We start from the raw sequence: 570,035 nt of genomic DNA on the forward strand, positions 1-570,035 counted from the left end.
CCTTTCTGTAGTCTCCTGGGTCTGCTCAAATACTAAGCCCTGTCTGTTTCTCCCATCATGTGCTGGCCCCATACCGTTGGGTCAGAGTGATGGTTTCCACATTACCTGGTTCCCACTGCTCGCGGTATCCCCTGCAGCTGTGCAAGCCAATCACAGTCTTTACCCTCCTACTTCCAAACCATGTAACATCCATCAGACCCTGACATGATTTAATTTTCAATGCTAGAACTAATCCATCACCCCTGTCTCCTATGTTAGCGTTGCCTTTTATTTCAAGGACATGCCCCTATAGAGCCACTCACCTGAAAAACTGACTTGCTGAACTGCAAGTAGTTTCCTCGCAGTTGGATTAGTCTGTTGAATTTACACAGAAATCTACAGAGAATCTTTTGGAAATTGCACAGATATCTATGTAACTTGCTGTATGAAAAAAAAAAATATTCTAAATACATGGTAGTTGATTTATGGCAGTAGGAATCTACAGACAATGAGAAATGACATTTTGAAAATGTAGGCGTTGAATAAAATATGGTAAAATGCAAAAGCTTTTTTGAGACTATGTTTAGTTGGAGCAAATAAAAATGTTTTGATGTCTAATTTGATTTACAAGAATATTTAGAGGAGTTGCCATTCAATAAGAATACTAATTATACTGAATCATGATATTCATCACAGTGTACTTTAAGTTATCCTCTATGCGTCATTGAGCTGAATGCGCAACAGATGGACTTTTATTATTATTATTTGTTTATTTAGCAGACACCTTTATCCAAAGCGACTTACAGAGACTAGGGTGTGTGAACTATGCATCAGCTGCAGAGTCACTTACAACTACGTCTCACCCGAAAGACGGAGCACAAGGAGGTTAAGTGACTTGCTCAGGGTCACACAATGAGTCAGTGGCTGAGGTGGGATTTGAACCAGGGACCTCCTGGTTACAAGCCTTTTTCTTTAACCACTGGACCACACAGACTTACTTGTATCTGTCCATGCATTTATACAGTATATTCAAGGTCTCTTTTGCCTCTGTTGAATGACATCAAATACACCTGACAGTGACTCTCAATAAAACACATCACCAGGATCAATCAGTTAAGAAAGAGGTCTACAGAAGATAGTGTATGTATACAGTTGGGTCCCTCATGTTGCACTATGATGGTAATGAAAGCTTGCATAGAAGACACATATTGGCTGACCATGCAATCGAAACGCTTTTAATGCCAAAGCTGTTGTAAGCTGTCAGAATGTCAGTGTGTGACATGCAGGCAGTATCTTGGAATGTTTCACCATGCAAGCCTCCCAAGATGCAGTATCAAAGAGCAGCTCTGACAATACCACCAAGCCAAAATCCAGAGCTTCGTTTCAGCATTGCCAAACATTAAGGCATTCCCCCACTGGACAATGTCCTGAACATTTAATCTCGCAAAAATCATGGGAAATTAAATGTAGCCAAAAGTACCAGCATGTGTAAACCATTTGAAATGCAAGTGATTCACTGAGACATTTTCAGTAGAAAAATAAAACATATCCTAGTCATTCACAGACCAAAAGGACTACAGTACTCAGGCAGGATTAGTGAGGAAGGCCACGCTGTTATCTTTATAATGCAAAAAAAATATATATATATAAAAGATCTGGGAAGGAACTAAAGTTCCTTCCCAGCTAGAATAAGGGACATCGATCTTCAAAATCAGCTGCAATGTTATTTTAAAAGTATTAATGCAATTATATATTTTTAATTATTATTTTTGTGTACTGTTATATCATCAATAACAGGGGCAGAGGCTGGGTGACTCCGCATTTGTGGTTATAGCATTTTTAACCTCATTTAATCTCATCGACAGGGAAAAGAATCCATAACAGCAGTGTGTCACACAACACTGCCTATTAAACAGTCATGCATATATATATATATATATACAATATACAATATTACATGAACAATAAATGCTTTTCACTGCAGTTCTTGGGCAAGTAGACACATTGATTTAATCTACTGGGATGTTACAAACTCTTAAGATTGTGCCGCTGAAGATCTCATTGTTAGAAAGAAAACACACCGATGGGAACATAGTAAAGGTTTTGAAAAAGAAAAATCTTTATCTGAGGGAGCAGCTCGCCACGTCTTACATCGAGGTTGCTTGTCAGTTTATAAGCAAAACACTGGTTGAAAGGAACAGCAACCAGCATTTCTTCAAAGAAGGAAAAAAAAGTGTTTCATGTGTGAAATAGTGAAAAGGTCAAAAAATAGATTTTCATATCAACCGGGAAAGTGTCACCATGTCATAGACGTGGCAAGGAGAATTGTTTTGTGGTCAACTGATGAAGAGGCTGTTTGACCTCGTCTTAGTCTTTCCTCTATCTCAATTATAGTGCTAGATGGATATTTCAATAAGTCGCCTTCAACAGGTTTTTACCTCAACAATAGATCAATGAATATCATTCACAGTATTGCCTGTTAGGTATTCAAAGCAGGAATATGGGAACAAAGAACTACAGTACTGTATTTCCATGTTTTAAAACTGACAAAAACCAACCCCAAATGTACCTGATGTACAATGGATAATGGTAAATTAAGTGTCTTTCTTTAGCTTTATTTTTTCAAAGCATGTGCTTGCAGGTTCTGCTTTGTGTGTACTTCATTGGGTATCATAGTTTTACTTTCTTTAAATTGTAGTGCCTCAATGCCATCCTGCCACCTTCCATTTGTGTCATCCATGATCCCTTGCATGCTGGTCTTCCTGATGTCATCTTACAGTGACTTCCTTTTCAGACTTACAATTTCTTAAATTGTATTACATTCTAAATCAAACTATTCTCTTCAAGGAGTTTTTCACAACACTGTGGATGTGGATGGGAAAACATCAGGTAATTTATTGTTTTTTCCTTGAGAGTTTCTAGTCCTGGGATCCTAAACAGTGCACTGTGGGACCGCCTTCTGCCTGTTGGAATAGTAATAAAAACAACTGAGACCAGGAAGAGATGGTTCACTGAGGAGATGATTTCATGGGTAGGTTGGGGTAAGCAAACTGCACGGCCTGTGCAATCCTTGCAATGAATCACAATAAACTTACAAAGTGTGCTATGAGCAGACACTTGCAAATTATTTATTTTGGAAATGCAAGAATCATCTGGATAAACGCGTTGGAGTATGTCAAGGTTCATATCAATCTATAATAACTCAACCAGATAGATTATCCCATTTGTATTGTATATCTTTAGTTTAAAGTTTAGAAAGCGAATTAATGTGGAAAAGTATGTGGCCATATTTTCAGTGCAATTTAAAAAACAAAAACCTCACTGTATAAAGCTGTTTTACCATGATTGAGTGAGGCTTTCGTATTATATTTTAGTAAGGAACCAGCTCAACATTTTTTAAATAATCTTTCAGTAAAAGCTGACCGCAGGTAAGTCGATCTCTTACAAATCCACTCTCTTTGGTTTGAGGTTGGGAGGAAGGAGACATTTCTTCACACAGAGAGGGTATGGAATGGGCTTCCTAGTCCTGTTGTTGAGGCCCATATCCTTTGGCTCCTTTGAGACCCAACTTTACAAAGTTCTGCGATAAATCAGTTACTAGGAACTAGAGGAACTTTGATGGGTCAAATGGCCTACTCTCGTTCCAAAATGTTCTTATGTATAATCATTCTGGTTTTACAACATGCAAAAGTCCATATGTAAAATGTTAAATACAACAAGATGGGTCCCTGAGTGGCTCACCTGGTAGAAGCGCAGCCACGTGGTGCGCAGGGTGAGTCGTACAGCGCAGGTTCACGTCCTGGCTGTGCGACGTAGGCCAGTCTTCACTGGGGACTCCGAAGGGAGCATTACATTGGCCCCAGGCGCTCCCGTGGGTTAGGGAGGTAAAACCAGCTGGGACTGTTTCTCCTCATCGCTCTGCAGTGAACCCTGCTGGCCAACCACCCAGTGAGCTCAGAGCAGACACCTGCAGGACTGGCCTTTGTCCTCCAGAGGTCGGTAGCTCACTGACATCCACTCTTGAGTTTCTGGGTGAAAAAGGTTGGAAGCTGGCTTGATCGTGGGATCGGAGGTACGGCCACTGAATCACTGGTCTCCTGAGCCATGTGGGAAATTGCTGCGGTGAGAAGAAAAGCGATTGGGCATTCCAAATTGGGAGAAAATTGGAGAAAAAATTATAACTGGACACACTAAATTAAAAAAATAATATTAAAAAAAAAACATAAGATGAAAATAATGCAGTTCCATTAAAACATTAATGGTTCTCATACAGCATCTTTCTAACTTCTGTGTTAAAACCATTCAATCAGTATGGGGCCCACTGTCTGATTAATCCAGTTTTACTTTAATAAAGTGATAATTTAATGTCTTTCCAGCAGAGTAATAACCTTGACTGATGGACTTTTAAATTACAAAATGAAATGGTGCACTGCTTTTCTTAATGCTTAACACAGTGTTCAATTATTTTATCTGCGGAAACAAGGAGTTGAAAATCTATTCCAAGATGATAGCAGCCTGCATGGGTAAGACTGGAAATAGGCTGGGTGAGTTGTGCAATGTGATGTGAAATAGGCTGGGTGAGTTGTGCAATGTGATGTGATGTGATGGTTATCATGTGCTAGTTTACTGACACTGTCCCTTTGAAAAAGTGTGATCTACAGTGTGTAGCATTTAATAATGTTTAACTCATGAAAACACAATTGAAGCCATCTCAAATGAAAGTAAGGGACACAAGGTATCAAACTCCTCAACAATATTCAGAGAATTCATCTATTTGCTTTTTTTACACCACATACCATCAAAAGCATATTTTTTCTTATATTCTGTATAGGTGGTGGTTTCTAATTTTTGCACTGATGGCCTCAGTTATTATAAAATTACAGCTGTTTCTCTGTAATTACATGGTAATTCATGGAGAATAAAGCATTACAACACCACGTAAATACTTGTAATAAAGAAGTTCTAGAAATACTTTTAATTGAATGTTTGTTTGTCAGCATAAGTGTCTTTACGTATACTCTGAATAGTACACTGAACATATGGTACTGATGAGGATGAGAACACTGACACAGATCACTTATCTAAATGGGGTCCAGTCCTAACATTTTGTAATCAATAAAAAGGAACAGTTAAGGGAGCTGGTGAGAGGCAAAAAAAAGCAACACATTTAATCTGTTTATGAATACTTCCATCGCCATACATGCAACTGTAATGTAGATAATGGATGTAAATGGATCCGATCTTAGAGTCAAAGACCAAATGATGTCATAAATGATTGATTTAAAGTAATGAAATTAGCTGGATGTAAAATGGTAATTTTAGACCACGCATGTGCTTGTGTGGCCTGCCACCAGACTATATAACAAAACTAGCATTTGTCTGGAAGAATATTCTTGAAAATATTTTATTTAGTTAAAATATGGTTAATTTATGGTTATTGTTGCTTTTTTAATATATACTTTTTAATAATGTATGGTACAGTATTTATCAGTAATTTCTATCAGTGTTTTACAGTAATATTATGTTGTACATGCCTCTCAAGAAAAGGAATTACATTCCTTGCCCTTTTCATAGACATTTGGGGAGGGGAGGGAGAGGGGGATGGGAGGGAAAGCAGATGGTTGGAGAGAAACAATGTTTTATTGTCAGTTTGAGTGTTGTTTTGTTTTATTGTTATTAAGGGACTTCTTTCATGCTCACCTTTGTGCAAAAGATGAAGCAGTGGGACTAGTTCCCACAAAAACCATTATAAAGCCTGTTGTTAGTGCAGAACTCAGCTTCTGCTGGTTCCAATCTCTCACAGATGGGTATGGTGCAGAGTCATGCTATGATAACTCATCTTCAACACTCCTGCAGATACAGTTGAACCTCAGCAGGAAAACAAAAAAACAAAAAACAACTGCAGCACAGAAAACATGATCATTCTGTGCACTTGCTGCTCAGGAGGTCGTGTCCTTTTGAAGTGTTCCTGGTTTATATTCATTTAAACATCAGCTGAATAGAAACCTATTGTCCAATACACATTGAATTCAATGTGAGCCCCTGTATCCCGCTGCACTGCACCATCCACAGTCCTGTCAAAAGAAATGTCATTGCATCTCTTCATCGCCCTTCAAGAAGATTGCAGATTGCCTCAAGGACAAAATAAAAGCAGTATTTTTGTAAAAAAAATAAACATGAAATCAAGTTATAATAATAGCTACATTATTTAAAAAACAACACAAAAATATTATGAAAATACGTATGAAATACATCTCAATGACAGAGCCTTATTGAGCTATGGTGTCAAGAAATTGGTGGACAAAATGCACAATGCACTGAAAAGGTTAAATAACATAAGATTTAGGATGCTGCAACTCAAAAATTCCTCTGTCTAACAGCCTAAAACTTGAAGGAATTACAATTAAATTCAGAATGTGGAAGTACGGTGAGGTGGTCAAGTGGGAGTGGTCAGTCTTGCAGCTTTAATGATATCCCCTATGCACTGTTTAAAACAAATGAGTTACCACCATTTGTCTCTACAGCACAATAGCTGCATTAATACACTGTTTGCATGACATTATTATTCTAAGGATTGGGAAAAGTACTGTAGAGCTGCATGGACGACAGTACTGTTGGTGTTCCCAAGTGACTGAATCGTATTTACCTCTGGATGTGTATACTGGAGCCATGAGGAAATTGCTGCTTCTCTTCAAGCCGAGGTGGTAGTAGGTGGCACTCATGATCTTTTCATACCTGACATGGCCCCAGGTCCTCCAGCCACCACTAATGCCAGTCAGCCAGGCGAAGCAGCGAGGAGATCTCAGCAGATTGCTTTCGTTGCCCATAGCGAAAAAACTCATAATGGAAGGAGCCAAGTTGTCAGTGCGCTGGTTGATATTTCCCTGATGGAGTCGACAGGAAACTAAGAGAGTGCGGGCCAGAGTGTGCCAGATATTATAGTGTGTTTCAGCTTCAACTGCAGCGCTAATTAACTGTCAGACATCGGAAAACAGAATGCTATCAGCTCTTCATGATGTGATTTATTTATTTTTGTTAGACACATAAAAGAAAATACAAGTGTATGTTTGTTCAGAATGTTACTAAAAATAGAACAAATTGATGGACAGTATCCATTAGATGGAAGGTATTTCAGATAACAGGCATTTGGCTACAAATAGTGTGTACTACCATTATTACTACACTACTACTACTACTACTACTACTACTACTACTACTACAAATGTAATATACTTGGTCTAGTTTACAAAAAAATGCTCTAATCAAAATATGTACAGCATAATAAACTTGGACACAAACTTGCTTGAGAGGCACCAGCCAATTGCTGTAAAAGGACCTCAGGTATCAGTTCTGGTCACTCAGAACATGCAGTTTGTAGCATTCCTAATCCTCTATGCTGTGAGTACCACCCAGTCCCTTAACCATTTCAAAGCCAATAGCATCAACTCTCCTCTGCATTCTCCTGTGCCAGTGACCACATGTTTTGTCAAATTCTTGGTGGCACCTCAGAAAAACAAATGTGGACAAGACCAAAGTGAGCAATAAAACAGGAGGAGTGTACTTGTCATGCTGTCAGACAGACTATAGACTACATTTGTGTGAACAATTTGTGCCGTTGGTATTATGTGTCAAATACGCAAGTTTATGTTGACTCATTCAAATCCAAAACTCAGTAGAGATAATCTGCAAACAAAAGTGAAATGTGGAATGATGAAATTACATGTCTTTTTTATTATGGTATCGAAAGAAAAAAAACCTTATGAAGAGTGTTAAATCTTTGGAGCTTAACAATAAAAAGAGTGAACACTTTAGTGCAGACTGCATGAGTTTTTCTTGAAGAAGCTTAACCAGCAGTAAAATAAAAACAGCATGAGGCACCAGTAAGGACGGCTGGAAGAAACTAATGACATTATATTTCAAACGGCCTCTTCAAAAAGCCTGGTTTAGAATGCATCACACATACAGATAAAACGAATACAAGAGCTATCCTGCAAGGATTGCCGAATTTAAATAATAGTAACAACTGTACAAAAGAAATAAGAAGGAGTGGGACAGCGTTACCTAGGATAACAACTTGAGAAAAGGCAAAAACTGCAACATGAATATCCAGTATGTAGGAAGCTTGGCACTGACATCCATTGCCAGATGCATATCTACAGTTTATCTATGAAAACTCACATTCCCTTATTAATAAGCAGCAGTGTGGAGTAGTGGTTAGAGCTCTGGACTCTTGACCAGAGCGTTGTGGGTTCAATCCCCAGTGGTGGACACTGCTGTTGTACCCTTGAGCAAGGTACTTTACCTAGATTGCTCCAGTAAAGACCCAGCTGTATAAATGGGTAATTGTATGTAAAAATAATGTGATATCTGTATAATGTGAAATAATGTATAATGTGATATCTTGTAACAATTGTAAGTCGCCCTGGATAAGGGCGTCTGCTAAGAAATAAATAATAATAATAAACTACAAGACTTACCACATTGTTTATGTCACAGAGAGAACAAACAGCAGTAGTTTGGATGTGCAAGACTTATAACTTCCGGTACAATGGCTTGCTGTTTGATGTGGTTTAGAACTCAGGAAGAGGTTCATGAAAAAACTTCCCTTTATACTCCTTAATCAGCATTAGAAGGACAACCAATACTAAAACCATTACAGCTGCCAACAAATACGTGCTTCTAAACTGGGAAACCATGTTTTTGGATTGTATGTACTAATTTGAAAGGGATGTTGTTTTAATTTCTTTCATAGATGTATTCAATTATTAAAAATAATAATAATAATAATAATAATAATAATAATAATAATAATAATAATAATAATAATGATGATGATGATTAAAACGTTTCCGATCATTTTCATTCTTCAGCTTCTTTCCGAGCTTCCCCAGCACCTCTTATTTGTCATGGATATGCTGTTACTAGAGGTGTATTGGTAAGCCATGATAAAATACTACACAATACAAATTGTAATGCAATCTGTCACAATACATAGCAATACAGCTGCTAGTTAACCCAGTGGCTCTTGAATGAATACATGTGATTTATCATTGATAGGAAAGCATGTCAATAACTTAATGATCTTTTAATCTTAATATAAATCACACAGGTATTTCATCGCATGTGCGTGTACTGTATTGTGATATACATTGTGTCGGGATTTTAGTGTTACACCAGTAGATGTTGCTGCATATTGGTCAACCATGCAGAAAAAAGGGGTGCATACTTTTAAAATACAGAACACCACACATATGTCATTATTAAATATGTAGGTAACAATCCAGACCCCTTGGGAGTGCTGCCTTCACACATTTGCTCAGTGCATACATAGAGATGTTTGGTTCGTTTGTACCTTAGCCAAGCTTGTTCAGCTAGATGTATCTAGATCCAGCTAAACACAGGCACAGTAATCAATTGTGTGCTTCAATAGCAACAGAGATATAGTCCTACAACGCATACCTGTACTCGCAGTAACCAACAAATGATGTGACACAGCTGAGCTTTTTGTGTATAAAAGATTTTCAAATAGCACATACAGACGTGCTCAAATTTGTTGGTACCCCTCCACAAAAAATGAAGAATGCACAATTTTCTCTGAAATAACTTGAAACTGACAAAAGTAATTGGCATCCACCATTGTTTATTCCATATTTAATAGAAATCAGACTTTGCTTTTGATTTTTTATTCAACATAATATTGTAAATAATAAAACAAATGAAAATGGCATGGACAAAAATGATGGGACCGCTAACCTAATATTTTGTTGCACCACCTTTAGAGGCGATCACTGCAATCAAACGTTTTCGTAGCTCTCAATGGGACTTCTGCACCTGTTAACAGGTAGTTTGGCCCACTCTTCCTGAGCAAACTGCTCCAGCTGTCTCAGGTTTGATGGGTGCCTTCTCCAGACTGCAAGTTTCAGCTCTTTCCATAGATGTTCGATAGGATTCAGATCAGGACTCATAGAAGGCCACTTCAGAATAGTCCAATGTTTTGTTCTTATCCATTCTTGGGTGCTTTTAGCTGTGTGTTTTGGGTCATTATCCTGTTGGAGGACCCATGACCTGCGACTGACACTGGGCAGTACATTTTGCTCCAGAATGCCTTGATAGTCTTGAGATTTCATTGTGCCCTGCACAGATTCAGGGCACCCTGTGCCAGGCGCAGCAAAGCAGCCCCAAAACATAACCGAGCCTCCTTCATGTTTCACTGTAGGTATGGTGTTCTTTTCTTTGAAAGCTTCATTTTTTCGTTTGTGAACAAAAAGCTCCAGTTTTGACTCATCTGTCCAAAGGACATTCTCCCAGAAGGATTGTGGCTTGTCAATATGCATTTTAGCAAATTCCAGTCTGGCTTTTTTATGTTTTTCTGTCAAAAGTGGAGTCCTCCTGGGTCTTCTTCCATGGAGCCCACTTTCGCTCAAAAAGCGACGGATGGTGCGATCAGAAACGGACGTACCTTCACCTTGGAGTTCAGCTTGTATCTCTTTGGCAGTTATCCTTGGTTCTTTTTCTACCATTCGCACTATCCTTCTGTTCACTCTGGGGTCGATTTTCCTCTTGCGGCCGCGCCCAGGGAGGTTGGCTACAGTTCCATGGACCTTAAACTTCTTAATAATATTTGCAACTGTTGTCACAGGATCATCAAGCTGCTTGGAGATGGTCTTGTAGCCTTTACCTTTACCATGCTTGTCTATTATTTTCTTTCTGATCTCCTCAGACAACTCTCTCCTTTGCTTTCTCTGGTCCATGTTCAGTGTGGTGTACACAATGATACCAAAACAGCACAGTGACTACTTTTTTCTATTTAAATAGGCTGAATGACTGATTACAAGATTGGAGACATGTGTGATACTAATTAAAGAAACTAATTAGTTTGAAATATCACTATAATCCAATTATTTATTATCTTTTCTAAGGGGTACCAACAAATGTGTCCAGGCCATTTTAGAATATCTTTGTAGAATAAGCAATAATTCACCTCTTTTCACAGCTTCTTTGCTTTATTCTATGACATACCAAAGGCATGCAAGTATACATGATAAAATAGATTTTAATTTCATCACTTTTCAGGAGGAATGAAGCATTATTTCATTGAGCTGTAAGGGTACCAACAAATTTGAGCACATCTGTATTAAACTGTTACGTTCTTCTATAGAATGCTTGGTCTGATTCAATGCCAGCTTTAAATGGATCAGTAGTGGCTGCAGATTGCATTACAATGTTATTATTTTGGCCTCCTGCTATGTCCCATTCAGTTGCAGCGACAGACAGTCTTGACAAGTGGTCATTTAGCAGCGTCGTTCACAGTCCATTCTCTTCGCCATTCACATGCGAGCCTGCAGAGCACCATCATTTCTAATTGGAGCTGACGCTACAATCCTGAAAACAAGAAGAGCTGGTGAAAATGGAAAACTGAGCTTTCACTCCTACAGCACATCACGCAAAGATTCTAAAATGTTCTGGTGGGCCTAGTGAACCAGCACATAGCAGCGTCTGTAGAACCTGTTAGTGCTTTTCTTTATGATTACAACCCAAACCAATTCTATATCAAAATCACAGACATTAAACCCTAACCCTAATCCAGGGGTTTCCTGTCCTCATCACTGTCCTGGAGGGTCATTCCACTCCAGGTGTAACAGGTACAATTGTATAATTAACTAACTGGATGGAGGTTTAATTGGGTCAATTAAGCAATTTAGAATAGGGTTGGAAGAAAGACAGCCCCTACACTAATCCCTAATCCTAAACATTACCACTTGCCATCCATAAACTGCCCACAATCACTGGCAACCAATTCCTAAATACGGAACTGGATTCTGCCATGTAAGATCGTAGCTCAGTTGCTGACATGAACATTTAAAAACCTGTGTTTCATATAGTAGATGCAGCATAAAGGAGTCTATATTAGACCTGGATGGTGCTGCCAAAACTAAGTCTCTATTTCATTTTCCATGAAAAAGCAATCTCACCAGCACTTTCATTGATGTTAATTCCCCCCATGCCATTTTATTCTGTTGTGAATCGATCAAAATGCATAGCATTAACTATCTGCTCTGGTCTACACTCATCTAAATGGTAATAATGACAATAAGGGGCACTATCACAGACAATTACAGCAATTTGACAAACCCCCAGCAGAAAATGCCACAGATTCCACTGATGTTCATTTGTGCTCTTCATTTATTTTAAGGTATAAATTGGTGTGTGCGACACCTTACTATCACTGACTAAGAACAACAACAACAAAAGGCTTGTGTAAAAGGAGGAGTTGCTGTATGTTTTTTTCAGCATTATAACTGCAAGCATACAGCCTCTCGTACTCTTTTATTGGGTTTTAATGAACCAACCACCAGTTTGCAGTGCTGTGTGATGGGCACAGGCATTGATACACCTTTAGAAAAGCTTGCAGACAGGACCAGCTACAGTCACTGTCACATCTGGTACCCAGTGTTTATCCTCGACGGTCACTCTCAATTACAGAGCACCAAGTTCACTGAGGGATGACACAAAAATATGTGTATCTCACATCTTGGTGACAATTTCATTATAACAGCAAAGGAACAAACAATAGCTGCCAAAAGTTGGAAAACAATTCTGGCCTACAGGTTTTATTTTGCACCCTGATCTGGCAGCTATAAACTGTCTCATACAGCCACCAACAACAGGAGTATGAAATGCTCAAACAGTGCTGAAGTTAGTTTCTTTTCAATAGATATTTTTTCTAGCTTTAGGTCTATTTTTGTCAGTTTGCCACCTATTTTAAGGAGTGAGTAGCTGGTTTTGAAAAATATTGTGTTATACATCCCCATGTGTTGCTACAAATGTTTAAATAACATACCGGTAATTTTTCTTTTCATTGTTAACATCCTGACAACTTTTTACACTTATAACCTTAAAGTCTGTTTCAAAGCTCTTTTCAAAATGTCCGCTCTAGTGCACTGGGGTTTGAGATCTGTCCTCTAAATCAACGGTGTGCAAACTTTTTATATGCCACCCCCCCTTACTTAGCATACATTGTGTTGCGTGAATCAGTGAATTTAAATATATATATTTTTTTCACACTTGGCGAGTCAACATAAATCTGAAGCTAAATGAGTCCATTGAAGTGTTTGATTTGGCATTGTGTGCTGCAGAGCTGCCCCTGCACTCTGAGAGTCAATGTCTCTGCTTCCCCGTCTCTGCATACTACAATGCTAAAAAAATGTACACATTTAAAAACTTTTAAGAATGTGTTTGTTAACATTTATGTATTAAGCTAAATCAGAACTTTTTTTGGTTAAATCTAGGAAAAAATACACGATTTACATTAAATCCTGGAAACGCACTGTTAAAATATTAGTGGAAGCCGCCATTTCGGCTCTGTTCACTGCAAAATGTTCTATCCTAAAAAAATAATAATAATTTGCCCAGCATCGGTGTTGAAGCGTTGGACGAAACTAGACTCGCCCAAATTAATGGCATGGGCGAACCAGATTCGGCCAGCATCAATTTTGAAGCATTGGATGCAACTAGACTCGCCCGGGCTAGCCCAAAAATTCAATGAAAAAAACATGTTGAAAAAACGTGTTTCGCCCAGTCGTCTTTTTCAAGTTCTGGGCCAATCTAGATTCGCCCAATTGGACGCGAGCGAGTGACGAAAAAAAGTGGTAACTTCGGGATTTGCCGAGAAGCCGTTGGCGAAACTAGATTGGCCCGGGCAAAACTAGGCTAGGGATGGATGATTGACTTATTATACTGCAGCCTTGTTTATAAGGATTTATAGTCTAAAATGATTACAGACTCCACATTATTAGAGTTAACACCAGTCCAGCTGGTGTTATATAGCGCTGTTTTATGAAGGCAATTTTAAGTGCAGTGTTAAGGTTAACACCATTGACAGCTCCTCAACGTCTGGTTCCACTGTAAGCCAGGTGCTTCATCCTGTAAAATAAGCTTGTGGAGGAAATGACAGTGATGTTAACCTCAATAAAACTGGGCTAATCGCACTGCAGTGGTGATTTCTTCAGTCAACAGTCTGGTTTAGTGTAAATGGGGATCAATGGCTGGATACGATTACAACATATTACACTGTGTAACAGGAGGGGGGTGGGGCATGCTAGTCTTGCTAAAGAAATCGCCACTGATCAGTACTTGACTGGAGAATAAAATGGATAAAATAAATAGAAGGATAGAATACTTGACATTATACTCAAGTCTGTTATTACCACACCGCCTTATGTCTGACCGTAAAAAGACTGCATAATCAGCTCTCTCTTACTATAGCGTCTCTATAGATCTCACTGTAGTATTAGTTGTGCTGGTGTTTATCTGCTCACTGATGCCTACTGCTGTTCTGCGGTTCTAGTCACTCTATCATCTGGTCTGCTGTTGCCACCTGCTCACTGTCTGCACGGGAGCTGCCTCTAAAGCTGTTCTGAATTCTGTAGTTATCATGTCCATTCTTAAAGACCGCAAGCAGTGTTTAGAGAATACACGTTTTATACAGTAATGTGCTTTGATCTGGGCTCGAAATGAGTTCAAAGAAGGGTTTTGCTTCTACAGACATCATATTCAATTTAGGACCCACATTGCTTAGACTGCAATCGGGAGTGTTCTCTCAGAAGCACTCCGGAAATAATTTTTTAATAAAAGTAATATTTTCTTTTTGCGCCGGAGTTTAAATCAAAACTAAATTAGCTTCTCAAAAGGTCGCTGCGGTTCCTCAGGGTAAAGAGCTGTGTAGGGATGCTGCATGTGCTTTCCAAGCTAAGCTCTGTTCAGCCCTAAACTGGAATTCAGCCAAGGTTTTGAGTGTCTACTTGCTGCTAGGCTCAGCTAAGAACAATTGCTATATATATATATATATATATATATATATATATATATATATATATATATATTGTAAATGTTATAGAAAACACACACACCCATTTCTACTGCTGATGCTGACTGTAAATAATAAAGTAGGCTGTTTTCAAGATGAAGTAGACTGCTGCTAGGCTAAAAAAACACAAGATAACAAGTGTAAATATGTGTATTTTGTGGCAGTGACAGGGTTAAAAGCCTCCCTGCCAGCCTAAAATTGTTTAATTTGTGTTCATTGTTTAATTATTAATTGTTAATTGTTTTATTGTTTTGGCAGTTGGCCTCATTATTGTAAATTAGAGCCAGTGGCCTATACCTGTTTCTCTGGGGCATATAAACCCCAGAGTTAGTTCATTCAGGGTGGCCTCTGTGTGAAGATACTGTGTGTCGTACACTGTGTAAAAAGGTACTGTGTGAACCTTTTTCTTTGTAAAAATACACATGGATGAAGGCTATATAATTGCATCCTGAGCCATTTGAAAAAAAAGTAAAATAAAGTAAAAGTAAATGAATGGTCTGACACAATTCACATATAACATTAAAAAAGCAGATTGGAAAAAAACAGATTATTGTATTTTCTACTAGCTTATTGTTTATTTTTCATGAGATTTGCTGCTCAAAGATCTAAAAAAAAAAAAGTGTGACCTGCACAATTCATATGATGACGATAACAAAATAATTGTTGATCACATAAATATAGCATATACATTTTTACACGTCAAAATAATTTATACATTTAGACTTTAAATTCAAGATAGACGGGCTTAGTGGTGTTTAAATACTGTACCTTGTATAATTACAAGACAATCAACAATACATTTACAAAGAAAGTACCTTTAGCAGGAAACTGTCAGTTCTGCAGGTGCTTTTAAGCACCATAAGATATAAAGATCAAAGCACAGCAGGTTATCTGAGGACTATAAAAGGCAGATTGGGAGACTGTCCTAGTTTCAGTTAAAAATAGGTCAGAACAAACAGCTATAATCCATGTATCGCTCTGAATACTAATTACTGACAGAATTACTCTAATTTACACTTAAAAGGAGATATAGAAAATAATTATTGTAGGATGTGATCTGAAAGCCTAATTTAAAAACACCATCCCTTAAATGATGTGCAAAGCCTTTTACACAAGAGCACTATTACTTAATGCAAGGAAAGTGCAGGCTTTTAACATTCAAGTATTGAGCAGAGTGGGGGAATATATATATATATATATATATATATATATATTTCCCAGGCTTGCGCAAAAGGCTTGAGCATTCTACAAAGGCCATGTAATATAAGAGCATTCATAAAGGATAAGCGTCTCTACTTATGATAAAAAAAAACTATTGTCTTCACAATTTTGGTAATGATTCCTGTCTATAATTAACTAGTAACACATTCACCCAGTCTAATCTTTGATTATCACTCCAACAAGATGTCAACCCCAATATGTATATGTATGGATGAGGTATGGAAGAGGTCGCATGGGTATAAATGCAACATGGATTGGACTGCTGGTTACTTTTCATAATACTCTGACCAGACACATGTGGGCATATCTATGACACCATCCATGTCAAAAATGTCTTGTGGCAAAACCCTGATTACCTTTAAAACCACAGACTTTACAGGTAAGTCTAGTTTATTGAAATGGAGTCTGTAGAATTTGCACAGAGTATTACTGTTGCTTTGACTCCATTCATTTTGGCTACTTTAGCTTCTAGCATTCTAGTTGAAATATATAATCAGCATTAATCCATATGATTAAAGTCTCTACAAATTACACTTAAGAAACTAAGCCCTTTTCAAATATGCTTTCTAGAACATTGTGATTGAATAGACCAGTGTGTGCACGTGTCTGGAAAAAGTGAGAAACACCACCTCTCAAATCCGCCAAGCACATGCTGTCTTTTAGTCGAGTGACACTGTGATGAGTGAAAACAAAAGTGCTCACTTGAGAGGAAAGGTTGTTAAATAATCTTCTGTAAATGGTCTTTAAGTAACGTCTTTACACAATGGCAATCGTATCTAAAGCACAAATCAAAATGACTAGTAATAAAAATAATGATATATGAAATAGACAGAGATGCTTCACCCACATGTTCTGATTATGTCCATCTGTTTCACAAATCTGCATGTTTTTTTATCAGAGCCTCCTAGCCTACTCTAGACCTTTCAAATTGCAATGGGGTGTAATGCATTCATTTTATACACATTTTTGACTACGATAATGTAGTCCTGGATTACTGACATTCCTGAATTGGGGATGTTGTCAAAAACACTACCTCGAAAACCCCATGCTGGCTGCAGGAATGAAAGAGCAAGAGTAAGAAGCAGTATGATTAACAGTGTTCCAGACCCTGGAACGAGCAATGCTGGTTAGGTGTCCTTAGGCCTCATGTGCTTCTGTTGGCGTGCTGATAGCGTGTGTTTAAGAAATCTCTGACTGGCAATTATCTCTGAAATGCATTCATAGGTGCCAGGAAGACTTGAACTGTCAGGAATTGTACTGCATCACAGATATGAGCTGGCATGTTTACAATGCAGCATGCATGCAAGCATTTCCAGGGCGTGGAGTAGTTCTGATTGGATTGTTTTAGTTAATCCCCAAAGCAGAAACAGTACCCATCGGATGAAGACAGTTAGCCATTTACAGTGAATAAAGGTTGATGCTACACATATCATAACAGGTCTTGTTCATTCAAACAAATAAAAAAAAAAATCATGTTTCAGGTATTACTACCTTTTTGAAATTGTGTTTTTAAATAAATGTAAAAGATACAGCAATACAACTAAGTAATTAGAACATTATTCAGAACAATAACAAGATACATACATAAATACTGCAGATAAAGTATTCTTCGGTTTTATTGGTAACCTGTAATAACCCACATTATAGGGACAGTAGTTGTAACTAGCAAGTCCTTTCTGCGGATTCCACAAATTATACTTTTAAAACAGGTTAGTTTAAAGATCACATTCGCAAACTTCATAATTTTTTTCCTTCATGAGAAAATTACATATTATCGTCACAGAATGGCAGATAAAATTGCCAAATATACCTGCATTTTCAACACCCACGGGATCTGTAGTATACAAGATATACCCACTTACTGTGTAGTACACATGCAAGCTGAAGTAATCAAGACCCGTTACTTCATAATGAACTCGCCGATAGAGGTGCAGAATGTGTGAAAGCAGTCAGAGTGCTTGGTCCCCAGCCTCTTCTCTCGGCTCAGATTGGCTGCTGTAAATAGCTGACTTCAGCTCATGTAAATTACAGCTGTACTGAAGGGGTCAATATCGCATGCAAATCAGCAGGTGTTTATTAGTTCAAGCAACCTAGGGGTGAACACATTTTCTAACAAGAAAAATGAGAGCGCCACTAATTAGATTCCAGCTGATAACTATATTGGCTGTCACAAGATCAGTGTGTAAAATTTGCACCAAAAAATGATATACAGATCAGACGGTTTTTAGCATTTCAAAATGGTTTTCCCACTTGATGCATGTATGATGCATTTTTGTATTTTATGTTTTAATTTCAGTGCGCAATATACGTTGTCTGATATAATCTTTGCTTAATCTTTAGAAAGGGATATCAATAAATAACGTACTCACTGGGGCAATTAAATGTTTTTATAGGTGCTTAAGGCAACTAGGAATACTACCATTGTTTTATTTGTTATAGTAAAAAGAAGTACTTTGGGTAACGGTTTGTGATTTGTTTAAATTAAAATCTTAAATTAACAGTCAAGGAATAGTTTAAAACAGCCTTGATTTAAAAAGTCCTAAATAAAATAAATACATAAATAACTCACCTTCTACATAGAATAATGGGTTTGATTGAGTATGCTTCCCAAAAGCAGGGTTTAAAAATAGGTACATTTGCTGGTATGTCACCTGACCAGAACACCTGATGTATTGCAGTTTTATAGAAAGCGCCTGCAGTTGATTAATTAGAGCTGGTTGGGGGGGGGGGGGGGGGGGAACAAATGAAAAACCCATGCTGCTGTCTTCACTGACAGCAGCATGGGTTTGTGTTTCGAAGACTTACACTAGCATCTGAGCATTCCTGCAGATCAGATCAAAGATGGAGAATTTAGGATCCACAGCAGAGCTACTGTATTTTAAATGCGACAGTCCTACATTTAGTTGACAGTATTCTTCATTTCGCTGATGTTTCGTATGGCACTTGTTATAGAAGATGTCACTTTGTTCTCCGGACTGCTAACTAAAGCAGTGAACCAGATGAAACTGGTTTTCACTGCCTGTGACAGGATATTAGCTTCTCCCATACTGCATATATTAAGTGCAGGAGCAGACGAGTGCTGTAACACACGAGTGTTACACATTTTAAAATAAAGGTAACAGTCTTAAAGCGGGTCCTGCACAGTAATACTTTAAAAAAACAAAATACTAGACATTAATAGAATATAAGTAGAACACAGACATACATTGTGTGCTTACATTAATGCGTTGGAGCATTTCATTGTTTGTATCCAAAGAAACTGTCGGTATCCAATGCAAACTTTGTTTATATACAGTATATAAATGTATATATATATATATATATATATATATATATATATATATATATATATATATATATATATATTGGCAGATCTTCTATTTCTCTCAGACATGTTCAGAATATGAACTATGCTGGTTGAATCAGAACATTAACATACAGTAGATAATGGCAGTTTGCTGCTCTGGTACAAATTATAATATAAGGTCTAAGGCCCTGCATTTTTTTTTATCAAGTGGCACTAAGCAAAGGCAAAATTGGTAGATTAATGACCTGCTCTATCCTCTTTTAAATGTAACTTTGTAATGGCCCAATGATTGGCTGGTATATGTAAAATACTGAAGTTGCCACTACGAACTTTCATATATATTTATATAAATACTGTCCTTTCAATTCCTATGGATCTGGAAGCCTCTGAATGCTGCAGATGTGGGTTTTACTGTCATGTGAAAGTGATATGAAACTGGACCAAATTTTATAGAAATTACTTTGATGGTTTGCTGAGTTCATATCTTCAAATAGCGGGTCTCAGACCTGACATCCCCCCCCAAAAAATCCCACATCTAAGACAGCCTCCCCCCATGTCTCGTGTGCTGTATGTCTGTAATTAAAAACTAAAGCCAGAACTCGAAAGCAATCGCATTTTGCATCTTGCATCTTTATCAGCTTAGTGAAGTGTCTGTACATTGAGTATAATTGACATTGACTGATGATACACTTAACATTGTAGGAGAACGGATGAAATCACTTACCAAGAAAATCTATTTCCTTTTCTAACAATATTAAAGCTAGCTGATCAAATGTACAGTACAAGCACAGCCTAATTTCATTTTATATTAGAATATTTTTTTTATGAGGAAACAGACAAAACCACATGAGCACAGACTGTGTATACAGAGAGACTTTTTCCCATGTGGAACCTCCTGGGTATAAAGAGCCACCTGCCAAGGAAGAATGCTTTTAGATAGTTACCAAGAGAGCTGGCTGCATCGTGCCTTTTATATTCAGTACAGACATTCCATGAATGTCTGGTAGAGTTTACTCATTATTACTAGAGTTTATTACATGAAGTGTTTGACTCACCACATTTCCAAATAACATCAGAATAATATCATAGAGACTTGCCTTCAGCATGGACTCCTCTCCTTCACCATTAACCAAGCAGGGGGGCAGACTGAGTGTGATGCAGGGTTTGGTGTGAAGCAGATACTGTACAGAAGAACCTCAAAGTTTACAAACACAAGGGGAATAGAGGATGCTCGTAAGACTGAAATGTCTGTAGCTCTGAAACTGATTATTTTCAATGGTTTAATGTATATGTACTGTATAAATATAAGGTCTAAATCAGTGCTGCCCAAACACGGTCCTGGAGAGCCCCTATCCAGTAAGTTTTGTAGGTCACCCTAAATCACTAATTTCTAAAGGCTGGGAACACATGGAAGTTATTGATCAATTAAGCAAATAACTTGTTCAACTAAGGGAACTCTGGGCATTGGGCCAGTTTACACGCTGGGAAAATGTCATGACTTGTTTACTGTCATGACTTATTTAAGGTGGTACGGTCTGGATTACAATTTTAGTTAGTTTTGGTTTATGTTTAGTTGATGTTTGAATACAAAAATCAAATACATTATACAAAAATCAAATACAACATGACGTTTCAAAGCAGGAATTGTTAAACAAAATTTATAATTCAGCTGTACCACCTTAAATAAGTCATGACAGTAGACAGATAAGTCATAACATTTACCCAGCATGTAATCCAGGCCATTGAGGGCTGAAAAGGGTAGTTCATTTTTTGTACCAAATGATCTCTAAATGACTTCATTTAATAAATCACCTGCTTAATTGATCACAATGAAATTGTTCCAGGTGTTATGAAATTGATGATTAAAGGTTACCTATAAAACCTGCTGGATAGGGGCTCTCCAGGACCGGGTTTGGGCAGCACTGGTCTAAATCTATAAAATGGGGAACAAAAATGAAATAGTTTTAACTGGTAAAATCCCCAGAGTCAGAACGCACACCACGTCTTTTCTAAAGTAGTGGTGTGCGTTCGGTTTGTAACCGCGCTGTTCCTTACTGATGTTCTGCTGTACTGTAGAAGGGTATTTTCATGCGTGCAACTCTGCTATGCTTTTGTGTTATAACTTACGTGCATGTTCTGTTTTCCTTGGTGGAGTAGATATGCACAAAATAAGACAAGCTTTTGTTCTAGTTCGAGAGCTTAATTCATAAAGATATAATCAACATTAATTACCAATTGGAAGAAAAGCCTCCATACTGTAGACACGATTGCAGTGTACAGATAGAGGCTGAAAGAAATAGTATATGCAACTAGTGTCAGAAACAGTACTGTGCATTACAATGGTTGGACTAATTGAAAAAGTTGTGGTGCCATCACTGTTTTCATAAACTTGTGATGGAGTTTGCCTGCTTTGATTCATACATACCCTCAGTTTACTAATGTAATGACTCTAGATCATTGCTATGCAAGCACAGCAGGGATCTAATATCCACAGTGCTGTAAATAGGTGCTTTATTGAACTGATTGGTTTTGTTTAGTCTGCGCTGTCATCACTGCAGACAGCCTCTGGACGTGCATCAATCCCCTCCCAGCTCTATATGCCTATAGTGAAAGGATCAAAGAGAATTCTGGAGATAACACAACGATCCATTATTCCTAAAAGCATGATGAGTTGCACTGTCCAGTCTCTTGAATTGCAATGCTAAATTGATTATTATTCCTCACACATCACACTCTTTTAGACAGTTTTCTAAAATGTAAGGAATTATAATTACCAGCAATTACTCATAAAGTAGAGCCTATTATCGACACCAGCTGCAATCACAAGCAATTTGTCCATTTATGCACGCTACAATACAAAAAAAATCTTAAATGCTAGTAATTAACTCCATGTTTTTAATACAATCCTGTTTTAGCAACTAGCATTTTTACTGGTATCCATGTGTCTGTGTCAATGTGTTGTTGCTGAGTGGATGTTATACAGCATTTAAGCTAGTTTAAACTAACAGTGCTGAAAGCTGCTGTTCTACTGTGTGTCTGTTAAAATACAAGGGCAATCAGATGCCTTGTGCAAAACTGCTCCTAAAATCACAAATACAGATTTATTGTAGCAGCAGGTTGATAGTGATTTAGGTCTCTTGTCATCTTCCAGTTGCTAAATAAAAAATAGATAAAGAAATCTTTGTGCTTTGAAGCCCTCCACCACCACACAGCAATCCTCCCCTATGGGGTACATACTGGTCAAGTCTGTCCATTAATTGGCTACAACAACCCACATAATTTGCTTGTGAATCAACTGACTTAATCTGTTCCAATTGGCTATTGCTTATCTTACTGTGGGAGGATTGGTTTTCTTCTGCCTTCTACAATTTGTCTTAATTAAGTTTAATTGGCTGTGATTATTTATTTGTCTAATAAAACCTCTTAACTTGCCTAATTGTCTTGATGTCTTTATACTTGCAATAGAGAATTCTACGCTCAAATGAGCCAAACTGTCTTCCTCTAGCAGTACATTGATCCTCAATAATTGTGAACATGCAATGCTGGATTGATAAAATGCACATTTTGCTAAACAAGTATCAATTGCCATTGTTATCGATATAACACAACACAAGAACAAAATTAATGGAAATATTCTTTCAAATGATGCTTTATTCTGGTAGGAAAATCACATTCTTTTAGAAAATAAAAAATCTTAAATGCTTAAAAAGAAGCTGCCTACTCTACATCCAACATCCTTCACAGGATCTAACAGCAGACCTTTGTGTAAGTGGTGAAAGTACAAGAATAGCCATTTTAGCATTTCGCTTCAAAAGCTGTTTGATGTCCTCAAAAGACACCCAGCAGTTACGACCTCTGCCATCCACAGATGTTTTGCAATGGCTGGCCCACTGCCCTCTTAGGATTTCAGACACTGTCTCTCTGCATAACATTCACCCATTACTGGTTTACAATAATCCCTCTTCTTACTGACGGCTGACATAATACATTGAATATGACACATAAATCAACAAAAATGCAGATTCTGTCCAGTGCTCACATAACAACACTATAGAAATTGACTGACCCCAAAAAATGTGATATACTGTAAACATCCTATTAATAGTGATCTGGTAGTCCTAATGTACTGTATTCACAAAGGTAAAGGATATTGACATGGTATGCGATGGTATTTACACAAGACAAAGATTCATCTCCTTCTACAGTATCTCAAAGTCATTTTTGACTAGCAGCTGAGATATAGTGAACAAAGTGCATTGTTACTGCAGTATCCCTTTTACAGATGTGAGGTTGTACAATACTGTTCTGATTCCACACTCGCCATTTTTCTTTTTAATAACAGAAGTGATAATTGTGTGATTACAGTATGTGGTCGTTTTGCGCTCAGGGCCAAGGCTACCAAACTATTTTTTACTTGTGATCAAATTATGCATTTCAACTTGTGTCTTTGCTAATTATTTTTCCAGAAGGTCTGAACAAATAAGTCAGACTAAGGTGTAGATGTACTAAAGCGTTGTGCCTGTCTCAACAATCGCAAACCAGTTTCATCCCAGTACTAAACAAGCGCAATGCTATTTGCGGCTTTTTAGGGAATGCTTTGCAGCAGCAGTTTTTGTTTGCAGTTCAAACTTAGAAGAGTATGTAATTATGGGCGTTCCTGCATAAATTTGCAAAAAGGGGGTGGGGACAGTGTAAATGAGGGTTCACAAATATTATAATTATAATTAGGTAATTGCAACACTTACAATTTCATCAATTTGTTAAGAACTTTTGAAAGCATGTTTTAAACAGTTGCAATTGTTGCTGGCATTTCCCAGTCCGCTTTTTCTCATGCGTTTCCAGTTGTGCTCAATGCATTTTTGAGGCGCACCCAAGTACCTAATTTTCACTAAAGGCAGGGTGTACTTACATGCCTTGTTGAAAACAAATTTCTATGACAGTTCTGGTTTCCCCAGCGTGTTGGGAGCAATAGACGGCACACATGTGCCACTAACCCCTTCAGCTCATTGTGAGCATATGTATAGAACCATGGTCTATTTTGTGTCAATTGTCTGTATACTGTATAGGCCTACTGTACAGATTTAGATTTTTACATAATGTAATGTGTAGCCTACCAAAACAGACATTAGTGTTATTTCAGCGCAATGATTTACATTTAAAATGCATTGAGCACTATAAATGTGTGTGTGTGCGATTTTATTGTATTGTTTTTAAACCAAACACCTCCTTATGTCGGACAAACATGTTCAGTTTAGCGAGAGGCTACTCTATGATTATGAAAAGCTTTTTGAGGGTGAAGGTGGGGGCCACACTATAGAATCTGATGAGATTAACAGTATTAAAATAGGTAAAATGAAGACAGAACAGGATGCATTGCACAGATGATGGTTACATTTAACAAAAACAATGTCTTTTTGATTCTTGCACCCTTGCACGTCTAGAAGTTATCCTTCGGGCACCCTCTGCTGCAGTAAACTCAACTATCGCTATTTCTTTGAACAATGTCGCACGACTCTCGCAATGTACAATGCTAGAGATGTCGCTAAAAAGACGCAACAAATATTTAAATTAGTATATTGCGGCTGACTTCATTAACATATTTTCTCTTAGTACATACAACAACATTTTTACTTTGCTAAGTGTCGCAACAAAAAAATGAAAATTGCGGTATGTGCTTTATTTCTATTACATCCCAGTTTATGGCATTTACTGTTTCATAAAGTCCTTTCATGTCAGTTCATGTGTTTCATATGCCAAGAAGGTTGTGTTTGGACAGAGTAGAATCCTGAAAGCAAATACAAAGGTATGACATCTTTAAAATCCTAAATTACATTCCTGCCATAAGAAACAAATATCGCCATGTGTACTTAGATCATAATACCACTAATCAAGAAAAGACAGTTGGCAAGTAGGTCATTTTGTAATCAGAACATGCAGAGCAAAACACTTTATTATTGAAAACCTACATCTGAGTAGCACAGCCATGCCTATAAATATTTTATTGGGACTCTCTTTTACAGTGAATAACGTATGGCTATTAAAAGTAAGTAAAGCATGCCTTGTTGATAAAATCACCCAACAAGTTAATATATGTCTAAAGAGAGCCGATATCCTCTACCAGAGCCATTTCTTCTAAGGAAACATGGTTTACTAATGTCTCTTTACACCCAGTGATCATCACTTGAAATATGTTTTGCCCGGTTTAAACAGAAAATGGCAATTTAATAATGTCTAGAGCTTTCATTTTACGATTATCGCATCTGACTGCTGTCACCATTATTCTTTCTCAGATCTCATTCAATCTTAGTCACTTGCATTGCTCTCTGTATATCTATACTAATCATAACCCTGCTGTCCCCAAAGTGCCCCAAACCCCTGCCAGCTCTTTCAATCACATTATACAATCAATTAAAACTCCCCAGCCTGGACAGTCTCTAGAAGGAATTCAGACTTTGACACTTTAGGAAGCAAATCATGCATGTAAAATTGGTCCTAATGACAGCAATGGGTTCGGAGTCCTATGCAAATGGAGCGTTATCAGACATTAAAATGTCCAGGAGCAGCGACTTGATGGGATCAGCCAGTGAAAAATGATCTAGAAAATGCACAAAGCTCATTGCGAATGCAGAACACGCTCCAAACAGGCGGTGAACCCAATAAAAGGGAACAAGAAATCTAGCACCATGAGCACTGAGAATGTCCTTGCTGTTTATATTTCCAATGATGCCTTTCTATTTCAAAACCATAGGCTCTTTGTTGTCTTTGCATGGCCCCTTCCCCTCTCACGACCTCCCTGGGCAGGCTGGCTTTCAAACTGAAGCCTCAGCTGCCCCCTGACCCTGAAACTTTCAATGCATACGAGACTGGCCAGTGGGAAAGTTCAGATTGCTTGATAGACAGAGCACACTGAGGGCAGGTTATGCATGAAAGCACATCTAACACCAGGGGCTGGACGCTTAAGATTATTGATATTCTTACTTAATGAACACGCCATTCATTTTTGAACTTGTGCTTTTGTCTGGCCCTGGATAAAGGGCCAAACTATTACGAATGCCAAAAACAATCAGAGAAAGGATTAAAGAAGTAAAGATAAGTGGGGTTTGTTACAATATATATATATTTAAGTTTAAGAGGTATGGGCTCTATTGGAGGGGAACATGTTTTAGTTTATTTACTCCAAAATTCAAATGCATACCTGGTAAAAGAACAAAATAGATTTGTTTTAATGTTTATTCAGCTGTTTGCCAGGGCCTAAACATAGAACAGTGGCTCAAAATACATATATCTCCATAATTCAAACAATGCATTACTGTGGCAATGTGCCCCACCCCTGTGTGCATGTGTGTGTTATATGTTGTATGTTGCGTGTGGTGTGTTAAATGTTGGTGTATTGTAGTTGGTACACGGGATATAAATGGGTGTGTGCAGCACGAGGATTTAAATTGTATAATTATATTTAGGCACGGGATTGCACTATCACTTCACGTGCATTTAAAGTATGTAATAATATGTGAGCACGGGGTTGCACGTAATGAATTCACGTGCTGGGATTCAAGTGAATAATTAATTAGTAATTGAATCCCAGCACAACAGTATATATAGAGACACGTAGCACTCACACGGGGTTGGGTGTTCGGTGAGTGGAGAACGGGAGAGAGAGAAGGAGAAAGTGAAATAAAATAAATTAAATTGATAGTTGTTTTCATTCACCGTGTTTGTTCGTTTGTCTGTTTACTGTTTAGTACGTTTTTGTTCGTCTATTTATTTTGGCCTCAAGTGCCGTGTCCTGTGTTTTTGTGTTCTCTTATTTTGTTTATTAAATGCTGAGCACAACCAAGTGCTCAGCTTCACCAACCTCACTGTCTCTGTCTGTTGTGTGTTACTTCCTGTTTCTGGTCTGTCGCCACCCACTCCGGCCGTCTTTGTGACAATTACACAACAGGTGTACAAATACAGAGTATAATTATGCGTCTCTTTATGCCAGGCATGTCCAACTCTGATCTTGAAGGGCCATTCTACACCAGGCGTAATGAAGTAGGACCTAGATGGATTTAGATAGAGGTTTAATGGTTCAGTTAAACAATTAAGAACATGGTTAAAACAAAGACCTTGTCAGGATGTTTTAAAAGTTGTCCACCCCTGCTATATGCAGTGGTTGGCTGTGTGAAGAAGATAAACAGGGAGAAAGAGGCATGCCATTCTGTTTCTTGGGAAAAGCTGGTCAAGTGTCTACCTGTTGTGTTTGTGTATGTGTGAAATTACATGTGCACCAGCCAGCCTTACACACACACACAGACACACACACCCCTCTTGCACTATGAGTCCATGTGCACTTTACAATTCTGACCTTTAAATGTGATACACACTGTCATTTAGATACACTGCTAACAACACAACATAGTATAAAATCCTATTTGTAACAAGCATATTTTTGGCCATTTCTATATATTTTTCCGTATGAGGTGGGTACTGCATACTGCCCTGTTTGTTTTACATTATCAGCGAGGGAAGATTTTTCAGAACTAGCAAGACCCCATATGTTGTGCTCCTAAAATATATTGTAATTCTGGTTTGGCGTTTGCGTACCCCTCGTTAATAGTGGAGCATTTTGAGGTGTGAATCTATAGAGCTGTGGGAATTAACCAAAACCTCTTCTGCCTTCAAGAAAAACAGTTCATGGTTGACCTTTTATACACCAGACACAATCACTGCCTGGCTTTTTATTTATGTTGCTTAAATTCTATGAAGAATTTCATAGTTTGCAAGGTACCAAAACTGTTCTACCTCAGGCTCCTTCTGGGAAATGGATCTCTCACAAGACCAACAAAATCCTGTTCTGTCCGTGGCTGACTGCCAGCTCCTTCTATTTGATAGAAAACTTGAATCTCTGATGACAACTGGTCTCTTACTGAGCCAAGCCTTCCTAAACTTCATGCTGAATGAATATGCATCTGATACATTCGTTAACTCAGAGAATAGAACATTGTGATGCCTACTCAGGAATTGAAAAAAAACAAAACTTCCTCCTACAGTCAAAAGGCAAAACGTACACGTGTCAGTGTCTTTGTAGAGCTCCGTAGTTATTTATCCACCACTTCAAATGAAAGCTCAAATGAAGCACAGCTGAAGCTGGAAATGTTTGACTGGAAATGCCAAGTTCATTAACAAAAGCTTGGCTATTTAATGAACGTATTATAAGGGCAATTGACGGATGATGATTGGAACACCCACAGTCCAAATGTTGGCAGAGGTGGTGTGTGGGAAGGGGGGGTACTTTTTCCATTTTAAGGATTCCGTTATCCTCTTGACTGTGAAAGCTCTAAATCATAGATGATACAAGTGCTCCAATTCGGGTGGCATCTTTTAATTGAGACAAGTTTATATGCATTAAGTGTGTGTAGGGGGGGAAGACTTACCGCCAGTCCTGTCCTCAGAAGTATTTTGTGCACTGTCAGTTCCTGTGCCCTTGGTGACCATATTAAATGGATCTGCTCGATTTAACATACTGAGTTGCTATATGTTAACACTCTTGGCAGGAGCTGGCAACATCTACTGGTCTGGGAATCAAGACTGCTTGCTGAATTTCTGTGGGCTATACCAACGACAGTAACAGTCATCTTTCTGACTGGGTTCATTGGGCAGAACTGCAAGCCATGCTCCACATTTTTACAACAAATAGGTTATCAATCCTAGTATGGTACACCAACCTGTTGATCAAAACGAAGTTAACAGGGCAGCAGTGTGGAGTAGTGGTTAGGGCTCTGGACTCTTGACCGGAGGGTTGTGGGTTCAATCCCCAGTGGGAGACACTGCTGTTGTACCCTTGAGCAAGGTACTTTACCTAGATTGCTCCAGTAAAAACCCAACTGTAAAAATGGGTAATTGTATGTAAAATAATGTGATATCTGTATAATGTGAAATAATGTATAATGTGATATCTTGTAACAATTGTAAGTCGCCCTGGATAAGGGCGTCTGCTAAGAAATAAATAATAATAATAATAATTAACAAAAGCTATGGATTTCACCCACCATGACATACAAAAGTCTTGCAACAGCTGGCTACAATATATCAATGACACAAAACCCCTTGCTAGTAATGCTGTGCTTATACATAGCTGCAATATGTACTGTGTACAAAAAACAAAAACTGTCCTTGAATTCTCAGGTAACAAGAAAAAAAGGTCAAAGAAAGGGTCTAAACAGAGGGTGTTTCTCGATGGCCATGGATGACTGCAGCAGATTATTTCAACTGACAGGCTCACTTAAAAATCTGCAGTTTTAATTAGAGTGGTTTCCATGGAGATACTCCCAGTCCTGTAGTTAAGCCATGAGGAATATATTTTGTCAGTTCTCACAAAGGACGAACACTGAGTTGTGTTAAACCATGTAACAGTACTGTGTTGCACAACACAGGTTATAAACACTGTGATGTAAACATATGGAGATATCCCTTTTATTCAAATCTAAACCCTTTGTAAAAAATAGCACTGCAGTTTATTACAGTACAACAGTACACTATATGCAGTGATTTCCAATTCCTCTTCAGAAGTCCCTCTCAAAGATGAGGTTGGCGTTCTAACAGAGCTGTATTAAATATTTTAATTTAGTTATAACATTAGGGGTATCCACTGTTTGTCCTCTGCAGTAAAATTGATGAAGGCGCAATTTCTCCAAAGCAGAAAAGCCCAGATAAATACATACCGTTAAACAAAGATCTCACACAAGGGTCATTCTGAACAACCAATTGAAGCAGATCCTCTGCTCCCAGAATGTGCTTCAGGAGAAGCTTTGTAATATTTCCATGTTATCACTGCTATTTTTTCTTGTTCCTGGGAAGGCAAAGTGCAGGTAAATGTCAGGCCACTCTCATTAAATCATAAACTCGACTCCCTCTAATATCCCCGAGGAGCTCAATTTCACTTTCATGTCTGCAGCTACGCAACGCAGCCTACAGTGCCATCGTTCTCCACTAACCCAAATAAGTCACAGAAACCGTTTTTATTGTTGGTCATTAGACATTAAAATCCCCATTACAGCAATCCCATATTCACATGGGACAGGAAGTGTCTACATTAAATCTGCTACCACAAACTTTTACCTTGAGGACTGTACTAGGGAAGCTGAATGCATTTCTTTGAAACAAAAGCCTTTTGCATTTTACAGTACAGATGATTGGTTTGTAGGTTGAATTATAATTTTTGTTTAAAAGAGAAATGTGTTGATAATCATACCGTTACCACACTATAAGGAGATGTGTAAGGAGACTGTAAGCAACTTAAATTGTTGGCTTAGTGTTTTTTGTTACTAGTTCTAATGTAAAATTGTGATAAACTAAACAAGTAAATGTTCTCAGGCAAGAATCGTGTCGCTAAATGTTATTTTCCTTTCACAAAAAAGAGAAAAGTAATTCAAGATGCATCCTTATTTATATGTATTTGGACAGATTTTCTAAATGATATTTAAAAGAGATTAATGGATTTCCTTTAGTTTTTCTACTTCTATGCCGTAACATTCTGAACTAAAATGAATGACCTGCAAAATGTTTTTATAGGTTCCTGTTTACAATTATTTTTCTACAGTTTATAGCCTTGTACGTCCATCGCTGTCAATTTACATGCACCAGATCTTTATTACAAAACCAAGGAATTTGCGGTCGGTCATTGAAAAGGAATTTCCATGAGGAAGAAATTGAAGATTGTGTTGTTTGGTTGGAGGCAATTCAAATTAAATTCTACTGGAAACATTGAATATATATAAACATCTACTTATATTTTACTAAAAATGATTAACTGGACATTAATAGAAATCTATTCCAGTACACAGTTCTCAGTATTCAAATTTAATGTATTTATTGACAGATTTATAATGACATAATACAAATGAAAAATGAACATGCCCAGGTAAACGAGTAAATGGCAAGCAATCATAGTTACACTCTTTGGCCCTGATAGATGCTTTGTTCATCTGAATGCAGCAATTAGTGGATGCAACTTCACATTTTGAAATGTATTTTACTAATCCTTCAAAGCTACATGCACAAATCACTGCACCCAAACAAATACTCCTGGCAACTTGTTTCACATGCTTTAAACTCTGAACGAGGAATTACATCTCTTTCAGAGTGCAACAATCGAATGTCTGTGTATTATCCTAAGGTTATGGAAAACATAATGAGTTTCGAACAATAGATATTACTTTCTTAATATGCTCTGTGATATATTGCTGTGGGAATTGGCCAGACTAGTGGAAGATGATCAGACTATCATTGCTGCAGGAAACACTTCTTGCAGAAAGTGTAATCAGGTCATCTGCTAGACAGCGAAAAAAATAGTTATTACAGTGAAACTGCTGCAAGAGCTTAGCTGTCACAGGGATAGAACAATTAATCAAGGATCTCGACATGGCCTATTGAAAACTAAACATCTTACTTCCCCCCAAAAATAGAACTATTTACACTAGACATGGATAGAAATCTACACCAGTGCTGTATATAGCTTAATATTGAAATTATAATGGTTATAAAGAACATAATAAAAATGCCACCTGAAATACGCCACTTATTTAATTTGGCACGGAAGCCGATGAAGTCAGTCTGGAAAAATAGCTACGTGGGCTATTAAACTAAATCTACTGTATGTTTTGCTCCAAGAACAAACATGCGAAAACATATACAGCAATTAATGTAACTCATTATTATACCACTCCTTGTATTATTATTATTATTATTATAATTATTATTATTATTATTATAATTAGCTTACTCTTTATAAAATACCAGCATTATACGATGTCTGAAATACAGATACTTAAGACTAGTTCATACTAGCCGTAGCCAGTGACTAATAATGTTATGCAGCACAGAAAAGTACATTTAAAACCATTATTCATTTGAGTTTAAATGAGATTAAATTATAAATAGGGTTTTAATTGATCCATTAAGAGGCATTATGTGATGAGTATAGTTCAATTAACGCAGAATAGTTTTTTTTACACTGAAACCAGCGTGTTTAAAATTGATGGAGAGAAAAGAAAAAAAAAGTTAAATACATGTAATAATAAATAAAACACATATGACAAATAGCTAAACAGTAAATTGTCCCTTCCTATCCATTCATTATTGCATATGCACCATTATACAAGAAATGTATGGCTGTGGATTAAAGGGTCATTTACAAGTCTAAGCATGTAAACGAGCATGTATTAAAAATGTATCTGTAGTTTAATTAAGTGTCATCACTTTTCTAGAGGTTATTATTATTGTCCAATAGGCAAATGAAAGCTGAAATGATTTTCATTGTACTTGCTTATAATAACTTATGATCTCACTCCCTGTAATTCACAATACAGTGTTTCACTTCCCAATATAAGTGTCTGATTTAACAACGCATTCATTCACAGTACCCAATTCATCCTACAAGCCACTGAACGCATATGCTAGCTGTAACATTACTTCTCGGAATCGCCTTGACTTGCAGTACAGAAGAACCCTGTTTCAGCCTTTAAAGCAAGACTGCTTCATAAGTGCTGTGTTATTTTAGTCTGCGTTGCACTTGTATAACTGTGAATGAACTACAGCAATACCACCTTGAATTGTGGTATCATCAGATCTCAGAAGCTTAGCACTAGGTGCAAGCTTCCCAAGCGACTGCTTAAACCATTGTACAACAGAATCACACTTTGTTTTTGGGTGGTACTGTTTCCCAAAGCTCAAACTCACCTGCATGGGCCGTTCTTATCAGCAGTGCGTCACACAACACTCTGGCCTTGGACCTGACCAGTTGCTAAAATGTCAACCAAAAACAAGCATATCTTTCAGCTCACTTCCCTCTGGATCAAATACGAACCAGTGCCCCGGCATGATATTAGGACTGTGTCACCCTACGGATGAATGCTTGTGTGTACTTTGTGGACATTATAGATAGTGGATGAGAGTACAGTCATTAACCCCGGTCTGTCCTGGATAAATTCCCCCTGCATTTAACAATCTTCATTTTCCTAACCCCTATTGACAGGGACAAGAAACTCCAGAGGCTGTGTAGATCTATTCTGTGTTTCTGTTCAAACATTGTACCACAGGCTGGTAAAATGAATGCCAGCATTAAGAGCACTTAACAGGTTAAGGGGTCAATACATATTGTCCTGATTTCAGTACTATGACTGAATGATGCAATTCTTTTCGGCATGTAATCTCCTTAAACTGGAAAGCAAGACACTTTGGACTGCCACAAGTAATCTCTAAGTTAGTTGATGAATAAAAAATCCCTGAACTATGTAACAAGAGAGGAAATCAATCATAATGTAGTTGTGCTTCACAAACAAAGCTACTGGTATTGAATATTCTTTGCTTTCAGCTAGGCCCAAATGTGGTCTGATATTTAATTAGGCAGCAACAAGTTAGAGTCGAATTCAATTCAAATAGACTAAGACGATGCTGTAGATATTAAATTGAATATCATCACTTCGCCAATACCATTTATGGCTTCTAGCTATAAAAAGGACAGTGAGGTAATAACCTGCTTGTTATCCCATGAAGGCAGTGGTTTTTGAGTGTTTTTTTTATTATATGAATTACACTGTAATAGCACAGTGATTATGATTACACATATTGGTATGTAGTTACAATGCAACAAGATGTTCATTTACAAAATGAAAACTGTTTTGAGTTGTTAGGATCTTTTTTATTTACACTGTATGTAATCATGAGGCTCTGTATTTACAGTGTAATTACAGTACTAAGTTGAAACACATGGAATTACACTTCAATTGCAGTGTAGTTCGAGACACTAAATGTAAAGTGTTACCGTCTGTTTTTATGAGTAAAGTTTGATATTCCAGAAACTTTCTTAGACTGTCGTTGAATAGTTTCATGAATACAAAACTGCCTAAAAAATTAATCTGGTGAAGCTTTGTGAAAAAATACTTTATATGTTATATCTAACATGGTATTTGTAAATTTAGTTTGATAATTTAACTAAAGGACAAATACATGTTCCAACATGTATTATTGCCTACAATGAATTAGTTTATTTATACAAAACTGTGAGTTCATCATCCTTGTATTTCAAGTTAGTTTTGTTCCAAATTCCAAAAAGAGTTGAACAAAGTTTACTTGGGGCAAGGAAAGCATAACAGGAAATTGCCTCAGATTCAGTCATCACAGCCATTTTACTTTCTGCTTTTCTGCATAAGGAGACTGCATTTAAAGACTTCAGCATACATCCCGTGGTTTGAGATAGGGGTGTAACTGCCAGCACTCCAGATTCTCACAGCCTGCACAGTTTGGGACTGAAGTAAAGGGCCTCTATGAGGTAGTGGCATTAAGCAAAGCAGTTTTAGGCATTTATTTTTTATATTTATTGTTATAGCAATTACACTATCTTGAAAGAAACAATTTTTTTTGACAAATGTTTTAACGAGAAGTCTTTATCAGTCTCTTCATAATTTGCCAAATTATTATTATTATTATTTTTTTTTTTACTTTATATCCAGTATATTTGCTGCAAGCAAACCATTTTATCAAAACTTATGCAGATTAAGTTATGCATTTTGTAGCTTTTTACCCAGGAGTAATGTTACAAAAATACCAGACTTTGCAGTTACAGTCTGTTGGAGGTAATTTTATAGATCATTAATAAACCCCCCTATCCAATTCCACTTCTCACACCATTTGCAATAACGATAACTTTGCAATGCCCCTTGGTACCAACGTGCTGTGCAATTAGGATTGTATGTGGCATCTACTGACTGCAGCTTGGGGACTCTTTGACTGGGTACGATATCTGTTCATGCAGCAGAAAACTGAAAATATATATTTTTAATGAAAACATCTCAGGGAAATTGCCTTCTTGTGTCAGTTTTTCAAGCCTACAAAATAACAATGTCTTTTTACCATGATAAATAAAGTGTCAGGGTAATGCATGTATATGAGCTCATGATTTCAGATAACAAAGCTTCTTTTAAATAATCAAATGATTATTAATGCAGATTAGCACTAATTCACTTTTAATAACGTACCAACTGGAGCAAAATGTAACCAGAGCTGTCTAGTGATGATCAACCAACTGTCTGTGTCAGTGTTTGATATCAGTGGGCTTGCACAAAATATTTAATTAGACATTCAAATCAAATCTTCCTGTTTTCATTTATTTTTTGTTTGCTAGAATGAGAAATCATTTGCAGTTCCTTTTTTGAATTGCACTGAATTACATACCATATGCTGGTACACGGCACTTAGTTCCACACACATTAAACTTTTATAGCGTAGCTGTCTTCTGCTCCTTCACTAACAACTCATCTGGAGAGTGTGTGTCAAAGTGTAACAGACGTCTTCACACAGCATGAACTATCACCATATCATTAAACTGAAACAAAATGAAACCTGGCAAATAAATCGTTTCTTTTTAAGCACTCTTTTTTTAAGCAGTATTTTGCCCTTCACTAGGACATACAGGGCTTTTATATTCCATTTAGATGTTTTAATTAAATCTTATTCGTACAGTGCTGGTTACAGATTTAGTTAAATGGATTCACGCATCTCCTTGACTTCACCTCTTAAACCTACACATTTTCCTATTGAAAATGTACAAATATGTGGTTCATATAGTGTTTTTATAGACCAAAACCCTAGTGGATGCCATGCGTATATTCAAAAACTGCACCAGTAACCAAAACCATGGCATTGCAAAAAACAGGGTTGAATGGCGGTCCACCGAGGGTCACAAACACATAGCCGTCTTCTTATGTCATGTTGATCTGGAATATCCGAACACATGTTGTATGCAAACCATAGTATACCCATTTACAACAATTAATTTAGTATGAAAACAAAACCTTCTACCCCTATTAAGATATCGAACACATCCCCATGTTAATAACATAGACAGGCAAATTACCATCACTGCTCTATACCCTTGTAATCTAGTAACTCCTGGTTAGCAAATCATAAATAATTTTAGTGTTGTTAATGGAACCCTGAAAACCTCCTGGATTGTACTTTTTTGTTGTTTGACAATTCTTACTGCTTTGGTATCATCAGAACATTCTGTGTAGAATGTAGAAATTAGCTTTGGGGCAGACTTTAAAGTAAACCTGTTATTTTTGCCATATGAAAAGGGGGATTAAAAAAAAAAAAAAAAAAAACCTTACTCCAGGGTTATGTAAACAGTTTTACAGCAGAATCTAATTTAAAATGCTAGAATGACACACACAAAACATTTCCTGCAGGGGGTATATGGTTCCATGCTGAATCAATTAATAATTCCATTTCATTTTCTCTTTTTTCTATTTTTCTATCAGCAGCAGTAGAGAGTGCTGCAGGAGGATGATAACTCCCTCCCACAAGCCCAGCATCAGGTGACACAGCTTGACAAGACTACAGCAACAGAAGCCACTGCATTTTAATTGCAGGCTTAATAAGCATTGTTTACATCATAGCCATTGTAAATGGGATTTGGTTTTAACTGGGCTATCTACAGAAATGAGGGCAAGAAGAATTACATTAAGATCTCTACTGTTTTTTTTTTTTTTTGTACTGTACACATGTTTACATAATCTTGTGTTGTAACCGCATTATGAAGGCATAAGAACATGTCACTAGAGAAATGTTGGAATGTCTGAAGTAGAAACAAAATCTGAAAATTAGAAAATGAATGAAAATGATTAGGCATTATAGGAATTGCACCTTTCCAGAAGTCTATAGTTTAGAATGTATTTATTTTACAATAGTGGTACTGTATATTGGTGTTGAGCAGCACTATTGCAATTTTACTGCTTCCAGTCAAATGCAGTACTTGTTAGGGAATATGGATTTTAGATCAGAACACAGATAATACCGTATCATTCCAGTGTATAATTCAGGACCAGTAGGCTGGTACTAGAATGAGCAGCAGCAGTGGATCAGTGGGGTAGAGGCAGATAAACTGCAGCTCTGCCAGGAGAGTGGGACTGTGAAAGTGTTAGTGCCCAGGGATATATAAACTAGTCTAGTGTAGACCAGATTGTAAACTGAATAACACCTATTACTCCCAGCCTTGGAATGTTTTATCTTTTTTTTTTTTGGTCGTATAAACACATTCTTCAGTATGAATATATCCAGTAACATTAACACTTTTCATCAGTGTTGATTTAAACAGCAGAGGTCTCAACATATCCCACATTATTTATTATTTTTTATTTTTTAAAGAAAGTATGAGCACAATTTAGTTTAGGGATCCATTTATACAACACCTATAAATGTGTTATTAAAGGGTCTGACAATTATTAAAAAGGATTACATGTTTATTACCATGCCATTTTAATGACACATTAACACTTAGTAGTTGTAAAACTACACTGCAATTAAAGTGCTATAAATTGCTATATATTTTAAAAATATATATCATCATTCAGGGTATTTTTTCTAATCAAACTACAACTTAATAACATAATTAATAACATGATTATGTGTATACAACCACTTATAGCAAATCTATAAACTATAGTGTGACAACATTACTAGTTTTCGAAAGCTTAATGTCAAGTTGTAAAATAGTGATTAGGTCTGAAATGTTCTCAGTAAACTGTATTGCTACAGCCTGCTATTTTGAACAACTGTCTAAAATAGTTTTTACTATTGCCAACCAAACTATGTTTTCTAACAAGTTCCCTGGCTGTATAGTAACATGCTGTCCATCAGTTTGGCTGTGAATCCTCTCTGCCCCCTTTCATGTTGCCCAGGTATTTCTGTGTGCTTGGTGCTAGCTGCAGGTTATTCAGCTAAAGGAAAGGTGAGGTTTTCTGCTGCATTTGGAGTAGTTTATTTTGTGGAGTGTATGAATACCAAAAGAAATGTGACAGTAAGATTGTGTGGGTTGAGGATGTGTTTGTTTACAATGTGGAGCTATGGGCATGTGGCACAGCAGCTGCTACGCAATGACAGATAATGTTCTCAAGGCAATCTGGGCAACTGCCAGCGTTTTTTTTTATCATCTTTGTCAGCAAGACTGTCAATTACTAGGCAGATGGCACCTGATGTGCTGGTAAAGGAATCAAGTTAATGACCAAATGTGCTAGAGGATTAGAAATGCATTATATACCAGCCACTATATTCTGTATTATATTAATGAAAACGCTCTCCACAGAAAACCAGTATTACTGCACACACAGATTCAGTCATGTAGATTTCTATTTAGAAAGACATGTTCAATTTTAACAATTGACTGACCAAAGCATGCACGTACCATGTAAGTTAACCCTGTTAGTGTATGTGTATAAGTTGACTTTATTTTTAACTGCACATGCTTGTCTATGCTTCATAGTCTTGTATGCTTTTCTAAATGTTGCTATTTTTTATCACAGTGTACTGCAGTAAAGTTGTATATAGTACAGAAACACCACTTTTTTTAGTGGCTAGCATCTGTGTATTTACAATGTATTTGTTAGAGGAGGAGTGGCAAACACTGTTGAAGCAGCAAAGGTCATTCAAAATGATCTAGACAGCATTCAGAATTGGGCAGACACATGGCAAATGACATTTAATAGAGAAAAGTGTAAAGTATTGCATGCGGGCAATAAAAATATGCATTATAAATATAATATGGGAGATAGTGAAATTTAAGAAGGGAACTATGAAAAAGACCTAGGAGTTTATGTTGACTCAGAAATGTCTTCATCTAGACAATGTGGGGAAGCTATAAAAAAGGCTAACAAGATGCTCGGATATATTGTGAGAAGTGTTGAATTTAAATCAAGGGAAGTAATGTTAAAACTCTACAATGCATTAGTAAGACCTCACCTAGAATATTGTGGTCAGTTCTGGTCACCCCGTTAGAAAAAGGATATTGCTGCTCTAGAAAGAGTGCAAAGAAGAGCAACCAGAAGTATCCCAGGTTTAAAAGGCATGTCGTATGCAGACAGGCTAAAAGAATTGAATCTATTCAGTCTTGAACAAAGAAGACTACGCGGCGATCTGATTCAAACATTCAAAATCCTAAAAGATATAGACAATGTCAACCCAGGGGACTTTTATGACCTGAAAAAAGAAACAAGGACCAGGGGTCACAAATGGAGATTAGATAAAGGGGCATTCAGAACAGAAAATAGGAGGCACTTTTTTACACAGAGAATTGTGACGGTCTGGAACCAACTCCCCAGTAATGTTGTTGAAGCTGACACCCTGGGATCCTTCAAGAAGCTGCTTGATGAGATTCTGGGATCAATAAGCTACTAACAACCAAACGAGCAAGATGGGCTGAATGGCCTCCTCTCATTTGTAAACTTTCTTATGTTCTTATGTTCTTATGTAATCACACATGCAACTACAGCGTACAGACCCATGTAAACTGTTACTGAGGATTAATGAGCTACTTCACCAATAATTATTAACACAGTGCAGTCAGTTATCTTTACAAATATACCCAAGTTGCCATTACTATTCTAAGCACAAAATAACAAGTCTGGCCTTCTCCAAATGAGTCTGCAGATAATATATCAGCTCAATCCAAATCAAAGAAATGAATTGATCATTCAGGTCCCCAGCATCTGGGGACTTTCCTGTGTTTTATCTGTTTAAATGTAAAAAGCAGTAGCATGAACATCACTTACAGAACACATGAAATATCTGGATTATCCTGCAGATAATAACACTATCTACTGATAAACACAAAAGATGAGGTCATTTTTTTATTTAATGGGCTGAAATACATTTAATTTGCTACTATTTGCTTCCAGGAAATATCAGTAAATCAACCACACGGTTGAAATCCGGAAATATACAGAAGAATATACACTTATATACAGAAGAATATACACTAATAACCTACCTTCTGTTTTTTCAGCATTCGGATGCATTTTTGCTGCATCAGCAGTGTCCTTTTTATCTACAGCCCCCTCATACATTTAAACATGTCCAGTGACTGCTTCTAGCAAGGATTACCATTAATGTCAATGTGTTTCCCCCAAAGGGAACTGTACTGATTCTGCTTAAGTGGTGTGCACTTGCTCCTCTCTGTTTCATGTGTGTTTAATCTCCAGTAAACAAACTCTCAGTAACCTGCTCTATTTATCAGTCCCTTTTTTAAGACAGCTTGAGGAGATTTGCTCTGTAAATTCCATGCCACACATTATGTCAGTTCCAAGCTGAATCAGTTCTGCAATACTGAAACTGTAAACTCTGATTCCGGATTTAGGACTAGAATCAGAAAGAGGTCTAAAGATTCCATCCTTTCATCTTTAATTTAATACTAAACTGCTATTAAAAGTTTTACACAAAGAATTTAGACTACACACTAACCCTTTTCCCATTCTCCCATTATTTTTCCAGTACTGTTTAAAATTCCCCAACCCCTATAGATCTGCCTGTGGTAAACTTGCCCAGTAATTGTGCAGTCTCTCATGCTTTACCATGGTATACCACTTTAAACATGTATAATATATTGTGATAGATCAAAGATACTTACGGAATTTAATTGTAATAGACGCAATATAAGTCTTCATATTTCATTAGTATTCACATAATTAATTAAACTTCTTTCAAGTTGAAGCAAATTATTTCAGCTAATTACAGTCCATCTTATAATTGTTCTCTAGCTGTTACTGACTTTGTGTTCGGTTTAGTGCTCAACGGTGCACTATTAAACTGATTTGCTTCCATTGCCAATGAGCCATTAAAGACAATTAGACATGGTTTTTAAACTAATACCAGAAAAAAAAATCTAAACTTGGAACCAGTTAAAAAATGAGAATTTACACCAGAAATAATTCTGAGGCTATATAGCTGTGCACCTTTTTGATTGACCAATTCCCACTCGGGTGTCTTGTTTAAGGGGCACAAAATTATTAGCTTCTGATCTTTTGTAACTTTAAAAAATAAAAACCATTCAGGTTTGCAGACACAGTGTTTCCAGGTTAAGGTTCATATCAGTGCACCCAACTGTCCCCCTTTCTCACTGTGAACCCCTTCATTGTCCTGTGCTTTCATCGGTGACACTGGGCTTATACAGCAGTGCACTGTAAAAGGGCTCCAATGAAACACTTATATTACATTAGAGTTGATTATTTCTGTTTCCTCTTTAGTATAAGCCAACGTGCATTATTCACTCTGCTAGTTTAATTAAGCCTTAGGCAAGGATTGCTCATATGAGTTTCTAAATCTACTGCCAGCAACACTTCTTCAAGAATGCAATATCACATATTTTAGTGATATAAATAGGGTCTTTATACCTGGTACATGTATTCTCAGGATCACAAATGTGGCAGCACCCCCTTTTTCAGAAAGTTTTAACAATACTGAATTCTTCCACTGCTACTCTATTTACTGGATATTGTGCCCAGTCTCGACTGTCTGATCGTATTCATATTAGCGCACAGTTTTACTGGCCAAAGGTTAATAAGCGCCCAGGTGCAATATCAAGCATATACACGACTACTCATGTTTCCAGTGTCCCTTTGCTTCGTGTTTGCACACCATGCTCTCGGAAGTGCCATTTTCTTATAGTATGCCCCCAGGGATTCTTTGTTTTTGTTCACAAAAGCACCCGTGTCTAGTAAATTGAGTCAATTAGAAGAGCACTCACACACAATATATTTTTTAATGACAGTTTCTGTCTTTTTTTATTTGTACATTCGTTCAAAATATGTAATAATCTATTATAGCCGGTCCATTACACAAATGATGTAAATTGAATGCAATGTACAATTTCTGGTTTTACAAAAAGAAGATTGTTTTTTGTTTTTCCCTGCTTACTTAACTTCACTTTGTCATTTAATAACCCTCCTACCCCACTAACACTCTTCAGATTCTCTAATAACACTTTAATTCTAAGTATTACAGCTGTCGGATCATAATGGAAGACACTTTAACAATTTCTCGTGCCTTTGCTTGACATAGCAGTTTTCATTGGCTTGCATAAGCTCCGCTCAAGAGGAGGGATGAAAAAAAAAACTCCTACAAAGCTGGATAACAATGATCTGTGCCTCACAATGCAGTTAAAGCATCTCAAACTCTGTTTAACTCAGTTGGATGTAAAGTTTGGGATTTTTTTTTTTGTTTTGTTTCATTTTTGTGAGCATTTTAATGCATAGGCCCACTCAATAATAGAATTTTAAAAGAAAGAACCCCCGTGGAGAGAATCTACATTGACATCTGACTGGTTGCCTGAAAACCTGCTGAGTGATTCTATAGCAATCCATTCCAGCTTCCCAGCAGGCCATTAAGCCCTCGGCCAATCAGAATGCTGGAAGAGTGACATTGTTCACAGCAGAGCAAGCACAATTGATTTTTTTTTTTTTATTCCAGCTGAGTAGAGAAACCTCCTCCCGAAGAGCTTTAGCATAATTTCTTATTTAAAAGGGGTTTAAACAGATTTGTTTTTGGAGTATTTAATTTCAAACACTGGGACAGTCTGTCAGTGTATATGCATTACGGGACAGTTGACTTCACACATTGATATTCAAACTAGAGACTTGCTGTTCTTCCCAAGCTGACTGAAGGCTACTGATTGACAGGTTCCAGCCCTTGTCCTGCTGGCGCACAGCACCTTGCACTCTGAAGCCCTTGGAATGTGTCTCCTGGGCCATTAGCAGGAGTGGATTCACAATGGAAGAATAACCAGATATTCTGTCCCCTTGTATGGAAAATGACCCCTTTGTATTGCCTGCAGCAATATATTTTACATGTTAATATGTATCTTAAACAGCAGGGTCAGTTCTGTAATAGCTTTTTATTCACAAGTAATGACCAACAAACTAAAACAAGGAATAAATACAAAAAAAGATATATATATATATATATATATATATATATATATATATATATATATATATATATATATATATATATAAAGATATATAAAGATATATATATGCTCTAAAGCATAAGCTAATGGTATAAGATTGCTTGAGCATGGCTGGGTGGTTTTAAGGCGTAACTTGAGTGAAGGTTGGTTTCTAGTGTTTTTCAGTGTATTGGAATCTACAGTATTCCACACTGGAATCCTTTCGTATTTGTTATTATGGAGGCTGTGTGGTCCAGTGGTTACCGAAAAGGGCTTGTAACCAGGAGGTTCCCGGTTCAAATCCCGGCTCAGCCACTGGCTCATTGTGTGACCCTGAGCAAGTCATTTAACCTCCTTGTGCTCCGTCTTTCGGGTGAGATGTAATTGTAAGTGACTCTGCAGCTGATGCATAGTTCACACACCCTAGTCTCTGTAAGTCGCCTTGGATAAAGGCGTCTGCTAAATAAACAAATAATAATATAAAATTAGCCCATTATTAATGGATTGAAAATATAAAGAGAAGGTCAGATTTGTTATAAATTATTATATATCTTTTTAGAAAGGTCAAGGTTTGTCTGATCTGACAATTAATGTATTGTAGTTTAGACCTGCAATGGTAAAGGCAGGCATCAGGAATAATGCACAGTATGATGTATTTGATCTCTGTGCTAATGGGAATGCTGTCAGTAATGAGGAAAGAAGTTGACCCCAAGGGAATTAAGCCTCATTGTTGGACTAAAAACATGTTTTCACATTAACAACATCAGAAGCCTGTTTATAGCAGTAGGGGCTCACTGTAGATCCTGGTCTTTGTTCTAATTAAACCTCCATCCAAACCCTAAAGTAGTTCATGATCTCATTTTACCTGTTAAACCTGGAGTGGAATGACCCTCCAGGACCGGGATTGGACACCCCTGCTGTAGAACAAAATAAATCAAGAAAGAAAACAACAAAAAAAAAACATATTACTACTTTTGAAGGAGGTGATATGGACCATTTCTGTGGATCACTTTCTAATGCTCATAAAGGGTACTAGATTGAAAGCATTGGACCCTGAAGCTCTCTCTTCTCCAGATAATACATGGGCATCCAAAACAAGTTTACAGTATAACACCCCACTTGTTCTTTCAAAGATGCACTCATGTATGGTATTTTTGAGTCACTGGATACTACAGAACAATATGAGATTGGGTTTTACAATTGTTCCGATAAAAACCTAGCTGACCCTGACCGTGCCTCTTTGTTTAATCCTTGCCATCAATCAAGGTGTAGACTGGGATTTTAGAACTCATTTTTTGCGTGCTGTTAAAAACAAAAAGACAAGGTTATGTTTGAGGTACACTGCATAATTGTTAGAGATTTGTAGTGCCATTGACAGCCACACATCTGTATCTAATATCCAAACAGCCATAGGCTATTTTGAAAGCCCTTGCAACTTCTTTTTTAGATAGTAATCATAAATATCACTCTAATGTCTTCAAAAGATCCACACTGCACTTGTCTTTGCAAGCTTCCCAGGTTATAGTAAGCAGATTAATTTGTAGGCTGCCTGCCTTGAAACATCTTCTTTCCCTTTTTAAAACATGAAGGGAAGCTGAGAGATGCCTTCAGATGCTGGTGTTGCCAAAAAAAGAAAACCTTAGCCAAGCATTCTTACTTATGACAACCTATTTGAATGCATTCTCTTTGCTCACTAATTAGGCTTTAAACAACAATAGAGTATTTCACTTAAAAGCAACTATTTGGATAGTTCTTATTTATCTTTTAAAAAACATTTGCATTATAGATGAACATATGGTTCTACTATCTGATACCAATACAGTCAATACATTAACTGACTGAAGGCTCAAGCAGGTCTTCTGACATTATAGAGCGCTGTGCAACTAAGCTTTAATACTTTAATGGCGTAGTAAACAATAAAAGCAACTGTGCTTTAGGGTTTATGGAATTTCACAAGTCCAAACAAAAGTCCTATAGATTTTCTTTCGTGTGGACCATTTTCAAGGGCTTGTTATTTAGGTGATGAATAGAATGGAAGAAAAAAACTGGACTTATCCCTCAGGCTAGCTGCTCTCGAGCAAGGTCAGGAAGAGCCACGGTTTGGAGCAGAATTGGCAAATTTCTTCCCCAGTCAGCCTGGTAATGTAGCTCTTTATACTCTGCAATGCAGTCAACTGAGGTTTTGCAGCTGTAACAGTTTGAATAATTTGGGGAAATAACAAATAACATATCTGTGACCTGAAGGTTCCCTAATTCTCTTGATTTAATTGATTAAGTGTTATTATTTTGTGAGACTGGGTGAAGGTCAGCTAAGGACTAAACCCAACCTTCTGAGTCTTAAAAAAGACCTAGCAAGCTCGAAATGGTTGCGAAACCATAAAAAAAAGCTTCCTATTTCTCAGCCAACTGATGTTCATATGAAAAATATTCAACCCAGTATATTTTATCCTATTATATTCTATCCATTCCACCACTGAAATATGTTTCCCCTTAAAAATACATTTATTTGGTTATTACTTGAAGCCACATGTGGAAGCAATGCTGCTCTGATGTAAACCATATTGGCATATGTATTTTTAACAGGTACATGTGAAGACACTACTTAAAATGGGAAAAGAGCACAATAAATCTACAAGGCTGGAAAGGCTAACAGATTCCAGGTGTGGACGAACAGGAACTGCTGAACTGACTACTGACGATCTCTGTATGTAGCTTTACGCCTTAGCGCCTTTGTTGCTCTTCAAAGTGTAGCATTTCATTTACTCCCTGTTAGTTTTATGACCCTGGTCTCTGTGTCACATAACGAGACCAGGAGGCTTCAATTTATTGTTTCTTTCCTTTTAGTAACTCTTTGGTTTTTATTTAGCTAATGTTTGTTGAAGGGGGTTTGGGGGCAGGGGGGTGCTGTTAAACTGAACAGTAAGGCAGCTGCCACACTGGGTTGCAGGTACCCAACAGCTACATGTAAGCCAGTTCTTTGCAGTCACCTGTAATTTGCGCGTTTAACTGCTGGTAACTAAATAAACAATGTATAGAAAATGTCCAGGGATAAGTATCCTGTTTTTGTTTAGTTTTTTGTTTTATGTAATAAATGTTGTATTGCTCGCCTTACTCATATTGACTTACTCTTATGAGTGTGAAGCTTCAACAATAAATCGAATTTTAGTTACCCTGTCACCCTGACAAAGATTGGATGACTGTTGTTTTTTTTTTGGTGTATATTAAATTCTGAACTGAAGTAATTTAAGGTATCTTAGAACCGGCATGGCTCAGCCATTTCATATCACCCTAATATTAAATGTGATACTTACCTCTGCGGGTCCCAGTCGACATTTATATATTAAAGTGACTTTTACTCTAGACAATGTGGAGTTTAAACCAATTATTAAGCTATTGCCTGGAACAAACAGCAATGCATAACTGCAAATCACAGCAAAATGGCAAAAACAGGCTGCTTTGTTCGGTATGGTACATTAACGTTCTCAAAGTCATGTGCTGCTTTTTATATCACTTACCAGGATGTGTTCTTGTGTTTGGACAGACTACAGCTGATTCCCTGTGAGCCAACACAGAAGGCAAGTCATTTAACCTCACGTGTACCTAGTGTGCTAAAATATACTCTTGTTAGCCTGGCCTCTGATACTCCCAGCTAGCATGTTTTTGAATGAGTGTGAATAAAGTGACTAACTGCTGAGGTTCCGGCCCTGCACTATTATTACAGGTTTTTTATCTTTGCTTCAACAGTCTGGGGGAAAAGCAAAGACCTTGCTGTACCCCTGCTTTATTTCAAAAGACAATGTATGATCCTAGAGCACCCCCTAAGTGTTCTCTTCACTTTTTGCTTCTAGTCTGCCTAGCTAGTTTAACTTTTTTATCTACAGTATAGTCATTTATATTTCTGGTAACCCTTTAAAATAATGGTTGCAAATTCATAATGAATTCCAACTGAATACCACAGGAAAAACAGCTGAATATCTTCTGCACTTCCTCTGAGTTCTTAATTCATTTTGAATTCAGCCCTAGTTCAGATTAACAGGGCTGAACTCCAAATGATTACTTCAGAATTCAGAGGAAGTGCCTAAAATATTCAGGTTTTTTTCCTGTGGGATTCAGTCGGAATTCATTATGAATGTGCTGCCATTATGTTAGTGTTACCATATATTCTAGTGAAGCACAATTGACCGTAATATTATGTTAAGAAACAACAGGTATATTTTTGTTTGTTCTTCATGGAAAATGCACCACTAAGCTCAACCCAGGTTGGTGGTGTTTAACTTTAGCTTTAGGATATCCGTGAAGTTCAACCCAATTCTGTTGCACTGCATTTTTGACAAAAGTACAGAAAGTGATTACAGTAACACCAAAATAATAATTTCATGAACATAAACGCTAATTGTGATAAATAATAATTATCCTAAAATGTATTTAATGAATAGTCTAATTTATTAGTTTATTAAAATGTTGGAATAGAGCCAGTGCTCACTTATTTGTGCGAAAGAAAAGAAAACCTGTATATGCTGAGCCTTCTTTAAAATATATTGTAACCAGATATGTTAATTGCCATGCAGCACAAATGAACACAGTTGCCATTAAAAAGAGACTGACAGAAACAGGAGATGGCATGGTAGGACATCCCTTTTTAAAGTAGTTTTCAACATGCTGACTTAGTCACAGACTGGCTTTTTACATGGTGTTGAAAGTGTGCTCAATTACCATACTCTGTGAACGTCATCGGTGTGGTGTATCTGGAGCGGAATGCAATATCAGATGCTCAGTGTTACTTTAAGTACATGGATTAACATTATTTTAATGGTCTTTATGTAAAGCCTTTGCAAATGTTCACCAATAGTTTTTTTTTTTTTTTTACCATGCTTCACCATACATATCTGTTCTTTATTATGATGTTACTATTTGTTCACTATGCTATGTTTTTACGTTGTTATGCTGCAGTATATTATTATCCAAACACTACAGTGGTAAACAGAGACATGTTCAAGGTCAGTCTTCATGAATACAATATTGTTATATATGCACTGAACGGTTCATGTCCACTTTAATAACAGTTTTGTGAATATCAGACTTGTATTCATAACCAGAGTACACACATGCAGAGTCCTCCTAAGCTCAGACTACAGTATTCTTTATATCTGGATTTTGTTATATAGAAAATCAACAGTTTACCAGACCATAAACAAATACAATTGAAAATGTCCACATGAGGCGATGGGAACCAGACTGACTCTTGGTGTAAATCATCGTCAGTTAGTTTTGATCCCCTACTGTTTTTTATGGGTGAAAATCTGCTACTTCAAAATGAAGGTGTTACTGTAGCAGCGGTTTTACCAGGAGATTATACAATCCATATGTGGATCCTGCAGAGAGGGAGGGATTCTCTATATTATAATATAACAAGTTAGACTAATCTAGTCCCATGATGTGTGATTATATATATATATATATATATATATATATATATATATATATATATATATATACACATACATATAATAATACAATAGTATCAAACTATTGTGTTATTGACTTAAATCAAACCAAACAAATTGCTAAACCAAAAAACAAAGTCAATACTCAATACAAGAAGTAAAACCAATTACAAGCAAGACAAACGTTGCCTTTGTCAGTATTCTAACAACCTTGTTCTTGTCTTTCAAGAACACTTTCTTAAATAAAGTCTGTGAGTGTGTCCTTTATCGCATTAGTAAGATACATATTTCTTTTAATATTAAATGACCAAACACTTGCAGAGGGTCATTGAATGTGTAATTCCACAGCTCTGATACTGATGATCAAAGTGAAATGAGGTCTTACCCTTTCACTTTGACTTAACACGTGTCTCCAGTAATGTGCATTACCATACATTGTATTATTACCCTATTAAAAGTACGCATGCAGCTAATACTCAGGAGGAGGGCAGTTAAACAGGGTCATGGGGGTTGTATGATCTGGTTTTCTTAGGAAGACAGGTCGCTGTGACCTTGTTAATATTTCAGGTGGGATTAATTCTCCCACAACCACAGGATATATTCTTGGCAGAAAGGTAAACGAGGTCAGTAGAGCCTTCATCGTTACTCATATATTCAAATCAAAAGAGAAACAGCTTGTGTCTGCATAAACATGTGGTGGCAAAGCTCAGGCAAAAGATGTTTATTTCTATAAATAAGATCCCTCAGACAGGGTCTGATGCATTCCACTCTGAATGGCCTTATCCTTCAAGGGCAGTAGAATAGTGTCACTCCACATCTGTTGTGCCCCAGAAACATTTTTGTGACCTCTGCACAGGGCATCTGTATAGAATAGCCTGACAGAGGTATCTACATGTTCCGGGTTATCAAGAACAGCTGACACTGGTACCCACTGCATGAATTAACCAATTGCACTGAACAATTTGTCAAACTGGTCCATGCGCCACCTGCATACTTCTCCCAGTCTTTCAAAGAGCAACCTACTATAATACGCACAAAACCAGCACCAGCACATGAAAAAGGCTGAACTGCTACATCTTCCACAGAGCACATCAGAGGCACTGCAGCAAATGCTGATCTTTATTTCCAAAAGACATTGCATGCTCCACTGCCCAGATAGATATTTGTGAACTCCCGTACATAAACTGACTTTGTTACTGCAGGGGGAGTTTGCTTTTCATTTGACTACTCAGGCAGGCCAGATATCAGTGGAGATCAAAGCTGTCCAGCACAGTTGCCATGTGGCTATTTTAATGATATCTGTGGTTCAAGTAATCTTAATGGGGGTCATTGGACAGGCACTGGCTTTTTACAGCTATTCTTCTGCTGCAGATGTCACAGTGTTCGCTAGCATGCTAAGGTACACTAATGCACACTTCAGTTAAATAGCAGTGGGCTTTAAAAGAAAAGGACTGAGGAAGAAGTCTATCACAACAGTTACTATTTATGTGTTTGTTTTTAACAACTAAATTACATAGTGACAACGTACACATATTTTCTGCAACCTTATCATTTTACAAAGACAGAGGACAATTCGATTTTAAGAATCCAAATCTACGTAAGGCATTTCTTTTAGTTGGTTCCAATTTAATTGCATAATTTGGAGGCGTGTGATATTGTAATTCTGTCGTGGTCTCTTATCTGCTTCCATGTACCTGCAAGCAAATTGAGATTAAAGCTGTTTTTGAAAACTATACAGAATAATATGATATACAGTAGTCTGCAAATTTATTAGCACACCTCCAGATTTGGCTTTTATATGAATAGCTTGTTTTCTTTTTAATGCTCATTACCACAGCTCATGCTGTGGGCTTGCAATGAAGGCTAGCCCATTATTTCAGCTCTCATGGTGCACAAGGAAAGGGTCCTGGTGACCACAGTCCATAAATAACACCATTCAGTCTATTGGTGCCCTGTAATTGAGTCTCAGACAAGAAAATGCACATTTCACCGCATCTTCAATGAGAAAAGGGGTTCTGGAAAGGAGAAAAAAATGGGTAGACATTTCTAATTATTAGTTCATGAGTAAAAAGAGAACAAAGCGAGAAAAACAGCAAATACCCTCCTGCATTATAGAAAAATATACAGCTAAAAACAAATAACAAATAACAATAAATATACTGACATCATCTTCAGTGCATGTCTGATGAGTTTTTATTAGCTATGACAACATTAATTAATTACTGGTTCTACCCTTCAGGTAACAAACAGAAGCAAATGATAGTTCTCATCACAGCTAAGAAAAAGTAATACTCTGCTGGTTGGCAAATTATCAAATAGATACAGCTTTGTGGCTTATTCTCTTAACTGGTCAGGTTCAAAACATATTAAGTCATTTCAGTATATTCTGCACATCCGTTTCTCTGTGTGTTATATACAAGGATCATAGTATACTTGGTAAATAGTATTCTATAGATATACTATGGTTCTTTTAATAGGACAGTATAGGGGTGAGTGGTATGCAAGGGCTGCACATTATATAAGTGATGTAACCCAAGGCAGCCCAGTCATGTTTGTTTTTCGTGGCACATTACAGAATACACAAAGTGTGCTGTACATTCCATAGAGCCTGCAATCAGAAATATAAATTCACTTCTTACTGTATGAATTGTATATTGTTTGTATGTATTTGATTGGATAATATATAATTTATACATATTTCAAATATAGGGGCTGCTCCCCTAACCAAAGAAACAGGAGATATCTCTGTTTTCATTTACTTTGCTTTGAAGGCAGGTCTAAACTTCCTGCCAAGGCTGTTATGGATAAATAAAAATAATTATGAATGAATTACCATCTTCCAGGTTCTTGATAGCACAAAGCGCCAAGTGTATTACACAGACCTGGTTTATCAAGGCTTGCATTGTTCATTACGGGTGAAAAAATATTTGTAAGATATTAATCTGTTGAAGGAAATGTTTTTTTTTAGGAGTGAGAGTGTCAGGTCTGGTTTTAGATCTGCCTCACCACCATCACCACCACCACTGTTGCATGTAGGTTCGTGTGCCTCTGCTCTGACCCCTGCTCTGACCCCTGCCCTGTCAACTCTTCTCTTGTAATTTCAGCCACGTGGGTTAACAGCAAGAAACTGCCACGTCCAAGACTGCAAAATAATGAGCGTTATCCACAAAGGCCATCTATCCCAGCATTAGCAAGTGACTACCAATATTGACCCGGCATCTACCACACATTTCAACAAACACTATCTACAGCGTCTCAAACAGGTGGTGTATCAGCAGCGAGTATTACCCTTGGATTACATTTGAATTATTTATGATGCTTTTAAAATCCTACAACAAAACTAATAGTTTTTGGCATTGCACTCAGTGCTAGCAGTGCGATTATGTTCTGCTCTCCCAGGAGTACCCCTTGAGAATGAGGGAGGTTTTTAAAGGAAAGTAGGAGTAATAAAATACAATATATACTTTTGTTGATTTCTCAGTTGCAAAACGGTGCTCATGGAATGAGAGACTGGTATCAGGTAAACAGTTCAAAATGAATTGATTATGCAGAACAGATGTGGTTATGGATATTTCAAATGTAAACACTGACTATATTGGTCAGGATCATGCTGTTACTTGAGATAAGTGGATATGACTTAATTTCAAAGAATGCTATGCTTTAAATGCAATGATGCATTTGTAATGTTGGAATTCAAGAACTACAAGCTTCTACATTTTCAAAGCAATGAAAAATTATCTTTTGTATATGCACCACATATTTTGCCATACTACAAATGTGTATATATTCCAATGCTGTACTAATGTTATTATAGCAGTACAAGCATAGTAAGTGCACAGGTCAGGACAGGAAAAAGGCCACATGGTGAATCTGAGCAGACACAGCTGTCGTACAAATGTTTGCATTCCTACTGGGTAAAGCTGTCTGAAGAAGTAACACCACACTCTTGGATTATCCCTGATACACTGCCACCTGTCCACCATTTCTGAGGTTGAACTTGTTAATCACACACCAGCCCCGTAATCCACCAGTACCAGCTGCCATGTATTTATATTTAGTCAGGAAACTCATGCGACAGATTATTCATTAAAACAGACTCGACAACACTACTACATTATACATATTTTACACTTCATTCTTTCGCCTTTGACCTTGCCTTTTAAGAACATAAGAACATAAGAAAGTTTACAAATGAGAGGAGGCCATTCAGCCCATCTTGCTTGTTTGGTTGTTAGTAGCTTATTGATCCCAGAATCTCATCAAGCAGCTTCTTGAAGGATCCCAGGGTGTCAGCTTCAACAACATTACTGGGGAGTTTTTTCCAGACCCTCACAATTCTCTGTGTAAAAAAGTGCCTCCTATTTTCTGTTCTGAATGCCCCTTTATCTAATCTCCATTTGTGACCCCTGGTCCTTGTTTCTTTTTTCAGGTCAAAAAAGTCCCCTGGGTCGACACTGTCTATACCTTTTAGGATTTTGAATGTTTGAATCAGATCGCTGCGTAGTCTTCTTTGTTCAAGACTGAATAGATTCAATTCTTTTAGCCTGTCTGCATATGACATGCCTTTTAAACCCAGGATAATTCTGGTTGCTCTTCTTTGCACTCTTTCTAGAGCAGCAATATCCTTTTTGTAACGAGGTGACCAGAACTGAACACAATATTCTAGGTGAGGTCTGACTAATGCATTGTAAAGTTTTAACATTACTTCCCTTGATTTAAATTCAACACTTCTTACAATATATCCGAGCATCTTGTTGGCCTTTTTTATAGCTTCTCCACATTGTCTAGATGAAGACATTTCTGAGTCAACATAAACTCCTAGGTTTTTTTTCATAGTTCCCTTCTTCAATTTCAGTATCTCCCATATGATATTTATAATGCACATTTTTATTACCTGCATGCAATACTTTACACTTTTCTCTATTAAATGTCATTTGCCATGTGTCTGCCCAGTTCTGAATGCTGTCTAGATCATTTTGAATGACCTTTGCTGCTGCAACAGTGTTTGCCACTCCTCCTATTTTTGTGTCGTCTGCAAATTTAACAAGTTTGCTTACTATACCAGAATCTAAATCATTAATGTAGATTAGGAATAGCAGAGGACCTAATACTGATCCCTGTGGTACACTACTGGTTACCTCGCTCCATTTTGAGGTTTCTTCTCTAATCAGTACTTTCTGTTTTCTACATGTTAACCACTCCCTAATCCATGTGCATGCATTTCCTTGAATCCCTACTGCGTTCAGTTTGAGAATTAATCTTTTATGCGGGACTTTGTCAAAAGCTTTCTGGAAATCTAAATAAACCATGTCGTATGCTTTGCAATTATCCATTGTCAATGTTGCATCCTCAAAAAAGTCAAGCAGGTTAGTTAGACACAATCTCCCTTTCAAAAAACCATGCTGACTGTCTCCCAGGATATTGTTACCATATAGGTCATTTTCCATTTTAGATCTTATTAGTACCCCTGCCCATCAATTAGTAGGGAAGACATGGGCAGGGGGGCAGGATACATACATCACAACAGTCACCTACATCTTGACTACTACTACTGTACTGAGACTCTATATTGTATTAAGAATCCCAAGTACCCCTACTCCACTCCTGTCCTACTTAATGGATATAAATGACATGGCTTTCACTATGTTGGAGGTACATAATGGATACATTCCTGAAGAAACAGTTTTCCAGCCTCTTAGTAAAAAAAAAAAAATTGTAATTACTCTCCGTCAATACATCATTTTATGTGGGTGGATTCTAAAAATAAACCTAAGCAGAAAAAACACCACTGAAAAACATGTTTTTCTTGATGCCCCCCCCCCCCAGCCAGTCTGCTGAAATGATCAGTTTTGTTCCAGAAGCTTTTAATGTTTCCTGCAATGACAGCAGGTATTCCAACCAAGATTTCCCTTCTTATTGAATCTGGTTTCTATTTTGCATCCTCTGTGAGGAGGAATAGCATAGTCTTTTGGTCTGTTATCATCTGCAAATCCTCTGAATCAGCCTCCATAGACACGCTATACAGTAACACCTACAAAGTCTCCTGCCGAGAACACAGAGCTCTGGTGGAGCTGTGAGCTCAGCCACAGACCGAAGCTGTCAAAGCTGGCTCTACTATCAGCTCTGGCTGCTTAGTTCACTGATGAGAAATCAGCTGGTTCCAGGATACGGAATTCACACCTCATAGGAAGCTGGTCAATAAACGGAACAGGAAAAGGTCATAAAAATTTGATTTTTTTCTCTGCAGTCTTTAAAGATACTAGATGTAGTGCTTTCAACACTGCAGACCTTTAAAAATATCTAAAAAAATAACCTCACTTTAAAGGGCAGACCGCTATCTCTGTCTAGCAAAGACATCTCCTCTCCACATGGCAGATGGTAAATCAATCTGGGTTCAGAAAAGCTCTTCTTGTTTCACAGTGGCTGTGTGTAAGGTATATATCCATTATATAAAGACATCTAGTCAAAACACTTGTCATTTGAATTTATTAGTTTTCTTTTAGCATTTCAAAATTCTTGAGATCTTACTTCCCAAGCTGCTGGATGCAAAATTCTAAGTCTCTTAATTTCCTCCACCAGCATGACTCTCGCATGTGTAGAACACGACAAAAACGAAAAGAGGAAATGCTTTGAGTATGATATCATACCCAAAACAAAACAAATAAGTATTTCAATTACATATTCAGAACCAAAACAGGATTCATTGTATACTTTAAATAGGTCTACAAATAAAAAGGAAAATATGACTTATCTTTCAGATAAGAATATTCTGTACATTTCCCAATACATGGCGCTCAGTCTAAAAATACAGCAGTGTTATAAAGTGGAAGGATTATGATTGGGAGGAGGCCCATACATTCATGGTCTCATTTGGTTTCTTATGTTCAAAAAAACACATGTCTCTTTTGATAGGTCTGCCATAGGTTGCTCTGAAACATGTTCAAGTGATCTGTAACATAATAATTATCCTGCGAAGAAATTCCATTTATATTCAGTGCCAACTTAGTGGAAACAAAGGGTGGTGTCAATCACAAAAGGAAAAAAAGGATGAAATGCAAATTAGGTAGATTTAGTAGAGGCAAATACCATATTGCCAGAAAAGGTGTGATACTGTGATTTTTTTTTTTTTTTCCAGAATGTAACTTATTGTGGTTGGTTTTACAGACCATGATTAGCACTAATCTTGGACTAGCTAATGTTATTTTAGGTAAGGTAATCCAAGATTAGTGCTAATTAGAGTCTGTGAAACCAGCCCTTAGTTATAGTGTAATTTAAAAATAAATAAATACCAAAGGAGAAACCGCCTACAGAGATATTTAATGGAAAGCTAAAATAAAAATGAATTATGTTAAATACACCTGTAGCAAAATGCTACTACCTATAATGTGGTGTTAACACACAGGGGTTGAATTAAAAAAAACATCTGTCGCAACACTGGATGGCATTGCGATGTCAAAGTCTGTCAGGTGTTTGAATTGTGCCTCGAATTCCTTCAGGAGTGCTGGGGGTGGAAATCTGCAGTAAAGCAGTTTCTGTTCTCAGAATGGCCTCTAGCATTTAGACTTTAGAGGCTTGTGAAACAAGTGGTAATTTATGCAGTGCTCTATGAATGTCTGTCTAACTTCAAAGAGGAAGATGCTGCTTTTCTATATTACAGAATACATGTCAGTGATTCTATTAAAAAATGTATACAATACAGAGAGAGAGAGAGAGAGAGAGAGAGAGAGAGAGAGAGAGAGAGAGAGAGAGAGAGAGATTTGAAAGTTATGGAAATTAGAAATCTGCCAATACAGTAATTTGAAAACACCTGGAAAAACAAGCCTGCAAAAGAAAAGCTAATTTCTAATTCCTAATTTTTTTTTCTTACTGTGGCCTTCAAAATGTCTTGAGGTATTTCAACAGGAATCAGTTTTCCTTCCAAATGATTTAAAACAGAACTTCAAACAACATGCAAAGCTAATAAAATAAAAATGGGACTTACATGCACACACAAGTAAGCTTTAGCATGTAGACAACCACAAACTTTGATGAAAAACAATGCACAATATGTTTATGTATGAAATTTGTTTGAAATGTCAACTATTACGTCATGTGTTTTTAGGACGCTTCATCTTTAAGGTTAGGATTTGTGTCTCTGTGCTTAACAATTCTGTTTTGTAATAAATGTGTGACTGTGTGAGCCTGGGGCACACAGGACAAAACATGTCTTTGATGTTGCAAAATGTTGTAGGACACCTCATAAGGTGTGGATGATTGAAAGTTAAACAAACTGCCTGCTGTGTTTCTGGAAAGACTCCAAAGACTGAAATGCTCTTCATTTTAACTCCATCAGTCTCCTGCGTCATTGATAAACCTGCCTTAGTGGCAGCATTTGCATTGCTGTGCATATTCAGGAACAGCTCATGAATGTCAACCAAGGCTTCTGCATGTCGTCTTCTGAGGTCTGAATGGGGCAGTCCACAGTGAAAAGGGGATTCATGCAGAACTATTTCACACAAAGGTTAATAAACATATGAAGGAAGTTGCCAAGGGAGGGCAATGTGATGCAACTAGTGTTAATGGGTCAAGAGAGAAACAAATTGTGTTCCTTGAAAAAGATGGAAAAGGGAGACAGGAAGAAAAAAATAAGAATGCCTTTCCATAAAAACAAAAGCAAAAGAATTAGCTCCTAAAATGTCTTCTGTTCTTACGCCTGTATAAATGCCCATTTCGGTGATTTTAAACAGCTCTACGGTATAGCCAAGGAGAATCGGGATCAAACTGGATACTCATCAATCACCAGAAACAATGAGTAAAGAGAATGCTTAAGAACTTTACCCTGTATTGATTTTCCATAATATTAGTAAAAGCATTTACTAATATAGTGAAAACAAAGCATGTTTTTTTCAGACATAAAAGTGATCAGCAGTAATGCAGTTTCCAACAATTCCTAGAAAATAAAAGGTCTGTTCTCAGCTTTTCTCTTGAATTTTACGATGTGTGTGACTATCTTCACAACTGTCTGCTCAGTGGTTCTCATCTTCATGTTACTTACCTGGAGTGGATTTCAGACACTGGATTGTAGGGTCCCTATTGTGTGTGTGTGTGTGCGTGTGTGTGTGTGTGTGTGTGTGTGCGTGTGTGTGTGTGTGTGTGTGTGTGTGTGTGTGTGTGTGTGTGTGTGGGTGGGGTGGCACATTTAGGGAAGTCTCTCTGCATTTTTAAAAGGTTTCAGCTACACCCTTTTATATGACCCAATACCTTGGCCACGTCTCTGAAACGTTACACTCCACCACTTTGAGAAGCATTGCCCATTCAGTAGCAGTGTGTAGTGAAGCATAGAAGTAAAGCAGAGAGGGTTGATATAATAAATACATGGCAAACTATGGTTAATTCCTGGCATAGTAGAAATGTGCAAGAAGACTTGTTTATAACGAGCCATATGAACAACCTGTTTTAAGCTCCCATTTGAGTCCCAATGTCAGTGTCCTAATGGGTAAGATGAGATGTCCAATACAAAGCCTAAACTACAGTATAGTGTTAGAATGAGTTAAAAACTCATAGCAATTCACTGCAGTATACACGTAAAAGCTACTGTGAATCCAATAATATTCTAAAGGTCAAATATAAAAGGCAATGTGAACTCTCCCAGGTACATACAATATAGATAGATTCAAAACCAAACTCTTATTACAGCAGACATTAACACACACACACACGCACACACACACACACACACACACACACACACACACACACACACACACACACACACACACACCTATTCTTTGTTTACCTACAGTATATTAAAAAAATGTCACCTCACCTCTCATATTCACTAGAATATCATCTATTCATAAATTTTATTGAGCTTGAAACTTGTTCTTTAGAATCACAAACTTCAACACCTTCATTTAGATCTACCAACTCAAGACAGAGTTAACTATTGAAAAGCCAAATGTTATCTTAAGTAATGTTGTGGGTTAGAAAGTGCTGGGTGCTCCTATCCCTTAAAAAGGTCCTATGCTGAGGCTTGTCTTATTTTGAATAGAAAACATATTCACTCGTGGTGAGGAAATGATCATTGATCTGAGCAGCTCCTTTTATTATTCTTTTGTTCTCACAAATGCTTTTTTACAATCATACATTCCAGTACACCCCCCCCCAACCCTAAGCCTGTACAAGCCTTCAGTCTAATGATGCTGTAGTTGAGCGCTATGCAAGATTTCAGAGTAATACAATAGCAGTCTTTGACACCAATCTATCCATGCTTTCTTTGATCCTTGGCTGCTCTCTGAGCTGTTGACAGCCCGAGGGTTAAAAGCATTGTCAGTGGCAAGCGATTAGCAGCTTCATTGTCTATTTCAGCGGCTTGATCGGTTCAGCTCTGCATTGTAGCTGCTCCAGCGAGTGCTTACTGGACATACGTCATCCTAATCTCATCACAACACCCTGGGAAAGTCAGATGTGACAAAGCTGAACGGTCCACATGCGCGTTATTATTTGTAAATATACTCTTTTTTTTTTAAGAGATTAATGATGTGTTCAAGTTGAATTAAAATGAAGATAGCAGTATATTGTTACTGCCCAGGTCAAGAGGATTTAAACAGTTACAGATCATAATCTCACAGCTCTCTACAGTTTGCTTGCTGGTTTAGCACTGACCATGCTTTTGATTTTCCAATGTGTTTTAATAAATCTCTCCTGGGAGAAATCACCAGCAGGAGTAATGCACAGTTAAAAAGGTGCCTGTATTGAAATAATCCACAATGAATGCATTGTGAAGCAGGAAAAAAGATATATTTCTGTACTTTGCATTGATTCAATCTTTCAAAGCCTTGCTCAGACTGTTAGTCAAGTAAACAGGATACAAGTGTCACACATCCCGCAACGATAGGGACTGGATAAAAGTGTGTGATACTTTTGCAGGAAATCCCCTACAGAAAAACCATACAGCAATACTTGTAGTCAAAGATACCAGCTGCTTATACTGTAGTAAAACATGACTACTTTGTGTATCATACTTTACTGTTTAAAAGAGCAACTATGAGGTGCCAAGTCTTCAACACTGTTTAGTATAATGTATCTTGGTACTGCATACAGTTTTAAAACTTGTATTTTTAAAGGGCCCAGTAGATTTAATTTGATTCAGGTAACCCCCAAGTGACTCAATCGCCATTCCCAACTAAGTAGCAGAAATTCAGTTTTCTGGTATAACCCCGTAGTGTGTGAAGGTGGTGGTTTATAGTGGTGGTGGTTTATTAATAATGTGATATCTTGTAACAATTGTAAGTTGCCCTGGATAAGGGCGTCTGCTAAGAAATAAATAATAATAATAATAATAATAATAATAATAATAATAATAATAATAATAATAATAATAATAATAATAGGGGTGTCTCATTAAGGGAGTCAGGTATTACAGTACATTTTGTATATATTTTAAATGATTAGTTTTGTATATTACAAATCCATATACTGTATTGCTATAGCATTTTACTTCTTTCATTCGTCACAACCTTGAACCCATGAAAGTACATTCATAATTACAGGACAATGTGTCTAGTGTGTCAAGAAGGCCCTACCAGAAGCTGACCATCTCAATGAATACTCCGCTGTTAATCAGCTGCTGTGTTTTGTTCTCAACGTGGATTATTAATCACTGACAAGAAGAAGAATGAAGCTATGCATGACTGTCAAAGTATCTGTTAATGCAGTTCCTAATCTCGTCTGATGTGGTTTAGCTGAAAGGACTGGTTAAGAACTGGAAAATGAATTGTCAACATGGGGATTCAAAGAGGGACGTTGTTCTGTGAAGGCACTCGGCGAATCATTAAAAGGAATTGTCTCTAGAGACTGCATTAAAGTGACGCTTTCTTTAGAATACAAGGAAATACACTTTAGAGCTGTTTTCAGTTGTAGTCACAAAGGGATGTTTATTTATGTTCTCATTTTCACAACCAATTTCAAATATTTCTTTTTCAATATTGCGATAAGTCACACACAGAGATGTTGTGAATCGGTGTTCATGTACAGTACAATGTCTTCAGGATTCTAAATCAATATTAAGGTTTTATGTAAAACACTCCATCGTTGATGTAGAGAAGGCTGCAGTAGGCTTGAGGCGGGAGGTTGAGCAGTGCAGAGGTTGAAAAAGTATTTTCTTTATGACAGGGATGTCCAATCACAGCCTTGGAGGGCCATTCCACTCCAGGTTTAACAGGTAAAATAACTACTTCATTAGGTCAGTTGAGCAATTAAAAACAGGGTTGTAACAAAGACCAGGAGGAAAACCCAACTTTGGCCACCCTTGCTTTGTAACGTTGGGTTTATCACAGGAGTGTAATGTTTCTGTATTCAGTTGGAATCCCAAAATAGTAAGTGGGACAGTCAATTCCACTGTTGTATAAAAACATGAAATTATTTATTTTATATAATTTAACTTAGCTGTGGTTCTCAGATACACAAGAAACGCCCAATAAACTTGAATCCTTGCCTAGTTGAACTTTTCACCCTCATTTCCTGTTTATATACTGGCACTTGCTATAAGCTTTCCTTAGAACAAGCTTCTCAGCTGCTTAACATCAATTTAGAACAGCTAAAAAGTTATTCCGTGCTAGACCTCTCAACACTTATTGTAAAACTAAAAATACTTTAAAGAGTAAAAAATAAATGCATTTGCCACAGCATCATTTCTGTACACCACTATTCACTCTCACAAAGCCTGACTCATTTCCTCAAGTTGTTCTTCACCTGAAGACATCATAATAGTACAGTGATACCCTACATGAAGACTTCCTTTCGGTGGGCATTAATCATCAAAATAAAATGTGTTAGTGAGTTCTTTTGAAAGACTTATAAATGCCTTGCAAATGTGGAACAATGGCCTCTTTCTGATTAATGCAGTCTCTTGATTGTATAATGAAACTACTGTATGCAGTTAAACCTGACCCTCAGGGTAAGACTACACACAGGCGGATGTCTATTAAAAAGTGTTTAACTTTAGACAAGAGAGGAAATAGACGAAAACCACTTTTTTTTTGGGGGGGGGGGGGGGGGGGGTGTGCACGTTGCTTGGCTTCTTGATCAAAAACAGAGTAATTTATGTCAATATATTTATAAAGCATTTAAACAGATTGTATGAGCATGATGGAAGCTAACAAGATATAATTCTACCTGTTCTGCACGTCCATTAGCTACTTGGGTCTCAAATGTGCAGTTTTGAAAGAAACACATGTTTCAGCAAACATATATTTTTATTTTAAAACATGATATCTGGTACTACTTTAGGTTAAAGAAAGTTCCCATTTTCTATGTCTTGATCTCAGGGTGCACTTGCACTTCCTGGGTCATTTCCCCTCAGCAGTGTCTTCTGGGTCAAAGCATGTTACTGGCTGAAAGCATGTCAGTCAGCTGCTTGACAATGACAGGATTGAAGCCATGGAAGGGGTGGGGTCAATCTCACCCTCCAGGTGAAATGACAGAGAAAGTGCAACATTAACTGAAAGCATGGCTTGCAAAGAGAGGTTTCTTTAACCAAGTGTAGAACCAGATATCCTGTTATAAAAAAATAAAAAAATTAAAATACTGGAACATTTGACATTTGAGAGCTATATAACGAATGAAAGTGCACAAAAGGTAAGATTTTTGGAATAATAACTACAGCCTCTTCAAACAATGGGGTGGGGTGTTATACTTATTCAACCAGAGGTCACTTAACTTAATATTATTGAGCATTCTAGTCAACCAGGGTGAAATGCAGTACGCTCACTCTCTGAGGAGTCTTGGGTCATTAAACAATCCAGTCTTAGTAAAGAACTACATGCTTAAACAGTTCCTCAAAGCTTAAAAGCATAGTCAAAGGCAGTTATAAATCCAATAAGCTGACCCTTTAATTCATTAAGATTAGGGTTTTACAACGAGTTAAAGATAATGGACTTTACAACCACTGTTTAGATCCTGGTGGCAAAGTGTAGCCTTGATGGACAGTGAAAACAGAAAGATTAACACACGATAATAGTGCCTCATTAGACGCTGTGGTTTGTTCCACGTATCTCCTTGCGGATGATTATAAATGAAAGAACTGAAAGATAAACACCAAAATTAAAAAATGTAATAATGTAGTGTAGTAAAGGTCAATGTTGTATTCCACAGTACTCCTTTGAAGCAATACTTTGTTTGCTCTAAAGCATAAGCTAATGGTATAAGATTGCTTGAGCATGGCTGGGTGGTTTTAAGGCGTAACATTTGACCTCAGTGAAGGTTGATTTCTAGTGTTTTTCAGTGTATTGGAATCTACAGTATTCCACACTGGAATCCTTTCATGTTTGTTATTATGGAGGCTGTGTGGTCCAGTGGTTAAAGAAAGGGACTTGTAACCAGGAGGTCCCCAGTTCAAATCCCACCTCAACCATTGACTCATGGTGTGACCCTGAGCAAGTCACTTAACCTCCTTGTGCTCCGTCTTTCGGGTGAGACGTAATTGTAAGTGACTCTGCAGCTGATGCATAGTTCACACACCCTACTCTCTGTAAGTTGCCTTGGATAAAAGCGTCTGCTCAATAAACAAATAATATTACAGAAAAAGAAACCCTGAACGAGCTGTTGTATTTGGTATGTTTCTGATCTTTGGTACTTATCATGTCAAGCAGGTATATTACTAGACTCTTAATCTAAATTAATGTTCACTTGTATTTTGCTGTCATTTAACAGCCAATCATATTTCTCAAAAGTACTAAAACATTCTTTACAAGTACATGCATTCATTGTTCTATTGTTTTCATTATGGATACTACATGCTTCAAAGATTGATGTTTGCAATACTCTAACCCAAACTGTTTGTCTTCTGATTTGAGAAGGAATATTTGTTTGAATATAGGGGGTTTTGAAACCGTACATATATATTTTGCTCCAATGCAGCATTAGTGGGCAGAGTAAATCGTGCTCCCTGTTGTCTGTCACGGCCATGTGGTTTACAAATAGAATTATGTTAAAGTAATTAGAAATGATGAAGGCTCTTGATTCCAGGACCTGCTGTATGCTACTGTGTTGCACAGCTTTCGTTTGGATTATTTTCAGTGACAGACTCTTATTTGTGCTGTACCAGCGAGTCTGTTAATTAATGGTTGTCTGATAATACATTTTTACCATCCTTCTGCCGCCTACTCTTCTTGTTGCAATCTTTTATATATGCAGAATCATTCTGGATGCTGTGTTCCTCTACACTAGTATGCAGTGGCATAACATTACAAATACAATTCAAATACAGCAGGTTACATAACACCTTTATTACAGCCTTCTTTGAGGTCCAGTAACACTTTAGTTTAAGGATGTTATAAACACACAATAATGTATCTATAAATGTGTTATAAAGGGTGTCATAAACCAATATTATTTATATATTAGATATAATAACAGTGTTAAAAGAACACAAGTAAAGTGGCATGAAGCTTTTTACTTGTAGTTGTTACAAATCCTTGTTAATTATTGTCAAGCTCAAAAACCTTTCTGACTGAATCAAGTATAGAGCATTTCCAAAACTACTTCAGCTGTTCGAGTGTGAATTACAAGGTCATGACTGAATCTAGATTTCCATTGTTCTTGTAGGAAAAACACAAAGCACTAACATGTAAAGGTAGTAATAATAAAGTTATTGAAATAATAGAATACAAACAGAGCAGCGAGCTCTGGTCTCAGTAGGATGTAAACCTGAGCCCTGTACATTGGGTTGCATCATCTTTTATACATAAAAGTTTTTCATCCCTCAAGGACAAGACATGTGCAGCATTTGAAATACAAACAATTTCCATACTGTCAAAACTACACTAACTTTTGACACACAAGAATAATAAAAGACAGAAATAGATGCAAAAATCCTCCCGTCTTATGGGTTGCTATATAAACCCTTTATTGCAGTATAAAATAAAGCTTACATTATGTAATATAGACATCTGTAAAATAAGTATAAAAATACTTTATTTCAATCTGTACAAAAAAATGACAGATTGCTTAGAAACGCTGTAGCTTGAGCCTCATTCAGCTGTTGCAGCTCTTTGAAAGTCGTAACAAACCACGCAACTTTCTTGCCCTGAGAAGGTCAAGTTCAATTATTGCCAAAGCTACAACACAATACATAAACATACTTTTATAACAGATACAATATGGTTATATTGAGTACATATTGTATATTGAGGTCAGTATATTGATTTTTAATAACATTGCATTTTAAATAAATTTTGCGGTAGAAATTTTGTTTTTTTCCCTCCGAGATAATGGTGTCTTGCATCAGATGCAATATCAAAACATAAAATTCTATATTGCCTTGAGCTGTTCAAGAACCCAGACCATTATTGCAAATTCTGTAATTAGTTTACAAGATTTATGACAGCGATTCTTCATGAGAAAAGCAGTTTCCTTCTAGGGTTTTCAACTCAGGAAACTGTGGCAGACAAAGACTGCCATAAGGTTACCAGCACTCTGTGCATGGGGTGGCCATACAAATCAACATGCCACACATATACAGTGTATGTCTTTGATGTGTCTCAGATTTAAAAGAACAAAAAAAGCCGCAACTTAAGTTTATATACATAAAACAAGGCATACAGTTAGGCATGTTTTGAAACAGACACAGTGCCTTATAAGTGTAGTTAAGAAAAAGAATGGTCTTTTATTTTAATGTAATACTCTTGTTAGCTGTCGGTTCTTGGGAATGTTTTCATGGTGTATGTATGTATTCCATCTTTTCTCCAAATAAAATTAAATCTATATGATTTTCACTGCCGTGTAAAAGACTAGAAGAAAAGGTTTTATTTTGCTGGTTTTATTTTTCATTTTACTTTGCAGTTTTCAGACTAAAGCTATTTATGTAACTGATGTATTACCACCATATTCCTTTATTTAAAAACATGTGTATTTTAGTTATATTATTAGATCAGGTTTTTTTTTTTTCACAGATTCTTTAAGAAGCCATACAACTAATTCCACAAAACTATAAATGAACTTAAAACTTTATTTTGTACTATTTACAGAATACAGATACTATGAAACAGAAAATAAGACCCATTCTAGGCACAGAACAAGCTGTAGGCTTATAAATGTCATGCTATAAAATACTAGCATGCTGGGTGACAGAATACTGTATTAAAAATAATGTAATAAAACTAGAAGGCAAAAAAAACACATGTTTGGAATACAGCAATTACAGAATTACATTATTTGTATCTACATAATAATTATATGTCAGAGACAGGGATATGTTGGGGTCACAATTTGGGACAGTCCTGGCTTAAAAGATTAATAACGAAACAGACCTAAAAATGAAATTAGTTTCCCATGTAGTAAATATACGGTATATTTAAGAAGGTTGTTACCTTTTAACTTCCTGTGCCCAGTAAAAAGTTACCAGTAAAACAAAAACACAGTTTTTCGAGTCATTCGAGCCACCTGTACATCTAAATAAAATCAAACACATTTGCAACTTATTTCAGATTACGTTTCCGTATGTGTGAGTTCAACCAGATTAGGCTAGAGGCACAATAAAAATGCTTGTATCCGTATTTTATCAAGATCTAAGAATAATGATTTATAGAGCAATGTTTCTTGCCTTTTGCGTTTTCACCATAGTGATGTTTAGATGGCTTAGCGCCGATAGGAAAAGCATGAAAAGCCTAATTAACATAACTTAAAAATCCAATTTCATCAAATACAGTTCATTTATTCCAGAAGAGGTGTAAAAGCTGATTCAGGAGCGAACTGAAACCATTTCTCTTCATGGCTCATGATTGTGCTAGCTTCAGATTATTTCTCACTCATATAGCACTAACAATGTATAACAAGATAAGATGACTCTATTATTAAATAATGGCAAATTCTGGTCATGCTAGATATATTTTGAAAATATAAACGTTCAAATTTAGTAAAGCCTAAAATATACACTTAACTTGCTGCGGTTATAAAGGACAAATATGAGAGAACGGCATATAAAAACAAGTTTGTCATAAAACTCTAAATTAATTGTATCCGTTTTTAAAACATTGAATAACTAATTTCCACCAACAGTCGAGTTTGATAATGTATTGTTAAAGAAACATTTAATAAACATTTAACTTTAAAATGATCTGTAGCTTTCTGCGTGTAATATGTTGTAATAAACCTTTAATAACTTGTTCAAACAGCATACGAGACACAACAGTAGTAAAGATGTATTTATTAAAAAAGAAGGGAGTAAGCTAAATACAAAGACCATTAGATTCAAAAGCCAACCTGACAGATTAAACCAAATACAGTAGGGAAACTAAAGGGCAGAGTGGTAAATGTGATCTATGAAATACTACAGAGAAAGTCTTTGGCCTCATTCCTAATTCCCGGGTGTAATTAAATTGCAATCAGCCCTGAGCCCCAGACTGCCTTGAGCATTGTTCGAAGGGGGAAAGGGGATGGGGGAAGGAAACTGGCTGGGCTGTCACCTCCCATCAACCCCAGCAAGCCCTGGCCCTATAATGTGGAATTAGTGCAAGGTGGTGGTGGGGAGGAGGAGGTGCTATTAAGAAACCAACACACTGCAGGTGAGCCTGACATCTAAAGCACGGTATAGGCTATACTCATCCTTACCTCTGCTTGCTGATGGGTTGCTTTCAATCAGGGAAAAAGACAGGTATTCTAAAAGAGACGTGAACAATGTACAAGTGTGCTGTACTGTAAATACAGTACACAGGTAATGTAGGAATAATACATTGCAACTATGAATATTTCGATTATGTTTACGCCTCTTCATCTGTGTAAAAATAAGCTTTTGCCATATTGGTTATTTTAAAGCTTCAAGTGCTTTTTTTAAATAATAAGACACAATATTGTTTGAGCAGCACTGTTTAGTACAATTCAGCTCTATATAGTACACTCTCGACAAAGGAAATAACATACCATTTTCCTTTATTAACGTGTATGTATTATTATTATTTTTTTATTTTCATCATTTGTAACCAATGTCTGTGTTCACTTATTGTTCTTATAATTTGTATAGTTCTCTAACAATAATGTTTGTAGCTGTAATCTTAACAATATAAGTGGATCTGTGTTTTTCAGCTAGTTTCACAGACCCCGGCTAACACCAGTCTTGGACTGTCTTAACTGAGGTAACATTAGGCAGTCCAGGATTAGTGCTAATCAGAGTCTGTGAAACCAGCCATATATATATATATATATATATATATATATATATATATATATATATATAGTCCTTCAGAATGCGATGAACATGTTTGATTTTAAGACCTGTTGGCGTTGCCTGCTGTCTTTTGTAATGACTTGCTGCTGGTTTGGCAACACCTCATCACACCCCTAATAATACTTCCACTTAGGTGTGGTGTAATATAGTATATCTTACAGGAAACGTCTCACAGGTTTCATCAAGATAAGAATCAGCAGTCATGTGATGAGCTTGGTTTCTGTACAACACCCTAACCTTCCCATAAAACACATCTTATAATAATGAAAATCTTGCAAGCCATGTTTAATCCAATATTATGCACAACATTATAACAAGGACAGGAGATTGGTACGTGTATACCTTTATCAAATCACTCTAGATGCAGATGAAGGAGCATAAACCCAGTTTTCAGGGCAGGGTGTGGGGACTGCAAAGATCCAAATCAGAAACATGCTCTCAGAACTGGATATATAAACATGCAACAAACCGTTAAGAATGTAAATGGACAATTACGGGAACATCATGCATTCTGTAATAGAAAACTACATATTTTCAGGATATATTAGTTTTGGCACATCATGTTTAATTGTGTTTTCCATAGTTACTGAAGCCTTTGTTTCAAGCCAACATTGGCTTTATGCCATCATCACAGATTCTCTCAAAGCTTCAGTGAGATACGTTGCAGTAAGACATTAACAGCACTTTAAGGCAATAACATGGGAAATATAGGGACAACTGCAGCTCGTGGTTTTTAAAACTTAATAGATTGCAGCTTGATTGTTGGGAAATGCTGTTTTATTCAATCATTTTAAACTACTGGTACAGTACAGAAACAAAAACAGTGCACATTTTGAGCAAATGCTTAATAAATTGTCTAGTTTATTTGAATATTTCTCCAGTTATTATATGACTACTCATACTGAGTCAAACTGATCCATGTTACCAAACAGTTCTCATGTAAACAATAACTTTCTTGTCTTTAGTTTAGTCCTTGATTTAAACAATTGCTGACTGCGCTTCTCCTACGCACTATGCATAAAGAATTCCTGGGTATCCATTGTATAGCAAATTGATTAACCAAATCAAATGAGGAGGAGCTATTTATAAAAACAGATGACAAAACCATGACTCATTCTGTTAGTAAGTGGAGCCGCCCCTGTTCATCTGTTGAGAGGAATGCAATGCAGCTGAGAATGTTCAACAAGGGGTTAATATTAAGTGCACTGGCAGGAAAATAAAGGCGATATGCTGCATTGACACTGTCAACACAGCGCCTTACCTTGGGAGTCCACTATTCTATTCTTAGCTCTCTAGTGCTGTTTTCCAGAGCTCAATAAACACTGTATGCAGTCCTTACTTCGATAAAGCTGCACAAATCAAAACAGTGTACAGTGTTTTATTGTGCAGAATCCTCTCATCACAGTGTTGTGCTTATCCACTGCCTGCTCCAGTAAATACAAGTTTATGCATACACTGATCTGCACAATGGCTTCATGATATTACATGCTGTTGTGTGTAGGAGTATCTAAACTTTATAATTTCCACTCTTGAAGTGGTGTGCTGCATTACAAGAAAATATGTAGATGTTAAAAAATGATTGATCCACTTCATAAAGTAAGATAATAGTAAACCCATAAACAGATACAAATTTAAAAAGCCCTATTTTGTGATCTTTTTGTGGTTTCCAAGCTTGGTGATCTAGCTTAAGATGTACTGTATTTCTATAACTGACCAGATGCAGCCTGCCTGGAATTGTTTCCCTGTGTTTCTATTTGTACCGCTCAAATAATTGGCTACGCATGACAAGTGGAGACGCAACAAATCAATAATCAATTATTGATTGTCATTCATTAAATCAATCAATTCATTAATCGCCCTTGTGTTGAGAAATGTCAGAATCTAATGAAACAAATCAGATGTCATCTTGCGTTAACAGAATGTGTAAGACAGTATAAGCAAACATGTTTGCCATTGTATTTGAAGGTTCTTGTGAAGAGGCTGTACTTTTTGAATGATGAAGTGTCCTCAATGCATTGATTACTGTTTGTCCGATATTCCATAAGGACATTGGTTGTTATATTGGTACAAATATAGGTCAAATACACCAACTTGTGATGAATTATACCTTGACTAACATGTAGTTAATTCATATGCCACGCCTACATGACTTTCTAAATACTGCATTACCTATGAGTAACTAGACACAGAGTGATGATACATTTCATACTGATGATGATCCATTTTGCTTTCATTTTGAGGTTTGTCTCTCAATGCATTATGTGCTTTCTCAGAGACAATTATTTCCTGGCAGAGTCCCATGTGTGAAATAAAGTGTGCGGTGCATTGAAATGTATGCAGCAGGTTATCATCGTGAGAAGTTATTAAAGATGTAGCGAGTTGTCAAGGTGACTATAGATCTGCTAGTATTCTGATGCGTTCACTAGACTTGATGGTTAAGCAGGAGAAATGGTGATTTTCTGTCAGCTACAAAGAAAATAAGGCAGATAAAAAGAATGCAATCCAGCAACATTCAGCATGACTTTATTTGTGTTAAGATTGTAAGCTGATATAAACGAGACGGCTGAAAGAAAATGTAATTCATTATGGTTTTAAATTAGTCTACAGAAATCAAGTGTATTTTTCTTTAAGTCAAAGTGATATCTTTATCTTTGAAAGTATTCCAATAAAAATGTTTGTCTTCATGCATGAAAAACAAAAAGAATCTTGGTGTTTCTGTCCGGTAATGTCTGACAATGGGATATTGTGTTTCTTGTTTTGAAAGGATTAAGGGGGTCATAGTTTTGCAGTGTTTTAAGCAAAATGTAAATATATCATTTTAAAACATTATATAATTTACTACAATGTGCATAATTTACTACTTACTCATCCACTATGCATCCTATAACGCTCCTCATTTTTGACGGCCCAGTCTATTGTGTTTTTTCAAAGGTTATAAAAATAAAATATTTATGTTGGGTGCAGTATGGTAGCACTGACACAATTATGATTCAGAATAAGTGAACTGTGGTATAATCTCAATGAAGTTTAAATAACACTCAATCACAGGCCTAAAAATAGCACAGTTTTCAATTAATTTGATGCTGAATTCTAAACTGAAAATATATTATGTTGCTAAGCTCAGATGTCTACATCTGAAATGATAGAAATGTTGTTATTAAATCAGAATCAGTGAATCAATCGAAGGTAAGGCTAGATGAAAACAAAGGAGTGGGTGTAGTAAAAATGGACCCCACGATATGACAATTTGTTTATTTATAAACCACTATTAAATATCAGTCCTGTTTTACCATTTGTAAATCCTTACAAATAAAGCGTGGGTGCCTGCATTGCTTAATAATCAGAGCATTGTTGAGACACAGACTGTAAATTCTGTCCTTTCGTTTGGTCAATTGCATGTACACTCCTGTGTCAACCCAGGTCTTCAGCTCAGGCTATCAGATGCCAAGCATAACACAGTACATGTGCTCTGTTATTACAGTCTGGGATACAGACATGGTTTTAGCCAAGTGGTTTAAGCTGGGTTTTAAAAATAGAAATTACAATTGACCTTCTTATTCTAGTATGACATTTAAACCAGAAGACAGCGAACATAACCTATTTCAGGAGGGGTTTGCTTTTTTATATGCAGACTATATCAATAAGAGACATCGCAGCTGGGTTTGATGAAGAGTAATCTTTAGGTAAAGGAAGGCATGTAACTATGTGGATTCTCTAAATCATCTGCAGATTTTGGCTAAAAAGGAGCACCAATACTTCTTTCCATATAAAAATAGTATCTGCTTAAGGAATATAGAGAGAGAGAGAGAGAGAGAGAGAGAGAGAGAGAGAGAGAGAGAGAGAGAGAGAGAGAGAGAGAGAGAGAGAGAGAGAGAGAGAGAGAGAGAGAGAGAGAGAGAGAGAGAGAGAGAGATGTTAATAACAGCTGATATCTATTTTATGTTAAAGAAGAAAAATATAGTTCATTCTGTACCAATCTGTTGTGCCAGTATCAATGTAGTTTAGATGATAAAATCAGTAGACAGAGAGGAAAGCAATGGCAGGAATTCAGAATGCAGGAAGGTGGTGGTATGAATTAATTCATCCACCTTAACACAGTTAAGCCTTACATTGTAATACCAGGAAGTGCCTCTGTATTTGTTGGCATCAGGGTACAGTGGCAAACTGTACAGGTTCACACCTAACAATGAAAGTGTACATCTACTGTAAAACAGTGAGGTCACCTCAGGCAAAACCTAGTTTAAAATGAACTTGCTTCATTTACTGCCACTTAATTGTTTATTTAGAAAAGTTTTCCTTTATAAAAAGACATTCTTTGCAATTATTGTAACAAAGAAGAAACATGTGTTTTCCATTATACTAATTCTCGTCAGCGGTTTTGTTTTCTCAGTATTTATTTTTATTTTCCTGAAAGCATGCTTTATGAGGCCAATATTTGAACTCTGCTTTTGAACAACATTACCATTTTAAACTTTTCTGAACTTTTCAGTACTAATGTTTGTTTTTCTACAATGATTCTCAATGCGTGCAACCTATATTTAATTGCCACATACTATCCCAGAAACCCACATTATGTTAGTCTCATCTCATGTCTTCAAAAAAAAATGTCACTTCTGGTTTAACTCATGTTAGTCTGAATAGTGTTTTTTGTGTTTCCAAGCTGACTACCTTGTAATGTGTCAGTACAAATTAAAAGCAACACAAATGAAATGAAAGACACTTTATGGGGCTCTAATAGGTTTAAAGAAAAACAGAATATATTTGCTTGTTCATCACGAATCTTTTCACTGGCCTGGGTCACACAGCTGTGAACTGCAGTGTCTTTAATAATCTCTGCTTCACATATAATTTCTACTTGATAGTTTGATTGCCTTTCCTACCGTTTAGAATGCAAAATATTTAAACAAACCACTGACCCCATCTGGGGTTGAGAAGGAACACCTTGTGTTATATATCAACAGACCTTTCTAAAGCAAAGAAAACGAATAATGTTGCATATTTCAAAACATAACCTGCTTTTAATAAAGGATGGTTTGAAAACAATAGTTTTTACAGGACAGAACAACATTTGAGGGGATGCTGTTGGATCTTCACGAACCCTGGATTGGCTCCAAGAACAAAACTCATTGTGACAGGAGGGAAGGTCGTGTGAGGTAAGATAGGAAAAAGGAAAATGTTTCCTTCTCATTATGTCATTGCTATAATAAGCTCAAGTCTCCGCTGTGCCACTGCAGCAGCTGTAGAGAAGGAAAAAAACATTTGAATACCAATTAGAAACCGTGCCAGCTATGTAAGGCAGGATTTACACCATTACAAAAAACTTCAAGGCTCATCACATGTATTAATGATTTTAAAGGTTATTTCAGCCCATCACTAGGCCTAATTATTGCAGGTTACCTTCCCCCAGATTTTGAAAACACTACACTTCACGCTATGCTAAACTTGAAACAGTGCAAGGCTCCCTAAATATCATGTGTGTCAACTTGTAGATATTTAACAAAGCAGAATGCTTCTGTGCTGCTATTTTATGTAAAAGATGATTTTTAGTTGTAAAAGCCTACATATAATGCATGACCCATGTGTTTAATTATACCTGGTGCCCTGGCCTGGAACTAAAATGTCAGTAGGTTTATTTTATTTTTATTTTTTTAAGTTGTACACAAGGGGCAGGTATTGAATTTGTGGGGGCAGATGTGTAACTAACTTGTGAGCAAACCCTAGCCATTTTTGGTGGGGATAAATAACTTAAAATGCTGGGAAACTGTAAACAATGTTACATATTGGGGATTTTTAAACAATGAGATGTCAAAGTCTGGCTAGAATACCTTTTAAAAAGTTAGTCAATAAAAAATAAATCAACATTTGACAGTCTGAAACTGGGTTATGTATTGCAGAGCATTCCATAATATATGATTTCTATACAGCTTAAGAATGCGACACACACGTTCATTTTATGTACCATTTTTATTAGATTTATATAGAAATACTTAAAAAAACATGAAGTAGCACCATTACTTAAGTTTTACCTTTATTATGTAGAACTTTAAAATGCCAGAAAAATAAAACTCTTGATACAATTTCAAATCTTGTTTCAGCAAATATAATATTAGTATTTGACCATGAGGTTAAAGGCCCTTTATCATAAAATAAAATATACTTTGTTTTTAAACTTTGCTCAATAAAGTACAATTACGCTCAAGTAACTTCACCTACATATACATAAACAAGTGGTAAACAAATGTATTAAAATAGAAAACTAGAGTGGTGCAAAGGAATTCTGTAATTTCCACTGAAATCTAATTTGTACAAATGTTAGAAAGCATAAACGGTTCCGTTTGTTTGACTTACTAAGTTTTATACATTTTCATAATAATATAGAATAAAATATGCTTTATATCACTGAATAGAAAATATGCTGGGTGAAGCAGATTTAAAAGACTTTCTTTTTTTTTTTTTTGCTAAACCTATAAAAACCTCCATCCCAACAGAATACTGTTTAATGCAATACACATTTTGTGGTTTGTATTTCCATCCACAGTTGTGTGATATTAAAATAATACAGTGTTCTTTGCCCTAAGGCCATACTAAAAAATAAAAAAAGATTATTTTTTTTTAACCCAGCTACAAAAAGTTCACTGAACTTAAATTAAAATACCTGTAAACATCTTTGCAATACGAAATATAATCTTTCAAGTCAAAAAAGAATAAAATACTTCAATCTGTATTAATGCAATTTATCGTTAAAACGTTAAACTTGTGGATTTTTTTTTTTATATATATAAGATATGTTGTTTTATTCTTTTTGCTAAAGCTGCAGTATCTCTTTTTTCCCCCCCATTTACATTTTCCACAGGAACGGCTTGACTTTCTACAAAGCACCCAACAATTTGCTCTGCAATTAGCATGTTTCCAATATCAGAAGGCCCATTCACTAACAGTCTGTACATTACAGGACTTAAGTACCTCAATCATGAGTTCACTTTTTGGAACTTTATAAATATATTGTAAAATTCACTATTACTATAATTTACTAATCTTTATTATTTGTAACATGCACTAGATGTTAGAGATTTCCCCCCCCCCCCCCCCCCCCCAAGTCCTGAAAAGTTGTGTCCCTTTTTGGATACTGCAGCTTTATATATTTATATATACTGGTTATTATATCTTTATAATGCAGTACAACAACATTTTTTTGTTCTCTTTTTATATTTTATGAAAATATACGTATAGCCTGAGAAACTGCAGCGTGGCAGACGGGGCATTTGGGCTCGTTTTTCTCACAGATGCGGTTCGCACATTCCATGCAGAACAAGTTGTGGCCACATGGGACCAGGGCTGCGATCACTTCGCTCTCAAAGCAAACCGAGCAATCCCGGCTGCCCTTCCTCCCTGTACCAGACGAGGTAGAGGAGGAGCTGGACGAAGAGCTCGAGGAAGAGGAATCAGAGGGGACCCCAGACAGGGGGGACCCCGAGAGAGAGCCAATGCCACTGGAAAGCCCGTTGCTGGTATAACCAGGGAAGCCGAGGCCTCCACCTCCAGGATCACTGCGCACTCTGCGTGCCAGAGGATGCTCTGCAACCCCGGTGACGTGGTGCAAGGGAGGGGAGAGCCGAGGCTTGGCGGTGCACCCCACGCCGTTCACCCGTCTCTGGTTCGCAATGATCCCGTTGGCGTTAGTGGAAGCACTGGTTGGATAGATGGCAGTGGTGGTGGCGGTGGTGGTAGAAATGGCCACGTTGCGTTCGTACTGGGACCAGATCAGGGTTGACCCGGGTGGGGCAGGTGCGGGGTCAAACCCTGACGGAGAGTCGAAGGTCAAGTCAGTGCAATCTGGGGAAATGACATCACTCCCATAGATAAATCCATTCCCATTGCCATGGACGTTAACGTTGTTGTTGTTGTTGTTTTTGTTGTTGTTGTTGTTGCCATTGTTTGAAGCGGTGTAGCTCAAGGCAGGGCTTGGCGGGCTGTAATCTGCCGGCCTGGAACTGCTGTTGTTCCCAAAGTAGGAGTCTGTGGAGGCACTCCCCAGAGAGCTGGAGCTGTCATTGCGGTAGTTGGAGAAAGGCTTGCGGCCGGCATGGGGGGCCATGCTGGGCGTGGGCTTGCTCCACAGGCTCCCTGGGCCATGAAGCTCAAATCCCACATCGGTGCCATTGGCGTGGAAGTCGTTCTCGTCTGTCAGCTCGATCAGACCCCCAGTGCGCACGGCGATGTGCGCTTCGATCTCCTCCCGGGCTCGGTCCACGTTCTCAGGCATGCCCGTGACCTCAAAGACTGGCTCTTTATCCCTGCTCGGAGTGACAATGTAGGTGTGTGTCTGCTGCTGGATGCGTTTGATGGTCGCCCCCTTGGGTCCCACCACCAGCCCCACCACTCTGTAGGGAACCCGCACCTGGATGGTGGTCTGCCCGGGCAGGTTGGGTGGCCCCGGGACTGTGGCAGCCCCGTTCAAGCTGCTGTTTTTATTCCTGGAGGCTCGGATCATGGAGAAATGCTCTGCGGCTGAGATGATTTCCCTCCTGGCCATTGCTACATCTTCCCTTCTGCCGGTCACAACAAAGACTGGCTCATCCCCACGCACTGGGGTCTTGATATAGGTGTTGGTCTTAGCTCTGAGAGCTTTGATTTTACATCCTAGGAATGGAAAGAAAAGGAGGGGACAAAAGCTAAATGTTAATAATAATAATAATAATAATAATAATAATAAATATATACAAAATAATGAATACCAGCATGATGATATATCTTGACATAGTTACTTATTCAAGGCAACTGCTGCTGTTATTCCAAAAATAGAGGAGTGCAGATTGCTTGCAGCAGACTGCTGTATGTTAACGGCTACAGTATGTCGTAGGAGAAAGAAAACCGCTAAACTATCCTAGTACTGCAGTAGAAAGTGTTTTATACACAACTATTATCGTTGTGGTTTTTTGTTTGTTTGTTTCAAGACTTTTTTTGCAAGTTAAGGAATTCCGGAAAAACTTTCAGGCAATGAACCTTAAAATTCGGTTCTGTTATGCAATATCTCAGTGTTGGCAGGTTTCAGACTTTATCTAACACTGTGATTATTTATTTATTATATATATATATATATATATATATATATATATATATATATATATATATATATATATATCACACACAAACCACAACAAATAAAAATAATAACACAAAAAGCTAACAGCGCATTTTATTAGTTAGTGAGGCAGTGTTCCGTCAGTGTCCTGCAAGCATGCCTCCACTTCTTTGTCTTCCTAGACAGCAGGTAGCAGCCGTGACCGTGCAGTATAAAAAATAGCACCGGGTTTACAAGTTATTCACCCTTACTGCATTAACAAGTCTGCACACAGTGCAGAGCCGCGCAGCCCGTGATTATTCAGACGAGAGATTACATGTCAGTTGTGTTAAAATGACAGAAGCATTATAATATTGAAAACCCTGACATATTTTTACGCACCTTGCCTTCCGACAATTTCGGCTACATGCTCTGAGCTTGGAACTGGGACGCACTCGGTCATGTTGACGCTCTTTCTTCTCGGTTCGTTATCGTAGACGGAATTGTCATCGTTGTCCAAACCGAGCAAAGAAAGCTCCAGTGCTATCTGCAGGGCTCTTTGGTCATCGTGGGTCTCCCCGCTGCTTCCGTTCCTGTCCATGTCGGCAAAAAGTGAGCTTGGCATCTTTGAAATTTCGCAGTCTGATTGTAACCAGGGATCAGGAAGATCAGACAAAGGGGAAAAAACACTAAGGAAGGAGGGTAGGACTCGTAAGGAACAGGGGGTCCGGTGCCAAATCAGTGCTTCTCTTTTTCTTTGCAGTCAGTATTCAGTGCAATCCGGTTAAACTGGACGTACTGATAAACCGGATCCCCAAATTCTACGGGACGGATAGAACGCGGACACCAGAATGCTAGATTGTTGGAATGCCGGCAATGGCAATATCCCTTAAAAGAGCCCCTCCCCGGCTCACTCAGCGCTTTCTGTTTTCTGTCTGAGCAGCAGCCGCCAGACAGCACTACTGGGGAATATGTGAACATGACGTCAGCGACTGGGAAGGGACGGTGCAGTGGTGCTTGTATTTGCATATCTCAGCTGATTGGCTAGCCATCGTGCAAAGGGGTTGAAACCAAATGTCTGACCCCTCAGGCAAACTCCTTTCTTTGTTATCTAACGAAACAATAAAAAAAAGAACAGCACTGCTTGTGTCTTGTACCTGGCATACTTCCTTAGTATAAATCAACGTATCTAGTTTAATTTGCATTTTTAAGTAAACTTAGAAAGGTTGCTAATAGATCATGGATTTTCAAACAAGTGCGGTCATCCACATAAAAAAATGACTTTAGGAAATGATATGATAGCCTTCTTGCTTGTTATAGCACACTTAAAAATGTCGTGCCACGGGCAAATCGGTTACAACCATGATTTTGTATTATAAGGTAGCCCGTAGCACTGCATTTAGCAGTTTAAGACATCACATCGGAATATTAAAATAAAAAAAACACTGTCTGTAATATAAACAAAGACAGCAGTTTGTAACTATTATAAACTGTAGACAACGAGGCGGGTTAAGGTGAGTCTAGCGTGTGTGCAAGAGCTCAGTGAATATAGCGAGTGATAAAAACGGACACAGACAACAATTTTTTATTCATACTGTAATAAAATATAACTACGTCTCCAGCAAACAGACTCGGATGTCCAGAAACAATATCTTAAAAATGCATTTTTAAGAAAACGATTATTATTATTATTATTATTATTATTATTATTATTATTATTATTATTATTATTATTATTATTATTATTATCAGAATGCATACACGATGCCATAAACCAAAGATAGCGTGTATTGCATACGTCTAGTGCAGAGTAGCGAACGGCTGTCTTGCACAAATGAGGCCACTGTAATTAAAAACAGCGTGTTGGCTTGTGCTAAACCGTGCACGAGCATGTCCAAACATGTATTCTAACAAGCAGGCTCTGCTGCTGCTGCATTTCTGTGCACGTTACCAGCTTATCAGAAAACAGCTAAACGTTTAACAGCACGGCACGAGGAGGGAATTAACGCGAAATAGATATCTGCGTCTTCTCGAGTATAATAAATAAACGAATACATGATTTGTGTTCGAGAGATAACCCTTGTGTGATAACGTGGCTTCCCAATTGACAGCTTTTTTTTGTAGTTGTCCAGCGTGGAACACTTTACAGGTAATTGCTGATCACAAATGGTCGTCATTTCCTCGGGATGTTTACACGTGGATGGTTATAAAGTTTGTGATTCAATTGATCTTTGAGAAACATAATTTCGTTCATTGTGGTATACAGTAAATACTTTGTGTGTTGTTTTTCCCCCACCAATATTACGCACTGAATGTTTACAAGCACTGTAGTCTGCAGAGTAACCTATTTCTGAACTGTCCTCCGCTGTGCACAAATGACACCATGCAGTGCAGTAGGTATTTAAACTAATGTTACACATGGTCGTATTTTATTCCATCTGTTGCAGGCACAGTTTCTGTTGTTATACCCGTGTTTTCATTTTATAATTGTATTGTATAGGTACACTAGAATAGGTTTTGCCACGTAAAAGGCGATTCTTTTATTTTGGTCAATAAACTCGCAACATCAGAATAGAATAAATATAAATAAATCACATTGAAATGATGTGTGCAGTGTGGATGTGCTGATTCAAAAGGATGCTGCATCTTCAAGACAAGTCTGTCTTTGTGGACGTGCTGGAGCTGGGGGGGTGATCGAGTGGGGGATGGGAATTCGCTTCTCTAACACAAAAGACATCTCAACTCCGTTCAGAACAATTCAAACGGAAGAGGACTTGCTTTGTCACCTCGCTCCTACTCCCGCACCACAATAGGTATGCTAATAGAAACTGCTTTCAACCTGCAAATGTGGGCTGGAATTTCTTTTGTTAACATCCCCTCTCCCCGCAACATAATCGCATTCAAGCTTGAACACAAAGTGCATTTAAAACATCTGGACGTGCGTTCTCTAACGTTTACCCATACAGTCAATATCAGGACATTTCATTTCAGTACTAGAGTTTGGTTTATATGGGGGAAATGGCATCGTCATATGAGGTTATCATGCATTTGCATCTTCCATATGTCCCCATATAAATGTCCCCATTTATTTTATCCATCACCATATCAGGCTACCATGCATGAAAAGCCTAAATGTTATTTAATGGTACATACCAGTCTCACATAACACGTGTATTATTCCCACCATACAGCAATGTTGAAGTAATTCAGTGTCCTTCATATGTTTCTTAAAAAACTTGCTGAAATTGACAGCATGTTTAATTTGTGATAATCGCTCAGAATACTGTATTAAGGTTTGACTTCCTGTTGGTCCAGCAAATTTCCTTCCATATTTGTGCTCTGTGGCTCACCAGATTAATATCATGTACGATAATAGATTTTCAGTTTTTTTTTTTAAATGCATCATTAAAACTGCAAAGACACACTTCAATTACACAGTTCCTCCTTTCATGTTCAGGATTGTGGTTTCTTGGTGTGGTTTGTGCGAGCATACGCAAACTTTAATGCAAGAATTAACTTTTGATATTCCTTTTTTTTTCTGGCGATACCAGATGTATATCCTTCGTCCAATGGTTAAATCTTTAATGACATTTTATGTAATTATATAATCTTCTATGGTGCAGTTCTATGCCAGTATATCATTTTTTTTTATACAAGTCAGCCCTTTTAAGCAAAACATGATTGATCACTTGGACACAGACTTCTAACATGATGACCTTGTCTGTACTAGAAATCCATCACACAATATAGAAAGAAGTGTGAAATATAAGTGTTACAAAGAAAGATTTATTTGAATTGGATTTTAACTTAGCAGTGTTACCTGATTGCCAAATGATGTAATTTGCAGCATGGTGCTTAAAGTACCTATAACTAACATTGCATCTTAAAATATTCACTGAAGTTACCAGTAGTTTTATTTGCTAAATAAATATGGAATTCTTTAAAACTAGGCTAATTAGCTATTCTTGATGCCGTAGGCTGAAGGCACCTTGTGATTACATACTTCATTTTACAATACATTTACCACAACATACTAAACCCTCTATAATCCCAGTAGTTTAATTGTCTCAGTGTAGTGTTTAGGATGAAGCCTCCTCTGCTCATTACAGTGAATGAGGAGATGCAGGTCACAGCATGTTCTCAAAGGTATAATGTGTTTCCAAATAATTATCTTATTGATCAATCTCTTTACATCTTAATGCATCTCATTAACACATGTGCAACACATGTTTCTCCAAACACCATTGAACTATACACAAGCAATACATTCATTATTAAATCTGATGATGGTAGCAAACAGCCCTAACTTTACACATCACAACATTTTACAGAAGATAACAGTTAAAATCTGCAAGGCACCTTACAACAAGACTCAGATTAGTTTCAAATCTCGAGATGAAACTGTGCAGCTAATACACCTGATCACACTTGCATACACAATGCCTGCACCAAAGCTTAGGCCAGGAACCCAACTTCAAGAAAAGAGAGTGATAATGTGTACATATAGCACATCTGCAGATTAAACCATATACAAATGGATCCTATTAAGAGCAACATCAAATATACACTAAAGCAACATTATGAGAGCAAAGCAAGCCTAAGTAGTTTTGAAGAGATTAAAGTGACAAGTGTTAAAGCCTTCTGCATGCCGGGTGCTAATCAGCAGGATTGCATTCATATCGGAAACAAAGCTTCTGAATCTCGCTATGTAATTCTAGACCGTGTTCTGGGTTTGATTTAACTTTCTTTTGCCCATACTGAAGTTATATTGTCCATATTGACAGTTATGGAAATATTGATGACGCAATTGTTTTCTTTTTAAATAATAATAATAATAATAACATTTTTCTTGTTAATCCTTTTATGGCCTTGAACGTGTTATAGTTATTCTAATAAAACATTTTCAAAAACTATCTGAAAGCTCTCTAGTTGGACTAAGATCACAACTGGACTGCGTATGTCAGAATTTTTTCACTCAAACCAATTTCTTTCACAAGCATTATATGAGCAGTTGAGGAAGTTAAATGTACTGTATTAATTCAACACGCCATACTTTTTAAAGTGATAAAGATATTTTAATAATGTAACATGTATAGAGACAGTATACCGTTCTGCATTACACATCTGGAACAGGCTAGGGTTACCTGAAACTGGTTTCTTATGAGTTGTTGAAAGGAGATGTAAGTTAATTGCAATGTCTGTTTGGGGCTGGGTGTATATTGTTTTCTGTTGAATATGGCATAAAAATACAGAAAGCAGTGTTTTGTTTACATCGGTACAATCCAGCAGTGCCACTTGTTTTAATGCTGTTGAAGTTCTGTTTGTTTATTCTACCTGCACCATACACTTGTCAATCCTGTGACAAGTATCTCTGTGCACTATATTTCCCCAAGGCTTGTTTCATCTAGACTTTACAGAGTGCCTACTATACTGTATAAAGTCACTTGGCCACTGTGCCCTGATGCTACACTGAGACTATTACCTTCACACCTCCGTGTGCTGTTGCATAAGCCTGCACCTCCCTAGTTTTATTGCACTGCAGTGAATAGTCTCTCCACAGCAGCAGTGGGAGTTGCCAGTCTTGCTCTTGTGTAGATGGTCTGCTTTGACGTAAGTGCAATTTTAATTCTGGTTTGAGTTCGATGCACGCAAACACTATCTGCTTGTTGAATCTTGCAATGATTTGGCTGTTTAGTATTTCTGTTTTCTCGTATTACCTGAATCTTTGCTGAAGCTGGATCGTGAAGAGTTTGCATCACAAAGTTCATGCTTTAGATTTCATATTAGCTCACACCTAAGAGGATTTGCAACAACAGCATCTTCCCACTGGTGTATTGTTATAAATTGCATTGAAGCTGTAGAACACCATAGGCTGGTACAGATGCTGTCAGTTTAAATGATAGGAGTTGTGTAACTCAAATAATAATGTAGCTTCTGAAAGCCAATAAGATGTGGTACCCGATTATGTGCCTGCTTGGCATTATATAACAGGAACATAACATATTCAGACAAGATATATTGCAACAGTATTGTTTAATGAATCACATCTGTTTGCCATCCACAGATGCCTTCAGTACAGGCTTTAGGCATTCCTGAGACACTAAATTGTTGAATGGAGTAGTAAAGCATATTACTGACTTTTTTCTCTCTCTGTTTCGATGGCTTCAGTCTCCCTTTTTTTTAAATGTTGCCGGTATTTCATTTTTATTACGAACAGGAGATTTAGCATAACATTCAGTTTGAATTTAATATACAATTTAATTTACATTTATAAAAAGGCTATTAAAGAGTAAGTAGCGGGGTTCAACTGTAATTTTTATTTTCATTGTTAACATCCTGACAACTTTTTACACTTATAACTTGAAACTCTGTTTCAAAGCTCTTTTCAAAATGGCTGCGCTAATGCACTGGAGTTTGTCCTCTAAATCACTGCAGAAAGAGCAATAAGAAAAAAAAAAGTGCTCTGGCTTTTCTGTTCCGTACCACATCATGAATCATTATTGCTGTGTTACTTGTTTGACAATGTGGGCAATAATCCTTACACTATCAGTGCACTAGAGCGGCCGTTTTGAAAGGAGCTTTGAAACAGAATTTTAAGTGTAAAAGGTTGTCAGGATGTTAACAATGAAAAGAAAAATTACAGGCATGTTATTTAAACAGTTGTAGCAACACGTGGGGATGTATAACGCTATATTTTTCGGAACCTCACTACTTACTCTTTAAGGCATTTTAGCTTAAATGGGTGTTACTTTCTATGAAGTTACCTGTGGTTTGGCTTCTTTTTACTTCCAGCTAATACTCAAGCAAATTGAGTATTCAGAACATCCGGCTCTTAATTTCTGAATTTATTAGGTGACAGCTCCAATACAGTCAATATATATATATAGGTAAGCAAGACAGAATTAAAGGCCAAACGTGGTTACTGTGTCTGTGCTGACACATTGAACTGAGCATGGCACTGATTTCACAGCCTCTCATTGGCTGCCTGCCAGACGCCTAAAGAACAGCCTTGCAGTGGAAGAACAGCTGCAGCAGCTGCCTCACAATGCACAAGATTTTTTTTTTTCTGTACTGTAGCTGAACTGGCTGTTCTGTGTACAGAAGAAAATTGTCATGCAACTCAGTGCTCATTATGAAATGTGCAGTGCTTCGTACAGATAGAAAGATTTAAATTACGTAGAGTATTTAGAGAGGGTTACAAAAAAATTAAAATAAATCTGTACCATTTGTACAGAACACAATTTGAAAAAGCTTTGCTGCTTGAGCTGTAGTGGAGCTTTTAATTGCAAATTGAACGTATGGATGAAATTACCTATTTAAGTCACAGAATGGCAGGTCTGCAAGGGCTTTGACTCTCTGAATGACAGCCAAGGGTTTGTGTTGGAACGTTAGCTATGTGCATTCTGATCAAGTGCACAGGATGATTAAAGTAATGAATACAAAGTGTTATTCAGACACCAGTGAACATGACTGCAGAGCACTGCAGCTTTAAATTCATATTTTGAATCATCTTTAGGGAACCCAGCCCAGGCGTGCAAACCATGGCTCAGTGGCAGGGCCTGTTTAATACCTTTCCCCTGGCACTGATTCAACAGGCCTATCACACAACATAAACACAAGCTCATCAGCTGGTAAAAGACTGGGTGGGACTGGCCTCAATGGACAATTAACCGCTCAGAAATGAATGGCATACAAAAGAGTTGTTTCAGAAATGCACTGTAGCTCTCACAGTATGCATGGTTGTAGCCGTTTATATTTAACACATCGTATATATAAAAAGATACAAAGGTATTAACATGGGTCAGTTAATTATGCATCCCTGTATGGCACATACTTTTAATAAGATTGCCAGCTGCTTTTTGTTCCTTTCTTTAGTAGCATAGTCATTTGTTTTAACGAAGAAACTGCTTTATTATTAGAATCCAATTTGAATGCTCTGTGACAAATGGTGTCACTTTTTAACACTTCCTCATCCAATTTACAGCCTGTCAGAACTATACAACGGCAGGCCAGATTTCAAAGGTATAGAAGGCGTTTTGCTCAAATGACCTCATCCCAAGTTGCATTTATTAAGGCCTGGCTCTACTACAATGCTGTTTTATAGCCATCTGAAATCTGTTTATGGCATCAAGAGCACCAATAAAAGTGCTGAGCCTTACTGAAAGGGAAAGCTACTGATAGTGTGACAGATGGCACAAAAAGGAACACATTCATGTGTTATGCATTTCGATTGCTGAGAAAAAAAAAAGTTTTAAAAAATCCACACAAAAAAATGTATTATTTATGGTACAGTGTTCTATAAAAGTGATTCATCAAAGAAGGCAATGTTTACGAATCTGCAGTAGCCAACTGTTCCTTTTTCTAACTGAAAGTAAATTAAATTGTTAATAATAATATGGTTTAATTGCTAAGAAGTGGTTGACAATCTCTTCAAGATTACAGTTATATGATTTACCATTAAAGCTGTCTTATGTTACAGGCTGATATGATTGTTTTAACTGCACAAGAACGTGTGACTGAATTAAGAGTTACAGCACCATACACACAAGCAACCTTACACACGGCTTAAGCTTATCTTAGAATCAGCCAAAAAAATAAGAGCAATTTGATCAGTAAGGTGTTAATGTTTCTAGGTTTGTAACCATTCCTTTTAAGATACAAAAAGGGCATAGAGGATTAACATGAATCACCTGACTTTCCAACTATGGCCTTTTGTTTTGTAACATACTGCCCTGAATGTGCACTTGACAAGAGTCATGAAGTGAACTGAATAACTGTTTAAAAACCACCTTGTGTGACCAGTACAGCATTCTCAGACAACTTGTAAAGTAAAAATACACCCATTAAACAGTTACAATTGGGTAATTTATTACTTTTAATCTAGGTAATTGTTACAAGCCAGAACTCTAGCATTTGTTTTAAAGAAGTCATCCCTGCAGCCTAACTGTGATTCATAACAAGACACCAAGAATATGATCTTCTGGAAGCAGGACTGCCACGAATAACCTGTTTTCATGAAAACTCAGATTATAGATTCAAGCAATAGGCTTGTCACCCACAAACTACTACTATGCATTTCCATCAAAGCTATCTGTAATACTAATAATAACTTTTTGGAACAACTGTAGGTCAGGTCAAGGACTAACGAGTAGCAGGGCCCTGCAGTTAATGTGTCATCATTTTAGATAGTGTATTGTTATAATTTGTAACATTATTGTGCATTGGCCAGTTAGTCACTTATTGTACTGTCTGTGAACGGTATTTGTCTATTAAGGAATGTGGTGTTGCCTTGCAGTCCCTAGTCTTTATATAACACCTTTTAATAGGGGCATGTTAAACACTTTCGAATGAGCAACAGGCTCTCCCTACTGCAGCTAACTTCAAGAATTCCAATCAAGAAGAACGGTTTCCATCTTCCTAAGCCACTGTGTAATTATTGATGCACTTTGATATTCTGGTCCTTCCTACACTGCTGCTGATTGGCCCTAAGGGCTTTTGGTGTGTGTGTGTCTATATATATATATATATATATATATATATATATATATATATATATATATATATATATTCAGCATGGAATTGGGTCAACTGCTAAAATTAACCACCCACGACTTTTCTCAGATTTGCTTCGATTGAGCCGCTGCAGCTTGCGTTAACCGTTTCAGCTGCTAATTTCAGGAGAGCCGAAGAGGAATCATCCTTGTACAGGAAAAGGCAGCAGGAAAAAAATGGAATTATTGAACTTGCAGAGCTGCTGAAACGGTGGCATTTCAATGGAGTGTCTATCATCCTCCATGCTGCAGGAACCACTGACAGGGATCAGAGTTGAAATTCCTCTGACTCCAGGTTGCATTGATTGGCTGATTGGACGGCTGCCAAAAAGCACACACTGACTCCCACCTCTCCAGCTAATAAGCTGTCTCAGCAGGGCCTGCAATCCCTGAATAAAGGACTTGTTCTCTCCATTTGTTCTCTCCATTCGCTCTTCTTGAGCATTAATATCTGATACCATGTGCCTCATCATCTTCCTACAACGATTCCTGTCTCCCCTTCCTCTCCTCTAAAAACAGAATTGACAGGAAAATGATTTATAATCCCTTCAGCATGCATTCCTCGTCTCTGCATGATGCCTGTTGGTATTACCAGTGTTAATGAATTGTTAATGGATGAATGTATATTGTATGTATGCATGTGTGCGTGTGTGCTTCTTGAAAATAATTGCAGTATTAGTTGGCATCTGGAACAAATTGTGTTTTTACAGGCATACAATATTAATAGAGGCTAAAACAACATTTTTATTAATAGACTCAAACTGGTTTCCAGGACTAAAAGTATGATACCCTGACTCTCCCACCTCTCCTAAACTGGAGAGTGGTGGTGGAAATGTCATTAAGGCTGTATTCTGGTGCTGCATCATAATAATACAAGGTCAAATGTATATTAGGATCATATTCTTGTTCAAAAGCATATATTAAAACAAAATAGGTCCTGGTATTATGTTTTAAACGCGTTATCATAAACATTGAAAAGAGGAATTGATAAATAATCATGCTGTTATTCTATATAAATGTTATTTTCTTTTGATCATAGTATATATACATTCATATGCCTGCAATATCTTGCAGTGTATTGTTTAAGATTAAAAAAAAAGAATAAAATAATAAATAGAAAAAAAAAAACATTAAGTAGTCTTTTAATTTGGATGTGCCTAGCTCTTGCTGCAGTTGCTTCTTCCACTATTCTACAGACACTACTCTCAAGCTAATTGTGTGTTCAGTGGGTGTGCAGAGGTTGGGGGAGTGGAGAGTCAGGGATTCTGAGGCTAATGCACCAGGGGGAGCCCTTTGGATACTGAGGTATATTTCAAAGCAGGACAAGCAGGAATCCAGCCTTGTTCATGCCATGCACTGTATGCATCATGCTTTTCTATAATTGCTATCTGTACAAACTCCAGTATTTCCCCGACAAACACACAGCCCCTTTGTTCTGCACTTCATCTTTTCTTTCCTGCAGTCCGAGATTTCAAACCTTTGCCTGAGACGCTCGATCGGTAACATCCACCGTCAGTGCGAGTCCTAGCAGCCTGCAAACCCAACAGGGGCTGACAGAGTCTATCAATCCTGGCTGAACCACTGCTCTTAGACCACTACTGAGAAGCCACTTGGGCCGAATTACATGGTGGTTTTGCAACAAAACGCACTCCACTGGTGACCTAAGCTAGAGTGGAACCCAGGTCTCAAGAGATGGAAGCCAAATGCATTAATCTACTATTCATGTCTGTTATTGCTACTGAGAGTACTGCTTTCTGACTAAGATTGATGTGTACAGATTGTAGCCAAGCAGTTTCCCTTAACAATGAAAAGTACAGGGGATGCACAGCATCAGACAGAGTTCTAGGCAATTATGTTTTTCTCAGTAAAAAAAAACAAAAGTGAACTGTGGCTTAAAACATCCGATGCCAGCGAACATTCAAAGCAGTTAACTGGAAACAAGATTGTGTGTAAACGTGCAATTTGCCAAGTAAACCACAATAAGTGCTGAACTCAGTGAAATCATAATGCACTCCATTCCTTAAGAAAAGTAAAAGTTGTACATGAAACCTATTTCAGTTGCACTTCAACAGCATACATACATTGAGTGCTTATTTTCCACCAGTAATTAACAAACTCCAAACTCAGTAGCCAGAAGCCAAGGTATAATAACTAGATAACAATTACTTAATACCAGTATATTATTTTATACTAGAACAGTACTGACACGGACATAGAAAAAATCATTCTCTTACAGCTCATACCAACCATTCTGGACATCCAGCATATATTCAGTGTTGTTTTATGAAGTGTTATCTGATGTAGTTCTACACGGCTTTAACGTGACACAGGTATTACTATTATTAATAAAATAATGAACATATTGAAAAGGATATTTCATGTAATGGGTTAGTAGAAACAAACATCCCCTATAGATTCTACCTGTTGTATAATGTGATTAATATTCATATCAATCATCAATATCAGTACTACCCCTATTTTCAAAGTACAACGTTTCAATTGGAACTTTCCATTTAAGTATTCCGGGACTGTTGAAAGATTTTGCAGCAATTACAAGACAAATACTGGCAATTCATACAGGCACTGACCCATATATCTGACAGAGGAAATAGTATCCTTCTGCAAATCCATCTTCAGAAAAAAAAAAAAAAAAAAACACATTTTGGACCCCAAGCATTATTTTATTGAAGAACAATAAAACATATCCTTCGATTTCGCTCACAGGAAAAAAAAAAGCATAATGTTCACTTTGTGAGGCAATAATCTTTGGGAAGAGCTGAAGAAAATCTATAGCATTATTTGGATTGTATGTAGATATAGTACATGGAGTCCTGTTTCCTGTTACATAGCCTGTGGTGATTTGTGGGCTAAGAATAGAGATGTTTTTTTTTGTTTGTTTCTCCCCACCTACACTTCAGATGTCTGGATTAGATTGCACAGCATTTAAAACTAGCACACAGCAGCAACTACAGTCACACAAGCAGAAAACTCAAATAAAGAAAGCCAGGGTTCTAAAGTCACTATTAGTTTGCAGATGCGGCTGTGGATTGATTTTAAGGATGCTAATCAGGCGTTGTGTGTCCCTGTGAGAAGCAGCTGTCTGCTGTTTTGTTCTTGACAGTAGAACCATTTCTGTGCCCACATTAAAAAGACTGGCATACTCTTTTAATAAGCACCCTTGCAGTGAGGGTTTTGTAGTTGTCTAGTTGAACAGAATTTATTTTTTTGGTTAACTAAAAAGTGGCAATTCAGAGAGATTTAAATAGGGCTAAAAAGAGTAATCTGCTGTCAGTCTAGTCATCTTTAACAAAAAATAAATAAATAAAGAACTACAATAGCTTTATCACTTTATCCTTGTTACCTGTCAGTTCAATTACTTACACCTTATGGAACCCATTAAGGGCAAACATATATAATAACTAACTGAATGTATTAATGTGTATACAAATAAATGCATAAATAAATAAACACACAAAATATATAAATAAATAAATAAATAAAGCTGTGTGCAAGTAAAAAAAAAAAACTGCAGACAAACCCCTGTTATCCAGGCTCTCAGTCCAAGCCACTTCTGCACAAGACTGTTTCTATGCTGAATGAATGCTCGCCTCTGCAAACCAAAGGTTTACCCAGGTGAAGTGTGGTGTTGTAACATCCCAAGAATAGAGTGTGCGACGGGCCTTAGAGAGAAGCAGCTGCAGGATTGCTCAGCTGTCACATTACATACCGCGAGACAAGCCACCTCTGCCAGTCTAACAGGTGTCTCTTTTATTGGATGGCCCCGCTCACCACCTCTACACATCATTTCTTTCTGTTCTTTCCTACAGTACTCCAATCCACTTTTCACACTCAAGTGTGGTTTCCAGTGTAAACCCGGTGGGAGGGGGGGGGGGGGGGGGGTGATAAACAGTGGTAAAATTCCACACCCTTCCTTGTTCATACTTTAGTTCCGTCTTGCAGATATAATTTATTTTTATCTTCTGAAACCCAAGAATCATAGGTGGTCTTTTATCTCCACGATCATGATTCAATTTGTTCTGCATAGTAGTTTATGATGAACATATTTAGCGGTAACTACTGCATTATACTGTTATCCTTGACACTTGATAATTATCACACACATGCAACATGGACTGTAGTTAATGAGTTTTATGTAAGGTGGCAGAAACACCTAATAAATTTGCAACCTTTCATTTCCTTTGCGGGATCGGAAAATAAAACCCTCTTTTTAGCCCATCGGTAAAATAGTAATAATAAGGTGTTTCTTTTGGACTACAATACGAGAGCGAGGTAGCAAGGCTAAGGTTATAGTTTTTTGTTTTTGTTTTAGGTCAGCAATAGGAGCATGTGCCGCCTTTCAGAGGATGAATGCCAGTTTCTCTGTGCAGGTGCACTTGTGGTGTAGCCCCAGGAGGTAGGCAATCGCTGACATGCACGCCCATTCAATTCACTGTCAAATGGGTGTTTGTAATTTAGTAGCTGACTGGCTGAAGCTCAGCCCATATGGTAGCTGTTCTGACAAAGAGAAGGGAACAGAGCTTAGAGCAGCTAGAGAGGGAAATGCATCGTGATTATTAACTCTTCGCAGTTACCCTGAGCCTAACCCTTCTAGGATAATCATCATCTGATTTAACCGAACAAAAGCATGTTGTGGTTTATATCCTGAGTGGATCAAAGCACTGAATAAAAGTACATCTGTGTATACGCTCACACATAGGTGCAGTAAATAGTTATTTTCCCTGTTCTTTCTTTTAAACATGTAAGTACGTCTTGCAAATGGGTATCATTGAGATATAGGCTACTTCATTAAGGTAAATACATTACACCTTTTGGAATACTGTGATGCTAATGGCTTGCTGCATTTGAAAGGTAATTTTGATCGACTGAAAACATTTGGTCATGATTTACTGAGCCCTTGTTAAGCCGAGAGAGCTTGTAATATGAGGAAAATGTGGATCAATAAATCAGTAACATTGTTCTGTATTTTCTTTTTTTTTTGGAGTCAAACTGGGAATTCATAATTTTTAGCTACGAGAAAAAGACCTTAGAGGGGAAAAAAACAGCAGACAGGCAAATTCTAAATGCATGGCAGATGCTAATAAGCCAAGGTCACAGTCCATTTCCATTCACCTCCAGACACCTTGATTCAAGTTCAGCCTGAGGGAAAGGGAAGGGGAAACGGCTTACTCCACAGAGATCCCTTCAACAGCTTTGTCATTTATTTACGACGGACCGAAGAAAATTCAAATATGTTCTCATTAAGAAGAGGGCAAGAGAACAGTGCCATTTATCGCTTGTGTTTAAATGGTAACAACAGTCATCATTCTCATCATGATATCACGCCCCCCGGAGCCAGACAGCAGCTCCGCAGAAAGATGTACAGTATACATTGAAATGAGGAAATCTGGATGCAAAGCTCCACAATTCAGTGCATTCTGTAGTACGGCAAAGAGCTTTCAACAAATATATAACAGCAATATCTAATAGCAGGGCCCCTCTTCTACAACGGGGTACAAAACAGCTCACATTTACTTCAGAAAATTCAGACACAGTCATCGTATATGTGTGTTTTAAATGTCTCAGATTTTAAGAAGTACCAACATGTCGGAAATGTGGGTTGCACTAGTGTTGCATGGAATTCTTATGAACAGAGTAATACATACCAGCCTGCTAAATACAAGCAAGCGTTACACTGAGGGTGTTTTAATAATGTGAAAAAAACAAGCATATCAGGGGTCTTTTTGTGTTGGGTAGCCTTGTTTACACAGCCTGTTTAATGGTTGGTGTTGGTCATGTTGACAGTTTTTGGAGGGAGTTTGGACAGGTCAAGTATTTCAGTTACTGGTTTTGTGACAGTGGGAGAGTGCTAGTTGAAAGTCCTGTTACTTACAGCTGTTCAGAGCATGTGTGCAAGTGATTAAAACAAAAGGGATTTAATTACACCATTGCAGCAGCTAAACAAAAGGACACAATCTGAAAGTCTTAACAATAACCCTAACAAAGTAGAGGATTCTTGAGCTACCAAGATTGCATGTTGTTTATTAGCCTCATTAAGCTACAGAACATTAGCCAGTAGCTCTTTTATTTTATTTTGTTTAAAAGAAAGGGCCATCAGCACCCAAACAGTTTACAATTTGAACTTGAATTCCAATTTTATGAAACATTAATCAGAAACACAAAATATATATTTTTTGGAAGGGAAAAATAACTTTAATGCCAAACCAAGGCGATTTTTTTTTTTATTTTCTCTTCCCACACACGCTAACTTAAATATTTTATAACATGAAGAATACAAATAAGAAAGAACATTCAGAAATAAACACAAATAAGTCCTCCTTCTGTAAATAAAACACACTGTACAGATAAGTCTTGTGATCTTACAGCTGTGTAGGCCCCTACTTTTAACCACTCTGACACTGTTCCCTTGCAGGCAATGGGTCACACCTCTATAAATCACAACTTGGAAGACACATTTGCCACTCTGCCAAAAAAAGAACCTGTAAAAAAAATAGTTCTTCTTAATGATTGGACTACGTCTCAGTGCCAGTTATCCATTATTGACTGCCAGCCAGACTTTTAATACATGCAATGCAAAGTGGAAAAATAATAAAAACCATCTCGTTAACCACACTGGTACAAATCTTTATTTTAAAATAAGACACAGACAAGTTCTCTAGTTTCCAACAGAATTCACTGAACACCACAAAAATAAGGGAATAAAGAGACCCCCCCCCCCCCCCCCAGAAATGTCATCATATTTAAAGTGTAAAAGGTTAGCCCTAGTGTAGACAGAAACACACTCGAGAGACAAACAGCGTGTGAGTAAAGTGGGAAATATTTTCATTTTCTGACTGAGTAGTTGGCTGTGGTCAGAAGGAATTATTTATTGAACTCTAGAAGATTTGAAGCCAGGCTGCGCAATTACTATCCAGAGAGCTGCCTGCTACAAACCAATTGATTGCAGATTAGGAGAAAGTATGTGGTGATCAAAACAGCGCAACGAAGGGAATGAGCACACAGAGGGTTAAGATATTGAATCAAATCTTATTTGTATTGTAAATCTAATTTGGAGAAGGCGGAAGAAAACCAAGGCCACGGGCAAAGCACACAAGGCACTAATCCAGGTGAGTATTTACACTGGCTATAGATCAGTGTTTTGCAGTGGTAAACTTCTACAGCAATTAGGCAGTCGTCTTGTTTCTCCTCAGTAAAAAGCAGTTGTTATATGAGTGGGTTAAGGTTTTACAAAGATTTTTATTATACTTTGGGCAACTAATGATTTCGTTAACAAACATAATGTAACAGAATAAGCATTTGAGTTAATAAAAGCTTATGTGTTAGAGATGCCGTGAGGCGCTTCTTTAACCTAAATGGAAAAAGAAAAACCCTTCAAATGCCTTTCAGATGTGACTAAGAAGTTATACATGTATCTCTTGGCTACAGTGAAATATTTGATAGCATGATTCTCATTTTAAGTGTGATGTTATCTTTACTGTTTTCTTGCATAAGGGTCAGGTTGGACTTACAATGTGTTAAACAGATGATGTCATTGTAAATAGAGCAAGGTCAGAGTCCCTAAAGACATACTTCACTGACAATTGGATGAGATCATTGCATATATGTGTATGCTCTGAGGTGAATCACTTAAGCTGAGAAAATAACAAGACAGTTTACAATGTACTAATGCCAATATACCGTATCCTTTAAATGGAGAATCTTCCTTCTGCAGAAACAGAAACAGTTTTGAGGGTTGGTGGTTTTCAAAAAAATGGCCAGTTCTTGTTTTTAAGTGCTCGTACAACATCAGAAGATGAGAGATGGTTAAGAGTTTAGGCGGACTGTAAAGAGCCTTGTAAAAAAAAGGTTGTAAACCTAGAGTTTCTTGTACCATTTAGAAATACCGTTCAGTTAAAAGAGAGTTGTGTCATAGCAGATATACTATTGAAGCATTCAATCCAGTTGATTTGAAGAACCATGACCACCAACCAATTTGTCGGTACTTGCAAACATCAAAGGGGGAGGGCTGATACGTTTTCTCATTATATAGGTTTATATTTCATGTAAGTTTTGATTTTAATTACATATACAAGTAGGCTTTGAAACTATAGTTTCCTTGTTCTATGATAGTTACAAAGTGTTTTTTTAATTTTTTTTTTAATGAAAGACAGACTAATGCCGTGAGCTTGAATAGCATGATTTATCACCTGTCATCTGTGAGCACAGGAACAAAGGTAAGTGTCACACATGTAACCCGGATAGCTGTAATGTCACAGTCATTAACTAAACCTTTGTAATTCGTTTCAGAATTGCATGGGCTACATAAGCGCTGCGGGGCTATTAGACAGAAAGTAGCTGCAAATGAGGCAGGGGCGAAGATCAACAAAATGAGTAGAATTGCCAGAGAAAATATACAACAATTATAGGCAACAATTTCCTTTCTGTGACAAATTAGGTCTAGCGGTATTTGCAATTCCGCTTTTTTGGGGCTGGGATCTCGTGAAAATTTGATCGAAACACAAAGGAGCAGCATGATGTCATTATACTTGCTCGGCACTGCACCACACAGTTCAGATCACTGTTATCCCATTCAACCTTTCAGATGTGAACATTTTTGACAATGCATATGTTTCTATTCAGTATAGAAGAAAAATCTTATGATAGGATTGAGTTGATCGAGTGCTTAAAGTTAAGGATGTTGAACAATAATGCAGTGTCTCTGGTTTTAAATGTATGCATTTTCCACAGAAGTTAACACTCCCTGTCAAACATATCATACAATCAAATGGTATCATACTAAGGCTGTGACCTAATGCAGAAACCAGCAGGCCATAGCAAAGAATTGTGGGTCCTGCGAGATCTCCATGTTTTTTATATAACAGACATTTGTTTTATATCACACTGAAAACAGCTAGTGGGTAAACCTGTTTTTTTTTTTTTTTTTCTTCCTAACGCCCACCTATGACACACAATTCATTTTGAAATATTTAAATCTCTGGATCCTCCAACCATGAAATACTGCTTGTAAGTTGTTTTTTTTTTGGTCATGCAATAGTGATGATATCATTCTGTTGACAACTGTCACTACTTGATGAGACTCATTTCTTTTCGTTACTTGCACTTGCTCACTGTAATTGCTCTGCTCAGCTGTCAGTAAATAGACTTTCAGCAGTCAACTGACATGACAGTTGCTGAGAAGCAGCTGCTAATATATAAAAACAGATTCATATTTTGTACATTTCTACTGAAACATCAACCCGTCCTTAACTTTATTTTTTTTAAATCCATTTTTAAACGAGAAAGCTTTGTTGCAAACCAAACAGGGTGGCAGGAGAAGGTGTAACTAAGATAGCAGCAGATGTTTGAGGTGTACAGGGATTTAAAAGGCCAAAGGTCCCGAATGTTTGGAGTAAGAATTTAAATATCAAGATATAGAGGATATCTTCTTGTTCAATATAGCTAGAGAATATAAAAACTGTAATTTTTTGACAACTTGAAAATTGAATTCTGGTTAAACCCTATTTTAAGAATTCCATTCGTACAGTTGAAACCACGGTCAATCAGGTCGGGTACCCATAAAATTTGATCATTACGGCCCACACTATTTCTCAGACAGACACATTCTGTGAGATTGAGATGTCAGCTTCTTAATACAGTCTTAGTCTTGCTTTAAAATGTACTTTGGTGAAGAAATGACACCAAAGCCCTGTGAAACACATTAGCTGCCAATTGTCTCAGCATGTTCTCAGTGATTTTTAATTAATCACCGGAAGACGACAAGCGAATCAGGAGTCCAAGAATAATCCCCTTGTAAAATAACGGAAACAAGAGCCTGTGGAGTTGAGGTAAAGGTCAGGGGGCAGTTCCCCGGGGGAATGAAAGTAACAGACAAAAAAGCTTTTGTGAAAACAAAAAAAAAAAAAAAAAAACAGCATCTGATGTTACAATGATCTTCCTGCCAAATAGCTCTGACCACAGCAGTTTCATGGTTTCTATTTTTTCACTCTTGCTAGTCAAGGCTGTTGTGATTTTAGTAATAGGAGAACAGACCCTTATGAGGTAATGTCATAGATAATAATATATGGATAAACCCCCTCCGGTCTAATCTTTCATCTACTTGAATCACAGTTTTCCAGTCTCTTCAAGCGGCACTCTCTTTTGAGATCAGTTTATTTTTGTAATTGCATTTTAGTATGCTGTATTTGTATTTGATTACACAACTGAAGTTCATATTTTAGAAGATTTTGAAGAAATAAACCATGACTTAAGGACTACATTATTAATTTCCTTTAGAAAGCACACTATATATTATTATTTTTTAATATATTTTATAGTTGTTTTTTTTTTTTGTCGTTTTCTGTCGTTTTACAAGAACATGAAAATCTAAAACAGAACCCTAAAAGAAATATATTTGTCATGTTCAGATTTATGTGAGAGAATGTGTGCTAAATGATTTAAAAGTAACTTCAATGGTAGGTTGTATTATCCACCTGAAAGGGTGAACCACTCTCGTGTCGTGCCGGCCTAACAGCCTGTAAAGAAACTGCCCAATCACGAAGTATCAGATAGCAATCTGGGCTGGGAGGGGTGTGTATCTTCATCTCTCATTTTAAACTTGAACACAGGCTGCTTCCTTTCATCAAGAGTCCTCTGCCTGAGCACCATTAGGCTATTAGACGCTGAACACCTGCTATGACAACGTGAACATTACTAATAGTCAAGCAGCCCTTCTTTATAACTATGTGCTTAACCTCTTCAAACCATGTGTCAGGTTACACATCCAGCATTCTGAGTGGGGTTTTCTTTTGTCTCTCTAACACACTCTTTTTCTTATTTGTTTTCCTAAACGAGATAATTATCTCCATTCTCCTTAATATCCTTCCTCTGGCTAGGAGTGCCGATGTATGAGTCACAGAGTTTGTCTTCTCATCAAAACCTCTCCGGGGTTAATAGACAGAAGGTACCTGTGTGCTTGTAAAATGAGGTTAAAGTTTTTTTAAAACAGGATACTTTGTTTTACCCTGAAGCTCATTCTACTGTGCAATCACTGTCTGGAAAGTACATTAAAAAAAAGAAGTGTGTTATCTTTTGACATTGTCATGCATTTAATTGTCACATTAAAACAACACACTCCCATTAACATTTATTAACACCTTATCTTTTCTATCAGAATGTCTTATCAGTGGATTCTGTCTACAGTGATACAGTCACACTGGTCCTGCAAAATTAAACTCATCATTAAACATAGCGGTCACGACGAAAACACTGGTCTGTTTGTAGCATTCCCAGCAACTGGAAAAAAAACTACTGATAACCAGATAGAATTAATCTGCTATGTTTATTTTAATCTACCACTTTACATTGCAATGGATAGATCTGTATCTGTAAATGGCATTGTAACCTCTCACAATAAGCTACTTAATGCCACATAGTTCTTATTACACAAAGCTTTCTGTGGGCACACATTATGTCACTAAGCAACTACTATGAATATATCACTTCACTGAGATAAGTTACTTTTATTTATTTGTCAGGCTAGTAATGTCTCTGTTATGTATCACTGCTTCGTATGATTCAGTAAAGAAGAAATCAGCAAAAATAGGTTGCGTAGAATATTTTAATTTGATATATATTTTCAATACAGCTTTTCAAGATTTCAATGACATTTATAGAACACATTTTAACAGTGTACGTTTTAGTTATTCTGCTCAATACAGATACACAACATGGTCAAAAATACCATTAATTAAATATTTCTCATGAAGGTTTCAGTTCTTTGTCTTAAATCCGTACACCTCAAAATACCCTAAAACATTATGTTGCTTGCAGTTTCAGAAGGCATGAATTTTTGAACAGCTTCTTTATGGTTACCTTATTAAATTATATCTGAAAACCTGATTCAAAGTCTTGTGGTTGTAACTTTTTAGATCTCAAAATCCCTCCCGTCTCCCCTCCCAAAAAATGAAAATTGCAATTGAATACATGGGGGCCTCTAAAAAACGTTTACCTCTAAAAGATAAGTGCCAGTTAACTATCGGTACAGGTCTTGGATTATTTTCCTGTACCACAAGCCTATGTCCTATACTCAACAAGAGCCAATGTTAATGAGTTACTTGTTTTTGCCTAGTGTTCTTTGCTTCTCTGCGTGCTCCACGATTTTTTCTTCCACATACAGCCCTTTGCGCTTGCGTACTGCGTTCATGTACTTGCGTGTCTGGTTTTCAGAGTCTGCTTTTTCACCAAAGTGTAAGTACTCCTCCTCTGTGGTGGGCACCCAGAACGGGTCACTGGAGATCACCTGACAAAAAAAAAAAAATAGTTTCAGGATATCCACAAAAGGAAATACAGGTAATGTGAAATTATATATGGTACAAATTAATAACAATGTAAGCTTAGACAGTGCATACAAATACACTGGGATCATTTTATTCACAGAACGTTGTATATATTTGTACTTATTTAGTTTGTTTTGATTTTAACCACTGTCAAACGTCTGGCTCAGTCACTTATGCACTGGCATAACAGAAAGCCCTTTATGTAAAACACACTGTGCAATGATGTTCCTGTGGAAACGATTGGAAAGGAAACATACACTGCCTGCCTGGGATGAGGCAAAGCCTGCAAGGACTTATGGGCTGTTAATAGAATGACCTAACAATTACACAGCAGTCAGAGAGCACAATTACTGTACCAGTACAGGCAAGCCCGGGCACCTGGTCAGAGATCTAAGCAAGCAGGCTGACTCATTTAGACAGAACAGATGGTGGGGATACTCATGGTGAGATTCAGGGCTATACAAAAGCTTTATCTGCACAAACAGAGAGCTGGAGGCACTGCTGCGGGGGCATATATCACAATACATCTGCAGCTCCTTAGAGATACACAATATCCAAACCTCATTGGGGATGAAGAAACAAGTTTTTATCCCGAGCGTGTCACATGCCTGCCTTTGAGAAAATCTCTTCTCCTGGAAGCTTAGGCTACTTTGTTTTGTTCAACGTTTTCCTGTATCAGCTGTCTACCTCCTTTTTTTCTGTTCGGTGTGGCTCCGTGGTCGGGTTAATGAACACACAAGACTGCAGCAAGGATTGAATTAAACAGCAGCATGCCAGAGATAATGCAAAAGTTCATACATGAGTTATATATTTACAAGCTCCTTTTAGTACAAATTGATATAGCACTGTATAAAACAAGTGCATTGCGACTTTCAGTACTTCCTCGGAAGAAGAATGTTTTGCTACAACTTTACTTGCACAAAGATACTTTTAAAACTATTAAAGGCGTTATGATTGTGTATTTAAAGTTACAGATGTTATAATTACTTCTTTCTTGGATGTGTCAATGTTGTTAATGTTGACTTTCCATAGAGATCACTAAGGGTGCGTGCGCAATAATCTGGTTTGTTTACTTTTTGCTGTCTAAAACTTTGAAATAGAGGCTAAAAGAGCTGCTGTGTTGATTCTGTGTTTTTGATTTGCATATATAAAATCTCACATATCACACTTTTTCATTTGCCATTTTTTGAAACTGTCACGCAAATTCTGGTGAGATGGTAAGTAAGTGCAAGGTATTTTTGTCATTTGTAGCGAATACAAACATCTCATTTTTGTCCCAGCACTAATATAATATATATATATATATATATATATATATATATATCAAAGTGGCTTTTCTTATGATATCTGACAGGCCTATAATGTCTGCAATGTTCCACAATGTGAATAGTTCATGTAGTTTCAGGGTACAGGGTAGCTCCTAAACCACATAAAGCAGACTGCTAGCTTTACTGTGGACAGAAGTGCTGGGCGCTACATTCCTGCAGCACAGCAGGCAGCACTCACCTCAATGCTGGTCCCCCCATGCAGCTCAGACAATTATATTTACAATGACCTGGAATGCCAGCTACTTGAGCAGCTTCCAGGCCTTCCCACTGAGTATACTTGTCTTGTCTGTAACTTGTGCATCACATGGAAAATCACAGCTCAACAGCTTCCCAGGATCAGTTCACAGACAATGCAAGAGATTATCAATTGCTCTTGTCTATTACCACATCCATGGCTGTGAACAGGATTTTGGTAAAAATTGAGGAATGGGCTATAACAGGAAAAAGTCAGTCAAATAGATTAATCAACACTCTTTCATTCATACGCCTAAATGACTTATGAGTGAAAACAGGGGCTTTCTAGAGCTTATGTCATATGTCTCTTGTAAAACATACATTAATGAACCTTTGAAAGTGTGTGCTTTTAAACAAAATAACTATTTTTTGGACCACAATGCCTACAGGTCAGGGTTGAGTGGGGCAGCTGCACATGTAATGCCTGTTCTTTTATTTGTAGAACAGCAGCTTATTTTTAACAATCAGACTATCAAATGAAGAGAGTACATTGCAGAACTGGCAGTAGTTTTTTTGTATTCATGCTGGTGTGGGAGTGAGGTATTAAACATTTTCTCAGATAGGGTAGTGAGTTTTATCATCCAGGTTTCAGGGTCATAAGTCAACGGAATTTAAAATAAGACCTCTTTGCTTTGGAATACAAAGGATTCATTTAAAGGATTCCAAAAAACTCCAAGCTAGAACATATCCTGTGTAAGTTTTGAATTAAATATTCAATTTCATTACTTTTTTGGCAAGTGCCAATTTGAACAATTAAAGTCATGTGTGGCAATGGATACTGGGTGACCCTGTGTACTGTATAACTGAAAAGAAGTGCTGGGAAATATGACACAGGCTCAAACACAACCAAAGGGTGAACAAATCCATAAGCACATACTTAAGACAATTATTATTATGCAAAAGAGAAATACAAAACTGCCACTTGTTAGCAAATGCTGTGATGCTGCTAACACTGCAATGCATGTATGCTTAAATATAGTACAATCCCTGTAATAAATACTGCACATATAATATAATTTCCTGTACATTGGACAGCAATGCTGCCCTACAGTATCTGTCCTACCTAGCCAACAGTCAACATACTACTCCTCTGTCTGGTTCTGATATCACTAATGAATATACGCATCGTCAAAGCATTGACATAAGTCTAAATTCTGGACATTTTAATTCAACTAAAAGGCATCTAACAAAAGAGGAGTCAGCAATGTTAAAACTTTCTCCTCTTTTCTTGGATTAAATTAATGAAATGTTCTTGAAAGATGAGGAAACGGCAGATCCCTGACTGAACCCTTTGTCTGTTCAAAAGCCAGGTGCAGCCATAGCCCTCGACTCTGACTGGAGCCCGGGGGGAGGGGGGGGGGGCAGCTCTCTGTCTCCACGGAGCCTGCCAAAGAAATCCCACTTAATCCATGTTTGTATACAGTGTGTATACCTGTCACATTATTGAACTTCTCTTATTCCAAAAGCAAATAACCCACTGTTAAGAGGGGTCTGACAGGGCTGGTTAACACCACTTCTTTGGCATAGGTATAAACATTCAACTTGTTTAAAATCGCTTCTGCTATGGGTAAGTGTTTTTGTGGTTAGAAAGAAACGATGTTACTTTTGCCTAAAAGATAAAGGATTATCAGAAGCAGTCGTTAAGTGCTGTACACCACAATTCACAAGTTGTCAGATGGTTGCACTCTCTGTGAGCCAGAACACTTTTTTTTTTTTTTTCACTCAAAGGGCTGCGCCACTCCTGAGCAATCCAAAACAGGATGACACAATGAACAAAGGCTTGGGCCATTTGCAAAAAAGGGGCACGTTTGATTTGCCGTCACGGAACTTCATTTATTTTTAAACAAATAAATAAAACAGAAAACACTCAAGATGTCAATTTCCTTCATATGTAAACATTAACAAGATACATTTCAGTGTTTGACATTTATTTGTTAAAGCGTCCAAACACAAACATTACCCACAATGCCAATAACATTCTACAAACTGGCACATTTTCTGTAGTATGCACAATTGGCTACTTAAAAATGACCTTGAGAGTCTATTAAATGTCAATAATGGCCCATTAGCCCATTCTGCCGCAATAATCCTTCTGCAATCTAACAGCAGTTCTGGGCAGTTCTGATCTTTCACAGCTTTCAGTTGAAGAGTTTTTAATCATTCTACCTGTGGCTGGACAGATGTCCAGAGGTCAAGTGACTGCTGTCTGCTTTTACCCTTACGCAAATAATTTGAAATCGTAAATGTCCTCTTGAAATAATAATAATAATAATAATAATAATAATAATAATAATAATAATAATAATAATATTCACCGAAGCACTGGTTTGGAAAAATACAGCATTCTTTTGTTTTTCACACAGCAGTCTTTTTAGAAGCTCCTGCTATTGCTATGCCATTGCTTAGCCTCAGCAGTGCCTTCTGGGCTGATTCAGCCTGCCAAGCTCTGAAACATACTGAACCAACAACTGGGACCAAACCAAGAGAGTCTTAGAAGTGCAAGAGCTGAGGCATGTGGTCCGTTATTCAAGCCAAAAAACAAACTGTATCCATACTTTAGACCACCAGTGTGTCCCCACTGAATCAGGAATCCTCCATTTCTGATTCTGTACTGTTATTGGTAAGGTAAATACAGACCGCTTTGCAGACTGATGATATTTTACAGCTGCTGTTTAGTTCTCAGGTATGTCAAGAAAGAATGAAAGGTTCAGGCTGGTGTCACAGGAAATTAGTCGACCGGGAAATAAGTTGACATTATCTATACATCTGTGATACTTAATTGCTGAACAGCGTATATATCTGTATGTGGCTGACCACCGTCTTTGTTTTAAATTTGTAACAGTACACACCAGTTTCTTTCAACAAACGAATGTCTACAATGACCTATGGTTTGCAGACAGCATTAAAGATTCCCGAAGCTCACGTCAGACAAAAAAAAATAAAACATTTAAGATGCAAATCAAACAGAAGAATGCCACAAGCTTGTACAAGTAGAGTTATGTACATTGATATACTTCTGCCAAAAATAGTAAACAAATAAATATATACCAAAACACTATAATGACTGCTCCATTGCAAAATGAAATTTCAGATCACAAGCCAAATTAATATGATCAAATGTTTATTTCTGTAGCTAGAACAGACAGGCTGGCATGCTACCCTAAGTGACTCTGGGAACATATGGCAGTAACTGTGTCCAGCCTAGATGAGGAAGACAGAAGCAGGTATAATGCCTCTGAACATGTGGCGTCTCACAGCTCTGATCCTCTCTAACCCCTGGAAGCTATCTAATTACAAGCCTGAGTCCCCCGCACTGACCTTGACTCATGTATAATTCAAACTTCACAGCTTGGGGGTAAAAGCCTTTGGTCAATGTGGGCCTGTGCGGTACCCCGCTGCTTGCAGTATAAGCGCACCATGGGTTCAGCTAATTAGAGGCTGTAGGCACAGAAAACTGAATTTCTGCACCACAATACTGCTTGTAACATGCTTTATAAAAAAAAAAAATAGATGTACATAAACTTGAAGGGTAATTATGAAGAATTAAGGCGAAACAGCCTCTTTCTCGTGCAACTCTAGTATAAACATGTAGCAGCTCTGTCATAAACAACCACTAAAAATAGCCGTTTCCCTAACAATTACAAACTAAAATTGGATTGTGACATTCCCCTCAAAACAACACTATTCAGTTTGCATTTTGTACTCTTATAACAAAACATAATATTGCAACTTGCACCTAAAATATTACCAGTGAATGCTAAGTGGTAGGAAATAACTCCCAATATGAAATGCTCTTTTGCTGTTAATCACCGGATTGTGACATTCCCCTCAAAACAACACTATTCAGTTTGCATTTTGTACTCTTATAACAAAACATAATATTGCAACTTGCACCTAAAATATTACCAGTGAATGCTAAGTGGTAGGAAATAACTCCCAATATGAAATGCTCTTTTGCTGTTAATCACTGGGACAGTTTTCTCTCTGCATATTTCCTCCGAATCCAATACAGCCCTTCTAGTTTTTAATGTCCTTTAGTGCAAATGAAATACATATTACTGAAACTCTATACAGTTCCAACCATTCACAGGGGAAAATGTCAGCATTAAGTTTACTTTTCCAATCATTATGTTTCCTGCAAGACTAGCACTGGGAGTCTTTCTTTTGTTTGTGCTGTACAGGTTCCCACTTCAGGAAAGCCACGGCCAGCTGTTTGACTTGGCCCATTCATTTTTATATGTTTCACGTTATCTTTCAGTTCTGCAACATATTATATAGTTAAAAATCAGGCAGATTTAAAATATTTACTATAGATTAGTGACAGCATACCTGTGTGCGTGTCTGTACTCTGTACAGTGAATTACACGCATAGACATACACAAGCAATTTTTACATACACAAGAAACTGGTATTCCTTTCTGGCACAGCTACAGGAAATGCTTATCAAAGATGAGCTGCCGTTTTTAAATCTGTTTTTTTTCATTACCTCCCAGTGGCTGAAGACCAGCTGTGGACTGGCAAGGCCACTCGTCCGCTTCCTGATCTCATCCGCAAAGCCAAAGCTTTCCGCTACGGGCAGGACTGCCTTAATAATGAACATGCCTGTGCCTTCTTTCATCTCCTCCTGCAGCACTCGCCCCTCTCTCCTGGACAGGACGCCATACACCCGACCTGGAAAAGGGATGCAAACAGGTCACACGAATCTATCAGACATGCGTCCAATTCCTGCTTTTAAAAATAACGAGTATGCAGCACTGAGATCTTTTTTTTATGCTTAACGAAACTCTTTCGCCAATGCCATGTTACATCTACAGTAACTTGAAAAAAACAAATGATCTTTGCAGCATTAAAAACAACCTGTTAGTTTTAAGTTGGAGTCAAACTGTTGTAGCACTTTATAAAGGACAATCCTACTTACTCGTTTCTCTCTTTATTACTGTTTATTTACACATCAGCTACTTAGGATACTGCTGTGTGGTATGCAATATTATCTAACGCTTGGTGAACATAAAAGGGACACACATGAAAACACTGCGATCCCAGGAAAACAAATTTGAATCTCCATTACATAATCAATACTGGATGGCCTCTTGGGTCCCAAATATTTCAGTAATTATTGGGCATCCCAAAATCAGATAGAACTGGTCAAATACAATGATCAGAATTGCGTTCATGGACTTTGGCATGAACTTTGGCAAATGGAATCACTGTGAGTTAATCAAATGAGTTTGTGTCCAGTTCATACGGTTTTAACATCAATGATAGTTTGACACTATTTTGGCATGCTTGTCTGCAACTAAACCCCTATATATTTTACTTTTTTTGGATTTTTTTTTTTTCTGTAAGGAGGAACACATTCTATAACTATTACTTAATCTGGGTTCAATTGTAAACAGACCTGCCCTATCAACAAGGAAGGAAACAGGACCCTCATTCCATAGCAGTTTGAGCCACTTCATGTTTATTATGCACTTAACTGGCACACCTGAGCTTGCTACTGTACTTATACACTGGGACTTATTAGGCTCCTAGTAAAATCTGGAATGGCTCAAACAGCTATGAAATGGGAGTCTTTTTCCCCACCCGCTGCTTTACTGAAGTGGTATAAGTAGTACTCAAAGAGTCAGTGATGGGTTCTGGCTTTGATTCAATAAACTCTTGTCTTGCCTCAATGGGGGGTCCAGTTACTGCTGAAAATGAATTAATATAAGTCATTGTAACTATATTTAGCTGACAATTGCCCTTTGTTTCAGAGCTCTAAAAGATGACATCACCGCATCTGAACACTGATGTGCCACGCAGCTTCCCATCGGGGAACAGTGAAAACTATTTCCGTTATATACAGTAAATCATTTTAAACCTGGGACAAAAAAAAAAAAAAAACTTGTACTGGTAAATAGATTAAAAAGTATGAATTTACAGTTGGCTTGGGGAATACAGTATCTGGACCTTTATGTCTTACCTAGTACCTCTGCAGTGGCCATGATTTCACAGGTGTACATCGCAGCCAGGAGGCGCTGGGGTTGAGCCTGGAATGCATGTCGACAGGCATCCTTCATGGCTGCTATGAGCTGTCCCGAGAAGGGCCCGTAACAGTCAGCAATGGCCATGTCATTTTTACGTTTATAATGAGCAGCAGTGCTATTAGAGTGCGAACTAACTTGAGCATGTGCACCCTGAGGTGGTCTTTCATAGTTATTGCTGGCTTCTGCCTCCGCTTGCTCCTGCAGATCCCCAGTGGTCTCCTCTTCCACGGAGTCTTGATGATGTGTCTGTGCAAGGTGCTGGGGTGTCTTCATGTCCCATTTCTCCACAATGAAGCAGACCCCCATTAGAGGTTCCTCACACACAGGTCCGGAAAGCGTGGCCAGCTGAAACCCGCTAACTATGCTGTTGTCAAAATCCCGGTATACTCCAACTTCAGCTGTGTGTTTATCTAAACACTGCCAGACTGATGGTCTCTGATAACCTTCTACCCTGTTAAGTAAAATGTTTGGCCCATATCGGCGTGGACCGAACGTCCAAATGTGGTTCACAGCGCCCCTCCATTTCCGCCCTTGTAGGTGGGTCTCCAGCTTCTGTTTCAAGTCCTGAATGGCCTCTAGGGTTTTTTGATTGATCTCCAGAGCCTCCCTGCCTTCCTTCACGTTTAAGTTGAACTGCTCCATTGTTCGTATGAGGTCACTGCTGTCCTCCAAGAGCCAGGTCACTTCTTCAGGAAGCGGCATTGCTCTAATGCCAAGGGTGGCCAATTTGTTTGAGGTAGTCAGTGTGACCAGTCCATCAGAATCAACCTGGAATCCTTCACAGTACTTGGACTGTTCTTCCTTCACTTGATGTATCACAGCAACCTTGTGCTGTTTCCCCATGTCTTCATTCACCATGTCCATCTTCGGCGGTCGAATGATAGTCTCTCTGAATGGAATAATGGGCTCTGAAGCACTGATCTCTATCTTGGCAAATCTGCAAATGACAAAAACAAAAATCCAAGCGTCAGGAGAAAAATGAAATTACCCTTTCTCCTGAAAACTGTTTTTTTTCGTACGGCATGCAAGTGTATCTGAACTTTTCAGAGCCAAAATTCATGGCAAATGCATTTTGCATGCCAAAAAACATTATTTTACCATTAAATTATTATTCACACAAATGGTAGAAAAATCACAAAAGCTAATGCTTTAAATTAACAGGCGCAGTAATGCAGATATCAAAAGTTGCTACTGAGCATTACTATATTAGCCTATAGTTTCTTTCAAAAGAGAAGGAAATGCAATTTGCAAACCACCACAGCAGACAGAATATTAACTAAACCACAAATGTATTCATTTTCTAATGTTTATTGTATGAATCACGTTTTTTTCAAAATCATACAAACTCCTACGTTTATTATCAGAATTACAGCTTGTAGTTTTCTTGATCGGTTTAAATTCCTAATTTGTTAGACAGTATATCATATTGTGCGTGCAGATATAGCGCATTCATTCATAAAAATACTTCTCGCTGTTTATCCCTTACTTAAAAACCAAAATAAATTAGCGTAATTTAAGAAGTGTAGCTACAGAACAGATAACAGCAGTAGTTTGTTTGACACCAGTTATAAGAAGGCTTTCTGTAATCCTTTTAGTCCCAGACAGTCAGAAACATGCTGAAAAAGGGCTAATCCTTCATCTAATGTTTATATGTCACCTCCCAGTATCTCGTAGGAACGGCAATTCAGTATCACAGCTACTGCTGCATAGGAAGGTCGCTTTCTAATGACTGGTAAGGTAATGAAAGCACACAGTACATTTAGTTATGTCAAACACTTCTGAACCAACTACAGTATATAACACACAGACAGCACTAACCAAATGATACAATTAGAAAATGTTTTACATTTTATCAATGATTTGTTAAAACAGAATTCTAAAAGATCAATTTACCCTCTAACTAGGAACTGAATATATATATATATATATATATATATATATATATATATATATATATATATATATATTATATATCTCATTTTCCACTGCAGATTAATATCAAATAAATCCTCTTCGACGGCTATTTCTGTATATCACCTTTTCTGTTTTTCTTTTTAACCAAACACCCACTTTGTTGTTTAATGTGGTACTGGGGAGGCTGTGTGGTCCAGCGGTTAAAGAAACGGGCTTGTAACCAGGAGGTCCCCGGTTCAAATCCCACCTCAGCCACTGACTCATTGTGTGACCCTGAGCAAGTCACTTAACCTCCTTGTGCTCCATCTTTCGGGTGAGATGTAGCTGTAAGTGACTCTGCAGCTGATGCATAGTTCACACACCCCTAGTCTGTGTAAGTCGCCTTGGATAAAGGCGTCTGCTAAATAAACAAATAATACTGGCAAGTCACACGAGCTACTAAAAAGCTGCCCTCCTTTATTGAAAATGGTTTTAAGGCACTCTTGAATGCTGGATCTTTAAGTGTATCATTGTACTCAGCTCAGCAGCTCCTGGGCTATCAAGGATGTGATATTTTTAACTCCTCATCCTGAAAGGGAGTGCATTTATCCAGCCAGTTAGCACCAGTAATACGATGAGACCTCTGCATCTTCGGTTTACCCCTTGCTCTTGCTTGTCAGTTCTGGGTCAAATCTTAGCCCAGTCTCATTTAACCTCAGGGCGTAACACAAGTTTTACACTGCATGCCACAGATCGTAAACAAAGGGGATTCCAAATAAACTAAAACTATCAGCGATTCACAGATACAGAAGGCTGTAAGACATTATATAGATGACAACCAACAGATTGCTTTTTTAACCTTGATAATTCTTCACCATGTTAACTGTTATATAAATGCAATTTCTCAACCCAACACCAACATCTTTCCAGATTTATTCCAGAACTTAGTTGCCTGCCCAACTCAGTGAAGCAAATCCATGGTTGAAAAATGATTATTTTTTCTGCCCCATTAGGAGAATCAACATGACCAACAGGATGCTCCTCTCTCTAGGACTAATTTAAGTCCATACATTAGTGAGTGCACCATGAACGTAGCAATTCCTGTTAAAACACCACCACAAAGCCCTGGGAAAACCCAAACACCGAACACACAAAATACCAAATTCAGTACTAACCTCACATCCTTTTTCTGTTTTATTTGACCTTGAATATTTGTATGAAGCATACTTCATTAACATATACAGTCTTCCAGAAGCACATTTTTCTTTTTTTAATAGTATTTGATTCAACGCAATGGGGTTTAATAAGTTCATTGAAATATTTTGCATGCAATGTATTTTTGTGTTGGTATACAGTTGTAACTTCATTTAAATCTTTCTTTTTGTTTACTAAAGTACCTTACCACTAAAGTATTAACGCACCTGGTATTCAAATGTAATCTCATCTCCTGAGTTTAATTATTGGCTTCATGTTTTTGCTTTGCAACAGACCCCAAATGAGAGCAGTACTTAAGAAATTAAAGCCAGCGATATCTGACATGGAACTGCTTTAACTTAGCCTAACATTCAGACAAGCCCTGCAGAATCAGGGACATTTCAGAAACAATCTAGAATTCTCAGTACGGCTTTTAATCTTTGCCATATTAAAAAGTGTATTTACGCTTCTGGGCTCTCTTTGTTTCTGATGAGGATGGATTTGTTTAAAGCAGCATTATTTTAATGCTGCAACGATATATCCTGTCACAGAGACTAATGGTAGGGCTCTGAATTCTTTATTAAAAAATACTTAATTGCTGAAGCAGTTTTTCAAGTCTGCTTGGGAATCTATTTTTTCTGTGTTCTCAGTGTATTTATTGTAGGGCATATTACAAACCACCGTACTCATGCATACAGTCATCCATCTTTCAAAATACAGAAAATGCAGTGGGGGAATTACATACTGATGTCGACACACTCCCAAAAAAGAGAAGTCAACTTAAAAAAGTAATACAAGCCAGCAGGATTCAGTTACTTGACATTTCTTTTTGATCATGTGTTCAAAGATTATGAGACACACCTGTGCTTAAATATCTGATAGACAAGCAAGCCTTTGTTTTAAGCAGATACATGAAAGACTGTTTACCTAATCAACACAACTCCGCTCACCCTGAAAATAATTTAATGCTCCGCCTTTTGCGGAAACTGCAATAAAGAAGGGGCCTTGGGGCTAACTTGGCAGTGTTAGTGAGTTTTTAACAAGCTCTGTGTGAGGGCAATCTCTTATGTTTATTGTATGAATCGAAAATGCTGTGTATGCGAGATTTCAGAACACTCAAACTGCTTCTGCTAGAAGTGCTACATGCACCTGAACTGTCAAGTACTGTTTAATAATAATAACAGAGTCTCTGTGATAGACAGCTTGACTTTCTTATGACAAATCAAATGCCACCTGTCAGAAAGTCTTTGTTCCGGACAAATTATTTATTTTACTCGTAGACCAATTACAACCCGAGAGGAGACAGGATACATGGCCCTGGACAAAATATTCATCTTACATGACTGTTTATTTTATTTCTCCTCCAGTGACCTTATCAGAGGGAACACATAAAGGAAGGCGCACAAGTCAATGTATATTGATACATACATTTATCTAATAGGATATTGTCAAGAGAAATTCTTTCTGTTTACCAATGCTGACTGGCTGTCAAATGTTTTGAAAGCCTAAAGAAATGCATGCATATCCCTTGCTGTTGTTCTTACAAAGCAATTTTTTTTATTTATTTCTCTGGTTTTATCTCATTGCATTTCAATAACTTTATATGAACAAAAATGATATCCCCTAGACAGGTCTCACACCGGAGCTTCTAGATTGTATATAACCCTTAAATATATTATCAGATTCCAAGCATGTGACATTTGCGCGCTGTAGTTGGCTTCACAGCTGGTAAAATATATATTTATGGTCTGACAGTAGTGTAAAGGTTGTGTCTAAGAAGCTGCCGACCTTACTAAAAGATATATCACAGTTCTATGTGTGTGTGTGTGTGTGTGTGTGCGTGTGTAGCCAAGTGAAAAATGTGTGTTGAATCGGACACTGCACCACATTCTGAGCACTAACCTTTCTCTCAGGTCGTCCAGGCATCGCTGGAGGTGCACCTCTCCCGCTGTGACCAGCACATGCTCCCCTGTTTCCTGTATGAGTACCTCAGCGCAGGGGTCAGCCTGGTTCAGCAGCTTCATCCCTCGAACCAACTTGGGCATATCACCTAGGGGGGACAATTTGTTGATTCGTGTTTCACAAAAACAGAAGACATCAAACAGCACACGTGTAACAGAACACATTACAGGTTTTCAAACTTACTGGGATGTTTGGGTTCGATAGCCACTCGCACAATAGGAGTAGCTTCGAAATTCAGTGGTGTAAATGGAGGACAAGCAGGCGAGGTTGATAACGTGGCCGATTTCAATACGAACTCCTCCAGCCCACCAATACCTTGAGAAATAAATCACAAGACACATTGAAGTTTAACAAATATCCTAGAAATGTGTAACTAGGTGCACTAGAAGACTCCATTAGAAAAACGTTTTTTTTTAATGTTTTAATGGCTTGCTCATTATATTAATGGACACTGGAAGTGAACTGTGTGGTTTTCCTGTAGTGAAAACACTGGGCTAATAAGAAGGCCTAAAAGAGGTACTAGACAAAAGTGTTATTTTAAAACGAGGATGTCAAAAACACAAACGTGTGTAAATAAAAATAAGTATTTCAAGGTAACACCAATCGTGATAATATGCATGTTTTTTTTTTGTTTGTTTTTTTTTTTAAATATATTACATCTCAAGGTTTAATGAGGCTGTGAAAATCCTTAAATTAGCAACATCATATACTGTCGGTTAGCACAGTTTTGCTTTTGTGCAATTTCATTTTTTATGTTAATATAGTGGATTTAAAAAAATAAATTAAACAATGTTGTCAACAGGAGCATGGGAGCGGGAAGTTCAGATGTAACATCAGTAGTTTGATAGTTTGACACTCATTGCATACATTCAAGCTGCAAGACCCCCCCCCCTCAGAATGCAAGAACTAACAGGGCCAAAATCATAATCTGAATGCTGAGGATCAATTTCAGACCTGATGTCCTCATGGTCCCAAAATGAGTTTCAGTATATGATTGATGTATATATACCGCGGGATTCCAACGTTGATCTTGAGTTATGTGGAACGCTCTACAGTGTACACATCTCTTATGTTATACTAAAAGCTGTACAGCTCTGATTCACGCTATACCAACACTAACTTTTTGGTGGTATGGGAAAGCGTGTGAGTGAGTGTAAACATAAAACAAAATATTACAATTTATAATTTTATAAAATCAAAGTTGAAGAATTGTCCTTTTAAAATTACATGACTTTCACATTTTACCTCCCATGATGCATTGTGTCTCCTTTGTAAAGAAATTAATGTATTTGTGTTGGGTGGACATTTGGCTTATAACACTGATGGTTTCTAAAGACCAATTTAATACTTTATATAATACATTATTATAAATTATTAAAGAACCCTTAATGCATTCTGATACAGGGCCCATCATTCGCAATTGCCAAACGGAACTGAACGCCAATCAATGCCATCCTATTCCAAACTATGAAGAGCTTTACAACATTAAAGCAGTTTGCAAAAAGTTTGATGCTTAAAAAACGTAATGTCTTTTATTACCCTGAGCACGGCCAGGAAATCCAGTTTTTCAATGGGGCCATTAGGATTGAGCTGATGAAGCATTTATGTTATCCCAGGGAGAGAGGATGGATCAGGTTCCTACTCTCGCTGCATTTGGGTAGTAGAGCTCTTTATGTAGATTAAGATAACAGGCACCGCTTTTATGCAATGATAATGTCTATTTTAAATTCATAGCTATTAGCAAGTAGAAAACTGTAGTTCGTGAAAGAATGTTTTATATACATGGTGTTGTTAAACAATAATGCAGCTGCACACATTTCATTGCTGACACACAAGCTGTTGAAATTCCAGACATTTATTTGCAAAGTGCTTTTGTTGAATTGTCTGTTTTAGCTCCATATGCATATATGATGGTAATATGCAGGAATTACTTTTTTTCCCCCCAAATAAAATGCATTGCTAGCCCAAAAGAGCAAAGCAATAACACTTCCAATTTCTCTGAAGCCATTAGCAGTGCTCCCCGGGAGTCTCTGCACTGACCCTTCTGTATTGGATTTACAAGACTGCAGCATGTAGGGAAAACGGTTTAGTTTAAACCCAGATGCTCCATGACACACTCCTTGTTATCTATGTTAAGCAAACACCTTGGAATGTAACATAAGATAAAGAAACAGATAGCAAAAGATAAAATATACTCGATACACAATAAAATAAAACAGGGACAACAGACTATTGACAAAAATGATCCAAAAGAATGTAAATGTGAGTGGGTAGCATTTTTTTCCTTATTATCAATTCTTTTATTTCCACTTATGGTTCATGTGGTTCTGATACTGTTATTACAAACAGAAATCTTCCAGTGAAATCTTCCAGTCGCCCTGGATAAGGGCGTCTGCTAAGAAATAAATAATAATGCGTTCTTCACTTTGCCTCCACATGGATGCTGTAGAACAAGTGGCAGCAGTGTGGAGTAGTGGTTAGGGCTCTGGACTCTTGAGCAGAGAGTCATGGGTTCAATCCCCGGTGGGGACACTGCTGCTGTACCCTTGAGCAAGGTACTTTACCTAGATTGCTCCAGTAAAAAAATAAACCAACTGTATAAATGGGTAATTGTATGTAAAATAATGTGATATCTTGTAAGTCGCCCTGGATAAGGGCGTCTGCTAAGAAATAAATTAAAATTAAAAAAGTGCTTCTTAAGAGTTAGTAACTTATTAAGTTGCATATATTACTGCTACACAGCTGCAGTACTTCACCATTTTGCAGTTATCTTCTGTCTTGTGAGTCAGAGACTCATGATAAAACTATGCTGGGAATCCCCCCTCTTCAACAATGCAGGAGTCTTCTAGAGACTAAAATATACACAACCTTTCCTTTATGTTAAGATATTGGCAGAAACATGGTAATGTTGTACTGACTTGTTAAACATGTCAAAACCCTTTATATTTGCAATAAAATAAAACCAACAGAAAATAACAATGCTGTAGCTTCCTTGATGCTGTAATGTAGCTTCCAATCAAGGAAGCAATATAAGACAACTTACTTAAGGGACCCACACATTCTACAAGCAACCTGATGACAAGAGTTACTGTAAATCAATTGGTCAGTACCCACAGTTTGGGCCTGTAAGGGTAATACAATTGGCTACATTTAGATCCTGGGGAAACTATTTCACAGACTTCTATTTTCAAAATATTTACCAACAGCACAAGGTCTGAGGCATCTGAACACGTTTCAGTGGCCTGTACTTATCCTTGTTTTGATCCCACTGGATTCTTGGAAAAATCAAGATGGCAGTCAGATCGTTCTCCTAGTGGCACAGTTCGCATAATAGAAAATCAGGTGCTTGGCATAGTGTAACATTACAGTTTACAGGAATCACAAATGCAGAGGCAAAAAAGAATTGAACTTTCCAGTTGGCCGATTCCATTTCTCTCAGATATATATATATATATATATTTCATTGTATGCTTTTGGATTCAATAAAGCATGTTCCGTAGACTTGCACCTAGCAGGCCTAATCAATTACACTGGCAGAAAAGCAATCTATACTTTGTAAATAATGTAGAAGTCAGGCGGACGATTCACTAGCAGCAGATACAATAACTCCTTTCATTGCGGTATCTGATTTTCAGCTAGTAATTCTTTGTGTAATGTATATTTTCATATGATCTAGCAATAAGATAAATACTGGTACAGTGCTTCCTTGCCAAGCCACTTAAAGGGGGATGCTGCAGTTAATAAGCAAACATGGGGTTCATAAAGCGTCTGAAAACAAAGAATTATTATCTTCCAAAAATAACACGGTTTTGCAAATCCCAGTTTAAAAAGTGGACACTTTTTTGCACCTGTGACATTATCTAAAGCTCTCTGCTAAAGTTTGCTTTCCCTCGTTATGTTTTCCATTGCCTCCGAGTTAGAAATTACTGGCATTTTGTTGAGCTACGAATGCAGCAGAAATGTAACAGTCTAATAGTGTCAGCAGATAAGAAACTGATTAGAACTACAATGTGAAGGTAGCGTGAACTAAATGAACCCTGTTTAAGCTCTAACCATCGCCTTATTATTGAAAGACTCACTTCTCATCAATCCCAGGCATCATTACCTTCCAACTTACTGATGACATCATCTCTTATGGATCTTTAAGTGGGCAGGAGTGGAGAGCTGTCATGCTCCTGACTGATACCACAATGAAGTGGTCAAAGCTCATGACCTTAATAAAAAAGGGTCTTCTACTGAAGTGGAGTCAGCAATTACTGTGCCTCCAGCAGCTCTTACCATGGTTATGATGTGCGTACTGCAGCGGAAGGCTTACTGCACTTATCTTTTAAATGTCTTCTTGTTTGGATATTTGTTTCTATGAAAGCTTGTAACTTGTATCTTGCTGTTAGTTTTCCCTAAAATACCACCCGTACCTGTTACTAATAAATCCATATACTGTATCTAGTCTTAATATTTCTGAACGTGTGTGTATTTCTCAGAAACGTAATCAATATGAAACTTGTAGCTAACCGAAATAGGATATCATGCTTCGTTTTTCATAGAAAGCTGCATAAATGCCATATTTAAAAAAAAAAAAAGATAAAACACATATCATAAGATGTCGAAATAAATGCTGGACATTGTAAACCTGTCAAGATTATAATGACATAAAAAAAAAAAAAAAAACGTTTCATGAATTATTTGTGAATAGGGCAAAAAAGTCTATTGATTTAAATATCTATTACTTTTTTATGTATTCAGATAATCCTGAACACCTACTGTGGAGAGTACATTAGCAACATATCGACTAGTGAACAACCTGGTAACTTCAGCGTCTAATAGAGGGGAAAACCTCACCCAGAAAGAACACAGAGCAGATCCGATCACCTAATAAAGCCAAATACTGCATCTCCTTGTTGGAAGATTTACTCAAGTCTGTCAAGGTGGAATTGATCATTATTTACTTTTCACCCCCTATGATGGGGACAGCGTGTGCTCAGTAACTCAGACGAGGTCTTATCTTCAGCATGATAAATGGATCCCAGGTAAGTTATTTTTTTTTTTTTTAGCTGTGACCTTATCAACAACAGTGCCAGCCCAATTTAAAAATGGTTCTGTTGGCCCCACAGTAACAAAGAGTTCAAGTGTAAAAGAATCACTCATTTGCACTACATGGCACAAACGAAATTACGTTAATAACCCCATACAAGCTCACTCAGTCTATAACATTGTTTCTTTAACTTTCTTACTTTTGTTCACAGACCCTCGTGTAAAATTAAGTAAATAAAATCTCTGGCAGCAACAACATTGCATAAACAAACACATACTTCTATTTCTTTTTTTCTACTGTACATTACGGCACACGTGTATCATATGCCTATTTCAATTATTGTTTTTTCCTATTTTGCCTATGAACAATATATTAAGGTTTTGAAGGAAGCACTCTGTGTTAAGTTCTGTTCAGTACTAAAGTGGTGTAAATAAGCCCCAAGAAATTTGCTGTGCTTTCGGTTTATTTTTTACCAGTAATCCTGAAAGAAAAGTTCTGCGTTTTTTTAAAATTTTCTTTATAAAGAAATTATCTACTCACGAAGGTCCCAATGTCTTTCTTTTGTTTTCAAATGGTCTTGAGCATTTTACAGCAGTGCAGTTTAAAAGGCAGGCTGTGACTGTCACTCATGTCTAACAGTGAGACAGTAGAAAAGCTGGGAATTAAAAAGTATTTCTCAGTGTCAACCACTGGGCTGTGGTTCCCCAAACAAACATAGGGAGCAGACAGCCTCGCAGCAGTTTTTCATTCTTCAATGAAATGTTAACAACAACGAACACTGTCTTAATTATCTGAATGAAAAAGGCAATTAAGCTTGAGTTAAACAGCCACTGCAAGGCCAACAGTGGGAAATGACCGATAGAGGCGCTAAGATCCTTATCGGGTTTATTGAGCTGAGCACTTCCAAAAGCAAACATCTCCCTCTCTGAGCAGGGGCTTCTGTCAGCAGGGTCTCGCAAGATTAGTAACATGAAATATACTTCTATAAACACGCTTCACTTTTATCTCTGAGAAGCCATCAGTAAACAGCTTTTTATAGCAGGCTCATTACTGTGACAACACTACTGCCAGGTTTCTGTGATAATTTTTGTTGCCAACTTCTTTCCCAATGCTTCCTTCCAGCTATAATGCACCTTATGCGCAGTACAGAAACCACTGAACTGTTCAAGCTTTATGAAATGCCAGGCATCTTATTCAGAACTGAAAATCTGCCATCCTGCCCTCTGCTGCTGGTATTCACTTTCAAAACACCCACTTACTGATGAAAGCAAAGCAATTCCGACAAATAACAATTTAATTAACTGACTCGTACAGCCAACATAGAGCAATTCAAGTGCAATTACGTATTCCGGTTTGGGTAGACAATGAGTTTTGTTAATGCTCTTACCAACTTTATTTGTGCTTTGATGTTTACAGTCAGAGCAAATATGCACTATGCTAAGATTACTTAGGATTTACAGTATGACAAGGTCCAGTATGACCTATAAACTGTTCCAGGAGTGATTTTAAAACACATTCCCTTACTAGGGACATTAATGTTGAATGGCTGATGTGGTTTTGCCTTGTATGCAAAAAAAAAAAAAAACCCAAAAACCCACACTAGGATGACTGCTTGTGCACCTTAAAAAAAAGTATTTGCACAAAGGTTGCTAACAAATAAATAGGGCTTCTGTTTTTCTTAATTTGTGCTTATTTTTAGCAATTTTATGTAAATCTTTTTTTATTTTGGGGCTTTCGCTTTTTATATCCCGTATGAAATTATTGTTTTCGCTTACTTTACAAAATTGTTGAGCGTTTTTTTCTGTCACCATATGTATAGTAACTAGACAGTACTTGCACACTTCAATTGTACCTTCTTTCCTTTGCTGTCTTCCACAGCTTCATTATAGTCACAGGCATATTCTTCTGGGGTTTTGTATGTTTAAGCATTTTTTTACATTTCACCACAATTTGCCATTCTGTTTTAAATTCCACGAGTGTGTAAAAATACTCCCTATCGAACTGTAACATCGCTTTAAATCTTGCGAGCAACAACAATGCTCCGTTTCTAATTGTAATCTTGTTTTAAATCTCACAAGCGTGGTACAATCCCAATCCTCCAATAGAAATGTAGGAATTTGCTGCCACTCAGTATCTGGGGTGGGTTTAAGGTATTCAGAACAAATCAATGCGAGATACAAGTGAGGAAGGAAGGACACTGCCCAACTGCACTGAAAATTATAACTTTGTTCTTTTTTTCACAGGGAAAGGGGTCATGTCAGCGTGAATTGAGTAACCATTTCCGGTGTTTTTCCTGTGTTTATTGGATATACACCGATTTCATTTCATTTTTTTTGTAACCGGGGTGGGGGTGGGGCGGTGTGTTTTATAATTTTTTATCGGTTAAAACCGAACATTAGAAGCCCTACAAATAAACAAACACTTGTTGCTGATGCACCATTTATTTAACCAGTGTGAGGGAACTGCACTTGAACTTGCTGAGGCCTAAGAGACTGACCACCAATTACATGTCTCTGGAGTCAACTGAGGACGTCTGGAAGGCAGAAACAAAAGCCATCTTGTCTGACAGGACGTTTCCTCTGTGTTGTGGTCCCAAAGGCATGATATTGAAATCACAGCTTAAGGCCACAACTTTACTGGGTTTTACCATGCCGGTAATTGTGAGAAATCCAATTTGTATGACCCTGCAAAGCAAAGCATGTGCATAATCCCCTTTTAGTTTCTTGCAGCAGAAAGCTGATGCTAACCACAAAAAGAGCTAACGGTGATTTAAGCCCAGAGAAATGTCCTCCTAACCACAAATACAGTTGGCCAGCGCAGAAGTTATATAAAGAAAATGTTTTCCTCCTTGTGTATTCAACAGCTGCAGTTCTGGGTAATTTCTCTAAAGCTGGCGCTGAGTCCTGCCTCTGTAGCCTGGAAGTCGAATAATAAAGTGTTTTATCTGGCTTTTTGCTTTCTTGTTCTATCACATGCAGTAGCTAATGTGCTACCAAAAGCTTCCACTCACAGGCTTATAAACTATTTATAAACGGGTTTATAAACTATTTCTAGGTACACTTGAAATGTATTTGCTACACTTGAAATGTATTTGCTTACGATTGTAAGTCGCCCTGGATAAGGGCGTCTGCTAAGAAATAAATAATAATAATAATAATATTTAGATATAGAGCAAACACACATTCCTTTTGGTTTCATAACAACATCCTAATAAGCAAGGTTAAAATGTATAAGCTTCATACTATTTAAACCTTATGTTGGACAAAAGGTGTCTTGCGATTCAGATTTTGTAATTTTATGAACATAAATGCACCCTCTTTGACAAATTTTGATATACAAGATGCACAGTATACTTGGGATAAAAGTAATTTAATATGGTATTGTGGCAATGTGCCCTGCGCCTGTGTGGATTTATGTGTTTTATGTTGCATGTAGTGTGTTAATGTTGGTGTACTGTAGTTGGTACACGGGATATAATGTGGGTAATGAGCACGAGTGTTTAAAATGTATAATTGTATTTAGGCACGGGGATTGCACTTCGCTTCATGTGCATTTAAAGTATGTAATAATATGTGAGCACGGGGTTGCACAGAATTAGTTCACGTGCTTTGATTCAAGTGAATAATTAATTAGTAATTGAATCCTGGGACAACAGTATATATAGATGCACGTTTTACTCACTCGGGGTTGGGTGCTCGGTGAGTAGAGAACAGGAGAGAGAAGGAGAGTAAAGGAAACTAAAATAAACGAAAATAAACAAAAATATTAATTGTTATTTGTTTTGACTCACCGTGTTTGTTTGTCTGTAGTCCACTGTTCGTTTAAGTGTTAGTCTGTTTTGTTTGTCTATTTATTTTGGCCGCAAGTGCCGTGTGCTGTTTTTGTTTAAAACCTTTTTATTTTGTTCATTATTAGACGCGCAACAGCGTAATTCACATTCCACTTCGCAGTACTGTGTGTTTCTTCCGGGTCTGACATCACCACTACAGCCTGCTTGTCACAGGTATATTACAAGTTGTGTGAGTTACACAAGAGATGCAACTCAAAGCAGCTCAAACATGCGTGTTATACTCAAGGTGCAGATTATATTAGTAAAAAATGTGTTAATCATTCACCAAGAACACTATCTGCTACTGCAGTGAAAGCACGCTGCACAGATTTCCATTTGAAGAGGATACAGGCATCACAGAATACCGTCACCTGGAGATATTATTTATTTTACTTTTCAACGGATTCCTTAATAAATGTACGCCAATCACTAAATCCTAGGAGATACCTGCAGAGTACAAGTGTAGGCCTGGATGAGATTACATTTTATACATCCAAATAGTTTTTTCAATTTGTGTTGATCTGTTGGAATTTATGTAAATACTTGAGATATCAAACAAAAAAACAGTATGTTGAATATTTTTCTGTTGCACGCTATAGAAAGTATATTTATTTAATGCATGATTTTTATTGAGAGACTCTAACGGTGTTATATAAGGCCAAAAATGTAATTCTCTTTCATAAGCTAGGAGCCCCCCAATGTTCAAATTTAAGTCCCAAACTCTTTTGCAGGATGGAAAAAACCAAAAGCATATGGCAGTTGACAGCTGTCAAAGTTAAGTGCTGTTGAATTACAATAAGGCCTTTAAGTGGTGAATTTGCCAGGAATCAATTATTTCTGTGGGAGTCTGAACATGTTGAGCTTGACTGTATGGAAGGGGCAGAAGGACACATTGGCACAGCATCTGTTGCCAGAAAGGTACATAAAAGGGATCAGATATGCTGGAAAATACGCTTTTAACCATTTGTATAAAATATCTATATTTTTCTTTGTCAGCATATCAAGGAATATCTCATTTTTGTAATTAAAGCAGTGGCAAAAAGTAAGGAATTATCTTTTAACAGGGAAATTGTGACACAAACACAAAGCGCTCTGGTTTTTTAGAAATGTGTAACTTCTCTTTTTTTTTTTAAACTCTTATTTCTGGAAAAATATAAGACACATTTCAAAGGGACTTTGCCGCGACACAGAATCTCCCTTTAATTTAAAGTTATTTTTCAGTTAAACGTCTGTTATTTTTCTTATCACAAGACAAAGCACTAATGGTTCAGAGTACAACTGGGCTCCATTGAGTGCACTTTATATATTTATATAACATTGTTTGTAGCACATTCATTTTAATTAGGATTGTCTATGAATTTTACGGAAAATGTATTGCAGTCACCATCCTTTTCCTTTTAGAGACACTACTGATCCACTTTCAACATATCAACATATGAAACTAGAAAACGGTATAGTAATAACCATAAAACACAAATGATTTTTTAATTTAGTATTTTAAAATATATTTGCAGACAATGTCCTATAACATTCAATGACATCTTGGCTCCTAAGAACAAAACCAAGGATCGTTATGGGTGGCACCACCCTTATCATAAAAAGAATACTTCAAGGAACAATACATTACAGAGGTAACTATGTCTTGTAACAACTAACAAGCTAGTCAAAGTAAGTATTTAATTCAAGTCGCATTCAAAAATGGCACTCCCCTGTGTCTACATAGAAAAAGCAGTATGCAAAGTCCTGGTTCCTACAATATCATTTCCAGTGAAACAGAATGAAGGGATAGATGGACAGTCCTGAAAGTGATGAAGACTTTACAACAAAAGGAATCCTGTGAAGTTTGAATAAAATAGAAGTGATACAATGGTTAGATTCGGAAAGGGTCAATGTGCCGGCCACTGCATTTTCAATTAATTGCACTTTAGAAGGAAGGAAACCAGTAATTATAGTGGACAATTAGTAAAGAGACAGGGGTATAAACCACTATATTAGCACCATATGAACCCAGGACAAGTTCTGACATTTTCAGGGGTTATAGAATGAAACTTTGTACTGGGTATAATCCCTGGCTGTTTTTGATTTATAATGCCTGAAATGGAATAATTTGTGGCAGCAAATCCTATCTTGATGTTTGAAACTAATTGCTGCGGGGACCAGACTTACAGCTGCACAGTCCCTTAACTATGGCTGGAGATCACAGAGGTGGGGCCTGTAGCATTAGCCAACAGAATAACAACAAAAAAACAAAATAAAAAAAACAAAACAAAACAAACAGTGTCATGCTGATGACAAAACCCTCGGCCACACAGGCAGCAGCACAGGAACTTGTTAATAGGTCAGAGTTCACAAGAGATTACAGCCTGGGTATTGTAGGTCAGAATTCACACTTATTGAACAAAACATTTCTGTGGTTCTGCTGCATGTGTGAGTAGGCCAACGGCTGAAGGAAACTCATAGGAAGAGGCTGCTGTAGCCAGCTCTGATGGAGATGCTGCAGACAATATAAATCCATTGAGAGACTAAATACAGGTGCCTTTTTTCCATCACTGCATGTGGTGCTGCCTCCTTACTGAAGAGATATGAACTCATTTACCTCTATTCCAAAGGCCCCCTCGATACCGCCCTGGGCCTGGCTAACATTCTGCTGACTAAACAAAGCGCTTTGCAAGTGCAGTATCAAGTATCGCCCGCCAGCAACAGTGCCTGGATGCCCCTTCTTTAAAACAGACACAAAACGTGACAGCTTGGGATAGTCAGCTGCTTGTTTTACACTCAAGTAATCTGACCACTTTTTGCTACCCCCCCACAGATGTAAGCCCTAAATACTAGAAAGTACATAGCAGGCGCCTTTCACTCCCACAAAACAGAGTAATATAATATAAAGTTACTCAGCCTAATGCCTTTATCATATGTGAAGTAATGGATGTGATCTCTACCAGTAATGCACTTTTTTTTCTCCCAGTTAAAAGGAGAATAAATAAAACAAAGATAAAAGGGTTCACTTCTAAGTTAAATTATACAGATAACCCAAAATAGGATTTAGTAAGGCATTCTTTATATAATTACTAATAAATTAGATTTGACCAAAGATGCTTCAAACAGGTTACAGTTTAAATATCTGTTTTTTTATTCTTTTTTTATTGTATTACTGTAGGGAAGAACATAACCGTTTCCATTTATACGTACAGTATATGGGGCAATTCTACGTATTTTGATTTAACTCATCTTTTTTTAAACAATCCCATATGTTTAAGTTGTGCAATGTGTCCTTCAAAAACACATGGAATTCTAGTGTAGGAGAAACTGACTAATGCTATTCTTTTAAACATAATACAAAGACTAAAACAAAAACATACAATCCAGAAAGCTATAGGCAGATGAAAGGGACTTATGTTAATAGATCTGGGTTCAATACAGTCTTTTTTCAACATACTTATCAGTGAATGACATTATTTTTATGTTTAGAAAAATGGAAAAGGACAAATGTTCAGCTACTGCCTTGCGTTAATAAAATTTTCATTCTGTGCAGTAATATCCTCTATACAGTGGGCACCCCAGCTTGAAAAATATTGTCTTTAATTAGGTTTCCGAATGATAGAACACACTTCAGGGCATGTGCTGTTCAGGGATAGCATCAGTTTTAAGCTGGTTATGAAACATGTTGCATAACCATATCATGAAAACAAAAATGATTACGCTCACAATACCCCTCTTATACGGAATGCTGTGCTTTCAATGCCAACTCATAAAATGTTAAATAACTCTTTGAAACTGCAAGGAAAGAGTATTTGTGAGGATTAAAACCATCCTGCTAAAAAAAATTAAAAAAATAAATCTTGCCTGTGTTTTGTTTAACAAAAAAAAAGAAGAAAAAAAAGGAAACAGATGCCTGGCAGCAAAAGGTATTTGGGTAATACAAGGTCTGCTCCGTTTCAGCCTCCACTTGGCATCAAGCAGGCAGCAGGTGGCTGACGAGGCCCTTAAAAAACTATAGCAGTTGTCGTTGTTTAGAAAAGAACATATTTTAAACTGCTATTTTTGTCAAAAGGAAAGTTGGCCTTTATTTAAAAAATCTTAAAAAAAAAAAAACATTCAGCTGCTTTTTTTTTTTTTTTGTCGAACATACATGAATCCAGCACAGAATATGGGCATGCTGTGCACCTCTGTATGCTCCCCCAGGTAAAGAGTTATTCACAGGCAAAGGTTTGTCACTGATGAGCAGAATGAATAAAGAGTGCTCAAAGCTTCAGGAAAAGCTGCAGTCTGTGCATGCAAATGTGATAATTACTGACCTGGCCTTTTGTACTGGAAGTGGAAAAGATTCTTTCGGGCACATGGTTAATAAAATAAATTGTATACACCACTACAAGGGGAGCCTTAATTAGCTACAACATATCGCAGACTGTTGTAGTGGCTGGTAATACACCCACCACCACAAAGTGCTGTTTCTGCTCATTGTATTAAGTGTGATTTGCATTGATTCTGTGAAGGTACAGGCACTGGCAAATGCAATTTTCACATCAGCATTAACCAGCTATTATCTCTTGTCTGTTTACTAGTCCCATTAAATGTACATCTTCCACACTTTAAAACCTAGACTTTACCAAGACCATTGGCTTTCACCAGTATGATATATTAAACATGTAATAACAATATATACCCAAAGTGCTAAGCTAATTCTGTTTTTTGTGGTCGTGTTTGTTGCATTTTCTTGGTGGCTCAGCAGCTTTTTGAACAATTTGACATTTGTCTGACCAAATGTATGGCAGTGAACAACAAACTGGTTCTGTGATGTAAATCTCCACTTAAACTAAAAAGATTGAGGACTGATGCCTGAAAAGTCATAACATGCACAGCTTTTCAATCATCTTCTCCACGTCTCTTCCAGAATAAGAACAATGTTCTTGAATGTGCAAACTGTTTTGACTTGGCAGATTATCTGACCATACAAGACTTACAAGATCTGGCTACTAGGCTTAGTCAATGGACTTCTACTAGGGATGAGACCCACGAAGTCTATAGGTGTCCATAGCACATCTAGTGAGACACATAACAGTTATTTTTTATTTTATTTTAGTATTCATTTTCCAATTTTCTCCCAATTTGGAATGTCTACTTATTATTCAACCTGGCTCACCGCTGCAACCCCCGAACTGACTCGGGAGAGACGAAGACGAGCACTCGCGTCCTCTGAAACGAGTGTCGTCAGCCGTCTGCTTTTTTTTCACTCTGCAAGCCCGGCGTGCAGCCATATCCAGAACTTACAGCGTCGGAGGACCACACAGTTCTGAAATGCACACAGGCTGACCTGCAGGCGCCCGGCCAGCCACAGGGGTCGCTGGTGTGCGGTGAGCCAAGGACTCCCCAGCCGACCTAACCCCTCCCCTGCCCAGGCAGCGCTTGGCCAACTGTGCGCGGCCCCCTGGGAACTCCCGTCCACGGTCGGCAGTGGCATAACTTGGATTTGAACTGGCGATCTCCAAGCTAATCGGGCGCATCCTGCACTCCGAGCGGAGTGCCTTTACCGGATGCGACCTCGGGAGCCCCACATAATAGTTATTTTAATCAATTACAACTTTCAAATGAAAGACAAAGCCATCATCCAGTCATATGATCCAATATCTCTCACACCAGCAGAAATGCTTTCTGTATTGTTCTAATTTTAGGTGCATCTCAATAATTAAGCAATTTCCATGAGACCCAAGATCAGAGCTAGGATTCTAGAACATACTGCTTATTCAATAATTACATTACATTTTTTAAGTAGTTCTAGTTGAAAACATTAAAATAAACCAAGATTAACTTCTAACTATCAGTCTCTCTTTATAATGTCTTTCATCCGACATAAAAAGGTTTATATGATGGGAAGGTTAATGTTCGGTAGAGATTTACAATTCTAGACTTCATCAACTGTACCAATGTCTTAAAAGATATATAAATCAGTGCAGTATCTGGAGAGCAAACAGAGGCGCTCATCCTTTTCATTTACAAGCTTTTCTGTTTCCAGAATGCTCACTACTAAAGAGAATCTTAAAGCCTTAAACCCTTGATAGTTTTCAAACTAATTAGTGTGTACTAATTTAAACTGGGCTCCCTGCAGGGCTCATGTATTACTGTGCTGCCATTGAAGATCCTTTATGAAAGATATACCTTGACTGAGAGAATCATAGAGTACAGCTGTGTACCAAATATGAAGCCAACACGGCTTATGAGTTATGATCAGGTGAAGAATCAACGTCTGCAGATTGACAATTATAAGTTCCCCTTATGATAAACTGGATATGCATAATTAAGTGCACCTTATAGATGCAGAACAATTGTGAAATTAATGTTATGTAAAGGAGGAAGCTTTATTGAGCTCAGAAGTGCCGAATGGTTTTGGAGCTGATGTACAGCAGTGTGGAGTAGTGGTTAGGGCTCATGACTCTTTACTGGAGGGTTGTGGGTTCAATCCCAGGTGGGGGACACTGCTGCTGTATCCTTGAGCAAGGTACTTTACCTAGATTGCTCCAGTAAGAACCCAACTGTATAAATGGGTAATTGTATGTAAAAATAATGTGATATCTTGTAACAATTGTAAGTCGCCCTGGATAAGGGTGTCTGCTAAGAAATAAATAATAATAATAATTATTAGAAATATGTACGGAAAGACACTTTTAAAGATTACCAAGCTGTAAACACAATAATGGACATGCATATAGCTGGCAATGTGCATCAAAGGTTTCATAGAGGTCAAGTCTCTGAGGGGAAAAGCAAACACTGAACAGTTTCTGCTGGATCAGGAGCTGACAGTAGCTGTAGTGCAGCCTGCTGGCACTCCAGCCCCCGTCTCTCAAAGCAACAGCCGCTACGCCCCTAGGCAAGCATGGCCCTGATACAGGCGGGGGCCATAGGGGAGTTAAAATGCATAGCATTTAAAAAAAGGATCAAAAGGTTCAGGAAGACATCTTTATGTAAGAGGAGATAAAAAAAAAAAAAAAAACCACTGTGCCCATCACCCTAGGCAGGGCTAAAAGAAGCCAAGAAAATAAAATGAATTAAATAAATAAATAAAATAAGACAATGATGATGAAGAAGCCGTCTGTCTCTCCATCAAGACAAGATGTGATGGCAGAATTAGCCCACCAAGTGTTTGAGAGAATTGTAAAGCTGGTGCAGGAGGTGGTTGCGCTTGCAAGTTGGCATCGATCCTGGAAAGCCATTCTGGCCCTTTTAAATGGCACCACCACCTGCAGCTGCTCTCTGCTCTGCACACCGGCTGCTTATGAAAACCGCCGAACCATTAAAAGCAATCCCAAAGGACAGAGCGCTTGTTAGACACCCTACCATGTTTTGTAGCCGGGTTGCAGCTCCTTTCTTGAATGACCAAACAAAGGTCTAATTTAAGAGGGATTAAGAGAGCAAAGGGAGAGTGGGTAGGGAGGGTGCGGACAGGCGCAGCGCTTATGCCATTATAAATTATAGACTGCATTAAATGAAGCTGTAACTAAAGTTTGTCTAACAAGTACTAGTATAAAAAATATATATATTTTCCAATTTAATTTCCAAGGTAAACTAGACTAGTTTTAACAAAAGGTAAACTAGACTAGTTTTAACAAAAGGTAAACTAGACTAGTTTTTTTTTTGTCACTCAGCAGTGTGTAAAACTGATTCTGAATCTGTATTTTTTGTCTCAATATACTCTGAAATCCTCTGCTCTTAAAAAGCGCACTTCCAAACTGCAATACAAGTAACTCTTAACACTTCTACCACCTGAAGCGGACAGCAGTCTCATTAGGTGGGAAACAGTTTCATGTCTAAGTTTGATACCAAGACAAATCATTCTCATAAATGATCATATCAAAGTAGTTCAGAGAAAGTTAACAGCTGCAGCAGGTATTAGAGAACACTTCAAGTACATCATTACAATTTAATTATTTATTTCTTAGTACATCAATGAACCTGTTCCCTGCAATACTCTTCCCCTAGGGGATGCAAAAAACATTTGCACTATGGTCTGATACTGTAGATCCTCTCTATTCCAAGTTGCTATTAAAAGTCATTACAGACAGTCTCATTCAAGAGACCTAATAATACCAACACAGACTCATTATGTATGTTACTAGGATAATAATAACCATTTGTGCTGAATTTCCTATTCTTTATGACTATTGATGACTCTACTTGCGATTCGCAAATGAAGCACCTGATAAAGACTCTTACTTACTGTTCAATGGAGCAAATAAGGTAACATGCTTTATTTAATCTGCCAATAAACCCACACTATTCTTGCAAATAAAACACACTGTTGTGAAATGGATTCTCTGTTTCACTTTGCTTCCTGTCACATGGAGATATCATTGATAAGATTTTTGGTTTGGCCAGGGTTCTAAAACATTGTTAGTTATTACAGGAACTCCAACACATTGCAAAGTAACTAAGGCTCGTTTTATCACAATAACATCAGGGCCTCAGTCGATAGTTATGAAGTACCCGAAATTAGTAATATAAAACACACATTATACTAGATGTCATTTCAGTATTAGACATACAATGTAGATACTAAAAGATTGATATATCTAATAATAATCATTAAACAACAAACAAGCAAAAAAAAAACGATTAATCCAAAGTTGTTGCTGAGAAACTATTTCATATATTCTTGACCCAAAGCATTTCTAAGTGTAGAAGGGCAGACAGTTTTCCTGTTTTTCTCTGTGAGGCTTACCTTGAACAACATCTAATGGCTACTGAGCACAGGGTATTTTCCACTCTAAGAGAAACATCAGAACCTCATTTATTTCCTCCACCTAGGGAATAACCGTCTAGGTTATTTTAAGATACCTAAACATGAAAACCATCAAACAAATGTTACATAAGGACAGCTGCCTGCATTTCTAAACGCTTGCATATCTTTCTCTCCTTGGCAACTTGAGGATACAGCTTAATAAATATATTTTTTTAAAACATTCAATAGCTATTAGTTATGTGGAATACTGTACGTGTTGGTTCTTGGCCATGCCAATTTGTTTTTAGTTAAATACAGTGCTGTAAGACATTGCATGTGCTATAGATTGGAATCACCTCAGTCAGCAGTAATTTATGCTTAATGGCATTTGCATCTGTGCTGCATCTGCTCTTGAGGAAAGCTAGATGTGTTACCACATGCTTTGCTTAATGTGACTTAAGCCTGATATACTTTTGTTAGCAATCCTCGATTTATTTTTAAATAACACAACATTTTTATGAAGCAATGTGAACAATAGTGATAATAAACAGAGAACACCGCACATAGCCCAACAATGAGAATAAGCAGGCAGCTCTATACCAGACAGTACTGATGTATTGCCACTGTTCTCTCACTCCTGATCTCATTTGTAGCTCACTTACTGGCACACCCTTCTTTGTTAAACTCCTCAGGGGCTGGTAAACAAGCCTGTTTTCCGTGACCTATTAGCTTGCAAGGTCAAATCTGCAATGCAGCCAAGGTGCCCAAACAAGCAGTTGATTAGCTCTTCTGTAACTCTCTTTTGATAACCAGCCATAATGACTTTGCACACCCTGCAAATCAACCCGCCATTACAAATTCCAGCAGCTCAACAATGCGGGGTGCAAAGACGTTTTTTTTCAGAAGGTTTCAGTATTTTTGATATATAAAGTGAAGGACCTTGTTTTATCTAAATACAGCAGCCCTTTAATACAGTGTTAGTCCTGCTAGTGTTCGATGCTGCTGGAGGTGGTGTATGGGTTAAAAACACAAAAACTTCACCATGATACAAAACAAAAAAAAACTCAGCATATCAGATCCCTGACCTTCAACATCACAAAGTCATGATACAAACAAGGAATGCTGCAAATTCCAGATTATAAACGAATTACGTGTGTGGGTGTTTTCAGTAGAAATTAGAATTTCCCACAAAGAAGTTACTGCTAGTTGATTTGGAAAACAGCCTTGTAATTTCATGTGAAAAAAGAAAAAAGTGTAATCACACAATTCTTTATTCAAGTGCAGAAAAATATTTAGACTTCATGTATTATTTAAGGTGGCAAATTATTTGACAAATCCACAAGGGAGAAAGAAGAAGGGAGGTTTTAAGTCTAACAGTAAACAGACTTAGCGAAATATTTCGATTTATGGTTATTGGAATTAGTCAGAGTATTTGATTTTTATTCTATGAAAAATCATTCGAGCCAAGATAAAGAGAATCCCAAAAAACTGTCAGTGCTGGATGCTCACCTCTTAGTTCTATCATGCCGACCAAATTACAAGTCAACAGTAGACCCAAACTAGCTGCTTTTCTTTCCATATTAGCAATGGCTTGTCTAAGCTGGATAACTCAATATGACCCAGGCATTCATTTAGAAACAAGACAACCTGGAATCTTTGAAAACCCCTGGCATCTGCCTGCTCTGGCTTAGCCCCCTGCCTTCTCTTTGTCTTGAAAAAGAGTGGCAGGCAGGTTTTCCTTGGACAGCTGGTTCTTATTTCATTGTTGCCACCTAGTGGGTGAGTTCACATTTATCTGCCCCAGCTAGAGTGTGTCTGGCAGAAAACCAGAGATCAGCTATTGCATCTGCAATAAAGGTGGCCACCTGCCAGTGCTGTAAATGCTCCTGTTGTGAATTGTGCTACTACTTAACAAACCACCGGCCCTGCCTGTTTGGAGACAGTGGTAATAAAACCTGCTGAATGTTAAGGTTGCCAGACGGAAGCGTCCTGGAGAAGATTTCTTGAAGACTACACCACCCTCCTCCTCCCCCTGCAGGATTCCACACAGAATCCTTGATGTGAACAGCCTGTCCTCGAAGAATGCCTTCCGACAAGAAAGCAGAGGTTCTAATCTAGGTCACAGGAATGAAATAAGACAAGACAGCACATTTCAATAAATTACAGCCACTGGGAAGCTGTTCACAACAGTTTATCACGGTCTAATTCCAAAACCCCTGTTTTATGATGGTATAATAAGTGTGCCAAGGATGAGTGAGTCACTGTCAAACAGTCAGTTACTACAAGTACTGGCAAATTTCTCTTTACAGATAACATAGAATAACATGAAATGCTAGAATAAAATTGCCTTATTACACAATTATATAAAGCACACCATCCAGCTAGTAAAAAGGTGCTCACAAGTATATTGTTAAGCAGTAAGGCTGAGTTCTGCAACAACCTAAACTAAAGGGTAATCTACATTCAACAGAACGTTTTCACAGTATACATGTGTGCCTTATATATCTGGGAGAGCGATATTTGTGTTAAATTACAGTACAGCAAAAAAAAACTTCTTCCAAATTTCAAACCTTAACCAACTAATTACGAGATCTGTTTAAAAAAGCAACAGACTTGGTGCTAAACAGGCAGCAAAGCACCGTTCACAGAAATGAGAACAACATTTAAAATGTGTATTTTAATTTATAGGAAAACACTTAACTTTAATCTCTTGTGTTGTTGAACGCAAAGTCTTAACAGAAAGCAAATGTTTTCATAAAACTCTGTGTTGAATCAGCATTATACAGTGCACTGTTTACAGAACAGCTCGAATGCTTTCAAAACATTACTTCCCTGCAACTGGATTGAATTGTGAAAAGTTGGATGCAGCCCATATATTTAACCCAAGCAACAAGCTCTTGGCATTACAACACACACATCAAAAACTGAAATGGTTTACATGGTCTCTCAATAATTCTTGAATGATCATAATTGCCACCAAAAAGCACGATATGGGCTGTTGACACCCAACATTATCATTATTTTTACTCAAAATGATTGTAAACTCGCTAGTGAACGTGCTTTTAAAAGCACTTGGTGCTTTCAATTTAATAACAAACGTTAAAGAAATGAACAGCAACAGTTTGCACTACAGTTTTAATAATACATTACAGCAAGGCAATTAACATTTGCAAAAACTCGTTCCCAAAACGGCTCTGGCTACATGGGTGCATTCCAGACCAAACATGTTACTGTTTAACAACCCCAACATTACTGTTAGACTGCCATTAAAGTTTGGGCATATGTCTGCTTTAAACGGTGTCTGAAGTCATGAGCATTTTTGTGCCTTTTAAAAACGATAATGATTTTCTGCTCTAGACCAAGGAAAAACAATCCAATAAGCCAGATAAGAAAAAATAAATAATAATTTAGGTTAGGTTATTTATATATAAATAAAATAACCTAAACTTCCTATTTTACAAAATCTGATGTAGACCCAAGACGCTAAAAATAAAGTAACTAATATAGGGGTCAGCTTATGCCACAGCCAATTGTGCAATTCGAGGGCAAAAAGGGAGTTTATTCAAAGGCTTTGTTCAACTGGCAGACATGACTGTAATAGCTATCTTAAGGCCATTATCTTTCTACTAGACCAGTTTCTTTAAGCAATTATTTACCCAAGACAGCACAGATGAGATGCCAAACAGTGGGGTCCTTCCCAGTTATTACAGCTGGCTAGATTAAGACAAAAGGATGAGAAGTGACTTGCCCAAGGTCATGCAGTAAATGGTAGCGGACCTAGGATTTGAAAATTAGATCCCTCCTGTTTACAATGTCTCAACAGCAACCACTTGATCCAACAAATGAAGTTTCAAGTTGAGCAGATACACTAATTAGGCTATTTTTTTTGTTAAATGTGCACCTATGCATACATTAAATAGAACAAAAGGAACACTGCACATTTACCACAGTTGTTTTTCGATCCAGACTAAAAATAATTAAAAAGGGCTGTTGTCTTTGTTTCAAATTACAAATCATTCCCATTGGGAAGGAAGATCGACACATTTCATTAATGCATATAAAATTGCTTAGGTTTAAGAACAGTTTCCTTAATTTTATGGTCGGGAACAAAGCACTCCTGCAGCCTTTGAAGCTGCAAGATAAATTGCTTCGGAAACGGAAATCATTGCTTCTGAATGAAGTCATAAAAAAAAAAAAAACTCTGCAATAGGAATTAATAATGAAAGCCTCTTTTATATACATGGAGCTCAGCACTTTGGTGGTATACCACAATACCGTCAGTAGAAGGCTTAGCTGGATTTCATATTGGCCAGCATTATCATGAACACAAATACAAAAAATGGACCACTGAAGACTGATATGACTTTCTGCTGCTGGTGTATATTTTAAATGGCAGGGGCAATTAATGAGTATGCTGCCTGTAAGCTCTAAAAGCCTTGTTACAATACATTACGACATTACTGTGGTATGCTGACATACAGGAATATTTCAAGATGTTAATGTTCATCCTAATAAACAAATGCAAAACTGTTTCCAAAGGGATCACAAAATACCAGTATATATGAACATATGTGCATTGCCTTTGTTATCATAGTATGCATATGTAAGATAGACGACTTTGTTCAGCCATCTTAAAAACTATAACTACATTAAATGATGGAGATGCTGCAGCCTTAAACACTGATTTCTAAATGTGTTTTAATAAATGTGTTGGTACCCAGCCTCTAGAGGGCTGAATGATGAAAACTGCAGTGAGGCTTGCTAGATGCAGTAGGAAACTGTAACCCCACCTCCAAGGCGAGTGCCCACATGTTTGCACTTGTGCTTTTTATGAACGTATGTTTGCATTGTTATGTTATGTATCTGGATGTGTGGGTGTTGGTCTGTTATTCCACATAACAATGTCTCAAGGGCTGGAATCCAGCATTTCCCTGGGTTTGAATTACATTATAGAAGTTACTCGGTATACTATTCACATAAATGCCCAAACTACATCGTACAGAAAAAAAAAAGTTTAGGGTTTAGCAATTACCCTGCCAGGTGTACGAACAAAAACAAGTCAGACACTGTATAATATAGTATCTATATACAATACAGCTTCACATACAATACCGAGTTGTACACAAAAGCCTTTCAAAAGTGGACATATCTGACAAAGAAAAAGTGTGAGAATCTACAGAAAGCTGTTATCTGGAACACATTTAATCATTTTTAAAACCAAATGGAATAAGTCAATTTCAATGCCATGTTTCTGTCTTTTTTATTAACTGGTTAGTGTAATGAAAGTCTGGATATACTGTACACAGTTTAGCACAGGGGTCTCCAACCCCCGGTCCTGGAGAGCTACAGGGTCTTCTGGTTTTCATTTCAACTGAGCTCTCAGTTACTTAATTGAACCAATCATTGGCTTAATTAGTCCAGATTAACAGGTTTTCCAGATCTTTAGCCATTGATGATGTACAGACACCTATAAAACCTGCAGGATTGGGGCTCGCCAGGACCAGGGGTGGAGACGCCTGGTTCAGCATATGCGGCTGTTCACTTTTTTGGATTCTCACTAAAGGCCATGTGACCAGTGAAGGTCTAATGAAAGGCACTGCCTTTACTTAACGTATGAACAGGCCACTCTTGTGACATTCAGGAAACTGTTAAAAGGGTTTCACCTTTGTGTACTTTCAAGCTTAACTCTTTGTCACATTCGTTAAACAGTTTCGGCTCAGCAGTTTAAAAGCATATACATGTACGAGCAGCAGGAGGTAAAAAGGAGACTTTCAAGATTTACAGTGGGGATGTTTCAGAACTAGGATAGTTTTTCTTCTGGGGCTTACAGGCCCATCTGTCCTTATTTCCCTGATGTTTCACTCAATGAAATATGAACTCCCACAATTTTCACTGCAAAAAAAACTGGCATGAAAGAAATGCACTCTGAAAAACATGAATCAGGTTTGTTGATGAGGCTGAATCACCAGCAAATGGAAAATAAATCATTAAGTAAAATCCAGTGGAAGACCTATTTTTAGTAGAACGAAGACCTATTTTATTTTTCCACAGTCCAATGCAGCTATCGGTATTTTCAATAGACAGAAAAAGATTCAGGGATATTCTTCTGTTAATACACAGTATACAGACAGTTTGCAGAAAGCAGAAGCCAGATTTACAGTACATGACACACATGTGTTGCCTTTGTTTCGGTGATGTGGTGACTGCTACATTGGCGGAGGCATAAGTCTGCTTTTAATTTCTCTTCCAGTTCAGGGGAGGATCCCATAATTCTTTGGCATGCACACACTTTTGTTCATCATGTGGTCTGTTTAATCTCTGGACCTCATCACACAGGCATTAAAGACTTTTTAATGGCTAACCATTCTATACAGGTAATGGCTCTTGATCTAATCAAATCATGGCTGGACTATATGCTAATTGCCATCCTAGGTTTCACAATTCCCCACAATGCCTTGGGAGCTAAGAGCACATGACATCACTAAGTGCCAGTATTGTAACCACACCACCAGTTTGTAACCCTGACTAAACCTTATATACTGTTTCCCATTATAACACAATTTAACTTCTTTTTGACCTAACCATCTGCACTAAATGCTGATGCAAATCTTTCAAAAGCTTCAATAAAGGTTTATTGATATGATATCACAGAGGGTGTGCTTGCTTCCTTCATATAAGCAATAGCACATTAATAGATAAATACATGTTGAATAGCACTAAACAACTCAAGAATGATGTACTAGTTTCACTTTAGTAAACCATGCTGTCCATAAATTAAGGTCAGCAGTAATTCACTGAAATGCACAAACAACCACCAAAGAATTGGAATTCCAATAGAATTTAAACATTTTATCAGTTGTATCTTTGACATTTAATAATGACCGAACAGTGTTGTTATACTAGGCACCAATGAGAAATGTGTGTGGACTATGAATCCATCAGCTGTTTGTGTAAAAAAACAGGAAGTATTGCCATACTGTTTATATGTTTAATTACCAGCACTGAATAAATACATTAAATATATACTGCATAAATACATACAGTTAACAGTCTGGGGCCTTCCAAAACCCTTCACCCACTATCAGGGTCTGAGCGGTTGTTTTTGTTTCCCCCCCCATTTACCAAATTATTCTGATCTGCATGGAAACATGTTTTTTTTTTTCTGGTGATATCTAAAGAATACTGTATATAACATCTGCAATCCGTTTTAAAAAAGGGCACGGAAAAAAACCATTGCTACATCGTTCATGTTGATTTTATGGTACTGTTCGCATGGATTGTGTGCATTTGAGCAGATCTGTGTGCCTCTGACAGCAGTGGGTAGGTAGGTGAGATGCTAGATCAACAGCGACTCTTGCTGTTGTTTATTACAAGAGTTGGGTTTTAAGTCATGATCAAAAGTAAACTGTTCAAGAAGTAAACTTTAAACAGTACCTACTGTCTGGTCTTGCAATGGTCTCTTCCTGTCTACGCTCAGGCTGAACCAATAGCTATGCACGCAACGTTAGTCGATGTGAAATCAGTTACAGACGCAGATACAGTAGCTGGTCCCCAGTGTAATTGTGTATCCTAGTGCCAATAAACTAACTGTGACACACAGCCTTCTGTTCATCAACTGTAATAATGTCTTCTACAATTTGTATTGGTAGTCTGTTTCTTCTGAATATTAAATAAACGATGGCATTTCTTTTTGTTTCTATAAATAACATGAAGTTAAACAGGCGGACGACCCAAGTGCAAACCAGCAGTGAAATAGATCATAGACTTAATTTACTGTACATGATCTGGATTATGATGTAGGATGTAGAATATATTTGATTAAATGTTTCATTAATAATCCCCTACTAAAGCATGTTGTCCTGTACCTTCAGCAAGGCAAAATATAAGAATTTCTCAAAAAAACAGCACTGTTGTAATCTAAAGCAAGATCACATGTACACATTTTGCAGAGACAGCACATAAAGTCAATGAGTGACTCCTGAACATATTTCTAGGGCTATGACATTTTTACCAGTGCAGTGCACTTTACCAGAACTTCCATCAATTTTAAGAAATATAATCTGCAGTGGTGCTGAATAAGCATCCTATTAATCTTCATTTAGCTTTATCCAGTTGGTGCACAAAATGAATATCATATTGCCAATAAAGATTTTCCTAAGCAGTTCTGCAAATCTCCCTATATTTAAACATCTGGAAAGCATTTGACATTTTTGTGATAGTACCAAATATCTGGAAACCCAATTAAAAACCCACAGGGTGAGGGGGAACACAGCTATTTAAAGATGACACAGATTTTTTACAGCTTGTGTTAGTGTTGTGTATTCCATGTTGTGTTAATCATGTGAGAATCAAGTGCACATGTGCATGTTTTAACTGACACTAGTTTTGTATGATTATACTGTATAAATTCATTTTCTGCATGCTTGTTTTTGCATACTATAGTCAAGTCTTACACTGACAGCTAGTTTACCCCTCCCACCCTTTACAGAAAGAGGGGTCTGTTTTGTAATGCCACTAGTGTTTATTGGAAATACAAAGTGTTTACTTTGGCAAATACACCCATGTGGGTTCAAAAACCATTGTCATCACCATATACCTGCAAAGCTGCCAGGAGAAGAGAGCCTAAAATCTATGTTGACAGATAAGCCTCTTGACAGTTAAATGTGTGAAACTTCAAGATGTTTACCCCCAGCATACAAAGCATGTTCAACTAAGAAGATTTGCTAGTACAAATAAAAACATACCCAGATAACATAGAGCTGTCCAAACAGAGCAGGCTATCCAAAACAAAAAACAATTTGCACTATATCATACCAATATAAAATGTGCTGTTGAAAAGCTGAAATTCATAAAACAGACCAGAACAAGTTTTAAAACGCCATGTGCACGTGAGTATTGACTACCAGCATCTGTCAGTTTCTTGGATATTGTCACGAAGCAGCCTGCAATGGAAGCTTTTGACAGCTTGCAAACCAGCATTCAAAAGACAACTAAAAACAACTTCACTTCCATTTCTAGGGGAGGATATACCGAGAATATTATTTTATAGTGGGGTGGGGGAGTGCCTTTTTGTGCTTTAGGACACATTTTAAAAAGCCTTTGGCACAGATTTATCAAAGTAGAAAGTTGTTCAGAAGGACGTACCGAGCACATTGCCTGAGGGCACCTCTTGCAGCTGCTCCAGCTCTCTACCCATGAGCAGGTACAGATCCTCCAGTGTACAGCAAGCCATGTGGGGTATTGATGGAAGATCATCTGCAGCAGAACAGCCCACAGGCAACTGAGAGCGGGAGACAAACACAAAAATATTAGTGAAGACAATTACCAACAACACACTGGAGTCTCCCTCTGGATTTTTTTTAAGACAGAAAATATCTTAAACATTTGTTTCAGAGTTAGCAATATTGATTTGTAGGTCCAGCATTTTTTATTTCACTTTTGATATTTTATCTAAGCATTGCTGTTAATCTTAGATCTCTTAGGGGTGTACTGTTCTCCATCAGTCAGAGAAGATAGAAATCCATTCAGTGGCATTACAAGTATGCAAGAGGCCCCTGTATAAGGATTTATATCTTTGGTTTAGGATTTACAGGAAACTCAAAATCTTCATTATAAGAAGATCACTGCTCACATTTTATAACATTATTTCTTCAAACCACCACCTCGTCAACTAAATGAAAACAGACATATGTGGCTAGATATAGTAAAGCCTAAATATGACACACAGCAATGAGCTGGTTAAAAAATATATAAAATAATCTGCACACAAACTTTAAACAAAAAATGACTACAGGTTATGTCTGAGCACTCAGTAGTTGCTGTGTGCTGGGACTTGATGCTAGACCTCATCCCTTGCTATATCTGCCAGAAATACTCCCCAAACCAGATGGAGACAGTTTTGGGGGAAATAAAACCAAGCCCACTGTAACTGCCTTGTGTTCTGCTATCAGCAATTCCCTGCAGACAAAAGAAGCAGACCTTTCAAAGTACCTTTTTTTTTTGTATCCCAAAAGCATTAAAGCTGATGGTTGCAGAATAGTTGATAGCCCTACAGTGCTATTAAGATGTATGGCTCAATGTCTGTATGACACAATAACACACATTTAATATGCCTCTAAACTCGAAATAACATCATTTCATAACACTAACATTTGGAGTTCGCCCGCAGTAATTTTGCTGTTTTAGCATTGCAAAAATTGCTTGTGGACACATGGGTCTCTTTGATATTCCTGTCTCAATGGCACAGGCAGACAGGGAGTGTGTGTATGCTTTCTGATTGTCTTCGGGAAGAAATAATGTAGAGGAAACAGGTATGCAAACTAAACAATATGGGGAAAAAAATACTGATGCCTTTTCTGCGTTTAAATCATTTCAGTATCACTTGCTGATTAAAGTCCTTCTTTAAAAATGTCATGAATTCTGAGGTAAAACATACAACAAATAGGCAAAGTTAAGTGTTCTGAGTGTTTTTCTTTACTGTTATTGGTAACACAAAAATGTAGAAGGGGTTAAAATGGTCATATATATATATATATATATATATATATATAACAATGACATATAAACCATGTATACCCTGCTTGATGACGCCTGACAAAGGTGGTTGCACACTTAATCTCTTTTTCTTTTAAACCTGGTCGCTAATAATTATGTGCATCAGACACTAGCTGCATAAAAACCATGTTTTGTACATCCTTGAAAATCACTTAGGTCTGTGGATTTACTTGCTATCTGTGAGATCTTTAGACACTGTGTGCTTTTACCTGAGTGGAGACAATGTAATCCTCTCCAGCTGTGAAGACTGCTGGTATATACAAACACACATACTGATAGCATCTTCAGGACTTACTTAAGCTATATTCTATCCTTCATCTGAACAGTATAAACAGGGCAAATGTCACCTAAAGGCATTTGTTTGTTAAACAAAGCAGGTAAATGGATAGGATCCCATTGGGCTTTGGTAATTGAGTGCTTAGCAGTCGTTATGTGGTTTATCTGTGAAAGAATCTAGAACTTATTACTAAGCTGACTAAACTTTACTTGACATGGGGGTTGTATTGGCTCCCAACACTCCATCAAATAGATCATTTGTGCTGAGGGTAGTAATGTGGTACAGATGGTTTTTTCAGCAGTTTAATTTGATTATATCCGACTGCTCAAATGATAAGCAAATCAATCCTTTTTGTTTCTGATCTAAAATCACGATCCACTTCTATATTTTATTTTCCCTACTGTATGATTAAGTTGTTTTTTTTTTTCAGGTTAAAAACATTTTTATTTTGCTTGCCTTATTTAAGACCACAGCTGGGTCATACTTGGGGCCCAAAACAAACATCCTTTGCCCTCTCCGCACTACTCCACTGTAAACTCTGGCAAAAGCAACAAAATGCTCCTTGTCTTCTTTCTCTGGTGTGCTGGCTTTCAGAGTCATGGTCTCCATCTGCTTACTGAGTGGATCTGCACCTACAGTACAAGGGAAGAGAGTAAATCAACCCAAAATGGCCACAGACGCCAGTATTTTACTAGGAAGCCTGCTTGGTTACATACATCGATGATGCTTATAAAACAAGCTGTTTATTCAATTTCAGAATTTCTACTTTCTGTTTTGTTGCAGACATGCCCCACAATCCTTACAGATGCATTCACAAACCATTAGCATGTCGGTAAAAGTAGACAATGCAGTCCTTTGCATTTATCGTCACTCTAATGCTTTATAAATACAGCTCCTTGTGTCTCTGCACATTTCCCTTGTCCAGCTGACTGAAGTTGTTTCTTACCAAAAGGACGCCTCTTCCTGATGTAGTCGTTTCTGAGGGTCCGGTGGGGTTAATTTCTGTTTTTAAGAATCATCAATCTGTCATGACATTTAGAAACCCATTGTGGCCAAAGACATACCAAACAGATCCTTTTTTTTGTTTCCTAATGTCACCCGTAAGGGTCTCCGTAGCTGAACCTCAGCTTTATGTGACTCTAATTTTGTCCTCTCCAACTACTTCACATTCAACAGAACCTTCATTAACAACATATGGATAACCAAATCTTGTATTTCTATGTGATAGAAAAATATAATTTGTTTAGCTTTTAAAAAGATCATAATCTGTATTTCAGTTTCACTATAAAAGGTCCTATATCCTTGCATGAGTTACTGCTTTTTGTCTGTTCTGGCTTTTTGTCTGTTCTGTTGGGCGAGTGTAATAACAATGCAAGTAAGTAGTAAAGCAAAGCAAAAAAAATATATTTTTTAATTCATACCATAAAGCATGTACTCCACTTCTTAAAAATAATCTACTGCAGCATAACAATATTTTGTACAACATAAGAGGTTGCAGGTAAAAAATAAAATAAAAAACAGACAGCAAAGTGTATTTCTGTTTGATGTGAAGATTGCAGGCTTGCCTTTTCTGTTCTCCCCAGTGGATGCTGCAGCCTCAGATGTATTGCCAGTAACAGCTTGTTCAGGGTTATCTGGCCCTTGACTAGCTACAAGCTTCTCTGCATGCCTCTGCCTGGCCAGTTCCCTTCGCTGTGCAATTTCTTCTTGAGTTAAAGGCCTGCAAATGTCCAAATCAAATGGAAATACAGCATGAATAGGGGTATACTGTACAGAGACGTCTTCCACATAACCCAGGGAAAGATAATAACTAATGAATTGTTATTGCTAATAACTAGATACGCCTTCACTTTTTTTTTTACCTTCTGGGAAAAAGGGACAAAGATCTATAGATGCAGCATCATACTGCCTGACAATCTACTTCCATTAAGAATGATCCTCATGTTGTGTACTTAATGGAAACGGCTGCTTTATGTATTTTTAAATGCAATGTTTTTCGATTTGAAATGCATTTAAATAACCCTCACTCAGGAAATCAGAGAACAATAAAGAGTTACTACCTGACATTATAAACCTGGCAAATCACCATGATTCATGAAGCAAAACATGTTAATGGACACATTTATTTGTTAGTATTACAGTGTTACAAACGAAACCACCATTATAGTGACACCAACAACAAAACAAAAAAATCACTGATGCAAGAATCCAGTGAATTGCAGCAGCTAATACTAGCTTGAACTGGAAACCCCCTGGTTCTCACCTAACCTTAACAATAACATGTGCACATATATACAGAGATGCCTATCGGAGCCCAATTTCATACTGTGTCAACAACAAAGACAACAGATATCCTTTCACAAAATGGACCGTTTTTTTTCTGCACTAACAGACAAGTGTGGCGACCCTCTGCACCAAAATGTCACAGGCTTAAATCCCAGCTTTGTACAGGGGTCACTGGGGTTAGTGGCTGTCTTCCAGGGAAACAACTCCAGAAGTTAACCCAGAGCCTTCTCTTCAAACTCAGCAGCTTGTGTATGAGCAGGACTGGCCTAACACTGAAGACAGGGAAGCTTTTAGCTATACAAATCCTTCTTCTTTCATCAGGCCTCAGACACCTGAATATACATTTTATATAGGGAAATTACATTACAGGTAGTTTAGTATACTTTATGAGTTCATCAACCTTCTATCAGACCATTTGAACAATGAATGTGTTACAAACGTAATATGGCACATCACACAATGGCATGTTAAGTAAAATGGGAAAACACAAAAGTTCAATATTCCAGCATGGAATTCCAGGGCTTAGATGGCACAACAAGCTCACAAGTTCTAAGCCAAAACTGTCTTGGTTTTTCATGTACGAAGGTAAAACACTTTGCTTTTGTAACTTTTTAAATTCATTTTTAATGCCATTACACTTTTGTTAATGAAACCGTTAACGTCTGCTACGAGAACTGCGCAATTCGTATTGAATGAATTTCCACCTGGATTCCAAGACAGCTTCTGTCAACGTCAGCTCATCACGCTCAGTCAGCCAGCTTACTGCCATTAGCAACTATGAAAGGGCCAGCTAACTCTGCCCAATACATGTTTGCACATGCCATAGAATTGTGCAGGCAGTGAATGAGGCAAGTTTTTGATTTTGCATTTAAATTCAACAGAAATTAACCCTCAACATAATTTAAAAATCTAAGGAACACGTTGACTTACATAGCTCAATAGATTTACATTTATCTGCCAGGGTTATACTGATATCGTTGGTATGTAGGATACATCTTGATGGAGACATGAATGAGTAGGCCATTACCATAGAGATAGCTTGGAACACAGCATTCCAAACTGGGTGTTTTGCAGAGGTTACTTGCATCATGTGGTGTTTAAGACAGCTTTACACGGTGTCTAGTGGAAGTCATGTGTATAATGTAGTGAAAACAACAACAATAAATAAACATGATAAAACGTTATTTCAAATAAAGTATTTGTTAAAATAGTGATTGGGACACAGAATACCTAATAGCATTCAAGTGAAGCTGCTGCCGTCTTTCCATTTCCTGTTGGGTGATTCGAGCATCAATGAAATGTCAATGTTGTTACTGTTGTTAATAACAGTGGCGGCCGGTGGGCAAAAAATAAATAAAAAAAATCAGGAGACAGAAAAAAGGTAGGGGGCTGCAGCAGTAGAATCTTATTACTGTATTCTGACTGAGAAACACTTTTCATAGCTTAATATTTTACCCTAATTTTGCTGTTAAACACAATTTTCTCCACTAGCTAGCAGAGAAAAAAAAACAGTAGCCCATCATAGTTTATTCCAGTAAACTTAACTATTACACACTGCCAGCGTATGTTTAAAAATGCACTGTATACAACATCAATATAGCATTTAGATTTCAAGACCACGTCACTGGGTGTGATTTGTCAAATCTCCAGTGGGGGGTGAGGGGGAATAAGATACACAAACTACAAAACAGTAGGAAAGCCTCCAGTAAAGATACATCACGTTGATACACCACTAATATGCTAGCATCTGGCACCATGCAAATGCTATTGTCATTTAACACGTTTACTATTATTATTGATAATTAAAAGGCAATAAAACGTGCACTTATAATGCTACAAACAATATTTGCCAAACTAAAAATGGAGTGATAGTGTACTGTACTGTACATAAACAGAATTGCCATACTATATGCAAAATGACATTTTCCAGCAGTAAGACATTGTCAGTACAAAATCTATTTTCTCTGCCGTGGATGAAAATTGAAAGAGCAGACAGAGCCGGTTATACAAAAAGCAGAGCCAGGGACACGACCCGGTCAAATAGCACCTGTAACACACTTTCCAAAAAATACTTTCAAAATAAATGTTCTTAAGGCAGGTACTGAGGCTGGTGACTGTTCATTCACAAGAGACACAATTACAAACCTATTGTTGTGTGGTTAAAGTAGATAGGAGTTTGTAATGGAGGCTTGTCCCCTCTGATGAAACAAACTCTCTGGGCTCCTTCAATTAAAACCTGTGCTCACATCACATGATCTGCTACTGCTAGTACCGTGGTTAATAGCAGATAGGAGTTTATAACGGAGAGTTGCCTAGGGTTCTAGGGTTTTGGTTAAAATGTAATGTAATTTCAGTCAATATATTTGTTTTTGTTTTATTGAACATTATTATATTATAATGTTACACAACAATATATATATACTGTATATATTTGTTTTCACTTTGAAATTTTGAGGCACTGCTTCCCTTGCCTCCTCTGAGGAGCCTCCACTGGTTGATAAGGCCTTAAAGTTATACAACACTGGTATAGAATACAAAGTTATGAGTTCTGAACTGTTGTAAAAGTTCTGAAAGTTGCCAGGAGAGAAGGGATGTGTTAAACTAGGCAGCCTGATGTTTGGTAGATTAGTGAAATGAAAGACTGGAAAACTGAGCACCATTTGAATATAAAGTATGATAATATAAATCATTTGTTTATGTACAAAAACTAGTGTAAAAAAGAAACAAATGCTCAAAAGTCAGAGCATCGACTTTGCTGTGATGCTAGACCCACTGCCTAGCAGGGGGAAAACTGTATCCTCCCTTGGAAAAGAGTGCAGAACTAGTTTCTGGAAAACAAAACTAAGGATTAAAGATCTCTGACTGAGCCAGTTGTGTAAAACATGGTTGGCAGCATGTGCCCATATAAACATGCCCAACATTACCATTTCATTCTCATCAAGAAGCCAATAATAATGTCATATAAATGTCCTTCTAATTCTTTTGAAACCCATTTTTACACCCCTTAATTATAAAAACAAATTCTGTAATTACAACAGAACAGCAACACGATCCCCTGATGGGGTCCTGTCTTCAAAACAGTTAGAGCCTGTAAGCCGAAACTAGTCTTTAACTCCAGTGAGTAACTAAAGTCCGTTCATTTGTTTTGCTTTTTTTTTTTATTTGCCTCCACGATTCTCACAGTAAATGCAGTTAAAATTAGAAATCTACTTCACCGGAAGTTCCCGAGTTAAAAAAAGACTACATTGCTTCATGACCAAAGAGAGCTCAACATCATTACTAGTATGTCAGTTCCACAGCAGAGACCATCTATTTTCATCTGCAGTATCAATGGAAAAGAGTTCCAAACTAGCAAATTAAATGCAGATTTTAATAAACCAATATAACCAAAGCAGAGCGGATTTAATATCTGAACACTAAATGAAAGAGCTGCTTGGATGACAGAAGATTGTAGTAGGAATATACAAACATGTTCATTTTGCCTATCACCAACTTACAGAAAAAACTGTTTTTACAGTTTATAATAATATATCATATGTCTGTTAATACATTTACTATAACAGAGCTCTTCTACACTGCAAATCTTAAAGGAAAACTGTTACAGGAACTGATATTTGTATTTCTACTTTTTAATGAAACCATACAAGTACAAACTCCCAGGGAGTTGAAAATGCACACATGTCGGAGGCCGATGTTGTAAATGTATCCATATGTCAAGTTTGCACCCACTCAGTGCAATGCTTCCGTGACAAATGAAGTGTGAACTTCAAAGTTGCCGCAGAAAAGAAGAGCTTCTTTTAAGGACTGAAATAATAATGTGTTAATTATGAACGTGGTGGCACATATGCACCCATGCAACCGGAAGTGAAACCACAATCGGGGAGACCACTGAGATGACTGACAGCGACCCCCAGCCATTCAGAGCAGAACGGAGACGGGACAGACAGCAAGTGTTAAAAACTACACAAACTAGAGATGAGTTCTAAATCATTATTTTTGGTAAGAACATAAAAAATAGCGAGTGTTTTTACCAACGTTTATCCTATATAAATTTATTTCACGAGAATTTATTTTTTTAACAAGCTTTACCGATTAAAATCGAAACGCAGCAAGCCTATGTATAGCCCCCAAACCCCTAAAAAGGCAATCGCTTATCTTATATTTTCAGAATGTCAGCCTTTCTAGGAAACCAGATTTTCTAAGAAAACTGGAACATTCACAGTTGAGTTTTATACTGGCTGTGAGCTGAGAGAAACTGCAGTACACCCCTCAAACAGCTCCATATATTACAGAGGGAATCAGAAATAGAAATATGCCACACTGGTCCCATGATTCCAGGTCTCTGGTTGACTGTTGGCTCGAGGACAAAGATATCTCACAGCCAGGCTAGAACATTTACAACTGTAAAATATATAGGCTATATCCATATAAAACACGACTGTGTGTACCGCGGCATTTCAAATTTACAGCTTGTTATTAATAAATCAGTAATCAGAAATACAATTGCTTCTTTCAGGAGTCCAAAGTTTCATTTTTATTTACTTTTTGTTTGATTAGCTACTCAGGCACCCATACTCTCATTCACCACTCTAGAAATGTATATATGTATTATTTTATAACACCCACTGCTGCAAGTATGAGGTAATGGTTTCCAAGTCTTAAAGAATTTTAAAAACCACAAAGTAGATCACGAAATCTGTGAGGGAAAAAATGATACTAAAACTGTCTGCAAAAGACTTACACACTTCGTCTGACTCTACAGTGAAAAAGCACAAACTTGCACATGTTTACCATTTAACTTTTGAATGTGGTCTCCGGATTTCAAGAATCAAATAGGGATTCTCACTTTGATCACATTCTGAACAGACGTGATAGGCTGCTGGTAGTGTCTAATTGTTGATGGGCTGCCCAGCTAAGTGCATATTTTGACTCAGTATGCTTTGCTGCTAATCCCAGGGGGTCAAGGTCCCCATTTCCATGTTTGTTTTTTTATACAGTAGAACTTGGAATTCACACTAGCCCTGCACACAGCCCTGGATTTCTGAACTTCCCTTGTTTATGTATATTATTGAAATGACCAGGTGCCGGTTCCTGATAAGTCTGCTCTGAACTGATTGCACCTTTCACAGCATGAACACACAAGTCACATCTGAGTCTGCAGGGTTACAAACAGGAGTGGATCGTGTAACTAGTGAGGAATATGTTTAACATCAAACTCGGCTCCTGATCATTTCAATAATATACTGTACTTAATTGAAAGTATTTCTAAAACCCAGGACTGGGTACAGGGATAAAGTTAAAGAAACCCAATCCAACCAAAGAATATTGATAATATCCACAATAAATAACTAATTACAAAAAAACAACCCATTTCAAGGTGCTAGAAGACCAATCTATATCACTGTGTTTAAACTTTTTTTTTTTTTTTTCTCGTTGTATTTGCTAAATGTTGTTACTGTTCCTAGTGGCACAGCTTGGAGAGGTAACTAAATATAAACAGCTTGATGGTTCTGTTTTGTGCATAAGGCAGTTTCTGGTAAAATCAATCTTAATGCCAGCAGAAGCCAGAAGGATACAAAGGAATTGCAATGGAGTTACTAGAAAACACAGCTTGTTGATTTAGAAGCTTCTGCTCATTTTTTGTCTCCAACTTTTAATTGGGGGTGCATTGCTCAGGACAAATTGCAGCAATAAGAAAGAAGACACTATCAATCACCAGTCCAAGGAAATCAACATCCTTAATCACATTATCAAACTAGAACGGTCTCATTTTCTACAGATACAATCTACTTTTGTGAAGAAAGTCGTATTAGTGGAGCTTGCTTTTTAAATTGCCAGCTGCAGTATTTTAAAGTTCACCTAGTGAATAGCACTAGTGCATTACAGTGTACACCCAAACCGTCCCTGCTAAATGACATCATCTGCCAATCAGACTTAAAGACATTTCAATGCAGAGCCTTGCTTAATTTTAGAACTCAGAAGCACCTAGAGAGTAAGATTATTCACTCTCTCGAAGTATCCACACAACAATGATGACCTACATTAATCATTGCTATGGCAACAGCACATAATCATAACATTCTTGTACAGTAGAGACATCACCAAGTGACTTGTAACACCTTCGGATCTGAAGCCGCATCATTCACAAGGCAGAACACTTTCATATAATGACTTAAAACAGAAGCAGAGAAGCGCTATGAAATACCACAGCGCAACTGAGATTGTACGGGTAATCGGCAGGGTTTACATCAAGGAACATATGAGGTTATTATTATTCAAATGAGAAGAAACAAATTGTTTTCTAGAGACCAGGTTATGAGCCTTGGTTATTATTACTATTGTAAACATCAATCACTAGTTTCTGGCATATTTTAAAAATGGACGCATATTCAATCGTAAACCTATTAAGGCAAATCTGACAAGTATTTCCAAGTTCCTCGTTAACTAAAACACAAAAGCAATCAAAGGTACGACAAGTTGATAGAAGGTGAAGCCGCAACATTTCATATAAAAATGAAGCACACCCGTCGTTGACATAGGTTTTCTTGACTGATATTCAGTGACTTGTAACTCTATACTAAAAGCAGAGATAAATGCTACTTGTAACCTGCTCAACATAGTAGTTTTTTTTTATTTTATTTAGTAAATCGCCAATTATTTTCTCCCAATTTGGTATATCCAATTATTTTTAGACTCGGGAGCTGCGAAGACGAACACATGCTGTCCTCCGAAGCGTGTGCCGTCAGCTCCAGCACATATGTGTGTACTCTGGAATTCAATCCACACAATGTATGTCAAACAAAAGAATGTGGGCGATTCGGCAGTACAGCTAATGAAACGCATCACTGCATTGTACATGACTGAACAGTCATCAGTCATAAACAATGCTGCTTTTTTTTTTTTTTAAGACTTTAATAAATCTAGCATTTGCCTAGGATTCACAATAGGGAGAATACTCTTTTCAAAAGCACCAGTTAATTACAAAATATTCAGCATAAAAAAAAGCTAACAGAACAGGACTCCAGTGTTGTAATATATGATGCCAAACTGAGTTTTCATACTAACAGTAATAAAATGAAGTCTAGATTGATTCCCTTGTGATCTATAAAGTGCCCAAAGACAGAAGTCCCAGCAAGGCCTACCGCTGTGAAACAGCATCTTGCAATCTTCAGTTCTTCAGCAGGTGGAATACGTCATGGACACACAGTTAAATATCTGTTTGATCATTAGAATGGAAAGCTTCATTGTTTCTCATTAACCAAGATGATGTCATCTTCTTGCCGATATATCTTTCTAAAACTATGACACTCTCTCCCTCTACTTCATCATATGCTATGATTAAGGCTTAGTTGCATGAGAAGGGTTTGTCTTCTAAATCCTAAGGAAGAATAATGACAGCTCACCCAAGGATGTACTTCTGTTTTATTTAAGGCTGCCAGCCAAATGTAAAAGAATGGGAGAGGAGATGCCAACTGCAGAGTACTGAACCATGCAATTATCAAACACTGGAGCAGAACACTTACACTTGAGTTATTTGATATGTTGTCTTGATTAACTAATATCTTTGCTGAGTGGATCCATGTGTCTAGCAGATATAATGTGGAAAAATTCCAAACTATGGTACATTTAGTCATGCTTAACCTATAGGCAAGCCTGTAATCTATAACAGAAGCTGCACTCTGAATGGGTAAAATCTCTGAATCACTGACTTAATTTGTTTTCAGTAGTAACAGAATTACAAACTCTGACTTTGATCAGTCTTAAAGCAGACTTTTGTCTAATAGATTATTTCTCCCCACTGGTAAATGACTACAGCCAAAAAGTTGATTTAAATTGTTCAAAAACAGTGAAGAGCCAACATGGCGAGCTTATATAGTTTCTGAGTTTGTAGTTTACAAAATCAATGTTACAAGTATCTGCCTGTCAATTTCTCAGTGTTACCACGATTTTTCTACCCTACTGGGATGAAGCATCACAGCTGCAAGCGCTTGCCGATCATGAGGACTGCAGAGCAGCAAGTGACCACCGTTCCTGCTGTCAAGTCAGTCTCCACTGTTCACCCCCTGAACCTAAGCAACAGATGCTACCAAGATACTGAGCTGGAAAGTTTCCATGTTGACTCATCGGGTGCCCAGACAAACTAGCCCAGTGGGATTTCATCAGAACAAACATTTTTGAACATGTGAATAACTTTTCTTTATTTCAAATTCTTCAGTGTATCTTTCCAACAACTATCTTACCACGTACCCAGGTCAAACCCTTCCCCAAAAATGGATCCTCAATCCTAATCAGTTCATGCATGTTCAGTGAGATTTCCTGTTATGTTTGTGGTAGAAATAAACTCTTTAAATCCGGTTCCAAATAATAATAAAAAAGCGCCCTACATCATCAGAAACACTGGGCTCTTTGTTATCTGCATATGTAGCACAGACATAAGGATTACAGCAATGCACATAACAAACAGAAAAAAAGAAATCTGCAAAGCTTTTCTGCTATCATATGCTTTCAATAATAAAAGCACTGTAACACAACTCTTTCAAGTCACAACGCAGCTTTCATTTGATAATCATATTAGCATGTTTCAGCACAAGCCACACAACATTAAGAGCTAGCAACAAAGAAGTCGATATGTTGAGAGGTTTATTTGGAAAATAGCTGTGAATAGCATTTTTAATTATGTTATTTTGTTAATTATATATATATATATATATATATATATATATATATATATATATATATATATATATATATATATATATATATATTGTGAAAGAATGGTACCTCTCACGTTCGTTGCCCCTTTAAAAGCACTGACCCAACACACGCAAATGGATTTTTGAAAGCGCGGTTGCGCAATTTCTAATAAACTCAAAACAAAAATAAACAAACAAACAAACACACACCTAGCTCTCTTTGAGCACTAACTAAAACAAAACAGGAACCTAAACTAAACAGGACAGCTAAGCTGTTTACCTGCATCAAAAACACACAGAACAGCACACACACAAAAAGAACTCACTCTGCCGTTTTCTTTTAAATTACGGCTGTACCCACACACCAGCAGTCGGGCTTCTGCCCTCTTCAGCAGCCGCCCAGAGCAGACTGACTGCTCTCCTTTTAAACCCTGCACCTGGCTCTAATTTTCAATAATAGCCAGGTGCAGGTAATGATTAAACAATAAAACAATTAAACAATTAAACAAAACAAAACCATAATGTGCCTTCCGCACATGTTTTCCTATAGGGAGGAATTAACCCCCTCCCTGCTGTCTCACAATATATAGTGCTCAGTTTAGAAGGCAATTCTTCAATGCCCTACTATCCTTTCAGAGAGGATAATCTGTTCTTTGAGTTTTATGGTTTTCTTAGATTAGTGTAAGAAACAAATACAGCTTTGCTTGGGCATGAGTCCATGAAGCCCACAGGAAAGGGTGACTGCAGACTGGTATTCCATATATTGTACCTGAGGGACATGTTGTAAAACATTATGGTTACATTCATCTTTTTAAATTTACTCCATAATGTCTAATGCTAAAAACATCCACTCGGCAATGCATTATCAGTGCAAGAAAGCACTCAAAGTGAAGGAAAGAATCTGGCTGTACCACTGAGATCTCTACTGGTAAGTTTCACTGTTTTCTCCAGCAATAACTAATAATAATTAAAAAAAAAAAAAAAAGATGCCATCACACTTCATATACCCTCACGGAACACAAGCCTAATCACTGATTAATGAGTCAACACTCCAGAGGCCACTGATAATCAAAGAGAAAGCATTTCACATGAAAGTCTCCAGACTGAAGCTCAAACACATCTGTAACTGTCTTCAGTATCAGTCTCTTTCTTGATTAAGGCTTTTCAAGAAGACAAAAAGTCCTGCTCGTTTACATAACATAAGCACTGTTCTCATGCCGATACCTCCATCTAGTGTTCATTTAGTGCATATCCAGGACAAACTCATGACCTGTTGGGGTGGAACCATGCATGCCTTACTGATAAGGGCGGCCAGGGTATGCACTCAGGATTGGCCTGTAATTAAATAAAGGAGATGTGGTGGTCTCAGATCATATATTAAAACAACATGTATTTATGTATTGCTCAAAAAAACTCACTTAGCTCAGAGGCCAAGGGAGAGTAGCGACTATGCAAGGTAAAGGTGTTTTAAAGAAGTTGACAGTTCTTCACAGCACTGTGGTTCCTGTCACTCAAAATGGGAATACAAAATGGTAACGTTATTGGTATGTTCCCAGCCAGTCATTTGTGACAATGCTATCGTTTAGAGCTGTTTTTGTTGTTGTTGTTGGGGTATGAGAGAATATGCTTTATTTTACACAAATTAGGGGAATGATGAATCGGATGTTCTTTGTGTGTCTCATTCAGTATTACAAGGACACGTGCTTGTAAGGCTACAGGTGAAACAAATGTTTGACTGTATACTCAATCTAACCAGAATCATTGCATCGGCAAAGCACCTTGAGTGAAATTCCTAGCTGTCAGACCTGTCTCCTTTCAGATCCGTCTTGAATTTCAGTTTCAGCCAACACAACCAATCTAAAGTAAATTGGCTGAGTTTACACAAACATGTTGAGCAGCGAGTCTACTGAATTGTATAAAACATGCCTACATTTCACTGCCAAGTGTGAATGGAGCATTGCTGCCTGAACTAAGTCTGCCAGGACGGCATTCTATTCTGTGGTGCACTTTTCTTAATCCGAGTACAAATTGTCTGAAGAAAAGCATATTAGCTCCAATCCCGAGTTTACCAACCAATCAGGATCCATATTGAAATGGGAACCTTGTGGCAATCAATATTTTTGCAGGGCAAATGTATACTTTCAAAGGAGCTAGTGAACTAATTGAAAATGAAGTAACACAGCAGAAAAATGCAACTGAGAATAACGCAGAACAAAAGAAAGGGTCTAGAGTAATCATCAAAAAGTGGCACATCGAATGAAACTTCGAGCATATCAGGTGGCCTGTTATACATGGTGGATTTAAAAACATGCGGCTTGAATCTCCTGGCTTACCTCTGTTTGTTTTGTGGCAGTGTCTTGGAATCAACAGCGAACATCTTGGAGACAAACACAATCACTGGAGCGGAATCATCACTCTTACATTCCATAAAAGCTGATACAAAATAAATAAAGAGAATTGAAAGTGTTAAATTAATAGATAGATTACATTTCAGAGTTTTATATTGAAACTGTGTAACCAGAGACACACCACAAATTATAAAGCAGCTAGCAGGTATGAACACCAAGATGATAACAGGAAAGAAAAGCAATCTGGTACACAAATATATCATAACTCTGAAATACTTTAGTGAATGTCACACCTTTCAGTTCAATCTCAAATACTTAGATCAATATGGGACTATGAGTGCACAATCTCATATGGGCTGCTGTTACAAACTTCAGAATTGGAATGGTTTTATTACCAATGAGCTGCATGCTATAAAAACACTTTCATGTTTAGGCCAAGTCTTTTGAAATTTCCAGGATAAAACACAAGATGCCCTGACATGAACAAAAAATGTTATGTGATTGAAATATTACCAACATGACTTTTTTTAATAGCAAGAGAATGAGACAAACCTGTTGCACTATTTTGGCTGCATTATCTAAAACTCCTTATTATTCAAAGCTGGGACTGCTCAGCCAATTTGGCAGTAGTCTGGGTCTTAATCTCAAAACTTTCACAGAATACATTGAAAGCGGGCTACAATGAAAAGGCAATTGAATCTGTGTGCCAAAAATGTTCTGCAATCTGAAAAAAAAGGACTTGCAAGTAAAACTCCATATCTGTAGGAAAAATCTACCAGCAGCCAAATTCTCTTTCTTCTAATTGTAATGTGGAATAGCAGTATTTTCCATCTGACAATCATCTTACGTACAGCTTTAGCAGGTACCATAATACAGTGTGTAATGCATATAAAAAGAATAGCAGGACAGCAAAAACAATTCTAAAAATGCTCTCTTATCCGTTGTGTAGTTTATAGCCAATTTAACAGGTAAGCTTTATTTAGTTCAGAATTACTGTCCGATTTCACATGTGTACAACAATGATCTCCAGCCTCTACAGGAATACAGACTCAAAATACAAATGGTAAAAAAAAAATTCTGAACTAGTTTTCTGCTTGTGTGATAAACAGTCTGGATGAAAATTGTGATTTTCTCTCTCTCTATAGCTTACTTTATAGCCCCAGTAAAAAGTAATGTAACTAACTTACCTCTCTTGAGATCCTGTGTTTGGTCTGGTAGGGAATCAAACCGCCTAGCCCCGACACACATTAGCTTCTCTACCCTCTCGGCTGATATATCTAAAGGACTAGGTAGCTTAGTACACACCATAGCTGTATCAAGTGTTAAGAAGTTTAAAACCCAGTAATCATCATCCATAAATACAGTACTACTGTTAGCATGGCATTATTCAATCTAAAGTAATATACAGTACTTCTGCGTTTACAGTACTAATTGGTGAGATTCCTGGGAAAGCAAAGGATACTGAGCACAGCATGTGACACTGGAAGCCACTGACTACAGATAGCACTGAGGAGAACTTTAGGATCTGTATGCCGGAAGTCTCTTGCAGCAATTGTGAGTCCTAAGGAATGTACCATCTTTTCCACTTTATCCTTGTCCCTAGTTACAACAGAAATCACATATTAGAAACATACAGCTGTGAGCCTTACCTTATACTTACAAAACATCTTTTTGTACTGCAATACATAGCTGTTCACTAGAACACGTTTCTTTCACACAAAACTCAATGGAGCAAACAACATATTGGTAGAATTTGACTGAACTGCTATTCCTGCAGAAATGCTTAACTCACAATGCAGATAGATCTCCAGTGCACCAGAGAATAGATTTGGGATGCAGGAAGATGGACACAAAATCTGGCAGCAGCTTTTACTTTTTTACCTCATTAAAACAGAAAATTGAATGAAGGGTTTTTAACTTGCACTGAATAATGCACCTCACAATAACCAAGCATCTCCTATAAAAAGCATTATTCTTTGAATAAGTAATACATTACCTTTTGATGACCACTGCTTCGTATAAACTCCAAATATTCTCCAATACTAACTGAACAAAGAGAGGCTTTTTCCCTTTCGACTAAAACATAAATAAAAATACGGTCATACAAAATGACACAGCAGCAACCATTACACATATAACAAAAAACAAAGATGCTTTTCAGGGGTTGGTATTGTTTCAGTGTGAGACTCAAGGGCTTCTACGAAAAAGCTTCTTATGGTGCACATGCTGTTGTGTTTAAATGAGTTTTTCCTCACTATTTCGATGCGCATAAATTGAAAGACTGAGGGTTGGAACACATTATTTTTGGGTCCTTTTGATAAACTGAAGTAGACCTTGCCTGTTGCAAAACAGAATTTGTATTTGTGGACAAGTTACAACTACCCTTTATGCTTTTGCTCCCACTGTAACAGAACAACATTCCAGCCCCCAACCCTGTTACTAATTTCTGCACATAAATGAGTGACTTAATGGTGCGGCACCTACACCACAAAGCATAAAACATCACTGGAGAGACTGTCAGGCACCAATCTCCTATAATAGATAACAGACAGTGATAACAGTCACTTGGACAGATGCAGTACATCATTACCTGAGCTCCCTTCATTATCTTCTTTGCCTTGGCGTTGAGATAAAAATCTCCCCACAGTGTCTTGAGCAGCACTTCAGCCTTAATACCCATTTTTTTACTATAAAGCTGGGCAAATTGTTGTACGCTGGAAAAAAAAAAAAAGAAGTCACTGGAAATATAGTTTTGTGGCATTCTGCATATGGTTAACCCAAGTAACAATATCTTAATTAAGATACTGCAGCCATTGTTTTTCCAGTGCAGATGCAACAGCCCTGCCAAACATGCTTTGTAAAAACTTTAGCTGGCACATCATCAGAGCCCCTGTTTAAACAAGGGCTGACCTGCTCTCTTTTCAGGCGAACAGGCAGCTTTAATCACACAAATCTAAGTGGTCTAGCCTTTTTAATGAGGTCATTATGTAATTGTGCTACAAACACACAAGTGCTATTTAGGCCATTTCTGCACATTCTGTACTGCCCTCGTTTGAAGTATCTGGTGTAAACATTGAACATGACTTCTAGACAGACAGCAGCAAAGTGTAATCTGCATATCTGATAAATGATAATCCAGATGCAAATTACCTGTGAATCCCCACTTGAGATGCATTAACACATCCTATTGTATTGTCAGATAAAAGAGCAAACTGAAATCATTATTTTTCAAAGTTTTTGTCCAAATAACATCCACATTTAAAAAAATGCATACGTATTACTAAAAGCACTGAAGCCTTATTAAACTAAATGAAAGCTATTACAGTGCCTCACTTGCCCTTGTAACTAATTGAACTTTTCACTGTACTATATTTGCAGTAGTACAATGCTGCATTACATCTGTGCATCCCCTATAATCATTAAAATCATAACGACTTCCTGACAGAAGTCTCATAAAGTCAATAATCCCATTCATATTCATCCTGCTAGGTTCACTTTCTGCTAGGCTTTTGTAACAGCAAGGTGCAATATTGGGAAACTTGCAGGTTTTTAGAGTTACAAAAAAACACTACATTTTAAATTAAGGCCCAATTCAGAAAAAAATATAGACCTTCATTTTATTTGATTTTGAGTATTTTATATTTACACTATTTTCAAAAAGGTGTAAGGTTTCATTTAACTGCCTAGAACAGAGACACGGCTCCACCTAGTGGACAGTATACATACTGCATGTTCAGCTATATTTTAAAGTGATTAAACCTGTTCACCTCAACTATAGACATCTCAAAGAATACAAGTCACTAACAAACAGCATGATCTCCTAAACAAACCAAACCTAATCCTCCACCTCATGAGCAGTAAATATAGAAGACTCAAAAGAAGTTTCACTGAGATTCTTTGCAACCTATTTTAAAAAAGTTCTTTCAGGAATTAGATGAAGATCTTTACCTAAAGCCCCACCCATCTATTGCACTGGCAAAAACCACGTTCCCTTGGTCAGGTGAAAAGTACAGGTGTGAATCATCTGTCTCCTCCAGCCCTGCACTCCAGTCATAGACCTGCTCTCCACTGGTGCTGTCAGAACTCGCCTGGGAATCTGTATCCTTCTCGGCTCTCTCTTCTAAAACTTTGGAAGTAAAAAGAGACCCAGTGACTGCATTTACCTAAAAATAAAGCAACACGTTCATTATTAATTAAACCTCATCAGTCCACTTTCATTGTACTACCCTTTTGCCTTCCATGAACAACTCAACTTTAAATATTTGGCTTTGGCTCAGGCAATATTTTATTGTAACAGGGCCATAAACTTTTGTAACCATTACAAAACAGAAGAAATACCTTATTTTTGTCACTCAAGGCTGAAATACAATTGTAATTTTAAATGTTACAAACACATTTTTCAGCCTGCTGTTTTCTCAAAACTTAACCGTGAATCTGCAGTTTGTGACTCCAAAGTTTAAAATATTGTCTGTTATGTTGGAATATAGTCCCAGTCTTGCCAGTAGGCCTGTCTTCTCAACTAAGGGTGTCTCTCAAGCCTGTACTGCCCAAATATGATTTAGTCTAATTTGCTAGCTTTGGAAGAGTATGCATTGTTGCATAAGCAAAAGCAATAGGGGTGTTTTCACAAATGACCTTTCCCGATAATTGTCAATCAGTTATAAATGTACATCATAGGTTTTAATGATCAGAACTTTCCATTTGAGATTCTGTGTTGTGAAAAAAATAATCATACCTGTTCCAAGATTTTTTGAAGGTGAGTGTAGATCTCTTGTGGAGTGAGTTTGAGTTCTACTATCAGTCTGTCTATTTTATTTATAATCAAGACTGGATGGATGTTTTCCAGCCAAGCTTGTCTTAAAACGGCTTGTGTCTGAAAAGAAAAAGAAAGACAGAGATCTAGTTCTGTAGGTGGACAGACCCACTGCATAACCAGCATTATTACATGAACACTGAGCACGTCTGAGGGAAAAATATTTAGCATTTATGCTACACACACATCCAAAATATTTCTGTTTTATGACTTATCAATTCAACAATTTCTTGACAGCTGGTGTACAACTGGGACTAACTAGATTAACCTTTTACATAAAGAGATGTCTGTAATGTTGAAAGAATACAGGTTTGTGGCAAGCTGGCCTGAGCAGTGACGTCAGACCCACAAGAGAAACACACAGAGTGGTGAGTGAAATGGTGAATGCACTTGCTTGCACGTTCTAATAACAATAAACAACTGGTGAACAAAATGAAAGGTTTGAACAAATGAAAAACACTGTAGGCAAAACAAACGGCACGTTGGCCAAAACAGACATACACTAACGAACAGGGGATGAACACTAAACACACAACAAGTATCGTGCTGGCCCTTCAGCATGAAAGCAATTGTTATTTTACTTTTTAAATTCTCTCCTCTCTCTCTCTCTCTCTCTCCCGTTCTTTCTCCCTGAACACCCAACCCCGAGTGAGTGAAACGTGCCTCTTATGCAGCTGTACCGAGACTCGATTGCTAATCAATCATTCAACTGGAATCTCAGTACATCTGCATGGTAACTAATTGTGCTCCCCGTGCTTCCATATTAATACCCACTTTAATCTGCACGTGGAGTGATTGTGCAATCCCTGTGCCTAAATACAAATATACATTTTAAAACACTTGTGCTACACAGACCCATTTATATCCCGTGCACCATTATATCCACATGTAACAGACAACATGAAACACAAAGATATGCACAGGGGCGGGGCACACTGTCACAAGGTTGCATAATATTGCCTCAAATACTTTATAGATCATTAAAATGGACTAAAAGAGTTCATTGCAATGATTCTGTGTTGCAGAATGAAGAAAGCTACTGTGCTATGAAATGATTCAACACAGGGTTCCAAGCAGGGATATTGCAGCAAGCCTCAAGCTGCTTTACAGTACAGAACTTTCAAAAGCAGAAAGGGGCATTATTTAAAACAACTTCTGGATGACTGGTTGGCAGGGCAGGGATAATACAATTGCGCACACCTGCCACGGTCTGATATCCCTTAGAAATGATTTGCTATCCCATGCGTGACAGAAAAGAACTAACTGTACAGGAGTAAGCATGCGCTTAATTTCCATTTCAAAACCTTTGACATAACAATTCTAGTTCTTTTAGAAAACTATTTCAACACTTAGATTATTGACACGGAAAACCCTACCTTCCTACCCACTGGCGCCTATATTTATGCTTGTATTATGCTCTTATTCTATGTAATTAATCTAAAAAATGAAAGAAAAAACAAAATAAAAAACAGAAAATTGCAATTTTACATTCCAACGCAATTAGAGTTAATTAGTCAATAGAAAATAACATCAAACTTCTCTGCACCCAGCACAGGGAAGACAACAGCATATAATTCATGGTACTGCTAATTCACTACAAAAAGACTTACCTTTACACACCTAATGTAACCTGTTGTCTTTACCGCAGTATAGTAACACAGCAAAACAATAAACTAAACATTCCGCACGTTACCAGGATCTGGCATGATTAACAAAAGCAATCTTAGGAACTATTTCAATGTCACTGCATTTTCAGTAGGTCATGACCATTAGTGTCTTACGGTTTGCCCGAGGATACTAAAGCACCCCGTGCAGTGATCTAGCGAGAACAGACACACCTCAGAAAGTCACTGCTGATAATATACACACAAGCTCCCCTACCTGAGGACAGACTCCTTCCACTGCATCCACAACCACGACGGCCCCGTCGCACAGCCGCACCGCCGTCGACACCTCCGAAGAGAAGTCTACATGGCCCGGAGAGTCTATGAGGTTGATGAGGTAGTCACTGCCGTCTGTAAGCAAACCATCAATCGCAAGTCAATAACGACCTTCGGATTTGATTCTGTGTCTACCGTACCTCTGAGAGTTCATGAGAAACTTAATGAAACATGAATACGCTTAGTCTAAAGTAGTGCCGTCGATTGCCGCCTGGTAATTGTTAACCTAACAGGTGACATTTCAATACATTAATATACTGTAGCAATCGTTTCCAATCTGTAAATAAATCTTCTAGCTTATTTTGAAACAAGAAGGCTTTTTGGATGAATCCCATACCACACCGTCAATATACCTGCCCTTCATCATCACAAGTTTTTACTAGTACTTTTCTGCTTCATCAAGACTATCAAAAATGAACTTTTGCTCAGACTTACCACTTGTAAAATGCAGCGATATGGCACTGGACTTCATTGTAATTCCTCGTATCTGCTCATCTTCTCTGCTGTCCATATATCTCAACTGCAATAACCAAAAACATACAACATACTTCATGCAGCTTTAAAAGTGAAATAGTTGTTTTTGTGGCACACAGTAATAGCTGTCTTTACTGGCTGTATTGCAAGCACAATGATATTCCATTATCATGAAGGAAATGGCATCTTTTGTACAGATGAAGAACATTATCTTTAACATCTGAAAACATACAGTATGTTTGAAAAAGTGTATGATATGTGAGCTGTTAAAAAGTGGTGCTAGCTTAATAATACATTAATATACAGTATGTGCAAGACACTTGCTTGCTTCAGTGAATGAATTCTAAGTAGGTCTGTCTTTATGTAGAATATGAAATTCTCCTGCATGTAAACAGATAATTCTGATATTTATTTCCGGTATACAAATAATCATAGCCACTTAAATTCGTACTGATTGTATTATTAATGCAGATTATATGTTACTAGGTGATTGAAGGTAGAGAAACACTTTTGGCTAGCTGTCGTGAGATACTGCATGTGAAACAGGGTGTCCTGCAGGGTTTTCCATAATTTACTATTGATGTTCCTTCTCTTTTAAATAAGCCATGCTACCTTGCTTGGTATTTGCCAGCAATCTTTTGTTAAGAGAATTTTGTATTGAAGTTTGTATATTGTTACATCATGTGGCATGAAAGAAATAGACTAGAGATAGAAACTTTATTTGATTCAATAATATTGTGGGTATATCTTTCATGAGATCACAAGAAATGTGAGCGCTTAGGCAAATTACAATCATTTACACAATATTTAATAATATAATGACTTTCAGTACACTACTTTGATTACAAAATTGACTAGACTATAAGACTTATCAGGTTAAGTTTACCTACAACAATATGCATGAAAGAACTGTACGTTGCTGTACGTTTCTCTTACACGTCTTCATTGGATCTGGCCTGCTGAAATGTTCCCTGTATTTGAACTCCATGCATTCATATAACGTTATCATATTAAATGCATCACCCACCTTTCCTGCCAACCGACTGGAAAAAATGCCACTGCTGGCAATAAGGCAATCTGCCAAAGTTGTTTTTCCTACAAAAGTAAAACAGAGGTTTATTTGGTGTGTGTGGTGTGAGGGAGTTTAATGGTGTATCTAGCTAAGCAAGACACACGATTAAACTCTACGCTCTCAAATTATTACATGTGTTGTTTTTCAAAGACTGGTGAGTATCATAGATGAGTATCACTGTTTGTGTTGCAGAATAACTGGGTATATTTTATTCCTGTCTATTCTGAACTACCACCATTGGCTTATAATATTCTGACTTAAGTCATCCCACTCACTAGTAAGACTCAGCCCCCAAGGTACACAGCAGTTGTTCAGTTGTCACTGGTGCAGTGATCTTACCATGGTCCACGTGAGCTAAAATGCATATATTCCTGATGTTTGATGTATTTTTCTGTAGTGCAACGATTTTTTCCAAACTTGTGAGCCCCATATTTGGTTGTCTGCAAAACATACATAAGAGCAGTACAAGATGAAACATTAACCACAAATGCAAAATGCTGCATAAGATGTTAACTATTTTAATAATTATGAGTTCTGCGGCTCCACTACTGAGATGTAATCATTGGTCTATGCATGGCTTTAGCTTTCTGGTAGAATCCTAGTTGCTTCAGGCCACAGTTTGTGTTTCATGATTCCAGATCAATGATGTGACATAATGGCCTATATTTTACACTGTGGGCAAAAAGCAGACAACCCCATAGTAAATGCCTGACGCAGGCCAGTGGAAAACCGTGCCCTGGATATGACTTACGGAAAAATAAATACATTTACACACATTGAGAAATATAATGTAATATACTGATTAATGTATTTCAACATATTGAAGGTTACAAAATGTATTCTGCAATATATACCAATATATTACTCATTATATTGCACAATATATAAAACATTATGCTATATTACTTGTTTTTTATTTGAATATGTTTGGTAAGTGGTTGGTAGTCATAGAAGTGCATAAAACAACAACAAATAGGCATGTAAGAGAAGTAAAAACCTCATGACTAAAATTACAATATATTTTGGCATTGTATACATATATATATATATATATATATATATATATATATATATATATATATATATATATATATATTTCCTTAAGGGCTCTACCTACATGTGGAGCCAACAGTTGAAAGGTCTAAGTCCCACGTGATTTTTCTAGAATAACAAAGCATAATGTGAGACCTCATTTTTATTTCAGACTTGCTTATCTGTGTTTTTTTTTTTATTTTTGTTTTTTTGTTTGTTTTTTTTATAGTAAATATGGAATATCATTATACATCCAGGATCCTATAGAATACTGGTGTGTCACATCATTGGTCCTTTTCAGGCTTATGGGAACTAGACTCCAGCACACAAGAACACAAAATACAACTGCAAAGGCTTTAGTAAAGCTGATACATTCTGTTTATCTTATCTAGCCGATGAGAAGTACAGTAGAATTCAGAAACTTCCCCAAACCGATGGAATCAGAGAATAACACCGATCACAGGAAAATGTTAATAATAATAATAATAATAATAATAATAATAATAATAATAATAATAATAATAATAATAATAAAGAAATAAACCTTGTCCTTTTTTTGTTAGATCTGTAATATTACTGGTTCATTATATTATGAAGCATGATCAATATCTTGTCTTTTGGTGTACATTCTAATAAAATACAGTGTGATATCACTGATGTGCTAAATTCACTCTGTATATCGAAGTCGAAAATGTTGCTTGCCATTACAAAATGACAATGTAACTATTTAATCGATACCGTATTAATCCACGGTGTACCGTACAAGAATAAGCAGACACCTACTGGCAGACTGACTCTTACTTTTACTGAACTCAAAATAAAAATAAAACATGCTTCGCGCCCTATGAACTGATATTATATAAATGACACACATTTCAAAAAACACAACTCACGTTGCTTCTCACAATCCCGGAAGTCGCGGATTTACTTATAGCCTTTAACCTTTAACCCTATGACGCATTGGTAAAAACCTTGCGCAGTTGCTAAGATGCTATGAAGTTGCTATGTGACGCTGTGCTTCCCTAGTAACTGCTCAGTTACTGCGCTCGAGGTGTTTATCTGAGCGGAGAGCAACAGGGAAAGGCAGTAAGGAGGTGATGGGATGCAGCTTTCTGAGTTTGTTTTGAATAATATTAACATCTTAGTACACGAAGACAAGAAAAATGACGCGCAAATGTGTATGTGAACTCTGTAACTGTGGGTGAGTTTTATTCATTGCATTGTAATCTAACTGCACAGATAACGCACCGTTTTTTTTTATTTCAGATACATATGGAAACACATCTATTTATTAGCAAATGCATGAGTAAAATGTATTAGAGAATAATTGATTACGTTATTTGAGATCATGCCAATATTTATAAATATTACCACCCTAATAAATGTAAAATCATAACAAAATAACAAAAACACAAAGCATACTAAATCTGAGTGATGTATTTTAAAACATGTATTAATAGATGCATAAGTACAAAGTCAAGAACTAGCCATACTGATATAATTATTATGGGGCAATGCAAAAGAAGTTCAGTATGATAATGCATGCTATAGAGCTATGAATAAGATACACTAGTGTCACTGGTCTATTGAAGACAATATAACTGTATAAAGGTTACCTTTAACATTAAGATTTGTTTTATTTAGGTTTTTTTTCTATTAACTGAGTGGAATTTTAAAAGCATTTCCTCGCTCTGTGGCCTTATCCTGTGAGCTTACTTTGAATCTCCAGGGCAGCAGTGTGGAGTAGTGGTTAGGGCTCTGGACTCTTGACCGGAGGGTTGTGGGTTCAGTCCCCAGTGGGGGACACTGCTGTTGTACCCTTGAGCAAGGTACTTTACCTAGATTGCTCCAGTAAAAACCCAACTGTATAAATAGGTAATTGTATGTGAAATAATGTATAATGTGATATCTTGTAACAATTGTAAGTCGCCCTGGATAAGGGCGTCTGCTAAGAAATAAATAATAATAATAATAGTAATCACTAGTTAGAATCTCTACTGATCCTTCATGCAAAATGGTAGTTTACAGGAAAGCGCACATTTGCACAGATATTCATAAAAGTAACAGGGTACAATATTATGGTAAATTACCCCATTTAAATGTGAGCATGAATGAGTTGGTCCAAAAATAGGTGCATTGTTTTGTCTTACATGCACTTTACAAAACAATTATATTATGATATTAAACAATTATATTAAAACTGTTAAAATAGAAAATCCTAGTTTGTTACATTAAGATTTTTTAAATTTGTTTTTAATGATTATATTTAAAGTTGGATGGAAGTTATAATACATGATAGTTTAAGTATGAGAATATTTATTTCATTATTCCAAACAAGAAGCTAATAAGAAGCTAAGAAGCCAAGAAGTCTGTTTTCTATATTACCTCTTAAAGTTAGCAGTGTTTTCAAATGGGATTTGGTTGCTAAGGAACGTCACCAAGGGATTGTCGTTCGTATGAGTCGAGCTAAGGTCCTATAATACAGTACAGTGCATTGTATAGTGAAGCTATTCACAGTGATGAGTAAACACTAGGCTTTGCCAAGAAGTATAGTGACGTTGCAATCCGATTGGGAAGTTTGCTGTTAGCTAACATGATATTATTTGCCCTCCATTCATAACTTAATACTGTTATTCACAAACTCTTAACAACACTGCAAAATAAACTTCTGAACAAAGTGTATTTTTCTAAACCAATCATAGTATTAGTAGTGTTTGTAAATAGTGTAGTGGTTTATAGTTCTTCAGTTTCAGAAAACTTTTATACATTTATACTTCATTTGCGGGAGAGATGTTCCTAAAATGAATAAACATGAGTGTAAATATTCACTGAGCTTGTGGGATGAACTTGACTGGTTCTAACCAACACTCAAATGAGTCGAGGTCATTACACTGTGGCTAACTAGTAAATGTTTATTACATGGAAAAGAAGGTAGTGGAAGCCTTAAATGGCATATAGCCAGCAGAAAGCCATACTGTACTATAGCATACCTTATTAGATACAATTTAATTGCAAGCAGATAGGCAAGCCAAGCAATTACTTTTATTTACAAATAACAATCTCAATTATCTTGTTAATGTATTGCAGTACATTGATTTCTCAATACTTTCAATGGGATGGTAATTAAGAGACAAGGTGCCACAGCAGTTTGTTTGTTGAACTGGTTACCACAGCAAGTAATACACAAACCATGAGTCACAGGCAAGCTCTTGAAATCAAAGGATAATTATAACTGGATGCTTTAGAACCAAGTACATCCTTTTGTATTTTCATCTTTAATGATCAATCAGCAGCCGGTCCATAATGGTTAGTGGAGGACCCCATAATGTTCTTGTTCTGATTTGATCTGGTTCTGCAGTTACGCTCCCGAGTGGCTAAAGTGGAAACTGCAATTGTGTTGATTGTAATATTCTAGCTGATGGCCAAGGCAAGTGAAGTGTATAATTGTTGGATCAAGCTAGAATACAAACGCAGGTGTATGCCTTGTGGAAACTGCAGTGTCTGTGGGGTTTTTATAAGTATTGTTTTCAAATACAACAAGAGCTGCAAACAGTTATGGCTGGGGTTTTTACTTGCCCCCCAATTTCTGGAAAAAAATAAAATAATTTAAATAAATAAATAAACTGTTTTTGAGAATTGGAATTTAAGATGGAAAGATAACTAGATAACTAATGCACTTGAGGCTACTGGACGCGGATCGCGTATTGCCAGGTGTCAGTTCCATCTGGTAACAGAGGGCTCAAGCCTTTGGGCTTTTCTGGAATAGAACATAGAGCTTCTGAACCCCTTTCTCAGTGCTGACCCTGGCTCTCACCATGAGGAAGCCCAAAGCTGTTGCAAACCCAGCCTCTCCTGGCAGGAGTTGCCATGACCGTGATGAACAGAACTCATACTAATGAGGGATCAGAGAAGCTACAGGGAATTCAAAAGCTGAAGGGCAATCAGACCTAAAATAGTGTACTGTACCAACCTGAACAGCACCCTTTCATTCCTTAATGATAACCGGTTTCTTACCTCTCCTTAGCGTGACAATTTATAATCTCTTTGTCCCTTATAGTCCCTAATAGCTGTTGCACAGGGAGTGAAATAGTGTCATCACATGTTAAATAGACTTTACCAGAGTCAAAGTGAATTGCACACAGCCATAATCATGTTCTCATCAATAGATACTCTTAACAGGGACACAATGGTGATTTTCATTTGAGAGTGATTTGTAATAATGGTGAGGAACTCAGTGCAGAATTATAGTGTGTGCTCAAGGACAGATGAAGGGCAGGCTATGATTTAAGATAAAGGACAACACATTTACCCTGACTGCTTTGGAAACAGCTTATATGCAAATCAGTGCCCTTCCAATGAATAGTCCAACACAGATTCAGCTGGTTTAGATGTTATAAATATGTTGCCTATAAATCTATTTATTTTTGGAAATGTATTACTTATAGTGGTTGCTTTATTATTGAAGCCATCAGTTGAAGCCTTCATGCATGTCACGTTGAGTTACCAAAGATTTAAACTGAAGGTACAGAACAGTATCAGCTGCCTTCATTAGCCTGTAGGGCAGCAAACTCATATTTTAAATGATGAAACTTTGTTTCTCCATGTCTGTGTTTTTAATAGGCGCCACCGTTGTGCACATCAGCCAACAGGGCTATTTGAGAAAAGCAAGCAGCCCTGCAGTGTGACTGAATATGCTGAGAAGTATCCCGAGTATGAGGGTGTCCACCCTCGACAAAGCATGAAACCCAAACAAGAGTACAAAGCAGGTCGGGATCTCATGGACGGAACCACCACTTTCAAGTACAGCTTTCTTTTCCCTTTTAACTCAGCCATATACAATAGATGAGCATTGGGGGATGTGCAGCATACGCACGTCCTGTTAATACAGTGGGGGGCTGCTGGTTCTAAACATACATTATAAGCCTGCATGTCGCTTATAAAGTTTTAAATGTGTAATCGCACAGATGTAGTGATGTGGATGCGTGAAGGAAAGACACAGTTGACTCTGTCATCTGGGATCATAATTCTATTTTACAGATCAGATTACATTCCGTTTGAAGTAACACGTCGTCCTGGCCGTGTGCAAGAGGAGTATAAGCCGGGTTCTGGTCACATTGACCTTGGTACTACCTACAAGATGGACTACAACCCATACAAGGTGCAAGCGTTTGTAGCTGCCAGGCCAAAAGAAAGACTGCATGCAACTGGAGCGAAACTGGACACTATGCCAACTTACAAAGGTGTTACATTTAATTATTTTATTTTAATAAGACTGTAAATGCCTATTGAATGAACTCTAAAATGTGTTGCTGTTATGTTTTAGTATTAGTATGAAGGCAAATACAAATGCAAATAGGAAGTACAGTATGTGCTGTTTTGTTTTGTTTTATTATTAAATACCATACTATATATCACTATATATTGTATTGTATCAGCTTGGTGACCATAAGGAAAATGCAGTATATATGCATATACTTTAACACTATAAATAAAGAATAATTAAAACATGTCTTTATTTTCGAAGATGATTTCAGAGCATGGGAATTCTCAAAGCGGGAACCAACCAAACCAGAACCATCCTACCGTCCTTCCTCATCAAAGTTTGCAAATCTTACTACATTCCAAAATGATTTTGCTCCCAAAGGCCTTGTTCCCAGAGAAAGTTTTAAACCACCTAATATGGCCAGGCTCTCTGATGCCCCCTTTGATAGCCTCACAAGTCATCGCATTTCCTACATCCCTCATCAGCTCGGGGCAAAGTTTGTCAAACCCAAAGAAGATTACAAACCTAGTGATCAACCTTTCGAAGATCTCACAATCCATCGGTGTGATTTTCAGGGCCTGCCCGGGGAGCTCTCCAAGAGCTGCAAACCTGATTTCTCAAAGGTTATGTCAGATGCCCGTTTCGATGGTAGCACTGAGTTCCGTGATCGCTTTCAGCAATGGCCTGTCACCTTGCCTAAGGTCCATAAATTACCTGAATACGTCACTCCAGAAGGGCACATGGATTTGAGCACTACGTCCAATATGGATTACGTTGGGCATAAAGTTCAACCATTTATTCCAAAAAGGCCAATCTCCCGTGGAAGGAGAAGTAGTGTACCATTCCAGGGAAACACCACCATGAAAGAAGACTTCAGGAAATGGGAAGTACGTAAACAAGAGATGATCAAGAACAAGGAAGAAATGGGAATACCGACTGGGAAGTTTGATGGCTTGTCAACCTTTCAAGCTCATTATATCCCTCATCAGTTAAACCCAATACAAAGCTTCAAGCCTCAAAATGTTGTCACGAGAAGTTTGGCTCCATTTTATGATGGTACTATGTATCGCACAGAATATACTTCGAAGAAACCAGATTTATGTCCAGCAAGTTTTCAGGAACCACCAGGATATGTCTTTGACGATGTTGACCACCGTGGGCACAAGTACTTCCGCAAGATGTTAACACCATTGGGTAGCAAATCCATTTTGACAAATGGAATACCCGTTCCCAGCGAGGTGGCTGTGATGTCATAAACCTTAAATGTCTAAGAAATGTTTACCAATCAATAACCTTATACAGCACTTTTTGGTCTACTCTGAATCAGTTTCTAAGCACCTTATCAATATATACAGAGATGCTGTATTTGTACTATAGAAAAAAAAAAAATCAAGTTGCATCTATTTTTTATAATGATAATCTTCTTCAAATTCTAGAATGATTCATGTAATTACCATTTTATTAATTTACATTGATCATGATCAATTCTCATATTTTCAAGAAAATTATCATTTTTCTTCTAGAAATGAAAATATGTGCTTTGAATGGCTGATCTGTAAACGGCTTTGGGCATCATTTTATATATTTATATCACAAGTGACAAGATTATTTATACCCCGGAGACTTTTACAGCATTCTCTCTAACTCCTGGGCTCTATGTATCGATTACACAACATGTGGGTTTATAGTACATTCAGATAGGAAACTAGGGATGTTCCCAAAGACAGTTCTAAAGGTGAGGTAGTACATTTACTTACAGCTAAATATTATAATTGTGTTAAAAAAGACATTTGTAATAAGTCATTCGGATGAGACGTAAAACCAAGGTCCTATTGTAAGTGACTCTGCAGCAGCAGTTGTGATGCATAGTTCACCCCCTAGTCTCTGTAAGTCGCTTTGGATAAAAGTGTCTGCTAAATGACTAATTAATAATAAGTAGCACACAGAAGTCAAAAGAGATGGTATTCTCTAATGCTTTTAATTCCTTTACTCCAAAGCAGAATCTTAGTATAGAACGGGGTTTATCTATAAATATTTTTTCCATTGCTGTAGATTTATATATATGTGAGAGGAGAGGAAGATTTTTTAAATGTTGTATTGACACAGAATTAGCATGTATTTAGTTGAAAAATGAATATGTAAACACAATAACTGAAAATAAATAATCTTGTATTTAAAAAAAATACAATCTGTGTTAACATTTTGTAACATATATTTTACTCGAACCTGTCTATTTATATTTAATAACATTTATTTATATGTATAATTTACTTACCCAATTTGAATGTTTACTCACTTATTTCACTGCACTGCACTGTACTTTGTGGGACTTATAGTATATTCGGGCATCCTCATATGTGTTCTCAATATAAGTGTATTTGTGTTATTTTATTGTATTCATTTACATTATTGTTACACTTTTTCAGTTATGACAGGAATCATAAAAACACACACACACACACACACAACACATAGACATATCTTTTCAGTTTGTCCCAACATCTTTTATATGTTTATTGAATTTCTGTAAAGTTGGTGCTAATTTTACAAGTCGTTACTTATAAACAACCTACACATATTACAGTAAATATCAGGAGCTACACAGGAATGTTGAGATGTTATTGAAGCATATGTGTTTTTTAGTTGTTTGCAAAGTACAGCAGACGTTGCGTTAGTTGAAAAACATTTCAAAAAAATATTTCTTGCAGTAATATGTCCTCACTAAAGAAGAAAGTTATAATCAACACAATCGACAGAGCTTACTAGCAAGTGCTAAATGCAGAGGGGTAGTATTTAAATCTTAAATACAAGGTACAAGGTACTATTTTAATCAGAAACTTTGGTAGTAAGAAAATAAAGTCCCAAACATCTTTTATAACACAATGTACAAGATACCATATTGCACTTTAAACATAATATATACAAGTACTATTTTACAATGCACTCCATTAATTTAAAAAAAGACACATACAAAAAAGGGTCAACAAAATCAATGAAGAATCAAGACCCTTTAGAAATGAAATGAAGCTTAAGGCACAGGTTTGGTGCAGGGTTACTCTACCACTCTTAATGGACCTTGGGATTCAGTTCTAACAGTGTAGCACTTGTTACTGAAAACAGAGCAGTATAAAAATGTTTATATTTAGGATTCTAATACTGACAGATTTTTAATAATAGTCGCTTGCTTTTTTCATCATTATCGTCAAAGGATTAGCTGATTAACAAACTAAACAATACAATTATCCAAACATTTGAAATACATTCTAGTAACCATGTTACAGATTCTCAAACTGTGTCATATTAAAATAAACCATACAATTAGAAACCAAAAGTTAAAATCCTTCGTCTTTAATAATAGTAACACAATTTTCTAACAGCCTACTCTGAGAGAGTAGCTTTCTGGAAAATCAATGCTTTGTAAACATTTTTATTTTATTTAATGGTACCAATCTGAAAACCAGAATGGTTACCATAAGCAACATTAAAAGCCCAATTCAGATTTGGGTAGCCTTAGAATGTATACAGTCAATTTTGGACTGCTGGCTACTGAAAAGATATTGTGACACAACATTTTACTACCCTGTCAAAACATGTATTCCCTTCAGCAGGAAATAATACAAAAAAAGAAAAAAAGTGGTATATTTTATCAACACACTAATTTAAATGTCTAATGATATATTGTTAGTATGTTACTATTATTATTACACCTTGAACTCATACTGTAAATGAGTATAATGAAGCAGATGGTGAACTCAATTCAATTTTAATACAAAGCTGGACAGGGTCAGGTCAACCACTGTATGAAAATAATGACATTCTGTGTGGGCTGGTACTCCGCCACTTTCAATGTAGTGCAGACGTTGAGAGAAAAAATACACAGTGTGATAATATTAGAACCCCCTCTGGAGTCTGTGGATTACACGCTAATGCAAAACAAATCACACAATTCAGCCTCACTTTCTCGATCAGCTTGTCAACGCATGATTTACAAAACCAAAGGTTTTCACATTTAGGTCTTCTTGCAATAACTGCCAAGCGTTACTCTGTTGCTCAGATGAGTGTTACCACTTCTACTTCTGCACTAATCATATTTTATTATAAACAGCGTAGACCAAATACACAGCATGTTATTTTTTTTTTTTAAGATTCAGATTCTCAGTATTGCATCCCTCAATAAAAAGTGTGCAGTTTCCTAATTGTTTATTTCCTTCATAACTTTTTTTCACTCTTGTTCCAAATATTCTAAAATGCAATGCTCATACAGTACTCAAACTCACATATGGATGCAGCCATAACAGCTTTTTTCAGGGTGAAGGTTTTAGCCACCTGAGCAGGTGCTTAAAAACAGAAGTACCATACAATTAATGTGTTTAGGAACACAGCAACTGGTTGAGAAGGTCTGTGTGTGTGTGTGTGTGTGTGTGTGTGTGTGTGTGTTGCATCATTTTAGGTGATCCATTACCCACAGAAGCATGTTCTATTGATATTAGATATGACAGGGTTTAGCTTTCAGTGAGGTGATACACAAGGAAGTGGCGCTGCACTTTCAGCTCATAGAAGTTTCTCTTGCTGCTAAGAAAGTTGTGATTAATAGGATCCAGCACTAAAGATACACTGTTCAGATGAACCAGTATCAGGTGTGATTACATAATTAGTCTTTAAGGTGCTGAATGGATGTGTTTAAAATACAAGATATAACCAAACGTAATCTCGTTCCATGATGTCAATAATATGCAGTAAAGTAAATTTAAAAAAATTAAAGGTTAAAGAACGATAGGATGCAGGAGGGCTTTCTTCAGTCAATCCCGGCTCATTTCATCATATCTCATGCAGGAGTTCTTAACAGACACAAAGGACATTTTTTCCATTCAGTCTAAAAACCGGTTATTTTTCAGTTCATTCCTGGTACAAAGAAAGGCAACCACAAGTCAACAGAAGAACTCCCTGTAACAAGCGTCTTTTAGCACTGGTGCAACACTAGCATTTTTCCATCATCGTTTTTTTTTTTCTACTTTATAAGCAGGTCAAGTCATAATGTGACCTCCAGAGTCTTGATCTTGTACAGGTGTTCTGATGCATGTTCCTTGTTATCTGGCAGTGTGCTGCTGTCGTCGATAACGGACAGGGTACTACACCTCCCGGCAGGACTCACAGCACCTCTGCTTGTAAAGGTCAATTCGGCATAGCTGGAGTCTCTTTACAACTGCACAGTAATGAGTCGTGTCCATGCATTCTCCTCCTGGAAAATGCAAACAGACCAGCATTAATGCTTAACCTCATTTACTTCTTAAGGTGGTTCAAAAAGCCTCGGTTCAAGGATCAGGAGAACAGGTAGGTGTTTACAGTTTTATAATCACATTCAGCGGCACACTTGTATGGAAAATGTGCAACAAAAAAAATATCATAATCAAAAACAATAGTAATAAAAAAGAGAAAACAACAGGTATTGAAAGAAGAGAGATACAAAGAGCTACAGTAGTATAGATGAAAGGCTTGACATGAGAACATTTCTGTCTGGAAACCACCAGAGGGTGCACTTGTATTTTATTTGAAACGTTTTATTATTTATATGTATTCCTACGTCTCACGTATTATATTACTAAACACGTGAACATAATACAGGTTTCATTTTGTGATGCTTTTTCAATATTTATGTAACACTATAATTTAATCCATCTGATTAATCCTCTATGGACAACTCAACTCTGGATTATATAAAGTGATTTCTCCTTCTTGAAATGAAGTAGAGCCAAGTTTGAATAGCCACAGTTAGTGGTTTGTAGAACAGTAAGCCGATGCCCAGATACAATCTCATTTATAAAACACATGTGCAAGGCTAGATGTGTGTCTTAATCATTCTTATTATTTCACATTCCTCTTTTTTTATTCATCAACGAAACGGTGTGGACTCTCATTGCCCTTGGTGTAGAATCAGGGTCTAATTAACATTTCTCAACCTTTGCAAGAAAATAATAATGTTAAATGATCAACAAACAAACAGCATTCTCATCAAAAGGTCTTCTATCACAGTTTTAGTCTAAAGCAAATTCTTTCAACTGTTTTTAAACAGAAGAAAACTGGGAGTTTGCAGCCTTTTAGTCTGGACTTACAGAAAACCTTGTGAACCACATTAAGCTGTAAAGGGGTATTACATCCTATAAAAATACAGACGTCTAAGAAAAACCATAAAACCTCAATTGTGCCATGCTACTAGAGTGGGTATGTTTTGAAGTAATGGATTTCACACATGTAAGAAACATTGGCAACTCTGTTATTGGTACATTTTGATAGAGACATTTGAGAAACCCCTTGGTTAATATAAATTCAAGCAGCTAAACTTCACCCAAAAGTATTCACTTACTCCAAAATAACAGCATCAGCACCTTAACTTGTCTCCTTGCCCTGAAGAGGGACATGCGAAACGTCCTGATGGCATACATTTTAACCCTTACTTCTCTTTTATTTTACTTTATGTACACAGCAGTTAAGCCATGTATAGAATAGCTCTTAATATTGATGTAATACAGCTATCTGAAATGTCTTGATACGGTGGAAATGACCTCACATTAAGATTAGCTGTACTGTTTTACCCCAGAAATCCCACTCTGGCCTATCATGGGAAGTCTATCCACTTGTATCGTACAGTACCCTGCTGTATATGATATAAGACATCTTACTTGAGACCAGCAATTAAGAGGGTGAAACGGAGCACTTTTGTTTTGTGTTGTTTATGGAAAATAAAGCAAAACAAGCACTTACTACTACATGAGGTGGCATTACAATGCTGCCATGTGATTGGCCGCTTCTGCCAGCTGCAGTACTGGTCTGCCACGGTTTTATTGTTTCTCCTGTGAACGCACTCCACTCTCCGTGACTGGAAGCCGCTTCCACAGGCTGCAGTGCAGGTTCTCCAGGCTCCCTCCCTCCACTGCACGTCACACATCTCTGAGGAGCAGTTTCTCACAGACACCGGCCTGTAGACAGGACAGCACAGGGTGACTCAGCTTACTGCCACTCAGCTAGTAAGAATGGGAAACCCTCTTAAACATGGCCCTCACTTGCAATTGTTGCAAAGCATACCTTGGCTGTCCTTATACCAGTTTACCATTGTGAAAGCACAGAAAACTGTAATAAAGCACAGTGAAAGCATGCTAAAGTGTAGGTAAGCACTGTATAGCAGAGAGGTATGGTAAAGTATATTAATCAACCTGGCAAACCAGGGTAAACTATGGTAAATACATAATATAACCATGGGTAAAGCATGGTAAAACTACAAAAATATCATGCAGAAATACAGTGGTAAACGTTTATAAGGGTGGGAGTTTATGTATGGTGCTACTGTGACTTTACAGGAGTGCAATACTAAATAATAATAATTTAAAAAACTGTGATAATTATATACATTTTACCATAAAAAATTTTGCTTTTCCAAGTCACATGATTTTTGGTACTTTAGTACAGTAGTTACCAGGATTTGAGGATAGCAAAGCATTATTTTATATTGACACACAGCGATACCAGGTGGCTAAATAGTGTAATTGCAGCAAAGATCTTAAAGGAAAAGTCAAACCTTCTTCACCTCTCTACATGCTAGAGCACTGGGAAGACCTTTCTTACTAATAGAACACTATGAAATACATGGTAAGTGTTTGAAATGAATTGCCACATGAAGCACTGAATTTGTTTAACAACTATTTCAAATTAACATGAAATAATAAGACCATTGCTAAAATCTGTTTTTTTACTGACATTATTAAGATGAAGGAATAAAATTAATTTGTAAAAATATGAATCACTTTGTACGCATAATGCAAGAGCCTACTGTTTGTGTATTTCACATAAAACAAAACAAAGTGTTCAACAGGTTGAGATGTGTATCAAGGGCATGACTTTAACATCAGCGGGTTGAGACTGAATGTATCCAGGTGTATTTTTTATCTTTTCTTTTAGTACCTCTTCCTCTCATCGCAGTGGGACTCTGGGATGGAAGATCCATTGTGATGCTGGCACATGACCTGACGCTGCTGCACCGAGAGGGATGGAGCCAGACACCGTCCAGAGCACTGCAACAAAACACAATGTTCACAGATGGTTCAGCGTTACCCAAGACAGCATACAAGCATGTTCCTGTGCATCAAACTTTGAGCTCTGTTTGACAGCTTTAAAGTGGCTCTTATTAACTCCATAGCAGCTCTTCATAGATTCATTCCAGGCTTATGTTTCTACACAGCTTAGTGCCCTTAGACGTTCGTCAGTAGAAAGGTTGGTTATTGATTATTTACCTTTCCCCATGGTAGTTCCCCCCACTCTGCACAGCTATCTGAGACACAGGCTTCTCTTCCAGAGGGCTGTTCAGCTTTCACACAGGCGTTGACTGGGAGGATTCTCACAATCCCATTGGCTGTCACCTGCTGACAGGAAGTTTTCCTCTGCCGGATTCCTTTTCCACAGGATGCTGAACACTTGGACCAGATACTGGAGACCCATCTGAAAATAATAATACAAAATAGACTATGCGTTTTAAAGCATCCCAAAATGAGACTTTGTTTGTGAATCTGTAGGTTTAAATAAATAGACTGATGAAATTCTTTTTTAGTCATGTTTTTTAGTCTTTTTCATCAACTGCGCTGGCTTTCACTGGAACAGAGAATCTTATTAATGAGAATATCATGCAGAGTCGCTTTACTCTGACTGGAAGCTTGATCTTGAAGCACATCTAGCAGTCTTCCAGAGTTTACATTTTTTAACAGTAGCAGCAGAAGGTTGTTTGTTTAAAGGAAAGTGTAATTAAATGTTTCCTAGATTGTTCTTTCCTTTGCTTGTTTTGGCAGCTGGAAAAAAACACCTGCGACTTGATGTGCTCTTTAAAAACCCGCCCCTGTATTTGTCACATTAAAGGAGCTGCTCTGAAAGATCTCATATAATGCAGCCAGTCACAGCTCGTTGCAGTCTGGGCTTTAAACAGGTTTTAGGGACAGCAACAAAGGGCTGCATTGTATGAAGAACCCCCACGGAGGGTAAAAAAAAAAGACACTAAGTAGTTTCCCAGACTGAATTTATATTACGATTAATGTGTAAGTTCATGCACACGGGTACAATAAAAAAATGTTTTTGGTATAGGTATCCATGACAAACGAAACATCTTTTCATTCTGCAAAATGAGTTATAGTTTGCAAAGTTTTAAGAGTATGCATTTTGGTTAAGGTAAAGCAACCTTTGATATACCGACTGTATATAGCAACTCAAAAGTTACTTTATTTTTTTGGATTATTCTTTTTTTTACATGGACTAAAGCATATTAAAAACAATGACAATTTAAGTTAGCAATTATTGATCAGGCCAATTTGGCACAGCGAGGGCAGTCCAAGAGATCAAAAGGTGTTTAGATGTCCCGACAGGTCCATACGGGCAGACTATAGTTAAGTTACGATACCCCCTTGTAAGGATCCTTTTCAAACTGGAATGAGTTCATTCTAGCCCATTATAGAGCTTGATTTAAAGTGTGACTTCACTTCCACAGAGCGTTGATGTCTAAACAAGGGACCGTGTCTGATAGGTCAGTCACAGACAGGTCACAGATAGGTTAGTCCAGGATGTCTGTACTCTAGGAACCGGTTTGTCCAAAGAAATACATGTTTCGCTGCTTGTTCATGTGGTCAGAGATGTTGAGAAATCCACATATCTTCAGAAGTTAATACAGAATAAGTCACTAAATATTGACACAAATGTGATCATCCAATCAGTTCCCCATATGATTTTTGAGAAGGCTTGGTCTTTTTCCTATTCAAGCACATTTAATGGCTTACAGGGAGAAAACAAATCCAATCCAAATGTAAAGGATGCATTCAAAGCAGTTAAAAGTAAAGCAATGCACCATAATGCTTTTAAAAACACACCCCAAAGTATACAGCATGAAGAGTCTGTAAATGGATTCATACACATTCTTACCATACCACTGCTCACTGGAGATTCATTTCCCACCCACGACTAGAAGAGATAAGTAACTTTATACCTGGGAGGGCAGTCCTGTATGTTGCAAGGCTGAGCGGGGGGTGCTCGCCTAGGCAGAAGATCACAGGCTGATCTGTTCACTTCATGACCGCTTGCACCAATACAGATGAGTCTCCTGGATTGGGTTCCTTTATTTCCACATGTAGAAGAGCATGCAGTCCAGTCACCAAGCTCCCATCGGTATTCTGTTACAACACAAAACACTGCCACCTTAGTCTTCTACCTATATGTCTTCCGTGTTATATAAAGACATGAGTTATAACAGAATCTCAATTGCCTGTGTTATTCACTAATCAAAACTTCATATGTAATGGAAATAACCTACAGCCTTGTATCCCTTATGTACCAGCAGAAGTAAAGCTGTTGGATCCTTATATACCAGTCTGCTATATTTAATTACAGTCTAGCAGAGCAAATTCCCAACACTCTTTATACTTAGTAGTTATTTCCAGGGTTTTTCAACTCTGTTTCTCTCAAATGTTATATCAGGTGAGGTGAAGAAAGCCGAGAAGCTATCATGACAGGTTTGATTGATTCCCTACACTATTTCCCACTGTTCTCTTTCTGGAGCCAATATTTCTTTTTTTTTTAAATCAATGGGGGGAAATTGAAGATCTGTAGCTGTGGGTTACCATACGTTTCATATCATAAAACAAAAGTTTGATATGTCGCCTTAACAATTCTGTCAAACATGGAAATGTATCTATTGAAATGCATACTTTTCATTTCTAATTTCCAATCTTACAGGCACCCACCCTTTTGGACTTGATTTTCTTCTTAAAATCACTGCACCAATTAGTGTCTGGCCACCAGGTAGCATTGTCTGCTTCAAAGAAACAGCAAGAAAATCAATGGACCAGAGGGTGACACTTTGAATTCACAACTAACAATAGCAAATTCAAAATACATTGCACGTGCGCCGTGAAGTGTTTAGGGATTGTTTCTAAATATGATTGCTTTGGCACAATTGCTTAGCAAAGTGTGCATCAACATTTCAAGTATGCTTGAACCATTTTCTCCCTGAATGAAACCAAGCGAAGCAGCACAAGGTCTTGAGGGTTACATATCTGAAGTTTACCAATGATGATTAGTCATGCCTTTTTCACAGATAGTCAGACTCGATGTATGATCGTTCCACTGGTGATTGCACAAAAGACATGGAACTTTTCAACAAAAAATGGAAAGTGACTGCATGCAAGGAATCTGGCAAGTCATTACACCACAGTATAAACTTAGAACTAATATTCAGTTGTGTTGAATGGCCGGGTCTTCTTTTTCCAAAAACAACCCGGGCCTTCATACTTGAAAGCGCTGAAGGCTCCCAATTCTGAAGGTGCTAAAATGTGCCATATTAATCAAGCACCAATGATAGCTACCAGCTGTGTCCACATTGCGGCAACGTTTCTTATACCGATGCGGTTTGTTAAAGCTTTTTGTTGATTTGTATTTCATGTTAGGTTATTAACGTAAGGCCTGTTAGAAAATATGTCATCTTTTTGTTTAGAAGCTGAACAGCAGTGTGGGGCAGCAGTGTGGAGTAGTGGTTAGGGCTCTGGACTCTTGACCGGAGGGTTGTGGGTTCAATCCCCAGTGGGGGACACTGCTGTTGTACCCTTGAGCAAGGTACTTTACCTAGATTGCTCCAGTAAAAACCCAACTGTAAAAATGGGTAATTGTATGTGAAATAATGTATAATGTGATATCTTGTAACAATTGTAAGTCGCCCTGGATAAGGGCGTCTGCTAAGAAATAAATAATAATAAAAGAAGCTGTATTTTTGACAGTGCGTAAAAACAGGCAGAAGAGCCCTATTGGAGTTGATATGGGCTGCAAGTTCACATCACTGATTTGTATTCCTTAAGAAACAGAAAACACGCTTTAAGTGAAGAGGCAGTGCATACATGTCTACCCTTTATATTTGTAAGCAATATAGGGAAGGTAATGTATGTCCTATTCCCAGTTAAATTCTCAGCATCTGACATACTGCAGCCATTATAACTTTAATATTACAAACTGTGTTGTAAATTTATTATCTATTATATCAACAAACCGACCAAAAACACTAACTACACATTAAATAAACATCCATTATTCTTGAATATGTTCATTGTTCAAATGGATTTTTCCAAATTAGACCAATGGAAAATATCCAGGCTCCATGTAAAATGAGTTATGTTCACTTACATTAAAACTTTATTTATTTGCAACAGAAAACTATTTCAGATATAGCTGTCATTCTTTTCTTTCAACAATTGCATATGTTAAATATTATGATGATATTTCAATTTTGTTTATGCAGCCACAGCAAGAAAAAAAGTGTCCAGATTATAATGTTGAAATGTTTCTAGTTAAATACATCAACAGCCTTAAGGATTTGTTTTCCCACTCTTTAAAAAATGTTTTATATGGTCTTTTTTTTCTTTAACTTGTGCAATTAAAAGACATCTGTACAAATAATTTGGCTGGCTGATAAGCAATCTAGCCACACAGAAATCCTTACAAGGAAGATCAGCGTTTTCACAAACCTTCTAAGATGACGTTGACCCAAGCAGATAATATCTGAGAGTTTATGGTGGTCTGGCATCTGTACTGTCCATCAAATCTTCCAGAGAAAGTGCTGACCTCCAGGACTCGACCGCCCACCAGCACTCTGTATTCCAAACCTGGAACTTCTGGAAGGGTCTGATTCCTCAGATACCACCTCACAGCATTTCTGTGGTTTGGAGGCACCGGGCATCCTACAGTGGAATCAATAAGAACAAGAATATGAATACAAACAAGAATATTATTAATAATATTAATAATTATTTTGATTGTCTAAACAGATATATTTTCTAGCTGTGGTATTGATTATGCTGTAAAGATTATTCTGAGAGTACCGTATTCCTTCGAATTTAAGACGCAGCCCAAATTTCCCACCTTCAATTTGAGAAAAAATAAAACATAAAATAAATCTGCATTTTGCAAAGATACAACCTCAATTACGCATATGGAGGCAGTTTGCGGCCGTCTGCTATCACACAGAGCATTACAGCTATGAGCTGCTTCTCATTTCCAGTCGTGATTACTCACACCTGTTTTTCTCCCAGTTTGTGAACTGAGGTATTGCTTGGCATGTCGAAAAATACGGGGGTCTGATCAGCATTTCAGATCTGTCCAAGCTGGTACTGTTTGTTAGAAACGCTGAAATTGGAAAGGCTTCTCTTTGAATTTCGGGCAGTAACGTCTTTGTTCGTCTTTTCTCAACAGTCAGTCACGTTGCTGTTTGCTATATGATTTTAATACACGCAAAAAGTGTGTCTTAAATTTGAAGGAATACAGGTATTGAAGAGGTCCATATTTCAAAATACCTGTAAAATCTTTTATAGATTCCTCTGTATTACTAAATTATTTTTAATATCCCTTTAAGTCCATTAATTATTCTACACATCAATACTTTTACAACAGTGTAATGTGGACAAATCCTAAATGCTTACAATAAGATGTCACCCATCTTACAAATGTAATCTAAAAAGTGTCTACTGGAGCAAAGGTGAAGCATACTATACCTATGCGTAATAGGTCACCAGACTTCACAGCAATGTTGGTGCCAAGTTGAGAGGCCATTAAAACCCGCTTTCTCCCATTGCCTCTCGAAAGTGATGACTGGTTGACGGAGGTTCTCAAAGCTGCATTCAAACAAAATGAAACATCAGTCAAATCGCACGTGACAGTTCAACACAGTACTGTATTTGCCTCACTAAAGCAATGCCCTTTCAGAGAAACATGAAAGACATGAACGACGAGACCAGGAACATATCCCTCCAGCTACTGCTGCCAATGTATTTAGGACAATGTGCCTTACGAGCGCTCAATGCATTTCACAGATTATATATATATTCAGGGATAAGAAGATATATATATATATATATATATATATATATATATATATATATATATATATATATATATATATATATATATATATATATAAAGGGGTCTAAGGGGGATAAAATAAGCAAATGTGGAAAATGGTACATTTTGCATACATAAACCCGAATAAAATGAAAATGGTTAGCTATCTATCTTACAACAGTGTAGTGTACATTCAGAATGAAGAATGTAATTCCAAATTTGAGATGGATCGGACCTCCCGTGTTAGACTGGGATCTGCCAGGTCTGATTCTGTTTTAGTTCCAGTCGCTCACTATTTCTGTACATGCTGTGGATGCCGAAGCCAACATCAATACCAAATGAACACATCTGTTTGTACATTCGCAGATAAAAGAGAAGGCTTATGGCCACTAACATTTTTCCGATACAATCCAAAACCTATAAGCCAGACTCCCACAATAACCAGGAACAATGTAAAGCTTTATAGAAAGTGATGCACACTGCACTCTAGCACTTACCAGACAATTGGAGAAAGCTTGATGCTTCCACTTTTCCAAGTGGATTGGCGGCTATGCAAGAGTACGTTCCATCATTTTCAACGGAAATGTTCTGAAGTAATAAAGATCCATTCAAAAGCAGGAAACTGTTCCCTTTCATTAGACCTTCGTTTTTATGCCAGCTTACAGTTGGCTGAGGCACACCTAGAGAAAAAAAAGAAATGTACCGGTAAAAGTAATTATACGGGGGTCTGATATATATATCAAATATCTTTCAAATGTCTATTTCACAAGCCCTATAAACACTTCAACAGTAAAAGGAATCTGATTTCTATAAAAGTCAAACAGAAACATGTCCAGACTAATGAACCTGCTCTAAATATTGTACATTAGAACTGAAATGAATCCGGGATACAGAAGTGTCTCAGCGGTATAGTTTGTACTTAATAAACCACAGTGAGAAAATGATCTGTCAAAATCTCAAGAGCCACACACACACGTTTCCAGAATGATCATAAGAGCCACAGATGTGCGTTCTGTCATATTTGAAGCTTCATCCCCCACCTTCTGTATTCATATAGAAGAAGACAAGTTAACTAGCATTGCTTAACCATAAGCACGACTGAAGAGAAACAAGCGAGACTCAAGCCATGCATCTCCTGATAGTCAGGAGCCAGACATGAGTTCCTCATCACAGCCAACACTGAATGTTTTCTGGGTATAATTATGTTAGCAGAAGACAGCTATGTCATTAATGCCTTGTGAACCAGGTTAATGAAGCCACACTATGCCAGGAAGTGCATGCCGGGCCCTCATGGGTAACCCCTGGTTTTTGGGTCAGGAAGAGTTCATCTTAAATGCGAAATGCAGCAACTCATTTCTGAGGCCGAGGTCATTCATTCCGTGCATAGTGATGAATTTTGCTGCTAAATATAAATATGCTGGGAAAGAAAAGGACGTCCTTTGAGTGCCAGGCTGCAAATGCCATAAAGCCCCTGATATCTACAGTTACACGGCCGATCTGTGTCACATAAAATAAACAAACCTCAGCTGGGAATGAAAACAGACACACACACACACACACTGATCTTTTTTTTATTAAAAAATAATATTTTCACTTTAGTAAGAAAAAGTTTTACTTTGCAAAATTTGCACGTTACATAAGAAAAAATAAATAAAAAAATCTTGCCAGGATTGAAAGTGCTGTATAGTACAAGCATTCCCTTCCATTGCCACAAGAGGGCGTAGCTGTAACATTGTTTTACTTTTCTCCAGGCGTTGCTTCTAAATACTATTGCAGCATACATAGTTTGTATGTTGATAGATATGGTAGAAACTAGTAAGAAAACAGCAGTATTTTTTTCCATACTATGCAAAGATAATGAGTTACAGGCATGCAATTTAGCACTGATCTCCCTAAATTTCAGGATTTGGGATTATGTAGCCTGTTGTGCCACACAATAACTCTTTAGAAATGCACTATAGTGATTTAGGGGTTAATTATTATTTGGGTGTCAGTTACAACACACATTACTAGCACTAAAATAAATTGAAACCAAACCTGTAACCACACACATATATATACATACATACATAAGGGCCCCCTAAATGCATAAGTACTAGAAGTATATTTTTATGACATGGCAAAGGCAGTCAGGAAACTGAAACCTAGTCATGAATGAATGCTATTCCTAGTTTGACATCAGTCCTGACCAGGTCATGCACAGCTCTGTTCAGCACATAAATCTAATGGATATTAGGATAAAGACAACACCCTTCCAGGAACTGTAAAATGGAAGATTTAGCAGGTTTCCTGTTAGAAATACCAGCAGTTGTGTGAGTACAATAGTACACTGAAGCCCCCTATTCAATAAAAACATTACATTCAATTTCCTGTTGTTGTCTCCAGTGGTATGTTTTCATGGTGTGTGATTTACCATTCCCAATTACTGGTAGCTCAGCCTTCTAGCAGGGTTTTATTTTTGTTGTCAGTAAACACAAAACAAAGTATAAAAGGAGACACTGTACTGCATACATTACCAAGATTGTTTTTCAGATATAATTATATTAATACAAACTGAAATATTGTACCTATTTTGCCATTTTCAATTTATGAAAACCAAGCTGCAAGCACTTTAGTTAAACAGCCCTGTATTTCTTTCTTGCAGAATGAAAATCTCCATCTTTACGAAGAAACTGGCCCCTCGATTCTATAACATTTATCAAAATGTCCTTGTGGGAAAACACAGAAATATTTCACTTCAGTTCTGGTTTCAGGCCTCAGCTTGGCCTCACTATAAGGGATAGGATTACCTATACTGAAAATATATATTTCTAGACTAGATGTTCCTAAAAAGAACCTCAAGGTGTTTGCAAAATTACATGAAACAGCTGCCGTCACCAAAAAGGAGCCTTTTCACTGATCATGTGACATCTGCTATTAGCTGCTGTGTTCTTGCTACTATTTTATGTACTATGCTACCTTATCATGTATTATGCATGTTTCACTGTATTTAATGTATTATGCATTGTTTTTTACTGTATCATGTATTATACATTTCTCTGTATTTAAAATATTATGGATTTTCTTGTTGTTACTGCATCTTGTAAAGCGCTTTGTGATGGTGGTCCACTATGAAAGGCGCTATATAAAATAAAGATTGATTGATTGATTATTATTATTATTATTATTATTATTATTATTATTATTATTATTATTATTATTATTATTATTATTTGCTTATTTAGCAGACGCCTTTATCCAAGGCGACTTACAGAGACTAGGGTGTGTGAACTAAGCATCAGCTGCAGAGTCACAATTACGTCTCACCCGAAAGACGGAGCACAAGGAGGTTAAGTGACTTGCTCAGGGTCACACAATGAGTCAGTGGCTGAGGTGGGATTGATTGATGTATTAAGCAGAGAGATGACGGTATATAATGTGCCTTTTTCACTGATCATGTCTGTTGTTTTTTGCCTGATGCACTAACGCTGATAAGACTTTTTTTCTTTTTCTTTTTATTTAACGGAAACAGTGCGGTAAAAAACACAGTAAACACAGTGAAGTCACGTTAAAGCATTGTTAAAATGGCTCACAATGGCAAAGCCATTCACAAACTGTAAAATCACTGTCGAAATGTGATCTTTTAAATGGGTCAAAACCCACCACAACAGATGTGCTTGTAGAAACGGCAACTATAACATTCGGTGACACAGGGTGACACTTTGCCCCATTAGAATTAATATTAATGAGCTTGCACATTACATGGGATGGGGATGCTTAGGACAGAGATGGAATTGGGAAAGGCTAAAAAGACAAGCCTCTCTGTTGAACCAGCTTTCAAACCACACTTGTGGCAGAACGAAGTGTGGTGATGGCTGAACAGTGCTCTGCTCTCCCTTCTACTTGAAGATTCGATAGGATTTACAATGACAACCAGCTTTACACACAGTATGATGAAGAGCTCAGTTTAGTTAGCATGTTCTCCCTATTCATGGACAGTATCAATACACAGGATCAAGGCTGACATTATGAAATGCACCCCCAAGAACAAGCTATCCAGGAAAGTACTGGTTTGCAGGTAATTCCACACCTGAGTTGCGATCCAGCTGGCTGGTAAATCAAATCAACTTGCTTGCTGGCTATGGTAGGGTTTTGCCCTGGCACATACTTTTCCGTGTTGATTTGACATTACTTTTATGTAAAAGAGGCTTTCACTTTGTGGCTTAAGATTATGAAATCATTAATAAAATTAACATGTTTCCAAGCCAGCCTTGGAACCATATTAAAACATGATTTTGTGTCGGCATTTCAATCAAATGTCAACACTCTTTTTCCAGAAGATTACTTCTCTATGCGGTGTGGGAAAAATAAATTCTCCACGAAACTCATAAATGACATATTGGTTTTACCTCCAATTTATTTCCAATTAGCTGTAACCTTCATTATTTCCACACCTTAGGGAGGAACGTAAGTATGCAAACTTTCTTTTATAAAAGCACAGTTCTTACTATGCTGGCTAACCTACAGGAAAAGCAGCACCAGATTATTAACATTTTTGGTGTCCAAGGTTACACCATAACAGCACAGTTTGAACAAGTTAAAATAAGTTCCTATTTTTGTATATTTCTGACTGCACATCACTGCTGTGATGGAGGTTTCTAGTGTTTTTTTGTTTTCAAAGAATGCACTTAAATGAATGACATGGAGATGTAGAGCAGCAATACATTTAGAGTATCATGAAAAAGTAATCCCTATAACCTTCAACCGGACGTAACTATTCTTTGAGAAGCTATCAGTACAGTACATATTTAATTATCTTAAGGTCTTCATTTATAAAGCATGACATGTTCCTAAAAGTAAAGAAGCTGTAAGAACAGGCTCATAGAATAATCTAGAAGCTAGCCCATCACACTTGGCGCCGCTCAGTAAGACGCACCTGTCATGCGTGTGCCGCCTTTTCTAAAGAAGAGGTTGTTACCGGCTGTCACTAACCTGCCACAGGACACTCCAGTGTGACATTCGCTCCACTGCTGACAGTCACTGAACCCCCAACAACTGCTGTGACTCTTCGGCTCACCAGGTCCGACACATTCTTCCAGGAGACTCGGATAGAAGGTGCCTCTGTATCCAGAAATAGGATTGAATAGGAAAAAACATCTCAAATACAATGCCATTCATTTCTTATTTAACAACGGTTTCAATGATAGGTCAATCCAGTCAAAATGTATCTGTACGTCCACCGTTATTCACTGTTCACAGGTATCACAGACTCCTGAAACTTTTGCTTTAGTCTAATCTATAGCACGTGTCACAATTTTAAAAGGGCAGGATACTTGGAAATGGAAATGGAAAAAACGAATTGTGCATTTCTATATCTATCTTTTCATCTGATCATGAGCAAGCAATTATAGGCAGGTGTTAAAATGTCTAATCCACCTGGAAACATTCCTATATAATCTTACCTGCAAAGAGGAGAAGTGACGTTTCTGTGTCTGATCCCTGGTCGTTTGTCACAGTGCATCCATACAGACCAGCATCCTCAGCACCAGGACTGGATATCTGTAGTTTTCCAGTGCTATCCCATGCTACCCTGCAAACGAGCAAAATAAGTAAGCTCATATACAGTATCCCACACACTGCTGTATATCATGCACATATAAATACACACATATATACAGAGGCATATTAAATAACTGGTGAGACTTTATATCAACCACACAAAAAGTAGCAGGAATTTGAGATTCGGGTTTAGGGTTAGAATACGGTTATGAAATATTACTTTGGATACTACATTGTAATTGTATTTTTCTATTCATATAGCATGTATATTAGACATTAGATAGTCCAAGGTATCTTCGAAAACCTCTACAGTACAATTAATGAATAGAACTGTCTTACTGGTGGCTATGGTACAAATTCAAACGATTTACATAAACACAGGCTTCATATTTCAATGCAAATATGAATTGACTCCTCTCTCTTTTTTAAAATCAATAAGTTCTGGGTTACTCACACCACATCTAAATCCTTTTTTCCTCAGTTTGCTTACTAATTCTGAGCCCTGGTACACTGGTATGTTTATTATGAAGAATACAGAATATTTATTATGGCTGGTGGAGTGTACGTATTAGACTACAACCCCAGAGACACAAATCTAGACCTGGAAAGATCTGTAAGCCTCATCACTGCAGACACTAATAAAGCTTTTTAGACACTTAACAACTTCACAGGAATACCCCAAAGGAGGAACTGTTTAAATAAGCCGGAGTAATAAACTGCCTTAAACGTATTGCAGTCTGGTTCGCTAGATGAGAGTTCACCTTAAGATTGATTGATAGTTCAACCTGCTTCCACATTCCACAGGCTCTCAAGCAACTGCAGAAGACTGTTAAGTCTGCGGTCGCGTCCTTAATGACAATACCAAATAACAGCACATCCAAAGCTCGTTACTGCTCTTTCACTTCATAGAGACATTTTCTTTGTGTTGAGCTTCATAGCCGGTGTGGAATTTCACCAGTCTGATTACGGGCACGTCTAACTTGACTGTCCTCAAAATAGGACGCAGCAGTTTGTAGCCAAAACAAAGGATTACATTTTTTTTTCTTCTTCCGTGAAGTAATATTTATTTAGAATGTATCAAACTATATTCTGATTTTTTTCAAATAAAAATGAATGTGGTACTTAATGGGTTAATATACTGAATGCTTTCTGGGCACATCGTTGTACATACGATGGTAACATGTGACAAAGCATATGTACAACATATTCTGTGCTGTAGGAGCGTGAAACAGCTGGTACTTTTGTCTTAATAAAAGTTACAGAGCCAACACAAGATTTAACAAGCGCTTGTTGATATGCTGTAGGATATAAGCATTATTAAGGGTATTATCTGGATAATGTCTGTCTTCGCTGTTTGACACCAAGAACCTAAAATATTGTCTCTGTAATAATCCGAGAGAATGATTAAACAAATGAGTTCTTGTTTTAGTCAGGAGACGCTCTGTCTCTGGTCTGCCTCGAGGTTGCTTGAAAGTCGCTTGAACTTCAAAGCTGGAGGTGAAGCCAGTGTTAAGGCTCCACGCTTGAAGGAGAAGAGTATCTGCCTGAGCCAAAAACACTCTTGTTATAGCTCTCAGTCAGGGAAAGAAAAGGAGCAGCACTGGCAAATAAAACGACAGTGAATTGCTTGGATATGAAACAGCATACATTCTGGGATCTAATCAATATTATGAGCACAATGTGTTTAGCTTACAGTCCAAGATTGTCAGTGATGGAGACTGCAATAGATCCCCTGACACTAATCATAATGAGAACTGTATTAAAAAAAAAAAAACAGTGGAGATCACTGATGTTTAAGTAAGATCGGGCCAGACTGTAGTTCTGTATGAAATACCCAAATAAGAGTTTAGTACATTTTGCCATGCTTTTCACATACCTCTCAGAGCTTTACAATGCTTACCTATGCTGTACACTTTGCTGTGCTTTTACTATGATACACTTTTATAAGGGTACAATAGAACATGCACACTATGGTGATCATCAGGAATAAACCTCTGGTAGTAAATATTTAAAGATTTATTTTATAGATGCTCTCCAATGCTATTGTATGAAGAAACACTACTCAATTCTATGACAAGTATTCAATTCCTTCCTGCTTATAACCTATTAAGTTACACAGAAGTTAAGTATCTGCCTCTTTGTTCTTCATACACTTATTTAGACTGAATTCAAACAATTTAGCAGCTCCCCTGCTGTGAAAAGAGAGTGCAGTTCTCTTTGTAAAAAACACAACAACATAGAAGCAATCTGTGAAGCTCTGATCTATACTGGAATTCCAGATAAAGAAAAGGACAAGCCTTCCCGAAACATCAGATCAAGTCCATATACTTGAAGCCAAGGTTCAGCAGGTTCTAAGTCTCTGTAGATTTATTCCATGTGTTGTGCACATGTTAGGACGAGATGCTACAGGGGTTATTTATGTGAAGGTGGTAAAAAAAAAAAACTCAGCTAGGATCCTGGACCCCTGCAGATATTAGCAATATTTTCCACAGTTTTCTAATGACCCTTATTATAGGCTCTGCTCTCACAAAAGCAAACAACAAGCTGAAGTCTGGAGATCCCTCCCCGAGGAAGCCGGTGGTATTTTGAAAGAACTGTCAAGAAAATGAAAACAATTGGGGTTGTGAGCTCCGAGGAAAACATTTGGATGTGCAGATCCGTCAATTAGGGCTCGCTTGACTGGCTTTACAGACAGCGGGGTCATGACCTGCTCCACATGCGCTGTTGTGCCGATGTGAAAAATGGCCTGAAATCTGTTTTAAATATTATTGCATTTATTACAACATGTTGCCTTGTGTTAATTTTAAAAGTGGTCACTACTGATAAGCATACATTGTCCTTTAAGTGGATCGTCATTTGATCGATCCACTTAATGCCTTCATATTTAATTAGTCCTATATTTGTCTTGGCAAACTGGGCTAATATATGATTTGCACACCCAGCTGCTGTGCACTCTGGCTGGGGAGAGGCTATAACAGAGTTGAACAGAATGGAGTTTCATACTGCTAAAGGAATCATGGAAAAGGTGTAATGTAGTATTTTAGCTTCACACTATGACCAGAAATAATCGAAACTGCAAATGAATTAGCTGAACCAAGACCATAAGTGGAATGTGTGACTTTGGAATGCCTGGCAGCACAAAGTATGAATTTAACTTCTCCCCCAGAACAATTTTTATGAATTTTTTAATGAACGATATTAATGTTTTGGCAATCGATGTGAAAGTCTGGGAGGTTAAATGAAATGAAAAAGGAGATTCTAGATAATTTGATATGTTGCAACGCAACTGGCAGGGGCAACATGAGACCGAGCAGGGTCTTGGGAGCATTCCGACTTTTTAAAGTCAGGCAGCGTTTTACTTTCTTTTAATTGGTTATCACGGGAGCACTATGTTTTGGTTGGCAAAACCTGAAGTCAATTAAGAACACTGGAATGTGTCCAAATAATACTGTATTGCCTTTATCATTTATGAATCTTTCCTTTCCTAATCCTAGGACATGTAAAGATTCCAGAGGAACCCAGCCTATAAAACTACTGCTAATATTCACAGGAAAGTGTCTTAATAACCATCAGCTATGCAAAACGTGCATGACCGGAGGAGTCGGGCTTAAACAAATACATCCTAATGCCCCAGCTAAAGCAGCCTGCGTGAATACTGAGAACAGAAAGCTTTATAAAGTCAAAGAAAAAGAAACCGTCAAAACACATTTTTAGCCCGGACCTTCGATACTAAATTGATATTTTGGATATTCAACCACCGCTGACCTCCAGCTACTTACCCTCTGTCAAGGCCACAAAGCACCATAATCGAGGAAATCCTTTAAATTTCATTTAGTGATTTTGCATTTTCAGTGTGTTGAAAACGGAATAGCATGTGAGAAAGTCAATATTAATACTGCTGTGCAACTCGCTTCAAAGTTGTTCCGCCTGTTGAGATAAAACAGTAGGAACCGACTGGTGAGCTCAGGTCGGTTCCTCTGTTTTCCACATCTGGGAGCTCAAGTTTGAATACTGTACAGTGTTGTATTATAATATCGGACTTCATATGAAATGGGTTTTGAAAACTCTTTTAAAGATGACAGTCGAACATCCAAATCTGGTTTAAAAGATATTGCGTTCAGCGTTTGATCAAATATGTCTACATAATTGTAAGGACAGAACTATCCAAACATCTAGGTGTAAGGTTGTTCCCCACATTAATCCTATATATATATATATATATATATATATATATATATATATATATATATATATATATATATATATAATTACAAACTTCAGCCCAGTAGTTTAAATGCATTTCTTTAGGAACATTGAATGTTTAATGACTGTCTGGTTGGTGTAAATGATGATATTATCATGCACAGTATTGTGATCCTGCTAGAGTTGCTCTCAAAGTAATTTTTATGTTCATCATGAAATAAACCTTACCTTGAGTTCATTGAGGAAGGAAATGAGCATTTTCCCACTGGCTGGATGATAATAAGGTGGAGAGTGTGCCATTAGATAATACAGGCAGTAGTTGTTTTTATAGTTTCAAATTAGTTCAATATTCCATCATTTCTGATGGCAATGTGTCAAAACAAAGAGACAGGCCTGCCAGCAATTTTTACAGATCCATAGCATTAGTGAAGACCAGAAAGGTATGGCTAACAACCCTTGGACAGGTTTCAAGAGGAGGTCTGTGAGGCAGACCAGTGGGATACGTTTACAATCCCTACATTAACGAGTCTGAAAATTTAAAGTGCATTTCCATTTCACTACTCTGGGTTTCCTTTTTTTTTTCAAATGCTGCTGCCCTGTGATTTCATGAAACCAGCCACCGCAATTGCAATACATACAATTTGGCTCACTTTAACATAAACAGGGCTTGTTTTGAGACACAAAATTAGATTTTTTGGCATGCCATTTGGAAATCTTTTGAAAACAACAACCTATAACAAAGGCTGGAAATGTGGGCAGCATTACAGAATGTATGTATGACCACACAAACCTCTCTGAAAACTGTAACAGCATTCCGTTCTTGGTCCAAGTCCATTTTGGCTCTGGCACTCCAGTGGCTTCGCACAGCAGAAATATGGTCCGCGTAGCATTCGTCAGGAAGGCTGCTCTACCAATGCTTACGTTGTTGCTTTTCTGGAATGCCATGAGGGGGTTCAGCTTGTGTCTGATGATGCTGGGCTTTTTATATATCTGTTTGTTATAGACATGCTCGGATGCATTAGGTGTCTTATCAACAAGCTTCGAGTTTGAGGTGTTTTCCTGCAAGGGCTCCTTCCACTTTTCCGTTGTTGACTGAGGTCTGGACACTTCAGCCATCAGCTGATATATAAGCTGCGAGGCCACGTCGTCAGTCACTTCTCTATTCTCGACCAGCTGACTGATGTTCCTAACAAGCTCCTCAAACTGCTGGGAGTCCATGCTGTAGGCTCCGTGAAGGATGGCAGCCTCCAGGTGTTTGTCGGGACGTTCCTGGGAGCTGGAGGGTTCGGCTGAGTTTGTTAAGTAGTTGCCAAGAACCTGCAGGAGAGCCTGGTCGTGCGCCTGGCTGTCGTCCAAGTAAAACTCATTCTTTTCACTCCAGCTCTGCCACATCTTGCTCATTCGGTTCCACTTTTCCTCCAAGCGGCTGGCCTCATTGAGGTCTAGCTTCATCTTCAGCTTCTGGCCGTTGGGTGGTTCTATCAGCCTGTTGTTGTTCCCGATCAGCTTGAGGTTGAAAGTTTCCATTGCAGAGCCGGCAATGCAGCGGTACACCCCTATATCACTCGCCTCCAGGCTGTGGATCTTCAGGGAGCCTGACTTGGTTACCCCAATACGCTTAGAATTGGAAAGGTCTTGGCCATCCTTCTCCCACCTGATAAGCATCTTCTGGAACCGCCTCACAGGACACTTGATCACCACAGACGTCTTGGGGAGCAGGTAAGCCCGTCCGCCGATGGTGAAGTGGATGCGCTTCTCCTGTCTTGTCTGAATATAGACTCTTTTTAGGCTGAGGATCTGAGGATTACGGTTCTGGGACTGCTTGGGTTTCATTTCCTTATTATGTTCTACAGAAATAAACACATTTAGAAAAAGAATGTGAGGAAAGTGATACATAAGTAAGATGTATTTATTTCCTGCAAAACCACTGTCATGTTAACACAGACACTTCATGATCTCGGCAAGAAATCATTTTTTTCTGGCACAAAGTCCAATGCAAAGTTGACCATTGGCAGCTTTGCAGCTTGAGACAGACTTTCTTATCTTAGGTCACACCCTTTTTGGAATATTTTTGAGTTTGTAATGTAATATTTTTGTTAACTGACCTTTGAAACTGTTGGAGATGTTTGACCAACAAAAAGTGATCTTGGAATTAAGGTGGGGTTGTTTTTGTTATTCCAGGTGAGGCTACAGAAAATATTTTGCCTCAGACAAAGGTTACTTGATCATTCAGCATTCCTCTATTAATTACAATCAGATATCTCTTTAACTCGTAATATTGTATATAACTTTAGTCCAAGGACATTCTTTAAAGTCCACAGGGTGTGTTTAAATAATGTTATGTACCTCAGACACTTGGCTTGCAATTACTGACACACAGTCCAGGAAAGTAAGTATTGAGTAACAAGTACAAGTAACACATTAATTATGATCTTTGGCTTGCTACATAATACCACATGACTTAAATGTTAACTTAAATACATTTATTGTTAATCCACATCTTGATTATGCAGGGTAGAAGTGACAAAAGACAATAATGTGGCAGTTAAAGACGGAACTTCTTTAATACAGACAGAACCGGTTCTCTTATTTTCACACTATCTAGGGACCATGCTGTTTTTAGTACAGCCACAAACCCGAAAGGGAGCCGCAGTAATTCCACTTACTGTTTAAGAGTAAACAATGCTCCGTACTAGTGTCAAAACAGGACTGAACAAGTCATACTTTCCCTCTCTTACAACATAGGCTCTCTCTAGGAACCAATAAACACTTATCTCTAAAATACAGCTTTTAATGTGTTATCCACAGTAAAACAGTTTGACATACATTTTACTGTAAGCACAGCCAGAGGAAACTTTCTAGTGTGAAAAAAAAATCAATATCGAAGCACTTAAACATGCATCCTATTTAGCAGAAGATACAATCTGTGACAAAGTTCCTTCTGCCTAAGCGACCGGTGATTTACATTACTGCTGCCCTTCGTTTTCCATAAGCACAAGCAGGCAGATATAGAGGCGGGTCGCACGCAGGTCGAGTGTCAAGGGCAGGCACTTACTGGGGCAGGCGTTCATGCGACAGGTCCTGATGAGAGGTGGAGGGAGAAGGCCACTGCACACTGATCTGCTTAATGTGACCTGCTGGCCTGCTGCTGTAAGCCGGCGACAGACAGTCTCCCTTCTTTGGGTTCCAACACCGCAACTAACTGAGCACTGCAAACGGAATACCAAACATTACATTTCATTTCACTCAAAGCTTTGTTTTTTTCTGCCAGTGGCTTTCTTCTGGTGCTGGCCATTTTCAGGAGGTACGACTGTACTGTATTTGCATGAGGGGGGTCAAAAACAGGTTCAAGAAACAGGGCTACAAGAATGCAAATAATTTACATTATTTTAATTAAGTTGAAATCCTAAACTATGCGACTGTTACTGTTAATATGCTGAAAGGTAAGAAGATGTACGTTAACACCTTTCTATATTATATTGCTCCAATCACCAGGAACAAATATAACCATGAGAAAATTATACTGAACTCCCTGTGAGCGTCTCATAAGATATGCATGTTCTCATGACTGTTCTGAAATGTTATCAATGAGTTTTCTTCAGCTGCAATGGTCAAACAGCTCACCTTGGACCAGTCTCCTCCTGCCATCTGTGGTGGACAGTCTGTTTTAGCACAGTGTGTGTGAGGCAGAGGTTTGGGATCCTGGCAGAACTCATCGAGAAGCTTCAGAAAACTGCCATCCGACAGCAGCTGTTTACAGTGGACTTTCCGGGACTGGGTACCGCCGCCACAGGAATGTGAACACTGTCAAAACAAACCACAAACCAAACTGTTGCATGACTGCAGTTTCTTTCCCCCCCGACTTAGAAAGTTATGTGCATCAAAAAGAGCCTTCTAGCCTCCTAATTCATAAAATCAACCATGTACTGTACGTTTACAAAAAGCAGCACAGAGCTTTCAAAACCAATCTAAAATACCTGTTGCCAGTCTTCAGCAATCCAAGTTGGTGGACAATCAAACTGGTTACAAGCCTGCAGCACAGCAGGTTTTGTCTCTTGGCACTCCTTTTCAGCAACAGTGACCGAGTGCTCGGGTGCGAGCGACAAGACGCGTGTGCAGTAGACGTTCCTGGTCTTTATTCCAACTCCACAGCTAGCCGAGCACTGACTCCAAGAGGTGACTTCCCATCTGAGCAGAGAAATAAAAATAATAAAATCAATGAAATCCTGGTTATCCATTGATCTGCCACTATACACCCCCCCCCCCCCCCTTTTGTTGGACTACAGAGGCTGATTTATTAAGAAGAATACTGTGTGAGTCTAGTGGTGATTTTTTAAAGTATAAAACAGTTCCAAACAGGTGAAGGGTGATAACGGTTTTGATTCCATACAGAATTAACTTTTCAGTAACCTTTCAGCTGAAGCATATTGTGGAATGGGTTAAACAAACCAAAAAAAAGGTATTCCCAGGATGCTACCAGCACATGGTGCTTGGTACATTTACAACTTTGGTAAATGTTTCTACTAAAATGAGCAGGAAAGCCTGCAACATTGCAATACGGTTTTTCTTTTAGACTCAATTGCAGGTCATCTTTGGTATAGGGATTTGCCTTGTTACAGTAGGCAGTTTGGTCTGGCCTAGTGCAAAGAAATAAGGAACAGGAGGTTCAAATCCTAGATCAACAGCAGATTGGAAGTGAGATCTGAGGCATGCCACAGGGCATTCCGGGGTTTAGTCTGCCCAGCTGTAAACATGGAATCAGAACCCCACAGAAAACAAGACGTGGCTTCTGCATTTGGTTCTCAAACATAAACGTTTTACCGGGTGAGCGCTATGTTTGCTTTTCAGTTTTTGGGGTTACATTTCTGAACTACAATTCCATGACACAAACTTGTGCAGCTGTTGTTTGCAGACTGGGAGCCCTATGAAGAGTTCCCTAGCAATAAATTGTATTCATAAAGACAGCAAAAGATATAGCAGATTGTTGCACTGTGCTAGGTAAATCACTCCCTGTAAACGCTGTAAATTACTATCAGGCCTCAAACGGAAGTAGAGGCAATTAAAAAACAACAGCTCAGACATCAGAAAATGGGAAAGCGACCCCTGTAGCACAGCATGTAGTCATAAAGTAGAAAATGATACAGTTATGAGCTTCACTACGCAGCTGCTTCCTGTGAGGGATAACACACATTATAGGAGCAGGAAGGCATGCTAAATGAAGCTATGTATCATCGTTATGAACATATTGAAAAATGTTTGGAAACATATACATTTGTCTGCAGTTTCTTGAATAATAGTTTACAACAATGAATTTCAAGGGACAAGCATGTGGTGATTGATGTGCTGGTGGATATGTTTCCAAGGTAACATCTATTATAGTGAGTGGCATCTCCCTATAGAATGAACACATTTTGCTTCATAAAGTCGAATGAAGCCTGCTGAATAATATTAGGTTAACATATTGCCATTTTGTAGTTTTCCGTATACTTAACCAAAAACTGACACAACTCGAAAAATGTGACATTTAAAAATCTAACTTGAAATACTGTACTACTATTATGGCTTTCGGTAGACTTTTGCAATAGCATTTTGTAGCTTCTTTGATTACATGGTGTTAAATATTACATGGTTAAAATAATCTAAATTATGATCATATAGTTTTTTTTTTTTTTTTTAAAACGATGTCTCAATCCTAAAATACTTGGTGATGCAAAACTATTGGCCATAGATGTGTGTATGTGTGTGTGTGTGCGTGTGTATATATATATATATATATATATATATATATATATATATATATATATATATATATATATATATTTGTTGTTAGTTTAGGGACTGTAAAAAGTTTTAGCTAGTATTTCATGTGTGAGTTAGGTTTTTGTTTTGTTTTTGTTTTCTTTTATTTCTGTAATTAATAAAAACACACGAAAGTGCTTAAAAAAGTGGAAATCTTGTGTCTGGGTTTGTGAAAAGGGGCTACGAACCTTTCAGAATAAGTAAAGTCTATCCTGTCGTTTTGTAACCTTTCTGTGCTAAAAGGCAGAGCTTAGACTATAAAGTCACTTTGATTAAAGAAAAACCTGAATCATGTCCTTAGGCATGCTAACAATGGTGCAGGTTTTGAACGTGAAACCAAACCCTACACTTGAGTCAAATAATCTGGATCTGATACTTTTGGTATCTTTGCATTAAATTAGGACCATAAGAAGGGCCCCCGCTGCTATTCAAGGACACCGGAGAGGTACTGAGTTACATTAGAGGAAGTAGGTATATGAGATCCTGATGCGGGAGGACTTACTTATCTGAAATTGACTTCACCGTTTATCTTGATATTGCACACTTACACTGAAAAACTAAGATTACTTCAGAACTGAAACATTACTGGATGGGAATGGGAACAGTATTGCAAGTGGGAGGATGGCCTGTGGATTCTAAACACCAGATCTAAGGCCAGGAGTAGGAGGTGCAGCATTTGCGCAAAGGCACACGCAGCCCTCCTTGGGGTTTATTTTAATGATCTGAACATCAACAGATTATAATACCCCTGCCCTAAACCTCATAACCACCCTGCTCTATCAAAAGCCACAATTCTAAAAGGTATTGATAATGTCGACCCAGGGGACTTTTTCGACCTGAAAAAAGAAACAAGGAACAGAAGTCACAAATGGAGATTAGATAAAGGGGCATTCAGAACAGAAAATAGGAGGCACTTTTTACACAGAGAATTGTGGGAGTCTGGAACCAACTCCCCAGTAATGTTGTTGAAGCTGACACCCTGGCATTCTTCAAAAAGCTGCTTGATGAGATTCTGGGATCAATAAGTTACTAACAACCAAACAGGCAAGCTGGGCCGAATGGCCTCCTCTCGTTTGTAACCTTTCTTATGTCCTTAAGCATCTTTCCACTGTTTTTATTTAAAATTGCATTTAGTGGAGTTAATAAAGGGGGTGAATAAACTACACTAGTTTTTACTCCCTCTTCCAGACAGCACTCCTTACTAGACTAATGTAATCAGACAGGTGATTGTTTTGAGTGTGTTTGACCAAAATGGGAATATATAATATGCCTTTGTTGTTATTGTGAAGATGTGCAATTAACTACATAGCCAAGATACGAAGCTGGAGGGGTTTTTATTTTTACTTCCAGGAGTCAGCAGTCCACTAACAATCTCACAACAGTTCAAAGTCGAGAATTCAAAGCAGTTACTTTTTTGGGGTCCACTTTATATATCTGCGGGGTTTTTTTATGCCCCACGGAAGCAAAGAGTGCATTTCACCCAGCCAAAACAAATTCTCTGGAAGTAAAGAATAGGCTCTCTTGTGTGCATAAGAAGCAGGGGTGACACTAAAGGGCACAACAGCACTTTCATTTAGGTCATATCCATGCATGTTGGCTCTGCTTTTGTGTTAAGACCTGTGCCCTGTACAGAAGCAGTGTGAAGGGCTGTGTGCGAGTTAGTTTTCATCATTTACCACATCAAACGGGGTCAAAACAAAGTTCAGTTCTTCCACATGGATGATTATTACTTTCTCTGGCAGCGACTCAAAATCTCGATATCGGAAAAGTGAGAAAACAGTGGAAGGCACCAATTCCAAAATCTCTTTAAATCTCTTTAAGGAAGTATGGAAAATGAAAATAAAAGAGCATACAGAATAAACAGAAATGGCTTTTTTCCACTCCTTCGAGAGTAACTCCTTCCCTTTCTGCTAGTGCGATATCCTTTACTAATCTGTCGGAAACATTAAGTCATACCATGGCATGAAAACACACTTCAAGCGCAAAGAAGGTAGACTGCAAGGGAAAATATGTGTATTTTTTTTACACATACTGTACATTAATCCTTTTAAGTGTGTTAAATATGGGATTTAGACAGTCCCTTAAAATCTTTTAGTAGACCCTTTTTTTATCCATCCTCTTGTAAACACTAACTTTCAACACCAAAATACTGCAGTATATCTTTCTGTTTATTTTTTTTAATTAAAGCGAGTTCATATTGCTTGTCTAAAACACAGTAATAAGGCTTTTTGTTTACACTAGAGGTTCACTGGTAACTAACAACCTGAAATGCTGCATCTTGATTGGCTGAGGCAGTGTCCAACTTTCTATGAGGTTTATAATAAAGATTATTAACATTTTCAAATACCCTCTGCTTTACACTGACTCAGATGTATTCTTAAAAAGAACTTGTATGCAAACCATGAACGAAGTGATAGCTTACTATATATTATAATGTGGTTTTATGGCAATAATTATAGTGTACATTGAGTAAATAATACGGAACGAGATCTAAACTAATTATTATAATAATTAAAGCCACTACAGCGACAATTCCACAGCTTTGCTCGATAATCCTTCAATTGCTCTGCAATTTAAAAAACCAGCCGGGATGGATCTCCAGAAGTTCCATGCTGGTACATCTGTTTGGGTAAAGTGAATTGTCTGCGTCGCGATGGGGTCGTTCGCAAGACAATCCCAAGCCGAACACAGATTTCGGGTTTCTAAAAATGTCAATTAACCCCAAGCCGAGGGGGTGGAGCCAATCCCGATAGGGTTGTGTTTCGGCTTGGGGTCCTAAAATATCCATTTGCAGATGTACATACTTTAGGTCAGAAACAATTTTAAGCAGGGAAAGTGGAAACATGTTGGAATTAGTACCGGTAGTTTACAGTTTGTGTTTGTTTTGTGGATTTCAGAGATCTTATGGATCTCATAAAGAAAGAGAAAGAGCAGTAAGCCCAGTGCTGGCTCTTATCAAAAAGTGTATTTTTCTTTGTACAGCTCAATAAGGGTCAATGTTCAACCTACCTCTTACTTGTAATATACTGTAAAACAAAAACATTCGGATGAATTGTGCCAAGAAGTCATCATTCTATCTTTAAACTTCAAGAAAGTGCATAGTAAACTATTACTGCTTACAACAGCCTGTAAAACAAAAATGATCCAAGCCAGATTGGGGAAAATATCATTAGTTTTAAATCCATTTTTTGTTTTGTGTTTTGCCATTTTATGCTTTTAAGCATTTTGTTACTTTTGTTTATTTTAAACTTGAGTTTAAACACAGAATACCTCCCGTGCAAGACAAAGCAGGTGCCTGTTTCTGAACCGCTAAATAAAACAGCATGACTTTTGCATTAAAAACAGAGAGTCACATCTTTGAAGCTGCATCAAATTCTCCAGCTCCCAATCAGCCTAAGCCCTTGCTCGTCCAAATACAGTATCGCTTTCTCAACTAAATCAACACTTTTTGACTTTTGGTTATTGCCATTTGACTCCAGGCCTATTAAAGGAAAAACAATCCCTGCAAAGAATAATTTGCTAAGCATGCCAAAGAGAGGAGTTGAGCGGCTCTCATAATGCCCAACATTGTCGATCTGACAAGTACTTAGCATCAGTCACAAAACCCTCTTTCAACCTCAATCATTCTCTGAAATGTTGCTTTGACGTACCAAAAAGCAGTCACACAGATCTAGAACTTATACACACAAAGAATAATATTCTGGCTAAGGTTGGACTATTGTAATGCTCTGCTTTCTGGTGTCTCTTCAAAACTAATTCATAGGTTGCAGTATGTGCAAAATAGTGCGGCACGGGTTTTGACGAGAACAAGAAAGCATGATCACATATCCCCAGTCTTAGTATCACTTCATTGGTGGCTAGTAAAATTTAGAATCGATTACAATATCTTGCTGCTGACTTTTAAAACCTTACATGGCCTTGGTCCAATCTATTTTAAGGACATGCTCTGTCATTACGTGCAGCAGCAGAGTTTACAGTCTGCTAGCAGAAAGGCACTATATAAAATAAATCTATTATTATTATTATGATTATTATTATTATTATTATTATTATTATTATTATTATTATTATTATTATTGTGTATTGGAAATGAAGAAGATGACTGTAACAGCACCTTTAATAAAGGGGAGGGGGGGTGTTTGTTCAAGTATCTTTCTTTACTGTATTTCTGTTTCCTCCCCAATGTTAACAGTGCTATACATACTCTGCTTTTGGTTCAGTAAAAGCTCTCTCGTAGTGGCAGTTTGACAGGTTGGCAGGTATTTAAAAGTCAATGGATCCTCCACAATCTTTTCAGCAAGGTAAAACAATATATTTGTATTAATGAAGCAAACAGGTTTTACCTTGCAGAATACAAATGAACAAAACAGTTAAAATCTTTTTAGACAAGCAAGTCAGTGACCTCTCTCTGGCCTTTACAAAGGCCTACATTTCCTCAGTGGGTGCGACCCCTCAGAAACTCATTTCCAATCACCCGATTTTATCAGTAATGTAAACCTAAACCCTATTGTCATATCCTGCTCGTTTCTTCAGGAAAGTAATCCAGCATTCCTTATTGCTGATGACAGAACGATTCAGAAGGTTTAACTCTGAAATAATAACCACGAGTTCCGCACAGGAAACTTCATAAATATTTACAAATGAACACAGCTTTGATCATGGAAAGACAACACCATCCCCAGTGTTCTCTGCTCTATGGACCCGTGTGTGTGTGTGTGTGTGTGTGTGTGGAGGGCACTGGCTGAAGCACTTCTACACAAGCCACTTCCCTTTTGTGCAATTTCAGAATCAACTTGCACTGGCTCTTATCTGTTGGGATACTATTTACAGCAAGACTTGTATTTAAACAAAATTAAAAAGAAAACCATGGCACTAGGGAGAAACAAAAAAACGAGATTTGTACAGACAGAAAGCCTTTCCATCCATAATATAATAAGTTGAATTTTTTTTTTTTTTTTTTCATTTAGTGAGTCGTGTGCAAAATGCAGTTCTATAGTGTTGACTGAAATTTGTGTGGGAACGATATGAGAATGAAATGAAAATGCCAATACAGATCTTGTTTGTATTTTGATACATGATGGATTTAAACAAGTTATACCAGAGGGGCTTTGGGAATATTTGCTGTTGAAATCTTGTAGGGGGGTCCTATGGTTTTCTAAAATCCTTGCATGATATGGCAACCAACCATTCCCTCTCAGTGCTTAAAACAGGTGGTCCCAACAGTCAGCTGCTTTCCCAGGGCCAGGCGTTTAGGACCACACATGATTATTAAACAGGTGGCCATACAAGCAGCCATCCCAGCAGGAGATGCAATATTACATGTTCCCTTGAAGAATTGATTATTATACTCTTGGTGCTCGATGATGAAGGAATTCTAAACAGTATTCTCAAATGCCACTCGTTCGGTTTGGCATGTACTGTATGTGGTTTCTGGTACCTTAATACAGTAACTTGCTTAAACTCTTGTCTTTTAAACATACCGTAGTTAGTGTTGCCTTTGTTTTGTGCATTTAAAGACCATTAAAGACCATACAAGACCATGTTAAGAAAAGTTAAAATAAAGTTAAAATAAAACCAAAATACAAACCAGGCATTTTAACAAAAAAAAAAAAAAAAAAAAAAGCTGTTTGTGCCTTAGGGGTAACAATATTTTCATTTCAACTACTCCTGGAAAGGAAACCCTCAATTACTTCAAGTGTGAAGTGCTAAGCGCTGAGATAATGATGTATATATTGATGACATGTAAACACTGCTATGGGTTTGTGTGGGTTACATTCCTGCTGCATTCCAACCACAAATGACTGGTGTGCTGATGTTTTATCTGAGCCTGTGCTCTGTTGGGGATGCATTCAGTTCTGTGTGCTTGCGTCTGGAGAAGGCTCAATGATAAGGGCTCACAGCCTGTGCTCTGTTGGGGATGCATTCAGTTCTGTGTGCTTGTGTCTGGAGAGGGCTCAATGATAAGGGCTCACAGCCTGTGCTCTGTTGGGGATGCATTCAGTTCTGTGTGCTTGTGTCTGGAGAAGGCTCAATGATAAGGGCTCACCTTGCTGGACAGGGTTCTGGATTGCATTTTCGAATCATTTCAGGGGGGCGACTGGAGCCATCACACAGAGCATCACCTACAGCTGCTCGTTTCTGCTTATTCAGACACACCACAATGGCTTCTTGTTTTCCTGCAAACATAACCCATTCAGTACCATTCAAACAGAACACAACATACTCAATGTCTTCTGGAATATGCTTCCTGTTTCTGTTGGGTCTTAAAATCTTTTCATTTATTTTTAGCTGAGTTTTCTGTATACCGCTGTTTAACCTAATAGAGTAGACCCATACACCAATTAAACATCCTTTTTTTTAAATTACATTTACTCGTGCAAAACATTAACCAGATTTCTTGCTGTACGTATTTTACCTGAGTTTTACTCAAGCACGAGAAAACATGATGTTTTACATTGGCTTAGATTCCAAGACCAAGCTTTTCAAATAAATCTCCAAAAATTCTACCTTGGCATAACCTGCCCCCGCCCCCCTCCCCATGGCTAATGTGTTAGGCTCTAATCCTTAAACATGGACTCTTAAAATACATCTGTCCTATTAGAATATCTCAGACTGTGCAATTCCTGTATAAATGTGATCACAATAAAGGTGATTATTTCCAGTAATACAGAACAGCTTTGATATTGAATCCAGATACCTCCTGCGCATGAAGCAGAGCATGAGGTGAACCCTTCATACTCCCAGTCATACAGCTCCTCGTCATCATAGTGAGGAATGGAGGACTCGTACACAGCAGGATCCCCATCACACGGTCCCAGGTTACAGCCTCGCTCTGTCGGGGGCTTCGAGTCCTCGCACTCATCGTCGGGCAGCTCGACCTCCGTCTGGGAAAAAGAGAGGAGGACTCGGCACTTCACCTGCCGTGTCTGTCTGCCAGGCCCGCAGGTGACACTGCAAGGTGACCAGACTTTGGGAATATACCTGTGGACACAGGAAGCAGGAAGACGGGCAGGTTCAGGATCTGCGGCTCAGGAGATACACTGTAAGAGCAGCCACAGACGGGCTGAAATCCTATCGGTTTCTCTTGGGATCTAAATGTGTTACATTCAGGGCATGTCTGTACTGAACACATATTTATAAAACAAGTACTTTTCCTTTGGGCAGTGATTCTGGTCCTGGTCAATCACTGAAAATGAGAATGCTTGCTGGATGAGCTTCACGTTTTATGCCACTTACACATAGGATACTCCATGAATGTTGGCCATCCTCTTGAGTGAAACAACCACAACACTCCACGAACGTTTATTGAGTATCATAAAACTACTGGGCAGTAAAATCTGCAAGCTATCATTTTTCTTCGATGTCAAGCGAATCGCCTAGCACAGGCCTTCCCTTAATAAGATGTAACATTTATGCACGTGCCAAGAATCTGTAATTCATATGATGGTTGGAAGAATGTGATATTTATACATTAGGGTTTTGTTTTTTTTATGACCCTGCCGTGATAACAATGATACATTTCTTTCAGGCCAAGACAATTAACTGGGTTTGAAGAGCTTGAGTCTCGGCGCAGGGATTTTCATGGTGTTGCATTGTGGAGCCACAAGCACTTCAGAACAGCAGCTTTCCTTTCAAAGACAATTGCAGTTGGGAGATGTTCCTGATTCTCCAGTACTGATGGTGAATTTCATTATTAGGAAGTTTGTTCCAGTTTTTAGTGACGACTACAGCCAATTTTCTGTACTTGTTTTCAACATTTATAGACTGAACAGCTGCGAGCGGTCAGAAATAAATGGCTGCATGAAATAAAAAATACAAAAACGAAAATACAATCATCTGTTAATGATTATTGTTGCCTAAGAATATTCCTCATGTCCTTACCAAAAGTTTTTTTTTCAGATATTTTTTCTTTTTGGGGAATGATTTAATAAGCAAGCTATGCAATGGAAATGTTTTTGCAACCTAATTTCGTTTCTGTGAAAAGAAAGATGTTTAAATAAATGTAAGGAAATCCAGCAACTCACCTACCAAAAAAAAAATTGTAGCGTTTCGGCTTAGCATTGCCTTTATTGGGGCATTGTCTTTATCGGGATATCCTGATGAAGGCAACGCATAGCTAAAATGTGTTGGTTTTAAATGTTTTTTATAGCCAGTAAAGCATTTTGTTTCATATGTGTGTTGCAGGATTTACATTTATTTAAACATCTTTCTTTTCACAGAAATGGAATAAGGTTGCAAAAACCTTTCTATTGCATCACTTGTTTATTTCTTTGACTTGCACAAACATGCAAGGAAGTTATCTTGTGACAGGCAAACAATCAGTATCATATATTTAAACAAACCAAGTGGAATGTAATGGTTTCTATGTGTACCTAAGCTGTTTGTTACTTGCTAATGAAATCATTCCCAAACAATGTTCTTTGAAAAAAACTTTCCTGTCCGCTTACAGCTGTTTAGTATATAAATGTTGAAAACAAGTCTGGAAAATTGGCCACTAAAAACTGGACTAATAATGCAATTCACCATCAGTACTGGAGAATTTAACACGCACTTGACTTGAGAGATATGTCGAATGCATCTGTATTTCACACCAAGCTGTTCCTTAAGGATGTGGATCTTAAGTTTGCTAATGACAGCCACGTGTGTTGGTTTTAATAATATGCTACATAAGGTCTTGACCCCCTATCGTTCTTGCAAACTCATTGTGATGGCCCGATGAATAACGTTGTTCGTTTTAATAAGTTATACATTCTCTGCAGGAAAGGGACTAATAAATCCTGCCATAGAAACAATTGGCGATTGTTGTAGCTTTGTAATGTTTTCACATTACAGTTACAGGTGATCTTGCAGTAAAAACTGACAAGAAAAACATTGGGTACAAAGCTCTGGTAAGGTGAAGACTTCTAATGTCCGCGTTTAAGTGCAATGCATAAGAAGCACCAACCTTCCTTTAACATTTCCATTTACATACATTAGTTGCTTAAAGGATTTCCACTATCTTATTAGAAATGTACTGTTTGGTACTGATCTGTCCATTCTACATTGTCAATGAACATATAAAAATATCCAATACAGTACAGAGCTCATGTGTGACTCAGGACTCGCAAGATTTTAGGTCTGAGAATCCTTCACTCTGAACTTGAAAATCAAAGTGAATATGGCGGTGTCATGTCACCTCCTTGTCAAATTTCAACCCCCCACTGTAGTCGTAAATGAGTAAAGTGACAATTCAGTTTTGCGATTAAGAGTCAACAGAGTAAAAACAAAAACATATTTTTGCATTTTTTATTGGTATTTAATTGTAATGTTTATACTTGCAATGCTTTTGTTATTTACCACAAAGGTCAATCTTTGAGTTAGGAAAACGGGCCTGTTTGTACTTTTCTGTTTCTTTCTACACTCCTTGTTTCAATATTCAGAAATACACCTACCTTACCCAAATTCACTGGCATGTTGCACACCTCCTTCTCCAGAGTATCTGTCCCTCTTAAACCAAATTGACACCCACTGTACACGTGCTTCCTCTAAGGAGAAGGACGTCTGTATTTTAGTTAATCAAACAGCTAAGGCTTCCTATAGATTCACCCGTGCTGTCTAACTCTCTGTGAGGTCGATGACACAGTGAGGTTATGACACAGAAAGCCAAAACATATCATGTTTTGACTAATGCGTCCATATAATTAAGGGATATTATGATGTCAGAAATCAAAATGCTTACATGATCGAAAGAACAGATCTCACTTTTAGCAGACAGGGATGCCATTTACAGCTGTAACAAATTGTTACACCTGTTTTAAAAATTAATATTCAGGTAAAATATGTATATATCATACGACCAAACCCAACAAGTAATAATAAACAATACATCTAATGTAGGTCCAAAGTTAAACGTGATTATGCATTGTAATGAAGCACAAGGCCTTAACACACCTATTGAAATACAACTGTTAGCAAGTAGTTGAGCAAATCGTGTAAAGCAATTATTGCGCTCAATGGTTCTCCTGTTGGACACTCTCCCAATTTTTCATTCAATCCATTAAATGCAAGCGAACAGGGACTCATTCTCATTTTAGGGGCAAACTAAGCAAGCTGTACTATGGTGAGGCTAGTCTTGCAATTGAAGTGCGACCCTTTAAGCCATTCTCATCTTCCAACTGAGGTCGTCATTCCTCTACAGATTAACATTGAGTTTACAGCCCCAGCCCAGGGCCAATGTCCATATAGACTTCCCCTTCACTTCCATGCATCAGAAAGAGCAGATTTTATTTTACAATACTGCTCCTGGCTTTAATCACCAGGCTTTAGATCTCTGCTCCAGATTACAGGCTATGCTGAAAGGGCTACCTGTATAAATGACTTCAGATATATAGGATTGATGAATAGCATTACAATGGACAGTTTAAGGGGACCCAGCTGTGGGCTGAAAAGGGAAAGACTGGGCAGCCAAGTTTTCAACATCAATGAATTCCAGGGATGTCAGGGCTGTAACCTTGCCCTGTACTCTAAAGGCAAAAAATCTCAAGTCTGGCAAAGAAAAGCTAAAGTCACATCTTACACTGATATTCTAGAACCTCTTCAGTTTTCTTTTTCTACTGCAACAGTCAAATTACTTTGTGTTTGCCTGACATAACAGCATAGCAATGTGAGTACATCAGCACATCCATATAACAAATGCATCCAAAAGCATCCATAAGTAAATGGGAATTTGAGAGCAAATGGGAAATGACAGAAGGGTTCCGCAAATGTATAAACTGGGCAACAAAATAACTTATTAACAAACAAGTCTTTAATCACTTGAATGTTCTTACATGAGCCAGGACCTGTCAAATACTTCATTCATTACTTCTGGGTTTATTTCCCCAATGTGTACATGTTTTGTACAATAACATGTATGCACATTGAACTTCAACCATCCCAATACAGAGATTTCAAAATGAGTTAAAAAAGCTAAACTGCCCATGCTTAGCGATAAATGTTAAAACTGTATGAAATAGCTGGATTTGTATAAAGTCACATATTGTCACGGTGAAGGTTATTAAACATGTCTAATTGGTCCCAATGTCCTACTATATCCAATCACATGGGTATTAATACTAAAATAAATACACTTTCTGAACCTGCAGTAATAAAATAAAACTGTAATTTAAGAAGGCTACTCGGATCAATGATAGATGTCAACTACCACCACGTTCTCCAACTGACAAGTGAAAGGGTCACGTCTGGATTTTTCTTGGCCCTGCTCCATGAACATTTAGATACATTTACCCCACATTCCTGTGAACCTTTACTCTTTATACGTTTCTGAGGCGGCCGTCTTTGGTAGACCACAGAGGCAACAGTATTTATCATCTCAAACTGTTTTGGCAGGGTTTTTGGTTGTGTGGGTTTGAAAATGCAGCTGCCTTTAGTCCCCTGACCGCTATTAAGAAAATATAATTTCAGAGCTTGAACAGATAGTTCTAATAATAGAACAAACTGGGAGTCGATACAGCGTGTACTTTCCCTGAGACTGGTGGCAATTAAATGGAACGCAAAGCTAAACTAAGTAATATACTGCTAAGGTTTGAAAAACAACAAAAGGCTTTTTTAGACGACGATACAGTACCCTGATATAGACATTCTACGGCAACCTACTGTACACGTGCATGCATTTGGAAGTTGTAGTAAATACAAAGATACAATAAAACACATAGGGATATTGAAATGTGGTGGGATCAGTCAATCCGAGAACCTAAAGTAGCTTCACCCCACCAGCAGTGCTGTGACAAGCACATTTCACACAAACCATTTTCACGGTAGCAGACACCCCTGATGATGTAGGAGGTAGGAGAGGTCACTAAGCACTCTGTGATTTCATATGAATATCAGCTGTCTCTGACCTGTCAATCTACAATGCACACACACAGAAAACCCACGCACACATACTGCATGAAACAGGACAACATGATCCTTTTTGCTTCTAATTACTCTTCCCCTTTCCGTACCTCTGAGGGTTTTCTCACAATTGGAAATGTGGGACGCGCATTGTTTTAGTTCTGAGAAGCAGATGAAAATGAATGGATGTGAACTCACGTAGGCTCCTCTGAAGCAGCTCTGGGCTCCTCCAGTTCCAGTGCTTGTTTAAACCAGGGCAGCTTAGCTTCCACAGGAAGTTTTTCTGGAAGAGCAGAATGCATAAATCATTCATTGGAGCCTTTGGAGTTATGCAGGGATAGAATACTTTCAAAGCATTATTCACTCCCAGTTAGTGGAATCTTTACAGCACCATTTAACCCTTTCCTTTTGGGTCAGCCTGGAGTTATGATGGCCCCCTTTGACAGGATTATTAATCATAACCTGCCCTCGTGCCAATCAGAAGCCAGAAAATACCTCCCCCGCCGCCCCATACACCGTGGTGACAAGACGGCCTATTCATCAGCCAACGTCTCTCGCACTGAGCAAACTGGTTCTTAAACGCAAAGAAAAATATTTTGAAAGATTTCTTTCTTTTCAAATTGAGGATTGTTAATCACTTTATAACAGCACTCAGCTGTTTACAGTTTTATCTCTCAGATGTGAATGAAAGAGCCACTGCTTGACTACGCTGCCTCCACAGTACATTCTCTCTCCTGGCCATCCATCTTCTCAGCCACCAAGATACTAAATGAGAGGCATAGGTTGATTTCTCTCCTGATAAAACATTTTCCTCGCTCAGTCTTAGCAGTAAAACTGACTGAATGGCTAAGTACTCAAGAGGGTTGGAGAAGTTTAAATATAAACAAACATCTGGGTCACTCCAGCCTAGGTTTCTAAACCAGGTCTTAAATCTGTTTATCAATCTGTGAAACATTCATTAGACAGAGATTTGGGGAGAGGTGGGTCAGGACTGATTGCTTTCTGTTAGAGCTGCCTGTGTCCCATCATTGTCTTCCTTTAAAACATGTTATCAGCTCATTGAGGCTTAAATGTCTCACATCCCCAGGCGGTGTAGGACTTCAGGCTTGTTCCTTAGGTGACCAAGGTCAGGGAATTTGAAAAAGAGAGAAGGAAGTCTGAAAGCTAACTTTCTACTAATTAGAAACAGATGAAGACATGCTTAGGCCATATTGCACTTAAGCAAATGAAGGAAACACCTTTTAAATCAATCAAAATCTTCTTTTTCACTTACATACCTATTTATTATTGATCTGCCAAGGAGAGGTCAACTAACGTGTGCCATGCATTTTACATAGGAGATCCTATACAATTTTATCCAAGATTTCCAAGTTCAGGACTGTCACAATCATGGCTGTGCAATTTTGAAAATTGAAACGTACCAGTTCTGTGTTTGCTATGCGTACCTTTGGGCTTGTAGCATGCAATGGGCACCACACACTCTTCTTTGATGTGGGGCTTCATCTGCGGATTACACCCCCCTATGTGCTGGCCACGGTGATCAATGCAAAGAACCACTCTGTAACGCAGCCCTCGACCACAGGTAACAGTGCACTGAAAAAAACAAGCATAGAACTATAAGACAAGACCTTTGTAACAATAGAGATCATCATGAGCTATTGTATTGCCTTAAAAAAATGGTTAGCAATGTGTCACTCTTGCAGCAAGGTCAGGATTACAAATACAATAATGTACAATAGGTGGTCAGAGGGAACCAAATTGAAGAATGCCATCCATTCTGTGAAATGATCCTTCTTTCTGTTGTATCAATGATGACATGAAGATGGCAGATATTTTAAGCCGTTAATCTATGGTAGTACTGCTGTCTGTTTTAATTTTCTGTATTGAAGGCTAATTGACTTTATCACCCTCCCCTGTATCATGGCTTTACCTACCTGGGACCATTCCATTGCTATCCACTTTGGGCAGTCAAACAGGTTGCAGGTTTGCATGAGTGTTGGCTTAGGCGTGTACATGCACTTCCACTCCTCCACCTGCAGAATCTCCCCATGCATGGTCTCCTCCACACACACGATGCTCCGGCTCTGAATGCCACCCCCACATGACACAGAACAGGCGGTCCAGGGATTGTGCTCCCAACTAGGGAAACACATGTGTATTTAGCAAATTGCATTTTGAATGTTCTTAGGTTGGTAAGAGACCTTGAATAACAATCACGTATTGAAGTGCGTTTTTTATTACTTCCAACTGATGGTAATTTACATGCAAGCCTTCCAAACCACTGTCACTGAAGACTATTTTTTTTGATGTTAGAAATAGCTTTGCTCTAACAGCTCTACTAGGATTTCTTTTTCCCTTTTTATTGGTAACCACAAACATGATATAATAAGGTAACATTTTAAACACAAACAGGCCAATGAACTGCTATAACCCAATATTTAACTGAATGCACTTGAACATGTGCTGAATTAAAAAAAACAATACTGCCAAGTACTTTATCCACAGTGGTGTAGCAAAAAATACATGCATACCAATTCTCTTCTATTACTATCAGCTACATAATGTATGTTCTTCATGTCAAATGAAAGCACTAGTAAAAACAACTTTAGGCGAGAGTGTGTAGGTTATCAATACATCATTTTAAGTAAGGTAATATCAACCACAGACACCCACAATGTGAATAATGTGAATAATGGAGGAGGCAAAAATGGTATGTAACTGGTACAGAACCTCATTATTAATGATCATAAATCAACCCTGCTGCATTCATAATCATCACCTACACTACTCAGGCAAAGGTCAAACTCCAACTTAGCTTCAGTGACCTGCAAAATCAATCAAGCGAATGATGCATCAACCTAAACAGAACACTTGCTAGATAACATTTAGTCTGCAGGCATATTTAAAATACCAGAAATGTATTAATGCTTAGCTGTAATATAATGTTGGTCTTCCCTTTTATCTTTAGATCCCCGTCCAAAAATGCAAAGCCTATTCGTGTAAAAGCAAAGGAGAAGGGCTACTGCAGTTCAAAAAGGAAATGGCTCACAGTCCAGAGGTGGAAACTTCCTAGGGCAACAGTTTATCTCCACTGGGCAGAAGCATCCTAGTTGCTTCATTTAAAAGCTGATGAGCTCTGTTCAACTGATCTCAACAGAGGCGTTTGTGGTTCAGGTTCCTTTCATACAGCTGATTACAAAAAAGGGATAGAATACAATACAAACAGATGCACTAACCCATGAAACTCAAGTACATCCAACCAAAGTGCAATACATCTGTGTGGAGAATTACTCACCGAGGAAGGGGCTGGAAGTGGTCGTAAGGCATGATCTCTTTAAATCCATCACTGTGGGGTATAATATTAATGTGCGTTAAAAGCTACATATTATTTCAAAAAGTAATTAAAAAGGTTGCATTTAAACTGAAAAATGAATGCAAAAAAAAAGAATAATCCTGCAACGAATGCTGTATGTCTACACAATTTCCACATTAGCAAATGTTTGTCAAATGATGAGAGTGTATCAGTTCTTTTTAGTTCAGCACATCTTCAACACACCTTGCCGGGCAGGGATCCATATTGCACTCCTTCAGTTTGGGTTTGGGTTTCTTGTTCTCAGGATAATAGTGACAGTATTGGTCAGACACCACGCGGTTCAAACGAACATCCATACACTCTGCAGAGTTTAGCTGATAGCCTGAGATGCAGAAAAAGCACAGTAACAATACAGAGCACACAGTTATAAAATACATAACATTAGTAATTTTGAAACCTCAGTGCAGGAGAAAAAACAGCATCATTTGTTGAATATTAACTACAATTATTAACTAAGCGCTAAAATTTTGAAACTGGGGCATCAGAACCAATTTCAAAATCTTAGAACCGCTGGTAACTCTAAATGGCATTGATGACATTTTTATCACATAGTCACATTCTACGCTGCAACTACATAGTACATAACCAAACATATTAATCATGTGTAATTCCATGTGTAGTTGCATAGTTATAGCATAGTAATTACACAGCCATACCTTGTAATTACAGTTTGATTATGCCTCAACACAAAAAATGTTAGGCAATTAGTGAACTCTTTAGTCCTTCGCTTACCTCCTCCGCATGTGACGGTGCAAGGGAAGAAGTCTGTCTCTCTCCATTGATGGCTGATGGGATGATAGAAGAGGAATTGCACCAGAGTGTCTCTGGAAGCAGCGTACCTCACCTGCAGGGATACAGAAGTGTGTACATACACACTATGGCTTCTGAGGTTGGATAAAGGAGAAACAGTTTGGTTGCAAACTGCATTTTACTTGGGATAAGACCTACAATAGCTTGCTCTGACCCACACACACTTTGTAACTTCCCTAAAAGGCTAATTAGAAATATTTCATGAAGAGTTTGTGTTATTTGACAGGGATGAGGCTGTTGATTGGGTGGTTTTTTTGGGTGCTTGCCATACTGTAGCTCCCCAAACAGTAAATCAGAACTTTAAAAACAGTTTACAAAGTCCCTGAAATCCAGCACTATTGTATGGCACTGATGGAATGCATGCCTTGGCATTGGAAATGAATTGACAGCTTGTATATGTCAATAGAAAAAAAAACAACTTTTCCCAAGAAATAGTCGAAAAACCTAAATATAGCTGAAGCGTCTTAGTTTCATTCCATGTCTGCAAAGAGTACATTGAGCGATATCATGGACTCTATGAAATAAACAGCTGTTCAACTATGTAATATTAAATATGATTCCAAGCGGTCGCATTTTAAGCTTCAGAAAATTAAGTCTATGCAATGAAATGCTTGGCCATAATTCTGCAGTTAGATGTCATGCCAAAAATTAGTCTAAAACAAATTAAGTTTGTTTCATGCCAGTAACTCTTTTTTTTCATTGTCAAAATCCAACAAATATTGCAAAAAATAGATATTTTTTATGAACCAATCTATTTCCTAAAGTAAACATTACTGAACAGGATAATTTGTCATTAATTGGTCTAACAGGCCCGAGTCCAAATATTAAATAGTATGACATCACTTGTTCCATATTTAACACATAATTCTTCCTCCACAAGACTCACTTTGGAGACAATGATGATTATTAGAACAGCCATTTCATATCCCTTCAATTTACCATTCAAGTGACTCATTTTGTTTCCTTATAATGGAAACATCAAAGCAGCTGCATCATATTGTGTACTACTTCACAGATAATTTACTGTACCTACAGTAGTAAGCTACATTTGCTCATAATCACAGCAATACCCACCCCATAGTGCCAATACCACAATTACGGACTACTAACTACCTTCTGAAAAAGGTCCAAGAATAATTAGTAATACCAGCCCAGTTGTTTTGTGATTTAAAAGACAATGCAATGCATAATTGCTCAGTTAAATCCACAGTTTCTAGTGTGGCCATTGGATAACACATCAGTGTTATATAAGCACAGCATCGTGCAAACCAACCAAGGCTTTTAATGTATGAAAACAAAGCTATTTCCTTTCAGTGTTTAGCTACTGAAACCACAGTGACTTTTCCCATAAATCAGATGGATAAAGTATCAGTGGTTTCACCTTTGTTTGAAATCGTTGCTTCATTTTGTAAAAACAAACTTCTCACCCTTACCTTTATATTAAAGTCAGCACCCAGTGGCCCTTGAATCCTGAAACTCTGCCTGTCTGGGTCCTTCTGGAAGTCCACTGTTGTGTTCTCTACGAGGAATGATCCGGGGGAATTAAAACTGTGCTCCCCTGTCTGCCCTTGCAAGGTTTTTGAGTCAATAACTGAAAGAAATGGGAAAACTGGGTTTTAAAAAAAAATACACAAATATAATAACATGCATAATATATACCATATATACAGATCTTAATATCATTAACAAGGTAATGTTAATAGATACAATGCAAATCAATCAAACGCAAATGACAGCCTCCACAAGATACGGTCGAATAAATTAGGTCAAAATGCATCCATGTATGTTTCTGCAATACTATGACTATGGAAACTGTTTTTGCGAGCCTGTTCCCATAATAAAGGAAGATTTGTTTTGAATAACTGCCTCGAATACTTGTTATTTTTAGCAATAAAATGTCCAATTCCACTTCAACTTTAATTAGCAACAGCTTTCAAAGCTTGCAACTTGAAACAATTAACAATGATTAATGTTTGCCATGTCATGCTTAAGTAACTGCCAAACAACCATTACAATTTCATTTACAAAGGGAAAAAGAAAATATATTTTCTGACTAGCTTTAGGTAATATTTAGTTTAATTTAAGTTCATGAACCTGACTCTCATGCACAGGGTATGTGAACAAATATTACCTCTTATTTTCCTGTTTTTCCTGTTTTTATTTTGTTTGTTTGTTTTTTGCATGAGGTATTTTAAGAACGCTGCAGTATCTTTGTTGTCCTTTCTAATTCTTACTATCAACTTCTTGGCAATAGCTTATCAAAAAACCACACTGTCAACTTCCAGACCACACATCAGAAATATCTAGTAAATCAAAAGACCTTCATCTGGATTTTGCTTTTGCTGGTGTTGTTGTTGTGAACTTTGCTAAAAGGAAATCAAAACAGCTTGTTACAAAGGAAAGATGTTGGTATCGCTTTATTTTGAGTGTCATAAGAGTATTTAATTTATATGCAATTAACCATTTGTTGAAGTTTTGTTGCATGTTAATAAACCCAATAGATGTGACATGCATGCGTGTGTCTATCATTAGACTGCTATTTGATTTCATATGTATGTTGAGTATGTTTTTTTTAGACTTGGTAGTTTCCTGCTCCAGTAAAAAAGACTGGTATGCAAAGCTACTAATACCCTATTCATGTGATCATCATAGTTTGAAATGAGATTGTGAATGGCAATCACATGGTTTAAAAGCACATTATTTAGGTAGTGTGGATAGCATATAGAATAATAACAGTAACGCTACATACCAGTCTTTGTATGACTTATCTTTTTTACTAGAGCAGTAAGTCTCAAAACACATACTCAACATGAGCCCAAATGACAGTCTAATGATAGATACACACATGCATGGCATATCTATTGACTGTTCATTAACATGGAACTAAACATCAGCAAATGGTTAACTGCATATTAACTAAATACTTATTTATGCCACTCAAAATAAAGCGTTACCAAGATTTTTAACTGAAATTGAACCCACCTCAATCCTACAGTAAGAATCTGTCAGGTGGAAAACTGTTCCAAGTCCACACAGTTTTAATAGAATGGATTTCAAAACCCTGGTTAACACCCCTCTAACCTCGAATTATATTTGAAACACTGTACCAGTCTATCCTCACCAAAAACAACAAGAATAACTTCTGCATCAACCAAGATTTTTACACATTAGTCAATATGCATGGGTTATCATAATAGAAACAAGATGGTTAATGATGCTAGAGGACAGACTGCGGGTAGACGTTATCAGAGGTAAAGGGGTTAATAACAGCTATTCAGAGAATAGAGAACACGCCCAAGAAGCACAAGTCATTTCTTTCCTTATGAACCTAATACTAGGCATTACAGAATGCTATTCCAAGGTGTAGGGCAATGTAATGTCACTGTGCATGCCCAGTTGTTTTGTGATTTAAAAGACAATGCATAATTGCTCAGTTAAATCCACAGCTTCTAGTGTGGCCATTGGATAAAACATCAGTGTTATATAAGCACAGCATCATGCAAACCAACCAAGGCTTTAAATGCCCATTGCTGAATAATGAATGCTTGATTTCCAATCCCATTGTATGAAAACAAAGCTATTTCTTCTTACGGTGTTTATCAGGTGTCCAAAACACTGGCCAAGTGGTAACCAGATGTTCAGCAATAGAACAAATGACAGCTCAAGGTTAACTTGGGGAGGGTGAATTTATACTCACGAGTTAACCTTGTGTGGGGTCTGCCTTATGTTCAAATTGATCCCCTATCTATAAAACTGTCTGTACCAGCAGCTGAATGCATTTTACACATAGGAACACTTAAGTCAGGTTTTCAAGTCAAATGAAATAATGCAATGCCCATGGCAGAATACAATGTAACCCAATAATAAGCTATATTACCATCAGTAAAATGCTTTGAATTGGATTTTTATTTTAAACACAGCTGCTCAGAGCTTTGTTATATACAGTAGGTTTAATATTAATAGACAAATATTTGACCCATGTTTTTAAAGTATTTTTTTTATACAGTGTAAATAGGATCCCATCTACAGCTCAAGAATTGAAAAGTTACCTATGAAATTGGTGCCACAATTCTGGGTGCTTAAGGGCAGGGGTGTCCAATCCCGGTCCTGGAGTGCCATTCCACTCCAGGTTTAACAGGTAAAATGAGATGATTAACTCAATTAAACCATTTATAATCGGGTTGGAACAAAGACAAGGACTGGGAGGACCAACTTTGGCCACCCCTGCTTTCGTGTTTTGTTACATGATCATATCTGATTCAACTAGCACGTTTTGTTTTTTATGCACAGTTTGGTATACTTACTCAGATGGCCCGGTCCTTTTGCAGTGATTCTAACATTACGACTTCCATATGGGACTGCAATCACGGTTTCCTCTGCTATAAGAAAAAAAAACAACCAAAAACGTTATTGTCTACACTGTACTGTATATTAATCCATCTATTAATGGCTTTTTTGTCTTTGCAATACTGCATAGAAATGAGGAGATACAGTACCATGTTATATCAAAGCCATAGTTTATTATCTCATACACAATTTTCAGTTAATGTTACACTATATAACCCATAAACTGAATTGTTTCCCTATGTTCTATTTAACATAATTTCTCCACAAAGCTGGACTTAGATATTTTGTTTAGCAGGTAGCAATAAATAGCACCAGCCTTCTCTTGCTGTCAAACCCCAGGCTCTTCTCCTGAGTGATTAGATCAACAGAACCCTCCTTCTCCACCACAAAACACTCATACATTATAAATGAGCAGCCCTGCATGCACACGCTCTCTAACACATGTATACACACATAAACACGCATCTGTGGGGAGCTGCACAGGGATGCAAGCCTGAGCCTCTGATTTAGAGATTGCGAGTGATGTCATCAAGGAAATGGAACGGGCGGCACTATCTGTTTTCACCACTTTGCGATGACGACATCAGAGAAACAGACCACTTTGTATGTTGGCCAGACTCCGAGAAGCATTATATTTTCCAATTGGGGGTGGGGGGAATGGAAGGAGCAAAAGCAAATACCGATTGCAATGTGGCCGAACACGTCGTAGAAGCAGACCATGGCATAAAACACTGATTGCATGTGTCCACTGAAAAGACTCATCAGTGGTTGCTGGTTCTAAAGCAATCATGGTTATGAGGTAACGATGCACGCCTGCCAGGGTCCTGCTCTGCTTTGACAGGGAACTTGAATTTGATAAAGAGGACTAGTCTTTAGGCTATGTGTTTTTTTTAAATTGTTAATGTGTAAAACATTATAATATTACAATAATTGTTTGTCCTAGGGAACCTAACTCACCACTCAGAGAATAACCATAAGTAGCCCTGAAGCAATAAATCTTCACCATTATTCTGACAGGGCATGGCACTAGGAGAGTATACCACAATGCACCGGGCTGCACACCAAGTCATTATTCTGACAGGGCATGGCACTAGGAGAGTATACCACAACGCACTGGGCTGCACACCAAGTCTTTATAGGCCAGCAGCAATACGAAGGTGGATTGAAAGCCAACTGGAGCTGGACGGTGATAAAAATCTAATCTAAAATCAAAGCACTTGTATTTACAGCCTCCTTGAAGCAGCTGTGCCGTTTCTCTGTGTTGTAATTATTTAGTCTACTTGACCTGTACAGCCTCCCTGCCATTTAAAACCAATAAGCAAGGCTGATGACCAAGCCATAAGACTTGCTGACTGAATACATTTTACCAAACAGCATTAGCTCGTACCCACTATCGGATAGCTATTACTTACGATGTTAGGATTAGATTACTATAACTCCTGTTTGGGTCCTTCATAGACAGACTTTCATAAATAACACTTAACTGGTGAAACTGGCAAAATCTCGAAAGGAATCGAGGGGAGCTGGGATGTTTTCCAGTGGCTGAAGAATTGTAAAATGTGCTGAATGCTCAGTTTAGTTTTTTTGGGAATGCTCAATGCAAAGAATCTGCAAAATAGATTTTGATCAATGAGCAATGCCACTTTTATGTGTAAAGTTCTTAGAATTGATGAGCAATTGTAGGTTCATTTGCAGCCTTGTATATCAAAGGTTAAAGAGTTAATTTTAATCAGTGACCCAACATCACGCTAGAGAGAACACAACTTTATACATTAGAGTGGGTGGATTTAGGTTCTAAATTCATGCATCATTACCATTTTGATCAACAGAAAGAAAACTCCAAACGACTAGAAAAAATAAGGCACTTCAGTACCAGATAACTTCTAAGATAACTCTGGGTTATCCAAATGCACAGCGGAAATCCCCAAACTTTTCCAAAACCCAGTTGTTGTTGTTTTTCATTATTTTTGAAAAGACTGATTAATGCTTGCTTCTTGCCTCTCCTAGTTCTTTATGTTTTAATAGAGAATATATTAAGCTGTCAGTTTAATTACAGTGCTATAGTATTCAGAGCCATGCTGAAGTCACTCACACAAGCGTTTTCTGCACCTCCAAAACACTACATTTATGTTGTGGTTCGTCATGTTTGACTTTGAGAGATTAGCCCATCTGCTCTGTGGCAGCATTAGACACAAGCCCACCAAAACTAAAAGCGTGGCGCACTAATTGAAGCAAGGAAGAGAGCAGATTATGACAATCACTTGCTATTTAGCAGTAAGGAAGCTGTTCATTTTCAAGGCAGTTTCTCGTACAGAAAAGCCAAGGGTCAGACATTACAGAACTACCTTGGATGAAATCCGAGGCCCTTCGTGAAGCGTGAATGACAGCTTTCGTGATCTCATATATGAAAACATCCCACAGAGTTGCGTTCAAAGAGGAAACTAGCTCTATATATCACAATAGAAGGCTGCAGTTTTCAACAGCTGTTACATCTGAATGACCCTGAGTCAAGGCTTTTAAAAAAAAACAAAAAAAAAAACTATAAAATAAATGAATGATTTCATCAGTCTCATAACCATTATAATTCCAATTGCTAGTTGCTAGCACAGCTATGAGTCAGATCTCCATCTGATTCTTGTTTTTACCATAGGTGTATGTAGAGGGACCGAGGAGTGCATCTATTGGTAATATTGCACTGATAAAGCCAAGCAGGGCTGTTACTAGCAGCTAGCTAAAGAAATATTCATGTGAGCCATACTGATAGGCTTCTCCCACACTGCTAAGTTCATTACAGACTCTGGAAGGACACATCCTGTACAGTACTTGCGGGCTGTGCTCCCTACAGAACAGTACCCCCATTGATAGAGATGTCTCTAGTCAGAGCACAGGGTCACGTGCCTATCCCTGTGGCTCTGACTCCCCATGTGTGGTATAACACAGTTTGAGAGCAGCACTTTCCTCAGCAGGTGAAACAGATGTGAACTTGTTATCAAGCTCTATGAGAATGCAAGTTATTTTGGCTGGTTTGAATAACAATGTTGTACAAGCATTAAACCACAAATAATCACGAGCAGGTCTCTGGAAATTGGGGGCGGCTTACACAAAGCTATGCAAACCTTTCAGCATTTGAACTTCACAAGCTGGTGACAGACACTGAAGGAGGTACAGTGGAGACGATAAACAAAGAAAATCTCAACCGTAATACAGCACATCTTTCACCAAGGAAATACCATTAGGGCATTTTTTTTTATTGTTGTTTTTTTTAACATACAATATCTTTGTAATTCTCACATTAGATTGGACATAAGTAACCAAAGGAAATAAGAAAGAAAAAAAGTGATGTTTTAACTTTCTCACAGCAGCATAATTGCAACATGTATTTACTTTAACAGCTGAAGAAAATGAAAGCAAATGATCCTACAGGGACAATGATATACATTATGAATGTAGAGGGGCTTTGTAATATAAGGTCGTTAAAATGTTGTCTTGCTGATTTTAAAACAGGCTTCTTTAAACTGCAATAATGAAGGTACACATCCTTTACGGTGTGTAGTGATGTCTGTTATTGACTTACAACAGGTCCTGCATGCTGTGCACCTATTTAATAAGAAAAAAGTAATCAATTGGATGTACAGTAGTAAAGACTGAACGAGCAGGACGATTCAATGTCCAGAGAAAATGTCTCTTACCATCTGCTTAGTTTTATTCTCGACCTGATCTATGCCCCAGAACTATCAAAACAATCACAGTTATGCAGGACACAAAAATGATAAGTCATACATTTCGTATATATATATATATATATATATATATATATATTTCTATTTAAGATGGTTGTGCTCAAAGTGTAACAGAAAAACAGTCCTAAGTTTAAGTTTCAATATAAATCTCCAGGTGAATAGCTGCTCCCAGCTGTAGTTTATACAGATATTATATTCTGTTCAAACATGTCCAGTATGCTAGTCATCCTTACATCCACAGTTCCTAGACTTTGAACTGCGAGGCCCTGTGATATGTTTATATTACTGCCCAAAAATGTTCCTAGAAATGATCACATTAAGTACTGAGTGCACTTAAAAGAAAATGTGATTACAAGAAAGAAAGTGTGAGGTTTAAGAAAAGTTGTACATTTAATGCATTTTTTTATTTTGTATTATTATTGTAAATATCTGCAGGGCTGAATTTATTTTCTCTGACGGCAACCTCTGCCAACAACTAACCAAAGCTGGTGGGATGCCAACAACTGTGTTTGATGCCCTAAAATAATTGAATTTGGAAATATTACTCTGTGTATTTATACAGTACAGTAAATGTAAGCAGATACTTTAATACTGTAAACAAAGTTCCTTTCCACTAACCCTAAAAATCCAAAAAAATGATATTATATGAGATTAATTTGTATAGACATAGGAATGGCAAAATGCCAGTGTTAAAATGATATCGCCACTAAATATCATGAGCTGTATCCAGAAAGACTTGTGTGAGCTTTAGTGTAGTGAAATGCATCTGCACAGGGGAATTATAAGACAAAACGTATCCTTACTTGATGGAGTGTAACAAGCTTGGGTTGACATACTTAAAAAAGGTTGGGTGTAGATGAGTTCTCTGTGCTGAGTGGCCTGCTCGCTGTGTGAGAGGAAGCAGTCTGCTGTTACTAAAGAACCCATTTTGTTGGGGTTTTTTGGTTTTAAAACAAAAACAAGGGCCTTGTTCGCACACAAATGGTAGGCCAACATCGGTCAACTAAAAACACAAACTCAAGAAATGTCTTTAAACAGTTCCATCCTGCATGAGTCAACCCCTTCTCATGAAATTGCTTTAATTAAATCGTTCATCCTGCATGAGTCAACCCCTTCTCATGAAAGTGCTTTAATTAAATCGTTCATCCTGCACGAGTCAAATCCTTTTCATGAAAGTGTTTTAATAGTTAAACATTAAAGTCAGCAGCATTATTGGTTTAAAAGGGTGAGACCATGGCTCTACAGGGTAATCTACAGTGGACTACAGTAATGAAAACTCAACTAACATCATACAGGATTTACCATAAACATGATAAAGCTTCACCGGCCTGCAAGCCCATCCCGTTGAGTTTGAGATTTAATATCACACGTGGTTCCTCGTTTTATAACTTCATTTGTGGTACAAAACTATGCATACAATTAAAACGCAATTAGAAAAGGTTTTGCCAACTCCTTAAACACTGTAAACACACGTAAATGCAATTGCAGTGTTAATAATGATACTTTATGTCGCAGGGCGGTATGTATTTGTTTATTTTTAGAACAGGGTTTCCCCCTACGCCCTTGTGCAGATTATTGTTTTGTGTTTGTTTGTTTGTTTTATGATTTGTTTATGAATATGACGGCGTAGCCGAATTGTATTTGTTTAGTAGCGTGGGTGGGTAGCCCCATCCACAGTAATTAAAAAAAAAAAAAAGCTTGTGCAGATTGTGGCCAAGGGGTTATAGAATAATTGCTAGCTAGTTAAACCCGTCGGCCACGATATAAAAGGCCTGCAGCTCTCCAGCTCGTGGTGGGTGTATGAGAGGAGCAAGAGTGGAGAGAGCGAGGAGAGAGAAAACGAAACTTAAACTTTAAAATATACAGGAACAGTGACAGCGACTGCCCAGCCTGACCTGTATTTATACTTTGTGTTCGAGATTTTGTTTTGTTTACCGGTTTTATTTTCGCTCTGTGAGCACAGTTTCTTTTTGTTTAAACCTTTGGTTTATTTTTGTATTTAAATAAAACGGTGCCGCCTTTAACTGCAGTACTGTTGGGGTCAGTTTGTTTACGTTCCTGCTTCTGTCCTGACGTCATCTCCCAGCCACCCTGTCACACTTTAGTTATCGGGTAAAATAAAAACTGTTAAAATTACAAAGACCTATGTTCAGTTAATACAAATTTGGAATGGGGAAACTACAAACTAAAATGTCATCTTGCTGTTGTACTGAAATGTTGTTGCTCTGATGTTTTTATTATGGTTAACAAAAATACATTGGCGGCCAAAAATGGAACTATGAGTCCTTTTCAAATAAGACGTTATAATCTAACTCAAGAAAAAACAAATACTGCATGCTAATAAATAAGCTTTAGGATGCTGGCCTAGATACAAATATTGTATTTGAATGAACTACGGGTTACAGCCTGTGTGATAACTATAAACAAACTGGGTGCAACAGGTGCCAAAGTACAGCAAGTGGGCCTTCAAGCTGTTTGTGTAGCGCCGAAAGTATATTTTTGCAGTAGTTGTGAACTCCTTGTGTACCTACGTTTTTCTGGGGAGACGTGTGTCTTCGATTGTCCCCTCACAAGGCGGCACGTGGAACCATCTCCTGCACAGACCCCGCAGTTGTCTTCCTTGGCATTGCTCCCAAGTTGTCGATCACAGCCCACAGCCTGCCAACATCAACAGGACAGTCACGAGGAATGCATCTCGCACAGTACACAAGTTCGGGTTTCTGGTATTATCTTTATTGTTACATGATCCTTCTTGGTTTTTTTTTTCCTTTTCCTTGTTAAGAAGCTGGCCTCATTCTGTCAAAGTATAACCATGTTCTCTGATTGCTGCTTTATAGACTGCACGCAGGCATGACTCCCTTTCAGGGAATGAAAACCCACTAATTGACCACAACAAAGACAAATATTTATTGGGTTACAACTTTTAATATCCCGGGCAATTATCTGTAATATTATAGCATCTCTACAAACTCAAAGTTTCTTATTCTTAGTTCTTTTACCCTTAACCCATAATACACAGTCCCAGAGAAATACCTTCTGGAACAGAATGGTGACAGAGTGGCAACTGGCTCACCAGGAACCAGTGCCTGTCAAAGCTTTGCTCACCTAAACTCTTATCAATAAATCAATCCAAAAGACTTATTTTCTTATATGTGGTGAACCCAAGAGAGTCTCCAGTAACACATGGCTCTCGAGTCTGGTTACAGTGTGAATGCCAGCCGTTCACTTACTTGATCCCCAACTTTACTGAAGAGACACTAATACACACTTTGTAGTTTATTTGCCTTTCAGTCAAGCCCTAAACTTGGCATTCTTCTCTGCTTACAGTCATTCAAAACTGCCAGCAGCATAGAGAATTAGGTGAGCTTCAGGAGATGCCAACTTTCACAAAAGCCCCTTTAAAGCATCTTTATCTGTCACTAATACTATTTACTTTTTAAACTTCACATGCATTTCTTTCTTTCTTTCTTTCTTTCTTTCTTTCTTTCTTTCTTTCTTACACAAGCTCCGGCCAGCTCTGCTTTTTCCATTAGTATAAACTAATAATGCTATAAACAGAAAATGGAATGTAAGTGCACACAAGCAAAATGTTTATTTTTGTAGTTAAAAGAGAGTTAAAAAAAGCTCCTCTCTAAGCTAGCTGGACAAAGCACTCAATTACTTGGGAGCACTTGAGAGTGGAAACTTTTTTTAAGTCAAAAAGGAAGCCCATATAAAATAAGTTGGGGATCATAATTATTGTCAAAAGGAAATGCATACAATATAACTGCCATTATCGAATACTAAAATACCACCCACTGACCTACATTGTTGGCAGCTAAAGCATATTGCTATAAAAAATGTAAATGACTTTCAGACTGTCAAAGGTAAAATGTATTCATTGATTGTGGTTTCTTTAGCGATTGGGGAAAATGTATCAATTAAAAGATCAAAGAATGACTTCACGGGAAGTGTTTTAACTTTGATTAAAGGTCGTTTTGCTAGACTATGAGTAAAGGAAGGAAATGTACTATACACCAGCCTGAAGTAACACATTAAATCAAGATGTTTGGCCATTTTACCTCACCTTATAGCTGGAGTAATTGTTTGTATTTATTTTCTTTAATGCATTGTCAGTCAGGGCCATGTGCAATAAACTGCATTAGTGAAAACGGTGCAGCACAAAATAAGTACTATTGAAGACAGATACTGTATAACGCGCCTTCAAAACCACGTCTGAACTGACCTGGAATGCATTTAATCCAATCAAGCAGTCCTTTAATTATCGTTAATTGCACATACTCTGTTCAGTGTCAATGTCTAATTAAAAGGACAGTGCTGTTTTCTCGTCACTGTATTCTAGAACTGCAATAGGCCCTGGACTTCATCATGTGTAATTTGTTGATACGTTTCACTGCAGCTTTGCCACTGTGAACTAACTGTAGTAACTAAACAACAAAGGAATGTCCTTCTTATTTTCTTTTACTTTTTTTATAAACTACAGCTGAACCCTTTGAGTAAAGACCATGAAGAAATGCAGATAAACTTATGATTTCAGAGCTCTCAATTGACCTTTTTTTGCACAAACAGTGGTGAAACCAAATCAGCGTTTCCATGGAGAAAGAAAGGCTGTGTTTTTTAATTTCTATCCCGATAACAGGATTGGATCTCAGTTTAACTCTTCATACTACAGCAGCAACACAAGATTCCCTATCAAAACAGGCTAATCCTGAGTGGAATACAACTATTTGAGTAGAAGAAAACTAGCAAGGAATTGCTCTGAACAATAATCCATCTTCTCCTGGCTGCCACTAAGTCGTTTCTTGCTAGTTTTATCCCGTTAAAATACTTTTATTGCTTTCAGAAAAGTAGACCGTGCACTCATTGCTTAATAGGGTCTGAAATTATTCATTTTCATCCTCATTAGTGACAATAAATTTGGTGAATACATATAACCACTGTACAGTCATTCTATTACACTGCTATTATATTGCTATTACAATGCAATAACACATGTAACAGCTGAACTCTGTCAGTGGAATGGCATTTTCGGCAGAAACTACTGTATTCACCAAACTGCCCTCTAGTGTTCAACATGAAGTACAGCATTTTAGTGATAAACATTTAGACCTATTCATTGAGTATTCTTTATACCAAACCTAATTATTCAGATAAGGGACTTGTAGATACAGTAGATGGAGGGTGTTGTGTTTCTGTTATAACATTGCCTTGTAATTACTGGGACTCCAATACTGACAAAACATCTAATTATTGCTGCAAGTGATAAAGTACACAGAAATATACTGTAGATTATTATTATTATTATTATTATTATTATTATTATTATTATTATTATTATTATTATTATTATTATTATTATTATGTTCAATGTCCTTCCATTGCCAGTCTACAGTATGGTCTGGAACAACAAGACCAGGATCAACAAAACTAGACGAAGTCTAATCTTTTGAAAAACATGTATTGAAAACATAGTACAACTGTACTTCCCTTTTCTGTATTAAACTGATAATACAAATAACGTGCAACTAATTATTTTAACTTTTACTGTAACAGTATTTATTTTGTTGTCCTCAACTCCTTATAAATGTATTTATAACATGAAAGAAGCACAACACAAAGAGATAACGTTTCCGACTGATGCAGAGTCCAAAAACTAGATTTGAAGGCAAATGCAGCAAGATCCTGTTCATTGGCAATGCATGTTAAAATCTTTCTATGCCACTGGTACCTGGTACACTGGTATAAAGATCTACTGGGAGTATTGCTGGCTAAGAGAAGTGTGCTCTGTCCAGACGTCTCAATCAGGTAACAGCTGCATTACCCATTCATGTCACTGGATAAGCTGCAGTGTCTAATGTTTATCTGTTCTTTCTCTTCATTCAAAAAGGGGAAATAAAAAGAGGGTGATCTATTAAGAAATGATCGATTGAATCAAAAGAATGTTCTACACTACATGTTACTTTATGTGCTGGGACATTTACCAGATGAACATGTCCACTAACTAAGAATGTATTTATATAGAAGAAAACAATAGGCATGCTGACAGTTTCTTGGAATATGTTAATGTCGGTCAAAAATTTAAAACATGTGTTTTTATTTATTTATTTATTTTTTGTATGCAAGAAATGTATTCTCAGATCAACAAAGTAAATTATTTCCATACTACTGTAAAATGAGTTACCTAGTAAATGCTGTTTTTTACTATATAGAGCAAAGGTTTAAAGTAATAAATGCCAAATACTGTAATAACATGGCTTTGCCCTATTCAACTGAAACTTTTGGATGTTCAAATCAAGCAGCACGTTGCACAGTATAACAACTCATTTTCTTCAGCGTGAGTTATTCAGAGTACTGCAGATCATCTACACTAAATTAATCTTAGAAAGAATTCTTGTATAATGAAGTGTTTGTTCTCATGTTTACTGTATCGCTGGCATCAGTTAGAACAGTTTTACTTAATGACGATAATGATCACTAGAGTTTGATAATGTCTTGAGATTAAGACATGGGTGGCTTGATTAAAAGAAAGATAATCATGTTGCCAATCCAGACTGAGACTACCTGATAATCCAGGACCCATGTTATTCTGTCTGGGAAGTTTTTTAAAATAAGTAGTCAGGGTACAAGCAGCTGAACTTGCTTGATCACTACCTGGGGTAGCATGTGTATTGTCTGACTCTTAAGATTTCACAATCCTTGACATACATCCTGGACTAACCTTGGATTTAGGGCATCTTTAATTGCTGTATATGTTTCCATTCATCATATTCGTTTGAATTAAGCACAATCTAAATTCATTACCAGATGTCTGGTCAACAAAAATGAGATCATTTGAAAATGCACAGTATGCTATACACAAGATTGTGTACAATTATGAAAACCTTAACATACAGAACAGTAATCTATACACAGAGCTCTGAACACTGGTCTGAGTATCTCAAAATTAAAAGAAATTGTATTATTTATATTATTTTATCTAAATTAAAATTTCAGCAATGTATTGGTTTAGTTAGCTCTAAATGCCTCGTTCATCATCTCTCTGTTTCTCTGTTTCGGCCTCTCTTCTGGAGAAAGGAAAGACTGTTCATTGTCAGACAGAGATTTTAAAATGTCCTTGGCCTGGGAGCATGGCTGAGTGAGCCACTCCACATGCATTCCTCTTTAATAGAGCTGCATTGCAAGCTGGTGAGTGTGTGCACCACTTATAAATAAATAAGGGAGTTCACGGGCCATCCTTGTTCATCCTGCACTGATATGCATTAATCATGTACTGCAGGGATCAAATGTTAACAAAGCTGTCAGCCAGAAGATTGTCTGCACTGGGGTCACTTGTAGTCGAGCAAAGGGCATCTACAGTAGCTATGAATGGGTCCATTTATATTTTCTTCCTATTTTTACTTCTTTTAAAAGGGAGCCTTTAATATGACTGGATGCATGGAAGGTAACCCGATCTGAATACAGAAGTCTTAGACATTCAGAAACATTCACATCTTAATGTGAGCTACTGTACTTGCAGATCAATGAAATCTGGAAATGAAATAATAATGCAGTCTGAAATATATAACTAGGCTTGCTACTTTTCAATATTAATCGGTAAAGCTCTTTAAACGTCAAATTTCATCCATTATCTGTTTGAATTGAAAAATAAAGATCTGAAAAAAACGGTAAATTCTTTCTAAAATAAAAGTTGATATTAATCGTCGATTTGGCAAAAAAATTAAAATCGAATAGTAGCAAGCCTAGATATAACTGATAATGTAATGATAGAATATAAGCTTAATCATTTGAAGAGCGACTTATTGAACAAGGTACAAAGTTAGCAGTAATGTCAAGCAGGATCTGTTTATGGTTTCTCCTTTACATTATTACAACTATTTTCTATTAAGATGAAAGTTGGCTTCATGTATTGGGCTCAATTGACTATAATATTAATCTAGCCACTAATAATGGTTTATGGTTGACGTGAGTGTTTCCTGTTTACTCTCCGGTTTACTCAGAACTCCGCTAATAACCATACGGAACGCTACTAGAATGGAGAGCAGCCAGTGTTCTGGGCCATTAAAGGCCCACTGCTCTGGTACTCTGATGAAGTTTGATCGCCAAAGATCTGTTGAGACTTGCAGTAGCAAAGCAATCTTTGATACTTCTATAATTCATCACTACTGGAATTAAATCTGATCGTTATATCTTTTTAATGGACTGTGAAAAAAAAAAAGGAAAATTGACAGAAGCCTGACTGGTTTGGGCATCAGTGCATACAGATGGGGGGTTTACCATTGTAATGAACTCAGTCAAAATCTGCATCCCTAAGGCTCTCCAGTGTACTTATTGCACAGTATGTATATACAGCGCTTCACAGTCGATTCCAGAAACCAAATTTCACAAGGGTCCATATCAATCAACAGCATTTAAGAAAAAATAAATCAACAAGCATATGGAGATTCCATTATGCAGTACATTTCTTTCCATCCTGTCCAATATCAGCATATTTTATTTAATCAAATCTCTACACTGTAAGCCTTTAGTACATTTCAATGTTTAAAGTATGAACCAGCTTCCAGCAGGCACCTCATCCATCTTACCAAATCACATAAGTGCTTAAGGCTTATTTCAGCATCTGCAGACAAACTCAATGGGAAAACTGCAAATCTATATACAGCTATGGCCAAAAGTTTTGCATAACCAAGAATTTTAAGATTGAAACATAATTTTAAAAAAATAATAATTTAGATATTTTATTTAACATCATCAAAGAAACTACATAATGATATTGCAAAAGTCTACCGGAAGCCATAATAGTAGTACAGTATTTCATGTTAGATTTCAAATAGATTTAGATTTTGTCAAGTATATGGAAAACCACAAAGCGATATGTAATTCAATATGTTAACGTAACATTATTCAGCAGGTTTCATTCAACTTCATGAAGCAAGAACAGTTCATTCTATAGGGTGATGATGTAAAACGTTTGGCCAGAGCAGTATGTAAAGTATGAATCAGCTGAGCTCATGTGAAATACATATATCTGCTTTGTTTACCTGACAGATCCCACTGATGCACATATCCAGGGAATCTGTCTTACATCGGGTGCCGTCCAGCACTTTGGGTGCCAGTTCCACTACCTGGTTCTTCCCCCTAGCTTTGCACTTGAGCGCACAGGGAGCAGCAGGGTCATTGTAAACTGGAAGCCACTCGTACACGTGTCCCTGGTATTTAACGTCATTGTGTGCCGAGCATTGCTGAGCTCTGAAGTCACCGATTTCTACAGGACATTCCTAAGAGAAAGAAAAGATTAAACAGAAAATTAAAAGTCTACTGCACAGCCTTTATTAAATACAACTCAACAATAGGAAGAAATGTTGTTTTTTTATCAAGCACTAAAACAAAAAATAAACGATGTCCCCTTCTAAAAGAAAAAAATAAAATTAAAATAGGCAGTTCAGAATTGAAAGTTAAGGTGTCTTATGGAGAGCTTAGTTGCCTCCCATTCATTTTTCAATCACTTAATTAAAATACAAAGGGTAGTGAAGGGTTAGTTTTTGGACATCGTTATTAAAATGCTTGCAAAATAGACTTAATTAACTGTTTTTTGTTTTCTTTTTACAAGCAAAAAATGTGGCATTTCTAGTTTGACACTTATCTGTTGGTTGTCCACTGAATACTTCAAGAAAACGGGTCTCTAATTACAAACAGCAATGAACTATATTAATCCCAAATAACATTCATACATCTTAAACATCAATAAATATCATGCCATGATGTCAAAGATTCCTTAATCCAGACAAAACCCTTGCACTGTCTAAAACTTCTCAGCTCATCTTCTTGACCGAAATACTGTAAATATTATGCTGGGACCACTTCCCACTAGACCTGATTGAAATCACTGCTAGTGTATAATAAACCCAGATGAAAACACTTCAATGGTACAATAAACTAGAGGTGACATTTGGAGGCCTTTTCGTCCTCATCATTCCTCCAAGCGGAATGACGTAGCTTTACCATATGGGGGCGCTAACACCAGTACTGACAATCCAGGAACGTTCCTGCTGAATCAGGTAAATGACAGATCTTCTGCCTAATAAAACAGTCACGGCTGTAATGGGATACTACCTGTGAGAAACTGGGCTCCAGGTCCTTTAATCCACAGGAGCCATATATATATTAAACCCCAAAGATGTTAAACAGGCCCAGTGTTAGCCACTTCAGTAGATATTATCCACTTCTGAGAAGGTCAAACAGAAAGCCACATTTTCCATATACTATATGGTTAAACTACTCAGCAGCTTTCCACATAATTTGTAGGCATTTCTTTTCACAATGTCTTTAATGAAATGTTTTTTTTTTCTTAGCCTGCTCTGTTAAAGACTTTCAAAGTCGGACATCTAGCATACACAGTACTGCCCACCCTTTAATAGCTACTGGGACATTATTGGGGAAAAAGGATGCCCCTATACAAGTTGGAAGGCAACTTTTAAAAGTATTATTGAAAACTAGCATGAAAAGATTTATTTGTGCAAAATACAGTACTTTTAATATCAGTGATATTAAACAGTCAATGTTGAATTATGTCCCTTACCATGTTACTGCATGTTTTGTATCTTATATTTCGTCCTTCACAATTTCTGAAATAAAAACAAAGGCTATTAAAAAAAAGATTGATATTCTTCCTAATGTTAATATTGTTAGGCAGGTTCTGCAGTTGTGTAACAGGCAGATTCCAGTATAGAACGCAATGCAGATGATTTGTTCTGTGTTTTAGGTAAACCAACCCCGTGCAGCAGCTGTGGAAGCATTCTTGTTCATTTTTAGTTTGGAATGGGTACTATTTCTTTCACGCTGTGAAACAGTTTTGGCTGCGGATCTAAATTAGAAAAATTCTAGCAAAAAAAAATCTTGCTTTGGTGAATTAATTTTTTGGCTGTAAGCTTCAGTTTTCCACCACAATGATGGAAAACCGTGCCCCAAAGAATCTATAAATAAGGCCCTTTGTTCCCTAATCCCTGATTCAATTCTTTTCATAAAATATATACCTGTCTTTACACAAGAATGTGAGTCTGGGGCATTAAATGGAATTACTTCTGACAGGCATTTCATTTCGAATCAAGTAAAACTCGGCATCACCTGTCAGAACAGGACTGAACTTTACCTGCCAGGACCTGCGCATAATGAAGTTAGTCATTGACCGAAACCCCTGCTGAGCTTAAACTGGCAAATTCAAAACCCAGAAAGGGTTAGAAAACATTAATCAGTATTAAATATTAAGAGTGACTTTCATGTTGCATTACCGCCTTGAATTGAACGCCATTCTTGTGCTCTTACACTTGGTATTACTTAACTGTACCTCAGAGATCGTTCAGGTAGATGAATAGCACTGGGGCCTCCACTACCAATACAAGCTGAGGCTGTCTAGCTGGAAATGATTCACATACAAAGTTATATTGCACTGACAACACAGTTGTCAGAACATACACTGGCTTTGATAATGCTCCAGAATCTCTTTTCTATAAATATATATTTGTATCTGGCTCCAGGTTAAACTCAGAAAGCAGACATAACAAGAGTTTATATACAACACTTCATAAATGTAGCAGCGATTGATAAGAACCCCAAGGAAAACAAATTCAGTGACATAGACACAAACATTGTTGTATCTCATAGTACTGGAATGAGAATACCAACTTTTTCTTTCAATTGGACATTTAAGCTGAGGGAACACAAGCCACTTTTTCAGGAACCTGGTTCCAGGAGACCTGGAGACCTAGTCTGAGGCTACTTCGCTGTATCAAACCCCAAGTCTCCCCTGGTGTGCCATACAGTGGCCTGAAACTTAGTCTCCTGAAGCCAGCTTCCAAGCCACAAAGTGGCTTTGTGTTCCTTCAGCTTTATTGGACTGCTACCACTATATAGTACTTCCCATTTTAGGACTTGTTTGCTACCAAGTTTCAACAGCAGTCTTGTGCAAACTACAGAGAAGACATCATCTATGTAAAATATGTGAAAACACTGGATTAAGAACCGTTTATATGTGCCCAGAGACTGGTGGAATGAGGTACATGTTTTTGATTAATCGTATTTCACCTTTTGGCTGGAGTCTATATAAGACAGCATGCTCAGTCACTTGGTGTTACTATCAGCTGAATTAAGCCTCACTGGAGCCAAGAAGGCTTGTGAAACTAAAACCAAGGGAGGATGAGGCAGGAGGCACACACGATGATGTTCCAAGAACAACACTGGACTGAGACATTTCACAAATTTCATCTCCTGTTGTGACTAGACACCTTAACAGTGAGAAGGACCGGTGAAGTTAAGTTTGAACAAATTCTGAAAATGCACCCCTTTGCATGGCTTTACCATTTGCAAAAGGATTCTATCAATCTTAAATCCAGACACCTGCTCCCTTCTGCTCTGTTTCACTTCAACAGGTGCAATGTTAATAAGTGTGTCTGTGCTAATAAGGAAGGGGCTTGTTTTGTTCTGCACACTCCTGCATGACTCATGAGGTTCTTCATCTTTGGTAACAAAAACTGGCATGATACTCGCATTATTTTCAGCTTGCTGCTCACAATTCAAAGTATAAGTCTTCCATCTGACATTGGTATTCTGACACAGCGGGCCAATTTTAAATCAGCTCTTTCAACAGTGCACAATCACGTTCAGAATCTTTTGAAAGACATATTCACATTTTTAAAGATAACAACAGTGTACCTGTTCTGAAGTAGACAAATAAAAGGCATTTTCAAATAAATGTAAATCATTTCCCCATTTTTTTTTTCTACAAGGATTAAAACAATATCAGTGTTTTGGCAAGAACTTTGTATATATATATATATTACAATTAATTATGGAATGTACAGGGATTGATCTTGATTTGATTTTAGTTCTTAAAAAGGTGTTTTACAAAGTGGGGATGTCCCCACAACATCGTTTTTTCAGGAGTTACTATCTGTGGGGACATTTTCTCAAATTTTGTCTGTACACTGATAGTAATACCTGCCCCCACACACACACTCACACACAGACACACACACACACACACACACACACACACACACACACACACTCACACTCACACTCACTCACACTCACACACTCACACACAAACTCACACACACACTCATAGTTGGCAGAATATTTTCAATTTGTCGACATGCAACCGAGTCCTATAAACATCTCTGTTTGAGAATATGCACATTTTCAAAAAAATTGTAAAGTGGAGATTATGCAACTCAAGTCTCTCTATATATTGTATGCCTGCTTTCAATCAGCAATTTATATGGCAGTCAAAATCAAGTAGTGTGCATGTTGTATTGTTTTCATTAGTCTTTGAAGCAAGCCTCACCCATCAGCATGCTTTTTAACAATGCGATTTATTTTCTTAGACGACAGCATGTGTGGTAACAATGAGGAATGAAATAAACCTTGTTTACCATGCTTTATGTTTAATTCCATGTGTTTGGCTCCATCTTTCATCGTCTTACATTGTGCAGAAGATCAATAGAGTCAATTACATGCAACCAAATAAAAGTAATAATGCATAGTAACGAAGATACACTATTAAAATAAACTCACTACAATGGAATGCAAGAGCAATAATGCAGTGTCGTACAGACTTTGTTAAAGCATCAGCAAGCAAGAGCCATATTACAATAAAACGTAACCACATGCATATGGTTACAATAAAAATGAAATGTTAGCAATAGCCTAAAACAAGAGCTTATTTAACTTAGATTGGTTGCTGAGGTTTTTTTTTTTTTTTTTGCTCTAAACTGCTGATGAAAAATTAAATCGTCCAAGAAAATAAATCTGTGTCAGGTGTAATTTGCTTATCGAAACTATTTATTTATTTATTTTTTTAGTAACTTGCAGAACTTAAAGCAGGATAAGCTGCAGTGCTGTATGTATCTGCACTTGAAATCCAATTAAACCTCATTGTTTCTCTCTGAGAATGCTGAACCTTTCATTTTGGTGCTGAAACAGATTGTAATTCTCCAGACTAACCAAATGTGTTTTGTTACCATGCCTACCATGAGGACTTTACCGTGCATCTGATTACCTAGAAATACACTTCTATACATACCATTGTTTCCAGTGGTATATTACACCATGGTAAAAAACATAGTCAAGTGTATACATAACAGTAAAATCACAGTAAAGGGATGATAGAGAGCAGATGAAACATATCATGATCAGGATACTTAGATGGGAATAACATGGTAACATGCCAAATGACCATGCCAAATGATCATATATTTAGCACTACTGAATGTTTAGTAGTTACGGATCAAATTAAAATAAAGTACTGTAGTAAAACTTTTAGAAGCTCATGCTGTATAAGTAAAAGAGCACACTAACTCAGGTTGATAAACTGAATGTTTTTTTTTTTTTTTTTTTACTCAAAATTGAAAGTGATGTGGGTAAATCCATTCCAGTACAGCTCTACTGTGCCTACAGAGCCTCATTATAGCTGTAATGAGTTGTTAAGAAGCTAACCTTCCATTCAGACACCTTCGTAGTGAGTAGGACGCCCCGCCTCCGCATGTGCGGGAACAGTCGCTCCAGGAACCCCAGGCGTCCCATCCCAAGTCTTTGTCCTCATCAGAGCGTGTGATCCGGGACGTCTGCGTGTGAGCAAAGCAAAACAAACTATTACACTGAGCCCTAAAATAACTTCACCCCACTGCACAGCTTACCCATCCCATAGAAAAAATTAATTTTACAAGCTGACAGCATTAAATAACGCTACTGATAAGAATAAAAAAAGGCTAGGCTACATAATAATTTTAAATAAACCTAATGCTATACACTTGTATCCAAATTACACATTTAAAACTGGAAATACAGTAAACAGACATAAAGCAAATTAACTACAAGTGAATAAATGTAATATTTAGTAACAATGACTGGATAATGATCCTGCTTAAATAAAAGTTTTGCCAGTTCCTATGCATGTAATGGCTATTTAACAATGCTCTTTTCCTCACCACCCTGTCATTCAGCATTAGGTTTGCTTCAAGGAGAGTCTTTAAACAGGCCACTCTCAACCACGTAATGTTTAAATAGCTGTCATGGAACCTTTGTTATGTTCTGCCCAATGAGCCATCACTGTGTGTTCTGACATGTGCATTACATGCAGTGCTATTTATTCCTAATATTTATGGAACACATCAATAATTACTGTCAAAACCTGTTAAAAGCAAAAACAAAAGGTATGCAACGGTGTCTGTTCCATCTTTAAATGAACTGCCCTTGGACGATTTCCAAAACTGTGTCAGCCTTGTGCTGCAGAATCAGCACCAAACAGTCAAATTAAGAACAGCACTTTTGCTGTTAACCTTGATGGGGCTTCTAAGTGAATCAACTCAACAGAGACAGGTGGAAGTATATGGTGACGAGTTTTTTTACCCAGAAAAAGAGAAAAGTACAGATATGTAGTTTTATTCCATTAATGTAATGTTTATAGAGTAGTGGCTGATGGTATTCCAAGGTACTGGGATTATTTCAAATGTTTTGTCCAATTGCTACACGTATCTACATTAATCTAATCTACTGATTATAAAACATAACATACATACAGTAACGAGCGAAGGAAAATGTTTTTAGAAACCAAAGATGTTAATGTAATGTCTTCCTCGAAATACATGTACACCAAGGATACATTTAAGTGATCGTGCCGTTGGTACAGCCTTGATAGAGAGGGCACTATCGCTATTAGAAAAAAAAAGTCAAAAACATGAGACATTTAAACTTCAAGAGCTGGGAGATGATTGGCTGATGGTATCATATTGTTTTATAAAATACAGTCAGCAAGGCCAATTATGTTGATAACGATGGAAAGGAAACTCCAATTTATGTAACTATGGATATTACGAGGTCATGTAAGTGGAAGCCACCAAATAATTAAAAAATCTCACACAAATGAAAAATAAAGCTGTTACCTAGAATTACAACCTACCAGGCTGCCATGCGAACCCCCTATTGCTTCATATCCAGAAGTGATATGCTACCACAGCAAATAAAGCTAAGGTCGATTTATAGCTTTGGAAAATAAGCTAGATTTTCAGCAGCATACCTTTGCAATTACACTGCCCTAAGGAAAGTCAGTTTACGGGCTTGGTACGCCAGTACGGCAGTAAAAATGTCAGCGCCCCGGATGAGTGGAAAATATTCTTCCAATCCGCTTTTAAAACTCTCAATGTGGAAGTTAATTGCCATTGATTGGTACTCAACTGTAAAGGTGAGGGAAGGACAGTTTTTCTTGTTTTGAAACACATTAATGAATTGATTTATTGAATACCTGCTGATAAATACTTCTTAAAGGCAGTTACCAGTATGAGAACGAGTTTCTGCAGACCTCTAGGGGACTCTGGTTTCATTAAGTAATGTTGTGTTAGTGAACTTCACATTTAAAAAATAATTTTCTAAAAAAAAAAAAAAAAAATGAAAAAGAAAAAAGAAAACTGCATAGGGGATATGATTGCAAACTATTGCACAGTATATCTCTAGTGTGTATTCTGAAGGAAAGATGGACATCTGCCCTTATTATTGTGCAGAAAAGGAATTTGGAATGATGTTTGCAATTTAGCACCAACGGTTTCCTGTTTCTTAGGCCTATCTTATCGCTGTCTGAGATTTCTCATATATAAAAGGGAGCCAGACTAGAATTGGGTTTCTTGGCAAGGCTTCGACAGTAATAGGAAAGTTGGCTTCTGGGGTGTGTGACGTCAGCAAGCTCTCTCCAGTGCCAAGCAAAAATGTGATGCACATCGTTGTAGTACTCCTTTTAGGAGAAGTGTCCGAATGAAAGAATGCCTGGTTGGTGGATAAAGCCTAAACCCCGAGGATGATGGCAACCTCTGTACTTATCAGCACCCCCACCCACAAAGGACTAATAAACTACCCTCGTGCAAAATGTTCTCACCGAATATGAGTGGGATTTTTTTAATGAATCTTTGTGGTCTTGTATTTCCATGAATCACCATATTTTAAAGTCTCTTTAGATCACTGTTGCACAACTCTTCCCTGGAGCTGTATTATAGGTCTTGAATTAGTTCATTGAACTTCTTAAGGGTCCATTAACTTATTTAGAATCTGAGTGGAATAAAGACCTGGACTTGACTGGACTAGACTTTGACTTGTTTTAGATGAATTCAGTAAAGTCTGATTTTTACGAAACTGCACCAGACTGTGGTTAAAGAAACCAATAACCTACAAAATCATGAATAACAAAACTAACTGCTGTTGCATTTAGCTAAAGGACAGTTATACAAGAGAACCATGCTGGGGAATCTGAACAAGCCTATTCATCTCTAAGAATAACAACATTGGTTTATGTTACCAGAATGCTGGAGCCATTCTCTGCCTGTTGTTTTTCTATTCTTGTTATTTATTACCTTACTGTACATTATTCTTCTGCAATGCTGTCGTTCTGAGTTATGACAGACTAAACAGAAAACAATAAAATACAGACATTGTAATAATCTCCTAAGAGAATAATAGAATATTTTCATCAGCAGTAGACCTCATCATATAAAGTACTGGTTTTGTTATAGAAACCATTTCTTTCTGGCTAAGATGCCCACATTCTTCTGAAGTGTACATAGTACATAACTCAGAATCCCATTGCTGGAACCTTTTACCATCAAGTCTTTTTTATTGGTCATAAATGCTGCATAGTGCATTGTCAGGTAGTAACTATTCCAAATGTCTTACAGATACAGTTGTTGTTTTTTGCAGTTGGAAATCTGGATGTATTTCAGGTGCTGCGGTAGCGAACAGACTCAGGCCTGTAAAGTCCTGCCAAATAGAGTTGTTATTGCAGCGAGTTGAGATCAAGTAAAAGTCAGATCCACTTTAGCCGTTTAAGGACTGAGCTTCTCAGAAGGCTCCTGCATTGCAATTCTTCTTAGCTTCCACCACTTATTTAAAAAAAACAAAAAACGTAATGTAGAAATATCAATAATGTGGAAAAACTGGGCTTTCCTTTCTTTTCCTTTCCTTCCCTATTGCTAAAATACTGAATAAAAAAACAACAGAATCAATTACTAATTGTGTTACTTACTGGTGGCCATGATTAGAATAAAGTACCTTTTATGAAATGGACCAACCAGTATTAAAAAGGAAAAGACAAAGTAAGAGCTCTTCACTCAACTGTACATTACATACTCACCAAATACCAGAAAGTTATAATATGTATTTTATATATATATATATAGTATCCTACTGCTACTGTTAGAGTAAGGGTTAGGGTTAGGGTTAAAGTGATTAAAGTCCATGCATAGCCCATGATAAGTTCACTGCACAGCATTTCCCATCACGCTTGTAGTCTATGAAAATAGAACAACACACACACACAAAAAAACTTTAGTAATGTCATTTGAAAAATGCATTCCAATATTCATTTAGATTTGGTTTGTTTTTCTGATTACATTTCACAAAGCAAAAAAAAAACAAAAAAAAAAAAAACAGTAGTTCCTACAGTATATGGCTTTTATGACTTCTAATGGTAAGAAAGCCAATAGCACCATCTCTACAATTCAGAACTGTGAAACAGACTGGAATGGTGACATCATAGACAACAACAAAAAAGCCATTACTATATATTGTCTGGTATTAAAATATGAACAAACCTTGGCTATACTGTGTATACAAATGTGTTTAAATGAAAAAGAACATTTGAGATGCTTTAGATGAAGTTATTGAGAGGGTTAAATCACTAATCCCCGAGACTCAATGCAAATAATACAATAAACAGTAGCTAAGCAGCTACAGTACAGAAGGAGCTCTACACCATGCTCAAGCTGGACTGTTTTTTTTTTGTTTGTTTTAAGAGCATGATCAATCATTAATTAAAGGCCTGAACAACTGATGAATGCTAAATTTAAAAAAAAAACTTCTAAGAACCTCATGGCTTCCTGTGTCCTCGTTACAGTTCCAAATCCTGAACGCATTCTGCATACCCACAAGCTTAATGAACCAACCCTCGGGTCGTAATTCTGGGATAACGCATTCATTATTTTTTGTTTTTTTCATTTTTCTCAAAATAATCTGGTAAGTGTGCAATTCATTTGAAACAATCATCACAAAATTGTGACCTGAAGGTTGGTTCATTTTGGCACATGGTCACCCTTATATAATCCAGGACTTGTGGCGGCCTAAAGGAGTTTTTTTTATTATTTTTTTCTGTCAGACTTAGCTGTCTATTTAACTAACACATGCCCATACGCCTCCCTAGAGCCCTAATCACAGTATGTGCTGAAAACATTGAAGTTCACACATAATTCTGACAGCTGGCTCACTTGCGAAATGAAACACATTAATATGTGTGCAAGCACTGAACCCAGGGCTATATCTGAAATAGACGAAGTTCGTGGTCAATCAGGTGTAGGATACAGAAGAAAAACATTTGCTCTTCTACAAGACTTTTGAACTTTTTTTGAACATTGTTGAATTTTAAAACACCTCATTGTTACAGGCAGTGCTATTGCAGTGAGCCGTACTTGCACTTCACATCAGAGGCAAACTAATTAGTCCCATTTATTTTCCGGTAAAAGGACAATAGATTGCAGTTAACAGAAACCCCATAGCCTTCAGACAACCTATAAGCTGCAGAAGAAGGGACTTTATGCTTAAACTCAAGCATATTTTCTGCATGAACACATTCCTTTAGCAGTAGCACGCTTCATTTTTTCAACATTTATGGATATACAACACCACAGACAACTGAATGCACATTGACTTGATTACAATGTGCCATCAAGGCAATTACCATCCATTCAAAATAGACTGCACTACTCTGTAGGCCGGATTTCTTAGGCTTTTGTTTCAGTGCAAAGTTTTCACTGGTTAAATATTACAATATCAATAAGGAAAATCTTAGGTACACGAATGAGGCCTTCAATGAGCATCTTTTATTTTCATTTGCATTTGGAAACATTGACATTCAGACACGAAACACACATGATAGATTATTTATGAAAACATAGACTAGACTACATATGCCATATGCTCTTCACTTCCTACGCTAACACTTTCTGTGGACCGCAACATCTGCAATATTATTAAATATCTGAAATCCTCCAAAGACTGTTTTATACTGTTTTATAACAACACTTCAATGACTATGTTTGTATTTTTTTTTAAATTGATTTTAATGGTGGTGGTATAAAGATCAATAGAGCAGTTCCTAATATTGCGTCTGACACCTGGCACAATACACGCAGCCCTTCAGTTATCAAGCCAGTTTGATAAAAAAAAAATATCTATATATTCACAACCTCCTTCCAAAAGCTCAGAAAGTCACAGGGTGATCATAGTCGGATTACTATCTGCCAAGGATCCTTCACACGCACTGGATAAATCAATACCCTCACTCTTAACTCCAAATTCAAAACATTTGCAGCATTGGGAATGAGTTTAAAGAAACCTGAAGAATAGCAATGCACCCTTTCAGAAACATATCACATCTTATGCGCTGGCAGTGTTGTATACAGTGCATTAATAAGGATTTAGACATTCAAACAGCTAGATGTTGGCAATGGAAACTGTTGTTGTGACTTATTTTCTGCCAACTATAAACAACTGTACAATTCATTAACAACACTAGCTCACCCACTGTGGCAAGCATGTGAAATATAATCTACTTTTAACAAAAATATGCAATAAAAATACCAAACAAAAAACACATTGAAGGAACAAAGGATGGAAAGGAAGAGAAAGGAAGAGAAATTGGGGCTCGTCAACAGCCCTCTAGCCATTAATAGAAAAGGTAACAAGACAGCGTTTATATTACTGCATTGTTAACCAATGTAGGGAGTAAAGTGTTTAATTGCCGAATAAAACAGGGTCCTGTTTTCGAGCCTCCACGGAAAATCAGAGCCAGAATATTTTTGCTTAAAAACTGTAATTCCTGACATCCAATCACGAGTCTCCCGTATTTAATAAAGACCTGGAACATTTTAAACAGGCTTCACAAGTATGTGACCCCATACCTGCTTTCGATTATCATCATCTTCCAGGTTTGCTTACTGCTTTTTGGGAAAGGTAATCATCAGTGCCAGAATCAGAACCCTTCGCTGTGATTTATTGTTTCTATAAATAATCATGTGAAAGTTTTAAGGAAACAATATCCAGGCTGTGGTTTCCACAAAAGCACACAGTGGCCACCTGAGAAGCACTTAATTACACATGATTTCATCCTCAGCTCTGGGATTTCTTGGGTGGCGGACTGATGTGCGGGGAGCACGTGTCAAGCATTATATACACGTGTTGATTGTTTTCTCTAAGAGGCCGCACAGAAAATGTTTGTTTTCCTGTAGTAGCCATGCAAGGAAACAGAACGTCCCTTATTAACTAAACACTTAAGGTAATACTTTCGGAATCAGTTAATTGCAAAAGCATGTCAATTTTGTGAAACCATGAAATGAGAGAGATGAAGAGGGATTTTGGAAACATCTATATTGTTTTAACTGGCATTAGTCAATTCCATAGTATTATTATTATTATTATTATTATTATTATTATTATTATTATTATTATTATTATTACTTCCACCATGTTTCAGTACTGTGGTGAAGTATTGGGTTCAATCATGCATGTCCTTTCCTGGGCCAGCCTGGCTTCTTCAGGCACAGATGTGAGGTATGGTATGGTATGAGTACAAAATACAGATAACAAATCCAGCCATGAAGAACATTGCTGTCACCATCAATGGCTCGCTTGAATTGGGCCAAATTCACTGTTTTGTTTTGCTGTGGTCAGTACTTCAGGTATCTGGGCACCTGGGACTGAGGAACTTCCAAAAAAAAAAAAAAAAAGCCATTATATTCTAATACAGCCAGTCATTTTAGAAGCTTTACTAGAAACGCTAAGATTCTCAAACAATACCGCGCAGTCAAAGATGAAAGTAATTATTAGATGCATCTTTAGTTAATAAAAATCCACAGCGAATAGATGTGCCCCAGCTGACTAAGAGCTTAATAGATTAAAACCTACTGATAGACTTGCAGTTAATGAAAGCTCAGAATTAGTCATCCAATCATACGCAATGCTTTAATCTAGTTTCCCTGATGTACTGTAAACCAAAATGAAGAAATTCAGGGCAAACCCAAACAAAACATGAACCAGAAGATCAGCTTTCTGCCTCTTTATCAGCTGAGAGAAATGATTATTGCTTCTTATTTTATCTTACCCCCCGTTTTAAACTTTTCTGGCTTCTGTCAATTAATGGCAACAAATGGATTTACTTTTTTTTAACTGACCTTAATCAAATTACTGAGGCCCGTTCAATTTTATTTGATTATCACAGGACATCTTGCAAGTGTTAAATAATATTATTATACTGCTATCCTGTTCTGTCACAGAGGAAGCCTTGTTATTAGATGGGATTGTTAAAAGACAGCAGGACAATCGTCTAAAAAACTCAAGAAAAATAGATTAGCACATCAAGGACATAGCAAGTCAGTCATACCAGTTTAATAAAGCCAGCACACAGCAAAACAGAGCTCAGATTTGGCCTTTGACTTTTGGGCTCACCCTTTCAGTATGCAGGTTCCATGCCAAGTAAACTGGCAGAGCTGTGTGAAATTGCTCAGTACCTTGGCTGATCTAGAGACGGGTTGGTCATTTTACTGCCAAATCCCTCAGAGCAAGGCCAATCATGAAGGCAGGAAAAAGGGTGAAAACAAAGTATGACAGTAAGTGCTTTGTGAGGTGGGTCAGTGAATTGTGTTTGTGTTGCAATATTCGCTGGATTAAGCTGAAGTTATGTACGCCACTTTAGTGACCAGCTTAAAAATGGCTCTCACTCAACATGTATTTTTATCGAATATCAGTGTATGTCGTCCTTTGGGAACCCTAAATAACTTTTATATTTGATCATAGCTGATGAAATCCTCACCCCTCTGACCCTGTCTATTTAAAAGTAATTGAGGATGCTTTTCCTTGAATTGTGACACACGAAGCACAACACAAAACCAACGGATAAAACACCCTCCACAGGTCAAAAAGTCTTACAAGCTAAACGGGCACTATAACTGAAAAGTAACAATGTGCAGTACTGTTGAGGCAGACGGTTGGGGATTGAAAGACTTGGCCTTGACCCCTGACCTCAGTTTGCTGAGATTTCAGACAATGACACATGATTATTCATTTTCTCATCGTAATTGAAAACATAAGTCTTTAAAAAATATTTGTTTAAATCAGTCTTAATTCTTTGGCCATCTGCACATTTGTCCTTGATTTTGGGAGTATATTGTTGACGAGCCAGAGCACAGGACTCTCTTAGAGTCTGTATCATACTGCACAGGTTTACTTCCCTCCAGTGCATTCATACCACAGAAACAACTCCCAAGTATTTCTCAATAACAAAATGTATTTGTTTCTACTGCCTGTTGTACTGGGTGTTGCTGTTTTAGAGATGCGCTTCAGAAATCCTATATACATCCGATAGGAAACATTGATAATATTACTACTATAGTATTGACAACCAGTTCATATTGTGAGTCTATGGCAGTAATATCTTGATTTGTCTAACTTGTGCTCAATTCATGGTACTGGCATTGAGGTGTTGCTGTAGTAATTTACATGGATGAAGAAGCATAAGATTAAAAATCAGGATAGGATTAAAAACTGTGAACTTTTAGCGTCCCGGGATTCATACTGAATTCCCGGGACACCTTTCCTCAAAACTGGAATGATCCAGAGTAAACAGGGTCAGCTGGGAACCCTAACAACCATGTGTATTCCGGGCCCGTCTAAATTCCCTCCACATGAAGCCTGTATAATCATTCCATTAGATTGGGTTTTCAGGCCCTCTGGTCTGTCCTCCATTTAAATCCAAAAGTCATTTCTGAAAAAAAGAAAGAACAAAAGAAAAAGAAACCACAGTCCCTTCTTCACTTCTCTATTTATTTATAACAGTGAAGTTTACAATACGAGACAAATCATATTAAAGCCTATTGGTAACCATTAAAATAAAAGGAAAGAGAAACCAACCAGACTGAGGTGGAGAGCTGTTCAACACACACAATAGGAAACTATAGAGTTTGTCAGGGCAGTTTCTAGTCATAACACGTGGTTACATCATTTCAATGTGAACTCTACAGATCTCTGGCTAACAGGAGGTCTCACACCTCTGAGTCACTAAAAACAATCATTATGTGGCTTTTTATGAAATATTATAAATGTTTCAAATATAACTTATCATTTTACAGCATTTTGAGATATTATGGGATTTATTTAATCCACCCACAGTAAAGAAGTAGGCCAGACCTTTGCTTAATACTGTACATGGACATTTTTAAACAGCCAAGTTAATAACACCTTTAACTGCTCAGTTAAGACAAATCTAAACGGTCTGTGCCTCGCGTTTGTCTCATTTAAAACATCTTGCGGTTCGAATATTGATATTGGCAAGTTTATCTAAAGTTCATCTTTCTCTGCATAGCTTGTTCACGCACATCGTACTGCAAGCATTCACTATAAGTTGAGCAAAGCGTCACAGCATAGAAGGCAAGCCAAAAAAATGAGCTATGTGATGATGTGGAACATAGTCAAGTTTGCAATAACAATGGAGTGAAACAATGTGAAGGCCCCTTCAGGCAATAACTACACTTTAAGATGGTCAGCATAAACTCATACAGGAATCGTCGGGTTGCCAGATTAAATAACGCAATCGTAAAAATTAAATTAAACATTGTGTCTGTATATATATATTTATGTATATGTATTTTTTGTATTTATTTTTTTGAACCAGTTACAATAATGCCCATGTTAATCAAACCCAATAGGGACTAACTTAAAAGGCTAATTAGCCATGGTCCAAGAAGTTAAACAGAATATTAATTACTAACCACATAATCAGAATTATTAAAGCAGAAATTCTTAAGGTTCTTTGTGTTATTTTTGCATAATAAACTACGTTGATGTCAACTTGCCTCTAAGAAATGTGAATACAAAATAGCAAAAGCAAAACTGAGATGATTTACCAATTTTACTGTTTCTGACTTGGACAAAAAAAGTAAGGCTGAAAGCTGGGACAATCCCGTCTGGTAACCCCTCAAATAGGGTCTCAAATAGGACGTCTGGTAACCCCTCAAATAGCAGCTCATTCTGATCATATTGCACAGCATTAATTCCCTTCAGCTGAACCCTATTGATACAGGGAACCTATAGGTGGTGTAATTTGCTCAATGCTGGCTCAGTGATAATGAAAAAGATGTGTGTACATATTACACACAAGCGCATGGATCTCCAAGGTAAAGCAGACTTACCTTGAAAGAAAGGCAGGAGCAGTACCAGAACAGAGCTCGCTGCGAGACTGGACTGCCCTGCAGCTTGTCTACGTGGGCTGCTTCAAGGTGCTGTTTGCTCTCATACATAATTTAACTATTGAGCACATTATACATATTCTACAAGTAGATCCCCAGTGTACCTGTTTGCAATGTGGTTACATTAAAGAAAGGACAAGAAAAGCATCGTTCATCGGACATCGTTCATCAGAAAGCATTGTTAAAAACACATGAATTCCATTCGGTAATACCATGATTACTGGCAAGCAGCACTCGTTAAAAAGGTTCTAGCGGTGAAGAACAGGTGTTGTCTGCTTACACCCAACCCAATTTCATAGCTCAGACGTAGCTTGTGAGATACACCAGATTCATTGCAATAATAAGCAAAGATTGTGCAACATTAATGTCAGGACTTTGGTTTTCTTGGGTAGTTAGTGCAGCAGAGTTATGATCGTCATATATATATATATATATATATATATATATATATATATATATATATATATATATATATATATATATATACCTCTGAGGAATACAGCTGGAGCTGTTCCAGACTATAGTCTCAAAAATCATTCTGTATAAACTTATTCCCCAACCATACAGATGAGAACAGATTAATAAAACCATACCAAAATATATAGAATAAAAACAACATACAAATGATCATCATTCTCGCCACAAAGGGCCAGATTTACAAGTTTAAGGAATGTTGTTGTTTTGTTTTGCAGACAGATGCACTAAAGACACAGACCGCGCACTGTTAAATGACTGACTGTCCTAAGCCTGATACACGCATTTCAATGAGAGTGGCATTATTCAGAACCACTGTCATTTCTACAAAGGTAACCAGCAATAAGCTTCCTGAACTGGACTACGACTAGGGGAGGATATTGTTGTTATTGTACTTGTTACTGATGGGCTGTCAATCACCAGTGCCATGTTTATCTAGAGGCTCATAATCTGAACCTAAAGGTCAGGCAGTTAAATGGGATGATTTTGTGTAAAACACAGTGTGGTTTTCAGTGGCATTATTATTTCATAAGTGATGTGGAACAGGTCAGTGAAAGTACAACACTGAGGCCTGGCATAAGACCAAAACTCCTCAAGCGAAGAAAAATTAAATTAAAACCGCACCACATGCTGGTAGTACTCTCGCAAGTTGTGCTAACCTTTCTTTCCTTCTACTCCACAAATTTGTAATAATCTAAACGTAATTCTAATTGCAGCATAAGCGTTAATTAAAACAAAATCTATTTTAATTGGAAGGTATTTCCTTTCACTGTCCCGCACAGGTAGTTTTCACATGAGCTATACGATCGCATTACATGTAATCTGGAGATGAAGTAGATTAATGACAACTTGCAATTAAAATGGCATCAGCGTCTACAGAAGTTAAAGCCAAAGACTGCTGGTATTTCAGATGTGATTGCCGGTTTGCAGTGCAGACTCTGAACAGTGAAGGTTTCCGAGGATTATGGGGGTGCTGCATTGTAACAGAAGCAGAGAGACAAGCGGTGCCATAAAGACTGTGTGTCTAGTCACACGATGTTACACATATCTTCCAAATAAGTAAGACAAATATATCCATTCATTTATTATTATTATTACTATTATTATTATTATTATTATTATTATTATTATTCATGCTCTGTTTGGGATTGCTTCACACCAATAGGACCCTCTGGCCCCTCATAAACTAATTTCTTCAATAATCCCAAGGCTTAGAGAAACAAATAGCAAATAGCTCTAAACTCTTTGCTTCTCCTGCCTCGTCTCAATAGATACGCACTAAAAATTCAAAGGAAACGTTACCACATTTTCTTTAACTGGACTCCAAAATGCCATGTTTAGTGTTTCACCTCAAAGAATCGCTAAGGAACACGACCATGCAGCTTTCTTTAATTATCAAACAGGCTGTTAAAATATTTCCCCTCCTGTGTTTTTATTTTTAAGTAAAAGCACCTTTAAGATGTTACTTCATCCTTATATATTTATACTGGCAACGGTGCACTCAAATGCACCCAAAAGATTAGCTAATTTTTAGACTATTAGTCTTCTAACTGAATCAGAACTGTACCACAGCACACCGTTAGTTGGAGTCAAAGGAAACCAAAGAAAGTGAACGGAGTAAAAAGGCGTCAGAACATGCATTAATATGGAAAAGGAGAAAAATAGACATACTATACACCATGACAACATTTTTCCAATAACTAATTTTTCGACTTTTACTGGTCAGAGAATCTTGCTGTCAGACTGGGGGCTCTGTTTCTTTTCTACTGAAGGCAAAGGAGATATTCGATTACCAATCATCGTGTACCATACAGTGCAAAAAGAAGTGCAGACCTCTTCCCCCCTTGGTATTGTCTACTGCGGTCATCCAAACAGATGAACCCCTGTGTCCTTACAAATTGCACATGCTTTCCATAATAAATACCATAATGGTTCAAAGACCAGAAATTAGTGTGAAGGACTATCCCTCAAAAATGTTCTGCTGACATCAAAATAAAGTTTCCACAGCCATGGTATGTAGAACTGCACTGGGAGTGATTCAGATTGGTATATCAAAATGCTCACGCACCAGAAATAGATGATAATGGAATGCTTTTCAGACCTGAAAAAGGTGTCTGCAGTTTAAGATATGGTCAAAACCACCAAGAAAATGACGAGGCGGTTAATGCATTATGGTGGACGTTAAATTTACAATTAAGCAGTCAGGGTAACATAAATGTGTTTTGTGGAGTAATGACAGCACCTGAAATAACATGTCATTACCATATATCAATAGCACATACAGAGATTAAAAAGCAGCCAATGGCAGTCAGGGTGCAATGAGAGTTAGAGTTAATGTGCATTGGAAAGTATTGTGCTGTATGCTATTCTATATCAGTCCTTAACTATTGCTGTGAGATTGGGTCCATGCACAGCGAGAAGAGCTATTGTCAGAAACTTTGCAGCTTTTGAGGTAAAAAAAAAAGTACTTCATATTTTAAATATCTGGAATGAATCATCATTAACATATGTCATTAATCATTTTTACACTGAGATCAAAATATTATTGCCCGAAGACAAGTAAAAATAAAATCCATGTTTGCAAATCTAGTCTCTCGCTAATTGTGATGTTGTTTTTGGAAAAAAAATGTAATTAAAAAGAAAAGTCACAGATGGAGGAACCTTCACATAAACGGTATCTGTCGGCCTGCGGATGAGAAAATTGTACTTAATTCATAACTGCAATAACATGTTTCCTATTACCTTCCAAATATTTTCCACGGCCAAATCCTTACGAAGGAAAAAAAAGAGAGAGAACTTTCCTAATCACAATTATCAAGATACATTATTATTTGTATGCCAAGTGTTGTCATGTTTGCTGGGAAGGAAAGTTTATCCGGTTACCGGGGAATCACCTCACTTCACAGTCATGGAAACAATTTCTAAAAGAGATTTCAGATGGAGATAGAAAAAGCCACTTCATCTTCAATTGAACACAACACAGGTTCAATGGCCACTGTACTATATATATACATATATGTGTCAGCTCTGGATTATATATATATATATATATATATATATATACAGTATATACATATGAAATACTTGTACATGATGTATTCTCAGAAATTTTAAAAAATAGCTCACAAATACTTTCTTTTTAATAAACAATAAACATTCTTTTTAAGAACATTGACTGTTAATATCTCTATTTAGACCTATAAAAGTGATTACATTACCCAAACTAGCCACATCTGAAGGAATAGCTGTACAAAATGAAAAATTCTTCTGATTTATTTTTTTAACATATATAGTTTGGAATTTTTTTTTTTTTTTTTTTTTTGGCAAGATGCAAGAATATTCAATGGCAATTTATGATCATTTTTGTGTGAATATCAAATGAAATGTTTAGGGGTAATCAATCGTAATTACTGATAAAAACTACCTTATATACAAATTGGGGGAATAAGAAAGGAAAAGAAGAGCCGATTTTAAAAAGGAGCCTTTGGAACCGACAGAAATGAGAATTGTGTGTGTGTTTTGTAAGAATGAATGGGAGTTTTTAGTCGAAAAAGCTTCACTCTTTCGAGTGAATAAGGATTCTACTAAAGTGACCAGAAGAGCAGGCAATAAATGGGCAAACCCTGGCAAATAAAAACAATGCTCTCAAAAGAAACAGGGGCTGCTACAGCAGGTCTGGAATCGCTGTCAGTGAATGGGTTCTCTGATCAGCCCTGTAATAAAAATGGAAGATATGAAAACACAGCACTAGAAGCAACTCCCATAGGATCTAATTCAGTATTCTCACCAGAAATCCCAAACTTACTATTTAACTACACATTTTTCATGATAAGAATCACCATTATCTCAAAGTGCCTAATAAACCAATAATGAATGAGATTTTAAAAGTTTTACAGCTCATTTTAAGTTTGCACTAATAGTTTCTGGCATGGGGGAAATGTACTGGCAATTCGCTGCTGCTGTTAGCTTAAGCACTGTCAGCACTATACTATTGAACAATCAAATTAGGTTGGCATGAATCTACAGAGGAATTTGGACTGAGACCCGACCTTTTGATAAAATGCTGGATTTATTCTGACTATCCGTGACCATTTTGTACCAACCTGCCTACTAAACTGACTCCAGCCCAACCTACATCAGATTTGCTTTAATTTGTTTAACTGTGCCATAGCAACGAAAAAGGTGTGTACTGCTTAGTGGTCCTTAAGTTTGACAGCCTTACAATGGTCGGCTGTTAACAGCAAACGAACTCTCCCTTTGTTGCTGTTGCTCTTGGCCTGTTTAGAGCAGCCAAGAGTTTTTTTGTTTCCCCGAATCCTCACATGATGCCATGAAGTCATCATTATGAAACCTACCTGTTACGGAAGAATGGTTTCTACTGATTCACTGAACAATGACTTGAGATCAAGGGCTGGTTATTACAGGAAGCACGCGCTCATTAACACCAGCAACAGAGCGCGACCCCAGCCAGCACGAGCCAATATTAACTCAGGAACACAGACTAAGTAGAGTAAGCTCCCCCCCACCCACCAACAAGCAACACAGAAATGTAGAACTCTGGCAAGAAAAAGCTGCTTGGATATTTTTCTGTAGCACCCCACCCCTCGGGTGGGCATTCAATTCTCATATCACACACTACCCCATGCATTATCCTCTATGAAATAATCTGCATTATTTATACTGTAGTTATTGCTGGATGAACAGTACCAGAACACTACTTTGATTCTTTCTAAATACACGCACCAAACAAAAAAAAAGAAAATTCTCTTTTAAATGTCTAATCCAACAACAGGAAATGAAATACGCTCTTAGGAGACAGCCTTGTAATCAAACTAAATAAATAAGGCAAGTGGGTTGCAATGTCAGTTGTATGTCAGTGTAAAAACAAAAAAAACACACCAAGCATACTGTACTTGTATGAAAGCACGTGGATCATAAATCGTAATCATTAGTGGTTTTGTTTCAGCTTGACACCAGCCATCAAAACCATCACTTTAAGTGTACAAAATCAACCTTTGCTGCCTTCAGGCAGTACTGCACCTTTCACAGGGAAATGTGACTTATTCTATAAGATCTAGGAGATAGACATACATTACTTACAGTATACATTACTCAAATGGTACTGCGACCTCACACTTGACATATATAGTACAATTATGTCCGGTTGGTCCATTTTTTACTTTTTGTTTTGGTAAAACTATCAAAATGAAATGTGTATGTCAGCTTTGCTTAATTTAGTTCAATCATCCACTACTTTGTACAAAAGCAAACCATGAAAGCCGCCTATGAAGCTGACAAAAAGGTGAATTGAAGCAGAAAAACATATTGACAGAGAGTTGATTCAAGCATGGACTGTGCTTGACTAACCAGACTCTATATGACTTTATGTTGTAGGAAGCTTCAGTCCATTATTAAGTTACAGATCTGTGACACCGTTTCAGACACTGCATGGCCCGCATCGTACAATCAGACACACGCACACACACAGCTTGTCAAGTCGTCTGAATGACCAACAGTCTCCAGACATGGAAATCAGAGGGGAACAAAAAACAGTTGCACATGTTACCACTGATAGTAAGCTTGATAAATATCATTACAGGCTAACCTTTGGAAGTGATCATTGCTTGTTCTGTTTGCTTTATTTAGTTTCTTGACAGCATTAAACTGTCCCCCCAGACCATGATGGATGATAAGGAAGTGAATGGTACATACAGAGTTACACAAAACATTTAGCAAACACAGCAGTGTGCGTATTTCTGAAAACAAACTATTAATCAAATTATACTTTGAAATCTGAAATAAATGCCGCAATTTTAAAATGTGGTAAAACACGGTCATGAATGTGCCTTCAGGGATTAGATTAGGGGCTATGCTATGTGAGTGAACTAACAGGAGCAGCAGAGTTCAGAATCATATTCACAGGTGCCATTACTTGCAATAGGTGCAGGTGTCACACTGAACTAGATGCCTTCTTAGGCAAGGATCTTCTGAAAGGAGACATGTCACCTATAAGTTACACCATAATTCACTAAATAATTAAACACACAATAAAAGCATATGTTTAGGTATGTCTTGGTTCAAAAGGAAAAGAGATTCACAAAGATACATACAGTAACAGGCAAGTACAGTAACAGCAATACGCATACAGATCTGGTAATTACTGGTTCAAGGTTGATCATAGATTAATAATATACTTGTAAACTGTCAAGAAATCGTAATCTCCTCAAGATTGCCATTCAACTTTCCTTGAGACAGAAAGACTCACTGAAAGTCCCCCAGCAATATGAAAAACGACAAAATCAAATAAACATCTTAAAGAGCTGCCAATAAGACTCAATGTTTGTTTTCATTGGCACTTGCTGTTCAGCTACATTAATAGCCCCACATGACATTCCACAGGTCAGATTTGACTGGCAAAAAACACAGGGTTCCTTTTGTGTCTAATTCAGATTCCAGCGTTAACTGCAGTGATGTCACTACTTCCTAATTTAATTCCTGAGAAAGATATGTATAACATATCGAAACATTGGACAGCTGGCTCTTTGAGCTATATATGTATGTGTATATATATATATATATATATATATATATATATATATATATATATATCCTCCCTGCCTAAAAACATGTATTTGTTTTATTGTTTAATTATCATTTATTTGTTAATTATCACCTGCACCTGGCTATTACTGTAAATTAGAGCCAGGTGCAGGGTATTTAAAGAAAGCAGTCAGTCTGCTCAGGGCTGCTGTGTGGAGAGTCCGCTTGATAAATGTGCTCAATCGTAAGTAATAAGGTACTGTGTGAAAGCCTTTTTGTTGTGTGGTTAAACTGTGTGTTTAGATTTTAACAGGTAAACAGCTTAGCTGTCCTGTTTATTAGTTAAGTACCTGATGAGTGTGTAGTCAGGGCTCCAAAATGGAGTTAGGTTTTTGTTTTTGTTTATTTTGTTTATTAAAAATAGAGCGTCAGCGCTTAAAACTCCAATCGTGTGTGCTGGGTCTGATTTTAAAGGAGCAACGAACGACCGTGAGTGACAGCCCGTTTACTATATATATATATATATTCAGCATGATGACGATTATTTTTAGACCACATTATTTAAGAATTACTCCACATTATTTTTACACTGCAATTATTACTAAATGAAAGGTAATAGAACAGTACTTTGATTTATTTTATTTCTGACTATACAGGCACAATACAAAATCCCTTTTAATTGGCTAATCCAGCAACATGAAAATAAATAAGCTCTTGTAATCAAACTAAATAAATAAAGCTAGTGGGTTGCAATTAAAAGCATCCACAGGACTGTCAAGAAAGGGATAACTTTCCCATGTCTCTGTGATCAATCTGCCATTTGAGTTACGTCACTTACTCACCTTCTTAATGTGGCGCCTATGTGTTAGAATTCGTGTTACAACTGCTAGGCAAGTAGTGTAAGTGTACAGATCCTCAGTCAACAAAACTCTTATTTGTACGTTGTGTGAGCCATCTTCTTGCTCAACATTTACCCTTACAAAGACTGTGTCTAAATCCATTTTGCAAACCTTCTGTGCTTTTTACAACCCCTAACACTTACCCTGAATAAAATCACGGGTTACCAGCAATTGCAACATAATGGATTTGAAAAAAAACATTTTTGGAGTATGTGTGCATTGGTTCAATTCATTTTGATAGCATTCAAAAAAGGAAAATATTACCAATAAGGTTTATAGTACAACAGACTGGTAACGTTTTCATTTTTGAACATGCAAATGGTATCATAATGGCATGCACCAATACATACCGGTAACCCATTGCAGTGCCATGCTACCGTATCAGGAACATCGTGCAGGACTGTTGCCATTGCTGGTAATGCTGTGTAATATAATGGTTCTGGTAGTATTTCTATTGATATCCTTATTTTTTTTCTTTTCTGTAGGGGTTTTGTGAGTTATCTGACTTCACTTGAATATCTTAAAAACAGACAATGTTGCTTTTCATGAATTTAAACTTGTGAAGGAAGCACCACAGTGATGTGAACAGCGTACGCTCTGGAACAAATGAACAATTCACAGTAATACTTCAAAAAAAGGCAATATAAATTTCTGGAGACCAGGAAACAAAATCCAACAGCATATTTCAGTACACAGTATAGGCATTGTATGAAGATAAGTAGCAGGCTCTATGAGCATGCCCCATACTTTATTTAATAAAAACAGGTGGTCTGCACGCAGTCATGATTATCTACCTGTGTGTATAGCAGAGCTTTCAATGACGTGCTTCAGAATCACTTAAAAGCAATGCCAAGGCAAAATGAATGGTTGCATTTTTCATTTCAAACATAACGGTTAAATGTAAAATGACATCCGACTACAATGCGGCTTGCTTTGACGTGAAACATTACATGCAACGAATAGAGCCCCGTGGTGCAATGTGTCAGCATTGGGGACTTTGGTAGAGGGAACCGCAGTATAGGGGCTGAACAGTCTACAAATCTGGATAGAAACATGACATGGATGCTGTACTTCCAGCCTTCCAAACAGACACCTACTGTCTGAAGATGCAAATTCCCTGTCATAAAGTTGCCCAAGTTCAACAAAGGCAGTTTTCAGTTATTTACATCAGTCTTAACCAATGACCAGAGTCTGACAAAACTTAATCCCTGGCTAAAAATGAAATAATTCCAAAAACTGCGGCTCAGATAATGAAAGAACACTGTGCATTGTCTTCAGCCCGCAGTCACTGAATGAGACTGTGGTCTAAAATAAATCCTTTGGCATTTCAGTTCGTTTAGAATGAAGCTTAACTGTATTTAACTTGTAATTCCAGTTAACTGCTTTGAAAGATGTATCCGTTTTTTTTTTTATATATTTGACCAGAGCTAATTTTGAAATCTGTCTTGCATTCATTCAAATCGCACTGTTCCACATTACTGCATATTATTAATCAGATGCTGGGCTCTATCTAAGGAAAGTACCTATCTGAATGCAGCTGTTTAATACTGGTTTACAACGTCTTTCTTTTCTATACACCGATGGGGGCTTGCAGTTATTCCACCATCCTATTAGGAGCACAAGCTGTTTTAATCACTTTCTGTCTTTTTGACAATTGCAAACCCTTTACTATACAGCAGTGTATCGCTAAGCCGCATGTATTTCCGATTAAACCTCTTCATTTTGTGACTGTATTTTATCCATTGCAAATAGACTTTAATCATGAAGCTGCAGCATTCAAGTCCTTATTGCTGACAAGAAGCGTTTTAGTACATATCATTCCAGATGATTCAGAGTCTCTGTTTTCTAAATCTATTTTAAATTATTCAAGGCAACATAAGCTTTTCCAGATGAGCCCAGTCATGATCTGATAATTATTGGTAGTCTAGACTTTGAACTTTTGTGGAAAATAAAACAGGGACCCTTTTGAAGGGGACTGACACCTAATTTATACAATAGACAGCAATGCATGGTACAGTTGTTCTTGCCATTACTGACATAGACCTGAACGATCCTACTGGATTTATGTGCCTATTGACAATCTTTTAACAGTTTTAAGTGACCCTTGGTCCCTTAAAAGTCCTTGCATATTCTGTAGATACATAATACTTAAAAAAAAAAAAAAAATCACAAAAATGATATTGTGGATGAAACAGGTTTCTGTTGAAGGTGTTATATCTGAAGATTCAAAGGGACATTGAAATCAAATAAATATCACAGATTGATAAATGTTTAGTCCAGTTTGGGTCACACAGCACATGTTAAATTATTTAAACTTACAAATGTGGCTCTGGAGGAGCAGGGCATCCTTCTTCTTTGAGAAGCAGAGCGTTATTGGAATAAAAGGTTAATTGTGTATGTCTACATCTGGATGTGTATGTGCGTGTCATTATTCACAGCTTCTGATCTGGATTAAACATATTCAAATCTAAAACTCCTCCAGGGCTACAGCCATCTGTTCAGAATACAACTGCAGTCCAGTCAACCAAAACATTCATTATACTTGTCAAAAGAACTTGAAGTGAGATATTAATATCATAAAATTTAATTCAGTCTGCAGGTAGTTTGTTAAACTGAGCAGTGTGCTTGGAGCATTGCGATTATCCTCATCCCTTTAACTATTCCAGTACAGAAGGTACATTTTGTTTAAAATTGGTCATAGAGGAGCACCCCATTGAGGTGAACAACTAATGTCCATGGATATCCTGTTCGCAACATTGCATAAGAATTACATGCAACCGCAAGTTTCATCTAAAAAGGTGGACCATATGGTCCACATGAGCTGAATCTGGCTGGTAAACCATTTTCTGTACAATTAAATAAGAAAAAAGAATGATCTTTTCCTCTTCACCACTTATAGAACATTAAGATAAAACATTTTAGAAGACCAACAGCTGTGTATGATAAAACAAATAAAATGTAGCAGGGCAGAGACTGGGCACAAAACCATCAGCAATGCACTTCTCAAGTGATTCCACGAGGAGTTAATAAGCTATTAACACTAATCAGGGCACCATCACACAAAACTGCCTGTTACAATCCCCCCTTTACCTCGATGATCTGCTGGAGCATTCCCTGTTACTGCACCCATTTAACAGGATGGGCTGGGCAACCAACACGTTTAAATGGCAATCAAACAAGCAAGCCCCAAACAAGCCTCAAGCAAGTGTCTTAACAGGTTTCATTTGCACACATAGTGTTAACATCTTTCCAACTGCAGGGGGCTGAATCTGTAGAGGCAGTGCATCACACAACGCTGCCCATTACACATGTGTTGAATAGTTTCCTCTTAAATGTCCCTTATGTTAATAGATCTCCACGTGAACACTGAGTTGCTGTTTTCACTTTACAGCTCTTGAATGATTTACTTTGTTCCCTGATGCTGTATAAGACAAGACTAAAGGAAAAGATGTAGCTGTTGACCGTATCTGTTAGCTGACCCAGGAATGCAGAAACAAAGCAGGCTAAAACTGAGAAGGTGCTACAGCAGCACAAGCAGGTCTGAATGTAGGCTAAACAAAATGCCAGAACGGTGTCCAAGAGAGGTACATCTAGATAAGCTGCAGGGTCTCAAAGACTGTTGTGTAATTTGGCACGCTACTAGACTGGCAAAGGTAAGCGTGAGACTCAAAGGTGATTTAAGCAGACAAAGAACACAGATTGCTTTGCTGTGAAGCAGAAGTCCACCATGGGGGTACTGAAGCCATCCCGTCGTTTGAATACATTTAGATCATAATACAGGCTTGTCACTTCTAAATTAATCTACACAAAAGAAGAAATCAATCAAAGAAAAATATACTCTGTATAGAAGGGATCATCCATTCTCATTAAACAACATTCCAGCCAGAACTAGAGTGCCAGAAGCTCAGAGAAAGAACAGGCAGTCTTTCAGCTTTGGTGTTTTGTTCTCGGAACTAAAAACACTGAAACTGTTTCAGTTCCAAAAGGCTTGAATACTAGAAATGTCCAGATCTTGCAGAGCCAATATCAGTTAGCGAGTGGTGGTGACGAGAGTCCCCCAGCAGTCTCCATGATGGAGTCCTGATTATGTCGTTTAACTGATGCCTAAAAGAGCTCATGAGTGGCTTCTGTAACTTGTCTCATTGAGCTACTGTAGATCCCTGGGGCTTAGGAACCAAAAACAGAAGCTCCCACACAGCGCTTGCATAACTTGAGCCTTTGCAAGCTGGACTGCAATATCCAGTGATGTCACTATTTCATTGTGATGCACCTGAATACTGTAATTCACCGAAACACACAACACTCCTTGAAGCAAAGCATGCTTTCATTTACTTGTCTATTTTGCAAAGCAACACATAGACTTCATATTCACCATAAGTATGCATTCAAGTATTCTGTACTTTTAATTCACAATTCCATTTACAAATGAATGTAGCATAGAGTAAGAATGCTGTGGGTTAAATTAAATAAGTTTGTATTAAGTAATATGACAAAGAAATCTTAGTAATTTAGATCAGAACTCCAGTATTAGAAAGACATGCTGTAATATGTCTCTTTACTTGGAGAGTAATAGTGATCTATAATCCCAGCTGAATAGGGTAATATCTGAACCAACAGAGTTAATTAGAAAGGTAAAACGTGCAAATGACATCAAAAGATACAAATGGAAAGTGACCAGGACAGCCCGTACAATGCCATAAAACTCAATCACTACTCAATAAATTCATCAAATGAAAATACATTATTTGACTGCCTTAGAAAATATATTTGAAAATCTGATTTTTAAATAGAAAGAACTTAAATGTTTTCATGTAGTTCCTTTTTACTTTACTTTTAAAGTACTTCCACACTAGTATATATTTTCCAAACACTTGATTTGCATATTTGGTAACACATGTATATACATATAACTTTTGGTATATATATATATATAGACATGTACTGTATGGTCATATCTCCTTGTCATCCCTCCTGATACATTTCACGACTCAGAGTGGACGACTAATTACTTTAAACGTGTCTGTATCAACCTGTTTCATTTTTGCCTAGTTATTCTGAAAAATAAAACAAAATCAAATATTTGCAGAATAGTCCAAAAAATGGTGCATGTTAATAGGCTGTAGCTTGTAGATACCACCATTTACTTGAATTACCTTACTACTGTATATTACATAACTGAGATGCATATGCAGGCCTGACATTACATTTACTAAAACAATGTGGAGCGGCTTTATCACATGCTTGGGTTAGCGAAATCTGGATATATCTTTGAGAGGGTTCACAATGATGCAAACGGAAACACACACTAAACCTTCACTCTGCCTCAGTAATGAAGGACTCTCTACAAATGCTTGTGGTGGAAACAAGTGACCTGGATTATAATGGTGAACACTTCTTACCAGATAGCTTTCTCTTTGATCTTAGCCCAGTAATCACTACTTGGAAGGACTCAGGTCTTTAAAGTTGCAGCTGAGTTTCCACCAGAGGCACATCCATTCATACCAATACTAATCCATTACAAATAATACAAAAGGCACTTTATGAGCTGAAAAAAACTACTGCATTGTAAATTCACTAACAAGACATACGGTATAGGAATGAGGAAAGCAAGTCTGACAATTACTCTGAATCGGTTTTTCAGAATATCTAACTATTCAGGTATCGCATATCAAATATTGTGGTACAGCATGTTGTGAAATTGGCAGCCAAAAGTCCTTGATGTGGTCACAACATAACCAGCAGAGCAGAATTAAAAACGATTGAACTTATATATTTAATTCTGCTACAGATCATTTACCAACGCCATCCGCCCACATCATGCATCACCCAGTCATGCACTCCTTGCCCTTCTGTGCACAATCGCATGTACAGTAAATGGCACAATTTTGCATTTTGGATCCGTTCCAACAATGCGGTTTAGTGTTGGTTTAGATCAAATCCAGATTCTGGGAATGCAAAACAGTTTTGATATGAACTGAAATGCCTGGAAGTCGGCCCGGTTCTTTACCCCTCATTATTAATATTTATACGGATGCTGAAGTGCAGTCAAACCATGATATCTACACTAAGTTATTTGCTATAAAATTTCATTTTTCTTCACTCCTAATTCTTCATTGACCGTAAAGAACTGTTTCCTGCTAAAGTAATGTGTCTGTTCATGTTCCAGTGCAGCATATTTTTGCTCATAATAACCTTTTTGTTTAATCAAGTACCGTCTTTAATATCACTCACAACACAAAACCTGCATATCCTTGAAATGTGTCCAGTTGTCCCACCACTAAGTGAAATTCAGCAAGCTGCACAAGTGATCCTGAATCCCTCCCTTAAGGACCATGTGCAGTATAAGGATACATTTCTCATTCTTTGAAATTACAGTCAGTGTTTCAACCTAAATTGAGAGATGCAATGAATCTAAATTTAATGCAAATGCTATCTTCGTCTGAGTTCAACAAGATTTATCATGCGTTTTACTTTAATAGCTATACATTACATATGCCAATGATCAGTAAGATCTTGTGGCGAATTGATTTCCATAGATTCAATATTTAATATTCAGCTTTTTGATCATAGAAGGTTTTTCATTTGTCAGTAGAAACTGATATATTAGCAAATGTATAATGGTTTAAATCTGTTCCAATCAGATAGATTCTAAACATCTGTAACATTAATTTTAATGTTCCGAAAAGGAAAACATTTTCCTCATCCCCAGAGAGACGGTTCTAACAAAGGCTAGCACAATATGGCCAGTACGGGCTTCACTATGTAAAGGTTTATTAGATGTGACTTGAATATAGTAAAAACACCAATTTTGTTCTGCGTACATAGAGTAGAGAAGTTAAAATCATTAGACTTTACCTCAGAAATTATTATAAGCAGCACATTCCAACTACACTATGTGAATCAATTTAATAGTTAAGATTCAATAGTTATTAGTGCAGTTTTCTCTCTCTCTCTCTCTCTCTCTCTCTCTCTCTCTCTCTCTCTCTCTTGCACTATAAAATGCAGGTAACACTTTACATTAAGTGTCTCTCATTACTATGTATTTACATAGTAGTTACTTAGTAAATACATGTGTACTTACACATAATGACAATGTTATTGTGCATAGTTACAATGTACTTACAATGTGTAAATCTATGTATATCTAAGTATACAATATATGTAAGTATACAACTGTATCAGAAAAGGGTTAGGGTTAGAGTTAGGTTTAGGGTTAGGGATGGGGTTAGGGATGGGGTTTTGCTCACGCAAAAAAATGTACACATTAAGTACATCGTAACTATGCATAATAACATTGTAATTATGTATAAATACACGAATTTACTAAGTAACTACTATGTAAATGCACAGTAATTAGAGACACAATGTAAAGTGTTACCAAAATGCCTTCAGATGTTTAGGAGCCTAATCACAGGCCTAACAGCACAGCCCTGATCTATGGCGTTAAATATGCCATGAAATAAACATTGCCGTGTGTAACAATGCTGGCTCAGGAGGGATTTAGTGTCCCTCCTGCCACTTGGGGAGCCACATACTGTATATATGCATCCACTGATGGATTTGTTGAACCATAAGTAAACGATGCAAGCCGCCAAATAAAACACAAATCAATAACACTAGTCTCTGCTCCAGGGACAGTCTCCCAGGTAACTGTCCTCCAACACAGCTACCAGATTTACGTCTGTGAAATTTTCCACAAAAACAAAGAAAATCAGCAGAGGCCCCATGGTGGGCATGGGCATGAGGCCTGAGAGCTTGTGATTCCACCATATATTACTGCCATTAAAGTCTCTGTTACCCCACTGAACAAATACCATGAATCTGCTCTAGCTGCTTGCTTTTATTTAACCAATCTAGAGACACAGCATTAATCATAACTGTCCTCATATTGTAAGTGTAAATTATGCATTTTAACAAACACTTCACAGTCTAGATTTTTGATGGGGCTGCTAAGTACGTTTCCAGCAGAATATGCTCTGAAGACTTACATGAAAAGGAAATGTCCTCAAAGGTATACGGAACGATGCATCAGGATTGACCTAAATATATTTTCGCCAAACTGGTGCTGCAAGTCTCTGGAAGGAGCAAGGAACGAAAGAGGGGAACTGAGGTAGTGTGCAGCAGAGGTTTGTTTAGCTTTACCCATAGACACGTATCTAATTCTCACCATCCCCACATTTGTGTTTTGCTGGTGGACTGCATTAAAGGTTAATGTGGAAACATTTCATTTGTAACTTTGATAATGATTACCACAGCAGTAATGGGACTAGAACCAGACAGGAAATTTACAAAACACATGTCCCATCCAACCGCTAGCACATGACATTTTATAATGCGGAATGGTCATGTCTGATCAAATCAAAACTTATTATATAGTAACATATTTCATTAAATATGACTTTTCTTTTTGCATTAATGGCATACATTATATCAAGTACATTTTGTTATCCTAGTAAATGTTTTCTGTATGACTCTTTCTGTGGTGTCTGCTCAGACCATTATGTTTTGTGCTTATTAGTTATTCAAGCAGAAACTGCTTGAAAAGACAAGGCTGGTTATGGGGGTGTGCACAATTATTCACCTAATACGCTTGCTGCAGAAGAGGAAGGATGAACACACTTGCAATAAGCCCTCAGCTCCAAGCATATCCTGATCTTACATAAAGGATTTGTTTCTCTGCCGTGCCCTCTTTGACAGATAGGAATGCTGCATCGAATACTGAGCTAGCAATACAAATGAAGGTCAGTGTTACTAAGGAGCAAGGTATTGATGCCTGAAGCAGGCTGCTTTGCAGGTTTAGTGTGGGAGTTTGTATGAACACATTTCAGTAGGAAAGCACAGTAAACAGCACTGAGCACTGGATGAAAAGCCTCTGCTAGGCTTGTTTTGGTATGCATTGTACATGCCATTTCCCTTGGAGACACATCTCTTATCAGCAGTCGCTGTTCATATAGTGACGTGATCAGACGTGCTGGATTTATCATTTCCTCTCTGTGCCAAAAACCTGGAATCAAATTCTCCCTGGGCAGAACAGAATAATCTCATAATACATTTAAGCTGTTTTGCCCTGCACACTGAATGTGGTACAAGTCTCCTTCAAGCAATTGGCCCTCATACTGTGTCTTATGACATGCCTGGTAACCAGATGTTTCTAAAGTGTAAATATCTGATATTTCTTTTCAGATTGCTTCAATCAGTCTTGTGCAAGGTCACCGAGCAGCATGCAAAACTATAATGTCCATGAAAACGATTTGCAGGAAGGTTCTAATTACTGTTGAGTACTTGGTATTGAATTCCCCTCAGATTTGATGGTCTTCTAGAGAACACCTTGAGATTATAATTTACGGTATATATTTTTAAACTCCCATTATTTATGTCTTTGATCATGGCTATGAACTTGCTCTTATTTCCCACAAAGTCATGAGGAAATAAATCCCATAAATACCTAAATCAGTGCTTTGCCAAATTTCAAATGAGTTATAAGTGAAGAGAAATTGCTTTATAGACCTCCATTGGAACGAGATTTGTGTTTATTTATAGTCTAGTTTATTTCAAAGGGGGGACACTAGACTAAAACCTATTAAAAGATTCTGTTGCATGTAAATTGTCCAGGTCAGAACTTTGATTTGTCAGGTTTTATTCATATGCATATCCAAATAAGTAAAAGAATGGCCAATGAGAGAAAACAGGTGCCAACATGGTGCCCTCGGCAGTTCTATGTTAAACAAAGCTATTCACTGCCCTTTCCCAGGATGTGGTAACGCACCGGAAAATCTATGCATGGGGCTTTTTTGTTATAAGGGAACAGTAATCCATTTAAGCAGCGATAATACAAGTTACTGGCTGGTAGTGTGACTGGGAGCACATTGTGACTCAGACGGATTGGTACAGCATGATTCTCTGGAGATGAATAACCATGGTTACACTGTGGTGCCGCTCCCCACAGCCGCTGAGGAATAACCCATTCTGTATTCATTCTGCTTTAATTCCATCTGGGTGAATTGAGTATCCGTCCCAAGAACAGAGTGCGTGTCACTGGGTTAAGTGTTTCCACTGAATACTCTTCAAATGAGAAGACCCCTTAGCCATCAATAAATATATACAACAGATCCCATACCTGAATCAATGTGAAATTGCCACGTTTAAATGCTTTAGTTTTTTTGTCACGTAAAGGGAACCCTTATAAAAGTTTATCACTGGATTTTTGTACTGTATTTTTGCAGTTTTATCATGCTTTTCCCATGGTTATACTATGCATTTACCATAGTTTACCCTGGTTTACCATGTTTATTAATATGCTTTACCATACCTCACCATTGTAAACAGTGCTTGCCTATGTTTTAACTATGCTTTATTTCACTTTGCTATGCTTTTACTATGGGAAACTTTTAAAAGAGAAATACCGTCTTAATTGCTTCCTACAGTAAGCTTCCAATCAAAGCAATTCATCATATGTCATGAAATGACTTATACCCAGTCAAAATGACAAGAGAATGTCCTCTGTCCTACTAACTGAAAACTGTCTAACACATGTTCAGCATTGTATGTGTCAACGTGTAACTGGTGTACTGGCGTGTTTTATATACAGAACAAGTCACTACAAATTTGAAACTGCTGCCAAACCAGAACTAGTTTGATTCACTTGCCTTACTACAAATCATGCAACTCTTCTGGCAAATACTCTCCTCCAGGTATATGAATCTGGCAGCTTTAACAGCGTTTCAGGGATATTAAAGGATTCAAGAAGACTGACGAACATAAATCTGTCAGGTGTGTCAGAAGAGTTATATATATGTCTAAAATAAAAACCTGCCTCGCATCCAAATCATAGGCTTGACACAAACAATGGCTGTAAAGTTTCGGAAATGTACAAGTGTCTTATTGTACATTACAAAGAAACCTTCAGTCATTTCAGCAGTTAGCACTTTAGATGTGTTCCCATCCCAAACAACCTGATACATGCTGTGGTGGTTTAATGTTAAGTGAGCATTGTCTGTTCCCAATTGCATGTTCAACACAAAGACAGTTTCAGAAAAATCAGCCCGGAGTCATAATTTTTGATCAAAGCTCTTTGTGTCTTTGGAACAGATACAAAACTAATGAATCCACATAGCAACACCAATGTGTGCTGAGCTGGTTCACTTCAGCCTCAAACTCCCTACCCTTGTAAAAATGCCACGATGGTTGTAATTTATGGAAGGGGGCGCTGGGCTGCGGCCACTTCTCAAAGGATTATCTTTTCTTCTGCAAGAGTGGGATGTTGTTTATGTTCTGAGTATTTGAGAAAATGTTCTGTGAAAGTCAAAGCTAAAACTGTTTGCTACCGCGTTGGAGGCTACATGCTTAATTGAGTTTACATCTAATTTCTTGGCAGCTCAGGTATCCGTGTCCTCAAACTGACTTGCCTAATTTAGCCGATGAAGGTGGTGTTTTCACAAGAATTTGCATTTGATTTCTTGGTCTTGTGTGCCTCCAAATGGAATCCGACTTGTTTAATTTAGTAGATGAATATCAAGGACTCCCTGACTAAGCTTGACTGAAGCTATGTGCCAGTGTGATGGCTGTATCTCATGTATTTGTTGGAGCCCTTTAGTTTTTGCCAGCCTGCCCCAGTTTGAAGTGCTGGCATTGAAACTTCTATGCAATTTGATCAAGTAACTACGACCTGTTCATGGCATCACAGGATTACATCACAGGAAACCAACCTAAATGGATGCTTTAGCCCAAATATGGACAGAAAACTCAAGCCTGAAAAAACAGGACATTGCTGTACCCGATCCAAGTTTAGGTTTGGCCCAGTTTGATCATGCTGAGCTTAGCTGTTTTGGCCATCTTTGTTAAGACTGATTCTGGTGTTGAATACTATTTGGAAGCCACGAACATTGGTTTGAGCGGCATTAATTCTTATATCCACCTAACCTTGAGCTGCACCCTCTTATGTGTCGTAATTTCTGCAGCACAGGATGCATAAACTTAACAATGAAGTTATACAGAGTATTTTACTACAATATTTTATAACCAAAACAATGACGGCCCTTTTGTGTGCATGGTATTTGAATCCCATTATTCAGGATGGGGTTTGGGGTTCTGTAGATTTACAGATCTGTTGTTCTGTACTCTTTGAACAGCAGGTGTGCAGAAACCTGTACTCAAGCTTCAGTCACTCCAGGAATACCGCAGCACTGGTATTGCTGTTTCCATTGGGCTAAGCCAGGAGGAGGACACACTTGAAGCCACTGTGGATTCATTTATAGCCTTTGGAGAGCTTTAACCTTTGGAACTGTACAACAGGTTTGCAGATGTTCCTGCTCCTTGTGGAGGGGGCTGAGCAGACCGTTTTTAATTGGCAAGTCCCCACACTTTCCAATAAATATTATACACGGGATATTTGAATCTATTTTCATTGTATATCCTTAACTTTCTTGAGCAGAGAAAGACACCCTCAGCATGAGCTTTCCTCCACTTATTGCTTAATCCATAGTTTTACATAAGAAATTTAGTCGGTTTTATATAGCAAACTATAGCACTTATTATATCTTGGATGAAAATGTACAATGCATTTTCTGACCAACTGCAATTGGCAGCAATTTCAGTACTTATGTTAAGATACTGTATATAAACGTAATATTGATTTATATTTACCCAGCGTATTTCTGATAACCCATGTTTGACTAACTTGCCCTATTTCTACCACATGGCGCTATTCAGCACCACTGACTGCCCTGAAGGAGTAGGTTGACAAGAAAACCCTTAACCCCTTACAGGTAAATACAGTCACCTCTGGCGACAAAGCCACAGAGGCTATAGTGGACACTCAGTACTGTTGATCTCTCACACTGGGTTTCCATGAACAGTGAGCTTCCTGGATTATTCATTGCAATCACCGTGCAACAGTTACAGGATCTCCTTTATTGGTGAAGGCCTGTAGCTATATATACTGTATACTCGCACAAGCCAGACATTTCATCTCCAAATCTATCCAATCAAACAGTGCATTCCAGATGTTGCACTGACTTGTACTGGGCCCTTGGGCAATCCGCTGTTACTCCTCTAGACACTTCTTCACAGTTCAGTGGAGGCAGTCGTCCAAAAACTCTGAGGAAAGTGTTAAAAACAGATGTCAGAGTTAATCATTTTATATCGGTGGGGCACATGGCAATTTGTACATCTGCACTTTGTCATGGAATGCGGATGCTGCCAGCAGGCTGTAAACCCTAACTTGCATCTTGCAAATGTACACGTGATTGTTCTCCTGTCCTGCTGCTGAAATACTGTTTATTTTTTTATTATTATTATTGACAAATGATTTATGTCGAATGTTCTTCCGATAGACATCTTCTCCCTTGTTCGACGCAAAAAAAAAGTTAATGGGGGAACGTCTCTACTTCAAATCAACAAATAAAAAAGCAACTGCAGAGAATATTTTGTCGAAGGCTGCTATTTCGAATTTTCTTTAAGAAACCTAATCCCCGAAACATGTCAATTAGTTTGAGATATAATGGAGCAGTATATAGGGAGCCATGTCTGGGCCAGTTACTAGCTCTACAGCTGCAATGAACAGAAAGTTCATTTTAATTATATGTCAATGGCAAGAGTGTTAACTGATCACTAGAAGCTGCAAGTAATATCCCTGCACACCATCTAAAAGTGAATTTGCTTTTATTCCGCACAGCTCTACTAAGCATGCCTCAAAGATGTCTTAAAATGACTTTGGTAATGCTGCCCGGATGGGGAGGCTCTAGGTCGGCCAGGGTGTCCTCGGCTCACCACGCACCAGCGACCCCTGTAGACTGGCCGGGCGCCTGCGGGCCTGCCTGTAAACTACCCGGAGCTGCGTGGTCCTCCAACGCTGTAGCTCTGGGATGGTTGCATGGTGGGCCTGCAGAGTGAAAAGAAGTGGATGGCTGACGACACACGTTTCGGAGGACACGTGTGTCCGTCTTCGTCCCTCCCAAGTCAGCACGGGGGTGGCAGCGGTGAGCCGGGTTGAAATAAAAATAATTGGACATTTCAAATTGGGGAGATAATAAGAAAAATAATTGGCGATTCAAAATTTTAAAAATGGTGGGGTTTTGGTTTTTTAAAATTCTGTTAAATTAATTCCATGTGGAAAGCCACTTCTGTTGCAGATATAATTCAGAAAAGCTCTGTCAAAATGATGATCTTGGAAATTATTATGAGGCTTATGTTTGACAATGATTCCCCTGACACATAAAACACAACTCTCTTAAAGAAAACCCTCACTCCATGCTTTCAGAGCTGTCAACTTAGTTATTGATTATGACAGTGCTAGCGCTGGTCTACAGTACAGGGCTCCCCTTATTATTTATGGCTCTGAAAATTCCCAAGCCCAGTTTCCTTAGGCAGTGTGGTTGCAGAGGGGACAGCTCTAATAAATGGTCTTAGCGTGCGAAAGTACAGAATGTTTTTAATTTGGTAAGTGCGGCCCCTCCCTCCAATTCACGGCTAGCTAGGCAGCTGCTTGTCTGCACAATGAGCAGGTACAAAAATCTTTCTTCGGTCTGTCTGCTCGAATTTGTCAGGAAAAAAATAGTTGACTGCATGCTCACTTTTACCTGTCAGGATAAATTGCTTGGTGTTTTTTTTTCTTTTTACTCCTGCCTAAAGAATTCTGCATTTTTGCAGCCAATTCTCTTGAAACACAAATTAAAGGCTGAAGTATGTTTTTTTGTTGTTTTTTTTTTTGATAAAGAAACTTACCTTATTTCTTACTTCACTTTTTATATTTACATTATTATAAATCACTAGTACAGTTTAGTACCGTTTCTTTCTTGGTTTTCAAACTTGTCTTTTTCGCCATCATTTCCTTATAAGCGACAGCCTGAGTCACTTTGTAAGCAAAGACAGACTATGTATTTTAAACTAGGTTAAATTTGCATGTGGGTTTTGACATGGAGTTGTATAACAAGACCAAAACAAAGACCAGCTGCCAATGCATTTAAGGCCATGCCTTTACTCCATACTATCACCCTGCACCCCATTCACTAGGCGGGTTATTGGTGGCATGTTACATGTTACAGTGTATCAAAATTGCAGGAACAAAAGGTATTTAAAAAACTGAATTTTTTAGAGCAATTATTTACTATCTTGTGAATACTGTTCATGCAATCACAACTGATGTGATTAATCCTCAAAGACAAATCAGGGGAGAATGTGTTGGGTAGTACAGTAACTCGGTTTGCAAGTTGTATTTGTACATATACAGAATATACTGTAAAGGTCCTATCTGGTCCTTAATCGCGAAACACACAGCCTGCTCTATAGGAAATAACATGCTCCTTTTTGACAGGCAGGGCTGAAAGGATTTCAGCTGATTTTTCCACTTGATCAAACAAACAGGATTAGTATTGATAGGCCGTTTCTTCTAACATTCCTCTGAAATTAGCCGTGTCACATCTAGATTACGTTAACCACAGAGCCACGCGCTCTCAGCATTAAAACCCTAACAGCCTCTATTGTGTACATCAGGTTCCCCTCGGTACATACCTAATATTAATTTCCTCACAACAAATGAGTGTGGGCCTGCCTATATGTCTTTACTTATCTAAAGTACCAAATATAAACCGCCTCAATTCTAGCCATCACTCAACAATCAATCAGTCTCTGTGAAATAATAATTCACACTGCACGTTAGTCAAAAGACCTCATGCACATTCATCAGCATGAAAAAAAGAGAGGTCTGTTTTATACCTTTAACACTGTTTCGCTGTAATAAAAATGTTGCTGCGTTTTAATCTTGGATGACTTAAATTAAACCATTATCAGTCTGCCAAGCTCCTAAATGAATCCAACGCTGTATAGTGTACTACTTCTTGGAAATCCATTCCGAATTCACTGGCACCCTGGATGTAGATTTACTGATTTTAAAGTGATAAAACTGTAGGGCATACCCCCCGTAAAAAAGATGAAATGTATTTAACCTTAAGAACTTTTAGCTATCATTCACCACAGTTTCCTCCTATTAAGGCTTTCTTCTACCAGGCTGATCATTTTATTACGTGCTTTATATTTTAATGATTCATACGTTCTGTAATTGTTTTGCTTTTCTTTATCCATGCATATCGTCCAGCTGTAATAAAAGTCTTGTGTTGACTAGTGGTGTAGTTGGAGCGTTACAGTTTCTACACATCAGGAAGGAGGGGGAACAGACGGATTTGCAGAACACCTGTAACACATCTGCAGCAGAGTGTACCAAGTAAGCAACAGTAGGGGGTTTGAAGGAACACTAACACTATACAGAGTCATAACAGAGCATAAAAAAAAATGACACAACTATTTAGACCTGGTGGTGGGAAGAAAAAAGAATATGTATGTGTACACGTGTGTGTCTGTGTGTGTGCGTGAGTGTGTGTGTGTGTCTGTGTGTTAGTTGGGTAATCCCCTGCTGAAGTGAAGGAGTCCCATTTAGCAATGCAGCAGTCAAAGCAAACTCTCACCTCTCTCTTACTTTTTCCCCCAGGAACAACATTACAGCTAATCAAATACTCCACACTATTGGGTACAATTTCTGTCTGAATCGTTAGTCTAACCACAAATAAATGAGAGGCAGAAAGCTGGAGTGAATCCCCCTTACAGTCATAGGGGTCATAGTGCTGTACGATATCTGGCCTGGCAATATGATGGTAAATGTGTGGCATTTTCTGTAAACAGGAAGCCAGGAAGTGGCTCAAAATAACTGCAGCTTTACTGTCCCAACAGTTCCTGTCATATTTATTATAACAACATAAGAAAGTCAAAAACATTCATTAATTATCTTTTGTCATCTGTTTTAGCCTTTTCTCCTGCGTTATAAAACAGCAATCTCAAGTTTTCATTGAGAAGAGTACCAGCAAGCCAACAGGCTGGATTCCGTGACAGGAGGAAATTGTATAAAACTGATGTTGGATTAATGACACACAGCCGACTGGGAGCACTGCTGAATAACAAACTTTTAAAAACACAACAAGGCACACAAAGTTCTTAAAAGCGTGTACTTTATCCAAATGCCTTATTCAGTAGTTTAGGGAGAAGTCCAAGTTGTTTCTGTGTAAACTTGCATCACCTGATTAACAAAAAATCAGTGTGGATCTCCAACAAGAGAACTCTGCATATGGAACACAGTAGATGGTATATGGAACAACACATCAAACACATGAAATGCGAAAACCTTTGAAAACCTTGCTTATCTGGTGAAGTAAGTCTATAAGCAAAAATCTAAGTGAACCAATGACCAATAGCAAGTAAGATAAAGACTCCAAAAGGCACATCATTTGTAAAACTTAAAAGCAGGCATTTTATATTTCTAAAACAAATATGCATTTATAGCTACTCAAATCAGTGGTCTAGCATCCAAAAAAGCAGATCTGGTGACTGAATAATAGCTACCCAACCACCATTTCCTCCTTCCTAATTAAAAAAAAAAAATCATAAGTGATCCATAAATGTATACTGTGCAAGAACACACTTCTGTGTGATTTGTGCGTGGCAGCTTTATTTATTTCAAATAGTTGTTATAAGATAGGTATACAAAAATAACAGCACAGTGAAACTATATATGTTTTAGATTGTTGAGTATAATATTCAGTATTAAATACACTTTCATAATGAACAAAGCTTCTTGGCATTCATGTAACCTAGCCTGAAATAAAGCTACTAAAGTGTTATTTTTCTTTTCCCAATTGCTTGGTTACAGTGGGCAGAGATCTTAAGCTGCGGCTAACCTCAGACTCCACAGTCTGCAATGTCTCAGTGTGGATTCCACACTTGTAAAGCTCTCTCTCATTTTAGAAAGTGGACTTTAACATATTGGATGGCCTTTGAACTGGATGCCATTTTTTGATGACCAGCCCACCTTGACTTACCTTCCAAACACAATGATGGCAAGCACCTTTAAGAGCACAGTCCCAGCTTCACAAAGGATATTCTGTTTTTGTTTAGTTTTTTCTTTTGTTTTGTTTTGTTTTTTTTCTTTTAAAGCCTGACCGTCTGTATTTGTTTAAAGTTTTCAATATCTGTCAGATGTTTTTAATTTCAAGAAGTTTTTTTTTCAGACACAAGGGATTTTCATTTTTCAAGATATGAAGGGAAGCTGACACATTTTCAAATACAGAGCAAGCAAGAGAGATTCATAAGTGTGTGCGGTACAGCAGAAGCATTGTGCAAACAGTAGCTTTTTCTAAACAGATTAGCATGTCCGTTTTTGCAAACAACCATTATTTTAGCAAAGCTTATTTTGAGGATGTTCTACTTTACTTTAATAGTTCTAAGCTCGCTGATTGCGATAAGCCTACATAAACTTGAATGTTTAGTATAGACTGTGAGGTATGAAACAGGCTGTGTTTATACTGCATACCACAAATGGCATTCAAACCCCTGTATAACATTTGGAATGCTCACAGTAAAGCAAAGGAACACTTGGATAGGTAAAGCAATAAAGCATGAGAAATGTATGTTATTTCACATACAGCATTTAACCCCTTTGAGTTGTGCATGCCTTACAAATTGCATTTCATTTCCAATTTAGAAACACATTCAAAGCTGATCCTTTTACTGAAAATGCTCAATATGCTATATCTTTGCAACTGACTGATTTTCAATTGTGTGAAGTTGTTTATTTCAGTAGTGCTATACAGGGCTGGATGTTGGCAGTAACGGTACACAAAGTATATGGATTAGAGCTAAAACTTTCCCTCGGAAAGCAATGCCCAGTCTCAAGTGATATTTTACGACTGAGGTAGCAGAGATGTCAGATGTTGTCTCCGCTACCTGTTGTGTAGAGCAACCAGTATCACACAGCAGGACAATGCAGGTTGGCCGGTCAATAAGGTTAGTCAATAAAATGAAGGGCCAATATAAATATAAAACAAAAACAAGGCAGGGGAGCGCCCAGAACAACAGTGTGGTCCAAGCAGTTTAACGACAGGATGCCGTGCATCTATTTACACGGCCTGCTGTGCCACTTCCAAATATAAAGCAGTAAATCATCCCTAGACTGAGACAGTTTTCATGCCAGAGTAATTTATGAGTTCTTTGGGAAAGCATGCTTTTGTTCTACCACCCACCTCAAACACTTAAAAGTATTTTACTAGAGTCAATGGGACCTTACCCATAGGTCCCCATGCAAAATGTCTGGGCCAGCTCTAGAACAGAGTTACAATAACAGAGGTGGCAGCCAGAGAACAAATTATCAGTAGAGACCCGAAAATAACGGGGAATAATGACTCCCAGTGCTAGCTTGAAGTGTATTTGTGAACTGCTCTCATAACAGGGTTATAACCGGTTACGTTCTCAGAACTATTTATTAGAAGAGAATTAGGGTATAGTATGGACCAACATTCCTAGTAAATCTCGCAGCTCAATTTTAATCTCTTGCTGATCTACCTCAACGGCAGGGTTCCAGAGTCTGAGGCCAAGCAACTAATCATTGGACTCCAGTCCCAAGTCATCTGCAGCCAGCCTCCCAGCAGCATGCACCAGTCTTGCATATGCAGAGTTTTGAAATTAAAGTCAGCCAATCGAACACGCCCTGCTGTGTTAAAGGGATTTTTATACTCTATATTTAATTTCTTACCCTTTTAATATCTTATTGCCGTATTTGTGTTCTGTATGAACTCCTATTTTATTTTTTTAGAAAGGTGAAACACATGTTAATTTTATAAAACTAGAATCAAAACAACTAAACAAAGATCTCAAAAGAATCAAGAATCTTACAGGACACATATAATATAATGTTAAACAAGTAAGTGATTGAATATTAGGAAAACGTATGATATAAAGTATATCCCCGTAATATACAATGAAGTTCAGTTGTCAGAATTATTAGAATACATGTAAACAAAATCTTCACAGCCATTCTAAAACACAGTCATTCCTATTGCTAAACTCAAGCCAACATCGAATGTAAATGCTGTGTAAGAAGAACAACATGCTCCTGGTTAAAAACACAGAATTCACTGGGGGTTCCCTCAAGTTCAGCTTTATCTTCGGTATTTCAATAACAGTTGTATCAACACTTAACCACGTGGTTGAACCTTTGAAGTCATTTTTAACAGCCTAATTGAATCATGTTTCTTAAACTGCTTATCACTCTTTGGACAGAACAGTTATGTGTCCATTTCGGATTAAAGCTTCTTTTTTTTCGGTCAGTAGGAGACTAGACAGGAAAAGATGGGGGATTCTGCCTGACAGGTTGGCACATCACATGACAGAGACCTTGTTAAACTACAGACATCTGGGAGACTGCAATAAAACCGCAGTTAACCTCAGAAAGACCCCAGCATTCCCTTCGTATTGCAAGCAATAGCGTGTTGGAAAGAAGTAGACTATTTTCTGCAAAATCCACAATATAATTTACATTTCTGCTGTAACTTAAAGGCATTTATTGAATAAGAACTGGAGTCTTGATCCCAGTATTCTGGCCCAGTACAGATCCAAATTATGACCCAGACCAACATGTTCCCCCTGCACTGGCTAATTCTAAAACCAGCCTAAAAACAGCCTTCCATGCCCATTTTATATATATCCAGTTGAAATATATTCAGTGCACTAATCCTGACACTGGTACTGCTTGTGAGCCAGAATATTCATGGTTGAAAACATAATATACTTTGTGCATTATTAATAAGGATTCTTTGAACTTTGTCTTGACCATTGGATAGGGGAGATGCAGGGAAGCATGACACTGAGCCAGCTGTATAAAAAAAAGCTACTAGCAAGACAAGATTGCCTAGAAAATACAATAGGAAAATGATGATGAATTGTTTCCCTTTCCAGGAATTCCAGGAATGTCATACATTCTCTTTGCACAGGATGCCATGCAACTGAAATATCCATTCTTACTTGCTTTCAAAATACAGTGCGTCCATTTTAAAAAGTAGCCAGCTGACAATCTTCAATTTCCAACATATTTTCAAATTCCCACCAACAGAACATTGTATTACACTTTTCCTTGAGCAAATACTGTAGAGAAGAAATTCACTCAGAAACACACAATCGTTTTGGGTAATAAAAAAAAAAAAGTATAAAGGAATTTGGAAGCATAGCCATTTGGAATGATTGATACCCACGAGCTGAAGGTATGGGAAAGGGTGGCCAACGACCGTTCTAAAGCTGGTCAGGATATACAGAATTATCCCTCGAGTGCAGCCCCATGTCCGAAGGGACTGGACAGTAACATTCAGCAAGTCTTTTCAGCACCTGACAGCTTCTGTTTGTAACAGAGGCATATTAATGTCACCACTGTAATATGAACAATTGCACACTGTCAACTCCAGCCATTTTCCAAAGCTTTTCTAAATCTCTCTTCTCATTCTTTTAAAGGGGCAGTTCATATATTCTAATATAAAAGAAAAGGGTACATGTTTAATTCAATGACAAATTGCTTTTTGAAATAAAAGGTATCTCGTCAATGTTAGAAAAATAAATCATATTTTTAGAACCACTCGAAATGATTCAAAACACCTCAAAATAGTAACGGAAATGTGAAAAAGCAATTTACTGCGGGACAGATCTTTTAGAGACTTTAGAAATAGTTGCAGATGTACACATGTTTGCCTGCGAGTTATTGGAGAAATAATTCCACCTCCACTTTCCATAACCAGATATTGCATTATATTGTGTTCTCAAGTGTATTATATCTGGTGATTACTTCCACAGTTACACACATTGTGTCATTGTAGTTGTTCTACAAAACCATTTCTACGGTGATCTTGAGGAGCTACACAGAGGGATCATGTATTTCCTGTACTGTACCACACTATACAAATAATGTTTTGCGCCCCAAATGTAACAATATGGTTTGGTAAGGTTAGTCTTTTCTAACACTGAGCTCTTGAATAAATAATCCGTATGATACACTGAACTAGAAAACCACCCAATAACCTACACACTAACTTAGAAATATGAGCTAGAAAACATATAACAATTCACATTTCCTCCATTCTCAAGGAGTCAAAGGGCAGTTATTCATAACTGGCAACTGGTAATAAAAGTAGACATTTTGTCCATATGTTACTGTTATTATAAACACTGACCTTGCTTGGGTTGTCATTCTATCTATTTCCTCTTTGCTTAAGCCCAGTACTTTCTTTCATGAACAGGTTAAGCAATAACACACCAAAGCACCATGTCATCTCTTATCAACTCACAGGCAATGAGGAACAATACACTGCTCCTTAAAGGAAGGAAACAGAAATGACATGTTTATTAGCTTATACTAAGTTGCTGTGAAATGCAATTTTCAAACGTACTGTACTGTGGCCCAAGCAATATTGGCCAGCTTTTCAAAATCTATGTTTTATACTGCACTGTACTCTAAAGCTAAAGTGTCATAGTCTTATTCTGCAGTGAAAGATATGCTTTTGGGCCTCTGTAGATGTATAGAACAAATAAACAAATAATAAACAAAATAAAATCTGCCCCTGCATTGTGCTTTTTTTTAAATATGTTCTCTGGTTTTCCTCGGCTATGCATTCAAAACAAACCATTCTTTTATTGCACATTTAATTGAATCCAATACATACATTAGAAGGTAAAATGTATAGGAAAAAGCAGACAAATGTTTTGGTTAGTGTCTTTATCAGTATGCAACATCTGTAGATGATGCACTTAAACTAATAAGAAACCACAAACAATGCATGATGCATGTACTATGTCAAAATCATTTTGTCATGAAGAAAGTATTGGAATAAGGAGACTCATTTCAGTCCAGATAAGAAGCTTCCAGAGAGACGATCTTTATTTAAATATATTTCAGAAGAAAACTGCAAGTGTAGCTGTGTTACTATGACCTGCTGGTAATGGCTGGAATGTTCTGGTTTGATGGTGACCACAGCAATGGTTGGGAAAGTAGGTCACACGCAGGTTTTTTGGTAGGCTGTCCAAATGGTTCACATTACTGTAACTAAATGCGTTAAACAGGAAAGTGCACAGAAGATAATGCACAATTTCAACTGATCTGAAAATACTTTTCTAAAACCAGCATTGTCACTTCCTGCACAGCCATGCCCATGTGAAAACCTGCAGCCCATTCTAGGAATCACTACTCCAAAAACAATGGCTACTCCGTCACGCCCACAATTTCAATGGTGTTTTACTGACTTCAGTTTGTTTTTGGTTTATTTTATTTTCCCAAACTGCAACCATTGACACTCTTCATTAAATTACTTCCAGAAAACTCAGCTCTAGAAAAGATTACTGAAGAACAATGATTGTATTTCTGAACAATATGTTACAGTGTTTTATAAAGCAACCAGACAGTATAATACTGGGCTCCCTTGACATGACATCTGTGTCTTATTCATTGTCTTTATCATACTTGAAACAAACAGGAAACTGTTCCTTTCCCCAAGTCCCAACCGAAAATGTGACCCAGCCCAGATTATTGTCAGGTTTCCTCTTTCTGCCAACTTAAACACTCAGGAAATTCTTCACCCTACTTCATTTAACTGAAGCCATTCACTGATGCTTTCAGGGGTGGTGCGATGTTGTGTGATGGTCATTTGAGGTCATTTGCGGATCCCTGAAAAATTACATTACCCCCTTTAAATGTTGCACCAGAGCATGCTGGACGATGTTTGCACAGGCTAGTGGTGAAATGTTACTGATGTGCCTCTCGCCAAATAACTTTCTTTCAACAGACACTTGTAAGAGGAATGCACCAGAATCAAATGCCCTTACATGACTTTCCATAAGCTTTAACTCTTTTTATTGTCATGGCTTTCCAATGACTTTTGATGTAAATGCTGAAAAAAGAATCCTGTTACTTTAAGCTGTGTAAAGTGTAAAAAAGTGCAATATGTTTACCTACAACTCCTGCATTGCTGGGTAAATGTAAGGCTCTTCCTTATTGCAATGTAAACCAGCTTAATCTTCAAGGTCAAACAACAATAAACCCATGATCTCCTTTCTCCTGAGGATAGCAGGAGTCACCGATTATCCTATTAGTTCAGTTATTAGCCCCTAACCTCTAGTCCCTGTTCATTATTTGTTCAAAAGTGACCCCAGTCTTGACAGCTTCATGTGGGTCACACTGTCCTAAGAGAACACTGAACACTTTGAAAAACCAGCAACCTTGGGTCTTCCTAAAAGGCCTCACTATCCACAGTCAACACAACTCTGGATTGTATCATATAACTATTGGGAGATTTTTACCACCTTCATTTTCACCTGTTTTATACATAAGGCATAGAGTATTCACAAGAGAATGTGTGCAGTTCTTGAGACTGTTCTTACTGTGTATGCTTCCAAACCAAAATAATAATAATGAATTAGACAGGACCTTTTTCTGCAGATTTGTTTTGCAGCACATGTGCTACACACCTTGCTCCTTGCTTGCCAGATGAGGATCCTTATCTTGCCCAAACACTTTTGCAGCTGACCTCCTTTTGCATTTTTGTTCCTCGTATTCAGCTGAATCAATGTTTTTTTTTTTTTTTTTTTTTAATTACTGAACCTTTCATGTAGCTTTGGTAGCTCCACATCATCCCCAGTGCAGTCCATTCTATCTTTCTGTAGGTTCACAACCATTGCCTTGGTCTTAATGAAACGGCTCTGAAAATATACAACCTCATCTCCCTGTTTTATTCCACACCTGTGAACTGTTTCATGATTAACCTTCAGGCTGTTTCGTGTATGAATATCGTGAAGGTGTCCCTCCCTGTTTTAAACAGTTATCAATTGTTTAGCTGCCAGGATCTGAAAGATGTTTTTTTTAGTGTTGTATGCTATTATCTTAGTAGGTAATCATTTCAAAGTTGCAGTTTCCATATTTGATATGTTTTTGAAAGGTATGCATGTATCTTCTTCAGGTCACGCTCAACAAGAGAAGTCTGTTTTTATTTCAGTGTGTGTATTGTTTAAATCAAGCTTAACAGCCATTACACAAAGACTTCTGGTTGAAACACTACAGCTTCCTTATTTCTAAAATAATGATATAGTGGCACTGATCCTGCATACATTCAATTTCTTTATCAGACTCAAATACAGGACCCTTTGGAACAGTGAATTTGATCTGCATAAGATTCAGACCCAGAGGTTTTTAGTAGTCTTTGAATGTTTTACAGCACCATAAAAATGCTAGGGCACTTAGATAAAAGCATAACAAAACAGAACAGATCAACAAAGCAATAGTTTGTTTTCGGTACCCACATGGATCCCTCGTCATGGTTTGTTAGGGATCTCCTGTTTAAGAAGAGCATCACTGACCTGATCATCGTAGCGGAATGTAAGAAACTGCTCTCCTGTCGTGTCTTCAAGAAAGCTCCCCTGTGGAGAAAGTGCAAACTCGGGAAGGAAGTAGGCACTTTGGGACTGGCTTGCTCCTGTCTGCAAAAGAACAAACAACTTGGAATGAAAAGACTACAGACATTACAAATAGCATATTATTGTACCAGCACAATCTTCTGGTAATGCTTCGATGGGATGAGGTCAGTAAAGTGATAATGACAACTTACAAACTTTATAATAAACAAGGAGGCCTTGAAAGGGTCACTGCTGTTTATCACTTAATTGCCACGGCCTCCTGTAAACTCCTTTGTTTCCCCGACCTATTCTTACAGCAGTGTTCAAGAAACTGAGAGTTATACACAGTACATTACAGCAATGATTAAAAAACGGAGGCTCTTCTATTGCACAGTACACAGCGCTACAGCAGCCATTTAAGTTAGCGATTAAACAGACACCCCCCCCCCCCACCACCACCACCTATATTTCGCTGGGGCAGTAAAAAAAAAAATTCTGGCAACAAGTAAAGGAGCAAAACAACAAATGAACAAAAAGGAATTCCAGGAATATCAATTGGAATTTGTGTGGATTTGTGGGAATTACAATCTCGTCTATGGTTACCCTACAGTTCATCTGGTTTATTACTGATATCTTGCTATATAATGTTTCTCACCTCAATTCTGACATTAATAACATGTTTAAGGCTGTAATTTTATGCATGTATAATACCATGCAGGAGTGAATGTTTACTCCCAAAGAATGCGCACGGTCAAGGTCAGAGAAATAGACTAACTCCCACACTGGTTTAAAACAAAAGTTAAACTGTGATATCAAAGCCATAAATTATACATGTCATTGCCGTCTGAAGCAGGGGTGTTTGCAGATTCAGGTTTCTCTTTGGTACGCAGATGGCTTACAGTAGGTGTGGACCGCGAATGCACTTTAAGCTTGAACACATCCCTTTGCCCCTGCTTCTGTTTGCTCACTCGATTTCTGCTACCCTTTCTTTCACAAGGAGACACAAAGGATGAATTCATGCTATATACACCTGAATGCTACAGAAAGTTTCACTATACACCTTACTCAGACAGTTGGATGGGTTACAAAGTAAAATGCATATGTGGCACTTTGAAACGAGGATATAAAGAGCAAATTGCCGGTGTCACAGTTTGCTGAATAGCATCTGATAACAAACTCCTGTGCACAGGGTCATCAGAATCAGACAAGCAGTTCCTAAAATCTGCCTTTTTTTGTTAACCCAACCAACTCAAGCAAATGGAATTTATAGAGTGAGAATATTGTATGGATCTGTATGATACAAGCTGATATCTATCCTATGATTGGCTTCCTGACCTGGAGTGGGTGGGTAATCAGCTTGTCTCTTACACAATACCCTGAAATATAAATAGTAAGACAGTATAGCAAAAAATATATCTAGGTGTACATACTGTATGTGGCTACTGAACTGCTGTATAAACACTGACAGCACTGCTTGTGCTCTCTTGATTTATAGCAATTGACACTTTAAAAAACACTTGTCAGGTTTCACTCCAACTCTGCATATCTTTTTTTTTAAGTAGAGGCAAGCTGAAGCATGCAGCATACTGGAAGTGCACACTGCTGTTTAAGTATGGTCAATATAGACAGCAACGAATCCGAACTATCCCACTGAAGCTCACTGTGGAAAGTCTACATGCCGCACAGCCGCCTGTCTTTTCAGAATCAGGTTCAACGTCATGATTATACATTGGGGGTTATGCTGTGTGCTATTACTGTACTAGGCATGTTTTTACAGCATTACAACAACCAACCCAGGGTTCGCAAGTCGCTCCAATTTAAACATTTAAACATATTTGAAACCCTTAAATTGACTACCCAGAACAATGACAGCGGAATGGACATTCATCTTGGTTTCTGGCCTGCGATGAAGGGTTTCGCAGAAAACATCACGAGCCTGATGCTCTCAGGGTGATTAACACTGCCAATACTGCCTCAATTACCCTGCAGATTTCCTGATGTGTTCCTATGCACTTAGTAACTGCGGCTCGAGTTTAAAGAAGGAAACCCTCACAATGAGTGTATCTGTAACAAGCAAGGAAGACACGCCCATCCTTTTGTTCTCTCTAGTCCTATACACTGTGAGAGCTGTAACCCACATCTCCAGCAGAATGCAGATGAGTAACAGGTAGTGATTTTGAGCCATGAATCTTGCAGGGAAGTGTTTCGGGGGGGTGTTGAGCTGAGCGCATTGCTTCAGGCAAGCTAGAAATGCTTGGCTTGGAATCGAAAAGAAAAATTGAAGGAGCAAAATTCAAAATTCATTCAAACTGCGAGCAGGAAGAGTCAGTAAGTGTTATTATACCCTACACCCCACTTTCTGGGCATTTACTAACATTTTTAATTACATATTCCCGGGATCCTAAAGTTTAACTTTAGTTTATTAGTATAATATCTGGTTTCAAAATGGTCCTTTAGGTATAATGTCCTAGTCTTGTAAGCAGATCAAATTACTTCGCTCCCCACAGCACTTTAAAAGTCCAAAGGATATTTTGTCGTTTCTAGGGGAAGCATTGGACCACATGTTGGTATTTTAAGACTGCCTAATATGCAGCTAAATGTTGTTCACATCATTTGGTGCGGATGGTTAAGACCTATTCTTCTATTCAAGCTCCAAGTATGGGTGCCCATTATTGTTGAGCACATCAGCTTGGCATCATCCATTTCATCCAAAGAAAGGGCTGTGGGAGTGAGCTGCTATCTCTGTGCCCCCTAGCCACGTATGATTGATCTATCCTTCCGACAGACACTTCTCCCCAGATTGCTTTTTCCTAGCCTCCGATCTAGTCTAAACACACCCCATCTGCAGATCAAACCCCTGACCTCCCAATTCACAGAGGCTTCTAAAAACCACCATGCCATCTGCTTGGCCAGTGTCGGAGATGCTCTTCTGTATTTCTGTTCCGAAAAAAATAAATACTGTATTATATATCCCTTTGGTGATGACATAAGCACACAGAGGAAATATTTGATGCATGTTTCCACTGTTCTGACATCACTTTGAACACTCTGACCCAACTGCACACAGGATCTCCCCAGCAATCCATAGGGCAACCCAGAAACCTAAACCTGAAAAAATAAACATTTTTAAAATGAAATAAACTCCATATGTGCAGGATACAAAGAATAGGGGCTGGATCAAAGTGAAACACCTCAAAATATTCCATTCTTCAGGAAAGTCTACAACTTTGGGACAGGCTTTCCACACTCATTATAGATATTTATTTGTCAGTATTCCATTCTGAACAGATGTATATCCCCTATGTATATACACCTCTGAACAAATAAGATACAGTGTCTGAATTAAAATACTTTAGAGCTTTGATCTGGGTGCCATATGATCCCAGACCAAACTCTAAATGTAGACTAGCCTGCATCTTACTTTACACTGTCAAAAACACGCACTGGTAAGTGATACATCAACCCTGGTGAAATGGGTCGTTCTCTTTTTGAGTGCATATTGTCCAACATCTGGTCACACATTCTCAAGCTGTGAGGGAAACATCACAGCTGCCTTCAGGAACAGCACGCTTCGTGTTTGTGTTTACAAACCTTTAACAGGTTGATGATGTTTTCTATATGGCTCTCTGGAGTTGCAGCCAGCAGACTCTTAGCGCAGTACATAGATCATTAAATATGATCAGAGGAACGAATAGAGTGCTGCTGAGCACAACCAGGCAACATGAATTAGCAGGAATGTAGCGCAATTACAGAAGCAGCTTTAATGCCCTGACAGGGACTATGCAGTTGAATTACAGAGTTGTTTATGTTTTCTATAATCAGTTAAAGAGTGATTATAGACAAGGGGAAATGGATATTTTTATCAATTTCTCTTCATTCTCATTTGAAGTTGTATGCCTTTTTATGTTATACTTTCAGCATCTGTGCCTTTGAATTGAGAAGCCCAGTTGGCTTGATCTCTATCATATAGTTAACCAGGGTTATCCGTACACTCAGTTTACTGCAGAAGGACAAGCAAGTGTTAAGAGTAGAGATTCTCTCCATACCAGCACTATGATTCCAGTGGTTATAGAAAAGGTCTTGTAACCAGGAGGTCCCCGGTTCAAATCCCACCTCAGCCACTGACTCACTGTCTGACCCTGAGTCACTTAACCTACTTGTGCTCCATCTTTCGGGTGAGACGTAGTTGTAAGTGACTCTGCAGCTGATGCATAGTTCACACACCCTAGTCTCTGTAAGTCGCCTTGGATAAAGGTGTCTGCTAAATAAACTAATAATAATAATAATAATAAGCCAACACGATTCGCAGGGGCACATTCAAGAGATATGTTCACCTCCTTTTCCACACAGTTATCCAAGTGCCCTACAATAGCTCTTACATGATTCTAAATGAAGAACAGAATGGCTAAGCCGGTTAATATGCATGCAGTAATGTAAACCTACAAACTGACCAATGTAAAATGTATATTGCCTTGAACTAGTGTGTTTATTAGTTACAGGAGTGCTTACAGTGCTTTTAAATGCACCAGAGCAAATCCAGAAAAACCCACGTCCCAAATCCCAGAGATGCTTTTCAGGGACTGTCGAGGGCAGTCTAAACGTTTGCAGAGACCCAGAAGCAAATAAACACAACCTGTTTCCTGAAACAATTAGAGGCACTTTGCAAGAAGTTCTGTTTGACAAGAGGTAGAACTCTCCAAGGGGCCCAGCAGTGCAGGAGGTGCAAGTGGAGGTATACCAGGCGTGGAGCATGTTGAGACAAACAGTCAGCAGAGACAGACTCTCACAGTTATGAGAAGCTGCTGTTCTACAGTGTCTCATCCAGCCATCGTCTACATCGGCAGAAAGTGAGGTCTCGCCAAGAGTGTCTCCTACAGGTTGGGAAAGTTCCACTGTATCTATCAAGCAAACCGTGATGTCTTATATTAGTTCATTCATACAACACTGTATTGATGGTTATCAATAGATTAACATTTTTATAAACAAGAAGGAAAGTTAGGCTCCATCATTAAGGGACCTGACAAAATCTAGACACTCTTATTAGAGCAATGGGATTCTCTCTCCAAAGAGACAACAGCTATCAATGCTCAGACAGTGCTCACTGCATCAAGGGATATCATATTCAGCCTCCCCGAAATCTAACAGTCCAACTACAATAAAGCTTGAAATGCCCTTGTGGTGACAGCTGATCGTTCAGGCCAGCTGGTCTTTAAAAATAACAGGTTGGAGCAGGGGCATAACTTTACTAAAGCCTGTGGAAAAAACAGTGCAGGGCTGTGAGAATCAAATTCACTGCAGCGCGTTTGACAGCCCTTTTGTCCTCCATGATTTAAGACACCATTGTGCATGACCCAAAATAAAGAAGGAACAGGTTGGGTTGAGATGCACCCTTATTTCTGTTTTCCTTGGCTACCTTGAAGCACTTCTCATACCCTCAAGTCAAGCTGGGCTTTTGTGCAAAACTCTGTGTCAAGGGTAAGAAATGACTTCCACCACGCCTCTCTCAAGTCAACAGCGAGCGGCTGTTATTCGATTCATATGGTCAAGTAGAAACGTGACATGCCAAATGTCCATCTTAAAGATATTATATGTCTGGTAGGGTGTCCCCAAAGGCAATCTAATATAGGGTTCAGATAAGAGAGATGAGCCACTTAGTTGAAATATGACCATACTGACAGATATGTGCCTGTTGGCCTTTGGTCTTATGTTGAAATATATGTGTTAATCACACAGTGGACACAAGACCCATACTGTATACTGGGTTCAGGGGGCTTCTGGAGGTAAAACAGCTGTCTCAGGACTTATCTACACACTGGTTGACTGTGTACTCTACCCAGTATCAAAGCAATCTTCTAACAATCAGAAGAGACTAACAACTCGCTGAGTGAAAATCTAATAACACAAGTGCGCTCCTATAGTTTCTTTCTGTAGTAGAACACTTTCCTTGAACTGTATATTTTAATAATGTGGGATTGTTTTATATTTTATTTGAATTTGTTTCAAACTCAGCCAATACAAGCTACATCCCAGTCAGTGCTTTCTAAACACTGGGGTGACCGCCGGCAGGCCAGGGGGCGCTGCCAGCAGGTCCAATTTTGCACAAGTCCTGCAAGAGTTTTTTAAAGGGAGAAAAGAAATATCCTGCTTGAACGGTTTTGCTCCAAATGATCAGTTTGATTATTCTGATCCAGTTTCTCTACGTGTTAAAATGCAGGCTTCTGGTGCTAGCTCAAGAGAGAGCTTCCGTAAACAGACTGGAGAGAAATCAAATGGATAACAAAAGAGCCCCCATCCTGAGGGTCCTACCCAGGGCCCTTTGAAGGTAAAACACACTGCTGAGGACATTCAGCGATATTTAATACCTTCCAGGCAGGGGCCCTGTTCTTTGGGTATTGTGTATTCAAGTGCTATTGGACAGTGACCGTTTCTAACCCCACGAGCAGCAATGGAGGCAGTATTTTCCATAAATCTAGCCTGCTTCATTTCAGACCACGCTGTGCAGACTTTTTCCACTTTAAATGGCAAGACACAACATTACTCTCTCAACACCAGGGTTCTGCAGCATAACAGTTGTTTTAAAAATAAAGGAATTAATTGAGAAGAAAACACACCACTTGTATGGATAGTCATGAATTATGAGGCTCCCAACGCTTGGAATATTTTTTTTCCCCCATCACTCATCCTCTATTTAAACTTTGCAATCAGATGACTCTGCTACTCTACTGGGAGTCAATTCAAAGAAATGCATTGCTATAGCTTTGCGAGCGGCCCAGCAGAGGAACATATCGTTTTTTTGGAAACGATCATTGAATGCACAAGCAGTCTGAGAGGGATAAAACATTGGGGGAAAGAGAACAGCTGCCTAGATGGTCGAGGCAATTTTAGGCTTCCCTGTTAACATCACACAGCCCATAGAATAGACAGAATGGAAATAATGCACACACTGTAATCATCTATAAAAGAGTCTTGCACACAACAGTTATTCAGGACACTGTCTCGGAGCCAGGCTGGCATGGTGAAGGTGTTATTTTGGAGCCAGCAGGGTATACCGGCAGCAATGTACAGTAGGTGTCAATAGATGGTGAATAGTACCTATATTTCATCCCTTTAATTCCTGAAGCAAGAATGAATCAAGATTCTTCAAATTCCAGACTATACCCTTCTGACCAATCCCATGCTTCCGTTCTGCACAGACAAACAACAACCAAAAGAATGACACCTTTCAAAATTGACTCCGTGGCCTTCGCAATGCAGGTCAAAAGACTTACAACTGACATACTGTTTGACAAACCTAATTCATTTTAGAAGGTGGAATTTGAGCTTTCCTTGTTTTTATTCTTAATTGTGTGTGAAAACTAAAGCTGAAGAGTGATTGCTGTGCCCACTGTGTGTTCATACACAGACTCGACTCACAGCAAACATTCCCACTCTCCCTGCAGTCGCGTCAGCCGGAGCATGGAGCTCCTTTCCGATGCGCTCTTTTCTTTTTTTGTTTTCTTTTAAACAGCAGCTGTTCAAACATGCTAGGACTGTAGACTGCTACTGCTTTCTCTATTTAAATAACACTGGTGAGTTAGAACACATTCACTGGACAGCCATTTCCACACAGGTCTGTGCACACAGCATGCAAAACATACCAGGAATCTTTCCTTTAAACCCGTTCTATAGTAAACGTATTGTTTCATCCTATTCAGCTTGGATATGTTGGGATATAGATTGGTGTTGGCCGTCACTCACATTGGGCAGCAATTCAAGGCTACAGGGCTGCACCATATTATCACAGAATGGCCCTTGTAAGCTGACAGATGGTTATCTGATATAAACTGGACTACTTTAAGGTCATTTTGTGACACTGATTACCCCAATGACCCTGATGAGTACCGAGGCCACATATAGAAGCTACCTGTAGCTGCACTTGCACCATGACACTGCATTAGGATTACATTAGGTAGCCTCGTGGTTTTACTATGCTTCACTATGCTCCTCTGTTACCATGCTTGTCTATACTTTGTTTGAGATTCAGTGTGCTATTACCCTGGTACACTGAAGTAAACCTTTACAAGAGTGATGAGCCATTCATAGATTCTCTACTGGGGATTGGAGCAGCTGCTGACATGCAGGCACCCATCAACAGTTAGGAATTGTACATGCAGTCAGTGTTTCGGGTGGGTACCAGGTTGGTTTATTTAAAAATAATCATTCACAGACAAGGGCCCGAACCTGAAGAAGTGCAGCAGCAGTTCTGACCATCTCCAAGCCAGAGCGGTGTTTACCTGTTCACACACTGATAAAAGCTTTCTCATTGATCGGACAGACAGAACAGACATTCTCTGTGATTTGTTAGGCCTGCCAGCACTCATTCTTTGAATTGAAGTCCCTCGGAATTCCCCTCCCCTTTGAACAACTAAAAATGGAAGTGTCGATCATCGAAACTATGCTCCAAACTTACAAAAGCACTTAAAAAACACCCAACAATAAAGGCAATCAAGCACTAAATTAATCCAACATCTGCTTGTCATAATCCACGCACTAAGCCAACCGTAAAATTGCTGTTTCAACAGCTGAGCTGCCCCTTCTTTGCCTTGACTTTTTTTTACTTCACTGCAGTATGTTCTTTCCATCACATCTTCTTTTCCAACTGAAGTGTGTTATCTTGTGTTGGAGATCCAAAAATACTCTGTACAACTGAGAGATAACTAGGCCAAGTGTAAAAAGTTCACCACCCTCACAAACTGACCACTGGTATGAATACAGTTATTTGTAGTTCCTCTATTATCCAGACAGAATCAACAACAATTTCCATGAAAAGTATCAATAGATTCTTAAGGCAGTTCTCTTGCACGTTTCATTTCAAACAGTCCTTTTCAAGGCTCTCTGGGTGGCATCAAACTCAACCATGAATGGAATTTTTGCAAGTCTCATAATTCTAATGGTACTCCTTTAATAAAAGGCACATGTGTGCCATATGGGTTTGATTTCTAAACAATACATAGAAATTAAAAAAATAATAATAAAAAATAATAATACCAAAATCTAACAAAGAAAAGTTCTGGCTAAGAAATATCAACCACTGTCCAAATACGAAATGCTCTCAAATATTTTTCATGGTAATAGTGCTGTGTCAAAGTACAAGGCTCTATTAAAACCTGCTGACCTATACATGTAATTCATCGACTTTCTAGTGTGTCCATTATGTATCTTACACTATATATTTTATGCTTTCTGCTGCAGAGCCATATGACATAAGTTTAGCCTTTGGTGAGGCCAGGGTAAACTGAGTTTTGTGGTCTCAGCCTAGCCCCTCCATGAACACCTCAATAACATCACACAATGTTCCACAAAGTGGCGCTATTGAGAAGGTACTGAGTGGCTGCTGTTCAACTCAGCATTGAGGTCCACGCGCAGAACCGCTGACACCCTGTCTGTCTGTAGCCAGTGTCACTGGACCACATTATTAAAGCATTTAGTATTAAAGAAAATGTGTTCTTAGATAATAATAGCTGCTACTAAATCTAAAAACATCACTGTAAGCAAGTGTAAAATGGCAACATGAGAGAGAGAGAGAGAGAGAGAGAGAGAGAGAGAGAGAGAGAGAGAGACTATATAAACTGAACAGCTACCAGTTTTTAGAAAATCTGGGGTCATCAGTTAGAGTCCAGTACATTTGTCATAATGTAAATAGCTTTGCTGCTGCTGCAGTACCATTGAAAAATATTGCACTGGGGGAAGTTCGAATGACTCCCAATGCAATAAAAGTACAATCAAATACCTTGCCAAGAGAGAGCTCATCTGCCTTACAAATGCCTGACCTCCAGATGTAGCAAACAGGAGAATCTTTTCAGCTTTACAAGATTTAAGGGGGAACAAAAGTACTGGGAAAAGATCATCATTCGAGACCTTCTTAATAGAGGCTGCAAACCACAGCAGATAATCTTTGCTTAAGAAACTACAATGAGCACCAATGGGAACTGAAAAAACAACTGCTTTTAACAACAATAAGAAATACTCCAGGAAGCTTGCAAGTGACATACCGCTGTGGCAGAGTACTCGATTTGATAACCTTAGTCGATATAGACGCAGCATTTTCTAACATTACAAAGTCCATGGTCTTTACTCCTATTCATTTTAAAAACTATTTATCTATATAAGAGGATGGATGTCACCAGTGCTGCCACCAGAAATTTTCGGGCCCCCCTCACCATGAATTGTTCCTCTCAGCTGTAAAAAAAAAAAAAGCGCCTGGGCCCAGGCCAAAATTCCTGGTTGTCCCCCTGTCCCCCCCGTCCCCCTGCTGCCCCCCTAACCCCCCCCCCGTCACCCCCCCCCCCAACTGTGGGCAGCACTGGAAGTCACTAAGGCCTTCTTTTGGTCCACTGCTGACTAGAGTTTCCATGTCAATTGCCAGTTTAAAATATGCCTTAATTTTGTGCTTGTCTGCAGCTCTTATCTTTTGCAGTGTAACTTGGCTTGGCTTTAACATTAACCCAGTGTTAAGGCCAGGTTGCTGTGGGCAAAACAGATGCCTTATTGAACCTCTAAATCTTTAAAATATGAGAACCTATATAACCGTGTATTTCTTAAATGAAAACATGAAACCACTTATTTTACTGTGAGAAACGTTTGGAGCGATACATGCTAATCCAGACGATACCAGGGGAGGGGGGTTAAGTTTAACTTCTAATAGTTAGCAAAATGAATACCCCAAGGGCATCCTGCATTTCTCATGCATCTAGGTAATACCACAAGGGTGATATAAAGAATAGTTACCATAGGTTTGCACTACACGACTACAGGAGCAATTCAGAGTTTCATTGGTCCAGATAGACTACAGCACAATGACACTGAGTTAAAAATATAACTTTGATATGTACAACGATAAAGCGCAATAACATTCGTTCTTGTATTTCAGTCCGAAATGATTATCTCACAATAATAGTTTTTCCTTATGGCATGACGTTGTACCTTAATAAAACAGCTTGCTTGCTATTTTGTTAAGCCAACATACCAGTAATGCCAATACGATAAGATACCATCCAGAAAACAAAAGGAGCAATTAAAACGTGCCCCAGTGTTTACTGTCATGGGCTACACAAACAACAAATTGCTATTCTGTTTTTCAATCTCTGCTATTTTTGACTGCTGTAAAGCCTGTGTCTTGAACCAACAGGTGACACTGAACTAATCCTCACTGAACCCGTGAGATTGTCATGACAGCTAAGATTTACACTGCAGCGTCGCCCAGCTGATATAAAACGAGGTTCCTGACTTTTTAAACTCATTTCCAGATTGTTTCCATGCATGCAGCTTCTGGTATAAACAACAGCAACACTAATGGATGGAAAGGTCTTCAGCTGAAAGCTAGCTGGCTCTTATAACATTGCAATTCGACACTCCAAAGCAAACAGGGGAGACGTCCTTACATTCCTGGAGATGTTATTCAGCGTCAAACGTATTAATGCATACCATTTAACCACGTCCCTCAAAATGTGCAAACATTACCAGGAATTCAGTAGTCATATTTCAAAATAAATGTGCTGAATTAAATTAATAAAAAAAAAGGTTGTATGTTTATTTTACTTGGAATGCAATGTAGTAATGAAAGTGATTCCTGTGAAAAAGAATGACCCCCCCCCCCCCCCACACACACACACACACACACGCACGCACACATACACGCACGCACGCACACACACACACACACAGCACGCACGCACGCACGCACACACACACACGAAGTTGAAATGCAGTGAAAACAAGTATATAAGTGAAGGATGAAATAAAGTAGGGTACTAATATAATAATAGAAATAACTCAATAAGAGAACGGATTTAGACATGTTCTTAAATTACTGGCCGGCTGTTCAAAATGCAAAAATCTTTCATTGAGTGTCACACAGAGACAAACACAGAATGGTGTTCTATAGTGTTTGTTCAAGGGACTCCTTTTAATACCACCCCCCCCCCCCCCCCCCACACCCCCCCAACATAAAACTGGGAAATGGACAAACAAGAAAAAAAGCACGTACTGCTGTAAAACCACATGCTTTTATGTATATATTACACAGATGGAAATAAGGCTCCTACTGCATAGCAGTTTGATCCATTCCTGGTTTGACAATGAGTTTAATAAGACAAACCTGAGCTTAGTACCTATACACCGTGGCTAATCAAACTCACAGTAAAACCTGGAATGGGTGAAACTGCTTTGCAATGGGAGTCTTATTTTTTCCACCTCTGCATTATCCACCAGAATCACAAGGCCCTCACCATGGCTTACAAATAAATACATATGTTGTCTTACAAATATAAGACCCCCAGGGGTCCATGGACCACAGTTTGAGAAGCAGTGATGGAGCAACTAAACTAAATTTGACAAAAGGTAAATGAAAAGTGCGGTCTAGCCTTTGAATTGCAAAATTAAGCACAGAACCTGTGTTGTTTTTTAACCCCTCATATGGTTAAGATGCACTCTGTCCACACAGTACAGCAGTTGTGGCCAAGGTGCTGCCCGCTAAGTCTCTTGAACAAACCCAGCAGCCAAGTTTCAAGTGTTCTTCAATCGGATATCCCAGAATGAATACTGTTTAATGTTTAGTGGTTAAGAATATGGCATGTTTGAGTTTGCAATGAATGTACACAGCACAGCAGCTGTAGGCGTGCCAGAAGTTAATAATAAAAGGTTTACAACATTAGAAGGCAAGCATCCCAGATGTGAAGGTATATAAAGATGTTTTTGTTTTGTTTTGCATAATTACTGGAGGGGGGTTTCAAGCATAAAGATCTTAATCTGATCCTTTTTATAAACTCAAGATTCATCAGAACCTTTGGCAACACCCTCTTACTTTAACAAGTAATCCTGTTGTGATGACACGCTGGGTGCAGCAAGGGCAGTGTAAATGTGAAGGCTTTCTTGATCTCTGCCCGTTATGTGCAATATATGTGCAATCGTTGTTTCAATGGCTCTCCAGTTTCAACTTGCAAGCATTCCGTAGGAGAACCAGTCTGCTGCATATCAGTCTACTGCATATAATATTTGTAGAGAGAATCTAAAGGAAGCAATGAAATTACAATACAGTGCTGGTTTATAAACTGTTAACATCAATATACATCTCATTCCTGTACAGCCCTTATACAAGTTTACTGTGGTTTATAAAGGTAAACGCAGTGTAGTATACCACAGTAAATGCATGGTGATGAACCGAAAGAGACGGGGATAAATCCCAGATAATAATAACGGTAAAAACTGTGAACCAGGCTAATCTTTATTAGGAAGTAAAAGCATAGACTGTAAAAACATAACAGCTACCCTGCCATGCAGGGTTGGAACTACTGTTATATCCATATAGGGTCCCTTATACTGAACCAAGATTCTGTCACTTCAAAGAACTGCAAGTGCTGTGAATCTGGGGAACTTACTTTTAAGCCCTAAAGTTTGAGGTCTGGGGGGCCATTAATAATGCTAACCCTACTTTCATGTACGAGTAGCACAGTATACTATAAATTAAGTGCTAAAAACCTATGAATACCTTTCACAGTATGTATATTAAACAAACCAAAGAAAAACACATTTAGGAAGCTGGAGTTAGAGGTCTTTTGAAAGACTCTACTGCGTGCAATTATAAAAATGCCTGCAGCAAAATCCTGCCAGCTTTTCAAATCGTTTAACTAAACATCTGTGCGTTTTAAGTACATTATTTAAAATAACATCTCGTATTGGGCAGTGGTGCTTCTTCCTCTCACACTGCACATCTATTTATAAAAGTGACAACTAACGACAGTGTTTACTTTGTGCATTGTTCTTCTGCCTTACAAAAAATCAATTAAAGCATACTCCAGTTCATTCTGTGGGTTCTGGGATTTCTCTGGGAATAATCCACGTTTCTTCCAACAAGCCTCATATTACAGTATACAATCCCTGGCTTACCAATTCAAATTCTGGGCTCTCAAACAATAGATATGTATCTTGAGGTGGTCTTTGGATGTCTTGCTTTTAACTCATCATCAAGTGTAAACCCCAATATGTTTGCATACAGCTGTATGGGTTGTTTCACTTCTACACAGCTACACCTGTCCGGGTGTTTGCAGGATCCTCCAGGTCTTGACGTCGGTGCCTTCCAGGTTTATAAAAAATCCTGGCACAATATCTCTCTATTAGACACAATTTATCAGTTGTCATGGTAATATTACTCACTTTTAACTTACTGGATGAATACAGTGTTAAACTGTAACCATCTCCCTTTAGTTTCTTTGATTCTGTTCAGATGGCTTACACATTTCAGATTCACCAGCCTCAACAAATTACCTTATCAAGGCTGAAGTATGAAACTAACATGAAGTATTGGACTCCATATTTTCCATTTCTGAGGTTGCTGATCAACCAAACCTAAATAACATTTTCCAAACGGTTACCATGATTGTTTCATCATGTTGTGAACAAAGCTACCCAGAGAGAGAGAGAGAGAGAGAGAGAGAGAGAGAGAGAGAGAAGGAGACAGCAAGAAAAAAACAAAACCTTTACTAATGGAAATTATGGATGTGAAACCTCTACCAGTAAATCTGACCAAACACTGCCAAAAGAGGCAATAAAAACATGCTTATTTTATCACTACTATTAAATAAATACTTTCCCCATTTATAATATGTATTTGATTTTATGGAGGTCTGGTGTAACTTAAACAAAACTCAGGAGTTGACCTAGTGAGTGAGGCATGCAAACAATGTAGCACGAGAAGTTATTTCACAAATGTTTCCCCTACCTGAATGCCAGCACAGATCAGAAAGACAGCTATGCTTATCTCCCACGTGGGCAACTCTGGTTTCTCCTTGGCCATGCCGCCCAGGTTTCACTGCTTAACCGTGTTATTTAGTTTCAGCCTGTGTAAAAGAGAGATTGTTTCAGAGCAAACAAACTGAAGTGCATGCCGCCAGAATCTCCTTGACTTAAGAAAACTGTATGAAGACATGAGACTGTTTTTGGAAGCAGTGCAAATCAAACATGAAAAGGTTTTCGCTGGCCAGAAATTGAGACTTGCAAGGCATGCCACAAGCAGGCTGAAGGAGATCAGGTAGTTTCAATATGAAAAATCTTTTTTTTTTTGTAACTTGTAAAAGCTGAACTTAGTGAGACCTTAACCCCCCTTATTCTAGTAGAAATCTGATTCAGCTCAAATGTGTTTTTTCAATGCGTTGGTAGGCTTGTAATCTGTGTTACATAATTAAAAAGGAGAGGCATGCTGTGACGGGTGTACAGACCCCACAGTGGTAAAACAGGACTGTTTAAAAGTTCATGACCTGTGTAAAAGGTGCATGGATGTACAAAGCCTCCTAGAAATGGGTTCCCACTTCCAAACTGTTGTAAATCTTTCTTTTTATAGTATTTCATTTTTAATGGCAGAAATAGTCTTAAAATGGGTTTTACTCTCCTTCTCTCCCTCCTGTAGCAGCAGGTCCTAATTGACAAATCACTGTGATTCACGCTCATGAAAGCCAGTTGCACAAGGCTGTTGGAAAGCCTGTGCTGAAACAATGGGCTTCATGTACAGAGGGACATCATTTAGTTTCAAATGAAGTGCTTGAATTACCAATCAGCCCTTAAGTGGTTCCCTGGTTAGTTATTAAACAGCCACAGTATAAAGCTAGCAATAGGAGAGACAGAGGAAGTGCTGTTCTAAGATGGAAAGACTTGGTGACAAAGACTCTGACCACGTGTTATAAACCCTGGGCTGGTTATTATCATTTCAGTGTATACTCTGGTCTGAGTAAGACGTTTTTGTTTGCCTTGATTTGTGATTTTAAATATAAGAGTGAAAAACCGCGCCTGGACCTGACATATGTAGTGTCCCTGTGCTAGTACTTGACCTTCCACACATGCATTTTAACATATTTCAGTACATTTATAAAAACATATATTTTTTTTTATCATAGCACCTACTAAATTCTTGATGAATAGACAGTTTAAGCACGTGGTATTCAGCCCTGGGCCCTGAGGTCTGGGTTCCAAACAAATACAAAGACATTGGCTCCGATCAGGCAAAACCAGAGCGTTCTGGCTCATATTTCCCAGGCATCATGAAATGATTAATACAGCGCCTGTTTGGCAATAATGTCAGTTAAATGAATCGGTAAAGTACATCACAATGTAATCAATGCTGCGTTATTTTAACTGAATCAGTGTCTGCATGCACATTAAACGATCCCCTCCTTCTCCAACACGATTTAACAATGCTTGGCCATACTTTTTTTTTAATACTAAAAGAAACTGAATGTATTCAATGACAAACGTTTCTAAATGTAGCTCTATTAGGTGTTTAATTTTTTTTTTTTTTTTTTTTTTACAACACTTTACAATAATGTTACTATATGGCATTGAACGGTAAGCTTAACAGAAGGGCATTACCTTTTTTTTAATAAAAAAAACTAGACGTTTGTTGAAAGTGACCAGGCTGATTATTTGTTCGTGTGAGGTCAGCACATTGGATTGAACCCCATATAAAACGAGAGAGTACCCCCATTAATCAGATGAGTGCTCCCTCTTTACCAATAAGTGCTCCACACTACACGCGGTTCAGTTTAGTTTTATAAGACCACACGTTTTGTCATTCCCTAAACAGCAAATAAAAAAGTGTGTTGTTTATTTGACTTTGTACAGTTACTTTGTATTAAAGTTTGTAACACTGTTTTGGCAATGTAAAGTGTATTTGTTCTGAATGCATCTATTACATTTCTGTTTTGTTAACAGTTGTATGAATTAATTAAACATAAGTTTAATTTAGTTACTATTGCCATCCTCACTAAAATATTTGCAACGTAGTTACACGCCTTGTATTTTGTGAGACATCATGAGGAATCGGTGTCCTGTTTATACAGTAGCCTACGCCAATTGTTTCAACAGAAACCAATGCAAATGGGTGAATGTGCACAATATTGTATCTGTCACACTAACTACCATGGTTTTGTTTAATGCATTTATGTTATAATAACAATTCATCATGCATCGGATTGCTTTCACTTTTTTATTTAAATACAGAAAACCGCAAATACTTCACCCACTTTCATTACGTGATTAATTTTTGAGTTTACATTGTAAAACGTGTTTTTAAACATGACATTTATAACTGTCCGATTGATTTATGAGTAGAAACAGATACAGAACAACGGCGATTCATTCATCATCCGTGCATCCCACATTTAGGTCGCGTAGTAGTTTTTGACATTGTGAAACGATGAGAATTATTTTCTACAAATAATTCCAATAAGAACATACTAAGCAGCATGCATGTTAAAAAAATCAGATAGTCACATATTTGAAAAAAAAAGGTTTTGGAGAGAGTGTTGTAAATGGGAGCCTGTTCCTCCTCTGATTATCCGCAGCCAGTGAAGTATGATCTGCAGCTAGAATGCACGAACCCCATAATAACAGTGGCTTTTCATTGAATTGACTGTATTTATACATATATGCTGTCATCTAAAGGCGGCTACACTTGTCTCCTTCCACCTGTTAAAGTTTCGTTTTAAAATGACAGCTGGTATCAGTGACAGTAATTAGTTACACTGCTAGCTCAACCCTGCATTTGATTCAGCTAATATTATTATTTCTCAAGTTTTTGTGTCGGAGTGGCTACAAAACCGCCCACATACATTATAACTAGGTGCTCGATAAAATGCAAAGTTACACAAACCACATCCTGCTGTGTATCTATAATAAATACACTAAAATATATGGCTTACCTGTATTCTGACAAAAAATGCACGACTGCGGCTTTCAATGTAATCCTTTAGAAATAAGTACAATTTCATCAGTTTCCCAAGAACAGAAATAAGATACGATCTCTCTAAATCTCCGTTGATGATTTACGTCTGTACGCAAATGTGAATTTAAGATAGTGTTATCTTGTTTTAATGTTGAATTGATCAGAAAAGGTGCAATACGGTATTTGGTTGTCAGTCATCCATGGCATAAGCGTGTCTACTATTGTCTCCCCCACAAGCGCGCTGCTCCTCCGCTAGAAGCAGGAACTGATAAGTGATACAGTCAGAGCAGTTGCATTTTGACTAGCTCTGCAAGGCGTCCTCTAGGAGCGGTGAAGTTTGGACAAGTTTAAGCGCTTCTAAGCTGGGACTGGTTCGCCTGCTAATGGATGAAGTGTGACATCTGATCATAAAATCAAAAAAGCGAAGGCGTGCTTCTGTGTTCTGTCTATCACCAAAAGAAAGAGGGTCTGTTATACCAACACCTTCAACAGCTTTCTGTGCTTTGTTTAATCATTTTTACGATATTATTTACGTATGTGCAGGTATGTATCTATGAATGCGTGTATGTATGTGTCTGTTAATAACAACTCACACGAACTAAATGTGCACTTGATTTAGCCAATGGCTAGTTTACATCAGAAGTCCACACCCCAACAGGCGTGACTGGTACCTATAAGTCCGTGTCTGTTTTTTTTTTTTTTTTCAAAAGCCAAACTTGCACTTGGTTATATCACAAGTAAAATTGACTTGGTGGCAGTATTTCACTGAGCTGCTAGTAAAAGCAAAGGCATTTAAAATGTCATGAGGTAACAGCCATCTTCTTGGTTTTGAAATGCACTGCCCATACTGAATATGCGAGCTGGGTCATACACAGTGCCATCGCTGGCGAATGCTGTCACTTTATTTAGGGTGGTATTGGAGCTTAACGCATTTGAGTTTTTCAGCAATCCCTATTTAGTCATGTCAATTAGAAAATGCTTACATCGAAACAAAAAATCGGGTCCCATTGTAGATACACGTGTTCCTCTCATTCTCCAAAGATGAATTACTAATCCCGGACTCTCAGTTTTCAGGGCGTATGTGGTTAGGAGGGTCACGGTCTTCAGAAGAAAAAGGCTTACTGAAATCCTATTGTTTCCATGGCTGACGTTTAGCCAAGTTTTTAATAATTTCATATATATGGTAATGTGCCAGGTGCAGTTGACCAACCTTGAACTTCAAAAGTATAAAAAACAACATTAATAAATCCAGGGTTATTATCTGATTTCCATTACCAAAGAGGTAAGTGTGGGTGATCTTGAATCTTGTTTATGTTTATATATATATATATATATATATATATATATATATATATATATATATATATATATATATATATATATATATATGGCTTAAACTGCTGCTACAGTATCATGAATTACAGTAGTGATAGTCCAGAGGAAGTGAATTATTTTAAAGTAGATGCTGAAACAATGGGGAACTGTATTCTATCTCTGTGATCTTTAAAGTTTGAGACAAATAAATGAAAGGTTAATATTTGCTCATTCTTGATGTGAAATAAACCTTTGTGCTCAGGTACAGTATTTTATCAATGTCAAACACTGTTTGCAATGGGAAGGAAAATCAATTTTATTATGGATATCTGAATGCTATAAATCATCATTGATAACCCATTCATACTGTACAGCAGCTCGATTTCAGAGTTTTGCACGTGTCTAGACATTCTTTAGTGCAGGTTACTGATAATCACATAGAGGCTGCTCAATATCATTTATCTATATGCCAGAACCGCTTATCCAGTTTTAATGAAACTAACATTTTTTTTTTTTTTTTTTAAGCAGGATGTTGGAATATTTTGAGGGGCCCGGTCTGTCTGTATGTCACAACTACATTTTGATGTCTATTTAGAGAAGTGCTTATTTTGTGACAAAACATGGTTTTGACATTCATTCGCACACAGGGTATGTTTCAGCTGTCTGTCTGTATGTAAATACATTTTAAAATATGCAAGCCATAATTGTAGTTTACTTTTCAAACTGATAACTCGAATTTAGTATTTACAACATGCGTAACCTGTTACAATTATTTCATGAATATTGAAATGGACATGAAGTTAGAGGGCCTTGTCAACTGAGTACAGTTTGAAACTTTATTATCAGGTGATGAAAAAAAATTGGCAGTGAAAGTGCAGCCCATTGATTTGAATTTAGTGGGGCACAGCGGATCTACGATCTTCAGGTTTCTTCGGTGCTCCTAACCCCAACGCTCTAAGGAGAAAAGAAACAATTGTAAGTTGTAAACTGAAGGCTTTCTGTATTGCTATGCAAATTTGCAACCTTTTGCAGCTATAAAAACCCTTCAAGACATGTTGGTGCTTTTAGCCATCTGCACATTGGAAATCAAACGCCAGTAGAAGTCAAAACATGATTAAATCTGTTACTAAACGTGATTTATTTAATTAAGTTAACCTCCCCCTTTTAGCAATACCTACAATTTAATCTTAATATATTTTAGTGTATACATTACAGTGTTAAAATAGCCCTATTCAATTTGAGTAGTACATTGAATTTGGTAATAACTATAACACCCACATGTCTGGTACTGAATGCATGCACTCCTGAAACTCTGAAAGGAGCCTGGTAAAGTTGGCCTGACAGAAAAAGTAATTGGAGCCTACCTTATACTAATAAACTCTCAGTTTTTTGCAAATGCCAAGTGCCGCTGTGATGTCATGTATATTTGCACACAGAGACCAGACTATGCATAATTACCAAACACCCTACCCCAGGGGCCAGAGCTACAGTCAAGTCTGTCTTGGCTCTCAAACCTGTGATATAATCACGGAACTAAAAGACTAAACATAAGCACACAGGAAGAATGCACCTACAAATTAATTTGAAGTATATACACCACTGCCACCTGCTGGACATTCAATACTATGCACTAAAATTCATGAAAAATACTCTTGGATAGTGAAATCCAATCCAACTCAATAGAGGATAACAAAAAAACTGTACCTGCTTTTTACAAATCTCACACATCTACTGTATAATATTAATGCAGATTCATAAATATTTTTAACTTCAACAAAGCAATGTTTTGTCTGATACCTAATGTATTAAATCCAGTTATATTTTTAAATCTAATTAAAATATGTATCCTTTATGATGTAACAATGTTAATACTAAAGTCAGAAAGGTTAGGTAGTTAAATGCTATTAGGATCCAATGAAATGAATTGTTCATATTTGCGCAGGTCACAGAGTTTGAAGTCTTTGAGATTTAGTACTGTTTAATCAGGCACTGCCTTACATCCACATTGCAGCATTGATATAAACACTCGAAAAACATGGTGATTTGTTGTGTTTACACACACATGGGAAATGTGTGTACTGCTGGCTGCAATGTGCAGTTGTAGTGTGTTTATTTATTTGAAATAAAACATGTTTGTCAGACCTAGTACAGCACGTACGTACTGTACTGACACATAAGAAGTTGCGAAAGAATCTGGAAAAAGAGCGCCCTCTGCTGTAAATAATAACCCACAACAAGCAGTGTTTTTCAATTTCTGCATATGTGTAAGTGCCGGTGTAACACATAACATACGATTAACATAAGGGGCAATTAATTCTGCCGCCCATGTGTTCAAAAACATTTCATAAAAAGAAAACATTCCAACCTCCAGAAGACGTTGCTCTTTTTATACAGATGGTTTAAGGAAGTGTTTAATAACGTCTAACAGAAAAGCCTACAATTTGAAGGGTAAAGTAGTTAACAGTATGTTGTGGATATGGGATTCAGCTATGTACTGTATACATGCAAAACTATTGGGGCTGGCCAAGAAATTGAAATGAACTGCAACTGAAGTCTGCAAGTAAAACCCCAAGAATCCATCTATAACATTAAACGTGCAGTCATACATTCTGAATTCAAAGTATTACTCCTTTCTTCTGCAATGGTTGCTCTGCAGTAGCCGGCCAGTTTAACTTGACATGGGGTCCTGAACCCTCCTGGAACCATATCCTGCCTTCACTGAAGAACGGGGATGAGTGACATGAGCTGACTGCAGCTTTCATTAATACGGAGGAATAGCTTATTAAACGGGAGATCAACCAATTGTGTTTTTTAGTATTGGTAATTACCAGTAATAATACACCGACATAAGATCTAACGCCAAAAACCCGTGTTTATTTAACCAGGCTATAAAACAAACTTGAGCCTTCACTGCTCTCTGTGCCTCGACGTCACGTAAACAGAATTAGTCATGTTATGAAATGGGGAGTCACTTCTGGAGCAGGTTGCAGCCTAAAGAGCACACAATGTCTCGGATAATTTGAAGCAGGTGTGCCCTTCTTCCTATAATACTGTACAGAGCATGCGAGTGTAATGAGTTTCTCATGTGTGGAGAGCTCACCTTCTTAATGAATATTTATTTTGCTAAACTCAGTGATCATTAAATAATAACGCGAAGATGATGATTTGAGCTATATGGAGGAAGTTAGATGAAAATCAAAACTGAAATACTTATAATTGCATATAGGATAAATAGTCATGAATGTGTCAAAGTCCATATGTGGTAAAAGTGCAGTCTCTTTCAAGGTGTTATATTGAGAGGCTCAATTTATTAATAAATAAACACATCAATATATACAATTCCATAACAATGGACTGTTTTTCTAAACTTTTTTTTTTTTTTTTTTTTTACCAGAATCATCTATTCAGCTATTTACCCAAACTTCCAAATATCACTGAGCTTAAACTTGAATGCTGAATATGTTTAAAAAAACCACCGTCTTCTAATGAAGATTCATGTTTCTTCATTATGATCCATGTGCTGCAGAGAATATACAGTTAGACAAGGACTAAGTACTTCAGAATTTAGAAAGCATTACAGTTGCCCTGGTTTGCCATGTTTATTAATATGCTTTACCATAACTCACTATTCTTTACAATGCTTACCTCTGCTTTACCATGCTTTCACTGTGCTTTATTACACGTTTCTGTGCTTTAACTATGGTCAGCTATGGAGTCTACAGTATACCTGCTAACACAGAAGAGGGTGTCCTTGTCTTGCTGCTTACATTCCTGTCAAAGTTCTGATAGAATCATAACAGAGCTCTTTAAGAACGCAGGATTTCTGACTGGTCATCACCAGCACTCTGTTTTTAAATCACCCTTAACTATCGGTGTGACATTCTGTTTTCAGGTCAGGTCCACTGGGAAGAATATTATACTACCAGCCAAAAGGTTTAGAAACAGCAAGCAAAAGCTGAAGTTAATCTGTTTCATTGCAGCATACGATACACATCTTTTTAACACCAGTTTTTAACACCAATCTGATTTAAATTATGTTGATTCTGCCAACATTACTGGTATTGCTTGGGAGGGAGTTCCAAAGGCAGGGAGCATTACAGCTAACGGCCCTTGCCCCTTCTAATTTTAGATGACTTTTAGGATGACCTATGGAAATAGTGTGGGGGGGGGGGGCAACCTTCATTGTGAATACTGCTTATACATTGATTGAGGCATGAACCGTATCTGTAGTTGGAAATCCATAACAGGTACACACCTGCATAACCCTTGACCCTCCTAGTGGGTTTCAGCAGGACAGAGAGGTTCTGATAGAAACAAGTATGCTCTTGAGTCACCATTAAATCCACATAGAGTTGCATGGGACCTGTGGAAGTATTGAGCATTTGAAGAAAACAGCCTTTGATACAGTAAGGTGGTCTCATGCACTGTTCTCTGTTTTTTTTTGTTTTTTTTTTCAAGTGGAAAAGGGTCAAGGACAAAAACTGTAGAAAAACTGTAGACTGTAAACTGTAAACAAAAACTGTAGAAAAACTATCTGCATGTTTGAGAAGGAATGCACATAACAAAATACCATATAGAAATTATTTTTAAAAAATTAAGAGAAAGTAAACAAACTGGATGTGTGATGGATCAGCGCTCATAGAGACCGAAATATATCAATTAAATATATATTTTTAGACGACAAGGAATGTGTTGTAAAATTGAACAACAGCTATTTACTTCTCCGCCGTTTAAAAGCGAAAGGAATTGTATTGTGGATTGGCAATATAAAAATAGATGTATTTCTACTCTCTTTGAACTTTTCGGATAGGTAGTGATCGCTTGATCTTGCCCTTTAATTGTCAATGCGCTCCATCAGTTGTGAAGTCATGTGACATCACTATTTTTACTCGTACGAGCCGTTTCTCACCAGCTGGTTCAGAGGGGGGAGTGGATCGTCTGTGTTACTGTGAGAGGGGTTTAAAATAAATAAATATTATTGTCTCAGTTTAGGAAACTAAAAACGTACTGCTTCAAATTGTATGCGTTTTGGAATTTGTAATACAAACATTTTATTTCGTGTGTGAGTTGTTAGTGTTTTTAATTAGGTGCCGGTAGCTGTTATTTTTGACAATTTGTAGGAATTCGGTGAGGCAGCAAGGATTCTGCTTAAGAAATTACATAAATGACGTGATCATTATTTTAAAAAACAGTCAATTTAAAGACTGTGTGGGGGGAGATAACCGATATACATAATTAAGTACCCTTCCTTGCGTAAACGAGCTCGTATTTTTGGCAGGATAATCGCTTGGTTTTCCAATGGCTTCCATGCCTACCTCGACTCCGGCCAGCTCAGGCCGGAGCACTCGGAGGAGCACCGGCGTTGGCGTGTCCCCGGCAGGATCCGGCTCCAGCCCGACTCGCCTGAGCCGCCTCCAGGAGAAGGAAGAACTGAGGCAGCTGAATGACCGCCTGGCGAATTACATTGAGCGAGTCCGCTCGCTAGAGACGGACAAAGCATCTCTGCAGCTCCTACTGGAGGATCGAGAGCAGTCCTCGTCCCGGGAGATGGGAAAGATCCGGCTGCTCTATGAAACAGAGCTCGCCGACGCGAGGAAACTGCTGGACAACACGGCTAACGAGAGGGCTAGGCTTCAACTTCAGTTTAGCAAAGTCACAGAGGACCACCGACAACTACAGATAAGGTACACGTTAAATAGGCCACTAAAGTTCGTCCTTCATCAGGGCTTGATTTATTTTTGTTCACTGTACAACAGGTGCACATGGCTAGGATGATCATTGCATTTTAAATTGTAGAAAGAAATGCAGGCCTCGTTAATGTAACAGTATTGTAATACATGTTTATATTTATTTAGATACAATTCAACTAACTTTTTTTTTTTTCCTAAGTGAAAGCCGAATTGGGTCACACGATGAACAAAATATTCCTTTAGCTACTGCAACGCTTATAAAAAAAAGTATTGTTTTTACTGTAACAGTATATTTATGATATACTATTTAACAAAATATCTGAGGCATATACTGCCTTAGTAAAAGGTACAGATTCGAGAACTGGGTCAGTACCCGCGTGGGGTTTTTATTGTAAGCCATATTCTGTAGATAAAGGTTCAGACCACCACCCTTGTGCATGTGCAGCAAACAGCTACTTAAAATATCCAGGAAGATTCTATTTTGGTGAAATGCTGTTTATACATGGTCAACTGTTTCATGTTCTACTGATTCACGTCCCCTATTTTAAATAGAGGACTGTGGGGCCACAGGCCATGTGAGTTGTTCCTTGGAATTGAAATCCCCACTGCTAAACGCATTTGGGTCTCCGTGAATGAATGAGAATATGTATCCTATTTCTGGGTCAGGCTCCTTATCTGTGATTTTAAATTATACCTTATTGGTCCTGAGTAACAAATACTAACAATAAACGATGTGGTTCTGATCGCTTCAGTGCATTTGATGATGGGTTCATTTGAACTGGTATTCCAATATTACTGGCCTTTTCTTTATGGCTGTCCAGGACCTATTTTTGGGACGCATTTAGGCAAGGCTGGTATGTTAAGTAGCTGTAGATATTTGGCAGTGGTACCGGAGTTATCTACTACAGCAAGATAAGCATTTTATGCATTGAACTACTCTCCAATAACCCACACCAATGATGCTTGCAAGAGTACAACATGCCTCATTTTAATATTACAGAATTCAAAATTACATGTTGCCAAGTAGGCTATGGGGTGTAGATTTCAAACTGTAAGTGCAGGTCTGTCTTTATACAGTAGCGTATTTCATTGGTGCTGTAAAGCTAGTCAGTACTGTTCTCCTGGTGGTCAGCACCACAGGTTAGTGAGGCTTATGTTCTATTCTAAAGTGGGTCACATTCTGCAGTCTTTGTTTGCCTGTGGTTATGGAGGCTTTTCCTTTTATAATGCAATCTACTGTACATCTGTGCTACAGTAGCAATTCAAAGGGGCACAATGATGAAAACTAGTTTTAAAGATTATAGAACAAATGCTAGGCTAGTACTTAATTGTGTGGCAGGCAACACAAATAACTGCAATGTCAACTTGAAATATTTCTTAATATAGGCTACCAGTCCTCCATTGAGCTAGGACATGTTATAATATAATATAGGTGTGTGATATATATAGATCTATATATATATATCTATATATATATATCTATATATATATATATATATATATATATATATATATATATAATTTTTTAGAATTCAGATATCTTTCTCTGTAAAGATCCCTTGATGTGCCTTATCTCATTTTCAATGGGATCCTGGCGCGGTGGTGAAGGAGTTTCAGTGGATTGCACAAAACGTTCTGTGCATTTCGTGGTTTAATTTATGTTGAAACTAGCTATTTTTATTGAGTTTGTTAAACAGAGTTCCAGGCTTTACCAATGGGTCTTTGTTTTCAGGTACAATAAAAAGGAGACTGACTTGGCTGCTGCTGTGGGCCGCTTGAGAAATCTTGAAGCTCTGCTGAACTCCAAAGAGGCAGAATTGGCAAATTTACTGGCTGAAAACAGGCGTTTAGAAAGTGAACTTTTTGAACTCAAGGCTCAGACTGCCAATGTAAGATTTGCTCTTTTTTTTTTTTTTTTTTTAAATCTATTTATCTGTGTTTGGTGTAAAATAAATAAGTAAAGTAAGTGCTTCACTGTTAATGCTTGATCATTTTCCATTTCGTTTTTTTTAAATTTATTTGTTTAATATAGAATAAGCACTTTGACAAAGAAATGCTGTAAGATTTTACTGTGAAGATCAGGTTCCGATTGATAAATAGAACCAGTTTTCTGAGTAACTAGTTAAACAGGTAAGCTTAAAGTATTTATAATCCTATGCATTACTTATTGTTGTTAAAAAAAAAAAAATCCCTGACTTTTGTATTGTGTTTTTACAGCTTGAATCTGTGTTACATGATGTTAAGAAACAGCTCCACGATGAAATGCTGCAAAGAGTTGACCTTGAAAATCAAATGCAGACACTACGGGAACAAATGGAGTTTCAGAAACACATCGGTGAAGAAGTATGTAGAAGGCAATGTTTTGACCCTTTGTATTTTGAATATTATACCATCCACTGCAGTCTTCTTAGACTCTCTGTAAAGTTCCCTGCAGCCTTTGAAGACGCTGCCTTTTAAAAGTGATTTGTTTCTTTTAGTATGTCTAAATTAAGCCTTCTTCAATGTTTAATAATCGTGGATCATTTGGTTTAAAATAAGGACAATAAAGCAGTATACTGTATCTTCATGAAAATGTTGTTACACAGCGCTTGCAATAATCTTTTTAGGAACTCAGGGAAACCAAAAGTCGTCTTGAAACTAGACTGGTTGAGATTGACTCTGGTCGGCAGAAGGAGTTTGACAGCAAGTTTTTCGAGGCCATGCAACAGCTCCGAAGGGAACATGAAGGCCAAATCCAGCAGTATAAGGAGGAGCTAGAAAGAAACTTTATTGCCAAGGTAACACTTCTCAGACTCCCAAAAGACTTCTTAAAAAAAAAAAAACTGTACCATCAACCGCCATCAATTACATTTTTGTTATAGTTTGCTTTCTGACCTCAACATTACAAAAAAAATAATAAAAAAATAAAAATTAAGATATTAAAAACATAGAATTGGTGAATTGTCAATAGGACCTATCTGTGATTTTAAATCAATTAACAATTGAATCATAGACTAACAAGTGCATTAAGAATACAATAGTTTAGAAACCATTTTAAAATCAAAGAGCAGAAGTATATTCTAACATTGGCCGAAGGAAATGCGTAGGTATAAATCACTTTCTTTGTTGATATGGTGATAGACCACAGCCATTCTTCTTGTATGACCCTTTTCATATTGTTCACTGTGATGCAGTTTAGGATGAAACAGCAGATCAATAGAGGATTGTTAGAGCAGCAATGTACAGGTATCCAAAAGAACGCAGGGCAAAACGTGGTAGAAGGGAGAGTGATAGAGGTGGTAGCAAACCAGATGGAAAACTTGGATGCTCTTACAAAGGTACTGAAACATGTAAAGTCATGTAGTGTCAGAGGGCTTATGAACTACAGTGCTTAGATAGAAGCCTTCCCGAATGCAAAAATACATCACAAGGATGTCCTCTTCAGTAGTTTCTGCAACAGAAAAGGGTTGGTGGCGTAAAGCACAGTAACAGAAATGAGTTTCCACGGTAGTCTGTGAAATACACATCTCATTGTGAAGGCTCGTGTTGATGTTGGTCAAAATAAATATACAAATGCTGCACATATGTAGAATCATCGGTTTTAAATAAATGAATAACCTAGACACATGGCATCAGAGAATGTTCATCCCAAGAGGTTCCAAGTTTGTGGAATGTACCACTGTTCTAGGAAACTTTGTTAAATCAGTTCATACTTTTTAAACTTCATTCCACTATATTATTTGCAACTTTATGTTCAGCAGTTTAAACGGTCCTTCTAGTTGTAGACTTCGCTGTCTGCTGGTCCTCATCACTGCTGCTGTTTGTGGTTTTAGCTGGAGAATGCACAGCATGCTGCTGCCAAGAACAGTGATTTTGCCAGCTCTGCCAGGGAGGAGCTAATGGGGTCGAAAATGAGGCTTGAAACCTTGTCCTCTCAGCTCAGCCACTATCAGGAACAGGTAATGTAATCCTACTCTTTTTTTTAAAGCCAGCGACGGTCTCTAAATACCCTGCCATATTCTTTCTTTTTTCCCTTTTCTGCTTGTCCACAGTATGCAAAATCTTGCACCATTTCTGGATCTGTTCTTTAGTTTAGTTGCAATACCCTTTTGGGTGCCCTAGATGGCAAGCTTGATCCATTTAATAACTGCTTGCACAGAGAATGTTCAAGCTAAGATGCACAATATACTAATCTTCTTTTAAAGTGCATATTATACTATTTACATTTCGATATAAGTATTACTGCTTAAAGAACTTTCAACCTGGGGCAATGTTGTTGTTGTTTTTTTGTTTTTTTTTGTAATGATCCTCAGTGCTCATAAGAATCTTAGAACAAAACATGCAGTGGTCTATTTTAATGCTCCAAACAGCATGAGCATAGGGCAGTGGTATTAAGAGCCACTATTGTGTGCGTCATTAAAGTATTCAAATGAACTGTGTAATCTAATGTATTGATTTTAAATTCCTGGTTTGACTGATTGCTGCAAGGTGGTCTGCTGTTCTCCTTCTACTCAGATACTCGACTAGACCCATGTATACAGTAGTTACTGATATGCTTGTTCCTAGAATGTTGCCTTGGAGACCAAACTAAGGGAAGCTGAGGATGCACTGGATCGGGAGAGAGAGAGAAGCCATCGACGCCTAACTGAGAAAGACAGAGAAATGACTGAAATGAGACGGCAAATGCAGACCCAGCTGGAAGAATATGAGCATCTTCTGGATGTGAAACTGGCTTTAGACATGGAGATCAATGCTTACAGGAAAATGCTGGAAGGAGAAGAACAGAGGTATGATGTACTGCAACAATAGTTGTCCAATTCATTTGAAGTAATTAAGTATTATAGTTGTGGATATTTATTGAAAATGTGTTTTTATGTGCACTTGAGCTCACAGCACACATGGTGTTTTTTGTATGTATGGATGTTTGTTTCTCAGGAAGCTTGTAACTTTTTATTGATCGATTTAAAAACCTGTATGCCGCCTTTTACGCTGTTATTTTGCAGCACCCAGGCGTATCATATTAGAAAACATTGACAATTATAAGAATCTGAAAGTGTGAGGCAGGCATTTTAAACAATATCCATACTGTTTTTGTTGTGACTGTGCCCATAAGCATCCCAAGAAATGGAAAATGTATACTACTGATACTAATATTACAACCAGAAATATCTGCAAAATAATTCACAGGGGTTGAGGTGGGACAGTTAATAGCCAAACTTTTTGTAGCGTATTTACATTCCGGAACAACCCTGTTAAAAAGATATTTTTCATTTCATCTCTGTTCCTCGCAGATTGACCACTAGTAAACATTCTGCGTGTTCTCAGTCGGTCACCTTTTCCTGAGATACAGTATTAGTGTTGCAGGCTGGTTGTATTTCCATGTTTTAAATGACCCTGTCCTGCTGTGTTACAGACTGAACCTGTCCCCAAGCCCAGCACAGCGAACTGCTGTGTCTCGTACCCGGAAGCTGCGTGGGAAGAAAAGGAAACTTGTAGAGACACAGAGTGAAGCCCCCAGGTACAAAATATCCCAGCATTCCTCCTCCAGCGGGCCTGTTTCTGTTGATGAGCTAGACTTGGAAGGGAACTTTGTCAAGCTTAGAAACAACTCTGAGGAGGTAGGTAGGTTTTAAAGTAACTGTTTTTCATGATCTAATATCATCAGTGTGTGTGTCTGTAGAACATGTAGGGACAGATTTGCATTAAGGGCCACTTTTTAAAAGTATTATTATTATTATTTTTGCAGGACCAGCCTTTAGGTGGGTGGATGCTAAAAAGAAACCTTCTGTCCATGTCAGATGTTGTATATAAATTTCCTTCGAGGTTTGTGCTTCGAAGTGGACAGACGGTCACTGTAAGTAATATTGGTAACTGGAGAAAATGCTTTATTCTGTAACTTAGTGAAGCCAGTCTAACTTCTGTTGTTGTTATTAATAATAAAAACATTTGCAGTTACAGTACTGGACTATGCTTTTCAGTATCATTGCCTTAAAAGCTCTACAAAGCTACTATATGACTTCACTTGATGTTGAAATTGAGTACTCTAGGGTTTCGTTTGTCACTATCATTTATGATTTTATGAACTGCTTTTGTTAGCTGTGATGAAAAATTAAATACAAGGCTTTTAAGACCACAGGCCAACACACAATATTATGACTTCTATTTCTTTTTTCTCTTCAGATTTGGGCATCAAACTCTGGGGTTAGTCCTAATCCTCCCAGTGATTTAGTCTGGAAGAGTGAAACTACCTGGGGTACAGGGGATAATATAAGGATTGTCCTCATGAACAGCAATAAAGAGGTAGCGTAGAAATGAGAGATGTTTTACACTTTCATTTTCTCTTTGAATCTTTGTAATGAATAAGCTCTGGGTAGAGCGTGTCCTGAAGCAAATCGGTCTCTCTGCTTATCCTCTGCTTATCCTGGCCTCTCTTTCTTTTTGAATATGCCTGCAAAGGTTCTGTTAATGTTGTGATGTAGACGGGGCTAGAGTTGAACGCAGGTGAAGGTCTAATGCATTGACGCACTGTGCTATCCAGTCCCCAATAACAATGGCTCTATCTGTTACCTTTTTGTTTTCTGGTGGCAGGAGATTGCAGAGCGAACCCTGGTGCGAATACTGAGAGAGGCAGAGGGTGAATCTGAGGAGGAGGAATATGATGAAGAGGATGTTACTGGAAGTGAGGTACACTTACGACAACAGGTAATATCGGACTCTATCCACTGTAGCATTTTGGGCAGAACAGGTATTAAAATAACAATTTATATTTATAGAGAGCATGCTCTTGCCAAGGCAAAAATAGCGAAATTGTTTTAATGTTTTTCTTAAATCTTATTCTTTATTTTTAATGCAATGCCAAAATAAATTTATAAGGAGAGAGCGAGAGCTGTTAAGTGCTTGTTATTCAGCAGGCATTATTTATAGAAGCTGTCTCATGTAAAGTTCAAAACCTCTTGTGTGTGCAAAGACTCGATTTAGAGCACATGCAAACCTTGGGTGTCCATTTTGCAGAACATAACATTTTGAACAGGATTATCGCTTCTGCCTATAATGTACATGCAGTACTTTTCCATGGTTTAGATAGAAAGAGATGCAACTTAATGTTTTTTTTTTATCATTTGCCTGGTATCTTAGCCAAAAAGAAGAAAAAAGAAATGTTGTTCCATCTCATGATTTGCCTCTGGTTGTATGAACCAACAAATTAGGTGAGGCAATGAGGGCAGCCCTGTGTGCTTCCCCCTCTCCCGTGCTTGCTCAGCTTTTTATACTGACCGGCTTGCCACGTCCTGGTTATTTGCTTGCTGTTTCTACCGCTGAAAGCCTTTTAAGATATATAATATTAATGCACTGCCCAAGCAAGAACACGTATTATAATTCCCTGGTAAAGTTTCAAGATACATCATCTGCTACATAGTAAGTTAAATTTGCCTTGTACTATTTATGCAAAAGATCAGCGACCCTTGGATACAGTCCCAGCTGAGCCGTTGTCTGTATCACTCGTCTGCCGGATGGGGACCCACCGTAAATTAGATGCTGCATCTTGCTTAAGATGCCCTTCACTAAGTGAAGGGCATCTTAAGCAAGATGCAGCAGTGTGGAGTAGTGGTTAGGGCTCTGGACTCTTGACCGGAGGGTCATGGGTTCAGTACCCGGTGGGGGACACTGCTGTTGTACCCTTGAGCAAGGTACTTTACCTAGATTGCTCCAGTTAAAACCCAACTGTATAAATGGGTAATTGTATGTAAAAATAATGTGATATCTTGTAAGTCGCCCTGGATAAGGGCGTCTGCTAAGAAATAAATTATTTATTTATTTATTTTTACTAAGTATTTGATTGAATTCTCAAAGCTGAACATTTGGGGGCGGTAGGTTTTTTCTGTGTTCCTTGGTGTATATTGCATTAACATTCTAGTTGTGGCTTCCCCTGCACTCACAACCCGCATTAGGGAAAGGTACTTTCCTTGTACATACACATCCATGTTTTGCATGGTAAATATAATTCGTAGCTTATGCATGGAAAACAGCTGTCTCGCTCCCAATATAATTGTATATGTGCTGTACGTTAATGGGAATGGCTTATCAAACATGTTCTATAACCCCACTGTATTCACATGCATCAGTATGAATATTTTTTTGTGAATGAATCTTGAATCTGTTTTGCAGGGTCTTCATAGAGCTGATGATCCCAGCTGTTCTGTTATGTAGCAGATCTTGGAATCCCAATGAGAAGCCGTTACTTTTCAGTGTGTTTTTTTTTTTTTTTTTTTTTTAATGAATTGGAATGTAAAGATGCTGTTATTGGAGTTGCACTTGTTTGTTTTGTTTTATATGGAAACTGGTATTTTTCTGTTGGGTATTCTTTGGGTGGGGGGGGCGGGGGGGGGGGGAGCAATGAGCAATGAGCAATGAGGACTGGACTGGTTGCAACACAATGAAATTGTTTGATTATTCAGTTTCTCTCACCTCAGAAGGTGCCTTTTCTTAACTGGCTATTAGAGATCTTCCATGAAGGTTAAAATTTTAAGGGAAGAACTGGACCAGTCATAAAAACACATGGCTCTCTTTTAATCCCAATACGTCAGAGGAAGCACATTGTATCCAGCGGGTAAGAACGTTGTGTTAAATCTGATTAAAATACACGTCATGGTGTGCCTGTGCAGTAGCTCAACACATTAGTGTGTGACTGGGCTAATCTGCTGCATCCTCTAAGATTTCATTTAAATAGCAACTTAACCTGGTTAGGTGGGCATGCAAATGGAACAGAGATTTGTCAGGTCTTGGTTGAAAATGGCAGCTTTCTCTCTTCTCCACAATAGGACCATGGATTCATTGCCCCAGGGGCGTTGCAGCACTAAAGCTATGTATTGTTTGGGAGTAGTATTGGTAGAAAATACACTGTAGCCTTACAGCTTAACTTATACCTACTGTTTCCAACAGAGGTCCCTGTAGAGCATTCTTAGAAGGGATAGGGGGACTAACTATGAAGTAAAAATAAGGTCTGATGAAGAAAGTATGTCTGGATTTCCATGTAATAGCTTGTGCCGTAATTTGGCAACTGAAAAAAAACTGGAAAAAATGCATAAATCTTCATCAGCACAGGTGTTTTGAAAGAAAAAAAAAATGTGTGTGATTTCCCTGCTTCTACAGTATTCGTTACATTTTCATGGTGCTATGACATTTGGTTTAATTATTATGTCTGTTATAATTTTGAGATATTGGGTTATTAGATTTAGTATAGCTTTGCATTATTGCACACTATTTCACATCTTGCCGGCTTTAAAGGAAATATAATTTTAATGCTCAATTGCAAGAAGTGTTTTTTGAGATGTACAGTATATTTCCATTGAGCCTCTTAATTGTACAGCCTGCTGCTGAGCTTCACGATCTTCCAGTGTGAGTGTAGGCTATTGTTGAATCAAACAGTTAGCACTTTCATAAATGACTCTATCAAACAGGTGGAAATCCTAACCCTTTTTGTTTTGCCTTTAAGCCAAAGAAGAATATGTCCGTTTTTATACACTGATGTAAATTAAAATATGTAACACAGCTATTTATTGGATCAGTGTGTAACTGGCAGTCACTGGGTAAAGTGTGTGTGTTTATTAAACCCTTTTTTGACGAGTTCTTCTCCAAATGTTTTGGTAGTTTGGAATATTATTTTGCCAGTATCTTACTGTTGGATGCTATTTAGATAAATTATTAATTACAAATACAAATTGTAATAATTTTCAAAGCAGACTGAATGTAATGTGTGCCTGCATAGGTTTCTTGCACGGTTCATAAGATTTTTGTCCCCCAGTATTTGAGTTGAAATGCTAAATATATGTGTGGTTGTTTTTTTTTTTTTGTTTTTTTTTCTGGTGTACAAAACTTGTAGGACAACTGAATATGATGTAACTGCAAGTAATTTATTGTGAAGTCATATATACCACAGCGAGTTAATGGCCTTATTGTAAATGGCATTATCTTGTATCACAAATATATTGCTTCATTTTGGTCCCTTTAGCACTGCAATTACACTGGCTGCACCTACACATTTAAATTGCATCAGTTGTGTGGGAATGTTGAAAATGTGAAAGTCAAGGAAAATGGAGACATGATACTGTCGGCACGCAGACGCTCTACTCTAACGTTGAATATTGCCTTTGTGTGGGAAATCCCATTCATGTCTTCGGTCATTTGATCATTAAACTTGCATACTGTACCAAAATATAGACATTATTTTGTATTGCTTTAAATAAAGCCTTTTTTTTATTGAAGAAAATACATTGTCCGGGTTCTGTACTTCTTGATTTGTTGAAATGCCTAAATGTAAAATGTGCTTTTAACTACAGGTTTCTCAAACCCACTGGTATCTGGAATAAAATGTAGCATTTTGAATAACCTCTCATGGCCTGCCAAGTATTACATGGTATGTTAGGTTAGTGAGTGAGTGGCCTGCACGCTTATTACAGTACAAGCCTGACACTAATATCTTTTTGATGATTCCAATTAAATGGGATATTCAGATTCTGTCTCCTCCACCTCCAAGAAAATGAGTTATCAGATCCCCATAATAACTGAACAGATATAGATAATTATCAAGGGTTGCACCAAAAATCAGCAGCTTTGAATGATCTCAAAAAAAGTAATTGAATTGAAAATAACAGATTTTAGTTTTTGGTTAGTTGCACAACCAAGCACTGCTCGCTTATTTTTTTAATTTTTTTTTTCGCCCACAATCAAAGGATGACTTTGAAATCCTAGAAAAGCTTCGATATCTTCTTTTCATGACATTCCATAATATGGTTTTAAATCTCCCCAGCTGACTGCTTTTATATTGAAAATTTCCAAGGTCTTTGATGTGAATGTTTTGAAATGTAAGAAAACAGTATAATTCAGAAGATAACAAAACTGGAAGCTTCCAAACTTTTAAAAATAATAATAATAATAATAATAATAATAATAATAATAATAATAATAATGACAAATAATTACAGTTCCGTGTTTTCAGAATTGAGCAGATTGGAGTGGAACACACAGAGAGTTCCAATTCTGTAAATTCAACCTGGAGAGAAAAACAGATCCTGCTAAACCACGGTCTCCTTCGTTTTGTCTTTGCTTGAGTTTTCAACAAGGAGCGGGTGTTGCTGACTGCAGGGTAATATTGCTGGTCGTGGAATTAGGAGCCGAACATTTTGATTGGTCTTTTTCCACTTACTGAAGAGATGAATGTGATAGCGTAGAGAGACCTGTCCAAAATTTAAAAAAAAGAACAAATGACATGGGCTTAGCTCTATTGTGTACTACATTAATCAAATATGTAGGATCATTGATTTGTATGAAATAAGTAATATACATCCTAGTTCACAGTTCTTTCAATAGGGGCCGACTTTGAAAATGTTTTAACATGAAGCAATAAACAGTGTTTTAAAATATAAGTGAGCTGCATAATTACTATACTTACAATTGTCCAGAATAGGTAGATGGTGAATAGTGCAAGAGTCAGAACGATAAGTCCAATAGCTTCCATACTGCTGCTGTAGTAAAGGTCTATTGCCCCTTGGACACAGAGCCAGCCTGAGAGACTTGCTAATGGAGTTATGAACATCAAGCAGATGGCATCTCCACACAGTGTTCTTCTCTGGTGCAGCATAGCCGGACTCTCCAGCCACTGAAAAGTGGAAAAAAAATAGTTTAAAACTTTTTTTCATTTGGGGCTTAGTTACTTTAACATCTCGTTTTGTTCATGAAATGTTAGGCTCTGTATGTTATACAGATGGTATGTAACTTGCAAATAGAGAATCAAACCCTTACAATGTGTGCCTCGTGATACGGCCAGTGTAAATAATGTTTTTATGTGTTCTCTGTTTCTTAGCGTTATTGTAACATGCAATGAAATACAGGGATAATCCATGATTCCATGCCCAGTACAGTGGAAAGACAAACAATTCTATAATCCTTTTTTGAGGGCAAGTGGGGTTACAGATCAACAATACATTGGAGTTCTGCAATTTACAGGAATCCATTTGTTTGACTCTACTTCAACTGTGTCTCTTTGTTTTGGGCGACATTATAATGCTGGCTCCAGTAAATAAAAGAGAAAACAGTACAGGGCAGCGTAGGATCCCCAAGCTCCCTACATCTAGTTCCCCATCACATATAATTCCTAACCTTATCACGTTTAAGACATACAGACGGTCACGTAATTGTTTTCCCACTTCTTTTACCTCACTGAGTGGCTTTGGCAGGCGTTCCATGGCAAATTCAAAGCGACACAGTTCACAGTGACTTGTGTTTGAGGCTGTCAGCCAGTGCTCCAAACAACTCCTGTGCACCATTGCCAGACTACCAGAGCACTCGCATGGAGACAGGAGATCCCCATTGTTACTGCCTTCGTGGCAAATCCTACAGAAGGGCTCCTCATTGCAAAGACTTGAGAAAGAAGAAAAAAAAAAAGCATGAGCGGAAATTTCAGCCTGTGTTCAGATTTCCTAACCACATTAGCACTAGCTGAAGGGCATGTGAAAACCCTGTACTGACTCACAGTAGAGGGACATCCCACCTTCGTATAGCACATTGATGGTTAAATGTTTTTTTGTTTTTTTGTCCTTAGAACAATATTAAGGTTGTTTCATTAGTTTTTTTAATTCAACATATAATTGAACAATCCAAATACACTGGTTTGTTGGTTTTATCTGCTTTTACAAGTGTATCTCACCAACCTATATGTGCTGAGACTTGTAACAGCTGACTGGATAGGAGTTCCACAGTCTGGTACTTCCTGCACACAGTGAGCCGATTGCACGTCCTCCGAAGATGCAGCCGAGGGTATTTCCTCTACGGCCGTGCCCACTGTTGGAAGTCTGCTTGACAAAACACCATGAGTTTCCTCAGTGTCCATGGTAGCTACACAGGGTGCCATCCATTCCCTTTATTCCAAAACCATCAGTGTGATCATCCTAAAATACAGAGCGTATTCCTGCGTATTGGAGGAAACAAAGATAAGACTGTAGTAAATGTACTTTTCTCTGTGGTAGCTTGGTTGCTGGCCATTGATATCCATGGAAACGATTCATTTGTAATCTTTTTATCCTGGTGATTAATGTCACTTGGTAGAGCTGTCGTATTTTTAGGTTAGGAGTACTTGTGCTGTACATTTTACGCTGCCGGTCTTGCTGTCGCAGGTTTTGGCTTGCTTAAAGACACACTAGTGTGCCATGTTGTTTGTTGATGGTGTGACACTGCAGGCCCACTGCAGGCTTGGCTGAGTCCATCAAACTCATTTCACTTGTAACCCAAGCTGGGTTGAGTTCCGGGCCTCCAGAGATGAAAGACAGGGCAGTCAAGTGAACTAGTGAATTACCCTGCTGTGACACCTCCGAATAACACATCTCTAACATATAAACCAGCACGGAAGAGAAAACCATGCTGAACCAGGCTTTACACAAAATAAACTCCCCATCACACCTACAACACTGATTAAAAACATGCACTGAAACACCAGTCTACTCAACTACCTGTTTCATTTAGTTTCACATCAGCTCTTTGAATTGTTAGGGATGATAACTTCTCTGTCACTTCACTGTAAAGATGTATACTTTAGATAGAAACTGAATGACGGGCCTCTTTTTACACACAAAGTGGTATAACAACACATATTTAAAAATGTGTTACTTAAAGCAAATATAAATACATACTAAAATTGACAAAATGCAATGTATATTGAGTACTGTATACTGTGCTGTATTAGCACAATAAAAGCATAAAGACAATTGTATGAGAAATAAGTGAATATAACAGGCAAAATAATAGGTTACTTTGCAAAATTCAAATAAATTACCATACTACATGCAGGAGTAAAGAATTGAAGAATGAATGACATATTGAAACAGCTTAGTTATTTCTACCCAAATCCAGTTTTCCAAATGTGTCTGTCCTTTAGATCATCACAGTTGAATTAAAATATTTTAAACCCAGCAACTATTAAACAACGTGCATTAAAATAACTTTAAATTTGAGTAAGTAAATAAATATCCTTATTAGATGGTTAAAAAAAATACAGTCCAGTTCTAAAAATATGTACTATGCTTGAGATGAAAATGTGATTATTAGGGCAAAACAGCGTGCACATAAAAGTTTATTTAAAACCTTACCATAAAGACGACTGCAGGAAGGTTGTATAGCCATGGTTAAAAAAAAATCATCCGCAAAAGCCCCAGAAAAAGTGGAGTCCTCCTCATACAGTAATAAGGGCTTGTTTCAGAAGGCACACTCAGCAGACTCTTTCTGTCTGTGCGCACACTAAAGATTAGCGAGCGGCTCAAGGTCGGTGTGAGAATAGAGGAGGATTAGTTTGCAAAGTAGGCACAGACAAGACAAATGGAAATCCTTTTCACATCACTGCAAGTTACACCAAGGGCACCTACTGTCTAAAGCACAATAATCCAGTTAGACGTTGCTATTGCAGGATCTCAGTTTGCCAGACGTTATGGTAATTTGTGGCTATTATTACAGGTTGACGGATCTTACTCTGAGACTGACTAGAGTGGCTAGTCAGTTTCTAAAATCTCCACCTTTTTTGTTCCACCTCGCCTGACATTGGAGATATATTATCTTTCTTTAGTTTTTGATTTTGATTGCTGTATATACTGTATTTATAATACCAGAAGCTGTCATGGCAGAAACAGTGTTAAAGTGCATATATACTGTACTGTACTGTACACAGAAAGAACAGAACAACTCTGTCTGACAGTAATCTGCTGATACTTTGGAAATATGACAAAACTGATAAGAACTGGATTCTCCATTTAAAAAAGCCATAACAATTAAAACTATTCATATATATAACAATGCCAAAGTGCCTTTTGGTATCATACTATGGATATTGAATTTGAGTACCCTTTCTAAGTTCTGTGTTCATCAAGTTTAAAAATACTAGGACTAGGTTGCATAGCTTTATTCTAATGCATGCTATACTTAATTTTCTGTATGAATTTCAACGTTTAAATTTCAGTGCAGAAATCCTTAAAGCAAAAACTGTTTAGGATTGTATTTCTTTATTAGCTATACACGCTGACAATAGTGAAGTGTAATACCAAATGCAATTGCCCACCTGTTACTGAAAGCTGAAAACTATCAGTAATCGGATTTATTATTTTCAAGGGCAAGGTGCCACAACTACTGGAAAGAACACGAATTTTACAAAACCACTCGGATTACTTTTGCAGTAAATTGTAGTGACATTCACCACTGAGGTCAGCACTGAAGTTTTTGTAGATAAAGAATACAGACTGTATTTCAGATTTCTTGAATTTCAGTTGCACGGCTTTCACTTCTAGTTGAATTTTGTTAATTAAATTCAATGGCAGAAGGTCTGTGGTGGCGGGAATTTGTCTCCCAAGGTCAGCTTTTGTACCAACAATGAAAGCCCTGATCATGCAATATGCTGAGTACACAGGAGCCATTTACTTAGAGACTGTGTCATTAAATAAAAAACATATCAGAGGTATTCTCTCAATTCAATTTAATAGAGAAATAGTGCAGGGAATGTAAACTATAGGAAGCCTCCTGCCCCCCTATAACCTGCTATTAGCATTCTGTTTCTGTATGTGGTTTTGTTGCATTTGTACTAATCCTATCTGCTATTCATTCACAAGCAGCTCCAAATAAATGGAGGAACGGGTATCATTGTAAATTCCATCATGAGCAGGGAGACAGAGAGGGTGAATAATTCCTTAGACACTTTGGGATTTATTATAAAGAGCCCAGACTCTGCAGATTAACATACAGATAAAACAAACTCCAAAAGAACTTCCTCTATTCCCAGTTCCAGGCTCCTCTGAATCCCGGGCCAGGTCATGTAGAGCAGACTTCCCAGGAACACACTGATAATGAGCTTCAATGAAACCACCTTATCTACTCCAAAGGGCTCAGCGCCACAGGCACACATAGCTCACGTCAAGAGCCACGTGACCTTTCACATTAGTATATGTGCTTAACAAGTTAAGAAGTAGACAGCTAGTAAGATTTTCATATGTGCATAATGCCTGCTGCCTGTATTGAAGTTGTTTCCAGCGACAGTTCTATAGTGGACCATTCTTTTTAGGTGCTTTGCACAAGAGCAACAGCATTGTAACATATAGCAGACTGTTAGATTTATTTGAAGTGTTTTAAAAGTGGTGGATCTAAATCCTACCATTCCAACTCTAATAACCAATAGTGCTGGTGCCGTCCCCCCCAAGGGGATGATGTTAGATCATTAAAACAGACCCCTGTGTCTATGGCTGCTTTTTCTTTTTTTTTATTTTACACAGCCTGAAGGTTAGTTCACTAAGAAAGAATCTCTGCTGAGGGGGAAATCTTCCTGGAAGCCTCTGAAACAGAGAAAGTCTCGCTCTCCTTTGTCTGGGCAGTTAGACTGGAGAAATCTATAGCACCTCAGGGCCTTAATCTGACGGGCATGAGGAATCAAAAGAGGTAAAAGGGCATCTGTAAGATCTTTAGTCATGGCAAGTAGTTTACCATTAGGGCTACTTATGGTGGACGAAAGGAAAGAGATTGAAGCTTATTCAGCTGGCAAGCAAGCAGCTTTCTGCATATCAGATAAACGTTCTGTCTTTTTTATTTTGTAAGCTGACAGAACTGGTCCTGTTGTCTGACTGCTTTAAAGTCCAAAGAGTCTCTCAAAACTGTGTCTCCGAAGCATTGATAATATATTTAGCTATGGTTTAGTGGTTTGCCCATCAGTGCCCTTAAAAGGGGTCAGGCCAGTGTATTTGGCTTGCATTCTGGCTGTCAAGAGTTAAGCTTTTTGAAGTAGCGAAGTGCAAGTGTTTTATCTGAAGTCTTTTGACATTTTGGGATAGCGGATGATCTTGTTTCTGATGCTGTGCAAATGCACTTTCAGAATTTTGCACAATGCAGTTAGGGCATCTGTCAAAGTACGGACAGACAGCAAGGAGTCTGAGAGTGTATGTGTTACTTTGACAGCATCTAAACAACAAACAAACATACACCAAAGCAACCAGTATTCAGTAACAATAAAAGAAATACGTTTTGGCAAAATACGTTCCAGGACTGTGATTGCTGAGAAGACAAAGGACATGCAGACATAATCAGATCTAATTGTTGGTATGCAGAGGGAGCTGAGACGCACAACCCATAGAGTAAAGTTTATAAATCACATCATGGCACCAACTGGGGTAGATAACCTAAGTGTCCATTTTAAAGCAATGAGCAAAGCACTATGACATGTTCTACATCAGAATGCAACAAGTATTTATTTAAAAGTTACAGTAACATATGATTTGTATTTACTTACCATTTGATTAGTACACAGTACAAATAGTAATTCTTTTCATGTTTCCTTCTTTTTGCACTCTTGGGCAGAAATGTAACTGGAACTTTGGCATTATGACTGTCTTGGTTCTGTAATTTTACAAGCAAGGGTTTCCAGGGCTTTTCTGATAGACAACCCAAAGTGGGTACCAAGTTCATATGTTTTATATTTCTTGCTGTATGTTTAATGTAGCAGTGAATGAAACAACAGTCAATTTCATTACACGAGAAAGACTTACAGATGCCTCCCCTTTTAAAGGCAAAGCCTTTACATCTTCTAACAGTGTCATCTATAAAGAATTTTATCTCCAGGCATTATCATGCGTGCTCTAAAGTAGGAAGAGAGAGGTCTCTTGAATTGTTTTTGGTGGAGTCTGAAGACGAGAGTGCTTACCATGTGACTTGTGTCAAGTGTTTTGCGGCAGTGTAGATTTATCTCTGAAGGCAAAAGGGATGGCTTGGAATAGTGATGGCATCACAGCTCCTGTGTCAGAGCTGTAACATGAAAACTGCTGTCCATAGCATTGCCAGGGCCAGAGTGAATCTATTTCAAGTTGTGTACTTGAAGAAAGTTCTGCGCAGAGACATGGCGGAGTGGACATTGCTGAAACGTCTGCTTGATGCAGTTCATCAGCACTCAACTATGATCGGGAGGCTATGGCTTACTGTCATGGTTGTTTTTCGTCTGCTGATTGTGGCTGTGGCTACAGAAGATGTTTACACAGATGAGCAAGAGATGTTTGTTTGCAACACCATGCAGCCAGGATGCTCCAATCTCTGCTATGATTCTTTCGCCCCTATTTCGCAGCCTCGTTTTTGGGTGTTCCAGATTATAATGGTATCCACGCCTTCCCTGTGCTTTATAATTTACACTTGGCATAACCTGTCAAAACAGCCCGAAGGAGGAAATAATTGTTCCTGCGAATCTGACAGACATCCAGGACACAGCTCTGCAGAAGTCATTGAAAGGACTGATTTCCGTGTAAATAAAAAAAGTAATAGCATTAAAAGAGCACGATCAAAAGGTTTCAGAGAAGGCAGTAAAAAGACTGGGAGCCTTTTAAAATATTATGTCTTTCATGTGTGCTTCCGTGCAGCATTGGAAATGGGCTTTGTTTTTGCTCAGTGGGTTCTTTTCGGTTTCCAGGTTCCTTCCCATTTCGCATGCACAGCATTTCCGTGCACCCAGACAGTTGACTGCTATGTTTCTCGGCCCACCGAGAAGACCATTTTCCTGATTTTCATGTTTTCTGTCGGGGTCTTCTGCATCTCCCTAAACCTTATGGAGCTGAATCACTTGGGGTGGAAGAAGATCAAGGAATCTTTACTCAAACAGGAGGTGTCACAGGCTGGCTATCAGGAAATAGAAAGCCAAGATGAAAATTCTGTCATTTCTCTCACATTCAGGGAGGTCACAAGCACCACCTCACTTCCAACCTTAGAACTCGTGGAAGAAAACAACCAGCCATGGACCTGCGTTGGACACGGCTCTCCTGTAAGCCAGGGAACAGTGAGTGTGTCGTTGCCTTACTCAGAAATACAGACGCAAGACAATCTTAGAGCTCTGTCCTTAAAGACCAAGACAGGGAAAAACAGAAGCTCGAAACAGAAGAACTTAGAAGTCTGGATATGAAAACCAATCCTGAACATGCTGAAAAATGTTCACTACTTTACAAAATTGAGTACATAAAAATGTCTTAATGTAACAAGCATACTACTAACATCAAGTACAAGTGCTTATGCATGATATGTCACCAACCAGGTTAACAGGTGTTGCTGCTTTAGTCTTTCAGATCTTTGGATCAAAACAATGCATATCTGTATGAAGTAAATAACCAAACTGGTGTTGTGGCTGCTAATTAACATATCAAGATGTAATATATCAAATGAGTCAGTTTGCCAAAGCTGTAGCATTGAAAAACCTGCAAGTTTTCCTGTACGAAATTATTTTATTCCTGTGTGAATTTCAACTGTATGTAGAGATTCCAGCGCTCAAGAGAAATGTGCAGAAAATGATTACAAATTACAAAATATTAAAGTTTTTAAAAAATATTTTTAAGGACGTTGATGTTTATTCCAAGACCGTTCAATATTTTCTTGTGATTTATTAACAATATATATATATATATATATATATATATATATAAATGGCATTATTGTGCTGCTACGTGTGTGATTTTTATTTTATTCAGGCTATAGCTCATTAAATAAAAAGAGAATACATTGAAGAACAACAAAAAGGTCATTTGGCCCAGCAAGGCTTTTTATGAGGAGGAGAGGGGGTCCATATTCTAGACCATGGTCCACACGAGTAGACATAAGCAATGCAATGTATACACTTATATTAAATGGTCACATTTTATACATACAGTATACATTTTATTTATATAAATGGTCACTTATTCACATCATTCATGTTTCTTTTATTTATTCGACAGAAGATAGAAAGTGCAATGGTAAAAAAAGAATAATTTGTGTGTAGAAGAGTGTACATTTAGTGCAATATAAAGTGTATACAAAACACCTGGTGAGTGCAAGTGAGGGTTACCCCTATTCAATACAGAACTGGTAATATGCATTATGATTCTTCTCTTGTATCACAATAAGTTATACCATGTAAACATAAATGACACAATGAGGACAGTCATTCATAGAATTACAGTTAGTTAATACTTACAGTTTAAACGTGTGTTTCAGAAACACTTAAGACCACTGCACGCAAACTAGTTCACATTGTAGCAAAAATGCACTGCCATTAACTGAAAATATCAACCGATTACATAGAATACAATTAGAAGAAAAAAATACATTTCAAAAAGTTTTCAAGGTAACCAAATGGCACAACAGCATTTGATATAGCCAATAAAAAGTCAAACATGTTCAATACAAATGAAATATGTACAAAATAAATACTCGAGGAATAAGACCTATATAAAGGTATGCCAGTTGACAAAATGCAGGGCTTTCACAGAATGCAACGTTGATGAAATGTCTTTTGAATTCTAGAGCTATGAGATTATGTCCACAGTTCTGATAGAAATCTTGAACGCTGGCTCTTATTGGGGCAAAGGCACTATCACTTCCACATAGCTGATTGGGAAGAAGCCAGATTCCCCGTGTATCATGCCCTCATACCAGTTTTCATCAATCTGGTTGGTTAAAGTGATGATGTCCCCTTCCTTGAATCCAAGCTCTCCTTCGTTTTCAGGCTCGAAATCATAGAGGGACCGACAGCAAGGCTGGTCCAAGTGAACCGACGATCCTGCAGAAAAATATCAGCATAGGAAGGTTGAATCCTGTAAACACTCACAGCTTCCCTTGACTTCATTTCTTGCTTGACTTGATTCTAAACCGAATCCATTCTCCTGCACACAATCACTGCTACTGAAAAATACAGCCCCCCAACCTTTTCTTCTAATACACTGAGAAAGAATGAATTACTTCGAGGGAAGAATCTGAAAAACTGACAACACTGGACATAAAGCAAAGTAATAAAAAAAAAGAACACTGATTATGTCACTAAAGATCTGATCAGTCCCTTGGAACGGGAAAGAGACAACTAGAAATAAGCCTTGTTTTACCACAAGAGGGCACTCTCTGCAACCCTTAATGGAACCATCACTTTCCTGCATGTCAAATGGGAATTAAATTAAAGAACACTTCATTTCTTGCCTTTTAGAAATCTGTGCTACCTCTAATTGCCTAATTCCATGTGTCCAACGAACAGGAACAAACACCGTCCTGGGAATGAAGGGGGTGCTTTTAATTAACAGCTTAAAGAGTAAGTAGCGAGGTTCCGAAAAATATAGCGTTATACGTCCCCACATGTTGCTACAACTGAAACTGTCATTTTTCTTTTCATTGTTAACATCCTGACAACTTTAAAGTCTGTTTCAAAGCTCTTTTCAAAATGTCTGCTGTAGTGCATAACAAAAAACATAACAAGTGCTCTGGCTTTTCTGTTCCGTGCCACAGCATGGATCGTTACTGCTGTGTTACCTGGTTGACAATGTGAGCAATAATCCTGACACTATCAGTGCACTAGAGCAGACATTTTGAAAAGAGCTTTGAAACAGACTTTAATGTTATAAAGTGTAAAAAGTTGTCAGGATGTTAACAATGAAAAGAAAAATTAGAAGTATGTTATTTAAACAGTTTTAGCAACACGTGGGGACGTGGAACGCTATATTTTCAGAACCTTTAAGTCTCTTTAAGACTACATCCTTTTAAGCTTACAGCCAATTTCAAAACCACTGCCTTTAGTCAGGGATGGTAGATAGCAGTTTAAGCTAACCAACTGTTTTGTAAACTGTTAAAACACTGAAACTAAACACAGTATGCTTCAGTGCAGCACTGAGAGAAAAAGAAAGAATGGGGAGACTAGGTAGAACACTGTATTCATTAATATGACACATTTGTTTTATATTTCAGTGTGCAAATTCTTTATGAATACACAGTGAGGCAGAATAATGCATGCATTGTTACAGTATAAGCTCTTCACCATGAAATGTGTCATTATAGTAGAACGCTGGACAGGTGTAGACAATCTCTTTGGATCTTAGTAACAAACAGCCTAGCAATATAGGAGAGCACAAAAACCAGTTAGCAGAGCCACGGATAGAGAGGAAGATACATTTAGTAGAAAGAAAAATAGGAACTGGCAGAAGCAGGGAGCTGTGAAATGCATTGGAGCATGTGAACACTCAGCCTGCAGCTTTAAAGCCATGTTAGTACAAACTGAAAAGGGGTTTCCCTGCTGATAATAATACCAGTTTAGCTGTGATACCTACTTTTTCCATTAGCAGTGGGATTGATCTGGACATCTGCAATACATTATAAATACATTCAATTGTAAGCACTTAGGTTCCTATCTTATGGAACTAACACTATAGTACATTTTGCAATGCATGAAAAAAAAAATATCTGCAGGATTACTGTGACTTCTAAGGCTAATTTACAGAGTTTTTAGACTTCCGTATGTTGTTATTGTCTGATAACAATGCGTGACTCGTAGGACTCCTGAAACATCTTCTGTGCTTGCTTTAAATCTCTCCACACCTAACCTATGAACCTCCCAAGGAGAAAAAACACAAAATCCATCTGCAGCGCTGCTTGTTCTTTCAATCCACAAGCAACCTGGTTTAACTTAACAAATCAAACTTGTATTCTCATATCAGGAAATCTAATCAGAGACGTAACATAATCCCCACTGTGATTATTTCTGGAACCCTTTTTTTTTTTTATTCAATTTTAAATTGTGTTCTTCAGTTCAGTAAGGGGTACTTACAGCAGAAGGTGTGACAGACCTAAAACTCCCTTTTACAGAACACGCCCAAATACTTCCACTTTGGTCAGTGTTTTCATTTAAAATCGTTCTACTCTTAACTGTTTTACCTTTGAGAACCATGTCAGGCGCAATACCTGAGGATATGAAAGAAGAGCTGTATGACAAGCCATTGTGTTGCTGGTTGTCAATCGTTTCCAAGCTTGTCATAATGGACTTTGGCTTGAACTCCTGTTTAGGACGATTACTGGCTGTTGTTATTCTGTGAAACAAGACAAGCGTGATAAAGCACTCAGAAGAACACAGTAAAAAAAAAAATCTATACAAAATAACATTTTCTCATCCTAGTATGTTTATACAATTTAAAAGTAACCTTGTCTATCATGCATGAATACAGACATTACTGTGGGGTATTGGTTCTCTTACCTGCTTTGTAATTTACTGTTAAGTTCTTCCAAAATCTCTGAAGACTGTTTATGATAGTCTAGTGCTGCCTCAATTAAAGCTGCCAACTGACTCACCTGCTCTACCTGAATGGAAACAAACCATGTCAACATCATGTTTATACATTTCAGAAGTTATTTATCAGGACAAGCCAACTGAGATGCACACTCAGGTACCACTGCCAGCATAAACTGGTTTTGGAAGATAAAAGCGACACTGTAGATGCAGGTTTTTTACAGGGTTCTGTAGCCGTACAAATATGAAAAATAACACCTTACAATTCATTTTTTACTATGATTACACTGTCACACTCCTAAGCGTCTTACTGCTATTTATAAAACGTCTTTAAACACATGTCTGAAGTCACCTTGCTGTCTTTGGCATGTTATATATGACAGTTCAGAACTTTACTCTGCTTGAACACTTACGTCATTTTCTAAAAAGTTGAACATACTTCTTTCAGCCAGCTCTTTGGACTCTTCGAATTTTTCTACAGCTTGCTTGATGTCTTCGTCTGGTATCTTACCTTGACGTTTCTTTTTGTAATCATAATCTAACCGTCGACCTTCAAGCTTTTTTAAGTGGTGCTGCAAAACAATATGAAACATGAAAGTTGTAATCAACATTTGAAATTGTACTGTGTAATGCGCACTTATACACACTGCCATAGCAAACTGCGTTGTCGCAGCTGATCGTTTCCAGAACAAAATATAAAAACAGCCAATTTATATTCAAGTGGTATTATTCAGAAACACAGGCTGTAGGGATACGGTAGGTGAACTGCAATCTCCAGGGATTAAAGAAATCAACTCTCGAGAACCACATGCCAATAGGTCTACCTGTATCTTAGGATCAAATCACTTTATAGCTACACTGGGGAAAATATTAACTCATGCATTAAAGGCAACACATGTGGAGAACTATTGATATTTATGTGATCCCAGGCCATGTGCTAATTCAGTCACTTTATTTTCAGTCCATTTTGTACTGTGCTTCTTAGTAGAACATATATTGTCAAGTTACATCTAACTAGGTTGATCTTAAGCAACTTATGGAAGCAGGCAAGATGAATTTACAGGTGGGAAATCTTACCACAATCTCTTTTAAGTCTTTTTCCTGTAGTGTTTGTAGTGGATCAATAAAGTTCTGTTTAACACTGATATCCAGGGAATCTTTCACCTCAGCCATTTGTTTCATAGCTTCACCAATATCGACCAAACCATTTCCTAGAAAGATTTCAATCCAGAGTTTTGAGACAGCTCTTGAAAGACAGGCAACTTCAGTCAACTGAGAAATCGAACATATTACATTCAGTTATTGACTAACCTGCTCTAAGAATCATGTAAAGGGAAGTAGCTGCCTAACGGTGTATTCCCATGTCTGTCCACTAGGGGTCGGTATTGTTCCATAAACCATATGTGTCAACTGATGAGCATGACAGTAAGTCAAAACATCTAAGCTTATGGGAGTGTATAGACATTGTAGGTTACAATTGCCATACCTTCAATTTCAATCTATTACAAAATATATTTGTATTTATTTATTTTTTTGTGTTGAGGTTGCTAGATTTCACATCAGTTTTCGAGTGCTCACGTCTACAGTACTTTACTTGCTGTCAGTTCCACCTTTAATAGTTAGTTACATTAGAACAAAGTAAACTACATGTTAATCAACATGTCAGGAATCTCCCGACTTCCATAAGGTATAAAACCAAATCCAAAATTCATTAAATTCTCTCCGTAGTTTAAACAGTCTTGGACGCACTGCACTGACAGACTCACCAAAGTTGGACTCCTCTCCCAGCTCCCTTCCATATCGCAGCATGCAGTCTCCCAGCAGGCCTTCCGTCTGGGGGTAACCTGTCGTTTTGACCTGGCCTCTGATTTTAGACACTGTGTTCAGCATACCAAGCTTGGCTCTGTATGCTGCAACATCATTGAAATTCATGAGGAAGAAAACAGGCACTCTTAATTGACTCATAACTTTTGTCAAAACTCTTGCCTAGGAAGGCAGTTGATTAGCCTAGCCAGCAATTCATTTAATGGTGAGTGACTCTACGATTAGCCTTGTATTACTTACAAATACAGTGTACAAAGCAGCAGAGTTGTAAATGATATGCAAACAGGCATCAAGCTAATGATAGTAGCACTTTAGCCTGCATGCAGTCATTACATTAGAGCCGAATAAGAGGGCATTATTGAAGTGAAACTTTTATTTTCATAAACTTAAAAAAGTACCTGGATTTGGTTGAAGGTATTCTGTGGTTTTAGACACAAGTTCAAAGACGGATTTGTTTGTGACATCAATTTTCTGGAATGCAAAAAGTCAAGCATCATTAAAAGAAGTTCATCCATTCATTATTTTGTGCGTAACTTTATGTGTCTAAAAACGAATGCGTTCCTGACGGACCACGCCACCTACTGTATGGAAGGGAAACACACTTTGCATTCCGGTACAGTAAGAGAGCTTACCCTTTCCATTTCCATGAAGTCTTCATCTAGTTTCGTTCCTTCAGCTCCACTTATCTTCTCACTTAATAACTGTAACATAAAACAATGATTTCAGCTGAGTGTGGTAATTCCAAAGCAAACCTGAACTGTAATGTACTCTTGATCTACAGGCAAACAAACTGGATCCCATAATGCATGTACTCTAAGGAGTCAGACATATTACCATAAATGCATCTGACTAACATCATTGTTTATACAAGACTTGGCTTGGAGGGTTAGAAGTAATACCAGGCACTATCCAGATCCAAACAAGGTTAACATGACCATCATTCGAATTAATAGGCTGTCACTGAGTTACTTCACAAAAGGATATATGAGGCCGGACAAAGCCTCTGAGCCCATGATGACAGTATCACATTACTAATGTAACCTGGGACTGAGTTGTTTAAAACTACCCTGGTATTGAGAGACTAGCCCTAGTATTTTATTCTCCTTTTCTGACTGCAGTTTTTGTATGATGTAATGTACAATTTAATCCCATGTGTAGTAAGCATGACCCCAAGAGAATGTACGTGTTACAGTATTGTTATGGTGTGGATTCATTCACTATTAACTCAAATAGAGTCAAAGCATACAGAGTGACTTCATTAAGGCTTATTCTTATGTCTGAACAGACACTCTGCAGCAGAGAATAACACACAGGTTACTTTTTACTTTGCCGTTTACCACAATGCCAATTACAAGCTGAACAAGATGTAAAAATGTTGAAGATATCTGAAGAGTTATCATAGTCTACCAGACACAATACGAAATGTTAATTTATTTATTTATTTATAGCACTCACAGCATAGTGTGGTTTCACATTTTTTTTTACCAGCTGTATTACAATAATTTCAAAATGCTTGACCAGAATTCTACTACAATACACCCCAAACAATAACAGTATTTCACCCCACAGCAGTGTACAATCAAAAATTAAATAATGAAATACCTGTAACACTGTTTGTATACTCTTTAGATAACGCTGTGAAGATAGCGTTGTATAAACTGTCATCACTGTGAACTCTGAGAAGCCCTTGTCACCACATGCCAAAGCTTCCAGCTGATGTTTCTAATTGTATCATACTGCATTTCATTAGAAATAATATCAGATGTATACTCCTTAGACAATATGTCTTTTCAGTGTGAAGCCACGCTGCAAGGAATACGATTTTCAGGCAGTAATTGGAAATGCAGGCCTAAGTGTGCAGCACACAAGTAATACAGTAACACTGCATTTTCACTTTTAATTCCATCTGCTTTACTTTGTTCTTTTTTTTTTTTTACAGAAACCTACGTATGAGATCAGGATCCTTTGCAATGCAGTAGCACCGCTTGCTTCCTGGTTCTCTCGCTTTCCATTGCAAGCAATCGATTTTGAAATTCACACTGTAAACAGGTTTTGCCAATTCACAGTCAATCATTCAAATATGACTGACAACTTGATTAGATTAGTTTGACTCAGATATTTTACGTTTTGCTGAAGACATCATGCTATCCTTGTACAAATGTATCAGTGACTTAAATAAAATACACGGTAAACTAGATTCTAGTTGACATTTAAGAGTATACAGTATGCTGAGCCTTTACTTGTGTGCAAAGCTATTCCAGCTCAATGCAACTAAACACAAATCTCTGTAATTAATGTACAGTAAAAAAATAATAAAATACAATAGAAAACATTTTTTATATCGTGCCCTTCACACCATGGCATCCCAGAGCGCTGGACAAAATTAAAAACAAAACAAGAGAGCTTATATGTACAATACACTCCAGCTACAACCAATTATATAAAAGCACATTAAAAAAAAAGTATGTTTTTAATTTAGACTTAAAACAATCCAATGATTCAACCTGCCTAATGTCAACCGAAACTGAGTTCTATAAACGAGGCGCACAACAGCAAAAAGATCGAACTCCAGGTGATTTAAGACCATTTTTTGGAACAACTAATTGTATTTTCTGCTCTCAAAAAACAAATAGAAATATACAGAGTTAGTAGTGGGTTAGGGTTAGGGTTAGGGTTAGGTAACTCACTCGTAGCCAATGTAAGGAGTGCTGTGTACTATTAATGTACAACATACAAGTTATAATGTTATGAAAGAAATACGGCATGATTAGAGGTTGTGTAAAAAACTAAAGCCTCACCATGCTTGTTGTATTGGGTTTTGTAGTTTTAAAGTGAACAGCACTTACAATGTACAGTGCCTGCCTTGTCACATTATTAACAAGCCACCAAAGACATCAACACTATTTTATCCTACTGTAGGAAAGATCCAGCCCTTCTTAGAATATGAAATGGCATCGCTGTATATATCATTTACATCCTGGAAAGCAGGGCAAAGGAGACAACAACATGATGGCAGTGTGGAATAACATCTTGCTTCACGTTCACCGCTGTCATGCAAAGCTTTTGGTTTATTTAATAAGTAGATGCCTTATATGAAATTGTAAATATTCTTGACTTCAGTGTTCCTGCACACTGCTGTTGACTGATGTCTCAGAGTCATCTATTGAACAGACAGGAAGTAAACTGGGATGCCTGTTAAGGAAGTAGAAATCTTATTACAAAGGAAATGAAGCTTTCAGCTGTGGTTGCTGTGTTTGTGACTAATGTCAAACAGCTTGATTCAATTAATTACCAAGGGCTCTCTCCAGAACTGTGCAGTGACAGAGGTGATTATAGGGCCTTTAGGCTTGAGAATACATCTTGCCTACATTGTAAATATAGAAGAATGCAGCCGTTGGAGACAGATATTTCAGCTAAGACCCACAACAGTGGTATTTTACTAAAAATGCTCATTCGTTTTCATATATTTGCAATAGGCTGTCACTTGACAATGGTGACAATAGAGTAGAATTGTTGGATTCTAAGTTGAGGAATTGTAAGGAATTGTCTCACACTGTCTCCTTAATGAGAATACAATTGGAACCGCTATTTGTATTTAGTGTTACTGGGGTGATAAATGACCATGATTAATAACAGTTATGGCAGAAAAGACAATGGCCAAAATTGATTTTGTTATTTCTTTTTATTATTATTATTATTATTATTATTATTATTATTATTATTATTACAGTAATAAAACACCAGTTTTTTTCTGTCAAATTTGAATTTAAAATGCTGGTTTCTAAAGGTCTTACTTCACTGTGCAGATTCCATTTCCATCCTGGTTTAGATGTGGTTGAAGATTGTCTCAGTGATACAGTGATACTGAGAGGTGTATGTCTGTACGGCTGTTTGCTTCAACAGTTATAGAGATGTAGGCTACGGCATGTTATCGCAAGAAAATCTCACACCTTTTTTGGGACATTTAAAAATATATTAAAGACAAATCCAATGCAATTGTAAAACAATGAAACTGCGTTGTGCACAGCATCGTGTGTCAGACAGAATGATAAGAGTAGTACTTTGCATTGCTTAGCAGCAGCTTGCAAACATACCCTACAATTTACACTCGGCTCAAAAATACATTAAACAGCAGGGCTAAGTGCCTAATTTATTGCATGTTATTTATAATTGTTTTTCAAACTCCAACCCACATTTGCTCTGAATAGCTGTGTGGAGTTTGAACATGAATCATTGTCTATGGTAACTGTCCTTGCTTGCATTGAGGCCAATTGTTAGTAATCCCTTGTCTTTCATATAAACAAATACTAGTCCCTTAACATATCATTAATATATCATTCTAATTCCCTTATTCAAAGGGGTAGAAAGGTGGCTTTATCTAGTTGTTGGAACAAAGGTCTAAAAACAACAAGCCTTGAACAGATCTTTCTCAAAGTCATTTGTTCACTGTGTGGCCTTGAGCAACTCACATTACTTCAATAAAAAGAGTAGGATTAGGAGACCACTAGAAATGAGATTCTCAGCTGTAGAAATCCTGGGGAAAGAATTGACTAATGCAGTCAATTGTTGGCCAATGCATTCTATGTATAACTGCTGTTATGAACCAAAATAATATGTACATTCATATATTTCTAAAACTTATGAGGAAGTAAAATTTAACAGTACAATCTTGTATTGCTATTAGTAACCAAACACCATAATGGTCTTAGTGAAAAAGTATATACAATATCTGTTATCATGTAATAAAGGAGACACTAAATGAATGTACATAATTCATAGACAGTACTGTTGTTTTATTGCTGCATATAAACAAGTACATAACCAGTCTGATGAAAAGTGCTCTCAAACTACAGTACTGTACTATGAATCTTAAAAGATGTAACCTTATATGGAGCCCTTAGCTCATTTCACAGTGATAACTGTTTCCAACCATTCGAATCACAGCAAAAATGAATGTTATTTCCCCATCCCCACTACAGCTGTAGATTCTCCAAGGGGAGGTTAATGAACATGGCACATTTGAAGCATCCAGTGTGTCTCATCAGGTGTGCTGTATCCATTGCAGTGGAGTGCTGGGTGAGCCATACAGTACAATCAAGTGCTTGCTTGTTCCAGTCCTGCTCGTGCTCAGTTATCTTGTCTATGAGCTCACAGCCAGCTCTGCATTGGCCTTTATGTTTCTGTGGGCTGGATGCCTCAGGGTCTCCTACTGGTCAGGCACCTGACGAGTCTGGCAGTATCTTAAAGCACATGGGAACCACTTACAGCAAGCTGCTCAATGTGCTTTACATGAACACCCTGGCTCAGTGGTTCTGAACAGAACCACCGGACCTCGACTATACAGAGGCTAAAGCATTTCAGCAGAATTCTGCCAAAATATTGTTCTGGAGGCTTAAATGTCGCTGACAGCCCTGGGCACCTGTTTGTTTCACACATCACTGGAATGTAAAATCTGTATAATTCTAAGTAGACGGAACACACATGTACAAAAATAAATAAATGAGTTCTTCACCCCACTGAGTCGCCGACACTACACACGAGTACACAAGAAGCCAAGCTCTGCTTAGCTTCCAAGATCTGAGATGTAATGTTTTGGCTGCAGACCCAAAAATGAACTTGATTATGTTCACTGTGAGAAATACCTGAAATGAATCTCCTCCTAGTGGGTGACCAGTTAATAATACTGTCATCAGCAGCATAAGTCTCATACTTGGCTCTCGACGACAGAGCTTGCTCTTTAGTTGAATGGTAACACGTTTGTGTTCAAACCGGACGGCTGGCGGTTCACGTCCTGCCCTTGCCTTTCCATTCAATGCAATGGCCTGAGATGCCAATTCATTACAACGTGTAATACTTTATGAACAAAGAGCAAGCATTTCAGCAGAAAGGTACTGTTCAACCTTTGGAAAGTTTACCATGAGCACAGCAAAGTGTGACACTGTACATCGCAACCCAGCAGGAACAGTACTGTAAGGTTAGTCAGTTTAACATGATTAGAATCCCACGACTTACTGCAGGCACATTACAGGAAATGTGATAATGGGTCAAATGTCTTCCTAAATAAAAACAAATACAATCTCTTCAGCCACCCTGCAGTTCCAACCTGACACAATTATCCACGAGAAGAGGGAGGTTTCTCACTGTGTACAGTGATAAAGGGCCACTTCAGCTTTAATAGGAATGTATGAGATATCTGAGAGTGTGTTACAGTACAGTACATTGTGTCCCATTAACCTGAGGTATATCTAATTAGGATCAAAGCAACGCCTAATACGGCTTTAACAGCTTTGCAGCCAGAGTTTTGATGTGCAACTTGTAAACTCATTTGGCTCTTGTAATAATGCGCCTCAATGACTCCAATGTCAGCTGCATGACTCCAGAGTTGGGTTCAGTGATATCTAGCTCTTCTCCGTGTTTCCACAGTCTTGGTTTGACACACACCCTCTTATTTGGGGCCGTGGTGATCATAAGGTTTCTAGTTATTACAAAGATTACGGACACATGCCAAGCCTCACACTCCAGCAATCAACATGCTTTTTTGCCTGTCCTTGAAAAGCACTGATACGCTGTCACCCATTAATGGATAATTCAATAGGCTTGTCTGTGTCTCTCAGAAATCTCACTTGGAGTCTGCCTCTGTGCCTGGCACACTGAAAGAAACAATCCACTGGACCAGTCTCTGCTAAATAAAAGAGAGAAAAAAAATAAAAGCAGAAGAAATAAAAAGGCCTCTTTGTTATAGGACTGTATTTTATATAACAAAATAAAATGAGGCCATTACATCACAGTTTATTCCATTCACTACCTAAAAAAAACACACACAATTGCCTTAAAATAAAAACGAAAGTAAATCCAACAGTTTTAGTGCCAGTGTCATCTGCAAACAATTAAATTAAAAGCCTAATCAAACATGCATTGTTACAATAAAATAAATGAATAAACAGTAAAACCTCACCACACAGCTACTATAGAAAATATACAAAATATCAGCAGTAACCCCACATAGGAACATCTAACAATCACTGTGTTTAACTGTTTGATACCCAGTATAGCAAATAAGTTAAAAACAACAATACTGCCTCAGGTACTGTGTCCAGTTGCTTTAAAGTACAATACAGTAGTTAGCACTCCATGGGGCTGTATACCATTATTATCACGTGTAACCCAGCAGGTCTACCCAGCAGTAGACTTTTTCTTTGATAATTTTTTTCACCCCAAACTATGTGGTATAAACAGGAAAACATTCACTGTGAGGAGATTGTGAAAAACAAGTCACAGAGTAATAATGAGCCTCTGGTTATGTGCCCAAATGTCATTCAGTAAATGGATTTTACTGAATTATCTCCCACTTAACTCAAACGTGCCTTTTCCTGCCTAATAATTACTGTAGTTAGCAATTCACTCTTCTGTCCCTGTGACTCAGTACAAAAAAAAAGCCATTCATCCTTGCCCATCTTTCACCATATACTGTACACCACATATTGGACTAACTCTGGGCGATGTACACTGTCTTTTAACCCACTTTTGATGCATGCAAGAAGCGATATTTAATCCATTAAAACACTTAATACAGTCGTTCAAGTTCGCTCTACAGTAATGCAGTTTGAACATTGATTATTTATCAGTGCAGAACTGAATGATTGAGTCAATGTATCAGAATCACACCCTACTGACATCAATGTATTATTTACTCAGTAGCTGCACACTGATGTGAGAATCAGCACATCCCTTGTGCATTACTAAGATGCCTTTCCTGTCAGTCGGGCTCAGGGTCTGTCTTCTCACAGCAATAGATATACGTAACTTCTTCTTTTTGTTGATCTTGTCTTTTGGTCAGTTTAAGGAACGCCTAGTGTTTTCATAATTACAGTAGGAACCTGTGGCAGGACGAAAGCCCTGCAAATGTAAAGCGTGTGGGGGGGGGGGAATTAAGGTTGGCAGGGATGGGGTTAAATCTGTCCCCGCCAACAATCACAGGTGTGGCCATTCCCCAAATTGAGTGCTAATTTGGGAATGGCCACATGTATAAGAAGGGGAGAAATCCTTTGTTTGGTGAAGGGAGTTTGGGTGTGTGTTGTTTTTGTGTGTATTGTTTTTGTGTAAACCGTTTGTTTTTTGGCCGTTGTGCAGCTTCTCCTTCCTGAGTCTCCTTCCTGCCGCTCACCAGCCTTGGCCGTGACGTTTTTCTTTTCACAGTACCATATAAAAAAACGAATGCAGATTCTTACGAGTATACAGTATTATAACAAAATGTTATTGCTTACATACTCATCTGCACCCACCTACAGTACAAGCCAGAAATCATTCATTAAAGAGTCCTCTACAGGACTGTAAAAGCTGTGCCCTTCTTTTTGAAGCAAAGCATGTTGTATTAAACCCCTCAACGCCAGGATTTCTCTCTAACCACTCTGCTTCTGAGTACGTGGCCCTGTGCATTGCTGTTAAGTGAGATGATACCTGGGCATGTTTATGGAAAGAGAAATACAGTACATTGATTCGAGAAAACAGTAAGAGGCCTGTATCTTAACAGAACTGTAATTCTTGTGTAAGCAATGTCCCTGGTTTCACGTGGGTGTCGTTGCGATAGAAATGTGAAGCTGCTGATTCTGCTGTGGTCAGGAGGTAAACCTTACACATATCCAGACACGAAGCAGCAGTAGCCCAGCAGCAAAGAATTCTGCCTGGGATTGATCTAAGCAGACAGATGAGAAAATCTGCTTGGCACGGATTGACTTTTTATCTTAAAAACGTTAAAGGCAATTAAATTGTGTCTGAATGAACCCAACCCCTGCAGATTAAATGAGAAAAAAAGATAATACTTAAAAGAAAATGTTATTATTATTGTTTTTCATTAAATTATTTATTTAACCATTTTATTATTTATGAATTGAAACTGGAGGCACAACTGGTAGCCTAAGGGACTGCAATGGTATTAAGGTTTTGAAGAAGAAAAATCACTTCAAATGTTATTTTTCATTATTTAGTGTTAGTTTGTGTTTTGATTTTTTTTTTTTTTTCCCGCTGAAGACCTGGTTCATTTCCAGAAGGGAAAGTTGAAAGCCTTCAGTGCACAGTTCATGCTAAATAAATAAATATATAAATAAACAAGTAAACACTGAGATTCTCTATGTGACTAATCCATTCAACAACCATTTTACATTAAAAAAAACCCAACATTTTATTTTATATCGATTGCTTCACCTGTCACACATATCATTCACAACAAGAAAAACTGCAAGATTTCAACACAGTTGCCTTATCATACTGAACCAGCCTGGGTGGTACTACACTGTAACCCAACAAGTCTGCTCAAGCCAAGGCGTATACCAAGGTCTGTTGCCAATAAGTTCATATTTTTTAATACGTTTCATCTCTCCTGAACAAGTCTTGCTTTCATTCCCATTCCAAGACCCACCCTACCAACAAGTATCATGCATGATGAAGAGCACAATATTAGTGTTAGTAAATACTGTACAGTCAAAGCGCCATTCATTACATGCCTGTGCAAAACATATTCGTTATTCTATTTATTCAGTACTTTATGTACCCAATTGCCCCACATTTGCCATTTTATTTTTGGCATGCTCTATGCCCCACTCGGCCCTGGTTGTTTTCAATTAATAAGACAATCTCCCATGTATGTTCTGTACAATCAGAAAAGAAATTGTGCAGGAAAGCTTGATAATTATGCAGAGGCTGGAAACAGCTCACATTGAAATACGGTGATTTGTTTTTAAAAGCACTCCACTCCCAAGATAATGCACATCTACATTTCTGTACCCTGCATAACAGACAAGTGTTACTTTGGCTCTTAGCCCTCGTCTGCCTGTTACAATCTATTATTTCTCATCAAGATGGAGCCTAGGCATTGTTCCCCCTACCCCCACTCCCATTTCAGCCTGCAGCAAGTGTTTCACACTCAGGTCGTGTAAAAATCTTCTTACTGTATATCTTTCTTGACTTTTATGTCCTCTGCTTTTCTCAGTCCATCCATTAGGTATTGTAGCCATGCAAAATAAATCCTGCTCCACTCCGACAGTATCTCTCTATCGTCAGTTACTCATCAGTAAACATTTTTTACAACAAAAATAAAATGTTGTTATTAATAAATTAGAAAATACTGTTATCAGCAAAATATTGTATCGATTACAAAACCGGGGATAAGCGCAGAGACACAGAGGACTTTGCAACATGGATTAGAGTTGGCAGATATTGATTCAAATTCAAGCCCTGTGCGTTCAAAAATGATCCTTACCACATGTTGGGACTAGAATGTAATGCTTTAGAAGCAGTTTATGTCATCATTACCAAACTCATTACTACTTAACAGCTGCAGTCATCCCCATAAACACCCTTTTCTTCAGCATCAACTAGAGCCTTAGGACAGATGAAGGTTATGTTTAGATTGTGCATGCAGAAAAAACTAAAAGCCCCTAAAAAAAATACCAGTTAGTTTATAGTGTAGTAAAAAGACACCAAGAGAAAAATGTTTTTTATAGCTACTAGCCACATGTGTTGCATCATGCCACAGACACCTCAATGGTTACTCTCTGTGTGATGCTGCTGAGTGACAGGAAATGACAAGAAGTGAAATGTTATCCCGCAGCAACGCCGTTATAAAGGAAGTGAGTGAAAGAGAAGCTAGTTTAGTTACTGATAGGGTCTTGACTAGGAGCAAGTGCTAAGGCAAACTCTAAACGTGTGTCTTTATGAACAAAAACAATGCACCCCCTTGTGTCACGTCCAAATGCATGGGGTGGTGGTTGGTGGGGGGGGGGGGGGTAAGTTTGAACTAACTAGCTGTGCACACAAGATCACCTTCACTATTATAAACTGTCACTCTCGTTTCGCACAGTAGAATGGAAGGAATGGGTGCACCAGGGTGGTTTGCAGGCTAATCATGCATTCCTTCAGAGTAGAGCGCAGGCTGTTACAGAAGATTGCAGTCTTCATGTTAGTTTCAATTACTGGTAATTAATCCTGCTTTCAGGAAAACAGCACTGGGCTTTCAATTTCAGTGCAGATCCATAACATGAGATGATCAGTCAAGTGGAAAGCAAATCTCTAACCAGATTGAAATAATGCATTGTTGTGAGAGCATGCTTTTTGAGTTATTATCATTTATTTTTAACTTGAAGCCTAATGCGCCAGATCAAGCCTGAGCGGATGGATTCTGTTAAGCAAATTCTAATAATTGTATTGAACAAGATGGCTGTTTTCAGGCATAGTAAGGTCTTTACTATTCTAGAAGCAATGTTCCAGCCCTTCATCCAACTCTGGTTTACCTCTTTAAGGTAAACAGACTGAAAGACAAGACCTATTATCTTTCATTCGAAACAAAACAAACACTCGAGCATTAGGACTCGGTGTCATTGGGCTTTAAAAGTTTCCTACAACTTCAATACATAGGCCGTACCCTGGGTGCAATTTGAATTAGCTTGGAATTCAATTTAAAAATGTGACTTTCTATTCTGACCTTTTGCTGCTGCATGTTACTGCAGGGTTTGTATTTGTATTTGTATTGTGCAGTACCTTGTAGATGTATCCCATGTCAGTTAATGTATTACACGAATCACTGAAACACTTTTTATTGATCATCTTTCACTGCCACATAGTTTATTAATTTAACTGCAAATCAAATCCACACAAACTGCATCAATTTCTAGGCTATATTGTGCTCTATGAATCAGTGTTTCAACATCGGTTGTTTTTTTTTTCTTATCTTACGGATCCATAGAATTACATACATTGGTATGTTTTAAATGCATATTACTGCATGATGAACCTTGTTTGTAAATGTGCTTTCACAGCTATATCTGTAATCGTGCAATACAGTATGTCCAATGTCTTGGTAGAAAATTGAGACAGTGAATTCATCAGGTTATCACTAGATAAAGGCGCTGCATTCACTAATCACAAAGCTATTCAATCGCATCTTCAATGTAGCTTGTTCCCCAGCACAAAATTAGCGTCAATACACTGAGCCATTGCACTTATAATGTCACTTGCAATTAGACTACATTATATCAAGCTATGTAACAGCAGCATCCACTGCTGTGTGAAAATGGCTTCTGTCATTCAGTCAGGCTATGTAGAGGTTCTCATTTTACAGTTTTCAGACTCTCTGTGGTTATGCCGGAGCACATAGACACTGTAGCATAGAGCTCAATGCGAGCTGTGAGTGAGCACACTACATGGTTTGCTCCGGTGCTCCTCGGAGCAGTTTTATAAATCTTTAATACAGACCTTTTTTATATGCTGTGATGAGTAAATATGAAAACGCAAAGTCTAAACACTCTTTCCTGCATCATACCCTACAGACATGTCATCAGTGCACATTGTGTGCCTTGCCTTCCAAGGAGCTTCAGTTATTTTCACAGCCAGATAGGATATTCCCATGGAAATGGCACTCCTTGACATGACTCTCTGTTTAAACTGAGTCAGCTGTCTTAAACAGTTTTCATTTTGTTAATTGGCCCCAGGTAAATGGTGACCTGGCTGTTTAAGTGGTTGACAGTACCTGGCCTCTCTAAATGACAGTGGTGTAGCATTTTCTCAGAACTCACTTAGAACTTAGTCTTGTAATCTGTACAGTTCTTTGTTTTTTGCTCTGGGTTAAGTTATCAACATGCCTTTTTTGCCATCTATAATGATCTGATATGTACATATTATAAAACAGGTATGCATTTAAAAGCTATCTATTCAATATGTAAATATGGACATTAGCAAACCCTTCCCTATGCCAGGATTATACAGTGCAGGTTTTTGTGTACTATATTGGTACAGTACTTAAAACACTCAATTTCCTGTAATCGTCCAGGGCTTACAGGAGGTATCTCAAGTGTCTACACAGGGGTACTTGTTCCAACTTTCCAGATTCTGAAGGGTATGGGCCTTCTTCTTCGTGGGTTTTGGGGAACTGTAGAAAGATAACAGTTCTAGTATTAGGCTTATCTGTTAGTATTTCCATTCAGGAAAGGAGACATTGAATTACCCATATTATTTTAATTTGGCTTTCATTCTGAAAACAAATTAAAATAAAAAAAAATCCTGGTAATTAGCTTACATTATTTTTGATCTGAAGGTCACAGTGGAAAAATCAATGGATGGTACACTGGCCGTTACTTCTGAGATCTGCTTACAGTGTGGTGAGGGGAGAGTTCTGGTTGTCTTGGTTTTCGCACTGGCACACATACAAAAAAATACAAATAACCCCATAAAAACAGCAATATACTGTGAAGGCTGCCATGTTATGTTAATTGACTGTGGTTATTGTATTAGGATCCTTAATTGTGCTGTTATTGGATCAGGTGGACATTGTGGTATTAGGAAAAGAGTTTTCAAATTGCCTCAGTGATGTGCTGAATGTTTTTTCAACAGAGCCTGTCTCTGTACATTAATGATTTGTGTTTTTCCAGCCCTACGGCTCATTGCTGACAGAGTTCAATGAAACGGCATGATCAGTTTGCAGTCTAGATAGCCTTTGTCCTTCCTTTAGTACATTTTTACTTTATCTAGAACATTTATGTTATGTTGTTGGGAGTCTAGTGGCTTTTATAGTTTCTTACTTAAACTTTTCTGTACTCAGAATGCTGCTGAAATATTACATTTGTGCAACAGCACATTAATAAATGCTGTCACCAGCGGAATCCCATCCCACATGGCACTCTCTGTCACAACACACCCAAACTGCAGACAGGACACCAGGATAAACGCACCAATGTCAAGGGCAGTCTACAGCACAGTATGTGCAAAAACAGGACAGGCATGCAATTTCAATCATAAACAAGTTACAGAATTACCATGCAGTGTTAAAACAGTGATGAAACCGGCCCAAAGCTGATCGATAGAGAGTCATTGATTGCTGTGTAAATATGCTCATCTTGACAACCATTAAATCGAATCCTTCAAGTAACAAACGATTAGCAGTAGGTCACTGCTCTGAAGGTATGTTTAGGGAATGTACATGTTTATTCAGCTGCTGCAATACAGTTGATAAATTGAAGAGACACAATGCTTGTACTGGTAGTGGATTGTAGCTTCAGCAAAAGCTGCGTGACAGACGAATTATGATACACTTTTATAATTCTGTGTCCATTTTCAGATTCATCTTACAGTAATTTGGAGGGGTAACACTTTTGTGTCTTTTGCTACAGACCCTTATAAAAGCTTGCATTTTGCAGTTTTCTCATACTTTTCCTATAATTTACTATGCATTTACCATAGTTTACCATGTTTTTTTAGTTAATATGCTTTATCATTCATCGGGTGGGTTACAATTCTTACCTTTGCTTTTCCATTCAGGTATGCTTTTACTATGTTGAGCTTCTATAATGGGGGCTTTGTGCAAGGTAGCAGTGTAGAATAAAAGATGAATGGCACTGGCCTTTAGATTTTCCAGACCTGAATAAAAGGCTTTGGGTCGACTTTACAGACAGCAGGTGGTTTTTCAGCAGGCTATGATTGCAAACCATAAATAGATCAAAGTGAATATATGATTCCAAGCTATAAAAAAACAAAAAAACTAAACTAAAACCTTTCCACACTGCAATTATCTCTGTGACGAACACACGTAACACATTGTGCTATGACTGATGCAAGCTACCGTATGCTCATTTTACTATTGTATTCTTCCAGGGATCAAATCGTTACACTAGCATGTTAGGCATCAGAACACAATGAAAAACGAAAGTTCAAAGCACGACCACTCTGAAATGTCTTCAGTGATGACTGCTCTGTACTTTGAACTGTAAACAAAGTGTTGGACTCCACTAGTTTAATCCACTGACATTGATGAAGAAAACATGGCTGACAAAAAAAACATTTCTGTTATCCTGTGGAAGTTCCTTACGTGTGAGAAGCAGATACCAAGCATGACACTTTTCAAACTGAACCTACAGTACAATGTACATTGTGTGCAGGGGACAAAAGCATGGATCTAATGCATTGTTAGAAAACGATTCAGTACCGTCTGCTTCCAGTTCTAGTGGGCTGTAATAGACGGGAGATGATATAGACTGTCAAATAATAGACTGAGCAGTCTTCAATCAATCATGAATTAAAGGCAATGACATTAAGATACACCCGTCTAGTTCCTTTAGTTTTACTTGCAGTAGATTTTGTGATTGAGTGTTAAAAGTTAAAGATGAGATGCATGAGAGCACAGAAAGTTCCAATCAGCACAAAAAGATTAATTCTGAAAAATAACATTCTTGTAAGAAACGGGTTTGCATGCTTCAAAGGGGATCATCTAAAGGGATATGCAATTTCAGCAACCCTTAAAGGCTTCTGTGTGAATCTGTTCTGTGAATAATGTACCCAACAAAAGGGCTTCGGATGAGGTGGATAACCTTGGTGTTTTTATCTGCTTTACATTGCATCCTGTCAAAACTAAACTACTGGCAAACTATTCTGCCGAGCCAATGGAAATAGAGACAGCTGAAACGTGTCTTCTGTTTCCTGCTTTGCACAACTGGATAAACAGAAACCTGGGGCAGAGAGTGAAAGCAAACACAACAAGACCATTCAAGGCAGACAATGACACCACTGAGGCCTGCACTAAATACTATCTACAGTAGTGTTGTTATTCTTTTATTATCTTTTCCAAAATAGGCTCTAGAACACAATGGTCCACCAAATTCATTAGACACTTACTGTACAAATCTAAATGATACAAAGCGTCCTTGGTAACTATGATAAAGACATTAGTTGGTACATTAGTTGTTCAAAAGATTGCAAACTGTATGTCTCTTCCTCACATTAAATGCAGTACAGGGATATAAACAGCTGAAGTCCCAGACGGACTCAGTCATATATAAATCCTGTGCACTGCTCCTTAAACTTGAGTCAGATATACTGTACAGATACTTGCATTTTTAAGGCCAATCAACATGACAGTTGCCACTTAAACAAAATGCACAAGCAGTTATTTCCTTTCTCTTCAGAAGCTAGAGAGAGAGAGAGAGAGAGAGAGAGAGAGAGAGAGAGAGAGAGAGAGAGAGAGAGAGAGAGAGAGAGATTGGTGCATCCAGGGTTAGTTTTACCTTTGGTCAAGAATAATAATAAACATCTTATTATTATTATATTGAATACAATAAGTCAAACATACTATAAAAGTCTTATGAAAAAAGTCATAGGAAAAAGGTAAGATAATAGGACTGCATGCTTTTAAAAAGGCAATGATTTGGAGCAGTGACAGTATGGAATATATAGTTTTCCTTTGCCTATACCATCCATAGCAAGTGTTTACCATACAGTAGCCCTGCGTTCATATTTCAAAGTTTTAAGCATTTCAATGATTATTTGCAAGGCCAAAGGTGTATTTTAAAATATCTAAAGTGCATGTAAAGAAGAATAAAACAGGTCATATAACTTTTATAAAGACAACCTGGATCAAATAACAGATCAAGTATGACTCTTTTTATTTCTTTTAGATCCTGTATGCATCATTAAAACTGAATGCACTTAATATAATATGAAGTAAAGCTTGGCTCAAGATAATCATGAAAACAGCCTCATGACTAGTTTTAACATGTAGGCTATTATTTCAGTTGCAGATGTACAACTTCTTGTAACTAAACTCTAGTCACTGAATACAATAAACATTCTGTAGTTATTCTACATTCACCCCAGGCTCCAAAGCAACATTCAGGCAGTTAAATGGAGGTAGAAACACACCGTACTGACTAGATTTGTATTCCATCTTAGGGAAGATAAGCCTATGTGTTTCTTGCTGTCCCTGGGAAAGTGCTCTAGGTCTGAAGTGCATTAGCAGAGCACTTTATGCAATACTGTCATACTCCCACACTTACCATGATGAGAAAAGTACCTGGCCTTTTTATTCCACTTTTCTAATTATGCAAAGGTATAACAGCCTACTCGGAATGTACAGTAAGCTAATTCTTATGATAAAAACAGATGCTAAAAGATACAGGTTGAAAAAAAAACAAAAAACAACACCACCACAAAATGATTGGGAACAACTGCTGTAAACTGCAAACCTCCACAGACACAAAGGCCTGACTATCATTCTGGATATATCGCAAATCATTTTAACTGTTCTGTAAGGTTAAGAAATGAGTAGAGAGTGCTTTGTTTTACATTAATGTTAAATAATAAAACCGGGACATAAACAGTGATAAAAACTTCCAAATAGTTCCTAATGTTTTATTAGAACATGAGGGTCAAAACTGTGTTATGAAAAAAAATAAAAAAATACATTTAACGAAAAACATCTGTGGTCCTGAGCTGTCTTTTTTATTTATTCCTCTGAAGTTGTAAAATAATATTTTGACAGAGCACAGTAAACAAAAACAAACACACTGCACAGCGTGATTCCGGCCTGGCCTACAAACCTTTGACCAACTTGTGAAAACAAATCCCCGATGCCAGGTTCAGATCTAAGACAGAGCAACAGCTCTCCACAATGCTGCATGGTTTATCTTCCATCTTCCTTTTACAAAAACAACTGTCTCACTTCTTCATTAAATATGAATCGAGCTGCTCTCAAACTGGTTTGATATCCAGCCCAAGCTGTAATCAAAGTAATTAAAACAGTTCTAATGTGTCAGACAGGTTTAGACGTCGCATTCAAACCTTCACGAGAGTAACAGCATGGAGCTTATCTATGCCCCAATAAAAACCTACACCTGTCTTGTGTTCGAATAGAATATTTATCTACATGCACAGGTTTATCATTTGTACACCTCACTGGTTACAGCATGCCCTATTTTGAGAACTTCTCAGCACAGTACAATACAACCCATTTCATTCAAACATGACTTATCCAAGCTTATCTGGTATATACACTAAACTAGATGAGTGTTCCTCAACAATTTCCACAAGTATCACCTAAACTGCTTTAATACAAACTCCTGCTTAGAAAAAAACAAAAGCCATGTCTCTGTTAAAGATGGGATAGCAGCCAAAGCTTTTCATCCTCATTTTCATTTAGAATTGATTACACCTAAAAACTGCAAAACTGAACAAATTAGTTTTGAAAGCTGCTTTAGGGGAATTCCATGGTATTACTTGCAAAATCTATACACATGTACATGTTCTGATAACTTGTGATAAAGATTTGTGGAAGCAATGAATACTTTATGCCAGGTTATTGTCCAGCAGTTGTTATTTTGGGTAACACACAGATTATAAAAGTACAAGTAATTATAATTAGGTCTTAAAACACCCCCGTACGAAAAAACTGGAAATTCAATTCACGTTGAAAAGAACTACCTCAAAAACAAACACAAACTACCTTTCTGAGCAGTTGGACAATGTCCCGCCTTCTTGACTCGTATCTATCATTGATTGGTTCTGAATACTTTAAACCCACCCCACCTACTGAGTGGCAGCAAATTCTACATTTCTATTGGAGACTCCACTTACGAGATTTCAAACGAGATTACAATTACACTAGAAGGCTTGTTCACAGGATTTAAAGCTACAGCATTTTATACAGTTTGAAGATGGTGAGAATTACAAATTGTGGCGAAATGTAATAACATGCCTAGACAACCACAAAAAAAAATAAAGTAACCAAAAACAACAATTTAATTCAGTATATAAAAAGCGACAGCCCCGAAAGAAAAAAAAAACGATTTATATAAAATTCGAAAATAGCTATAAAAATTTGCAACAAACAAATCAACAGGTTAAAAGACGTCATGTAATTTGCTGCACTGTTTCAAACTGTACATTCCTGCTACTCCTGAACCCACTCATTTTCAGTAAACAAATTAAAATAAAAAAAGAAATATGAATCACAGATACTTCAACAGAATCGTCAGAGGATGTCAATTGTTACCATTCAAATCGACCCATCAACACGTCTCTGTAAAGTGCATTTCAAAGCACAACATAAGACTCTTTGGAAGAAACATTTATGAATACTGTACAGCACGACGGGTTGTTATGAATCACGATGCAGCAGAAAGCATTATGGGCTGGGAACGTCGTGATTATGTGCAGATCGTGTTGACTCACGCTCATCATTACGTTATTAATTAACATGAGGAAATTATTATAAATGTCAGGCGAGTGTTCGATCAAAATGCAGTTGAAAATTCGATTTAGATTTATTTATTTTGTTTTAACTCCCACGCATAGTCACACAAACCCAACCACAATGCTGCAACTTCCTAAGGTGTTACAAAAGTGTGCCCTTCCCATGTCATGGTAACATGCAGAAATTTAAATGAGGTACCAGCCTTCTTAGGTAAACGCAGGTGTCTTGGGGTTTGAATTTCATTTTTCGTTTGAGCATTTTTCTCTATTTGCTATTTTTCTCTATATTTTTTAAAAATCAACTGCCCAGTGAATATATGTCATTTCCTCATTTCCTTACTTTCACAAGAACCTAAACACCACAACCGTCTTGTGCGTTACTGTAGTCGTGCGTTAAATGCCTTGTACCAAAGTTAACTTTTACAACCGTTAAACCTAATTAAATATACACATGTTTATCAGCAGATTAATGGGAAAAAACACTGATTGTGGCCGTTTATAAGCGTATGCTTAGTTACCAAAGCACTCTGATGCACTGCTGGGCAATAGCGCTGTCGGTATTGATGTAGCCGTGGATGCAGTCTTGACAACCAAGCAACAATACCATACCAACACACACACACACACACACACACACACACACTGACAGTGATCATTTGACAAGTGACAGATCTTGAGGCCTCTCCTACCTGACTCGCTTTGTGGAACTGTTTTTTGAACCCGGCCACCGACATCCTTAATAAATCTTAATTCAGCGCCTATTGTACTTGAAACACCAACGCGAATAGGAAGCAAAACAATACTGAAAAAAAAGAGGAACTGATCTCTCAGTGGTATGAGCCTGATTCAAGCCCGTTGCTTTCACTGTGTTTCTAGCACCCCGCTAGCTGTCACTCTGCAATGTATTACGCGTATGCTGCTGCTGCTGCTGCTGCTGCTGGCGAAGGGCTAAAACGAGGGAGAGACGACGTCGCTTCTACAATTTTATTGGTGAAAGAGTCCTCCTTATGCAAATGAGGGCCCGCAGAAACCCAAGCGAGACGCCCACGCCAGAGGAAAAGAGAAGCGCCTTCAGATCGGGAGCAAGCGCACGCAAACATGGAGAAATGAACCCCAAACCAAAAACATAGAAAAAAAACAGAAATGTCAGAGCAAACTGAAAAGTATACTGCCTTGAGGCATTATCATTTCCCATCACAGGCAGTGACATACTTCAATTATATATATATCATTTTCCAGTTATGCCAATGGATTAATATAACAGTGCAGAGGACTCTGAACACCACCCGTGTTCTTGGTAAAACCACATTTATTTTCCTATACTATATGGATAAGTACTAGAATTGCTTCTCAGCTTCCCTCTTGTGGTTTGTGATGTCACCAGAACCCATCGATGCAATTAAAACCTTGTAATTCACTGCAGCCCATCAGTTATTCATAATATATAATATATAGAGAAGTACTAGAATTGCATCTCCGCCTATACAGGGCTGGCTAGTGCCATTCAATTGTGATCTGTCTTTGTCTGGTGCCTTGCCCTTTCCCTGCATGGCAGCTAGAGGGCCCCCTACTAGAAAGCCCCTGTGTGATTATTGCTTCAAGCTGTGCTGTGTTACCCCTGCAGCAGGCAGGCTCAGCAGGGCATTGGCTTCACAGAGGTTCGCAACGAAAGTCCCCACGGGAGTTTCAGGTGCACTTGACCTTTACGTCACTGTGTGGTGTGCACACCGTATTGTTTTATGCACAGATACATTTCGATTCAAAGCAACGTGATGCAAGAGATAATGTTGAGGGAGATCTGTAACTGTAGAAGACCAAGCTAAGAGAGAGCGAGATGTATGCTGTAGTTTTTATGGGTCATTTCCAACTAGTATAACATGAACCATGGTTGTAAAATCTGTCAAAGAAATGTTCAAAAGCATTAATTTCCTAAGAGAAGCACAGTGAATTGAGATGAAATGGGGGAAGTACATAACAAAGCAGTCTAAAGATGGTTACATTCTTTTTACAATCATTGGCGCCACCTGGTGGTTTTATTTTTAAACATACTTTAACAACCATCAATATACACTGTACTGCACATAGCTGTGAATTAAGATGAAATCTGCGTGTATTACAGATCAGCCCTGAAAGGAGACTGGCCTTCTGCAAGACTACCTGAAAGGAAGGTATTCTAATAGAGCTGTATGTGACCTGATGTACAGTACTATGCTTTTGTTTTAAATCAGATGACCACGTTTGCTATAAAACTGTATGTGTGAGACCAATGGTAAGACAGTGCACGACAGGTTTGGAATTATTTCTTGCTTTAGAAGATATATTACTATACAGCCTTTTGCACATATAACTGACCCTCACAGACCGCATATTGGGCTACATTGCATGATGGTTTATTGATGTCAACACTAGGGTCTGAATGGAGACCTTCAAAGTGATTTAACTTGTGGTCGGAGTCAGAATGGAGCCCTAATGGGTGAAAAGCATCAATGGCAAGCATATTAGGTAAAACAATACAATGCATTTATTTTGTAGTTTACTTTTCTATAGGCGGCAATAATATATTGCACTGTATATATTGGGAAAAAAATATTTTGTATTATGCTTTTAGATTTTTGTTTTAACAGTACACAAACTCTCCAGCAGATGTCGACAAATCCTACCATATCAGATCAGCTTCATATGTGACGTACCTTGGTTAGAGTTGACTGTCAGTTTCGTGTTAATTTGGAATGACAAATGAAATATTTTGATTATAAAAACCAAAAGTAATTCTTAGTTTAAGGATCTTTGGGAAATGTTTATACAGTACTTTTTTGTGTACTAAATAAATCTGATATGTGTGGTTTGTTTGTTGGTGATATATACTAAAAGTAATGTTTTATTCTGTTTCCTTAAACATGCATATATATATATATATATATATATATATATATATATATATATATATATGTACAGACGTGCTCAATTTTGTTGGTACCCCTCCACAAAAAACAAAGAATGCACAATTTTCTCTGAAATAACTTGAAACTGACAAAAGTAATGTAATTGGCATCCGCCATTGTTTATTCCATATTTAATAGAAATCAGACTTTGCTTTTGATTTTTTATTCAACATAATATTGTAAATAAGAAAACAAATGAAAATGGCATGGACAAAAATGATGGGACCGCTAACCTAATATTTTGTTGCACAACCTTTAGAGGCAATCACTGCAATCAAACGTTTTCTGTAGCTCTCAATGAGACTTCTGCACCTGTTAACAGGTAGTTTGGCCCACTCTTCCTGAGCAAACTGCTCCAGCTGTCTCAGGTTTGATGGGTGCCTTCTCCAGACTGCAAGTTTCAGCTCTTTCCATAGATGTTCGATAGGATTCAGATCAGGACTCATAGAAGGCCACTTCAGAATAGTCCAATGTTTTGTTCTTATCCATTCTTGGGTGCTTTTAGCTGTGTGTTTTGGGTCATTATCCTGTTGGAGGACCCATGACCTGCGACTGAGACAGAGCTTTCTGACACTGGGCAATACGTTTTGCTCCAGAATGCCTTGATAGTCTTGAGATTTCATTGTGCCCTGCACAGATTCAAGGCACCCTGTGCCAGGCACAGCAAAGCAGCCCCAAAACATAACCGAGCCTCCTCCATGTTTCACTGTAGGTATGGTGTTCTTTTCTTTGAAAGCTTCATTTTTTCGTCTGTGAACATAGAGCTGATGTGACTTGCCAAAAAGCTCCAGTTTTGACTCATCTGTCCAAAGGACATTCTCCCAGAAGGATTGTGGCTTGTCAATATGCATTTTAGCAAATTCCAGTCTGGCTTTTTTATGTTTTTCTGTCAAAAGTGGAGTCCTCCTAGGTCTTCTTCCATGGAGCCCACTTTCGCTCAAAAAGCGATGGATGGTGCGATCAGAAACTGACGTACCTTCACCTTGGAGTTCAGCTTGTATCTCTTTGGCAGTTATCCTTGGTTCTTTTTCTACCATTCGCACTATCCTTCTGTTCAATCTGGGGTCGATTTTCCTCTTGCGGCCGCACCCAGGGAGGTTGGCTACAGTTCCATGGACCTTAAACTTCTTAATAATATTTGCAAATGTTGTCACAGGAACATCAAGCTGCTTGGAGATGGTCTTGTAGCATTTACCTTTACCATGCTTGTCTATTATTTTCTTTCTGATCTCCTCAGACAACTCTCTCCTTTGCTTTCTCTGGTCCATGTTCAGTGTGGTGCACACAATGATACCAAACAGCACAGTGACTACTTTTCTCCATTTAAATAGGCTGAATGACTGATTACAAGACTGGAGACATGTGTGATACTAATTAAAGAAACTAATTAGTTTGAAATATCACTATAATCCAATTATTTATTATCTTTTCTAAGGGGTACCAACAAATGTGTCCAGGCCATTTTAGAATATCTTTGTCGAATAAGCAATAATTCATCTCTTTTCACAGCTTCGTTGCTTTATTCTATGACATACCAAAGGCATGCAAGTATACATGATAAAATAGCTTTTAATTTCATCACTTTTCAGGAGGAATGAAGCATTATTTCAATGAGCTGTAAGGGTACCAACAAATTTGAGCACGTCTGTGTATATATATATATATATATATATATATATATATATATATATATGTTGCCTGGGGCTGTACAACTAACGGATGTCTACTGTATTAAACCATTACCGTAGTGGAGGATCCATATTAATAATAGCCCTATGAATTGCAGTATGAATTTACCACCTGAAGGTGGCAGCAGAAACATGCAATGCTATCGAAGCAAGAACAGCGGTATTTGTTAAACCTGTGCATGAATAATTCAGTGGCTGCAGTTTTGAACTCTTCTTAATGTAAATTGTAAAAAAAGAGTTATGGGGGAATGTTATACCAGTTTTATATACAATATTGCATATATGGTCACCTAGGTGTTGGGTTAATCTGCAGGGTGAGACAGTACATCTTTCCAGATTAATGTGATTGTTTTAAGCCTTATTTGTTTTACAATAAGGGTTTATCTTGAACATGCTTTGGAGGTGGTTAGTGAGTCTGTTCCACAGGGGTGCAAGATGTTTGCCATCCCCTGAGTAACAGTGATTGGTGAAAATGAATCACAAAGTGCACAATGCACATTATGGTGAAATACTGGGTGTGTCATCTTCTAGAATCAATTGCACATTGTATTAAGGTGTATTTAAGTAATAATAATCCTTGAGGAATTGGTCCATCGCTGGCAGTTAATTCCAGCCAAGCAGAGACAAGCATTTGTTCCATAAGGTTTATAATCCACAATAATGGAGCTGCACAGGCTTGTCATGGCAGAGAGCTCCTGAACTGTCACCCTACGGAAACATCGCCTCACTTCCACAATTCTCACGCTTAACACTTCAGTTATTACATGACAGGTGATTATTCAAAAAATCCAACTAAAAAAATATTGCTTTAAATTTCAACAAGAGAAGCTTCCAACATCTGTCTCCCAGACCTGCTCCGTTTGTTTATGGTGCGGTTTTACAATCTTTTTAAAAGATCACTTCCATACAGTAAAATCACCAGCTGTTCACTTACACATTAAAATAAATCTCCTTAAAAAATGTGATCATTCTATTTGCATGTGCATTTAAACAAATCTCTTTTAAAATAAATGTAGGCTGGGATCAAATCAAAACTTTGACAACCCGCTAATAGAACTTAATAAAAATGTATTTATAGCGTTTTATTTTTATGAGTAGAAGAAATAAGATACTTACCAAAAACAAAACAAAAAAAAAAAAAAAAACGCTATCAAATACACTTTTGTTAAGTGCGATTAGCGGGTTGCCAAAGTTTTGATTTGGTCCCAGCCTTATATGTGTTTGCAATATTAGCGTATCTGGACAAAGAAATCTTTCTAGAGTACAAATGAAATTTACTATGGCAAATGTGTGGCCAAAATTCCTATATATATATATATATATTTTTTTTTTAAAGAATAGAAGATTGTTACATCATTATCGATGTAGTAAATGACATCACAAGCACATTAATGGATAAATAGACATAAACGAGTGTAGTTACCATGGCATCAGAAGCGTGTATCTCCAGTGTTTGTTTTCAAACACACTTTCCCTTGACAAATGCATGTTAAACCAGCTATTTTATACTTTTGTACCAATTGCGATCCATCCAGCAGAAGAATTTGTATTTGTAGTCTAAAATAAAAGAGATCCAACATTCCATGCAATATCAAAACTATGAATTTAAGAGGGCTCGTTTCTGAAGTGCATTCTCAGAGATATTTGATAGGCTCACGATGTTCGAAAGCCGAAGTTTAAAGAGTTTTCAAATGACAGTTTCTTTGTGTTGCTGGCTTCAGTGACACGCTGCGTCCATTTGTTTGCTTTCTATATTGAATGTTGTATTACTTTTATTTGGCAGAAAGGTTATACTCTGAGACATTAGGTGTCATTTTTTCCTTTCTTTTTCATCAAATGTTCAGGTACATCTTTAAGTCATATGAGATATCATTACAGGAAAAATCAATAGCATTTACTGTAAAATGTGATGGCCTTAATATGATGCAACTGAAATATTTTATTCATTAATAATGCACAACCAATTCCCTGCTGTATCTCAATCTCTGCATTTGTGGAAATGCAGTCTGCAATACATTTAGTTATTGTCTTTATGCAGAGAAGTAGTTTTGTATAATGCTTCAAAATATGCTCCCTTGTATGCATCCCAATACTGTTTGAGGGTTGTGTATAAACAGTAATCAAAGTTTTATCAAAAGCAATGCCATTACTTAGTATTTACTTTCATTAGAAAAACACCCTTTACTTAATAATATCAAACACCCTGAGGAGACGCGTTGGAGATTTACATGTTCTGAATATATTGTTTGAGCTTTTCATCCAATGAATATGAATTTAAGAATGCATTAGGAAATAGCATTGCTCATATGACATTACATTGTTATTAATGGAACTTAATATAAAGTGTTTACCCATTGACTAACCCCTAGTACAATCCATTAAAATGCTTTAACAGGGGACGAGGATAGCTATAAATGTTATTTTAAACCCATTTGTCAAAATGATTCTTCAATATCAAATGCAATGCAAATGGAAATACTTATTGTCCCAGTAAAGTACAGTACGCAGCAATGTCATTACGCTGTCATTGCATTTAAAATGCAGCAGAAAGCATTTCAAAGTGTTTTCTCATTGAATCCCTTTGGACTGAATAGATAATGACACAAATATCAATTTTCTAGGTCTAGTTTTCATAAGCTCTGAGATACACCAGAGCTCTCGCCAATAAACTGGGTGACTCCCTGCTGCGGGGTAACCAGGGTCCAGAATACCCATGACTGTGTGCAGATTGAAATTTGAATCCCCGGACACACCCCTTATCACTGAGTTTACCATGTACTGTATATTAAAAGATGAGATTCCTCTACAATTAAAACAAAAAAAAATGTCATCTCTGATCTGTGAATTCAGTTTGTTTAGGGAAGAGAGAGAGTGTGTGTGAGAGAGAGAGCTAGAGAGACTTTATATTAAGGCTCATTTTATATGTGTGTGTGTGTATGTGTGTGTAATTTGAGAAAGGAAAACTGCTGTGTACCAAAAGGAGCAAAATCTAAAAAATAATTTTTTGATAAAAAAAAAAAAAACTATATAAATTAAAGCAAAATGTTTTCTTCTTTAGCTGGTTGGAAAAAGCGCGTATATATTGATATGCACGGCCCTGCAGCAAAGTACCAATGAAGAAGACACGTCTCCCTCAGGCTAACTTTATTCAAGAGATAGCAATTGCACAAGAGAATTGACACAGTAAACGTGACTATCTGCCGCTACTTGGATTTTGACAGCTATGAGAAATATCAATAAGATTTAAAAATGTATTTTTATTTAAGAGCAAGTCAATTAAAAGGAGTTCAACTTTAGAAAAAAAAAAAAACTAAAATGTTAGAGATTTCATTTAGAATTTAGCTCCTGGTGGAATAAAGAATACATTGTATTTGGCACGTTTCCTAAAATGCATTTATTTGTAGAATGTCACGTTCCAAAGTATCCATATTTATATAGATATCCTTGAACCCTGACAATCTTGCCCATTAAAGGTGGTGTATTGGGCTGGAAGGAATGGTTGTGTGTTTTTCCTAACCTTTACTTCTTTTTGCAAACCATTGAAGATCGTGTTCTCAGGCAGCGTGTCCTTAGTTAATTGATGCCTGACTTTCCTCTGCTGAGCTTTATTTGAAAAAGCCTTAAATAATTTTTCTCAAGGCCTGGGTCCAGGTCTCTGGGTGAAAGGTTTGTGCAAATTGGTCCCACCTGGAGTTAAAAGAGAGACTCTAAGAGCTTGCTTGGTGACAGCTTCCATGTCAGTGTAATTGTAAGAACCTCAGATAGTCCCAGGCTCTATGGCTTTTTAAACCTTCGCGTTCGCTTTTGTCAAAATAACACTCTCTGATTAGGAGGGTCTGGATGTCCAGCGACTTACCTACTAAATCTCTCAGCAGAAAATGAAGTGCCAGCCTTGGATTACTATCAAGTGATAACAGGACTGATCTAAAGAACCGAGCAGGAGTCTCGCACTGTGCAAAGCAGTCTGGGACTCGCTGACACTTACTCATGCCCTTTTCTGTTTCTTTGACTTTTCTCTCAAGAACGGGGAGCTATGAATAAGTGGGTAATCGGAAACCGGTGCACACGCACATATACGAAAGTGTTGATCAGTTTATCCTCAAATGCAATCCGTAAGGTCTATGACAGGGTAGGTAGATATGATTAAATTCATGGGAATTACCAGGTTCACATGAGTAGAGTGTGCTAGACAGACGTTCTTGTTTTCATCGAGGGCCCTGTAAATACAGCAATATTACAAAATGCAAAATCCATAAACATAACAAAGTTTAAAAATATCAGAGTTAGCATATCACAAACATGGTCAAAAATTGTTCAAAACAGTAATCTAAATAATAAATGTTATTGCTATAAATACAATACAAAGAATTGAAATACAAATAGGTAAATATAGCGCCTTTCAAGCAGGAGTATACCAAAAAAAAAGCTTTTACAGAGCTGAGACGTCAGAGGAAGATGTAGGTATATAGTCGTGCTTATTTGCTGCGTCACAGAAGAGAATAAAAGACCTTATATAATTAATTATTGAGATGTGTGATTTAAAGCCTCTTTTGTGCCTAAACAGGGCTACTGGATATTGCAATCGCTGCTTGTCTTGTTAACATCCTTTTCCATTGTATTCAAGACCATGGTTTCATCTTTAATATTGAAACGCCAGCGCACTGGCTGACAAATCAAAAACATAAATGAGATTTCAATTCTTTATGCTTTTGTTAACCAAGGGAGTTTCATAGGTTTTTCTGTGCCACTACCAAGTCTTTTGAGAGAGCCTGTCAGGCAGCATTAGGATCGCTATGTAAAAAACCTGCGCTTTTTTAAATAACAAAAACGCTGATGCATTATTTAGTACTTATCTTAAATTATAATTTTGATGGATATTTGAATCTAAAGTCTAGGCTCGTGGCATCTCAGATGTAAAGATTGGTGCTGCACCCTTGCGCCGTTTGGTTTGAATAAAACATGAATGCAATCATTCCCCAACATGTGCAGAGAGATTTAAGGTTACTTTCTAAATCTGGTCCTGATCTGACACCTGCAAAAGAAATGCTAGATGCATTATGGGTTCAGGCTCTCGGACTCTTTCATTGGGTGGAAGACAGCACATCACAGGACTTTGCTGATTGGTATTAATTGGAAGCTTCTGCTCAGAGAAACCCTGATCCTGCATTGAAGAAGGCTGGAATGTCTCCACACAGCTCTGCTTGTCAGAGCTTTTATCTGGTGGGTAGCTCTTTCTGACCTTGGGGGTTCGGACCGCTGTCCTTGGATCAAAGACCCACATATTCTCCATTTCCATGTTGTTTCACTTGTTTGCTCGTTCCTCCATCTTTGTGATAGAAACTCCACAGGTTTCCATTCTGTATTATAAAGACTTTTTCTAAAACCTAAAACTGGAATGACATTGGGATGCGCTTCCGAGCCCCGGTGCTTAGTTTACAAGGGAAATCGGCTGTTATAGAATTCCCCTAGACTTGTGCAAATTGTTGTTGGCAATTTCAATTTAAACACATTTGTCATTGATATTTTTACCCATATATTCTGGGAGAAAAACTACTCAGACACACAATATTCCCTTTTTGCCTTCTCACCTTCATATTTCAGCTCGCTTCTGTCTCAATTAACATTCCTCATAATCAAAATGTTGTGTTCTCTTTTTCAACAGAAGTGTTGAGCTAATTTGGACTTTATGGAGCATAAAATAATCTAATCCATTATTTAAGAAGATGATTAAAGCTAGGGGAGACCCAGTAGTTTCCTTTTTCTAAAGCAGCCATTACTGGTTTTCAATGTATTAATACAGTACTTATAAAACGTGGTCGACACTTTTTACAGGGATCATTTTTTCAGGTAATGTCACTCTGGAATGTAAAACTGGAATGCCCCCAAATTCGGTAGGGTGTGAGATTCAGCTCTGTGCTATTGTGGTATTGTAGTATAGCCTCACTCTGTCAAAACATTTGTCAATATGGTTTATTGTCAGTACTGAACTGAGTCCTGTAAAAATAATAGATACTGTTATGAAATAAACCCTTTAATGCGGCTGGCAATCACAATGTGAAGTGTTGTTTCAGCGTATTTCTGTGCTTGATGAGCTGCTGTGTGTAGAATGAAGTGGACATGAGAACCCTACTCTCAATGCAGGCAATTAATATTTAATCTGCCTCTCCCGCTCTTCGTTCTCGGAATGTGGAGAAAGCTGCGTGTTCCGGGGTCAGGAGGGGACTTGAGGCTGCTGCTTCTTGTAGCTTCTCTTTCTTCCTTCTTTCTTCACCCAGCTAAGCTTGTACACTTGTGTGCTTCTTTGACACCAAGCAGCAATTATTAAATGCTTTTCTAGTCTAGACTTCAAAACCATCAAAATATAAGGTAAAAATTCTAAGAAACTTTGCCAAATTGACCAACTTTTTGACTTGTACCTTTACTTTGTTCTTCAAGTGAATTTGTTTATCATGGCAAATTTGCACAGTAATTTTGCAGTATACTATACTTTTACCACACTTTACTATGGGTTTTACTATGTTTTACCCTAATTGCATGTGGTTTTACATAAAACACATAGTTCGTATACATTCCAAGCACTTAAATAGGGTATTTTCAAAGTATTTTTTTATTATCCCAATTATTTCTAGTATTTGTGATTACCAATCCTTATCCTATTTCTTCAAAGTGGTTCCTTTTCAAAGCCGTTAGTGATTGAAGCTGAAATCACATTTATGGTTTATTCAGTTACTTTGATGTATGTGGTCCATACAGGAACAGGTACATCATGTAAAACCATGCAGAGGAAAATAGGCCAGGAGTTTCAGGCTGCTTATGTGAAGTTCAGGTAAACCACTGGCTAATAGTATCTCCATGGGGACTTCAGACACCACATGCTAGTAAGCTGAGCGCTACAAATGTAAAATCATTCATCCATTGAAGTCATGCTGAACACTTACTGAAGCATGACTTGGATCAATATACACAAAGCCAACTTATTACACTTGAGTGGAACTTTGTGGAACACATGTACCTGGCATTTGGGTTCACAGCTTATACGTTTTCCAGCACTGATTGTAGCAACTGCTGGATCACACTTTAATGTGTCACTAGCAGAGGCAACAACAGGGACCACAGATTAAAAAGCAATCACGAGCCTCTTGATATAAAAAGAGACGCCTCCTTCAGAACCAGGCCCCTGCAGGTATAACTTCAATGAAAGCAGGTTTGTTTTTCAAATACTAGTAATATATCAAGGTCGATAGCTATTACCACAACCCAGACCCTCCTTTTCATTTCTGTAAAGAATGTAATTTCAAAGATCAAAGTACGGTATTGCTGAAATATTCAAATATATTTCTCTTTATAACTCTTTTGGTTACCAATGAAAGTGAAATTTGAACTGTCATTTTTGAATGATTTATAAATTGATCGAGAGCACTTGTTACGAACATCTCACAAAAATATATATAAATACCATACCATCGGTTTCCTATGTAGAAAAAATACTGAAGCACTATCTTTGCTCCAAAACCTGGTCAGAATCTTCAAAGACTCCAAGTTATTGTATTTACAATATCTACTGTCAACTCCAGCCTCTAAACAATTTCAGGAAATAGAAAGGCAGATTTAACGCTTGTCCTGTAATTGGTTCTGGCAGGTCCTGCTAAAGAACAGCAGGACCCTGGATATTCAGTACGCCCAGCAGAGGGTCTTTACTGAAGTGGATAAGGGAATTATCTTTACTCTGGTGATCTTTACTGAAAATTCAATTCATCCAATCCATTTCAATATAAAATGTGTGGCCTTAATGGTCTGTTAAGAAATCTGTTTTAGTTGCAGTGTCTGTTGTTGAATCATTTCTGTGTCAATGATACAAAAACCTTGAATGACTTATTGGAAATCATGTTCTCTACTTCTCAGTAACTATTGTCTATTATAGTAGGGAAAAGACATGCTTCAGGACCAGCGAGTTTACAGCAGGTACTGTTACATATCGATACAGTGATATAGTGACATCTTCTCAAACCCATTTTCACCTCATGAGGGGCACTATATAAATGCACATGGTATGGTATTGTATTTTATTGGTATCATATGGTATAAGTGTGGTAGATTGTTGCAAGCTGTAAATACTATACAAATCCAGATATGGAAGGATAAAAGCTGTCGTGATGATTCCTTCATACACTTTTATTAAATATAGATCTTTACACTGTCAGCATGAGAGGGATAGCTGTATATAATCACAGTGGCTATGTGAATTAATAAAGACCTCTCTTGGCTCCTCACATTTTAATCGATGCTGGAAAGCTGGGGAGATGTTTTGACAGTAACAGTCGACACCTGTTTCTTTTTTATGCCACACGTACATTAAAACAGCGCTGACTTCTTGAACTAATTGAAATGTTTTGCTCTGTTTAGGTTACAGCGGGGAAGGTTTGATTTTTTAAATTGCTGTTAAAAGTTTGAATGCATATTTGATTCATTGTGCCATGACATGTTAGTAAATATAGCCTAATATTCCTAATAAATAAACCAGATCAGCATCTCAATAGGAATACAAGAATGCTGCTTATTCTTGTAAATATTAACAATAGCATTCAGCATAGACAGGGAGGTGAAGTACTGTAAGCATATTCTATTATAAAGCTACTTTAATTTTGCCTTGTTTCAAAGCAACAAAGACGCTGTACTTTACAATAACGAATACTGCATTCAGCATGCTAAATGCAACAATACTAATACATAATCTAAATAAAACAAGCAGTAAGCTTGAAAAACAAATGTGCACGTTTGTGTGCAAGAAATAGATTTCTAGCAAAAGTATCTCAACTTATTTGGTAAATCCCAAGCCTGCTATACAATTCCTTTTGAAATCCTTTTCTTTAGTAGTCTTGTTCAAATAGCCTAGGGGCACAGCCTTTAGAGATCACAACGTTATTAAAACAAGCATGTCACACCACATGCTGCATTTCAAAACAGGGGTGCCAAAGTGTCAAGGTGTCAAATTCCTGAAACATACATTATGCTTTAATATTGCTCAGCACTGTACAAAACTAGCAGTAATAAAAATAATGTTAAAAAGCACGCACATTTGCAAGACTTCTTAATATTTGAAGATAAGCTACCAAGCACAACACCAAACAGATTCCCTAATGTGTCATGAAGCTGTCAAACAGATCGCATCTGAAAACTTGAAGCCTCTGTACAAGCGTACGTGTTTGCAAGTATCTTAAAGTACCCTCGTTTTAGATGTAAAAAGACTTTCTGTAAACAGTCCTGATGAACAAGCTCTCCACTTTAATTAGAAGATCATACCCATGGTGTACAAAATGAAATGTAGGCTCCTTTTAGCAATGCCTAATTATTTTGAAGCAATGGGATTCTTACGGTAAATTTGCTAAAATGCTAATTAGGCATGATATATGTGAGTCATTGTTTAATATTCACTCCGGGATTTGCATAGCATAGGGCACCATGTGACCAAAAGTTTTAACTGTGGTTCTGCTAAATGGTATTTTTAACTTTGCAGAGTGTCATCACTTTGCCTGTAAAAGCAATGTTGTAAATGCTTTTAAAGAGCAAGTTCACTAGAAATTGTCTGCGCATCTAACAGTGACAAACATGACTGTGACAGCAAATACCTAGGGCCAAGAATACTTGTATGCATTTGTTAGAGCTGAGCGGAAAGAAACTGGGAGTGTTAAAGGGTCCAGTATTTAGGTTTGGAAATAGGTGAGGCTTTTCTTTCTTTCTTTCTATTCTTGCTGCTTGTTCGCTTGCTTATCAGATCATTGCTTTATTTGATCAGAGAGGCTGATTCCTTTAAAAGTCATGCAAGAGCACATCTCACTAGCCCCTGGAGTCTGTCAAACAGCATCATTTTAAACCTTTGGCCAAACTCTTCAACCTCCTCTTACCAGACTAAGCCTTGCCACATCAAGGTACAAACATACACTGTGTGGAAATTCAGTCAATCTATTTGCCAACTGCACGATGGCCAATGCTTTAGGTTTGGCTAGTCCCAGCTTGTTAGTGCTATATGCTTTTCGGCATATTTTGCAGCGGGCAGGTGCCAGTCATCTCCCATCACTGTTAAAACATACATAATAATTTGACACACATGCTCACAGTGCGACAAGAGAGTGGAAGCCAGCCAGAAAGGCAATGTTACCTGATGTGTCGTGCCACCTCTTCCGGCTTCTTAAACAGGCATTCACTTTACATCTGCTGCAGGCTCTTAGTGTCAAAGTGCATCTGCTATTTCACAGAGCCACACAACTCTGGTATGACATCTGAAACTAGCCAGATACATAGCAATTTACACTTCAAATGCTTTTGCTATTGAGCCCTGAGAGTGCAAACTGTCCATCAAGAGACCCGGGTCCTCGGAGCCTTTACCTGCCTGTCACAATTAACTGAACTGCGTTGAATTGACATACATACTTTTAAACTCTTCAGTGATCCTATTGTTTTTTTTATAGTACTGGTAGTTGGTATGTTTTAATAAGTTACTATTTTAATAAGTTACTTGGTTAATGAGATTCATTTTGATTATTATTGTATTGTATTATATTTTCTTGCAGCTTTAATCCATCAAGCTTACAGGCTGTATTAAAAGATGACTGTGGTATTGCTCTGAAAAGTGCAGTAAATTACAATAAAGTATGGTAGAGGCAAGCATGGTGTATCACAGATACGTATGGCACAGCAAGTTAAATGCTCTATAAGTGTACAAATGCAGCGTGGTGAACTTTCATAAGGACATATTCAAGATGACAGATCCTCCCGTGGTGGGTGAGGGAGAGGGGGCTTCGGTTTTACGATCATTCCTAATGTACCGCAATTGAAGACACTTCACATTGGAGTGAGTCTCGGTTGCTTTGTGTTTCGAAGCTGAATTTCAAGCCTGGGTCCCAGAGGATAAAGAGTCAGTCCAATAACACAGCGCAGAACCGCTGAACCACACATTCCCCTGCCACAGTTATCTTAGCAAATGCCTGGCTGTCAAAGGTCAGCTTCTGATAGGGAGGGAGCTTTATCTCAAGATCGGACTGCCTGCCTGCTGTACCCAGCTCTGATCCTCCAGACTAGATCATGGACATTAATGACAGGGATCAATACAGCATACATTAGTATTTAATAACGCAGTATTATCAGTCCCCAGAAATCTTATATGAACAAAACTGAAGTTTAAACAAGGTGATTAAAACAAAGCAATAACCAAAGCTTTAAAATCCAATTCAAATCTATTATTAACATTATCAGTATAAGCGACACTGGATTTAAAAGCCTTACTTGTCACTTCTTTAAGTTGACTCAGGTGACAATGTCAGGTATTAGCTCAAATGTGGCTGTTACTTTTGTTCTGTGTTCCCTATTGCAATTGCAGTGCTGTGCCATAGATCAAGCCCGTACTCAACACAGTCACAGCAGACGGCAGATATGTGCACACATTTTCTACAACAGATCAGTCAGATATGTTGCAGAAATGTTGCAGTTTGATCAGAGAATAAACACATCAAGGACATGTATTGCAGTCATTCCAGGGATGACCTGCCCCTGTGTTAAAGAGGTTCTGGGAGTGGAGACTTTTGAAATAAATGTATTTAGCCAGGCTACAGTCTCTGTTTTGGAAATTGGCCAGGACTCTCCTTCAGAACAGTGCCAGGGGTATCTTTAATGTGCACGAAGGAGATCGCACCAGGGTTTACAATCTCATTCAAACAGCCGCTTACAATGTCTGCTTAGGAGAACACTCGGGTCAAGCATTCTTTTTATGTGAAGTCAAAGGATATCAGTTTACACAATGTTCTTTCTTTCTTAAACACTTTAAATACACTTTAAATAACTCCAGAACAGAATCCAAATATAATAAGATATAAGCTATACATATTATTTTATGTACACTATTGGATTCTCTTGTGGTAAAATCTGTGGATATCTTTTTGATAAGTGTACATCAGTGATACTTTTCTGTGAAATAAATCCATATTCACTGAAGTGCTTGAAAGGGTTATTAAAACACTTTGGTACAAAGTCTGTATTTTTAAGTTGAAATAAGTGATATCGGTGCCTTTAGCATTCGTGTGAACAACTCCAATGAGACCAGAGCTGCATGATGCTGGTCTTTGATCTCAGGGCTTACCTTTGATCTGTCATTGCAAGTTAAGAATTTATTTTCCGACTGGATTTCAGGCTGAAAGCATCCCTAACTGCATTATAAAGAAATACCAATTAAAACTGACGTTGACCTGCAAAACAAGAGACGGTAACTACATTAAAAAAAAAATACATTTCAACATTTTAATAATTAAACAACATTTTCTTATTCATATATTTCAAGGATTATTTTAAATCCAGTTTTAAAGTTTAAATTAAAAATGAAATGATTCAGTTGCTATAAGGATGTCAGCGCCATAATTAAAATGTATTTTGATTTAAGGCATAGTGGATGAAAGTCCCAGAACTTTACTTCAGAGAGCATGTCAATTATTGGTGGATATAATTATGGAGTGCATTGCATTTAAACATGGTGTGAACTGCAATTTAGATGCACTTGCTAACAACACTAACTGGAATTAAAGATCCTTAAAATTACACTGTAATTCCGTCCTGTCCCAATTCACTTTACTGCAGTGTTTATTTCACTAAGCTATTCCTTAAAGAAATGAGGGGCCCAGTGTGCTAGTGAGTGCTGACTGACGCCGGTTTGCATCAAAAGAACTGAGATTGGACCTCAAATACAGAAAGTAGGCAGGTTCCGATCATGCATGGCAGTGTGGTTAACAGCTGTGGTCTTGAAAAGGAAGCATAGCAAACTGGGGAGATTACTTTTCCATTCCAGCCACGATTGCCCTTCGATCACTATTTCTCCCAACGTCTGAAAAACGAAGCACTGATAGGTTAGAAAATAAAGAACAATAACAGTATATATATATATATATATATATATATATATATATATATATATATATATATATATATATTGCATGCACTTATATTCTAGACTGTAAACTGGTAAACTATTGATTGTGATGATTTTTGTCCAAAATTCAAACAGAAAATTTCTGTGAGCGATGCCTGTAAACTGGAAGATGCTTGAGAACCTCTCGGAACAAGTTGCGCTCTCACAAGGGTTTTTGGGAAACTCGCTTCAGTATTAATCAGAAGTGGTTGCACAGTTCTTGAAAGATTCATCTTACAGGCACACTTACTGCAGTTATCGGAAATCAGCCCCCCTGGTTTTTCAGTGGAAAAAACCCTGTCTTTCACCTCTGGGACCAGGAACCAACCCAACCAGGAGACTAAATTGAATTGAGCTCTAGTAGTCTTAGTCTGGCACTGAGTGGTTATCACGGAAATACACAGTCAAAACCACTGGGACTGAAACACAATTGGTCTAGCCTCTTCATAGCTTTGCATGGGATGTTTATGAGTTTGTCTGGATCAGTCTATTCATCTTGTTCTGTCATTTGCTAGCCGTTTGCGGTGCACGAAACAGCAGAAAAGGCTAGACAATACATTACAGGAAGTATCTACACAGAATTTTTTTTTTATAATCTTCATTCCATATTTATAGTTCATTAACCATCTGTCCCCACCAGGAGTTTCCTATTTTATTATTTCCCTACAAGGTAAAATTTAGAAGAAAAAAAAAACAGTGGCCAAGGGCCTCCCGAGCCTTCACCACAGCCTGCCACTCCTATTCAGTAGCTAAGCTGTTCTGTTGCTAGTAATCTTTCCTCCCTTCACCCCTTGAGGGCAATCCTTACCCATACAAGCATGCAGAGGTGTCCCCCAGCCATACATTCCGGAGACCAGTACATTTGCCACATCCCCAGGCTTGACAACCAGAGCTGTAATTCCAGTCGTGACCTCCTGATGCACAGGGTCAGCTCAATACCGTGCTAATGCGTGAAGCTACTGTGTCAGCTTGGAGATTGTTGTTTTTTTTTTTTTTTTAGAAGCCAAAAGTGCATCCAATTACAGAGCAAGTCCTTCTGCATGAACTTCAGGAGTGCTCTTGAGTGATTTTTAAATGATTTTACTGTATTTATTTCTTTTTACAGACATGACGCTGGAGTTGTTAAAGATGTCCTCAAAGAACAGTGCCCTGTAGAACAGGAAATAATGCATTCTGTATTATTTTGAATCCTAGGGAAGGGAGGAAAACACCTATTATCCAGCTGTCTTGGATTTCTTTGGTTTTAATAAATGCCAAGAGCGGATTGTCTCAGAATGTATGAATCATCCTGTCTGGAAACTTGGCAGGTTTCTTTTTGCACTTGGCATTACATCACCTGGACTTTCTATAAAGGATGCCTTTCCCCATTCTCCTCCAAACCTGCTCGCTGACAGATGGTCCCCCCCTCCTCCCCCCCAGATGCATGGACCTTGTAAAGAAACACATGTACCTTGGACAGTAGGGCAGAATATGAAAAGTTCATGTTTCTGCTGCTGCTATTCTCTGGCCTGTTCTATTGATTTTTCCCTCAGCAATCGGACACCGCAGTGAAGCATGCACCGGTGAGGCCTGCCCCGTGGGCTTTCAGAAAGATCTGGAATCTGAAACGGGTACGATCACAGCCAAACAGCCTGCAGCTCCCCAGCCAGCTCATCAATCTCAACTAGTATATTTAACCATAAACAGTATCATACTTAATGCTCGCGAGAGCTGGAATCATGAATATTCCTTCAAACTCTCTTTTCGGAATATAGAATTCACTCTCACTGCTCCCCCGTTCCCTCATTCTCTAATAGTTTTCCCTCAAGCACTGTATCTGAGCTCACGTTTACCGACACAACTTCTCTTTAGCTGGTAACATCAGAAAATCTACACTGTTCACGTAAATTATTTGATGGTACCTTGTGAAAAAAAAAGTGTCATTGCACTGCAAAAATGTTATCTTGATTAAAACAATAGATTGCATTAAGAGGTGGAACATTTATTTTTGTTTATTTCCTCAAGAAGAATTACCGGAACAAATATTTCTGTAGTGACTGTATTTATTTATTTATTTATTTTACTGCACAATTACATTTGGGGGCTGATTCGTGAAAGTGATTTAAAGTATAATCGTAAATCTTGAAAAACTACTCACTTCTAAATCTTTTGTAGTCATTTTTGTATTATTTTAGTATAAATACATGTTAATTTGGCTTCATATGTTGTTTTTTTCTGACTTTATGTGAACGAAAAGACACAAATTCGCCCGTTTTCACATTGGAAATAGGTAAATTTCAAAATATCACTGTCCTGGTCACAAAAGCAAAGTTTGTGGGGAATAATAGCCATTTTCTATACTTTTGAGGCATAAGCAGTTAGGAAATAACACTTACTACCCAGGAACAAAAATTGTGTTACATAGTGTATTTAATATTGAACATGAATATATATTTTTTTAAGAACACGCAATTCGCCCATTATAATTACTAGTAAAAGCTGTCTGGTATTGGCTAACAAAATTGTAACCAAAGAAATGGACATTTATTAATAATCTGGTACAAAAACTATTAAAAAGGTATTTAAAAAATAAAAACCCAGTGGAGTGCAGTTCTGGGCTCCAATCATATTGACATGCTGCCCACAGGTGGTAGATTCATATATCTGACTAGACTTACATAAGTAGAGAACCAGCTTGAAGTTCTCTTCCAAGTCGTTATAATGTGTAGTCTGCGCTTCAGTTGCCTGAGCCACATCATTGTATTGACATTTTCATGGACGGAATATATTGGACGCAAAGCAGTTCATGTACCGATTGGCCGTTTAATTTAGATATGTAATTATTTACCGGTATTTCAGTTTTAAAGCAATCTGGGAGAAACTTGTGAGTTTTAGACTTGTTTCCATGAGTACAATGTCTAGATGAAAGAAAAGCAGCTAGTTAAGAGACTTGTGTAATAGGATTCTAGGGATAGTGACAATGACAAGACGCACTACAAGACTAGTAAGATGTATGGGGCATGAAGCAATACTATGATATGAACCAGGACCAAGTATCTTCTGGTGTGTTAATGCTTTCTAGATAGAGCTCAGTGGGCACATAAGTGACACACACTTTCTGGTATCAACAGTATTCTTTGCACCTCATCATCCTTTTGCAGTACATGGACCTGCAACAAGGCTGTTAACGGCATTGTTATGGGGGGGTCACTTTTTACTTTCACGCTGTCTTCCTTCGCCTGCTACAGGGCTGTGCATGCAGGAAGCACTGTGTGTGGCAAGCCTGTGCACTCAAGCCACTCAACACTCAGCACAATGTGTGACACATGTCTGCTGCAACCCCAAACCAAGATTCCCATTAAGTTTCCAAGCCAATCGGACATAGTAGAAAACCCAGGGGAGAGATAAAGAAAAGACAGCTGGGAGTCATGTGTTGGGAACAAAACTGCAGCAGACTTTTCATACCGGATATCCCCTTTGCTCTAAAGCAGCTAAACAAAATGACTAAAGATTCATGTATCTTAGTGTCTGCTATTGAAGGTCTAGTACATAGAGTACTTACGGTGTCCATGGCCGACTCATCCAACAAACAATAATGAAGAACCGGGTTTTCACCCACAATTTCAAAACGCTCGATCATTAATCCTGGGGTAAAACGCTATGAAACTCAAGCAGACATGTGTTTAATTTTGATCAGCAAAACAAAAAGTATTGTGCAGATAAGCACAAACTGTATGTTACAAAACAGTGTTTTTCATATGTTGGTACCCATGCAAGACAAGCCTTTGCAGCTAATTCTTAATCAGGGCTGATGTCATGAATGTTGATGGCTAAGAATAAACAAGAGAAGTAAGATTACTAAGATTATATGTTTGTTTGTTAAAGACTGCAAGCTTTTTGCTTTCAAAATCTTCTTTAAAAACATCCTCCACTGAACTTAAGCAGGCTTGAGTAGAATTGCTCAAACATCGGAACAACAGTTAAGCTAAGACCATTTTTTTTCAGTACACTTAACTTTCTTCAGCATGCCACCTTATCTCAAAAAGTAAGCGTGTGTTGTGCATGTGTTCATTGTCATCTGACTTTCAGGCTGGTTGCTGATCTCCTCTGATGTACTGCACATGACATGCCAATGAAACCCCCTCTAATCAGAGCGATGAGGACGGAGGACGTGGCCCTGCAAGTGGGCTAAATGAAGGAACACACAGCAGCTGTGTGTGCGCCAGTCAGGTGGAATGAGCGGATTGGAATCGAAGTGTAAACGGAACAGAAAGACGGCAAAGCCGGAGATATTTGCATACCTCCGCTCCAAAAGTCCCAATTCCTGTTCAAGTCAACCTCAAGGAGTTTATTCAGAAGGCAAGCCACACCAGCGTAAGTCATACGTACAGCATTTGTGGGAATTGTAATAAGCAGCTTTAATCTTTTTTTCCTTGCTTGTTTAGGGTGTTTGCAATCATTTGTTTGCTCCAATGTTAAGTTGCTCTTTATACATGCTTTTACCTTGCTGTTAGCTTTCTTTAAGCCTGTCTGGAGAACCCTAAGTGGTGGGACTGAACAGCCTTCCTCATTCCATTCAAGTCATGTGACAATGACAGAGAGAGTGGGTGGGGCTGGCAGAGCTGAAAGGTCGCATTGTCACACGATTTGAATGAAATGAGGCTGTTCACTTTCGATTTGCCAGGGAAGTTCAAAAACATGTAAGGCTGATTTAGAGAAACATGATAACTGTTCAGTATTGGAGCAACAGATCCCAGGACCACTCAAAGTGATTGCAAACACAGCAGAACAGTAGAATGACATCTGAATCTGCTTACTGTTGAATGGTAGTCATCTGGTATCCCAGTCTTGCCACTACAGTCACTGTGTACTTAATAGCACTTTCCCTGCTACTAACTTCAGTGGGAGGTTGGGCATGTCATATAAAGTCTCCTCACTGTGGATCTGGGAAAGCAAAATAAAATTGTGAACAAATGGAAAAACAAAAGGGTTCTTTCTCCCCCCCCCCCCCCCCCAATGGTGTTATTTGCCATAATTGTAACACAGCTTATAAGGTAAAGAGTTTCTTGAATATGTAAAAACAATTTTTAAAACAGCAGGAGGACCTACATCACTAACTATTTGGGGGTTTTTCATTAGACATCTTTTCAAAATAAAGATTATTGCCCCCTCAGGGACTATACTGTCGTTTATTTCAACGTGTGTTTTTTTAGCAAGATTAAAAACTCACATTGGTAGAGTACATTGCTCCAAGAGCTGAGAAGATTGCTGACATTAATGACTTTAGAGTTCGCACTGATGCGCTTACCAGACTAGGATACAGTTGTGTTTCTTTTTTTTTTTTTTTTTAATTTATTCTACATGAGCACACTTGTGTTGTTTGCGCCTACACAGGGCGCAGTGAGGAAGAAATAAAGAAAGCAATAACATCATACTGAGACTCGGAGAACACTGCTATGAAGGAAGACAGAAGTGCCTGAAGGAAAGAAATCACAGTAAGGGGAGTTGAGACAAAGACTGTGTACAGAAATTGCAGTGTGTCCACAGCAGAAGAACCAATACTGTCACTGAAGAATGGCAAGGGTACAGGACCTAACAGCACCCGTTTTAAATACGTGGGCTGACAACTAACTCACAGCCATAGCAAAGCTTTTTAATGAGCTGGAAAATGAAAGCACCCCAGAGGAATGTAGGATGCTTTAGAAATCCGTATTTTCAAGAAAATTAGAAAAGATCTATGAGATAACTGCACACATCCTCCCAGTTAGCATTGGAAAGCCATTTCATTTAAAGCAGTGTTATAAATATATATATATATATATATATATATATATATATATATATATATATATATATATATATATGTATATTTGAAGGAATAAACCATGCATGTCACTTATCAAAGTTCACTACGGTACTGACTGGTATGCATGTGCTTTACCGTGGATAACCATGATTTTACCATGCTTAACCATACATATCTGTGACTGACAACACTGTGCAGAACTGTAGGGTCCAGCGATGGAAATAAGCCCTATTGCACAGCAATTTTACCTATTCCAGGTTTTAATATAAGCTTGATTAGCCACAGTGTATAGGTAACAAGCTCAGGTGTGTCGTATTAAACTCATAGTAAAACCAGGAATGGATCAAACTGCTATGCAACAAGACTCTTATTCCCATCCCTGGCATCTTTATAATATATTGGTTGGGGTGATTTGAGAATCCCAAAAAGGACAGTCCCATGTGGATCTATTGTAAATCTTTTCAATAGGGAAGGCTTGTATACTGGTACATTTGATAGGTGCATCCACAGTACATTCCAGCTTTGTTTTCTTTCCACTTCATGTCATTTATGTAGTAGATTTTAATCAACGGAAGTAAAAATATGATTTTTTTTTGTCTTTTTTCTTCATTGTCTGCTGCTGTTCCTCCACCATTCGGAGCTCTTATCTCTGCCAGGTGTGCAGTCCAGCCACCATGGTGCCAACAATGCATCACACTCCAGTGATTCTCCAAATTAATCGATTCAATTACTGTACATGCAGAGGCGTGTCAAAAAAATCTGAAAGAAAACATCAATCTGTCCCACTTCCATGCTTGATAACACAAGTTTCCCATAGTAAAAGCATAAGTAAGTGTAGTAAAGCATGGTGAAAGCATGGTGAAGCTTAGGTAAGCTTTGTAACGCAAGGCGAGGTATGGTCAAGCAAATTTAAAAGCATGGCATATTTGTAATCATGTTTACCTGCTTTATATTTTATAAAAAAGGAAATTCTGCCATCTCTCATATCCATGGAAAGCCTCATAGCAGCCTGTAATATTACTTTCATGCTTTCTTAGAAGAAAAATAATTTGTAAACAAACATGTATTTAAAAAGAGGGTATTTTTAGATGTGGATAGATGTAGTTTAATTGTGAGTATTGTAGCGTGCACGGGGGAAGGCAGCAGTAGGGCTGGTAGGTGACGTAATCACACACTGAGACATAAGCCCGATATACGTGAGCCGGCTCTTTAGTACAGCGGTTATCGGCGCTATGCATCAATGTGAGAGGACCCGGGTTCGCGCCCGCCCTCCGCCTGTGTGTGGATTTCCTCGCCCCCATCGCCTGCTTGCGGGAACCGAGATCACTACAGTATTTTACTGGGTCTAATTAACAAAATGATCAATAAACAATATATAATCGCTTAACATCAAAATTTCTATATTTAGAAACCCAAGACGGCAGACCTGAGTAGCCCAAACGTTCGACATATTAACGAAACAATACAGCTACCCTGAATTTTATTAATGGATTATATTTACATTTGCTGCAACAACTGATCTGGTTTTAGCATAATACGTTGATTATATGCATCTAACCAAAGCATTATTTTTTTTGTCAACAAAATGTGTTTTATAAACTAGCTAAGCTTAACTTTCGCAGTAAAGTGAAGACACTTGCAAAAAACGTATTTTACAATATATTGTTACCTGTCAAGTCTTTGTCCACGTACCTTTTTGACTTGCTGAACAAATATTTAATTGATAACTGTGGTCTGCGACACGACGCGAACCTTCTCTCCTGTGTATGTGGGTGAGTGTGGGTGGGTCATGTGTGTACTCCAGACCCAATGAGAACCTGTCAAAATATATGGTTGTTAAGAAATGATAAAAAAAATAAACGTCTGCTGGCGCCAGAATTTAATGTTGTTAAATCGCCATGGAACCAAATTTGCACCCCTGTGTTATTATGTTATTCTTTTGCTTTTGTTGTTGTGTTTTGTTTTTGTTTTTTAATCGCAACTGCAACAAAAAACTTCCCTTTGGAGGTTTCTGTTCTTAAAGCATTATTTTCTCATAGTAATACAAAACGCCATTCAAACCTGTCATCTAACAAGACTAGTCTGAACTAAACACCACCACAGTGGGAAGCACAGAGGGGTGGTATGTTTGTCACTTGCAAAACCAATCAACTAGAAATGATTTCACAGGTGAAATTCGCCTGCAGGTGGATTGTTCACGATGGATTCGATGAGTGGCGACAATTAGAGGTGACAGGAACGATGTCACACCTTTACAATCGTGTGTTCCTACGCCGCTGTGCTAAATAAGGATCTCATCTTTCAAATCAACGCTTCTTTTGCGACAGGACTGATCATATAGCCTTCATGTTGAGAAAACTAAATAATGTTCTAAGCAAAAATATACAACGTTTTTTCTTCTTTTGAAAACAAACAAAAAAGTTTCGCAATCAGCGACCTATGGCAGATCAACAAAAACCATGACGGCGGTATGTAAAGGTTTAAATATTGGTATCCTTTAATGATTAAGTAAATTGTAGATTGAATTATAAAAAAAGGAAACATTTAAACCACATTTTTCTACTATTTGTATAAATCCCAAAATAGAATCAAATGCATAGTTCTCAGTGGGGGAACTTGGAATAGTTTGACAAAAAATGTGTTAATACAAACTCGGAGGTAAGGCATTTGTCATTGATTGTATTACAAAACATGCGTGCCTCCCACCCACTGCAGCTGGGAAGCCTTTAGAGACACCTCGGAGATGTCCCGGTGTTTTAAAACTTGCATTCCAAGCGACTGTTCTTAGAGCAGCTTCATTTACCATCAACATCTTTTTTTGGGGGTGACTTTTCCAGTCAAAAATTCTCAAGGTTATCTTAAGTTTTTATTTTGAATTTTATTTGGATGTGTTGTACATTTTAAAATAACAAATCACTACAAAAAAAATGTGAGCAAAGGCAAATAGCCCAACCAAAGAGAGTACATAATTGACTGTACTGCAGCTTTGTATGAACCTATAATAGGCGGTGTCTTTCCGTCGTTATGAACAGTCACAATGCTGAAGACAACCACTACAGTATGACAAATCAGCTGGGGCAGTGGGTTCATGTCCAGTTAGTGACCGATGTGTGAATATTGGTTGAATAAGTAGATTATACTTTTTAAAAGATTGTAGAACACTGTAGCTCTGATTCATCAAGTTCTATTAAAAAGTTTGTAAAATGTTACAAAACTAATGACACACAGCTTAGTGCGCTTTTGAGTCCTTAATCAAGTTTCTTTGTGCTTAACAACGGGTTTATTATTTAAACAGCTTTTTAGCCTTAACACGTCCCTCTGTGTCATTAAACAAGCACAGTGTTTTGCTGATTAATGGATCATTAAAGGCTATTCTGTTCCAGGTCACATTTTAAAAATAACTAAACATTAGTTGAAAAAAATCAATGGGTGTAACTCCACTTCAACCAGCGCGTATTGAAAAACATATTATAGTTTGATCATGCCTTGTATTGCAGATATGACATGTGTAGATTGTAGAACAGTGCAGCTTGGGCTAAGGTCATTAGTGTAATTGGAGAAAGGGCATTTGTTATAAATAAAATATTTAAAAGTCAAGCTGTGATGAAACCCACTGTATTAATCAGCATTATGTCATAGACTTGCATTAAATATGTTTAAAATTACCAAGGACTGCTCCCCCCCATGACTGGAACCAAATATATATATAGTATATGTAATGTACAATACATTGTACTGATGGATGTTAGAATCGTGAATAATGTTCTATACAGTGGTATCTGCATAGATGTGAAATTCACAGCACAGTGGAAGAGAAGTGCATATCAAGTGAAGTAAGCTATGATATTGATTTGTAAGTTGTGTATATCTTTTATCATACAGTCCATTGCCCTTTACCTTCCCCGAGGGGGGTTCAATTGTGCTATGTACGGCTACTGTCTGACGTAGTTTTTTTTTATAAAGTTACCATCTTGTTTTTTTTTTAAACCCCAACGTGCTAGTGAAACAAAGTGAGCATTTCTTTAATCGGATTCAAAATGATCAAGATGCCTTTATGTGTTTTGTGTTGGGTGCCAGTGCCACCTCATTAGGGCCGTGCTGCGTCTATCCTCCTGGTAATTGCTGTTGGAGAACCGCAGAGGTTTAAATTGCAGGAGACGCAGTGATTATCTTAGCATAAACAAAGGCATTAGTAGTGTTAAAGTAGTTAATACTGGCAGGGCTTTAGTGAGCACATCTGGCCAGGGCTGTGGGTGTTGCCTGTGGTAGGCAGCTCCCTTCTCCGTACCAGTCTCTACAAGGGAGCTGTCGCCTTTTGATTTATATTTTCCTAATGTCACGGGATAGCAATGTTGAAACTGTGGCATAAACATGAAATACCGAAATAGTTTAGAGATTAAGATTCAGTGTCTAGGGAGGTAGATTTCTGGCCTTTTTCCATTGCACATACTGTAAACTCCTAGAGCATTTACTGGACCCAGAGTTCAGCTCAGATGACATGACAAGTGGTGAAACCTTTTTTAAATATTGTTTATATGTTCTACATTTGCAATTAGTGAAACACCCAAAACAATGGGATTTTTGGCCTTCGTACTTTTATATTGGAGCAGTAGATCAAAATGTGGGTTGAGTGAACTAAGCCTTTAGAACCCTAAATGAGTTCTTAACTAAACTGAGAAATCTTCTACACTATCCCCTGTGTTTCTAATACTTTCCCAGTAATCGCAGGGGAGTAGGATACTCTAAATAAACTGCACATTATAGACTTTCCAGTAGATGGATGTTTTCCTTACTTTTCTAGTGATTTGCCAGCACAAGTTATAGTAATCGCCCTGATTAGAGGATTGGAAGCCATTCTGCGTGAAACCAGTTTGTGAAATAGTGCTTCATTCCACGACACACAGACAGGGTTTCCATTCACAACTACAGTCCTGCTCACTTCCGAATCATAGGCATGCAGCAGCTGTCTGGAGGGAGTACTGGGGTATTCATGTTCTATTCCAGGGACCTGCCTGCAGACAGTCCCTTCTTTTATATCTCAACAAATATGAAATTCAATTTTAACACACCTTATATATGGGAATGACCTACAATGTGCAGTGTTAGAAGAAATACAATTAGATAATGTACACTATAGAAAACTAAAGGAACATAAATTGATAAATAGACTCAATACCAGGATTCCTGTTTAAATAGAAAGGACTAGTAGATTGCTACATCATTAACTATGTAGTAAATAACATCACAAACACATTAATAGATTTAAATAGAAATAAGTTACCATGGCATCAAAGCCTATAATTACCTCCACTTTCCTTTGACAACAGTATATTAAACATGCTGAAACTTTGGGAAGTTGTCTCTTTAGATATAAATATAGATAGATAGATAGATAGATAATTAGTCCCCTGTGTCACAGTGCTGCCTAAATAATAGTTTGAGGGTGTTGTATGTTAATAACAGATCACATTAGAGGAATAGCATGTGCTTGTTTGGTTACTGATGTGGCAACAGCTTAATTAAAATAATTGCTAAAGCTGTGTGCTGCATGCAGATTGGGTTTTATCAATCTGCTTTTAAACGTACACATGTTTTACACACAGCACAGTACTACAGTATTCTGTTTGGGAAGCTTGGTTCTCCAAGGGCTACAGCCTAGTGGAGATGAAGCATCTCTCTAAGCTTCTAAAACATTAATGCTGCAGCTGGATTGCGATGCCACCACAGGCATATATTGATTTTTCCTTCTTCACTTCCAGAAAGAAATGAACAGAATTGGAGTCTCTTATGGCTGAGAGATGATGAGTTTCTTTTTTGATCAGGTTTCTCTTCACCCCTGCTTGTGCACCATTCTCAGTTCATTTATTTGGATGATATATCGAGAGTTCAATAAATACACTGCTAGCTATGTAGCAGCCACTGAATCATAATCTACTTTGTGACTATTTGGACCAGTGGTTTAAAGCTTGGTCTTAGAGGTCCCATCAGGATCACTGTGTCTTTTGATTTCTTTCTCTGGGGACACTTATAATCTGTTGTACACATTGATTGCTCAAGGACTCCTGATTACCTGTAGATGAACACAGAGGCTGAATGTGCTTAACTTGCTCCAGACTTCCTGCAGAATGCCCCCCACCATTGGTGTGAGTTACTGTACTAGATTGACGTCTGTCTACAGCCAACAAGTGCTCAATTCAAGCACCCCCCCCCCTTGTCAAACGGACTAGTGTACTCAATTCAAGCACCCCCCCCCCTTGTTAAACGGACTAGTGTCCTCAATTCAAGCACCCCCCCTTGTCAAACGGATTAGTGTCCTCAATTCAAGCACCCGCCTTGTCAAATGGACTAGTGTACTCAATTCAAGCACCCCCCTTGTCAAACGGACTAGTGCTTTTTGTTTTCAACCTGGTCCTCATGTACACCCAGTGGTCTTGTTTTTTTGAACATGGTAATGAACATGACTCTAGATCAGTCATTGTAGCAAATGTTTATTTTCCGGTTGTGTTGGTGTATATACAATAGGCAAAATGAGAAGGGCAAACCCCACAGCTGTGTCATCAGACATTGTGAAACTGTTGCAGACTGAACATAGGTAGGCTTGCAGGATTGCATACACTTTCTGTAATAACAGACAGGAACTTTCCTATCGGTTTACTCTATCGAAATAGTCTTGCTCAAGGCAACAGTTGTTTTGTTTTTTTCTTTTTTTAAATATTGTTGGCATACGTGATACAACCTCTTCAGTTAAGTGAAAACATTTAATTATAGTAATCTTCTTCTTTCAACTGGAGATGATAAAGTCTAGACCGGGTAACAAATACATTCCTGAAATATGTTTACTGGGGAAGAAGGATGTGTGGCTATTGTATTGGGTATGGGAAAATCAATGCATTTTACTTAATGATTATTGGCAAGCTTTGCTTCCTGGCACAGCAACCTCTCCTGGCTCACGTTTACCAGTAGGGGTCACTGTAGACAAAGTGAGAGTTCCACAGTTCCACAGGGGATTAATGACAAAGGGGAGGATTGTACTATAAAATTATAATGTCTGTGTGTGTGTGTGTATATGTGTGTGTATATATATATATATATATATATATATATATATATATATATATATATATATAATGGACAGATCAGCGAGTTCTGATTTGTATTCCCTATTTCATAATACCCACAAAAATAAACTGTTGCTGTTTTTAAAAATAGGCTAGAATCTGTGTTGTTTTTTTTTTTTTTGTCCCTTTTCAATTGTAGGTTTAGTTCAGTTTAGTTGTCATGATTATATGTGTGCAGGTAATATAGTCCCCTTTAAATCAGGTTGGATCATGCCCAGTGATGAGATTCTAAGTACACCACCCTATAAGACTTCATTTAAGAAGTAATCATTTTCTATACATATATATATATATATATTTGCTGTAAACCTCAGTCTAATTGTTGCCATGTAAAGCAATGTGCTTTTGATGGTAAACGTACCCATGGAAGATAAACAGAGCAGCAGTATTGATGGTGTGTTGTTGGGCTGGATATTAGCCACCGCCTGGTTCTTGTCAATGGGACAGAGAACTGATTGCGCGCCAGCTCAGCGCTAGTCATGTCTGTGTCGGGTAATATAAAACTGATAAGAAGAAGGCATTTATCATGTGGGAATAAATGCAGCTGCACAGTCCATCGCTCCATAAGGCCCTCAATAGAAGAAACACAATACATTCTTGGTGTTATTAAAATGAATGGACCTCAGCAGTCAATGCAAGGCATGGTGATTTCTTAATCTAATTCTGCTCAATCCATCAATGAAGCGCCTGTGATTTTCTGTACAGAGTTTGCAGAGCCTGCTTTATTTAATTATTTTTAATGTAGTCACATCAGACTACTGTTCTAGTCATCTTTTTGTTACCTTCTGTTTTAAAATGCAGTGTTTACAGTGCATTTTTATTTATTTGCACTTGCACCGTGCAAGTTATATCTCTGTCATGTCAAAATAAGTAATATTAAATTGTATGTAATCTGCTGCATACTTCTGTGCCAGACTTGTCAGTGCTGTTCTAAAGGATACCGTTACCTAGAAACAGAGCTAACAGGGTTCAGGAGGTCTCTCGCATGTGATGCAGCATTGTAGTCTCTGTTTGAAATGTGTGTGTGTGTATATATATATATATATATATATATATAGTATGTGTTTGTGACTTTCATGGCCCTTCAAGCTGGTAAAAATATATACAAATAAATATTTCCTTTAGAGGTTTTCTTCAGAGTGCAGCGGGAAGCCCAGGAATGAGACAGATGCTGAGGAGTTGGAAGTATCCATGTGCCATAATGCAAGTGTGGGGGTCTGCTGAAGCTTATCTGCAGCAGTCAGTGTTCTTGTGATAAAATGAGAGGTTTAGGCATTTCTGAGCCAACAAACCAGGGTAAGGTATTTGTTTAATGTGTCTTTTTGTAAAGTACCCCCTTTTAATGAGAAATGGTGTGTGCAATGTATCAGATGTGTTTTTTTCTTATGTAAACCACTATTAAAAACATGGTATGAAAGACTCCCTGCCCCGTCCTGCAATATTGAGCATTTTTGATTGAGCAATTGGGAAAGGGTATGATTCAATGTTTGGGTTTAAGACGAGTTTAACGCACGTTTTTGTAAAAGGAAAATGAAAAACTCATTAGGTTACCAAACTTGTGTCAAGCATGCAAAGGTTAATGTAGAGACCCAAAGGTGTGACATTTCATTTACCCCAAAAGTGTGAAGACCTTGGTAAACCTGACCCCTTTCCCCACGGCTTTCAGCAATGAGTTGCATATTCATACCTGGAGGGTTTACATTTTGTGAATTGCTCTTGAGCAGTAAAACAGAGATGCACGGCTATTGCCTGTCCTGGTGTGGGCTGTCTCATCCACACAAGGTGTCTAACCAGGAGAGTTCATAGGTTTTTCTACTCCGCGTGTGTATTACAGCATTGGCAGTTAAATGTAACCTGGCCTGCAAATGATTTTGCTACTAAGTGGAATAACCACATTTCACATCGAAGTTTAGTGAATGAAATTCTGCTGAGTACATAGGAAGTCGGAGAGCGTTATTTATATAGCTGCAGGGAATGTGGCCACTTCCTTTTTGATAATTTGTCTCTTTAGACATATGGTACTTCAGTCTTTAACATAATTACTTATAGCACCAAATATTGAGTGACGGCCCCAACTCCTCTGACCTGAGTGAGAAGCTGTACTGCTTGTTTATATATATATATATATATATACACACACACACACAGTACTGTGCAAAAGTTTTAGGCAGGTGTGAAAAAATGCTGTAAAGTAAGAATGCTTTCAAAAATAGACATGTTAATAGTTTATATTTATCATTTAACAAAATGCAAAGTGAGTGAACAGAAGAAAAATCTACATCAAATCAATATTTGGTGTGACCACCCTTTGCCTTCAAAACAACATCAATTCTTCTAGGTACACTTGCACACAGTTTTTGAAGGAACTCGGCAGGTAGGTTGGCCCAAACATCTTGGAGAACTAACCACAGTTCTTCTGTGGATTTAGGCAGCCTCAGTTGCTTCTCTCTCTTCATGTAATCCCAGACAGACTCGATGATGTTGAGATCAGGGCTCTGTGGGGGCCATACCATCACTTCCAGGGCTCCTTGTCATGCTGCAGAATAAATTTGGGGCCAGTCAGATGCCTCCCTGATGGTATTGCATGATGGATAAGTATCTGCCTGTACTTCTCAGCATTGAGGAGACCAATTAATTCTGACCAAATCCCCAACTCCATTTTCAGAAATGCAGCCCCAAACTTGCAAGGAACCTCCACCATGCTTCACTGTTGCCTGCAGACACTCATTTGTGTACCGCTCTCCAGCCCTTCGGCGAACAAACTGCCTTCTGCTACAGCCAGATATTTCAAATTGTGACGCATCAGTCCAGAGCACCTGCTGCCATTTTTCTGCACCCCAGTTCCTGTGTTTTCGTGCATAGTTGAGTCGCTTGGCCTTGTTTCCACGTCGGAGGTATGGCTTTTTGGCCGCAAGTCTTCCATGAAGGCCACTTCTGACCAGACTTCTCCGGACAGTAGATGGGTGTACCAGGGTCCCACTGTTTTCTGCCAATTCTGAGCTGATGGCACTGCTGGACATCTTCCGATTGCAAAGGGAAGTAAGCATGATGTGTCTTTCATCTGCTGCAGTAAGTTTCCTTGGCCGACCACTGCGTCTACGGTCCTCAACGTTGCCCATTTCTTTGTGCTTCTTCAAAAGAGCTTGGACAGCACATCTGGAAACCCCTGTCTGCCTTGAAATTTCTGCCTGGGAGAGACCTTGCTGATGCAGTATAACTACCTTGTGTCTTGTTGCTGTGCTCAGTCTTGCCATGGTGTATGACTTTTGACAGTAAACTGTCTTCAGCAACCTCACCTTGTTAGCTGAGTTTGGCTGTTCCTCACCCAGTTTTATTCCTCCTACACAGCTGTTTCTGTTTCAGTTAATGATTGTGTTTCAACCTACATATTGAATTGATGATCATTAGCACCTGTTTGGTATAATTGTTTAATCATACACCTGACTATATGCCCACAAAATCCCTGACTTTGTGCAAGTGTACCTAGAAGAATTGATGCTGTTTTGAAGGCAAAGGGTGGTCACACCAAATATGGATTTGATTTAGATTTTTCTTCTGTTCACTCACTTTGCATTTAGTTAATTGATAAATATAATCTGTTAACATGTCTATTTTTTAAAGCATTCTTACTTTACAGCATTTTTTCACACCTGCCTAAAACTTTTGCACAGTATTGTGTGTATATACATACATATATATATATATATATATATACATACATAGGATTTCAAATGTATGCTTACTTCTCTAATTGGATGAGATTTCCATATTTTAAACTGGGTTATAAAATGAGAGATCACCCAGTTCATTTGTACACAAGATGTTCTTTTAATATCCTCTTGGGATTCGAGACCCTTGCAAAGAGCCATGTCTGAGAATTTAGCCACTGCACATGTTTCACCTTTAATTTGGCACAAAAATGGTTAAACTTTCAGATGACAAGGTAGGTCTTTGTGAAGTGCAGTAGACATAGATACCGGCTGAGACAGAAAGCAAAAAGCCACATTCATTTGATGAGTTTAAATGCTGATTGATGTAACTTTGGCTTTTGTGGCCCTTTGGCATAGGTGGGAACAGGTGTGAGTCTGCCACAAAATGCAGCTCAGACAAGCCGTATCACAGCACAATGAGGTCATTGTGTAACTTCAACATTCTTGCAAAAGCCTGAGACATTTACAGGCAGCAGCAGCACTAAAGGTAGCCATCTGTGAGCTGGAATCCAGGTGAGGGGGATTTGGAAAGGATTTGCTGTACAAAAGGATTTGATCACAGCATCTGAGATGCACTGTCAAAATCCCAAGGACTTTGTGGTGGAACCACTAACAAAGCAACACATGCATTCTTTTTCATTTATATTATTATTATTAGATTATTATATAAATCCCTATTTTTGTAGTGGGGAGGCATACAGTGGATTATTTACTGTATATGTGAGTGATCAAGACCCTGAGATATGCACTACATTTTTAATCTCAGAACTCCGTTATGATGAGATATACAGTAGTCAGCCAGACGTTATGCATTCAGTGAGTCGTTTTGTAATCCAGTAACTGTAAATGCAATTGTAGTTGCAACATCAGTAAGGGTACACGGTAAGAGAAAGCTCGGTCATTTTATTGGTTTAGTAAGTTCCCCGGTAGTTTGGATTGATGCGTTATTTATTGCTATCAGTGTTGTTTGATTTAAAAACTTGGTACTGTATCTTGTAAAACCTGAATTCCGAATGAGCTTTTTCCTGTGTGGATCATAAATGATTGCCTCGGATACGTCCAAACTTTTTTTTGAAAGGTACCATAACTCTTCTTTCTCTCTGTCTCTTTTCTGTCTTTTTAAAATTTTTTTTTTTTTTTTAAGCAGAATGTCATCTAACAGTCTGCCTTAAATGCTCATACTGACGAATAGAATTTTTTTTGTTTGTTAGGGCTGAATGTCTGGATTAGGTCCCTTAGCTGCTTTATAGTTTAACCAGCCTTGACTTGCACTGTGGTGACATGCATCTGCTGACTCGGAGGATCAGCGTGTTAAGCTTCAGGCTGACTGGTGGGCCATGCTTGAAAGACTTTTGGCATGTGCTGGTGCCTGCATTTTTCACCCTTGACTGAAAGCATATGCTTCACACAATTGAGACAGTGTTAGCGTGTGGGTCCCAGGCAGCTTCCTACACATCTGGCAGCGCTTGGCCCTCCTTCCAGGTGAATCATCTCTCCTGGGAGGGTGGCTCCCAGCACTGGGGCATCTGCGGAGTGACTGGAAGTGTCTGAATCTGTCTGAGGTTGATTTTTATCTGCACATGCTTTTCCAATTTCATCAGCAATCCCCCCCCTTGCGTTTCATTACATCAGCCGAGTACATGAAGGGGAGGACGACTGATAAAAAATAATCTTCTGTGACCCTTAAAGTTGAACGTCATGAGCAAACAAGGGATTTGGGGCTTTTCGAAATGTACCATTAGTTGGGATACTGTATAAAGTTGGCCAGCATAAGACATTTAAAGCGAACGTGTGTGTATAGGAGTGAATAGTAGAAGTCTAAAAGAAAAGTTTTGTATTGTGTGGGGCAGCATTTGCAGTGGTCCCAAGTGTATTTAACCAGATTTATAGGTTAGGTACGTTCTATAGTTTAACCCTCTATCAGCCCTTTGTAGCATTTTCTTGAGTACTGGTAGCATGCCGCCTTGTCATTCTCCCAATGTCAGGTAGAATCACGCAGTGCTTTGGAAAAGGTTTTGCTAGTAAGGTTTGCAACCCGTCTGAGAAGGCGGAATTTCACTTCTGTATTTGAAGGGACAGTTTGTCTACTCAACGCGCTTTTAGATTTTCCTCAGAATTGATGATTATTTGAAGTTATGAGTGGATTTTTTTTTAAATGTGACACAGGGCATTTTAATGAAAAACATCTTTTCAAACTTTGATTTGTTCAGAAGAATAATGGTGTGAATTCCAGTAAACTCATGCATACACACACACATACACACATACCACCATATTTGCCAGAGGAAGTCTTGAGTTTGCCAGAGCATGTTTGCTGCCTTCTTCAATGTACAGCGTTTCCTGAGGGGTTGCCTCAGAAATCTGAGCTTGCTCTCCTGTGACCTTAATTCCAGCTATTCTAGGGAGACCAATAACTCCACTCTTCAGATTAAGCATGCTAATTACAGTACAGCTGTATATTTGACTATAACCCAGTCCAGCTGTAATTATAAAGTGTGTGCACCCTGTGCCTGTTATATTAAGTAGTACACACTGTACACCCTTAAAAGAGCTGGGGTGGCAGTTTTGAGCTTGGCTGTGAATCTCACTGATCCTTGCAGCATGTGTTATCAGCTTTCGGTGAGGCCTGAGTCATTCACTGCAGATGTATGCAGGCAGTTTGTAAGCACTTCAGCGTGTCGGTCGCTTTGAAAACCTGTTGCTGAATTTCAGAGTGGCTCTGTTTTGTATCCATTCACAGAGGCTTCCCTTAAAAGTTACAAAATGAGCTTCATATTGTGGTTCATGTCAATACAGAATCTATGCAGTATAATAATATACTCAATAGATCTATTAAGCATGTGCTGATTTTGAATTTGTTTTGCTGTACATGAAATATATGCACAGCAGTAAATGCTTAGAAATGTTTTTGAATACAGCCCATAATGTTTATCTAGCAAAGTATTGACTTAGTAACAGTTTTATTAATGCCATCATATTTATTTAACTTTTTTTTTTAAGATTTTATAATGCAGTTCATCTTAACACATGAATAGGGCAGCAGTGTGGAGTAGTGGTTAGGGCTCTGGACTCTTGACCAGAGGGTCATGGGTTCAATCCCAGGTGGTACCCTTGAGCAAGGTACCTAGATTGCTCCAGTAAAAACCCAACTGTATAAATGGGTAATTGTATGTAAAAATAATGTGATATCTTGTAACAATTGTAAGTCACTCTGGATAAGGCTGTCTGCTAAAAAATAAATAATAATAATGAATAAGGCCCCGATAGTTCCAGCTTCAGGTTTTAAAATTGCAAAACCGTTAAATATTTGTTTCAAATTAAATATTTGAAAACAAGCCAAACCAAGGAATTGTAGAAACAGTAGACAGAACATCAACGCCTAGACAAAATAGTTATTTGATTCAGGGAAAAAAAAAAAAAAGTTGTAAAAAGTGTTCCTTTTTAAATGCCTGGAAAAATATAAATTGGTGTCACTGGATCCCCTTTATAGTGGCCCCCTCCTTCATTAAAGAGGTGTTGACTGGATCTGTCATCCAGCTGCTGAGAAGCACACAGCGCGCAGGCAGCCCACCTGGTCAGCCCACCTGGTCAGCCAGGCCCAGTTCTGATTGGAAAACAAGAGCAACACGACACACGCTGGCTGAAAAGCACTGGCACTTCATACAGTGCAACACGACACACGCTGGCTGAAAAGCACTGGCACTTCATACAGTGCAACACGACACACGCTGGCTGAAAAGCACTGGCACTTCATACAGTGCAACACGACACATGCTGGCTGAAAAGCACTGGCACTTCATACAGTGCAACACGACACATGCTGGCTGTTCTGTAATTGAAAACTGAACACACATGGGACATTATTTCATCATAATACAGCCTAGAAAAAAATAAACATGACTATTTGACAAATCTTGGGAAGCACCCTGTGTACCAATACCATACTTGTCAGAAGGTAATGCCAGGCCTCCACTTGAAGTAAGCCCTATTTTTTTTATTTTAAGAAAATTAATTATTTTAACTTTGTTGTATAATATATAGAACCATCACGAAATAATAATTGAAATGTCCCTAATTCAGTGTCTCTTGACAGTTTTATAATATCCCCTTCAGTCACTGCATGTATAATTGTCCCATGTTTAAATGGCATTAAAAAATCCTGACCGAAGGGGATATTAAAGTATTTGAGATATGTAATTGGGAGGCTTGGGGGAGAGCTGTAGTATGGGGGGGGGGGGGGGGGGGACCAAAAGATAAGCCGTTGTACAACAGCTAAGAAAGAAAGATCAGAAAAAAAATGTTCCCTTAATGAGACCAAAACAGTTTGAGAGCATGCAAGCAGGAAAACAATCTTCAGCGGTTCACCTCTCCTTTATTGCCTCACTTGTTCCCTATAGAAAAGTCTTGCTCTCATGTCAACAGGATTTGATATAAGCTTGTGTGTAGCACCTCCTCCACCGTGACCACTGCATCCCCAGCTTAGATGTGCTGCTGCCTGTGAATCCGAGTATTTGGAGGGCGTGGTATGTAGGGGTTAGGAGACCAAGCCTGGTCGACTATCCTGACATTCACAATATGTTCTCAGTAAGATTCATTGCAGATTATTGAGAATCCTTCCTGGGAAGGTGTGTTTGTTTTTGACATTTTGAATTAATATTTACTGCGCAGAGGTACAGTAGGTAATCATCCAGTTAAACCTTATATTTATGGGCCTAACTGCTCCATACCTGCCTCTTAAGTATACAAGGTCTCATTCTTCACTTTCTCAGAAAGAGCACTTTGTACAACCGCTGTATGCATATTTAAAAAAGCAGACGTGCAAATTCGCTGACTTCTATGCACAAAATACAATCTCAAATATCTGTGCCCGGTTTGAGCGAGTGAAGGTGTGACCTCATGAACAATGAATCCTATTTCTCTGTTCCATGAAGTTGATGCATGAGACAATTACAGATTGAATGACAATTACAGATTGAACATCCGTCTTCATGGGACATCAAAATATGAAACTATTCTCACATGTCTTTTGTCATCATTAGTCCTCTACACTTATGAATTGACGACTTGCTTTCCTCTGTATCGCATAGTTTTTAAAATCAATTTCCAATTCCAGTTGCTTTTTAATGAATTCCAACACATCGCTGATCAAAATTGCAGTCGGCAGTATTCTGTTAAAATGAGCGAGCTTCTCATAATGGCGACAAATTACTTAAATTGAAGTCACTGTTAGTCAATTAAATGGGCTTTAAATGAAAGCAGTTGAACAATTCCAACAATTATGTCTTTTAACATTTCAATTCCAATTCCTTTGAAGGAATTGATTTTAAAAAGAAATTGGAAATTCAATTGGAAATGAAAAGCAGGAATTGACCCCAGCCCTGTTCAGAACCACCCCAAAGAGAACTGGCATATGTATTGCCTGCGTGAGAGTCAGCATTATCAGGTGTGATCTCTAAATGAGTGAAGGAGGGGGGAGATACTGAGAGGATTGGAGGCTGCATGGTTCACTGTCGGGTAGTTCAATGTTTAAATGCTAAACAAAGCAGCAGATTGGTAGAAGCTACTCTTCCCCCTGTTAGTTTTTCCCCTTGAGGTGACAAGCTTTAGGATGGCTTTCACCTGCGGAAATATAATCCGGTGTCAGTTTGGAAGCACAGAACTCTTTATCAAGATCTGTTGACTTAGCTCAGCATTACCCACATTCCAGCGAAATGAGAAATTATCATCGTTCACAGTTCAATTGAAAGTAACTTGCAACAAGAAACAAAATACTCTCTAGAGTTGCTGGCCATACACATTTTTAAATCCTTTTCTCAATACAGATATACTGAACTGATTTGGCAACCTAGAATGTTTTTAGAGTAAGTACTATATTTAAAAACTGACCATGATATTTGAATGTATATGTACATTATGTTTTATGTTATTTTATTTTTTTAATTAACAAAAGACTATGCTTTTAAACATTATTATTATTATTATTATTATTATTATATAGGAATTAATAGTAGTGCCAGCTAACACCACTGACAGCTGGACAATCCCAGTTTAAGATGCCACAGACCAGCAACGCACAATGTCATTCCTCAGCGCGATCCTTCTTTAACGCTGAGTGTTGTCCCCCGGTGAAAGATTCCAGAGACATCTTTACCTTTCAGGGCGCTTGGGTCACTCGTTTGTCATCATGACCCCTAACCTGCGCTGGCCAACAGGCCAGGCCACATGTCAATGGTGTTTACCTTGGGCGAGACTGATGGTATCCAGGTGGCCTTTTTTTCAGTAGTCTGTTATGAAGCAGCCAGGGATTGCTAAGCTACCCTTTGGACCTGCTAAGAAAGAATGCAAAGATATAAATGATTAGTCATTTAAATGTAACTAATATAAAAGGCTGTTTTTTTTTCTCATATAATGCCGGTGCAAGAGCTGTTTTCAAGGTCTAAACTTTTTGGAGCTTTTGAAAGCACTGCAGAGAATCCCAGTGCATGGATTGAAATGCATGTTTGCATTGATTTGTTTGCTTGGTTCCTCCTAGCATTTCTCAAGGTCAGTGTTTCTGTCTTGACACGGTATTCTTTAGGTCTGGTATTTCTCTGGATCCTGGAGCCCAAGAAGAGGATTGTAGCCTGGGGACACAGGCAGGGAGTCTCCTGAGGAGTGGCTTGGACCCCAGTTTCCCTGAAGAATATGTGTGTTTAAATGCTTTCTGCCTCTCTGTCCCTCACTGCCAGAGCAAACATACATGTCCAAGAACAAAAAGTCTCTTCATGAACAGTTCCGTGCAGGCGTTCTGCTTTGCTCTGCAGCTCTTAAGTCACACAACCATTAGTCTTTTGACTGAAGGGCGCTAAACTTTTTACTTCTGAAAAAGACCACTCAGTCAAACCCGAAATAACGCAAACAGTAATTCGAAAGAGACAGAGCGCGGTGTTAGCTATAAAGAGACGTACACTGCTAATGCACCCATTATATAGCATGACGTGGGAGCAGATTATCGTAAAAGCATTTCTCGTCTGATGTGGACATTTCTGATCAATACCAGACAACAAAAATGCAGCAGCAAGCTAGAAGCCTCCTTTATTAATCGCAACCATTTCCTTTTCTCTTGTGTGACCTAATGATCTGAGTGGCAGTGACCTGGCCATGGAAAATTGACTTGCCAAGCCACCAGAGTCCTCTGGGGTAAATGCTTAAAAAGGGATCTATAGTCTGCAGCTGGCAGAGTGCAGCCGGGTCTGTGTTGCTGTCTTGGATCACTCTAGTAATGCAGTTTGTGGACCCACAAGGCTGTAGTGTATTCTAGACTCGGACACTCTACAGATTAAAACTGTCTGGTGGATATTATTTAATTGCATTTCCAGGGATGATTTGGGATAGGTTTAATAATTGCAGTTAGACTGTACAACTTGCAGAAGGAAATATCTTTTTAAAGTTTATTCTGGCCGATCTAGATTTCTGTGCTCATTACATATCATTTTAAATAAAGTGATGATTACATTACAGGCACAATTTTTTATTTTTTTTTGACTGTCTCGTTAAAGCAGGTCCCGTTTAATTCTAAACAGATACTGCAGTAGAAACCTGCATTTCAAAATCTGAGGTCTTGAGTTCACCCAGACACAGAGAGTAGTTCAACCATTTAATGTTATAAACCAGTGAGCCTGCTTTAACTATAATCTGTCACACACATGTTTGTTGAGTGCTAGAGCACAAGGAAATAACTGTGTTGAGCCAATGTGATCTTTATTCTAAAACTATCCTACCTCTTGGCATTTTTGGGCGATTTGCATAAAAGATAACTTGTGTCTGAAATTTCAGGCTTTATCTTGACCCTAGAAAGTTTGCCAAGTAGCTAGTACAAGATTAATCTCCTTCCAGACATATTTCAATTGTTCGCTCTAAACGTTACCTTTTCGTTAGAAGTTCGAGAGATAGCATGCTTTTTATTCTTAAGCACCTGGCAGTTTTTAAATATCTATCCTCCCAGCTGAGATCTGTTTAAAAATGTTATGAATCTGAGTTACTGTCCCTGTGGAAAATGGACTTCTATCGACCTGAAGAGTCTGTAGGCATATAAAAACCAACACAAGGAAATTAAAATAAATGATATACTTCACAAACTTTTTTTTTTTGGTGACGTCTGCAATAATTATAAAATGTACGCTGACACGCATCTTCACTGCCCTGAAGCCGCAGAAATCTTTCATGAAACGTATGTAAATCTGAGAATGTGCTACTTAAAATGCATTTTGTGAAGGCAGACGTCCAGGTGGCTTTGATACGAGTCAGTTATGACATTAGCTAAGCTGTCATCTATGGCTTTTAGTCATGAATATTCTATTGCACAACCTTGCACTGCCACAGAATAAAAGACGACAGGAGTTATTAGAGTCAATTTAAGCACACATCGCTATGCCTGGATTTTATGTTTCTTCAGTCTGTCCTGGTGCACTCAATACCCTTGACTTTCCTGTGGTCCCATGTGGTGCTGTCAGAAATGAAGGCCATTGATTGAATGTGTTTTACTCGAAAGTGAACTTCATGAACCAAATGATCTTGATTCTCTTTCCACTATGATATCTTCCTTTTAAATTTCAGTATATAGTTGGTTAGAGCAATGCAGCTGGTTCAGTGAATAAACAACTTTTATTTTAATAATCGTTGTGTTTTATTGACACCCAGAAGCTTTTATTTTCTTAATAACAAATAATGGAGGGAATACTGTTAAATCAATTGATTACAGAGCCTTACAGTGAAACGGACTCAACATGCACCGTTTATTCCCTGGAAAAGAAACAACGCTGATCTTTGCAAGAATGTTTAACTCTGCTCCCCTGCAGTTGTAAGTGGCTAGTACTCTTTGCCCCTCCATGCAATCAAACTGTCTATTAAAGCTGCCCTCTCTGAAATGAGGTCACATTATTGACTACAATTCCAAGTTAATCAAACCATTTTGAGGGAAGCTGGCACTTGAAGTAGCTGTGTGGAAAGAGTGGGCTCAGATGAATCCCCCTTGGCCTTTCCTTTTTTCTTTGTCAGTTCAAGTGAAGGCAGACAAGGATGTCTTTTAAAATCTATAGAGCTACACTAATGCTGACTGCAGATGTCTGGGCAGGGTTCCGCTGCTGTTCCCCAAAACATCCAGGCCCTCTGCTAATCGAGCCCATGCTCCTTCCCCCGTGTCACAACTTTGAGCTCAACTAGAAGTGGATCTATTGCCCAGCATGCAGTTCATTTATATTGACTTTTTCACAGCTAGGGGCTTCAGGAGTGAGAAAAGCAGTAGAAAGGAAAGCTACCTAAAAAAAAAGCTAACTAGTCCCATGTCTTCAACAAAGAGGAGGGGGGGGGGGGGGGGTTACTGTGTATTGAATTTGTATATTTTTTTGTACTTTTTTATAATATTTTTTTTATTATTATTATTGATATGTGTTATATGATTTTAAGTTGGTGTGTGTGTATATACTACTGCTACTGTAGTAAGAGTTATTGCTGTCCTGTCATTGCTCCTAAACACTATGTAAGGTATTTCACACTGCCCCCCCGCCCCTCCACCAACAGCCACCATATGGAACCTACATTGCTTCACCAGCGGTGGTCTTGACCCAGCTGTGAAAGGATTCAAATTCAGTGGGGCTCAATTCAATATAAGATGAGAAAATATAAGCATACGGTTGACTTTCTCTATATTACAAATTGTTAGTTGTTAAAAAAAGGGGGGGGGAGGTTGCAAAAAATGTAGGATTCCTGATGAAAAAAAGAAACTCCTTTTTATTATACAACATATTTTAATTATATAAATTTCTAACTTGGATAAACCCATATTGCGTGCTATGATATGTGTATTCTCTGCGTTTTGGATGATGTGGTAATAAACATAATTTAGGGACTCGAGTGTGGGACAGTTCTATAATAAATCTGGTCCGGCTGGGAAACGTTTCTTTTTTTTCTTCTTGTTTTGTCCTGTTTGAGAAATTAAACTTTTAGAAACATGTGACTCATCCTCAGTAGTTATACCATCACTTAGAGTTTGTGATGTTCAATGTGTGGGTAGGTAGTTTATTAAACATGGTAACTAAGAACTGCTGAAAATATCTCTAGGTTAGTTTTCCTTTTGTTAATTACTCTACTCCTAGTGATAGATGGAACGTGCCTGTTAAAACTTGCATTGTAATTTGTGGCTTAGATGCCGCACCTCGGGGGGGGGGAACGTCCTGTTTAAACGGTTTTGTTCCAGTGGCAGGCACACCTTTTTTTTTTGTAACCCCACTTTGAAGAAGTCTCTCTATTAGCAGTGGATTTCATCGTTTGGCTCTAACCACTGTACCTTGCCCTTTGACCCTTTTGGGAATAGAAGACTCTACTTGTGACATGTGATTCTGTAAGAAAAAAAAGTTGTCACAACATTTTGTAAAAACTTTTGGCTTAGGTTAAGCAGCCCTGTAGGATACACTTTGAAAGAGTTTGCCAAAGTATGCAGGCAGACATTAGAATCTGAGCACTTGGCTTTTACTTTCAAAGATTAAGAGCTCAGCTAATTTGGAGTACACCTAAAATACATTCCTCACGGTGAACCATATTCAGACGTTTAGTTTGCAATTATTAGACTAGTGTTTAAACGGGGCACAAAGAGGAACAACCATGAGCAATGTCTACCCCTGAAAGGCTAATGCTTTATGAAAAGGGTGCCTTCGCTCTAAAAACAATGAACTGCTTGCAAATGCCCAGCACTGGAAACACCAATAAATGAGGAAATCAAGTGGCTGAATTGTTCAGGGGCTTGGCAGCTGTTTTTCTGAAATATGAATGTAAGTGAATGTTAATCATTTTATTGTCAGTAGTAGTAGTAGTGTTGCGAAAATTAAAATTAACCTTTCCAAAATTAGTTTTTAGTTTTCTATTAAAATGTGGACACTTTCTGAAGCACACTCCTAGCTTTTAAAGAGAAACCCCTTGCTCCTTTTTAAAAAAAAAAAAAAAAAAGCGCTCCGAGTAAGTGGCACACCTTCCAGTCCAGGCACAAGGTACAACATGTTAGTGTGGCTGTTCACAGAGTGGTATTAAGGGATCAAAACACATCCAGCAGCACTCCCGAGTGAGAGCCTGAGCCGAGCAGAGAATTGCTGCATTGATTTGATGCATTAGGCGGGCAGCCGGAGCACAGAGGTACACTCTCTCCAGACTGCATTCGGAGTGCCTCGAGCCTTTCTGATTCCTTTTGATCACATCTCTGTGAAAGATGAGTGTCATGCCCTCTTCCAGCCAGCTGTGTGGGGGGACTGCCCTGTGACTCCGGGGAGCATGCTCAAACACACCACGCTGAGGCGCTGAGGGGAGAGGCTGCACCAGAGGTGAGAAGCAGACGCAGCCTCCCCCAACACTGGAGAGCTCCGAGTGGGAGGATCTCATTCCACTCCCCTGTGCACAGTTTGAACACACTGCACATCTTGAGTAGTTTAGATCCAGAGCAGAGTAAAAGAGGGGTGTGTTTGTGTGTGTGTGTGTGTGTGTGACTGACTGGCTGATGGACTGTGTGACTGTGATGGTTCTTCAGCTTTAATACTTGTACAGGCAGGAGAGCTGGAGGCATTGCTTTGGTAGAACTCTTAGGGAATGGCAAACTGCGTGGTTTCCCTGGAAACATCTGTTTAATGAAAATGTCAGAGGTAAGAAAGATACTTTGTCTATAGTTTATTTTTTTTATTTAATGTTTTGTTAATATACAGTAGTAGCGAGCCGTTCATTTTATTATTTTTCTTTTATAAATTGCTTTGGGCTTAATATTCTTTTTAAACCACTATTTAATTACATCAGCACTTAAGGGCACCAGTGATTGCAGGCTTATTTGTGTAATGTATTTCAGTGAAGTGTCTGTTTACTGTGTAGTGTGTTTGCATGGCATGGTTGTAAGCATGCTTTGTGCTTTTAAGGTATTTCCTTTGAATATGAGTCCAGCCCTGAAACATGTACACACACATACGATTTCTGAGTGTCCCTGCATGTCACAGACTGCTAATGGGCAACTCCCCTGAAAGAACAAGAAAAGTTTGAGTAAGCAAAATCTTACACAACTTGTACTATGCACAGTGTATTACTTATTGTTGCTATTGACTGTTTTCCTATTTACAGGTCCAGTATTATAAAAAAAATAATAATACAAGAAAAAAGAGAAGTGGTTTTTTTTTTTTAATAGGACTGCTAAGAGAAATTTTGCTATTTCCATTTCCCTAATCTGTAGCCAACACCGGTTTTAAGTTGTGACTAGTTTCCAGAGCCATGGTGTAACAATCAAGGTTCCTGTGCACTTGATTTGGGCATCTCTCAGTTGTTTCATTTTGAATGTATTATTTACACTGAAGGGATCTTTTACTGGAAGATTAAGGCTGCAGTTGGCTCCAGTTTGTATTCATGTCTCTGAGTGGTAAGACAGGGGCCTTGCTCGGAGAGGTATTTTTGTGTTTGATGTCCCCAGAGTAGAAAACAGATCTGTAGTTTCTAGCTGGGATGTTTCATTAATGGAATAGTTTTACTGCTGGTGTGCATGTCACCAGTTCTCGTGTGTGTGTGTGTGTGTGTGTGTGTGTGTGTGTGTGTGTTTAGCTTGCTTTTTTACTTCAAATATCACAGTTGTGTCTTCAGAATACAAATTGTCAAGACAATGCGAAACACAGGCTACGACAAACCCCAAACGATCAACTTTAGAGAAACATCACAGTCAATCTGTGACGTTCTGGGGGCCAGTTTCACAAAGTGCCAGCACTTAGCAGGCAGCTAGCTAACAAGCTATATTATTTTAACAATAGAAGGATAAAGTTTAGTAGAAATTCTATATGATTAAAGGATGCATCTGTTTTGTTTTTTTTCTTTTTGGATTTAGCAGACTGCTACTGAGAACTGCATTGTGAAACTAGCCCCTGCTGTTTTTCAGAATTAGGTAGCTGAATGATTGATGCTAATCTATTTTTTTTTAATCTAGATTTCTTTTCCTCCTTGTGTGTTTTTACCACATTCATTTAACATATACTGGAAGGATTTGTAGTTTTCAAAAACATTTTTTTCCAGTTTGTGTATACATTTAGTTTATCTCAGTGTCTCTCCAAACACTAACTTCAATTTTTTCTTATTCAATAAAATGCATTTCGATCTGTCCTAAGAGTCTTTGTAATTCCTCACTCATCCCTGTAAAATCTGTATAGAAAACATTGTGTTACTGGTTTCTTTAAAATACAATCATCTTATATACGTCTTCATTTTAGTTCTCTGACTTTATTAAGTTTATTACTTAAATTGTGTAGCTTTATGTAATAATGCATAGGAGAAAGTCACTGTCACAAATCTAAAATAACGTGGCGTAGTTCATCTTTGCAATAAATCTTTCAACTGGTTTCAGTGCGATGAGTACGGTTTTCTTTTTTCATTCTTCTGGTTAACTCCCTAGCTCCTCGAAGCGTGAGACGTGATTGTCGGGCTTGTCTTTCTGTGTGCTAACTCTGTGTTATGTAGCACAGGCCCTCGGGCATGTTGTGCTGCTTCGTGCTCCTGCAGCCTACCAGCGTACTCAGCTTCATTAGTTTCATGATGGTACATCAGTACCTGACTGGGGCTACAAGCCCCTTCCAGCTACTCTCTGAGCATGATCTGCTCTGCTTTGGTTTGGATAAGCTTGCAAGGATTTGTCAGCCAGATGTGACAAGATTGTCAAGAGGCAAGCAAAGAGGGAGATCTGATATTAATCAGCGCATAGCTCGAAGCCAAACTTTCTCAGATGCAGTGTACTAACATGTTCTTCTCATTTACTGCTTTTCTTTGTGGCCACAAAGCTGCCACTGTCTTGCTGTAGACCGCTGGACTAGAAGCCCGAACAAAAAAACAAAACAAAACAAAAAAAACAAAACGTTTTTCTTTTTACTTGTCTAGAGCGAATTATTATCTCATGGCGAATCAGGTAACTATAGCATTACTTTTGTTTGATTTTAAAAGTTTTGCTAATATTTGTGTAACGTATATCGAGGTAAAATGTTGTTTTTAAGCACCTGTTGGTTTATGGTATTGAGCTGCATTAAAGAGGGGAGAGCTGATACTCTGGGCAGTGAAAACAACTGTCAGGTTGTCAAGGGAAGTCATTGTCCATACAGATCTTTAAATGGTGAGGTTTCTACTGTGTGAGTGTTTGTTTTTCCTTTGGTATTGTAGTTTAATCTTAAACCTGAAGGTTTACTCGGAGATGTATCTTTATTGCTGTCAAAAATACTTTGTACTTCAGCATCATTTGTGAATTTTAACACCAAGATTTTTTCAGTGATATTCAACAAATGCAAGCTTGTTTTTGCTTTTAATGGAAAATAAAAATACACTATGTTACTGAAATATATTGAAAGAGAAGAATACGGCAAAGAACCCAGACTAATTCTGTTTTCTAATAAGATACCAAATCAATTAAATGGAAGCGTTTTCCAGGCATTTATTTTTTATTTTGTATTTTGTATTATTTATTTAGCCGTAGAGAAAACAATTGGATATTTTGTTATGGATACGTCACGATGAGTAATCAAAACCATATCATTCTAATCAAAGCTGTTTCTTAATGACTGTATGGGTAGTAATAAACTGTGCTCTGCAATCATTTACTTATGAAGAAATGCCTCTGGGATATTAGATCTTGTGTTTTTAAATTGCGGTAACCCTGTATCGTTTTCCTATGGTAGGTGCTTCTGTGTCCGGGTGGGACTGTATATATTAAACGACTCCTGAAGAAATCCCATTTAGATGATGATGATGATGATGATGATGATGATGATGATGATGATGATGATGATGATGATGATGATGATGATATTATTATTATTATTATTATTATTATTATTATTATTATTATTATTATTATTAATACGTACATACTTTGTCTGTCAAGGTTTGTAAGGTTAGATTCAATTAAAATATTTTGAAATTATAAAACAGACAGACATTTAGAATCTCTTAATCTATTCAGTGCAGCTGCTGTAGCATAGAAAATTGACAGAAAATCAAAAAATCTATACAAATTCACTATCCTAATCCTTGAGTCAAATCCCACTGATGGTATTTGTATTTATAGTTGTCATCGACTATCAGTTCAAGTTTTGTAAAGTATGTACAGTAAATGCATTTAAAAGCATGAGAAAATATTTTACACCAGGAAATTTCTAATCCCTAATCCATGAATTTTACAATATCTGGCATGGGGCTGTCTTTTTTTTTTTTTCTTGGTAATCGCACAGTGCTGGTTCTCTAGTGCCTTATGTTATTACCAGGACGTGTCATTTAATTAGAAAAATATGTGTGTAAAGCGCCAGATGCCGATACACTTACAGTTTTTCAGCTTGTGATGCGTTTGTGTTGAAAGGAGGTTTAAGATTGAATGTGAAAACAGTTGTCACTGATTCCTGTTTCATAAAACCTTGTTTCTTTTAGCCTTCGTGGTTCCATACATATTGTATCACTTAAGCTGCAAAGTGTTTGTAGTTCAGGACATAATTAGTAACACTTGCTGCTAGTCAGCCATGCAGCCATCTTTTAAAGCGTTTACAGCAGACCTTGAATTTGATCGCGATTTATTTCTGTATTTCGTGGGGCATCGTGTACTGTAAAATACTCCTTTGTTCTGAAAAGGTTTTTCACAGGTGTGTACAGATGAGACATGGTTTGGTAATTGTATGTGTTTTTGTAAGCTTCACAGATTAGGGGCATTTGTCTATAATGAGCTGTTTGTGTTCCTTATCATCGGGCCTTATTCATAAGTGTGCATCATTTGACCACCGTTATGACTATTGGATTAGTAAGTAGCTGCCTCTCCCACACTCGTCGTAGTGCACAGTACACAGAGACCTCGATCGTCCTTGTGTGTCGTGTATGTTGTCTCCCATGTAGTTATTGTATACCCAGTAACAATAGCTGAGCGGCCAAGTGGTGGAAAGCATTGCATACCAGACGCTGATCGTAATTTTCCAATCTATTTATTTTTTTATTTTTTTAACTTTTGGAGACGGATTCATAAAGATTTTTATCAGAATAAAAACCATGATTTGATAATATTTAATTTAGAAGCTTGATTTTTAACTTCTAGGTTTTAGAATTCGAATGTGTTTTATTTTCCGTCAGTTTATTTGACGGTTAGTCAAAGGTTCCTTGTATTCACTTTGTTTGGGTCCATAAAGTAAGATTTTTATATACAGTGTGTCAGTGGCACTGGAACAGTTTTTAAAGTGGGGGTGCTGAAAGCCATTGAACAAAACTGTAACCCCTGTATATGATGGAATCCATGCTGCCGCACCCCCAGCACCCCTAGTTCCAGCGCCCCTGCAGTGTGTTCTACCTAAGCTTGTTTTTATTAGTCTGGTCTAAAGCATACCTTCACCTGGGTTCTGTTTCATGGCTTTGATGCCAAGTGACATGAGATTGAGGCTTTCAGCCTCGTCCCTTGTGGCACCAAACATGCAGCACACGATCACAAACTAACCTTGTAGTTCTGCACAATTTGGCACAATTGACAGCCTAAGTTCAAACAGCAGACCTGGAATGGAAACACATGGGGAATGAAGTACTCTTTTGTTCTTGCTGCTAAAGGAAGTGCATGGTAGCCTTGTAAGCAAAGTCTTTCTTTCTTTCTTTCTTTCTTTCTTTCTTTCTTTCTTTCTTTCTTTCTCTCTCTTTCTCTCGCTCTCACTCTCACTCTGGTCCTTGTCGATTGGATACAGGGCTCCCTACTCTATTATTACCTGCCACAATGTATGTTACCTCTCTTTAGTACTCTGAAAAACATTGAAGCAGACCAGCTGCTCTGGCACCAGCAAAGTAAAAGCAATCCCTCAGGTTTGCAGCTTCATTAAAAAAAAAAAAAAAAAATTAAAAAAAAATCTGGTCCAGGTTCATAAGATATCTTTTCGAAACGCAACATGTTTCTGCTTGTGATTTTTATTTTTTTATTTTTTTCTACTAAAATGCTGAGAAACTGAGATTAAACAAGTCTGCCACCCCCTAGGATTGCATTTAAGTGTTGCCGTCGCTACCCTTATTAACTGAATAACACAACAAACAACAAGATCATACTTATTATTGCCATTTTGTGCAGTATTAATAATTGCCCATTATTGTGTTATTTGGTAGTTTTTAAAGCAGCTGTAAGGATATCAGAGCTATTATTCTTATTATTCTTCTTCTTCTTCTTCTTCTTATTATTATTATTATTATTATTATTATTAATAATAATAATAATAATAATAATAATAATAATAATAATAATAATAATAATAATAATAGCAATTTAAAATAGACAGGTTTATTGTTTTTTCCACTCTTTTTTTTTTTATAATATCTTCAGGCAAACCTATAAATAACGTATTTATGAAATAAAAAAATCTAATTGTTTTGTAAGTTTTTTTTTTTTTATTTCGCAGTAAGTTTTCTGAGTTATTAGAAGGGAGGGTGTTTTCCAGAGTCCCATTAGATGCTCATGTCTGGCTGATGACTCGCATAAGAAGCATTTCCCTCCTAATGATGCATGCGGCTCCTCTCAGAAACTCCTCCAGTCTGATTACTCACACACACACACACACACACATCAGCTGCTTCTCCTGTATGACAGCAGCTTACTTTTAAACAGAGTTAAGGTGCCTTTTTAATGGGACAAATAGCTCTAGGGTGTAGTGAGGCTGTATTGAGAGTGGACATGGAATTTCAATGTGCAGTTACAGCAGTGTTGAGTTTCTACTACAATGTACATGAGTTATTATAATCTCTGCCCCTTGCATTCATCAAATGCATGCAATGAAACTACTGCAGTTCTAAAATAAAAGTATTTATATGTCTTGACCATATTTTAATTATATTCTAGTCTTAGATCTTATATAAATAGCAAGTTTACTGCACTGTGTGTTACTTTTCTGACTACACAGCTCAAGAAGCAGTTATACCTCTTTTCAAACATATATATATATTTGATACATGCAGGGGCAGAGATTCTAATCTATACTTTTAAAACCTTGAACTCCTGATTCCCAGGTTAGAGATGTTGCCTCGCTGGCAGTGTGGCAGGGTGGGCTTGAAGGGACTGTCCTGGAACAGCAGGTACAGAAATACATACTGTAGCTCTACTGGGAGCTGTGGAAAGAGGTGATCGTCTAACCATTGACGATGCTGTCGCATTCAAGGTGAAAATTCACAAATATAGATCATATCTCGAAACACAAATTCCTTGCAAAAATCAACGTGCAGGCTCTGCGGACAGCGGATATGTTGTGTGTGCATGTAGTTTGTATCTAGTGTTTTTTTATGTAGTTTAAATAAAACGAAAACCATTGTTTTTTCTGTTAACATCCTTAATAGTTTCGGTGTTATTTGTTCTCACTAATGGTTAAGGTAAATTAATCTGTTTGGATCCCTCTGCGAGGTTTTGTAGGGAAACCAGCCTTGAACCAAAAATAAGTAAAATTAGACTCCTCAGAGAAAGATGAATACCCTTTCAGACATCTGCTTTAGATTTCTCTGGCTGTGCAACACAATACCCAAGAGCTGAGTGACAACATTAACAGGGAAAAAAACAGTTTCCATTGATTTTGTGTGTGGGGGTGGGGGGGTCCCAGTTCATTCCCATTGATACATGTTGCTGTAATTTTTATAGGCTTTAATACCGTAGCTAAACAAACTGTGACAATGCATTGGCGTGAATAGCTCTCGCAGAAGAAAGAAGAAGAAATGCAACATTTACTTGAGCTCATGGAAAGGGTATTAATTGTGTGCCTTCTCTCTCAGTCGATTGCAGTCTGGAGAATTCACAATGTAAAAGTCCTACTTGTACCAATTGGATTATTACAGATGCATTCTTTTTTCACTAGCAGTTAGTTTCACTGATAACTTAAAACAAATGTTTTTTTTCTCCCAACCACCCTGGGCATTCCCTGTAGATACAGTAAAGAATACCTGCACCCACACCTGTTTAATTCAACCAGTCACCATCCATCAATGAAAAAACAAAATCTGCCTTCAACAATAACAGGATCTGGTCCAAGCACTAAGTGTGCTGTATTTGGCAAAGTGTCAGAATCGCTATGCTGTGCAGATTCATTCAGAAACTTCTAAGGGACCTGACTGCTTCGGTTTGGTGAATCACTAATTTTTACCAATCAAGCAACATGAAAATGCTGTATTGTAAAATGGTCTGGCATGGTTTAAATACTGCCAACCTTAAACTTGTGAATCCGGTGTCTCTTTTCACTGTATTTATTTTATTATTATTATTATTATTATTATTATTAAGTAATTTAGCAGATGCTTTTATCCAAAGTGACTTGCAGAGACTAGGGGGTGTACTATGCATCACAACTGCTGCTGCAGAGTCATTGCAATAGGACCTTGGTTTTACGTCTCATCTGAAGGACGGAGCACAAGGAGGCTAAGTGACTTGCTCAGAGTCACACACACAGTGAGTCAGTGGCTGAGCTGGGATTGAACCTGGAACCTCCTAGTAACAAGCCCCTTTCTTTAACCACTGGACCACCAAGCCTCCTTATTGCATTTAGTGATGACGATAAAGGGGTTTATAAAGCATGCCTGGGTAGCAGCATGAGCAAGATTAAGATAGTGTTAAGAGACAGACACTGACAGTGTTTAGATCATTAAAAAAAAGCCAATTTTAACAACACAAAAAGTAGACCAATTAAGAACCAAAAAAATGACTACATATCAAACAAATCCCAACAAAGGGAAGTGTTTGCCCACAACCCATTCTAGTTTGAAACACCCATGTGATTTTTATTTGTGTTACTATTAAGGATGTTATGTTTACATACGCATATATATATATATATATATATATATATATATATATATATATATATGTATATATATATATAATATATATATATATATATATATATATATATATATATATATATATAATATATATATATATATATATATATATATATATATATATATATATATATATATATATATATATTAAATATAATTAAAAGGAATGGCACATTCAGTGAACAGTGGCATTGCTGAATATCTGTGTCCACTTCAACTCATTGAGATGTACATGAAAGGCTACAGCAGAGGAGCTCTATGTGAGTAATGGGATTATATTGACTGGACCGTGCTTGTTTTGTGCCTGATGATTATGGGATTTAGCTGCGTTTTAAGACTCAAGGTTTTACACATCACTTTATTCTTTATAATGAAAATCAGGTGCCTTGCTGTTACAGGAAAATCAGTATTACAGCAGAAGTCATGTTTCATTAGTAAACTCCCAGTGCCCACTTTGCCAAGGCTGTACGCAAGGATTATAAAGTATTCAGAGCCTGCATTATTTAAGGCTGCTGCGATTACCGACACCTGTTTAATACGCATCTCGATTCTTTTGTAAGTAACCTATTTGTGTAGGTAAGACTGTCATTGTGTTTTCAAAAGTCAAAGGGACTTACTGCATCTATTAAAAAAAGATATATATATATATATATATATATATATATATATATATATATATATATATATATATAAATTATTTTGCAATACACTTCTATAAATTATTTGTCTAAATAATGCAAGTCAATAACCAAAATAGAACATTTCTTTGTTATTTACTACTTATAACTTGATAGAAATGTGATTTTTATTTTTTTCAGTGTTTTAAAGTAATTGGACATCATATGGATTTCATAAGTAAATTGGAGTATTTTTTTTTTTCCTAGTTGGCAAGGCACCATGATACTGTATGGAGATTTAGGTTGACTCTGTATAGGGCATGTCAGAAGCATGTTTCAAAGCACTTTTGATGTGACTTAAATAACTGAATCAGACATAGCACAGATCGCTCAACATCAGTCGGATAACATCGTAGTGTAATATATCTTGCCCTGTGCTGATGCAGTGGAGAGCCATTGGCACAAAGCCTCCGTAAGGCTGCACAGTTGTATTTTGTAAGGCTATGGATGTGTGAGGCTGCACAGTTGTATTTTGTAAGGCTATGGACGTGTGAGGTTCCACGTGGCTGTAGCGTACCAAGCAGTGTATTACTGTCATGCGTTGCTGTTTGTGGAGACGTTGCTAGCTGAATCAATGAAGTGACCCCTGATAGTAGTGCAACTGTGTTAATGTTTAATCACCACAATACAGTTGGCACATTATGTCAAGGACCTACATTGCTTGGGGTCCTTCTCAATGATCTTGCTCATCTACTGTGAGATTTCTACAGTACAGCACAGTGGGATTTGTTAACCTGGGGCGGTGTGGTAGAAGTAATACTGAAGGTCTCAAATAATAGGTATCATAAAGACAGAAGATCTCAGGGAACCTTTTTTCCTTCCCCCCCCCCCCAATACAGAAAGCTACCTCTTGGTCCAGGAAAGGTTTTTAATATTTCATCTGGAATTTGGAGCATTATGCACTTCCTTCATCAATCATTGATGATTCTATGAAGCTGAAAAAAAAAAAAAAATTCTAACCTTTTTCGCTCTCCGAGGAATTGTCTGTCATCTCCTTGTCCTCTTTCTACACGAGATGTAAACAAGCCTTTCCTCTTGATGTGTCTGGCCCGGGTAACACCTCCTACATTCCAGCAGATCACATACTGCGCTGTCTCCTTCAACCAAGCCAACAAAACAGATCTGATCCCTGACTGCGCTGCATGTTGCCATTGGTGCTGCCTGAGGTCCTCCTGACACTCGCTTCTTCAGGACCATCCAAGCAGACCTTCTCTGGGAAAGAAGATCTCTTACTGAGTTGAAAGGAAAAGCTATTCAACACAAGCTAAAAACGAAACGTCGATATCAAAAATCTCTTTCGAATGAAGTAGTTCCTGTGATTTATCAATGAACTACACGGTGCATGTTTGTTATTTTCAGCTGTAAATTAAATGGTCCAGACAATTTATTAATGAAGTGGAAAGGCGTTATGATTTTAGTTTTTTTGTGGTTATTTTTTAATGAATTTGAAAGTAAATAAGTTAATGATGAGCTTTTGGCAGTTGCTAGATCTTGCAGAATATCTTAACGATGTGTTTATACAGATAAAGCAGTGCGAGATATATTCAGGCTGTAATGTTACAGTGATAATCCTCCACGTGAGGCAAGCTTGTAAAGCAGGAGATTCCTTTCTTCGATTGACAAGGTCTTTGCTGTTAGAGCATTTCCTGATATCATTTTATAGCCTAGCTAGTAAGGCCCTTGCTCTTGAGTCTAAGTTCTAGTACTGGAGGATGTAGAACTCTTGGTAGAATTGGATGGTAAAAATACGTGATCAAATGTTGGTTGGGATCACAGATGCCTGTTGCCATAACGGAAGCCTTTTCCTGTGTTCAATGGTGCGCCTGTCACCAGTGCCTAGGGCTCCAATTTCTTCATCTGCCAAGCCTAGCAAAATCATCCTGGACAAAGGTTTTGAACTCTGTGTCAGGCAGTGCCCAGCCCTTGATTAACCTTGAGGCTATCAGTATTGCAGAATTATGCAGAGTCGCAAGAGAGTTGCAATATGCATCTGTGTTATTCATAGCATTGTGGACATGGTTGTGAGATTTACAATATGCATCTGTGTTATTCATAGCATTGTGGACATGGTTCATGTTTTCATTTCAGATCATTTGAGTTCTTGCTTTACTCTTAAAGGCATTATTTAGAGGTACCATGAGATGCATTTTTTTTTTAACTTATCTCTAGCAATGAAAAACCGCTGGTGACAGAATGGAAGCTCCCTGTTGTAACTGTAACGTGTCCATTCATCATGTCCAACACTTTATAGGCTGACATTCTTACTTCACACACAGATGTGAGAAAGGATGCAATACTTCTGCCAAACTCCTTTCTTCTGTTCAGCTCTGAAGCATTATTCTGGGAGAGCCCTGATGTGTCCCAGTATACTATATTATTCAACACTGCAGGATTTAAAAATCTTGTGTAGTCTGTCATTTTACTGTCTGCAAGCAACTACAATGTTCGGATATTGCTTCATCACCGATGCAGCCAATAAAAAAATTACATTGCAAATGATGGTTAAAGGCGTGGTTTTAGAAACCTATAAATGCACAGGTACCGGTCAATATGAGGAGGTTATTGTTTTTGAGAACTAATTAAAATACCAGATCCTTGTTCACTTTGCCTGCTGGTCTTTCAAACTTTAAGGAATAAAATGTTGCATCTCAAAGTTCAAACATTTCTTTTTCTTTTTGTTTTGTTTTAAACAGGCTATCTGCTGCACCCTGCTAAACTGTAACTGTGAGTGCTTTAAACCAGGAAAGATTAAAATAAGACAATGTGAACACTGCCGGCATGGATGGGTAGAGCACGGTAAGTGTTGTGCACTTTTGCTGCGCCCTTATTTTTCCAATCTGATGCATATTTTGTGCATATGTTATCCTGCATCTTTTTTTTTCTAGCTTTAAGCAAGCTTAAAGTGCATCACCTGTATCAAGGCAGTCAGGTGGAGATAGTCCAGTCGAACGTGGTCTTCGATATCAGCAGTCTGATGCTGTACGGAACCCAAGCTATTCCAGTCCGACTTAAAATTCTCCTTGACCGCCTCTTCAGTGTATTGAAACAGGAGGAGGTCATCCAGATCCTCAATGCTTTGGATTGGACCTTACAGGATTACATTCGTGGATATGTCCTTCAGGTAACTAAACATCATGCCACATATATTATAGCAATGAATTTCTCAATGAGACACCTCTATTTTCTTATCTGCAAGGAGTCTGACATTACAGATATAGTTTTTAACCTCTAGACCAATAGATATCTTGGGGGAATATAAGACCCACAGATAAACCAAGGGGCAGCTGTGAAGGTGGAGGGATGTTAAGGCTGGTACGGGCATGGTTGGCTGGCTGGACAACGTGATGTAACTATGGGGTTCCCCATCCTACCAAACGGGTACCCCCTAAATAAAATGCCTATTATTATTATTATTTATTTCTTAGCAGACACCTTTATCCAGGGCGACTTACAATCGTAAGCAAATACATTTCAAGTGTTACAGCCTACAAAACTAGCTTTTGATCACCAGGAAATCATGTAAGAATTGTCTTCTAAAATCTGAGTAATGCTAACCTGTAGTTCAATGGCAAATTAAACATTTGGGCTTTAGAGTCGTTTGATAGTCTGTATTATTCATATGGAGGCACAGTGGTAACTTCTCCCCCCTACAGACACTCAGGAAGACACTAATAACTGCTGTAAGATGAGCAAAACTTGGGATGAACACGCATCCCCAACAGAATGTTTGACTTTTATAACACAGCCGTCTTGAGCCATCACACAGGCTATTAGGATAACATGAAATATTCATAACCTTGCATTTAATTCACCTTTGTCCCTCCTTTATAGGAAAATCTCGACAGGCCATTAAATACATGCTGTATGATGAAATATTTATCATAGTTCTAGCACAAAGTTATCCGAAACCAGAGTTTCAAAACCCTTCAACACTTCTGTGTATGTACAGCTGTGCTGGGTAAGCCAGCCTATATATCACTCTACGATCTGCCTGAGAAGCTGTATTTCAGAGATAATTGGACACACAGTGAATGAGTCTGCATGATTTAAATGAGGAAAAATGAAGCTATATATATATATATATATATATATATATATATATATATATATATATATATATATATATATATATATATATATATATATATACACATACATACTGTGGTACACTAATTACATCCTTTTTTACATTTAATCTATTTTTCCTATTTAAATAAAGATTGGTGGAATATGTTCAAGCAAGCAGAATCTGTTTGGAGTTGCAACATATTATTTTAATTAATTTAATTTCAAAGATGTGATGTTAACTAACCTTTGGCCCCATTGTTATTATACATGTAGGCAATTATGCATTATGATGGCTATATAAAATTACTATATATCTATATCTATATAAATAAACATTTTATTATATTTATTTTTAGGATGCCACAGGAAAAGTACTGGATCGCTGGGCCATTATGACCTATGAAGAGGAGATTGCTACATTGCAACAATTTCTTCGTTTTGGAGAGACCAAGTCAATAGTGGAGCTCATGGTCATCCAAGATAAGGAAGGACAAGCAGTAGCTGTGTCAAACTCCAGAACTGATTCAGACATTCGGGCATTTATAGAAAGCAATTCCCACAGAAGCCCTAGCCTTTCTGCTAACATTGAAAAAGTCACCTCCAGCAACGTTCACCACTTTGAAAACTTTATAAACAGTATGGCCTTCATGCTGCCGTTTCAGTTTCTCAGCCCTGTCCCAGCAGCACCTGTGATCGGCTCCTTGACAGATACTTTCCTTCTTGAGCAGGGTCAGAGACAAAGCCACAAAACCAAGCAAGAGGTTCAGATTCCTGCGACTGAGAGCAGCCTCTTGGGTTCCAGTTCTGCTTCGGTTGCATCAGACAATGAAAGAAACTGGAACTCCCTGCAAGAAACTGCCACCAAAGTGGAAGCAGAGGAATTCCCTGGCAGCGATGAGTATTCCGACGCTCCTTCAACTCCGTGCAATGCTTCTGTTAGTTCCGAGGTGGCGCAGATGTCCCCGGAGACCAGCATGCGATCTCCTGACAAACACAACGGCAGCGGGCCAAGGAAGGGACGGGTTTACTGCAGCGCCTGTGAAAAGACCTTCTACGATAAAGGAACACTCAAGATCCACTATAACGCTGTTCACCTCAAGATCAAACACAAGTGCACAATACAGGGCTGCAACATGGTGTTCAGCTCCCTGCGTAGCCGCAACCGCCACAGTGCCAATCCCAACCCCAGACTCCACATGCCGATGAATAGAAACCACCGGGACAAAGACATGAGAGGCCATTCATCTGCAGACGTCACACCTGAGGTTGAAAAGAAGCTTGATTTCAGTGCCAGTGTGCCGACAGACGGCAGGTCTGTTTCTAGCTATATACAAAGCAGCTTCCCCAACGTTGGGCAGAGTGGGATACTGTTTCCAAACCTGAAGACTGTCCAGCCTGTGCTGCCTTTTTATCGGAGTCTAGTCACTCCAGGCGAGCTTGCTAACACCCCAGATACCCTGCCTTCATTACCTCTGATTTCTTCATCTCTTCCAGAGCAGCCTGTGGCAGAACTGTCCTCTGATCCCATACCAAAGAAAAAATCTCGCAAATCCAGCATGCCCATTAAGATAGAGAAAGAAGCTGTTGAGAGTGTCAGCGAGCTCGCTGAAGACGATAGCTCGGGAGACGACGTTCCCCTGCAGATAAGAGGGAAAGGTGAATCTGCAAGCGAAAGGTTTGAGAAACAAACTCCCCACCAAGGGGACAGCAGTGTCATTCAGTCAACAGACCGAGACATTTCTACAGCTTCACTCCACAGCCATGTAGACCCCAAATCAAATCAAGATTCTAATATCGCTGAAGAGAGAGAAGATCAATTGTACCACTTGGGAAATGGTGTTAAATGTGCGCTGGAAGGAAGTGTAATCTCACTTACCCCTGAAAAAAACCAAAAAGAAAATAACGATCTTCTTAAACCAGTACACATGTCCAATGTGGAAAGCTGTGCTAAAAAGGAGCCAGAAATTCATCCATGTGACGTCGATTATGTGGAAAATGAGCATAGAGTACAAAACGGGGAGTTCTTCCAAATTTTAACTGCTAATAAAGAAACGGCAGTAAATTCTGCAGACTCCGTACTCATGCCTTGCACAGCACCGCATATGATTTGCTCAAACAAAGAAGAAGCCCCTCATCACTGTGAGATCTGCAATAAGACATTCAAAAACCCCTACAGTGTGAAAATGCATTACCGAAATGTGCATCTGAAAGAAATGCACATATGCACTGTCGAGGGCTGCAATGCAGCCTTTCCCTCCAGGAGAAGCAGAGACAGGTGAGGAGTCAAACAAAAAAACCTGTATGTTTCACTGGTGCATGATTTGTAAACACACATTACTTAACAATTCATATTAAAAAAAACTGTCAAGCATCTTCTGTATGATTGCTTGTGGATAAAAAAAAAATGTGTATGAGACCATTTTCGTAACTTTCCCATTTTGTAACCTTTAGGCACAGTGCCAACATGAATCTGCACCACAAGCTGTTGACCAAAGACCAATACGGAACCCCAAGCTCACTCTTCCCCACCCCGGCTCCCTGCAGAGACCTAGCTAAAGATTTCCGCCCGGACATCCTTTTAAAGGAACACGTTGCACAGACTTCCGTGATCTTTAAAGGAGCGAACAGGATGGGTCTGGTTTTTCCAATGAGTAAGAGCATGGAGAGCTGCTTTGCCCCCCTGGGAGGGAGCCCCATGGAGGAGGGGGCCGTGCTGGATCTGAGCACCACTTCCATCCTCAAATCTGGAAGCAGCACCCACTCCTCCTGGGACTCTGACGGGGGGAGCGAGGACGGCATCCCCGTGGAGGACAGTGATGAAAGCTACGAAGGGTTAAGTCTGACGCCCAAAGAGGAACTGCATCAAAACCTGGCTTTGATTGAGAAAGCCAGTGGCTGCTTTACACACCACTTGCCAGCTGGCTCACCAATAACTTGCCATATCTGCCAGAAGGTATACAGCAACAAAGGAACATTCAGGGCTCACTACAAAACTGTGCACCTCCGTCAGCTGCACAAGTGTAAAGTTCCCGACTGCAACACTATGTTCTCATCGGTACGAAGTCGAAACAGACACAGCCAGAACCCTAATTTACATAGGAACATGAGTAGCGGCACAAGCAATGATCAGCTGTAAGCATGTGGAATGTGTATTTAAAATGCCCCATCAAAAATCTGGATTCAAGTATTTTAAGCTAAAATAAGACACACTAGTTATTATTATTGTTATTATTATATATTTTTGTTATTTATTCATGCAAACCGCTAATAAAATGTTCAGTAATGTGGGGTCAATTTCAGTCCTGGTAACGGCAGAGCCATTATACCTAGTGGGCAGGTGCTATGATTATTTGGGATTAGATGTTTATCTTGATTAGAATATAGATAAGTGCTGTATATTATGGTGCTTGCACAACCACTTTTCTGTTTTAGTTTCTCCTGAATTCTTTTTTTTTTTTTTTTTTACGCATTCTGACACAACTTTAACCGAGTCATTGCAGAGTAGGGAACCATGAAAAATGCACTTTGTTAAATTCAGCTGGTTATGACACAAAAAAGAAAAATAAGAGACTGAAGTTTATACTGTGTATCCTACTCCTATAGGCTACGACTGTACCATTTTATATAGAGAGAAGGAATAAAAGCTAAACAGTGACACCCTTATAAAAGTATACCATAGTAAAAGCAGAGCAAAGTGTAATAAAGCATAGTGAAAGCATGCTAAAGCATAGGTAAGCATTGTAAAGAACAGTGAGATATGGTAAAGCATATTAATAAACATGGCAAACTAGGTTAAATCATGGTGAATACCATGGGAACAGTGTGATAAAACTGCCACAAAACCATGCAAAACTACCATGGTAAGCTTTTATAAGGGCAGACAGACCTGTACTGTACACCAATGTCCATCACATGCAACAGAAGGCCTGTACTTGCCACTCTAATATAAAAAAAGTGAAAAGAAAGAAAAAACAACATGACCTTAATCCCTGAAATGACCCGTGTCCTTCACCCATTGCCATCTTCATTTGGCAAAATAAGAAAGAAGATCCTTTTCATGCAAAGAACTGAAAATCTTAGCTTTGTATCTGAGATCTCACTCCCCCAGGTCTCCTTTCTAAGCGCTTATTTTATTATCAAGACTTTGCTTGCATTACGCTGGGTGCAAAGTTTCGTTCATCACAAAGCATATCAAGGTACCATATATGGCATCCAAAAGCTTTACCTGCAATTTCTTCTATTGCTACGCTTGTTAATATGAATTGTGCCAAACAGGGTGCTTTACCTGTGTCTGTTTATGTGTTTAGTTTAGCAAACAGAAGTGTAGAGTTTTCTGTGTATCGTTTTGTTTTTCAGTAATATGCTGTAGTCTCTGTGCAGTTGTAAATTTTAGGTCTGTTGAGTGGCATTTTTGCATCTTGATCGTAGGAGACACTTGTTTATAGAAAATTGTGTAGCATTCTTGACGGATAAGTTATTGTTTTGATATCGTCGGTAATCATTCTTCTGTTATGGTACGAAAGAGGCTAAAGTTGACCAAAGATTTCTATTACTTTTATGAAACCATTAAAAGCTCTATGCGTGAGGAAAGCAGTATTAAATTGCCCTGATGAGATATTTCAAACATTTCAAATTGTATCCATGGCGATAGGAAAGCCAATGTTTGGAAGCCATGTCACAAAATGTGGCTACAATTAACTTGTCAGTCAAGACAAGAACAGGGTACTTCAGTGTTCATCAAAATGTATATTTTATGACTAGGGGATCAATCACGTTTCTCTGAAAGAAACCAAATAATCTTGTATTACATTCTTTTTTATATAATCATCTAATTGATATGTGATTAAATGTCTCAGCTACACAAGTCTTGTGGTACAGGGAAGTGTACTAGTCTCTGTTTCAAAGGCTGTCCAAAAATATATATTTCTCAGATTGATATTTTATCTTTTAAAGTCGTTTTCTAAATTTGTAATGTGACACGTTGCTTTTTGCATCATTTCAATTTCTCTTTTTTTTATGATTGTCAAATTGAAGATTTTGTAGTAAAACAAAAAGAAATGAAAAGCAAAGAAACTGGCAGATGTCAACCCATTTTCTAAATATTGGTGTAGCAGTATTCATCCCTTTTCATTTAAAAAGCCATATTTGGTTTGCATGCTTTTGCTGCTTTCAATATTTGTTGTTTTATACACAAAGGGCACATTGTGTGGAAGAAAGCTGATTTATACAACATGACAGAACATAGAGACAAAATAAATGGCTGTAATAAAAGTGTTTAATACGACCTATCTTCCAGATGTTTTTTTTGTGTGTGTGTGTGTGCAGTTGTTTTATTGTAATAACAAATGTTATTAATTATTATTGCACATAAAAAGTTATAGTTGTCACTGCTGATAGTTTTAAATGACATATTCCTGCTAAGTTTATATCATACGTAGCAGTAAGGAAGCATAAGCTCATTCAACGATTATTTAGCAAGCATCATGATGCATTCAGTTTTTAAATAAAACCTTCCCAAGCACATGAATTCAGCATCAACAGCCATGTGTCCAAGCACTGGCTTTCACTTCACATCCAGTCGGTGCTGTACAGTTTCATTTCATAGTGTTCTTTTGTCGGACATGTACACAGATCTCATACATGGGAGTGATGCTGATGCAGCTGGTAATCATTTTTTTTTCTGGCCGGAGGTTTTTGTTGTGCTGGAGCTGTAATGAGTGAGAATGCCTGTGAGCTGGTAATATGAAATCAGATATCATTCACTGCAAACCCACGAGTGAGCACATACAGCCCGGAGAAGCAACGCGGATTATCCGTGGAGGCTTGAGGACCTGATGAATAAGGGCATTGCCGAGCCCTTGTGACACACGGGGTGCATGTGACTGCCTACTTAGGAGCAGCAAGGAGGTGACAAAAGGGTAGAATCAGCAACCGTGACTGTGGGCTTGATACCTTCCACCATCACGTAGCACATCATGACAGATTACAGTCACTCGTATGCTGCTGCTTTAAAAACAGTAGCGCAAACAAGCAACCGCTTCCACTAATCATGAGAAGAAATATCATTTATAAACTGTACTAATACTAGTGTGTGTGTGTGTGTGTGTGTGTGTGTATATATATATATATATATATATATATATATATATATAGATGTGTGTGTGTGTGTGTGTGTGTGTATATATATGTATATAGATGTGTGTGTGTATGTGTGTGTGTGTGTGTGTGTGTATATATATATATATAGGTGTGTGTGTGTGTGTGTGTGTGTGTGTGTGTGTGTGTATATATATATATATAGGTGTGTGTGTGTGTGTGTGTGTGTGTGTGCGCGTCCATTCGAAGAATGTGTTTCTAGCTGGAATATAATCAAGCCTATCAGTTTCTGTTTGGCTTCATTATTTATTGACTCAGCCCAATGAAATGACTCCCTCTCATCAGTATGTGCCATGAGGAATCCACTTAGAGTTTTATCAGATGTTTCTATGGAAATGATTCTAGTGTCCTCCCCGCCAGCTGTCTATTTAATGACAGATACTGCTGTCCCTACTGGTGTACGTTTTCCATGTATTCTTTTTTTTTCCATTAAGTGAATTTCAGTGCCGTTTAATGTTTTTTTTCTTTTTCTCCCCTTTCCAGTCCGAATCATTCTTCCTTGGATAAGATGCAGGTAAGAGAGCGGGCTAGGTGGGGCCTGTGATTGGGTTCAGTTTAGTCTGCTGTAAATGATCTTTTATTTTGAGCTGATTAAACGAGAGATACATTGGAAGGGTTAGCAGGCCCCGTCCATACCAGGTTACACAATTAAAAACCTCCAGAAGTCGTCACTGTTCAGCCTGTTTTAAACTGTGTTCTGTGGATCTACATCGCGCATAGCCACTAGTGCAGAGGATGAAGTGAGCGATCGTTTTAGAATTGAAAACTGTTCTTACAGTAACTCTCATACACCGTACAAATGGAGTCTTCTGGGAGAAAGACATTGCTGCTCTAATGAATTTAATAAACTTGGTTTGACTGACCACTGCTGGATAATAAAAAGTTCTGTTACTTTGAGAGAAAGTATACAAATGCAATCTGATACGTTATGTAAACTGTAGGAAGAACTTATTTTTATAAAAAAAAATAATTTAAAAGTAAACTAATCTTGATGTCCATTCAAATCCTAACCCTAATCCACACTGTGTGTCGTGTATGCTGGTATGATTATAGGATACTGATTTGGTCTGTTAACAGCACTTGATACACTGTAGTGCCTGTGGTTCACTGGAGATCTCCCTATCCAGCTGCACGGTTAACTCCATTCACAGGAATTCTGCAAACCCAGCCTGCTCTGATCACACCCTTGGCATTCAAAGCACATGGTTTTTTAGTGAGGGACACAAGCCAGGCCTCTCCCTGCTGAAGAATATCAGACTTGAGTGTATGTTAGATCTAAACCCAGTGGAGTTCCCTCCTGACACCCAGAGGAATGCATCACAGGCTGATACGCTCTCTGTGCAGGCTGCACAGCTCAAACCTGGCAAGATAAACTGTCGTACACAATGGCTTGTTTTAATAGGACAGAGAACCTCCGTGCACATGGGTTGAAATACAAGATTTCTCTTTAGTTTTTACAGTTAAAAAACACAGCAGCACCAAATCAGGAAGTAGGACATTACTGATAATGATTGTAGGAGACTCTTACTCTTACTCTTAATAGTAATTATTGTAAATTTGGAAACAATGGGTCAAAGAATACCTTCTTAGTAGGGTCTCCAGTTAGAATTTGGCATGCTGGGTGATTCACACGAGTCGGGTTCAAATGTCACCCACACCATAGCTCTAACCCTAACCATAACCCCACTCACAGTAAGTTGCCGATCTTGGCACAAACAGCGCATGTCCTTGCATAGTTCATTTGAAAAAAAAGTGCTTAATAATATGAAATCCTCCTTTGCCTTCTCTAATTAAGAATTTACTACCAGTATGGGGCTATGGCTGAATCGAACTGAATTCATAGAGTAGCAGTCCCCTCTGCTGGTGAAACGTGAAACTGCATGCAAGCAGCAGAGCTTTCAGCAGTGCTTTGTGTTAGCAGAGAGAGAGAGAGAGAGAGAGAGAGAGAGAGAGAGAGAGAGAGAGATTGGGAGAAGAAATGGAAATAAATGCTTGTACTAACAGCAATACCGCCATCTGCTGGTTACTGTGATTAAATACCTGTCTATTTGCTTTCTTATGGCGTTCGATAGACTGACGGACCTTTTGAAGCTATGGGGTACACATACAGGTAATGGAAGTGACAACGCGGCTCCTTCCAATACGTATAATGACCCATCAGACATATATATATATATATATATATATATATATATATATATATATATATATATATATATATATATATATTAATGACACGTGCTCAAGTTCATCTGCTTTAGACCGCATACCCTTTACCTGCATTCTTTTAATAAGGAACTGGCAAAAACATGGTAACTGGCAAAAATAATGTATCATTAGATCATTTAGATTTGAGATCGTTTTTTTAAATTTAAAAGATATTTAATTCAGAGAAACACGAGATTGTTTTATGAGGTGTGGGGGTTGATCTGTGGGGTTTGTGACGCCCCACAATATGAAAATCTTACCAACAGCATTTTGCAAGGTTAAATCATAGCAGGGTGGGTCATAACGGTCCTTTATAGAGAATAGTCTCACTGAAAGGGCCACAACAGACAAGGCCATTTTCAGGCAACCTTTTCTGTCAGCTTTAGGTCACATTTTAACCATGGGCAAAGTTAAGGCAACACAATCTAACATTTGTGATATAATCTGTCCAGGGACACCAATATATAAAGACAACACGGGTGTGGATGAGGTGGTCAAATTACAAGAAAACTTAGACATATCGGAAAACTCTCAATCTAAGGTTAATATCAAACACAAGTGGTGAAAGACTTCTTTCTGAATCTGGTTTCTCTTACAAAACAACTTCCACAGTTTCCCAAAGGGTGTTTCAGACAGAAACGTTTTTTTGGTTGATGTCATTGGTGTGTTTGAACAACTTCCAAACTCAGCAAAACACTATTTGGTTCCAACTAGGCCGCTGCTTCTTGCATGTTCATGCTTTACCATGCTTAACCATTTCTATAGTGATGGGTTTATCTGTCTTGAAAAAAACAGTTTGTTTAAATGAAACGTTCAATCTGACAGCAGGGTGCAAGCATATGGATTGTGCTGATTAGACTTTGCATGCTGTTGCAAAGAGTAGCTCTTTTTTAAGTCTTGTTCTCTTACTTTCAAATGGCTATACACACTTTATTTATTATTTTCGCTATTTTTTTTACAACCTGGATAAGCCATTGTAAAAATTAATTAAATTATAAAATACAAATAATGAATCAGTTCATAATGGTTAAAATCATGATTTCATATTTACATATTTAAACCCCTTTTACTGGGCATGCAGAATAAACTTAGTTTTATTGTGGGTTTTAAATACCAGGGCTAATCTGCAAACTACACTGAACTTTTTAAACTACGGTTTGTATTTGTTTCCTGACCTTGCCATTTTTTTTTATTCTATAAATACATTAATTAAATAAAAATAAAAAACATGTTCCTTCGGCGCATTATTTTATTAAATTCCTCTGTGTAACAATAGAATGACACATAGTGGATGTGAAAGTGAAATGTTTTCTGTCCCTGCCCGATTAATAATTCTGAAAAGAATCCATATTTTCGGTGTACAGCAGTCCTGCGTTCGATTCGAAAAGAATGAAGAGACCGCTTCTGCTTCCTCGTTCACAACACTGCTAGACCACGATTACAGCTTTCAACAGCGATTTCATTGCGACTGCGTATTGTATTTTCTTATTAAATAGATATTTTAGTGCTAGAAAGAAGGAAAAAGGGTGAAATCTAAGGCCCCTCTCCTTTAATTTATTTCCATTTTTTTTAAAAACGACGGTGTTGCTAAGAAAACATTGGAAGCATTTCGTTTATTTTAGCATCTGGAACGGTTGTAAATACATTTCGGAATAAAAATGGCTCGCCCTCGGCCCAGGGAGTACAAAGCTGGTGATCTTGTTTTTGCCAAAATGAAAGGATACCCGTACTGGCCAGCGAGGGTGAGTATTAGATTTAGCCGGGACTGAGAAGCAGGGAGGCGGGGTTGTCTGGGACAGTACAGTCGGCGGAGGATGGGGAAGATGCTGTGGTTGTTATTGTATCGTTTTCAGAAAGGCTTTTGTCTATAGGATTATGCTACATCGGTATCTGATATGATTTTATCTTTTATTATAACCGGCCTTTCATAATGTTAAAGGTTTTTGTTCTATATCTTTATTTAGTAATGGTCTACACCAGAAACACCATTACATATGCGCTAAGGGCATCAGTTTGGTGTTCTCCATCTTAAATTAGTTTGGGGAATTATAAGTTCTCTAGTCTAAAAATCAATATTAGTATGAAAACACATTGCTGTGAAGACTGGTGGCCAGGTTCACAGTTATCATGGTGGTGATGACGACATCCCTTTATAAACAACAGCTGACCTGTAAAAGGCCTATTATCAGCACCTATAGAGAGACTAAGGCAGATCTGACAGTGAAGGCCTGCAGGTTAGAGCAGAAAACCATACATAACATCAGCATTCTCCACTGGAAAAGAGCACGCTGAGGCACGGGAATAAGACTCCCATTGCATAGCAGTTTGATCCATTCCTGGTTTTACTATAAGTGTAACAAAGCACAACTGAGCTTGATACCTATACACTGGGGCTAACGAGCACATATTCAAACCTGGGATGGGTGAAACTGCTGTGCATAGGAGTTATATTTCCATCACTGACATTTCCTACAGCAACGAAGCCAAATGTATCCTTTTACAGGACAGTGTGCTACTAATGTTTAGCGAATTGTTACAATGCATCACCCTCAGTGTAACAGTGTGTGTGTGTGTGTGTGTTCTGATATGGAATATTACAGTGTTTGGCTGACTGCTGAACATCATTTTTGGGCTTCATTTTGAAGGTACTGTAAATGCCCAGTTGCTGTAAGTTTAATATAGTTTTTAAAGATGATGCACATGGATTGGCACGTTTGTAAAGGCGAGTTCAAATTTCTTTATTGGTCTCCACTGACTTTTCAAGTTCCTGGGTGACTTTTACATAAGTAGAAGATGGATTTTATCAGCCACACACATGTATACCTTATCATCAGCTACACTGTGCAGATTACAAGTTGGCTGTGAATGTCTAAAGCTTAATTGTAGCTTTAATTTGGCACTCCAAACAAAACATCAGTGTGGTACTGTAGGTACTGTATCTAGACTTCCTGAATGCAATGTAATATCATTCACTAAAGGGCACTGTAACCTGACAGGTGAGCGGCAGTAACATTCTCGGACTGTCACAATGACATGGAGGGGGCTGTAGCTTGCTGATAAATATTTTTACATTGACTTCTCATTTGACTTGCGGCGTTAAGGATATACTTAATATTAATATTATCTGCATGTTCCTAATATTGAATTTCATATTAATATCATCTGCATGTTCCTAATATTGAATTTCATATTAATATCATCTGCATGTTCCTAATATTGAATTTCTTACCTGTTTAATATCCTGGTTCTCTAATGTTGTTTCTCCTTAGATTGTTATTTGCCAAGCATTCTTACAGTTCCAGCTTCTAAAAAGATTCCTCGAGGCTGATTTGGAGGAAGTGAGGTGGGGAAGCATATTAGAGTTGCACATGCTTCAGTGCACAATGCTTCTCCTGTGGGCTTCAGTGCACAGTGCTTCTCCTATGGGCTTCAGTGCACAGTGCTTCTCTGGTGGGCTTCAGTGCACAGTGCTTCTCCTATGGGCTTCAGTGCACAGTGCTTCTCTGATGGGCTTCAGTGCACAGTGCTTCTCCTATGGGCTTCAGTGCACAGTGCTTCTCTGATGGGCTTCAGTGCTCGAAGCCATTATGTTCCCCCACCTTGCATCTTAACAATCTTTTTAGAATCAACTTTTGCTGGAATAGTTAATAAGCATAGCAAACAGCAATAGATTTGTACAACAGCATTCGTGGCAATGGGACATTCAAACTTAGTGAACCACATCCATGTACTTTCCCAGCCAGTCATATGAGGGCAGAACATACAGATAAAGAAACCAGCAGTCTAGCCAATGACGTGGTTGATAGAACGCGAAACTAAGACATTTTATTCTATAAAAAGATTGATTTAATCCCAGACGACCCACTGTTAGACCAGAATGACTCAAACTGGTCATCTAGAGATATGCGTTCTGAAGCCAGTGTATAAATTCATATAGACAAGTGAAACGGCACACACAAGTAGAGACTTGCGTATATGGAAAGCGAAAGTCATTCAGTGACCAATAGAGAATGGATGACCCACATAAAGGAGTACAAGAGAAACTTGCGCAATTGAGATAAGCTCATCCCTTCTGATTTCATTGCAGAAATTAAAGACCAGCTGGCTGCAGTTACACTGTTTGACCACCTGGTGGCAGTGTGTGCTAAATTAAAATCCCATAACCTCATGGTCCACTAGGAATATTGATTGATTTGGCCACATAATAGATATTAAACTATAACTAGGGGTGGAAATAAGACTCCCATTGCATAGCAGTTTGATCTGAGCTTGTTACCTATACACTGTGGCTGATCAAGCTCGTAGTAAAATCTGGAATGGGTGAGTTGGTTCTGTCCAGTTGGTTCTATTGATTGTTTATCCATAAATGTTTTTTAATCACAATGAAGGATTGAATTCCACACTGTGTAATACTGAGGTGCATCTGTAGCGTGCCGAGAGGCTAGATTAACAGTTAAGTGTACGTTTGTATTTGCCTTGGGTAAGAAAGAAAACACTGTGTGTGTGCATCAGCTTTGTTTAGTCCTAGGGAAAGTTCTGAGCAGACAGCAGTGCTTATCTCATGGCCCATTGTTTTTTTTTTGTTTTTTTTTGGTTCGTAGGTACTGCACTTTGCTAAGTACGGCTTAGCATCTTAGTAGAATGCTTTTGTAAGGGAAGTCTCCTGTTAGAAGTGCTGTTGTTTTTTTGTTTTCTGATAATCATATGGATTTGGTACAAAACAAAAATCCATCAGAAGAAGTAGTGAAGGGCACTTCTTTTTTTTTTTTAAAGAATCTTGAAAACTTATATCATAGTTCTAAATAGCCCCTTTTTGTAATTTGCTGAAGATGTCTGTAATTAGATTTGAGTATTCTTCAGTGTAATCTCGTCATTCTATCTTTGGATGGGGCAGACCACAAAGTGATGCCTGGTGTTGTTGAAATGATGCTTTGGGAGCTTTTGATTCAGTTCTGTTTGGCAGGTTTCATTGCAAGAGATTTGTTTGTACACAGAATAAAAAGATTTGTTAGCGTTGAGGTAGATGTATTGCTTTCCGTCACAGCTACCCATGTCTCAGTTGCTCATGCAGTATTTGTATCTACTTGTATGTGTCTCAACAGGGCTGCCATTTAACTGGCTGTGGGTTGCATCCCTTTTCATAGATATTTAAGCCGTTTCGTTTTACTGTATGCTTAATTAGCCACACTTCGATGTGCACAGTGTGGCTCAGAGCAAATCTGCACAGATTATTACAATATTACAAATAAGAAGTAACACAGTACAGGATGGAAATAAGACTCCCATTGTATTGCAGTTTGATCCAGTCCTGGTTTTACTAGGAGTCTGATAAGATACACCTGAGCTTGTGACCTATACACTGTGGCTAAACAAGCTTGTATTAAAAGCTGGGGTGAAACTGCTACTAACTGTATTACTCTGTAAGTTTAATTTTAAATAACATAAATGTGGTGAATGGTCTTCCTTGTGTCAGGTCTATGACGCTCAGGAATGTTTTTAACTTGCACAGCTTGCGGTGTAATTCAGTTTCCTGTTTTTAGCCAAACCGTTTTGCCACTTACCACTTGATTCATTTTCCATTAGAACATTAACAGCAGGTGACTCAAATCTGATCCTGTTTTACTTGTATTGGAAAGGGTTTTCTCTCTCAGTGTGAAAACCTCGTTTTTGTAAAGGGGAGGTAATGCACAATAAAGTAGTTTATAGTCAGTGAGATTGAAACAAATGGTTTGATGTGCTGTAAGTCAAGCAAGTGGTAGCCAAGTAGCGTAAAAGTTTATTTGGGGATAGAAATAACATCCCTATTCAGTAGCAGCAAGAGGCTTTACTGAGCTTTTTAAGACATACAGCCACAAAACAACCACAGGCGCCTAAATTAAGTAAAGCCTTATTTCCTTTTTCTTTTACTGTACTGAGACTTTGCTTGACTTCATCTAATTAGGATTTTCTGGAGTCCACATACTATCTGTGAGATTATGATAGAATTACTTTGCATTGTCATGCATGAAAAGGTGTCATTCATGAATGCTAGATGAAACTGGTCAGCTTCAGTTTATCAGTAAATCTCATACACCCTGTGTTACGGTTATTGTTATTGCCAGCTGCCTTCCTAACCAGCAGCATCCCCTTTGAATGCTGATTTTGCTTGAAGCCATTTTTAACTGTGCAGTTATTATGACAGTACATTGTGGGGGGTGGTTGGAATGTTACAGTGATGACTCATTGCAAATTCAAACCAAAATGCTAAAACTGAACGGAACACTTTATAAATTCAAAACATGTTTTGTGCAAACTTCTGAACCCCAGATTTAAACTGAAGTAACATCTTGTACACAAGTTGGGAAACAGAGAGGGACAATTGTGTAAGGAAATCTGAGCCAGAAACATTTGTTTTTACTAAGTTTATTTAGTTTTACTAACAGGTAGATAAAACAACAGCGGACGGTCTCATTTCAGTGGATGAACCTAATGATAGTATGATAGATTAATTTATTTATCATTTATCCAACAGATTGATGAACTCCCCGAAGGAGCTGTGAAACCTCCAGCAAACAAATACCCAATCTTCTTCTTTGGCACTCATGAAACGTATGTATAATCAGAAAGCAATTAGTCATATATATATATATATATATATATATATATATATATATATATATATAGATATATAGATATATATTTGAAATATTTATAAAAGTAAATTGTATTCTTTCTAGATGTGAGCCACATAAAATAATCCTCTTGTTTTGTGTCAGACTTTAATACAGTAAGTGTTCATTTATATATTATGCAGATCTTCCTTTTTAAAAAGGGACATCAGGTACATTTGACCTATATTAACGAGTTGTTGTTGTTGTTCTTCTTCTTCTTCCATTGCAGTGCGTTTCTGGGCCCAAAGGATCTTTTTCCATACAAGGAATATAAAGATAAGTTTGGGAAGTCAAACAAGAGGAAAGGATTCAATGAAGGCTTGTGGGAAATTGAGAACAACCCTGGAGTGAAGTTTACCGGGTATCAGGTACACAACAGTCACGGACGCAACCCGAACGCAATGCAGCCCTGTGTTAAACATGAACCAGCCCGAACGCAGCCCTGTGTTAAACATGAACCAACCCGAACGCAGTGCAGACCTGTGTTAAACATGAACCAACCCGAACGCAGCCCTGTGTTAAACATGAACCAGCCCGAACGCAGCCCTGTGTTAAACATGAACCAACCCGAACGCAGCCCTGTGTTAAACATGAACCAGCCCGAACGCAGCCCTGTGTTAAACATGAACCAACCCGAACGCAGTGCAGCCCTGTGTTAAACATGAACCAGCCCGAACGCAGTGCAGCCCTGTGTTAAACATGAACCAACCCGAACGCAGCCCTGTGTTAAACATGAACCAACCCGAACGCAGTGCAGCCCTGTGTTAAACATGAACCAGCCCGAACGCAGTGCAGCCCTGTGTTAAACATGAACCAACCCGAACGCAGCCCTGTGTTAAACATGAACCAACCCGAACGCAGTGCAGCCCTGTGTTAAACATGAACCAACCCGAACGCAGCCCTGTGTTAAACATGAACCAACCCGAACGCAGTGCAGACCTGTGTTAAACATGAACCAGCCCGAACGCAGCCCTGTGTTAAACATGAACCAACCCGAACGCAGTGCAGCCCTGTGTTAAACATGAACCAGCCCGAACGCAGCCCTGTGTTAAACATGAACCAACCCGAACGCAATGCAGCCCTGTGTTAAACATGAACCAACCCGAACACAGCCCTGTGTTAAACATGAACCAACCCGAACGCAATGCAGCCCTGTGTTAAACATGAACCAACCCGAACGCAGCCGTGTTAAACATGAACCAACCCGAACGCAGCCCTGTGTTAAACATGAACCAACCCGAACGCAATGCAGCCCTGTGTTAAACATGAACCAACCCGAACGCAGCCGTGTTAAACATGAACCAACCCGAACGCAGCCCTGTGTTAAACATGAACCAACCCGAACGCAGCCCTGTGTTAAACATGAACCAACCCGAACGCAGCCCTGTGTTAAACATGAACCAACCCGAACGCAGCCCTGTGTTAAACATGAACCAACCCGAACGCAGCCCTGTGTTAAACATGAACCAACCCGAACGCAGCCCTGTGTTAAACATGAACCAACCCGAACACAGTGCAGCCCTGTGTTAAACATGAACCAGCCCGAACACAGCCCTGTGTTAAACATGAACCAACCCGAACGCAGTGCAGCCTTCTTATGCATTTGACCTGTTTGTTTCAGTGCACACACACATACATTTTGTTTTCATCTCACATTAATCTGCTCTGCTAACCTGTACCATTTCCAGGCAATCCAGCAACAGAGCTCATCAGAGACCGAGGGTGAAGGGGGGAACACAGCTGATGCCAGCAGCGAGGGTGAGGAGGGGGACTCAATCGTGGAGGACGGCAAAGGCAAGAGGAAGAGTGACAAGACTGGCTCCAAGCGAAAGAAGGCATTGTCGACAAAGGTAACAACAAGTCAATGCAAATCTTTCCCTTTGCATAATTAGAGAAATACAAATATGGTGGAAAATGAAACCAGACTTGACCCCACAATCTTGTCTAAGGTGTTTTTCGTTCACTGTAGTGAGGTATTAACTATCCAGCAGGTGGCGCATGTTATATATAGGGCTTCTGATTTTTGGTTAAGAATGAAATCGGTGCATATCCAATAAACACCGGAAAACACTGGGAAAACTGGAAATGGTTTCTCAGTTCATGTTGACCACTCCTTTCCCATTTAAAACAACAAACTACCGTTCCCAGTGTAGCTTGTGACTTGTATCTATCATTGATTCATTCTGAATACTTTAAACTTTAAACATCTTTACTGTTTGAGGAGCAGATCACGGATAACACCCCCCAAAAAAGCAGAGAGATCACAAATACTACATGAGGGCGGGAGATGAGCAGGCGATTTAGCAGCTAAGGAAGGGAGGAGTGTTTGCAATCCCAGCATGTGAACCTTGCTGCAGACCCTGATGACAGGCACCCCTGAGAGCAGGGAGGGCGGTCGGGGAGCCAGGGGCTGCTGTCATTGTTGTTTTCCACCGGCTGTCGCACGGCTGCCTCTACACGCTAGCAGGGCAGTTGTGGTCATTGTGTCTGTCACACAAGCAAGGAAACACAGAGAAGCATATTGATAATGTGCGTTACAACAAATCTCTTTCAAAGCTGCCTTTGTAAAAACCTTTGTACTTCAGTTCTGCCAAAACATCTATATGATAGCTGTAGATTACTGTAGCTTGCATTAGCTATAGTATGCTCTGTGAAATAGCCTTCATGACAAATGTTTAATCTTGTATTCTCCCCTAATGTACATGTTGTAAATGATGAAAATTACTGTAGCATCAAAACCTATAATCTTTCCTTCCTTTTCTTGTTCATGAAACAGATCTTACAGTAAAAGTTATGTGAGAAGGATTCACGTGCTGAATTACATTTATGGGTACAGGTATGAAATAACGCAGATAACTAATGAATAGTTCTTGTTGTTCTTCTGTTGTTCTGCGGTCTCTATACAGCTATCAAACAGTATAGTGGGTACACCAGTGGATAGAAGAAATACCACATTTGTTGCAGAGGGATAGGTTAATGGTTGCACTTTGGTGTTAGAGACAAAAGCTACCTTAAAGGTGAAACAGAAAATGAATACAGGATGAATGAAACAAGACAAAGAATACATTAGTTAAGATAAGGATTTAATTTGTTTGTTTTTTCTCTCAAGAAGTCATCTAAGCTGTCAAGGAAGTCCTCTGGAGAGGAGGAAGGTGATAAGGACAGTAAGGAGGAAGATCACAAGAGCAGTTCAGAGGCTAGAGACCCAGATAACAACACGCAGAACGCATCAGACACCAAGAAAGCCAGCGAAGGGGTAAATTCTCGGCACATTTAAGTTTTGTATTGAAACTCATCGCAAAGTAATCCTGTGTGATAATAAAACAAATTCCATACATTTTTCATTTCGTTTTAGCAGCGCTGACAAGTGAAGTTTTTCAATCTCACGTTGGAGAACAGTTTTGTGGTGTTTGGTACGATGGCTGTAACATCCCACTTTGCCAATCACACACGTTTTGTGGCCTGGAAATAAATCTCAGACAAATGTACTAAGCAATTAAGCACTGCTGTACTGCTTAAATCTCTCTCTTTAGTGATAACTTTTAATACGCATTTGCAAGTGGAAAATGTACTGTCTGTCTGTCTCTGTCTGTCATCTACAATAAAAGTTTGCAAACTTCACAAAGTCTTGTAAATAATACCAACGTACAAAACCTGTTAGTGTTTGTTATAGATATCCAATGCCAGAACAACATCCTTTTTCAAAGAAATAAAACTCCAGCAGCAAACCTGCCAACACATGGTGGAAAAGGTGATTATTTAACGAAAACAGTAGATACAGTGTGTTAAACTATCAAACCCAATATGCTTTCCTGTAGGGGATGGTGCATAATCTTTTCATAGCATCGCTCCTAACTCCCAGTCCTGAATGCCTGAAACTAAGCTGAAATAAAGTGTATTAGGAATTCTAAAAAAGGCATATTCAACCCACCAAATGGTGCCGTGCATGCAGTGTCTCAGTGATACAGAGATACATGTTTTAAGAATGCCCAAACAAGAAAAATGCATGCATGTAGGTTTGAAAGAAGGATTTTACGAACATAGAAGACATGCAGACTGACCCTTAGGCATAAAGTGAAGACTATTCCAAGTCAGGTTTGACACAACGAGATGTGTTCTATGTCTGGTTGTGGAGCATTAAAAGCATTTGACAGGAGGGCAGGCTGTTTGAAATGGCTAGCCTGTGGCTCTTACTGCAATGGAGTCAAATCTTTGAGTGGCAAGTTAAAAACTTTCTTTAAAGACCTATTCAAACCAGACGTGATGCAACAAGCTAGTGTGTAGTATGAAACACCACGACAAAAAAATAATACGACATGTAGTTTGGATACAAACAATTCAAACTGCCTGCAATGTGACGGGGCAACACTGAACCGATGCTAGATGCTAAAAAATAGGATTGGTACTAATCGGTTCTGACCAATGACCAATCAGAGGAGAGTCGCCTATCGCATTGCGAGTGCCTGACGCCACTGGTGTGAAAAGCAGTGTTGCAGCGAAAGTATCGTTTATCACAGAACAAATTGCATCGCGTCCGTTATGAATAGGCCTTAACAGTCCTGATTTCTTAATTTTGTTGGTATTTTTTGTATGATTTGTTTTCTGCTTGTTTTTCTTTTTTTAATATCGAAAAACGCCATTTTTTCTTTTATTGGATATATATTAATAATATCAGATCAGATCCCATCATCAAAGGTGGCCCTTGCTCCTGGTTTTAGGTTAAAGCAAAATTGCTTTTCAGCGATTTTACAAAAAAAAAAAAAAAGAATAATGTATTAACAAGAAGAGGAAATAATAATTTTGATGGAATAGGAGTTGCATAATTACTGAGAAACTGGAAGAGATAAAAATGTAGTAGCTGAAACATTTCAGATTAGTTTTAGGCGTCACCAATGTAAGCCTTCAGAAGCAGTTTCTATTTTACCCAAACACTTCTGCTTTAGAAAACTGTTTATGATGACCCCATTTATCGGCTTTGTGATTTTATAGCCTGGTTCATCAATTCTGCTTTGAAATCCTTCACTTGAACTTCAGCAGTCTTTATAGCAAGCAGTATGCTCTTCTGTCTTTAACGGTAATGTATGTATTTTTTTTTTTCCAGACCTAATTACTCAGAGAAGAATGCTAAATGTTGTAAGGCCCCCTTAAGGGAGTCATTTGTTGTGGCTGTCAAGTGTTACTGGAGTTGTGAAATGATCATTGCTTTTCCATTGTCTGCGACAATACAAAGGTTTCCATTAGTAGAAGCTCACACACACTTCGTCTGTCTCTCCACATTGAAATCCTTTGCATTCAGTAAAGCACGATCACCCTGGTCCTGTCACATCAGTACCACCGAAGTTACTGTCAACAAGATCCCCTTTATTTTTCCAAATACCATTTCCAGAACACACACAATCTGTAAGTATGTGTTACAGTGTTCAGATCAAACTTGTAAAGTAGTTAACTGTGTTTTGTTTTTGTTTTTGTTTTTTTTGCATTCAAACAACAGAACAGTTAAGCTAACGAATAGTCTACCTTTAAGATCGCTAATGGCCCCATTAGTACGTGTTACCTCTCAATTAAGAGTTTACAATTGTAATTGTGTTATTTCATTACAATTATAATAATTGTTATTTTTTATGAAGGAAAATCGAATGCTCGTGGCGTGTCTAACTAGCATTTTCATTTTCTTGCGAAGTTCAAAGCATACTGTGCAGGGTGACCCTTGCTTTTCGCTCATGTCCTGAAGGGGTCTGATCCACAGAGCATGGTTAATGGCAGGTGATTTGACCTGGTGCCCACTTTTAAGATGTTGCACAAGCTCTCGCTGTTTCATTTCAGGACTGTGTTGGAAACAGGTCCTATATTTTTTTAATTAATCTTCAGAAGCAAGCTCAAATCTACTGTAATTCTCTACTCTAAATCTAATTACATCTTGGTTGGAACAGAGTCCTGAAACGGAATAGAATATAATGGAAAGGATAAAATTGCCTACCAATAACCAGGCTGCTGTTCTTGGGAAACCTGTCGCTCCAGGCAACCAACTTCTCCCATCAGGTTATTTGAACTAACTTTTCATTATGACTGCACATAAAAACTTCGCTCAGAGTGGGCTACAAAAACCCTGCCCTTTCCTGATCACATTCCACCAGTTCAGAACGCAAGCATTCCGTTAACAATCTGCAACAGTTACCTTTTGCTTTGTTGTTTTTTGTCGATAGAAAGAATATATTATATTTATTTTGGGATTTTTGGTTTACATTTTTGTTATGCTTGTAATTTAAACATGTTTTACATATTCAAGGTTTGTAGTTTAATGTAAAAGAAATGTTTTTTGCTGTTTATGGAAAATAATTTTACAGAATAAAATTATTGTAATGCAGAATGTTACACGTGTTCTCTGTTTAAAGGTTTTTGGGAAGCTGAGTATTTTCGCCCCCAAAACACCAGCAAGACATTTTGAAATGTGAAAATGATTTGAGTGTGGTGTTTTAGCCATTAATGAGTGCTGTGATATATGGTTTATCAACCAGGTTAAACAACAAAAAAAGGTATCTTTAGAGAAATGAATGGTATTTGACTTTTCGTATTGTAATTGTTTTTTAAATACTGAATCTATATCCGAAGCTGGCAGCATTCTGAGATGGATGCTCACAGGCACTCCAGGACCTGAAGGGTTAATGATTATGGTTTGTGTGCACCTGGCTAACAAGCAAGCCAACACATTGACCCAAATGATTAAATCAGAGAAATGGACTGTACATACTGTCATAAGACATGCAGTTAAGGTAATATATTCAACTTGGTTTTATTTTTTATAATAACAATACATTTTCAAAGCACCATACGCTTCTATACATTCTTAGTACAGAATTTAAGGCAACTAATATGCTACTTTTCATTACTAACCTACATACATAGTATACAGGGGTGAAGCCCCACAGTAATAGAATATAGTAGACTAACCCATTGTTCCTACAACATCATATCTTCCTGTATGTGCTGCTGTGTTCCCAGAGGGACACACAACCTAAATGATCCCTAAGTAAACAATACAACAGATAACACTAATATATAGCACAGTCCAACAATGTAAAATAAATACACACTCCAAGCAATATAAAAGAAACAGAACACACAAAAAAGCAAAAAATGTAATCATCTATACCAAGCTGTCTTAAAGTTCCTGTATTATACATGTACTGCATAGCAGGTTTTGACCTTAAACGTTTCATTTGCATTTCTCAGTCTTTTTATCCTCCGTGGCTTTGAGGAAGAACTCCGGGTTAGTAATACACCTATAGGTAAACAGCTGGGGTACAATTCCATAAACCATGTTTATTATTAGAAAGCTAGACTTCGCTTCCTCTGGGACCCTGTATGCGAAGGGCGTCCGTGTGTGGAGAGAGGCCCCAATGTGGGAAAACTGAGCCTGAGGATGAAGGAAATAACTGGGTTATTTAAACATGGAAAGGCAAAGTTGTCCCATAAACATGCTTCAACCACAACTAACCAGTCACCACAAGTTAGTTTAGCAGTGAACAGCATGACCAAATTCAGATCTAGAGCCCGACGCTGTCTTCGCCAAGCGCTTCATAGAAATACATAACCTACAGCAAGCATGACCGCTCTGCACAGCAGGTGTGTGTGAACATCTCTACCACCACGATTGGCTGTACAGTGTGTAAATGGTTAACAGACTGCTGTGCAGTGGAAGGATTAATTCCATCCCTGTATTACGACGACGTAAAAAGCCTTCTACAAGAGGAACATTATTCAATTCAGAAAAAAAAGCCATCTGAAATCCTTTTTGGCACATATGATTAAATGGTTTAGCTAACCACTTCTAAACTGGCAATAACAAGCATTAAAACAGGCCTGCTGTTTAGGTGAACTGAAGAGACGCTCTGTAGCGGTTTTAAATGAAAATGAATACATTGTACCAAGGAATTGTTTTGCAATAAAACAAGAAGGAGCGTTTCCAAGGGTTTGGGATTCTTTCAGTGCACCACATCCTCCACCCCACAGCACACTGGCCTGAGTGGCAGCTTTATTAATAGCACAGGCAGCTGACATTTCAAGACAGAATCATTCTTGCCAGAGTAAATATGGGACGCTAGCTTTTATTCGGAAATGTTTTCTATGCTGGCTGGAAGGAGTCAATTTATTCCACCAATCGTTAGCTTTGCCTCAATGCAGACAAGCCAATGAGCAGCAGATCAGATACCGAGCCCCACTTATCAAGTGCCACGATGAGTGGATAAAAATAGCAACACAGCACGTCTGATTCAAAACGCACATCACAATGTGTGATGACTGCTTTGAAATAGCAATACACTGCATGGCTCTGACCTCCAGTGAATCCATCTCTCTTGTCCTTATTAACTGCATACATTAAAGCCAGGCGAGTTACTACTGTGAATGGAAATTAACTGCTTGCCTAATGAAGCATATTCATGGTCCTACTATTTCAACACTAGACACTCAAATTCTACATATGCAGTAGTGACCACAAGTATTGTTCTAATGCTAGTACATGTTTTAAATGTGTAAGAGGGGAACACACTGGCTTACCAAGAACTGGAGGGCACCAACTCAAGCCCTATTTAGCAGGTGAGGTCACTGCGGCGTTTCACTTACTTGTGCCAGCGCCCCGGCGTGGATCAGTGCCAAGTCAGGCATCCAGCTGCACCCAGGAACCAAGAGACCATACAGGGAGACTGTGTAATACGGAACGCAGTAAAACATGTATACTAGCATCTGTGTGAAGAGATGAAGGTTAGAGCACTGATGTTAATGCAGAAGCTTGCGTTACCGAAAGCAATGCATTTGCTGCTGCTGTTCGGAAGTCATCGCTCACAGTTTTCCTGGAAACCCATGCAATAGGCATTTAATTTCACTGTAAGCAAATACGCATTGCCAATTTTATGGAGTGGCCCCTCATCACCAGAAATGTTTACTGTTTTCTTAAATAAAAACAGGAGACGTTTTCCCTGCAAACTACTTCCAGGAATCTTAAGCAACGGGTGCGATGTTAACAGAGGATTTTACCTTCAGCCCGTACAGGTGGATGAGATCAAAGGCTGGGTATATCAATACTAATACACTGCACAGTCATGCACTTATGTTGCTTGGTTTTCAGTAAACACAAAGCCAGCTAGTTTAACTGTACATTGCCAGAGGAATTAGACAGGAATACATTAGGTTTTTAAACCACATAACGACTACTACTCAGCAGTAAAAGTTTCACATCAAAGATTTGGTTTTGTGTGTATGTATGTGACATCGATACTGTAAATGTATGTGCACTGGAGTAATGACCCAAACAATTAGACACCTCATACCTGGATTTTAGAGTAGGCTGTGGGGTCCTTGAGGTAAGGCTCATGACTCTCTACATACTTCTGGCAAAGCTCAGCAGGGCAGTCTAATGTGACCTAGGACAATACCAAGGTTAACCCCATCTTGCCCTCAAGACATGGAATGCTTCCATTTAACCTCCAGCCTAAATGCAGTCAATCAAGTTCACATAACCCTGCTCTTCTCTGGCCTTTTATCAAGCAAAACCCAAAGCAGTTGTGTGACGTGCACTTTATCCAGTTTTGCTATGTCGATGTATATTCTAACTTAAAGGGATGCTAATTGCACAATACAACAGATTTTAATTGTTTTATAGCATTTCAAGGTTTACATTCCTTTCACAGAACACATTTCTTTTTCCCCTTGCACACGATGACAAATGGAGTCTGTGCTGTCTAATTTTGAATTTCTTAATTACTAAAATAGAGGCGGCTGACATACTAGGGGTTTAGTGTCTTGACTGAGGGAGCTACAGTAGGTGGTGTTGCTGTTCAATGCTCCAGCCTTTCACCTATCCAAGCCTGGGGTCAGGCTTAGGTTACAAATGAAATTATAAGTAGAGTGGTCAGAACTTTCCTTCAGTTTTATTTCCCCTCTGAGACTCAATAGCAGGAGTTCCATTTAGTGATGATGAGCATTCCAGTGACTGGTGTGGTGGGGTGGTTAGTGTTCTGATTGAAACCAGCACATTCTGAAGGCAGCCCATACTGTATTGTGGAACTCTTACCAGTCCCCTGAAGATGCTGAAGCCAATGGCTGGGATGAGGTAGAGTGTAAAGAGCAGGTCAAGTGGTCTTTGCACCAGCCTCTTCTTCTGAGATTCTTGAATGCACTTAATCCAAAATGAAGTATATTATGCAGTGATTTTGCACAATTCAAATTAAATCATTGACCTAAATTCCTGCCAGGTCTAATGTTACTATTGGACAAAACATTCTGCAACCACAACACAAAGCAACTTCACAGAAAGACCTAGGATTACTAATTAGTGTCTTACACAGAACAATAAATGCCAATGCGCTACACAAGTATATTAAATTTGATTATTTTTCTGTTGTTTTCTTATGTTCTTTTGTTATCTTTTGTTGTTTACTACAATAGCAGTGCTGAAGAAGGAGTTAAAATGTACGTTTTTCTCAGATATCAAGGAACAGGCCAGTCTATGACAAAGCATCTATCAAGCCAATAAACATTAAGGAACTGCTAACTATAAAATTCAAGAAACACAGTATCATATTACAACACAACATGTACATTTACATGAACTAATTAAAATCTGCATATTGTGGAGACTCCACATCACATGCTGCACTGCATGTACAAAAAGACTACATGATACACCCCCAATGCTATTCTGTATAAAAGCCGTTGGGAAAGCACTTCAGAAGTAGTTTGGAAAATTCTATTTTTAAATATCATATTTTTATCTGCAAAAGGGAGCTGTGCAAGATTCCCAGGGTGTTACAGTTTTGATACTAAACAGATCTGAGGCCTCCTGGGTGAAGATACCGATACCACTGAAGTATTTAACTCTTTGAGCACTGAAACTTAGCAGCCTTTTTTAAAAGCACTATGCATTTTAAAAGCTTCTTTAACTATGGATAAAACGTTGATTGAGCGCGGTCATGATTACAATCTGCTCAGAAAATATGTTTAAATAAATAGTTTGAGCCCTGAAATCCAATCCCAACATTTTGCAAATATTAAAGGAATTCCTTAAATTGATTCCCGAGACACGAGGTCATGTGAAGTTCCCTAAATTATTCATTTGAAAACAGTTCTGTCTGGTTTAAATGTTGCATACTGTGATCTTGATGTTGTGCTTTTTACCTTAAGTGTCGATGCTTCTCTTACTGACGGCTGACTGAAGATGCGAAAGGTGGCCCACACGATCAGAATGACATACAGGACGTTTACGATAAAAGCAGGGCTCAGCCTTGTTCCGTATTTACCTGGAAAGATTTAAGATTCCCCTATAAGTAGCAAGGAAATTCATAACAAACTACATCAAAAACAAAAGCAATTACAGCAGGCTCTGTACACAGCTTCTTTTAGGACTGCATATTTCAACACTGTTAGAATAGGCCTAGAATACAAGTGGAAAGATTAACAGTTGGAATCTTGCCATTGTCCTGGAGTGCCAGCTATCCAGCCAAGTCAAAGACCATATTCAGACATGGATATGGGAAAGCACACTTAAGTGAGCATTGAGGCTCAAGTGCTGTTTCTGAACACGGTCTGTCTTGGAAAGATAGTTTTAGAAAATAGAAGAGAACCACAGAGTAAGCCCATGCACACTCAGGTAGGGGTAAGTGTAAGAAACTATAGCAACGCAGGATTTCTTACTGCTTTTGAAATGAAAAAAAACATCTGTTCATGTCACACTCTACACATGAATCAGAGTAAACATCAACATGCATTTATCATAAAGAGACACAATTGGGATCAGATTTACTAAATAAAGAAGACAGGCTGCACTCTCCGTTTTTCTCTTACCGACTGCGTTTCCCGGAAGGTAGACAATGATAGTCATTAGGATGGATCCTACCCAGTACTGGCCAATCATTCTGTAACTCTCTCTGTCAAGAACAAGCAGTACATTAGAGACCAGAAAAGAAGTTTAGCTGCTGTACTTAACATGTTCAAATCAATGTCTGTCTTAGTAATCATCATCATCAACGCTGATGAAGACACTGGCAGAAACATCTGTCTCCTTGACACTCTTCTAAACCTTATCTCACAAGTCAGTACTGAGTCTTCATTTATGGAAGGAAAAAATAATGCAGCAAGGTAAAAAGATCCACAAGATTATTGTGGTCCAGTGGTTAAAGAAACAGGCTTATAACCAGGAGGTCCCCGGTTCAAATCCCACCTCAGCCACTGACTCGTTGTGTGACCCTGAGCAAGGCACTTAACCTCCTTGTGCTCCGTCTTTCGGGTGAGACGCACTTGTAAGTGACTCTGCAGCTGATGCATAGTTCACACACCCTAGTCTCTGTAAGTCCCCTTGGATAAAGGCGTCTGCTAAATAACCAAATAATAATAATAATAATAATAATAATAATAATAATAATAATAATAATAATAATAACTGCAGCAAGTACCCCCATTGCATATTTGTCAGGTGATGGTAATATGCAAATATCCAACCTGACAGTCCATGCTTGAAAGCTGTACAATGTAAATAAAAAATAAATACAACCTATGACAAATTCCACAGTACATAGAAAACACTACATCTGTCTTGATAAAGTGCTGTGCAATTCTCAATGATTTCTCCTGTGCTGCTTCAGGGAACACTTTCTTGGATATACTGTAACCAGATGACTGCAGTTTATTGGCGCAACCTAATCAGATTCAAGCTACCTGTTCCAGGAATTGATATTGTGTATTGGTGCTCTACTTACCCCCAGGAAATAGCTGCAACCATGAGCAAATACATGAGATAGTGCACACAGCCATCCCAGTAGCAGATCATGTGACCATGGGCTGTGTTCAGGTAAGGCTGTCCCTAAAAGAATTGAATGAACATCATTCCAACCAATGCACCAGACAACACACAATAGGCAATACCTTCAATAAGGTAATAAATACATAAACTCTTTCAGATGATGGGTTAGAGTCAACAAATTCAATGAAATGTATAATATAGAGATATTTTAACCAACACATTTTTTCTTTAAATAGTTTCTGACGTGACCCCAAACCATCATTTTACACTTCTGTACGTGTGAAGCCTATATGGTTGAAAACCACTTTTGAAAGGGACACTTCCTGGCCTGCAGTGTCACTGTGACAGATGGAAATAAGACTCCTATTTCCTAGCACGCTACACGCTTGATTAGCCATAGGTAACATGCTCAGGTGTGTCTTATTAGACATAGTAAAACCAGGAATGTATCAAACAGCAATGCAATGGGATCCTTATTCCCCCATTTGTGAGATATGACTTTTGTGTCAATGGGATGTTCCTCACATGACTGATTTATTTGTTATGCAAAAGGGAAGTGGTTAATTAGTTTGGAGTACATATTTTTATATTAGTTACCTCTTTCAAGTAAAACGTCATGTATCCATCGATGAGTCCATCCTGTTCAAGTCCTAGTATTAGGTCAACGACACTCAGAAAGGCAAACACAGAATAGACTGGTAAAAAAAAAAACATCAATAGGAGAACAGATTAAAACACAGCGAGCATGCGGCGCAGAAAAACCAAATTCATTTGTTCCAATTAATGTGCACAACTATAAACAGCTCTCCCATAATTGTTTCAAGGCAAATGTTTTGGGGTTTTGAGGACACTGCAGCCACACTGGTTATTTTAGAAGCACTGCACCAAACAAAACCAGGATAGACTGTTCCTTCAGTAAATGTAGCGTCACAATGCAATTGAATTCCACCCTACTCTGAGCTCACCTCCTCAAACCTTGGGGCGTCTCCCGAGTCTTTGTCAGCTGTGTCATAATCCCATAAGAGCACACCTTGACTGGAACTTCATGTTAACTTGACTAGAACTTAAAGACAGTGGCTCACGTGTGCCTCTGTGTGATGCCATCCGCAAACAACGGAAACAACACCTACCATAAAACAGTGGATCTTTCGGGGGGGTTCTTTTGAGCAAGAGACGTGCCAAAATTGCTATGACCAGCAAAACCAAAGCTCCAGCAACAAGGACTGCCCCAGTACTGGAAAAACAAACACACAAATAAGGAACATCAAAGACTGAGCATGCATGCCCTCCTTGTAAATAATAAGATTAGTTATAGTTACACAACTTACAAAATCAGATTCATGAACTAATACACGGTATAACTTTGAGGGGTGAGGCCTAGACAATAAGAAGATTTTCAGATGTAAAGCTGTTAGTGGACACACATACAAGTCACTGGAATAACTACCCTTTCATTTCATAACTAGGTCTTTCTTCATTGTCAAACTTTGCTCTGCTATTTTCAAGTATTGGGAAAGCCTTGTTTTTTTTTTGTTTGTTTTTTTGTAATACTTATACGTATGAAGAGGAAGTACAGCACCACACCCCTCGTTTACTGTGCACTTCTGTAATAACTTTGTAGCTGCTTGCAGTGCATCACAAGTGTATAAAGCACCACTTTCCTTTCATATGCACAAGCAAAACACTGAGTTATATTATAGAAACACAATCTCACATAAACACTCACCTGTTGATGTGAAATAAAAAGTTAAACAGGTAGGTGATGGGTATGGACAGCATTGATAATACAAACACTCCAGTCCCTGCTGAAGCATTCATTGCGCGTTCTACTACCGTGTTGTTTTACTATAATCTACAACACGCGCATCATTGAAATGAAACCAGGTTTCCAGCTTGCAGTGCTCTCGACTCCTGCAAATCGATATTTGCCCATTTGCAATAACAATGCATGCATGTGGTTCACCTTCCAGTGGCGATAAGAGAATCAAACGCAGCGTAGTAGAAAAGGCCCGCGTCTTCTCCCTTGCAATGCAGAGCGGCTACTAGTATCCAACGTCCGCATGCTGTTGCAGCAGCGATGACACGAACTGTCAGGAAACGAGGGTGACTGCAGTCCCAACGTCACTCTGCTCAGCACGCTATGCAGGAAAGTAGGCCGACGGTATTCAGCACCCGAGTGGAGGTCATTTAATACATTTAGCCCATTCTTTTTTCAAACACGGCTGTACTGCATTGATCGAGGCACAGCTAAATCCAAACCCTAAAATTAAGCACGCACATCATTTATTTGGCGACCATTTTAACTTGTCACCTCCCGAATAAGAATTATGATCTGATACTTGACCAAAACCGGTGTGTTAACTTCATTAGAAACTTTAACAAACGACATTACTCACAGTTTGACATTGAAATAAGTAAATGTGTAGGTAGTATGTACATGTACAGTAAATGTGTAGGTAGTATGGTCTCAGTATGCTTGTAATAAAAATACATGTTCTATCAAGACCCGGCAAATGTATTAATTAGATATTAATTAAAGTATTTAATAAAACAATATATCCCTGCTGTTATTCCATAGCATTTGAACAAAGTCATAGCAGAGTTTCTACATAACCTACTGTTTGAATCCCCACTTCTTACTGCCCTCTAGTGCACGTTCTGTTACTCTTAACTGAAACTAAAGGATTTTTATAATTACACGGGCTTCTGTATATTTATTTATTTATTTATTTATTTATTTATGTGTTATTTTTTTTTGAAGTGTTTGCTAAAATAATGTATTCACCATATTCTCTACCATATGTGCTGGTACTTTTTTTTTTTTTTTTTTTTTTTTTTTTACCAGGATCCAAATATGTCAATGTTATTATGTTATTTCACTTTTAAACAAACTCAAATATATTGATGCTTTACAATTGTTTTTTTCAAAGTCTATTGAAGTCAAAATTAAGTCAGTGGCTAAATAATGTGGTTAGTCACACAAATATAGATACTTTTCAAATCAAATGTTTTTGCCATTTTGTGTCCAGCAATGTCTTTGTACATGTAAGTCTGGAAGTTGGTTAAATAGCGCCACATAGCTAGAACACAATGTCGACCCAGGGGACTTTTTTGACCTGAAAAAAGAAACAAGGACCAGGGGTCACAAATGGAGATTAGATAAAGGGGCATTCAGAACAGAAAATAGGAAGCACTTTTTTACACAGAGAATTGTGAGGGTCTGGAACCAACTCCCCAGTAATGTTGTTGAAGCTGACACCCTGGGATCATTCAAGAAGCTGCTTGATGAGATTCTGGGATCAATAAGCTACTAACAACCAAACGAGCAAGATGTTTGTAAACTTTCTTATGTTCTTATGTTGTTATAACGTCATATTCAACGCCACTCAAGGGTTAACTCGGCTTAGCAGCACAAGCTCACCGGCGGAAGTCAGCAATGGGAGACGTCATTTGTGTGAGCAGTAAACAGAAGTGAGGCGAAGCAGTTGTCGTGTCAAAACATGGTAGTGTTGTTTCTCCTTTTCACAAAGTGGTTCGACAACTTCAGTTTTTTTTTATAAACACAAACGCTAAATTAAGAGAAGATCGGCGGGCCATGGCTACCGGAGGTGAGGCAGCATCAAATGTAGAAAGACGAGCTTCGAACTTCGCTCACTCGGGAGCAGGCAGGAATTCAGCGGCAGCGCCTGGTGCAGCTGCCCCTGCTTCTCCGTCGCTGGGCCTTCACAGGGAGCCCATGTACAACTGGCAAGCCACGAAGAGCTCCGTGAAAGAGCGGTTCGCTTTTCTGTTCAACAACGAACTGCTGAGCGACGTAAGGTTCATTGTAGGCAAGGGGAGGCTCGCTCAGAGGATCCCTGCTCACAAGTTTGTGCTAGCGGCTGGCAGCGCTGTTTTTGACGCCATGTTCAACGGAGGCATGGCAACTACCTCTACTGAGATCGATCTGCCTGATGTGGAAGCCGCTGCTTTCCTCGCATTGCTAAGGTGAGTGAAATCAAAATGTCTCACTGTTAAAAACCTAAAAGACATCCTACGATGATAACTTCTGGGATGTAATATAGTGGGTAGTATTTGTATTAATTCAGATCTAAAACAAAAAAACAGAAAATAATTTAAGACTTAAGACCGAGGAAGGCATTAATTGCTCTAAATTACTGCACTTTTGAACTTAAATTGAGAGAACGAGGTACTTTGTCATTCAAGCAAGAGTAAAATGCATTTGTTTGCATGCGAATAGTGCTCAAAGCAGTGCATTTCACTTGGGGCTTAATCTAATTTAAAGTCTGCAGGGATGTATATAGGTGGTGTTTTGTGTTGTTTTAATAGGTGTCTATGCAATGTGTTGTAAAACTGTACATATACGTTATCTGAACTGTAAAAGTGGTAATTGATCTTCTGAAATGGGATCAAACTAGTCTAGTTCATTGGTAGATAAAGGCGAGTTTACAGGACTTTGTGGGAAAACGTGTGCAACAGCCAACCAATCTGTGGTGCTTCGCTGGAGCCACGGCTAGACTCACATTTCATAAGCTGGAGGTTATTTGCAAGCACTAAGTTTGTAAATGTAACCGTTTTTGCAGTGTATTAATTTAATTTTCGATCTAGATTTTAATAATGCCTTGTCTTTTTGTTTGTTTAAGGTTTCTTTATTCAGATGAAGTTCATATAGGTCCAGAGACAGTTATGACCACCCTTTACACTGCCAAAAAGTATGCAGTCCCTGCATTGGAAGCACACTGTGTAGATTTTCTCACCAAACATCTCCGAGCTGATAATGCTTTCATGCTTCTTACTCAGGTAATCCACAGATAGACTTGATGCTCATTAAGAAAAAAAAAACTTGCTTTCTTTATATGTTTGCAATATGGGTTTAAAGAGTTATTTATTTACAAACCTGTATTTGATTTGCATTTGTTTGCATGAATAACAGATCCTCCACATGTTTTCTTATAAACTCTCTAATTACTTGTAATCACTTCCCATTTGTAGGCTAGGTTGTTTGATGAACCTCAGCTTGCCAGCCTTTGCTTGGATACAATAGACAAAAGTACAGGAGATGCAGTTAGTGCAGAAGGCTTCACAGATATTGACTTGGGTATGTAAATCATATACATTTTTGCTATCCACTGTGTAGTTTTTAACTTTGTAAAATATGACACTAATAAAAATAAAATAACAGCAAAAGGCTCATTAAGAATGGTATTCTGCTGGTGGTTCTGATGGAAAATATGCAGATGTTTTCAGATCTGTATTTGACATAGATTTGCACTTCTTGCAAAGGTGCATATGTTGAGCGGAGCCAACCAAACTATATCTCAGAGCTTACATGTTTAATTTTTTCAAGTTTTTTTTTTTTACTGATGTCTTTGTTTAGATACACTCTGTGCAGTGCTGGAAAGAGACACACTGGGGATTCGGGAGAGTAGGCTCTTTGCTGCTGTTGTGCGCTGGGCTGAAGCAGAATGTTACAGACAAGAGCTTCCACTAACTTCAGAAAACAAGCAGAAAGTGCTGGGGAAAGCGTTAGCGCTCATTCGTTTCCCCCTGATGACCGTGGAGGAGTTTGCCGCAGGTGAATGTTTTGCTTCTTTAAGATCTTTGTATTACATTTTTTTTTATAGTAAGTTATCTTGTTAAATGTTACTATAAATTAATTAAATATATATGTTTTAATTTACATAAATGCATAGATCACAATCACATAGAAATGGTAAATCCTGATTATATTGTAGTGTTTTACTATCTGTAATGTAATGTGTTTACTAACTCTCTTTCTCTTTATGTTTTTCATCAAAAGGAAGATCCATAGAAACCAGTTTAATATTCTTTCTTGTGCCACAGGGCCTGCCCAGTCTGGGATTTTGTTCGATCGGGAGGTGGTAAATCTGTTTTTACACTTTACAGTAAACCCCAAACCCCGGGTTGACTACATTGACAGGCCACGATGTTGTCTCAGGGGGAAAGAATGCAGCATTAATAGATTCCAGCAAGTAGAGAGTCGCTGGGGATATAGTGGAACCAGTGACAGAATAAGGTAAGCCATAGAGCCCTTCACTAGAAATTGAGTTTTTAACATGGAAAGGGGTTTTATTGAAATACAATTACATTCTTATGATTATACTTTTACAAGTGCATGTAAATAATGAGTACCTTAATTGTTTTGTAGGTTTACCGTTAGTAGAAGAATATCTATAGTGGGCTTTGGTCTCTATGGATCTATTCACGGACCAACTGATTATCAGGTCAATATACAGGTATGAACGCCTTTCTTCTATTACATGGAGCTGTGGAAGGTACAAATCAGCTGTTTCATTGGCAATGCATTTCTGGAGTCATTTTTTGTATTTGTGGAATTTGTTTTGTGTTTACAGATTGTTTATTTATTTGTTCTTTGTTCTCCAGATTATTGAAAGTGACAAAAACCAGACACTAGGACAAAATGACACAGGGTTTAGTTGTGATGGAACAGCTAACACGTTCAGAGTAATGTTTAAGGAGCCTATAGAGATTATACCGAATGTCAGCTATACGGCATGCGCAACTCTTAAGGTAAGATTCAACTTGCCTATTGTGTTCACCTTTTAGGTTATACATTTATAGATGGTAAATTATGATTTTGTAATGCAGCTTGGTAGCTTGGTCCTGTGTGTGTGTGTGTGTGTGTAATATATATTATTATGTTTTGGTTTTTTTTGGGGGGGGGGGGGGTCAGTTTATGACCAGTTTTGAAAAGGAGTGAGGTCTAACGAGGTCTGATTTTTGTTTTTGTAGGGTCCTGATTCACACTATGGTACCAAAGGGTTAAAGAAAGTGATTCATGAATCTGCAGCAGGAACCAAGACCTGTTTTTTATTCTTCAGTTCACCTGGAAATAACAATGGCACTTCTGTGGAGGATGGACAGATTCCAGAGATAATCTTCTACACATAGACTTTGGAATTACAATAGCTCATCTTGATTGGCGGTATAAAGGGGAGCATGTTGCATCTTAACGTATTACAAAAAGGATACAAAAAAAATAATTGGCAAAATGGAGTACAAGTGACAACGTATTACAAAACTGGAGATTTCTTCAAGCAAAAAGTAGCACTTTTTTGTTAGTACTGTGTTCGTTGATTTAATCCATACAGCAAAAGAAGAAACTATGCTATAGTAACTATGCTATATATTGATGAACATGGAAAACGCCTGCGACTAATGTTCAGTTTTTTGTGGGTTCTGTTTAAACCCGACACATCTCAGGCCTGGGGATTCCTATGGTTTGTTATAATTGTTGCCTCGCTGTATGGATTTCATACACATATAGTTGTATCATTTAACCAAGCTTGCTGTACATTTAAGAATGAAAACAAACCTGTATTCATCTTAACTGGAGTGATATTATTATTATTATTATTATTATTATTATTATTATTATTATTATTATTATTATTATATAAAGATTACTTGTATAAAGATAGCCGTAATCAGCCTTTTAACCTTATTTATAGCCAAATGAATCCTTAACATAACATGGTCAGTGTTATGTTATGTTATAAAGCACTACAGGACTTTATTGAGCATTGTCTTTACCGTAGTAGTTTTGTGCATGCTCCTCTGCTATGAAACTAAGAAAGACTTCATATCTATTACATGTGCTTGTATGTAAGTGAAACTTTGTACATGCTGACTTTTCACGGGTGTTATTAAGCATTGTCTGCATAGATACTGCCTTTTAGCTAAATGGACCTTTAAATATTAGTGTACAATTTAAAAAGAAAAATGACCACTGATGTTTATTCTTCCAGTGCTGATGCAGAACGCAACATTTTGTTTTTAAAAGACCAGAAATAATAAATGTTAATTAAGAAAAAAAGAATGGTGTATTTTAACATTGAAAAAAAAAAGTTTTAAACAAGATGGCCATGTACCAAGTTAATGCCTTCTGTGCACTGTAAGTAATACACCATTTGTGAGGGACTGTTACCAGGGTTTCAGAGGAGATATATACCCTTACTGTAGCAAAGTGGTTTAGCACCACACTGGTTTCTGTTGTGTTACACTGACAGCAGTATCTGTTTCCTGTCCAGCAGCCACATCTCCACTATGGAAACAATCTGTTAACTGATCCCAGTGATGGTGTTTTGTTTAAATGTACTTGCTTTAGATCCATGTTGGTCAATACTAGGGATTAGGACCTGCCGGGCAACATTCATTGTTGGTGGGCACTTTTTTTTTTTTATTTCTTTAAATGCAATAATATTGTTTAAAAAAGAAAGAAAAGCATTTACGGTTACAGTACCATATTGTTATTAAGTTTTTCAAATGACAGTATTCTTCAGTAGTTGTACAATTACATTGTTTAGTTTAAAAAAAAACTATCATGTGGGGATGTCTGATTGTCTTTGCATCACAAATGTTCTTAACATTTCCATGTATTTCTGGAATGATTTAATTTGCAGTTGGTGCTATAACTTCAAGGTGCCCTTCAGAGGCAGCAACATGCAGGGCAGACCTGCCATCGTAGTCAACAGAATTGACATCCGCTGCCGACCAGCAAGTATCTGTGAAAACAAATGTGTTCTATGTAGTTGTTCTTTATCTGATTTATGATAAAAGTTATAAATAACACATGTATCACTCAGACATAAGAACTAACAAATAGCCCAATTAAGCAACTGATGGAGCCTTGCAGCAAGCTTTCCTTAGAGGGTAAATTAAACATATGCATATTAAACTATTCCCTGACCAATCACTGACACCCGCACTGTTGAGCTGATAGCGTGGCTATATGGACTTACCTTCGCAGCGAGCGCACATCTCCTGTATAAGCTGCCAGAAATACATTCATTATCTGGTACCCCTTTACAATTAAAGCAGAAACAAAGTGTTATGTAACTAAACATATGCCTGACCCAAAATCATTTCTAATACTTTTTTTAAGGTTATTTTTTAATGATTTACTTTAGCAGATACTGGATAATACTTAAGTAATTTACAAGTAAAAATGTGTTGGTTTGCTGTAAACTGGCTTTAGTTTGTAACATTGCGTCTGTAGGTTAGAGAACTCATATTATTTCAGGTCAGCCAAGGGCGCATTTAAAGAGAATTCGGGTATGAATATAACGTTTTCTGTTTCAGGTTTATGTATTGAAAACTACTGGGAGAATCTGTCTGTACAAGTTGTTTAATTGATTGTAATAAAAATCCACGATAAGGGTATGTTACAGCAACCCAACATGTTTTTTATTATGACCCAACATAAATTTAACAAAACGTGCACATATCACATATACATTATAATGTGTACATACCTCAGATTCCGCTTTCCACTGTCTGTATGTGACCACCTGACGGAATGGGGTTCTGATATCAAAGCTATGCAGTTGGAATGCTGAAACCAGTTCCTAGAAAACTAAATATTATGAACATGTGCCTTGTTCAGGAAGTCGTTTTCTAGCCTGTTTGAACTGCATTGAACATCATGTTTAACAATCATTTTGCATCACCTGACAAAAGTGCACTCCTTACCAAGAGTTACCAAAGGCATCCAGCTCTGGAGACCTGCTTGATTTTGCTGGTATTGATGTATGCAAAAGATTATTATATAAAATGTTTTCACACCAATAAAAGTTATGTGGTAACATAGACACAGTACAATGGTCTACCACCAGACGGTACTATACATTAAGATACTATTTCAGACATATTATTTGTATTTAGGGAACTTGCCTTAAAATGGAAAGTTCTGGAATAATCATTCATCCCTGCCACCTGCATCATGGACAAGGCATTCCGGACAGAGGAAGGACCCAATACTTGGTCATCTGACAGAGGACAAAGCCCCCAATTTGGCTAATGTGGCAGCCATAGCAGCTCCAGACTCACATTTCACTTCTGTAGATAAACCCTGTCCAAAAAAAAAAAAATGTATTCAGAGAAAAAATTATTCTCATGAAATCCAGTAATGTGATTTACAGGAAACAAGCTACTGAGCAACATAACTTAAAGTACATACAGTACCTGTAGCATTAGGTCCAGGGCAGCACCAATATCACCAGACCCTGGAAAACACTAATATAAAAGATGTCTTAATAAATGAGTCTCATAAAACCCTGTTCAACTGGTGTTGCAAAAGGGACTTTTCTGAACTGTCTGTGCTCTATTGCATTCAGGTGTAGCAAAAGTCTTAAAACAAAAGCGCTTTCTTTTTGTGCTCTAGTCATAAAGCTTTAAGGGTGTTTTATTTGCCTATGACATATGTAGTGTTTAAAAACATTATCTGTGTTGCTTTGTAAAAGAGAACAAACTATTAACACCGTCATTTGATAAGTGTGCAAAGCAATGATAACCATATGTGTTAAGAACTCACTTTCTTTTCTTGAAGGAAAAACGACAGAGCGTGGAGTCTGATGCTCTCTTTCCTCAGGTTTTGATGTCTGTTACGAAATCATAAATTGTCATTATTTGAATGACTTTATTTCAACAAACGGGAATTTAAAACATAAAACATTCATCAGTCACTGTTCAGTTCAGTGCGAAGCCCATCTTCTTTTTAATAAAGCTTACCTGGTGCAATTCAGATTGACATTTCCTTTATTACAGAGTCTTCTAAATAGGTTCAAAACCTGAAATATAAATGAAAAAAATAAATAATGTAGAATGGAAAATTGCGCAAAGCCTTTGAAAAACTAACGTTGCCGTTTCAGAGACAGCGCTTGTAGACAGTGAGCTACTCACTGATTCATACTTTTCCTCCTCTTCTACACCAAGCCCAGCAGCTAGCTGTTCAAAAGAAATACAATCAATCTTGCAGTTTACCTACAACCACTGTAGAAAAGACTCCATAGTGCTAAATGTTGAAATACTTGAATCAAAACGTTTGTCACTGAATTGATCAAGTTTCTTTTAGTGTTTTTAAACCGTGCAATTTAGAGACATGATGTATTCACATAAACAGTCAAAAGCATTGAAATAAATATGCACTTAAAGCATTATAACAATTACACACACAACCAAAATACTGGCTTCCTCTGTTCCTTATTGTGCTGGGATTAAAAACAGAAGTGTATGTTTTACGTCAAGTAATTACGCCTGCTCTCATAACTGTAGGTACAGTAGATATATCTAAATAATAATTGCCTTCTTTATATAAACACATATCATTACTGTTGCAGATCTCTTATATTCTTGCAGAATACAACGTATTCAGTTACACACATCTAGTACAAATTTGGCATAGGTGTAGAAAGATGGGACAGGCTTTTCAGAGATGGGCCAGCTGAGAGAATTCAAACACTGAGTTTAAGGTTTAAATCCGTTCTTAATCCAAACACAGACACACCTACCTTAATTAGGGTTAGGGCTAGGTTTCATTTTTGCATGCTAGTGCGTACTTTCAAAATAACTGTTTGAAAGAATGTAGTACAGTTTTACATTGGCCCGTCTTTCTAGACCTATGCCGCAAATGCTGATTCATTTCGAAGCACCATCACACCTTGAAGGAAGACAGCTGTTTGCACTTCATGAAAATCTTCTGGGTTTCCTCAGTAAATGTTGGGAAATCTGGAACCACAAACCTGCCCTGCAGAGCTTTCAGTATGAAAGACACAAATCCAGTCACACACCTGGAAATACAAGGATCAGAAATGTACAGCTTACAAGCTCCATTATGAACTTCTAGAAATGTAGCTAATCATACGGAATCTGCAAAATGTTCCCCCATTGCTGTACCGGCTCCCTTAAATCTATCAAGTTAGCTTTTATACAGTACTTCAATAGCAATAATAAAGACATGTGACTATTAAACTAGATTGCAAAAAAAAAAAAAAAAAAAACTATATCTGAATATAATTCCACACTCTGCATTTTATAAATAAGCATCAATATATATCCTGCTTACCAAGCAAAAAAGTATTCCAGACAGTTACTTGCTAGATGCACTGCATAATATTAAAACAGTTGGTCCAGAGCTTAGTAAATGTATCTCATGATTTTATGATGTTGATCGTGAAGCAGAGTTCCATCTCCAGCCATACAAACTCACAACACTCTTACCTGTGAAAGGTATTTCTGTCCACAGTGCCTTCAGCTTGCTGCAGCTTTTTCATTAATAAGTAACAGTCCTTTATCCTGGGGTCGCTTTTACGAATTCCAGAGCTCCAAACTGAGGAAACTACTATCATAGGTGGAGATAGTCTTAGGGGTTGATTTGATCAACAACAGCTAGGGTTGGAGGAGCGATTTAAAACATTGGACTGTATTAACCACCTTTTTTTAGGGGTAACAACACAATGGTTGATGCAACCCATTGAGATTCCCTGATGCTGTAAAATGCTCTAGCAAAAGAATCCAGTGGTGACTTTTCCAAACGGGTATCAAACCAAACTCTTAGTGCTGACAGATTGAAATACTTAAATCTGTATGGTCACACGGTAATATATTACTGCATAACAGTTTCTCAATGGTAACTTTTAGACATTAATTAAAGTGATGTTTTCAAGACTTGTTGAAGATTTTACTGTACCTCAAAGAAATTAGCCATGTTAATGCCTCCTTCAGATGCAAAACTTTCAAACAGTACATCGGCAGCCCTGTAGGATTTAAGACAGACCTGGCTTTAGCACAAAAAGGGGTATGATTTTAATATCATTTCAACACTGTGCTTTATCAATTGTTTCTTTATGATTCCTACAGTAATACTCAAGTCGTTAAGGGGAAAGGGCGAAACGAGAGAGAAAAAGAAGCGAGGGGCACGCTAATCAATTCCAATTACAGTATTATCAGTTTGGATCAAATTCAGAAATGTCCTGATCTTTGGTATTAAACCCCATTTTAGTTCTAGTTCCTTTGGCAAAAGCGGCTTGACTGTACTTGTTTTGAACTTATCCATAGAAACTTTAAAAGAGCTATTCGGTTGGCCAGTTTTCATAAAGATTAAAAGGATTTCATCTAATTGAGTCCCACAAGAACTCTGTCAGTAATATAGATTTGGATTATTTTAAACCCCTGACCTCCAGTACAGTGTGTTTAACAACACGAGGATAACAAGAAAGCCAAGATTCTCTCAATGAAATTGAACCAGCTGATGCAGTCTGTATGCATTTAAATACATTTCAAATCAATGCAACAGAAAATAGAGAAACCCAAATTTCTTATGCATGTGGTATCAGGTTCCCTAGTTTCCCAAGTGCTTACGATTAATTCACTCCCCCAAGATGAATCTAGATGATATGGTGCATTGATGTGGTAAACTTACTTTCTAATCACCCTGTATATTAGCTATCTCTGCTACGACTGGACTTACACTTTCTTTTTGGAATGAAGCTGCTGAGAGTCCACCTTAGTAATGCTATTCCAGAACTGGTTTCTGTGGCAAAGGGGCTCCCCATGGGGAGATGAGGACCTGTGTTTCCTGTTATTGACAGACGCTCCTGCAGACAGACAATGAGAGAAAATCTGACCTCATCTCATCAGAACCTTCAGTATGATATTGTGTTACCAGCTAACTTCAGGGGCAGGGAGTTTATATGGGAATGTAGTGCTCATGAAAGGTGATGGGCAGTGTTTAAAATCACGAAGGCTGCAATAACAGTACGCTGAGATATTCCAAGTAACCTAGCAACAGTTTTGCAGCAACGCTGGAACACAAAAGCCAGAGAAACTATATTATAGGGCTTGAAAAAATGAATGGCTTAATGACAGTAGATCAAACTGTGTATCTCAGCTGGATTGCAATGCATTCAGCATACACAATGAATATTTTTGTTCAGCCAGGCTGTTTAAAAATGCTTTAAAAGACTGAATTTGCTTTACTGAAATTGCCAAGGAAATCCTTGTTTTCTAAAATATAGAACAGCCATAGTATCATTTCACAAAAAGCATGTTATTTATAAGAAGAAGCAGCTGATTGGTTATTGAATGGAAAGAAAACTGTGAAGGGGTGGGAACAAGTTCACACTCCAAGAGAAATGGTCCAGGAAGGGCCAGACAGTCTAAAAGCATGGCTTTCAAACAGAGAACCCGGAGTGCCAGATATCATGTTTTAAGATGAAAATACTTGTCTGCTAAAACTGCACACCTGCGACCTATATCTACTAATCAGTTGACGTGGTGGAGAACATGGATTTTGTTAGCTACAATGACTTTGAGATCCGACACTGTACAAACCAGTGTTATAGCTTTGGCATGTAACATATAACAAACGTAATAGCAGTAGTTTGTACCAGTCGTACTTATTCTTCCATGTTCTGCTTATTATTATGTTTAAGTGATTATGGTATTCGAAACTGTGAACAGGTAAAATTATATAATTAACTGCTTCAGGGTCTGGATGGAGGTTTAATTTGTCTGATTAAACAAGTTAGAACAGGGTTGACCAGAAGGGTTAACTTTGTCCACCCCTGACCTGCCTTGCTCCCTCCTGATTTGGGTGGGCTCACAAGGCAATAGTATTATTGAAATGTCAAAGATACCAAACCAGCTAAAACACTTACACACACTTACAGTTAGCTTATCCCAATCTTGCCTTTTCTTGATGTAACAATTTTGCATAAGCTAAGGGCATGTCCATTGACTTGATTTGGATGGAATGATTGACAGCACAGTATTGTATGTATTTATTTACCCATTTTGCAGCAAGGGGCATTTTTTAAAGGTTTGTGACAAACAGGTAATAGGTAAGCCTTGTTTTTTCCTTTAAATTTCAAGGCAATGCAAAAAGCACCAGATCAAAATATTGCTTTTAGGCGTTGTTTTCAAAGGTGTATAGTGCAGCACCTGTACACACACATTGAATCACCAGTGGGGGCATCACGCAGGCGCAGTGTGAATAAACTGGTTAGTGACGAGATGCAGGAAACTGTTTTGGTTTGGTAGAGCGGTTTTAAAAACAGTGTTTTAATTTGTTTTGGGTTGACTTCGCTACTGACTTGATGAGTGCAAAATAAACCCCGTTTTAAATGAGTCATTCGCGTTTATTAACTAGACTATTCAAAGCTGTTGTAACGTTTTAGTTAGGTCATTTTTAAGAATAAAAAGAGGCGGCCTCCAACCACGCCGCACTTTCCTACAACTGGAACCGCCCTACAAGCACTGTAACGAGAGGGCTTTCTCATCACCCCGCAAAATCAAAAACATACGAAACTACTCCTCTAGGGCTAACACAATGTCAAAAAAAGATAACAAAACGGTAGGGGAAACAATACCCTGTTCGGCTACTTAATTAACCTTCGTCAAATAATTACCTGTATAATATTTTTGTTGTTGTAAAAAAAAAAAAAAGTCGATATTTTATGACAGTTCTAATTTTGACCTAATGGGGGCAGCAACATGTATATACCGTACTGTAATACACACTGAACAAATGAGCTGCACTGACCATAACCAGATACACAATATTCAATAGAAGAGTTCGATATTGTATTATATTATTTAACGACGTAGTCATGTCAAAGTGGAATTCATCATATTTTGATCCACACAGCACTATCAATTGGTGTGTACCTGTAATAATATCTAACGTACTTTCAAAATTTGCCTTCCAGAAAAAGTCTCAGAGCAAGAATACACCACTATCCCCTGAAGTTCCCACAGGTCCAGTGTCACGTGATAAAACAGGCTGCCTGACCATCATCATACATGCCAAACCTGGGGCCAAACAAAACGCCATTACAGGTGTGGTTAACAGTACAGGTTTGCCTTCGTTTAACGTGGAATATTAAAAAAATAGTTTGTGCAAATATAGTCATTTCTGGGACAAAGATGTGTTTCTCGTTTTCATATTGAATTAAATACAGAAATAATGAATTTCTATTTTTATCTGTAAGAAAGCAGCACTGTCATTTGGTAAACATTGAAATAAACCTCCTACCTGGTCAAATGACCTTATAAGCAAAAGAGAAAAACACTTCCTATTAATACATTTCAAGCAGGAAAATAAAGACTGGTCTTTAAATGTATAAAGCATTTGCATGGCTCCGTGGTTGTATTTGTGTTCATTTTGCTTTTGTTTAGATGTATCAACAGAAGCAGTCGGTGTCGCTATAGCAGCACCTCCCTCAGACGGGGAAGCCAATGCAGAACTTGTTTGGTATCTCTCCAAGGTCCTGGAACTGAAGAAAAGTCAAGTAACCCTAGATAAGGTGCGCTGCGAATGTTCATCTTAAGGACCCCTACAGGTGTCTGCAACTCCGGAAACACTTGAAAGTGCAAGTAGTGTTCAGTGTTGACTGTTCATATTAAATAAACCTTCTGAACCTCAAAGGGAAACTGTTTGGGTGGATGGTCTTTTTTGAAAAAGATAATTTTTTGTAAATTGCTAACAGTGCATGCATTCTCATTTTACGCATGAGCAAAAATACCAATTGCATTTAATTGTTCTCCTTTGAAAACAGGGCTGTAAATCTCGAGAGAAGATAGTGAAGCTTTCAGCGTCTGTAAGTCCAGAAGAGGTTCTGGAGAGACTGAAAAAGGAAGCTGCCAACAGCTAAGAGGATTAGAGGGCGATCATGCCACATTTCAGATTGGTTGACCTGCCAGCTGGGCAAAAAACTGTATCCATGGAAACGGAACACAGTGTCGGAAGATAAAATGAACTGGATGAGTGATACAGTAACCATTCATACAGTCCCTCTGACCCTTGAGAAATGACCTACCTCATCATTAAATCATTTTAGTATTGTAAGTAAAGAGCTGATGAAAAGGTAAAAGATGAATACACACAGCGAAATACATAAAGCAAGTTACTGGAGTATTGTAATATTTGGGACCTGCAATTAGATGTGTAAAATCTTCAAAGGGATCTGGATTTTAAAGGATCAAAGATAACTCGGGGGTTCATACACACAGTAATATTTGCACTGGGTTCATTAAGTAATGTTATATGTTGTTTAAAGCTGTTTCATTAATATCAATGGTCGTGCTTATATCAAAGTCCTTAGCTAGAGGGTTTTTTTTTTATATGAACCTGCCTGGATAAAAATCAGCATGTGAGTTTCTTATAGCACATGACAATTGAAACTAGACTTACATATTCTTATGTGCTGTTAGATGGAGCATGGATCTGTTTCACAGCTCAGATCATTCCAGTGATTTTAACCATATCCAGCAAAGCAAACTAGTTACTTCTGTGTTGCCCATTTATTCACATATTCAAAATAAAGATATTGCTAACTTGTTATGCATTTTGTAGTTTTTGTTCAATAAGAAAATATTTTATATTTAATTTGTCATTGCACATAAGTGATGTCCACAAAAAAAAAAATATATATATATACACACACACACACACACATATATATATATATATATATATATATATATATATATATATATATATATATATATACTTAAACTGATTTAAAAGCTCTTGGACCTCAGCTCAGGTGTGTTTCAGACATCCACCCTCCCTGTACCTCAGGGCATTGTTAACAACCGGTAAGTCTTCAATTCTTTATGTCGCATTTCATTTCATTCCTGTATTTTTTTATGCACAGTACCAGTGGTATATAAAATAAAAATATAGACTGTGTACTTGTGTTTTGAATCAATAAATACTTGCTATTTCTATCACATTATTAACAAATAAATTGAACTGGACATCTTTTTCAAGATTATACTGGAAAAATATTGCCTTTTTACTGGACATGATTTAGAGTAAAAAAGCTTCATCTTGGTTGAACATTTGAAATACATTATAATGTATTTACAAATGTTTCATTTAATTAAAATAATCATATATGTCATTTTAAATGCCTTTAATAATTCACAACATGAAAGAAAATGAAAAAAGACCTTGGCTTACTGTGCATTATGATTGCTTTTTATTATGTTTATCAATATTTGAAAGCAGTGACTGCAAATTGAAAGATAGCAGCTCCCATTTCCTCTACAGTAATTAAGCAAGTTGACAGGGTTCAGTTTGTATAAAACTAGATTTCACAATTGAAGATAAAGATGCAGAAAACCAGCAGATCTGACATAGAGCTAATCCATAAGGAAGAGTCTGACGGGTGATGATTCTGCGGGCCGTTCTGGAGAGCAGACTTTCCACCTGCAGGTATGTCTCACCTACCTTCCTGTAGGAGAAAAGGCCACGCATCCCTGAGTTCATTCCTCACTCATCCCGTGGAATCATCTCATGGCAAACCCTACACTCTGTTGACAGTGTTGTGGAAGATGTTTCCAATGGATCTACTTTATTATCCAAATTGCAGGTCTTTGGTTAAAGCAAGACCAACAAGTCCCAATTTCGACGGAGCTAACCTGGAGCGGAGCACTCTCAAGACTCAGACAACGCACAAAGCAGGATTCTTTCTTGTATATCTTTACTTCTAAATAACTGAACTGGTAACAGCATGCAGTATCTGAAAAATAAAAATGATTGGAAAATGATGCAGTCCAGTAAAGACACAGTGTCTGTTAGAAAAGTACAAGCTTGATGATAACTAATAGAAGATTACATTTTCCTTTATGCAGTGGATTAGCTGAGGGACATATTCAGAAAGCAGTAGCACCTGTCCTGGTAAATGCATTACAATATTTATTTGTTCATCACTATGGATCTGCAGATGTAGATAATTGTAGCTAAATTAACAAGGCAGGCTTTTATTTAGGGCCAGGGCCAGTTCAGGCCAGAACAAAAAGAAAACTCTTTTGTATTGGTGATTGCTCTACAATTGATTGCTGCTGAGGAATATCAGTTATACTAGCCAAGGGAGCTGGAGAAAGTCAAGTAGATCTTAACTGGCAATAATTTCAGTGCAAAATGTTAAACATTAACATTCATCCAGTGGTTTAATGTTATCACTTAAAAAGTCTCCTCTATGTGGCTATGGGTCTGCAAAACGAGAAGGCTTAAACGTATTCATTATTCTTCTTTACAGTCTTTTTCCCCGATCCTCTTGCCCCCCTGCTGTTGGCTACCATCATTAAGAGAATGACAACGACGAAAAAACATGACACTGATAAGTGATTACAACCCTGCAGGTGCTTCAGTAACATCAGTGATGTTCATAGAGTCTCAATGTCCATTTGACATGAGCTCTCTGGAATGGCTGAAACAGAGTTCGTGGATGGAATGGATCCAAGCCAAACTACCAGTATACTTCGAGACCACCTGACAAGGATTCAGTGGGCTGTAATCTGTGCATGTGTTGTATAGTTATGAATGAATGACGTACAGCACTGTGTTACAGGTAGTGTTCAGAGGCTAAATTCCACAGCACTGATTCAGTGTTAATAAAGAAGCAGTTCAGCCTTGTTGATGCAGCGGTTCAGGAACTTGAGAGAATCTTTTTGAACCAAGACCTGGAGTTTGAAATTGAAGAACTGCGTGACAGAATAAAAGAAGGAGAAAACGGGCAAAACTCAATGTCCGAAAAGAAGGTAAATGTGTATATATAAATAGTTTTAACAACATAAATGAAAAAAGCAATACTTTTACACTCCATTTACTAATTTTGCTGTTGCTGTATTTGTTTCTGTGCTCTTGTTGCAGCTGGCCTGACTGTCTACATTTCCTTGCTGCTGCCCTAGAGGGAGCTAGAGGGACACTGGAACGCTGTGCAGAGCCCGCTCCTCATGCAAGACAGACTATTTATTCAGCAGGGCTGCACTGACATTAATATCCCTGAACAGCTGCAGTCACAGTCCCCCGTCCCCACCCCCCTAGGTGAGCAGGTCCGTAAATGTCAAGCACAGCGCTATCACCACATGAAAATAAAAAATGAAAAACATACTCTGGAAAGATTTTTTTATTTTTATTTTTCAACACCCACAGAGAGCAGTTACTGGATATTTTTTTTTTTTAGCAATAATTAACATTTAGTCTAAGGAAGACGTTTTCATATGGTTCTTAGTGACATAATACTGAATAGTTAAAATTTGATATTTTTGTGCTAGCTTCTGTAAGCCATGCTCATTGAACTACGAATGATGGAATGTGATCAAATGCTTCCTTCACACTCTGCATTTATATTATACATTTTACATGTGTTTAAAAAAATGCATATATTAAAATGCATCTGAACAAGAAACTGAAAACAAGAAATCAGAAATGATGGAAATGAATTTGAGTTGCACAGTACTGGGCTTTGTATTTTTTTTTAAAAAAATGCTGTTTTAAAACATGTAGCTGAAAAAGAAACTGTGGAAAATAAAAAAGCAGATCTTTCAAAACTCCTAAAGCACCAAACATGCAGATGTGACAGTAGAAAAACTGATTACAGCTGTCCTTGTCTAATAGGTTTTAAAATCTGCTATAATCAGAAACGGAACAGACTTGAGAACCAATTTTAATGGTTTAATGGCGCCAGTCACAGCAAAAGGAAATTAAAAAGTTGGATTTTCCCACAAGAGTTGCAAAGCTTCGTGTTGCACGACACTGAAGTAAAACGTAATGGTGATACTATGCATTCATCCATTCTAAACATTCTTCTTATAATTATCATCATCCTGAAAATGTATCCTTCAATTTAAAGTTATTAAAATAATTAGTCATCCCTCTGCTTCATGATTAAGTATGAGCAACACTACTGATGTATTCCCCAGCTAAATATTTCTCTTGAAATCTCATATCTTATTTCCAGCTCCTGTTATGATTCTGGTGCTATAACAGAGTTTGAAGGTGTTATTTATTTACCTCTTTACAGCACCTAATTGCAGGAGCATGCCGGTTCGTCTCAGAGGCACGTTGCTGACAGGGAGTATAGGTTTTACACTCCACAATAAGTGCCCAATCTGAGCGTGACCTCATTGTGTGACTTAAGGACTGAGGAGGGGTGTGTGTCGTTCCATAGCACGGGGTGGCTGAAGAACGCCCTTCCACTTGGTCTTTGTTCCAACCCTGTTGTAATTGTTTACGTGAACCAATTAATCCGCCTTGCAGACCCTGAAGTTGGTCCTTATTCCAGTTTCCCTGTTTAAACTGGAGTGGAATGACCCTCCATGACCACGATTGGACACTCCTCTTGCTCATACAGGAGGGTTGAATGGGGACGCCAAGATCAGAAAGTGAGCACAGCCAACTGATGACTTGACTCTCCCTGCACTCCACACAGCTGTGCTTGTACTGGGTGAACCTGTTCTACTGTGAGAAAAACCTCCAGAACTGAAGTGGTCATGTGTGCAGGACAGGGCTTCAGATCTGCTGCGCCTCATACAAGGAGGATTAGGAAATGAATGATTACCATGACAAACACCCCAGCGAGATCTCATTATCGTGCTGTAAGAGGAACTAACTGAATGAGTTGCCTGCTTGCTTACGTGAGGCATCTGCGCAGTCATTTTGTGGGACGAGGTGTCACATCTTGTAATGGGTTTTGCCTAGGTATTTATAGTGCTCAATGTATTTTAAATGTATAAATCATTGCGCTGAAATAACACTAATGTGTTTTGGGTAGGCTACACATTACATTATGTAAAAATATACATCTGCAAAGTAGGCCTATACAGTATACAGTACTCATCAAATTAATACCTAGTGCACGTTCTTTTTACTTTAACTCATGATAAAAAGTGGACTACGAAATGCCAGCAACAATTGTGCAGTCCCCTGAAAGGACCCAGAGGCAAGATAATGAGGGGTGGACAATAGTGTGACCACTGCAGGGATAATGGCTTCGCTGAGTGACAGGCTGCAGGTCATCTTTTAAATCAGACAGCAGCTCAAGAATCATGTGGCTAACGAGCCTGTACCTGTGATTAATTTGGTCTTCATTAAAATCGAAGAGGGTAATGCAGGTAGGAAATACCCTTTCTCTTCTCATCCTACAAATCACTCGCTCTTGCTGGACTCCTTCTTGCTGTGTGGTCCAGTGGTTAAAGAAAAGGGCTTGTAACCAAGAGGTCCCCGGTTCAAATCCCACCTCAGCCACTGACTCATTGTGTGATCCTGAGCAAGTCACTTAACCTCCTTGTGCTCCGTCTTTCGGGTGAGACGTAGTTGTAATTGACTCTGCAGTTGATGCATAGTTCACACACCCTCGTCTCTGTAAGTCACCTTGGATAAAGGCGTCTGCTAAATAAACAAATAATAATCATAGCGGCCATTGTTAGGGAACAGTGTTTTTCAAGACTCAGATTGTATAGCAATTTGACACATTCTAGGTTTTACTATGAACTTGATTAGCCGCAGTGCATAGGTTACAAGCTCAGGTGCGTTTTTATTAAACTCATAGTAAAACCAGGAATGGATCAAACTGCTATGCAGTGGGAGTCTTGTTTATATCCCTGCTCTCATGTTATTTTTTGTTTGTTTTGACAACCTTTTTTTTTGTTAAAGACCTGCAGCTGACAGAGAAAAGTCAATCAGCTATTAGGTTTTTATCCACAAAGTCCATTGATATGTTTTACCAGCCAATGTTAATTTCCAAATATAATTGCTTCCCTATCCCTGGGGGCTCTACAGCACCCAGACTACAATGACTGTGTGGAAGACGGGGGTTAACCCCATGAGCAAGGTGACCCCAGACTGAAAACTCCCCATTGTGCAGCTGACAGAGATTCTGTTATGTGATTAATAGGTTCATCAAGGCTAAATGTTTCTGTTCTGCAAATAGTGTAAGCCGTCTGAAATTCAATGGACCGCAGCCTGCGTTTCTCACTTCAAATTGGTCCTGCAACTAATTACTACTGTAATGGTTCCAGTTGTTCAGCTGAAAGGGTTTGCTTCATGAGGTGCCCAGTTTAACCTATATTCATTAAAATAATGCCCTCCTGTGTATTTGCAAAGTCACTAAATTGAATCTACACAGTCATGTATTCTTTAGTCTTCGCTTGTAATCTTTGTCTGTTTCTGTGTACTGTATCCACTTAAAAACTGTCCTATCCGTGGTACCCCTTATTCCATGTTTCTCAGTCCCTCGCAATAATTTGTATCATACCTCAGACCCCTGCCAGAGTAGTTTGAATATTCAGGTTAATACTTTGAAGACATGGTTTCATTTTAGCTGCTGCAGCTGTTTCACAACTACAAAATAACTTCCAAACTGGCTCTGATTAGTCAAACTTTAGCTGCCTGCCTTGCTGTAAGCTTGAGCTCTGGAGCCTGTCCAAGTTGAAAACCTACTGTATGTAGGGCTCTGATAACAGTCTGTGGAAATGCTGCTGCAGAATGTGCAGATAATTTGGTAATCCTCTACTGTAGCACTGAGGACAGGGAATTAAGTGACTTCCAACAGTCCAGATAGACAGAAAAAATCCTGCTTTGATGAGATGCACTGTGCACTTAAATTGAGCTGTCGAATTGCTGAGCTGTCTTCAAAAACTTTGTAATTGTACATTTTATACAACCTGTCTGGTACAGATGTGCACACTTCAATTGGTTTTTTAAGGTCCACAGAAATGCAAAAATACACCACCTTTTATTCAAGAGGAAATTCTGACTGCAAACTGGTAAAATGCACCTCGGAGGGGAAATGAATTGACTTACAAATATGCCTAAATTCTTTGTTACAAGAAGTTAGCCGTTTAGCAGCTTAGCCTTGAATTGGCTCTGGATTAAAACAGCTGCTACATGTTTGAGACATATTTAATTGCGTTGTTTTCTTTTCTTATACCATTCACAGAGATATCTCTGGTTGGAGAAGCAGCAATGAAATTGCACAAGCTTGTCTGTGAGCGCCAGCAGCTTCAGAACAGCGAGTGATAAGGCCTCACTGTGCTTGATTTCATATCCTGGCATCGCTGTTTGAGCGGGAGATTGAACTCTTTGGGTGGTGTATGGCCACTGCATATAGGTTTGAGCAGCTCAACAATGCTTTGTCTTTTCTGACTAAATTGTGTTTGCTCAGGAGAGACAATAAGAGCACACTACAGAAACAGGGTTAGGGCACTTTTAAAAAGCAGGGCATGTGTACTGTACTGGGGGTTCATCTATCCGGGTTTGCAGTCTCTATTCGAGTCAGCTCCCGGGCTTCATGAATACAAGACTCCCAACCAACGGTTCAGTTTCAAAAGATGGCAGAACAGGATTGATCAGGATATCTGATGGTAATGCACTTGCAAACTTCCCCGTGCATGTTTTTGTTACCCTACTGTATAGCTAGAACTAGTGAAAACCAATGCAAACAAGGGACATATGTGTACCACAAATAAAATGATGCAAGCTTTCTTATTTTTGCAATGCGGTGCACGGAACAGGATTTCAAATTTACTGACAGGCTGGATCTGGTCGTCCAAATTGTCAGTTTCCCTGTGAGTCACTCAATTCCTTGTGTACCTTCACGGGTATGTTTTTAATGTTGTTATGTATGAAAAAATATGTACTTGAAGCTTACCTTAAAGAAATGACCCCTTAGTGAAGCAAATACCTAACATAGCTATGATTCACGTAGACGTCTGTGTACAATAATTACCAGCGGGACACAGTAATATAATTATATGAGATGTTTTAATGATCCTGGCCTTCAGGACTGCTTCGTTGTATAACACCCTTAAAGGGAAGTAAAAAGCTGTTAACCTTTCACGGAGCTCTTGAAATATGAATGAACATTTTACTACGGAAGTGCATGGAGCGCTTTATTGGAAACGCTGTGATTTATGTGCTTACTCAGTAATCCAGGTGGAGATGTTACACATTGGTATTCACAAATGCTACTTTTTACCTTTTATTTCTTTATTTTTTTTTACTGACAGCTGTCTGCATTAAATATACATGAAAGGACTGGCTTTATTTCACACCTCTTCTTTCTTTTTCTTATGCTGTACAGTTTCTTTGTTTTTTTGGATGGGCTGGGATTAGTACAATGGTGCCGTGTGACACAGTGGGTGTGACATTTTTTATAAAGTTACCAGAAATAACTTAATAACAGGTTCCAGTCGTTTCCTGCAATGCCTCTTTTGCTAGAGAATGCAGCTGCTCTACAAGCGTTCTTGTAAAGTCGATAGACATTGGGAAACCAAGGGCTTCGTTAGAAAGGAAGGTTGTTGCCTACATTCTATTTTGGGCAAATAGATTTAAACCAATTGATAATAGCAACCTAGTTTGTTCGGTTTGACTACTTTGTTATGGGTCTTTATAATAATGTACAGTACGGCATCTTTAGACATCAGGATAATTATGTATTATTATGTACTCTGTAACAACACAAAAGAAGAAAAGAAAAAACCTAAACTCAACAGCGACTATATTTAATCACTGGAGCCCCACGTTTGAGGTTTTACTTGTGTTGTGTGTGGGGTTTTTTTTCCCCCACTTTCTAGATTTAGATTCATTTTCTAGTACCAAAAACAGATTAAAGGGTTTTGGATTCTTCAGCTCCCTGAAGGCAGCTTTGGTAGGGAGTACCAGGCTGACAGAGTAGAGAGTGCAGGATGTGGAGCTGACTCAGACGAGCCACACAGAACTGAACTGGACAGCGGGGGGCACTCAGAGCAGCCAGCGGGGCACTGCAGATTTATATTCATTAAACCAGTTTTTCAAATCCCTATTTGACATGCAGTTTTCTCTCAGTTTACCACTGTATTTTTGCACTGTATTTGTGTTGTTTTACCAAGCTTTTTCCCATGGTTATATTATGCATTTACCATAGTTTACCCTGGTTTGCCATGTTTATTAATATGCTTTACCATGCTTTCACTATGCTTCATTACACTTTGCTATGTTTTTATTATGGGAAACTTTTATAAGGGAAGGACCTGTAATCTGTAGCCACACAATTACACACAGTAAGCACAGCAATTACAGTTTGTCAGCTTAAATAAAGACATGACCCGCTGCCCAACACTGTCGCCACTGCTACTGATCCTGAATGTTGCCTATTGAACCCTATTGTATACAGTGGGATATATACAGTATGATCCTGCTGTGTATTATGGAACATGAGCAGCATTCTAGTGGGAAGCACATTGCTTCCACTGTGCAACCCACATGGCTCCTGTCTCCTGTCGTCACAGAGAGAGCACCAGAGTGTAGCAGGAGCACAATACCATAGGAATCCAATTGATTGCACTGCTGTTAATGAACTGTGCAGATGAATTGGTGTTCGACTTGAAGGCTTTCTTGTACTCGTACCTGATACCCCCCCCCCCCCCCCCCCTCTCTCTCTGGCACAGTTTATTAAATGTCACTTTCAATTTGTCCTTTGTAATAAGCCAGTTTATCCTCTTATGAAAGGGATGCGGTTCATTAGCAGGTTAAGAGGGGAATGGAGGTTGACAAACCCAGTGTTTTTAGTTGTCTTACTGTGAATAATGCTGCGGTCGTGAATATGGAGATGTTTTTATTACAGGTCTTATGGTTTTCTGTTATATTACAAAAAAACTGAAAAAAGTAACAGGGGAATTATAATTGATCTCCTTTAATTTCCAGCATTATCACTGAATTACTTCTCCAAAACATGCCACTGGGTGACTGTAAAGTGGTGTGAGGTATAAACCGAATAGAGTCTATGCAAGGCTGAAGAATAAAAGCAAGACAATTAGAGGTAGTAGAGAATTCTTTTTTTGGGGAGAATGCTGAGTATTTTATTATACCTAAACAGCATCATTGTTTTTGGGATATTTACTATTGATAGGGATGTTATTTGTAACATTATGTAATATTATATTACTACCAACTGGGAGCCACTAGAAAACTAGAAAGATCTTACATCACAGAAGCATAAATCCTGGATAGTCGTCATATATTGAAATAAAATCATTAGTAAATAAATAAACTTGCTGGCTTGAAATATAAAATCAAAAAGCCAAGATTGCAAACTGTACTGTGATGGAGCTTTCAAATACGTTTGCAGTTATGACGTGAACTAAATATAGTGTATGGTAAATCATTTTACTGTACATGCCTATGTGCAGAAATGATACAGGAAAATAAATGTATAAATAGACTCAATACCAGGATGCCTGAAGGTTTAAATAGAAAGAAACAGTAGATTGTTACATCATTAACTATGTAGTGACATCACAAACACACTAATGGATTTGAATAGAATTAAGCAGGTGTGTAGTTGCCATGGCATCAAAATCCTTTAAGTGCCTCCACTGTTTGTTTCCAAACACACTTTCCCTTGACAAAGGTTTATTTATTTATTTTTCATTCAAAATGCAGAATCATGCTTGCAGCTTAGCCAGTCTGGTGAGCCCATTGTGTGACATCATCAGATATAGGTCATCCTCTGCTTCAGGGCTGTGGGCACGAGGTCAGAAGTGAAATGAGCTTTAGGTTTTACTACCCTAGCTTAGCGAGAGAGATTGAGCCGCAAGTGGAAGTCTGCAGCCCTGTCATGTTACTGTATACTGAATCAAAAGCAACATGGACAGTGACAGATGACTGGGCTTGACATTAAGGATTCGGACTCAAAGTCACTAATTTCCCCCACCCCCCACGTTTTTAAAAACTGCCATTTGGAAGACTATAGAACCGTCCGGCTTTGTTCAAATTGTAATTTATTCAGCTACGACGTAGATTCAGTATATACCAGCTTCAAATACAAAGGTTAATAACGCAAAGGTCACATGCACTGTACTGCTGTTGTTAAAACACCTGACAGTGCTGCGGGTTGGTTGCTGCTGCACAGGTTTTGAAAGAGCAGAAGAAATGCCATGTCATCTGTTTGTAGTTTGTAGATTGTTCGTTGATCTGAAGCTATGTTTCTTGAGCACTGAGAACAGCTCAAGATATTCACGATTACACACTAGCCCTGGAAGTCATGTTCAATTGTATTGATTTAGTCTTTTATTTCAAACATGTTTACCAGGATACCATTGCCTGTAAGGTCATTAACGGGGCAGGTGATAGCTAGCTACAACATCCAAATGCTGTCGGTAAAAACTAGAGGAGCGTTTGCCTTACACTCTCAAATGATTATGCTCATAGGTCTGTTAATAGCCAGTGGATGGGTGTGTTCAGTGTTTTGGGGGATTGTTTGTTGAAAGAATCTGCCATTGTGAGGGCGCATACACATTTCTAAATAAAGTATTGTACAAGAGTCGTAAGCTTTCAGAGAAACAAATATCCATCCAACACACCCAATCATTCAGGGATTTCATATATATAAGAAAAAAAAGACATCATTGAAAACCATACTTTTATTCAGTTCTGGTTTGAATTGTATGTATTCCTCAGTATATGGCCTACATAGAAAAGGCAACTATAGTATGTAGATTTAAACCAGACATAAAAGAACCTTACAGTGGAAATTATAGAATAAAACCGTCTATTCCAAAGTGCTAGTGCAGGCGGGACTGTATTTGAAATGGAAATGAGCAATCTCTTGTCAGCCATTACCAGATATGGTTTCTTGAATAACAAAACCACTAAACCCAGTAGCTTTAAAACGGTGCTTTTCAGTTTAAGATGGATTTCAAATATTGCCTTTGTTAATTTTGCATTCTTGTGGTGGCAGTGGAGCAGAGAGAAGCATGGAGAGGGGCCTGTTGTTGTTATAACGTTCTGCTGCTGCTCTGGCTAACGTTCGCGATCAGTATAAATCTGTCTGCGTTTCCTTGAGCACACTGTTAAGAAAGTTCATTTCATTTAAATTGATAATTGTAGCCACTGCAGTAGGCATGCTGAGCGTGAGCGTCACTGAATACCGCACTCCCTTCTCGTTCTTCACTGTTGATTACTCTGGAGTAGAGGCAGTGGAAGCGTTAACCTATTACATCCTGGAGCAGTTCCAGCACCCAGGGCCCTGGCCCAAAGCACCCCCACATTCGAAACTGCAGCTGGACTGTTAATATTCTGCACCCGACAAATGCATGACTGCTTTGAGAGTTTGGAGATCACCTACTTTTAAATGTTTTTTTTTTAATGCAAGCATTAGTGCAGTTATTTTATTTTCCTTGTCTCTTTTCACCCACACAGCAGAACTCACCCACATTAAATCCAGACGCTAGATCTATTCCTTATTATTTTATTCTGCCACAGTGAACATTGAAATGGAAATATACATGTGCCTGTATTTTGTATAATATATTGTATAATATATATATATATATATATATATATATATATATATATATATATATATATATATGATTACATGCATAGTTAATGCATTCTTAATTGTATAAGAATATCCTCCTGCCTACTGAAAAATGCAAACAAAAACACTGCATGTGCAAACTGGATTCACAGTAATCTTCCAGTATATAGTATTTAGCCACAGAAAAATAGTGTTGCAGCCCTGAACTATCCTAATGCTGCTCTATCTCTCTCTGCACATACGGTTACAGTGGAATTGATTATCGTAATAATAGCTTTCCCACCAAGGCTGGTGAGCTGGTGTACTTTATTAGCTGCATAGGCGTCGTTTACAACACTGCACAAAGGACCCAGAAACATTACTGTGAACATACAGCTAAGATCACAAGTTGTTATTTTGCTAGCTTCTCAAAGACCTTCATATTCCTATGAGGTTGACTTTGTGTGTTGTAAAACTGCTGTGATAACACCAGGGATGTTGATCTGCAGATAGGGTGTGCTTAGATGAACAAATGTCTCAATATAATACCGCTGCAGAAAGTTGCAACGCTTGTTTCAGCTGTGAGTCCATGTGACACCTCAGTCATTCACATTTAAATGTCAGTCAGCAGGCAAGTGCCTTGGAAGATGAGAGGAATGATAGATGAGAGGAATGCTATGTGGAGGATCACAATAAATCAGTGATTGTCCTAAATGGACATGACTGTATATTAATCCAAGCACCAGTTGACTAACTATGCTTTGAAGATGTGCATCTCATCTAAGCTTTTGCTTTCTTTTCCTCCTATCCTCGCTGTGCATCCTGATGATCCTTTGCAACAGGGCAAAGCAAAAGAGGTGATCATGGGACAGGCACACATCAGATTCTGGCACTCGCGAACCTTAAGGGCCTTGCATGTGATTGGAGTGAATGCCTTTACTACCTCAGCTGTCTGTGGAGGCTTTTCTTACGCTCATAACCTTTTGGTAGCTGTGACAACTACAGTTAGTATGGTAGTCAAATGTGAAAAAAGATTACCAATGTACGATTTGGGGGTGAACAACCAAAACTGTTTGGTAACCGCCGGAGAAGAATATCTGGTATGGTGGAGAATTGAAAGAGACTGGGAGGATTGTACAGAATCAGAAAGCAGACTATCAGAGACAGTTAAGACCTACATATATTACTTGCTTGAGCTATAACAGCAGGGGGGATCTCATTACAGGTTAGTAAGATTATGCACAGGTATATAAATCCACATTGTTTTCAGAAAATATGAAGGTTTCAAAACAACACAAAAATACTTTTAATAAATGCTTTGTTTTTTTTTAATTTATTTTAGGCGATTCAAATGGAACGGTCTATGTTTGGCCAGAGTGTTGTAACACCATTTCTCATTTAATCAAACATGCTTAAGGCTACAATTCTCTCTGTCTCCCTCCATAAAAACATGCTCATCACTACTGCCGGAGACGAGAACGTTTTAGTGTTGCACTCGGGTAAGAAGTTTGAATGCTGTGGTCTTTTGAAGGCAACTTTTGTTAGCAGATGCTGGTGGCTTTTTATGGTCAAATACACTTACAGAAACATATACGATAAACATGACGTGGTCCCATATTTATCAATTGTATGTTCAGATTAATCAACAGAGGAAGTTAGAATGTTCTTAAGACCAAGGATGTTTCTCAGATAATTTTACTAAAGTAAAACAAGCTTGTTAATTCCACGCCAGGGAATAGGAAAATCTGACCCACAGTTCTTTATTCATGAATATTTACCACACAGGCTAATGGCACAATGTTGGAAACGAAACTTGGTTAAATAAAGTATACATTTCAAGAGACGTTTCTCCATTTTTTGGCATTTTGCTTCAGAATGTTTTTATCCACAAATTACACAATTTAAAGCTCTGCTAATACCATATACTGTAGTTTTGTACTTGTTCTCTACAGGTGGCCGTATCATAAGGAGGGGTGATCCAGGCTGCAGTCATAGGAGACACACTCTTATTGGGCACAGTGAAGGGCTCAATTTTCCAGGCAGAAGTTGTCAGTTTAACTTCTCATTCCACCAATGTTGTTCTATGAGACAAGTTACTGTGGGCCACTCCAGCACAGTGCTGGCTCTGACAGTGGCTGCCAAACCAAGTAGAGAAAGTAATTACTTATACCTGTGTGTAGGCTGCGATGGGGCACTTCACTTATTTCATGCTCAAGGGAGGACCTGTTTAATGAAACGCCATTTCCAAAAATCTGCGGAGGTTGAAAACGTAGTGCTTTGGAAAAATGCAAGCCAGGCGTCCAGAATGTGTACGACTGTCTTTCCTAAGAAAGGTATTCAGTAATGGAATACTCCCTCTTAAAATCAGAATATTCGCAGAATTTTTTGCCTACAATTAGTGCTGGACATTCCCATAGATTTCAACCAGATGACAATATGAACTATGGCATTTATATATGTATGATAACATCATGATAGGCCACTGTTTGTTTAGCACCGTACTAGGCAAGGGTATTCATTTACTTATTTTACATGAATGCTAGAATTTAAATGTAAACCAATTTCTTAAGTGACGTAATATTTTTCAATTTGTATTTTTAACATAATTCTACAGCCAGTCATTTTTCAAAGATTTAATGTTTCATTAAATTGCCATTCCTGACAGTGTCTCCATGTATACATATACAAGTTAAATGCATTTTAATAGGCCTTCTTTTTAACACATCACATAATTCTATACAATGTGAACAGCATATAATTCAATATTTCATCCTGAAGACAAACAAAACAATTTACAAACACACTTGTCCACAACTTAATGAAACATTTCCCATTTTGTACATTTTCAATACACAATAGGCCATATTTTCAAAGAGTTTAATAAACTTTTTTTTGCTTGTTTTGAACAGGTAAAACACCTGTTAATTTTACAAAACTAAACACAAAACAACTAGTAGGTTTCAAGTTCCCTTAAGCATTCTCAGTGTTTTGCGTTTCATTTTGTAACACTAACTTGATTTTTTCTCTTTTCAAAAGAATGGAGGAAAACCTTTTGGAAAATATATTCCAAAGTTCATTACTTATGGATATCAATCTACAGGGGGGGGATTGGTATTACAATTATGCAAATCATACTTTTAGCTAGGAAGACAACAAGAAGAGGTTCACTTTGTTGCTGCAGAACAAACTAATTAAGGTTGCAGAACTTGAACCAAAGGCTTAGTATTGAAAAACCTGACCAAAAAAAAACAAACCAGTAACTGAAAATACAGCTTTCTGACCTGACTCCTCCCCACTCCACCCTTTTAGCAAAACATCTAGTCAGGCAACCTTGTCCTCCCACTACAGCTCCTCTATGAAGCCAAATGTATCCCTACTGTAACAATACTGCAAAAACTTAAAAGGTTCAAACATAGCCTTCAGTCAAAAATAAGCTAAATCTCTGCATTAAGCACAGACAGAAAAAAGAACCTCCTTGCAACCATTTTCACTTAACACAAAAGAAGAAAAACTATCTAGGATGTATGACAGCATGTAATGTGGCAGATGCAAAGCGTCTTTAATAACGGTTGCTGGAAGGTCTTTGATTGTATGAACTATATCCTTGGTGTCCATAAGAACTAGACTGTCCTTGTTGCTGATAGTGTTGACGATTGTGACCCCAACCCCTGTCCTGCCACTGCTGGTTGTATCGGTTATCGTTAGACCAGTTCCTCCCACCGTCTCTCCCTCTGTATGGCCTGTAGTCATGTGACCTGCAAGAAAAACAATCTGTGAAATACACAGTGCCTTACATTTTACAGCAATTTCAATTGTAAAGCCAGTAAGAGCTGGAGGTATATTTACTGACTGCATCTCTCCTATATCTGAACTGTATCAAGATCAAGCACAGTTTACACTGTATTTCCATTGCATTAAAGGGGAGGAGGTGGGGGCAGTTTAAGGTTATTAGAAGTTACAAGCTGCTGTGGAACATATTCAACAGATCAGTACCGGTGATCTCTACCCCTCTGGTGGCCACCTCCTCTGCCTCTCCACTCTTCAGCAATAGGGGGAGGGTCTGTGGGACGCTGGAGGTATTCCTGGTATTCCTTGTCCTCAGCAGAAAAGGGATGGGGAAATTTATCTTCATAGTTTACTGGAGAATCTGAACTGGTAGACATTCTGAAATTAAAAAAAGACAGGTGATACAGTTGGGGATTCTGCACATTAGGGGTCCTAAACTTCAGGAGTATTCACTTGTGTGTGTGTGTGTGTGTGTGTGTGTATATATATATAAATAAAAGACTACAGACAGAAAGTAGAGAGCAATTCAGAAATTATATCATGACATATTCACGTTGTATATCATCCACATCATATGTTAAATGCTGTATCTTTATTTTGCTCCAAATGTAGAAAACAGAATTAGACCACAGTTCTTAAAATGCAACTATGAGGCCAATAGGACAGGACTCATTACTGGCATGTGTATATTTTGTAGCTATAGAAAGTGGTTACCTGCTCTTACCAGCCAGTTAATTTAGGAACGGATATTATTTTTTCCAATACACCTTGAATACTTAAGCAGCCACAACTGGTCAGTCTTTGGTGGCTTGTCATTTCATGAGTCAATGTATAGGTTTCCACACTATATTGAGGCATATGTTTTATAAGGTTCAGTACAAAACAAGGAAAATTTACAGAGGCACTGGTTATTTTACACAATAATCTTGGTGTACAGTGCTGCATGTCAGCCCTCTGACTGTACACACCGCCCAAAGCAAAATCTGTCACAGTCTATTAATACAGATGCATGCTCAAAGCCAGAGTGAGGCAAAGGCTGGCAGACCAGGATTAAATCAGCCACTCATTAACAATACTGTAGTTTATAAAGCAAATGCAATATTTATAATCTGTAATACAAACAACTTGGTACACCTGTACAAAAAAAAATACAACGGACTAAAGCACTAACTAACACCCCAGTTATATGGATGGAACGCTTCATCTTTTATCCATGAATGATTATAGCAGCACAAGGTAAGTAAGTTACAATATTGATACAGTATTCTAGGCGCCAGACGATAATTACATGATCATTAGAGTTGTATTGTTGGAAGTGTAGGGTTGCCTTCTTGCAATATATAGCCCAACATGAAGGATGACTTTAATATTATTTACACAGCACACATGTGAAACATTACATACAGCACGACATGCATGTTACCGCGACCCTACGTAACTTATCATGGCTTGTATCATTACACCTCAAATCATTATTACTTGCTTGCTTTACTTGATTAGACACATGCGTTTGTGCTAATTCAGTTGGGGGCGGGTGAACTGAACAATGTCCGGTACCACAGTCTGTACTCGAACCTTCTCAAATGGTGAGTACCAATGTGTATTGCATTGGCTACCAGGACATTTTAAGAGTTTGAACATTACGAGTCGTCTCCTTCGTCAATTTTAGCATGTGGAGCAACTTTCGATATTATTGTTATTGTAAGTCAACCTTACCCGGATAGGGACTTAGCAGCGAGATGACCACAGCCGTTTCGAGCATATTTTTGTATTGTATTTTTTTTTAATTCGTAAATAAAAACAATATTGTGCACACTTTAAATAAAAAAAAAAAAACAAGGATGCCATACAAAAAATAACTTGCAAAGCAATGGCTGTTAATTTTTTTACACTCCTCAATTTAAATAACCCTCCACTTTTAACACCTATTACGCTATTTCTGGATTCTGTTACTTACTTGAAAAAGTGTCAAAAAATGACCTTTTTATAGATGAAATACAGCTCTGTGCTTGTTATGAGAACAGCCGTTTAATGCAGTGCTACAGCGTATGTTTTCCTCTAGTGCTGCATGAACTCAAGGTTCCGGGGAATGTCCGTTCCTAAGCTGCTTTTGCTGTTTATTTATTCACTACGCAGTGAATGTCTCTTTTGATACCTGGCACCCTACCGTATTCATCTGCTTTTGAAGGCATTTTCTTTCTTTTATGTGAACCAGAATAGTTTCAATTATTCAACAGCATTATATTTCAGCTGTGATGTCAATTTCGCCAACTTAGTCAAAGTTGATGTACAAAAAAAAAAAAAAAATCGTGTAGTGACTTTAAATTAAAAATCGCATTATAATATGACCAGTCGAATTTCTCGCAAAATCCACAAGGGCAAACAAGACCGTCAAAATATGAGCTTGGACAGCTGCACAAGTCAAGGTCACTTTACGTGCAAACTGATTGAGTTTGAGAAACTGGTGACTTGGGAAATGTAGATTTCAAACAGATGCCGGACCTGACAATAATATACATAACCTCTGATATCACAAACAGATAACTTTGGAGCACAAGAGTAGCAATCTTGGAATCACAGAAATCGAGGTTGGGAGAAATTGGGGAAATGTTTCTCAATATTAAATAACATTAGTCTTTTTAAAACTATGTATCTGTCAATCACTATTGCTCTATAAAATGTTAAGCTTCCATACCAAGACTCCATGCAAAAAACAAAGAAAAATACCATACTACTGCAGAGGTCTGTGACAGTGTTAAAGTCTAAACAATACAGCCATTCTGGTGAGATGAAAAGCAGTAATTTAAGAATTATGTGGGAGAATGACCATAAAGAATTCGTGTGCTTGGGGACACGTGTTTCAATTGAAACACTGCCATGGGTTGCATTTGATTAACTGGGAATATAAATTCAGTACCACGTAGGTCTGTATTCACTGTTCAGTTTAGTAAGCTTGGATTCAATACAAAAAAAAGACACACAAAGTGTTTGTAGCTAAAAAACAAAACAAAAAAAAAACGTTTTTATAAATGTGTGCAGTTTTGTTTGTTTATTTTATTTTATAAACTAAATGGTATCTTTTGCAGCATAAGCTATATCCTAAATTAGGGCTTTGTACTTTAGCAGGGCACAATAACGCAGTGTTTAAAACAGTAATTCTGTAGAGGTGTGTGTGTGTGTGTGTGTGTGTGTGTGTGTGTGTGTGTGTGTATGTACCTTACACGGTATTGCTGACAGCGTATGTTATATTATCTATTATATAACAGCTCTGTGTCGAGTGCCTCTGCTCCAGCCCTCGGAGATGTCCCGTGTCACTCCGAAGAGTATTGCTGTATGTGGGAGGTTTCTATGGAAAGCAGGTGTCATCCGCGCAGTGTCGCTGCTGCAGTTAGAGCTTCGCTGCTAATATACGCACATCAGGGAACGAGGCTAACTAACGAGAGAGAAATAAAACCAACTGTTCATTAAAAGCTTGCACGTTTCTAGCAACGCTCCAAAACATTTCTGCACTTTTTCGTCTTCTTCATCCAACATATTGCAAAATGGCTTGGGAAAGCGCGTCTGTGGAGAGATGCGGGGAGGCTTGATAAAGGGGGATATTAAGCTTCTCGGTGCCTGTGTGAGAGTCGAGTGAGTCAGACTCTCTCATATTTCAGCCCTAGCTATAGTATTGCTGGCTAGGCTACTTGAAGCTGGTGCCTGATATGGACTAAAAGAAGAGCTAATTATACCAAAAGGGAGAAGATTGCATGTTAAGTTTACAAATTGCTTTAGCTCCGTCTAAAGAGGACAAGGGAAGAAAGTTCGTTTCTGGGATAAAATTGGAAACTGGAGGTTTGTCCAAAAAGTCCGGGAAATGGGGTGAGTAGTAAATTGGACACAAGCTTGCTCCATTAGGACTTCTAACTGGTGTTGTTTGGACAGTTTGTACTGACATAACCTTTACATGCTTTTATTAATATCTGTTAACAATTTTTTTTTAAAAAACAACATTATTTTAAAGGGTTATAGCAGTGCGCTCTCAGTTCCAACTGTGATAGCTAATGCACATTACCACAGGCTACATTTTATCCATGACCGGTCATTTAATAAGTTAAAATCCATATTCTGAAACTTACAGAGGGGGGGGGGGGGGGGGGGGGGGGGGGGGGGGGGTTCAGTCTATCGATTCATTCGATACTAGTCGTATCTTATTTCATGCTTGTCACCGGCAATGCACTTTTTTTGTTTAAGTGAATTGGAGATATCTGAAATAAACGTCTTCTTACTGTTGAACATACAATGTTGTGAATATCAACGAGTCACTTTCGGTGCGTTTTATTTATGAGAAACTTCAACCTTTGCAGAACAAGGTCAAATTCCACTTTCGAGGGAATGTCATAATGTCTGTGCGTACAGTATTTATTAGTAACCTACATTACGCAGGCTACTGTACATTCTCGCCCTTCTTAAAACACGCAATACGTGTAATTTTAAATGGCTACTGTAAGTCAGGGAGGTTATTAAAGCTGTTATGATTATATTCACCCTGTAACAAGACGCCCTATAGCGCCTGTCATTGCGCTTCCGAGTTTCTCGTCTTGATCAATAATTTTGGAATTTGCACGTATAAATAATGTTTTTAACTGCCGTACAGTGTGTATTTAGAATAAGCATTTAAAATTAAAAATTACGTTGACGTAAAATTACTGACCAGTAAGAACTAATATTATTTATAAAACAAAAAACGTGTAACCGCTGCTAATTCAATTAAAGGTATTCAGTTTCAAACCGAATCGCTGTCAGGACTGTAAACTTCTCTAATGCACTAGTGACCGCTGTTTCTCTGCTGTGGAACCGGCGTGTGTGTGTGTGTTGCACACACTGTACAGGTACAGTAATAGACGTGTATAGAATGACAAACGGGGCATAACACCAGTTTCATAGGTTTCATGTAGATTGCATAGTAAAGGCACACTACTGTGGCTGTTTTTCAGAACTGGCATTTTAACTGGGGTTTTAAGAATATCTTTGGTGCTATTAACCTGGCATGGTAAATGAATCGTTTATGGGGATAATAAAACAAAACTACAAGGTTTGTGTGCAATGCATCATTTTGATATGTCTCGGGCTATATTGAAGTACATACATAGGTGGACAGCTACATTATTGTTATTATGAGCTGTGATAAAATTGATTGCACAGCTTTTTGTAAACTGAGTCACTTAAAGCTCTTTCTGTACACGTACTGTTACTGCTTTTAGAAGATTGAGTGTTGTGAATGCTTACATTGATCTGAATCTTACTTGCTTTGGTCTACGTCTGCTCCATGTGGCTCAGTCGCTTGGATGACTTTAGGAGTCTCAAATGCTGGGTAGGGTTTTCAGTTTAAATTCATATTGCTGAAAGGTGCATGTCATGTGCTCTTTCCAGTTGAAGTGTGTGGATTACAGGGAACAGCGGTCATGAGAACGCTCATGTGAAGGTATGTTGAAATTCTAGACGTTTTTACTTCAGGAATCAAGACCAGATTTGATTTTCTCCACAATTTAGGTATTCAGTGTATGAACGTCCTTCAAACAGATACAGATCATTTGAAAGGGCTACACGTTTCTCAGTGTTACATAATTCAAACAATGCGTCTTAAACTGTGCGTAGCACAGAATACTTTTTTTTTCATATATAATGCTGAAGTCTCATTCTTAATTGTGAATAGTGGCTTTGCAATAATTTGCAGACAGTTATATAGGCCTACTGTAAGGATTTACTGCAATAATACTTTGACTCGTGGTTACCCTTATGAAAGTTTCCCATAGTTAAAGTATAGTAAAGTGTAATAAAGCACAGTGAAAACATGGTAAAGCATAGGTAAGCAATGTAAAGAATAGCGAAGTATGGTCAAGCAAATGAATAAACATGGCAAACCTGTGTAAACTATAGTAAATGCAGAGTTTAACCATGGGGAAAGCATGAGGAAACTGCAGAAATACCAAGCGAAAATACAGTGGTAAACTCTTAAGTTAAATTGCAAGGTTAAAAAACTTACCAATACGTGCTTAAAAGTTGTAATACTGTGTGTTCTTCTTCATCATACAGTAAGTAGCCTAATTGTATGCCACATAAAGCTATATATAGCCAGTTTTATGGTTCGGTCTCTCTCTGCATAACCCACTATAAATAGCTTTGATCCTGTTAAGCAGAATTGTTGTTAATGCAATCTGTTTTATCTTTGCGTGGAATTTTATCAAAACACCCTCATGATAAAATGATGTGTAAGCGGTTCACAATAAGCCACAGAACAGTGTTACTCAGAGCAGAGCTGTACTGTGACCAGTTCATACAGTACAGAATCAAGAGGGACTTAAACAAAGGCCACAGACAGCAAAGGCTTCCGGACACTATCTTAAAGCAAGTGAGTTTGATGCCTTAAGGAGAGAAGGGTTCAATGTCGCTTAATTTACTCTGAGAGGAAGCAGTACCCATATTGCAGTCTAGCACACGTGGTGTAACAGGCGTTGCACCTTGCAGTTGCAGCAGTGAGCAGCATGCATTTTGTTTCTGTTTCCAGTCATGATGAAGAATGAAAGACTACAGGGGTTGTGAGAAAATATTCATGCTTAAAGATTGATAAATGAATGAGGCGGGCCGATCGCCTTCGCAAATCTCAGGGCCAGATGGTGGGGCGCACAGCCAGCTGGCATTAGCTTCCTCTGTCAATACCTTCACTTTATATATATATATATATATATATATATATATATATATATATATAAAGGAAAAGGTAATGTAGGTACACAAAAATGTGAATAATTGATAACAAAATCATTCACATGTTTGCATACCTACATTAGCCTTTTCTTTTAGATTTTGCTCCTTTTGGTAAACAGTATATATATATATATATATATATATATATATATATATATATATATATATATATATATATATATATATATTAGATAATGTGTAATAAAGCAAACCTTAATACATAAATATATTCCTTCACTTTGAACTGTGGACCATTTTATCTTTTATGGTGACAGGCTGTTTTCAAAACAAGTTCTTTTGAATCCATGATTTACAAAAGCAATTTACAAAAACACAGCGCGTACGAAAATGTCCATTTCATGACTTAAAAAGCTGAGCCTATAAAGTGGTAACATTTTCTGGCCCATTAGCCATGTAATTGGTTAGTGCAGGCAATATCAATTAAACGATATGGATTTTATTTGAATGAGATAGATATGGAATATTGAAATACAATCGGAGGTAATGGAATTAGAAGGACACCGTGTTTCACTCATGAAGAAAGCCTGGCTGTAGCAATACAATTGTCATTCAGGAAGTTGTGTTTTATGAACGAGGACTTCAGAGCTCGGTTTAAAAAACAAAACAAAACAAAAAAAAAACCCAGCCTTCATCATGTCCTCGTTCTTGATGTTATGTGTGTGTGTTCTACTGTTATGAATACAACACACAATACTGCTCGGTTGCCACAGAAAAAGCAGATCTCTGAACAGAAGGGGGAGGGGGTTATTATAAGAGTAAACTCTCATTTAGAAATGATATTTTCATCCCATAGGAAACATTAATAATATTACTACCATAGTAACCAATTCATATTGTGTCTCTATTGCAGTAATATTGTATCCTGGTTTCAATAACTTGAGCTCAATGTATGGTCCTGGCATTTAGTGTCCTGGGAAGGCATCTTGAATTCCCGGGACTCCTTCCTCAAAACCGGGACGATCCACAGAACAAAAAAGGGAGAGATGGCAACCCTCCCCATCCCTACTGCACAGTAACCTCTAACAGGGGTGGTGAATGTTAACAAAGTTCACGTAAAACACATGATCCAAACCAGAGGTTTGAGGGTGCAGACGTGAGTTTATGTTGGAATTTAAATGGCCTGATTATATTGATTTTAACGATACAGCATCATGGGGGTACCTGAAAATACAACACTGCTGAGAAGCAGCCTGCTCACCCCCAGACTGATTTTTCTTGCATTTAAACAGCAGGTTTGGGGAATTTTTTTGTTCACTTTTATCAAACGTGATTTCTAAATGTAAACCGGACTATAAGTTGTCTTTTGTATTGTAGTGTTCCACTTTAATTCCTTAAATATATTTTATTACAGTTTAAAAAGCAGGCGCTGATCACAATTACTGCATCACTGCTAGAGAATGCTTTTTAAAATGTTATTCTGTTCCTCAGCGAAACTTGGATACAGTTTGTTCAAAAAGCTAAGCAAAAGAAAACCCATTAGCTGGTCCTTAAGAGGTGTTAAAAAGACCCAGTTTAACCCTTCATGAAAGACAGTTCTGATCCCAGCTGACAAGTACTGTTGCTTTACCAAGTATCAACATGTATCAATTTGGGATGTGTAACAATTTAATTAACTGCAGTACATTTATATGACAGTTTTGGGAAATGTAACATGCTGTTTTAAATACCTCTCGCATTGTCATTAATCTGCCATTTTCTATCTATGTCGATCTTGAAATATTAATTAATGAATACTATTTAATTAGTCATTTTAATTATGAATGTATTTAAGTTCTACCAATTATTATCACTTCCCTGATTTTGGTCACTGGTCTCCAATTTGATTGCTAATTGTACCAAGAATTCTGGTAATATACTGACAGGAAGTACAGAAGAAAACAAAGTTGTGTCAGCTAGAAATATTTGACTGTATGCAGCAGCTACACCATAGCCTATATATCCCTGACCTTTGGCCTGAACCAAACAATGAATGCCCGTTATGTCGAGTTTGTGTTCTGGGTCACTGTCTTCAATGCACAGTCTGAGAATCAGAATCGCCATCACAATTCCTTGAATGCAGCCTGCCATATGGAAGGGTAGTGCCTGGTTCAGCTGCAGCATTCAACAGTGAACGGCTATACCATTCTCATTGCCACAGTGCTCATTAGTACAATTCCTTTTCGTTGAGGGTGAGTTTAGCTTTAATTGTGTGTGGATCTGCACACTTCATAAATATTTGCTAATGTATGCATCTTGTGCCCTAGATTTGTGTACAGCTTACTGAGCAGAGTGGAACTTAAATGCTCTCTGTTCATTCACGTAGGGTGGCACAGTCATTGAGGTGTGTGATAAAGCAGTGTCACATCCCCTTAGCTTTTTAAACATACTGCTCTCCCATCCAGAAAGTCTCCTTGAACTCTGCCACACAACAGGGGAACAAGAAGTGCTGCTGCTGCCTTTCTCGGTGAGGAAATGTTTTGCACATGTGCAAGACAAACCTGGAATGTACAGTAAAGATGCTGGTAAAATATGAGGAAGAACGAATGACCCGCCTTTAAGAATAATGACTACATTCTAGCATTGCATTTTAGAGCAGGTCCTGTCAGCATTCATTCGGATCCTGCTTAGGAACAGGTATGACCAGATGCTTGGCTGACTTGCAGTGATTATTATCTAGACAGGTTAGGCTGGGCACATGTTTAACCCTTGTCTTGCAGAAACTGGAAGGTCAGACACAATGACAGCTGTTGAAGGCTTTATTGTATAATGTAAAGGAACAATGGGAGGCTGCTTTTGAAATTTACTTTGATTTGCGGCTTGTCTGAATAAATCGGTTGTTAGCGGGCCATCAATACAGATAGAAAGGGTAAAGCAATGGCAGCAGATGTCAGATTTGCTTTCAGTACTGTAGATCAATCTAATAAATCTCTTCTGACTTGGACCTCTTTTCAACATTATTGTATTTAAGGATTCCGATAATGTGATTAAAAAAAAACAAAAAACTAGTGGGATAAATATAGATTTAAGTGATCATGATGGTGTTTCGATCATTATGACATAAGTATTTCCCTCACACCACTGCCCATGTGAAGCACATTTTAGAACGGCCAGAATATTTTTTTTGTAAAGTATGAATGTCTGCTGACCTGCTCTGTGTCTCACAAACTCTGTTGTCCAACAGTTAAACTAAGTGTCATCAATAGAGTGTGGGAGACCTTTGAGGTAGGTAGGAGTCAAGTTACTGAGTAAGGTATAAACTGTGCTTCTATTGCGTTAAAACAGAAGTACAGCAGGTCTTGATAGCCTTCAGAAATAGACCTTTAATTTCACCTTTCTCATAGAAGGAGCCAAACTAGTACTCCGGTATAGACAGGAACTATTAATGCTCAATGAAATCAGTTGAACAGAAGCAGGTCATGGCCATTATGTTTCAGTGCCTGTGCAGTGATGTTGTTTTCTGTTTTAAGGTAGGGACTGCAGATACAAATATACATGATTCCAGTTCTATTAGTTACAGAAGCTCTTCACTGTTGCGTTATATTCAATAAGAACTCATCTACAGTTTTTACCACTCCCCCCGGCCTTCATAACTGTAAGCCTGTGTGACAGCTGCCGTATATGTCAGAAGTGACAGTTGCATGCTGGTCAGCTGGTTTGGAAAAAGTCATTGTTGGGGTGGGGTTGTCTACTAGCTTCAAGATTTCTACTGTAGCTTCAAAAACCAAAAGATAATTTTCAAAAAGAAAAAAAAAAATCTTAAAAGACCAAACGATTAAAGAGCAGCGCTACCACGGAACAGTAGGTGTCAATCAGATCATACAGAGCGTACACGTGTGCTTGATAACAGTGTTGAGGTCATTTGACTCAAGCTCTGTTGCTGGATCCTCCATTAGCATACCTAACAAATGCTAATTAAGTTTGTAGCGAGTGCCAAGATGGATAATGGAATGTATCCAAGCAGATTTATGCCTAGTGAAACCTTGGATGTCACTGGGGGAAGGAATCATAATAAAATGGAAACACAGTACAGTTCATGAGGTCTATTCATTTGATTGTTCTAAGTGGTGCTGGATCTCTATATAGGCATCATTTAAATCATTAAAATAGACCCTTTCTGGAGTATATTTCAGGGCTGTGCTGATACTCGTAATTGCCTTTAAGAAGTATTTATTGGCAGGTATTAAATCCACTCATTACTGTGTTGATTTAAAAACAAGGAAAGCTGTCCTTCCCTCACCTTTACAATCGAGTACCAATCAGCTTCCAGTTAACGTGGTAGTGCTGTTCCGTGGCCGTAAACTGACAACGAAAATAATATTCTAATATTGTCATTATCAGTTTACAGCCTCGGTACGGCCGTAAAATTGTCAGCGACCCAGATGAGATGAAAATCCACTTCCAATTGGTTTTTAAACTCTCAGTTTGGAAGTTGCTACTGATTGGTACTTGGTTGTAAAGGTGAGGGAAGGACAGCTTTTCTAGTTCTGAAATCAACACATCAGTGAATGGATTTATTTAATACCTACCGATAGACACTTCTTAAAGTCAATTGCGGGTAATACATTTTTTTTTTTTTTTATTGGAATTTTAAGAATAATCTTGGCATGTGCTTTAAAATCTTTGCACAAATCCATGTTTTTTCTCTTTTTAATGCTAACTGGATGTAGCCTATCTGCCATATATTTAACTGAGGTATTCTAGCAGTGGCTTTTTCAGAGAGCCCAGCATTCTTTAGACACCTAAACTGTAAAGGAGATTGGAATTAATTTACTGTCAGAATAACCTTTCATAGCAGGTAGAATGGCTTTACTTATAGAGGTAGGTTTAGCGGTCTTTTTTAAAAAAAGAAAAAAAAGGTTTAGGTTGTGATGCCACCCAAAATACATTATAACAACAGTCCTGAGAAAGAAAAAAAAACACATATGCTGTGCATATAAAGTGATCCTCAGCTGAATCCTAACTACACCATTAGATGCTAATCATTTAGAATACCCAGTATTCATGTGGTCCTGGAGATGAGTAATGCAATCCCCTTGGCACTCATTTAGTCCGAGGTATGTGGGTATCTGAAAGGTCAGGCTTGAGTTATGGTGTTGTTTTGGATTCCATAAAGAACAATAAGAAAAGATGCTGCTGAGAATGTAGATAGTGCCTGGAAGCCACAGTGACAAGCACAATGCACCAGGTTTTGTTTTACAGTCTGAAATCCAGATGAAAGAAACACACAGGTAGATACTTTTTAAATAATACACCTGGTAGTGTTGGTAGAAATAGTCTTTAACCATTTGCCTTTTGTTGGATACTTTGAATGTGCAGTAGCCACCGCCAGTGATGTGTGTGCAGTGTTTTAATAACATAGTCTCTTTTAACAAACAAAGAACTCAAACTCTCTCAAACAAAGCTCACAGCAAGGCATGTAAGGGTGGGCTGAAGAGCATGTTCAAAAACTACAAAAGCAAGTGTCAGAAATCCAGGTTAAACATTCAGAAGGGGGTATCTGGAATGCAGAACTTGAATTAACATTCCAGTTGAATTCCAAAAGATGCACTTCGTAATGCGATCAGCTGGAAATGATTGTTCCTATTCGCTGATCATAAAAAGCTCACAGAGATATGGCAATGAGGACTTTCTTTTTGCTGTGCACCTGTAAAAAACAGTTTGATGGGGACTGAAGGTGCACCCTGGAGTGGGACATTTCAGTCTTACTCATGCAGATCATTATCCACCTGAAACGGTGTTCTCTGGGGGTAACGACCCCCCACAGTGCATTTCAGTTGGCAAGAGCTTCCTTATCTGAAAAAAAAAACAAAACACTGCATGGAATGCACAGGTTTGTTTTTCTCTGATTAATTATCTACTAGGTAATGTGTGTAACCGTGGTTAGGCTTTATTTATTATGAGAAGGGTGTGTGAGAGTAAGCTTGCAGTTTAAACGAGAGGGGAAAAAAAATCTGCAAACTACACAGTGAATGTGTTTATCCGCCCACATAGCCATTCCTGCAAAAAAGAATCCGGGAAAAGCTAGTCTGCAGAGAGGATAGCATACACCCACTCCCTGATACATTATTTACATTTCCAATTCAAGTTAAAGGGGCAAGAGGGTGAGGGGGCAGTGGTGAAGAGGCGGCGCTTCATATCATTAAACTTCACTGGAGTGGTGAAAGAAATCTGCATTTTTTTTTTTTTTTTTTTTTTACTTCATGGTTTTTAAACCTGCAAATGAATGTTGTGTTCCGTAGCAAAATATTTATATTGCATGTCTTTGAAAAACCAAAATCTATCAAATATTTGGAGAGCTCAGAAACTCATTTCTCATTCTCTATTTCTGTCCCTCGTTTTATTTCAGTAGCGCTACTGCAGTTTGTGTGCAATTCTAAAGATCTGGGTTGAATGCCAAATTCGGATTAGCATTATCAAATCCCAGGAAATCTGCCCGTCTCTGCTGTTTGATGCAGCGTTGCTGTTCTAGTCATTTGATGTTCGCTATCAAATTCCAGGACTGTGTTTCATGGGAGAGTCACAATGGCTTATAAATGTGTATTTATTGTCCTTTTTTTTTATTGGCTCGAATCCTACAATCACAGCCAGACCAAACCTGCTATAGTGTACTCTCTAAAGTGTGCTGTCTTAAGGGTCTGCTCAGCGGTTTTATCAGCAGAGCCTCATATCCATGTGCGCTGCATAATGTTTGAGCATCGTGTTTCTGTATTTGTGTGATCCGGCATCTAGTATGAAATCTGTATTGTAATAATGAGACAGGGATCGTTTGTGTTTGTGTTTGTGTTTGTCAGACATGGGAATCGTGGTGTGCCAGGTCACAGTATAAGGATACTGGCTAACTGATTTTTGGCTAGGATTTCATGTTTGGCAAAAACCATAACTAGGAACCCCTTGTAAATGAGGCCTCGGCCTCAATGGGTAAATCTCCTGGTTAAATAAACAAACAAATCACATTCCATTTTTACCTTCACTTTGGCACTTTCAGTTCAGGATGTGGAGAGGTGTAGTGATCCCCTGTCTCAATACAGCTTCTCGTCTAACCAGTTCAGGATGTGGAGAGGTGTGGTGATCCCCTGTCTCAATACAGCTTCTCTTCTAACCAGTTCAGGATGTGGAGAGGTGTAGTGATCCCCTGTCTCAATACAGCTTCTCTTCTAACCAGTTCAGGATGTGGAGAGGTGTGGTGATCCCCTGTCTCAATACAGCTTCTCGTCTAACCAGTTCAGGATGTGGAGAGGTGTGGTGATCCCCTGTCTCAATACAGCTTCTCTTCTAACCAGTTCAGGATGCCTGATGTGGGTCTGACTAATAGAACAATCCTGGAAGATTTATGGCTAACCGTTCTTGATGTTATTGTATCTGAATGGATCAAAATCTCTCCTTTTCTTTGTACAACTTCCCGGACTCGAATGGAGTTGACCTTTTCATTAACCCTCTGCTCCAGCGCTGTGGTTCTCTGTATCCAGAGGTATTCCTGCTGATATTAGTATTGTACATGTAGTGTGGGTGTTTGAGGGCGATTTCTGGGGAGATATTATTCAATATAACAGCTAAGGCTCCCAATGCAGTCTAGGTATTGTTATGGATTGTATTAGTTACATATGGATCCCATTGCTTCTAGGATACCTGAGCTCAGATGTGACAACTTAAAAGGAGATTAATAAGTAGCACTGTCTTAAATGCCAAGATGTACTTAATTCATTCAACTCCTTTCAGATCATAGCAAAGCCTGAAATGGTGAAGAAGAAATTGAGAGCCTCTGTTATCACACAGAATAACAGAAGTAGCAGCCTTATATTGTATTATAAATGCATTTCTTTTAATGTGTGATGCATGATTTCCTATTGATTAAAAAAAAATAATTGGTTGAATGTTAGCACAGCTGTAGGCTTTTTTTATTGCTAGAGATCCATTATGTTTAGGATGACCATATGGCTCCAGTTTTTATTTTTGAGCTTGCATCCAAGAACCTTTCCCTTTCCCTTGTACTGTTGTACTGAATTCTAAGACTTTCTCAAGGTAAGCATTAATAGTGTGAACAATAACAAACCTTGAGTTCACCAAGCCAACCTTTTAACATTTTAACAAAAAAGGCATAAATAAAGCAGGAGTTATAGTTCCACGAATCTTTCTTTATTTTTTATTTACTTGCAATATTGTTCATTCTCATAAAGATAATTCGAACGTTTGTCTTGAATCTTTGTCTCCAGAGTTCAAAGACTTATTCCCTGCCAGGTGTTGACTCTGTCTAGTAATGATTCTAAAAAGAAAGACGCCATGTGGAGAAGTTAGAACAAAGTGTCCCCTGGGAAGAGAGACAGTGCAAACCCAAAGTGTCCCTGCTGGAGATGATACAAAAGCTACTGACAATATAAACCCAAGCACCACTCGTCAAGCCCATATGCTGCTGCCTAAGCAAGTGTGCTGTGTTAACCCTCAAAATCCAGAAAATGGAGGTCTGGGTCTGAACACACTGAAGACACACTGTGAAGGGGTAGAGTGTGAACACACTGAAGAAACACTGTGAAGGGGTAGAGTGTGAACACACTGAAGACACACTGTGAAGGGTTCATTGGGTCAGGATTATTGGCAGAACCATTGTGCCAAAGCTCAGAGTGCCACTGCCCCAGACCTGTTATGCTAATACAATCTGTATAGAAACATGTGGTTGCATGTGATAAGAATGACAAATGATTTGTGAATCCTCTGTGATCTCAACGTCTTCAGACAGTAGCTTAAGGGAAGCCTAACAGGTACCGCAGCCTCCTCCTGTTGTGAAGCACAGACATCTCCTGTTAGTTAAGAATAGCAATATACAAAGTGATACAGAGAGTAAAGGGATGATTGTATGTGTGTTTTAATCATAGACTTTAATATGGGCTGATGCATATCCAATTCATGCGCACCCTTTCATTCTCTGATTGCACTTTGAACCGGACGCTGTTTTATTTATCTCTGAAACTACACATGCCACTTTGAGAGTAAGAAGGCGCTGATGTGCTAATGGTACTGGATTGCTGTGGCATGATGGGTAATAAAACTCTATTAGCACTTCTGAGACCATGGCTGGTAACCCAGAGCAGCCTGGTGTCACATGGTCTGACCAGGAATAGGACAGAGATTGCGGGCAGAATGCTGGAGAGCTGACTCGCAAAGTAAATTTAGCGCTGGCTGTTTTTTTGTTTGTTTGTTTGTTTTTTTGTAATGTACAGATCTGTTTGAGTTATCAGTTTATGTAGCTGTCAGAGATCAGGCCTGCTCTCTCTACAATGTCATACAAAAAGGATTTCTCCTCTGTAGTGTATCACCGGCCTCAAACTCATGGCTTCATTTCTCCTGTCCTTCCCCACGCCAGGGAGCAGCCCATCTTCACCACCAGAGCCCATGTCTTCCAGATTGACCCCTCCACCAAGAAGAACTGGGTTCCTGCTAGCAAGCAGGCCGTCACAGTGTCCTACTTCTATGACAGCACGCGGAACAGCTATCGGATTATCAGCGTCGATGGCTCCAAGGTACGTGTGTTCAGATGAACTTGTTCATTGCAGTGAAGCACAAGCTGGTGTTTGGATCAGATTATATATATATATATATATATATATATATATATATATATATATATATATATATATATATATATATATTGGTACAGCATAATAAAGGCAATTTTGATTTTATGCTTAAAACCACCTTTCAGTTTCACTTGTGATTTCTTTCCATAGAAGTTTGCTCTGCATGTATCCCTGCAACCCGACTATTCAGTGGTATGTACGTGAACATAATCAAAGAAATGTACAGTAGATCAGTAAATGCTTTAGGAAATGATAGTAAATTATATTTAACGTCTGTAAAACTGGGGTTCGTTTAACCTCTGTTTAATCCCCTCAGCTATAGGGAAATGACCAGTGGTTACAACACTCAGGGCAGTATTGCTGTTCTACCATATACAGTATGTTAATTACTTTCATTGCAAAACAGAGAGAGCTTATTTGAGATGATTTCTCTTATCCTTCTGCCTGACCGCCTCTATTTACATGTTGTGTTTCCATGGAAACTATTAGCTGGCTGGTGAGGCTGTGAAAGTGGACTGGTGTTCCACTAGCCGTTGCTTAAAATGAAGTTCTTAGAAAGTAGCCTGTGGTACAAACGTCAGTCAGTGTTGGGTGATTATAACCTATTGCAGTTGTATTATATATTGTATACAGTACGATATTAACACATGCCATCAGTGCAAATAACAGAAAAGTCACTAAAATGTACATCCTTCAGTCTGCAGTAGGTATGCACACTGATAGGGTTTTTTGTTGTTGTTTTTTAAATCAATTTTTATTAGATATTGTAATATATGGGTTTTTTATATTTAATATTGATGTATGCTAAAACCTACTTTGTTAGTCTGTAGCTGATTGGAACTGGCATTTGGGCTGCAGACTGTGGCACTCTGCAAGCAGCATTAACCCAAACACTTTATCCTTCCAGAATTAAGCAGTTCTTTAAATTTGCATTTTTCTCAAAATTGCTCTTGTGATCATAAAAAAAGGATTACAGTTCTGGGCTTCTGCTCTTGTAAGGTATTTAAGTATTTCATGTATTTGATGAAGACCTGCTTTAAAAGCTGTCGTTCTCTTGTTCTGGTAAAAGGGTGATCTGTCTGAGAATGAAAGTTTGACAGTAATTCCATTTTGTCCACATCATTATTATTATTATTATTATTATTATTATTATTATTATTTATTTCTTAGCAGACGCCCTTATCCAGGACGACTTACAATTGTTACAAGATACCGCATTATTTTTTACTTACAATTAACCATTTATACAGTTGGGTTTTTACTGGAGCAATCTAGGTAAAGTACCTTGCTCAAAGATACAGCAGCAGTGTTCCCCATCTGGGATTGAACCCACGACCCTCCGGTCAAGAGTCCAGAGCCCTAATCACTACTTCACACTGCTGCCCTACATACAGAGGTTGCCTTGTATTGTACAGATACCTTGCCTACCACCATCCTTGTGAGTGACGTCACCACAGCGCACTCTGTGCTCTCCTGGGATGTTCTGTTTGTTTAATAATCACAATGTATGGAAAAGAAAGTAGAACCTAAATAGAAAAGCTGAATTCGGAGATCAAGCTCTGCATCTGCTAAGCAACGCAGCATGTTTTGAGGCTGTCGTTGGATTTTAATGATCTCCCTTGTTGGGAGTCTGAAGAGAATATATCTAATATTTTCTGGTTCTTAATAATAAAGACAGTTTGTATTCTGCAGTCTTTGTAGAGTCCTTGCTCTGCTTTGTGTCTTACAAGCAGGACCAACTTGTGCTTCCTATTATTATTATTATTATTATTTTTATTTTTTTTTTAGGTTTTTCAATTATCACTGAACAAAGTACTAAAAAAAAAGGTTATTCATTTAAGTGCCATTGCTTTTGAGCATTCTTATTTTTTGTATCCTTGTGACAGTGAAGTACAATAAAACTAGACCATGATAATTACAGGCTAACGTGCTGTCTAAAGCAAAGGTAAGGGAGTCTTTGGCTCATTAGGTCCAGCCACTGCCTTGGCAGCAGGATCTTGACTCTCCGGTTGCCACTTTGCTGCCTCAAGCTGTGCCGGGGAAAGTGGAAACACGACATCAGCAACTTTCACACTCTTACCTAGGACAGGATTAGCCATGGGAAAAAATAACTTGCCAACCAACGCAGCAGGCCCCTTACTAGGCATATAATCGTGCAGATTTGGAGCCCTGCTGGCATGTAATCTCTGTTACTGCTGGTGCTGCTGTGAGCTTGGAGGGACACCTGCTTGCTCTTCGATTGCGTTTCCTGAAAAAAAAAGGGTTCATCCACCTTCTTAACCTTTTTAATGCCGGGAAGCTGGCAGAAGAAGACCTTCAGCTGTATTTTATCCTGGAAGCCTATCGGCACAGAGAAAGCGTATAGTTCTGTCATAAAGGGACTGTAACCAGAAGCGGTATCTCTCCTTACCGGAGGTTGAAAGTCAGGGAGGTCATCAGCAGCCTCCACACTACACACTACATTCATGTTCTTTTTTTGTTTTTGCCAGTGAGGGCTGATGTAAGCAATTATAAGTAATGTATTTCCTCTCAGCCTGTCACAACACTAGATTTGCAAACATTTCTTGACATTTTATGTTGTCATGGATACATGTGGGCTTATCTTAATTATCTAAACATTAGCGTATCTTTACAATCGTTATAACGCCACCCTGCAATGTATTCTTCAAAAACCATTTCACTGCTGTATCTTTATTGTATTTGATGTCAGTGGGTGGGTCTATAAATAACCCCAGGGCAAAACCCTTATCTGTATTAATACAAAGAGTGATGGTGTTTAGATCCGTCACTGTTTAGATTAGTGCTGTGTTCCAAAGGAAACGTAAAATTCTTATTAAACGGGAAGTTCTAATTGATATTTAAATACGTGTGTCTGTCTTGCCCACCTTGCAAGAAGACATATTGCAGCATGAGAGGCAGGGTCAGCTGTGTACAGTAAACTGGCCAAGAGGAAAACCAGAAATGGGTGAAGTCACGCAACTAACCTGTGAACACCAGTTGTACCCTATTCTAGCAATCTCCATGTTGTCACTGAAGGCATGCAGCTGCTGCCTGCCATGTGTGAAATGAACTGGAAGCACTTATTAAAGTGCTGCAGTGCACACATACTAAATCTGGCTGTTTTTAATAAGCAGCTGTTTTGGAGGGTGCTGCTCTACTGCTGGGGATTCTTTAGAACTTTAGGAACATTCCAGAAAGAAATTGCTTTCCGTGCAGAAATAGAAGCACAGTTGGAACGATAATGTGAGGAATGAAAGGATGTTAACATTAAAACACTATGGCTAGTTTCATCCTGTTCCGTTTCTACTCTGAAGGTTTAATGAGAATTTTTTGGAGAATAATGCATTCATGGCTTATGTTAACTTAGTCTTCTTTAATGTGCAATACTGTATCTCTTTTGAGAAGAATAATCTTAAGGGATACCACCTGAGTATGTGACTCCACCAGAGCTGATGAATCTGTGGATTCATTGTTCATTGATGCCACCTGAACGTTTTTTTTCTTTCTTGCTGTTTAACTGCTGATACCATGAGCTTTTCAGACTTTTGTATGAATTCCCTTGGTGTTGACTCCTCAATGTTCTTCAGCTGCCAACATCAAGTTTGCAATTATGTTTTTTTCTGTAGTTTCATGCTGTCACAGTGGTTTCATTCATCTCTGATAACTAACTTCGAATGGGTGGGGGGAGGAGTGCAAACAACGGCTAAGGACCAAAGAGGAGGGATTTGGGTTTGGAGTGAGCGGGAAGCGATACCTCTGTGTTGTAACTGAAGCTGCTCCCTTAAGAGCTGAGCACGGCAATCCTGTTATTGTAAGTGACATTGCCAGGGGCCTGTGACTCTGCATCCTGACATTCTGTTTTGGCACACTTCCCGCTTCCCACTTGCCGTTCTGGGTGCCTGTGGTGAAGATGATACCTGGCTTCCCAGCTGAGAAGGCCGCTTTCTATGCTCTGCTGCCCCAGATGATTCAGCTCATCTCTCACAAACCAGCCCTGGAAGACAATGGGAAACCGTGAATTGTGTTTTATGTGATGTAGGCATGTAAGCCATTTTCTCAGGTATTCTTCAGTCTCCCACTAGCTGCCTTTGTGTCCATGCAGCCCAGAACAGCAGAACAGAACACAAGATTCAGACCACCGAATAACAGCTCAGAGGAGTGTTAATCAGAACTGACATTTCAGTTCACTGCAGCCTGTCCCAGTTTGCTGACAAGTTGTTATTTTAAGTTTTTAAGGGATTTGAAAACGTGATTGACAAGGATGCAGTAGAGGGTATTTTGCTAGGAATGTCACACTGTGTCATTACTACAGTATTTGTCAACCCATTTCTGCACCTGGTAGCACTGTAAGACCCCTGGATGTGCAGAACATTATTACTGTATAACCTTTTAAATCAAAGCATGAATCCGCACACCCATGAGATACTCAATTAAAAAACAAACAAACCTATTTCTAATATAGCAGTGGCTTTGGTTCAGTGCAGATTGTGAGTAGTCAGGCTTTTGATTCCTGGTCCCCAACCATCTACTCATTAGTTCACCTGCCGGAGAAAACAAAGTCATTGACGTCAGCACCGGTGCCATTTCCATGCTCTAAGGACAGTTTGTTACTAATTTATTTTTTTGCTGTATTGCTAAAGGTATTGCAAGCGCTCCCAGGACAGCTATTAACAGTGCAGATCTTACTCACGTGAGCAAAAGCCTGGTGCTTTTTTTTTACATATATACTGTATATACTGTGCAAATACTATTGGGGTGCTGGGTATAAAAACCACATTCCAGATACAGAGATCCAGATAATGAGTAGATGCTTTTGGAACACAGATACTGGTGTTCTACAGTGGTGTGTGCTCTTGCTCAGCACAATGTGACTTTGCAGCACCAGTAATGGAAAAGGTATCATGGCATTTTACAGATGGCACGGTTTACCATAAAAGGACAGGCTATTAAAAGTCTGGATATCCTGTATTATAAACTAACAATTGTAGTTAAGCGGCATACCTCATAATGGAGATGCTAAGCAGCCTAAATGAAACCTGTGCTATATAATTATGGGAAACTATCTCTGCATTGGGCAGACAATCCATTCCAACAGCAACAGGACTGGCCTGTACAGTGCATGCATGATGAAGCCTCACTACCAAAAAATGAGCCATTTCCTATTCTGTTGTTTCTTTTCTGTAATGCCATGACCCCTGAGCGATTGAATTAGAATTATGGCAATGCTGTCTTTTTAGTGGCTATTAAAGAGTGCACTGTGAACTTAATCTAGTTAGAAGAGCCCAATTAATTTACCATTAGCTTTAGGGATACATTTGAGGGACATATATAATTTCAGAAGTAATATATTGAACTTCAGTAGCATATATATGTAAAGCATATATATGTGCCTGAGAGATGAAACCTAGAACCAGATGGACCAAGAACCAGATGGACCTAGAACCAGAGGACAGGAATCGGCTGTAATAAAACCAAAAACAAAAACAAATCTAGTAGGATTCAGGAAGATCTTCAAGTGTAATAGAAATGTGTCCTGCCATGGCCAATGATATGTGGTGCATTTATGTAACTTGAAGTGACATGCATTACCCATGATGAGGATGATGATGTGAGTGGTATTAATAATCCAGAGACTACTGTCTGTCATACAGTAGATGCAACAATCAGAGACCTGCAAGTAAGATGCAGGCAGCTGATATTATTAATATTATTATTATTAGTATTGTTATTATTATTATTAGTAGTAGTAGTATCAGGGTTGATTTTTTCAGTGATTCCCCTCACTTTTCAACCCATATTATTGATATGATTATAGCTTATAACCCTTTCAACAATGGCACATGGGTATAGATATCTAGGGAAGATACACAGTATAACAAAGTGCAGTTTACTGAAACTATTTCATTTTCTTAAACGGTTTGCCTAACAACAGCTTGCAATGGAATAGAGGTAGTGTTTCTGCGTGGTTACTTGAAGTGGGTTTTAAAGTGTTAATATTCTAAACCATGAGGATCATCTACGCAAGTCAGATTCTCAGTTATCCGGTTATTGTCCCACCGGTACATATCTGCTGAGCTTACAGTCAGAGCTGTCACTGTAAAGACAGCTTAGTTTCAAGCACACTAAGCAATCCTGTACACCAAGACACAAATATTCTGTATTCTTTGGCTCAGGTGCTTAACTAGCTGTTGTCGGTTATCTTGCAGTGTCCATTGCAGGGTTTGTTTGCTTAAATAACGCTCTGTTCAGAGATAGTAGCCCAAGCTCCATGTGTTGATTGGATAGTGGAAAAAAAAAGGTTTAGCCAGTTGGTCTAGCATTGACCTTGATTATTTAACGTGTTTGCTGATTGCTGAAAATACTTTTTTTTAAATGTCATTACTGAGCTCGATCGGTCCATGACCTATCAGCACAATCCTTCTTTTATTAAAGCCGACAATGCCTTGAAGTCAGAAACAGCTGCTTATTGCATAGTTAATCAAGTGGATCCAGATGATTGATACAACTATTAAAACACCCTGGAATCAGATTCAAAGCAAAATGTAAAAATCTCTTTAAGGATTATGCTCTCTACTGTATCATACAGAGTACTGTCTCAAAAAGTTAATGTTCTGCAATGGTACGTATTACTGCACTGACACTTCCCAGCTCGTGTATGGAGGTTTTGAAAGGCATCAAGAATAGAAAGGGAGGGAGTCAAGCTAAGAAGAGGATATGAGATTCTGTACCCATGTTACAGTGAAATACATGGTGACTATAATTCATAGTTTCAACCATCACTTCAGATACAGTGCATGTAGTATCGCCGTGATGCAAAGGCTGCATTTTAATTAACCTGTCTTGTACTTACCTCTTAATTGTTGGGTAATTTGCATATCACACTGCTGTTCCGCCACAGGCAGTTTCTATTCAAAGTAAAGCTCTTCAGCAGTCCAGCTCATCTGTCTGTACCAGGGTTTGGGGTGCTGGAAAACTCTGCAGTGTTCAGAAATAACTAATGCAGCTTCTCTATAGATCTGTATACAGCGCACACAAAAATAATGCAGGCTAAAGCGTAGGGCATGTAGCAGCAATGCACAAATGCTGTAGGGGCATCCTATGAATCACAGCTCTGAACCATCTATTACAACTTCAACTGGAACATGGTTTAACATGGTTAAAGTTAAAGCTGCCGTGTGTTTTCAGTATCACTTCTTCAAACCAGAGAAGATCAGGCTTCAAAACAAAATGGCGTCCGTCGTCCATGAAGTGAAAGCTATGGATCAATTGTTTCAATAGGCCAGGTGCAGCCAATAACAAACCACAAGATTCCTTGTCATAGTCTCTTAGGAACAGAGATTTACCAAAATAAAAAAAATAAAAAAAACACCTTACAATCCTTCTTAAGTGCATTGTTTATTTCACTGTCAAAAGCGGCTTGGCTTTCTTGATCTACAAATCAGGTGTTATATGTGCTGTTCTTCACTGCTTCACCATGGTTCTGCCCAGGGCTGAATAGTGCCGCTCACTACTTAAAGCCATGGGTGGAATGGTGTCCCTTTGTCCCGCTTGTGTGTTTTTATAGTGGTCCTCTGTGGACACTGCCGGTTTCATTCACAGGTCATCATTAACAGCACAATCACCCCCAACATGACCTTCACAAAGACTTCCCAGAAGTTTGGCCAGTGGGCGGACAGCAGAGCGAATACCGTCTTCGGCCTGGGCTTTTCATCTGAGCAGCAGCTGGCAAAGGTAAGATAAAAGGTTTGTGAAGAGACTGTTTGTTTTCTTCTGAGTCAATTATCCATTGTAAAGCAGAACTAGATAATACCAGTGACCTGATAAGACAAACATGTTTCAGGTGCCTGGCTAGTTCAGCAGTATCGACCTCTAATGCAGAGCCTGTGCCACAATGTGCTGTAGGACCTTGTAACAATATAATGTGCACAACACTTAGATAAACTTACACTCCACAGTTTTACAAAGAACATCATGTACTAATTTGTGGGGTGTATTCTACTCCCAGGACATCCATTAAATGTTAAAACCCGTTGACCCAATTTTCTTATGAGTTTAGAATTTTTTTTAATGTTTTTTTTTGTTGTTTGTTTTTTTGAGTAGTTCGCGGAGAAGTTCCAGGAAGTTAAAGAAGCAGCGAAACTAGCAAGAGACAAATCTCAAGAGAAAACCGAGGCCTCCAGCAATCATTCCCAGGTAAGGAGTTTACTATGTAGGAATACAAACTGAATGGACAGTACGGGCCCCGCGCTACACTGTACTGTATACCCTGCAGTCTGAGGGGAGGGGGGTGGGTGAAGGACAGTGCCACATACAGAGGAGAGTCTCTCCAGTCCGTAATACAATCCTTCCAGTGTTAGAAATAGAAAGAGAGAGGGGGTAAGGGTAGTAGCCGATGAGGTCACAGATGACATCCATGCAACTTACACCACCATGCAGTGCTAGTTTAAGACAGCCTGACAGCTGTACAGAGCGTACGACAGGACTTCTGACAGAGTTGTGCTAGTGTTGCATGAACCCTGTATTTGGAAGGGTACGAGAGTAGGGTCTATTTGAATTATTTATAAAGCAGTGGATCTAACCAGTGTTTTCTGGTTTTCTAGTGTTTTTGCCTGGGGGTTGGTTTATTGATCCACTTCTTAACATTACTGCAAACAATAAAAAAATACACTGAAACGAAGGCAGCAGAAAATCAGGTTGTAAATGTAGTTGATTGGAAGGCAGTAAAGTACAAGCGCTATTTCATTTTTTGAATGTCCTGTGACAGTAGAGACAGCTACACCCCTGTTGTTCTGTCCCACACTGCAAGAGGAGTGACTCCAATGCTCGGGATCTGCCAGCTGACAGGCCTGTCCTATTATCTGAAGGGTAGGGATGAGTAGAGGCTTATTATATGCGGGAGAAAATCAAGGTTATGCAAACGATGCTCATTAACTTTAATGATGAGACATCTTAATGCAGATGCGTTATTGAAAAACCTTTCTGCCCAGATTGAACTAGATTTGAAATTTAAAAAAATAAATTAAAAAAACCCAGAAATGATCTTGTAGAAGCACAATGAGGATACACTATTCAGACTCCTATCCTAATCTGACCATGGCTTGTCATTGGATGCTAAACTTTTAAGAACAAACTTTGAGGCCATTAGCCAAAGACAATGCAATATCAATCAGCTGGGCGGTCAGCATGGGGCCGCTGCAGTGAACAGAAGGACTCGATTGCCATTGACACACGGTTCTGGGCTTGTTTTAGTAACAGCATCTGACAGAAGAAATGGACCGTGACTCTTATGATGATAAACTGTTCAGCTTGATTATCCAAGGAGAATGCAATACCATCTCTCTCTCTCTCTCTCTCTCTCTCTCTCTCTCTCTCTCTCTCTCTCTCTCTCTCTCTCTCTCTCTCTCTCTCTACCTGTTTCATAATCGATAAGCCTCTGTTAAGAGTTGTCTGACTGTGTAAACTTTTTTCTTTTTAGACTGCTAAATTGTGTCTGACGGATTAGATGCAAGAGATACAGTCTCAGGGGATGCAGCAGTGTCTCAATTACAACCAGTGGAGTTACATGACAGAATTCAGGCATCAAGTGCAATTGTTAATTGAATCCAAATCAATAACATTTTATGCATGAAATTCAAATTTTAGCACAACAAAAACAGGCTGGATTGCCCACCTAGAGAAGTTCGGATAAGGTGAAGTTGCCGGTGCTGGCAGCCGTCACTGTGCTTCTTCTGAACTTCAGTTTCGCTCTGCTTTGGCAGGAATCTGGGCGTGAGACTCCATCCTCCACACAGCCATCCAGTATTAATGGCACCGATGACGAGAAGGCTTGTCACGCAGGGCCTGTAGAGGCACACCTGAAAAGCGAGAATGACAGGTTGAAGTCTGCTGTGGCACAGGGGTAATGCATCCTTGAACATGTACACATTCCAGGAATTCCTGCCGTCGTCTGCCTGGTTTGGACTCGGCACTGATTGACAGCTTGGCCTGTGTGTCCATCCAAGATCTGCTGCATGTTTTTAATTTCCAGCTGGGAAGCAGATGCGATGCAGAGAAGCGCATGATAGTCAGTTGAACCTCACTTTTTGTGGCTGTCCTGAATCAACCTTATATTTAGTAGGTTAAAATGTTTCTGCAGATTTAGTGAATACAGTCTAATAATTCTATTAAATAATGAATCATTTTATACTAAGTGTTTTACAGTTCATTATTTATGCTGATCTACAGTCTGCATGTTGTAAATAACTGCACAATGCTTTTTTTTAGTTGCTTGTGGAGCTTTGTGAATGTTTAGCTTCAGTGGAATACTCATTTGTCAAAGCTGAGTAATTCACATAGTTGTCCTCATGTGTGTGATTTTTAAACCTGCCTTTCTAGCACAACCAACGCTAAGAAATGGGAGACAGAACTTCAGACCCTGAGGGACAGCAACGCTCGCCTAATCGACTCGCTGGAGGAGTCTGCAACTAATGTAGAACAGTGGAAAAAGCAATTAGCAGCATGCAAAGAAGAGAGCGATCATCTCCGGATAAAGGTTAGAGCAGCCCAGCACTGGTTTATTAAAGTTTGAAAACGGACGGCTTCCGTAATCGTGACGCAGTGCATTTAATGAGGCTTACCGGCAAGTCTCATTTCAGTGTCAGCTGATGCTTTTGCAGCAGAGCTGCATGCATTTCTTGCCAAAGGTTCATTTTTCAGGGTTTCAAGAAGAACTAGCTTGCAAATAAACACCAAGAAAACTCCAAGGGCATTTACCCACTTTGTGTTGAATCATCTATTTCCAATAACTCACTGCTTGTTCCTTGAAAAATTGATCTGTTTTCAATTCAGCACATTTTCCAATGCAGTCCCATTCAAAACCACTATAATTAATGCAGGCCTTTAATAAATCTGCACAAAACGTGCTTTATAGAGATGGTTCTCATGCTATTGATGGTGATGGTTCTCAAGCAGGAGAGCTGTGCACTATTTAAATAAATAAGGGACGTGGCTTCAGCTGTTTTATCTGCATGAAAACGTTCTCTTGTTTTTTCTCATTTATAATTTTTATTGAACAATTATTACAAAATGGTACACTGCATGTGCATCTTTGTGTGTTTATATATATATATATATATATATATATATATATATATATATATATATATATATATATATATATATATATATATATATAAATACAAAGACACATTTAATCTAGAATAAATATAATTCATAAACACAACATTTCATAAAGATATAATAAATGTGGCAATAAAAACTTGGCTAGGTTCTTGTATCTAATAAATCTTACATTAATAATTATAATGTTAACAACACCAATGGAATTGTAAAACATATCCAAAACACTGCTCTCATGCAGTGGAAATCATTAAAGTAGGAATATGTATTAAGATACAGGTAAATATATTTGTCATAAAATGTGCCGCGTTCGTGTATACTTCCTGTAAATCCAATTGACCTTCCTGTTTGCGTTCTCTTGTTGACCACGTGCCACACGGCTGTGTCCTCCACAGATTGCAGAGCTAGAAGCACAATGTGAAGAAGCAGAGATCCAGAAAGAGAACAATGCGAAACTGAGCCTGAGACTGGAAGAGCTGAAGGCTGATATTCAAGAGAAAGACCTGGTAGGTGAACCTGCAGTGACGTCAGGCAGGACTTACACAAACCCGAGGCCTTTCTCTCAGTGTCTTTACCTCCTACTCTAAATACGTGTGCTTATCATTTTTTAATTGAATCTATTTTAAGAAGTACCACACATTCATAACATATTGGTTAAAACATGATGGCAATCCACCTTTAAATGCTGCTTCATCTTTAACCATATATTTCCTTAAGCTGATTCTACTAAAAGAAGTAAAGAAAGGAGTTGTGGTAAAGTGGTCTGCCGTCCCCACTAATTGCTCCTGTATTTGCAGAAGTGCCAGTGTGCTGGTGCTGTGATGTATGCCTCTCCACAAAGAGAGGTTATTAAACATGAAAATGGCTGTTTGTGTATAGATGACATATTTATCTAGCGCTAAAGCATCTACTTCAAACGAATTGTACCTGCGTCTCCCCCCAGGGAACTGATTACCTTAAACAGTAAAATGAAAATATTGATTTGTTGCTTAGTGTGCATTCTTTTGCGGGTGCATTTGAACGTGGGCTGAATTGCCTGCGTCCAGCCTGCAAAATCCCCCAATTCCTCATATTTACGGAAATCTGTAACTCTTTAACTTTTTATTTTTTTTGCAGCGTTTAAGGAACCTACTTAATAATGTGTTGGCTTAGCCCACAAGGGAATTCATTAATTCCATAAATCTTATTATTTAAGTCAGTGGGAACAATTAATCATAATGATGAAGTGAGTTTAGGCAGGTTTTCGTTGTACGTCACTTCGCAGTAGTGTCCCTAATAGCTGGTTTGCCTTTTCTTTAAACTTTTTAAATTGGGAATAATTTTAGAATTTCATTTCTATATAATGTAATATAATATGTGCCTCCTGAGGTGTTTAAATAAATAACTGTGCACGAGAAGGGAATGCGAGTGGAGGACAGCATCTGCAGATAAAACCGCATTTCAAACAAGAGTCAGACTTCCATCTATAACCATTGACAGTATCGAGATGTCACTGCGCTTGGAGACCTGTGTTTTATTTGCACTCGTTGCTTAACCCTTCACTTGCTGTGCTGCTTCCAGTCTTCACTGATCAGTGGGACCCTCCCTGCCGCTGACAGGTGCCTCATTCTTGTCTCCAGTGGAAGCAGCTGCTTGCTCGCTAACTGCCTATTATCAGCCTCCTCCAGCAGTATTTCCTGCTTCTCAATATGAAATGCTGTTCTTTTCTGTAACTGAACTCTGAAGTGTCTCTGTATTGGACTGACTGATTGCATCATCATTATTATAATTACTAACGTTTTGATATGGAAGCAGCAGCATGGAGGGGAGCAGATGTTTCTGGAGCCCATTAATGTGCAGTGAATAAGACCACTTACAATGCCTTGCTTTATCATCCGACCATCCGAGTTGAGGAGGGGGATCAATCTGACTGCAAATAAAGCCTGAGCCATTCATACTAACTGGGGTATTTGTCAAAACAAATCAACACTCTCACAAGGAGACAGCATTGAAGCCCTTTGATATATCAGCAGTAATAGCAAGGCAAGGCCATCCCCAGGTACTTTTAAATGGAGTTATACTGCATCAACTGCATTGGAACATGAGGAACCTGCCTTTCCCTGTCAGTGCATTGCTGTTCACCTTCGCCCATGTCCTGCTGACATTCCCATGTGGCACATGTTTCTGTCCTGGCCCTGCAAGGCAGGTTCATTGTTACATGTTTAATATCCGGGGGTCGCTATAATCTAAAGACATTAGCCTTTTTTCAACTCTCAGATGTTTTTCTTTGTTGTGAAATGTTTATTTTTTCTTTTGCTTTTTCTTCTACATCCCTTACCAGCAATAATAATCTGTTTAGTTTCTTTAGTTTCAATTGGTGCCGAGCCATGAGTAATGGCAGCGTCGCAGTGTTTATGACTACTCACTCGACTACATAATTGAATCCCTGCCTTGACTGAACGAATGCTGTGATTTTTGGCACAAGGATTAACTCGGGGCGACGTTGACAAAGCATTTACCCTGGTGCCTTTTGTAAAACTCAAAACAAAGTGTTATTATTACAGAACTGGTGTGAAAGTGTTAACGTACATTTAGCAGCTCGTCAGTTCTATTGATTTGAGACTTTTTAACATGAACATGTTTTCTGTTTTCAAATTCTGACACTTACGATAAAGCCTATCAAAATAGTGTTGTTGCTGTGCAATTGCTATAAAGAGTCAAAGGAAAGGTCAGGTTTGAACTTCCAACCTTTTCATTCTCTGGTGACTTGTGTATTCTTTTTTAAGCAACCTTTTTGTTTTAAAAATAAATGACTTCATAAAAAGGCTCCTCATTAACATAATTTAAAAAATGCCTAACGGTTGATATGGTTCTGTTGTGTTTGTGCAGGAGCTGGAAAACCTGAGAAAGCAAGCAGAAATCATCCCCCAGCTCATGGAGGAATGTGAATCGATGACTCAGAAACTACAGGTACAGTGAAGAAAGAAAAAACAACAGTATTGCACACTGCCAGAACATGGCAAGCCATTGTGAACAATCACATGCCACTCAGCTGAGACAATGCCGTTAACATTTTACACAGGGGGTGTTATGTGTGCGACTCTTGTCAGCCTCATTCCAGAGTTTAGTGTGAAACATTTAACATTCTGGCAAGAGTCTTATTTCCACCCCTGAAGAGGCAGCTCAGCTGCAGCATGAAACAGTTACATTATTCTTTAGAGTGGCTTCTTGGCAGTTTTAGTCCTCTGAAACTTTGCCTTGGTACCTTTTTCAAAGTAGGGCACAATACAGTATGTTCCTAATAATATCATCTGCCTTGAAATGGAAAGTGAAGCTTAAAGAGTTGGCTCCTCTTTTTTTCTCCCTAAGTTGCTGGGATTTGTAGCCACAATAAAACCTTCAAGATTTCAGTATAAGCTAAATGTGTGCCTACAGGTTATTTTGTTATGCATTACTCTGTATCCAGGAGTTATGTCTCAGTTGACGAAACAGGAGAACCTAACTGGGTTTATGATTTGCAACAAACAGTGGATGCATGTGTTGTACCGCAGCAGCATTCCTTATCAAATGATTTATGATTTATCAAAACTGAGCACAAGCTTCATGCAAAACACTTGTAGGTAACGAAAGAACCACTCTAAAACTAAAGTGCTATAATATTGGTCTAGAGTGGTCCACCTCGCCATTACTAAAGTTGGGGAATGTGGAGAGGATGAAAAACAAAAAGACAAGCTTTTTAGACTTAAACCCACAGGATACAATATACATGATGAAAGTGCCGTGCTATTAGGCCTTTGTTCTGAGAGGCTTTTATGTGAGTGAGGAATTCGGATCAAAATTCATTGCATGCTGTACTCTGCTGAATATTTATTTGTAACATTTGTAGGCCCATCTCCTTTTATTAGATGCACATAAAGGTTTTACTTCTCCCTCAAACCCCTTCAAGAACTGAAGGGCCTTTAGCTATTTTTATTTGAGTTATCAGGATGTGACACCTCATCGCTTTAAATAGCAGCCTGAGATCAGTGACCGGGACGGTCACATCTATTTGTCATGGCAAGTAAGACATGACTGCCCAGTGACAAACTGTAAAGTCAAACTACACTGATGTCTCTGCTACTTAGCCACATCCAAAAATGTTGCAATGCCCACATTGCAGATTTATTTCTTTTTTCCTTATAATAGTACGCTAAATTACGTTATTCTAGAATTCAATATTCCTAAATAAAGAAATTATTACTATTGTGCAAGTTCCTGTTATTTCAGTTTATGGTGCAAATCTGGACTTTAGTTTTGAATTATTATATTGCCCTAGTAACACATACACACGAATTTGCAAAGGCAAAGTAATGCGATTATTCCCTTTCTGTTTTTTTTTTTTTTCATTCCATCACAGAAGTGCAATTATCTCTCATCAGGTTTCTGACGTACAGCGTGTACACAAAGGAAATTGCAAAGGCAACAATTGCATACTTTGAATTGTTTCTGTACAATGGTAACCCAGTAAGCAGATCTCTCCTAATCAAGTTATTTCCAAGTCGTAATGTGGCTTTAAGCAGACTGAGTTCCGTATGGGAGCCGGAAGATTCCAAGAGACGCTGTATCAAGTAGATTTGTGTGGCTTGCCTCTTCTGGCAACATTGCTAATTTATACTTGGGTCAGTCTTTGAACCTAGAAATATTACAGGATTCTTGTGTTTTAAATGTTTAGAATTCAGCATCTTGCAAGATGTTTTGTTATTGAAAGCACAAAGGAAATGAGAACTATGAATCATTTGACCGGTGACTAATTCTGTCAGGGTACTTTTGCTAGCATGAAGATTTCATTAAAAATGGTTGGCAGTGCAATTCACTGTGTGTAAATGTCAAGTCCTAAGCTGCTCTATTTTTTTATTATTATTTGTTTTGTATTGTTGTTGTTGTTGTTGTAGGCTGCTGAATTGAAAAATCAAGAGATGGGAAACAGAATGGAAACGCTGCAAGCAGACATTGGCGAGAGCGAGCTCAAACAGAGCATGCTGAAGTCAGAGCTGAAGAAGTTCATGGATGTCCTAGACGGAAAGATTGACGAACTGCACGAGTTCAGACAAGGACTGTCCAAACTGGGAGTAGATAACTGACAAGTCAGGATTTCGGAAGCAAAACAAACCATTCAGGGCCTTTCTGGTGATACTGCTTCCCACGTGTGTTTCACAAGACAAAACAAAACAAAACGTATGACTAGAATGTTTCACTTGTGTGCATCTTCTTGTGTAGAAGTTCTGAGTTCATTGTGTTTGAAACTAACGTGCTGCTTGCTGAAGTGTTTAGGGTGCGATAGACTGGTGGTGGCAGATTCTGTCTTAGGAATCTGGGACGCTTCAAGGTATATGCAGTTAAGTTGCAGGGGGGGGAAAAAATGAGATCTTTTTTTTTCTTCGTAAGGGCTGGAGCAACGATGGGAACCAAGATTAAAGATCATAATCTTTGACACAATGAAATCCATTGTAACTGGCCACCACAGGAACTTCTTTCTGGTGGACTGCTCTGAGTGAATATCACGGTGTTGGATATTGTTAGGAGAAAACTAGGTCAATTCTAAGTCATTGGCAGCAGTTTATACGTTTATGATCTCAGGTGAGCTCTAAGACAGTTTTTATTATGATATGCACATACATTAACTGCACAGTGTTGCAAAGTGCCTCAGTACTGGGAAAATATCCTCTCTTCCGGCAGAAAGCCATCGTTTTCTAATACTAAGCAAAGAGATGTTTTGATATTTTTCTTGTTGCCTGATAGATATTTTTTATTTGTTTGAAGGCAGCACACAGTACAGCTCAAATTTTATGCCTAAAGCTCCCAACTGCTTAACAGATTATAATGTGTCAGAGGAAATATCCCATTATATGTATGTACAGAGTTGAGATACTATATTCTATATTGACAGTTTTATATTCCGGTTCATGGGTTTTTTAATAGAACGTCAACAGCAATTTTGAGCTACCTATGCGTGCTTTATATATATATATATATATATATATATATATATATATATATATATATATATATATATATATATATATATATATATAATGACATCACAAGCACATTCAGAGATTTAAATAGAAATAAATGAGTGTAGTTACCATGGCATCAGAAGTGTATAAGTATCTCCAGTGTGTTTTTTTTTTTTTTTTTTTTTTTTTTTAAATACCCTTTTCCTTTAAACAAATGTATGTTAAACATACTGAAACGCTGGGAAGTTGGCTCTTTTGTGCAATAGTAGGTTAGGCTAAATAATCCCTTCAATAGAGAAGCCATTGGTAAATAAAAACTATAGGTACAGGGACATACACGTTTGAATATCGATGCAAGCTTGCAGTGTGAGCCTACATGAACTCTCTCAGAACTCTGTGGAAGCTAGTATTATGCCGACTGTTTTAGATCCGAGATTTTAGAACGACTTTGACAGACATTCGGAATGGCAGTTTCTGTTAAATGGTTCTTAAAATGAAAGGGGGTGGAAGTTGTCAGGGGCTTACAGGGGCTTTGAAAGCACATTTTGCAGGATTGTATGTGCATAAGACAGGAATGGCTGGGCTTGCTTTTAATTAACATGGGGATCTGTGTTAAAAGCAATGCGACCCAAGAAGAGGTCCCGGGACTGGATGAAGGAGTGTGCGCAATGCACAGGAAGGGTTTTTGCATTCGGCTGATGATGAATTATTTATTTTAATGAGTAGTTTTAACCTGTAAAGAATGTGCTTCTGTCCTCTTAGTTTTTTTTTGTATTGGGGTGAGGGCAGGAGAGGGTTTGTTTTAATTCTGGACTTTAGAGTTTCAAACTTTATGAATGTAAAAACAGAAGCCAGGGACCTTGACCAGTCCCACTAATGAAGGCTGGTTGTTAATTGAAACCACGTTTGATGCCAGTGCCTGCAGTTGAATAGAGCTGGTTAAAACTGACCAAAGAACTACTGAATAGCCTTATTTTCTCATTGAGGATCATTCTTTAAATAACAAGCATGGGTGGCCCTGGGCAGCTGGGTTGCTTACTATTAACTATTGCTTAGTTTGCTACTATAACATGTTTTGAAGGATTTATCTTTTAGTTCAGTTCACAGCGAAAGGCAGCACAGAATGTTTTCTATCCCACATATAAAATCCTACTGCCTCCCTGAAAATGACAAACATTAAAACAATCTACTATATCTGTAGTGGGATAGTATACCCTACATGATTAGCTTGTGTCTTTTAATAATGATGAGACTAATACAGTTGGGTAAACTGGAAAGAGATCTCGTTGTAGATGTTACATTTGTGGGAAACACTACTTTGCTTGTAAATGTATATTTTGTATCCTGTTTCAAATCTATTTCTGACACGATGAAGCTAGTGTTTACTACAGATGGACCACTTTATCATCCTGTTCTCCCAAAAATGAATATATCCGCATCTCCTCCAAGCGCTGAAATCAGTTTAAGTGGTGACCGTTGATCTGGGTCTTCTCTCACACTACAACTTGAGTACACTGAAAACCTTTTCCTTCCTCCCTTAACAAAAGGAACCCTTATGTACCTTTGTGATTTCTATCTGATTTTACTGTATCATATAGACTTGGTTATTGTTAAAATATAGTTTCATTAAAAGTTGGCATCTTGTTTCTTTTTCTTTTCTATGTGAGAAGTTTCATCACTGTGAATCTGTTCTTGTTTTATTTATTGAAATCGAGCTTCTCTGAAAAGTCCTCAGATATAGCAGAGATGATTAAAATTGTTCAATTCAAATGTGTCACATCAATCCAACAATATGCTCTGAAAACAACCGTCATGAACCTTGCCAGCTTGCAACTGAGCCCTGACAGTAATAGAACCTCGTTTACCAGCTAAATCTAATGATCCCAGAATGATTTTAAATCATGAAATCATTTGTTTGCTGGGTGTGTTCAGAATAGCAGCACTAATCCTGATTCTAGGAATACTCCCAGAGCTTAGAAGAATGGGGCTGGCATCCCCTTCAATCACGCTATTTTCATTTGAATCAGAAATTAGGAAGAGATACTGATTCTTGTGTTCTGTCTTTCTTGCTGCTGCTGCAGAGAAATGTAGTGGTTCTTTTTTTCCTGTTTAAATGCCTGTAATAGAAAAGCATGTTGCCTTGGAAACTTGATCTCCACTTAGTCTGACTATTGATTTCACTTCCACTGCACATAAGCAATATTCCAGACTTACAGGATAATGTAAAGATGTTTGTGTGCGTGCCCTGCGACTCCTGCCCCCCAGTCAAACTGCCACATTTTATTGCATGCCCTGTGTGTGTGTGCATATAATTGTGGTCACCTTGCCTGGAGACGCTGCTCAATTTTACCCTGTGGCTTCAGCAGCAGTAGAGAGTGGGGATCTGGTAACTGGATGGGAGGCTATGGGTGGTGTGTGAGGTCCCTGTTCTTAACTCCAGTACCTGACCCCTCTATTGCTGAATGCGTATACAGCACCTTATCCATCCCCATGCATTGCTGTCAGAACTGCATGTGGTACGAAATTCAGCTAAGAGCTGCCATGCAACCTTGACCTGTTCATGACTCGACCTCAATTCAGTTGAGACCCTCTAGGGGGAAGTTGCACCATCTCCAACACGGCACCTATGCATACCACAGCAATCATTTCAAATCATTTTACCCAACAAAAGGTTTAATGGAAAACAATTCCGTAAAACCACAGGTATTTCAATTACAAATAGCACCAGACGCGCACAAGGAAAAGGAAAAAGAAAAATGTTTTCTAGGTTAGTCCGGTAGTACAGAGCTCTGTCAAACCTGCACAGTCTGTCATTGTGTTGAGTGGGTGAGTTGGTAAAACATAATTAAGAATGTGTTGCAGAGATGTTACTGTAGGCTACCACCACAGAGCAGTTCTGTTTCCATGGCAACCCTGGTTGCTGGGATTTCTATTTGCTCTAATGGTTTGATCTATGCTTAGGGTCCTTTTTTTAGAGGTGTCCCTCATATTGCCCAAAGGCACAAAGCTTTTGCAAATGTGTAATGACGGTGAAATAAAATGTGACGTCACTCCACCAGGGACATTATGTATGCAAAGTGTTATAAAACCGTGGCAAAGTAATAATTACTGAATCACTGACTGCTTTAAAAGAGTAAGAACTATCAACCACAATAATTTATAACCGCAACCTGAATTTTTAGAGGGCTCATTATTTTGTAGCACGGTAACTAACTGTGTTACATGAGGGCATGTTTTCTCAGAAATAAAGACATATTAAAATCGTAGTGGCACTTTTACATTTGTAATGCATTTAGTGCACAAGATGAAATTCTACACCCACTGACTACTGCAGCACACTTCCCATCAACTCACAGAGAGGACAGGAGAGGGTAGATCAGTCCCTGTCCCTTTGTACAAGGCTGTTCCAATTTATTACAATGGACACATGTACACCAGGAAGCTGAGACCACACCACAGCATCACTGTAAATCTATTACATTTGTTATTTTAATAAAATGTGTATCATATTATAGGAAGCAGTGTGATCCAGTGGTTAAGGAAAAAGGCTTGTGACCCTGAGCAAGTCACTGAACCCACTTGTGCTCCGTCTTTCCGGTGAGACGCTGTTGTAAATTACTCTGCAGCTGATGCACAGTTCACACACCCTAGTCTCTGTAAGTTGCCTTGGATAAAGGTGCCTGCTAAATAAACAAATAAGTATGTTTTGGCTGCATTAAGGTCTAGTAAAGTGGATATTCAGCTTGCACAACACTGTAAACATAATACTCTGTGCCCTTATAATATTTATGTCATTTTAAACCTGGCGTTCTAAATTGAAAAAAGCTTTCTTACCTTGTGAAGTGAACGCTCTTTTGTTCATCAGTGCTTCAGCAACCTCCAGGCTCCCTCTTGTGGTCACAGCTAGACATAGTTTTTTTGGCCACAGGGGTGGCCAATCCTGGCCCTGGAGAGCAGCAGGGTCTTCTGGTTTTTCGTTCCACCCGAGTTCTCAATTACTTAATTGAGCCAATTGTTTTTTTAACTGGTCAACACTAACATGTTTCCTATGTCTTTGGCCATGGATGATTTAGGGACCCAGAAAACCTGCAGGATTGTGGCTCTCCAGGACCAGGATTGGCCACCCCTGCAACAGAATAAACATGCAATACAAATCAGTACAATACTAATGAGCAATTAAATAATCAGAAAAGACGAGTACAGTAGACTCTCTGTAATCCAAGCTGACCTACCATTATGAAATCAAACTTCAACAACATAATTGCAGGATGTCTATTGGGTTTGATTCAAATTTATTACAGATGTGTGATGAAATATAATAATACAGTAAACATATCACAAAGACAAGTCATTTTTAGTATGGTATAAATTATGATCAGTACTCTGGACTAACTGGAATAGGATCCGGTCTGAGTCTACTGTAAATAAACTGGTAGTTGATTTACTGTAATGTATGGCGACCAAACATACATGAAAAGGTGCCAAAGTCTTTTGATATGGTTTGTTTATTGGAGTTATTAAATAATATTTAAAATGTGTACTAACATATAGACAATAACTAATTAGCCACCGTGTTTTGACAATAATATATAGAGAATCTATTATATAAAATATATGTATGTGACTTTCTAAGCAATGTCGGGATATCTGTCATGTTAAATAACAACTTCTTATTTATTGACAGTATGACCATTGTGCTATTACATCTCGTTACACTCAAAGGTATGTCTGTAATACGTTACCACTCAACTTAAATACAGTGCTTAGACAATAAACAGATGAAGAAAATCAAGTTCCATTCATTTACATAACACAGGTTCTAAACTCGCCATTTGCAAGCACTACCATACAATGTAAGACGGGAGAACTGTAGACAAAGCACAGAATAATCCTGTTTGTTAACATTAGGTTCATGGCTTTGGTGTTCTGTTAGAAGCTACAAATAAATAGCAGCGCTGAATGGTTTCAAATGCTGGCCAGCTTAAGGGATAGTTTTATATTTAGAAAGAAATAATTGCTGTAGTTTCTGCATCCATAAGATGGCAATGCTAATAAACAAGGCTGCTTACGGAAAGCTGGACATTTGCAAGAGTGGTACGACCTGCCTAAATCAATGGGACTTCTATTTAAACAATTTCATTATTGGCGTTCAAAGGTTTTGAGTCAGGTGCTAGCCTGGTAAGTTGTGAACAAGAACATCTGAAAAATAAATGCATGTAGTGGCCGTTCTCTGAATCGTCTTGCACTGCACATGAACCTGTCAACCCAAGCATGACATCTCTATCCGAGGGGTTTCTGAGGACATGCAAAGCAGCAAAACCCAAAAAAGGGACAGCAAAGACTTGATAGGTCTTTGTTTTCTTCCTTTAAAACAGAACTATTCAAATGCATCATTTCAACTGCTTCATTAATTCAGCAGCACAGATCAAGGCACTTTTTATGTTTAATATTCACATAAAGTTATTTTTTTTCCCCCATCTGAAAATAAAAAAGGGATGAAAATGCAACCATTTAAAAAAGAAAGTGCACAGAGCTCTCAGTGCAAGATGTGTAGATCTTGATCATCTTCAATTGCAAGTGTCTGACGAGTCAATCATACACTTGTTTTATGGGTCTGTTCTAGCTTTTTGTAATGCTTGACTCTAGGAGCATTAAAGAAACTACTTCATATAAATATTCAACATAGCCTTGTTTATATGGGTTTTCCCATAATTGATGTCTACATTTCTGTAGTTTATTTGGCAATGATTTCAAACACACCATTCTCTTTATGTATTAGCTACATACATAAATATTTGACTTCATTCTAGAAAGTTATACTTACCTCAAGCATTTTATAATAATAAAGCCCAGCCAGGTGCAAACTGACAACAACCTCTAACAACCCAGAAAATCAAATTTCCAGTGCTCTGGTACCAGTTTTACAAAGACATATTAAATGACACTTCAAAACAAAAAGGTCAAATAGATGTCATGTTTCAAAGCCAGAGAAATGTTTGTTGAATAAAAAAAAAAAAGAAAAAGAAGAAAAAAATAAGTTCACCAAGTCGTTCTTCTCACAATAGCAATTCCTCATGATTCCTGTCTGTCAGTCAGTCCTGGGCAGCTGGACGCCTAGCTGTCCCACTCTCCTGACTGGCAGTCCCCTCTGTCCTCATCGTCCGAATCGGAGGAAACGTTTTTCATCCTCTGCATGGCTGCTTTGATACTGCGCTCCAGATCGTTCCCTGCCTGCTTGTTTGCGTCCCCGTCAGGCACGTGCTTTATCTTCTTCAGTGCGACTCCGTTTCTGATGGCTGATAAGATGCTGTCTCTGATGTCTGCAGGTCTGTTGGTGGCTGCTTGGTCAGGCTGCTCTACTTTCCGCAGTAAGATCTGGCCTCGTTTCAAAGAGGCCAAAACCTCGTCCATTGAACCTGCAGTGTGCAAAAAAAAAGTGGACAAATTCCTTTTAACAGCCCACATGGGGGGCGGGGGGCAGATTTAAGAAAATTGATTTTAAAGCTGCGATTACCACTCGCTTAAGAGTTGATTTTACTGAAACTGGTGAGGATAATGTCTATCTAAGTGATAACTTCAATCTCACAATGCAGGCATGACAAATGGATGCCAGCATCCTAATTCACGACCAGTTAAGCAGCACTTTCTTCAGTCACAGAAAATAAAACGTGATCTTTTACCTATGTTTTGTTTCAGAGAATTTTTCGCTGAGTCGGGCGCTTGCTGTCTTCCACAGACGAGGGGCCGAGGCCTGTCGGCCTGCAGGTGTGAGGGTGTGGAGAGAGCGGGAGGGGGTGGGGGTGGGGGCGGGGGCGGAGGAGGAGGAGGGGGAGGAGGAGGAGGAGAGGCTTGGCTCGGCACCCTCTCACTCTCTCCTGGCTGGGGAGGAGAGCCAGGCGGGAGGAAGATCTGAACGGGGATGTCGTTCTGCTTATTCTGGCCACCCTTGTTTTTCTTGGGTGTCTTTGTGGTTTTTGTGGCCGCTGCTTGGGAACAGGGTGCCTTTAACACAAGACTTGCTGGGCATTTCTGAAACAGGGCAAAGGGAATAAAGGCACAAGAGTTAAAATATGCCATGTGCATGGACTAGACTGTGAGCAGTTGCAATTTGAGTAGTACTGAACAGTTTATTTTCAATCTTAAATGCTGCACACATTAAAAGATGCAGTCACCTCTCTAAAGGCCTTCAGTCTGTGCAGTGTCTTCTGCCGTTCCTGGTCCACCCATTCCTTCTTCTTCCTGTCCTCGTCCCTATTCTGCTCTCTTTTCTAGAACACAGAATAAACACAGTCACTCAAAGCAGCTCTGCAGTGGCAGCATTAGCGGGCAATGCCAGTCCTTACCTGTGTTCAGCAGCTACTCACCATCTGAATGTTGTGGTGCTGCTGGAAGTGGACTGTGCTGACTTCTGCCTGCCTGCGCTTGAGCTGATGGGCCTCCACACACTGATCCTTTAGGAAAGTAAGTTTCACTGTGACTCCAGCGACCAGAACACTTTCTATTATGCTTCCTTTCAGATTTCCAACACAAAAAACTAGAAATAAGTCCTGTTGCTCAATTATTTTATTTTCTTTAAAGGAGAAAGACAAACAATATAATTCAATACAATTATAATTCTAATCATATTTTTTTTTTTCATTCGTAAAACATTAACCCATTAAGTAATGGGTTTTTAACAGAGAATTTTAACTGGCATCTATGTGTTATTTAAATTCTCTTCAACTATACTGTTCTGATAACTTACTCTAATTTTGTTAACCGCAAAAGTTGTCTAAATGTACTGTATCAAATTACATAAAATACAGCTTGTGTTCTGATTTTTTCAAAAAGAAAAAATGAATCTGGTACTTAATGGTACAATATGGAGTTAATTGAAGATTTGAATAAATAAAACTAAACTAAACTAAACATGCCCCAATGTGAAGGTAACACGCTCATGTGTTAGCAATCACATAGTTGCCCTGCTTCTGTTTTTTTCTTGTTGTTGAGAGAAGCACCTGGTCTAAGCATTTCTCTACTGTACTGAAGCTCAGTTTATTATTCCATGCAGTGTAGTATTTGCAGTACCTTCTTGTTCCTCAGATAGGCCCTCCTTGAGCAGATGCCTCCTCTCTGGACCTCCAGCTGCTGAAGGCGTCGATGCAGAGTGTTCATTTCCGATGAGGTTGTGTCTCTCAGTCCCCCAGTCTGCTCAGCTGTGAGCAGCTCATCCAGATTCTCACACGTGTCGTAATAAACAACTTCCTCCTTCATCTCTACAACATCAGAAAAAAAAAATATTCTTAAAAACATGTACTACAATTGATTACATTGTGAAAACACACATACCAGTCGCCTAGAAATAATTGTAAAAGGAATTATTCCGACTACCAAACCAAGTTTATTGCAGCCTTGTCAAGTAATCATTTTTTAGGGCAGCAGTGTGGAGTAGTGGTTAGGGCTCTGGACTCTTGACCGGAGGGTCGTGGGTTCAATCCCTGGTAGGTGACACTGCTGTTGTACCCCTGAGCAAGGTACTTTACCTAGATTGCTCCAGTAAAAAATAATGTGATATCTTGTAACAATTGTAAGTCGCCCTGGATAAGGGCGTCTGCTAAGAAATAAATAATAATAATAATAATAATAGATCCGTTTTGTTTCAGTATAATGGTTTTATTACCTTTAATCTGTCTCCGTACAGTGTCTAACTGAGCCAGTAACAGCATCTCTTCATTCTTCAAAATCTCAAACTTCACATCGTATAACTCCAGCTGGGCCTCGTAATACTGCATTTCCAATTTATCGACTGCCTCCATGCTGTCCTTTTGATCAGCAAGACTCTCCATCTGGGAGCACAAAACCAGACGTTAGAGAAATATTGCAGCCAAGTCTAACTTCACAACGCCTTTTTAAAATCGCAAATGAAAAGGTTTATTTCCTGGAGACGTCATGCAACTCCTGTCAATTACAGACAGGTTAAAGAACACTATGCCCAACATTAAATCTGTCTAATTATCTTTTTAACATATCTGTGCACCCAGTACAGCCCTAGTCGAATGCATTAGTTTCATGTTTTTAGCCAGTTTCACAGCTGGAAAAACTGACGCATGTAATTCAAACTAATGCTCACTCTGGCAGTGCGTTTAGCAGTTGTGTCCTTACACTATTCCTGATGTCTGCTTTCTTGCGGTTCAGGCACATGTCCTTGGCTCTCATGTGCTGCAGCGTCTCCTTGGCCAACATGAATTTCACTTTCTCCAGTCTGGGGGCAGCAGAGGCCCAGGATGCCTGGCCATACCTCTTCTTATCCTCCACCATCTGCTTGTGCATCCCTATAGACAGTAAGAAGGCACTTTACATTAAGATGCTATGATTTTACAAGAGATGATACGAACTGTATGTTCAACATGGGCTTATTGACAAAGAATGATCAACTATTACAAAAAAAACTGTATGGGGCGCTATATCTTCACCTGGGGGAAAAAAGAAAAATAAATTTTTGTATCTGCACACTTATTGTCATCTTTTCCAACTTAGAAAAGCTGATAACGCAGATTGCAAACCAGTCCACACTAGGGACTATGCATTTGCCTGAGATTTTTTTTTTAAGAACTGGCATATACACAAAAAAGCTGTAATGTTGTAATATTTTTTATATATATATATTTTAATGTATACATCTTGACACAGTCTTAAAGGACATTTGTGAAGCGTGGCACTGATTTAAATAAATAAGGTGAATCGATTGGGGAGAAACATTATCCATTTTGATAAGCCAGCTCTGAAAATAACTCAGAATAAAATCTGAAATGATGACTGGATTCTAAAAATGAAAGATTTTTTCGGGAAGGACTTTGTGCACTGATTGTATAACCTAATGTTTTCACTGCTCGCGAGCTTCGCTACTGTTTCCGTAGCAAACATGAAACTGAATTACACAGCTGAAGAGTGATGCTACCTTGTGACATCAGGTCACATTTTATACCTGCCAGTGCCTTTGAGGTTTCTACAAAGTAGTTCACAGTGATATCCTGAATAGAGCAGACAGCATCCTCGGCTCGTCTCCTCCACTCTTCAGCTTCCTTCTGCAGGGCTTCTATTCGTTTTGGACCCAGATCATCAAATTCCAAGGATTTCTGAAACAGCATGGATCACCCATTAGTTTTAATTTCAAAACATATTTCTATACAGAGCAACTACCCGCAATAATGAATCCTATGGATCTTGTTTCCATAGGTCACTGGTTAAAATCAAAAGGAGATACAGATATTCAAGTATTGACAATTAAAAATAAAAGTGGCAAAAAAACAACAAGATGGATACTTGCACATTCCTTTATGCGAGTTTAAAATCCGCTGTGCAAGTATTTCAGGTTATTATCCGGCCTCATAGTAAACACGGTACTCAATATTAATAAGCAGTCCTTGAATACATTATATCTGGTATTAAAGCAACCACTGTTTGTTCCCTGGATTGCATTACATTAATTCAATGTTGCAGTGTTCACACAGTATTAACAGTAGTTTTACCAGGATCTCCATTTTATACAGCATTGCTAGCTCCCTCATGTCTCTGAAGGGTTGCAGCAGGTACTGGTAAAACTGTGTTGCCACGGTAACTAATTCCTGATAAGCCTCATCTTCTTCTTCATAAATCTTTAATAGGGCAACCATCTTGTCAGCAGTTTTATGGCAACGGATTATCTGTAAGAGAAGAACGTTTAGCATTTAAAACTTTTTTTTTTTTTTTTTTTTTTTTTTTAATTGAACAAACTTGCTTAACACTATGACGTTTTTAATTACAGGATACTCCCAAATGAGTCACATTTCTAGTTTTTAGAGCACCACAGGAGACCTGGGGAGGAACAGCAGAAAGGCATATGGGGAAAAAAGGTGTTCTGAAGCAACATCTATTATTATTATTATTATTATTATTATTATTATTTATTTCTTAGCAGACGCCCTTACCCAGGGAGACTTACAGTCTGAAGTGAAATTGTAACTTCTTGTTGCACACTTCCCCCCCCCCCCGAAACATCTAAAAGTATTTTTTTTATTTTATTCATTTCTTGTACACGTGGTTAGTAGATAATACAAAAATATACAGTATATATCTTGTTCTGTGTTTCTATTGGGCCCACTAACACTGAGGTTTTCCCTAACTTGTATATGAAACGAAACTAAAAGTTACTACAGGTAGTAACTGTTATCTGAATATATAACCCTATCAATCTACACAACATACTCCACACGGAACAAAAATACGATTTCTACTTCCTTTCTAATTTACTATTATTATTTAAATCCAGAGTAAACCCCACAGACTGTCTTGGAACTGTTCTGCTTGTTTTGTTAGCTGTGCTTTTTGATAGTCATCATTAACACTTTTTTTGCACGCCCATCCTTTTTTGTGTTTACAATATGAATGTTTTATTGCATCATGGTTCTCTGTGTTCTACAGGGTTCTGTCCAGACAGGAAGGTGACGTCATATTTCACTTCTTATGCTTTCTGTGTGCGTGTGAATCTGCTTCCCTGTTAGTTTTGTATTTGAGGTATGTTGATATGGTATGTTGTTTTATTACACTGGTACAATGGTGGCATTATGTGTAACTAATGATATGCAAATAATATTAGGGAGCTATGGAGTCTCTCGTGGGCTTACTTTACCTGTCTCAGATCTTCTTTAGCTCTCGCCACCTGCTCCTCCAGACTCTTCTTTTTAAACTCGTGCAGGTTCTCAAAGTATTCCTCCACATCCCTGTCATCCTGCGCAAACAAACAGTCCAGCACGATTTTCTGACCACAGACATCTATAGCTGCGCTGAAGTATTTCTCCAATTGCCTGCAGGGTGAGTCCGAGTCCCTGTCTGGTTTTTCGGTGCTGTTGTTACCAGCTGCCCTCGTCAGGAATAAAATGTCCCAAATGTTTCCTCCTTCAAACTCGCTCAAGCTGGGAAAATATGGCTGCAGCACGTCGTTGACACCGGTCAACTGCCGGTGAACGTTTTTTAAATCACACACCGAAAACAGTCCGGCCCAGCTGGTTTGTGTGTCTGGATCTGCGAGCTCGTCCTTCTTCTTCTGCCTCTGCAGCGTCCGATTATGACACGTGACAGCAAACTTGCTTTCGATAACATTCCACTCCACGATAAAGCCTAACTTAAACTTCTCGTTTTCTTCAAAGACGTTGGGTCTGATGGCTACCCAGCCGTCCAGACTGTCCATTCGTTCGCAGTCCATTGTCATCATTTTCAGAAAACGAGAGAGAAAGTTGTTGTTTTTCCCCTTCAGAGAACAGCAGTATCCCTGTTGTTTACACGGGCCTCCATTACCATGACGTCAGAGCTTATACCCGTCCTTTGACCCCCCCCCCCCCCCCCCCCATGACTCATAAACCGTGTGACCAAAAATATTTTTTCATCCACAATTTCTGTTTTGTTTTAAACAAAGCAAAACTGGAACAGCAGTTGTCAGTGGAGAGTCGTACCTAACACCTGCTAGCTATTCATACAGTCTGCAGTGTACAGCAGTTAGATGATAGATATAGTATGCATATCCTGTAGCAATATGATTTCTTTAGTCAGATTTCTATAGAATATTAATATATTTCCCTTGTAACTAATTTTCTGAAGAAAAATTGACACACATCATGTAGAATAGTTGTTTTCTGTAGGTTTTTAGTGCAGGCACATTGTTAAAAGCAGGACTGAAACACCTGTCTGCATAACTACAAGATACCAGTCAAATTACACTGCACATGACAAGCTTAAAAAAAAAAAAAAATCAGTTCACTGGCACAAAATAGGTTGTAAAAAACATACCATCTATTTAAAAATTCACTGTTATTATACAATCAGGTAAAACAAAAGAACGTATCATTCGGGTACAAACAATAAGGTTATTATTATTAGTAGTAGTAGTATTAAAATGGAACAATAATAGATCATAAAAGCAGTGGCCGCTTTTAGATCCCCAGCTGTTTATTTTATCTGTTTATCTTGCTTAATAAATAGCTGGAACGCTCTCAGGATCGGTACTAGACAGAATTTTCTGTGCTCCTATCTCTGTGTGATTTCGGCACCAGCATTTCTTCTATTACTTTGTAAACCTTTGTTTCCAATACTTTTCCACCAGACGTCATCGCCAGTGACACCTGAGAAGGGTGCAGCGAGCGCTGCCTCGCTATATTTGTCAGCAGCTGTCATTTACTGCTGCCACATCAGGATTTCCAGAAGAGGGGAGGTCTCGGGCTAAATTTACTTTAAATATCCTTTCAACTGTGCTGGCTGTAAATGTTCAGGGGACTGGCTGCAAAACCAGCGTCTTCATTATAAGGTAAAGTGAAGTTTCTTATATATATATATATATATATATATATATATATATATATATATATATATATATATATATATATATATATAATACCTGTTAGATATTAATTATTATATATGGTCTAAACTTTAAAGGGTGATTTATCTAAACAGGAACATTGTTGAAAACCATTTGATGTAATTGTACATGACTGCAAATGTTTCCTTTGAAGATAAAGAACCCTAGAGCTAAAGAAAACTCAAAGACTAATTTCTAATTTAATGGTTACAAATAATGGGTCTGTGAGTCTTCATTTCCTTCATTGTAAAATAGCATATTGTCATGTATATACAATAGTATCATGATATTTATATCCTCTTAGCATGCAAGTTGCAACCCAAAATAACAGTAAAATTGCAGAGAACGTTTTGTGGGTAAAATTGTAATAGTGTGTGCAGTACAGTGTTTTGCAGAGTGTCATTTACTTTATAACTGAATAAGTAGTTTTATATATTTAAACTAATTTTAAATACTGGAACTGATCCTGGCCTGGCAGGTAGATTTAATGTTTGGGTTCATGTTGACCTTCCCTGACACATAGATTTTATTTTTGCGTTACCAGCTTTGAACGGTTGGTTGTCCTCTCTATACTGTACTTCCCTCTGCTGTGCGTGCAAGTGTATTCATTTAAAACAACATTTTCTATTCAGGACTCAATCAGGACTGAGGAAAAAAAAAAAAAAACCTACTTGTGTTAACATCGCTCCTGATCTGGGGTATTTATCATCATGTCAAACGAAGATGTGGAAGCCATCCCTCCCAGTTCCTCCCCAGCGATGCTGGATGAGACCACCAAAGAGTATTTGTTCAGCACAGACGAGGGGACCCTGAGTAAGGCCTCTGCAGAAGCACAGGTTCCCACAGCACACCTAGACATAGGGCCTGAAGGGCTCAGCTTCTACAACATGGACCTCTACGAGTCACGGGAAAGGCTGGATATCTTCACCGAGGAGCTGTCTTCCAGCAGGACAGAGGACGAGCAGTTTACAGCGATGGAGGATTCCAACGAAAGCCGTCCGAGAACGGAGGAGGAGGAGTATGACCTTTACACGGCCGAAGTGAGCGAGATGGCAAGGCAGTACGGGATCTGGGACGACAAGGAGGACATGGAAATGGGGTTTCAAACCCAGGAACCCTTTGTGATGGTCACGCAGAAACAGGAGCCTGCCGTCCAAGACATCAAGACTTGGGGTGAAGAGCCTGTCAAGGGTGAACCCAAGGAGGGGGGTGCTGGGGAGAAGAGAGACAGCATTCATAAAACGCCTGCAGTCGACGAAGGAGGTTTGATGGAACATCACAAGCCTTGCTATCCCTCAGAGGGGGATGAGCCCCAATCACACGAGCAGTATGTTGGACAAAGACAATATAGTGAAGAGGCTTTCGAGGAGGAGGAGTGGGAGGAGGAGGGTTCACAGGCTATGAAGGCCTCCCGTGGAGATACTCAGATTGGGGAGTTTGTCGGCTTCTCTGCAAAAACCCAAGAAGATCTTACCATGGATATGGACAACCCTGAAGACGGGTTCAGAGCGAGCGAGCACACACATGACCTAGAGGAGGGGCAGCCAGGAGCACAGGCAGGTGGAGAGGATGAAGTCCCAGATGTATTCTGCATGGAGTGTAAAATCGCAATCAGAGCCTTTGACAAGGTGTTCGGCTCTCACAAGGATCATCAAGTCACTAAACTGTCAATCGCCGCAGAAGACACTAAGGTGAGGTTTTATTTATTGTTCCAGTATTTGGACACAGATTGCTCAGAAGGACTAAAATGAAACTTGGACGAAACTAAAATTAGACCAATATTTATTTTTGTGTCACAGTACTGATGGAGAGTAGTGTAAACTATTAAGGCTGTGTTGTATACAATTTTTGTCCTCTTCATTTTTTTTAGGTTGAAATTCATAAAACTATGTGCAAGTTAGAAGAACAGATAGCTCAAATGGAAAATTTTGCAAGCCATTTGGAGGAGATTTTCATCACTGTTGAGGTAATAACAGATTGCAATATTCTTTTACTTTACTTTCTGTATGCAAGATACTAATTGTATTTATTTACTTTTAGTATTTCTAGAATGCATGTTATTAAGTATTATGCATTTCTAGGTTTCATTGAAATGTGCTGTATTTCGTAGTAGCTATGGTGTTAGTTAACTGAAGCCCTAGTCTTGGCTGTGCTTGGTGAATTATATGAAACTCTTATACTCCTTCAGGAAAATTTTGGGAGACAAGAACAGAACTTGGAGCAGCATTATAACGAAGTCATTCAAACACTCACCCAGAGATACGAGGAAAAGACCTCGGGGCTGGAGGACGAGAAGAAACAGAAACTGGAGAAGTTGTATAGCCAGCTAGTGAACTGTGGGAAAACCCTGGATATTTCAAAGGATTTGATAGAAGCTGCTCAGGAGATCTGCAGAAATGAAGACAAACTTGCCTTCCTTCAGGTCTAGAACTAATATTGCTGTTGAAAAATGTGTATTCCACTTTGTATAATAATAATAACAGGCAGTAACTTAAATGATGATTGAAGCATTTGTTCTTATTCAAATCTGTGGATGAACTGAACTTAGTTATCGTAGCTGTGTCTTCAGCGTTCAAATTCCACGTGGTTTGTAAGTATTACAGTCCAAAGAACATCTTTTATAAGTGTCTACAGTATTATAAATCACAATTCTAGAAGCTTATTAGTCACAGTGCAGCTCAATTGGTGCTTGCTTCAAACTTAGGACATCCGGGAGGCCTAACTCAAGGCTGGGTGCTTGTGTGTGGATGATGGGTAAATGTCAAAGTTTGTAGACATGCCACTGAGCCAAACAGTTAAGCCAACTAGGAACGGGTTGCTGATGTGACATCGGAGATGCCCAAAACATAGGAGCATGACCTACTGGACATGCACCAATAAGAAATAAGACCTCCGACTTGGGCCCCTTTTTGTTTTTGCATTCGCTTAACAGTAAAATGTAATTGATATTTACTTAACCCTTTCAGTGCTGAATTATTTTTGTCGAGCTGAAGAAGGAACTCCTTTATTGAGTATACATGAGAACAGGACACATATTTATACACTAGAGCCCACGAGGTTCCAACGTGATTTCCAGGGGCATACTCTATATGTTAACATACAGCAGCGCCAAGATAAAGCAAGACCTTGAGGTCCCACCAGGACTGAAAGTTGCACTGCTCCCAGTAATAATATAACCAGTTAGTTTGCTTTTCTGTTTACAGGTTGCTGTACCCACTGTGGAGAGGTAACAGAAGGACATTCATTCTTTTCTGTGCAGTTTACTTCAGGCTCTTATTACTATTAACATCATAACATAACACAGACATGAAATGAGAAGGCACCCATACAGCTCCCTGCATGTTACTGATGGAAACAGACAAGCATAACAAGAAAGGGCCTTCAGAAACCCTCATAAGAAATTCGATAGTGCATGTAAGTTGACTAGATCAAAGGGCTGTTTGATTCTGTTACTAAGATGAGAGTTGTCCTGCCAGCATAATTCATCCATAACTTCAAACACTCTGCAGTAAAGACTGATAAAAGCATTAACATTTACGTGTGTGTGTGTCTCTTAAAAATTAACGTTGCGCTTTATGTGACAACCATAGGTACTGATCTTTTTAATGAGCTTTTTACTTGGTTAGGAGTGTGTGTGTGAATTGATTTTACACTATAGCCTGAATCGCTGGCTTTGCATGGTGTGCAGTGCACTTGTGTTGTGCTAGCTTGTAGCTATCAAATTGTATTCTATACTATACAGGTCTAACAATTGTATATTTAAAAAATAACAGGATAGAAGAATACACTGCCTCTGATCCAGACCTCAAGTTATCAGCATCCTTGGAGTTTGAAAACGATGCTATTGATTTTTCTGATGTCAGGCAGATGATGGATTCCATTAACATCGTTCCAGGTTAGCTTTAATTTACCTTCACCTGGTAGAATGATTAACTCTATGGACTATTTTTTCTTCAGATCAGAAGCACTATTATGCACATCATGTCTGCCCAAAGACCTACTGGGTTCAATTGAAGTCAGTGCGGGTCATATGTTCAAAGCAGTCTTTATTCATTTATTCCTATTTATAGAGTTATAAAACTCTGGTCATTTTACAAACTAGAATCAAACAGCTGAGTAACATAATCCGACTTCACTTAAACGTTAGCTTCTCATTTTCTAACCCTTAACATTATGTTTTTCTTGTTTTTTAAAAAAAGGAGTTCAATTAATGGCTAAAGAAAACGCTTTGAAAATATGTTTCTACAGCTTTGCACTTTCCACAGTATTAGCTACAACAAGAATCTGGTGACTTTCATGAACTAGTCACACCAGCCTAACATTGCAGTTCATTTGACAAATTCGAAATGTATATCCCTGTAATTGCTAAAGCTGAAGTCAGGTGTGAAGTAATTTGAACAATAATGAGTTACCAGCCCCTCTGCTTTGTCTGCTGTCAGGGTGTTTGTGAATCTGACGCTGTGGGAGAAACGGCCTTGACCTCTTATGACTTGGTAAACATTCCTCTAGTGTTAAGAGTGAAGAGTCACATTGTTATTCCTCCAGCAGCAAGCACAGCAAGATAAAAACAGCCAAGCTGGCAGCTTTTGTAGAAAATCAATGCCAGAGATGTTCTACCTCCATTCAGCAAGAAATGAACTGCAATGCAATGTTTAATGTGACAAGCCTTCAGAAGACGTATCATTCAGAGCTCCTCTGAAAGATTAAAGCTTCATATCGGTTCCTTCGATTCAATCTTTTTTTCATTAGTTATGCCCTTCATAACAATTTGCCAGCATTTCTGGGTAAATTCATTAAAGTAATTAGAATTTCATATCAGGGATTGCTCAGAAACACCATTCATATTTCATATTGATGGTATAGATATGAGCATTGCACTTTGTTAAAGTCATGCATGCTTTCTTAAAGAGATATGTACATAAGAACACCAGAAATCTTATTGTCGTGAACTAGAACAGACGGTCCCTTGTAAGAACACAGATAGCCCCTGGGCAGAATGAAATCGTTTCTTGAGTAACCTCAGCTGCAAAAGCATCACCTGGTCAACAAACTCATTTTCCAATACGTTATGAAAACATTTCAGTATTATACACCACACTTCAATGCAAAGTGTCTTGATGTTACCAGTTGCCAATGTGCTAATATTCCATGCCATGTATTCTAGCAGAGTTCGAGCAGCTAATTGGGTTACACAAAGAAAAACGACCGTGCTTATTGTTAATAAAAGGTGCCACACATGGTTAATTAAAAACGTTTTCTGTCACTTTACAGCCCCATCTGCTCCAGTGATAAACCCCCAGACTCCAAATTCGTCCACCAGTACTTCAGTGCGGGTGTGCTGGAGCTTGTTCTCGGACGACACTGTAGAGTACTATGAGTTGTATTACAAACCCGTGCTGGAAGGCACCACAGCAGATGAGAATGAAGAACAGGATGGTAACACTTGCATTTCTTTTTTTCACCCCAGATCCTCTCTACAATCCTACAGACTGTACGGGTTAGCTGTAAAGAACAGATCTTCAGTCGGGAAACTCATAGATTATTCACTAAAGCTTAGACTAGACAACATTACTGCATTAATTGGCCTTTCAAGGCAGATAAGTGCAGAGGCTGACCATAGGGAAGCCATGGGGAAGGAGGGCATTATTGTTGTGATATACTGAAATAGTATTCGATGGAATTGTGCTTCTTCTCCTGTGACTTTGCAAAGCCAATCTGTATATAATAAATATATAAATAACTGTTAAAAATGTGATGTGACTTGAACCTTTGCATTTGTTCCCAGCATCGATGGTTAAGGTGAAAGAAACGTACTGCACGGTGTTGAATTTAGTACCGAATACACAGTACGAGTTCTGGGTGACCGCATTGAACACCACTGGCATCAGCCCTGCCAGTGAACGAGCAGTCTACATGACTGGTATGTGTCTTTTTAACATAGTTCAGTGCTTCACAGGTTACATTGTTTTTTTAATCCAGCTCTCAACAATGTAAGAGCTTGCATTACGTTGGTTTTGTATTTTTTACCATGTCATGAAAATAGTGGGTTTACTGCGCTGTCCTCAAAGAAATCCCCTTAGTAAATTAATCTTAGAACTTTTAATTGTTCATATTTTTTGTTATGGCTGGTGTGCTTGTGTTCCTCTCTAGTGCCGTCACCTCCGGTTATCAAGAAGAAACTGTGCAGAAGCTGTCCGAACGCAGCATTAATTCGCTGGGAGTCGGGTAACACAAACCCAGTGGACTCTTACACAGTGGAACTCTGTGAAATAAGCAGAGAGAGGAGCGAGACCGCTGTCACAGAGTACGTATTAAAAGTACTACAAAAGCAATAAAGAAACAATCCGGTGAGCGGACATGCAATAAAATACAGGCAGCTGCTTTTTTAATAACAAGAATACTCCACTCTGTCGCAAATAATGCCAGGCAGAGTTGTTACTGGAACTGGGGTATATACAGTAATCATCCTGAGTCACAACCAAGACAAAATGTAGTTTCTTACCTTTAAAAGAATGCAAATTATGACTTAATTGTGCCAAAGATATTTTAATTCTTTGGTTTTTTTTAAACTTCAGTTCTGGATCCTGATTTTTCAGATACAGTATGTCAATATTAGCGCTTCTTGTTGGTACCAAAAAACATGGTCTGACTGCACCCAGACTACAGGAAGTCGTTCTGTACCAGCAGGAAGCAGCAGCGTTGTTTGAAATGTGTGCTCCTTTAAGTGAAATATTCTAGTGAAACCCCTCTCCTGCTGAGCTGCTATCCACCGTGCTTCAAGGTGTTTTTGGAGCTCATTTTTAGTTCCTATGTGTGGTGGAATGCATTGAGAGCATAGCTGTAATATCAGATTGCGTGTTGATGCAGCAATGCTATTTTTAGAGCTGGTCCAGCATGGCTCCACCAGTCATTATGTTTACTTGTTATTTTTTTCTTCATGTTTGGCACATAAGCAATTCATTTTCCAATCTTTCAGATCAATAGTTGGAATCCCTACATATGAATCAGTAATTCAGTTGCTGTCAGGACGGAGCTACCTAATCTATGTAAGAGCTGTTAATATAGGCGGACCCAGTGAAAGAAGTGACCCTGTCATCATTTATACAACAGGTGATGTTTTTTTTTTCTTCTTGCTTTACTCTTCACCAAATACTGTACTTCTGTATATAAAATTGATCTGCAATATGCATTACAAAAGCCCAATGCTATGCACTTTCCTCCCTTGGTTGGTTGCCCCTTGGTAGTCTTTTGGCTGCTGTCTGCTTCTAATGATCTGATACAATCAATAAACTGGCTGGTGTTTATTTCAAACACAGCTTATTGCATGGTGCACGCTGGGACTAGGAGAAGAAAGGTTTGGAAAGATTGCTTGACAGCCCGATTGGTTAAAGAGGCTTGTTCTAACACACCATCCAGGAAACAATAAGCTAGCATTTAGTTTGCTGCGTTCTCAAAATACCCTAAATATTTCATTTTTGGCCGTCGTTTGCAGGTACAAATCCCCATCTTATAGACTCTTGTCTTTTGTAACTTCAAATCACAGGCACTTTCTTTCGTCTGAATGAGGACACGGCACACCCCTCCCTTGCCATTTCAGAGGATGGATTCACCATGTTCTATGGGGATGAATATACAGAATTAAATGACATAACCTTCAGTGATAACACCTTCTCCAGGTAGGCTAGCTCAAAGGGAATGATCATTACAGATCTCAGACAGTATATAGTTTCTTCTTTATTTTTCTAATTTTGGTGAATTTAGTGCTCATGACAACGGCACTGGCTGTAGGACCGCAAGACAAGTGACCTATTTTACTACCCCACCCACACGAATTGTTTAATATAACTGTAAAAAAAAAAAAAAAAAAAGCTATTTCAGTAACACAAGTAAACACATACATAACAGTGCGTTAAGACAAATTACATGACCATTGACAGTAGCTGGAATACACATTAATCAACGAGGTGCGAGAATACAGCCTTTGTTAGCTTGATTTTAATTAGAGGCCAGGGATATATGACAAGTCTTCCTGGAAACTTTTTTTTTTCTTCTTTATTTTTGCAGATGTGTTGCCATAATGGGAGAGCTAATACCAATTAGAGGAAAGCATTACTGGGAAGTAGAAGTGGAAGAACACACAGAATACCGGATCGGCGTGGCGTACGAAGACACACAGAGAAATGGATACCTTGGTGCAAACAACACCTCCTGGTGCATGAGGCACGTCATGACACCGTCAAGGTAAGCTTCAAGCAACAAGACTGCCACAGACCATTAAACTGGTAAATATATGGGCCTATTCATATAGAGTGAATAAACTAGATACCATACCAAATGACATGCTGCGAAATTAGTCTAAATGGTTACTTTACTAAAACTAGAAATACCTGACAGGCCAGCTTCCTGGATCCTGCTTTGTGACATCAGTTGGGAAAGCACACAATGATCAATATTACCACTTATTTAAAATATATGTATATATCTCCATTGTATGTATATATTGTTTTATTTATTAATTTTTTTCTGCTCCAGGCACAAATATGAATTTTTGCACAATGGATCAACTCCAGATATCCGAATTACAATGCACCCGAAGCGCATTGGAGTGTCTCTAGACTACGAAACAGGGAAACTTGCGTTTTTTAACACAGATCTTTCACAGCATATCTACACATACAAGTGTCACTTTCTGCACTATGTACACCCTTGTTTTGCATTAGAGAAGCCTGGAGCTCTGACTGTGCACAACGGCATTGAAGCTCCTGAATACATTACATTCTCATGAACAGTCTTAGTGTAGAGCGATGCATTTAAACATGATATTTGTAATACTAGCTGACTATTTCAAATTTCCAAAATGCTCTAGCCAGTCTTGTATGATGTAATATGGTGAACATAGCAGGCTAATACTTATGGCATAAATGCCTACTTTATCACAGTAGCTTACTTTAATGCAGCAACTTTATAACTTGCAATGTAAGATGTTTGCCCCTTTGTAATTTATTATTTCCCCATGAACATGATTTCAGCTTTCAAATGCCTTTGAAAAACATCTGTAGTCAAGAATGTGACAGGATTTTTGATTTACTGTATTTGTAAAAGAATAAAAGCATTCATCCGCCATCACAGAAATGCTTTACTGTAAGCCACAAATTTGATATGCATTCTACATTGCAACCAATGTTTTATCCTGGCAGCTCAAAGCCAGGTAAAGGCTACCTCCAGTGTCCTAATCCTAAGCTTTTACAATTTGTAAACCTTTTGAAAACCCAAATTAGATTATTTTAACAGCATGTACTACAAAAAAAATAATTAAAAAACACACAAATTATTAAATATTTTATTACAATATTCCATAGGAACAAGCTTAGTTATTTCATGTAAGGATACTGTTTCACTGAAAGCCACAGCACAAAAAGGGACAAAGAATTAAGACAAGTGTTGAAAGAAAAAACTGAAATTAAGTTGATTTACTTATTCCTTGTATTAAGAGCCATGCCTCACTATTAGTGTAAAACTATCTTCCAACATCTGCATCTTGAAGAGTAGTAATTTACTGGAAAGGCATCTTACTGCCAAGAAACCGATCTTCCTCTTCATCAGAAGAGTCCCCACTATAAGGGACTAACCCACTGTCATCCTCACCAGTTTTCTGCTTCTTCATGAAAGCAGCTGGATCTCTGCTACCTGTAAAAAGCAAAACAGAAAGAAAAGACCATACGGGTGCCCCAAACAGCACATTAGTCGCAGAAAGTGTTCAATCCACAGCCAGCAGTCATTCATGGAATATGAAATATCACCACACATCCATGACAGGCAGGTCCAGAAGAAGAACATGTGAAGAGAACACAAAGGGGAAAGAGAAACATGTACAAAGAAAACAAGGGTTAGTTTCCAGTGGAGGCTTGTTCTCCAGTTATCTGAAAAGTTTAATTTCTCATTGATAACAGTTACAAAGCCATTAACTTTGAGGGGGAAAAAAAATAAATAAATGTGTTTGATTGTAGAAATGCATACCAAGCGTAGCCTTGGAATTGCCCTGTGTCCTTTGCCTTTTGCGTGTTGTTCCAGTAGTTGGTGGAGGGGGTGGGGGCATCAACAACCTGCACAGGAACAAGAGAACAACTTTGATCCATTAAATCCTAAAAACCACCCAAATTTTCATTCTTAATAAAAAACACACTGGTCTTGCACAACAATTGCAAGGCCAACTGGTACTCAGACAGTGTGGCCATTAAGGATCTGATCCACTGCATGCTCTATATGCACCATCAGTACACATCTAGTTAATTCAAACAACATGTAAAACAATGAGCTTCGTGTCACAACTACAAACCTTTCTAATTCTTTGCCGTCTCCATTCTTTCTGGTAGAGGACATCTTTTCTGACTTCACGGTACTGTCTGAAGTGAAATTATTGGGGTGAATGGGCCCATGCTAAGAGCAAAAATTACACAGGTTAAATTGATACTACAAAAGACGACACCATTAGAAACAGAAATCCATATAAAATGTAAAGCTTCTCAACCTGGTATCCAGAAGTTGTTTCGTTGGTTTTGTCAGAGAAATGTCTTTTTGGACTGCTTGGTCGTGGTGGGCTGGAAGAGGACACATCTGAAGAGAGGCAGTAACTAGCTGGAGTGTCCTAGACAGACAATGAAGAACAGGCATTTATTTGACCTTCCTTTCACATTCTAAAATACAAAAACACATTTGTAAAGCAAGACTATTTGCACAAGTCCACACTGGTCCATAGTTATTTCATAATGAATCTGGGTTAGTGGAACGTTGTATATGCAGAACACCATGCCAGGACGTTTCAAATCATTGCCCTTAATGATTCACAAGATGTTTGAAGTGTGAAGACTGCATTTAATAATCTGGACCATTCATTAAAAGAAATACTGAAATCTACCTGCGTTAGATAAGAAGGTTGCTTCCTTGGACATACTGGATACTGAACCATTGCCTGAGAAGATTGAGGGGTTGATGAAATGTTAGAGTGACTGTGCGCACCATTTGAACTACTCCAATAACCACTGGATGCTGGATATGCAGAAGAGTCTCCCATGTAACCAGTGGATGAGTAATTATACCAGGATGACTGGCTACAATAACTGTTACTAGGAGGGTATCCAAGGGAAGATGGGTAAGCTGAAATACAAGTATAAAAACTTTCATTATTAAAAATAATGAATAAACCCCCACAGAAACACACAAAGTAAAAAGCAGTCAATAATGTTGTCCAAAGCTCTCCTGCAACACTCTGACATATGTAGGTATATTGAAACAGAATTAACGCATCTCTTTGAATTTAGGGTTTTTCTCCAGCAATAACATTACAAAGTTTACCTTGTGATGATCCTCCTGCAGTATACATCGAAAGCAGTCTGGAATGTTCTGACCGCACCTATTAGAATAACAAAACAAGCATGTAATTTCACACTCATCCTCAGCTATGGCTGTAAACATAAAATTAGAGCCATCAGTAAGATCTCTAGGACCCACATTCACAGTATGCACTGTTTGTAGTGAAACATATGTATGGATGCTGGCCAACATTATATTTCCCAGCAGGAATATGGATCTCCAGCAGTAAAAAATGCAGCCAATAAATTTTGGAATATATAGCAGTTGGATAATGTCAGCAGGTGCAGTCCACCCCAACCCATTGCTCGAGGGCAGGCTGTTCTCACTACTGGATTACTCTAGGAGGTGGGTATCAGTGAAAGATGCTGATTCTTTGCCAGCTTCACTTTCTTTAACCTCCAATAGCTACAGAACATTTAGGAAGCATTACTGTCACTTCCATTTCATTTTCTTCTAAATATTAAATAAATGTAAAACTTACCGTTTCTAACAAGCTTTCACAGAGCTTCTTTGCTGCTTCCAAACCTACTGCTGTTGGATGGCTAAAGAAACAAAAATAAATGAATTCCAGGTCATTGTGACTATTAACTTCTTTCATGGAGGCTTGTCTTAACTGCAGTACACCCCAAGCTTTCACTAGACAGCAGGCTGTTCTCAGGACTATTACTCTAGGAGTTGGGGATCAGTGAAAGCTACCAATTCTTTCATAGTTTCAATTTCTTAAAAACAACCCAATTTTAGACATGAAAAAAGTGCATACAGATTGCACAGTTTGCAGTTTTAACATGCAAAATAGTTTACTAGTATTTTAATCTTCATTTTAAAACGTATAATTTTTTCCCCACTGAAGCATGCATTTCAGACACTGGGCAGTTAAATAAGTCAACTAGTCCAACAAACTGTAAACCCATTTTTAACAAACTTCACATCCCATTCTAAATCCATAGAAGTCAATAAAGTTACAGTAAAGAATTCCTATGAACAGATCAGCCTACCTGATGTACAGGTACAAGGGCTCAAAAGACTCCCGCTTCGACGCTTGCTCCATATACCCAGAGCCTTTCCCTCGAAGGAACACTCTAGCGCCAGTCTCAGTCTGGATGTGGTGCAAGTAGGAACCACCAGGACCTTCAATTCTCTCATTAACGTTGAAAGAGGGCAGAGTCTGGTGCAAACCTACAAAGAGTTTTGCATGCACAAAATGCTGAAAGAAGAGACAATTTTTAGCCTATTTAATTTTAAGCACAATTTTATACAATCAAAATACAGGCTTTCCTTAAGTGGGTTCAGTCTACCTTAAATTAAGCTCTATCTGCCTTAACAGAATTTCATCCTATGACTGAACATATCAACCCCATACAACTAGAGATACTGAAATAGGTGATTTTCACAGTCAAGTAACTAGCACCAAGTTATTTTACTTAAGTGTCAGCAGGAGCAGTAAACCCTAAATCTGTTGCTCGAGGTCAGGGTGTTCTCACTACTGGATTGCTCTAGGAGGTGGGTATCAGTGAAAGATGCACATTCTTCGCTAGCTTCACTTTCTTTAACCTCCAAAGATTAGACAATATACACATAATTGAGTATGAACACAGTCATGCAGTACAGCAAGAAATCCACTATGGATCAACGGTAATCTAAAAACCTACCCCTGTATGAGAGTGGACATGTGCAGCAGGCTTGCTTGGTTGGTTATAGATGGGGACAGCGGGTGCAACAGCTGGTGGCTGCGCTAATGCAGTTCTCAAGACATCCTCTGAAATGATTTCCTTAATGCAGGCCACTGCCTCTGCAAAAAATAAAAATCCTGGTTACACCAATACATTTTACACATTGGAGTGAAGGAAGTCTAAAAGACATCAGAACACAGCAGCAAGTTCAACTAAACTGAGCACGTGGTCCATGCTGTTCGCAGAGAAGCCATTTTGTCACTTTCCAGTGTCACACAGGAGTTGTAACAGTAGTCTAGCAATATAACAGAACAATGAAGACTTACCATTTCCAAAACAGACTAGAAACTACTGAGCCAGCAGCTGCAGTACAGCCTAAGCTTTCACTTGAGCAGGTTGCTTTCACTAACTAGTGCAGCAAGTGCTTAACCATTATGAACACAATTAAACAACTTACTGTTAACCTCTTCCTGTGTCTTGCCTTGAACATGCAAATACAAAGGTCTGTCCCTAGAAACAAAAGAAAGCATATTAGTCTCCCCTGGCATGGATATAAAAACACTAGAGTTATCTAGTGAACAACAATTACATTTAAATAAAATGGGAAGTGAACAGATTCTTCAAGACAGCAAACTAGACATGACATACATGCACCGCTATTAAACATATTTATAGAAGTTAAAGATACATACGTTCCTTTGGCATGTGCTTTTTCAGCGCTGGTCATGTAGTAACCTTTTGTTGATACGGTAGCGCCACTGTACTGGTGTATCTATCATGAAAGAGACAGAGCTTTAGTTACACAATGGCAAGACAAAAGAAAAAAAAAACACATTCTTTCCCAATAGCCACCTCATTATTTACATCTACTTACTTTATCCTGAGTCTGTCCCTTTGTCAGGAAGTTTCTGCAGTTCACTGGAACATCATTAATGTCCAATTCTGTAACCAAGTTATCAGTGTTGAAAACTGTCCCGACCTGTAGGTTCTGAAAAAAATATTTATTACAGATTCAACTGAAAACCGTACTATTCAAACACTGCACAATGCCAGGCAGTTTGTAGAGCAAGTAAGTCAAACTACATTTCAAAGTATAAAGACCGGTCTCAACTCTACACTCCAATATAGGGGGGTAGTATCAGCAGATCCTGTAAAACTTCATAGATACCAGGAACACCTCTTCCCTGGATTTATTCGGTTGGATGTGCACTATCATTACAATAAACTGGTATAAAAAGGAAGAATTCATTGCAAGTTATTTTGTGCTTGTATATTATAGTCTGACACACAACCACAAATAAGAATCCCTTTCTGTAAAGCACTACTAACAAATGTTTTTTTTATGGCAACATGTTTCTAAATCTATGCATCTGCTTTGTCTGATGGAACATTTGATCAAGTACTTTCCCCTCACCAGGTATTACAGCATCTCAAAGTGTCCATCCTTGCATACGTTACCTTTTCTGGCAGCGTCTGTGGTGTTTTCAGTTTCCCCTTGGCCAACAGCATAGCATTAATCTTGGCTGCCATTGCAGCGGCTGCCTCCACTGCACTACTTTGCGAGGAGCTGTGCCCTCCTACTGAAGTATTCGGGACTGGGGCTGTCGACGATGCTCTGTCCAAAGACACAGCTGTTCCCAAATTCCCCAGGTTATTAGACAAATAAGCATGCGTCCTGATAGACTGCAAGGAACCGACTGGATGAGAAAAGCTTCCAGCAAAGCCTTGGAGCATACTTGCTGTAGTACTTGGCTGATCCCATTGAACATGGCACCTAAAAAGACAAACATAAGGCAATTATATTTCAAATCGTGTTATTATTAAACCTTTGATTTGTATCCAGCTGTGGAGAGGAGGTGACAAACACACTTCGTGTAAGACAATGCGAGTATAATACTATGTTTGTAGAATAAGTAGGTCAAATACTACGGTGGTAAGCAAATTGACCTGTTCTCGGCTCTACATTTTAATATAGGAGGATAATATCAGCAGAACCAATTAACTTCATAGGTACCACTTTCTTAGTCCTCCAGAAAGTGAAACAGCGTGTCAGAATAACTCAAATGTTCAATTATATATATCACACATATATAAAATCACATACCTGTATGAGGCTATCACATTGTGCTCCATAGGGGAAAAGACAACCACATATCAAGGCGAAACACCTACAAGCGCTACATTTAGGGCATAGACTGTACTATGAAATGTTTGTCTAATTCTCAACATCACAGCGAGCTGAAAACCTTTAAGGAGAAACACCCATGCCACCAATTAAAGCGTTTAAATTAACGAGAAAGGCTGAAAAGAGGGTGGTAAACGGTCCTGTCAAAGTTCAGTTAAAGTATTTCTTTAAGAAAAAAACAACATTATATATAAAACGCAATCTCAAATAATAAACGAGGGAAAATAAAACGGAGCGCCGTCTGTCTTTGCAGAGCAAGACAAAGCTGGCCTAGGTAAGCATTTCGTAAACAATGCCTTAGTCGCATCCATCAACTTTGAAATAAATTACTGTTTGAATCCTAACACGTATATTCTTTTCAGGATTATTTAATCATTAAAATAATGCATCTTTTGCCAGAGTCTTTACTGTAAAAAGCATGCAAGTGTACATATCCAGAAATATCGGATCTACTTTGATTCGGCCTACCAGTTAGTTGTCCATGCAGTAAACCAATCCACGCGTGTTGTTAAAAGGTTTCATTTATAAACATAAACTACTTACGATTTCTGTTGAGCAACGCCAGACGCCATTTCTTCTCGCGCAATATATCGTTTGTTTGCAAATAAAACTGTATATATAAAAACATAAACTACACGCAAGATAAACTGGATAGCTCGATCAGTCAACTTCCTCCTCCAAAACTGCCATCAATGTCTGATGCCTGAATGGGCACAACGCCTTTTATGACGTAAAATACAAAGCACGCTTTAGAAATATAGCGCCCTCTACAGTTGAACTCCGGAATCGTAACCAAACTAATCGCGAGTAAAAGCTAGAAATGTGTTTGTCTTGTTGATGGAAACATAGCTAATGAAAACTGTTCTGCTGTATTGTGTTTACATTGAAATGAACATACACTACTGCATATACAGACGTGTTTAATATATAACTTGCACTTCTTTTGGTTTTAATCTGACATTAACATTGCTGCCCTTCCGATACAGAAATATCCACTTGACATTGCTATCTCTGTCCAGCAGGTGGAGGCATTGCATAAGCCTGAATGCTTGGATGAAATAGATAGGATTGGATGTTTTATTGAGGCAAAATACAGAAAACATCAATCCCTGCTCTTTTGCTTTTGAGGAAGGGGGTCACGAGAGCAGCTTTTATGCAATAATTATTATGCAAACGAAGTACTGGGAGTACTGTAGTAAATAGCGCTCGCTGTGTAAAAGCAGAATGTTAAAATCAGAATAAAAACATTGAAAGCACATCCTACCAGACATGACAGTATGTGTCCAGCAGGTGGAGACATATCACAGAGACGGGGTGCTTGGCTGCTGTATGAAAACATATCTGATCTGATCATTTGAGGGGGAAAGGGGGCTTTTTATGATGGAATGCAAACGAATAGCAATCTTGCATGCACGTTGCAGATTTTTTAAAAAGCTCTGTAAACACATTCTTTAAATGAATTTACTCACAGAGTCCACTTCAACACAGACTCTTCGAAACAGTGGATTATTGAGAAAGTCAACATTTGCATTCATCCCTAAGATAACAAAAAACACCTTTCCAAGAATCAATAGTGTTAAAACAAATCTGCAAGCAAATAAATCGAGGATAAAGCTCAGGGAAGGCTTCAGTACCTGTGAATGAGGAGGGACTCAAGCTCTCTGTTTGTTTCTTGACAGCGCACAGTTAAACAGTTCATTACAGACAAGGGACATATTGAGGTGATTGGCTGGGTCTATAAAGGCAGTGTACTCATTGAGGTTCTAGGGCTGCAATTGCTTTTGAATTATAACAGAAAATATGCCTTCATTCTCTCGCGGCCTCATGCATACCTCTGGTTGTTTGTGAAGATCATGCTTGCAGACATCAGCCCGGTAATTAGGCAGGTCTCCCTGACAGACACTCTCCTCGTGTCCGCCTCTGATCTTCATTAAAACCTACAGCCCCTTGTGTGAGGCTCCAGCCAGCCTCTCTAATTGGGGTGAAGCATGCAGAGGCACTGCCCTGGCATCAGTGTGCTGGGCTCAGGGGATTTCTTTTTGTGATATCTCATACTTCATCTTATCAGCCTCCATCTCGGCACATTTCTGCTGGACCAGTGGCAGCAGGTCATGGCAATTTAATGAGAGTGTTCTCAATTTATATAGAAAAATGTAGACATCAGCGTGGTTTACAGTTACTCAATACAGGGAGTACACTAAATAAGTCAATTTTCACAGTGCAGTCCATCATACAACATAATAAAAACTCATTACCTTCCACCCTACACTGAGCCACTCAAACCCATTCAATTCCACACTGCAGCCCAGCATTCTCATCACTGAGCCACTCAAACCCATTCAATTCCACACTGCAGCCCAGCATTCCCATCACTGAGACACTCAAACCCATTCAATTCCACACTGCAGCCCAGCATTCTCATCACTGAGCCACTCAAACCCATTCAATTCCACACTGCAGCCCAGCATTCTCATCACTGAGCCACTCAAACCCATTCAATTCCACACTGCAGCCCAGCATTCTCATCACTGAGCCACTCAAACCCATTCAATTCCACACTGCAGCCCAGCATTCTCATCACTGAGCCACTCAAACCCATTCAATTCCACACTGCAGCCCAGCATTCTCATCACTGAGCCACTCAAACCCATTCAATTCCACACTGCAGCCCAGCATTCTCATCTCTGAGCCACTCAAACCCATTCAATTCCACACTGCAGCCCAGCATTCTCATCACTGAGCCACTCAAACCCATTCAATTCCACACTCCAGCCCAGCAACCTAACCACTGAGCCATTCAACCCCATTCAATTCCACACTGCAGCCCAGCATTCTCATCACTGAGCCACTCAAACCCATTCAATTCCACACTGTAGCCCAGCATTCTCATCACTGAGCCACTCAAACCCATTCAATTCCACACTGCAGCCCAGCATTCTCATCACTGAGCCACTCAAACCAACTACCTTCCACCCTGCAGCCCAGCACTCTAACCACTGAGCTTTCTCCAGATTCTAAGCTCTCCAAAACTGAACCACAATAAATAGGACTAAAACATTTTTATTTGCAGTGATTCACTTGTCAGTGTTTTAAGTTATTAAGAATAATATAAAGAGTGCATTAATGTGAAGTGAAATGAGCCAGTCTGAATTTCAGTTAATGACTCGGGGAGAGCAATCGCTCTTCTAGATAGCGCCAAGGAGACAAAAGAAAATCAATCAAGAGAAAATCAACAGAAACGGCTCAAACATCACAGACACCCAACCTGCTTCTTGGTACTGCGCTGGCCTCAATATGGGGCAGGACCACCACCATCATTATGTCACAATCTCATTATGACATCACATAAACGGTGATGACTTCAATGAAGGTGATGAATTAGCATGGGCACTTGTTGAATTGTATTACATACCGTCCTGTGGTTATGAGTGAACCGAACTGGTGAAATAATAGAAAGGGTATACATTAGGACTGTGGTATACTATCTCTGATGTAAGGATGAAATGTTCCATCAGGAAACATACGTAGTGGAGTGATATCTGTCAAGCCCCCATATGAACCACACTGCATTTGCACTTTAGATTTTACATGGAAAACAAAAAGAAAAACCCCATTCAGTACAGATGTTTGGTATTCTGGAGTCGTGCTGGCTGTGCTATTAATCCAGGAGCCAGCAGCGTGGGTGAGAATTACATCTCTGCACTATTTATCTCCATCTCTCTTGCTTTCTCTCTCTCTCTCTCTCTCTCTCTCTCTCTCTCTCGCTTTCTCTCTCTCTCCCTCTCTCTCTCGCACACACTTCCACACACCCTGCCTTGTGCTTGGTGTATTAACCTCCCAGTCTTGGCAGGACCTGAGAGTATCCAGGAGTATAGTGCAGGAAGGCTGCAGCAATGTGGCTGAACAAAGACAAGAGGGTGAGGTCCTTTAGAACAAAGAGAAACTGAACTTTTTTATTGCTCATATGACCCAAGGTGCCGATTCTACTCAGCTGGCCCTATTGCCAGGAACTTGGCATCGCTTCTCAGTTAATTATATCTGACTGAGATTCAGCTAAAGTGGAGTCTCTTCAGAGACCAAAGCCTTACAAAGATTGTGAAAGTCTATAAAAGGAGAAGTTAGGAAATCTCCACTTGAACGTTGTAATCTTTTTGTTTGGCATCATTTTTGGATGAAACCCTTTGATTAAGAGTTGATCCAAAATGATTCCCTCACCCTGATCGCTCCCGTTTTAAAACTCAATGTATCTTCAATCCCTTGCAATTGTGACACATGTGAATTCGGCACAGTTCTGGTAAAGGTTAGTCTGCTGTTCAGTGAGTGTGCAATGGTCATTATCTGCCCTACAGATCATCACAGAATGAAATGCAAGTCTTCAGCATCAGGCAAGGCCAAAAATCATTCTAGAGTGTGGCTGACAGAAGATCAGATTTCGGTGACACTGGTTACTCCAATGAATCTGTTGATTTTCATCTTGTATACAGTTAAAGGCAAAGAATCAATGCTTTTCAGCAATTTAATCCAATCTGTTGCAAACAGAACATTTACTGAATTCCAATCAATAAGGATGACCAGGACACAAAATCATTAAAAGTGACCAAATGGTGTTTTCATGCATAGCTCAAAGACAGGTAGGTGTTTACTATGGGGTTTTAGAAACTGCATGTATTGTGAGCAATTCATATCTGTGTAAGCTGATGCATAAAAACAAAGCTTACAGTTCTGAGTTAACCCACTAAGTAAATCGAAAGTGCAGTAAACAATGGACATAGACATTCACATTCGTACAATAGATTAGTTTGCTGCTCTGATCTTGTAAATGGGCTTTCCTAGAGCCTGTAAACAGGTTTGCATTGCTGAAAGAGCTAAAGGAAGTCTCTATTTTTATGCAAGCAGATATTGTGTCACTCTTTTGGTGGATATTGACATAACCTTTCATGTAATTAGTGACACTGAGGTTCGGTCTGCTAACTTAGAGACTATTGCGTTGTCTCTCTTCACCCAATCCCTCTAAATCTATGGTAGCTAAATAAATATTATTTGTTTGAGATAAACAGCAAAGTGCATTGGAATTAAAATAGTAAGAACTATAAAGCAGAGGGGTGCCACAGAAACAGAAACACAGAGAGCTGAGACAGCGATACTCCCTCAGGCTGGCAGACAGAATCGAGTTCTTTCTGCTGCAGAGCCAAGAGGAAAGAGAGAGGGAGCAGTAATAGCTGCAGTTTGTAGCGTCCTGCCACAAGGCCAGAGACACACAGTAGAGGAGACAAAAATCCTTCTGTTTATTTCACGTCTGTCCTTTTGTCTTCTCTTATGCATTGCATCTTTGGTAATGCCGGTTCAGCTTGTCATGCCAATAAAGGGTTTGAACTTGTACTTGAACTTGAGCTTGTTTGGTCTCTTTGGAAGAATCTCGTTTTTCTACTTTGCTGCCAGACACCCTGGCCATGGATAGCAAAAGACCAAATAAAACCACAATAGAAGAAAATGCAAATGTACTGTAACTGGATCTATTTGAAGTTGACAGTCAATTACTAAAACAAGTGAAGACCAATTCAGCATTGTACCGTGTGTGTGATGCTAATTGGGCTTGGTTGTAGCACTTGCTTTGAGAGATCTACTGTTTTAATTGTTTGTTGCTGTCAACATAAGAGCTCATTTACTTGTGTGATTAAGATAACGAAAGCCCTGCAGCCCTTTAAAAAGATAAGTAAATATTTTAAGTGCCTCAGTCCCTAAACTGTGATTTTCCTTACTCGAGCTTGCTGTGCAAGCTGTAAGAACTCCCAGAGACAAGAATGCGGTAAGCTTTCAAGCTGGTTTGTGTTTAATATTACACCAGGACCATCATATAAATTCAATGGAAAGAATAAGACTTGGGGGAGTTAAGGTGCGACAGTAGTCATAAAGGGTCTGTTCTAAATGGCTGCATAGCCACTGCGCAAAATTAGGACCAAGCTACAGGCTTAAACATACAACAAAAGCCAACAGTTGCGCATAGAGTGAGGACTCACTTAAGCCATTGTAGGCTGCGTATTTAACACACGCATGTTTAAAAAAACCCTTCTTATTTTGGGTATGTGGTTAAAGTTCAAATCCCATTAACACACACATAGACGCAAGCACGCACTGTGAATTGTATACGATACCCGATGGAAGAGAAAAAAGTATATATATATATATATATATATATATATATATATATATATATATATATATATATATATATATATAAATCTAACATCCTTGGTATCTTACATCTAGCAGGACAGAGATGTATTGTACAGTATAATCTAGTGAAGCGGTATGTCACAATGTTAGTGTTGCCAATTGTATTAAACTGTATACAGCAATAAACTGCGTAGAGAATAATAGAACCCTCTGCATTTATCAGTCTTAGACACAGGGGCTAGGGCTACATATAAGCAATACTTATAACCTGAGATGTCAATCATTTGGACACCGAGCACAAAGTGAAGTGTTGAAGGGATTCTCCCAGATCTATTACGTAGTAGAAAAAACTATTGGCTTTTTGTGCCATAGTTTATTATTATTATTATTATTATTATTATTATTATTATTATTATTATTATTATTATTATTATTATTATTAGTAGTAGTAGTAGTAGTAGTAGTAGTAGTAGTAGTTGATATATGTCGTGCCCCCCCCCCGTATTTAGTTTTGACAATATTCGCACAAAAACAATTATAAGTAATTAAGTATATTACACCCGGAGAGGTTGTACAGATGAAATGATGTAATTAATCAAAGCGTATGTCTGGAGTATTTCCTTGCTCAATAATAGGAAAAGTGTGCAATCAGTCAAAAAGTGCGACGGTAACTTTGATCAATTTCTTCTATTCCCTCTTCTCCAGGCATCTGAGCTGACCGCGCTGTAGGCGTGGTTAATCTCTTATAAAAGGGTAGTCTCTGCTACACAGACACACTGAAAGAAAACTTTGGTGCTACAGTGCTGTGGATACAGAGCATTCTCAATCCAGCTCCACGAGTTCTAAACTGCTGCTCGAACTGTTAGTCTGCTCAGACCTGCTGCAACGCAACCCACCACAGTTTCCAGCAACACTCGGGTCACTTCCAGAACCATGGAGAGCTCCGGAATGCTGCTCGCTGTGCTGTGTGCCAGCCTCGCCCTCGCCCTGTGCCAGGGGCAGTCATCCCGGGAGGTGTCTGACGAGGAGTACACTGTAAAGAAATCCCCCTCGTCCTCTGAGAAAGAACTGGTAAGTGCATGGCGGGTGTCTCCTTAAAAGTTAAAAAAAATAACCACCCACCACTTTTCTTTCTTTGTTTAAAAATACTAGTTAATATGATTAGGATCTTAAAGATATAAAGTATCAATTTGCATAGTTTGTTAGTGGAGTTACAGATGGTAGTTGGTTTTATATGCAGGTGAATATGATAGCCTCAATCTGAAGGGCTTGGATTTTTTGTAAGTAGCTTGAATAGATATACAGAGGTTCCACATGTTTTATTTTGAAGTGTTGAAAAATGTTTAACGTCGGTGCGAACACAGTGCAAATATAATTGAACAGACAGAATTATGTCGATAAAAAGTTTTGTAGTGATTTTGCTATGTGTTACTTCACAGGTAGAAGCAATGGAAGAACTTCTAGGAAAATTCCAGAGCAGATTCCCATCCTATGAGAAGAAAGCTGGAACCATCCCACTGGTAAGTTCCTTAAAAACGGTGACCTCTGTATTCTATAGCAGTTTTGTACGAGAGACAGTACTGGTTTAGACCTGTTGCAAATTCTCTGTAAATCCAGATTTTCGTGCCTCGTTTCGTACATAGCCATCTGGTCGGGGTTCTAGAAGTGCGCGCGAGAGTTATAGATTATGCAAATTATAAATGTGTTTTGTTCTTTTTTACTTTATCTGATATTGCAACGGTCCCAGGTTATCCTATTGAAAATAGGTTGCCAGTCTCAGCACTTGGTTTTCCCCGATAAATAAATACACACGCGCATTTCAATTCGAAAACAAAACAAACAAACATAAAACTGAAATGAAAATGTATCAAAATTAAGAGAAGAATCCTAACACCTGCTGTCGCAGCTTCCCGTTTAGCAGCAGGCACTTACATACAGCGAGCTAACACAGACAGACAGCCAGTGTACTCGATCACACACATCTTTAGTAAATGAACATGCCCTTTTCTATCATTCTTGATGGACTTGATTAGGTATTGAGGGCAACTCAGAGGTGCTCTTCCCATGACTCTATGAGATCGATTTAATTGGCTGAACACCAGTTTAAAACACACGTCTTACATCGATTGCCATGAACTTAACCACTGCCCTCTTGGTTATATTTTGTAATACCATTTTTTAACAAAAACTAAACAAACAATTACTACTGTTATCTCCATAAAGAACCAATATGATCATTATTAACATAATAATAATAATAATAATAATAATAATAATAATAATAATAATAATAATAAATGCCAGGCTGAAATGTGAAAGAAAAGTGATCCATAGTAATCAGTTAAAAGGTGATAACGTGGTAAACCCTTCCTCTATTTAAATGATTAGCAAATGTCTATTACACAGTACTCTCTAAATTATTATTATTATTATTATTTATTTCTTAACAGACGCCCTTATCCAGGGCAACTTACAATTGTTATGATATCACATTATTTTTATATACAATTACCCATTTTACAGTTGGGTTTTTACTGGAGCAATCTAGGTAAAGTACCTTGCTCAAGGGTACAGCAGCAGTGTCCCCACTGGGGATTGAACCCACAACCCTCCGGTCAAGAGTCCAGAGCCCTAACCACTACTCCACACTGCTGCCCTAAATAACAGCATTAGCACACTTTACAACATTACATTTTCATTTACGAGTCAGTTAATTTGAAAAAGGTATAAGCGACAAGCAATTATGAAAGTAAACTTCTTCAATAAACAGGGGAGTTCACGACACAGCGCCTGCAGGCTGGTGATTCCAATTAATGGCGCTCGTTAAAGTCTACAGGTCAGGAGCGAGCAGCCCTGTGTCAAGCCAGCAACAGCACTGATGTAATGGATAATAACATTAATTAGATGGCACGGTCTCCTCAATATAGCATGACTGCATGGTCTCCCCATGCACCATCTTAATTAGGTGATCTTCAGAGATAGCCAGAGGCTGCCACCATGGTAATTACATGTGTCAGCTGTTTCTCCTCCCCAGAAGCACTCTTGTTAATTTGTTTAAACTGTAGGGGTGAAGTTATTTTCAAATGCCCTGAGCCACCTTGTTCATCTTCCACTCTTCCAGAGTTACAGAGGTTGGGATCTTCTATCTTCTATATGCACTGGAAATCAATACCAACTGTAAATTAAAGACAGCAATTAAACATACCTGTTCAAAAAGGGAAGTGGCACCTTTCTGATACCAAACATCTGCACATTTCCTTTCCTTCCTTAATGCAATTTGGTTGATGTATGGGGGGAACCTACACACTTTATTGTAACTTGTAATAACTTTGGCCAGCTAAAAGCGATTCCCCTGTTTTCTAATGAAGCCTGATATACATCTGTTTCATTACCTGCCCTGGAAGTTACCTGACCAGTGCTGTTCTTCTTCCTCCACTCCCTGCAGTGCGATGTGGGAGACCGATGTGCCGTGAAGCAGGGTCCCAGGATTGGAAAGCTGTGTGACTGTGCCAGAGGGAGCACCTGCAACTCCTTCCTCCTCAAATGCATCTAAAGACCCCCCTTCACCCCGGCAGCTGTCATCAGCCACCAGAGCTGAGGAGCAGAACTGCAGCCGAAGGGCGTCCCTTCACACTGCCGGACAGCACCAGCCACCGCCCCATCCCAGATAAAACACCTAGACACTGGAATTCTGATAAATATGATATGCGTTAGTGATTACACCCCTTTTACATTCCATAAGTATTTGATGCTTTATCTTTTTTAAAATCATTTTAGCTGTGGTCTATTGGTGTGTTTTTGCATCTGCAATTGAATGTACATTTACCATTTGACAAATAAATGTGTTGTTGAGCTCACATCTTGATGTCAGTATGTATTTATTATTTAAGATTGTGATTCTTTTGGGGGAGGCTTTTACATAAATATCATACCTTATGCAAGTGAAAAACAAAACTGACTTTACAGTAATGCAGTAATGAAAAGGAAATCTTGCACATTTAAAAAGCAGCATAACAGAAAACAAGTCCCTAATCTATGTAACACAATGCTAATTAATGCCTAAATGTAATTTAATCAAAACCTGTCCAGTTGTTTCCAATGGATATTCGTCAAAAGTTAGTTCAGTGTCAATCCTGTATAGATGACTATACACATACAAATGCCCACTGAACTGTCAATACTAGTATATAAAAGGGTTGTTAAACCTGATTGTAGAGTTTTAGTGACACATCCCTAGCACTCTAATAGGGAAGGGCATTTCACTGTGATATCTGGAGTCAATGAATTCCAGGGATGGATCATAAGGGTTTTAAAGATGGGACATTTAGTATAGATGAGCAACATTGATCATTTACCAACATGTACTGTACATTCTTTAACAGTTCTCAAATTGAAATTATTCAGTGGCAACTTTTCTATTTTGACATCCCAATGGAATCTCAATGGCATAACCCTAACCCTAATCCAGTGCTGCAGTGTCAGGGTCACTGCGCAATGCTGGTTTCAAATCCACTGCGCTGCCATGGCTGGTAATGCTGAGGTCCCATAATCGTTATGCTTCTTTTGGGAGACAGAGACACAAGAACAACTGTGCTGCAAATGAGGAAGTGCTCGAGAAGGACATACATCTCGTGTAAATGTGCCTGGCTGTTTTGCACAGATCTGCGTTAACGATACACAGGGTGCCAGGTTCATGTCCTGTCGATCCTCATGCTATACACAGGGTGCCAGGTTCATGTCCTGTCGATCCTCATGCTATACACAGGGTGCCAGGTTCATGTCCTGTCGATCCTCACGCCTGCTTTAGGAACACCTGTGCCCACTGGAATGCTTCAGTATGTTTCTAACCTTTCTATAAGGGCAGCAGTGTGGAGTAGTGGTTAGGGCTCTGGACTCTTGACCGGAGGGTTGTGGGTTCAATCCCAGTTGGGGGACACTGCTGCTGTACCCTTGAGCAAGGTACTTTACCTAGATTGCTCCAGTAAAAACCCAGCTGTATAAATGGGTAGTTGTATGTAAAAATAATGTGTAAAAAAAAATAATGTAATTGTATGTAAAAATAATGTGATATCTTGGAACAATTGTAAGTCGCCCTGGATGAGGGTGTCTGCTAAGAAATAAATAATATAAAGGTAAGCATTTCCTGCAATATGCGTTCCGTTATAATGAATGGGAGATTTTGATTCCACAGAAACCGATTGAGGGCAGCATGTTCTGACATTGATTGATAGTGCTGCTTTATTTTCTCTAACTGAGCTAACTGAAGACCATGCGGATGCACTGAGCTGGCCTGACTCCACCGACAATAACTAGAATGTGCAGAAAGCTGGATTCTGAAAGATCACACTTATTATGTTCCACGCCGTGGCTCAGCTCCCTGTTACAGCTTCCTGTGGAGAATTCTTTTGAGTGCTCTGCTTCATAAACAGTATGCTTTAGTTCTGGTGAAAAGAGCTTGCTCTGGGCTTACAATATATTACAGATTACAAAAACAGTATACTGTACCTCGAGGTTGTAGAATTCCTATTAAACTTAAAGGTATGTAAGTATTGACCAGGAACATGTGGACTTTTCCTTAGAGGCTACAGTGCTAAAACTGTACAAATTATTAAAGCAACTGTACTCACTTCACATCTTTCCAGCACTGAGTTTTGCACGTTCCCTGTTATTTACAATCCTTTCCACCTAGAATATTTATTTTATAACATGCACTTAGCACACAATTGTGTGATTATGAGGATGGAAAGCCATATAATAACGTTAGTCCAACAATAAATATTTAATTGCATGTAACACATGATTTCCTAATGGATTCCTTAATTAATATTACATTAAAATGAAGTAAACATTGAATAATGATGCATTTAAAATCTTTTCATTTTCAACACCCGAGTGTTGTGCTGAAAACATTACCACATGTGTGTCTATGAGAATGCTTTCCGTATGCTTGATGAATTCATAACTGGATCATGGTTTAAAAGTGTGAAATATGCATTTTATTAATTAATTCAATTATAATTTGCTGTGCAGGTACATTGTTACTCATATTAGTCATAAATACACATTAGACCCAAGATTCCTCATGAATGTATTCAACAGTAAATAATACATACTGGCTTTTTAAGTTCAGATGATCAAAGAGCAAAGTCGTTTTTAATGAAGAAGCCGATCTAAGAGACTGGAGGGGAGTGGGAATAAGACTATGTACATCATTTAAAGGCTTTTTGCCAATGATGTTTTCATCATTGGAGATAATTTGGTGCTGCTTTGTTAGATCTCATGATCAGACCGATTCAGTCTCTGGAGAGGAGCTTGATATTGCGTGAGATTACCTTTAATAAAATGTGCATGGAAGATTAAATGAGATCAGAGTGATGGGTTTTACAAGGACCATTGAGAATGACTGAATACCAGGGAAGCAGCAAAATGAATGTCTATAAAGAAACCACCAAACATTACTAATCAGTTTACACTACAGTCAAACCATTGCCTCTTCTGGGACGTCATTGTTATCATTAAAATACATTACAAAATAAACAAGTCTACATATAGATGAAGGAAACCAGACTCAGAAAGTGTTTATTAACTGTGCTACTGTACTAGGAAATATAAACCCCAAGAGCATTAGTCATCCAATCACAATGCTCCCAGCCTGTGTATTCTTCCTAAGCTGCAAGAGCTCTGATTGGATGCTGGACCCCTTGCTTTCAAACTGAACACTGACCTCATTAAAGGGGTGGAGGGGGTGGGGATCTGGTCGTTGGCAGGTGAGAACTATCAGTCCTCTGGAGGCTGGTATCCTGTCACTTGTTTAATCACCTGCCAGTGAGTGTCAGCACTCCTTTCAACCTACGCAGGGTACAGTTACCAGACTAGCTGATCAACAACAATGCAGTTCTCATGGGTGTCTGGGAAATGAAGCGTATGGAAACTGGGGGAGACTGACAGGCGGCCCTGAACTCCACACACCTCTCTTTCAGCTTCATTGTTTTAATCAATATGTTTTATTATATTGCCCCCGCAAGTGGCAGTTTGAAATCCAGTGCCCGCCTAGACAATCTTGTAATAATCGTACAGTACTTGAGAGGTTAAAATATTTGTCATAAAATGAAGGGTTTATTGGATCACAGCTAAATGCAATCCGAAACGTCTATAGGGGGTCTAGGAGTGTCTGATGAAGCTTTGGTAAGACTGGTATAAAATCAAGGCAGATATCGTGACAGACAAACAGACAGTCAGACAAGTGGATGGGTGGACACTGACACATCAGAGCTATTCGTTGAATGAGGTTCCTAAAAATGTATGGAAAACAGCCTGAGGTGCTAAAGGGAAGGGAAGCCACTTTCATCAGCTGTGACTTTACTATGCAAGATTTTAACTAATTAAACAGAGAAGTTGTAATAAAAGACTCTCAAAAGGCTTCTTGGGTAAATATATATATATATATATATATATATTAATTAGACTGCACAAAGGCGATAGTTAACAAAAACACATTGGGCTGGTGGTCAATTTACAATATACAGCTGTGATGAACTGGTAACACCGTGAGCTATCCATCTTTAGACCTAGTTTAAAATGTGGCTTATAGCAGTGAGGGTGGACACTGAGGTCAGAATTATTGAAGGGCTCTAGAATGTACAGTATACCACTCACCTTAAGCACATCTGCCTGTGTAAAACATTTTTCAAAACAGTGAAATGTATACTGTATAAAGATGCAGATCTTGTTGCTGTGTTATATAAGACAGGTTTGGGAATGAGAAAAGGTCATTTTCCCATCAAGGTTTGTCCCTTATTACCTCACCATTCTCCCCTACTAGGGGGATCTCATTTTAAAGCACAGAATCTGGTCTTTTTTAATGTTCCCAGTGTTTTAGATCCTACTACAGCACCTGGTAGGCTATTCCATTTGAAAGGAAATTATTCAAGCGAGGTCTTTAATGGTTTTGAACCTGTGTGGTTGTGCTTTTGTTGTAACCATTGTCTACTGCAGCTGTCAGATAATAATAGCATTGAAAATAATTACACATAATAGTATGTTTACAAAAAAAAAAAAAAAAGCACATTCATTAAGAGAACAAGAACAAATCTGATTGATGGGTCATTCTCATTCAAAAGGTGGTCAGTGAGTTATGGTTATGGACAATACATTGTCTAAAACTGCACAAGAAGCCTGAACAGTAAAAGCACGATGGAGCTGATTTCTTTCTCTGATCTCAGTCAAGGCCTGGATGATGCCAACATGTTTCTCAGAGAGTGAACAAAAACAAAACAAAATTGGAGCAGCTGTGCAGGCTCTTCAAGCTCAAAGACTGAGTCACTCTGAGTCTGCGGATCTCAGCTTCTGTGATCTCACTTTACATTTCAGTAGTTTTGGAATGTGAAGAACTTTTTTATCTGCCCAAGTAGAGGCTGGAGCTGTCACTATGTGTTCATGTGATGTTTAATATTCTTAGTAAAGACAACCTTGGTTCAGTACAGAGCACGACCACAACCCCCAGTGTGACACCAAAGCCATCCCCCGAATCACCAATATTTGGGCATACAGAACCCCCCATTGCCTACTGCAGGGACATTCTGACAGAAATATTCAGTGAGAGCTGGACACACGACCCCCACCCTCATGAGAACACTGTCTTTGAGACAGCAGGAAATGCGCCTGCAATAACAATAGACAGATGTGAACTAATGAAATGTAGTTGATAGCTGTGTCACTGTGTACCCTACCAGAGAGAAACAAAAAGGGAGGTTTCCATTGAGGACGGAGGATACAGTCTATTATTGCTGTATTAAATAAGAATCTTTGAGTGAGTTGTGTTTGTAACAGCAGCTTTGTAATACAGACTTCACTGTACAATATAAAAATTGATTCTAATATCTGAATTGACCTTGTTTTTAATTTGATGATTTTCAGATCCCCAGCTCTATACAGAATTGATTTTGCTGTCTCTCAGATTCCCGGCAATGAGTAAGTGCCTCACATGGTGTATTTCTATGGCACTATACAATAAACTTAACATCAATAGAAATATGTGTTTATTGTCTAATTTCACAGTGCTTACCTTTTCATTGGCCCAGGGTTATAAAGTCAAGGAACACTTGTGTTAACAAGCAGTCATACATCAGTGAGGAAGATAGCCCTGGGGGAATCAGCAGCCTTGCTCTTTTATTTATTAGAGTAGCATTGCTTTCATTTGCTAGCTTTTAAAATCTCAGTTCTGCGCCACATAGGAGGAAGATAAAAGGGATAAACTAGCGCTGAACAGAGAGAGCTGTTGCTGTGCATAGCAGACCAATGTGCTGCATAATGGAAATGGAAAATTACTGCAGCAAAAATGCTTGTGATTTTAATTCAAGGCTTTATGAATATTGTGGCTTTACAGTAGCAGCTCGTTTAGTGTTATTCAGTAAGGGAAATGTTGGGTATGTTACAGTTCATTCAGACCACAGTGCTTTGTTAGATTTTATAGTAACTTTTGCTGCATTTACTACATAAGTTTCAAACTCTTAAATGAAACAAATAATTAGTGTGCTGAATTACAGAGATATTTAAACCTGTATAATATATAATATTATCATATAATATATAATATTATCAGATTGTTTTTGTCAGCAAATCCAAATGAAGAAATTCATTTATGTGGCATTATTGAGATACAAAACAAAATCTCATTGGGGACAGTAACATTTGTTATTTTCAAAACATGAGTTATATATATTTTTAATTAATGGCTTATGCTGTAATAATGTCATAACTCTGCTGAGCTTTATGGTTCCTTCTTGCCCCAAGGGCTCATGAGATGAAAGTCTTATTTCATGAGAGACACAGGTCAAGTGTTGATATTAATTTAACAGTATTTGTACAGGTTTATGCAGACTGCTGTGCTTGGAACACCATAATATATAGTGTCAGTGTTAACTGGATTATTTGCAACATTATCAATAATATACAGCAGTGAGGCAGACTCAATCTGGACTCCTCATTAACTCACATAGTTACTCCCCTATTTTATTTTTTTTAATTAGGTCTCAATCCTAAAATTCTAGGTGAAGCTAAAAGTTTGGCCCCAGCTGTACATACATAGTATGGGCATGCTTGTAAAGTGAAAAATGACTGGTTTGCTGTTGTATGCTGTTATACTGGGCACTACAGACTGTTGTCTGAACGTACCAATTTACCAAACCCCACACACTGCATGTAATCCCCATGCCCCACGTCTCTCTCTCTGTCTAAGTGTTTATTGCTCTCCGCTTCTCTCCCGGGGACTCTCTCTCTAGAATGCAATCACACAGTTCTGGGAAGCGGAGCCGATGTAAAGGGGAGCAGAGAGGGTGGTTGGGGGTGTTCTGTAATAAAAACGATGGATGGAGCTCTGTTCTGTCCCACCGGCAACACTACAGGCTCCCATCATCTCAATGAAACAGATCAATCTGGGGCTGCTGCAGGACCCGGACAGTTATAGTTTAGTTAAAAACAAGTAAACAGACTTTCAAAGCTTTTTCGCTATAGTGTATAAAGTGTTTCTCCAGGGACAAATGCTGTTAATCTCTGATTACTGAGATTGCCATAGCAGCAATGATAATATAGTACAGCTGCACCTACAGCTCTGGTCAAACGTTTGGCATTACCCTATAGAATGAACTAATTGTGCTTCATAAAGTCCAATGAAACCTGCTGAATAATGTTACCTTAACACATGGAATTACATACCGCTTTGTAGTTTTTCATTACTGAAAAACTGTCAAAAATTGAAAAATGTGACATTTCAAAATCTAACATGAAATACTGTACTACTATTATGGCTTCCGGTAGACTTCTGCAGTATCATTTTGTAGTTTCTTTGATTACATGATGTTAAATAAAAGATCTGAATTATTTTCATATATTTTTGTTTTTTTTGTTTAATGATCTCTCAATCCTAAAATTCTAGGTGATGCAAAACTTCTGGCCAGAGCTGTACACTGCAGTTAAACAGTAGTAACTGTACCCGTACTGCTTTTTGTTGTGTGTGTTCTCATTTACAAGTTGCATTTAATCCAGGTGTTATTGACTGTCTGCACCAAAAAGACTAATTACTTTTCATTTCTCCTGAGTCTTTCAATTATTAATGAATTCAATATCCGCCTCCAGCCTCTTGGATGGGGTTTTGGAGTCCATTATAGATCTCACCGACAAATCTACTTCCACAACCTGCGACAATCTTATTTGCTGAAACCTCCTAAACCCTGTGTCTGTGTTCTCTCCATAGACCTGAGTGAGTGTGCCTCATGTAGAGGCTGTCCCTCAGTAGATACTTCATTCCACTGCTCCCCTGCTGACAGGGTAGATATATTGATTCAGTTCTTCAGTTTCATCTTGAGCTTTGGCCCGACACTAAACACTCCCAATAGACAATGCTGGCACAGCCGCAGTCTTCATTTTATTAAGAGGAACATCCACTCTGTGTTTGTAAGCCATGATAAGCTTAGAGTTACTGTATCAGGCTTCCCTCACTACTGACATGTTTGTAAATATGCCAACATCATTTTAGGTGCTGAAAAATACTAGTGCATGCTTCTTTAAACACTTAATCATACTACCTCACCATATGCCCACCATAGCCCATACTTCCTCCCAGTCCCTCTGCTCTAACCACTAGACCCTCTTTCTCCCAGTCCCTCTGCTCTAACCAATGAGCTCCAGATCACCAGGCACAAGTCATTAAGCACAGGGTCAGATTTCTTATTACTTGCTTATAATAAAACTCTGCGTGGGGATCAGGAGCCGAGCTCCCTATGATTCTGTCAATATGAAAAGGAACAGACAGGTCCCCAAGGGTTAATTCTCTGTTTGTACAGAGACCCATTCTTGCAATACAAATGAAGAGATTTTCAGTCAATCAATTCCACTCTGCTTTATTTATTCTGGCTCTCAATAACCTGTGAAAATGATTAAAGGGAGAGGCATGGAAGCGAATGATTACTTTTTTTTTTAATTAACTCCTTAATGTATCAACAAATGCTTAAAGCCTCCACCCACAATGCCTCGCTCCCCAATCTTAAGGAATGAAGGAATGGGATAAGGGGGTTTATCACTGTTTGAAAATATTACATAAGTAAAGTGAGTTTAAAAAGCAATAATCAGATTAGCTACCTCGTAGTAATAGTGCTGTTAAGCTACAGTTCCAGGACAGTAGTTGTCTGCAGTCTTGCTGTACAGCTGTTGTTTGTATAAGGTAACTAAACTTTTGCAATTTTCATATCAGATAAATATCTGTGTGAAAGTTTGTTCCCGGGGATCTCTGCTTTATAGAAGCTGTTTTTTTTTTCTCCTGGAAAGAGAAGAATGATATTCATTACCAGCTGACAGTGCAATTTCTTTGTAAGTAAATAGCATTCTCCCCCACAATCCCTGTCCTGCTATGTGCTGTCAGCAAACTTCCCTACAGAAATCAATACTATAAAATATGAGGCATCTGTGTGTGTGTGTGTGTGTGTATGTGTATGTGTGTGTGTGTGTGTGTGCGTGTGCGTGTGTGTGTATGAGTGTTTCTGTTATTTTGTATCTGTTTTGACTCATTGCCCTGTATTTAATGTGAGTAGCCTCTGTGCACATTCTTAGAGGTGATAGTATTGCTTTTGAAATTGAAAGAGAGACTATTAACTATAATTCTGGAAGAGGAGTCATTACTTCTACCTCAGGGTCTGATGTACATGTAAAAGCACTCACTATCTTCCACACTGCAGCCCAGCACTCTAACCACTGAGCTCCTCAAACCCACTACCTTCCACACTGCAGCCCAGCACTCTAACCACTGAGCCACTCAAACTCAGTATCTTCCACACTGCAGCCCAGCACTCTAACCTCTGAGCTATTTAATCTTACTTTCACGCTGCAGACCAGCACATAATCACAAAGCTGTTTGTAATGTTAAGACCATCACTCTGTATAATGTGGTGTTGATTCATAATGAAAGCGTATCAAAGCTACAGGTAGATATATGCTGTTTTCTAGCAGTAGCTCAATCAGGACAGTAAGCTGCTTTCCCAAGACAAGGGATTCTGCTTCCACCCTGTGGCAAAAGTGAGATATAACATGTTGCATCACAAACTGAACTATTCAGCAAAATGTATGTCTAGATGATCATTCTACCAAATTAAAACCTATAGGTGAATTAAATGAGATTGCTCCAATGATACTCTCCAGTATAGGGTAATGCTATCATTACTTTGTCTGTACAATCCCTACATACAGCAAACTGCATTTGCAAGCATACTGCATGTCCTTTTACAGCACCGCGTGGCACACTGCGTTACATATGTAAACAGAACTGTACAGTAATGACTGGATTATACAGTCACCCCCTGGCCTCAGTCATTTCAAACCAGTCAGAGGTTGGAAAAGCAGTTGTGGGAGCTCAAGAGCAGGAGTGGAGTTAAAAATAACAGAGCCACTTTCCCAACTCTGAACATCAAGCATTGCCTGGAGCCTGCCACTGAGGCAGCGGGTGCATTTTAATAGACTGGTCTGTAATCATTTCAACTGCATTTAACAAGGGATTGACACTAGTTTACAACAAAATCACTACATGCATCCTATATATATGTTTAACATACGTTTGTCAAGGGAAAGTGAGTTTGAAAACAAACAGTGGAGGTACTTATAGGCTGTTGATGCCATGACAACTACACTCACTTATTTTTATTGAAATCTATTGATGTGCTTGTGATGTCATGTACTACATAGTTAATGATGTAACTATTTCCCAAAAAAAATTCTGTTCGTAAAACCTGGCTTTTGAAAAACATTTATATTATTATTATTTGTTTATTTAGCAGACACTGTTATCCAAGGCGACTTACAGAAACTAGGATGTGTGAACTATGCATCAGCTGCAGAGTCACTTACAACTACGTCTCACCCAAAAGACGGAGTACAAGGAGGTTAAGTGACTTGCTCAGGGTCACACAATGAGTCAGTGGCTGAGCCGGGATTTGAACCGGGGACCTCCTGGTTATAAGACCCTTTCTTTAACCACTCGACCACACAGTGGTGAATTGCTAACAGAGTTACATAACCATGATTCCATCACTTACAATAAAATAGGCCAAGCCAATAAGCTGTACCCTCCTTGTTTCTCTCCTGTAGAGGAATTGTATGTATGCTATTAGGGGCTACCTGTGGGCATGGTTCTCAGGCCTGGAGCTCATCTAAGGTCACTCCTGTCTGCAGGGGACTGTAGCTGAACAGCACTGTAACTGCTAATAGGGACTGGCAAGAACAACCAACAGCAAAATATACATAGAACCCCCATTCTTCATTGATTTAGCTTTTGAAACGAGTGGAATCCCAGTACAAACTCATACCAGCTCCCCTCACAGGAATGCATAATTACCTAGATTGTTTAAAATTCATACAAATTAAACATAATTCTGGGATGTTTTAAACACTCATACTTATATTTTACTTCTATCATGACTGCTCTTACAGTATGCATGCATTCTAATTCCAAATATGAAAGAAGACACTTTTTGAGATTTCCCACCACTTGAATGCACTGCAATGTATTTGATGGGAATAATGTTTAAGATTCCTATAATCACATTGGTTACTGCAGCTGAATATCATGAAATCACACTGCATTATACAGCACTGTGTGTATTAGTCTGATCACACTGCATTATACAGCACTGTGTGTATTAGTCTGATCACACTGTATTATACAGCACTGTGGGTATTAGTCTGATTTGGTGTTTGTTTACAGCTGCTGTAAGCATGTATCAGTGGTTAGGATGTTTCCTTGGCAATGTCAACACTTTCATGTGATCCTCAGCTCTGAAATTAAAATAAAACTGCATGACAGATTTTACTCTTTGTGATAAAGCATTACACTGGTTTTGTTCTACTAAATTATTTGAAGAGCCATTATTTTACACAAGTGTCCAGGATATATGAGGATGGGTGAGCAGCACATACTGCATTTTTACAAAGTCCACTTATCTGGAAGATTCAGTGGGATTATAGAGAGCTCTGCTCCAGCAGAGTTTTATTTATATCACCATCAAGAAGGGGTTGTGTAACAGGGTGCAAAAGCAATTCTTTCCTCTGCTACAGTCTTATACAATATTAACCAATTCATTCTGACAAAGAGGGCAATCCAGCTTTGGAATATAATCGCTTAATGCAATTTATATGGTAAATGTAATCATTTTTATCTAACACAAAGACATGAAAAACCCTGATGCTTGCAGTGGAGCTGCTGCAAAGCTACTGTGATGCACTGTGGTTAAAATCACTTCCCTTTAAGATCTTATAATTTACCTTCATTGTTTTTTTTTTCTTTTTTATTCCGTGGTCCATATCGCCATCCGGTGGCAAAATTCTGTTATTGTGTTTATTTTTTTAACAGGAATCCCGTTCCCAATAATCCGTTTCTTTTTTGTTTCTTATATATGAGTTTATCATTTATCCAGTCGGACTATGTTGACCCGGTAAAAAAATAATGTGAGCCAACTGCCGCAAGTCACATACACTATCTGGGGATTGTCTGAATGGATTTATTTTTGTTAAAAATGGTACCTGTTATTACACAAAACACTATCATCTCACGATCACGTATAACCCCATCTTAGAGACAGAAGAGATACAACCACAAGTGCATTATAATGTGTTGTAAAACAAAACATTACCACCAGTGCTTTCCATAAAACAATCTTACACCAATCTCAGGATGCACTTAATACTAACTCACAAGGAATTAACCTCTGTATTACTCCTGTCAAACCTAGTATAAGTAATAATTACATTGGTGGCCACAAATTGCTATTTCTTAATATTAAACTAACTGCAATTCCCAATTGGGATTCAAATGCCTAATTTACCACATATGCATACTAATTAAAATGCACTCATTACCAAGTAGGTAGTTGTGTTTAATGCAACCATGCAGAGAAGCAGTTTAAAGATCAGTGAGAGATTATTAATGAAGATCATTTACTCGTTTACATTATAAATAATGTATTTAATCATAACAGATGTGCATGCTTATAAACTAATTCTGAAATGCATCACTTAGTTCTATGAAGATTATATCTAAGCAGAAAACAGTAGGGGACATACCCTTGATAACAGCATAGAGAAATGAAGGACTGGAAGGAATGGCACATCCCTGATATGTTTTGTATTGTAAAGCATGTTATAAGAATGGGAATATCATACTAAACTAATGAATTACAATGTTAACTTCTAGAAGATATGAGTTACCATCTTATGCTTTAACCCGAATGCTAATGCTACATGAGTACTGTACCTGCTTATGGTAAATAAATTGTAACAATTATGCTTTTTTTCATAGCAGTGTGCATATATTAAATGTGACATTTGAAATGTCACAAAACAGTGAAAAACGTACAACCTTAAGCACTAGATGCCGACATTTAGTGGGCTGAATGAAATTGGCATAACTAAAAATAACATTTATTAAATAAGCCTGACAAATACATCACTTTTTTTTTTGTTCTTCTCATGCTGAATGTCAATGACATTTCAGTAATTAGATCTCCCTTCACTTGTGGGCAGCGTCAGAGGCAAACCGATCTGAAACTGTTTGTTTTTAATAATCCCCTGTACAAGCAGTTCTCCAAATTAATTACGCTCTTCTACAGTTTCCACAAATAACAATTGTATGCCCAGTTTATGGAAATGTCAGAATAATTTTCTGTCTTATTAAATACGAGTCGGCATGGCTGGTACAGGTAGTTATTTAAAGCCAGCGGTTGCTAGCTGCTTTTTAGTTTTTTTTACTGTTTGGAAACAGCAGCTTCTGACATTTTGGTTAACCTAGTGGAAGAACATCTCTCTATGTAAATATGCTCTGTGTTGACAGATCGCTGATGAATTTAGTTTTTGTGGAAGATGAAGGATTGAGGGCAAGATTTTCCTGTATATAAGTTAACAACATTGCACCGTTGAAGGACTGGGAGGCAGTGTGTCCCAGTGGTTACAGATGAGGGACTAGGAGGAGGTGTTGGGAGGCAGTGTGGTCTGATGTTTAGAGCAAAGGGCAGCAGTGGGAGTACAGAATTCAAGCAACAATATATATTTTTTAAAAGTTTATTTATAGGGTCAGCCACAGCATTTTGTTCACAGATGTGCCCTCATTTTCAAACAAAGGCGTATGATAAATAAACAAATATTAAAATAATAATAATAATAATAATAATAATAATTATTATTATTATTATTATTATTATTATTATTATTATTATTATTATTATTATTATTATTATTGTCTTATTTTAACATGGCTAACAACACAGAACCTTGCTCTAAATACCACTGCTGTCGGCTCCACTCAGATCCTTGCTTAGAGAGGGGCATGAACTGCTTTAGCTCTGCCGAAGTCTGTAATATGAGATGAAGATAACCAAAGAGCTTACCGTGCACGCAACGGCGAAAAAAAACAAAAACAATCGTCATCAGTAATTTGAGAAAGGTTGTTGTTAACCTGACATGGCGTCTATACATTGCAATTAAACTTTTAAAAGTCACGTGGGTGACATTGGAACAAATGGAGGCAGCACAGAAGGTTGGCAGCAGTGGCAGGGATGGCATTCTATGGCCCGTAATTATATCATGATGACGCACAGGGACACCTGGAGAGCTAGCCAAGACCGTGATCCAAATACCACCTGGTGGGAGAGCCCAGCTTTCACAGGCACTGGCTGTTTATTTAAAGCTCTCATTTCCAAAGAGGTCTGGTACCCTGTACTGTGGCAGAAGAGTGAATGTATTTAGAAATAACAGCTATACCTCTGAAGTAGGCAAAGGCTCTCATTTCCAAAGAATCCTTTTCCCCACGCTGGGGTGGTGTGGAAGTCAAGATATTGATACATGCTTGTTTCATTGAGAGCCCCTATCCCCATGCTAATGTTGGGAAGTGGAGATGTCTGTAAAGGGGAACCAGATAGCACCAGACAGTGGTGTGGGGCTGCCTAGGGAACTTAGAACCTTGAAGCAGAAATGTTCTGATAGAGCTGGAAAGAAGAGCTATTCATGTCTAGCACCCTTTGAATAACCATTGTGTTATTTCCCAAAGAGAATCAGCCTTCTTGTAGTGCCTGTAAAGTGACAGAAATACCATTCCGTGCAGTGCACAAGAAACCTGCACATTTCTGTATCTATCAATAGAAAAATAAAGACACTAGGGAGACAGCAGTACATGGTAGTTTCCTTATCAAATTGCACAAGGATAATAAAAGTTGCAATATTACGCTTATTTAACTGTTCACACAAATGCATTTTGCGTGACTCTGTTCGTGCAACTTCCATAAAGAAAAATATAAAAATATAACTTGAATTGCAGATATGACACTAAACACAGTGTATGAAAGTTAATAAACTAGCCACGCTATTTAACATTCTTTTCCAGTGATAACATTATTCTGTCACAAAAATACCATTGTTAGGTCACATATTACTTAACACCAAGGGCACTGGAAAATAAATAACTTGTTGCAAATGAAAAGAAAATACAAGAAACCACGTTGTTTTATTCATGAACGCAATCCCTTGCTCTTATTGTATTACTTGTATTGTAACACTTGAAATGTATTTGATTACGATTGTAAGTCGCCCTGGATAAGGGCGTCTGCTAAGAAATAAATAATAATAATAATAATAATAATAATAATAATAATAATAATAATAATAATAATAATAATAATAATAATAATAATAATAATAATGATGCCATTGAAACAAAACGCCTGCTCTACTGCTGCTTTTCAGGAAAATGCCCCCATCGTCATGGACAACGGCAGCGGCTACTCCAAGTCTGGTTTTGCCTCAGCGGACAAGCCGACATCCATTCACAGGACTATAGTCGGGATCCCCATGGCTCAAATCCACATGAAAGCGGCGGGGCTGGGGTACTGTATGGGCAATGACGTCTTTCAGGTGCAAAATCTGACCAAAAAAAGCCAATTCGACACGGCATAGTGGTGGACTGGGACGCAATGAAGAGGCTTTGGCACCATATTTTTTTTATCACGAACTCACCAACCGTGAAAAGGCCACGGAGATACTGTTTGAGGCGTTTGGGGCGCCGGCTCTGCATATGGCCACCACCGCACTGTTGTCTCTGTACTCGTGCGGCATGACCTCAGGGCTCGTAATCGGGAGCGGGGCAGGGGTATCTTACACTTACCCCATTCAGGAAGGGTACATTCTGCCCCACGCTACGTAACGGCTCGATATCGCAGGGAAGTCGCTGACAAATCATCTCTTGAAGCTCTTGGCTGAGTGTGGCAGAACGTTCACTTATCAGGAGAGAAGGACCGTGCGGCACATCAAAGAGAGGTTTCATCAACATTATTATTTTATTTGTTACTATGTTGGCCAAGCTATAGCGGTATTTTATTTAATTTTATTTAATTTTATTTATTTATTTATTTATTTTATTTATTTATTCTCAAAAGAAAAATATTTGGATAATTTAAACAAATGACTCCACTGCTGATACACGCATTTTAGTTATTTCATTAAAAAAAAAAAAGAAAGAACTGTTTATATTTATTCATACCGGGGAGTTCTTTGGGATGCATCAGATAGTCTATCCTATGGAAGCACTCTTGTGGGCGGACAGCAACATTATCATATCAAATAAAAACAACAAAAAGACAATGAAAACAGATCAGATTAAAACAGAAAAACAAACAAAAGAAACATATAAATACTGTCTTACAAGAGGTTGATTGCTGAGGTGACACAGTAACAATGACTAGTTGCTGTGCCTACAGGCTGCCTCATTACCATTGTATTATGATTATGCTAGTTTCCCCCTTTTTTTACTTGTTTGTAAAGTTGTAGGGAAGTTGTCAACAGACACTAACAGAACTTCCCCTCAAATAGCTCACAGCTTCATTGTACAGAGCCGGGCCATTTCACTACAGGATAATTCTGTATCTCAAGGTTCAACACAAACCAATTAAAAGAGCTGCTGCTGTCATATTAGGGTAGAATGCGAACATTGTCCTATTTCTAAAGGGTCTCCTGCTCTTCTGCTCTTGTGTATGACTACAGAAAGGAACTCTTATCTGAAGTACGCAACTTCGCGATGGACTACCGCCTCCCTGACGGTCAGGTGATCACTCTCGGCAGAGAGCGGTTCCGTGCTCCGGAGATCATGTTCACTCCCAGCATCCTCGGCTGCGAGAGCCCGGGCATCCACGCCATGGCGACGGACAGCCTGCAGAAGGTGGGGCCCATGTACTGGCCCTTGGTGCTAGTGTGCGGGGGGCACCTCCAAGCTGCCCTGAGCGCATCCAGGCTGAGCTCCACACCTCCAACCCAGGCAACAACAAGGTCAAGGTGCTCGCTGCCCCCCACAGGAAGATCTCAGCCTGGGTTGGGGGCACCATCCTGACCTCCCTAAAAGGATTCCAATCTCTTTGGCTGAAGAAAGAGGATTATCTGGAGAAGGGCGCTTGCTTGGCCCACCGCAAATTCTTTTGAAGGCTGAGCATAAGTGGGGTGACAGCCCCAGGTCATGACAGGAATGAGCTTTACTCACCTCAAGCCAATTAAAGCCATCGAAGCTGTTTGTGAGTGCGACGATCGTCTTTATAAAAAACATAACAGCATTATCATAGGTTTCACAGAGAGATTTGAGATTTGAAGAAACGTTAAAGAAAGATTAAATGAGGAAGCTGGATTGAATTCCCATAACACGCTGTCATAGTGACCACACAATCCCAGCTTAATATATGCCCTTTGAAAAACATCAGAAGTAAACCTCAGTATAGAACATCCAGAACCAAGTTTAAAAAAATAAATAAATAAAATAAATAAAACTTAATGAAATCTCTGTTATTTAAAAAAATCTACCGTGATATAATGAGAACAAATCTACATACTGTATCTAAAAGCCTGAAAATCAAAATGTCCTCAATTTATGTACGTAACATTTCTAATGGTCATAGTTTTGTGGCTGTTAATGATAAAAATGATGTAGTATTAAATATGATTTGCTGTGAAATAACATGGTCCAAGAAAGATAACTCCACTCTACAGATGGAAGAGGCAGATAGAAATAAAACAGTATCTGCAACGCCCATAAAGATCACAGTGAAAGATCACTTCAGATACGCACCGCTAGATACTTACCAGTACAGTGTGTGTGGGTGTCTACATGAACATGCAAGTGATTTCATTTGCACACTAACTAAAAAAACTCAAAGATATGTTTCAGTTGCGGATGTGAGTCATTTAAACCTTTGCGTCCGACTCCACCCGGGGCCTCCAGCCTTGTCTGAAGCGAAGCAGCTTGGTGATGTGCAGGCTGCTCATACCCAGAGTGTCCCTCATGTGTATGTGGTCAAGCTCATACAGCAAGTCCCCGTCTATCTGCTCCTGGAGAAAGGCCTGTGTGTAGCTCCCCAGATTCAACAGCAGGAGGCAGTCACACACCTCCCTTATGCTGAGTGAGTGCAGATCCTGGGGCACCTCTGCCAGGCTGCGGTAGGTGCTGAGCTCAGGTTCCTGGAGGGTGCTGATGGGTTCCTGGAGGGGGCTGATGGGTTCCTGGAAGGGGCTGCTGGGTTTGGGGAAGGGTTGGGGCTTGGCAGGGATTTGTGGCTTTAAGGTAAGTGGCCAGGCTGGGACTTCGGGGGGAGAGACTGGCTTATCCAGAGAACAGTAGAGACTAAAGGCATCCCCCTGCTTTTTCAAGTCCATGTAAATGGGCTCAATTTCTGCATACAGGTTCTGAGGAGCGATCAACTCCTTATTCTCAAGCAGAGTAATACCTGAAAAAAAATGCAGCCTGGTTCGGTTTAACAGAATAGTAATGGTATACCCTGGTGTCATTTTAACAGAATAGTAATGGTACACCCTGGTGTCATTTTAACAGAATAGTAATGGTATACCCTGGTGTCATTTTAACAGAATAGTAATGGTACACCCTGGTGTCATTTTAACAGAATAGTAATGGTACACCCTGGTGTCATTTTTTGGATAATTTTACATCGAGGAATCACCCTGGTGGCTGATGAACTCCAGTTCGATTCCCTGAAGCTGTAAAATGCTCCTATAAAATCCCACGTGAAATGGTAAGACTCTAAAACAAGAAACTTGTTTACTTTTAAAAAATAAAACAAAGGCTAGCAGGACAGCATTGCTGGTTGTTGCCTGTATTCCTGTGGGCTATTTGTTTGCTATAGCTTGTATTATTGGATTATCCCTGCAGTCAGTAAAGAGGCACTCTTCTTCCATTCTTTCTCAGCCATGTTAACTGCGATGGCATTTCTGCTAAGATACACGGCTCGACAGGAAGTCTTTTTCAGTAAGACTTGTAGTCGAAACGATTGTCATTTATTATGAACTTTAATGTAATATTTTGAAATCCTATGAAACGGACAGATGAATACCCTATGCTGACTGTACCTTGGAAGATGAAGTGATCCATGTGTCCCAGCTCCCTGATCCTCTCATTGTAAGCGCTGCAGATTGCTTCCCACTGCTCCTCGTTCTCTCCCTCCAATCCCTCGGCCAGGACCAGTCGCACCTCTTTCATGTACATGGGAAGCACCACCGGCACTTGCTCCAACAGGGTCCCTGAACAGCACAACACAAAGCTGAAAGAGTGTCTGCAGAAACCCTGCCACTGTTTCAACTCATTTTGTTACGTAATGACTGGATATCTGATGAGCAAAGGGTTGCAAGGATGTTTACAGAGGGTAATATCGTTTCTGGGGCTGTTTCAAAATAATACTAGCAAAGAGAGAAATTGGTAGAATTGTTTTGGCAAACATTTCAGCTAGGAGGCTAGTTGAAACATTTCTTGTGAGTGCTTTATTGTTAAGGATATTAAAGGAATTCTGCTAATGCTTCTCCTTCAGTCCACATTAACAAATAGATATGTCTTATTTACTCCATTCTTTGATCTCTGTATGCTGCTGATTACGTTTTTATTGTGTTGTTTGTACATTGCAATTTTCTTTTTATACATTGTAATCGTCTCTTTATTGTTTTCGACGACCCCCTTGTAAACGAGGCCTCGGTCTCAATGGGTAAATCTCCTGGTTAAATAGAGAATAAATAAAGATTATGAAAAGGTGTTAGCAGAAGCGGGACCTGCCTTTGCTGTTGAGGCAGTGGCCCAGCAGGAAGGACTCCTGGTAGGACTGTGTGAAGGTGAGAGAGTCGAGGTTCTGCCCGGGACTGCTGGGGCTGCTTGACTCTCGGAAGGTGAGGGCAGTCGTGGGCTGGATCTTGACGGGCAAGGTGAAGGCTTCCAGGATCTCTAGCAGGGTGAACGGCCCCTCTGTACCATACACAAACACAACAGGGATCAAAGCAAGACCCAGCTGTGGAATATCCCACAGGGGTATAGGTCAATCAACCCCATAAGCCAAGCAGACAAATGAAGGTGCTCCTCTCTATCTGTGTAAAATTGATCCATGCCTGTATTGCTCCGGAGCAAAGAAAAGCAAAGCCTCACTACCTCCGATTATTCATTTCTTGCCCATTATAGGGTTACAACTGAATTCTATAAATGGCTATAACAGGAATAAGATGTGGGACAGCATCACAATCACATCTCTGTGAACCCTCTGTTACTCCATGTAATTTAAGTATACTGTTTGCTTTGAAACTCACAATGGACTATGTAGTCTCCCCGGTCACATGCAGTTTATTATATTCATATGTAAATGAGCGCTGCACAATGCACAAGGGGCTCCTCTTGTAAAGAGTGAGTGAAGTTAATAGGAAACCCATATCTTTGAATATCGACAGAAATGGCTATAATTAATACAGTAAGTTCTCGCTATGAGGCCACCTCATAATTAAGGCCAATTTACTCCTATCGACGGCAAGATAAAGCCACCTTCAATATTATAAGGCCAACCCTGTATTTAGTATGAAGGCCACCTTCAGCAGCTCCAAATGAATCAAGCTTCTTCTCATACTGCTCTGACGAAGAAAGCCATTGGCTCACCTCTGGCACCGCTCTGGCTGATGACGAAGAAGGTCATAGAGGTCAGCTTGGTGGGCAGAGACAGGACTTTCCCAGATTTACTCTCCACCACGGCTCTTTCCTGTGAGTACAGAGAATGCACTCGCAGCAGCTGTCAGGAGTGAGCAAATGGTTGGTACCTTAATAAAAAACCATTACCCCTTTCATGCATGGCAACCTCATAAAGATAAAAAAACAACCCTCTTCTAGCTTTTATATGGGGGGCAACCAGTATGGAATATGCAAATGCATGACAACCTCATATGGGAATGGCATTTTTTCCTTATATAAAGCAATGGAAAACAAGTGAAAAAAAATGTATAATGTAAAAATATATTTATGTGTCCAAACCAATTTTTTTTTGTGTGTTGCTATTTCAATATTGCATGCAGTATGGGTTAAAACTCCAGCACTGTTCTTCTGTTCCTTCATAATAATAAACGATAAGTGAACCATGCTACATCAGCTTCGGATTTACTTTATCTATTTTTAAATGTGAAAGGTTACTTCAAAGTACAGGTATCAAAGTACAGCTATATCCTCCCTGTTACTAGAACTGATACAATCTAATAGAGCTATGCAAGATACCAGCATTGTTTATGCACAACAAAACTACATTTCATTTGCATCCACTGCACTGTAACAGCAGTTTAAATCTTTGAACTGCATACCTAGTTTGGTTTTAGGCTATAGCTATTCAAGGTGCAATTATACAAAACCAGACTCCAGCCACTGAGTAGTTTGATGGAAATCTCTCATATACCTGTTAGTATTCTGAAATCATAGTATCATAGAACATACTGTAAGCACAGGGAAAAACATTGTAAACTTCAAAACTACCATGCAAATGTAAGTTAATAAATATTAGAAGGTAAACACTAACCCAGTTATATCCCCTTCTGTCATGATTTTTTTTGATGATTTCATCTTTAGAAATTTTAAAACAGTTTGTGTGAACTCTATGGAGTTCGAGAAGTTGCCGAGCCGAAATGTTAAAAAACAAACAAACAAAAAAAAAACATTATGCGATATAAAACTGACATTTTACTGTATATATATATAGGAAAAATAACAAGGTACAATTATACACGCAGTGACTGAAGGGGATATAGCTCTGATTCCACTGAATAAATTCTAGTGTCTTCTGACCACCCAGTCCCTCGGCTACCTCCCCCACACTGTCTCCCAGTACAGGATGGAGTAACATTAACACACATTTCCATGGGTTGTTCTCACTTACTGTGCTGGAACTGATGCTGTCCGATTCTTGTCTCCCCAGGAAGCCCACTATCACCTTGATAATTTTAGGAAAGGAATCCTGGAATTTGTTGACAAACCCTTTCAAAGAGTATTCTGTGGAGCTCCATCGTATTTTGGACACATCCATGTTTCCTCACAGACAGGGGGTCAGTACGGATCGCACTGTTAAGCTGAGCCAGGGGGTCAGTACGGATCGCTCTGTTAAGCTGAGCCAGGGGGTCAGTACTGATCGCTCTGTTAAGCTGAGCCAGGGTGTCAGTACGGATCGCTCTGTTACTGATCGCAATGCTGAGCACAACAAGGAAGTTGGAGGTATTTATGTGCAGTCATGCAAATAAGGCTGATAGGTTTATGACCTATATGGTAAACATGGCAGTGAGAATGCAGAAATACATTTCAAACAACAACAAAAGTACAGTTAAACTGCAGCTACTGCACTGTAACAGCATTTAGTTATTTAAAGGGTACATAAGGACCTTTTTTATTGTTACATTTTCCCATGTGTTGCTACAACTGTTTACGTAAGGTGTGTGTATTGCTTTAATTATTATTTTTATTACATTTTGACCACTTTTATAAAACTTTTAAATTGCATTCCCTGCCTCAAGATAGCTTCCCATATACCCGCATGGACCGCTCAGAACTACATTTCCCATCATCCTCCTGCTCACATATGTAACTGAGATGAATTTACCAGTGAGCAGGGAAATGATGGGAAATGTAGTTCTGAGATGTTCATGCGGGTACATGGGAAGCCATCTTGAAGCAGGGAATGCAATTTAAAAGTTTAAAAAAGTGGTAAAAATGTAAAAAAAAATTAAAATAAAATAAAATACTGTAGTGGTTTTTTTTTAAAAGACTCGACACAAGACAGCCTGGAGCAGTGATCTTATAAGCTTTGATACGATGCGCAAAGGAAGCCAGCAAATGCATTCAAAACACAATTCTGACTTGACTATCAGCCGAATACAGAGAGATTTATACGTACATTGACATCATATAGGATGAACAGAGACTTTCCTTAAAAGGAGTTGTTTTTCATAGTTTTTGTCGTTGTTACCCAGTACTGTCAGTGTATGTTCATTCCTGCACGTATTCGTGTGGTTTAGGACTCGTTCTCTGTTCTAGTTTCTGTTGTCTATCCTTTTGCTGCCGGAGTATGCCATGATTTTGCAGAAGTAGAAACACATCTTACAGACACATTGACGCGGAACTGCACCCTGAGTCCTAAGCCGAAGCAATATTCTATATATGGAATAAAATGAAAACTTATAAGCAAATACTTAATTAATAAAAACACATATATTTATACACAAACATCATTTGCCTCCCATCTTCTTGTTCAATATCCAGTCGTTGAGGTGATCACCCTGTTAGCTCACCCCTTCCCGCACATACAAACTTACTCCCACCTCTCTTTGTATCTAAACTAGGCACATGTCACTTCTGGCTATCTGCCCAGACATCTTATTGCGCCTCCTGAGTCTGTGTCCGGATGGAGATATCTGGTTCACTTCTGTTAGGAAAACCATAAATGTTCCATCTGACATTTGCTCAGCTAGAAACCTGCAAATGCAAACTTATACTATCAACGCAAATGCTCCCTGCAGATTAAGCATTACATGTTAGATATGTAAATTCCCTCCACAATACACACACCTTATGTAAACAGTTGTAGCAACACATGGGAACATGCAACACAAGAAAATAAAAAGCTCCTCATGTGCCCTTTAATGAGCAGTTATACAAAACCAGAATCCAACCAAAACACACATCTTTCAAGTACTTTAGTATTATTAAACTCATAGTATAGACTGTGAGCATGGGAAATAGCATTGTAAACATCCAAATTAACAATGTAGATTGGTTAACTTTTATAAGGTTAACCATTAACCCAGATACATAACCCAATGAATCCCAGTGTCTTCTAAATCAAAATGACCTTGAAGGGGGGAGGAGATAATGTAACAAGCTACGCTTCAGGCTGATTTAAATATGAACTTTGCATTTGCTTAAATATCAGCCAGCTATTTCAATACTGTGTCAACAGCAGACTTCATCAGAGAAGGACTTTGATTCCTGACAGCCACAGCTCTGCTAACACATGGATACTGTCATTAGTTCTGCTTCCCTGGTGAAAGGAGTCTTATACAATCACACATTTTAAGAACTGAGGCATTACTACAGGAAGGCTGCAGAAAGCTGGGCTGCTATATGGGCATCTGCAAGTCGTTTTCAAAGAGCTGTGATATAGTAATATAATATAATATAATACAGAACTGTGCACATTTATTACATTCATATCCTTTGCCTATTTTGACAATATTCCAAGATTTTCAGTTGGATAGTGGTTTGATTTCATATGCAGAAAACTACAGAAGCAATGGTATGTTTTAATAAATGTGCACACTACTGTATAATATAATATAATATAATATAATATAATATAATATAATATAATATAATATACAAAAAAATGTTGATTGGTAAAAATGTGCTTTACTTTGAAATGCAGCAGTCTGTTTTTTCCATTTTTAATAATATCTTGACAATCAAATGCAAGACAGTGCCCATATTAAACAGTTAATGCAATTGAACACATTGGCGTCAGAGACAGGGCCTTCTATGACCTGTGTCAGTTGCTTAGAAATTCATTGTGTGTAAATGGGTATCTTCACCTGCTAAGCTTAATTGCTGTGCTTGCTTAATTTTTATTTTTCTATGTAAGCAGCACAAAAAATGCTTGCCAATTTTTTTTGCATTGGATGTTCTGGTCCATGGGTCAGAACTGTATTATAAATGTGCACTCTCTGTGATCTCCAGGACTGAGTGTCATACATTGAAAGTGTCGACTCTCACTCACACAATCCCCAGTACTGAGTTCAGTGTACTTTTCTCTAAATCACTACAGGGTCTGGAATCATCAGCTTTTGCTGTTATATGATTTATAATAAAATAAATCTCTCCTGACTCCTCAGTTCTGTATTCACAGCTTGGTAATTGTGTGGTAAAGAAGACAGCAGTTATCTGCTACAAGTTTTAAGAAGTGTATTTAGAACTGAAAACATTGTGGCTCTCCTGTAAATTAACTGGGTTTGCACAGATTTGTTCAATAGACACTATATTTATGCAACTCAGTGAAATGCAGGCTTTTAGATAAATGTGAAGCTCTTTTTTTAAAATCCCCATTCTGGGAGTTTTGAATTTACACCCATGACAGGACCAGGCACACCCCTTATCATTAGTGTGTTTTAACTGGAAGCAACTGGAACTTTTCTGCAGTGCTCCGGGTATGTGAGTTTTCATGTCTGGTGCAAACAGAACTCAACAAAGAATTTTAATAAATGGAAAACAGGAAACATGCCTCTGATTAGTGTCCGACTAATATCTGGAGTGCAGAACAAAATATGTTTAACGGTAAGTGAAGAGGGAATTCATTATCGGCTAATTACACTGATCTAATTCCTAATTAATGAAAAGGTAGCATCCAGGAAATTGAGCAAGCTGTAATTAGGGAGCTGTGGTTTTATTTCTACCTCTGTAATTTAGATTGAGTTATAAGGCTGTTCTAGACACACTCTACTAAGCAACTGGGACTACGTCTGTGGAGCCCAAAATAACAATCGTGAAAAACACACAAGCACCATGTATACGTATAACAAATTACCAAGCTTCACAGCAACTGCAACTGCAATTCATGTGACTCATTTCAAAACCAGAGTAGACAAAGAACGGCAATTGAACAAGCTGAGAAGCAGATCTCTAATGGTGCTATTCTTAATTAGTACCAGTAAGTATAACACCTTTTCTTGTTTTACCCTGAGCAAGACTGAAGTCAGACAAATGAATCCTGTTTTAAGTACCATTATAAACAGCTGTAAAAATTACTATATTCACACAATTATTGTTTTGAGATTCAGCTTTTGCTTGTGACAGAGTAGCCGTGTGGATGCGTGCATTCGCTGACGAATGACAGGCAGGAGAGCGAGACGGAGGTTGAAGTTAATACGCCCCGCAGGCAAACAGGATTTATTTACATACCAACACGCTGAACAGCTCACATGACACTACCAACAATGGTAGTGCACAGAGCACATACAACACAGTGTATGAAAACTTTGCTGGGATCTACAGTCTCTGAACTAATCTCTGTTCAATAATAAACTCTCTCTCTCTCTCTCTCTCTCTCTCTCTCTCTCTCTCTCTCTCTCTCTCTCTCTCTCTTTCTCTCTCTCTCTCTCTCTCTCTCTCTGTCTCTCACACACACACACACACACACACACACACACACACACAAAGCCCAGTTGGCTTTGGTTTTGCAGCAGCCCTGTAAATAGAACCTGTTTATACCTGGAACACACCTACCAGCTGATTACATTCCACAGGTGGTAATCACACACAGCAGGCAGGCTCTCCCAGGAGCATCAGGTATTTCATTAATTAATTACAGTAAATGCACACTATTTACAATACACATTTACAAATGCACAGGTTTACGAATACATTTTTATTTCGATCAACCGTAATGCCATACTGAGCAGCGGTTGTTCGCAGACATGTCCCCATGATAATCTGCACTAGTGAATGCGTTTCTATCAGCCAGACTTTCTTCTTTAGCATTGGCAGGTGCATTGCTTATGTCCCTTTAAACACTCTCCAGTTTCTTCTGTCTAATTGGAACCCTGCATTTTAATACCTGCAGGCAAAGCACAAGCTGAAAAGACAAGTTGAGAATTGTTAAACAGCAATCACTGACCTCTATCTGTAGCAATCGCATGCATGGTTATTACTGTAATTGGATGCTGCTGTTTTGTGTATGTGCTCAGCCTTTATTACTGGGAGCTGTGAGAATGAAAACAGCATCTAAATATCAGAGGAGAAAGGGCTTCAATCAGACGCCCACATGGAATCAATTAGAACTCTTGCACCTGTCAGTAGAAGTAATACCCCCAGGCCCCCCACCCCCCCCCCCCCGTCGAAAAACTGGGGGGTGAGGGGGTGGGAGAGAGCACCTTCACACTAAGAGAAGGAGAAGAGAGACACTGCTCCTGATCAGTAAAATAACAAGAGGAAGAGGAAGAGGATGACTGCTCTCCCGCACAACAACTTCAATCTCTCCAAACGTTGAAACTCACGATGTCACATCCACCGAACCCTTTGGTCACTGTGACACCAGACGGTAATGTGACAGCCTGTGCTGCTGTGAGTGGTTTGAAATCATCACAATGCACAGCATCATGTGCATCATGTAGGATGGCACTGATTGCACAGTCTCCATGAGACTTCACTTATCTGGAGATGATATGTGAACACCCCTCAATGATTGTCTTCTCTAATTCCAATGCAAGTTAGGGAAGGAAATCTCCAGTGGTCCATGAAGTAATCAGAAACTGTCCCATGATTTGTATTGTCACAGATACAGGATTAGCTGCCAACTGAGGGGGCTATCTGACCATTATCAATGGCCGTTATCTCTGCTGTCTTTCTTATTGTGACTGAAATTGAGTTGAGACAGACGGACGCAGCTTTTACACATTACAAGCCAGGGGTGATTAACAAATTAATCTGCCATAAACCACTCACATATTGTGTGCTTCACCAAATAAGTTCATTGCAAAAACAATGCAGTGGTCGGTAACACTTACAGTGAAATGTATGTGAAAATAATTGCAATCAGAAATGACAGGGGGTGCTGCTGTGTGTGTGTGTGTGTGTGTGCGTGTCTGTGCGTGTGTGTGTGTCTGTGTGTCTGTGTGTGTGTGTGTGTGTCTGTGTGTCTGTGTCTGTGTGTGTGTGTGGTGTTCTTTTACTGCTAAACAGAGACTCAGAATCAAACCCCCGCAATACATACACACATCAACACTCCTATGAACAACATGTCTAGTGACTGCTACTCGAGGGAAGAGTATCTGGGTTTACTAATAAAGGAAGTGAGGACATTCCTGCAGCTCACAAGCTAATCGCCCGGATGGGTGATATATGAGCTGTTAAAATTAGATACTGTGTGAAACAGCTGGTTATTGATTCATTTATTTATTGATTCACTTCACAGCAGAGTAGTTATTTGGACTTCTAGTTGGGTACATTTAACAAGTCTAAATGATTGGAATATGGAACAAATTCAAGTTCTGAATGATTGAAGAAGAAAAAGAACCGTCAGATATAGAAGAAATTCAGAACAAAAACAATCCCATAGCTTTTACACAAAACAGTCTTTAAAAAATAACATGCTTAGTTCTTTGGTGCTGGCCCTTTTTTCTTTTCTTTTTCCAATAAATGAGTACATTACAGATGCTTAGATAGTGAGTGAATAGTAGAATAGTTTATTATTATAACGGTATGTATTTTTTATTATTTATATTACCCTAAATATGCCACTATGGTGGTTCATTAAGGACAGTGAAAAAAAAAGAAATAGAAATATGCCATGCCAAGATCACAAGATAAATTATCTCAGGATTTCAAACCTTCCTGCAGCAGTTTTTCTTTTTTCACTTGGGGGGAAAAAAGATTCATTAGTGTGCAATTAGTGTTAACAGTTTTCTGATAAATGACCCGGATATGAAGCAAACCCATGAAATGAAATGAAATGCTGCTACGTGAGGTTGTTGTTCTCCAGTCTCTCTGCGGACGATGTCATAGAATAGGGATTCCCATCTCTTTGTGCTGCACAATCACTTCATCAAAAGTTAATTAAGGCAGGCGAAATCCTGGCAGAAGTCAATAATAATTAGCAAGGATCTCAGCAGTGCCCCTCTGGGAGAGATGAGGTACAAACCCACGGCTTTCAAGTGTAAATCTATGATGATGTACACCTCCCTACCTCAGAACGGATGCAAATCACCCAGCCAAGTGTCATCATCGATTACAGCTGTCTGACTTGACCAGCTTTCCAAACTGAGGGAAGCTCCAGCAGCTCCTCAAGAAAAGCATTAACCTGTCACATGCAGCCTTCCTTTCTGAGTGTGTGTGCACGTGAGCAAGGATCGCCTTCAGATCTACCCACAGCACCACACAGCTGGTTCTGTCCCTCAACTCTAACTACACTGATTTCCTCGTTAACCTCCCAGTCTCACCATACCACACTGCCTCCCAGTCCCTCAGCTCTAACCACTGGATCACATTGCCTCCCAGTCCCTCAGCTCTATCCACTGGACCACACTGCCTCCAAGACCCTCAGCTCTAACCACTAGACCAAACTGCTTCCCAGTCCCTCAGCTCTATCCACTGGACCACACTGCCTCCAAGACCCTCGGCTCTAACCACTAGATCAAACTTCCTCCCAGTCCCTCAACTCTAACCACTAGACCACACTGCTTCCCAGTCCCTCAGCTCTAACCACTGGACCACACTGCCTCCCAGTCCCTCAGCTCTAACCACTATACCACACTGCCTCCCAGTCCCTCAGCTCTAACCACTTCATCACACTGCCTTTCAAGCAGGAGTACAATTGATTTAAAATGTATTTCTTAATTTTATGTGAGCATCTTACAACCTGATAAGGTGGCTGGTGACTTCAACACATTCTAAAAACAAATCTGTTGATTTACATAAGAAACCCATACAATTTGCAGTGAATTGTAATGTGGAAATAGGATCTCTGTATCATCTCTTAAGCTTTAATGCCTCACCTCCGTCGATATAATAAACAAATACTATAGATAAATAGCAATAACTAAAACTGAACTTTTCTAGTTAATTGTAGACGGTTCCTTTTTTTATTTCCATACCCATCTTATGCACCCTCGTTGTGCAGTTTAATCAGACTTCTGAGGGAATAACAAATAGCTTTTTCCTGAAGAATACATTATTTATAATGGATCTTGGGTTATTCCAATGCTGACAACTCTTAAACAGAACACTTTACTCTTTGACAAGCCCTAGAACTCCAGCTTGGGTTTGTGTGTTTATTTTAACCTTGAGGAGATCCAGGGTTAGGTGAATACCTGTGTCATGGAGGCTGATCCTTCAACTCAAGCAGTAAGACTCTTGTTTGCTGCAGAGAAGGTCTTGCGATCAATTCCTGCTGTTGCTGTTGCTGGAGATCATCTTCAATTTAAAAAAAAAAAAAAAAAAGAAAATGTCTCTGTTTTAAGGTCTGGATCGGAAGGTTGGCAACAAGAAAGTTTACATCGACATTTAGAGATAAATAGTCTTTGAATACGCCAGATCTAAACCCCTATGGATAATCCCAAAGGAGTCAGGAAGTTAAAACAGTACCAGCTTCTAAAATAGAACTGTTTTCAGAATACAGAACCCTAGAGCAATATAACGCTGTAATCAACAAGGGCAAAAGAAAGTTACGTAAAAAAAAAGGGCAATGTATTGAAGATTCTTTGCAAAGGATTTACTATATATTCCTTCTTTCATGTGTTTAGCTGAGCATCTGTGAGCTTCTATTCAAATGTCGCCATTTGGTGGGTCGTAATGATGCTACACTCTATACAGTAATCTTAATTCTGCTTGTGCTGCTGCACAGATAACTCCATAGCCTTTGTGCACAGATTTCCACATCTATTGTCACACAACTGAAAATCTGTTTCCAATAATAGAGAATGCTAACGGCTTAAGAAAACATAGATGATGACTAGGATCACTGTGCTGTATTCAACTGTAAAAGTGTGACTATATCCAAGTGGATGAATGTGCAAATAACAAGACAAAGGGAGAGCTAGATGGGGTCCTGGACAGAATAAGGGGAGACAGAAAACAGTACCAGTTGGTTAGGTGTTAAAGTCTGGTTGATAGTGATGAAGTTTAAAGCATCCACTGAGGAAATTATATGTGTTACAGATAGCTTTTCTGAAAACAAAATGAGTGTAAGAGGTAAATGAAGAATGTATGAGCTTGTGCTTACATCTCGGTGTGCTGCTACTTCCAGCAACAGAGACTCCACTAAGTCACAGGTGTGCATGTATGTGCGTGTGTGCATCTGATAGTGTGCGTCTGTGTGTATGTCTGCAGTTGTGTGCTTGC

General features: G+C 38.2%; 19 protein-coding genes, 2 long non-coding RNA genes, 1 other non-coding gene and 2 pseudogenes across 39 annotated transcripts; 11 read left to right on the forward strand and 13 right to left on the reverse strand.

Annotated features, from left to right (window-relative positions):
- Positions 1 to 73,719: 73,719 nt before the first annotated feature.
- On the reverse strand, positions 73,720 to 77,814 carry LOC117427985 (RNA-binding protein MEX3B-like). The gene is made up of 2 exons (XM_034046456.3): positions 77,234 to 77,814; positions 73,720 to 76,410 (listed from the first exon to the last, which is right to left on the reverse strand). The coding sequence occupies exons 1-2, from the start codon at positions 77,454 to 77,456 to the stop codon at positions 74,981 to 74,983; spliced, it is 1,653 nt and encodes a 550-aa protein (XP_033902347.3). The 5' UTR covers positions 77,457 to 77,814; the 3' UTR covers positions 73,720 to 74,980.
- A 20,164-nt stretch (positions 77,815 to 97,978) lies between these two features.
- LOC117427754 (elongation factor-like GTPase 1) lies at positions 97,979 to 163,366 on the reverse strand. 2 transcript variants are annotated; one of them, XM_058995346.1, is made up of 20 exons: positions 163,305 to 163,366; positions 161,719 to 161,819; positions 161,335 to 161,402; positions 160,269 to 160,353; positions 159,775 to 159,908; positions 157,816 to 157,953; positions 157,029 to 157,243; positions 155,671 to 155,794; positions 155,077 to 155,156; positions 154,543 to 154,679; positions 154,268 to 154,390; positions 153,066 to 153,165; positions 141,319 to 141,473; positions 140,210 to 140,385; positions 138,067 to 138,202; positions 111,535 to 111,666; positions 111,292 to 111,439; positions 106,239 to 107,239; positions 104,763 to 104,947; positions 97,979 to 98,677 (listed from the first exon to the last, which is right to left on the reverse strand). In XM_058995346.1, exons 2-20 carry the CDS (start codon positions 161,807 to 161,809, stop codon positions 98,489 to 98,491), a joined length of 3,417 nt encoding a protein of 1,138 aa, XP_058851329.1. In that variant the 5' UTR covers positions 161,810 to 161,819; positions 163,305 to 163,366; the 3' UTR covers positions 97,979 to 98,488. The 2 variants fall into 2 exon arrangements, with proteins under 2 accessions (XP_058851329.1, XP_058851330.1); XM_058995347.1 differs by having other exon boundaries at positions 163,284 to 163,335.
- A 68-nt stretch (positions 163,367 to 163,434) lies between these two features.
- Positions 163,435 to 169,961, forward strand: LOC117428030 (stabilizer of axonemal microtubules 2-like). Its single transcript, XM_034907199.2, has 4 exons — positions 163,435 to 163,612; positions 167,032 to 167,211; positions 167,449 to 167,651; positions 167,936 to 169,961. The coding sequence occupies exons 1-4, from the start codon at positions 163,575 to 163,577 to the stop codon at positions 168,928 to 168,930; spliced, it is 1,416 nt and encodes a 471-aa protein (XP_034763090.2). The 5' UTR covers positions 163,435 to 163,574; the 3' UTR covers positions 168,931 to 169,961.
- Positions 169,962 to 170,156: 195 nt separating this feature from the next.
- LOC117428383 (ADAMTS-like protein 3) lies at positions 170,157 to 298,015 on the reverse strand. The gene is made up of 31 exons (XM_058995345.1): positions 297,467 to 298,015; positions 294,496 to 294,613; positions 279,705 to 279,824; positions 235,754 to 235,881; positions 231,840 to 231,885; positions 230,302 to 230,538; positions 223,795 to 223,921; positions 217,481 to 217,555; positions 214,610 to 214,767; positions 213,099 to 213,210; positions 212,550 to 212,688; positions 212,289 to 212,339; positions 210,928 to 211,132; positions 210,439 to 210,586; positions 209,192 to 209,276; positions 203,817 to 204,100; positions 203,166 to 203,295; positions 195,298 to 195,508; positions 194,945 to 195,124; positions 194,376 to 194,529; positions 192,111 to 193,167; positions 187,021 to 187,148; positions 186,551 to 186,679; positions 182,077 to 182,259; positions 181,234 to 181,353; positions 180,211 to 180,423; positions 177,687 to 177,870; positions 175,957 to 176,161; positions 175,628 to 175,737; positions 174,434 to 174,648; positions 170,157 to 172,913 (listed from the first exon to the last, which is right to left on the reverse strand). The coding sequence occupies exons 2-31, from the start codon at positions 294,568 to 294,570 to the stop codon at positions 172,804 to 172,806; spliced, it is 5,319 nt and encodes a 1,772-aa protein (XP_058851328.1). The 5' UTR covers positions 294,571 to 294,613; positions 297,467 to 298,015; the 3' UTR covers positions 170,157 to 172,803.
- A 5,609-nt stretch (positions 298,016 to 303,624) lies between these two features.
- On the forward strand, positions 303,625 to 314,336 carry LOC117427827 (lamin-L(III)-like). 3 transcript variants are annotated; one of them, XM_058995350.1, is made up of 13 exons: positions 303,626 to 303,751; positions 304,082 to 304,487; positions 306,226 to 306,382; positions 306,711 to 306,836; positions 307,100 to 307,270; positions 308,306 to 308,431; positions 309,039 to 309,259; positions 309,886 to 310,090; positions 310,219 to 310,326; positions 310,653 to 310,772; positions 311,061 to 311,174; positions 311,607 to 311,677; positions 312,636 to 314,336. In XM_058995350.1, the coding sequence occupies exons 2-12, from the start codon at positions 304,102 to 304,104 to the stop codon at positions 311,643 to 311,645; spliced, it is 1,773 nt and encodes a 590-aa protein (XP_058851333.1). In that variant the 5' UTR covers positions 303,626 to 303,751; positions 304,082 to 304,101; the 3' UTR covers positions 311,646 to 311,677; positions 312,636 to 314,336. The 3 variants fall into 3 exon arrangements, with proteins under 3 accessions (XP_058851331.1, XP_058851333.1, XP_058851332.1); XM_058995349.1 differs by lacking the exon at positions 311,607 to 311,677; XM_058995348.1 differs by lacking the exons at positions 311,607 to 311,677; positions 312,636 to 314,336 and having other exon boundaries at positions 303,625 to 303,751; positions 311,061 to 311,562.
- Positions 314,331 to 318,785, reverse strand: LOC117429914 (E3 ubiquitin-protein ligase MARCHF3-like). Its single transcript, XM_034049866.3, has 5 exons — positions 318,608 to 318,785; positions 317,177 to 317,433; positions 316,682 to 316,886; positions 315,919 to 316,125; positions 314,331 to 315,703 (listed from the first exon to the last, which is right to left on the reverse strand). Exons 2-5 carry the CDS (start codon positions 317,374 to 317,376, stop codon positions 315,542 to 315,544), a joined length of 774 nt encoding a protein of 257 aa, XP_033905757.3. The 5' UTR covers positions 317,377 to 317,433; positions 318,608 to 318,785; the 3' UTR covers positions 314,331 to 315,541.
- Positions 318,786 to 322,260: 3,475 nt separating this feature from the next.
- LOC117429726 (gap junction delta-2 protein-like) lies at positions 322,261 to 323,433 on the forward strand. Its single transcript, XM_034049542.3, has one exon. The coding sequence runs from the start codon at positions 322,261 to 322,263 to the stop codon at positions 323,422 to 323,424; it is 1,164 nt and encodes a 387-aa protein (XP_033905433.3). The 3' UTR covers positions 323,425 to 323,433.
- A 715-nt stretch (positions 323,434 to 324,148) lies between these two features.
- Positions 324,149 to 349,309, reverse strand: LOC117429932 (endophilin-A3). Of its 3 annotated transcripts, none has more exons than XM_058995352.1 (10): positions 349,053 to 349,309; positions 329,991 to 330,059; positions 329,757 to 329,829; positions 329,301 to 329,444; positions 328,612 to 328,745; positions 327,948 to 328,106; positions 327,502 to 327,605; positions 327,213 to 327,337; positions 326,582 to 326,614; positions 324,149 to 325,053 (listed from the first exon to the last, which is right to left on the reverse strand). In XM_058995352.1, exons 1-10 carry the CDS (start codon positions 349,095 to 349,097, stop codon positions 324,848 to 324,850), a joined length of 1,092 nt encoding a protein of 363 aa, XP_058851335.1. In that variant the 5' UTR covers positions 349,098 to 349,309; the 3' UTR covers positions 324,149 to 324,847. The 3 variants fall into 3 exon arrangements, with proteins under 3 accessions (XP_058851335.1, XP_058851334.1, XP_058851336.1); XM_058995351.1 differs by having other exon boundaries at positions 327,186 to 327,337; XM_058995353.1 differs by lacking the exon at positions 326,582 to 326,614.
- On the reverse strand, positions 340,935 to 347,646 carry LOC117963052 (uncharacterized). The gene is made up of 3 exons (XR_009308061.1): positions 347,615 to 347,646; positions 342,425 to 342,541; positions 340,935 to 342,277 (listed from the first exon to the last, which is right to left on the reverse strand). It is a non-coding gene; the product is annotated as an uncharacterized LOC117963052 (long non-coding RNA).
- Positions 349,310 to 373,935: 24,626 nt separating the features above from the next.
- On the forward strand, positions 373,936 to 412,426 carry LOC117427789 (zinc finger protein basonuclin-1-like). Of its 4 annotated transcripts, none has more exons than XM_058995356.1 (5): positions 373,936 to 374,195; positions 405,768 to 405,870; positions 405,960 to 406,195; positions 407,499 to 409,417; positions 409,594 to 412,426. In XM_058995356.1, exons 1-5 carry the CDS (start codon positions 374,187 to 374,189, stop codon positions 410,276 to 410,278), a joined length of 2,952 nt encoding a protein of 983 aa, XP_058851339.1. In that variant the 5' UTR covers positions 373,936 to 374,186; the 3' UTR covers positions 410,279 to 412,426. The 4 variants fall into 4 exon arrangements, with proteins under 4 accessions (XP_058851339.1, XP_058851337.1, XP_058851340.1 ...); XM_058995354.1 differs by lacking the exon at positions 373,936 to 374,195 and adding an exon at positions 393,982 to 394,218; XM_058995357.1 differs by lacking the exon at positions 373,936 to 374,195 and adding an exon at positions 395,466 to 395,486.
- A 4,401-nt stretch (positions 412,427 to 416,827) lies between these two features.
- On the forward strand, positions 416,828 to 428,523 carry LOC131699153 (hepatoma-derived growth factor-related protein 3-like). 4 transcript variants are annotated; one of them, XM_058995360.1, is made up of 6 exons: positions 416,828 to 417,248; positions 422,018 to 422,094; positions 422,386 to 422,524; positions 423,845 to 424,006; positions 425,266 to 425,412; positions 425,512 to 428,523. In XM_058995360.1, exons 1-6 carry the CDS (start codon positions 417,165 to 417,167, stop codon positions 425,518 to 425,520), a joined length of 618 nt encoding a protein of 205 aa, XP_058851343.1. In that variant the 5' UTR covers positions 416,828 to 417,164; the 3' UTR covers positions 425,521 to 428,523. The 4 variants fall into 4 exon arrangements, with proteins under 4 accessions (XP_058851343.1, XP_058851344.1, XP_058851341.1 ...); XM_058995361.1 differs by having other exon boundaries at positions 425,515 to 428,523; XM_058995358.1 differs by having other exon boundaries at positions 425,266 to 428,523.
- Positions 428,524 to 428,921: 398 nt separating this feature from the next.
- Positions 428,922 to 437,062, reverse strand: LOC117964205 (transmembrane 6 superfamily member 1-like). 5 transcript variants are annotated; one of them, XM_058995362.1, is made up of 10 exons: positions 436,676 to 437,054; positions 436,080 to 436,183; positions 435,547 to 435,644; positions 434,906 to 435,009; positions 433,995 to 434,077; positions 433,329 to 433,450; positions 432,226 to 432,330; positions 431,483 to 431,575; positions 430,779 to 430,898; positions 428,922 to 429,570 (listed from the first exon to the last, which is right to left on the reverse strand). In XM_058995362.1, the coding sequence occupies exons 1-10, from the start codon at positions 436,765 to 436,767 to the stop codon at positions 429,370 to 429,372; spliced, it is 1,122 nt and encodes a 373-aa protein (XP_058851345.1). In that variant the 5' UTR covers positions 436,768 to 437,054; the 3' UTR covers positions 428,922 to 429,369. The 5 variants fall into 5 exon arrangements, with proteins under 5 accessions (XP_058851345.1, XP_058851346.1, XP_058851347.1 ...); XM_058995363.1 differs by lacking the exon at positions 431,483 to 431,575 and having other exon boundaries at positions 436,676 to 437,056; XM_058995364.1 differs by lacking the exon at positions 432,226 to 432,330 and having other exon boundaries at positions 436,676 to 437,055.
- A 1,289-nt stretch (positions 437,063 to 438,351) lies between these two features.
- Positions 438,352 to 443,671, forward strand: LOC117428120 (BTB/POZ domain-containing protein 1-like). Of its 2 annotated transcripts, none has more exons than XM_034901913.2 (8): positions 438,352 to 438,936; positions 439,593 to 439,749; positions 439,942 to 440,047; positions 440,327 to 440,524; positions 440,794 to 440,986; positions 441,119 to 441,206; positions 441,355 to 441,501; positions 441,724 to 443,671. In XM_034901913.2, exons 1-8 carry the CDS (start codon positions 438,545 to 438,547, stop codon positions 441,880 to 441,882), a joined length of 1,440 nt encoding a protein of 479 aa, XP_034757804.1. In that variant the 5' UTR covers positions 438,352 to 438,544; the 3' UTR covers positions 441,883 to 443,671. The 2 variants fall into 2 exon arrangements, with proteins under 2 accessions (XP_034757804.1, XP_034757805.1); XM_034901914.2 differs by having other exon boundaries at positions 440,857 to 440,986.
- LOC131699184 (glutaminase liver isoform, mitochondrial-like) lies at positions 443,383 to 449,050 on the reverse strand (annotated as a pseudogene).
- Positions 449,051 to 449,732: 682 nt separating this feature from the next.
- LOC117962558 (UPF0235 protein C15orf40 homolog) lies at positions 449,733 to 452,110 on the forward strand. Its single transcript, XM_034902449.2, has 4 exons — positions 449,733 to 450,121; positions 450,477 to 450,606; positions 450,946 to 451,073; positions 451,326 to 452,110. The coding sequence occupies exons 1-4, from the start codon at positions 450,098 to 450,100 to the stop codon at positions 451,419 to 451,421; spliced, it is 378 nt and encodes a 125-aa protein (XP_034758340.2). The 5' UTR covers positions 449,733 to 450,097; the 3' UTR covers positions 451,422 to 452,110.
- Positions 452,111 to 466,456: 14,346 nt separating this feature from the next.
- LOC117429699 (uncharacterized) lies at positions 466,457 to 469,727 on the reverse strand. Its single transcript, XR_004660625.2, has 3 exons — positions 469,582 to 469,727; positions 467,832 to 468,002; positions 466,457 to 467,593 (listed from the first exon to the last, which is right to left on the reverse strand). It is a non-coding gene; the product is annotated as an uncharacterized LOC117429699 (long non-coding RNA).
- Positions 469,728 to 470,947: 1,220 nt separating this feature from the next.
- On the forward strand, positions 470,948 to 502,685 carry LOC117427619 (homer protein homolog 2-like). The gene is made up of 9 exons (XM_034901432.2): positions 470,948 to 471,485; positions 483,727 to 483,883; positions 491,540 to 491,671; positions 492,041 to 492,133; positions 493,699 to 493,838; positions 494,315 to 494,471; positions 495,454 to 495,564; positions 497,927 to 498,007; positions 499,969 to 502,685. The coding sequence occupies exons 1-9, from the start codon at positions 471,481 to 471,483 to the stop codon at positions 500,155 to 500,157; spliced, it is 1,065 nt and encodes a 354-aa protein (XP_034757323.1). The 5' UTR covers positions 470,948 to 471,480; the 3' UTR covers positions 500,158 to 502,685.
- A 2,623-nt stretch (positions 502,686 to 505,308) lies between these two features.
- LOC117429683 (WASP homolog-associated protein with actin, membranes and microtubules-like) lies at positions 505,309 to 513,364 on the reverse strand. The gene is made up of 10 exons (XM_034049474.3): positions 512,681 to 513,364; positions 511,542 to 511,715; positions 510,998 to 511,148; positions 510,175 to 510,344; positions 509,693 to 509,858; positions 509,101 to 509,288; positions 508,398 to 508,484; positions 508,206 to 508,301; positions 507,714 to 508,062; positions 505,309 to 507,449 (listed from the first exon to the last, which is right to left on the reverse strand). The coding sequence occupies exons 1-10, from the start codon at positions 513,260 to 513,262 to the stop codon at positions 507,148 to 507,150; spliced, it is 2,265 nt and encodes a 754-aa protein (XP_033905365.3). The 5' UTR covers positions 513,263 to 513,364; the 3' UTR covers positions 505,309 to 507,147.
- Positions 513,365 to 514,152: 788 nt separating this feature from the next.
- LOC117429682 (fibronectin type III and SPRY domain-containing protein 2-like) lies at positions 514,153 to 523,525 on the forward strand. Its single transcript, XM_058995367.1, has 13 exons — positions 514,153 to 514,348; positions 515,035 to 516,093; positions 516,273 to 516,368; positions 516,591 to 516,824; positions 517,606 to 517,628; positions 518,176 to 518,297; positions 519,674 to 519,838; positions 520,188 to 520,322; positions 520,553 to 520,706; positions 521,379 to 521,512; positions 521,946 to 522,078; positions 522,467 to 522,643; positions 522,935 to 523,525. Exons 2-13 carry the CDS (start codon positions 515,113 to 515,115, stop codon positions 523,185 to 523,187), a joined length of 2,607 nt encoding a protein of 868 aa, XP_058851350.1. The 5' UTR covers positions 514,153 to 514,348; positions 515,035 to 515,112; the 3' UTR covers positions 523,188 to 523,525.
- Positions 523,526 to 523,728: 203 nt separating this feature from the next.
- LOC117427796 (KH homology domain-containing protein 4-like) lies at positions 523,729 to 530,320 on the reverse strand. 2 transcript variants are annotated; one of them, XM_034046103.3, is made up of 14 exons: positions 530,171 to 530,320; positions 528,901 to 529,216; positions 528,317 to 528,430; positions 528,135 to 528,214; positions 527,900 to 527,952; positions 527,422 to 527,561; positions 526,768 to 526,976; positions 526,254 to 526,314; positions 525,755 to 525,812; positions 525,318 to 525,556; positions 524,931 to 525,047; positions 524,739 to 524,839; positions 524,420 to 524,505; positions 523,729 to 524,089 (listed from the first exon to the last, which is right to left on the reverse strand). In XM_034046103.3, the coding sequence occupies exons 1-14, from the start codon at positions 530,197 to 530,199 to the stop codon at positions 523,956 to 523,958; spliced, it is 1,737 nt and encodes a 578-aa protein (XP_033901994.3). In that variant the 5' UTR covers positions 530,200 to 530,320; the 3' UTR covers positions 523,729 to 523,955. The 2 variants fall into 2 exon arrangements, 1 of the variants encoding a protein (XP_033901994.3); XR_004548237.3 differs by lacking the exon at positions 523,729 to 524,089 and having other exon boundaries at positions 524,739 to 524,805.
- On the reverse strand, positions 529,339 to 529,475 carry LOC117428601 (small Cajal body-specific RNA 15). Its single transcript, XR_004548351.2, has one exon. It is a non-coding gene; the product is annotated as a small Cajal body-specific RNA 15 (non-coding RNA).
- Positions 530,321 to 536,558: 6,238 nt separating the features above from the next.
- On the forward strand, positions 536,559 to 539,658 carry LOC117429698 (cocaine- and amphetamine-regulated transcript protein-like). Its single transcript, XM_034906959.2, has 3 exons — positions 536,559 to 536,872; positions 537,241 to 537,321; positions 539,247 to 539,658. Exons 1-3 carry the CDS (start codon positions 536,735 to 536,737, stop codon positions 539,352 to 539,354), a joined length of 327 nt encoding a protein of 108 aa, XP_034762850.1. The 5' UTR covers positions 536,559 to 536,734; the 3' UTR covers positions 539,355 to 539,658.
- A 14,872-nt stretch (positions 539,659 to 554,530) lies between these two features.
- Positions 554,531 to 556,297, forward strand: LOC117428340 (actin, cytoskeletal-like; annotated as a pseudogene).
- Positions 555,297 to 558,632, reverse strand: LOC131699154 (GRB2-associated and regulator of MAPK protein-like). Its single transcript, XM_058995368.1, has 2 exons — positions 558,227 to 558,632; positions 555,297 to 557,589 (listed from the first exon to the last, which is right to left on the reverse strand). Exons 1-2 carry the CDS (start codon positions 558,360 to 558,362, stop codon positions 557,051 to 557,053), a joined length of 675 nt encoding a protein of 224 aa, XP_058851351.1. The 5' UTR covers positions 558,363 to 558,632; the 3' UTR covers positions 555,297 to 557,050.
- Positions 558,633 to 570,035: the final 11,403 nt, after the last annotated feature.

The sequence above is a fragment of the Acipenser ruthenus genome, chromosome 21, assembly GCF_902713425.1.
Source record: "Acipenser ruthenus chromosome 21, fAciRut3.2 maternal haplotype, whole genome shotgun sequence".
In the NCBI taxonomy this organism is placed as follows: Eukaryota; Metazoa; Chordata; class Actinopteri; order Acipenseriformes; family Acipenseridae; genus Acipenser; species Acipenser ruthenus.

Excerpts from the sequence above, each read along its gene's own strand:
- LOC117427985 (XM_034046456.3), bottom strand. The coding sequence starts at position 77,456 with ATGCCAAGCTCACTTTTTGCCGACATGGACAGGAACGGAAGCAGCGGG. Across the intron at positions 76,411-77,233 it reads CGAAATTGTCGGAAGGCAAG|GATGTAAAATCAAAGCTCTC; the intron begins GTGCGTAAAAAT and ends TTCCATTCCTAG.
- LOC117427754 (XM_058995346.1), bottom strand. The coding sequence starts at position 161,809 with ATGGGGCTCACAAGTTTGGAAAAAATCGTTGCACTACAGAAAAATACA. Across the intron at positions 160,354-161,334 it reads CCAGTCGGTTGGCAGGAAAG|TTGAGATATATGGACAGCAG; the intron begins GTGGGTGATGCA and ends TGGTTATTGCAG. Across the intron at positions 141,474-153,065 it reads CTGCCACAAAACAAACAGAG|GCCTTTAACTCAAGAAGAAA; the intron begins GTAAGCCAGGAG and ends GGACATTTGCAG.
- LOC117428030 (XM_034907199.2), top strand. The coding sequence starts at position 163,575 with ATGACGCGCAAATGTGTATGTGAACTCTGTAACTGTGG. Across the intron at positions 163,613-167,031 it reads TGTGAACTCTGTAACTGTGG|GCGCCACCGTTGTGCACATC; the intron begins GTGAGTTTTATT and ends TGTTTTTAATAG. Across the intron at positions 167,652-167,935 it reads CACTATGCCAACTTACAAAG|ATGATTTCAGAGCATGGGAA; the intron begins GTGTTACATTTA and ends TTATTTTCGAAG.
- LOC117428383 (XM_058995345.1), bottom strand. The coding sequence starts at position 294,570 with ATGGCCAAGGAGAAACCAGAGTTGCCCACGTGGGAGATAAGCATAGCT. Across the intron at positions 217,556-223,794 it reads ACACGTCTCCCCAGAAAAAC|CAGAGGAAACCGTGATTGCA; the intron begins GTAGGTACACAA and ends TTTTTCTTATAG. Across the intron at positions 210,587-210,927 it reads TAGCAATGGAATGGTCCCAG|TGCACTGTTACCTGTGGTCG; the intron begins GTAGGTAAAGCC and ends TGTTTTTTTCAG.
- LOC117427827 (XM_058995348.1), top strand. The coding sequence starts at position 304,102 with ATGGCTTCCATGCCTACCTCGACTCCGGCCAGCTCAGGCCGGAGCACT. Across the intron at positions 306,837-307,099 it reads AGAAACACATCGGTGAAGAA|GAACTCAGGGAAACCAAAAG; the intron begins GTATGTAGAAGG and ends TAATCTTTTTAG. Across the intron at positions 310,091-310,218 it reads TTAGAAACAACTCTGAGGAG|GACCAGCCTTTAGGTGGGTG; the intron begins GTAGGTAGGTTT and ends TTATTTTTGCAG.
- LOC117429914 (XM_034049866.3), bottom strand. The coding sequence starts at position 317,376 with ATGGCACCCTGTGTAGCTACCATGGACACTGAGGAAACTCATGGTGTT. Across the intron at positions 316,887-317,176 it reads ACAAGTCTCAGCACATATAG|TCTTTGCAATGAGGAGCCCT; the intron begins GTTGGTGAGATA and ends TTCTTTCTCAAG. Across the intron at positions 315,704-315,918 it reads TCTACCTATTCTGGACAATT|GTCTCTCTACGCTATCACAT; the intron begins GTAAGTATAGTA and ends AATTTTGGACAG.
- LOC117429726 (XM_034049542.3), top strand. The coding sequence starts at position 322,261 with ATGGCATCACAGCTCCTGTGTCAGAGCTGTAACATGAAAACTGCTGTC.
- LOC117429932 (XM_058995351.1), bottom strand. The coding sequence starts at position 349,097 with ATGTCGGTGGCCGGGTTCAAAAAACAGTTCCACAAAGCGAGTCAG. Across the intron at positions 329,445-329,756 it reads ATACCTTCAACCAAATCCAG|CATACAGAGCCAAGCTTGGT; the intron begins GTACTTTTTTAA and ends ATGATGTTGCAG. Across the intron at positions 327,606-327,947 it reads TCAACTTTTTAGAAAATGAC|GTAGAGCAGGTGAGTCAGTT; the intron begins GTAAGTGTTCAA and ends GTTTCCATTCAG.
- LOC117427789 (XM_058995354.1), top strand. Across the intron at positions 405,871-405,959 it reads GCATGGATGGGTAGAGCACG|CTTTAAGCAAGCTTAAAGTG; the intron begins GTAAGTGTTGTG and ends TTTTTTTTCTAG. Across the intron at positions 406,196-407,498 it reads TTCGTGGATATGTCCTTCAG|GATGCCACAGGAAAAGTACT; the intron begins GTAACTAAACAT and ends ATTTATTTTTAG.
- LOC131699153 (XM_058995358.1), top strand. The coding sequence starts at position 417,165 with ATGGCTCGCCCTCGGCCCAGGGAGTACAAAGCTGGTGATCTTGTTTTT. Across the intron at positions 422,525-423,844 it reads TGAAGTTTACCGGGTATCAG|GCAATCCAGCAACAGAGCTC; the intron begins GTACACAACAGT and ends TACCATTTCCAG. Across the intron at positions 424,007-425,265 it reads AGAAGGCATTGTCGACAAAG|AAGTCATCTAAGCTGTCAAG; the intron begins GTAACAACAAGT and ends TTTTCTCTCAAG.
- LOC117964205 (XM_058995362.1), bottom strand. The coding sequence starts at position 436,767 with ATGAATGCTTCAGCAGGGACTGGAGTGTTTGTATTATCAATGCTGTCC. Across the intron at positions 435,010-435,546 it reads TGACGTTTTACTTGAAAGAG|GGACAGCCTTACCTGAACAC; the intron begins GTAACTAATATA and ends CAATTCTTTTAG. Across the intron at positions 430,899-431,482 it reads CAGCCTACTCTAAAATCCAG|ATGCTAGTATACATGTTTTA; the intron begins GTATGAGGTGTC and ends CTCTTCACACAG.
- LOC117428120 (XM_034901913.2), top strand. The coding sequence starts at position 438,545 with ATGGCTACCGGAGGTGAGGCAGCATCAAATGTAGAAAGACGAGCTTCG. Across the intron at positions 438,937-439,592 it reads GCTTTCCTCGCATTGCTAAG|GTTTCTTTATTCAGATGAAG; the intron begins GTGAGTGAAATC and ends TGTTTGTTTAAG. Across the intron at positions 441,502-441,723 it reads CGGCATGCGCAACTCTTAAG|GGTCCTGATTCACACTATGG; the intron begins GTAAGATTCAAC and ends TTGTTTTTGTAG.
- LOC117962558 (XM_034902449.2), top strand. The coding sequence starts at position 450,098 with ATGTCAAAAAAAGATAACAAAACG. Across the intron at positions 450,122-450,476 it reads CAAAAAAAGATAACAAAACG|AAAAAGTCTCAGAGCAAGAA; the intron begins GTAGGGGAAACA and ends TTTGCCTTCCAG. Across the intron at positions 450,607-450,945 it reads CAAACAAAACGCCATTACAG|ATGTATCAACAGAAGCAGTC; the intron begins GTGTGGTTAACA and ends GCTTTTGTTTAG.
- LOC117427619 (XM_034901432.2), top strand. Across the intron at positions 483,884-491,539 it reads TCAGCGTCGATGGCTCCAAG|GTCATCATTAACAGCACAAT; the intron begins GTACGTGTGTTC and ends TTTCATTCACAG. Across the intron at positions 494,472-495,453 it reads GCGATCATCTCCGGATAAAG|ATTGCAGAGCTAGAAGCACA; the intron begins GTTAGAGCAGCC and ends TGTCCTCCACAG.
- LOC117429683 (XM_034049474.3), bottom strand. The coding sequence starts at position 513,262 with ATGATGACAATGGACTGCGAACGAATGGACAGTCTGGACGGCTGGGTA. Across the intron at positions 508,302-508,397 it reads AGCACCACAACATTCAGATG|AAAAGAGAGCAGAATAGGGA; the intron begins GTGAGTAGCTGC and ends TCTGTGTTCTAG. Across the intron at positions 507,450-507,713 it reads TTCTCTGAAACAAAACATAG|GTTCAATGGACGAGGTTTTG; the intron begins GTAAAAGATCAC and ends TGCACACTGCAG.
- LOC117429682 (XM_058995367.1), top strand. The coding sequence starts at position 515,113 with ATGTCAAACGAAGATGTGGAAGCCATCCCTCCCAGTTCCTCCCCAGCG. Across the intron at positions 516,825-517,605 it reads ACAAACTTGCCTTCCTTCAG|GTTGCTGTACCCACTGTGGA; the intron begins GTCTAGAACTAA and ends TTCTGTTTACAG. Across the intron at positions 522,644-522,934 it reads CACGTCATGACACCGTCAAG|GCACAAATATGAATTTTTGC; the intron begins GTAAGCTTCAAG and ends TTTCTGCTCCAG.
- LOC117427796 (XM_034046103.3), bottom strand. The coding sequence starts at position 530,199 with ATGGCGTCTGGCGTTGCTCAACAGAAATC. Across the intron at positions 526,977-527,421 it reads ATGTCCACTCTCATACAGGG|CATTTTGTGCATGCAAAACT; the intron begins GTAGGTTTTTAG and ends CTCTTCTTTCAG. Across the intron at positions 524,840-524,930 it reads AAACAACTTCTGGATACCAG|CATGGGCCCATTCACCCCAA; the intron begins GTTGAGAAGCTT and ends TTTTGCTCTTAG.
- LOC117429698 (XM_034906959.2), top strand. The coding sequence starts at position 536,735 with ATGGAGAGCTCCGGAATGCTGCTCGCTGTGCTGTGTGCCAGCCTCGCC. Across the intron at positions 536,873-537,240 it reads CGTCCTCTGAGAAAGAACTG|GTAGAAGCAATGGAAGAACT; the intron begins GTAAGTGCATGG and ends GTTACTTCACAG. Across the intron at positions 537,322-539,246 it reads AAGCTGGAACCATCCCACTG|TGCGATGTGGGAGACCGATG; the intron begins GTAAGTTCCTTA and ends CACTCCCTGCAG.
- LOC131699154 (XM_058995368.1), bottom strand. The coding sequence starts at position 558,362 with ATGTACATGAAAGAGGTGCGACTGGTCCTGGCCGAGGGATTGGAGGGA. Across the intron at positions 557,590-558,226 it reads GGATCACTTCATCTTCCAAG|GTATTACTCTGCTTGAGAAT; the intron begins GTACAGTCAGCA and ends ATTTTTTTTCAG.